This window comes from Gopherus evgoodei, chromosome 1, assembly GCF_007399415.2.
Source record: "Gopherus evgoodei ecotype Sinaloan lineage chromosome 1, rGopEvg1_v1.p, whole genome shotgun sequence".
Lineage (NCBI taxonomy): Eukaryota > Metazoa > Chordata > Testudines > Testudinidae > Gopherus > Gopherus evgoodei.
The window spans coordinates 261195910-261751232 of record NC_044322.1 but is presented as its reverse complement, the minus strand read 5'-3'; the positions used below and the strand labels follow the sequence as shown (position 1 = coordinate 261751232).

General features: G+C 43.4%; 3 protein-coding genes and 1 pseudogene across 3 annotated transcripts; 2 read left to right on the top strand and 2 right to left on the bottom strand.

The window, feature by feature from the left end:
- Positions 1-63820: 63820 nt before the first annotated feature.
- Positions 63821-77182, bottom strand: SPIC (Spi-C transcription factor). Its single transcript, XM_030549265.1, has 5 exons — positions 77150-77182; positions 73791-73884; positions 71593-71708; positions 67324-67432; positions 63821-64242 (listed from the first exon to the last, which is right to left on the bottom strand). Exons 1-5 carry the CDS (start codon positions 77180-77182, stop codon positions 63821-63823), a joined length of 774 nt encoding a protein of 257 aa, XP_030405125.1.
- Positions 77183-110750: 33568 nt separating this feature from the next.
- On the top strand, positions 110751-162630 carry LOC115641209 (protein mono-ADP-ribosyltransferase PARP12-like). The gene is made up of 12 exons (XM_030544277.1): positions 110751-111085; positions 123959-124094; positions 125477-125741; positions 132048-132149; positions 145729-145852; positions 147498-147675; positions 148210-148330; positions 152111-152207; positions 154858-154933; positions 157167-157297; positions 158834-158985; positions 160007-162630. Exons 1-12 carry the CDS (start codon positions 110751-110753, stop codon positions 160315-160317), a joined length of 2028 nt encoding a protein of 675 aa, XP_030400137.1. The 3' UTR covers positions 160318-162630.
- Positions 162631-166552: 3922 nt separating this feature from the next.
- TBXAS1 (thromboxane A synthase 1) lies at positions 166553-521610 on the bottom strand. The gene is made up of 14 exons (XM_030544287.1): positions 521442-521610; positions 495580-495742; positions 431172-431265; positions 396139-396191; positions 342943-343039; positions 299243-299359; positions 288593-288681; positions 284081-284229; positions 281316-281446; positions 260379-260693; positions 180925-181013; positions 173368-173505; positions 169866-170028; positions 166553-169258 (listed from the first exon to the last, which is right to left on the bottom strand). The coding sequence occupies exons 2-14, from the start codon at positions 495675-495677 to the stop codon at positions 169184-169186; spliced, it is 1608 nt and encodes a 535-aa protein (XP_030400147.1). The 5' UTR covers positions 495678-495742; positions 521442-521610; the 3' UTR covers positions 166553-169183.
- A 7733-nt stretch (positions 521611-529343) lies between these two features.
- LOC115646996 lies at positions 529344-530232 on the top strand (annotated as a pseudogene).
- Positions 530233-555323: the final 25091 nt, after the last annotated feature.

Below are 555323 nucleotides of genomic sequence, written 5' to 3'. Positions count from 1 at the left end.
GTTACTTTTATCCAAGGGAAGAGGATTCTTCTGTGTTCCTGTTGGAGCTATGAAACTTCAATCCCCCCTTTCCCTTTTTTGGTATCTGCTACACCTGTGTGGATCCCTTCATTGCAGCCATGATCATTTTAGCACAGGTGGACAGTTTAGGGTTCCTTTCAGCACTGCTCCTTTGTCAATCGGAGAGGTCATTGCTGAGACATGTGATGCTTTCCCTTGCCCCCAGAGGTGAATGTGTGTCTTCTGCAGCACTCCTAGCTTCTGCCAGCCCAGGAAGCAAGACAGCAAGAATGGAAATCCAGTGCACATCATTTGTGATGACAATTCTTAGTTCTACTGCTAAACTAATCCACTGGGCTGCCCCTTTAGTGTAACTTCTACATAAAATAGGACCATTTTCTTAAATAACATAACAGAAATGTACCTCCCATTATATTAACTTCACTATTTTTTATTTGCTACTTGGCTTTCTGGGATTTAAAGACAAATTTGCAGTAATTAGCAGAATAACTATAGGCCTGTAAGGTTTTATATCATTAACCCTTAGGCATCTAGCTAATCAATGGGCTGCCAACTGGGAACTTGCAAATTTCCTAATGATGTGGTGATGCTGTGCCATGTAGGAAGGAGGAGTTCTGGCTGCTGGGAAGTGGACCTATGCAGGAACTCTTGCCTGGAGTTATTCTCAACTGGCTTTGCCATAATCATGCTTTCTTTCTATCCTCACAATATCATAGAGTGACCAGATAGCAGATGTGAAAAATTGGGAAAGTGGGTGGGGGGTAATAGGTGCCTATATAAGAAAAAGCCCCAAATATCAGGACTGTCCCTAAAAAATCAGGACATCTCATCACCCTACAATATAACATCTTTCCCCTTGCTACAAGGTCCTGATAATTTTCTTGGTCTAGGCACTGGAAGATAAGGTGGATCGTATCCATCAGATAGTCCAGATACAAGGAAGAACTGGTGCAGAACCAACACTGGGACATGCAGAGAAGTGACACAATCAACACAGTTAGAGAAGTGGGAAGTGTGATGGAGCTGTGGTGTTGGCAGCGCTCAGTGGGGAGTTGTGAAAGTGGAACGTGTGATCGAATGCTAAACTGTATTATACGGTTCAGTCATGAGATGGCAGTGTGTAAAATACCTTATTTAAATGAACCTCAACCATACCTAGCAGAGCATTAAAGAATTTTATGATGAACACATCTGGTGTGTATAAGCAAGCTCTGTGACCAGTCCATATCTGACACAGAAGAACATGGCATGGTATCAGGAGTAAACTAAGAACAGAAAGAATAAAGCAATGAAGATGCCAATAAAAAAAACAGTAACAGAGGTTGCAGGAACTCATGAACACGCCACTCTACAGCGCCTCAGAGAACTTCATGTTTGACAAACCTTCACAATGGGCAGACTGGAAGCAGTATTTGAACTCAATTGAATATTTGGTGATATTGGACTTTTGAAAGGCAATCCAGTACAAATAACCTTAAGAGACAATGCTGAACCATATAATGTACACCCACCTCACAGGATCCCTATCCAATTACTTCATAATATGAAAAACTGAGTTAAAGAGAATGGCTCAGACTGGCATAATTGAGAAATTTCTGAGCTAACAGCATGATCTTCCCCAGTCATACCAGTTATGGGGGATTCAATCATTAGAAACATAGCTAGCTGGGTTTGCAATGACCAGGAGAACCACATGGTGACTTTCCTGTCTGGTATGAAGTTTGCAGATCTCTTGAGACATCTAGATAGACTTATGTGTACTTCTGGGGAGGAGCGGGTGGTCATGGTACATGTAGATACCAGTGACATCAGGAAGGATAGAAGAGAGACCCTGGAGACCAAATTTAGGCTGCTAGGTAAGAGATTGAAATCCAGGACCTCCATGGTAGTAGCATTCTCTGAAATTCTTCCAGTTCCAAGCACGGGGCCAGTTAGACAGAACTGCAGGGTCTCAATCTGTGGATGAGATGATGGTGTAGGGAGGAAGAGTTTAGATTTATTAGGAACCAGTGAAACTTTTGGGTGAGGAGGAGCTTATACAGGAAGGATGGGCTCCACCTAAACCAAAATGGAACCAGATTGCTGGCACTTAACATTAAAAATGTCGGAGAGCAGTTTTAAAACTAAGGGCTGGGGGAAAGCCAACAGGTGCGGAGGAGCACGTGGTTTGGACAGAGACAATCTTTAGGGGAGGATTTATTAATGGAGATGCTCTATGTCCTAGTAAGGAGGAGAGGATGGAAGACGATAAAATACAATTTGGATCTGATGAGAAACAGTTATATGAAAAAGAGTCCCATTCAATTACATCATGTAATGGCATCAAATATCAGAGGGGTAGCCATGTTAGTCTGGATCTGTAAAAGCAGCATGTTGGATGCATGTGATGAAATGGGTATTCACTCACGAAAGCTCATGCTCCAATACATTTGTTAGTCTATAAGGTGCCATAGAACTCTTTGCCAATCATGTAATGGCAGACAGCTAAAAAGTAACATTTTTCAAGTGCTTATATACAAATGCTAGAAGTCTAAATAATAAGATTGGCGAACAAGAGTGCCTCGCATTAAATGAGGCTATTGGTACAGAAACTTGGTGGAATGAGGATAATTAAGGCTATGATTCAGACACAGAGGTCAAGGCAGTCAGGGATTCTGTGACTTTACTGGATCTCTGTGACTTCTAGGGCTTCAGAAGAGCAGGTGGGTGGGACTGTGTGCCCTTGCCCTGCAACTGAGGCTGACTGGAACCAGGACCCTGCAGCCCCAGCCCTGCAGCTTCCTCCGGGGGCTGCATCCAGGACCATGCGCCCCTGACTGGCAGTGTCCCAAGCTTGACCAGGGCTGCAGCCAGGACTGTGTGCCTCAGCCCCGCAGCTTCCACCAAGGGCTGCAGCGAGGGCCAGGCACCCCAGTCCCCCAGCGTCTGATCAGCAGATCAGCAGGCAGCGATCGATCCAGCAAGGATTGATTTATCTCGTCTAGTCTAGACACAATAAATCAACCCGAATGCTCTCCTGTTGACTCCTGTACTCCACCATTGCGAGAAGCACAGGCAGAGTTGACAGGGGAGCAGCAGCAGTTGACTCACCACAGTAAAGACATCGCACTAAGTAGATCTAAGTACGTCGACTTCAGCTACATTATTCACGTGGCTGAAGTTGTGTAACTTAGATCTGTAACAGGTTCATACCCACATTCTCCCCCATCCCCTTTAGCTTCCTCTATACCATCTTAAAATCCCTTCCTAGCTGCCTCATTAACTAAACATGTTAAGCTCCGTAAATCTTTCCTCATCTATCCCCAACCCAATTAATCTCATTGCCTTCTTCTGGCCTCTTTCCGAAACATGGGGTATCCTTTTATAACTCTATATGGTCCCTTTGGCACTAAAGCATGACGTTTCCAAATGGGGACTAACCAGGGCTTTATATAGTTAAATCCTTACCTCATTTGCTTTTTAATTAATTCCCATGCTTACATATTTGCTCTTGCAGCTGCTATGCCTGAATTCACGTCTGTCATATTCACTGCTGTTCCTAGGATGGCATTCATTGGTTTACTACATGCTCCATTCTATTAAGCTGGTGTCTAAATTTGTTACTGGAGAGAAATCCTTAACTTACCAGAGTGACTAGGCTCAGCCTGCAAAGGAGTACAGGTATTGAAGGCTATGTGCTGTTTAGAAAAGACAGAAATAAAGGCAAAGGTGGTGGAGTAGCATTGTATATCAATGATGAGATTAACTGTAAAGAAATAAGAAGTGATGGAATGGATAAGACAGAGTCTGTCTGGGCAAAAATCACACTGGGAAAGAAAGCTACTAGAGCCTCCCCTGAGATAGTGCTTGGGGTGTGCTACAGACCGCCAGGATCTGATTTGGATATGGATAGAGACCTCTTTAATGTTTTTAATGAAGTAAACACTAATGGGAATTGTGTAATCATGGGAGACTTTAACTTCCCAGATATAGACTGGAGGACAAGTGCTAGTAAGAATAATAGGGCTCAGATTTTTCTGGATGTTATAGCTGATGGATTTCTTCACCAAGTAGTTGAAGAACCAACAAGAGGGGATGCCATTTTAGATTTGGTTTTGGTGAGTAGTGAGGACCTCATAGAAGAAATGGTTGTAGGGGACAACCTTGGTTCGAGTGATCATGAGTTAATTCAGTTCAAACTAGATGGAAGGATAAACAAAAATAGATCTGGGACTAGGGTTTTTGACTTCAAATGGGCTAACTTTAAAGAATTAAGGAAATTAGTTAGGGAAGTGGATTGGACTGAAGAAGTTGTGGATCTAAATGCGGAGGAGGCCTGGAATTACTTTGAGTCGCAGCTGCAGAAACTATCAGAAGCCTGCATCCCAAGAAAGGGGAAAAAAAACATAGGCAGGAGTTGTAGACCAAGCTGGATGAGCAAGCATCTCAGAGAGGTGATTAAGAAAAAGCAGAAAGCCTACAAGGAATGGAAGAACGGTGGGATTAGAAAAGAAAGCTACCTTAGTGAGGACAGAACATGTAGGGATAAAGTGAGAAAGGCTAAAAGCCATGTAGAGCTGGACCTTGCAAAGGGAATTAAAACCAATAGTAAAAGGTTCTATAGCCATATAAATAAGAAGAAAACAAAGAAAGAAGAAGTGGGACCGCTAAACACTGAGGATGGAATGGAGGTTAAGGATAACCTAGGCGTGGCCCAATATCTAAATAAATACTTTGCCTCAGTCTTTAATAAGGCTAATGAGGAGCTTAGGGATAATGGAAGGATGACAAACGGGAATGAAGATATGGAGGTGGATATTACCACATCTGAGGTAGAAGCCAAACTTGAACAGCTTAATGGGACAAAATCGGAGGGCCCAGATAATCTTCATCCAAGAATATTAAAGGAACTGGCACATGAAATTGCAAGCCCATTAGCAAGAATTTTTAATGAATCGGTAAACTCAGGGTTTGTACCGTATGACTGGAGAATTGCTAACATAGTTCCTATCTTTAAGAAAGGGAAAAAAAGTGATCCGAGTAACTATAGGCCTGTTAGTTTGACATCTGTAGTATGTAAGGTCTTGGAAAAAATTTTGAAGGAGAAAGTAGTTAAGGACATTGAGGTCAATGGTAATTGGGACAAATTACAACATGGTTTTACTAAAGGTAGATCGTGCCAAACCAACCTGATCTCCTTCTTTGAGAAGGTGACAGATTATTTAGACAAAGGAAATGCAGTAGATCTAATTTACCTGGATTTCAGTAAGGCATTTGACACGGTTCCACATGGGGAATTATTAGTTAAATTGGAAAAGATGGGGATCAATATGAAAATTGAAAGGTGGATAAGGAACTGGTTAAAGGGGAGACTCCAACGGGTCGTACTGAAGGGTGAACTGTCAGGCTGGAAGGAGGTTCCTAGTGGAGTTCCTCAGGGATCAGTTTTGGGACCAATCTTATTTAACCTTTTTATTACTGACCTTGGCACAAGAAGCAGGAATGTGCTAATAAAGTTTGCAGATGACACAAAGCTGGGGGGTATTGCTAACACAGAGAAGGACGGGATATCATGCAGGAAGATCTGGATGACCTTGTAAACTAGAGTAATAGTAATAGGATGAAATTTAATAGTGAAAAGTGCAAGATCATGCATTTAGGGATTAATAATAAGAATTTTAGTTATACATTGGGGACACATCAGTTGGAAGCAACAGAGGAGGAGAAGGACCTTGGAGTATTGGTTGATCACAGGATGACTATGAGCCGCCAATGTGATATGGCCATTAAAAAAGCTAATGCAGTTTTGGGATGCATTAGGTGAGGTATTTCCAGCAAAGATAAGGAGGTGTTAGTACCGTTATATAAGGCACTAGTGAGACCTCATCTGGCATACTGTGTGCAGTTCTGGTCTCCCATGTTTAAGAAGGATGAATTCAAACTGGAACAGGTTCAGAGATGGGCTACTAGGATGATCCGAGGAATGGAAAACCTGCCTTATGAAAGGAGACTCAAAGAGCTTGGCTTGTTTAGCCTAACCAAAAGAAGGCTGAGGGGGGATATGCTTGCTCTTTATAAATATATCAAAGGGATTAATATTAGGGAGGGAGAGGCATTATTTAAGCTTAGTACCAATGTAGACACAAGAACAAATGGGTATAAACTGGACACTAGGAAGTTTAGACTTGAAATTAGACCAAGGTTTCTAACCGTTAGAGGAGTGAAGTTCTGGAACAGCCTTCCAAGCGGAGTAGTGGGGGCAAAAGACATATCTGGCTTTAAGACTAAGCTTGATAAGTTTATGGAAGGGATGGTATGATGGGATAGCTTAATTTTTGCAATTGATCTTTGATTATCAGCTGATAAGTATGCTCAGTGGTCTGTGATGGGATGTTGGATGGGATGGGATCTGAGATACTGCAGAGAATTCTTTTCTGAGTGCTGGCTGGTGAGTCTTGCCCACATGCTCAGGGTTTAGCTGATCGCCATATTTGGGGTCGGGAAGGAATTTTCCTCCGGGGCAGATTGGCAGAGGCCCTGGAGGTTTTTCGCCTTCCTCTGCAGCATGGGGCATGGGTCACTTGCTGGTGGATTCTCTGCAGCTTGAGGTCTTCAAACCACAATTTGAAAACTTCAATAACTCGGACATAGGTTAGGGGTTTGTTATAAAAGTGGATGGGTGAGATTCTGTGGCCTGCTTTGTGCAGGAGGTCAGACTAGATGATCATATTGGTCCCTTCTGACCCTAAAGTCTAAAGTCTATGATCCTCAGGGCTTGAATAGCCTCCACAGCCATCTGCCCTTGGTAAGTCAAAAGATGGTGAGTATAAAACTTGGTGGATCCACTGCTTACACCTTCTCCTGCCAGAAAGAACCAATGCACATGCCTGGTCAGGGACACTGTGATGCTAGACTCTCTGGTGCACTGGTCCCCACCCCTCACCCCTTAACAAGGCACATTTCTCTTACTCCTCTGCACAGAGACATGAAATCCTGTCCTCTCCTACCATGCAGCAGAACCACAGTAGCATCACCGTCTTTGTGTGAGAGTACTGCCTTTGCCATTTGGGGTACATCTACACTTTGAGCTGGAGGTATAATTTCCAGTTTGAGGACTCATTTCCGCCTGAGCCGCAATCGATCTAGCATGCTAAAAATAGAATGTAGCCACAGTGGCATAAGCAGAGGGAGGGGCTAGATGCCCTGACTATGTGCTTCGTGTCTCAGACAGGACTGTACTTGGATTGGCTAGCTCCTCCCACCACTCACAACTAGGGCTGGTGCTACCATTAAGGCGAACTAGGCGGTTGCCTAGGGTGCCAAGATTTGGGGGCACCAAAAAGCAGTGCCCCCAACTTTTTTTTACAGTGTTCCTCCCCGAGCATGTGGTCGCTGCTCCACTTCTCCTGCCTCCCAGATTTGCAGCACCAATCAGCTGTTTGGCACTGCAAGCCTGAGAGGAGAACTAGAGCGGGGATGGCGTGCTCGGGGAGGAGGCGGAACAGAGGTGAGCTAGGGTGGGGAGGTGCCGCGTGGCTCCCCGGGGCAGGGAAGCTGCCACGGGAGGGGTGCCTCAGGGCAGGGGGGTGGGAGGGCGGGGAGCTGCCGCAGGGCTGTGGGGGGGCACAAGGTGGAAGTTTTGCCTAGGGCGCCAAACTTCCTTGCACCAGCCCTGCTCACAATTACTCTCTAGTTTAGTGCCTTAACTCAATCAGAGCTAGCGCAGAGTTGTCTCCTGGAGCAGGAAATTACACTCCCAGCTCACAGTCTCTGAATAGGCTGCCCCTTCTGATTCCCCTTTTCAAATTCCCTGACTGCACCCCTTTCAAGTAACAGACATATGCCTTCACTTCTCTTTGGGATAGGGCCCTGAGGCCCAACCACTCCCTGCCTGGGTCTCCAGATTTTACCTCTCTGGTAGGTGATGCCTAACATGCCCTAAAGATTTGACACCAGCAAGAGTTCTCCTTCAAGAGTCTGTGGAGAGTGATACTATGCAGTGACACAAAAACAGCTTTTCCACAACAAAGCATGATATATTGTGTCTCAAAGGTACAGAGCATTTAGAGAAGCCGATTTAAAGTAACAAAGAGTCTTATAAGCACATTGTTTTACCTACACTTGGTATTCCCTGAAGCCCCCAGGTAGATGTGACTTAGCCTTGGTGTCACCCATTCTCTTGGGGACCAAGTTGCTGCCTGCTTGCTGCAGATCCTAGCTCTCAGTTAGGGTCTGAGTCAGCCTGCAGCATGCTTTCTGTCTCTTTGGGTCAGCCTCATGCATGTTGACACTTCTCTCCTCCCTTTCTGCCGGGGGCACCTTGAACAGATCCATGTTTTTTGACATCCAGATTTTCAGCCTTGGCTGACAGCTCTGTTGCCAGAGTTGGGGCTGAGGAATCCCTCTTAATGGCTATCAATGGGGCTATTGTTTGAGCAGATGCCCTTATCTGACTAGGCCATAGTTTTGCCTTTTCTGCCTGGTTCCATGAACAACCCCTTTGATCTAACTATGCATTCAGGTGAGTTAATATCACGCAGATGCACTGAGGAACATATGTTATTTATAAAAAAAAATACAAGTATTTCCCAGTTCTCCTCACTGGCCAATGGCAGATCTTTGAAATATATTAATGCTTAGTGATGGGTAAATTTTAAAAGATATGTAGTTTTGGTTGTGACGAACAGCCCAAAGTTGAGATGCTCCAGATCCTTTCAGTGTGTAAAACTGTGCTGCAATATCACTGAATCAGGATCTCTCACTGTATTTCTCATACATTTTGCTTCCAGTCCTGGCCAGAACCAGCAAGGACAGATATTGTGTTTTTCGTTGTCTTAGTAACAGAATCTTACGTACTTAGGTGCTATGGCAACTGAGTTAGATTATTAGGGGATAGCCCAGCCAGTTTTGGCTGGTTTTTGGTTAGTCCAGTGTGTAGCAATAAATGGCTGCTTTCAAGGTTTACAGCTCTCTATGTCTCCGATGATTTCTTCCTAAAACTGTTGCCCCCAAAGATATAACAACAGAAATGCAAGAAAAGGAAAAAGAATGGATGGGGAAAAAAATTAACTTGAATTTTTCCAAGCCTCAAAAAAAAATTACCGGCACCAGATTATCAACTTGAGTAACTCACCATACCTCATTTAAGTCACATTTGTACCAGCTGAGGATATCATCCTTGGTTTGAAAAACAGTCAAAGGTTCATGTCCATTCTTATTTTATCTTAAGAAATTTGGATAGAATACAGTGTAACATTGGTTATGTGAGTGATACGAGGATGTGAAAGAAATTCTGGATTTGGATAAGTGGGGAAGTTTGTAATGTATGTGAGATGTGACATTGGATAAGAGGGTTTTCTTCAAGGTGAGACCAAGTTAAACTTCAGAAACCAGGTTGATTTTTGTTTTATTTCTTCCCCCAAGATAAATAAGCTTGGAGACACTTCAAGGCATCTGAGTGACAGATAAACACCACTCAGCAGCTTCACCTTCTGCTTGACAGTGACCCATAGAATGACATTACTGTATAAGCAACACATGTCCTGGAATGTTATAGCAGTCACAGTGTTGCATTTCTAACAGTATATTCCTGTGCTGTGAAGCACTCAGCAGTGGTTAACAGACAGACTTGCTACAAAGAGCACCAGGCAAAAAATAATAGGAGAAATAAACAGAGCAGTTCTGTTCTTTTTCACTGTTTTGTTAAATTAGCCATAAAAGATGAGAAGAGAGATCCTGAGAAGAAAAGGCTGAGAGAAGAGTGGAGTGAAATTCTGGCCCCACTGAAGTCAATGGAAGTTTTGCCATTGACTTCAATGGAGCCAGTATTACACCCTTTATTTGTATTATGTAAATTAGTTAAATGAAAGTTGAAAAGAGAAAGGGGAATAGTCAACTGGGAGAGGAAGAAAGAAAAATAACAGGCTTGATTTTTGCTGTCATGAACACCGGTGTACATTAGGAGCAACTCCACTGGAATCAATTGAGTTACGTCACTGTAAGAGAAATCAGAACTGGGTTCATGTTTCATTACATTATAAAAGGTTGAATTTTAAATGTGCAACACAAATATAACAATAAATAAGAAGTGCTTCTTTGGCCACAATTTGATTTGCTCATTAAGCATTTGCTATTTAGTTTTACAGCTTTGCCATACCAGATCATGCTATTGGTCCATGTAGCGGGGTATACTGACTCCAGCATTGGCCAATGATGCTTTAGATGAGGAAAACACCCCTACTACCCTTAATACACTAAGCCAAATGTGCAACGCTATGACACGTCAGAAGAAATTCCTTTCTTATCCTAATAGGCGATCACTTTACAGGAGCATGAAATTTATCACATGGTCATTAGATTATCGCTTTTTTAAATGGAGTATCTCTGCTCCTATTATCCTTTATATAAACATCACGTGACCATCTCATTACATTAAGAGAAAAAGGAACTTTAAGTAAAATTGCTACTCTTCCCACTCAATACACTTCAACGGTGAGTGAGTTTCAGAGGCTGTGATAATATAAGGTGGAATTAAAAGATCAGCCCTCTGTCTGAATGGAAAAAGTTGCAGACAACTGTTTTATCTTTTCATCACAACACAGTTTTCTCAGAAACAATCATGTCTCCTAGTATCATTTGAATACATTAAAAAAATTCACCTTAGTCAATTTTCTGCATTAGTGACTTTCCAAATTTCATTGTCTTTATGAAAAATAAGATAAATTTCTGATTTTTATAGTAAACTGTTAATTCAAAACTGGCCAAATTGATTTAAAAACAGCCTCGCCCCCAAAAAGTTTAAAATATTTGTATTACTTTGTTATGTAACCGTAAGTACCAGCTGTGACATTCTATACCTTAGGGGAGCATACTGTAAGCACCATATTCCTCATTTTCATATAATCGTGATCTAATATATAAAGCATGCCTTGTACGGTCTCAGGGGAAGGGTTATGATCTGCTGAAAGTCATTTCTCTATCCATATATGTGTATCATTAATGCATATGAAGTTATGAGAATTGTGTTGTATGGTGGTCACTAAAACATGCCGTAAGTTGGGGAATCAGCCAGATATTAGTTCTCCAGAGGCAATAGCAAGGAAATTGACCTGTGCTCGGGCAGAGTGTCAAACAACCCATCAACAGCCATTGTCCAGCAAGGGAGCTACAATGCAGTGACTCATGTGCATGAGGCCACACTAGGAGAATTGCTCAGCCTTGCTTGGAGAGACTCAGCAATGCCTTCCAGACATGCCTGGACTTGTGCTCCCCAAGCACATGGACTGAGGGTATAAAACAGAGTGGACACATACTGGGCCCTTCTCCTGCCTCCACCTTTGCTGCAAGCAACTAAGTCACTGAGAAGACAAGACTCCAACAGAGGAGATTGGCCCAGGTTTAAGGAACAAACCTGTATATTAAGGACTGCAATATCCAGTGGGGTGAAAAAAACTGTTTAATCTAGTTGCTGCCAAGTCTAATAGGGTTGAGAGTTTAGACTGCATGCTTATACTTTATTTCTTTTGGTAACTAACTCCGACCTGTTATGCTTTGACTTATAATCACTTAAATCTATCTTTGTAGTTAATAAATCTGTTTGTTTATTCTATCTGAAGCAGTGCATTTGGTTTGCAGTGTGTCAGTGACTCCCTTTGGGATAACAAGCCTGGTACATATACATTTCTTCGTTAAATTGTCAAACTCATATAAGCTTGCAGCATCCAGCAGGCATAACTGGACACGGCAAGATGGAGGTTCCTAGGATTGTGTCTGGGACTGGAGATATTGGCTAGTGTCATTTGGTTGCACAATCCAAGGAGTAGCTTACATGCCAGAGGCCGTGCATGAACAGCCCAGGAGTGGGGGTTCTCACAGCAGAGCAGGGTAAGGCTGGCTCCCAGAGTCAGTGACTGGAGTGACCTAGCAGATCACTGGTCCAGATAACACTAGAGGAACATCACACCAATATATTAAATATGTGGGAAAGTACATATTTAATATGTTGGTACTTATGATTATGGGGAGGGGGCATGGTGGGGCCTGGGCCAGCCCCCATGGAGGAAGAGTGGGGAGGGAACACCACCCAGCCCACTCCACTCCCAGCTCCCGGCCCCTGACGGTGACCCAGCTGAGGCTCCGTATCCAGCTCCGACCCCAGCCCCAACCTTGGCCCCTGGCCACAGTTCCGTTCCTGGCCCCGCTCCCGACCCCAGACCCCAGTTGTGGTCTCGGCTTTGACCCTCCCCTTATTGCTGTCCACATTTGCCCTCACCTCAAGCCATGGCCCTGCTCCTGGCCCCAGCTCCAGGGGAGCAGGGAGGTGTGGACAGGAGTAAGGGGGGGCACAACCCTGAATCAAGGTTGGATGTCTTTCTAACAGATATGCTGTAGCTCAACCAAAAGTTATAGTTTGTGTGATGCAGGAGGTCAGACTAAACAATCACAATGGTCCCTTCTGATCTTAAAATCTATGAATCTATAATACAAAGTGACCTACTGATATTAACTAAGCCACACAAGCAACTCTGTGAAGGTAGACAATTATGATCATTTTACAGATAGGTCAAATGATTTGCCCAGTTCCACATCATATGTCAGCTATAGGAAGAGAACTCAGGAGACGTTGCTCCTAGTGCTGCTCTTTGACTATCAGACCATACTTCAGCTTCTCTGTGACTCCATGGACTCTGGATAAGAAATCCCATCTGAGTATGAATTTTTTTCCCTTGAGTTCCAGATGCAAAACACAAAATAGACCATCCTCTCCATGTATTCTGAGCTATTATGTTTGTCAGAGAGATTTATCTTTAGGAGCTTCTAAATATATTTGACTGAAAGTCTTCCAATGTTGTATTACCACACCTCCTAGACATACCATTTCCTGTATACAGGTCTTAATACATGGGCTTCAAGGATTTGATTCCAGAAAGCTTGATTCCAGGACAGTGCTGTGCTATGCTGAGGCTTGTTAGTTTAGTCTGAGCTTTACTGAACAGTATATCTGTTTTTAAATAAGAAAAAAAAACAGGCTTTCGCTGGACTCACAAGCACTATGGGAAAGATTCTTCTTCCAAAAATAAACCCCTCCTGCTCAAGTTAGAGCCTGGGGCTTAAGGTATTAGCAGTTTGGAACCATAACAATACAAACATATGATAAGCCCACATAAGGCTGAGTAGCATTTGTGCATGATATGGTCACTGCTTTGTTATTACAGGTTCAACAACCCACTTGGGATTGCGTCTGTAGGATTATTTTGAGTATTAGCTGGACAGAGAGACTGTGTGCCATTTGCTGGCAACTAAACAAGTATGGAAGACTTTTTTTCAATTTATCCACTAAACTTTCTTTAAAAATATTTCATGGCTTGTTCCCACAAACCAAACATTCTTGGAATTGAAAAAATCATTCATGTGATCTAAAATACTCTTTCACAGAAAACAGTTAGGGCAGACTGTGGTTGGTCCTGTTACCCAGGGTTCTTTCAACCCAAAGCTCTTGGTAACTTTTACTCTGTGCGAGGAAGTGTTAGGAAATAAATTAGGGGAGACACAGCCGTCTGACCAATAGATGGCTAGCACAAACAGGACAACACAAGAGTGCTTTCACTTAAAGCTAAACTTTACTAGTCTCAAGCACTTACACACATCCGCAACAAGATTAGTAAAACACCCCCTGCCCTTGATAATTACCAAAGCTGAGTGTGGCTTTCGAGTGACACAGCAGCAGCCTGTCTGCCAGTGGGGAACAGAAGATGCATCCAGAGGGAGAGACCAGTCCTGAAGAGTCCCCAAACGAGTCCAACTATCTCAAACTTTTTCCCTTTATTTATACATTAGTAATAGAATGACATGTCCCTTAAAGAAATCTTGTTAAGTAAGCAATTTCAATCATCAAGCAAGAGGTTCCTTCTGATTATTGATTAACCAGGTGTGGGTTTTTCCAGAGTCTTCAACCTTGAGACTCCAATAGACATTCCTGAGGGTACATCTTGCTCTTTTAAAATGCATATATCAGCAACTTCAACACAATTCTCATCAGGAAGGACGCAGGGTCAAGCTGCCCTTGCTGTGGCACCCCAAACCCCCTCCCCTCCTGCCTTGGTCAAGTTGAGATTGCTGAATGGCCAATTTACAGCTTGCTGACTAGGCCGCATTTAACAATAAGTCATAGTGGTTTTAGGCACTTTACTGGTTTGCCAAAGTCTCCCAGTACAGTACTGTGTGGGTAGACAAACTGGGGAGGACAGACAAGGAGCCTTCTCCCATTTTGCACTCCCCTGCAGGGACCAGCCACAATCTCAGTCATAAAGTTTCCTCCTTTTACACCAGACAGTGAAGCACTCCTGGAGACATTCTGGCTGAGTCAGTCAGATGGCAGTCAGCAACACTCGCCACTATTGAGCCCTCTATGCCTTCAGGGATTCTCCCTGCTACCAAGCCCCTCCACACACATCAATATGTGCTCTGACTTAATAGCCAAGACCTAGCCCTTCATTGCTAAACAGGCTCATTTCTGTGGTTACCCTTTAGGGCCTGCTTCAGTTTACATTTTTTAAAAACATGTGTAATTTTCAGTGTCTTCAGGTATGTCTAGCCAGCTCAGGGCAGCGAGCCTCCCAGTTGACAGACTTAGCTAGAGGGGCTCTTGGCCAGCACTCTAAAAATAGCTGTGTAGACAACACTTTGCAGTTGTGGTTTGGGCTGGAGCTTGGATTCTGAAGCCTGGGGTGGGAGATGGGCTTTATTGTGGGGATTCTCTGAGGATGTTTGAACCTTTTTTGTTATGAAGGACTCTGCGGATTGTTTGAACCTTTTCTGTTTTCAAACCAGCCCTGTATATGGGTGCTGTTAGCCACAAGAGAGTGTGTGGCGTTCTTAAGGGGTTTTCAAGAGGGGTTAATGAGGGGAAGGTGCCTGCAAAGCAACTCCTGGCCACAAAGGGGTGCTCAGTAAGCAGCCATCCCACTACAATATCCTAGGCTAAGGCTATTGTGTGGTGTGTGCTTTTGCCAAGACTAGTTCAGAGAACTATAGAAATAGAAACACACACACGCACACGCAAAATATCCAAAGTAAGTTCTGTGCGTCACTATCACTTTTTCTAGTTACTAACTTGGCATTTAAATATTATGAAGTATGAATAATAATTTTAGCAAATGTCAAAAGATTGGCCAAGGTTTTAAAACTAGGAACCTAAAGTTAGGCTCCTAAAGCCAAAGTTACACACCTGCCTCATTTTCAAAAGTGCACCTAATAGCTCCCACTGACACTTGGTTGCACAGAACTTTTGAAAATAGGCACAGTCTTGGCCTAAATGTAGAACTTCAGCTTTTTAAATTTAAAATAAGACAACTTCCGCACCAACATTTAGGCAGGCAGTGAGAGCAGGAGATTGAGAGCCACAAATTCCAACCCCATTGATTCCACTAGCACATGGGGCCTTAAGCAAGCCACTGTGTTTCAGCCTCCCTACCTATCAAATGGGAATATTATACTTATCTTGCAAATGCTCTGTAATGTATGATGGTAACAATTACCTATGGGGGGAAATCCCCACAACACTTCCTCACCATTTAAGACTTGCAGAGCTCCTCCATTGGCCAGAGGATGGCATAGGCAGAGAAGGAGAAGAACAACTGGATGTGCACCTAGACCCAAACACAATAGCCTAACTATCCCAAATCAGGGTGTGAGGAATTGGTGGCCTCAAACCCAAGCCTGCAGGTTCCCAGGTAGTGCTCAGAAGACTGCAGCCACTACCTGGCAGTTCACTGGAACCTATGGAGAAGGGGGCTAGTGAAGCCCCCATCCACAAAGCTCCTGACTGTGGGAGACATCCAGCTCCACCGATTGGCTGGGACACACTGCTTAAGCCAGAAAGAAGCACAGCAAGTTGTCTCCAAAGCTGTGTTATTGGCATGTGGACAATGATAACACCACCAGTGTTCATGATGCTAATAGCCACTTGAGAAGCATCTATAAATCTAAGGATGAAACTATTAGATCTAACCTTTTGAGTAAAGGTAAAAAGGAATCACGAAAGGAGAAATACACACCGGATTTATGAGCATTGCTGGAAGCTTAGTAACCAAAATTATATGGATTGCCACAGACTTGTACATACTATCAGGGTTAAAAAATGGGTAAAAGAAGAAATGTAAAAAAGAAAAATAGAGAGAACTAACAGTGTTTATTCATGGGAAGTCAAACTACAGCTCGACAGTTTTTCCCTCATTTGTGGATTTTGGAATTGTATGAAAAAAAAGAAGGAAAGAAAATAAAAATCTTGTAACTAATGAATTTTCTGAATTTATTTATGAAAAACAGGGCCAGCTTTGCCAAGGCTATACAGATGGCTCAGAAGGTGACAGCATAGGTAGAATGGGAACAGCCTTCTGTGTTCCTACTCTTGGAATCCAGAAATCTAAAAGGCTATCGAATTATATGACTGCTGTGACAACTGGACTAATGGGAATAATGTCGGCACTAACCTGGGTAAGAGGTGCGCGACTGGCTGCAGCTGTAATTTTATCTGATTCCTTGTCAGGGATAACGACAATCAGAACAGGGACTTTGGAAAGCAAAAATGACATGAGTGAAATAATGTTCAGAAATAATGCAAGCATGTATCTGTATAACAATAGCGTGTATTTGTATAACAATAGCACGGATTCTAGTGCATATCAGAATACCTGGAAATGAGATGGCTGACAATGCAGCTAAATATGCTCTAAAAAATGAGGTGGATATTAAAATACTGCACCCTTAAGTAGACAAGAATTCAAAAGTGTGGTCACATAGGAACTTGTGAAGGAATGACAAGAAATATGGACTAAGGAAACGAAACGATGAAGGTTCTATGATGTTTGCTCAAAAATATAAGATAATACTAAAATCCGCAGTCATGATAGAAAATGTGAAGTAGTCAAGTTAACAGGTCATTGTGCCTTAAATGATAAGTTAAACTTATTAAAAAGAAATAAAGACGTGTGCAAAACCAAAGACATTTTTAATCATGTTCTATGGAATTGTGAGCAATATTCTATGGAATGAAGGTTTCTTTATGAAATATTGAGTCATCTTGGAATTAAAGATTTTGCCTAAAGAGAATATCAGGGAAATTGAATAATTTATATATATATATATATATATATATATATATATATATATATATATATATATATATATATATATATATATATATATATATATATATATATATATATATAAAAACAATGAGGTCGTAGCCTTGCATGATGAGGCTGCTGTACCAAAAACAAAGACAAAGGAAGTTGTCTGAGCAACTAGATCAGAGGTTTTCAAACTGTGGGATGCGCCCCCCAGGAATGTTTGGGGAGCTGAGTGGTGGTGCTTGATTTACCTCATCAGATCCTCTAGGTGAGTAAGGAGGTGAAGACAGTGCTCCTTCCCCAAGCCCCGCTGCGCAGAACTGGCTCGAGCTGCCTGGCGTCACCACTTGCCCCCTCAAATGTTGCTCTGTGTCCCCCTAGGTGGGGTGCATCTCAGAGTCTGAAAGCTTTTAGAAGCTGTTGCTAAATAGAAGGCAGAAATCTGGGGGGTCACATGACCCCGTGTGCCCCTCACCATCCCCATGTGTTGCCTCTGTCTATCTCAGATTGGGGTATGTGGTAGACTACATTATTTCAAAAGAGGTATGCAGCCTAAAAAGTCTGTAAACCAGACAGGAATAGGTGAATTTCTAGCTGGCTTCTACTACGGATCCTGCCTACTTGCCTGACTCCTGAGCAATGTTCCCTCTAGTTTTTCCCACACATGTGTGGAATGAATTTTGTTATGTGCACCAATATGGAGGTGATGTGGGACAGGTACACATAACAAAATTCATGTGGTGGGGATGGGGCTGAGGGGTTTGGAGTGTGGGAGAGTGGCTCAGGGCTGGGGCAGAGGATTAGGGTGCGAGGCGGCGGGGGGAGGTTCCGGAGTGGGGACAGGATGCGGGGCTCAGAGCTGGAGCAGAGGGTTGAGGAACGGGGGGTGAGGGCTCCGGCTGGGGGGGTGGGCCCTGGGGTGGGGCCAGGGATGAGGGGTTTGGGGTGCAGGCTGCCCGGGGGCTACGACAGGAAGAGAGGACTCCTCCCAGCTCTCTCTTCCCGCAGCAGTATCTGGGCACCTCTCCCTGGGCCACAGCAGGTCTGTGCAGCGGCTAGATTGGGGCCAGGGGAGGGACACCCTCCCCTGGCTGTGGCAAGTCTGGGGCAGGTCCATGTTGGGGCTGGGGAGAGGCACCTCTCCCCACCGCAGCCCTCAGGCCCTGAACAGGGCTTAATAGGCAGCTGTGCAGCCACACAGCTGAGAGGGAATCTAGCTCCTGAGCCATGTCTTCCTGTCTGCTCCTGATTCCTGCTTTCCTGCCTCGCTCTGAGTCCCTGCTCCTCTGCCCTGCCCCTGACACTGTCTCCGGCTTTGACTCCTGACTTTGGCTCCAGCCCTGACACCTGGCTCTGTCTTCATCTCTAACCATTGGCTTGGCACCTGACTCTGATCCCTGCTTCAGTTCCAGGCTCCTGACTCCAATCCTTAGACTTGACTATCCACATCCTGCTCCCTACAAAAGGGATGAAGGGTGTGGGGAGCTGTGGTCTCTGTGCCAGCCCATATGTGGAATACTGAAGTGTAATTTACCCCTTCACATAACAAAAGAATTAGGGGTCACCCAATTAAATTAATAGGCAGCATGCTTAAAACAAACATAAGGACGTAGTTCTGCACACAACACAAAGTCAATATGTGGAACTTGTTGCTATAGGATGTTGTGAAGGGCAAAAGTATAACCGTGTTCAAAAAAGTATTAGATAAATTCATGGAGGATAGGTCCATCAATGGCTATTATCTAAGATGATCAGAGACACAACCCTTTGCTCCCGGTGTCCCTAAATCTCCAACTGCCAGAAGTTGGGACTTGATCGCAGGCAATGGATAACTCAAAATTGACCTCTTCTGTTGGTTCTCTCTGAAGCCCTTTGGCACTGCCCACTGGAAGAGACAGGATATTGGGCTACATGCACCATTGGTCTGACTCAGTATGGCCATTCTTTTGCTCTTATAATGGCAGAAACACAGCCTGCTTGAAGCTGGGTGGATTCCACCCCTCCACATTCCTCTACAAACCATCCCACACTCTGCCCAATTAAGCAGACTATGTAGGAGGTGAAGAGAATTTTACCTGAAACATTTGAGGAACACTTTGAAGTTGTAAAGTAGTGTGCATAGGACTAAGTATTAACACAGGAACAGCAATATGGCTTTATTCAATTCAAAGGACAACAAACCTGATTACAGAGATCTGAGGAGAGATTAACAATATTGTTTCAGTGCAGACTATATGTATTTGAAGCTGTATAAATCAAGATGGAGACAGTCTCTGCCCTTGTGACCTTGCACTCTGAAGAGAAACATGTATAAGACCACATGCAATGGGGTATGGTATGAAGGTAGACTATTACCATTTTTTTGTCTTCAGTTCATGTGGCCAAGAAAGCTAGAAGAAGTATTTCAACGAGAAGGTGAAAGTCTGATGCAATGGGATTAGGAGGTAATTTTAAGCATGGGGGCGAAGGGAGTTAATAGGAGAAGATACAAAATGGGAGTAAGAAAAGAAAATGGTGGGTGGTATCATTGGCAGAGTGAAAGAAAACACATGAGAAGCAAGATATGATAAGTAGATTACAGCAGAGCTGTGTATGGCTGTGAAGGCAAGAATAAGAAGTATACTTTGATATAGTAGGCTAGGAGAAACCAGTGAAGGAATTAGAAATGAATTGACATGGTCAAACAGAGGAGTGACCAGCAAAGATAATGTTAGCCACTGAATTTGGGTGCTCTATCAGATTGAGGTGGGGATCAGGCAGACCAAAATACTTAGTTTGGAGAGGAGATGAATAACTGACCCAGTGGAATAACTCTGGTCTGAGTAATACTGATGCAGTGCAATGTCTTCACATTAGCTATGCTGTTTCATGTAGTTTTCATATATTTCACAACTATATTTGCACAGTAGCACTGCCCTCTGGGTACCTATCCCATAGTTCTCAGCACAGCTCCCTGAAGTAACAGCTTGTGGAAAATTTTGAAGGGACTTATGGGAGACTGGGAACTGTGAGAGAAAAAGACAAAATCCCACAATTCCCTGGGGAAACTCCCTTAAACCTCCAGATACCATTTGCCATTTCCTAATTCTCTCAAAATGGAGACTAGGATTAATGCCCAGTTCTTAATCTTGTTCAGTAATAAAGGTTTGTGTTGGAACAAATTCAGCTGGCCCTAGATCTCCCCACTTCATGAGATGAACACTAGTGCCTGTGGAGTCTCCTTAGGCCTAAAGAAAGTCACTTCCTGTGGCACCCTAGCAGATGAAATAGAATGGTCAATAAGGAAGTTGATCCGTGGGTAAAATAGCATGCAGCTCCGCTCCACAGCATGTGCAGTGGCTTCAGGCAAACTTAAAATCTGTATAGTGGAGGACAGGAAACAGACCGGAAGAATCACTGAAGTAGTTATCAGTGTATTGTGGGATAGCGGTGAGAAAACTATTAGTAACACGGGAGCAATAACACCAACACTCTCAAGCCACATTGACACAATAGTAGTGAGATTGGTATGGTGATTATTAGCTTTTCTTGAAGCACATCTAATGCAAATGGTGCTATGCTGCACCACTAGGATACTTTTTTTTGTGGATCTGTGCTAGAGGTACGCAAGGGGAGCTAAAAGGGGCTAGCATGAGAAATGTCTCTAGCGTTGATAAGATCTAAAAGCTGACAAAATAGAGGTCTATAAAAATGAATGAGTTAGAGTAGATCGGTTAGCCAATTCTAGGCACTCTCTTGCAATACAAAAAGAAAGGGGCCAGGAAATCAAATGGCAACAAATGTGACATTTGATTTAAAAAATTATACAACATAGCATTTATTGTTGCAAGATAACATGCAGACAGTTTAGCAGTTTGTAGATTTTTTTTTATTTCCTAGGGTCAGGAAGAAATTGTCTCCAACTGTCCATTGTGAGGGTTATACACCTTCATCTGAAGCATCTCAGACTAGCAGGGTAACAAACTAAATAGACCATTGGTCTGATCTGCTATGGCAGTTTCTATGTTCCTTTAAAAAGTGTTTCTACTCCTTCCCCAGATGTTAGTATGCATCTCCTCTTCATGCTTATGTTTTGCATAGAAAAGCTGACTGGTGGATCACCTAATATGTTTGCTGACCTATAAATGTCAGTTGTAAATAATATTAGTTAGTGATTTTGTTGCTATTTATTAAATGGTGCTACTAAAAGTCAGCCCTCTAATGCTGTTATACAATTCTTCTAGCTCAGTAATTGAGGGGAAGTAGAGGGTCTGTCTACACTACATTTTGATACCCACCACTGGCCCATGCCAACTGACTCAGGCTCAAGGGCTCAGGCTGTGGGGCTGTTTAATTGTGGTGCAGATGTTCAGGCTTCAGCTGACACCTGAGCTCTGGGACCTTCCCACTCTCAGGGTCCTAGAGCCTGGGCTGAAGCCTGAGCTTGATCATCTACACTGCAGTTAAACAGCTCTTTAGCCTGAATCTGCTGGCATGGGCCAGCCACAGGTTTTTAACTGCAGTGTAGACATACTCAGAGTGTGCATGGTGGAGGTGCTCCTCTTTGGCATTAGTTCCCAAATTTTCATGGTTCTTTCTCTGGTAATATTATGATGTGTGCTTCTAGGACAGTTATATAATAATCTCAGATTACCACATCTATGTAGTAGGTTAAGAACTCTGTATGAGTTGCTAAAGGCTTACACTGTTGATAGCTAGCCAATGACTTTTCAGAAGCTAACCATTTTCTAATATGCTCTAGTTAGCTAATGTTTTAACTTCTAATTTTTACTCCTTACATGCAGTTTTATTATAGTTTGAACCCATATTTTCTCCTTTCTTCATCTCTGTCCCTCCTTTTTTTCTTAATTTAAAAAGTTTCCTTACATTTTAATCACAATGCAGCTTTGTATTTGACCTTCTACTTCAACAACCGCCATTTATTTCTCTTTTTAGTTCATTCACAACTGTTTTTTGAAAGGGTAATGCCCTAATAGATACTGGGATGAAAATGCTGGAAGACACCTCTAGAGGTTGAGAAAGTGCTTCAGTCTCCCTGCACATGTAAACCTTGGCTGATACTGACAACAAAGGTGTAGATTCAGGGCACTTTTCCAGAATGGGATTCAGGTACTGTGGCAAAGTACCTTCTACTCCTCAGTAGGCTCAATCCTTTTTAGCCTGGGAGAAACAGGCTCGGGCAAAGCAAACCCTTCTAGGTAGCACAGGGTCCGGCTATTCCTTCCCTCAGTCAGTCCCTTGTGCTTGTTTTTCTTCCCTTTTGGGGACAGAGTGCAGCCTTCCTTGCTGCACCTAGCTTACTGATAGCTTCCCCAATTCTCTCTCATGCCTCCTCCGCCCCCCATGTTGGGGAGGGTTTAAAAAGGTCTCAAGCAGTTGAAGCCATCTGAACCTAATTAGTTCCCTGGTAACTCCTTTTCCAGCTGAACCTTATTTCCTCATGGTTATCTCTCCTCAGTGGATTGGGAGAGGCCTTTTAACCCCCTGGGACTAATTACTACCCCCCACTTTGTAGCCATTTGTCCTGGGTTTGCCACAGTACCTTTCTTAACATATATGTTTCCACGATAATAATTGACCAGAAACTGGTGATAGTGTTAGGGCCTAACATATGTAGTGTGCCTATTAACAAGAGTTGTTCAGTGAAAGACTGCTGAGACCCGGCTGGTTATAACCACAGATAAAAAGGTTTAACTCTAATAATTTCTCTCTAGAGCTCTAGCTTCCTTCTTGCAAGCTGGCTCTGGGGCAGATTTGGGCTCAACCTTTATGTGTACCTCCTCTTTACTCACATTTGACTTCCTCAGTGGAGGTATCACAGAGGTTATAAGGCACTATCAGCATCCTCTGACACAAAATGAGTCTGAGTCATTGCCTCATTTGATTACAAGGCCTGCAACAGCTGCAGCTGTTGTATATCTGTGAGCTACTCTGAAATGTTATGATAAAGATCTTCCTATTACTTTAATTAAAGTGCATCCTATATCCTACCAAAATACCTACAAAATCAATTTATCTAATGATATATTAAGGCCTCGATCTTGCAAAGGGAATGCATGTACTTAACCTTTACTATTCTGAGTAGTCCATGGTAGTCAGTGGGATTACTCACAGTAGTAAAGATTAAATGCATGTGTGGTTGCAGGATCAGAGCCTTAACAAAGAAGACAGATATAGAAATTACTACTGTACAAATGTGCAATGTAGCCCAGTTTACAACCTTAGCTTTTGTTATTTCCTGATTTAATATTATTTTAACTATGTAACCTGAATGTTGCACGAATATAGTATTTTTTCCTTTACTTCTTTCTTTTAAAGAGAATACACAAACAAACAAAAATCATCCCCTGTGCACACTAGGAGGCACTGGTATGTTTCCTGTAAGTACCATGGGCAACATTTTCAAATGTGCCTATGTTCAATTGTCTTTCAATGAAAATCAGGCTCCCAAGTCACTTTTGCACCATAGCTATGCCTCAAAGAAGCGCATAATCCATTCACTGCACCATTAATTAGCATTCACTTAATAGCGGGATCACTGCGGCGGTGCTGGAACAATTTTTATAGTGGGAGTGATGAAGGCAGAAACCATGTATTTGGGTTGTTATTACTACTTCAAGCCAGGGGGTGTGGTAGTACTCCCAGCATCCCTAGCTCCAACACCCATGGATCACTGAGATGGTAACAAAAACAAAGTGCCCCATTCTGCAAACACTTACGCAGGTGAGTAATTCTGCTCACATGAACAGTTCCATTGCCTTAAATGGAGTAACTTACGTATATGTTTGCTGGACCAAGGTTTAAAAAACTGCCTCTGAAATGAACTGGAACAGATTTGGAAAAAGAGTGCTAGAATTTGTTTCTGATTCCTCACCCAGTAATAAAAGAAAAGGGAAGGGTCTTAATTCAGAGCTAAAAGAAAGGCTTTGCCAGCTTGAAAATCAGTTTGGAAAAGTGGCCACTCCCAGAGCTGCACCTGCATGCACTGTGTCTCTTCCAAAGTGCACTCCTCTAGACTGGTAAGATTGTCTGCTATGTTTGCTTATGCAGTTTTCAAACTAAAATAACTTGTTGGATCAAGGCCATTTTTCCCCAAAATCAACTCACATTTTTCCCAAAACAATCAAATTCACTATTCCTCATTGAGGAATATTAGCCAACATATACAAAGTTTCAAATTTAATTTCAGGCACTTTGTACATAACCCAGTCAAAATCATGGTCTGGTCTTTTGAAAATAGGATTTTTTTCATCATTCTTCCATAACTCAAATCTGGATTTATTTTCCTCAAACTCCACCCCCCAACCTCCCAAATCCACCTCTGGAAAGAGAACTAGCATGGAAATTTTCATTCCCAGAGCAAAGTTTTCAGAAATTTATTGGCATCTAAAAATGCAGGTTAAAATAGAAAATGGCTTACAACAGAGCTAGTTGGAAAATTCACTCCCCATAAAATTTTGATAAAAATGAAAAAACTATTGAAATTTTCAATGGAAAATTTTGACTTTGTCATAATACCAAAACCAAAAGTTTTCAGGAAAGAAATGCATTGGTTGAAAATTTCAAGGAAAGCAGGCACTTCAGTGAAAATTTCAGTTTTTTCAAAAACTAGATTTTCTGTCAAAAGATTTTGGATGGAAAATATTTGACAAGCCCTACTTACAAACCTATCCTACCCTATTTTATGACCTTCTCCTACCTTACTGACTTACCTAATTGAAATCAGCTAGAATTCTTGCCATTAGAATTTTGGCATTCTTTCCAAAGACAGCAGGATGGTGCCTATATAATATCTGCTACTAAGTAAACATTATATTATAGTTTTGACTTTTTATCTGAAATTTCATTAGATGTAGTCTCAGAATTTAAGAATTTGTATTGATTTTCCAATTATTTAATTATTATTATTTTTATCTTTTTGTATTTTGTGCTAGTTTTTAAACATTTAAAAAAATAAAATGTATGTATGAAAGAAAGAAAACTAAGTCAATAGTAAGAAGCAATATTTTAAATAAAAACTCAAAATGAAACACAAAAACCAGCCCAAGCCTTAAGTTTCCTTTCTGAGAACTGCTCAGCCCACATCTTAGGGCCTCACTCTTTCTAGCACCTCTCCCACTTCCCTTATATCTGGAATGGAGGGGGTAATAAGCCTCCTGCAGTAGTGAGTCAGGATGATGCACTTAACATTTTTCAGCAGGATTAATTACTAGTTAACTTGGTGGGGTTTCCAGGCATAACTGATTGCCTGCTACACTGTCTTTTGAAGTTTTGCATATTATAATTTACAAAATCTACTATTAATGAATATTTGTGGGTGGGTGGGTGGGGTGGGGATTAAATAGAAACAGGTTTTTTATTTGTCAAAGATTTAAATGTTCCAGACAGTGTTTACCACCCAAATATTGCAACATTGTGTTATGCATGAAGACCTGGAAGTGAAACTGACTGGAAACAGAAAAGGAGACTTACTAGACTACTTTCTTTGTCCTAGCAGTGAAATACCAATGGTAAACAAATAGCATAAATGATTAAAAGTAAATTACATTTTAACAGTTCTTTCAGGTCTAATACTCAAAGGTGGCATTAGTGACACCAGTAAATAAATTTAATTTTTTTAATATATGAATTTTAACCCAAAAGGGTTTCCTTCCACCAATATTGTTTTATTTCTGTGGGATATGGGCAGCCAGCCAGCTGACATTTATGTTGTGTCAAAGTAGTACATCATGAAGGAAAATGAGCAGTTGTTCTTCCTGATGATCTAAAGGTGATTGCAGAATGAAATTCCTCATACCAGCTCCAGGATCACAAGACAGGAGACTATTCACTGTCTAACAATCCTGAGTAAGGACAGCACCGAAAATAGTAACCATCGTGTTCATGCTTAAGGGTAAAAGGTGGATGGGCCAGTTCAGACAAAATAAGAACTGACTTGTACTGTTGCCTAAAACAAACAATATATCCAGGGTTTTAGTAAGTTCATGTAAATGTTTTTTTTTTCTACCTGTATTTCACGTTCATACATCTCTGTGCCCCCCAGTTCTGACCACTGTTGGAATATTGTGGGAAGGAATGGCCTTTGCTATTTTTCAGTCCAGCTAGCAGCAAAATATATCAGCAATCTTGTGAGAGATCTCACAAGATTTCCAGTCCAGTTTTGCAGCCCCAAGAGGCTCTGATCAGATTTGAATAAATTTCAAAACTTTGGGTACTTATTTGAACTGGACACTTTGAGATTCATTCATCATTACTTGCACTGGCTAGACTGACTCAGACTTCTTGGTAGTCCATCGATCCGATGATGACAAATCTGTGCAGATCATCTATTGTTGGTCTCATGGTGTGCCCTCTGATGACTGTACAAGCCAATTCTAGAGGTGCACATTTTGCTGCAGATGATGCATGGGAAGTTCACGGTCAGCAGATTGTGCACTGCTGATGCTCTGTGACGTTGTTTGCGTGCCTCTTGTAGAAGCCGGCAGCGGTCTTCCTCAAAGGCGATGCAGGTATTTCTAACTGTTGCACGCCACTGTGTTCTGTCGCTGGCGGCGTCCTCAAGGTCCCTAGATTTGATACTGCTGTACTGCAGATTGGCTTTGATGGTGTCCTTGTAATGTTTCCGTGGACGACCTATATGCCGAATGCCCTGGGAGAGTTCACCATACAGAAGCTGGTGGGGGATTCTGTTGGCATCCATGCGGCAGACATGACTGGTCCAACGTAGCTGTGACTTCATGATCATCATTTCAATGCTTGTCATCTGGGCTCTCTTGAGGACCTCAAGACTGGGCACTTTGTCTTGCCAGCGAATCTTCATGATGTTGCAGAGGCAGCGCATGTGGAACGCTTCAAGCTGCTTGATGTGACACCTATGTAGTGTCCATGTTGCGCTCCCCTACAAAAGAGATGAGAGAATAATAGCTTTGTACACAAGCAGTTTTCTTGACATCCGGATGTTGTGGTGGTTTAAAACTTTGACATGCAGACAGACAAGTGCCTGGCTTGCTTTGGATAGTCGTGCTTTGATCTCATTATCCAGTGATCCATCACTGGATATGACATTACCCAGGTATTTAATTTTCTCCACTACTTTAAGATGAGTGCTGTCAATGGAGATACTCGGGACAGAAGCATTTGATCCAGGTGCAGGTTGATGAAGAACTTACAGTAGGAAATCCCTTATATCTCTATGTGGACTGTCTGGACCTTGGCTCCAGAAAGATTGGAGTAAGTGGGGCCATCTCAGAGAAAGGTGTCAGGGAGTGGAAAGGAGGCTATCCCTCCTTCCCTGGCCACTATTTGCTGGCCAAAGTAGCTGAGCTAGCATGAGGGAGGAGAGTAGTAATGTACTGTGGGTATGGGCCAACAACAAATTACTATCCTCTGGAAGCAAGGATGATGCAAGCAGGAACTGTGGCTTAGAGGTGTCTCTCTGACTCTGAGTCACAATGCCCTCCAAGATTACTCCAGGACTAATATAGTTTGTGCACCATTCTTTCCTCAGAGCTGTACCCCAAAATCACAGTCTATCTCAGTTGGAGTAGAAAAATGGGAGGAGAAGTGATTAAATCATGTTAACTTAAATTAGGGCTGGGAAATAGGAAAAGTTTTATGCCTATACACAGGGCAATACAGCAAAAACAAGATAGGACAGCTGCTAAAAAGGAAACAATAATAGAGAGTTAGGAATTTCTTAACAACTAATCCTCCTCGGTACACAATAAGGATAACAAGGCAAAAACGGTGCCTAAGTCAATAAACAATTAGGGAAATAAAAAACTACTACCAATTAAACAGGTAGTAATGAATAATTATTTAAGCAACCTTGACACATCTAAATCTCTGGGCCTAGACACAATGCATCTTGAGGTTCTGTGAACACTAATTTGTGGAAAACAGACGAGGCACCCCAGAACTGAAGGAAAGAATAATGAAGGTTGTGATCTTTACAAAGAACCAAAAGGCATAACCTGGGTAATTCTACCCCTGGGAGCCTGACTTCAATTCCAAGTAAAATATTAGAAAACCTAATACGAGAATCTATTTTTAGACGTATAGAGCAGAGGAATCTATTGACTTAAAGCCAAGAGAGATTTGTGAAACACAGACCATGCCAAAGTAATCTGATAACTGTTTTTAATATTGTATCTGAGTGGTGGATAAGGGAAGTGCAATGGATAGAAATCATCTGGATTTTAAATAAGATCTTTGCCACATGGAATTATTGAATTTTTATCCAGACATTCCTGAAGCTGAAGTGGCCAGCCAACTCTCTGCATACAAACTTTTGATTAACAGAGGATGTGAAATCATTTTGGAATGTTGAGGTTGTACCATAGTTAAGAATGGTGTGTGTATAAGTAAAGTGGTCTCCCAGAGGGATAAAGTCAGAGTAAAATATTATTCAGTATAGGATTGAGCCTACTCCCACTGCAGTCAATAGTAAGGTTCCCCTTGACTTCAGTGGGGCATGATAACCACCTGGAGGAGAATGTGAATTATAAATTGACCAAATTTTCTGATGAGGCAAAGCCAAAAAGATAATTAGATTCATAGAAATGACCCAAAACCAAGATAAAAAAAGACCACAGCCATTACACTCTGTACAGGACGGAACTTGCTGGGAAATTTGGTGTGACTCTTTGACAGAACTGAGCATTAGAACTTTTTTGTGAGTGGGAAGGGAGTGTTTACATGGACACAGTTCCTGGTTTCCTTTTCCTTATGTATAGGCTTATAATTCAAGATGAGAACCAGACATGAGCCTTCTTGCGTTAGATCACAGGAGATGTGTGTTTGATTCTGTAAACTTTATAATCCAGTAGAATGGCATGGAAGCACTCCATCTTCTTTTTTCTTGTTGGAAGATATTAAACCATTTTGATTTTTCTTCAGATTCTCTGAGGAGAATGTTACAAGGTGCTCTATGCCAGGAAAACTAAATCTAAACAGGAATGCTCTATCATCAGCTGCTATCATAGTTTATCTATTCGACTGAAAATTCTTTTCCCTCTCATCAAATGTATCCTTAATTATTATTTGCTAAGTAATGACTTAATGACTGGCGCACAAAACCACAAATGCAGAGAGATCAGCAGAAGGCTATATAGCTATGATTTTTTAAAAAAAATACTTCTAATTCTAGATGAGTTCTCACTGGTAGAGGAGGTGAAAGCAAGCTGCTTTTAAGGTAGGATTTGATTTGTACAAAGAACAGGAGGTAATTCCAGGCATAAGAAAGCACAAACAAGAGCAGGAGAATAATAGGAGCAGTGAGGTAAGAAGCATTCGTTCATTGGATTGTCTGGTGAACTCAGGTGATGTTAGGTAGGTAGGGTAGGGTGAAGGTTGGATGCAACTTATGAGCCCAGGCTGGGGTGAGGATTTGGAGCCAGGTGGGGGGAAGGTCAGAGAGCTGGAAATTGAAATTCCCATTCTGTGGGAAATTCCAAAATTAAAAAAAATCTCATTCTGAAAAGAAATGGAAAATTTGAAATTTCCCACAAAATAGAAACTTTAACTTTTTTTTGGAAAAAGTTGAAACAGAATTTTAATTTCAATGTTTCTGAAACATTTCTAAGGCTCTCCAGGCTGCCCAGAGCCTGCCAGAAGGAGAGCTAAGCAGCATGGAGAGCTTGGGAGCTGTGGCTCCCAGGGCTTCCAAGCAGCTCAGGAGATGGGAACCTGAAAGTTCTGGGAACCCCAGCTCCAAGGAAATCCACCTGGCAGGACTGCCCTGGCACCTGTGAGCCTGGAAGCCCAAGATGCCACTGGGCAGGTGAACTGGCTGGAAACCAGTCAGGTTTCCAGTTGCTCCAACACTTGCCTGCTAGTGGTCAGCTGAAAACCTGCCTGGTTTCCATCAGAATTTAGTCAAAATTGACACATTCCCATGGATCATTTTGATTTTGAGGAATCAACATTTTTGGATGGAAAAACCTTCTGTTGGTAAACATCCAACCAGCTCTAGAGGGTAGGTTGAAGTTAGGTCAGAGAAGTAGATGGGCAGAGTTGTTTAGGGTGTTGAAGGTTAAGAAGAATTATTAAGGTTCCAGGAACTCCACCTAAAATCTAGCATATAAAAGAGATATTCCTTATATTCAGCATTAACTGTGTTTCCTTATAACTGCTATTGAAAGGTTACTGGAACTGTTAGAAAATCCTGTCAGAAAATCCAACTGCTGCTGATGATTTTCTTTGTTTATAGTTAGGTGATTTTGTAAATATTGGCCAACCCTTTCAGTCTCTTCCACTGTTCAATATTATAATCCTCTTTGTTAAAAAATATTAAGAATAAATTTTTCAAAGGAAAAAGGTATGGGTCCAAATCTGCTGCCCTTGGACAAAACTCCCAGTGATGGCAGTGTGAGTTTTACACCCTTAAGGGCTGCAAGATTGAGTCCAATATCTTCTGACACTTCTGCATTAAGTTTTAGGCTTGTTTCAGAATGAATTATCTGGGAATGTTTTAGGTTTAGCACCCTGTGTGCCAGTTCCTTCTGTGTGGATACTTATTCTTGTGCAGAATCCCATTAACATCTGTGGACTCTGCGTGGAATAAGCGTGATGGCTGGAGTAATTGATGTAACTGTTCGAGGGATGATGCTCTTTAACGCAGAACAACAGGTGTGACAGGCTGTCACAGGGCTAGGGTGGAATGATATGAGAGGGAAAGTTCCCGGTAGAGGCTCTGGTGTTAACACACAATCACTCTCTCCAGGCAGGGGTTTTATTGCAGGGGGGTTGGAGTAAATTCAAATTGACACCAATCTGGCAAAAGACTCTGGCTACTTTCCTTCCAGGCATTCTTATAAGCAGTAGACTAAAAAAATGCAAACTACACAGGTATGTGTCGTTCCCCCTGCTGAGATCCCTGTCATGGTTTCTGGTCAGCAGCACCCCACCCAAGTGTTTAATTAGCTCCCGGCTGACAGTGCCTCCTTAAAGCCACTGAATCCCAGCTGGGAAATCAATCCTGCCCCCTCAAAACCAGGCCCTTGTCTGACTTAGCAGAGCCTCATTTTAGGGTCACCACTCAGGTGACGGAAGCAGGGCTTTGGTGTACTCTAAAGGTGGCACCAATAACACCTATACATTCATCACACAAATCTATGATCTAAGGGCCAAATTATTCCTTCAGTTTTACTCATGCAACCTCCCTGAAGTCCTATTTATATACTCATACAATACACCAGATCTTATATCCAACCCAAATACCTATATATATCAATGGGGTTGTTCAGAGGTCAGCAAGGGCAGAACTTGGCCCCTAATATTATCCTCAGATCTTTCATTTCACTTTTCTTGAACTGTTTTGCCACTATTTCTCCCCTCACTACAAAAGCCAGCATTTCCCAACAGCTATCACACTGTCGGCAGCTGGAGTACCCTTTTTATTCTCAGTACAGTACTCAGAATAGGAAACACTAGGGGATCTCAGTGGTGGTAACTACTGACTTTTCAATGGCAAATATGATAACAACAGGGAAAATATGAGGAAAAATAATATTCACTGTGATTTTACTTTTTCTCAATCTTTTTATGGGATGCCTTTTTTTACACAAGCAATTTTTGTTTTTGTTCATGGGAGAAACTAGCTCTAAGATTTCATAAAGGTTTAGTTTCTTTAAAGTTAATAATCTTATTGCAGATAGGTAATGATGAGTTTGGTATAACCTTAATGAGACATGACACATAAGGAAAGTAAAAAGAACCTCCATGGTTCTTAAGTAGGAGCCATGATTCGTTTTATTCATATGGGATTTTCAGCAGGGATTGTTATTACAAGTGAGACCTTGGCATGCCTAATACATGTTATTTTGGGTATCCATTCACATAATACTTTAGAATGGAAGAACCGTGGCAAGTCACCATTGGGATGTGATTTGATATGAGTTACTTATCAGGCACTGACTTCAGTGCTTCTATTTTTATTACTAAAAATTGCAACACAAAGCTGTAAAAAATTCATCTCTAGCAAAAGGAAACAGATGATGTAAATATGTGGTAAAATTACTGGAAAAGGGGGCAAAATGTTATATTACAAAATACAGAACTGCACTGCTAAGCTGGACACTGCTGCTATACTGAACATTTATTTGTCCTGGGCAAGTGCTATGCTTCATCTTTGTCTAGTCCAGTGTCTAGCATAATCCATGACCATGGAAGACTGGGAGTCAGTCAGGCTGAGACCATCTGGGAGAAATACTAGAAAGGGGTTGTCAAGCATTCAAGACAAGGAGCTATGAAAGCGCACTGGAAAAGGGCAGACCACTGGAGATAACCAGAGTGTTTCAGACAGAAGAAGAGCTGTCAAGTGTAACATTACTGATAAACTGAAGGGGTGGAGGGAGGAAAGTCTGTGGTTCCATCTACAGTACAAGTATAACTGAGTCAGGGGACCCAGTTATAACACAGTTGTTCTCTGACCCGGTTACAACACAGCACCAATTTACAGTGATGACAAGGCCTTTACCATATGCATGGTTTAGAATCTGTAAACTAAGGCTTTCACCAGGCTTAAGAGCACTGTTAGTGACCTTTCTGCCCTAAAAATTGGAAACATGTTGTCATCAGGCCACAGGGAAACTGTATTGTAATTGAGTCCTCTGAATCAGTTGTAATTTTAGTGTAGATGGAGGGGTGGGGGTTGTCTACAATTCTTTTCCTAAACAGAAAACAAAACAAATCTGCTATCTGGTTTAGTAAGACAAACCTTGAAAATAGTTGCTAAAGGTTGCACGTAAAATATATCAGAGAAAAACTATTAATTCCAACTTGCTGCAATGCTCAGATGTTTGTTAACCTTTTAAAAATGAAGCTTCAGCAAAAAGGATTGAAAAGGGTTTAGAGTAGAGACCTAATCGTAGAGAACTCGCCAAAATGTAATCTGAGGTCATACATTTTTTGTTCCCATCCTCAGCATGCAGAAGTTTGGATCATAAAAGTAACACATACAGTGTTGGCTGTGGGTCAAAAACAACTAAACTCATCTGCATGGTAGAGTGGTGAAGGTGACATTGGTGCTAATACCTGGCTCAGGAAAAAGTAAAAGTCTCCACAATCAATCTTAAGAATTTAGCTTTATAAGTTTCTGGCGAAGACCCTGTGACTCAGATTTTATACTTTTGGCATGTGGAAATTCTCTTATATACCCATAAAAAGCAATTGCTAGAGACGAATGTGTATACATTCAACACTGAGAACTGATACATACAGTGCTATGCTCTTTGATCTTATGACTGACATTGGCAAGAGTCTACATTGTTTCTCTCTTACCTAATGAATATATTTGTGAGGTACTGGTATCATTACACCCTGTGGCAGTACTGGGCAAGGGAGAAAAAGAGTAAAAAAGTAAACAGCAACAAAAGTCAGGAAAAATGAATTTTCAGAAATAGGCCCAAAACAAAATTCCAGACCTGAATACTCCCAAAACTTTGGGGAGGAGGAAGCTGGGAATTCAAACATGGTGCTTGATTCAAATTACACAGCTTGCCCCTTTCTCTACCACCAGATTTCAGCAACCTTGACCTTTCAGCATTTGAAATGAGGATCTGGATTTTGTGTCCCAGGCCTTAAACTGGTAATAGCAATAGGGCTAATTAAGGATATTTTGCTCTTACAATGTAGGCACTTGACATGACCAAAGCACTGCATAAAGGGCCTGAATGTATCCACTGAATGGCCCCAGTTTCTTACTAATGGGGGCCAAGAAGAAACTGTCACTATGGGCAGGTTATCCCCATAATTGACCACTTTCGGATTTCTTACACCTTTCTTTGAAGCAGCTGGTTTTGATCACTGTTGGAATCAAGAGACTGGACTAAATGGACCACTGGTCTAATCCAGTGCTGCAATTCCTATGTTTCTATTACCTCTATCCTGAGTGCTTGTTGCACGGCTGCATGGGAAAAAATGAATGCGTAACAGTATTAATAACTCTGGGCTATGTGACATTAATAAAGAATGTATACTAAAACATACTGTAATGCCACTGAGTTTCCTTATTTATGGCACAATTGCCCAGTATTCTAGTTTTCATGTTTCAGCATGTATACATTAGGGTGACCAGATGTCCCAATTTTGTAAGGACCGTCCCAATATTCAGGGCTTTTTCTTATATGGGCACCTATTACCCCCTACACTCTGTCCTGATTTTTCGTACTTGCTGTCTGGCCACCTTAGTATCCATCTAGCACTTATAAAAGGAGTCTATAAACATAACTAATTATGTTTTTTTTATGATTCCTGACATCAGGCAAGACAATTGACAGTACACATATACTAGTAAATTGTAGTAGCCAAGGGTGGCTCCAGGCACCAGCACAGCAAGTGCATGCCTGGGGTGTCAAGCCGCGGGGGGCGATCTGCTGGTCACTGTGAGGGCAGCCTTCAGCGGCATGGTTGCATGAGGTCTGCTGGTCTCACGGCTTTGGCGGCAATTCAGTGGTGGGTACCCACAGAAACGCTGCTGAATCTGCTGCCGAAGGCTGCCTGACTGCCGTGCTTGGGGTGACAAAAAACATAGAGCCACCCCGGTAGTAGCTCGCGGATAATGGGAGCTGTGGAGCCAGCGCTTGTGGAAGGGGCAGCACCCAGTGTCCCCCTGGCCGTCCCTGTGCCTAAGAGCCAGAGGGAGATGTTGCTGCTTCCAGGGAACTGTGTGGAGCCAGGTAGGGAGCCTGCCAGCCCTGTGCCAACCGGATGCCTGGAAACCCTACAATGTCAGCACAAATGGCATCCCATTGTACATAGGTCTGGACATGGGGCAAAGTGTTAAATATCGGGACAATCCTGATTTTATCAGGACATCTGGTCACCCTAGCGCAGTGGCTCTCAAACTTTTGTAGTGGTGACCCCTTTCACATAGCAAGCCTCTGAGTGTGACCCCCCCTTATAAAATAAAACACTTTTTAATATATTTAACAGCATTATAAATGCTGGAGGCAAAGCAGGGTTTGGGGTGGAGGCTGACAGCTCACGACCCCCCATAACCTCACGACCCCCTGAGGGGTCCCAACCCTCAGTTTGAGAACCCCTGCCCTAGCACTAGCATACTTGTTCCAAGCATCAAAGCTTAATGGTAAAGCAGATCCCTCTCTGTTGTCTTCAGTCATTGGGCTTAATATACAGACACCACAGTATTCAGTTCCTCTGTAAATGAACAGACCAAGAGTGGATGTTCTTACAGCAAAGCAGTGTAAGAGGCACCACAGGTTGGAGAATTGAGGGGACACAACTGTTTAACAGTCCAGATTGTACCCTAAAAATGTCACACCCTTCTCAAATCTACCAACTAGGTGCCAAGCTGCACTTGTGTTTGTCACATCATACCTCCTCAGCCAACTTCTGTCCCCATGCCAACCTCTGGAGCTGCCTCAGCCAGTCCCCATTGTGACTCCTGGAGATCCCTCAGCCAACTTCTGTCTCCATAGTGATGTATGGAGCAGATCATCTTTATGTAGCTCGATGTGGAATATTTGCCAATGGAGGGAAAAAGTCACTGACTTCCCCTCAGGATCCCCCAATCTGCACGAGCTGGTGTAGGGAAGGTAGGAACCTATTCCCTGATCTGAGAGGACTAGGAGGGAACCAGGGGCAGCTGGGAAGCCAGTGAGGACTAAAGTACTGGAGGAAATCAGGGGTTGTTAGCACAGATGACTCATGCCTCCTGATACTGGGGGGAAAGGAGCACAATGTAAAATGGAGGACCTGTGACCACCCCACTTTTCCACTGGGAGAAACTTCCAGTCCCATCTCCCTGGGCCAAGACAGTCAGTCTTGCTGGCTCCTGGGGGGCTGGGGCCACAGGAGTGAGGAGCACATGCCCCCCCTATGCATCACCTATGGATGTTGGGAGGTGTTGGTGTGGGAGTGTCTAGAAGAGAGATTGTTGGTGTGAGGCAGTGGGAAGGACTTTGGTAGGGGGTTTCTGAGAGTCTGGGACCTGTGGTCTTGGGAAGCAGTCTCCCTCAAGCATCCCTCCTTCTGTCCCATCCTCCCATGCCTTACATTGTTCCCTTTACCTTCCTACCAGCTGCTGCTGCTGCCTCCTTCTCTTTCTTTCTGGGCCTACACTGGCCTTCAGCCAGCAGGGGGAGCAGAGAGAGAGTATGCACAGACACACCATCTGGTTTCTTGTAGCCAGACTCTGCAGAGGTCCCCAGTGGACAATGGAGCTACTGCCAGTATCTTCCCCGAGCCCAAATGTGATACCAGACTGCATCTCATCATGTCTACATCTAAAATTTTGCAGCGCTGGTTGTTACAGCTGTATTAGTACAGCTGTATAGGGCCAGCGCTGCAGAGTGGCCACACTTACAGCAACCAGCGCTGCAAGTGGTGTTAGATGTGGCCACACTGCAGCGCTGTTGGGCGGCTTCAAGGGGGGGTTCGGGGAACGCGAGAGCAAACCGGGGAAGGAGACCAGCTTCGCCGCGGTTTGCTCTCGCGTTCCCGAACCCCCCTGCAAACCGCAGGGAAGGAGACCTGCTTGCTCGGGGTTCGGGGAACGAGAGAGCAAACCGGGAAAGGAGACCAGCTTCGCCGCGGTTTGCTCTCGCGTTCCCGAACCCCCCTGCAAACCGCAGGGAAGGAGACCTGCTTGCTCGAGGTTCGGGGAACGAGAGAGCAAACCGGGAAAGGAGACCAGCTTCGCCGCGGTTTGCTCTCGCGTTCCCGAACCCCCCTGCAAACCGCAGGGAAGGAGACCTGCTTGCTCGGGGTTCGGGCAACGAGAGAGCAAACCGGGAATGGAGACCAGCTTCGCCGCGGTTTGCTCTCGCGTTCCCCGAACCCCTCTGCAAACCGCAGGGAAGGAGACCTGCTTGCTCGGGGAAAGCGAGAGCAAACCGCGGCGAAGCTGGTCTCCTTTCCCAGTTTGCTCTCGCGTTCCCCGAACCACCCTGCAAACCGCAGGGAACGAGACCTGCTTGCTCGGGGTTCCGGGAACGCGAGAGCAAGCCGGGGAAGGAGACCAGCTTGATTACCAGAGGCTTCCTCCTTCCACGGAGGTCAAGAAAAGCGCTGGTAAGTGTTTACATTGGATTACCAGCGCTGGATCACCAGCGCTGGATCCTCTACACCCGAGACAAAACGGGAGTACGGCCAGCGCTGCAAACAGGGAGTTGCAGCGCTGGTGATGCCCTGCAGATGTGTACACCTTCAAAGTTGCAGCGCTGTAACTCCCTCACCAGCGCTGCAACTTTCTGATGTAGACAAGCCCTTAGGAGCACTGTTTCAGATTGTAGGAAGGGTGTGTGTGTGTGTGTGTGTGTGCATGTGCAGTTTATAGCATGGGCCCAGGGATTTAAATGGCCCCTGGATTCTCTTGGAGTTTTTGAAAGATAAGACGTAAAAGTCAATCTATTTCAGGAGCATTTGTTGTGATTATTTTCTATATTTTTAATATCAATTTCTATATGTTTACTACAACAAAATTACCAAAACAAGAGAAACAGGCAACTTCTAAAGCTAAGCCACCTGCACCTGTGGCATGCAGAGCCAGGATCAAATAACACCTAATTTTCAAGCTTATAAAATGGGAAAGCTCAGAACCCACGGGAGACAAATATATTAAAATATTATTGATCTCCCAGTTTGAAGTATCAATCTTTTATCCTTTACATAGGGTAGCAGGGCAGTCATACAGTATGATACATTGCTACTATTTTTAGTAGAGAAAAATCAAATAATTTACTTTAAAAAAATCTACTGATACCCATATATCTAGTTCCCCATTATCATGCCTGAAGGACATGTACTGCAGTCTGTTGTGGTCCCTGGTGGTTTCAAATACAAAAAATTATTCCACCTGGTTTTCCTTATTCTAATGTAAAACATGAACTATGTATAATACAGTATCAACTTATCTACTGATGTGGTTCCACTAAATTGTTTATAAATGGAAGTTTAAGCAGCCAGTTACTCATGTTGCAAATTGAGGAGAGGAGACTGAAACAATTCATTTATCACAGGTATAAGATTAAGGTGGATGTGCTGAGAAGCTGAGGTATTTATTTTAGATGTTGGAACTGGAACATTTTGACACAGGAAACAACTAAGTTGCAACATTTTTTGAAGTGGGAAGGGTGGAAGCAAAAGGCTTCCGATATCAGCTATAATAGTGGATAACATCTTGGTCTTTCATCTTAGCAAAATAATCAACAGCCTTGTTGGTATGCAGGTGTTTTGCAGCTTTGCACTCAGAGGCTAAGAGTAGCAATATTTATGGTGCAATGTGTACCTTGACAGCTTCAAATTCTTTACAAGACTGTGAAAATGAGTCTTTTGATACCTATTGAGCTGCTATTATCTTTAGCTTGTTATAATGGTAACCCATGCCTATTTGGTGTGGCACTCTGTCCCCCTCTGGTGGCAGCTAGACCAACTACAGATTGATGACCCTGCTGCAGGCCTTGAGTAAAAAAAATGGTCTTGCAGCTCCTGTATTTAGCTCCAGAGGTCCCAAGTTTGATCCTGGCCACTGTCTGTGGTCTGTCAGCATTACATAATGAAGAAAATTCTCACTCTTTGGATTATAAACACTTAGTGCAGAAAGCAAGTTATAGGTGATTCATCTGTCAAGCTCAGCAATAATTCTGTGCAGCACAGGATGGTATAAATCAATTTTTATATAGTCTTGACCTATCTTGGGAACATCATGTGTGAATGACTGACCCAGAGTGCCTGAAACAAAGAAATGTGCCAGCTTGGAGGAAATTTTGTTTGTGGCCTTGTCGTTTTTGCATTATTGAGGTCAACTTCTGCTACTGCCTGACTGGGAATCATAGAATATCAGGGTTGAAAGGGACCTCAGGAGGTCATCTAGTCCAAACCCTTGCTCAAAGCAGGACCAATCCCAAAACAGATTTTTGCCCTAGAACCCTAAATGGCCTCCTTAAGGATTGAACTTGTAACCCTGGGTTTAGCAGGCCAATATGCAAACCACTGAACTAGCTCCCCCAATGGCAATCTTCAGTTCCTTGGTCACGTTTTCAGCTTCATCACAGAGCTCCTTCCGTTTGCTTTCAGATGATCTCATTTGCTGAAGAGCAGCAATATTTTTTGCTGCTAATTCTAGGGCACTACATAAATTTAGGTTTTCATTTTGCAGTTCCTCTGAAGAACTGTTCAAATTCTTGAATATTTTTTTTCCAAAACTAAGACCCTCAGCATAAAGAAACAGCTCTCCAGTCTCTCCAACGGGCCCTTTTCAGTGCTAGCTAATATTCCATCAGCTGTCTGAACTGAAATAGCTTCCAGTGTTTCCACTACAGTGCCATATCTTGCATGCAGTTTTAAGATAGAATCATGTTGCCAAGACCGAGTTTCACATTACGCACCAAGTTCAAGGTCTTCCAGGCCTTGTTGTGCTTTAAGAAACAGCGTATAGTGATTATAACTGCTGTTGAGGAACGTGTAGAGCTCCTGAGCAAATATAAAGACTTCCTGGCACTGGATGATGCTAGAACATGTCTGCAATAACGAGATTAACCGTGTGAGAATGACATGAATTGAAGTAATTGATATCAAGCTTCAACGCTGTAGCTCTTGAATAGATCAGGTTAGAAAACAATTCAGCATTTAGGTTTTCCATGTGGAATTACCCTAGAGCTCTTTCCTGAATGTTTACTTTTCAATGATAGTTCACTAGAAGACACAGCTGTTCTTTTTTTGATACATCTTTAGTTTCATCAACAAGGACAGAAAAATATATGGCTTGTCTTCTTCAACTCTTCAGCAGTGCTTTCTCTTAGGAGTTATGTAGCAAAATATATATTATATTATATATATTATATATATTTATTCATTCTGGTATTGATGAGATATATAACATCCACACCAGCTTGCTAGTCGATTGAAAAGGGAGGGTTCAATAGAAGTGTAACCCTTCCACCAGATGGAGCCAGCAGCAGCCAGGGCTGGGTTCAATATCTAGGGGTTCCTTTCCATTGATACAACACAGAACCACCTCAACCCCCCACCCCAGTAACCTGGCAAAGTTACACACCACCCCTGAGTGCCTCTGAGAGGCAATGCTTCCCCACCTACAAGCACAACGTCTGAGTGTAGAAAAGAAACTTTTAATAAAAGGAGGGAAGTAACTTGGCATTAATTTGGGAAAACATCACAAACAGAGTTCATAAACATAAACCATGAGCAAAAGACCCAACCTCAAGTAAATTGGACAATGTCTTTTTCCCCTCAGGTTCTTAAGTCCAGCAGCCCAAAAGCCCCTTTTATGTGCCCGACCCTTCTCTGCATCCCACTCGTAGTTGCTGTCCTTGGTCAGTGCAGACCCAGAGTTCAGAGATGCATGTGCAGAGTTCACCTCCCATCCTGGGTGGAGTGGTGGTAAAGAGGCACTCGCTTACCACCCCTTTCTGTGGGGCTCTGCTCTGGCCTCTCCGCTAGCCGCCCTTCTGGCCACTCACTGCACCTTTCCACCAGCTGCCCTTCTGGCCACTCCCTGCACCTCTCCACCAGCTGCCCTACTGGCCACTCGCTGCACCTCTCCAGCCACTCATTCGCCAGCTGACTATCAGTCACCTTCTGCTGCCACCCGCCTCTCTGCTGTGACCTCTGCACACCAGTCTCATAGGGCTTGTCTACGCTGGCATTTTACAGCGCTGCAACTTTCTCTCTCCAGGATGTGAAAAAACACTCCCTAGAGCACAGCAAGTTTCAGCACTGTAAAGCACCAGTGTAGACAGTGCACCAGCGCTGGGAGCTGCGCCCCTAGTGGAGGTGGTTTTTTTAGAGCACTGGGAGAGCTCTTTCCCAGCACTCTGCTGTGATTACACAAGCCATGTTAAAGCGCTGCTGCTTTAACGTTGCCAGTGTAGACTAGTAGACTAATTTTCAGCTCTTTGCAGGCTGGGCAGAAACACTGCCCCATCTCAAGTGATTTCAGCTCTCAGTGATTTTTAGCTCTTAGCAGGCAAGGCAAAAACACAGTCCTACCACAACTGATTTCAGCTCTGATTGAGCATTTAAAATAACAAAGAGACTCCTGATTAAGCCTATTTAGCTCTTCCTTTGAACAGCTGGGGTGGGGAGGGCAGGGAACAGGTTAAACCAGTCCAGGGAGGATCCTTGGGGGATAGGCCACACCTCCCAACTAGTACACCTGTTCCTACCCCTGTTACTTTCATAGGGCATCTGGCATTCAAGCCCCTGGCTTAATGAGGTCCTTTCATCTGAGGATGGTCCCCTCATTTGGGATTGGTCAAGCACAGCTCTGCCTTCCTGCACCCACATAACAAAGCCCACAACATCGGTAACAGCACGCCACCACCCCTACACTCAGCACCAAAGTGACTTGTAACCCAACACCAGCCAAAGTTGATTATTTTGAACAACTCCGCTCTATCTGCTGGATATCTAGAGTAGGTGTGTTTATGTAAATCAGTTTGCTCTGGAAGTCTCTCCCCCTCCCACCTACATGTCAGGGGAGAATTCATTCAGTTCATTTAGACTCCTACAAAAAAAGTAATTTCTATGCGTTTCATGTCCCCAAGAAGTGGTAGCCTGTCGTGTACAGAGAATGGATATCTTTAATATTACCTCACCCACCTTGTCTATCTAATATCCTGGGACCAACATGGCTACAACTACACTGCATTTCAATATTCTATCAATTATCAGTTTTGGTAGCATGACAACTGGACATGAGCATGTCTGCAACACATACTGAATTATTAGTTTCAATTTTCTTGTACTCTTGCCACTGATGCCTGGAACTTACTGCATGCTGTTTTAACACACACTGAAAACCTTTCAGTTTCTTAAAGCCACACTCAGTCTGTTGTCAAACTGTTTTCCTGGTCTAACTGTGCTTTGAGTAGCTAAGTGACAGCATGGAAAACAAAAAACCAGAATCCATTACAGCTGAATATTCATTGAATGGGTACAATGAAAACCAACTGTAGTTGCAACGTTGACCATTAGTAAAAGGATATGAATTCAGTTTAGACTGCACAATGAAACATCTACAGCTGGGAAGAGGCTCTCATTATTTGCAGTATGAGTAGGTAACAAACTCTGCTTGCTACAGCCTTTTGCTCCTGATATCAGGGGGCACAGGGCTTCCTAAGGTATGGAGGTGTTGACCATTCATCTATCGTCCTGTATATTTTTCCCTGTTGATGGCAGGACACTGCTACCTGCAGAAGCATTTCCACAAACCTTTTTCAAGGATTCTCTTCAGTTCCACAATTTTCATTTTCAGCATCTTGTTGGTTAAGAAAATGATAAAATGTTTGAACCTGAAATGGCAATAAGCAGCTTGGGTGGGTAGAGGGTAATATATCAGCCATCTTGGGGACAAATGCAAATTTCTAGCTAGAGTCCCTGTAATCTCATTCTGAATCAGCTACAATGCCAGTGCTGCCCTTTAGCCTGTACTAGGCTATGCCACAGGATATAGTGCAAGCTAAGCAACCATACCCCACTCCACCCAAACTTTGTTTAATAGAAGGGTTGCTCCTGCACTCCCAAAATAAATACTATATTTAATACAAAACCATCATTATTGTCTACCCACTCAGTAAATTGTAGACTAAAAGGTTGTCTACACAGAAAAGTTATATTGGCATAAGCTAAGGTGTGAATTAAAACAGATATAGTTATACTGATATAATTCCCTGTGTGAACACTTTTAGGGCTGGTCTACAATGGGAGCGGGGATCGATCTGAGATCTGCAACTTCAGCTATGCTATTCGCGTAGCTGAAGTCGAAGTATCTTAGTTCAACTTACCTGGCTGTCCTCACGGTGGCGAGTCAACTGCCACGGTTCCCCCGTCGATGCTGCTTACTCCTCCTGCCGAAGTGAAGTACAGGCATCAATCCTTGATAGATCGATTACTACCCACTGATCCAGTGAGTAGTATAGATGCACCCTTATTCTCGTATGAGTGCCTTTTTTTTCAGGTTAGCTTACTCTTCTTGGGAAGATGATTAAGAGAAATAGAAAAAAAAATCCACCTCTACAACTGAATTAAAGCATGTTCACAGGGGATTAAACAGGTATAACTAGTGGTATAACTGGTGAAACATTCCCATGTAGATAAGTTGTTGTGTTTCTTTGCCAAATATATTTATCTATATAAATATATATATAGGTCTCTCTCCCTCTCTGCATGTGTTAACTGAAAATCAGTTAATGAGGAATAAAACTCCCCAAAGACAATGCTCCCAAACCTCATGTGTGTGTGTCTGTGTGTGTGTCTGTGTGTGTGTGTGAGAGAGAGAGAGAGAGAGAGAGAGAGGGAGAGAGATAATCTACTACTCGTGCTGGTTGTGAAAAGATGGGTGGGGAAGGGGTCTGGGAGGATTGTCATTGGGAAGTTTTATTCCTCATTGTTTTTCTGTTAACATATGCATGCATTAAGGTGTTCTAGATGCAGAGTGTACAATATATAGGTGCATTTCAAACAATTGAAAATAACACCGTTCTTTAGACAAGAGAAATAAAATAATTTTAAAAGCACTGTTTAATAATCAGGATTATAAATAACAGAGCAGTTTTGCCACCTTTAGCAGACCTTCTTTCATTTATCTTAAGATATCATTAGTTTGACTGGGAGTGGATTATTCCCCATCATATTGATTTAAAGTACAGTGTATGTGATGGAATAACTGATCTCTCTCCCCTCCAATCAATATGAATAATTAGTGGAAAAGGCTGGCACTGTGCAGGAGAGAGGGAAGGCATAGCCACACCAGTGCTAGCTCTCTCACTGTTCCTATAGGGCCACTTGTCTGCTCCCCCCCCCCCACTTTCATCTTTATGGTCAAATCTTTCTTGCACTTTCAGCACTTACCTACCACAGATACTGGTCAGACACAAATTGACACATGTATATATGCATGTTTCACTCTAAAAGAACCCCACACCAATGGACACCCATCTAAAGCTCCAGGTGGCCTTACCACGCATTTTAAAACAACATAAGAATTCCAAAACACAAATCCTGCAAAGCAGCGGTACTCCTCCTTCCTCCCACACATCATTTCATTACACTGGTCTACAATTTTTGAGAAGTCGTCTGCTTCAGAGATAAAATGTGATATTTATTATGTATTTTGATGTGCTGAATTCAAATATGACAATTAAAACAACGGATTGGCTACTGTTTCTAAGATATTTAAGTTTTTACATTTTATGTCTATGTATATTATGTAGATAGTAGAGTTTTAACCATAAATGTAAACCTAGGCCTTTTTATGTGTTTATGGTTGCTTTACATAATAATATTTCACCTGTCCTGTTTATGTAACACTTTAAAAATCAGCAAAAGGGTTATATAAATAAAATTTATTATGAAACAAAAGGCAAAAAACTATTTTGTACATAGTTTAGTCCTATTCAGTGTCTACTCGGCGCTTCTTGGCTTGTCTCTTGTATTCATTAAATGGAGCATCTCTTGTCACTGTCCAGCAATAGTCTGCAAGCATTGATGGGCTCCATTTGCCCTGATAGCCTGCCAGGAGATTCCACTGCTGTAGTCTGGAGCCCAACAGCTCAGCCTTACTCTTGGGTAGTTCCAAATCCCTGACAAGGTCATTCAGTTCACCTTGTGTTATGAGGTGTGGTTCAGAGGAGGAGGATGGGAGAAAATGTGGGTCCTGTGACATTGATGGTTCAGGACCAGAAGTTTCATCCTCTTCCTCTTCCTCGTCTGACTCAAGTGAGAATGATTCTGGTGCATCAGGAACCGGCAGTCCTTCTCCGTGGGGTACTGGGCGTACAGCTGATGGAATGTTTGGATAATGCACAGTCCACTTTTTCTTCTTTGACACACCTTTCCCAACTGGAGGTACCATGCAGAAGTAACAATTGCTGGTATGATCTGTTGGCTCTCTCCAAATCATTGGCACTGCAAAAGGGATAGATTTCCTTTTCCTGTTCAACCACTGGCAAAGATTTGTTGCACAAGTGTTGCAGCATATGTGTGGGGCCCACCTCTTGTCCTGATCTCCAATTTTGCAGCCAAAAGAAAGCTGATAGGCTTTCTTAACCATAGTGGTTATACTGCGCTTTTGTGATACAAAAGTCACTTCACCACTGTAGAACTGATACATGAAATTGTTTTTAATTTATTAATGTAACTTCTGTTCACCATCCACACTACACTTGCCTACGCTGTAACTTCTGTTCCGTATTGTAATTCAAACTCCATTTTAAAACACTCACTCCATTTTGTAAAAGCTTCCTCCAACCTTCATTTTTGCAAACCCTGCTGTAATCTTATTAGTTTAGTTTAGAGGTGTGAGTAAGTATGGATGATGGAATCAGCCTGTCCTGATGAGATAAAGTTCAAATACCAACGGCTAAAGACCTAGACAACAGCCCTAAACAAAGTAAGAAGCATCCACCCTAAAAAGAAAAGAACAACAAAACAACAGAAGAAAAATCAAAGCCAGGTTCAAGGCTGAAAGTCACGCCTGCAATTAATTGGTGATCAATCCAAACCCAGAGGCAGCGTGACACAGCAAGACCTATAAACTTTAAATCCAAACTAAAAGCCTATAAAAAAAAAAGGGTGAGATGAGAGACTCTGGGTAACATTCTGCTGCCAACATGGAAGAACATCAGTGCCTGTCCAACAGAGATCCAGCTTGTCCTTGTGCCCGGCTTTCCTGGCCAGTTAGCAGCCACAAGCTACAAACCCAAGCTACAAAATCAAGCTATGAACTTAAGCTATCTTCAGGACTGGTAACTATGCAGCAGCTGCAGAACATCTGATGGATGTGTGTGTGTGTGTGTGTGTGTGTGTATAGGTATTAGGTATAGTGTGTGTGTATAAAAATTAAGATATTAGTTATTAGTCATAAATCAAATTGTTATCATAGTAAATGTGGTATCTTTGTCTTGCCCCCTGAAAAGATCCTGTGTAGTTTTGTCTGTACAACACCACAAACATAGCAGAAGTTATCTGCACTGTTCACACAAGTACGAGGCATCTCTGCTCACTTTGGCTAAACAGAAATGTGTCCCTTTGCAAAATCGAACACTGACAAATAAGAGAGCAGGACACTGTATGATTTCTAAAGCTGATATAGGGCAATTTGTTCAGCAAAGTGATGTAAGCTTCGTTATGATTGCATCATCCATGACTTCTAGGAATAACATGATGCAATTCATATCATGTATGACGCAATACCAGCTTCAGATTGCATCATTCATTGTTTTGCCTAAAAAGCAAGTACTGTCCAAACCCAGTCATAGATTTATTCATAGATCCAGTCAAAGATGTATTTTAGTCATTTCTGGTTTAAATTGAGATCCCTTCCCTTTATAACTCACTTATCCCCCGCCATTCCCAAGTCAAGGGCCGTATATACTGACCCAATAGCATATCTTGAAAACTAGAGCCAATCAACAATTTTAAGCATCATTTTGGTTCTCAGTGACCCAGAATTAGTAAAGTTGGACTACATTTATTTCAGAAGCATTTTGGCTGTAGAACAGTGTTATCAGTTCAGTTTAAACCTCTTGCCAAGTGAAAATCCCACCTTCAACTGTTTCAGTGTTCCTTTACTACTACAGCCAGTACCCACTCAAACAGATGGGGTTTGCAGCATGCCTGGAGGATCAACAAATTCATGTTATTTTTGTATCTTGGTGGGGAAAATGTTCCAAAGGTAAGGGGCCCTTGCAGAGAATTCTCTTTCAACCACTTCCTTTTCTAACTAGAGGGATTAGGCACAAGAGATGGATTCATTACCGGGGCTGAACGGTGACAGGAGAGAGGCGGGCTCTCAGATAGGCAGGTCCCAAGCTGTTTAGTACTTTATAGGTCAAAATTAATGCTTTAAACTCCACCTGGAAGCCAGTGCAGACCATGTAAAACTGGCAACATAGGCTGTCATTGAAAAGAACTTCTCAACAAGTGTACTGCTGCATGCTGAACCCATTTGCAATTCCTGAGATATCTATCTATCTGTCTGGTGTACCTCCACATGGAACACAATGCTGTGAAGAGTGAATATATCACATTTGTTTCAGTGATAGGACTCATGCCAGTACATGCTCTGGAAATTTCATACTGCATCAGGGATAATGGAGATTTAAGGTAATCATAATAAAGATTATAAATAATTCCACACAAGGAATAAGAATAAACTTGGCCTCTTCTTTCATCAGTGATCTACAACCCACCCTGGACAACGATCCCTCACTTTCACAGGCCTTGGGTGGCAGGCCAGTCCTTGCCCACAGACAACCCACCAACCTGAAGCATATTCTCACCAGCAACTGCACACCACACGATAGCAACTCTAACTCAGGAACCAGTCCATGCAACAAACCTCGATGCCAACTCTGCCATATATCTACACCAGCGACATCATCACAGGACCTAACCAGATCAGTCACAACATCACCAGTTCATTCACCTGCACGTCCACCAATGTGATATATGCCATCATGTGCCAGCAATGCCCCTCTGCTATGTACATCGGCCAAACTGGACAGTCCCTACATAAAATGATAAATGGACTCAAATCAGATATTAGGAATGGCAATATACAAAAACTTGTAGGAGAACACTTCAATCTCCCTGGACACACAACAGGAGATGCAAAGGTAGCCATCCTGCAGCAAAAAAAACTTCAGGACCAGACTTCAAAGAGAAACTGCTGAGCTTCAGTTCATTTGCAAATTTGACACCATCAGCTCAGGATTAAACAAAGACTGTGAATGGCTAGCCAACTACAAAAGCAGTTTCTCCTCCCTTGGTGTTCACACCTCAACTGCTAGAAGAGGGCCTCATCCTCCCTGATTGAACTAACCTCGTTATCTCTAACCTGTTTTTGCTTGCATATTTATCCCTGCCCCTGGAAATTTCCACTACATGCATCCAATGAAGTGAGTATTGACACACAAATGCTCATACTCCAATATGTCTGTTAGTCTATAAGGTGCCAAAGGACTCTTTGTCGCTTTTTACAGATCCAGACTAACACGGCTACCTCTCTGATATTCTTCACCTGTGGGCATTCAACAAATACCAACAAATTATTTATTTTAGTTAGAAAAAAGCAAAGTTGAAACAAAATTTCTTGTTTCACTTATGAAATATCCTAAGGGCTCAGTACTGCTCTCATTGAAGTCAATGGGAGTTTAACCATTAACTACAGTGGGAGCAGGAATTTAATCTACATATCCCATCAGAAGCCCATGTGGTGAATGGAAAGAATCTCATTGACTTCACTGGGTTTTGGATCAGGGCCTATGCGAGGAAACATGTCATGGATTTATATATATACAGCAAAACCTTGTTATGGGTTGAGTTAAAATCTCATTGGGATTGGGTATGAATTCACCCTTCAATTAACATAACTGTCAGGACGAGTGAGTCAGAAGCATCTCACTTAACACAAAAGGGAACTGTGAACCCACTCAGGAGTTAGGACTGGGTGAGTGAAGGGCTTTTGCTGAGCATTTTGTGTGTGGATGTGGAAAGGCAGAACACACAGAATGGGGAAGGAGTCAGAGGTAAAAAGCAAGCAAGACAAGCTGTAGCCAGTGAGCACAGTGTGACCCTGGAAAAAGCTAAAGCAGTGATTCTCAACCTAGTTATCATTGTAGGCTGCATATGCAGCCCACAATGTGTTATGTGAGCTGCAGGTTGAGAACTACATTGCATCCTCCCAAGAACCTCCCACAAGTCCCTATGCCTAGTGCCCCCCGCAGAGATTGGGGCCAGGAGCAGCGCCCTGGGCATGGGGCCGGGCAGGCAGGACCTGAGCCCTGCTGTGCCAGGCTGGGCAGCCAGGATCTGAGCCTTGCCGGGTCAGGCAGCTGGAACCACCAGTGTGGGGCCAGGAGCAGAGCCCCAGGTGCGGGACCACAGCCAGAACCCCAGGTGTGGGGCTAGGAGCTGAGACCCACATAAAACTTGGGGGTGCTGTAGCACCCCCACAAATTCCTAGTTCCTACACCTATGCTGTCTAGGACTTCTCACCCCCTCACTGCCCAGAGTCCCCCCATAAACCTCCCCAGAGACCCACTCTCCTGCACCCTGCGGCACTCACCAGTCTGCTGCTGGCAGGAGCGCTCCAGCAGAACTGCCTCATGCTGTCTCCCCCCGCCAGACCGGAGCAGCCAATTTTGAAATTTTTTTAGAACACAGCTGGGCCACAGCTGTGTGCTAACTGGGCCACATGCAGCCCATGGGCCAAGGGTTGAGAACCACTGAACTAGAGAGAGAGAGATCTTTTGGATTCGTTAAGCTGTAAACTAAGAAACTGCTCCTCTTGTTCTTGTTTCCTCCTGCATTTAGAGAAGCAGGACTTCATACATTCCTTATAAATGATAAGACTGCATCAAAGAAAATACTAGACACCATCAATTTCTCTCTCTCTCTCTCTCTCTCTCACACACACACACACACACACACACACACACACACACACACACACACACACACAAATCTTTGCAAAATTGTCATGAAAACTTGCCTATGTTGAGATAACAATACAATAAATTGCAAAGTCTTGTTATAAATTGTGGACTCATACGATAAGTTGCATGTATCTTATACCCTTGGCCACCTGACCTGTGCTCTGCTCACCTCATCTTCATGCTGCCTGGATAGGCTTGAGCCTGCACAGACTTTTGTTCATGCTTAATATTACACACTGTGAGTAGTCCCATTTGCTTCAATTCTTTGCAGGACTGAGGCCTAATACACCTCCCCAGGACTTATTCTAATATTGCAGATTTCTGAGCTGCCATTTTAAGAAAAAAACAAAAATAAAACCCTTCTAGCAAAATATTTCCGTTTTTTCCCTTAAAGTCCCAATCCCCCAAATTCTTACACAGCTACCTATCTTTACACACAGTGCATAAAGTTAAAGACTTGCTTAAATCTTTGCAAGGCCAGGGCCTAAATATAGAATTTCCCTCCATTTCCAAATTACACTGACCCAAGGCCCAGGCTGAGTAATCATAAGTTCCACACCTGTAACAGGTTTCAGTTCTGAAGGTGTAGAAATGAAGCCTTTACAGCACTGGAAAGGGAAGAAGTTCAGTTTTCCCATGGGACACAGTGCTTGCTTCTAATCTTGGAAGGTCATAGAATATCAGTTTATAAATTGATGGCATTTTTATGTATAGAAAAAAACTGTGATCAATTTAAAGGTTTTTCAAATGTATTAGTTATTAGTTTTCCCTTCCTCTGGGGCTTTGTCTAGTTGAACTCAGGGTAACTAAGTCACAAAGCTTTCTAAAAAATAGTCTCAGCAATTTTTTTTAACATTTTCTAAAATAGTTCTGAGATAGTTTTACTGTATTGTGTAGTATATACAGAATGCCTGATGCTGCATTCACTTTGTCTAGAGAAGAAAAGACCAAAATCTTTTCAACACTCAATCTACATTACCATCTTTACTGCTAATGAATATACAACATATATCTTGGGCCAGAGACTGTTCACATAGTACCTAGCACAATGATCCACAACTGTATCTACAATACACATTATTATTATTATTTTATTATTATTATTATTTATTATCCCAATGAGCCACTGATATTGATGAATAGTCCATTAAGAATATCTGCAGAATCAGGGATGGAGGTTCAGTATTGTAGAGATGTGTATTTGAATATAAATATTGCAGCCAAAGCTCCAAGTGAACATCATTTGGAACACTATGCTACTGTAGTTCTCAGTGAGGGTGAAATTCATCCCTGTGCACCTGTTTCTCACTTAAGGCCCACTTAGGCTTTGTCTATACTGGCAAGTGAGCAACAAAACTTCTGTCGTTCAGAGGTGTTAAATAAGCACCCCCTCCCCCCCCAAAAGGGAAAAGTTTTGTAGAGGAAAAGTACTGGTGTGAACAGTGCCACTGACAAAACTACCGCCGCTCATGGCGGGGGAAGGAGGGGCTGGAAGATTTTGTCATCAAGAGAGCTCTCTCCTGCTGACAAACAGTGGCTACACTGTGCACCTTTTATTGGCACGGCTGTAGCGGAACAGCCATGTCGCTAAAAGCTGTGTAGTGTAGACATAGCCTTAATCTCTGTTTTGAGGGTTGAAGTGGTGCATAGGCTTTCTGTAAGCTTCTTCGTGAGGTGAATTTTGCCATTGCAGAATTGGACAAATGCCTAAAACAGAGTAATTTCCACCAGGTAGAAAACTGAGCAATTATATAATCTAATACTGTCTCTTGAGTTTTAGTCACATTGCCTTGTGAATCATAGTAATTAATCCTGCATTCTTTGTGCTGAAAATCTATCCCACATGCGTAACGTTAATTATCGGGACTTACCAGAAAACAGGAATGGGCAATCTTCCAGCATACTCTAAGGTGCTACATATCAGCATACAAGTGGAATGATCTGGTTAGTAAAGTGACAAGAAATACTTTCATTCCTTATTTTTAAAAGACATATATACTTAAAACAGATTCTCTCTGTCTCTGTCTCTCTCAACTGGAAAATATCCAGCAATATGTGAGGTTGTTTGTAGTCAGAGTGAACTCTCTAAATTGTTCTTTCTTCACCTGGAGGTTTAACTCTCTGAGTCAGGTTACATTGGTGTTTGATTTCTAGCACTGCCCTAGGTGGCAAAATCTTAATCTCAGCTAAATGGGAGATTGATGTGGTTTCCTATGAATCAGAAACATTTGCTTAAGCTATTAATGGTTTGGTATCCTATCCCGCTCCCGCAGAAGTAAATATGAACTCTGCTATTGACTTCAATGGAAACAGGATCAGGCCTTCAATGATGAAGATTAACAGTAGGGAGTCTGCCATTGATGTTTCTATGTTTTGCTCAATTTGTAATGGTAAATACATGTTTGCTTCTGCAGAAGAGCACATCCTGAAGCACTTACACATGCAAAACTCTCATATGCCTTAGAGCTTGTCTAGATGGGAAAGTTTTATAAGTTGTACAGGTTATAGTTATATTGGTATAACCCCATGTATGGCCATTTGTATTCCAGTAAGTTTAGCTTAAACTCCTTCCCAAGTGCCATAAGGTACACTGAAAAAAGGTGTTTCTATTCTGGAATAAGTGTGTGTCCATATGGGGAGTTATACTGGTGTAACTATATTGGTTTAAATTCACACCTCAGGTTATATTGAAATAAACTTTCCCAGGTTGACAAAGCTTCAGTAAGGGCTACAATATTTGCCCATGAGCCACACTGGGAGTTATATGCCTATTAAATGCAAAGCAACAGTTGTAAGCTGAGACATGCCCAAGTTACAGTTGAACATGCCACCTTAACTCTTCTATCTCATGTGTATGAATTATGATTCAGGGCTAGATTGTGACATTTATGCAAAGAGTGGTGTAGAGTTCATCATAGAAAGAACACAGGACAGATTGTTCCTCTGGCAGGAGGAACAGTCTCTAGCAGACTTAGTGTGCACAGGGGTGGGGAGCTATGCTTTGGGATAATCTAGAAGTCTATAGGGGGCCAGAACCCAAGTCTGCAGGGCCTTAGACAGCTGACATCCCACATTCCCACCAGGAGGGCAGGCTAAACTACATCCTAGGAGTACTGTGGACAGTGGTGGATTAGCTATTGGGCCAACGGGCCCATGTGTGAGAGCCCCAGAAAAATGGGCACCTCACGCCTGACCTACTCAGCTCCCCCAGCACTCCTGCCGGGGATAGTGAGGTCAGGGCACTGCGGCTTGCCTCACTCTGCCTGCTGCCCCTGTGCGCAGACCCCGCTCTGCCCCCCAGCAGAAGTGCTGGGCGGGCAAGGGAAGCCCTGACCCCGTGCCCTGACAGGAACGTCACAGGGGAGGGGACTGCAGGCAGAAGGGGTGGAGAGGGGCCCCATTTGCTGTGGCCCAGGGGCCCACAAAACTGTAATCCACCTCTGATTGTGGAGAGTACAGGCCACAGGAAGTACTGGCCAAAATGTCCAGAGTGACAATAATCTGCAGCCCTCTGATTGGCCATGCACACTATTTAACCCTGGAAGGTTGCCCCAGGAAGTTGTCTGGGCAACCTTATAGACTTCCAGCCTCCTGTGGTGCTCGACTACACCTTGATTTCTGATCTCCAGTCTCCAATCCCAGCCTGGTAGCTCTCTCTGATCTCTGACTCTAGTCTAATTCGGACCCTGACTCTTGCTTATCAATTCTCGTTCTAGTGGTTACTCCAGTCCCTGCTCACTGAGTACTGCTTCCAGGCTTTCCTTGACTTATGGGTGCAAGCCCCAGCCATGACTGCTAGGGAAGCCTGCTGTGCCCTGGTCCCTTACACCACCATTTGGCTGGTGCTAGTGGCTCCCGCACAGTGTCCTACTTTGATCCTTCTACCATTGTGGTGGGGGAGTGGAGTTTGCACTGTGGTCCAACTTCTTCCCTATCCATGTTTGGGGACATTACTGTCTGAGGGGGGAGAGAGCAAGTGGTCTCTGCACTCTACTATTAGTATTGTAGGAGGTCTTTGCTTTGCCATTCAAGTTAGGGAGGCTTCTTGGGAGGCCCCATCACCTTGGAACCAGGCAAGGGCCATGCCAATTTGCACTGCTGTCTCTGAATGCTTTTTCTCAAATAACACAATATAAGGTCAGACAACTTTTTTTTTCTACAACTTGCACTGCGTGATTGTTTCATTTATTCTTTAGAACTGCAAGTCATAAATTCTGCCTCTGAAATCTTTTTAAACAGCACATTTTCTGTTCCTAGCAAGCTCTTTACCTAAGATAGGATGGCATCAGGCAGCTGACTGGTCAGAACTCCAGTCTTTCTGCTGGGATGTGTTTCTATTTTTAAAACAGGTCTTCTTATTATTTTTAAGACTCTTGAGCCTGATCCTCAGCTGTTGTAAATAACAAACTCCATTTAGTCCACTAGCTGAGAATCTTCCCTTTGCCCTAGTTTTCCCCTTGTATATAGTGGGAATAATGACATCTCCTTTATAAAGCACTTCGAGCTCTATCGATTGAAAAGTGATAAGAATTAGATATTATTATATACCTCTGTCAAATCATTTCATTGATGACCTCCTACACTCCATTATTACAGATATAGACCTGTCCTGAATAAACCTACCAATCCTGGGCTTGAATCATGTAGCATGAAATTCACCCCTGCACAGAGAGCCAGCAGAAGCCCTAAGCAGCTCTAAGGCTGTAGGTGCATAGGCCTTCTGCCCTGGGGAGTGACTGTATCTTCACCAGTCCTTATTCAGTTACATGTTATGGGAAATTTTGCCTGAGGAGGGATTGTTCGGAGCTGCATGTAAAGAGTTTGACACAAGAAGCTATTTGTAGTGCACAAGTTTTATTGGTCCTACAAAACTCAGGAATAATGCTGTGTATTCTTGAGCACCACCTACTGGCAATGTATGCATTACTCAGCTATTTACATGTATACAGACAATTCTGTTTTATAGAGAACTCCTCAATAAGGATTTCTTGATTTGAGCTTTGTTGAACAGGCCTAAATCATATCGCTGTCTTTACTATGTGGATAACTGTCCAACTGTGGATAAGACTGAGCTCCTGAACATCTAATTTAAGTAGAGTGACCATATTTCCCTATACGGAATACGGGACACCTGGTAAAATTACTCAAATTCAACTGAGTTCAACGGCAATCAATCAGAGCTATACAGTACAAATGTTCAAATTAACATCAAGTTGACTGAGCCCCCTTTAAAAAGAAATACTGTGTAGTTGGATGCTTTTTATTTACTTTCTTATCTTTAAGGCTTCAGGGTTCATGTAGGGAGGGGTGACACACACACTCCTACCCTCCCCACACACACACACAGGGAGAGGTGACACACACACATTCCCATACATACCTCTCACATAGTGGGGGTAACCAGCTGACCCAACTCTCCCTGCCAAGCACTTGTTGCCCTCCATGCCTGGCTGGGCCCCCAGTACTGACCCACCTCTCCTGGTACCTGGCGCCATGTCTTCCTGAGGCAACACTGGGTGGGGGACACTCAGGGTCACATTCTCCTCATCCCAGATTTCTGCCAGGATTCACACTAGAATGTGGCCAGCAGCAGCCTTTCGGCACTGTGTGGGAGGGAAGGGACCAGAGCTGATTCCAGCTGCGGGGGTGGGGGGGGGAGGAAGGGATGACCCAGCCTGTGTCTTTGAAGAGCAACTCATCTCTTCTTTGTTCCCTCAGTGCCCCTCTACTCCATGGATGGAAGCAGCTTGTCCCTTCCTGCCCACACAGTGTCAAAAGGTACTAATACCTAACTAACACCTCCAGGCTGCTGCTGGCCACCGACATAACCCAACTGCCTCTTATCCCACCTCCCACCCCCCAGCTACAGCACAGGCAGGAAGGAGTTAAGCTCTAAGGATGCATTGTGCACCAAGGCCCAGGGAACCTGATTACAGGGGCTTCAGTGAACCTGGCCAGAGAGGTGGCTCAGCAGGGGAGGGTGCCTAGGGGATGGAGAAGCCCTGCAGGTGGGAAAGGGTTGAGGGAGTGAAGAGGGTTCTAAGCTCCTGCCCCGGGGGCTGCTGTGCAGCCTGCAGGCTCAGGGCATGAACAGGCTGGAAATCACTTCTCTCCCCCTGCCACCCCAAGAGCTTAGCTGAGGGATGGAGAGGCTTCCCTGTGCCCATGGTACATGGGGCTTTGGCACATGCAGGCCTCAGCTCCTCCTGGCCAGGACCCAGGGTTGGAGAGAGTCTTGGGCTTTCCAGGGGCTGCTGGCCCAGCCAGAGGCAGTGGGGGAAGGAAGGAGCCCCACAACCAGGCTGTTTGTAGCTGAGCACTCTGACCAGGGTCTGGTTCTCTGCACAGTGCTGGGAGTGGGACACACCCCACAGTGGGGATATGGAGGGGAAAAGCAGGGAGAGGACAGTGAGAGGGGGAGCACATAAAGGGCTGGTGGTGGGCAGCAGAGGCGACATAACCGGCCGCTGCCTGGCACCTGCCTGCACTCCCCAGCCACCACAGTGCCCAGCCTGTGCCGCCCGGAAACGGGATGTGAGGGTGGAGCTCTGCTGGCCAAGAGCCAGGACACAGCGGGGGCTGCACTGACGGACCAGCAGCGAAAGCAGCCATTCCCGCAGGCTGCAGCTTTGCCTTGCCACCAGCCTGGCACACCCACTCCCATCGTTGGTCACTGGACCCCACCACTCACTGCTGGTGGGAGGCGGCTGGCGAACAGGGATCTGGCCAGAAGCAGGACTCGCCAGTACTGATGGGGAGGAGAGAGAAAATACAGGACAATTTGCACATTTTTAAGAAAAAGATGAGACACCTGCAGGAGGACTTAAATATGGGATTGTCCCTTTCAAAATGGAATGTCTAGTCACCTGAAATTTAAGGCAGATTTGAACTCCAGTCTCCAGTGATGAAAGGCTAATATATTAACTCATTGTATCACTTACCCACTAAGTCCCAATCCTGCAACTGGATCCATGCATGCAGACCACTGCACCCTGCAAGAGCCTTCAGTAGGGCTCTGTATGGATGAATGGGTCTTGCAGATCCTGCTGCAGGATTGGAGTCAAGAACCTGTTTGTCCTCTTCAAAAGCAAGTTTGTATACCTGGAAATTCCAAGCACTGACCAAACCTTGTCTTGAAACAAGCTGCCTGCAGTTCTGTGAAGAGCCCAATAAATACAGGACTGAACGTACTACTGAGGCGCAGTGCTAAACTGATACACGGCTCTATGCTCCTGTGACAATTGGTTATTTAGTTGTGGTTGTTCAGATGTTGCCAAGACTGTGGCTGAAGTGCCGATTAACCCAAAAAACAGTTGATGCCCAGGACATATGTATGAAATGATCCAAATTTTATGGGTGGCAAGGGAGAGTTTATGTGAAACTTACACTATTCAACTAAATGTAGTTTTTTTGTGTGTAATTATACTGTGGTGGAGACATTACCGAACTGCTCTAATTCACAGCAGTGATGTCAAGCCCAGGAGTTACAACATTTTTAGGATGTTCCATAGTTGAAGCTGCCCTAGTAGCAACTTCAAGAGAAGATGCTGTGGGTTCAGCCACTGATGCAGTCTTAAGAGTGAAGGAGAAGTTAAGTGAAAAATGAAGAGGTGCAAAAAGCAAGCCTCCAAAACAATTCAGATCCAGTCTCAATCAAACTGAAATACGAGGTTATATTGCCATCTCGTGGTTTCTGGAGATAGCACAACTCAAAAGAGTTACTATTCTCAAAGCCGCAGGATAACCTTGCACAGATCTCTGCCGGTTTATTCTCTCTGTAATATATTACACCCTTAAATTCACAGACATAATATTTTTGGCTGAAACAGGGTCACATGACAATGTTTTTCACTATTGTTATCCTACTCTTGCTATTGCTAAATGTATTAACTAGCGAGACACCGGCTAGGACACAGTGACATGACCTTGTAACATATGATAAGCAAGCCTCACTACACAAGAACAACACTGATGCAGCAGCATTTTTAATCAGAAGATTGTTTTTATCCTTCTCTTTTCAGATGTTTAAGCCCTCTGTACACTATTTGGGGTACATTTCCTTCCTCTTCTGCTGCTTTTAGGCCCTTCAACATACTACAGAGCACATAAATTGGGTATGGGGGCAGGGGAGAGAAGGGAGCTGGAACAAAAGCAAATATTTAAAACACACCTAGGGACACCTAGACTTGTCTCTAATGTTCTGAATAAAGAGAATGTGAGGTACCGACATTAACGTTGAGACAATTCTCTGTTACACTTACCCAACAGGGTTGCTGTAGTTCCTACTAGATTGCTAATACTGGTTGTGAGGGGCATATTTTATAATCAGAGAGTAACTGAAGTTACACATAGCATTGTATTAGTTACATATGACTACTTAATTCTGTGCAAATCTTTTGTCGCAGCCTTGCAGCTCTTCTCATGTATTTCCATGATACAATCATATAGATTAATAAATGTTAAGACCAGAAGGGACTATTACAATAGTCTAATTTGTTCTTCTGTATAACACATGCTGTAGAATTACAAACAGCAATTTCTGCATCAAGCCACAACTTTTGGTTGAGCTATGACATATATTATAGAGAGATATTCACTTTTAATTTAAAGACTTCAGGTGTTCAAGAATCTACTCCATCCTTTGGTAAATTGATCCAAAAGTTAATCACCCTCATTCTTAAAAATTTGCATCTTATTTCCAGTTTGAATTTGCCTAGCTTCATCTTCCAGCCATTGGATCTTTTTATGCTTTTTTTCTTTTAAAGTAAATGACATCTTAATCAGAAATCTCTTCAGCATATATGTACAACCTAGGGCCATCAGACATATTTAGCGACACTAAATATGTAGCTACATAAATATAGTAAAAGTATTTGTTCCTAAAATCTATCCAGCTCCCTTTAGTTGTTTTGGAAGTGTTAACATCTTTTAAAGTGACCTTTTATTCCTCTTTAACAATGTTAACTTATCCATTTAAGTACATTTGTAATTAGAATCCAGTCATTCTCTTTAATTCACAACAATATACTCTGGCTTCGCTCCATTGCCTGCTCCTCATAAGCAGTGATGAGCTGCCAAAATCTTAACAACCAGTTCCGTCCCGGGTCTTGAGTGGCACTTCGGCGGCGAGTCCTTCACTCGCTCTGGGTCTTCAGCCGCTGAGGACCCAGAGCGAATGAAGGACCCACCACCGAAGTGCCGCTGAAGACTCGGAATGCTGCCCGGTCAATACAAGCCCTATATATTTTATTACATGTTTTTTTTCAGTATCCCTGCCGGGGCCCCGTTAAAATTGTTCAAATTGGGCCCTGCACTTCCTAAAGCCGGCCCTGCACATCAGGGTTGCAAAATTGTGTTGGGGCCCAGGTAGGGAAGGCTGTGCCTCCCAGAACAGCCTGTCCCCCCCGAACCGACCCCCACCCACATCCTGCCCCCTGACTGCCCCCCTCAGAACCCACAACCCATCAACTCCCCCTGCTCCTTGTCACCTGAACACGCCCCCTCCTGAGACCCCCCCATCCTAACTGCCCCCCAGGACTCCACCCCCTACCCAACTCTCCCTGCTCCCTGTCCCCTGACTGCCCCAACCCCATCCCCCATCCACCACCACCCTGACTGATCCCCAGAACTCCCATGTCTACCCAACTCCCCCATTCCTCATCCCCTGACTGCCCCCCCAGAGCCTCCCCCCCCCAACCACTCCCTGTCCCTTATCTAACCCTTCCTCCCAGCCCCAGGCCAGTCCCCTTACCATGCTGCTCAGGGCAGTGTGTATGGATGCCGCACGGCCAGCTGAAGCTGCAGAGCTGGCCAGGAGTGGTACAGAGCACTGGCGCCAGGCTCTGCGAGAAGGGAGAAGGCGGGGGAGGGGCCGGGGGGAGCCTCCTTTGGTGGGAGCTCAGGCGGGCCAGACAGGACGGTCCTGTGGGCCATGTGGCCCATGGGCTGGTGTAACAATAGAAAAACCTCCCTCTCCCAATTGCCCACCCTGTTAATAACTGGTTTTAAACCCACTTCTAAATTTAACAACCAGTTCACACGAACCGGAGTGAACCGGCTCCAGTTCACCATTGCTCATAAGTATCCCTGGGCTCAAACCAATCATTTAGCACTCCTCCCCCCACTCATATTCTCCCACTGCAAAAATAAGATCTTAACTTTCTCATTGTTTGCCCTTCTTTCTAGTTCTCCTGACCTCTCTTCCCAGTCACCACTAATTCTTCTTAAGAGCATGTGCTCTTCCCCCTTTGCCTCTACAAATTCTCTTTACACTCTCATTTCTTCTCGGTCTGAATAACCTCCAGTTCTTCTACTCCTCACAAAGTGGTTTTCTAGCAGTTCCCTACAATTCTCCTTCATCCCCATATCTCTACACCTACAGGTATATACTCTCACCTGTTAGACTAGGGCCAGTAAGACAGGCAGAATTGCAGGGTCACAATGCATGGATGACATGATGGTATTTGGAGGAACAGAATTATCAGACACATGGGTGAACATGATATGTTGGGGAAGAGTCAACATGGCTTTTGTAAAGGGAAATCACGCCTCACTGATCTATTAGAATTCTTTGAGGGTGTCAACAAGCATGTGGACAAGGGAAATCCAATGGCTATAGCGTACTTGGACATTCAGAAAGCCTATGACAAGGTCCATCACCAAAGAGTCTTAAGCAAAGTAAGCAGTCATGGGATAAGAGGAAAGGTGCTCTCATGGATCAGTAACTGGTTAAAAGATAGAAAACAAAGGGTATGAATAACTAGCCAGTTTTCACAGTGGAGAAAGGGTCACTCAAGGATCTGTACTGGGATCAGCGCTTTTCAACATATTCATAAATGTTCTGGAAAAAAGAGGTAAACATTGAGGTGGCAAAGTTTTCAGATGATATAAAATGACTCAAGATAGTTAAGTCCAAAGCAGACTGCAAAGAGTTACAGAGGGATCTCACTAAACTGGGTGACTGGGCAACAAAATGGCAGATGAAATTCAGTGTTGATAAATGCAAAGTAATGCACATTAGAAAACATAATCCCAACTATGCATGCAAAATGATGGGGGTCTAAATTAGCTGGTACCACTCAAGAAAGAGATCTTGGAGTTATTGTGAATAATTCTCTGAAAACATCTGCTCTGTGTGCAGCGGCAATCAAAATAGCTAACAGAATGTTAGGAACCATTAGTAAAGGGATGGAAAATACCATAGTACCGCTCTACATATCTGTTGGACTCCCATACTTTGAATACTGGGTGAAGTTCTGGTTTCCCCTTCTCAAAAAAGATATATTACAATTGGAAAAGGTACCAAGAAGGACAACAAAAATGATTAGGGATATGGAACAGCTTCCATATGAAGCGAGATTAAAAAGACTGAGACTGTTCATTTTAGAAAAGAGATGACTGGGGAGGGAGGGGGAATATGACTGAGGACTATAAAATCATGAATGGTGTGGAAAAAGTGAATAGGGAAGTGTTATTTACTCCCTTCACATAACACAAGAACCAGAGGTCACCCAATGAAATTAATTGGCAGCAGGTTTAAAACAAACATAAGGAAGTAGTTCTGCACACAACACAGGGTCAGCTCATTGCCACAGGATGTTGTGAAGGTCAAAAGTATAAGTGGGTTCAAAAAAGAATTTCATAAGTTCATGGAGGATAGGTCCACCAATGGCTATTAGCCCACAAGGTCTGGGATGTGACCCCATGCTCTGGGTGCCCCTAAATCTCTGTTTGCCAGAAGCTGGGACTGAATGACAGGGGATTGGTCACCCATCAGTTACCCTGTTCTGTTCTTTTCCTGTGAAGCATGGAGCACTGGTCACTGTTGGAAGACAGGATACTGGGCTAGATGGCCCATGGGTCTGACCCAGTATGGCCATTCTTACGTTCACCACTGCTGTTAACTCTCCATGCTTTGTTCAGCAGATTATCAGACCAACATGCCAAAGCCTAATACTTATATCAAAATTTTAAACAAAATAATTGTATCAATCTCAATAAGTATTTATTTTCTAGGCAAACAGCTGAGGCCAAAAGCAGCAAATCTGAACATACAATGTTAGACAAAACAAACATTTAATTTGATACATGCTGTTGTAAGATTCAAGTGACTATCAAAATCAGTGTGGAAGGGGAGACACAGACATAATAACTAAACTCACTCAGCCTCCTAAATAGTTTGCACATATTCAGAAAGTTCAAGTTAGTTACATTTTGTACTTGCATGTTTATTTACATAGAGAAGGAATCACAAATTAAAGAGCTTCATCTCACACTCTGACTTCGGGTAATATTCCTGGTATGGTAGGATTGGTCTTTAGTGGTATGGCAGGATTGGACCCAAATGTGTAGTACCAGAAACATTCTGGTGTCTTTTTTATCATATTAAAGTCTGTATGTTACAAGAAATGTCAACAAAACAGAACACTGATAAATCCTGCACTCCTTAGTCAGCAAACTCCCACTGACTTCAGTAATTGGACCCATTATTGGTATAATGTTATGGCTTCACTCAAGTTTCTTGTAATACAACCTGTCTATCATATTAAAAATTAACTTCCGTTAGAGTTTTGCTTGCTAGGGAATGTAGTATTGGAGCCACTATCAAAAGTGATTGCCTCACCACCCCCAATATTAATAAACACTATGTAGGGCCTCATTTTGATCTTACCTACATTGGTGTATATCAGGATTAACTATCAAAGTCAATTGAGTTACTCTGGTGTAAAAATCAGTGTGAGATCAGAATCAGGCCTGTTATTTTCATACCCATCAAGATTATTCCACACTGGAGCTACTTCCTCATGATTTCATGTTAATGTCAGACAGGTCAGGTCAACATTATTAATGCCCTTTACAAACCATTTTTTTCTCCATACATATTTGTGTTTATAGTTACCATGGGCAAATAAAGGCCTTGTGGGACTGGATCCAGATCCCATGGATCTATCTGGGACAAAACCTGAAGTGACATAAATGATGAGGTAAGCTGGTCAGTGAACAGATGTAAATGGTAAAGTAATATAACTTGCACTAACTTTGCAACGAGTGCATGTATTCTGTGTCTATCTAAATTTAATTTCCTCAACACTAATAAAGTGTGAGGCTGCTGAGTGGAGACGGAGAGTGGTATTTTAAACATGTAAGTTATAACTACTTAAGAGAATGTAAAAAATAGATTTGTTATTTACAACTGAATACAAAAATGCTGTTCCTTTAAAAATGCAGCTTCTAGAAATATGAGGAAAAGAACTGTAAATAAATTTTAAAAAGTTTAATCCCTGATGAACCCCTTCCTGGTATAGTAGCTCTCCCAGTGAGTGTCACTGTCAGTAATGAAATGAGTGCCTGGAAATCCTGACTCTGTATATCAAGGAGTCAGCTCCTCCACCCTGCTCCCAGCTCCCATGTCATGTAGGCGCATAAATCCAGCACGGTATTTAGTTAGAAAATGTCACTAATGAGAAGTATTGGTTAATAAAGCTAGCACTAGCGGCAGGTGGTTTAACACCCTCTAACTCATATTTCGTGTGCATCCATCTAAAAGCAAGTCTGAATAGTGGAGTATAGGTACATATGAACTCTGTGATTTGAAAACTCAGGGCCATACCCTGCCATTTTTCCATGCACAGAAGTGCCAGTGAAGTCAGTGAGAGTCGCACGAGGATCAGTGTGAGGATATGGCCAGTGATGTCAAACAGACAACAGGTCAAATTCTGATCTTGGTTACAGAGGTGTGAACCTGGAGTAACTCCTCTAATTGATATAATGGAGATCAGAATCTGACCTATCAACTGCTGCCTGTATAGATGAATTCATGGAGATTAAGTCCATTAATGGCTATTAGCCAGGATGGGGTAAGGAATGGTGTCCCTAGGCTTTGTTTGTCAGAGGGTGGTGATGGATGGCAAGAGAGAGATCACTTGATCATTGCCTGTTAGGTTCACTCCCTCTGGGGCACCTGGCATTGGCCACTGTCGGTGGACAGGATACTGGGTTGCATGGACCTTTGGTCTGACCCAGTACGGCTGTTCTTATGTTCTTATGTTCTTACAGTTAATGAAAGTTTCTCATTCACTGCAATGGGTGCAAAATTAGGCCAGCACTGAACTGTTCTTTTCTGATAATCACACTCATGGTGTGTGTGTGTGTTTGTGTGCATGTGTGTGTGTATTTGTTACATTTTAAAAGAAAAATATATATATTGAGATAAGAATTGTGAGCTTTAAGATATTTCTAACTATTAAAAAGATAAATGAATGTGACACGTGTCTAGCCGTTAGCATGCTGCAGCTCATTGTTATACATGTAATTGTTATAAGTGATCCAGTCGTCTGAACACTGGTATTCTTGACTGTACTGAAGATACTGACAATAAACTGTTTCTTTCCCCAGGAAGTAAGAAGGGGAGAGTCTTTGTAAAACAGCTGCACTGAACTGATATGTCAGCTTCCTTCGGATTTTAATGATTTCCCCTGTTCTTCCATAGTTCCTCAATGCTCTGGCCATTTTCTGATATGTCATGACCTTGCGGTTTCCCTTTCTTTCCCCCCACAGCTCTGCAAGTTTCTCCTTGTTTTTGGAAACAAACTGGAAGACACCATGGGGTTTATCCACCCACTGGATGCAATTTGCCATATCTGGGTCACACAGAGACTCATGAAGATATTCAAACAGGCGAAGCTTTTTTCTTCCTATCAAAAAATAAAATGCAAGTGGTCAGAGCAAAGTCTGGGTCAAAGTACCCAGCCACAGATTAAAAGGCCAGTATAACAGGAGCAGTAGAAGACCAGCAATGGATTTAATAGAGCTATAGTTGTGAGATATAGCCAGACTGTGACAATAGGGATTTGATTATTACAAGATTGATAGTGGGGTATATGGTGACCATAAATAACATTTGGCACTTTGGTAGCTGGCCTCAAAAGTGGCAAATTTAACAAGATAGTTAGACAGACTTCTAATGAATGCTGGGGGGAGTCCATAGTCAAGATACATATTGGAACCAATGCCATGGAGCAATGCAGGAAAGAATTTCTGAATGGAACCGGTCAGAATATTTAGGTAAAAGGAGTGGGGTTTTTGTTGTTGTTGTGGTTGCTGAAATATGCTGTTTTGTCAAGGCCAAAACAATTTGGGTTCAACGAATCGATTCTGACCAACTGGGAAGGTTTCTGAGGTCCAGGATGGACTTGCTGGTCAATTATAGAGAGAGATCTGAATCAAAACCCTGACCTTTTTTATCACAAAATAGGCAATTGACACAATTCCATTTCACAAAAATGTTTGTTTTCATTCCAAGTTAGAACGAAAACAAATTTTAATACCTCAAAAGTTGTCGTGAAACAGAATTGTCATCCTCCAGCCACCTCTGGTTCTGGAGGCTTAAGGTAAATTACTAGGAAACAGGCTTAACTCCAGGGCTTTAAATTTGCTTTTGTCTGAAGTGCTTCTAGTTCCATGCTCAAAGCCAGCCAGCCAGGGGATCAGAAGCCAGTGTAAAGAGGTGGGACTTAGGGCAGGTCTACAATAAAAGTGATACAGCAGCTGCACCACTGGCGCGTCTGGTGAAGATGCTCTCTGCCAACGGGGGAGTGCTCTCCCATTGTCATAATTACTCCATCTCCTTGAGAGGCGGAAGCTATGTTGTTGGGAGTGTGTCTCCAGTCAACATAGCACAGGTGTGGACAGCGCTTAGGTTGCTGTAACTTGAGTCGCTCGGGGTGGTGGTGTCTTTTTCACACCCCTGAGAGATGTAAGTTAGATCGACATAAGCGGTAATATAGACCTGCCCTTAATTTTATTGAACACAGGGGGAAAATTGGGGGAAGCGAGAGTCTATGCAGAAGCTCCACTTTAACCAAAGTGGAAGCAGACTGCTGGCACCTAAAGCTAATACGATTTGGGGTGATTGTTTTAAACTAGGAGGGGGGAAGCTGACAGTTGCCCAGGAGCACTTAGTCCAGACCAAGACATCTGCTAGGGATGACAGTAACCCTGCATCTGGTAAAAAAGAATAGGACAGCTGTACTGGAGGAGGAACCACTTGAGCTCAGAGGTACTTTCCAGAAAAGTAACAGGATGTCAGACTAAGGAGTTAATTAAAAATAGGCATACAGCTATGTAGCCTATAGGACCCATATTATCTAAACAACATTATTAACCTCCCTAAAATCAGGCAACAGCTAGAAACAAATACTCTGCTACCACAATGAAAAGTTTAAAAACAAAAATAAGTGAACTAGAATGCCTTGCAATGGAAGAGGGCCCCGACGAAGTGGGTATTCACCCACGAAAGCTCATGCTCCAATACGTCTGTTAGTCTATAAGGTGCCACAGGACTCTTTGCTGCTTTTACAGGACATAATAGGCACTTCCGAAACTTGGTAGAATGACAAAAGTCAAGGTGTCCTGGCTAGAAACTATACAGGAAGTTGCAGCAGTAGCACTATCATTAACAGAGTCCATATAATAAAGTTAAAAGTTTGGAGTGGAAAATCAGTATGGATACAAATGACAAGTCAGAATACAAATATACTAGAAGGGTGTATAGTTCTGGTCTCTTGACCAGCAGAAGGATATTGAGTACACAGGGCTGAAAGAGAGCAAACAGGCAACTTAGTCTAACAAAAGAATAATAATCAAATGTATCCGCAACTAACAACATGTTAAATGGTCAAGTATTGCATTAGGATAAGTTTTAGAGAGCCAATATTTCCATATTTTTAGTGATTGCTTCTTGGAATAGTGAGCTCTAGTGCGCGCCGGAGAGGCTATTATTGACTTAGTCCCAAAGAGTTTATTCAAGAAGTAACTATAGTTGAACCACTAGGTCATAGTGACCAAAGTATAATCAAGTTTAACATCAGTCAGCAAGAGAACATAACAAAAGTTGGCACTCTGAGACTAAACATTAGAAAGGGAATTTTCAAACACAACAACAGAAAAGGGATGCTACTCAACAAGACCCTCAAGTCAAAAAAGGGGCATTTCATCTCAGCATGAAGGCTACTTAAGTCTACCATAGCAGAGTCACAGCAGGCATGCTTACCACTAAACAAAAACAAGCAGAAAGGCAAGAAAAACAGAGTGGTTAAATTGCAAGGTGCATGAGGTAATTCGAGCCAAACCAGATATCCTTCAGAAAATGGATATCCAACTCTAGTGAAGTCAATAGAATGGAGCATAAACTATGGTAAAATGCACAATGAAATTTAGGAAAGCTAAAAGGGAATTTGAAGAGCAAATGGACAAAGACATAAAATAAATTAAAATTTTATTTAGGTATATCAAAAGCTTACCAGGGAACTGATGAGTCTGCTGGACCACAGGGAATAAAATAAATAAATAAAGTGGATATGTGGACATTTGCAGAGAGCTAAATGATTTCTTTGCACTGGTCTTCACCACAGATGATTTACCTTTTTTCAGGTAAGGAGGTGGTATTGTCCAAGACTGAGATATCAAAAGATGTATCTATTCTTGGAAAAGGACAATCTTCTGGTGGAATAACATCTTGATGTAGGGGGTTCCATAAATCAGATGGCTAGATTATTCCAGTCTTTTTGCTATCTGCCTGCAGACCTCAGATCAGAATTAAGCCCTTTGGGAGTTGTATTCCAGTAAATATTACATCAAAAGATTAATTAAATTTCTCCTGATAATAGTAAAGGAAAGAATTGAGGAAATAATGAAAGAAGCATGATTCACCACTTCTAAAAGAAGGATATGGAGATAACACAATGTTCACAGATAGTAGAGTTCTTTCTACACACCTTTCCCTCCTTTTTGCTGGCTAGCAGTAGTATGCATCACTTGGTTTTCTGGAATATTCGACAGAGTGTGGTAAACAGTTCCTTCAGAATATAAATCTGTTGCACTATTCTTCAAGAAATTAAGACAACAAAGCATTACTACCAGAAAACACCATGAGAGAAAAAGAAAACTTGAAAGGAACTGGCTCACTGGATAGCCTCAGGAATCCTATCATTCATCACATGGCACACAGGAGATTTCCCTCCCACCACTACTGTGTGTAGTACATAGTGTTAATAAAGAGTACTGTCAAACTAGGAGAAACAAGGTGAGTGAGGTAATATCTTTTGTTGGACCAACTTCAGTTGGTGAGACAAGCTTTTGAACAACACAGAGCTCTTCTTCAAGTTCAGGAAAGGTATTCCTAGGCCTGGTCTACACTACACGTTTAAACCGATTTTAGCAGTGTTAAACCGATTTAACGCTGTACCCATCCACACTACGAGGCCCTTTATATCGATATAAAGGGCTCTTTAAATCGGTTTCTGTACTCCTCCCCGACTAGAGGAGTACCGCTAAAATCGGTATTAACATATCGGATTAGAGTTAGTGTGGCCGCAAATCGACGGTGTTGGCCTCCGGGCGGTATCCCACAGTGCACCACTGTGACCGCTCTGGACAGCAATCTCAGCTCGGATGCAGTGGCCAGGTAAACAGGAAAAGCCCTGCGAAATTTTGATTTTCATTTCCTGTTTGCCCAGCGTGGAGCTCTGATCAGCACGGGTGGTCATGCAGTCCCAAATCCAAAAAGAGCTCCAGCATGGACCGTATGGGAGATACTGAATCTGATTGCTGTATGGGGAAACAAATCTGTTCTATCAGAGCTCCGTTACAGAAGACAAAATGCCAAAGCGTTTGAAAAAAAAATCTCCAGGCTACACAGTGCTGCGTGACAAGCGTAACGGGAAGCCAGAGACTCAAATGGACGCTCATGGAGGGAGGGAGGGGGTACTGAGGACTCCAGCTATCCCATAGTCCCCAGCAGTCTCCGAAAAGTATTTGCATTCTTGGCTGAGCTCCCAATTCCTGTAGGTTCAAACACATTGTCCGGCGTGGTTCAGGGAATAGCTCGTCAATTTACTCCCCCCACCACCACCACGTGAAAGAAAAGGGAAAGAAATCATTTCTTGACTTCTTTCAGTGTCATCCTATGTCTACTGAATGCTGCTGGTAGACGCGATGCTGCAGCAGTGAAGAGCAGTATCCACTCCTCTCCCCTCCCCGGTGGCAGACGGTGCAGTAGGACTGGTAACCGTCCTTCTTATCAACCCGTGAGTGCTCCTGGCTGGCTTCAGGTGAGGCTGGCCGGGGGAACCTGGGTGAAAATAGGAATGACTCCCGGTCATTCCCAGTAGATGGTACAGAACGGCTGGTAACCGTCTTCATCATAGCGACTGGGGGCTAAGCTTCAATCAGCCCCCTCCCTTTCATGTGAAAAGAAAAGATTCTGTACTGCCTGGACTATCATAGCAGTGGGATGCTGGGCTCCTCTCCCTCACACTGCTTAATGTCCTGCCTGGACTGTCATAGCACCGGGAGGCTGCCTCCCCCTCATTTTATGTCACTAAAAACTCAGTGTTTCTTATTCCTGCGTTCTTTATTACTTCATGACACAAATGGGGGGGACACTGCCATGGTAGCCCAGGAAGGTTGGGGGAGGAGGGAAGCAACGGGTGGGGTTGTTGCAGGGGCACCCCTCGTGAATGGCATGTAGCTCATCATTTTTGCGGGATCTGACATGGAGCAGCTGTACTCTCTGATACACTGCTTCTCTAGTACATTTGCCCCATATTCTAGGCAGGACTGACTCTATTTTTAGAAACCATAAAGGAGGGATTGACTCAGAGAGTCATTCCCAGTTTTGCTTTTGCGCCCCTGGCCGATCTCAGCCAGGGGCACCCATGATAGCAGCAGACAGCATAGAAGGACAGATAACCGTCATCTTATTGCCAAATTACACTGGCAGCAGACAGTACAGAACGACTGGTAACCATCTCTGCTATCATGCAAAAGCAAATGAATGCTGATGTGTAGCGCTGGAGTATCACCTCTGTCCGCGGCATCCAGTACACATTCGGTGACTGTAAAAAAAAAAGGCTGAACGGGCTCCATGGTTGCCGTGTTATGGTGTCTGCCAGGGCAATCCAGGGAAAAAGGGCGCAAAATGATTGTCTGCCGTTGCTTTCCCGGAGGAAGGAATGACTGACGACATTTACCCAGAACCACCCGCGACAATGATTTTTGCCCCATCAGGCACTGGGCTCTCAACCCAGAATTCTAAGGGGCGGGGGAGACTGTGGGAACTATGGGATAGCTATGGAATAGCTACCCACAGTGCAATGCTCCGGAAATCGACGCTAGCCTCGGACCATGGACGCATACCGCCAAATTAATGTGCTTAGTGTGGCCGCGTGCACTCGACTTTATACAACCTGTTTTATAAAACCGGTTTATGTAAAATCGGAATAATCCCATAGTGTAGACGTACCCCTAGTGTCACAGCTAAATAACAGATTGTTACAGCAAAAGTAGTTAGCACATATTCTAAGGGACATTCAAGGTAGAGTGGTCTGTTAACAACCTCTGCAGTCATAGGACAAAAAGGGTGGTTAGTGGGTTACAGATTGTAATAAACCTTAAATCTAGTGTCTCTGTTCAGTCCACGATTTTTAGGCTATATCTATACTACAGGTTATATCAGTGTAACTTATGTCGCTCAGGGGAATGAATAAATCACACACACACACACACACACACACGCCTCATACATTACACTGACATAGGAATTGGTGTGGACAGCGCTATGTCACGGAGGCTGGAGAAGGTAAGCCAACGAGAGAGCTTAGAGCAGCTACATTAGAGAGCTTTAATCAGCACAGCTGCATTACCTCTGGCTGCACTGATGCAGCTGCGCTGCTGTACACTCTCTTGTGTAACCATGCCCTTAGTGTCCAGCAAAGTTATGAATTTAAGCTCCTAGACTCCTCTTTGGAAAGTGTTGGGCAGGTTCCCTTTGAGAATGAGGACTGATAGGTCAGACATAGAGTGATCACTTTGATGGAACCAAGCTACTCGTGACTCTCACCAGGTCTTCCCGCTGTGGAGGGGACTCTGTGGGGAAGGCAATGCAGCCTAGGGCCTATCAGCATACTAAGAAGCAGATCATGGAGTAAGGGTGATGTTTTCTTTCAGTATTGGAAGACCACTCTCATTAAAAATGGAGAAGGTCTTGCAGGGTAGAGTTGTACCAAGGGGCCCAAACCCTAACCCCCGACCCTCTGCCACCTCCCCTCTCTAAAATTAGGCTGTTGGTGAGGCAACCACATGCACAGTACTCAGCAATCTTGCTTTCCTTCTTATAATCCATGTCAGTCAAGAGAATCATTTAAAAACATCCCAAAATGGAGAGAGACTGGACACTGGAGTTTGTTCTTCTCAGCCTGCTGACCAAATAATATAAAGGTAACCCTTTCCCACCTTATTGGTAGTTTTGTCTGTTACTTTGCACAGAGCTCCAGTGATCCACATTAATTGATGAACCACCGTGCAAAAGCCTAAGAATTACATCTCCATCAGTACCCTTTGATCTCTTCTATCCAATGGTGTCAAACAGTTAATCTTGGTGCTAAAGAGAGATCATGAAACACACTGTGCAAAGATTTTCCCATTCCGTTTTAAACTGAATTACTCCTGACCAGGCAGGCACCAAGTTTATAATCTGCTAGGGAGTACTCCTCCTGGCTCTGCCCAGACCCTACCCCCAGTCCACCCCTTCCCCCAATGCCCCATCTCACCCTGCTTCTTCCCACCCACACTCCACCCCCGCCTTGCCTCTTTCCTGCCTATTCATGCCCCCGCTTTGCCTCTTCCCACCCCGTTCCACCCCCACTCCCCCGAGTGTGCTGTGCCCTCACTCCTCCTCCCTCCCCCCCAGCGCCTCCTGAAAACGCGAAACAGCTGATCCGTGGCAGGTGGTAGGCACGGGAAGGGAGGGGAGGTGCTGATTGGCAGGGCCTGCCGGAGGCAGGAGGTGCTAGGGGGAGGGAGAGGTGTTGATAGGAGGGCTGCCAGTGGATGCTAAGCACCCATCATTTTTTTCCCGTGGGTTGTCCAGCCCCGGAGCACCCATGGAGGTGGCGCCTATGAGGCTGGATTTTTGTCCGGATGGGAAATATGAAGAGATAGCTTTTATTCTTATGGTTGCTTGCTACACTGTGTGATTTACTTACTATTACATTTCTCCAGTTGTATACTGGTTCCTCTGTAGGTGGTGCTGCAGAGTAGTTTGGACTTGCTCTGAGGTGAGGATGGTGGTTGATTAGGGTCGGGCAATTTTTATAATCTACTTGAGAATTTGGAAAAAAAGAGAATGAGTGAGAAAAGGGAAGAAAAGGAAACAATTTTTTAAAAAATCACCTAAATCTTCCTTCCAGGTCTACCATTTTACCTTGTCCTTCTCTGTCTGCCATCTAGATTAGAAATTCTCCAGAGCAGGGACTTTCTTAATATTGGTGGCTTATCCAGCACCAAGCATATAATAGTTATATACTAAGACTAATAATAATAATGTCACTAGGCAGTTGGTTTTTTTAGTTTGACAGAAAACAGAATTCATGAAAAGAGGCTCATTGAGCAATATAAAATAGTTTGGATAATAAAGAAAAGGTCCATGCTCACCAAATATAATGATGAAAGCAGGGAACGTCACAGAAGACTAAAACAAATGTTAGAATTGTTAGAAAGGAAAAGAATACTTTGTACACTTTCTATGGAGATGTCCATCAGTACAGCCAAGTGGAATGAAATAATAAATAGAATTCTGTAAACATGATTTTAGGCAGTTCTATCCTATTGATCTAAAAATCTTCATAATGAGGGGCCTAGAGAATGCTACTAATCTAAATGAACTGCAGGGAAAATATTCCTGTGGTGTGAGCATCTGCAATGCCAAAAAGAATTTACACTGAAATAACTGAAGTCCTCAGGATGTTTAAAGATAGCTTAAGGGCACACTGGGTTGATACATCTGGAAACAATTACACACTGTTTAAATGAACAGAAGACGATTTTGAAGGGATATGCTTATTCCATTTTGAAATGTGGGCCAATCCTGAGAAGTGCTGAGCACTGTGAGTTGCAATGCTTGGCATCTTTCTGGATTGGACCCCTATGAATTTCGACAAGATCAATACTACATATGATACAAGTTATCAACACTTGCAAGAAATTACAATAATAATAATGGGTTCTTTAGCCAATGTAAATCAGCATAGAATGGAGTTACATTGATAAAAACCAGCTGAGGATCTGGCCCAATGTATATATTACTATCTATGCATTAGACCAGGCGTGACCAATCTGAGCCTGAGAAGGAGCCAGAATTTACTAATGTACATTGCCAAAGAGCCACAGTAATACATCAGCAGCCCCCCATCAGTTCCCCTACCCTGCTCCCAGCACCTCCCACCCACCGGCAGCCCTGCCAATCAGTACCTCCCCCCCCCCCTCCCCGCACCTCCCGATCAGCTGTTTTGTGGCTGGGGGGGGGAGTGAGGACACTGCAGGCTCAGGGGAGGGGGCAGGAAGGGGTGGAGTGGGGGTAGGGCCTGTGGCAGAGCCAGGGGTTGAGCATTGAGCATCCCCTGGCACATTGGAAAGTTGGCGCCTGTAGCTCCAGCCCCAGAGTCGGTACCTATACAAGGAGCCGCATATTAACTTCTGAAGAGCCGCTTGTGCTCTGGAGCCCCAGGTTGGCCACCCCTGTATTAGACTATAATAGGTTAACATGTCAAATAATAATATATACCTCTTGGGAGAAAACTGTCAATGGCAGTTTTACAGTTTTGCCACTGATTCAATGGGACCAGGATTTAACACTTTGTCTTCCTGCGTCCCCATATCTATTCATTATGTAAAATTAACAAACAAAAAATAGAAAAGAGCTCAAGTTGTACTGTATTTTGATTCAAAAGACCTCTCTATATTGCAAATCTCAGTTGACAACCCGCCACTGTTTCAAGTTTTTAAAAGCCATCATGTTTACACTTAAAACCTATAAAATCACAATTTTCTAAAAGAGATTATCCAGAACTTAAGTTACTATATATGCACAAAAATGTTTATCTTAATTTGTATTTAATGGATCCATCTTAACGTAAATTCAGTGAATATAGAAATCAATTGTCCTTGAGCGTTTTTTGTTTTGTTTTGGTTTTGCATTGCAAATCATTGTTGCATCAGTTCATCCACAGAATAATTTGTGGGACATTTTGCAGTTAAATACATCCAGAACACTGATAAATGACTGCTGCACAGTAATTATGAATATTTTGACAATAAGAAACTATTGTCCAAACAAAGCAGTCTAAGGTTTTTTATGTATAAAAAATTAAAAATGATAAAGTATAATGAAAATAATTGTTTTTACCTGGTGAATACTGAATCTCACCATCAGAATGTTGCTGTAACACCTCGAAGGCATCTTCAAAGGCTTGACCCAATATGTCTTGGTCAGAATAATTCTGTAAGAACAATAGGTCTTTTCTGCTTGAAATCAACAAAGAACAGCTTTGATACTTCAAATTCCAAGTACTTGGAAAATCCCAAATAAATAGAACACTATAATAGATTATGCATAGAATAAACCATCCTGGAAGAATATAAATTTTGCCGATACTGACAGCCTGATCCTATAACCCTTATACATGTGACTAGTTTCTTGTCTTTTGAGAAGTCTCTTTAAGATCAAGAGGACTATTAATGTGAGTATAATTACCCATGGGTGCAAATGTTTCCAGGATCATGTCTTTAATTTGCAGCAAAAGTTACAAAAGATTGTTTGATTGTTTTATAGTCTTTAATAAGAAGTATTATATCTGTAATATAGCTTATTAAAACTAAAGTTATGAAACAATAACATGGAAGTGGCTTATCATGTGACACACAAATTAGGAACTGAAGGCTACAATATTGTAAAGCAGCATATAGGAAGCCACATTGTGGAATTTTACAAAACTGCTTTTTGCTATTTGTATGGCAGTTTGATATTTTATTCAAAGTAGGGATAACAAAAATTTTGCAAACTATGCAAACTCCTAAGAGTTTTCTAGTAGTAAATTGGAAGCTGTTCTTAATGAAAAATAGGAATAAAGGGACTGCAGACTTACCATTATTTAGATACCAAAGTTGCAATCCTGTTTAAAAGGAAACAATATTATTTTCAGGTATTTCAACATGACTAAAATTACTTCAGTGGAATCAATGGAGCTACTCCAGATTATTAACAGTGCAACTCAGGACAGAATGTGAAATATTTATGTAATTTACATCATTATTGATAAAAGCCTACCTACATTTAGAAAGTGCACTTTGATTGAAGTTTTTTATATAATTATTATTAAATTAGTTACAACATTGATTTTAGAGAATTGTCTTGGATTTTGTATTAAAAATTCCACACAGTTTCTCAATATTAAGATTTTATGGAAGTACCACGTTACTTTCACTAAAACTATTAGTTCTGACATGATTACCTTACATATCTAACCTCTATACATGAACATTTTAGAGACATTTTAAAGTGACTATATATTGCTATTGGCATTAAATCTTGATTACCTTAACCTCTTAATTTCCCAAAGATTATTGGCCTGACTCAACTGCAGGTGTTTAAGTCTTTCTGGGTTTCAGACATCACTGAAAACAAGAATAGTTTTTTTTCCCCCACCGTAATTTAGCATATAAATATGTATGCATATACACAGCCATCCAGAGTAATTGTCAGTCCCTCAAGCAAATTAGATTGTTTTATAAACAATGATGACAGATTAATTTTTAACCAGCTGAACATAGAATATATGTGATGTGCAGCATTATATGTAGATGGTTCCTTAGCATTTCTTTTGGCACATATAGACATATATATTTATGCAGTTTTATATAATTAGTTTTCACTACCTCTCTGAAATGGGCCCTATATTTTACCTCATTAAAGGTTTGATCCTGCTCCATTGAAAACAGTGGAAGTTTTGGCACTGACTTCAATGGAAGTAGAATTAAGCTCCGTAAGAGAATCTGGATGAGGTATTTAAATGTAAATGAGAAACAAATACTTTGTTCCTAACTGACTGTAAAGATCTGACCTGTTAAATACACTCCTGTAAACAAGTAGCAGTGTATTTTAAAATGTATATCAAGGTACTGTCTAATTTTATAGACGTCTTTTAAACCCTTCCTGATTAAATTGTTTGTTATCATATATGTGGTTCTGAGGGTATACACAAAAAGAGTGAAATCCTGGCCCAACAACACCAATGATTGTTTTGCCTTTGACTTCAATGAGATCAGGATTTCTCCTCAATGTCCTGTCTTTATAACATACACAGGAAGGACCAAGTTGCTCTTTGGTATAAAACTATTGATTTTGATTTCAGAGGTAACTTAAGACAGATTTTGGCCCTGGTATTTGTTGCATACTGAGCTTTAGAATTTAATTTAAAGGCTTGATTCTGAATTGCTGAAACCCATGGGAGTTCTTATTTAAAACCACCATTCCTGGCATTTTAATTAACATACATTTCTTAAAATGGAGCTGTTTTATCCCACCAAAAGTCCAGACTAGTAAGTGGTAAAGTTGATTACATTGCTACAATAATTGATGGCTTACATAGCCTAACAAGGTAAAATACTGGTAACGGCTGAATGACTGTACCATTTGCAGAGCTGAAAACAGAGAAAGAGAGAGAAAAATAATCTGAACACTTACCTAGGATAGAAACTTCACATACAACACAAAGAACCAGTTATATAAATAATGAAGGACTGAATTATTACAGCAATAGGCTGGCAGAAAGGTTGCATTAAATAGCTGATTTTGGGGAAGTGCTTCAACTAGGGGTTTTTGTTTTGTTTTTGAGCAAAGGTGCAGCACAGTGCCATCATAGTTTTTAATTTTGTGTAGGGCAATAGATAGAATTACTACATGCTGCAGAATGTTTTTTACAAAATAGTAGCAATTTACTTTGGAATAAAGTAAAGTGTTTAAACTGTTGCTTAAAACAAGCAAAATTATAAGCAATTAAAACTGATTCTGTGTGACTCTGGAACAGCCTTGTAAAATTGTCATGAAAAATGTTATAGCCCAGGTACAAAATTTGCTTGCCTTCCCTTTGCCATGATGATTGGGGTGAGGTGTTGGAGTGGAAAGAGAAATGAATATTGTCCCAGCCATACCGGAAGTAAGACAGGAGGCAATGGATGCGGTTCAATTAGCCCAAAACCTTATTCACTTAAAATACCTGATAATAAATTATACAGTGCAGGTCATAATTTCCTTAATTGTTTCTCCCAATTTGGGATGGCTGCTCTCAGCCTTTCCCTTTCCCAACCTGGTCCCAGCCAACCTGTTGCTGTGACCCTGCTGCCATCCCCTTGTATGAGGCTTAAGGAGTCTGGAGAAGGAGGGGGGTTGGCTCCCTGTTGTACCAGATGTTAGGAGTACTGAGCCCCCTTTCCCCAGCTTCCTTAAGGGAGGCTTTTCTCTAAATCCTCATCCAATCTATTTTATCCTTTAACCTTCCGTAACTAGTACTTGTATTCGACATCTGTCACAGCAATGTGCCAACAATTAGCTTGGATGTCTCCCCCACCGTCTGCCAGATTCACCAATATTTACCAATACCTTCCCTACTATTGGACAAAAATACATCTGCTCCCCAGTCAGATGGGTGTGCCCCCATCCATCCTGAATAACGAATGACCAATAGATATGTGCAAATGAGTAATTACCAATTCCTCCGGATCACACTTGAATTTATACATCTCCCAATTTATGTGCCCCCTGGCCTTATCATGAAGGCTTTATGGCTCCATGCCATACCCTTCACTGCCACATTTCAGACCAAATAATTGTCATAATAACCCAGGAAAAAATCCTGGATCTGCCCCGAATCCTTCTTAACTTTGATTATCAAGTCAACTTGCTGACATGCTCCTACCCTTTGAGCGTTGGCCTGCTAAACCCAGGGTTGGGAGTTCAATCCTTGAGGGGGCCATTTAGGGATCTGGGGCAAAAATCTGTCTGGGGATTGGTCCTGCTTTAAGCAGGGGGATGGACTAGATGCCCTTCTGAGGTCCCTTCCAACCCTGATATTCTATGAGGTGAAAAATAATCATATCTGGGCCCAGATCCACAAAGGTATTTAGGCTTCTAACTTCCACTGATTTCAATGGAAGTTAGGAGCCTAAATACCTTTGTAGATCTAGGCCTTGGGGTCTGCAGTCATGGTAACACATTTTACTCATCCATCAATCTTCCCTGAGAGGGTGACCTTCTAGGATTTTGCTAGTAGAATTTTAGAATTTGCTAGTAGAGTCTAACAATTGTGCCCAACTATCTTTCCCCAACAATGGGCCAGATCCTCAGCTGATATAAATCATCATAGTTACATTGGTTTCAATGCAGTTTTGCTAATTTACACCAGCTGACAATCTGGCTCAATGTATAAATTTAGAAGAAGCTTCTAAGATATAGAAAGATCTAAATCAAAATTCTTGCTCGGTACAGTCCAGAGCTCCTGATTTTTGGGAAAGTTCCTCTTCTCACCGGGATCTAGGTAGCTAACTTTTCAGAAGCAGACCAATCTATTTTGGCATGTTTTCCAAATTGACCTCAATTGCATGCCATGCAGTGCTGTAAAATAGTACTCACCCACATGAGCCAAGCACCGTCTTTAACAAGTTCAATGTAAAGCTCACATAAATAGAATAACTATCAATTAGTAATACTACACATGACTCTGAACTGTGAGTATAACTGATTTGCAGACAAAAATAGCTGTGGGTGCCAAATACAAGGGCAATTTTGCAAAACTAGGCTCTAAACCGTCAACATATCTGACATGTTTTCCTAGAAAAATACAGTACAGCAATAGTTCAGTGTTGGAGTTTTAAACTAGAGTTTCATTTTACAAATTATTCTGATCTGACTTGTGTTTTTAAAGGAAAATGAACCACAAGAAATGCTCGTAACATTGTGAATCATAACTCTGTGTGATGTGGGACTAAAGCTGATTAAGCAATTAGCTTCCTGTTCATCTGCTCAACTTTACAAAGTAGTTAAACTTACACTTTTGCTCTGTAATGTGAGACTAAAACAAGTTCTGTAGTTTACCCCTTTCTTGCAACAGAAACATAGTGACAAATCTTTTTAATTGTATCAGATTTTTAAAATAAAAATGAGCTCCAAAATATGTAGAAGAAATTTTGCCATATTTGTATTTGTTTATATAGCATTAATCCAAAACTCTACAGGCAGATTCTGACCTCAGTTACACCAGAGCAAACTCTAAAAAAACAATGTTTAAATTAATGAAATTAGACCGATGTAACTGACATTAGAATCTGGCCCCATGGGTGCTGGAACAATGTGTATAGTAGGCATGCTGATAGCCATTGAATCAAACTGTAAACCCTGTGTATGATGGAAACTACTTCAAGGCAGGGGGCTGTGGCAGCACCCCCAGCACCTCTAGTTTCAGCAGCTGTGCCCAAATTCTTGCTGTGTTCTTATCAGCTAAAAGTGCTTGTTGACAGATAAGTGATGCATTACTGCAGAAAATATTGTGGCCTGCTTTTGTGTCTAAGTCTGCATTCAGGTTGTTATTATTCCATATCACAATTACCCTTGTGTTATTCATCTTGGCCATGAGCTTGTAGTGAAATTGAGAGAGGGTCAAAATTAGAGGTTTACAATGTTAGTCCATAAAAATTAATCTCTCTCTTACATTTAGTTGCCTGATCAGTGTCATCTCATTAACAATACCAGGTCATATTGTAAAGAAGGTGAATAACACTCATTTTCTGCTTTCATATAGGATGGTAAAACACCATAGCATGATCATAAATGCAGCTCTTGTTTTGTATGGTGGACTTAAACTTCCTAATTTATTTGTATAATAGCACTTTTAATCTTCTACATGTTTGAGCTGCCAGTAAGGACTTAATCTTACTCCTTTTGAAGTTTATTGGAATTTTGGATTTGTAATGTAAAGAGTGTCTCAAACTCTGTGCTTCAGCTAACATTGGGTGTCATTATTAAAAAGAAAATACCACAAAAAAACTGGAGTCCTAGCATTCACAATATTCAGAAGGCTTGTCTAGATCAACATGCCTGTCTCAGCCAGGTCAAACGTATCCATGGGCTGTATTGTAGTCTCACACGATTGTATGAGTATATTGCCAAACATATTGGCTGGAGGCAAAAAAGACATATGAGTTCTTAGGAAGATAGCAGGTATAAAGTGCAAAGATTTTAACATAGATGAAGAAGTTATAAGGAGAGTAGGATGGGAAATCCAGGTATGGGATTGGCTGCAATCAAAAATATTATAATGGTGGGAACACTGTAGAAGACAAACAGATGACAGAATGCCAAAGAAAATGATGCAAATGCAGCCAAGGTCAGTCGGGCCTAGAGGCTGACCACCAACTAGATGTTGGGACATTGTGCAGAAGGGTCATGACCAGGCTGGGCTTAATGGAGGAACAAGCTACAGACAGGAATGAAAGGTGATGCTGTAGTGCTCTCTTTATCTGTAAAGATGCTTTGGGATGAACAGATTATTGATCAACAGTCAGCATGAAACGTGACAGTAACAAACATACATATTTACATGAACTGTGAATGTTCTTTTATCATAGATAAATATAGTATCTGAACATTCTCTAAGAAATATATTTCTGTGCATCTATAATGTGTCATTGTATTAGGTATAAATACTCGTGTGAATATGGCATTGTTATTACCCTATAATATCATATCTATATCTCCATTTTACATGTGCCTTCACATAGAACATGCTTGGAGTGCACATCAGTTAACTGAATGTGTTTTCAATCTTTGCAAGTCTAAAGACCTTTGAAAACAAAAACTTCTAAAATACTGGACTGGTGGGGAAATTGTAAATTCGAAGGATGACTTCTTTCTTTTGCATCACTGAGGAAATTATATTAGAACAGCCTTAGGTTTTCTAAAGTCTCTTGTTCTATAGAGGTAAATAGTTAGGGCCATTATTTCAAATATAAGTGTTCAAGTTGCACTTGAAAAATATGCCGGTGTGAATACAGAGAAGTGACTAGGTGTGCAAAATATGTAGTTGCACATGGAAAACAGGTACTTGCATGCATAAGATGGGAATTGCCTGCACAATGTCCTGAGTGGCAATTGAAGCGGTATATTTTGCATGTGAAGTTATCTGTTTGCACCCAGCATGAACCCATTGTATACACAACTTAGACACTATTTTTTTGAACATTAGGCCCTTAAAGCTCTCCTCAGGCTTGCTAATAATTAACAATAATGCTTAGCACTTGCCTAGTGCTTTTTTATTACTATATCTCAATGTGGTTTACAAAGGTGGGTAAATAACATTATCATCATTTTACAGAAGAGATAAATGAGGTATATAGAAAGAAAATGAACTGCCCAAGGAAGAGCTGGGAATAGCACTCAATTATCCTGACTTCCAGTTCTAGATCCTGTCTGTTGGATCACAGTGCCTCACTCTGTGCCAAATTCTCTCTCCCCTTGGTTTCTGATGGTAACATTATCACACTGGTTATACACTGCAAAAAAAATCCATATCAGCAAGTCTCAGAGCCTGGACCAACTGCCTCAGGCTTGGGGGGTCCGTGCTACAGGGTTAACATAACAGTGTAGACGTTTCCACTCTGGTTGGGCTCTGAGACCCACCCCCCTCGCAGGGTTTCAGAACCTGGGCTCCAGCCTGAGCGAGAACATCTACACTGCTATGTTTAACCCTGTAGCATGAGCCCTGCAAGCCTGAGCCAGTTAGTCTGGGGTCTGAGACTCCATACTGCAGGTTTTTTTTGTAGACATACCCTATGTCTCCCAAGGTTAATGGAGTTCTCCTCAGAGTGAATTGAGGGGATACGTGCAGAACTAGCTGTCTCTGTGGAGAAACAAGCATTGTTCTTTTTAGAGTTGGGATCTTATTGTCCTCACCTTTGGCTGAGGAGATCTGGCTACCATCAGGCTCCCCAACAAATCTCTGCTATGGCTAAGCCTGGCAGTACACGTCAACCACCTCGTGGTATTTTGTGTACAAAGGAACTGAATGTGTCAGTTATGATTTTTGCATCAGATGGGAAGAGTGGATTCCAGTAATGAGTCTGAAAATGAGAACAAGCTATTCAAATCTTAATGCCTCAAATGACTTATAAGCCTGATATATTGAATCGAAATTTGAAAGTCAATGAGAAATGGAGACATCATAAACCTCTAGTCTTCTATTTCCTCTTTATTTTAAATACATACTCCCAACAATAGATTCATTGTTTAGGTTTCTGACGCCACTCTATCCTTTGCTTGGCTGTAAAACTGAATTTATACAGGTAGAGTATTAAAAGTGTTCTTCCCCGCAATCTTTCCAAAGCTGTTTCTAACATACATTAAATATATTTTTAATTTTTTTTATTACAATAGCTCTTAGAAGCCCCAGTCAAAATCAGGGCCTCACTGTGCTAGGCACTGTTCAAAAACAGAATAAAAGTCCATCCTTGCACTTTGGAGTTTACAATCTGAAATGGCAAATGTATTCTCATCAGATCTTTGTAGCATGCTCATGAATTCCAGAAGTCAGTTGAGTTGTAGTTGCCCAAACAAGAAAGAGGGATGACTTTAGATATGAAATTCAGATAATCATAGACAAACTGGTGGAAATGGAGCCTGATTGTGGAAATTGTTCTGTCATGGGGTGATGGTTTGCCCTCTGTGGAATGCCCACAAACCTAGTGATTCTTCAGGGATCTATGAGTGGCTGAGGCCACCCATACAGAGGCCCTGTGTCTCCACCCCTGCTCTGGCCCTCAGCAGGCTCCACGATGCCAGTTCCCTGGCCATGTAGCTCCACTGAAGCTTTGCTACCAGAAATCCCATTGGTTGTAGCTGTCCTCAAGGCTCCAGAGTAAAGGCAATACAATGCCTGCCTCTAAGCGGGTAATGGATGATATGCATTCCATCTTCCTGGCCTGTTCTCAGCTTGTCCAGCCTCCACCCGCTTCCCTTGGGTAGACTAGATCCTGGTGCACCTTTTTCCAGGTCCAGAAGGGGCTGAGGACTTTGCAGCAAGGTGGCAAACCCCTTCTCTCTATGCATGGAGAGGGATATACACATGCTCTCCTCTATATGAAGAATAGAGGAATCATCTGGGCATGATTACTTAATGCCGAATCAGTTTGTTATTTGAACTTCAAATGAGCAGACTCAGGTTATGTTCTGAGCTCAGCTTCCCAAGAAGAAATAACAATGAAACTTATCCTTTAAAAAACAAATGCTAAATTTTGGTAATCACTTGACTAGGCAATAAGGCCTACCATGAAATTGGTCGGATAGGCATAATGTGAATTAGAGAGAAAAGAAGTGATCACAGAAACACAAAGCACAATTATTGGCACTGTTGTAAAGCAGATAATACAACTGGGCAATAAATGTCCAGTTTTGCCTAAAAATGTTAAACCGTATACAGGTCAAGACAAGAAAACTATTTCTCAGACCTGGGGAGGTGAGTATGTAATATGGTATAACTCTTTATCTAATTCATCAGTTTGCTCCACAGATCTCAATGAACCTCTGTTTGAAACTAAGGGTACATCTACAGTACAAAATTAATTCGAAGTTATTTTATTTGAATTTCCAGAATCGAGTTCATACATTCGATGTTATGTGTCCCCACTAAAGCATGTGAATTCGGTGGAGTGTGTCCCCAGTACTGAGGCTAGCATCGAATGGCGGAGCATTGCACTGTAGCAGCTATCCCACAGTTCTGGCAGTTTCTGCCGCCCATTAGAATTGTGGGTTAAGCTCCCAGTGCATGATGGGGCAAAAACATTCTTGTGGGTTTTTCTGGGTGTATGCCATCACTCGCTCCTCCCTCTGTGGAAGCTACAGCAGACGCCATGCTGCCAGCAGACAGTGCAACACAGTGCACCGCCTGTCTCCTGGTATGTTGAATCCACTTCAAATGTCCTCTCATCTTTTTGTCTACTCTTTCATCTAACAATTCCTCACTGTTTGTCTGCCATCGTGAACAGAGCTGCACAGCTTCCGCCGCAAACTCTGCTCATGTTTCTGCCGCAAACTCTACTCTCACCACTTTTTCAGTGTTGTCGGTCCTGGGCTCCCATGGAAGCTACAGAAGGCATCAATTCCCTGCTGTTTCTCGCCCATCATGAACAGAATCGCACAGCTTCCACCGCAAACTCTGCTCATGCTTCCGCTGCAAACTCTGCTCTTGCCGCTTTTTCCATGTTGTTGGTCCTGGGCTCCCGTTGAAGCTACATAAGGCAACAATTCCCTGCTGTTTCTCAGCCATCGTGAACAGAGCCGCACAGACACTCTGGAGAAAGCGTCGGAAGCTGTCCTGGGCTCCCGTGGAAGCTACAGAAGACAACCATTTACCACCTTTTATCAGCCATCTTGAACCGAATAGCTCATTTCATGCCCTTTTTCAAGGATTACCTGTGCAGGCACCATTGTGCGGCAAACATGGAGCCCACTTAGATCTCTGTTGCAGTTTTGACCATTGTAAATACCTCACACATTATCCATCAGTATGTTCGGTACCTGCAAAACTGGGCAAGGAAGCGATGACAGTGCGATTACTATGCTGATGAGGATATGGACACAGACATTCCTAGAAGCACAGCATGTGATGACTGGGAGATCATGGTGGCACTGGGCCAGGTTCATGCCATGGAATGTCGATTCTGGGTCCAGAAAACAAGCACAGATTGGTGGGATTGCATAGTGTTGCAGGTCTGAGATGATTCCCAGTGGCTGCGAAACTTTCGTATGTGTAGGGCCACTTTCATGACTTGTGATTTGCTGTCCCCTGCCCTGAAGCGCAAAGACACCAAAATGAGAGCAGCCCTGATCATTGAGAAGCGAGTGGCCGTAGCACTGTGGAAGCTTGCAACGCCCGACAGCTACCGCTGAGTCGGGAATCAGTTTGGAGTGGGCAAATCTACTGTAGGGGCTGTTGTGCTGCAAGTAGCCAATGCAATCATTGAGCAGCTGCTATCAAGGGTAGTGACTTTGGGAAATATGCAGACCACTGTGGATGGCTTTAATGAGCTGGGGTTCCCTAACTGTGGTGAGGTGATAGACGGAACACATATCCCTACCTTGGCCCCGGCACTCTGTGGCGGCCGGTACATAAACCGCAAGGAGTACTTTTCCATGTTGCTGTAAGCACTGGTGGATCACAAGGGACGTTTCACCGACATCAACGTGGGGCGGCCAGGAAAGGTGCATGATGCTCGCATCTTCAGGAACTCTGGTCTGTTTGAACAGCTGCAAGAAGGGACTTACTTCCCAGACCAGAAAATTACTGTTGGGGATATTGAAATGCGTATAGTTATCCTCGAGGACACAGCCTACCCCTTAATGCCATGGCTCACGAAGCTGGACACAGGCAGCCTGGACAGAAGTCAGGAGAAGTTCAACTATAGGCTAAGCAAGTGCAGAATGATGGTGGAGTGTGCTTTTGGATGTTTGAAAGTTTACTGACTCGTTTAGATCTCAGCACAACCAATATTCCAATTGTAATTGCTGCTTGTTGTGTGCTCCACAATATCTGTGAGAGTAAGGGGGAGACTTTTATGGAAGGGTGGGAGGTTGAGGCAACTCGCCTGGCTGCCAATTTCGCACAGCCAGACAACAGGGTGATTAGAAGAGCGCAGCAGGTGCGCTGTGCATCAGAGAAGCTTTGAAAGCTAGTTTCATGACTGGCCAGGGTACGGTGTGACAGTTGTGTTTGTTTCCCACACCCTATATATATGAAAGAAAATAAAGTCAAAATTGTTTTAAAACTTTCTTTATTATTTGATGCACAATGCATTGAGAGAAATTTGAAAGTAGACTGGGGGAGGTGGGGGTTGGGTTAAGGGGGTGGAGGAGTAGGGAAGGACAAGTCCAGAAACTAAATCAAAAGTTTGCATATACCAGCTTTCTGTTGCTTGGGCAGTCCTCTAGGGTTGAGTGTGTGGGTCCTTGTAGCCTCCCCTCTCATGTTCTTGGGCATCTGGGTGAGGAGGCTATGGAACTTCGGGAGGAGGGAGTTTGATTATACAGGGGCTGCAATGGAAGTCTGTGGTCTTGCTGCCTTTCCCACATTAGATCCACTATACAGCAGAGCATGTCAGTTTGCTCCCCCATGAGCTTGACCACAGCGTCCTGCCTGCTCTCATTGCGAGCCTCCCTCCTGTCTTCATGTTCCCGAAATGCTTTACGGGACTCAGCAATTGTTTGCCTCCATGCATTCAGCTGGGCCCTATCAGTGCGGGAGGACTCTATGAAGTCGGCAAACATGTCCTCCCGAGTTCGTTTTTTCCACCTTCTAATTTGGACCAGCTTCTGGGACAGAGTAGATAGGGGTTGAGTTGAAACATTTGCACCTGCAGGAAGAGAAAAAGGGAGGATAGTATTTTAAAAAATACATTGCCGAGAACCAAGGGGGCACTTTGGTATGAGTAAGCCATCACACACGGCCAGGCAACAGAATTCATCTTGCAGGCAGTCTCTAGGGGCATGTGGGGTTCTGCTTCTTCTACATTCATTTCAATGCTTTCAAACTGCTGGGCCCCCTTTAACAAGCAAGCAATGCCTGGTGGGTTTGCCATATAAAAGTACATTCCGCTTTTACCATGAGCTCCATGCAATTATGGGGGGTGACGCCACCACTACCCCACCACTGTCTGTGGACACCTGCAAGGGGGGAGTTGCACGGAGTGAGGAGGAAGAGACATTTGAGGACTATGAGGAGGAGGAGGCGGACAGTGCACAGGCGGCAAGTGGGGAATCCGTTTCCCCCGCTAACCAGGAATTAATCTTAACACTGGATCCAATAGCCTCCTCTCACTTCCAAGGCGGGCTCCTGTTCCATGACCCTGGAAAAGGTACTTCTGGTGAGTGAGAGCCTGACTGGAGCCACGCGGTGGTGGGCGGGAAGGGGGGTGGTTGTTGTGTGCAGTGATCATCCCTGAGAACCCGCAGGCCCTCTGGGGCTGGGACCCAGAGCACCTGTTTGGCTCCCTGGCTTTTTGGTACGCTTGCCTGAGTTCCTTGATTTTTGTACGACATTGCTCTGTGTCCCTGGAGTAGCCTCTTTCTGTCATGGCCCTGGAGTTCCTTTTTTTAGAATGTAGTTCTGCCATAACAGATTCTTCTCCCCAGCATGTGATGAGATCCAGTACCTCCCGTTCGGACCATGCTGGAGCTCGTCTGCAAATCCTGGAGTGAGTGATCTCCTGTGATGGTGGACTGCGCTGCTGGTGACAAAACAGGAAATGAAATTCAAAAGTTCCTTGGGCTTTTCCTGCTCACCAGGCTAGTGCATTGGAGTTGAGAGTTTTGATGAGAGCAGTCACAAGGGAGCATCTTGGGATAGCTCCCGGAGGCCAATAACATTGAGTTGCGTCCACAATACCTTTAACCCGGGATTGTGATCTTGATTTAAGCGCTACTCCACTTGTCGAGATGGAGTACAGAAATCGAACTAAAGAGCCCTTTAAATTGAAGAAAACCATTTGGTCATGTGGACGGAATCTTTTTTTTTTTTTAAATAACTCAGCTAATTCTGAAATAACAGGCTAGTGTAGACCATGCCTTGGCTACACTAGCACTTTTGTTGGTAAAACTTTTGTTGGTCAAAGGTGTGAAAAAAACTAACAAAAGTTTCACCAACAAAAGCGCCAGTGTGAACTGCACTATGTCTGTGAGAGATGCTCTCCTGCTGACATAGCTACTGCTGCTCGTTAGGGGTGATTTAATTATGTCAGTGGGAGAGCTCTCTTCTGTCATCAAAGTGCAGCTACATGGGAAACTTTGCAGTGGCGTAGCTGCACCAGTAGAGCTGTGGCACTGTAAGGTCTTTAGAGTAGACGCAGCCAAAAAAATGTCTTGCCTCATAGTAATCAATAAAAAAAAATAGGACCAGATTCTTAGTTGGTGTAAATTGGCATAGCTCCATTGAAGCCAGTGAAGCTCTGCTGATTTACACCAGTTGAAGTTCTGGCCCATATAATGTATCATCTAATGTTACTTATAATGGGGAAAGGGAAAAAATTGCTGTACTGGCATAAATTTTTGCACATTCTTTCTTGACTTCCTGACTTGTGTTTCTTTGGCTATATTAGAAATTATTAAAATGTTTTGATCATGGTAAGAGGTATTTTTGGTTTTAATCCTTCTGAGAACTCTATCCCAAATACTTATAGGTCAAACATTTGTTTTCAAAGATCAGACAAACCATTTTGTTTAGATAAAGGTAAGTGAAAAGTATTTTCCATTGTTAAAGAAGGTCCAAAGTTCACATCTAAATCTCTTCTAATAAGGTACATAGAGGATTAGCTCCATCAGAGTCCTTGTTTAAACCTTCTATATGAAAGTTGGAGGCCCCAGATTTATTTTCTAGACCAGACCTTCCAACATTTAGCAACAGTATTTTGGATTATAGTTCTGGAGAGGTCCTATAAATCTGCACATTAATTTTCATTTTTATAGTGTTCTTTAAAGACAAGTTAGCAATCCAGTGTTTGCTTTACAAATTCTTGTAATTTCTAAATCTAAGGTAAAATGTCATCGAGTTTCTTATCCATTGTTTTGATAGAGTTATACAGTTTATTTGTATCCTGCCAAGATGTACATAACTTTAATTGACTCATGAGTTTGAAGTTATGCGTATGTTTTAGGAGTTTGTGGTTTTAGAGCCCAATCCTGCAAAGATTTAACCGCTTGCTTAGCTTTAAACATATGAATAGTCCTATTGAAATCAATGGAACTAATCACATGCATAAAGTTAAGGATGTGCCTAAATCCTTGCAAGATGTAGCCCTTAATCTGTAATTACTTCTCCTACAGAACTCATTAAGCTACATCTAGCAGGTGGGCTGGATTGGCATGAGGGAGAGGATAAGATCTTAGAGGGGAAACCTACGTTGACTTTCTCTCCAATTCCCCTCACTGAGACCTAACAAACTGGTCTAGTTGCCCCTGCTAGTCGGCCTTCTTGGGTGGCTTCTCCCTTGGCCCCATATAACCCAAGGGAGTGTCTTCTTCTGGGAAGTCCCCACAAACAGGAAAAACAGAAACCACAGAAACAGCACAAGGAACAGCTCTAATCAAGACAAGTGTATAGAAAAGAAATGAGTTAAATATTTTCTTTTTCTTAAGAAATGCTGACTACATGGATTAGTAAATAGATTTAATAAGTGCCAGTTCTTCAAATCAATCTGGGTATAGTAAATCAATTAATTAATATATCAGTTAAAAATACACCTCCCTACACAAATTTTCACAATTCCTAAAGGGATAATAATTGACTTCTACACTAGGTGAAATTCACCCTTGTGCAGAAGACTAACATAAGGCTTATGCACAACTTATGTTTGACTTAAACTCTTAGAATAGGGTTGAAGTGGTGCAGAGAGTTGGGGCTGGCCCCCTGCACATGGGTGAATTTCACCAGTATGAAGAACAAAAGGGAAATAGAACAACAAAGTGAATTCGGTAATTATGGGCTAGTGCTAGTTGAAAATTTTCCATTGAAAATTTTTTTTATGGAAAATTGGGTTATGCACTAACTTAAAAGTTACATGAAAAGTGTGCTTTAAAATTTGTCATCACAAAACCAGAAAATCTAAAATGTTTAGCCAATACCCCAAAATATTTAGGTTCTGGCCATTTTTTTTTTCCAATTTTTGGTGGCTAAAAAACAAAATAATTTTAATTTTTAAGCTTTCCCAAAAAAAGCTGAAATTTTCCACAGGGAGAAATTTTCCAACTGGCTCTGTTAAAGAGATTTAAGTCTTAAGAAAGTAAAAAAATAGCACCATAAATTCTATGGCTCTAGTCTTGCAATATACAGTATTCAGGCAGACTGCTGTTCCCAAATGAAGTCCAGTTGAAATGCATCCGACGAAGTGGGTATTCACCCAGGAAAGCTCATGCTCCTATACGTCTTTTAGTCTATAAGGTGCCACAGGACTCTTTGCTGCTTTTCCAGTTGAAATGAAAACTTCTAGCCTTTCTGAATGAGTTTACAACACAGGGACAGATTCTGATACCCTTGCTCAAGTTGATTAGTACCTTAGTCCAATGGTTTTCAAACTACGGGTTGCGACCCACTACTGCGTTGCAGAATGTAACACACTGGGTCATGGCGGCTGTGGTCAGCACCATCGACCGGGCCATTAAAAGTCCCATCGGCAGTGCTGCCCGGCTAAGGCAGGCTAGTCCCTACCTGTTCTGACACCGCACTGCACCCCAGAAGCGGTCAGCAGCAGGTCCAGCTCCTAGGTGGGGTGGAGGGGCAACCCGAGAACTGGCTCTGCACTCCCATTGGCCAGCCAACAGAAGTTGGGGGTGGCAGTGCCTGCGGATGAGAGCAATGCAAGCTGCTTATACGCCTCCACCTAGGAGCCAGCTCTGCTGCTGGCCGCTTCCAGGGCACAGCGAGGTCCATGGTGCCAGGACAGGCAGGAAGCCTGCCTTAGCACCCCTGCTGCACCACTGACCAGGAGACACCCGAGGTAAGCCTGTGCCCCAACCTCATGCCCCATCCCCTGTTCCAACCCTGAGTCCCCTGAAACCTGGAGCCCCTTCCTGCACCCCAAACCTCTCATCCCTGGCCCAACCCCAGAGCCTGCATCCCCAGCCCAGAGCCCTGATCCCCTCCCACACCCAGCCCCCTGCCCCCAGCCCAGAGCCCCTTCCCACACATTGAACCCCTCATTCCCAGCCCCACCCTGCAGCCCTCACCCCTGCACCCCAACCCTCTTTCCAAGCCCTGAGCTCCTCCCACACCCCAAACCCCTCATCCCCAGCTCTGTTGGGTTGCGGGCATCAATAATTTTCTTCAACTGGGTCACCAGAACAAAAGTTTGAAAAGCACTGTCTTAGTCCATGAGTGGACTCACTGAAGTCAAGGAGACAATGCATAGAGTAAGTTGCTAGTAAATGTGAGTAAGGGTGTCATAATATGGACCAGAGAGAGAGAGAGAGGCTATTTAGTATTGTAAAAATTGGGGTCTTCTAGGATAAAAAAGATTAGGAATTTCCCAGGCCTAGTCCTTTTTAAAGAAAAAACATATCTTCTTTTTGAGTTGGGAATCATTTTAGAGTTATAGTGGCTGCACATAAAAATGGAGCAGTGAGGGGAAAAAATAAATTGACAGTAAAAAATGACAATTAAATGCTCTGTGTTAAGATAATTAAAAGAACTGAAACTACCTAAATACAAAGATCATTAAATCATATTGGAGTGGTAGTTGCCTTCTTTACTTAAAAAAGAGAAGCTTGTCATTACTGGGAATAGGTTGGCCAGAGCAATGAGAAGTGTATGACTGGAGGTTAGGAACAGAATTGGAGCCAAGTGTTATGAATTTTGAGGAGGCACTGAAAAGTGCAGGAGATGCAAAGGTAATAAAAAAATATGGAGTAGGTCTATTTTACCTATCACAAGGAATACGGGTATTAAAAAAATATGGCACAAATAATGGGTTTTTATGGTTTGATGATACAAACATTTGTGTGGTGTGATATAGCAGGGCCAGGGAGCAGTGGGAGAATGGTCCCGTATTTTGTCAAAGCAGGTGCCAATCCCTGGTCAGTTTAACATAAGGCAAATTGTATCAGATTCTGTAGGATTCCTTTCAAGGTCTCCAGAAACACTGAAGCCAGTTTGTCATCCACCATCCGATGGTCACTTGACAGTGTCACTATCATAAGCTGATGCTGCTGAAGTTTCTTGACAGGAGGTATATAAGCCCTAGGTTGATCAAGGCCTGTTTCCCTGTAGACTAGGGAAAGGTTACTACAGGTCAATTGAAGCACCTGTACCAATTAAGGCGCAGTCAGACAAGGGAAAAAAGAGAGAGGACTAGAGTTTGGAGGAGTATTGCTGTGAACTGAAAGACCAGAGGACTAGATAAAAGGAGACCTTGCCCAGGCAGAGCAGGGAGACTCTCCCTAGCATCAAGGACTGAGGGTAACCTTACCCAAGGAGGAGGAGGGTAAGAAGCTTGTGGAGCTGAAGAGGCTGGGACTGAGTAGGGAGCAAACCCTTCCCGCTACCCTCCTCTCCTGCCTTCCCAGGGCACTGGTGGAGCTCCTGGCACCCAAGAACAGGGACATGGGGTGGTGCCACAACCTACCTCACCAAGGAAAAGCATGGAACCCACCACAGTAGCATCAGCTGTTTGGACATTAACTGCTTATGTTTTGCAAATATTTCCCCTATCATCAGAAAAGTGCTGAGGAAGCATTTAGGGTTGGGGGATTTTTATAAACTGGTGTTAAAGAATGTTCAATTCCATATCTCAGTAGCGAAGTAGGAGACTGTCAGTAATCTCTATGCTGATTTCATGTTATTCAATTATATATTTATAGTTATTTGATGGACAACTTTGATTTATGTTTTTTGGAATTTTATGTGAAATTATTTTCCTGGTTTGGCTTTTGCATGGCCTCACTCACCTCAATTTCATTTTAAGGTGCAAAAAACCCCATAATCAGAAGTTCCCTCATGTAATGGTTGACTGAGAAAAAAGGAATCAGGACAAAAAACTAAGAAGTTTGGGGTGAATGAATTGCCCCCATCTCTCAACTCACCAACCACACAAGATGAAATAGTCAAATATACTTTTAAAGAGTCTAATATTTCCTTAAAGAGAGGGACATAAAATTTGTGTTTTTGTCATTGAATTAAGCTGTAATGCAAGAAAACTGACAGTTATGCCACACCTTAGGGTTTATACAATGCAAACATTATGGAATTCCCCAACCCCCATCTAAAAACTGATCTCATAATTTCTCCTTTCACTTTCCCAGTGTGGATTTGATAATGCTAGAATTTAATGCTAGGAAATACATTTTTGACAGTAATGATGAATTAAAAAAAAAAGAAAGAAAGAACAACTTATTAGTGAATATTTTTATGTGACTTTTCTTTTAAAATAGGCATTTAGCCATTGTCCATGACTGCCCTCCAAGATCTTACCAACAGTGCTATTAATCATTAACCAATTCAACTATTTCACTTTATGAAATACAAAAATTTACAGTAAAATCACAAAGTCTAAAGTGACGTAAGTACGTAAGCCCCTTCCTATCCAGCAAAGCACTTAAGCATGTGTTTAACTTTAAATATGTGCTGAAAGTTAAGCTTATGCGTAAGTGCTTTTCTGAATCAGGACCTCATATTGCCATTCTGTAACAAATCATGCCCTTGTACAGCATTATGTATTTAACGTCACATACTGTGGTGGCTAATTAGAATTATTGTTTTCAATTTTCAAATACCCAAAAGGGTGCCAGGCATCTCACAGAAACAAATATAAATGAGGTCCTTGTGCCAGACAGCTTGCAATCTAAATTTGACATGACACAACAAGGAGAGTAATAAATAACAGGCCTGGCAGAGTCTCCAAACCAAACTGTATGTTTCCTTACTTTTCTCTGTTTAAACCAGACTCTTCACATCATTTTGTGCAAAGTCTAATTTGGGGCTGATCCTGAATTTCTTGTGTTGTGTGTGCGGTAGGAATGTAGGGCCCCCTGAGGTAAGTGAAGCAGAACAGAACCACTGTTTTTTTTCCAGTGCCTGTGATATGGAATTAGTTATCACTCTCCTTTTACACCACCCCATGCTTCGTCAATGGGTTATAAAATAATTAATTGGCAGGCTGATAACCTGTATTTCTTGTTCAATCTCAAAAGTCAGTTTTAATAGCTGAGTTATAAGGATGCTTAAAAAGCTTTCCAGTGGAAATGCCAAAAGACTCTGAAGTAATTGTTTGGGCCGAAATTTTCTGTGCAAGATGATTGCCTCAGGCTGAATAATTTTGGAAAGCTTCAGCAAAAATGGTTCAACCATTTGTAAGAATGAGATTAGGGGAAAATATTTTTTTTTTGCCCAGGTTAAAAAAAATAATGGTAGGACCATTTCTTTGATTTGCCCCTTGTGTGTAGGCATTATGATACAATCTTTAATGATATGACTACATACTATATTTTCTGCAGGACCCCTGCCTCAATTGATGTACCTGCTCTGAGGATGAATCAGGATGAAGCCTGTTGTCCATAGGACCTTTAACTCATTTGTTGCAGAAGTTGGAAGGTGCATTGTAAATGAGCCAGGTGACTGCAGAATGAGAAAGGATGGTTTCATGAGTAAAGCAGTTGAATGATGCCCTGGAGAAATGGATTCTATCCCTGCCTCTGCCATAGAGTTTTTATGTGATCCTGGGCAAGTCCCTTTAACCAAACATTTCACAGGTGGCCACTGACTGTGTGTTCCTCATTTTCTGCTCAACTTGCAACCGTGGAATCTGATTTGCAGAAGTGCATAGCACTCACAGCTGCAACTGAAGTCAATGGAGCTGTGCTTTGAACATGTAAAGTGTATATAATGTTACATAGTCTGAAAAATCAGGTCAACTTAGGCTCTCAAAATCAGTGGATACTCTTTACCTTAATCTCTCTGCACCTCGATTCTCCATCTGTAAAATGGGGATAATACCAGCCCTCAACTCATAAGGATGTTGCAAAGAAAAATTAATTGTGAAATTAATTAAATAACTTAAATATTTGTGAAGCACTGAGATATTGTAGCAAAGCCCATAGGAAAGCCCATGAGGAAATTAATAATTCTGTATTCAAAGCAGGGTTTGAGAAACACGCAGTAAATAAGGCTGGGGCCACACATTAAACTGAGGATAAAATAAAACATTGAGGAGCCGCTCAGTAAAATGAGCACTGTCCATCCTGTGCACTGAATGAGGTGGGGTTCTGTGGAACAAATAGTATGTGATCATTTAATTAAAGATGGTATCATAGTACATAAGCACAAGGAGCCTAGGCAACCTTACTTTTGGCATGTCCTATCTTTTGATTGATTCACTTTGCAAACCGAATGTTCATTTAGCATAGTTTGTCATGTTTAATTATGTGTAAAGAAGGCATGAAAGGTTGGTGTTTTGGGGGGGGAAGAGTCAATAGAGGCAAGAGGGGATTGTTTTCTTTTAAAGGTTCCTTTCCATTTGTTTTTGACCTTAGAAATACATTGTAGATTAAATCTTATCTTCCCTGTTTGTACTGGAGGACTCCTTAGGAAACTGTCTCACTCCTCAAAAGGAAGAGTGTAAGCATGGGTGGTGTGTAGGGGAGGCTGTGCCTCCCCAAACAGTCTGGTGTGGCCCCGCCCACACTCTGTCCCCAGGAACCCACTTCAGCGGTGCTGCTGGACTTCAGGGTCTGGGGCCACGTTGCCAACCTTCCTGGGACTGGGGGACTGTGGCAGCACCATGCACTCTCCCTTCTGGTGCTCTGGGGCTGAAGGGGCTGCAAACACTAGCCAGCCTGGGGTGGGGGCCGGTAGCCTCAGTTGGGAGGGCTCTGGATATTGGGGCGTGTGGAAGGGACAGGACCTCACATGGAAGGAGCGGGGCTATGGGCTAGCCTCCCCCAGCCAGTGGTCACATGCCACCTATGAGTGTAAGCATTTGAATCTTTAACAAAAAGAACTTTTCTCTCCAGTGTTTGTTAAGAATAATATGTGTATTAATCAAAACAAACATTAAAAAATGTAGTTTAATTAAAAATTCCTTCACCTTTCAATTTCTCAGTTTTCCAATTCTTGTCTCTCTTAATTCCATAATTTCACACATTCTCTAATTTCACACATAAAAGGAAAATAAATTAAAAGGGAAATTAAATAAATTAAAAGGGAAAATAAAAATAAATTTCACTCATTCTCTAGTTTCACTTGTTCTCTAGTTTCCAACATAAAAGCATAAAGAGAAAATAAACTAAAACAAATGTCATCAACTTTGAGCAAAAATCACCCTTATTGCAACATGCATTTCCCATGAGAATGCTAGAAAACCATTGTAAATATACTTTTGTACAACTTATTTGACTCAGCAAAATATTTGTTAATAAAGCTAGTTCTTCTTTTTCAATAGGACTTGAAACTTGCTAACATGTAGTACTACTATTTTCACATGCCAAAAGCACCATTGCCACATCCCACATTTTACAAGACTGGTGTTCTTTTCATTTTTATTTAAAGATTGTTTTAGAGCAAAAATAAATAAAACCAATTATACAAAAATATATAATGAATCCTGGACTAAGGATTAGCTCCTGCAAAGAATTCTGAACCTAGATTGTCCAGTGGTTTGTTCCATATCCATATAAACAACTATAGATGGGATTAGCAAGCACACATTTCTAGCTGTACTGGGGACAAGGTCACTTCCCTCCCCCTGCCCGAGAACTCATCTTCAGTAGCAGGCTGTATGAAACAACATTCTGTTCCCTTTTGTGCTGATAGTAGGTGCGTTATACAGTGTGCTCCCTCTGGCCCACATACAACATTCTGCTAGTACTCCCACTACTGAAGACTGTGTCTAAGCATATCTCCACTTGGCTGCTATCGCTCCAGTCATAGACAAATTAAACTGTACGAATTCAAATATTATTATTCCTATTTATTATAATATCTATACCGCTTGACCTTTAGTTAAGACCTCCTTTTCTAGGCAACTATTTTTGCTTGGTCCCATAGGTAGCTGTTTGAGATACCATGTGTGCAGGGGCAGATTTAGGGGCAGGAGACCCATCTGACATCTTTGGTGTGCTGGGCTTGTGGGGCGCTGGGCTCAGGGTGCTGTTTTTGTTGTTAGTGACAAAAGGGAAAACAGAATGTTTGAAGCAAAATATTTCAGGTATTCCATATGTGGATTCATTTTTCACTAACGTCCTAGAATGTTCTGGACCTTTGCAGAATCTCATGGAACCTTCCAGACTTTCTGAGAATTAAATTTTCTTTGAACCTCCTAGAATGTTGTCAACCATGCCCTCGTGGGCATATAAGAGGCAGGGCATTGCCAAACTGTCATTGAGATATAAGAATGAAGTGAGAGCCCAGCTGCAATATTGTGAATCTTGTTTTATTGTGAAATTGTGAAAGTGTACTTGTGTTTTAAGACTTGAGTGCAAGTAGCAACTAATAAAGGACATTTTTAATGAGATGCCAGAGATATCTATCAAACCCCTATCTACATAACAATATAAGAGAAACACCGTTACTTCTTTTGCTGTGCTTAGCACATAATGTTGATAACTTCCTAAGACTGCGGAACATAAGACTTTTGCTTTCCCTAATATTTTCTGTTTTCCCCCATAGAAAATAAAAGATGCCCCTGAAGAAGCCTTCAGAAGCTTAGTATAGGAAGTGAAAAGCTCATTTCCAATCTAGTTCGCAGCAAGGGGCAAATCTGATGGGAAAATATCTGAAACAGAACAACATAGACCCGGCCTTAGGCAGTAGTGATCATTCTAGTGCAGAAGAAATTGAGGAACAAAGCATAAATGATGGAAGTCCTATTACTAAGGAATTAGCAGATTTACCTGAAGATAAGGAATGGAAATGTGAGGAAAGTGATGGAGAATCGTCCAGTTTTCCTGGTGGTGTAAAGGAGAGTGATGATAAAGAATGTAGCTCACATGAAAAGGAGAATAAAGACAAAGAAATCTGGTTTACATTAAAAGGATGACAGATGACAGAAACTGCACTGAGAAAAAATGCACACCACAAATTGTTACATCAGACCCTGCCTTATGGCTAGTGGTCCTAAACTCTGATGATATTGATCATACAATTTTGAACAGGCCAGGCAAAATTGAGGATATGACATTTCCAGTAAATGAGCAGAAATCACACTTCTCAAAGTCACACCAGGAAAGAGTGCTTGAGAATGGTGAGAAACTGAATCAGCATAGACTATTTTATTCAAAATCAACTAACAAAGTGTTCTGTTTTTGTTGCAAAATATTTGACAAGAATGTGAAATCCTTGCTTGCGCTTTCCAGGTACTGGAATAATTACTGGCATAATTTAGCTGATGCTCTGAAGCAACATGAAAAATCACCTGGCCATTTTACGGCCTACTTCAAATGGATGCTGGTTGACTCCAGGCTCAAGTTGAATAAATGCATAGATGCAGAAAACCAATTCATTATTAATGTAGAAACCAAGCATTGGAGGGACATGCTCGAGCTTTTGATCTCAATTACCCTCTTCCTTGCAAAGAATAATTTGGCTTTCCAGGGCTCGTTGGATAAGTTTTTCACTGAACATAATGGTAATTTCCTCAGTTTGGTAAGACTCCTTGGCAAATATGACAACGTCGTGTAAGGACTTACGTTGAGTAGTTTGTAAAGAAGCTATGGACAATTACTGCTGCAAAATAATTCAAAATGAATTGACTGACCTTATAGCATGGAAGAGTGCTTGATAACATATTGATGCGACTCAGCAAAGCAAGTACTACATGGTAACAATGGACTGCACTCTCGACATTAGTCACAGTGAAAAGATGTCATTTACTGTAAGATTTGTTGACAAGGATGGTGGTATCCAAGTGGCATGTTATCAGGGTGTTTTTTCTTTCTTTAACATTTTATTAGAAGAGCTATTTGAAAGCAAACCAAGGTCTTTTGTTTCTGAAGAGTTCATTTGTTCCTGCTGCTTATTTTCCTGAAGCCATAAGCTGGTGTTTATGATCTCAAAATGATTTCGACAGCAACCACTTGTGATACTCCAAATGGAGAATTATGACTTCAAGTGAGGAACAAACAGCAGGAATAAAGGATTTAATTATTGGAAATCAGTGACTGAAGTCCTGCATTGAAATACAGTTACTCCCACTGACATCAATGGGAATTTACCAACAGGTGTTCATCACTGACAATTTTTAAAACAAGATTGCATTTTTTAAAAAATCTGCTCTAGGAATTATTTTGGGGAAATTCTATGGCCTGAGTTATACGGGAGGTCAGACTAGATCAGCGGTTCTCAAACTTCATTGCATCGCAACCTCCTTCTGACAACAAAAATTACTATATGACCCCAGGAGCGGGGACCGAAACCTGAGCCTGCCCAAGCCAAAGCCCAAGCCCCATCACCCTGGGTGGAAGGGGGCAAAGCCCAAGCTCAAGGGCTTCCTCCCCAGGCTAAGTCTAAGCCAGCCCTGGTGACACCATGAAAATGGGATTGCAACCTACTTTGAGGTCCCGACCCACAGTTTGAGAACCACTGGATAAGATGATCACAGTGGTCCCATCTGGCCGTGGAATCTATGAATCAATTCATCTGAAGGCAGGAGACCATAGGATGAAATAGATTTCCTTCCTGTATTTTGGTGCTTACCATTTTGATTCTTTGCCAGAAGTACAATGAGAACAATTTTTCTCATGTTATTCACAGTCTTTTGAATTCAGTCCTGACTGGAAACCAGAAATGAAATAAAAGGTACATGAAAATTACAAAACCTAAGTAAAGGTTTGGGTTGAATTTGGCACTAACAAGAGTTGAAGCCTTGAGAATGGGTGGCAGTGGATTTTGTACAATATCTAAGCCAGTTCATTGATCTCTGATTAGTATAGCTATTGTTCAAGATGTAGAGATTACATAACATACAAATAAAAAGGCACAGTTTTCTGGAACTGATGTGTCCAAACACAATTGGTTATTAATAAGGATAGCAGGATCTTTCTTCCCTTTCTCATAAATATTCCTGTTCACACTGTCAATGGAGAAGTTGGAAGCAAATACTATTTAGATGGAAATGTGTATTTTATTTGACACAGGATAAAACATCATGTGATCAGACCAACTTCTTGATTACTGTAGACAGTGGAACAAAATTAAAATGGACTTTTAGAATTCAGCTACTGTATTTATATATTTGACAAAACTCATCTTTTGGTCTTAAGTAGTTCTGCAATTGATAAACTTTGCAAAAATAACACAAAAGTTAAAGCTGCTGTATAAACTCCTTACTACTTGAATTGTGTCAATTGACCATTTAAGGGTGTGTAAGGCAAATGGTGTTATATGAAAAATGGTTCTCTGGTAATCTGCATGTTAAAGAAAACAGAATTGTCATTTACAAGCTATCAGCAGGGAAGCAGATGCCATCAGAAGATGGAGGCTTAGCCAATTCATGAAAAGGTCAACATATATGCATGCAGTGGGAGCAGTTGAGTGATTAGATGATAAATGAAAACAGAGTCTAATACCAGGGTTCTCAAACTGGGAGTCAGGACCCCTCAGGGGGTTGTGAGGTTATTACATGGTTGGTCGTGAGTTGTCAGCCTCCACCCCAAACCCTACTTTGTCTCCAGCATTTATAATGGTGTTAAATATATTAAAAAGTGTTTTTAATTTGGGGGGGATAGGGGGGTGGGTTGCTATGTGAAAGGGGTCACCAGTACAACAGTTTGAGAACCACTGGTCTAATAGAACTGTCTTGAGCCAGCAGAGCTGTTCAAAACGTTGGGATCTTGATTTGAAGTTGTTTCAACAAACTTTTTCCAATTTGCTTCCTATTGTTTTGCATCCCCACCTCCCAAGTGTCACCTTGAATTTTGACTTCAAATAAAAAGATACTGAAGTGGTAGAGAAACTCAGCTGAGACTGCTGTATTTTGTTTGGCTTTTCACCACAATCGTAAATTCCTCCTATGGGGAAGGAGGACTTGCTCAGTCCAGGTCTGCTCACAAGGTTTGTGAACCTCAGTAAACTTGGACTGAGCTATAATGAAATGGTTTACTAGAAAAAATTTGTGTTGTTGTAGCAACACATGCTACTAGCCAAGTAAGCTTTTCATGGGTTGACTCAAAACCTTTTTGGGACCAATTCATGCTCCTCTGTGGACTGGTCCACAACAGTGGTGGATTTAGAGTTAGTGGGACCCTGTGCTTAGCTTCATTTTTGGGGCCCAGCCAAGAAAAAGAACATTCTCTCTTATCCTCTCCACTGCCCCCGTTTTTCATTCTTTTTTTCTTCATCCTCCTCCTATAAGTAATAGGAAGTAAATGAAAATAAAGTGAGGTACCTTGATTGTTCTTGTAGTCTAACTTATTTTTCCACAGACCCCTTGAGAATCGCTGAGGGTCTCGGCGGACCACTTAATGATCTTTCCAAATATTGTTTGTACTGTAAGCTAACTACTGTAAAGCGCTTTGGATATGAGCACTTTATAAAAAAAATGTAAAAAAAGGTTGGGATGCGAGAGGAGGCTCGGGGCTAGGAGTGCAGGGTCTGGGAGGAAGTTAGGGTGCCAGAGCAGGCTGTGGGTTGGGGTGAAGGGTCTGACCAGGAGTTAGGGTGCGGGAGGGGGCTCAGGGCTGGGGCAGGGGTATGAGCATTTACCTGAGGCAGCTCCTATTTGGTGCAAGTGGGGATGTGGGGGCGGGGGCTGAAGGATCCAGAGCTGGGAGTGTGTGAGGGGGGTGCAGGAGTCAGGGACGGCAGGTGGCTGGGGTGTTTGAGGCAGTGCAGTAGTCAGGGCTGGGGGTGCAGGGTTTGGGAGGAAGTTAGGGTGCAGGAGCAGACTGGGGGTTGGGGTGCAGCATCTGGCCAGGAGTTAGGATTCAGGAGGGGGCTCAGGGTTGAGGCAGGAGGTTGGGGTGTGGAGTGCTTACCTGGGGCAGCTCCCATTTGGTATGAGGGGTGCAGGTGGGAATGTGTGGGATGTGTGTGCAGGAGCTCCTGTTTGCTGTTCAGGGTGGGGGTGGGGATGTGGGGGGAGGTGCTGGAGTCAGGGCATGGGAGGGCTGGGTATGTGTGGGGGGTGCAGGAGTCAGGGAAGGGGGCATGGACTGGGGTCACGGGGGTGCTCCCAGCCCCCGCCCCACCCTAGCCCCCTGCCCTGAGCGGCTCATGGCAGGGGGCTGGGGTGGGGTATGTATAGATGGAATGCAGGGGCCCTGCCTTTGTTCTGCCCTGCCCCGATTCCACCCCCTTCCCCAAGGACCCACCCCTGCCTTTTCTCTGCCTCCTCCCCCCCCCCCCCCCCAGTGCCAACAAACTGCTGTTTGGCAGCGGGGGAAGCACTGGGAGGGAGAGGGAGGGGCAAGAATACATCCTGCTCAGGGGAGGAGGTGGGGAAGAGGCGGGGGAGATGGGGGCACCCTGTGTTTCACTGTAAATCCGCCTCTGGTCCAGGCTTAAAAATTAGATTGACCTAGCTATGTCACTCAGGGCTGTGAAAAAGTTCATGTCTTGTGTGATGTAGTTAGGTTGCTCTAACTCCCTATGTAGATGCAGCTAGGTTGATGGAAGAATTCTTCTGTTGACCTAGCTACCGCATCTCATGTCTTCTTTTTTCAGCACAATAATAGAACAGGCGGAGATAGCTCTGTGTTGCTCATTTAGTGTGTAAGGTGTGACTCCTCAGGCATGGGCTTGAGGGAGCAGCCATGCAAGGTGCTCCTAGAAAACATTAAGAGTGACAGCCTGATCCAAAGTTCATGTAAGTCAATGGAAAGACTCCCATTGACACTAATGGATTTTGGATCATGCCATGGGAGAGGACTGAAGGGAGTTGACCTTATAAAAGACATCCAAAGTAAGTGAAGCAAGTTGGAATGGAATGAGCTTCAGTAGGAGAAAGAGTCTATTCTTGAGGGGTTGTAGACCTGGAATGGTGCTTTGTTTTTGAGGATGGGAGAGTTCAGAGGACGTGTCATGGGTCTATATGGGAAGGAGACCTCTATGTGGAGGGATGTGAGGATGAGGAGGGGGAAGACAGAAGGCCTGATTCTCTCTTCCTATGCACCTTGTATGGTTATTTACATCTGTGCAAAATGACTGTAACGATTCTCTGAAATCAGAATGGAACTGTATTGATGACAGTTTAAATTACATTAGTAACTACATTATGAGCCACTTACTTCTGAAATTTTTTTTAGTAGCAAACCCAGTTGTGATTTATGCCAGTGATCAGTGCAAACTGCAGGTATTGATTTTTTTGCATATATGTTGAGTTCATACAGAATCATTATTGCAAAATAAATAATTTTTGAACGAACTTTCTGGCCTATGTTCTGACACAGTTTATGCTCTAAATTTCTGAAAACGCATTAAACACGGATGCAGCCTTAGCTAATGTAGCAAACAATACCATTATCAAGGTGTCTATAAGAGGCTGCAAAACCACTGGAAAAGCCAACAGCTCCACAGTCTGGCTCCTCTCAAATACTGCATCTAATCTCAGACTTAACTTCTCCTTTCAGACTGTGCTTTAAAAATGATATAGGTGTACCACTGTGAAATTCTTTAAAAATGGTAGGTGGCCTTTGTATATGTGGAGGTGCATCTACTACACAGAGCTCTGTGTAGCTCAAAAGCTTGTCTCTTTTACCAATAGAAGTTGCTCCAGGAAAAGATATTACCTCACCCATCTTGTTTCTCTCATATCCTTTGCAAAACTCCTCAGCACCAATACTCATAAGAATCCATTCTAGATCTGTTACTAATTATACATATTCGGTTATGGGGAACTTCAAACTTCCATCTAGAAGTAGGGCTAAAAATGGGTGTGTGGGGGGGGAATGTTGGCACCATTATTATATTACAATGATGGGTGCTTTAAAGATGCATATAAATACATCAGTTAAAAACCATTTAGTTGTCATGCTTTTAAGGTGGATAAACTCAAGTGAAGATTAAATAGATTAATAAAGTTTCTGCTATTAAAATTAATGTCATTATTCATAAGCTTATTATTAGCAATGAATAAATATGAATATAGTGATTCAGACTCGAAAAATATCTTAAAGATCATTTTCATGGTGCCACATTTCGGCCCTGGAATAAGATCTTAGCAAAGAGTTGCTGATTGAAACTGCTGTAACTAAGGCTCTGATCCTGTTATAAATTCCATGTGGATTGACCACTGCCATCCGTACAGAAATCCATGGGGGCTACTTGTTATGGATCTCACTGCAGGTAATTTATCCTGGGTGTAATAAAGCAAATGTAATTATGTCACAAAGTGGTAATTTATCCTGGGTGTAATAAAGCAAATGTAATTATGTCACAATTAACTTTAATGAAACATGTATGTATCCTTACTTTTAACTGGGGGATTTCGTAGGTGGGGAGAAGGAGTAAGTTGCTTTTTTTCCTCCTTCAACTGGCATATATGCTGAAAAGATTTGTTTTTGTAAACAAAAAGAAACTTACTTTCCCTTTCCTATAAAATAGTCCTAAAGAAGAGAAAAATATAATTTTGCTTATAGATCATTCATAGCTGGGGATGTTGTATCAAATCTGTCTGCCTGAGGAACATGATGCTAAACCAACAAATAAAACTTCACATGACCAGTTTTATTATTACAGGAACATAGTCTGATTTACTTTTCATATGAGTACAAGGGGAGGAAAAAAAGGCTGCTTCCATTTAAGTGCAACTCTGAAAGCTAGAAATCTTCTCTATGCAAAGCTGTATCAATGTTAGTTTATTTTTTATTTAATTTTAGTGCCTGTGAAGAGTGCCAGATTGACAGCTCTGCTCCTAGAGCAGAGTCAGCACCCACAGCTGCAGTACAAACTTCCCTCAGCCAACATGCTCCTGGGACTATCTGTTGTGAGAAGATGACAATTCAGTTTCAGTGTCCATTCAAACCCTGATTTTTATGCTGAGTTTTCTGACAAGGATGACGATTTTCATAAAAAATGGCAGTGTTTTGGTGTTGTGGATATCTGTCCACCTTTCTCACAGCACAATGAGACAAGGTGCTTGTCTTGATTAGAGGAATTTGCACTGATTTAACTATATTGATTTAATTACACCTGTGAAATGCCCTAAACTAGACACATTACACTGGTCCAGTTAATGCTGGCAATTTACGCAATGGTAAGTCGCAATGGTACAAACCTCATCAGAGGCCTGTGCAGTGCATCTGCACCTGACATTTGCACTGGTGTAGCTACATCTGGAAAACCTTGGGATGAAAAAAGCATGTTTGCGCAAAATGTGTGTTTTGTGGGGGGAAGATGTATATAGAGTGCTTCCTTTGTAACCTTAATAGTGTTCTTTTAACATCGTTTTTGTGTGTGTAATTTTTATAGCAGAGCAAGAGCTCTGCTACAGTTAAGGGTAAGACCAACTTTCTGTTTAAAGCTTGAATATTCTATGTGTTCTAAAATCTACATGGTTTCTTGGATTGCCTTGAAATTTGGTGTGTCTCACTGCGGCATGAGTTTTTGTTGGCAAGCTAATTTGGGGGCTATTAGACCAGGGGATTCCCAAGATACAGCCCTCAAAATAAATCTAGCTTTTCTAAAAGTTGAAAGATTTTGGCAACCTTTCTTTGCTCACAGAGAGAGGTCAACTCAGTGCTCAGACCATTGCATCAGGGTCTCCAGTACTTGAGGATTATCCTAACAGAGTGCATGTCACCCATCAGCCCTTTGGGGGAAATCAAATTAAAACATTTTTTTTTAAAATTGCTTCTCCAGTTAGTTTCCTTACGTGCCTCATGTGCTTATTTGTGCACCTAATGGATTATACTGAGCATACGTAAACAGAAGAGTTAACAGGATTGTTCACCATCAAAGTTTTACACCAGCTATAGCTCCAGGGGATTAAATAATAGGCCTTTGAACCTGACCCAGCCAGCCAATCTCAGTCTGAGTCTTATCATGGGCAGAAATCTGGGGAAGGTTGGATGGCATGTTGCTTTAAAATCTGTCTTTGTCTGGGCTTTGCTTTGTTAAAAAAAATGTGGGTGAATGTAATCAAAGTATTTTTGTTAAAAAAATAAAAAATATGTGAATGTTTGCTGGGAAGGGAGAGTCATTTTTGGGAGTGGAGGAGGGGGGAATAGGGATAAGAGAGATTTGGGGCTGTACTGAGGGGAAGGGGGATAAATAGGGATGGATGGTAGAGGAGGTAAGAGGGGTTGTGGGGCTCAGGTGAGGGACACATGGGGGTGAGTGGCAGCAGAGGTGCTGGGGGAGAGTAGAGGCAGGAGTACCTGTCAGTTCCACATTATCCCCTTCTGAGTGTGCCAAGAACCAGGGGGTCTGAGCCCCTCTCCTTACCTCCCCACTTTTGAGCTGGAATGTGGGGGTCCCTGACCCTGGGGTGCCTGAGCCCTGCTCCTGGACTTACTATGTGTATGTGCCAGGATCTGCGGCCCCTCGCCCTTTGAGGGGAGTCTGATCCCCCTCCATGTGCCTCCTTAGATGAGCCAGGATCTGGAGGCTTGCGGTGGAGGGAAGCCTGGACAAAATAGCATGGTGAGGGTTGGCCGACTGGCTGGAATGGACAGTACTGGTTGGTGAGGTTGAGTGGAGGAAGGGAGAAAGCTATAGGGCCAGGATCACTCATTCATTTGATTCACAGCTGCACAAATGACCACTAATTCTTACTAAGCCTTCTTTCTGTTAAAAATTATTAGAAAATTAAATGGCACCCCTCTCCCTGCAAAAAAGAAAAAGTTAACACAGAATTAAGGTTCCCTAGCAACTGCTCTTGTCCCTCCACAATGGTGAGTTCAGCAAACCTCAGACTTCAGAAAACCAGAACGTACAGAATTAAGGTAATCTTAACTCTGCCCTCTTTGAAAGAAACCCCCAAACATACCCACACTCTGCCTTTTCACTGCACCTGCCCTACACTAACACTGAGGGCTTGTCTTCATGGACAGCACTACAGCAGTGCAGCTGCACTGTTGTACATGAAGACACTACTATGCCAGCAGGAGAGCTTCTCACGCCAGCATAGTTAATTCTCCTCCCTGAGGTGTCGTCGTTATGTCGGCAGGAGAAGCTCTCCCATTGACATCGCTCTGTCTGGAAGGAGGCGGGTGTTAGGTTGGTATAACTGTCACACCGGGGTGTGGTTTTTCCACACTGACTCCTGAGTGATGTAGATATATCAACATACAGCTGTAGAGTAAACTGGAGCTGAGCTTATTCACCTGACAGAATACTACACTTGTGAAATTTAACAACCACTTCACGCTAAATCACAGGATACCATCTAAACCTATACATTCTCTTATCCATCAGTAAACCCACAGACTGTTTTCATACCCCACCTTACTACTGCCAATTCCCATGGCAACACCTCCTCCTCCACTCAGTGCCTAGCTGCTGAGACAATCTACACAATTTGGCAATAAAATGATGTGGACTAGCTCCTCAAGATATATGTGCTCCCCTTTCCTTTACTCTCACACATGGAGTGGGTGCAAATCCTGATCTCCTCATATCACAATCACAGCTCCTTAAACTAATCCCTATTTCCTCAGCTCACAAACACACCTCTACCACCTACTGCCTCCACCATTCAAACATTCAGTACAGCTACAACTCAGACACTGAGTGCAGCAGCATATGCATAATTTCCAGGGGGTATTGTCAGCTCCAGGGGCCCAGGTTAAGATTACATGGGCATGTACCCTAACCAGGATGGATAAAAATCAATGATGTTTTTTTAAAAAATCAAAAAAAAATCATATTTTTTTATTTAAATCAGTTTTTTTGATAAAATGCTTTTTGAGGAAAAAAACGATCTAAAGATAGTTTTAATTTAGATACTATAACGCAAAGATATCATGGAATAGGGACTATAAATTCTAATTCTACAGTATGAGACAATATATTCATGTAATTTTTAAGAAAAGTTTTATAAATGACTTCCAATAGTTCATGCATTAGGGACTCAATTTCATGGGGCTCCAGGGGCTTCTGTATAGATTATTTAGGTTGATCTTTCTATCTACCCAATAGGTGCTCAGTCTAGAAGATACCATCAGAGATGCTTAGTTTTGCAGTTCTCAGACTGTGGATTTGTATCTCCAGAGATAACATGCTTGTTAACAGCAGAAATGTTTTTAAATAAATAATATATAGAGGTGAGAAATAACAGACTTCAACCCTATTATCCCTTTGCAAATTTGTATACACAGAGTCAATCCCTTACCTCTCTCTAAAAGTGCAAAGTTTCAAAAAGTTCAATGAATGATTGTTGAGGGCGGAATAGATCCAGACAAAGAGAAGAAATCTGGAGATAAATATGAGAAGGGAGGGACAGGCAGTAGAAACAAAAGTGAAACTGTTTGAGCAGCATATTCCCGAAGTCTTGAGGTCTTTCTGAGTGTAGCCTTCATTGATTTGAGGTCTATCATACCATTCTCTGACTAGAAGGGAAAACCTATAATGGCAGCAGGCCATAAAAGAGACCCAGTTTGGAAATATTTTAATGAAGTTCCTCTACCTGTGGGTAAAACAGGCATGCGTGCAAAATGCAAACAGTGCAACAAAGAAATGCAAGGCCTGAATGAAACAACATCATGAGAAGTGTTCCTTCTCAGGAGGAAGCTGCACTGAAGATGATGAAGGGAACATGTCTGAACATGCAGGACTTCAGGCTGATAAACTTTTTTATTTCATACTTCTCTCTTAAGGACTGCCTGTCTTCCTTCTGGACTATTCTTGAATTCTCACGTTTGAGCAAAAAATATAGGTGTTACTCGATGGTACTACCATTTTAGATGCAATTGTAATAAAAAATAAATAGCTGAAATAGACAGATCTTCCTGTTACAATTTCACCTTTACAGTAGTATTGAGTGTCAGTGAATGCTATGAGTAATACTAAATGGTAATAATAATTAAATAACTGCATTGACTTATTTTGTTTAGGAGAATCCATCCTCAACATACAGGATTCTGAAGACTAATCACCTTCAAGATCACCATCGTTTTCTATACTTTCAGAGTTATCTGCCAATAATAGTGTTTCAGTCACATCATGTATGTCACATAGCCACAATATATCATCTGTGGCTAAAAGAAAAAAAAAATCTCCATCATCCAGAAACAACCATAGATAAGTTTGTGATAAGAACCAGCAGATTACAAAAAGAGGTAATCGATGAAAAAATTGCCCAGTTTCTTTATGCAACAAACTCTCCTTTCCGTGTGATTGAGAACCCACACTTCATTAACGTGGTTCAGTCATTAAGACCAGGATACAGTCCACTCAACAGACTAGATGTCACAGGCAAATTGCTGGATAAAGTGTGTGAAAGAGAAATTGAGCAGTGTGCAAAAGGTCTAAACGGTAAAATTGTTAACGAGTCTTGAGGGGTGAAGCAATGTCCACAATGATCCTGTTGTATGTGCTTGTGTGACAACAAAAGAAGGGAATGTCTTCCTTACAGAAACAATTGATACATCAGGAAATGCATGCACAGAAGAATATTTACAAGAAGTAGCAGTAAAAGCTATAACAAACTGAAAAAAAATGCAAATGTCTAGTACACAGCTTGGTCACAGACAATGCTGCAAATGTATCCAAGTTGAGAAGAAATTATTTAGAAGAGAGTCCCAAGCTAATAACACACTGTTGCAGTGCTCATTTGATGCACCTCCTAGCTAAAGACGTCAGTGTTCCAGAATTAAAGGCTAATATTGTTGAAATGGCAAAATACTTCCGTAACAACCACTTTGCCGCAGCTGCTCTGAAAAAAGTGGGAGGAACCAAGCTAACTGTCCCACAAGACGTGTGATGGAACTCAGTAGTGGACTGTTGTGAACACTATAGCATGAACTGGCCTAATCTGATGACAATTTGTGAACAAAATTGTGAAAAAATAGATGGCACTGTCACAGCCAAAGTTCTCAGCATTGGGCTTCAGAGAAATGTTGAACACATGTTGAGTACCGTGAAGCTTTAAACAAAATGCAGGGAAATAGCTGTTTTATTGTTGATGCTGTTGACATTTGAAAGGAACCGAGTGAGACCTGAAAAAGAGAAATATGCAATGACAGAGTTAAATGACAAACATTTAAAAAATGAATGGGAAAAGCACTATCTTAGCTCATTTTCTTGCAAATATTCTCAATACTCAGTACAAGGGTCAAATCTTAACTGCTGAAGAAGAGGACTTGTCTATGACATGGACATCCAGCAATCATCCCTCCATAATGTCAACTATAATAAACTTCAGAGCTCAGGATGAACCATTCAAGAAATATACGTTTGCTGATGATGCTTTTAAGAAAGTCACACTAGTGAACTGATGGAAGTCACTTAAGCACTGATTCAGAGACTGTTGAAGTGATCTCACTTTCAACAGCAGTAGCTTCTTCTGCCAGTGTAGACAGAATATTTTCTTCCTTTGGACTAATTCACTCCAAACTGAGAAATCGTCTGGGACTTGAAAAAGCAGGAAAGCTTGTTTTTCTTTTCAAGATTATGAACAAACATGAAAATGAAGGTGAAGTTAGCTGCAGAAGCTAGTATTTTAAGTTTCTCATGTTGACCTGCCTGACAGTCAATTTTATTTGTTTTTAAATATTTCATTTAACTATTTTAGTTAAAAACAATTTTAACAAAAAGAAACCTGATTTAAAAAAAAACTTGAATGTTTAACTAAAGTCAAAAATTTATATCCTTGCATTGTTAAAATATTGTTTGCTCTTGAAGAAAAAAATCCAGAATATATAACGTTGTTTTAGAGTAGCAGCCGCGTTAGTCTGTATCCGCAAAAAGAACAAGAGTACTTGTGGCACCTTAGAGACTAACAAATTTATTTCAGCATAGGCTTTCATGAGCTACAGCTCACTTCTTTGGATGCATATAAGTCTATAAGGTGCCACAGGATTCTTTGCTGCTTTTACAGATCCAGACTAACACGGCTACCCCTCTGATATTTGTGCCCAAAGACATCTGGGTACATTCTAATGACACAACTTGTTATATTTAAAGGTGACTAATCTTTGTGAGCTGCTGTAAACTTCCTGAAGATGAGCTGAAGCTTGAGGGCTATGTTCACTAAACCGTTCGTGTTAGCATCTCTGCTGGGCTGATGGGCACGCCCCGCCCGGGGCGGGGAAGGGAGCCAGGACACAAGGGCTGGGCGGCGGCTGGAGAAGCAGCTTCAGGGGAGCTGTTTGATACCAGTGTAGAGGGCAAAGGCAGTGGCAGCAACAGACTTAGCCCTGGCCGCTGGGGGAGCCTGAGGCCAGCGCCTTAGGGTGCTGTTCACAGCGCTGTGTCCCCCGCTGCTCCCGCAAGGAAGCGGCCCGGGAGGGCAGGGGAGGGAAGACAGCTCCGTGCACTGGCCACTTGCCGGCTCTGCAGCGGAACTTCCTGAAGGGGCGACTCCGCCTCCCCGGTGGCAACTAATACAGCTAATACGGGCGCTACACGGGGACGCCCTTAGGCCGGCTCGGGCTCCCGGGGGGGGGGGGGGGGGCGGCTAGCTGCGCGAAGAGCCGCTTTCAGTTTCGTTTCTGTGCGGGAGACTCACAACAATAAATAGACAAAGAGGCTGCAGGAAGCGCCGGGGCGGAGCCGTGCCAAGGCCTCCCGGCGGAGCTGCACCAAAGGGGGGCGGGGGGTTCAGCGGGGTTTCCCGCACCAGGCGTTCGGGGGGGTTTCCCGGCGGAGCTGCACCAGGGGGCCGCGGGGTGAGGGGCTCGGAGCTGCCCGGGATGGCCCGCCCCGCGCTGCCCAGCCAGGCGCTGCAGGCGCTGTGCGCCGCGGGCGGCTCCCTGGAGCAGGGCGAGCTGTCGCGGCGGCTGCCGGCCCTGGGTCCCAGCCTGGACAGCCTGTTGCTGACGGAGCCGGAGCGGTTCACGCTGGTGACCCGGCCGGGGCCCTGCTCGCCAGGCGGCCCGCCCCAGGAGCAGCGGGTGGTGGTGGCCACTAGCGCGGTGCGGCTGTGCCAGGAGCACGGCGCGCCGGGAGCCGGCTGCGGGGGCCAGTGCGGCCAGCTCCACATCTGCCGATACTTCCTGTACGGGAACTGCCGCTACCAGCGCACCAGGTGAGCCGGGGTCACCCCCGCGGCTCGGGGGGGGACCCCTCTGGCCATTCCCCACCCCCCTCCTGTGGGGAGCCTGGATCCATCCCCTCTGGCCATTCCCCATCTCTTCCTGGGGGGAGCCTGGATCCATCCCCTCTGGCCATTCCCCATCCCCTCCGCTGGGGGGCTGGATCCACCCCCTCTGGCCATTCCCCATCTCTTCCTGGGGGAAGGGGGGGAGCCTGGATCCATCCCCTCTGGCCATTCCCCATCCCCTCCGCGGGGTGGGGGCCTGGATCCATTCCCACCCCCGGGCGGGAGGGGCCCACCACAGCCACTTACATTGTCAGTTGTTCAAACTGTTCAAGGGGGCGGCCCCTCTGCTGAAGAAAGCCCCTTAGGGTCAGGACAGCACACCCAGTGTCAGTTCAGGGGTTGGGGTTCATTTCTCCCTCCTCCCCTCCCTTCCCACGTTCTCACAAAATGTAGGGCGCTCCCTTCTGGACGGATTTAGGGGTTGTATACAAAAAGCTAGTTTTGTGCGTGTAAGATGTGGACAAGAAGATGGAGGGGGGGGGCTTTAAACCTCAAAGGGCAGAGTGGAAGTGGGAGTGAAACTGGTTTTGTTTTTCTGATTATGGGGCTTGACTTTCAAAAGTTTAGTAAACCAGAATTGATCATTGTTACTGGGGGATAGGCTGTTCCATGGCTTGAGGATATCTTCGCTATTTTTCTTGTGGAATATGTTTTTTTTATTTCCATGTGTCTTTGTATTTTTTTAAATAAAAAATGAGATTCTTAACTGTGGTAGTTTGTGGAATTTATCTTTTACTAACTTGTTATATTGGACAGTAAATGGAGTTAAAAATAAAAAGAGTGTTTGTTTTGATAAATCTTGTCACCTTGGTTGCACTATTCCTATCTGGCTTTCCACTGTGCTTTTTGTACCTCCCAGTTTCAGATTTTGTATTATTATGGTAAGGGGATTTGCAAGAGTACAGGTTCCATTTAGGGTCTAGCTATAGTAGTTCAGCTTGTGTGTGTGTGTGTGTGTGTGTGTGTGTGTGTGTGTGTGTGTGTGTGTGTGTGTGTGTGTGTGTGTGTGTGTGTGTGTGTGTGTGTGTGTGTGTGTGTGTGTGTGTGTTTTTAATAGTTTTAAGCTAAGGATCTTAAATATTTGAATTTTGAGTGGGGTTGTTTCATTTTAGAGATGAAGCCTGTTGATTTTCCCTAGTAGTTTCCTCTTGGGTAAGCAACTGTTTATCCTAAGTTGGAAAAGGTTGGGATACTCTTTTGTGGCATATTTAAAGCCATACCCAGCATTTGATGTATTTATTATTTGTGACGTTATAAAACCAGAGAGAAGCATCACAAAAAGTCTCAAACCTGCAGAACAAGATGAAATAGCATAGTCGAGGTGCTTGGCATAGGATGGTGCAAATCCTGGAAAACAGAGGGTGTATATGAGACAGTGCTTTAATGGATTGGGAGAGTGAATAATGATTAGCTAAATAAATGTATCATGCCTCTTCTGCAGGGCTCTTTATAATAGGCAAAATATACAAAGTAAAAAACATAACCAAATTCTTACCAAAGGTACGTAGCTCACTCTGGGTACTAGACAAATACTAGTTTCCCCCCCCCCAAAACTTCATTTTCTTTGAAATAGCTTGCTAAACTATATGACTTACCATTGTAAACTGTAAAGATGTATGCAGTGTTGATGTAGCCGTGCTGGTCCCAGGATGTTAGAGAGACAAGGAGTGTGAGGTAATATCTTTTATTGGATCATCTTTGGTTGGTGAGAGAGACAGGCTTTCACTCTTATACAGAGCTCTTCTTCAGATCTGGGAAACTCATTCTCAGAGTGTCACAGCTAAATACAACCTGAAACAGATTGTTTTGCATAAGTTAATACATATTTCAAGGTGCAGTGGCCGTTAGAATCCATCCATTCGTGGGTGGAAAAAGAATGGAGGGGGAAAACAGGCAGCTTGTGGGGGATTGTTAGTGGGTTCTAGACTGTAATAAGCCATAAAGCCAGTGTTTGTATTCTGTCCGAGTATGACAGAGTGGGAATTTTCTGTAAATATTTTGTATGAATGCTGTCAAATATCAGAGGGGTAGCCATGTTAGTCTGGATCCTAATATCTGATTTGTGTCCATTTATCGTTTTCCATAGAGACTGTCCAGTTTGGCCGATGTACATAGCAGAGGGGCTTTGCTGGCATATGATGGCGTATGTTACATTGGTGGATGTGCAGGTGAATGAACTGGTGATGGTATGGCTGATCTGGTTATGAATGCTGTGTGCCTTGGTTTCCCCTATATGCTGAATTGTTAACTAGGTGGTGGGAATAGACTGTTTACTCTTGGGGCAAGCTATAACACAGGTGTGACTGATGCCTAGTTGTCTGGGGCTTGCCCTAGGTCAGTGGAGAGCTCATGAAGACAACTGCCAATCCAGTCACTGGGACATTTGATACCTATCAATTTACGACAATGGGTGGCCCACCCCATCTACAGGAAGCCAGCTGTGTTTGACAACAAAGGACTGAGGAGGGGCTAGGTGGGACTGGCCCAAGAATTTGAACAAAGAGGACATAGCAGGAGCCAAAGGGCCACACTGGTCAGGGCTCTGGGTTAACCAGAATGGACCATGCTGTAACTTTCTTCTCTCTAAGGTTATGTCTTCACTACCCACGTTACAGCATGACCATGGCGGTGCTGTGATATGGGCAGTGTAGTGACGCTTTATTGCCGGGGAAGAGCTCTCCCGGTGATAAATAATAACCACCCCCAATGAGCGGTGGTAGAAGTGCTGTCTATGTTGGTGCTTTTCAGCACTAAAACTTTTGTCGCTTGGAGGTGTTCACGCCCCTGAACAACTAAAGTTTTAGCTCTGAAAGTGGCACTAGACACTAACCAAGGACTCTCTGTGCTATGTTCCAGTTGACTAATAAATCTTACTGTCTTTGCAATAATGGCTGAGAGTTGCTGTAACTGCTTAAGGAATGAGGAGGTGCATAGCTCCCTAGGGGCATACAAGTGTCTTTCAGGTGTCCGTCCCATTAAGACTTGCTAAACAGAGATCACAGTGTGAAGCAGGGGTGCTGTAGACTCTGAGGTTCAGTCTGAGGCAGTGAAGCAGAGTGAGTTACCCTGGAGGAACAGTGAGACACTTTGGGGGAGGGGTCTGGCAAACTGAAGGAATTTTCCAAGAGAATGTTCCAAAGGTGGGGCTATAGCACCGATCCTGTGGACAAGGCCAGCACTTCCATTTAGGCGGCCTAGGCAATCGCCTAGGGTGCCAGGATTATTGGTCTGTGGCATTTTGCCAGAGGGGGCTGCAGGCGGCTCCAGTGAAGCTGCCGCAGTCATGCCTGCGGAGGGTCTGCTGGTCCGAGGCTCCGGTGGAGCTGCCGCAGTCATGCCTGCGGACGGTCAGCTGCTCCCGCGGCTCTGGTGGACCTCCCGCAGGCACCACTGGGGCAGCGCCACCGGAGCCGCCGACTAGCGGACCCTCCGCAGGCACGACTGTGGCAGCTCCACCGGAGCTGCGGGACCAGGGTGCGGGCAGCAAAATTGCCGTGCGCCTAGGGTGCTAAAACCCCTAGCGCCAATCCTGCCTGTGGATCCGTCACACCATGATTTTTAGTGTCTAGCAAAGTCATGAATTTAAGCACCCAGGCTCATCTTTTGAAGATGTTGTCCAGATTTTCTTTGAGAATGGGGAGTGAGAGGTCATATAGAGTGGTAATTTTGTGGAAAGTGTTCACCCACAGGTGATGCAGTGTTTTTATCTTTTATCATTTTCCTGTAAGCTTATTTGAGTGTAGTGATTGTCTGATTTCATCCACTTAGGGCTTTTCTACACTGGCACTTTACAGCGCTGCAACTTTCTCACTCGGGTGTGAAAAAACACCCTCCTGAGTGCTGCAAGTTCCAGCGCTGTAAGGTGCCAGTGTAGACAGTGCACCAATGCTGGGAGCCATGCTGGGAGCTGCAGCAGTGCTTCTAACGTAGCCAGCGAAGATGTGCACTTAGTTCAGGGGTGGCCAACCTGAGCCTGAGTAGGAGCCAGAATTTACCAATGTGCATTGCCAAAGAGCCACAGTAATACTTCAGCAGCTCCCGTCTCCGCTCCCCCTGCTCCCAGTGCCTCCCACCTACCAGCAGCCCTGTCTATCAGCGCCTCCCCCTTTCTCCCCTCACCTCCCGATCAGCTGTTTCATGTCATGCAGGAGGCTATGGGGGCAGGGGTGGGGTAGAGCGAGGGCATGGTCGGCTCAGGGGAGAGTGGGAAGGGGCAGGACCTATGGCAGAGTCAGGGATTGAGCAGTGAGCATCTCCCAGTACATGGAAAAGTTGGTGCCTGTAGCTCCAGCCCTGGAGTCAGTGCCTATACAAGGAGCTGCATATTAACTTCTGAAGAGCCGTGTGTGGCTCCGGAGCCACAGGTTGGCCACCTCTGCTTTAGTTGTTGTTAGAGCATTTAGTGCACTGGATGAGGTACACCATATGTTGCGATAGGCATGTGTAGAACCATGTATCTTGAAATGTGTGTTGTGGTGGGCACCGATCATCATAGCAGAGTGTCTTTCTGCAGGTTTTGCATCTGTTGTTCTAAATAGAGAAAGTGGATTTATGGCTTATTACAACAATCTGTAAGCCACAAACCTGCTCACCCCCAGCTGCCATTTCCCCCTCCCCACCCCACCCATTCTGTCCTTTTCCCTCCTGTGACTGTAGGGGTGTTAATGGGCCACTTCACCTTGAATGGTCCCTTGAAATATGTGTTAACTACTTATGCCAAAAACAATCTGTTCCACCTTGTATTTAGCTGTGATGCTCTGAGGAGATTCTCAGACTTAGGCCCTGTCTACACTGGCAAGTTTCTGTTCAGTAAAGCAGCTTTCTGTGATGTAACTCCCGGGCTGTACACACTATCAAGCTACTTAGTGCGCAGAAACAGTGCAGATGCAGCACTCTAGGAAAAACCGCCCTGACGAAAGGCGTACAGCTTTCTGCGCCGGGACTACAGCGCTGCGGTGCCAGTGTAGACACCATGGCTATTATAGCGCTGTGATTGGCCTCCCGGAGGTGTCCCATAATGCCTATTCTCACCTTTCTGGTCATCGGTTTGAACTCTACTGCCCTGCCCTCAGGTGACCAACAGTCATCCCCACCCCGTACATTCCTTTGCAAATTTGAAAGTCCCCTTCCTGTTTGCTCGGTGATGCATGCAGTGGTCTCAGCGCATCTTTCCAGGTGGCCGTGCCTGCTCCATGCACCAGGTGATCCCCCGCTTGGAGCAATGTCGAGCTGCTGGACCTCATCGGCATTTGGGGAGGGGAGGCAGGCAGTCCCAGCTGCGCTCCAGCCACAGGATTTATGATACTATGGACAGATTTCACGATGCATGACCGAAAGGGGCCATGACCGGGACACATTGCCATGCAGGGTCAAAGTGCAGGAGCTGCGGAACACCTACCACAAGGCATGGGAGGTAAACCGTCACTCCAGTGCTGCACCCACAAGCTGCTGGTTCTACAAAGAGCTGGACGCCCTATTCGGTGACTTCCCCATCTTCGCTGCGAAAGCCCCTGTGGATACTTCGTTGGCTCGCGTGCCAGTTGAGAGTGGACTGATCCAGGAGGAGGAAATCTTAGACGAAGAGTGGGAGGGGGACCCAGAGGCAGAGGATGGCTCGGAGGCCAGAGATGCATGCAGTCAGGAGCTCTTTTCTACCCTGGAGGAGCCTGGCCAGTTACAGCAGTTGGAAGTTGGCAAAGCACAAACAGGAGAGAAGGCTCCTGGTAAGTGGATCTAATTTTGGGAATTGCTGAAGCGATTTGTTGGGGACAGGAGGATTGCAGCAAGTAGGCTTGTCTCTCACCACATACCTATTCTGAGCAGCAGAACAGGCTATTGATAGACTCCCTCATTTCATGAGAATCTCCCTCCGAGATCTCCAGGAAACTCTCTTGTGGGCAATCCGCTGCCGCAGGTTCTTCGGCAGAGCTGCTTTGTTTCTTGCCCCATTAATGGGAACTTTCCTATGCCACTGTGTGCTGCACACAGGCGAGCCGCTTAGGGGCCAGGGTGGAAGCCGCAGGCTTGGAGAAGACTGACCCTTGATTCCCTGCTTACCCTCAGCAGTGAGATATCTTCCATAATGATCATGTCCTGTGGAAAGTGTAGGGACAGGAATGATTGTCAGGATTCCCCACAGTGCTGGCTCTCCCCAAGAGCCATGTGCCCAGTGTACAGCAGAGTCCGGGAAGAGTGATTTACCCTGCCCCTATGGCTACTAACCATTTTGGGGGTCTTGTGGCTAGTTTGCCTATGTGACATCAGCTAGTTAGTGACAGGTGTGTGAGTACCGGCTGTGTTTTAAAGCACTGAATCACTGTTTTCAGTGTTGCAAACAGTACTACTTTTGTAAAATGCTGCATTTAAACTTCACAGAGATGACCTTGGGAGGCCGGCCAGCCTCCCTTATTGGCAGCAGAACAGCTGTGCAGAATTGGAAAGCTGCCAGGAAGAACTAAGGAGGACTTTCTCTGTGAGGTTATGATGCACTCTGCCTCTGAGAATCAGGAATTGAAGGAGTGGCGGGACTGCGAGAAGAGAGACTGAAAGGAGAATGCAGCACACCAGAAAGAAGTCATGGAGTGGCTCTTAAAGGTTATGGAGCCCCAAGTGGACGTGCTCCAGGCGATACTAGCTCTTCAAACCAAGCAGCTCTGCGCCCACCCTCCCCTGCAGCTGCTCTCACAAAACTCTTTCCCATGCGTGCCCCTCTCTCCCCATCCCCTCCAACACACTGTTATCAACCTTCTGGCTCCATTCTCTACCTGCAGCATTCCACTCCTCCCTCCTCACAGTCCAGCAGTGCGGACTCCCACTACCCACTGTACTCAACACCCATCCCTCTGCAGTTTGGCCCTGCTGAAGTACAGCACCCGCTGCATTGTACTCCAAAGGAGAAGTTTGGGTATAATCCCTGGACATAAACAAATCTGTTGCCGTCCTGGAACCCCTGCTCCTCTGGAGACTTCCCTTCCTCCATCCTCCTCTCTGCTGATTTTTTTTGTCATTTGACTCTCTCATCCGGTTGTTGTTCTTTAATAAAAGAATTGTGTTGGTTTGAAAGCAATCTTTATTCTGTTAAGTGAAAGTAAAAAAGAGCACTGCAAAGCAACATACAATTATGTTAAACCCCCTTATTGCATCATGTGCATCAGTCACCCCCTAGCATTACAAGCTCTGCAATCCCAAGCATAGCAGCAAATATTAGTGGCTTTCAGCTTCAGATTGCTACCTCAAGGCATCCCTGATCCTTATGGCCTACACTGTCCCCCTCTAATAGCCATGGTTTCTGGCTGTTCAAACTCAGCCTCCAGGTGCTGAGCCTCTGTGGTCAAGCCCTGAGTGAAGCTTTCACCCTTCCCTTCACAAATATTATGGAGCGTACAATATTGTCATGTGCCATGTCCAGCTTCCCATACAGGCATCGCCGGCGGGCTTTTAAATGGCCAAATGCACACTCAAAAGTCATTATGCACTTGCTCAGCCTGTTGTTGAACTGCTCCTTGCTGCTGTCAAGTTACCCCGTGTATGGCTTCATAAGCCATGGCAACAAGGGATAGATGGGGTCTCCCAGGATCACAGTAGGCATTTTGACTTCCCCTACTGTGATCTTCTGGTCTGGGAAGAAAGTCCCTGCTTGCAGCTTCTTGAACAGGCCAGTGTTCTGAAAGATGCGTGAGTCATGCACCTTTCTGGACCAGTCTGCGTTAATGTCTGTGAAACGCCCACGGTGATTCTCTAGGTGCTGTGGACCACTGAGAAATATCCCTTGTGATTAATGTACTCCGTGGCTAGGTGGTCTGGCGCCATAATTGGAATGTGTGTGCCATCTATTGCCCTTCCGCAGTTAGGGAACCCCATTTGTGCAAAGCCATCCACAATGTCATGCACATTGCCCAGAGTCACGGCCTTTCGGAATAGGATGCAATTAATGGCCCTGCACTCTTCCATCAACACGACTCCAGTGGTCGACTTTCCCACTCCGAACTGGTTATCGACCAATCGGCAGCAGTGTGGAGTAGCTTCTCCAGCGACAGGGCAGCTCTCATTTTCGTGCTCTTGTGCTGCAGGGCTGGGGCAAGCTCATGACACGGTCCCATGAATGTGGCTTTCCTCCTGTGAGAGTTCCGCAGCCACTGCTTATCATCTCAGACATGCATCACGATGTGATCCCACCACTCAGTGCTTGTTTCCTGAGACCAAAAGTGGCGTTCTGCCATGATCAGTACCTCCGTGAATGCTACAAGCAATCTCATGTCGTAGCTACTTTGTGTGGCGAGATCAATGTCGCACTCCTCTTGCCTTTGTAGTTTAAGGAATAACTCCACTGCCACCCATGATGTGTTGGTCAGAGCAAGCAGCATACTGGTCAGCATTTCAGGATCCATTCCTGCAGCCTGAAAGAGGCAGGGCATGCAGTACACAGACCGTTGAAAGATGGCTCCAAATGCGGACAGAAGCACAGGGATTGCTGGGATGTGAAGCAATGCATCACAGGGCATTGGGGCTGGACCCAGGATGCCCCCCTACCCCTTCTGCCTTCCCACATGTCTTAGCAGCAAAAGAGGTGCTCTGTGGGATAGCTGCCCAGAGTGCACTGCTCCTAATAGTACTGCAAGTGCCGCAAGTGTGAACACGCTATTGCGCAGGCAGCTGTCAGTGTGAACACACAACAGCAGTTTTCCTTCTGCACTCTCTGAGCGGCGCTGCAACTGCTAATACTGTAACTTTGCCAGTGTAGACGTGCCCAAAGATGTAAGCAGTTAAATTATTCACTCAACTCACTCGTTCCTTTTCAGCAACAGATATCTCCCTTCCACCATCCACAGCCTACTATGTATCCACCTTCCTCCTGAGCAACCTGGAGATGCCTTTGAATTCTGGCCATGTTTATTGGTCTAATTAGGGTAGGTGTGGCTTTTGTAGATCAACTTGTACCTGTTTTTGTAGGGGCATGTGCAAGTAAGGGTTAGTGTTCAACTGTGAATGATGGTTGCGCCATGGGTTTTTTGATAATGTTTGAAAAAGTTATGTTAATGGCTGTATGTTTGTGCTTGTTCTAAATTTGGTATTAATTTCTATGTAGAAAGTATACAAGTGTGTGTGTGTAATTATAGCTGGAGGTAAGGTTACCCCTTTTAGTTAATTAGGATGAGAGTGAAGGAACTGAGGAAAGGTAGGAGAGGAATTGAGTTGATTAAATAACGAATAAAGTGTAGATGGAATGAATGACTTAAACTTAAACATCAGAGGGGGAGCTATATTAGTCTGGATCTGTAAAAGCAGCAAAGAGTTCTGTGGCACCTTATAGACTAACAGATGTATTGGAGCATGAGCTTTCGTGGGTGAATACCCACTTCATCGGATGCATGTGATTTAAACATTTGTTTCCTTGTTTGCTAGGTGGAAAAACTATAGTAATCTTAACTTTAATTAAGTTATGTGTGAATGCTCCAGTTTTTAAAATAAGCATGTTTCCTCCTCTACATGTGTGTTCTTGCAAAGACCTGATGTCTTGTACCCCTTTGAAGAGGTGTACCTCTCTCACCCGTTTCTGTCTATTCTTCCCAGTTGTGCTCAGCCTAAATTGTTCCCCGTTTTCCTCCATGTTGAGGAGAGGGAAGAAGTGATGTAGGACTCTAGGTAGAGCCCTCGAGAGAGTAACGTTATAAGGGGACAAGATGTGTGGGAAAGGCATTAAAATAGATTAAGTATGTGGGGGAGAAGACCTCCTCTCAGTCGTATGAACTCATCCTTAAATTTGTCTCTGAGTTAGACTGTGGTCAGAATGGCACCCCCAACTGCAAGTGGCTTATGGCTAAGGAAGCTGTGGAGCTGGAAACTCTGCTCATTATACTGCCCCTATGGCAATTGCAGGGCTAGTTGCACTCACAGATGGGCCAGAAGTACATCTCCCTTAGGTGTCCGGTCTCATACCTTTACCTCTCATGGGGTAAAATTTGGCAGTTCTCTCACTCCTAGTCAAGTCCCTGGCTACAGTATCCTGTTTATCAGTGGTGCTGGGTTTAGCTCCTGTGTTTCTTCCCGTTGGAAGTTTGTGACCACTTGAGTGGTGTGTGTGTGTATAGTGACCATACTGCCGTCTTAAAACCAAAGTATTGTTTATATTAGCAGTAGGAACAAATCATGAGAGAAAAAAAGGTTTTTTTAAACAGTCTACACCCATGTTTGTCTTACCTATAGGCGAATGGATGATGGTGACTTAAATTGGCCTAGCTTCTTCAGACACTCCATCAGGTGTCTGTCTCAATTAGCTGTTCAGGAGTTGAACAGGAAAGCAGCCTCCCTTTCTCTCGCCCCCCTCTTGAGAGGTAGTCTCCTTTTTAAATAGCCATAGTCCGTCCTCAGTTCCTAGGCTCTGGCCTTGAATGTCAACGCTGGTTCTGTAAGTTGGCTGGAGCCAGGTGGTAGAAATTCCATAGCTAATAGTTCAGTCACTGCCTCTTGTCATCCCTTGGTAAATATTTAAGGATTTTTTTGTATTATGAGCCGTTGTGTCCTTCCTGCTTGCTTTTCCTTAGAGCCTCTCTTTTAAATTAAGCAATATATTCATACAGTACATATCCCAATAACCAGCTCAACATACAGTATTACAGAGCAGCTCCATTTCTTCCACACACCCTTCTGGTAGGAGTTCACTTTTAAAGGCTTGTGCTTACAGCTCCATATATAGTAGCTCACAAATAATTTACCCCGAAGTGATTCAGGCTCACTTTTTGTTTAGACCTAAGAAGTGTTATGCTCATACAAAGCACATGGGATCTTTATAGAGGAAGGTAAATACACAGCATTTATTGAGAATACAATAGTTAGCATATGCTTTTTAGTCACACACACACACACACACACACACACACACACACACACACACACACACACACACACACACACACACACACACACACACACACACACACACAATCCTGCCAATGATGTTCATAGTTACCAGTCTGTTGTAGCTCGAGTCAATCTAATGGCCAGTTAGATTGAGCACGAGTGTGGAGCTGGGCTCTTCTCGGTCGCGATCTGATGCTCCTGGAGTGTGGCAAGACGAACCCAAGTTTCATGGCCAAGTCCCCTGGTTCTTACAGGGTTTTTTTTCCCCCTTTGTTGAAGTCTATGGATTTTGCTGTGTCAGTTTGTGATGGGTTACTTCTTAATTGGTGTAAACGTTCCAATACACCTCCAAGAGAGGGTCATTCTGTCCTTTGTTTTGATTTAATCAGTTGTCCTCAGGAGTGCCAGCCTTTACCTCAGGGTCGTCAATCTGCCCTTCATTATGGATGCACATTGATGATTCTTTGATATCTCTTTACTTCTTTTTCCTTGACTCTGGCTATAACAGTGGCCTTTACATCTTATCTTTTCCTGATGCATACATTCTCATTCACACAAACAGATTGAGAATACAAACAGTAGTATTTTATATCGAGCAGAAAGGCATTGCAAATTAAACCTTGCCTTCAATGTTTCTCTAATCTACTTAACATAGACACAATAGAGAATCCTGTCTTTTACTTAATAAACCTTAAAACAAAGAAATGTATATTTAACTAGAGTGCCTAATTTGTAATACATATAGGAAACCATAGTAGACATTATAATTTATCCTAAAACGAAAGGTGACCATAATCAGTCAGAAGGATTGTTCTCGTCTGTCATTTCTCTCTGCTATTCAAAAAGGGTGGCTGACAGGATGAAATCAAATCATACATTAATTCTCATAGTACATTATAAAATCCAGCTCCTACAGAAGTCGAGGTCTGTGTGCGACATTACCTAAGGACCGTGACGATTGAAGCATATGTGTGTGTATGCAGAGTGCATTTCAGTCTATTAAAGAGGAACAAATGTTACTAACACAGTAAAATTGTCTACTATAGACAAGACCTCGGTTCAAATTTGAAGACTTTCTTTGCAACCATGAGGACTAGAGGCTTGATTTAAATGGGGGGAAAGTGGGGAACACAGGCACAAACATGCAGGAATTTAAAAGTAATCTTCAATTATGTGATAACCTAGTTCACAAGACCCCTTATAGGCTGACTACTTTCAGTCATGGAGATCCACAAAGACTAATGCAGGGGTAGGCTGATTTCAGTAGCACTCTCACTGCCCGGGTCCTGGCCACTGGTGTGGGGTGCTCTGCATTTTAATTTAATTTTGAATGAAACGTCTTAAACATTTTTATAATCTTATTGACTTTACATACAACAATAGTTTAGTTATATATTATAGACTTATAGAAAGAGACCTTCTCAAAAGGTTAAAATGTATCACTGGCATGCAAAACCTTAAATTAGAGTGAATAAATGAAGACTCAGCATACCACTCCTGAAAGGTTGCCAATCCCTGGACTAATGCATCATACAAATAATCATTTATGTACCAATTCTGAATATTTTATGCTGCTCAAGTTTATTAGTATATTTGTGGTAGGAGAGCTAGAAATATAAACCATTATTCCTGCTTTTTCATCATGGAGTGTGACTGCCATGTAATCTGGGGGTCATAGTACCAGTGTTGTTGTGCTGCCGTAATTACTGAATAACACGGAAGCAGTAAATTAGAAATGATATGATGATTATGCCTATCAGATTACATAATAGTTACTATGAGGATAATCATGTAATTACTCTGTAAAGAAACATGGATTTTTTTTCTGAGACTAGCTAACTTTGTGCAGTTGGTAAACTATTAAATGTAATGTATATCCAGTAATGGAAAGACTGTGCTGGTTAAGTATCCTTCTTTATGACTGGTTTTCTTAACTTGTAGGAAAGAATGCAAGTTTGTTCATAACTTTCAGTCAGAGCATAACCTCCGTGTCCTAAAAAGACATGGTCTTGAAAACTTAAATGATGATGAGTTGCGTCAGCTCCTGCTTCAGAATGATTCTTCGCTCTTACCTGAGGTGAGTACTGCTGCAGCAATGTATTATTCCCTTTACAATTAGTATCATGAAAAGAAGGAATAATGGCATTGGGTAGAACCAGGTATGGCATTGGCAAATACTGTGGTAATGAGGTATATAGGCCCTGATCCTACAACACTGGTAATTATAGTTAACTTTATTACTGAGAATAATTTCACTGAAGTAAAATCAAGCATGCGCAGAAGTATTTGCAGGATCAGTGTCTTGCTTTCTATACATTTCCTTCATAGCTCCAGCATTGCACCTCATAACTAACCTGCAACGCCCCTGTTGTTCTAACTTTTTTTTTTTTTTAATGGATATGGCGGATCATATTGAAGTGTATTGACAGAGCTTTATCTGAAATTGAGTCTGGAATATCAGAAGGTTTATGATTTAACACTGAAGTGCATTAGCAGAGCTAGATGGTATAAACTAGCTTTTCATGAGACCCAGGTTCATTCAGAATAAAAATAAAAACCCAAACACACAGGACTAGTGGCTTTCAAGAAACTAGACATGCTAATTTAATAGCTCTTGAATCTTTTAAAAATGTTCTAATGTATTTATACAATGATTTTTGTATTGACTTTCTATAAATCTTTTTGTTCTTTAGTATTTAATCATCCATAATATAAATCTGTATTACTGGGTGTTACCTGTTTAGATGGATTAACAAAAGTGAAACTCAAATGGTCTTGACCTGCATGACTAGAATCTACAAGGAAATTTAAATTCAAAACTCATCTTCTTAAAACACTAAAGATGAGAAATAAAGCACAGCAAAATTAGCAACCTAAAGAGTTGAGGTTCTTATAGCAACAGCAACTCAACCGTGCCGAATGTGTGTAAGTTAGAGTAAACTTCTATTTGCCATCATCAAAGTGGGCCTGAATGTGTTTGATGCGGATGTTTGGGTTTGCTCAAAAGCCCATTCTAAACCAGGGTTGTGCAATCAGAGCATTTCATAAGGCTCGTGGGCTGCTTCAACACAGTATACTAATGGCTGATTCATTAGTTTTTTTGTCATGTCTACATCATTTTAGTTTACACAAGTGTGTAAATAGGTTGTTTCTCTGTACAGTATTGTCTATCTAAATACATACAAAATAAACTGAACTTAGTCATCTGTATTGATTTATATTTTAAATCTTATTAAATTATGTAGAATCTGTTTGGCTCACACAAGGTTATACTTAGGTTTACATGGCCCTCCTGAGCAATAAGTTGGGCCCCACTGTTCTAAACAGTATCCGTGGTGCAGAAAAACCCATATAAATTTCTTCATGGCTTTTGTTTTTGTTTTGAATGTGCATGAACAAGAAAGTGGCCAAAATATACTACTTGCAGTAGAGTTGTTTTGGTTTTTTCCTCTTTCCCAGGTATGCATGCATTATAACAAAGGCGATGGACTCTATGGGTCTTGTACCTTCAAGAAGATCTGCACCAAACTCCATATGTGCCAGTACTACTTGCAGGGAGAGTGCAGATTTGGCAGTAGTTGCAAGCGATCACATGACATTTTTAATCTGGAGTGTTATGAAAAACTGGAGAGGCGGGGAATGAGCCCGAACCTGATTGCCAAACTGCCCTCTATCTTCAGGAACATGTATGACATCAAAAATGGCACCTCTTCACCACGCAAAGGTAAAAACATTTTATCCTTTTAAAAACATTAGGGAAGGAGGAAACAGTGAGCCTAGCATTAGCACAGATCTCTGCTAGATAGGGGAAACTGAAATTGAGACTTAGCTCTAGTTCTTATTAGGGGTTGCCAATTCTGGTTGGATGTATTCCTGGAGGTTTCATCACATGACATAATCTTTAATTTCTGGAGACTCCAGGACAATCTTGGGGAGTTGGCAGCCTTGCCACCAGGTGAGGTACCCTCTCTCTCTTTATAAACATCCCTCTATTCAAATTTGAGGCATTGATAGGATTCCGAAGGATAAAACGTTTGCCATGATGCAAGACCCTTGATCCTGGGGCAGAATGATCTTCAGGGAGTAAGGACCATCACAAACCTCATCACTTTCCACTCCAAGTGCAAGATGAATTTCTTTGACCTTTCCTTCTCTAACATAAACACAGAGTAACAGGTATATGTATATATTAAACAAAAATGAAAAAGACACGCAGTGCCAAAACAAGACACTCCACTGCATGTCCTTCTCTCTCTGGGGAGAAGATGAGAGAACAAACAACATGTGATAGAATTGTAGTCACATTACTTAATGCTTTATGGTCGGCACTCAGATACTGTGGTGATGAGTGTGATATTAAAAACCTCTATAGAATAGAAGAGTAGGACTGGAAATGGGAAGAAAGGGATTCTTTATTATAGTTCTGGTGGAAGTGAGTTAAGCAGAGAGAGAACACATTTAGGGAAGGGCATGCTCTGTGTGTGTGTGAGAGATATTTTATATACTTCTCCACCTTTTTCTTATCTAGAGTGTCTAGCATGAGAAGCCATGGAAAGCAGTGTCCTAATTGCTTCTAATAGCTTTAATGTTTTCTGTTCCTTTTCCACTTAAAGTTTTAAACTATGCTAAATTAATTAAAGGACTGCAGAATAGAAAAACAGTGTATACCTGCCTCCTGATCACTCAGCTCTCTTGTGTACCTTTGGAACCGTGGCAATTCTAAATTGTAGACTCTGTTAAAAGGTGGCCAGGTGAATAGGTGTCTGGGATACCCACATAACTTGTATGTTTTGAAACAATGAGGCTGTTACTCCACTGGTTGGGGTGATGTAGATATCTTTCTTAGTAAGCCAAGCAAGTCTGACTCATGATACTCTGTAACTGATCTAAGAACTGATGAAGTCTGCTGTCTGGAGAAGGGGACTAAGATGCAAGCTTCCCGGGTTCTGTTTCCAGATGTGCCATTGACTCTCTGCCCTAGTCTACACTAGGTGGTTAGGTTGAATTTAGCTGTGTTAGGTTGATTTTATAAGCAATGCGTCTACACAACCAACCCTGTTCCGTCGACTTAAAGGGCTCTTAAAATTGACTGTTGTACTTCTCCCGGCGAGGGGAGTAGCGCTAAAATCGACCTTACTGGGTCGAATTTGGGGTAGTGCAGACGCAATCTGACGGTATTGGCCTCTGGGAGCTATCCCAGCATGCTCCAATGTGACGGCTCTGGACAGCACTTTCCACTCGGATGCACTAGCCAGGTATATAGGAAAAGCCCCAGGAAATTTTGAATTTCATTTCCTGTTTGGTCAGCGTGGCAAGCTCAGCAGCACAGGTGACCATGCAGTCCCAGAATCGCAAACGAGCTCCAGCATGGACCGAATGGGAGACACTGGATCTGATTGCAGGCCGAACCCCGATCAAAAAGAAGAAATGTTAACATATATGCCAAAATTCCACAGGGCATGGTGGAGAGAGGCTACAACAGGGACACACAGCAATGCTGCATGAAAGTTAAGGAGCTCAGGCAAGCCTACCAAAAGACAAAGGAGGCAAACAGTCACTCTGGGTCAGAGTCCAATGCATGCCGCTTCTTCCTGTGATCAGCTGCATTGCATTCTAGAGGGGGACCCACCACTGTTCGTGGACACCTGCAAGGGGGGAGTCTCACGCAACAGGGAGGAGGATTTTGTGGAGGAGAAGGAGGAGAATGCGCAGCAGACAAGCAGAGAATCTGTTCTCCCTGGCAGCCAGGACCTTTTCATCACCCTGGAGCCAGTGCCCTCCCAACGCGGGTTCCTGGACCCTGAAGCCAGAGAAGTCACCTCTGGTGAGTGCACATTTGTAACTACAGTACAGGGTTTAAAAGCAATAGTGTTTAATGTTTCATTTGCCCTGAAGACTTGGGATGCATTCACGGCCAGTACAGCTACTGGAAAAGTCTCTTATCGTGTCTGGGGATGGAGCGGGAATCCTCCAGGGACATCTCCATGAAGCTCTCCTGGAGGTACTCTGAAAGCCTTTGCAGAAGGTTTCTGGGGAGGGCTGCCTTATTTTGTCCTCCATGGTAGGACACTTGACCACGCCAAGCCAGTAGCAAGTAGTCTGGAATCACTGCAGCACAAAGCACGGTAGTGAATGGTCCTGGGTTTTGGTCGCATTCAAGTAACATTCAGTCTGTGTCTTTCTGTGTTAGCCTCAGGAGAGTGATATCATTCATGGTCACCTGGTTGAAATAGGGGAATTTTTGTAAGGGAACAGTAAAAGGACCCCGTTCATGCTGGGCTGTTTGCGCGTGGCTAAAAGAGATCATCCCAGAGAATAGCCACACGGTGGGGTGGATGGAGGGGTGTGCTGCACATCCACCCGAAAACCGCAGCCCCTCCTTTGAAATGGCAAACCCAACTGGCATTGCTTGCTATGGGAAAGGAGGGCGCTGCAGTTTGAAACCATTTCCGCATGTTACGAAGGCAGAAGAAACCAACTCCGCATACCCTTTGGTTTATCATGGCTGCCTGGAAACCGAATTCTGTTGCCCAGCCATATGCGATGTGTGCTGGCAGGTGCTCAATATAAAAGGCAAAATGTGACCATGTACCTAAAGCACGTGTGCTATCTGCTGTGAATTGCTTGATTCACTGTGAAAGAGTCTCCCTTTTGTTCTCAGAAGTGTATCTTCTTAAATTCTATTCTCCCTTTTTATCCCCCTAGAGGTGCAAATGTTTCTGTGCTCCCCCATCATCTCCTTCCCAGAGGTTATCGCAGATTAGAACGTGAAAAAAATGCACTCATGATGACACGTTTTCTGAGCTCATGAGTCCTCCTGCACTGATAAGGCACAGCTGAATGCATGAAGGCATACAGTGACAGAGGCCGGGAAAGCATTACGTTAGCACGATGAGCAGAGGCAGGAGGCGATGCTGAGGCTAATGGAGGAGCAAACAGACATGCTCAGGCATCTGGTGGAGCTGCAGGAAAGGCAACAAGAGCACAGACCGCTGCTGCATCCACTGTATAGCCGCCTGTCCCCCTCCCCAAGTTCCATATCCTCCTCACCCAGACGCCCACGAATGTGTGGGGAGGCTCCGGCACCCAGCCACTCCACTCCAGAGGATGGCCCAAGCAACAGTCGGCTGTCATTCAAACAGTTTTGATTTGTAGTGTGGCTGCAATCAGGAATGTGGCCTTTTCCTTCCTTCCTTCCTCCCCCACACCACCCGGGCTACCTTGTCAGTTATCTCTCTCTTTTTTTTTTTTTAAATTAACAAAGAAAGAATGCATGGTTTCAAAACAATAGTGACTTTATTTCCTTTGCCAGCTGTGATCGAAGGGGGGGAGGGTGGTTGGCTTACAGGGAATTAAAACTAACAAAGGAGGGGTGGGTTTGCATCAAGGGCAAACACACACAACTGTCACGCCGTAGCCTGGCCAGTCATGAAACTGGTTTTCAAAGCCTCTTTGGTGCACAGTGCACCTAGCTGTGCTCTTCTAATCGCCCTGCTGTCTGGCTGCTCAAAATTGTCCACCAGTCCATTTGCCTCAACCTCCCACCCTGCCATAAACATCTCCCTCTTACTCTCACAGATATTATGGAGCACACAGCAAGCAGCAGTAGCAATGGGAATATTGGTTGTGCTGACATCTAACATAGTCAGCAGACGGCGCCAGCGAGCTTTTTAACGTCCAGAGGCACATTCTACCACCATTTTGAACTTGCTCAGTCTATAGTTGAACTGCTCCTTACTACTTTCCAGGTTGCCTGTGTATGGCTTCATGAGCCATGGGAACGAGGGGTAGGCTGGATCTCCAAGAATAATTATGGGAGTTTCAACATCTCCAACAGTAATTTTCTGGTCTGGGAAGTAAGTCCCTTCTTGCAGCTGTTGAGACAGCCAGGAGTTCCTAAAGATGCGAGCGTCATGCACCTTTCCCGGCCATCCCACGTTGATGTCAGTGAAACGTCCCTTGTGATCCACCAGTGCTTGCAGCACCATTGAGAAGTACCCCTTGTAGTTTACAAACTGGTTGGCAAGGTGGTCCGGTGCCAAGATATGTATATACATTCCGTCTGTTGCCCCAGCACAGTTAGGGAACCCCACTGCAGCAAAGCCATCCACTATGACCTGCACATTTCCCAGAGTCACTTCCCTTGCTAGCAGAAGGTTAGTGATTGCCTTGGCTACTTGGATCACAGCAGTTCCCACAGTAGATTTGCCCACTCCAAATTGATTCTGGACTGCCTGGTAGCAGTTGGGCTTTGCAAGCTTTTACAGGGTCATCACCACTTGCTTCTCAACTGTCCGGGCAGCTCTTATCTTGGTATTCCTGCACTTCAGGGCGGGGGGAAAGCAACTCACAAAGTTCCAGGAAAGTGGCCTTATGCATGCAAAAGTTTTCACAGCCACTGAGAATCATCCCATACCTGCAACACTATGTGGTCCCACTAGTCTGTGTTTGTTTGGCGGGCTCAGAATCAGTGTTCCACCGTATTGACCTGCCCCACTGCTTTCAGGAACGTCTGTGTCCATGTCATCCTCACAGTCGTCCTCATGCTGGTGGTTCCTAGCCAGGTTCTGCACATACTGCAGGATAATGCACAAGGTGTTTACTCTGCTCACAACAGCAGTGGTGAGGTAGTGGGCTCCATGCTTGCCATGCTATGACGTCTGCCTGGGTAACCCAGGAAAAAAGGCGGAAAATGATTGTCTGCTGTTGCTTTCACGGAGGGTGGGGTGACTGATGACATGTACCCAAAACCACCCCCAACAATGTTTTTGCCCCATCAGGCATTGGGAGCTTAACCCAGAATTCCAATGGCAACAGAGACTGCGGGGACTGTGGGATAGCTTCCCACAGTGCACCGCTCTGTGAGTTGATGCTAGCCATGTATTGAGGATGGACTCCGCCGACTTAATGCGCTTAGTAGGGACACACACAATCGACTGTATCAAATCAATTTCTAAAGATCGACTTCTATAAAATTGACGTAATTTCGTAATGTAGACATACCCTCTGTGTAACATTGGTCAAGTCATTTAAAATCTTTCTGCCTTCATTTCACTGTTTTGATTCTGTTCTTTTATTTTTACAATACACCTAAAAACTGAATTCAAGAAACTAAATAGAGACCCAGAAGTCAAATTCAGAGGTGATGGGTAAGGCTAAGACTTAGTCATGGATATTTTTGGTAAAAGTCATGGACAGGTCATGGGCAGTAAATAAAAATTCACGGTCTGTGATCTGTCCATGACTTTTACCAAAAATACTCCTGACTAAATCTCTACTTCTGGGCCCCTTCTGCTCTGGGCATGCCCCAGGACTGTTGCTTGGGTGGTCCGTGGGACCAGCCACACTGGCTGCTGCTCAGGAGGTCCCTGGAGCCGGCTGGCCCCAGAGACCACTGGAGCAGGTGGCCCCGCGTCGCTCCAGCAGCAGCTGGTGCGGCCAGCCCCGGGGACCACCGGAACAGGTGGCCCCAGGGCCAGCTGCTTGGGCAACCCTGAAGTCAGCTGCACCAGCCGCTGCAGAAGTCATGGGGCACATGGAAAGTCATGGAATCAGTGACCTCCATGAAAGAATCGCAGCCTTAGTGATAGGTAAATGTATCTAAGTTACATCTGTAAGGGACTCTAAGTTAGGTGTCATTTACATGCTCAGGATCTAAAAATGTAAGTTGGACCAAATTAGGGACTGTCTATACTACAAAACAAAACACAGGCTTATGTAATTGGACTAATGGCTTGGACAAAATGACAAAGGCTTTAGTTTTGTTATGTAACATAGTTAAACCCCATCTATGCTATAAAATATAAGTATGTTATGACTTTTGTTATATGTCGTAACTATATGCCTGAATCTATTTTTATAGTGGGGAGACTTCAACTTCAATCTTCTTGGAATTGGATCAGAGTCCTGTAGTTACAAAGTCTCTTCATGTGTGTCTTCTCTAAACATAAGTGTATTTTTTAGGAGAACCTGTTGAAACTGAGCATACTAAAGTTATTTATAAATGACAAGTCTGTTTCTCCCTTTGTAGCTAGAAGAGACAGTCTTAATCAGGGATCCCAGAATGCAAATAGTAATGAAGAATTAGATGAGATCTGCTTGTACTACATAAGGAAAAGTTGTAGCTTTCAAGGTAAGTCATCATAATACTAGCAAGTCACATTCATTTTTCCTTTATCTTAAAACGTGTATGGGTGTGTTTTTTGTTTTTAATTAGTTGCCAAATATTCCTATGGTATATCCTGTATAATGATTTTACTCAGTAAAAATGGCTGGAAGCTGGTCTTCACTTCCTAATAAGATCTTTTTCCTTTCTCCCAACCGTCCCTAGTCTGTACACTTTGCCCACAAGGCCATTGTTGCTATTCTCTTCCTCCATTTACAGAAGGCTGAAACTGCACTGCTCCATGAATTCTTGACCCTTTTTCCTTTGCCACCTATGCGGCCCTCATTTGGTTTCTAGTATTGGTCTTTCTCCCCCCCCCCCCCATTTACTTACACTAGGCACAGAAAGAATCTCTGAGAACATCAGTTTGGGCAATCCTACATTGATTCTCTTTCCAGATCCCTAAAGTTGCCCTTGATTCTGTTGACTCTCCCTTGATTTATGTCACTGTTACAACTGGGAGTCTATGACAGTTCCTCTACCTTCTGCCATATACCTTTTCTGTTGTTGTATTGCTTCTTCTGGTAACTGTAAAACACCATACAGTACTTTCTGTCACAGATGGTGTTGGCAACAGTATTAACTTAGTAGGTTTTAGATTTAGTAGTAATCAGACCCATCTAGTAGCTACCCAAGAGTTCTGAAGGCCCTTAAGTATGAAATGTAGTCAAATTTTTTAAAAAGCTACTGTTCCAGAGGATTGAAAGATAGCAAATGTATCTGTATTTCAGAAGAGATGCTAGGGATGATATGTGGAATTACAGGCCAATAAGTCTTATATCTGTACCTGACAAAATGGTTGAAATGATCATTAAAAAATAGATGACTAAAACACCTGTTGGATCATTATATGCTAATATGTTTTCTGCAAAGGAAAATGGTATCTCACTAATTTAGTAGAATTCTTCGAATGTGTCAAATAACTCCTATATCCACTGGCGGGCAATTTTTTTAGATATTCAAAAGGCTGTTGACAAAGTCCCTCACAAAACACTACTAAAGAAGCAAAATCATCAGGGGGTGAGAGGCAAAGTATTGCCATGGATCAAAAACTAGTTAGGAGTTAGAAAACAGAGTATGATTAAATAGTCAGCTTTCATCCTGGCGAAAGGTTAACACTGAGCTACTTCAAGTGTAAGTACTGGGTACAGAATTTAATATATTTATAAATACTCTGGAAAAGGGAGCAAAGTAGCAGAATTTGCATATGACACAAGTTGTTTAGGCCTGGTCTACACTACACGGTTAGGTCAACGTAAGCTGCCTTGTGTCAGCCTAGGGGTGGAAGTGTCTGCTCTTAAATTTGGCTCCCGCTAATGTAAGTGCCTCTCTACGCTGACTTAGTAACACCTCCCAAATGGCTTAGAATCATGGTTAGTGTGATTATCTCGATGCAGTGTCAGTTTAGACATTGTGTTGCTTGTGTTGACTGTTACTTGCTTTCAGGAGCCGTCCCACAATGCCCCATACTGACAGTACAATCAATACAAGTGCTCCTGGTGAGAATTATCAGAGGGGTAGCCGTGTTAGTCTGGATCTGTAAAAGCAGCAAAGAGTCCTGTGGCACCTTATAGACTAATAGACGTTTTGGAGCATGAGCTTTCGTGGGTGAATACCCACTTCGTCAGATGCATGTAGTGGAAATTTCCAGGGGCAGGTATATATGTGCAGGCAAGCTAGAGATAATGAGGTAGTTCAATCAGGGAGGATGAGGCCCTGTTCTAGCAGTTGAGGTGTGAAAACCAAGGGAGGAGAAACTGGTTTTGTAATTGGCAAGCCATTCACAGTCTTTGTTTAATCCTGAGCTGATGGTGTCAAATTTGCAGATGAACTGAAGCTCAGCAGTTTCTCTTTGAAGTCTGGTCCTGAAGTTTTTTTGCTGCAGGATGGCCACCTTAAGGTCTGCTATAGTGTGGCCAGGGAGGTTGAAGTATTCTCCTACAGGTTTTTGTATATTGCCATTCCTAATATCTGATTTGTGTCCGTTTATCCTTTTCTGTAGCGACTGTCCAGTTTGGCCAATGTACATAGCAGAAGGGCATTGCTGGCATATGATGGCATATATTACATTGGTGGACGTGCAGGTGAATGAACCGGTGATGGTGTGGCTGATCTGGTTAGGTCCTATGATGGTGTCGCTGGTGTAGATATGTGGGCAGAGTTGGCATCGAGGTTTGTTGCATGGATTGGTTCCTGAGCTAGAGTTGCTATGGTGTGGTGTGCAGTTACTGGTGAGAATATGTTTCAGGTTGGCAGGTTGCCTGTGGGCGAGGACTGGCCTGCCACCCAAGGCCTGTGAAAGTGTGGGATCATTGTCCAGGATGGGCTGTAGATCCCTGATGATGCGTTGGAGGGGTTTTAGCTGGGGACTATATGTGATGGCCAGTGGAGTCCTGTTGGTTTCTTTCTTGGGTTTGTCTTGCAGTAGGAGGCTTCTGGGTACATGTCTGGCTCTTTTGATCTGTTTCCTTATTTCCTCATGCGGGTATTGTAGTTTTGAGAATGCTTGGTGGAGATTTTGTAGGTGTTGGTCTCTGTCTGAGGGGTTAGAGCAGATGTGGTTGTACCTCAGTGCTTGGCTGTAGACAATGGATCGTGTGATGTGCCTGGGATGGAAGCTGGAGGCATGAAGGTAGGCATAGTGGTCAGTAGGTTTTCGGTATAGGATGGTGGTAATGTGACCATCACTTATTTGCGCCGTGGTGTCTAGGAAGTGGATCTCCCGTGTAGATTGGTCCAGGCTGAGGCTGATGGTGGGGTGGAAGCTGTTGAAATCGTGGTGGAATTTTTCCAGAGACTCCTTCCCAGATGATGAAGATGTCATCAATGTAGCGTAGGTAGAGAAGGGCGTGAGTGGACGAGAGCTGAGGAAGCGTTGTTCCAGGTCGGCCATAAAAATATTGGCATACTGTGGGGCCATGCAGGTGCCCATAGCGGTGCCATTGATCTGGAGATATATATTGTCATCAAATTTGAAATAGTTGTGTGTGAGGATAAAGGCACAGAGCTCAGCAGCCAGTTGTGCTGTAGCATCATCAGGGATACTGTTCCTGACAGCTTGTATTCCATCTGTGTGTGGGATGTTCGTGTAGACAGCCTCTACATCCATGGTGGCTAGGATGGTGTTTTCTGGAAGGTCATCAATGCATTGTAGTTTCCTCAGGAAATCAGTGGTGTCACGGAGATAGCTAAGAGTGCTGGTGGCATAGGGTCTGAGTAGAGAGTCCACATATCCAGACAGTCCTTCAGTGAGAGTGCCAATGCCCAAGATGATGGGGCGTCCAGGATTTCCGGGTTTGTGGATCTTGGGTAGTAGATAGAATAACCCTGGTCGGGGCTCTAAGGGTATGTTGATTTGTTCCGGTGTTAGTGTAGGGAGTGTCCTGAGTAGATTTTGCAGTTTCTTAGTGTATTTCTCAGTGGGATCTGAGGGAAGTGGCCTGTAGAATTTGGTGTTGGAGAGTTGTCTGGCAGCCTCTTTTTGGTAGTCAGACCTGTTCATGATGACAACAGCACCTCCTTTATCAGCCTCTTTGATGATAATGTCTGGGTGGTTTCTGAGGCTGTGGATGGCATTGCGTTCTGCACGACTTAGGTTATGAGGCAAGCGATGTTGTTTTTCCACAATTTCTGCCTGTGCACGTCGGCGGAAGCATTCAATGTAGAGGTCCAGACTGTTATTTCGACCCTCAGGAGGAGTCCATGTGGAGTTGTTCTTCTTGTGTTGTTGGTGGGAGGGTACCTGTGTATCAGTGCGCTGTTCAGTGTTGTCCTGAAAGTATTCTTTGAGTCGGAGACGGTGGAAGTAGGCTTCCAGATCGCCACAGAACTGTATCATGTTGGTGGGGGGTGGCAGGGCAGAAAGAGAGTCCCCGAGATAGGACAGACTTTTCTTCTGGGCTGAGTGTGTAGTTGGATAGATTGACGATATTGCTGGGTGGGTTGGGCGTACCACGGTTGTGGCCCCATGAGGTAGGTAGGAGTTTAGACAGCTTACAGTCCTTTTTCCTTTGTAGAGAGGTGAAGTGATTAATGTAGATCTCCTGTCTTATTTTAGTGAAGTCTGTTTGTATGGAAGTTTGGTTATTAATTAGAGTCTCCAGGTTGGAGAGCTCTTTTTTGATGTTTTCCTGTTTGCTGTATAGGATGCTGATCAGGTGGTTCCTCAGTTTCTTTGATAGAGTATGGCATAATCTCTCACTGTGGTCTGTGTAGTATGTAGATAGCAGTGGACTTTTTACCTTTAGTCCATTTGGTATGATGTCCATCTGTTTGCATTTGGAAAGGAAGATGATATCTGTCTGTATTTGTGCAAGTTTCTTCATGAGGTTGATGGATTTCTACTCCATACGGCTGAATGCAGTACCTTGCATGGTGTCAAGTATCAGAGGGTTAGCCGTGTTAGTCTGGATCTGTAAAAGCAGCAAAGAGTCCTGTGGCACCTTATAGACTAACAGACGTTTTGGAGCATGAGCTTTCGTGATTGAATACCCACTTCGTCAGATGCATGTAGTGGAAATTTCCAGGGGCAGGTATATATATGCAGGCAAGCTAGAGATAATGAGGTAGTTCAATCAGGGATGATGAGGCCCTGTTCTAGCAGTTGAGGTGTGAAAACCAAGGGAGGAGAAACTGGTTTTGTAATTGGCAAGCCATTCACAGTCTTTGTTTAATCCTGAGCTGAGAACACTTCAACCTCCCTGGCCACACTATAGCAGACCTTAAGGTGGCCATCCTGCAGCAAAAAAACATCAAGACCAGACTTCAAAGAGAAACTGCTGAGCTTCAGTTCATCTGCAAATTTGACACCATCAGCTCAAGGTTAAACAAAGACTGTGAATGACTTGCCGATTACAAAACCAGTTTCTCCTCCCTTGGTTTTCACACCTCAACTGCTAGAACAGGGCCTTATCCTCCCTGATTGAACTACCTCATTATCTCTAGCTTGCCTGCATATATATACCTGCCCCTGGAAATTTTCACTACATGCATCTGATGAAGTGGGTATTCACCCACGAAAGCTCATGCTCCAAAACATCTGTTAGTCTGTAAGGTGCCACAGGACTCTTTCCTGGTGAGAATGTGCACCACCAATATAAGGAGCCAAGTGCGCGCGCACACAAGCAATATAACTGTGGTGGCTGTATGCTGGCATAAGTTAGGTCAAAATAATTTTGTAGTGTAGACTGGCCTTAGATTCATCAAGATGAGGAGGAATTGAGGAACTTCAGAGAGACCTAACTGAGCTAGGTCAATGGATGATGAGGTGGCAATTAAAGTTCAGTGTCGTTAAATGAAAGTTAGTGCATGTTAGAGGGAAAACTTTTAAACTACTAGCATACCTTTCAAGGCTCTGAATTAACTATATTAGCTCTGGATAGGAACCCAGGTGTCACTGTAGACAGCTCAGTGTAGATCTCTCTGGTTGATGCACAGCTGCGATCAGAAAACAAACAATGTTAGGATGGAATGGAGAATAACACAGGAACTTTATAATGCCTCATATCAATTGTGTGGCCTCATCTGGAATACTGTGTATAGTATTGGTCATCCCATCTGAAAAAAAAGATACAGGAGAGGCATGGGAAAACTTTCATGAAGAGTGACTGAAAAGATTGAATTTCCTTTTCTTAAAGAGGTGACATAATAAAAGTATATAAAATTAGCAAACAGTACAGACTAGTGTTAGTATGGTCTAGAGAAGGTAGATAGGGAGTCTTGTGTTCTCCCTGTCACATAATACAAGAACAAAGAGATTTTTAATGAAATTAAAAAGTGGCAAAACTGATAAAAAGAAATATTTTCCCACTGTGCGTAATCGTTGCTTCAGAAAGTTGTTGAGGCCAGGAGCATAGCAAGAGTCAAAAAGGGATTGGACATTTATATGGATAACAAGAGTATCCAGAGTTGTCATGATTAATGCTAATACATTTTGGAAGGGATAATAAACCTCATGTTTCAGGGCTTATGAAGTCTCTGATTATATCTCATTTTAATATCTAATGTGGTGGTGGTGTGGGGAGGAAGCGTATTATCCCATATCTGCCTACTGCAGGTTTCTTACACCTTCCTTTGAACCACTGGTACTGGACACTGTCAGAGACTGGATATTAGATTAGATGGAATGTAGAAATTACTGTACTGATCAGATCTGTGTCCCTAAGTCACTGTAAGATAGTCTTTCTCCCTTTCAGTACTTGTCTCTTTAAGGCTGTTTGAGCTGTTATCTGACCTCAGTTTCCTCTCACTTTGCCTACCCCTGAGTTGGAGGATGCTCAATCTATGGCCCAGGTGCCGAAGACGGTACGCCAGCTGATTTTCAGTGGCACTCACAGTGCCCAGGTTCTGGCCATGAGTCCGGGGGCTCTGCATTTTAATTTAATTTTAAATGAAGCTTCTTAAACATTTTAAAAACCTTATTTACTTTACATACAACAATAGTTTAGTTATATATTATAAACTTACAGAAAGAGACCTTCTAAAAACATTGAATGTATTACTGGCACGCGAAACCTTAAATCAGAGTGAATAAACGAAGACTTGGCACACCACTCCTGAAAGGTTGCTGATCCCTCCTCCAACTTGTCAGAGTGAAGTAGCTGTTGCTGCTATCTGTGTGTGGTTGCATGTCTCCTTCCCTTTTTCTATTTCTCTTTGCCAGTGTCACCTTTCATCCTTTCCCCTGCTCATGGTCTCAGCCTGCTGATTCTCTGCTGATTATGCCTCTTTTCATAATTTTGTACAGTGTGGTTTCTTTGACTTCAGCTGCTGTTCAAGGTCCTCTGCTTGTTGCTCTAGAATGAAAAACAGCTTGAACTTTGTGCGTACAGACTTTTTTTTTTTTTGTCTTTACTCTTTCCTGGTGAGCGGTTTTATGTTAACTGAGCAACTGTGTCTACGCTTCTTAATATGAACTCTGTCTCAGTCACAGAATGTCTATATTGTCAAGACTAGGGGTTTTTAAACAGGGTCGGGACCCTTCAGGTGGTCGTGAGGTTATTACATAGGGGTCATGAGCTGTCAGCCTCCACCCTAAACCCTGCTTTGCCTCCAGCATTTATAATATATAAATATATAAAAAAGTATTTTTAATTTATAAGGGGGGTCACACTCAGAGGCTTGCTATGTGAAAGGGGTCATCAGTGCAAAAGTTTGAGAACCACTGGTCAAGAGGGACAGCGGTAGCTGTCCTGCAGTGGCTTGAATGTGAGTGAAGTCTAGGGCAGACTGTGTAGCAGCAGGGAACAAACCACAGACTTGTTGTGAATTCTGTACTTAGATTTCACCAACCAATTATCAAGTATGAACTCCTCAGGCACTAAAACAGCCTTAACAAGGAGCACAGACAGTCTTCTTGGGTACCCCAATCTGTCTTGCCACCCAGGTGAGCTTATCTTTGTGATAGATGGTCCCTTACATTAAAAATCACAACAATATTCAGGTTATTCCCAGTCTGAAAGGACTAGTCACTTACTCCAGGATCAGTTTCACCAGAGAACTCAAACCAATGAGGTAGCTAATCTGTAATAAATTATCTAAAGATTTATTAACTAGGAAAAGGAAATAAGAGAGTAATGTTACCGAAATGTCGGGTCCGCCTAGCTGAGAGCCAATGACAGCCAGACAGGGATAAGGAAAGGTTGCTTTATTCTGCAGAAGAAAGAAGAGCCTTGTACCTTGGTACAAAAAACTCTACTCAATACAAAAATCAAGACTCTTTTTTACACACTCACACATAGGCTTTGGTCGTGCTAGCATTTGATTGGTGGTTAACAAACCCTGCACTTCTGCAATCTGCTCAGCAAAAACCAGCTAAGAACCAGCTTCAGCTGCCTCAAAACTGATTAGGGGAAACAGTTCAAAAGTTCAAGTCCATGAGGCTTCTGCTTCTCCCTACTGGCTGCTTGTAAGCTATTAAGGGGGACTACCAGTGACTTTCACAGTCCCCCCTCAGGCCTGACAATCTGGGTTGTCAGATTGTCAGGCCCGTTACGTAATTTGCGATCAAGCTGGAGGGATAGATACTGGTCTTTTGTATGGGCAGCAGAGTCCCTAGTCACAGCATTACAGAGACATTTTGCACATTGCATTATTACCCAAATAATACATAGGAAGAAAAGAGAGAAAATAATCCATTTGACATTTGTACGGAAAAGGCCAGTAAACCATGACCCAAGGTCTGGGAAGAGGTCCTCAAAACTAAAGGTGTGATCAAGAGACACGGCATGGAAAACAACAGCAGCATTCTTAATAGCTTGTAAATCCTTTTCAATTAAACCAGAGTGATTAACATAAAAACAGCATTTTTACCTGATGCGAGCACAAGCCTCCCCTAATTCAGCATTCGTGGCATCTAGCACACATCTATTTTGCAAAGTCACTTCTACTACTTCATCAATCTCTCGTTGCAACTTTTGGAAACCGTCTATTGATGCATTAGCTGTTTTTTCAAGCTCTGGAGAAATATTTACAACTGCTCTCTTGAGCTTAGCCACCCCCAACCCAGGAATGAGTGCATGGACAAAAGAGTGGAATCCTGGTTGTCTGACAACTAAGGGATTGGGGCACTGACTATAAATCAATTAGGTATACCAAGTGGTCTAATTTCCCAAATGTCTCGATTGAATAATCCAGTCCCACATGCATCCTCCCCGTGGACCCGTCAGGATTCGGTATATGAGAGCCCACACCCCCCTAACCGGTCCAAATGCTTGGAAGGAGCACTGTGAATGTCCACACTTCCACCCAGAAAGTATCCAAGTATATTTCCATGACCACAGATCAGATGGTATTCCTGATGTGTGTGTAAGGGCAGTGGGCCAAGTCTGGTGCTCAAGCTCACTCCGAATGGCCATCAGCTGGTCATTCAGGAAATCCTGAATTTCTAAACATACTAGATCCCACTGCAATGCCTTCCCAGCCTCAGTGATATTCAATACCATCTTTCCTTGGTGTAGTACTATATTACATCTGTTATTTAACTATCCTCGATATTTTCAAAAGGCATTAACATTAATAGCTTAGGAGGGGGTGTATTACAGGGTAATGGGGGAGATGGCAGGGGCAACAAGGTGCCTTTGGTACCTATCATTTAAAATCCAATTAGGGAGAGCAATACATGCTGAAGGATTTATCCAGAACACAGGGCGCAGCCTGTAGAACAAACCCCAAAATCCAATCAATACCACATTCCCAAGCATGGGTCCCACAAATTTCTTCCTGCCAGTGTATAATTCTTTGTTTCTTCACCAGGATCAGTTCTTAATATCCTTTTATAGTCAGGAATTCCTGGACTTTGGCACTTTCAGTGGAGTGAGTGTTCTTTCTTCTTCCCCGAAACAGTCGTGGTTCAGCATCCTACAGGGGAGAGGTTACCAGCACATCACCCTGTAATGGTTTTGATTCTTCTAGAAAAATCCAAAGGCACAGTAGGTTTGTCAGTGGGCAAGGGAGAGGTTACTAGCACTTCACCTTGTCCTTTTTCCCTGCTGTCCAGAAGGTACAGCGGAGCTAGAAGGAGAAATAGGCTAATCATCAGTAGAAGAATCCTCCTGAGGTGGAGGGGTCTTTTTGCAGTGAGAATCATGGGTCCAAGCAGTCAGTCTTTGGCACTTCACTGCGGTGTTGGTAGTCAGCAGGACTTAATAAGGGCTTTTTCAGCATGGAGCCAAAGCAGTCTTTCGTTGGTGGACCTTTACATAGATCCAGTCTCCTGATTCCAAGGAGTGGCAGGGCTGCTAGGGTCTTTGGGTAGCACTGCTTTACTTGTGAGAAAAGAAATCTAACATTTCATTAGTGCCTGGCAGTGTTTTGCAGATCTAATAGCTGTTTGGGCACATTCAAGCCCCCCGCTTTATTGGTTGTCAGCCAAGTCTTAGCTGTGAGGAGTGTCCTTGAATGGGGCCAGTCTTATCTTTAGCCTAAGCATGCTAGCTATTTTTTCCAGTTAATTCATTCTGTTCTTTTTTCTTCTTCCCTTCTTGGCTTCTTTTAACCTACAAAGGAAACTTTCACTCTTCACTCATACACCTTTTCCCAACAATGAACACATAAAACATTGCCATTATATAGCATATTAGTCTTATTATTTAATATATGCCACATATACCCTTCCACTAAAATAACTTTTTACAGAGCTTTGGAGCAACAAGCCAGGACAAGCACACCCACTTTGAGGAGTTCACTCAATACAACCTCTAGTCCAATAGCTTCCCACCATCCCCAGCCCTCTGGCTAGAAATCTGAGGTAGCCAGAAGAATCCCATGTACAATATGGGGAGTGGGTTAACTTTTCATGTCCTTGCTTCCAAAGACTGTTGGTATGCAAATTTTAATAACAATTTTTTTAATTAACAATCTGGCAAATGAAGTTTCTTTTTCTTACTTAAGCAAATGTGTTAGACTTTAGTATATCACATTGTCCTGATTTATCCAAACACTTTGTATTCCAAGTTGAATAAAACAAGTATCTGCATTCCAATCCAACCCCTCTGCCTGATTCCAAACCAGACCATCCCATGAAAACACTTAACACAACAATTCTGGCCATGAGACAAACATCACAAGACAGAACATAGAACACAAAACATAATTCCTATTGTGCCAGTAAATGCATGGTATGTTAAATGCTGTTCAGCTGGCATCAGTTTTCTTTGATTATCTGAAAGACAAAAAGAAGAGGTCTACCCTCCTGGGCAGTCAATCATCGCTTAAAATATACAAATACCCTTGTTGATTTCAGGCAAAACAGAGAATTAGCCCATATTTTCTTGTATTTGTTTCATAGGCAGCCCAGGTTTCAGTGGTTTCTACCTTATCAGTTAGATAATTTGCATTAATACAGATGCTTTCTGGCTTGCTTTTGGATCCAAAGTGATCCACAGCTTAAAGATTCTTACCTTAAGAGGGACATAATTAACTTTACCAGAATTTTGATTGCTTTTTACTTTTAACTCCTGCTTTCAAACACTGAAAGAAAGCATCACTACTTATAGTGCCCCTTAGAACCTAATAAAATTTCAATTACATAGCACTGTATACATTCTTTAGCTAATTCAACTAAATTGTTCATAGCCAAATGATTGCAATCTAATAATTTCTTTGCCTGAATTTGTTTACAGACATTTCAAAGACACCAAGAACTTTCCTCTTTGGCATTTTTACAAAGTTCAACTGCTGTTCCCTCCAGCAACTACAGAGTTAACTTCTCACTCTTCCTTAAATCACTTGCTTGTCTCCCAGCAGCCACTTTTATCAACTCAAATCACCATTTCAAGTATTGTCCTGGGTATTTGAAATCCCCATGCTTACACTTACTTACTCCTTCCTTCCACTATACCCTCAAAATTTTCCAACCTGTTTTCCAATCTCTCTGTCTGTTGCCTGCCCGCCTGGGCCCGATCCTGCTTTACTTGCTAAATCGTCCCTTCCATGGGCACCAACTTGTTCCACTACCAGTTTAGCTAGGAGGGTGGGCTTCTCAACTAGCCCCCACCCTTCCTGGTCTCTTCCCTTAAACATTCCTACTCACAAGACTACTCGAGTCCTCCCTCGTGAGGTTTGCTACCTGGACAAAAACGCATGGCCCATTGGCGTTTAACTATTCAATTTCCTCTTGACTTTCCTTTCTGAACACCGAGTAAAGGCCATTTACTTAACATACAATCCAAAGGACTATCCCTTAGAGGGTTTATCCAGAGACCCACCCATCTGTCTTCTGACACTCAAAAGGAGAATTACACAGAGAGCAGAGGGAATTACGGTCTAATCCAGGTTTTTCTATTTCTATACACTGACCGCTACAGGGGATGGGACAGAAGGACCTCAATTCGACCTCAGAGCTTCATCGCACAGCAATGTCTTCCAGCTTGAGGAATTACGAACGAGAGGTTCAGTTCTGCCCACACACCTAACGCCCAAATGAACAGAGCAGAAAAACAATAGTAACCGGTTAAACAGAACAGAACCAGAACCAGATAGTGTTTCCTTATCCTATTAGAGCTCACCTTATCAGAGCACGAACGCCAGGGGCTGCGGTGAAGTGAGGAAGGGTGGCTAAATACCCCAGTGGCGCCTCTCCTAGTTCACCACAGCCGTCCGGAGTCCGATGTCTGAGCTAGGAGAGTCCCGTCTGGGGTCGCCAGAAACTGTTACCGAAATGTTGGTCCGCCTAGCTGAGAGCCAATGACAGCCAGACAGGGATAAGGAAAGGTAGCTTTATTCTGCAGAAGACAGGAGAGCCTTGTACCTTGGTACAAAAAACTCTACTCAATACAAATATCAAGAATCTTTTATACACACTCACACATAGGCTTCAGTCGTGCTAGCATTTGATTGGTGGTTAACAAACCCTGCACTTCTGCAATCTGCTCAGCAAAAACCAGCTAAGAACCAGCTTCAACTGCCTCAAAACTGATAAGGGGAAACAGTTCAAAAGTTCAGGGTACTGTGTCCGTGAGGCTTCTGCTTCTCCCTACTGGCTGCTTGTAAGCTGTTAAGGGGGGGTTACCAGTGACTTTCACAGTAATTTACAAGGTTAAAGCAGGTAAAGATAAGTACACAAATGAATTACAATCTTAGGTTCCAAAAGGTGATAGAAACTGCTTGTAATATTCATGCTCTGTATGTCATTTAGGGCTAACCCAGGCTAAGCAGCTAGGGATCCCTTGCTTATGCTTAGAAATCCAAACAGCATAGAGATACTGTTTCTTCTTGTTAGGGACTTTTCTTACTTTTCCACCCAGAGTTCAAGCCGATGGGGTGAGTACATGCTTGCATCTCCTCATCGTGAGGGGAGGAATGCAATTAACAGAGCCTTTGTTTCACAATGGCTCATTTGGTTTCTGTGGGTCTTCTTGGTGAGCAGGTTCTAACACCATCTGTAGAAAGCCAGCATTTTCAATTCATTAATGTTTCTTATCTGTTCGATGACTGACTTACACAATTAAGTATTTGCATTGCAATCCTCTGTAATATCGACTTACAACATGGGGTACAGATGTTTGGCAAGAGCTGGCACCTGGTCTGCCAGCATCACAGTGGTAAAGAGGACTGGACTGTTTGAACAGCATCAGCGTGGGGAGTGACAGATACTAACTCTGGGAATCTAACTGGGCCTTCCACTCTCATTGTCATTGTTAATAAGGCCACCAGTGAGATCTATTTGGCCGGAAAAAATATTTATTTAATCCATTGTGGGGATTTGAGTTCATAGTAACGCATGACCTTATAGCTTTAAAGCAAACACATATCCATCACCACCACCACCACAATTACATTCTTAATAGTAGCTTTTAAACACAAGCAAAGAATGTAATGGAACTAGAGGAAGGAGTCTGTCTTGGTCACAACTGAATCACTATGGATGGCCAGTGTATGGAAGTTTTCATTGAGAGGTCTGCTCTACCTATTCAGTAGGTGGACACTTTCTAGTGCTGTGTTCCTGGCACCTTCACAAGCATTAGATTCCAATACACATACCCAGAAAAAGCATGTGGTGGTAGGTTATAGAACTAATACAGCTTCATTTCATTTTTACCTTTTTTAGATAAGTGTATCAGAGTTCATTTTCATTTGCCATACAGATGGCAGATCTTGGAAGGTGCCCTGTGGAAGGACTTGAAGGATATGGAGAAAATTGAAGAGGCATATTGTGACCCCAGTAATAACAGGTATAAATTGTTAGTAATTTACTAATGTTTGCGGCTTTCCTTCTGAAAGTGAAATACTGATCTAGATCCTTAGCTCTCATCATTGACGCAGCTCCATTAAAGCCGATACCTAAACTGCTTCATTTTATTTAGTGAATCAATGGGATTTAGCTGACTTACACCAGCTGAGGGATCTAGCCCCTTGGTTGTTCTTTGTAGCCTGGGATCCATCTTGGGCATTTATGGGTTATGCCATATTGCTGAGTGGCTAGCTCACTTGTTTGTTTTTCTGCACTATTGCACAAACGGATTATTTACAATGAAGATGGTGGGAAAACTTTTGAAGAAAATAATTTAGACTAAAATATTCTTGAAAATTTGTCCTGTTTTGACTAGCTCTTGTCCTGATTCATCCCTGCCTTTATTACATGGTGTGTCTCCTTTACCATTGTAGTATCATATTGAGGTAGTGCATGGCTCTTCACTCATTCCAGCGAGGCATCCTTGCAGTAGGAGATGTGGGTGGAGTAGGCTGAGAGAGAGAGAGAGAGAAAAGCTGAGGGGCATAGGTAGCAATTGCAAAGGTGGGAATAACTTCAGAAAGCTTTGGTAGTGCAAAGAAGATATTGGAGGAGACTCATACTAGGGACGTAAATATTGTTTAAAAAGTTAACCGGTTAACCGAGGTCACTTCGGCTGGTGTGAGCTGGCTGGAGCTGGGGTCGCTCTGGCTGGCGCAGGGCTGGGGGTTAACGGTTAAGGTACATTAAGAGTAAGCCTAATGCTAACCAGTTAACCTTTTACATCCCTGACTCATAACAACATATGATATAATGTACTGGAATATGTATATGGGCCACTTACTTCAAAAGTTCTCACATTCCACTTAGTGTGTTTGTAATGGTCTCGGCTTCTAATGGCTCATGGCCTGAAGAAAAGACAGCAGTACTGCTGCTGCTAACAGCCAAGAGATTCTCTTGCATCTGTAGCAATGATGAGTTTTTGGAAGAAACTGCTGAAGGTCTGTTTCCCAGGTTGCATGTCTGTGGCTAGTTGCCACTAAGCACTAGAAATTGTAAAGAGAGGATTGGAGCAGCTGATAAACAGATCTGTTGATTAGCACATGCTAATTGGATCAAAGCCTGTTCAAAGCCTGACTTAAGCTATAAGTGAAAATGAGTTTAGAGTGTCTGATCCATTAATTCATATCACAAAAACATTGCAATATCAACAGTCTTCTGATCCTGCTTTAGAGAGATCAAAAGGCAAAAGATGATCCAGGTCAGAATATAAGGAATTAGCAGGTGTGTGTGTGACGTTTACCCATGCCCATTTTATATCTGACTCAAGAACCACTATGGTCATGACTGTGTTTTCTATAAGTTATGATTTCATATAGATTTACAATATTATGTCTTAAACTTCGGCACCATATACAATACAAAATAATACACACATATGGGCAGTGTGAGGGGTGAATAGTGTTTGTGATAGGAATCATAACTTTGCACTTCACCCTTGGGGGCACTTACATTACTTTGACAGTGGGCATAATATTTTGCATTATTTTTATGGATCTCTGACTCAGAAGTTGTAAGTACACTCAATTGACTGATGCTAACTTTTTTTTTTTTTTTTTTTTTTACCCTTTGGCCCTCTCACACAGGTTTTCATATAGTGGCTTGCAGTATATATCTTTTCAGAACATGACCTATGGCTCTGCCAAAGTTAGGCGCCTCTCCACAGCATCGTCTGTGACCAAACCCCCTCACTTCATTCTAACAACAGATTGGCTCTGGTACTGGAAGGACGAATATGGCGTGTGGCGTGAATATGGAACAGAAGTAAGTGTGTAGATGAAAGGCAGCTGCCCAACCCTATTGCATTAAATCTGTGGAAACTATTGGATGCTACATGGGCTGTCTTTTTCTTATTTTAATAGTCTATTGATCAAATTTGGGCTCAGAGGATTAGTAATGGGATATGGAGATTTTAACTTTTAGGTTCAGTGGCTCAGATACAGGAGCAGTCAGTAGCGACTGAAAGTCATTACTGACTGACATCTGTTTAGTGCGTTGTCTGAAATAGGTGACAGGTATTTTCACCTCTTTTTATTGCTTGAAATGTAACCTTCTCTTTCCTTCAGTGTTTCTTGACATTCTGGATTCTGCAGCTCTCTCTCTCCCTCTCCTCATTCTCATCTCCATCTTGGGAACTGGGGAAGTTTCTCTGTCTAGCGGGTGGTGGATGGCCCTTATTTTAAAGGGCAGTAGCACACAGGCCTGTAAGGCCACAGCTGCCACAGAACAGATACTTTATATTTTCTCATTTTAAGAAGATTAAGAAAAATCTTTCTTCTTTTGGTTCTGATCTGACAGGATGATGATCATGATGCTTCCACTGTATGCAGCAGTGACCTGGAGCATGCTTATCTAGCAAAAGTGTCTCCAACGTTGCAGTTCAAAGCTGGAAGACATGAATATGAACTCAACTTTAAAGGTATGCTGGGGGTGGGGTGTTGGGGGGTTCTTCCTTTCAGATATGTTGTGTAAACTATGTTAGTAGAGGAGACGTTAAGATATTAATCTTACTTTGTGGTAGTCAAAGGAAAAGGGAATCCATTAAAGCTCTCAAGACAAGAGCTAGTCACCCTGAATAAGCTCATGTGCCTATTCACGCTGAATTTTTTTTTTTTAATTTAAAAGCCTCCTCTGCAAGATTCAGCTGATTTGGTGAAAAGTTGCATTGTTTTTTCATGCTAACAGTGTGAGAGAATCATGGAAGAATCTGTAAACCAGCTCCCAACTTCCTTTTAATAACAAGTTAACAACTAGAAGAGGAATACTTAAGCAAAGCTTGATTTTCTTTAGCCACTTCTAAAGAAGCCTGAAAACTAGTGTAGTCTTTTCTCATGGATTTCTCATTCTGGTTATGGCAAGTAATGAGCCCTAAGGAATAGACTGCAAACCAGTTTCCAGTCTCCAATACTGGTTTAAGGAGAAGAAAGCCTTTGGTTTTTTTAGTTTGTAAATCTTAAACACTATTTACATATTGCTCCCACCACTGTTAAATCGTTATTAGGCAGGCTGGGCACTGCTTAATCTCTTCCATGTGGCTCACTCTTTGTTAATGTCACAACTGTCCTTTTACAGCCAGACAGCCACGCCCAGAACTGGGCTTAAACTAAGGTGTTGTGTTTTTTTGTTGTTTGTTTGTTTGTCTTTTATATACCATGCATCCATTTCCTAGTTAAAGATAGGTTTGGCATAGTGTCCAGACAGTTGTTACTTAGTATTTTAGCAGGAGATTATTGTGGAACCATTGCCACAAATAATAAACTTCCCCCTCTGCTGCTTTCTCCAGGAATCTAGTTTGAGGTGGGAAGAGAGTCTTACACAATCTGGCCTTGAGAATCTATCTGTTGCAGGGCAAAGGACAGAAGCCACAGCTTCATGCCGATTCTGGCCTGTTCCAGAGGCTAGCATGACATCCAGAATAAATTAGAGCAACCTCAAGGACTACCCTAACTTAAAGTAGCTTTCCCACAGCCTCCCATGGGCTGCTCTATAATCCAGAAGAGCTAGAGTGTAAGTTGCTAGCAAGCAGAGTGGCTAGACCATGGCTCTGTCTGCCTGGGAAGGATGAAGTAGTGGGTTAACCATGTCAGGACTTAAAGCAGCATTTCCAAGGTGACTGGATACTCAAACTTGAAGCTAAGACCACTAATTATCCCCTTTTATGAGAATTTACTCCCCTTCCCACCTCTTCCCCAGACCTACTATCCATACACTTGGAGAAGCACAAACCGCCTGGACTGGTATCTGGCTCCACTCAGACTTGCTAGTACTAGTATATTTCTTGAATCTCTGCTACCGTTGCCTTCTACACAGAAAAAGGGGCAGAAGGGGAACATTAACTTCCTGCTGGAAGTTATGCTGGACCTCAGTTTATACACCTGTAAGCAGCGTGGAGCTCCCATCCTGCTCTGAAGAGAGTATAAAAGTCCCACCTAAACTCCTTTCTGGTAACAGACAGTGTAAACTTCACCCTGAGCTTACTCCCCACGCTTAGCAATTCTAGGGGGTTTTCCCTGCAGAGCTTCTTTCACTTTCGCTCTCTCTCTCTCTTTCCCTGAAAGAGAGACCCCATCCCTTTTTAAAACCTGGTTGTGGATGATTGTATCCATTTGCTTGACTTGGCAACAGTTGCAGTACACTGTCAGGTAGCGTACAAGCCCCTGGTAAGAGGATGACTCTGGAAAACCATGCATCCTTATGCAGATACCAGAGGGAAACTTTATCACTGTGCTGGCCCTGGCACCAGCATGTGGACAAAGGGAAGGTGGCTTACAGCTCCCTGTATTATGGACAGCCAAGGCTTGGTCCCAGGCATGGTCTAGGGTAGACCTCAGGCCTGTTCTAACTTGTGTACCTCTGCTAATGTGATGGGCAGAATTGCTGGATTATAAATTCCACAGCCTCATTACCTCTTCCCTGACATGCCTCCTTTCTCTTCCTGGATTGCCCCCTGCACTGGGAAAGGTGGGGGCAGGGAGGGAAGGGAAGAATTTACTGTCTAGTTATAAAGGTTTGCTAGTTCTGGGTCTTGTCATCAGACCATTCTTCATTAAGGAAGTGAAGGCTGAGAACTGTAAGCCAAAGATTAAAATTTTGATCAAGATGGGAAACGCAGCTGAAACTTTCTACTGAAAATAAATAATTATTATACAAAATTGGGAACTATGACCACCCTTTTAAAAAATCACTTTATTGTTGGTAAGCATGATGCAGAGTGGGTGCAGTTTTCCTTTAAAACTGTTTATTAGAAAGTATTCTCATTCTTGCAAGTATCATGAGCAAATTACTTGGCTTGCAGAGAACTTACGTGTGCATTCTTAGTGTGCTAACAGCACTGGATGAAAGCCAGTTACCTCTGCAAGAAATTAAGCTATTGTAGGTCAGTTCCTTAGAAATACTAGAGCAGTGGTCCCTAATCTTTTTCGTCTGACGGGCGCCAGATGACGAGCCACGGAGGACCATGGTGGCAGGCAAGCATCCGCCGAAATTCTGCCAACAAGCGGCAACATCAATAGGTGTCGCAGCCGAAATGCCACTGACAAGTAGCGTCTTCCAGAGGTGTCGCCACCGAAATACCGCCTCTGGATGATGCTTGTTGGCGGCATTTTAGCAGATGCTTGTCTGCCGACCAGTATGCGGACGCACTGCGTTGGGGACCCCTGTACTAGAGTAACCAATGAGCGTTGTTCCTTCAATCCAGCTCTTTATTTTTGTAAACAAATACAGCCATCTTTGCCTAGACAGCTTGAATGGTGTAACATTCTGGTTTATTGTCCAAAGATAAGGTTTCAGTTTTTATTTTTATTTAAAAATCTAGGAGACTGGATTTTTTTGGTTTTTTTTTAGGGACAGTAAATGCAATACAAAGGCCTTGTATACACACACAATTTAGGTCAACCCAGCTGCATTGCTCAGGATCTGAAAAATCCACACACCTGAGAGCCATAACTATGCTGACTTAACCCCAAGTGTAGATCCAGCTAGACTGACAGAAGAATGTTACCGTTACTCAAGGCAGTCATATTCCTGCAGCAATGGGGGAAAAGCCCCTTCCGTCATTGCTGTAGGCAGCATCTGTGCTATGGGGTTATGTCGGCATAACTGTGCTGTTAGATCCCTGTAGCAAAGTCTTTCGTTCCTGGATCATTGGTTCAAATCCAGGCTACCGTATCTTGTCAGTCAGTGAAAGTTGGTGCCCTGTAATGGCTGTTTGGTAGCCTATTTGAAGAGTTAATGGTCCAAGTATAGCTGTAAGGGGAGAGAGGTCACCTTTGTTGACAGCATTAAGAGAGAGACTGAAACCTGAGTATGAAGAATGCAACTACCCATTCTGTAGCGGTGGTCCTTCCAGGTGAAGGTTGAAGCACATGAGCAGAACAGTGTGGGGATCCTTCCACAACTGCTATCTATGATGCATCCATTCTGTCCATAGCCCTGGAAAGTGAAGTGAATTATCTGTCATTTCCTCTAGATTTCAGAGCAAAATTAAAAAAAAAATTGGAGTCAGAATTCTCCTATCTGATCTACATGGTAGAGCTTGGCTCCTATAGTCTGTGATGCAAATGGGAGTTGGCTGCTTATAGTAGGAGCTGGACATTGGTATCATTTGGTGGCAGAATTGGCAGAGAATCTTAGTGGAGAATTTTGCCTCAAATGTGAAGATTGTTGAAAGAGAAATTGGCTGTCTGTGCTGTGTTTTCAGCCATGAATCAGAGAAACCTTCGCTATAAGACACAGAGAGAGGTTTGCAGGAGACCCAAATTCCTCTCCCCGCAAGACGTGGAAAAACAGAGAATCAGGTAAACTACAGTTACTCTACTCTGAGGTGGTGGGTACATATGTGTTCATGCAGTACTATGCAGTGTCTTGCAGAGAGAGTGTGTGTACTAAGCAAAAGTAAAAAGACTGCTTTTAAGATCATTGTAAGAGGAATTGACACTCTTGGAGGGAAAGGGAGGCGTGTATGTGAAGTGGAAAGAGTTTTAGATATGGCTGTACCCAGGGGTCCTGAACACCCTACCTGACTGAGAAGAGGCTAAATCGAGATGAAAAACGTTGCTTAAGCAGATGGGGGAGAGGTCAGTTTTTTGGGGGCAGGGTCTTTTGTTTAATATGTCTCTAAAGGACCTGGCACAATGGGGCCCTGAAATGTCTGAGACATCTAGGCACTACTGCACTGTAAATGCTAATAATAGTGAGGGAAGATGGAATGTGTCTGAAAACTGAGAGCAATTTCCGATAGAATTCAGAAAATGTGAAGGTAAGCGAGGATTAATTTCTGTATATAATAGCCCACATCTCATTCTCTCTATAGTACTTGGTTTCTGTAAAACACACAAAATTAACCCTTGAGGTATTGGTAACAGGAACAGCCTTTCTCACAGTTACTAAAGTATCTGTGTCCAGTCCCAGCTAAAACTAGTATGGCAGTGTTTTAAAACTGAACAGCTATGGTGGGGGAAATGATTATCCAGTTGAGTAGGTGGTTTTTTGTTCACACCTTCTACTTAGACTTTACAAATAGCTCACTCACTGCTGGAGTCAGTTGATAATCGGGCAAGCATAGACCACAAGGAGTTGGTAGGAAGGGGCAGAGCCCACCAGCAGGATTCAGCTCAGTGACTTGATGGGAAGCCCAGTATCCCTTTTCACCAAGGCTACTTTTTTTTATTTTAAACCTGGTTGGTTGGTTAACACTGTATCAGCCTTTGTTTTGCTAGGCTAAAGAAGCCAAGCTCTTTTAGTGTTCTCTTTGTAAGATAGGCTCTCTAGTTCCCTACCCCTCTTTCTAGTAGCCCTGTTCTATACCTGATTCTGTTTGAATTCATCTTTCGTGGACATGGGTGAAAAGAACTGTATACAGGATTCCAGTTTACCAGTGCCTTATACAATGATATTAATACTTCTCTATCTCTACTGGAAATGCCTCGTATGATACATTCTAGGATCACATTCACTTTTTTTACAGTTGCATTACACTGCTGGTTTATAGTCGTCCTGGGATCAACTAATACACCCGGATCTGGCTTATCTGTCGTTTCCAACTGATGAGCCCCCAGTTTATAGCAGAAATTATTATTAGTCCCTAAGTTCATGACCTTCCATGCTGTACTATTAAATTTCATCCATTTTCTATTACTTCAGTCCTCTAGGTAATCCAGTTCTTCTTGTATAATATTTTGATCCTTCTCTGTATTGAAAATGCCTCCAGTTTTATATTGTCAGCAGATTTCATTGGCGCGCACCTGCTTTTTGTGCGTAGGTCATTAATGAAAATATAAGTAACAGCTGTGAGTTCTGCCTAACTATTTTGCAGTTGCTGGCTTGTCTTCTGCCATAAATTAGTAACTGACAATTTGTGTAGCAAATTGGAAATGGTCATTGCTTAAGTAATGAAGTATAGTATTTGGGAGGATTAGGAACACCTGCTGTAAAAATGATGGGCATTTGTACCTCCTAAGGTGCGATAGTGTAGTAACTTACCCAAAATAACATGTTTAGCTGAGTGAGTTTATGGTGGAGTTACATGATTTAGTTTTTTTGTAACTGAGAACTAAAGCACAGTGCATTTGTGATGCTGAAATGTTTCCTAACCACTGTGATGCATACATAATAGGTGCCCCAATCATGCTTTTGTGCTATCAAATTCAGGCAGGATTTGAAGACAATAAATTTGATATTGTGGTTGTTAGGGACTGGAAAATAATGTTCTGATATTTTGAAGCAGTACAGGAGTTCATGTGGGGGGAAGAGCTTATTGGCTCAGCATTTCAGTCTTTTCACATATGAAACCCCTATCTATAATCTGTTCTCTTTGGAAATATCATATATGGTTGAGTCCTGTGTAGGAAAGTGGAATTGGATATGTGTAATAGTAGATTGTTTATAATCAGTAGGAAGGAAACCATAAACTCTCACCTTGTGGAGACTGGGACGCAAAACTACAGAAGGCCCAAGCAAAGTGAGCTTAATGGTAACAAAAGAAACTTAACCCCTTTAAATGTTGGGTTTGTGTGAGAACCAATGACCTACACCAGAACTATTGGTAGTTTTGAGCTCAGTTTGGTGACACAACTCATACCAGCAATTGATACTGAGCGTTTGTCTGTCATTTTATACGCTCAGGCCCCAGTTCAGCAAAGCATTTAGGCACATATCCAATTATAAGCATGGAAATAGTTCCCATTGAAATCAGTAAGGCTTCTCTCATGCTTAAAGTTAGATATGTACCAAAGTGCTTTGATGACTTGGGGCCTCAGTTCCTAATTAACTGACATGAGGTTTGGATATGGATATGTTACCCATGCTAAACTGAAGATACAGTTTTGAAATGCCTGGATATGTTGGGTTACTTTTTATTTATTTTAAATTAGGCAAAACTCTCTAAGGTAATTCTCTTAAATATTATGATTTTAAAAAAAACAACAATAACTCTCTTGTAATATACAGTGGTGTTGAGCATTTACAGGAAGAATCCATTCCAGCTCACTGGGACAAATCAGCTTTACCAGAATTGGGATACAAGGTATGGAGCTCTTTAAGTTTTTCTGTCTGACCACATACAGCTTCCTTAAAATGTAGGCTTTTCCTCAAGAGACACTGCATATTCCCACTTATGGGATAACGCATCACCTTGTGGTGATTTCTGATACAAGTTCTTCTAGCAGTGTCAGCTAGAGTGCTCTCATGCCCCTCACCTCTCCCCTCAGCGTTACCACATTCTGAGGGCGAGGCATTTTAGGGGGCAGAGTGACTTCACAACCTCATTTCTATCCAACTGGGTGGCTGGACAGATGTGAACCTCTTTGGAACTAAAGCTTCTGTTGTGGTAGGTAGTTAGTGTTAGTGGTCAGTTTAGTGAGTGATCTTTTTTGGTTCTGTGTTATGGTGGAATTAAGGAAACAGAAGAAGCTGGGATTTAAGAGGTGTGCTTCCTGCTTGGCTGTCTTCATGGTGTCCGATGACCATGTGTGGTGTCTGGAAGAAGAACATTCACCTTCTGGGTGGATCTTAACTCCCAGAGCATGCGAGGATAGGGAGATTCACCTGCACCTCCTTTTCCTGAAAGAAAACCCTCAAGGCCAGACCCTCTGGATCCAAGCCCTCCAGTCAGAGATCCATAAGGCCAGTCTTAGCCCCTGTGGTTCCAAGAAGCTGCATCTTCTGTCGGGGCCGTATCTGGTCCCTGCAGCTCCTGTAAGGCTGTATAGGGCTGAACTGAGGGTCACATGGTCGGATACCACTGCCCCAGTTCTCATGGAAAGGATGAGCAACAGTTTGGTTACTCTTCCCAGTTCTGTACCTCGTGCCATACTGCTTTCCAGCTGTTGCAGAACTGTGCAACTGCAGGAATGGAGTCGGCTTCAATGTTCACTACTGGTTCCAGGAATATGAATTTCATCAGTCTGTCGTAACCGGAGTTGTCAGTGCCTTCGATTACAGCAATTGTGACACCAAAGGAAATGAGGCACAAGGACAAAGGAGCCACTGTTAGCAGTGCTGATTTCTATGCATCAGAGCTGTCTGAATCTGATGGATCAGACAAAGATGCTATGTCAGTGAGTGGGGCAGACAGGGGTGTGGGGCACGAAAGCACTCTAGCTGACACTGCTGGAAGGAGGTTCTACTGCAAGGCACCACATGGTGGAGCATTATTTCATGTGTGTGACTATGCAGAGCCATCTTGAGCTCCTGTTCATTTCAGTGTTGCATGTCCCCTCGCAGATGACCATTCCTTACACGATGTACTTACTATATTAGTAATTGCAATCATGTGTCTGCTATCACACTGAGAGAGGGGAAAGTGGATCTTTGAACCTGCAAGAGCCTTGCTGAAGTCAGTGGGGCTCAGTAGGGGTGCAAGGGGTCACTTGTGAATCCCTTATTGCAGGATCAGGGCTTTGGCCTAATCAAGAAGCAGTGATTACATTAACCTAAGGCCTGGTTAACGTCCAGCAATCGAAGAGGGCAAACAGACCCACAAGGCTTTTCAATGCCTTTATTTATTTTATTTTATTTTATTTTGGTTCTGTCTTCTTTTTGTGTTTGGTTGTGGTCCAAGGGCTCATGCATTCTTGGGCACTGACACTAAATTCGGCAACACAAGATAGCTGCGAGTGGTGAGGCAAACTTATTTTACTTCTGTTCTTGGGTGGAGCAGGTGGGAGTGCAGCATTTTGTTTTCATAGTAGGGTGCACTGGCAGGCGATGATAGGCATGTTAATCCTAAGGCAGGACATTAAAGATGATCTAATGAGGAGGGGGGAAGATTGGGCTTTTTGTGCCTGATTGTAAAGCCAAGCAATGGAGAGGAGGAGGTAGTTTCTTAAATTGTGTGGGGATTTTTGTCTTGCTTTTTAACATCTATTTAGTAGAGCAGGTGGAAATTTTTCACATTTCAAAAATTTGAAATAAAAAAGGAAAAATGTGGACAAACATTTTGTGACTCTCGCCCACCCCCACCCCACTATTTGGCTACTGTGACTGACATATTGGAGAAAGGTTTTTTGTTTAATCTTCAACATCCCTGCCCCCATCTCTTAATTTAAAATATAAGAACTCACAATATTCCCCCATTAAAACCCTCAACAAATATTCTAGTAAAAGTAGGAAGGCTCAAGTTGATTTTGTGGTGTTTCTAAGGTAAAATACAAGCAGGAACCTCCCCATATGTTCAGGGCTTGAGCAGTAATAATGTGGTGGTTTGTGATGGCTCTGTAAAAGAGAGGAGACTGGTTTGCATATATTTTCTTTTACAGCTGATCAAACTTCTCAGCTCTTCTGACGAATACAAGAAGGTCCAGGCTGACTTTCAGCGCACAATGCCCAAAACAGTCATTCGAGAGATTCAGAGAATCCAGAACCCGACTCTTTGGAAAGTGTATCAGTGGTATGTGTAAAACATTGCTCTAGTATGTTTCCAGGGTGTTAGTACTTGCTGCTATTAGTTATGTTCAGAGTCCTGTGTGAGAAGCCAGTACACAGCCATGTAAACTGCTGCACAACTGCTTTTTAGCACTTGCTTGACCACTGCTTAGCTGAGATCTGCAACTGGCTGAGGCAGAACTCAGGCAAGATGGAGGTTATTCTGATATTCAAAGCCCTCTGTGGGAGTAGCCCATCTCTTTAAGATGCAGAGTGGGGGAGGCATTATCTCCCATGAGTTGCATTTCACAGGAACTGAAGTTTGGCAGCCAGTGGAGGAGATCTGCAAGTGCAAATGACAGAATGTGACGGGAGGCACTGTTTGTCGAGCTGGGCCACCCCGTCACCCAGTTGTCAGGCTTCCCTGTTAGATCAGGTAATTGCAGTGTGGTGGGCTCTGGACCCTGGGCAGGGCCGAGCAAGCAAACAGTCAGTAGCCCCTGAGAGTCCTGGCAGGGGCAGGCAGTTGCAGTTGGGGTTCTGGCCCTCTGGGAGGGGCAGAACAGCAATCAGCCTGTAGCCCCTGGGACAAAGAGTCTGTGGTCCCTGAGCCTCTGGACTGGACCCGAGAGCAAACAGCAGCCATGCCTACTGGTCTGTGGGGTGTGGTAGGGGAACTCGGCCCCTCCCGCTCCAGCAGGTTCTGACCCAGGGCCCTTTGAAGCTGGAGACTTCCATGCTAAGGGTTTAGGCATCAGCTTCTACGACATCCCCTTAGTCACTTCCTACCACAAACTGCATCCCAGGCATCTCCTCGGCTGCTGGCAGCTTGGTGCCTCCCTCATTCCCTGCAGTTGGCAAGCTGCCCGCAGTGTAGTCCAGGTCCATGGGCTCTGCTGCTTGGAGTGTCACCAGCCCTTCTGGAGGAGCCTGCAGGACTCATCCCTCTTCTTTTGCAGCCAGCCCCAACTGAGCTGGGCTGCCTCCTTTTATTGAGCTCTTCCACCTGGAGCGAGCACAGCAGGGGACAGGAGGTGTGGCCTCCTGGGCCCACAGTGATTGGTTTGTCCCAGTTGGCCCAGTGCAGGATTGGTGCACCCCATCATACAGAACTTTCACAGATCTAGTATAGGGAATTTCTGCAAGAGTTCAGAATGACTTCAAACTCCCCTCTGACTAGGCTTTCCATCAGTAAGGTGTACATGTGATCACACACACACATATATTATCAAGTATTTATCCAACAGCTTGGGAAGGATGACTAATATTTCTATTTTTAAATATTTTGGAGGCACTTGGTTACAGTCAGTCTTATAAGTTCTTACACAGGTATATTTGAGCACATGGTGCATCTCGCTTATGTTTCTGTTTAAACCAGGCCTTTTTAAAAGCATACTTTTGTGCAGTTATTCAGTTTAAAAAAGTATTAAAATATTTTGAAAAATCTGAACACTCTGCAACACTCATCACAGATAATCTGAGTGCCTGCCTCATTGGAACCTACTTGGCTAAAATAATCTGGCTCTGCAGTGTGGAACTTTGACGATGCTTTTTATTACAGGCAGAAAGAGCAAATGCAGAAGACTAGTGGAGGAAAGGATGTGTGTGAAAGACTCTTATTTCATGGGACCAGTAAAAAGCATATTGATGCCATCTGCCAGCAGAACTTTGACTGGAGAATCTGTGGTCTTCATGGGACAGCTTATGGCAAAGGTAATTCTCTACCTCGTGCTCTGCTAACCTTGATTTAGAGAGAACTTTCTCTAACCAAACAGTAGCTGCAGCAGTAGTTTGAACTTGAGAATGGCAGAGGGAGGAGGCATTCACCTTAGCTAGGTGTTAACTGTATACCTAAATGAGTAGTGTTAATGTTAACCACTTAATGTGGCAATGTGACAAACACATTCAGCTGAAGCTCAGGCACTTCTACAGACCTTGATATATGTGCTCCACACTGTGCAGTGTAAACCCACTTATTTGTGTGGAAAGATGTGCTTAAGAGGGGAAGGGAGGAGTGCCGCCCAGCACTATTCCTGGCTCTGGCTGCTGCTCCAGCTCCAGTCTTGGCTCTGCTCCTCTCTCCAGCTGTGGCCACAGCCTTGGCCCCCTTACTCCTGTCTATGTTCCTCCACACCAGAGCCGCGGCTCTTCTTCTCTGAACCCTAGAAGGAAGTGGTATTTAGTTGGTCTCTGATGCCATGCAAGTAAACTACACTCTGCTTCCATATTCTTTCCATCCCTGGCAAATGATACAGTCCCTGCCACTGCCCGATTTACAGCAAAGGATCAACATAGCAAGTGAAACAAAATGGGCTTTAATTTTTTAAACACTTAATCTATTGTTCCAGTGTTTATTCACCCAGTGGGTTGCTTATGACGATTAGAACATTTTGGAAGGCAAGATACTTCAATTTCAAGCTTCCAAAACATTACTGTAAGCTTTGTGTGTGTGGTAGGATGGGTGAGGGGGCAGACAGCATACTCTAAGAAAGAGAAATTAGAAAAAAACCACTGGTAATATCTAACGTGTTTTGTGAAAAATCAAATTGTGGTAATACCTAATGATAAATTATGCTGGAAAGGATGCCAAGCACACAAGAAATTATTTACAAATCTCTAACCAGCTTCTGATTGATTCTCTCAGTAAACATTAAGATTTCTTTCTCCTTGCAATTCCAATAGTTGTATAACAGGAAGCCAGCAATCTTACCAACTTTATCTTTGTCTACTGCAGGAAGCTACTTCGCAAGGGATGCATCGTATTCTGATAACTATAGCAAGACCAACTCAAACATCAAGACCATGTTTCTGGCTCGGGTCTTGGCGGGGGACTTTACCCTTGGTAGCTCTTCCTATCTTCGTCCTCCCGCTAAAGACAGCGGAAACAGTTTCTATGACAGCTGCGTGAATAGCCTTTCGAATCCATCTATCTTTGTCATCTTTGAGAAACATCAGATTTACCCTGAATATCTGATTGAATACATGGACCAGGCGGTGGCAACTGCTCTATCAATGGCTGCACATGCTTCTTATTTTCGGAATTGACTTAACTGAGGAGAGTTTTTTGTTTAATAAAAATGTGCCCAGTACATTGTAGACACATTTAGACTCTCCCCTCTGCTTGTAACAGTAAGCAGAGGTAACGATCTTAAGAAATTTTAGAAAAGACCTAGTATTTTTTATGAGTTTTTAAAATTCAGGCTTTATTCCTAAATTTCTCTGGTGGGGCTAACTTGTTTTTTCCCACTGTTAGTCTGTTCTAGGGGATTTAATAAATCCAGTAGATGTTTATATGATTCTTGCAATGTGAGATGAAGTAATAGAAAAGCAGGTGGTTGTGATGTCATATGAAATTCTTCTTTAAAAAAAAAGTAATTATGTTTTCATTAGTTCTCCCCTAGTGAAATTAGCTGTGAAACTAGTGAGCCAGGGCAGAATCTGCACAAGGCTTCTTGTGGGCAAGCAATTTGTTTAATAGTTTCTTTGGGACTGTTGCACACATGGAGCTCCTGTAGATCACTGCTGCCACATCAGGGTGACCTCCTACAACCCTCTCCTTGCTAAGGATTTCTCCTCCTAATACCTCAGGCCTGCTAAGCCCCAGATGTGGGTTAAAAATAAAATAATGCAGGAATCTTTAAATCTGTGGTTACATTAGTTTGATTCAGGCTTTGCGATGTTAACATAAATGAGAGAGTTGTGTGTTGTGGTTGGAACAGCGGCAAGCTTAGGTGTGTAAGAAGGGACACCAGAGCAGTTGGTGTGTGTTCTTTCTCCTCTCCAGTGGAATTACTTCAGGCAAAATATCTAAGAATTTCTCTTTCTTCCTCTTTTCTCTTTTTGACTTTCCGTAGAATTGACGTTTTTCTGACATGGTGAGAGAGATGTGACTGCTACAGCTTTCTGTTATTATCTGTTCCTAGTTGTCAGAGGTGGTGTATAGATACATATTTGAGTTATTTAAAAGCATGCTTCTACTTTAAGAATCACTGTGGGGGTCATGTTTATTGTCTCGGTGGCCCCAGATTAAAAGAGTTTTTACAAGGCTGTTTTTCCTAGCTGTCAGCCCTGACATCTAAGCACTGAGCGAGGTTCTTTCCTCCTCCTTCATCAATGCCAGTAATACAGATTCCGTAGGTCATGTCGTATGCCTTCAGTGACATATGTGCAAACCCACAGTGATATTCTGTGTGGGCTGTACAGGTTTAAGTGATTGGGCCTGTAATTGGAATATAGAAAACAATTCTGTTGATGTATCAGAAAGGATAGGATCTAGTTCACTATTTATCTTGGCTCTATTCATTCCTGTATGTTAACTGGAGTCAAAAGCAATCAAAACTCTGACACTCAAGTCAGCTGTCTAGTTCTTATAGATGCAAGGAACATATAGACAGAGTAAATGTACCATTTCACATACAGTAATTGCATTTTAGAATAGAACTGCACTTCTGAGCTTTCCTCGCTTCTGGGAGGCTTTCCCCTTCCACCTGTTAACTAACATGTGAATGAAAAGTTAAGCCTGGAGTTATAATACATTCCCTTCTGGGGTGTATTTATGTGCTGGGTAAAGCTCTGTCCAAAAGCCTGCTGCAATATGGGAGAGCAGAAGAAACTTCAGAATCCTAATAATGCCTCTGATTATCACTAGTTACTTACACTGCATGGATCTCTTCTGACTTCTCCAGCTATCTTCTGGTAAAGATTGGAAGCAAGTGCTGAAGGTGGAAACACTGCAAGGACTTGTATGTCAATAAAACTGTCCATATGTACACAAAATAAACTATAGTGCCTAATGCCCTGCTGTGAACAGCTGAGCTACTTAGTTTTTTGATGTCGCTGCTACAACTAACAAATGAATGCGTTACTATAGAGCTGTGAGAATTCTGGATGAACCACTAAAGCTTTCCATACCTTTCACTGTCCGTACATGTGTGTTCTGGTAGGGAAGGGTTTAATAAGACTTTTATTGGTACCTGGAAATGTAAGCAGCTGTATACTTCTCATTTGCAATTGTGGTATTGGTGACTGAAGCTTAACATTTGCATTGCTGGAGAGAGGAAACTACTACTCAGTATGCTTCCTCTCCTTTGTAATTGTTGGGAACGGTGGGGTTACAGCAGCTATCTTTCAGTTATAGTAAATGCATTGGCTAGTCATATATTCCAAGTGCCTCAGGATTTCCATGAGGAAAAAATGTCTAACTGGAAGAGATCTGTAGCCCTTGTTCTCAATGTTTTTAATGTTTGAAATTGAAATTGAATCTTCTTATTCTCAGCCGTATGTATGATACCTTCTGTGGCAATATGTATGGCTCCTCTTTTTTTAATGCAAATTAAAATATTTTGAACTGAAAACTGATTAAGGTTTTAGTCAAATATTGGCCTCTTTGTACCCTCTAATCCTCTTTAATGTTTCTATCTAGGTGGATCCTTGTTTAGTACTGTGGTTAAGTAGCAACAATGTAGATTCACACTGAATGTCTTTCATGGAAAGCAGAGCAGTTTTTACTGTAAGTTTTCAAATGTTGAGGAAGCTTCTCCCTCCATTCCAGGGAAAAACAGGCTTTACTGCTTTCTCCATGTTTTCTCATCTTGAGTGCTGAAAATAGCAGCATTAGTTGGTTCTAGTGGACTTTCATGTTCAGGTTCTCACAAACTAAGGGAGTTTGTAGAGTCCTCTGTTTACAATGAAGTTCGAAATTATTCGCTTTTTTAAAAGGTACTTCATATGAAACCTAAATTATAGGCAAACTTATGTTGACTGTCTCAAGTGATAGCCAGAGCTTTTGATTGTTTGGAACATGAGTGAGTGGTGTTACAGAGTGGGATGCTAGAGAGGTTAATTGATATAGATTTCTGTGAGAGCCCTACCCAGGGAAGGCATACAGAGGGTGGGACAGTAATGCAGCTTGCAGCACAGTAGGGTACTTCAACATTTTATGACCAACCTGTTGCATATATTATGGAAACTGTAAGCTAAGAACTCCGTGGGGAGTGACAGGAGAGGTGTGAGCATTTCATCTTATGTTATTGCCAAGTCTGATACCTGCAGCCAGGGCCTGATCTGAGGGCTGACTGAAGGCCAGCTCTGTTTATACATGAGAGGGAGAGGTGGGTAGGGGTGCGTGGGTGTGGAGAGAGAGTGAGTTTTGTTCATGTTTGGATTAGAAGTGGGGACTTTTAAGAAAAGGTTTCCAGAGGAGGCGGTCAGACTTTCACACAAGGCAGGAACTAGAAGCATGGACACAGGGCAACCTTAAGGAGGGGACATTAGCAATCATGGAAGTGAAGGTAACCGGAGACCTCTATGGCTCAAGTTAAAGTACTTTATTTTGGGGGGAAGGTCAGGGAAATGGGGAGGTTAGACAGCTGTTAGGGGGTAGTTCGTTAACCATTGGATCAGTGCATGTCATAGAACCTGAACAGTAAATAGGTCAGGCCTCTTGTTCAAAAGTGCCTTGAATGATTTCCAGATGCCTTCTCCATTTTTAAATGAGTATTGCTGTGGGAGTCAGGTTAGTTTTAAAGATACAACAATTGAGGAAATCCAGCAACTGCAGCCAGGCAAAGAGCAAGCATCTCAGATCTGACTTGATGTCTGTCTAAAAGAAATTAGCTTGTTTCCTGTTGCCTGCTGCATAACAAGGGGTGAGAGATTCAGCTTTATGAGTTGACCTCTAACCCTTCCATTACAGGTGCTATTATTAAGGCCCAGGGGACAATAAATTTACACTAAACAACTCAGCATCTCTGGTAAAGTTCAGGTGGAAAGTCCATTTTACTCATTGACTAGAAAGCAGAAAATGTATATAAAATATTTATTTTGTGAAGTGACTTTCTGTGCTGCAGAATTTTCCTTAAAGTAGATAAAATTGCATGTGTAATCCAGAGTAATAGTAATACCCCCCCAGCCCCCTGAAAAGCGCTCTGTGAACGACTACAGTGCCAGAGTTCTCTATCCCAATAGAGTTCTATAAAAACACACTTTTAAAGTGACAGCTTTTAGCATTGATTGCAAAATGTGAATTCCCTGAACATGTTTCATTGTTAGGTCCTAGTCACTTCCAGACAAATGACAGAAAGCAAAGACTCTTCTACAGTAGTCACATGTAATTTTCAAACAACCCTGCAGCCAGACCGTGCAAGGCATAAAGCATCTGCACTTTCTCTACAAAAGTTGTACATTCACCTCCTTCCCTGCTGAAGTGGTGTCTCTCTTTGAACACATGTGCGAAAACTGAAATATTAGGCAATCACTCTGAGCCACAGATGAAAGATAAATTGAAGTAAACTGACTTTTTGGCTATGCATCTATAAACAAAGAGGTAATGTGTAGCTTTCCCTGTTACTTTGAGGAGTGGCAGCAGGCCCTGATCAGGATCATCTCATTGTGAAATGTGAGTACAGCACCTGGAACACTAGCCCCTGCTCCAAGGAGTAACAATCAGTCTTATCCCTGTATAGACCCTCCAGCTACAGTTCAGTGGGAGCAATGAGTTGGCCCTCATGCTCAGGGCCACAGTTCCATTACAATGGGAAGTTCAGCCTGCTTGCAGCATTGAGGCAGAACTAGACCTATCAGCCTCTGGCACAGGCCTGGGCAAACTATGGCCTGCGGGGCTGTGTTTGGCCTATGAGACATTTTAATCTGGCCCTCCAGCTCCAACAGGGTACTGGGGTCAAGGGCCTGCCCCGTTCCACACATGACGTGGCTCCTGGAAGCAGTGGCATGTCCCCACTCTGGCTCCTACATGTAGGGGCAGCCAGGGGGCTCCACCCGCTGCCCCTGTCCCAAGTGCTGCCCCTACAGCTCTCATTGGCCAGGAACCATGGTCAAGGGAAGCTGCAGGGGCAGTGCCTTCGGACAGGGCAGCACGCAGAGCCACCTGGCTGTGCCTCCGTGTAGGAGCCAGACAGTGGGCCATGCTGCTGCTTCCTGAAGCTGCTTGAGGTAAGCGCTGCTGAGACCCTGCACCCTTGACCTCCTCCTGTGCACCAACCCCCTGCCCTGATCCCTCTCCTACCCTCCAAACCCCTCAATCGCAGCCCGGAGTGCCTCCTGCACCCCAAACTCCTCATCCCCAGCCACAGCCCTCACCCACTCCCACACCCCAACCCCACTTTCATCGGTATTCATGGCCCGCTAGCCAAAAGTTTTGCCCACTGCTGCTCTAGCAGAACTTCAGGAGGCGGGGGCCCCATGCTATCTACCTTCACAGCAGCAGCCAGTGCAGCTGGGCTTCTCTGCTGGGGAGGAGAAGTTCCAAACTTCTAACAAATCAGCTCAACAACGTGTCCCAGCAACAGGTTCAGCTGCAGGCTTTGGCAGCCAAGCTGCTGTTTCCCTGCTTCACCTCCTCTTATCATGTGTCTTGACAGGAAGTTCAGCTTTAGAGGCAGGTTGCTGTTCTCCCCTCATCCCCTTTTCCAGAAAAGGGGCAGACGGGATTGGAAAAGCTGCCTTGAGGGAATGACAGCTTCCTGTACCTCATCTCTGTGAGGGGAGGGAGCAACATCAGAAGGGCAGCTTGCAGTGTCATTTATTATCCCTTTTCAGACCCCCAGGGTATAGTTCGATGGCAAAGATGAGCTCATCTCCCCACTATGCTTCATCGGTGGTGGAGTGAGGATCATTAAGTGCTGTTGTATAATGAAGTTCGTGGTTGCCAGGCCAGCAACTACCATTTAAAAGGAAGCAGTGGGGTGCAAGACTCTTAATTTGTCCCGAAGCATCTTCTTTCCCGCTCAACCTTCTAGTTGCCACACTACAGCTGGCACTTAACTTCCTTTGCAATCAGCCCTGTATTCAGGAACGGGCAAGCTGGTATTAACATAGTAGCTGAAAAGTCCTGCAGGACAGTCACTGTATTGTTAGTTAAGTCATTAACCTGCATCTGAGTGGCTCTGAATGAAAATATACATATCAGTTATAAGTATCTGAGAACTCCCGTCCCTTCAGTGATGCCTGTTTCCATGCCTTAGAACCCAGTACACCATATCAGTTATGCTGATCTGTTTGCTTACAGTATTTTTAAAATTCCAGTGGACACGTTGTGGTAGCTTCAGTCCCTTGGATAAATATGGCAATAAATAGGTGATTTGGTAAAGTGTATAACTAAGAGGGGTTAGGCTTTAAAGTGTGTGTTTAAAAATGAAGAAAGGGAGGACCTACTAGTCCATGGGTGGGGGAAGCAGAACACTGTTGGGAGAAAACCTGGAGGCTGACTTTCTGATGTAGATAGCAAGAACACAGTAAAGGACAAACACTTTTTCTTTACGTTAAATAGAGGGGGGAAATCTTTAATGAGACTACCCTACACTATTCCAGTTTACAGGTATAATTTAGAATCACAACCACAAATAATATGCTATTGAAAAAATGAGGCAAAATTGTACATAGAGGTACATGCTGCATCTTTTTCGATAAGACCATTAACTCAATATCTCATTTCATAGGCACATTGAGTCATTTAAACTCCAGCATGGCAAGGCTGGAGCATTAACTATCAGGCCTATAATCCACAGTTACTACTCTAGAACTCAAGCTAGAAGAAAATTCCGCCACAGAAATCAACACAAGCCTTGGTAAGGAAGATGAGAGCATGAATTTTAAAAGTGTGGTCACAATGATAAGCAAGAGATGAAAGCAGCATGTGCCAATCATCCCAGTCTCAATGTGTCGTATGCAAGCAAGAAACTGTAGATGGAAATCATGGAGCAGCAGCAGTATTATAATAGAGCTCCTTACTCAATATCATTTGTACCTTATCTACAGAGAACTTTCACGCGGCAGCAGAAAAAGATACTGCAGCTGTTTTTGTGTCTACCATGCAAGAGAGATGCTGTTTCCTCTAGTATAGCTTTAGGAAAGAAGGGTTCCTGGCTCAGCTGAAGCTACTGCAGCAGAAGATCAAATCCCAAAGAGAGCCAGTGTGGCTTTCCCTTCCTCCCCTACATGTCAACTAGCAACAAGTGTTATTTTTTAAAGGGCAATCTGAAGTTAAGTTTAAAAAAGCCCAGTGAACTTTTGCTAAAAGTACTCATGAGTGCTCAGCTGGATGAAACTTGAGGAAATTTAATTTCACAGTGGAGGAAATAACGTTTTTGGCAAAATGAATAAACTTCGCCGACCTCCTTCTTTCCACTGCGCGCTGAGATCATGAACAAGAGAAAACAAAAGTAGGGCCCTATGTTTAAAGAAAATAATATACATCTCCCTCCCAAACTTGGAAGGCTGCCTCTTATCACCCCCCTCTCCAACTGAGACCTACCTTCTTCAGTGGGTAGAACTTCCTCTAATGACTTGTAATGTAATTGGTGCTGCCAGTCTGCCTAGGAAGGGACAAGTGCCCACATCCTCAAAGGTGTTTAGGCTCTTTGACTTCCATTGAAATCAATCAGTGGAATATCTTTGAGGATCTGAGCCACAGTCATTGAGGGTTAAGATAGCAGTAGAAGCTGGTGGGAATTCTAACCATGCTGCAGCTAGTGTGAAGGATGCTCCATGACACTCCACTAGCCCACCAAGGACCCAGGGGCCAGCAACAGGGACACACACAAAAACTTGGGCCTATGACAACTTTGTTCCTTTCTCAATTTCCTCCCCAGGGTTGGGCATGGAGTAAACTTTCTGCCTCTATTTGGATATCATGCACCCCTCCAAATATGCAGCAGAAGAGACCATTTTCTCCATATGTGCAAATATGGAAAAATTCCAAACATGGACAAATTGCTTTTAGCTACTGCAGAGGCAGTGGGCAAATGGTCCTGAAGAATCAAGTAAGTGCTGCCTTTGCTTTGGCTGTGAAGACATGCAGGCAGCCTCTGGGCCTAGCATTCACCCATGTTGGTTGAGTGAGGCACAGGTTTGTGAAGTGACTTGCTGCAGGGTCACCTAAGGAGTTAGTGTAGCTATTGGAAATGAGGTTCCTGGCTCCCAATCCTTGGCTTTAAGCACTAGCCCATGCAACCTCCTTCATTTCCTTTGACCCAATGAACTGACCAAGAGTAGAGCCAACTGAAATGCATAGCAAGGAGAAGTGTCATGCCATGCTGGGAAAACTACTGCTGTGCCACTATCTTCAGGTCAACCCTAAAATTCCCCAAGTCCTCCTAAACCCTTCAAACTTGTATATTCTAAATACTATTCAGTAACATACAAAACTTAATAGCAGTCTATAACATTCTTTGGTCTGGTCTTTCTTATAGGAACTTAAGTGCTGTACAGACATTTACCATTATTTTTAAATCCATTGTAACAACAGTTAGATAATAATACTAGCACATTTCATCCAAATGTCTCAAGGCGCTTTACAAAAGGTGAGTAAGCATTATCTTCATTTGACAGATACAGTGAGGCTAGGCTCTCTGCTCAAGATCAGTCAATGGCAGAGTTCAGAGTAGGACCCAGGTGTCCCGATTTCTAGTCATTGCTGTTAGAACTACACACGTTGCCTTTCAGAGTTTACTGAGAGTGGGATTTAAAGGTCTGTTGTTAAAAGGTGTTAGCTAACAAGCTATCATTCAACATCATATAGAAATCTGCTGAAGGTGAGGAAGTTCAGACTGCTAAGATTGTCACATTGGAGCCTGGACAAACTTCCATGTAGATAAGTAAAATGAAGTGGGCCCTGCTATGACCACTAAGGCTGATGAAAAGTGAGAGGCTTTTTCGGAGACAATTCACAGTAATGTGCTTGGGTAAAACTTTCCAAAGTACTTAAGTCCCACTTTCAAAAGTGACTTAGGAGGCTGAGTCTCACTGAAAGTCAGCAGGATTTTGGCCCACACTTTCAATGAGATTTAGGCTCTCAAGTCACTTAAGTACTTTTGAAAATGTTACCCCCAATCTATCAGCGAGCCACTGAGCAATGGATCACCTCCTTGGAGACTTTCAGAATGGGGTTTTTGCTCTATCGAGGTACTATCTTAACATAGACTCCGTTTTTTGGTGCTAATGACGATACAGATGTCAACTGCAAAGGAATCTGAAAAAGAGAAAATAAATGGCATATTTTATACATTTACTCTCTTTCACACACTGTGTGCATGCCCACGTGCGTGTAAAAGATTCACAAGTACAAATTGATGATGTTTTCAGCTTCCTTTATGAGATTAACTTATAGAGACGTTGTGGAAGTTGTAAAATGTCCTTTGTTGTTGGCAGTATAATGGTAAAAATAATTTACACCTAGAGGGTTAGACAATGGATGCCCAGGTATCTTACAAATCTAAATAAAATAAACTGCTGTAAGCACTAGAGCTATTAAATGTACAGTAGGTGCACACCCAGAAGTACCAATGTACTCTGATAAACACACTGGTGTAAACTGACATAGGCTGTTTACACTGGTGGAGGATCTGGTCTGTAGGCTCTATGGTTTATAGAAGTTTGTTTTATTTGCTAAATGACGACTCAGATTATATTTTGATTAAAGTAATGTGATTCAGGACTGCTGTCCCTTTTATTATACACATGTACCTGTTAGTTTTTTCCCATGACTGCACTATGACACATCACTGTCCCTCTATAGAACAGTACGTCAGTTTACAAGAGAGTTTAGAGGTGTAGTGTAAGTTTCCATATATACAAACCTGGGTCTTGGGACTGGTTTCAAATCTGAATTTCTGCAAGATCCGGAGCAGGGTCATCTTGATCTCCAGCAAAGCCATTCTCATGCCAATGCAGCTGCGAGGTCCTGCCCCAAATGGGAGGTATGCAAAGGGATGCTGCTGCAGTTTGGCCTCCACGGTGAACCTGCAAGGTGGGTAAATTAGAAACCAGCTCAAGAAACAGTTTTCATACTGATGTGATTTTCTACTCCCATCTTGAGAAAGCTGGATTTAAATTGTTCTCAGTAAACAATTCTCAAGGGGACCATTAGCAAATTCTTCTCTAAACTAAAACATCCTTTGTCAATGAGTAGTTCTCCCAGCATGACAAACAGACTTTCTTTTTCATTTTTAAAAGTCTGTCTTTAATGAACTGCCCTCACTAGACACTCATTATCTGAGGAAACTATGAAACACTCATTCAGGGGTTATAGCGACCCAGACCCTATGCATAAACTAATGGCGAAATTACTGCCTGCATATGCCAAGAGCAAACTAATGAACCCTGATCTAGAATGAGCAAGAATGCTGCCTCTGCATTGCAAAAGCAATGTAAATTGACAGTGCCTGCCTGGGATTCTCTTCAGGACAAACAATGAGAAAAACAGGAATATGAAAGCAGGGATCTGATTGGCTGAGGAAGAAGGCTCTTATCGCACAGATGTTTCCCTGTTTTATGTGTGCTCCATCCATAGAGGAAGTAGAAGATTTAGGCTTTTAGCTCAAACTGAAGGCACGCATCCTCTTAATTTTGGAGGTGCCCAATTCAATTGCTAGTGAGGACTAAGGTGGCAGTCATCCAGAAGAGGACAGGGTATTAATTATTTTAAAATACCTAATAAAACATTAGAAATACATATTAGAAAAAAGGCACAATTTTTTAACTGCGAGGAGGAGTAACCTTTGGAACAAACTACCAAGGGATGTGGTGGAAACTCTATCCTTTGCAGTCTTGCCTTCCAGAAAAGCAGCTGGTCTGGATTAGGAGTTTTAGCCAGACAAAGGATTGGGTTCAGTGCACTCAGCAATCCAGCTGAAATCTAGGGCCTCCTGCCCTTAGAATCTATGAAATTTCTAGAAAAGCAACAACATTTCAAGAGGTGCTATTGTACAATATCTGCTCTGACTGGGCCAGGCTCTCCCTTACAGTTGGGAGTCATAGGCTGCTGTGCCAGCACAGAACTGCCCTAATGCCAGCTACATACCTGTAAGGGCACTTGCACTGGTGCAAGGTGTGTGGGGGGGAGGCGGGGGAGGGCAACAAGCCTCCCTTCCACTTGCATACTCTGTGCAAGGACCAGCCACAGTTGCAGCCCCTGCGCTTGGGTCTGGAAAGGTCCAGAGAAAGGCCATGAACACAGCAGGACTTAAATATGCTGAGAGCTTTGGAAGGCTATTTCAAGACTGAGATTACCTAGCCTGGAAAGGCAAATCATCATGTGCTGTTTGTATTAATGGTAGCACCTAAAGGCCTCAAAGAGAGAGTGGGATCTATTGTCTTAAGTACTGTACACATAGTAAGAGACACCTCCTGCCTCAGGACTGAAAAGACTTGATCGAGGTATTCAGAATTAAGCCATGTGTAGTGAAAACTGGCCAGTCTCCCCATTTTTTTGTACATCCCATAATACAAGACTAAGGACAATAAATTTAGAGCTAATACATTCTTTTTCATGCAACATAATCAGTCTGAGGATGGTTCACAAGCAGAAGGTCAGAGAGAAAAATACCGGAGTTTATTTTTTATTTTATTTTTTTGAGAGGCCTAATTTTATGACCACTAACAATACTGGCAACCTATGCAAACTAAGGTGAGTCTATGGGTAATTGATACCTCCTGCTTCAGGAAGAAGTGAAGAAAGAAATTTGCCTCAGCTTCACCATGCACAGCACTGCACATCTAGTCGAGTGCATTATAGTTCCCATCCCCCAAACACTTTCCTTTAAAGCACCACTTACTAAACACTTCCAGAAGCTGGGGTAGATTATATGGTTCAATGGAAGACCCAGACATGACATCTGCCACTAGAAAAATCATTGGCAGACCGCTCATCAGTTTCTGAGAATACAACACAAATGCTCCTTTCTCCTGAAAGGTTTAATAGGCAGCAGGTTTAAAACAAACAAAAGGAAACATTTTTTCACACAACACACAGTCAACTTGTGGAACTCTTTGCCAGAGGATGTTGTGAAGGCCAAGACTATAACAGGGTTCAAAAAAGAACTAGTAAATTCCTGGAGGATAGGTCCATCAGTGGCTAATAACCAACATGGGCAGGTATCCTGTCTCTAGTCTCTGCCAGAAGCTGGGAATGGGCGACAGGGGATAGATCACTTGATAATTACTTGTTCTGTTCATTCCCTCTGGGACATCTGGCATTGGCCACTGTCGGAAGACAGGATATTGGGCTAGATGGACTTTTGGTCTAACCCAGTGTGGCTGTTCTTATGTTCTGACCCTGGTGCTGCCCCTCTTTATGGGCTAAGACATAGAAAACAGACAACTAGTATACAGGATGGACTGTTCCAAGAGTATTCCTCTATACAAACTCACTTATATGTATAGTTCAGAGTTAGTCTTAGAATGTATGCATCACATCCAGTGTGTTTGAGAGGCTAGCACTTTGTATTAGAACTTTCACAAGATGGCAACTTGAGATGTAGGTCTTACAGCCGTGTCCACTAAGCAAAACTGTGCTTCTGCATAGAATTAGATCTGCAATAATTCCAAGAGCACTTTTTGTCTGCTAACCTCTGCAGCTGCAGGATAGTCTCTTCTCCATGCAGTTGTTATACAAGCAGAACACAGTTAAGACTCAGTTTGAAAGTGAGAAAAGCGTGACAAAGTCTGTCCTGCAAACAGGATGAAGAACTTGGAATCCTATCCTGCTCCCCTTAAGACAAAGCTCCCATTGGCTTCAGGTACAGGATTAAGTACCTAGCAGCACACCCAGACTGTTCCAAGATCTCAGACAGAAAGGCTGCTCTGAAACAGCCATGGGCTGGAGGAGAATTCTGGGTAATTACATGCAAATAAATACAATGAGCAGCCTAGTTTTCTTCAGAATTTCTATATCCAGGAGTGGCCAAAGTAGCAGCATTTGAACAGGAACAGGTTATACCCATGCCAGGTAGGCAACCACAGACATGGCATTGCTTCTTATTTAAGACTCATCTACCAGTAGCCAACTATTTAGGTGGAGGTGATGCTGGATATGGTGTCTATCCACTCCACGTTAACAGCTGATTTCTGGGGCTGTGTTGGGTTCAGGAATTATGCAGCAAAGGGGGTTGCTTGGTGTGTTCATTTGAATATCCATACACTGAATGCATTTCCAGTGCATGGGATCAGCATCCTGGGAGCAAAGTGCTTACGCACACTGTGCTCTTTTTTATTAGCCACACAGGAAACAGCATGTAAGGCAGGACTTTGTTCTAAATGGTCTAAATAAGGCCAACGGTGGATGAGCATTATCCCACATACCTCTCAGGGATGAATTTCTCAGGTTCTGGCCAGAACTCAGGGTTATAATGCAGAGGTCCAACTGCAATTTCTATTACAGCGCCAGCTGGAATATGCTGTCCCATCACTACGCAGTCCTTCGACGTCTCCCGAGTGAACCTGCAACAGTTAAATGTCACCGACCCCCAATGAGTGAGAATAAAAGTACAAAAGCAGGGTGTTGAAAGCAGCCATAGAATAAATCATCTCTGCTGGTCTTACAATGATTAAGGAAGCAAGATGGTGGTTGTGATGTTGCACTCTATATGATTTTATGAAAATATGCTAATGAGTGTGAATATAATGTAACTGGAATATGCTTCATGCAAAAGATCTCTTGTAAGGTATCATTACAAAGCTTATAATCTACTGAGTAGGTTCCTCCTATTTGTATAAATGTATCGCTCTTGAATTTGAAACTAGGAATACGAAATGTAACTCTGAGGGCCTATTGTAATTATGCAAAGTGTGGGCCATTAATGGAGGTTTGGAATCTTGATGGCTCCCATTAACCAGGACAATTGTCTGCAGGTGGGTGTGTTTTACCTGTAAGTCTTCCTGTATAGTGTGTGCTGGCAAATGGGTAATGAAGTCTTACAGTGACATGTGATCATGTCACCTGAACTGGAATCCATCTTTAACCTGGTGCTTTTCCATTTAGAAGGAGGGGTGGGAACCCAGAAAGGGACAAAGGATTCCCGCCTTATGCAAAAGATATATAAGTGGGTGGAGCAGAACAAAGGGGCTGCAATCATGAGAAATCCCCTAGCTACCACCTGAGCTGGAACAAGGGCTGTACCAGGGGAAAGGATTGTGCCCAGACTAGGAAGGCGTCCAGTCTGTGATAGAAGCTTATTGAAACATCTGAGGGTGAGGTTTTATCTGTTTTCAGTTTTCTTACTGTATTAGGCATAGACTTGCGTGTTATATTTTATTGTGCTTGGTAATTCACTTTGTTCTGTCTGTTACTACTTGGAACTACTTAAATCTTACTTTTTGTATTTAATAAAATCACTTTTTACTTATTAATTAACCCAGAGTATGTATTAATACCTAGGGGGGGCAAACAGCTGTGCATCTCTCTCTATCAGTGTTATAGAGGGCGAACTATTTATGAGTTTACCCTGTATAAGCTTTATACAGGGTAAAACGGATTTATTTGGGGTTTGGACCCCACTGGGAGTTGGGCATCTGAGTGTTAAAGACAGGAACATTTCTTAAGCTGCTTTCAGTTAAGCTTGCAGTCTGTGGGATGTGGTTCAGACCTGGGTCTGTGTTTGTGGCCAACAAGTGTGTCTGGAACAACCATGTAGGGTTCTGGAGTCCCAAGCTGGCAGGGAAAGCAGGGGCAGAAATAGTCTTGGCACATCAGTTGGCAGCCCCAAAGGGGTTTCTGTGATCCAACCCACCACAGTGGTCACTGGTAGATAAGCAGAGCTGCAGTTGCTTGCTGCACAAAGAGCGTTTACAATCATCTTCATAAAAATAGAGAACATGGACTTTTCAGGGAACTGCAAATGAAATCTGGATCCTTGCAGCGCTAGACTTCATCCCAAATTGGTAACTGTTGCTGCTATAGGTGAGTCTGGTAGCACTAGTATTAAGGTTGCCTGACACTTCCCATTATTAGATCCTGTTTTCATTTGCTTATAACTTTGTCAAACTTTCCATTTGTACTCTAATTACCCATGCCAGGTATCTGCCTCAAGCTGAAATTTGAGAAAATTTCAGCCAAAATAGTATCGTTTCTGAGAACGAGGCTAAGGGGAAAATATATTGTTCTGCCCACATTAAAAAATTCTGGTGATGTTTTCTTTAGGAAGCGCCTGAAGGGACTGAAATTTGGGAGAGGTTGCCCTTTGTATCAGGACTGTATTGCTGCTGTCTTTGTGAAAATTGGCCAAGTTATAAGCCTTTGAAAAATTGCAGTTTTTAGAAACTTGCTAGAGTTTAATAGCTAAACATCTGCAAAAATTCTGTCTGCACTTGCCATTCTAGTCCTGAGCAAGACTTTTTCTGCAATTGTAACCCTGAGCTGCTACAGGCTGGCTCCAGACACCAACTGAGAACAGGGAGCATGTCTCTCTAGGGCTCTCAATGCCTCCCGGTTGTGCTCAGGCAATGAATGGGAGGAAGCACCCTCATTTGAAAGCAGAGGGGATAAAAACTAGACCAGGGGAGGGGATGCAGAGGTGAGGGGAGCAGAGTGAGACAAGGAACCTGGAGGGGTGGGGGTGACTGGTACTGGAGGTTGGTGGACACGAAAAGGGGAGATGGAAACTTGAACTGGGGTAGAGAGATTGGAAACTGGCTGGGCAAGCAGACTGGGACTGGCAGCAAAATAGGGGAGACCGATCAAATGAAGATTTAGGACAGATTGGGACTAGCTGTGCAAGGAGACAGAATCAGTGGGGTGGAGGGGACAGATCTGATGAGGAGCCAAGATGTGGGGGAAAGAGACTGGGACAAGGAGCTGGTGATGGGGACAATGGGACTGGACAAGGAGCCTGAGAACAGAGACTGAGAACCAGTGGGGATGGCAAATGTGGTTGAAGGGAGAGGTAGGAACTGGAGGCCAAGGGGGCTGGGAGACCGAGCAGAGCAGGCAGTAGTGAATTGGTACAGTCTGGGCAAGAAGACTGGGGACTAGGAAAGTGGGAATGGCTGGGCAAGGAGACTGGAAGGGTGGGGTGGTGGGGGAGTGGAGTGGAGTGGAGACTCCAGAGGGGAAAACTATGATTGGCTGGGCAAGGAGAGTGGGATTTGGATAAGAACCTGAACTGTCTGGGTAAGGAGAATGGAATTAGAATGAGGAGTCAGGACTGGGGAAGAGAGAGAACTGGGGAGGGAATAGGGCAGAAGGGATCAAGACTCGGGGGAAGTGGGCAGAAGAGTCTGTGCCCACGAGAACACACTGCCCTCCAGAGCCTGAGACGGAGCCAGACATTCCATTCTGAGCCTCACCATTCCTCTGTTGTCAGCAAATATCTATGAAGCCCACCGGCAAAATGTCTCACTCCCCTCTAGTGATGGTCCACAGACAGAATGGCAACCTACTACTGCTATCAACCAGTTACTCAGTTCAGGAGGCAAAGGTCTGAGCAGTGGATAGGATTGCCAACCCTCCTGGTTTTGCTGGGAGTCTTCCAGAATCAGCCCTTATCTCCCAGAGGCTACTAAAGCCAAACTGGAAGATTTTAGGTGCTAAAAATCCAGCGGAGCAGTGGGGCCATGCTGCTCCCAGTGCGGGGAGGAGTGTCTCTGTGCACCCTGAGTGCCGACTCCGCAGCTCCCAGGGGCTGAGGGGACATGCTGGCTGCTTCTGGGAGCAGCGCGGGGCCTGGGCATGGAGCATGGGGCATGGGCATGGAGCCTGCCTTAGCTCTGCCATGCTGCTGACTGGGAGCCACCTCAGGTAAGCACCTCCCAGCTGAAGCCTGCACCCCACACCCTCTCCTGCACCCCAACCCCTTGCCCCAGACTGAGCCTGGAGCCCCCTCCCACACTCCGACCCCTCGGTCCCATCCCAGAGCCCACAACCCCTACTACACCCCAACCCTCTGCACCAGCCTGGTGAAAGTGAGTGAGGGTGGGGGAGGGTGAGCGATGGAGGGAGAGGGGAGTGAGTGGGGTGGGGCCTCAGAGTGGGAGTGAGAACTCAGAGAAGGGGTGGGGCAGGGGGCGTGGTAAAGGTGTTTGGGTTTATGTGATTAGACAGCTGGCAACCCTAGCAGTGGATCTAAAGGTTCTAGCAATGATGATGGTCGATGTGGGTATCAGTATGATGCTACATGATGGAATTTCTGGGGTGTTTTTTTTTCTTCAGTTTGCTTTTTTATAAACATAGGAAATTACTTACAGAAAAAATTAATGCTGCAAAGTCAAAGTCAGGAAATCCAGTATTAAGGTGCCTGTGCAACCTTAATTTTGCCTCCTTATACATATGAATTATGATACAACCTATAGGGGCTGGGACAAGGGGTGTGGGGAGTGCTTCAGCACCCCCTGACTTGAAGGGGTTTCCATCATATCCAGTGTTTGCAGTTTGGTTCAATGGCTCTCAGCACCCCCACTATACAAATTGTTCCAGCGCCCCTGATACAGCCTTTCATTAATGATGCCATAGTACTTTTTTCACAGGACCCTTGCCCTCATTCTCTGGAAATGAATTGGGGTTGTATGAAGGAGGCTGTTGTCTGTAGGATGCCTCCTTCATTTGTTGCAGAAGCTAGAAGATGTGTAGTGAATGAGATAGGATTGCAGGAAGAGAAACGATTGTCTTATGCATAGGGCAGTTGAATGATGCTCTGGAGAACTGGATTCTATCCCTGCCTCTGCCACAGAATTCTAGACAAGTCCCTTCCCTTATATCAAACTTTTCAGAGTTGGTCACTAACTGTTATGTTACTTATTTTCTGGGTACCCAACCTGATATCCTGGGTCTGATGTTGTACAATTGGCTCCCAAATAGGTTTGTCTCCCATTCTGAAACCTCCGCCAGAGTCAGTGATGTGTGGCTCCCACCACAGCAGAGCGGGATAGCTCAGTGGTTTGAACATTAGCCTGCTAAACCCAGGGTTGTGAGCTCAATCCTTGAGGGGGCCACTTAGGGATCAGGGCAAAAATCTGTTGGGGGATGGTCTGGCTTTGAGCAGGGGGTTGGACTAGATGACCTCCTGAGGTACCTTCCAACCCTGATATTCTATGATTTCCAGAAGTGTTGAGCGCTCAGCTGCAACTGCAGTCAATAGGAGCAGGGCTTGAACACTAAGTGCTGTGTAACGCTAAGCATGCTGGAAAAAAAAAATCACTCAGGCATGGCAAGTTAATGGACGCTTTTGAACTTAATCTCTTTGTGCTTCAGGGGGACAATGCCATTCTCTCACCTCACCTCACAGGGGTGTTGTGAAAATTAATTAATTAATGTCTGTGACTCTCTCGGCTATACAGTGATGAGCTCATAGAAAAACCCAGGAGGGAATTAATAATTCCATTTTCAGAGCACAGTTTGAATAGTGTGCAGTAAATGAGACCTGGGGCCGCACACTGAACGATGAGGAATGAAAGAAAAGACTGAATAGCTGCTCACTAAGTGAGCACAGTCCATCCTGTGCACCAAATGAGGCAGGGGTCCTGTGGAAAAAATAGCATGTGGTCACATCAGTAGAGACCATCATAAGGGGGCCAGATTAAAGGTTAACTTAATTCTGGCATTTCCTAACTTTTGAAAGCTTGACCTTGCAACCCTTCACAATGTTCTTTGAAGGGAGGTTTTTATGAGTAATTTAATGTTTCTATTACCATAGCAGCCAGAGGCCCCAGCTCCTATTGTGCACTATCACCTGATGGCTGTTCGGTATCCTACATGTTACATTAGCGTGATGGTCTCCTTTAATTAGCCACTGGAAATCACAGAAACTGCTACCAGAACTGGCTCCCTCATGAGAGAGAAAGGATGGTCTTTTAGTTAACGCGCTAGCCTAGCACTCGAGATCGGGGTTTAATTCCTGGTTTTGTTACAAACCTCTTGCATCACCTTGCACAAGCCACGTAAGTGCTTTTGCAAATTTTTACCCTAGGTGACTTAGATTCCTAAGTCCAATTGAATTTCAAGCAATAAAAGATGAAGGGTAAAAAATTCAAAAGTGCCTAGCTCCCTAAATCTTGTGTGAAAATGAGACTTATGTGCTTCTGAAAATTTTATCCTTCATCGTTCAGTGCCTCAATCTCCCAAGTGTAAAATGGGAGTAATACGTCTTTCCTTCATCCTTCGTCCGTTTTGTCCATTTGGTGTGTAGGCCTCTTTCTCACTATATGTGTGAACGGTGCCAAGCAAAATAAGGCCCTGATCTCGACTGGGGCCTGTAGGTGGTTCAGTAATACAAATAATAATATATGAACAGTCTCAGCAGAAACCAAAGACGGCATGGACCCTGGAGGCCGAACTGTTATCTCAGCCCTAAAAAATGTTTCCTCCAGGTCAGTAGTGACCTATCTATGATCTATGATTACTGTATCTATGATTACTGGTGCCTACCCTGTACCTATTTAGTGAATAAATAGAAGATTCCAGTCTCTAGGACTGACACTTTGGCACTATTCACAGCATTATGTTCTCTCTCACACAAAATTAAATAAAAATTGATAACTAAGAACCAAAGCCTTGAGAAAAATATTGTCAAGTCCTCCCTTTTGCTGAAAAGTGAATAGGATATTGGTGAATAGGATACTGGACCACCATCTCTGCAGAATGAAGTTCAATGTTTATTCAGATTGTTTTAAAATCTCTCTCACTCACAGTAGTAAAATTATTTTGTTCGCTATTGAATTTTCACTATTTCTTTGTACTCTGGAATACAGCAGTATTCTTGTCTTATGTAACTGACATCTTTGCAATGCACTGGGCCTTAGATAGAGATCAGGAACAACCACAAATGACACCAATGGGAGCTCCAAAATAACTTCCTTCTCTTCTAATTCTGTTTCTCATCTGACAAACATTGATTGTTTCCCAGTGTTTCAGATAGAGTTGATATTCAAATGTCCCTGATGGTTAACAGGCACAGGAACTTCCATTTATATATCACGGATTTCAGAGTAAAATCTTGTCATTTATGAGCAAGCATAATTAACCCTTATAACCCTGTGCAACTCCACAGAAAATCTTGGAAGATCCTGCCCTTGGGGGATAAGTAAAAGAGGGGTTAATTTTCAGATATTCTATTTTAAGGTACTTGTTACCGTAGAGTGGGATTTTCCAAAGTGCTCAGCGTTGGCCTAACTCTACTCCCACTGAAATCAAGGGAAGCTTTATCATTGACTTCAATAGAAGCAGAGTTTACTTAACGCTGGTTTGCTTTTGAAAATCCCACCCTGAGAGCTGAGACTTGTGTTCTGCTACAGTTTTGTGATCTTACACAGTTTGCTAATTTCTTTATTCCCCTCCACCTTTTCGAAATAAACACTTCTAAGCTCCCTGGGAAAATATTTTAGCATCAGTTAAGGAAAATTTCTAATACCCTCTGGATGGGGGCACTAGAGTTAGCTGTAATGGTATAGTACAGTATTAGGGCAGAATGTTATACTACATAATGAGCAATACATAGCACATAGTACAATTCATGTTTTTGAATACAGCAAGGGACATGCACAATCTTCAGAAGATCAGGGGTTTAATGGGGTGACTGGCCTACTCAGCCAGTAGGCTACATAAATTCTGTACTCAGGTCTCTGAAGCCGAGCAAAGAAGAACCATCTAACTTCCCTAAGCTAGTCTGCTTCAAAGATACTGCTTCCCCTGGGCTAGGGGGACTCAAAGAACAGTGAAAAGAGACTCTTGACCAGCTGGCCTTGAAAAGGGTGCATTAAGTAGACCAACCTTAGCCAGTCTTCATTCATTTGGCCCCATTGTATCTGTTAAGTGCACGCGCAGTACTGATAGCTTAGCTGCATGGAGGCCAAGAGCATGGGGCTTACAAACAGATTTCCACATATTTATCTAATGATGTACTTTCTAGGAGCAGGAGGGAAAAGGTATACCTGAATGCAGGTGGGTACATGCGCAATGTCTCTGCAATCACCATATCCAGGTAAGGGAGCTCTTGGATATTTTGGTAGTCAGGGACATCCTGGGAGAAAGGAAGAAAGAGATAATTAAGTGCTGGAAACTGCTGGAGCTGCAGGCTGTGGAGAAGCTACCTTGGAGACTACTGATCAATGCCCCCTGGAATGGTGCTCTGTAGTGAGTTTCTCCGTGGCAAGGTTGTGGCATTTGAGGGTGGGCCCAAAGTGTGCCCAGTGGGACCTTTACTATAAAATTCCTCACAGTGGCAACAACTTGTGCTATTCCAATGGACCCTAGTAGTGTGTGTGGGAGGGTGAATTCAGTTTCCTCCCATGGTGATCTCTTGTGCAAACCCTGTTTATTTGCTCTTTGTGTAGCAGACCTTGATTTGGGCCTAATTTATATAACCCTGAAAGTATACATTCAGTGACAGAAAGCATCATATAAACAAACACGACTCTGGTCCCGATGAATTTACATTCTACAAAGGAGCCAACAGGGACAATAATAGAACAAACAAATAACAAAGCTCCAGCCCTACAATCAGGAGCGGCTCCAGGCCCCAGCACGTCAAGCGCATGCTTGGGGCGGCATGCTGCGGGGGGTGCTCTGCCGGTCTAGAGCTGCCCCTGCCTACAACAGAGAGAGAGGGAACATTTCTCCCACCATTTCTTGTCTTGGAAAACTCACGGAGATCATACATGTCATTATTCAGTTCTGTCAGCAGAGGGCAGAGAAAGTACATCTAAGAAGATCCCCAGTAAAGCTGAGTACAGTTTACATTAAAAGCTCTTGTCTCTTCCGAAATCTGACATGGAGAACATTGGCAAGAGGAACTTAAGCCAGGCTAGACTAAACCTGTGAAGATTTGGGGCCTCTGAGGTTCACAACAGGAACTGGATTCTGTCCGTTCTTCATTTACTACATCAGCTTCCATATATAATGCATATTTTATTGAATTTTCATGTGAAAATGTATGTTACATACTAAAAATACTAAGCAGAGAACAATTCCAGATGGTATGCAGACAATATCTACAATAAAATGAGAACGCATGGCCAGGTTAAAACATCCCTTTTATTCAGAGTTAAGAGAGCACTGTGCCACTTCAGATTTTCCAAGGGCTGCACAAACTCTGACAGATCCTTCTATGAGGGAGATAAGTTCTATTACACTCATATTTCTGAAGAGAAATAGAGGAAGAGAGGCCATGTCAGTTATTCAAATAGGGCTACCACTCTTCTCTTATGTTAAAAGCTGTCTCACCTCTAGTCAATACAATGTGCATTTTGTCCTTTACTTCAGCAATAATCATGTATTGTTGTTATTTCTATTACTATAGTGCCTACAGCCGCAAAACAAGACTGGGGCCTCACCGTGCTAGGTGTTGGGCAAACAGACAGTAAGTGCTGACAGTTTAAACAGACAAGACAAACAAAGAATGGGCAGGAAGGAATATTATTAGCCCCATTTTGCAGACAAATAATTGAGGCACAGAGAGATTAAGTGACTTGCCCAGGGTCACATAGGAAGTCTGTGGCAGAGCCGGGAAATGAACTCAGATCTCCCAAGTCCAAATTCAGTGCCTTCACCACAAGATCATCCTGCCTCTCTGTGATTAAGCAAAGAAGCCTACACTTTGATACACATATATTTAAGGCCCTTTGTTTTGTGTTTTTTACCAATTTTTAATGAAAAATTCCCAGGTTTTACAAAAGCTAATATTTGTTTTTTACTGATTATCTCCTGAATTTTGGATGCTATTTCAAATAGCCTCAGTTTCTTTAGGGAATTAGCAGTTCAGAAAACAAAATAAAGAAACACCTACAGATGATTTTCCATGGAAGAAAACTGGTTATGTTTACGTACGAAAAAAGAGCCAGGGCAACAGCAGCAGAGTGTGAGCTCAACTTTCACCTGCACCTCAGTGAATTCACATGTCAGATGATACATAATTGTTGGCATTTCCATGCTTCTAACTTCAAAGTAGCTGAATTTACTTCAGCAGCTGTGTGCACGGTCTGATCTTGGACTGGGTGTCGTCCCCAAAGCCAAACATCCTTGTTTAGGAGGGACATTCCTGATATATTTTTAACAAAATATTTTCCATTTGTTTTTCGACTCCTTCTCTCAAAAAACTCTTTTACTCACTACATTTTGAAGGCATTGAAATATGCTTTTCTCTCCAAATATCCTTAATTGTCACTTTCAAATATTGGCAGGCATGTCTGAGAGAGTGGTGGGTTGCCATGCTAAAATGCCACTTGAAGCCCCTGTGTAGCACATCTGTACATTGAATGTTACTCAGTGCTGGGTATGTTTTAGTCCAGAAATAGATTCCTTTTTGGAGAATGCAGGAAAAAAGGAGGTACCACGCTGCATGTAATAAAACACCAGACATTTTAATGTTGTGACCATTGCCTTACACAAAGATTTACGTCAATAGTTTTCACAGTGTTTTTATATCTTTTCCTTACTAACTTAGAAATGACGAAAGCTTATGCTCAAACAAATTTGTTAGTCTCTAAGGTGCCACAAGTACTCCTGTTCTTTTTTTAGAAATGAATGTAATCCCGTGCTTCAGTTCCCAATCAGTAAAATGGAGATGGTTCTTCCCTGCCTTACAGGGCTGTTGTGAGGATAAAGTTCATGAATGATTGCAAAGGGGTCAGACAATACAGTGCTGAGGGCCATGTAAACAGATAACACATTCTGGGCACTAATGCAATCTAAGCTCTGGATGCTGAAAACTGTTCCACTCATGCAGACTTCTCCACTCTCTGCACCTTCAGTGAAGCTCCACATGGGCACAGGAGTCTGCATGTACAGATCAGCTTGTGGACTGAGGGTCTTTAACAGACATGCACTTATCCCCACAACCTCAATCTGACTTTAGATTGTAAGATCCTCAGGGTAGGGCTTGAACCTTATTTCTTTTTGGAAAGCATATTGAGAGCTACTAGAAAAAAAGTAAATTCCTAAATAAATCTCTTCTTAATGGCAATACAAACATGCAGTAAGCATAGCGGCAGGACTCCTAAATACTAGTGAAAACAAATAGACTCCTTACATATAGATCAGCAGTTCTAGTCTGTGGAAAAGTGGACACAGTGCAACCAATAGGATTTGGAAAAAACAAAATGAAAGGGAATTTAGCACTGGTTTAAGAAACTGGATTAACAGCAGTGGAAACTCAAGTCTTCTCTTTGTCTACACAAGCACAGCAGATGCCCTACAAATTTCTCACGCTGCCCTACCAATGTGTCTCCATCATGACTTGGAAGGACCTCTCTAGAAGTGAGAGGGTAATTCAGTCACCAGGATTCATTCAGGATTTGTCCTCTCTATTGAGAAGGCAAATAAGGGGCCAGTAAGTGCCTACTGTGTTTTTATGAGATATATCCATTGGGAACTGTTGGCCAGATCCGTAGCTCATGTAAATCACTGTAGCTCCATGACTTACTACATGCGCATGTACGCACACACTAAGACATACATACATATAACATCTATTTATAGTATTTATTATTATTGTATGTGTTGTATATAGTATTGTATTGTATAATTACTTATGTACAGATATATCTGGGTTAACCAAACTTTGCAACACGGGCGGCCACAATGACAGTTTCTCAGGTGCTCACCTATAGATAGCACTTAGTCAGACTCTGCTGGCCCAAAGCTAAGGGCCCTCTACTGGCAATGCCATTTTGCCAAACTACAGATTATCAAATCTGGGTACAGTCTGTGAACAAAGCCCCTCAGCTGATCTTAACTGTCATGACAATACTTGGGGTAGAAAGCAAGAACTAAAATCAGATAGAATTTTATGCAACAAAATATACAGAGTGAACTGCATCAGGAATTGAACTGGAAGCCAGTGAAGACTCCAGAGGCCAGAGATAATATATTCCTTATAACTAACACTGCTGAATAACTTGACAGTCTCCTCTGCTGCAGCTTTGGAGGAGTCCAGAAGGGTACCAATCCAAATTTGAGGTCACAGGGGCATGCATGACTGTGGTGAGGTTCACATCAGAGAGATCAGGTCACTTGTCCAATAAAACAGCAGTTCTGTCCACCAGCACTGACTGTGAATCCAGCAGTAAATGGCTAGGGAAGCACTACCAAACAGCAAATCTACCTGACAAAGGGTGGACACACCTCACAGTAATGGAGGCAAATGCTGCCCTTGCATAGGCTGTGTATGTTTCTCCTGTCATGCAGCAACCCCTCCATCTTGTCTGGAATGAATTTGAGCCATCTTATGGTCACTCAAACGCCTCTCTTGGTCAGGCCCTGGGACGGCAGGAGACAGCACCATGTGGGTCAGACCAAACTGATTTACTGTCCTCCCAATAAATGCTGGATAGGAGGGTGACAGAAATTCAGGTACGTAAGCAATAAGTAAGCGTCAACCTCGAGGACCTCTTAGAAAAGAGAGAGCAAAATTGCTGAACAGCAATCCTATCCACCACAGCCAAGGTCCACAAATACATGAACAACATTTCTTGATCATATGGCTCAAAAGCTGTTAATAGATCAAAGAATCGGCCTGGGCACTTGACCATTGCTCACTGCTAGTAGCAGATAATCCCTCACCACCACCAGAATCGTCTATGTGCCATAACCAGACTGACACGGGTCAAAGAAACCTAAGAACACCAGATAATGTTAGAGCTGCCCCTCTACAACCTTTTAAATAACCTTATCAAGACAGGCGTGGCTAGAGCAGAGATGGCACTTAGTGTGCATATCAATGAATTAAGATAGCTTCTTGAGCCTAAGCCTAACAACTGCTTGCTTGATGGAAGCAGCTTGCCCCTTGCTAGACTTTACTAGCCACACTGAAGTACTTGAATGTCTGTTAAGTCCTACACCAAAGCCCTCCTACAACATTCAATGTCTCAAGGAGTGAAACTGGGGGTGACTTGACCAGGGAAGACTGTAAGCTCAGATCTGCCACCTTGGAGTTGCCCTATACAGAAAGAATTTAATCAATAGTGTTTGCTACAGGAAACAGAAACTTCCTCATAGCAAGAAATGTTTGATTTTGTTTCCCAGTGGATATGGTCTGGATTCAACACAGGGCCGCCCAGAGGGGGGGCAAGTGGGGCAATTTGCCCCAGGCCCCCCGAGAGTTTTTTGGGGCCCCCGGAGCGGGATCCTTCACTTGCTCTGGGGGTCCCGGAAAACTCTCGCGGGGCCAAGGCCCCTGGAGCTTCTTCCGCTCCGGGTCATCGTCGGCAATTCGGTGGCACAGGGGTCCTTCCGCTCTAGGGCGGAAGGACCCCCCGCCGCTGAATTACCGCCGAAGCGGGACCCGCCGCTGAAGTGCTGAGTCTTCGGCGGTAATTCGGCAGCGGGGGTGCCCGCCACGGGTCTTTGGGGCACTTCGGCTCCCGGAGCAGAAGGACCCCCCTGCCACCAAATTACCTACAAAGCAGGGTGGGGAGCCCGCCGCCAAAGACCCCAGGCCCCTGAATCCTCTGGGTGGCCCTGATTCAACATGCTGTCACCCATCTGGAAAAACTCAGCAGCTCTACATAGATACTATTGTGGGAGGAGAAAAAACAAATTATTTGCCTTCATTACAGCTACAGCATAGGGTTAAAAAACTCTATGCAGTAGCCAAAGTGATTCAGAGTGTAATGACTGCCACAAGTATTCTTGCCTCCATCCAATAAATTTAATCCGTCATAGGACATATGACAGGCTGGACTTCTGATTTATGCTATGATTTAGATACAGGGGTGTTAAAATCAAAATCAGTCACAACAAAATGCAAAGCATTAAAAAAAGTGAATGAGGACATAAGAATGGCTGCACTGGAGCAGAGCAATGGTCCACACAGACCAGTATCTTGTCTTCCAGCAGTGGCCGGTGCCAGATGCTTCAGAGGGAGTGAACAGACAATTATCAAGTGATCCATCCCCTGTCATCCAGTCTCAGCTTCTAGCTTTTACCCTTAAACATTCTCATACCTTCTTATAGTCAACTACACCTCAGTAAGGGGGTAAGCATGAGCTGGTGTAATTTACACTCCAAGGAGCTAGAAGAAGGTTTAAAAAGGTATAGACGAAAGTAAGCTGTAGCCTGCTGTAACTCACACCTTCTTACACTCTTGTTTTAGTTGCTTTCCTTGTTATGCCCCTCTCTTGTTCATTGTCACACGAGTAACACTGGCATAGGCCTACTCAGGTGCACAATCAGTGGACCAAATTCAGAGGTGATGTGTATGGTTGGCATATAAGTTACACACTGACAAGTGAGTGGGTGTCTAAGAGCCAAATTCTCTCAGCTACACAGGTGTAAATCCACTGAAGTCCTGCAGTTGTATTGGTATAAGTGTAACACTAAGTAAGTATTTATATGGCAGTCCAGTGGGAGTCTAAGTTGGTGTAACAATCCTGATGAAGCCAGAAGGTCTAAATTTACAGGAGCTTTAACTCCATCTGGAGTCAACTAGGCTTTCCTTGGACTCAAAACCTCCAGTTCTTGATGGAGGATGGACAAGAGTTACCTACAGCATGCTGCCTTTGTACTGTAGGAAAAGGTCATTGCAGCCTGATAGTTCAAATGGAAATATTCAATGAGATACAAAGATTTTTCTGTAACAGAAAAACAAACACATATGCATGGATCCCTAACAAAAACAGGCAGAAATTCCTAAACACCTAGTTTACCATCCACACCTATGGGTGAATGAATGCAGAATAAAGTACAATCTAAAGTAATCAGAAGAGAGGAGAGAGAGTCTTTAGGTTGGTTTATTCTACTGCAGGTCAGAGGCAAGTTACAAACCAAAAGAGGAGAAAGAAATTCTATAAACCAAGTCTGGCTTCAACCACACAGGAATGTCTGGAGGCACCAGCCTCCTGGTTTGAAGGACAGATTTTCTTGGGCACAAGTACTCCCCCATATACTAAGACAGAATAACCAAATGTTGAGAGAAAGAGATAAAGGAAGGTTCGCCTGTTTCTGGAGTCTTCCCCAGCCATGGAGGAGGTGGCAGGATTTGGCCCTTGTTGTATAAGGACTTTATTATAACTGGAGAGTGCCCAATCAGGTGGGTTTTAGAATTTGTCCTCTGTCCACTGGCATTTTTTTAACTTGGGGGGGGGGGAGGGAGAATAGTTCTTTTCCATAAACTGTTTCCTTTACTCCTAGAAAAACTGTTGAATTCCAGATAGCTGAATACTGGAGACAATCATTGGCCATTATGCTTGTAGTGGGTCAGAGTAACAGAGTATAGGGACAGCCTATTTCTGGCATCCTTTAAACATTCTCATACAACCTGGGAAGTCACTTCAGTTCTCTCCCTAGGCTTGCCTGAGTCTGCAGAGATTAAGAGTCTCTCGCTAAGCTTGTCTGACACTATCAAAATTTCTACTTGGGTGGCAGAAATTCTGAATGGTGAAGTATCCCAGCAGGAGGGAGGCAGGGAGGAACCAAAACAGGAGAAATGGCTGCCAGAGGTCCAAAAGTCTCAATGAGAGAATTATAAAACCGGGGTAGGTCTGTCCGAAGGGCACGTCACTAGTCCAAAGCACATTATGTACTGTACTTCATGCAGGACTTAATCTTTCCTGCCATGGAAGTGTTCCTCGGTAGTTACTAGAATAAAGAGGAGGGTTTTTCTCCCCTTCTCTCAGCAGACATTCACAGTGTCACATAAGAGCCAGATGATTAAATTAAATAATTCCTCCTCCAGCTTCTATTTTCTGTATGGAAGTGACTGTGCTTTAAATTAGGATCCTGGATGTAAAAGACCTGTGTGTTTAGTTTAATCAAATGTTCATTTCCTCACATTTATGTTTATGTTAAAAGGGATCAGTGTGAATTTCCATGCTACAAATAGAGACTATCAGGTGGGTTGGTCCTCCCTAATCTTTCCTCATATTTGTGGCTTTGCATGCTGTGCAGCCCTATGGGCTGAAAGATAACGTTGCCTCATGCATGCAGCATGATCAAACGTGCCATAGAGTGAACAGTCCAACTTTTAAGGAGAACTGAAATGCTTTAAAAATAAAAAAATAAGAAAAGTAGGCAAGTCACCCTACTGTAGATTCCAAATTATGGGCCTGATCCAGTGACTTCCATGGGAGTCTTTCCACTGCTGCATCAGACTTCTGTGAATTAGTAGGTAGGCAAACACAGTAAAAAACTACCGTAAGGTTCCCCATCACTCAGTGTAATTATGATTCACATTGACAAAGCTAGGGCAGTTTTCATACTATGTCACAAGTATGTAGTGCCCGAGGCCTCCAAAGCCCCTTACAACCATTAAGTGAGGTAAAACAACAAATGTTAAATAATAACACTTTGAAAACCTCAGGTGGAAGATATTACAGAAATACACAGCATTTAACAAACATTAATTAGTTAATAATCCTCCCTCATTTGTTTGAGGTTCTGCAGGTAAATATCCCCATGTTCAGATGGGAAAAAAGTGGGATGCAGTAAGGTTGAGGCTAATATTTTCCAACTTGACTAAGGGCTTGTCTACATCAGAAAGTTGCAGCGCTGGTGAGGGAGTTACAGCGCTGCAACTTTGAAGGTGTACACATCTGCAGGGCATCACCAGCGCTGCAACTCCCTGTTTGCAGCGCTGGCCGCACTCCCGTTTTGTCTCGGGTGTAGAGGATCCAGCGCTGGTAATCCAATGTAGACACTTACCAGCGCTTTTCTTGACCACCGTGGAAGGAGGAAGCCTCTGGTAATCAAGCTGGTCTCCTTCCCCGGCTTGCTCTCGCGTTCCCGGAACCCCGAGCAAGCAGGTCTCGTTCCCTGCGGTTTGCAGGGTGGTTTGGGGAACGCGAGAGCAAACCGGGAAAGGAGACCAGCTTCGCCGCGGTTTGCTCTCGCGTTCCCCGAGCAAGCAGGTCTTCTTCCCTGCGGTTTGCAGGGTGGTTCGGGGAACGCGAGAGCAAACCGCGGCGAAGCTGGTCTCCTTTCCTGGTTTGCTCTCTCGTTCCCCGAACCCCCGAGCAAGCAGGTCTCCTTCCCTGCGGTTTGCAGGGGGGTTCGGGGAACGCGAGAGCAAACCGCGGCGAAGCTGGTCTCCTTTCCCGGTTTGCTCTCTCGTTCCCCGAACCCCCGAGCAAGCAGGTCTCCTTCCCTGCGGTTTGCAGGGGGGTTCGGGGAACGCGAGAGCAAACCGCGGCGAAGCTGGTCTCCTTTCCCGGTTTGCTCTCGCGTTCCCCGAACCCCCCTTGAAGCCGCCCAACAGCGCTGCAGTGTGGCGACATCCAACACCACTTGCAGCGCTGGTTGCTGTAAGTGTGGCCACTCTGCAGCGCTGGCCCTATACAGCTGTACTAATACAGCTGTAACAACCAGCGCTGCAAAATTTTAGATGTAGACATGGCTTTTGTCCATATTTAGACACCTAAATAAGTGGCCTGATTTTCAAAGGCATTGAGCAGCCAGAGCTCCCATTGACTTCAAGACCTACTCGTGTGATTAAAGCAGGCAGAACTCGGCCATGAATGTGTAGCCTTAAAATGATATAAAATACTAATAGTGCTTAGCACTTACATACATCTGAAATGCAAACAGAAAAGGTCTTTGTTTGTTTTTCTAGCTACAAAGATGCTAAGTCAGGGCTTTGTGTTTGTCTTTGCAGAGGTCATGAGGCCACAAATACCTAAGGCAAAGCAGGGAGCTGCAGGCTTTTCAGCATTTCAGGCATCTCTTGAAACAGATCCTGAACCCAACGTCTAGCAGGAATGTAAGGGCTTGATCCTGCTCCTATTGAAGTTAATGGGAAAACTCCCAGTAACCTCTCCAGTGTAGGTTCAAGGCCCCAAAGAGGAAATGATTTTCAAATATATTGTTTTAAAACACATAAATTAAATTACTACTGAGATGTGCACATACCAGAACTGAGTAGCGTCAGTGCCCAATCTTATCACTGTAACTCTTGTCCTTCCTCTTTCCCCTCGCACTGGCCCTAATGCAAGAAAGGGTTCCTATTGAAGTAAGCACTAGCTTGTGCTTTCCCAAATAAGGGTCATTTTTTATTACTCTGATTCATTGCATCATTTCTTAAACGGGACTGTTTAGATTTTCAGGGAATGGAATATGTCAGATCTAGAACGCATCAAAAACTTTTAGACAAAAACAAATTTTTGACAAAATGTGAGAAAATCTCCATTTCTGCTGAAATTTTTCAGGGTTTCATTGAAAATCTGAAAAATCCAGTAAAACTTTTTTTTTTTTTTTGAAGTTTGAATGTGGTAAATAAAATTCATTTCCTAATCAGCTCTAGTCAGGTCTTTTTATTTGCTCCAGAAAGCACCTGCTGTATGTCATATCAATAATAAAACAATGGCACTTCTTGTGTCTGCGCTTTCCTCGGCCTTGCTACTTGTTTTCTCTTCCTGTAGAAACATGGAATGGCTGTTCCTCTGTTTGTGATTACGGTGACTAGACAGCAAATGTGAAAAATCAGGACAAGGGGTGGGAGGTAATAGGAGCCTATATAAGTAAAAGACCCCAAAAATCAGGACTGTCCCTGTAAAATCGGGACATCTGGTCACCCTAGTTTATGATTTAACCGGCCCAATGCCTGTTTGTCCCAACTGCACATCTTAACTACCCATAAGAGGGGAGAAAAGTTGAGAATTGTCTCTTTCTAGAACATAGATACATACATAAGAGTGTAGAAAAAGAGATTTAAAAAGATTAAACGCATGGAGCCAGATTCTCAGCTGATGTAATTTGGCACAGCATCAGTGAAGTCAATGAAGCAACATCCGATTTATGCCAGCTGAGGATCTGGGATATAAAGTGCAGTTCTAATCGAGGAAGTGAGTATGGAAATTGAACCCTTTTACTCAGCAGTTTGTTCATATCCAGTCACGGCGGCTGACTAGTTACTAAAAATTAGTTTTCTTTCTTTTTTTGTTTTTTAACCATATCAGTCCTGCAGAGCTAACAAAATTGCAGGAGAGAGAGCTAGATTACATTCTCGCTCATGCATCATGCTGACTAGGTTCCAGGGGGACTGCACAGGTATAACAGAGGAAAATTTGGCACAGGGAATCTTTTTTTTACTGGTGATTGTGCAGAAGCAGAAAGAATCCATCATAATGCGCAGATCTTAGGGTGGGTTTACATGGCTAACAGTTAGAAAATATGTAATTTACTTGTAAACTGAGCAAGGTCATTTCTAACAGCCTATGGAATTGGGGACACAGGGTTGGAGGAGACCCCACAGGCAGGCAGAGAGAAAATTCTGAGCCTTTACTTCATGGACCTCAAATTATCCAGGTCTGGACAATGGTTTGTAGCTCCTTCTGCTTTACAAGGAGGCCTCTTTCACTAGTCCCTGGCCCTGTCTTGCCACTTAATGTTGCTTGCTGCTTCCTGTCCCTGACCCTTCCCTTCCCACAGTCTGTCCCTGTATCTCTCTTCTATCTTTCCAGTGCTACCTGCTTCCACTACTCTCCGTAGCCTATGTCTGCTACTGTCCTATCAGCCTCCCCATCAGATTGTCCCTGCACCCATTTTGTTCTTTCTCCTTCTTTTTTAAAGCTTGATCCAGCATCTAGTTTTAACGGTAAGCTCTGGGGTAGAATGGGACACACAATAATGGAGAGGCCTTGAGTGACTCTGTAGTGTTGCCCAGATGTGTTTGAACCAGCCCTGAAATGGAGCACATTTGATCTGCAAGCCATTGGGATACAAACATGGCACTACCCAATGCCATTTTTACCAAGTGATTCTTCAGAGTAAAACTTCACTTTTAGCTATAGAGAGGTGCCCAAACTATGCTCACTGGCAACTTGCTCCAACCCCCCTAATTTTCCAAATACATTGCACCCAGTGTCCGCTGTAGTAGCAGGTGTGACGTGCAGAGCGTACTGGTCTAATAACAAATGCTCTATCATGATCTGAGGGGTTTTCGGTGAGGAACAAGATGGAGCACTGCATTTTGAGATTGTGTAGTTTCTCTGTACAAAGTCTGGGCAGTAAAGACAAAGGCAGCTACCAATATTTACAGTTCTACCAACCCCAGTTGTTCAAACATCATGAGTCAGGCCCCAAATTTAATGAAATTGGCTTTAAAATCACAAGATTTTTAAAACAATACATTCAGAGTTCCTTTTAGTTCCCGCCTGGCATTTAAGCCAGCGTTCATATTTTCAAGTTCCTCTCTGCAATCATGAGGGCTAGAAATCTAATTTTTTTTAAAAATGAAAGGGGGGGATTCTGGTGTATTCACCAGAGCTTAGGGATTTAAGAAAAAACACCAACTATCACAAGACTTGTGATAAAACTGCAAGAGATGGCAACACAAGGGTCACATTTGGTCTTCTCTTTGGCCGTCTGGTTCTGAAGCAGTCAGATAGCATCACATGGGCCTTTTACAATGCATTAGGGACCTGGAACTTAAAATGAATGATAACAACTACAAAAGTTGATCCCCCATCCTACACCATTCCTCAAAATAGACAATATTTTGTACAACACATTTGGGTTGGGATTTTCAAAGGAGCCCATGGGAGTTAGGCACTCAATTTCCAACAAAAAATCCCAGCTGAGCACCTAGACAAAGTAATTGAGCTGGGAGGCAGGGGTAGGGGGGTTCTGCTGAGTCTATATAAAGCATATTGCTTCTACTGCGTATGAAAAAAGAAAAGCAAATCCTGGCTGCTGCTATTATACACAGAGCCACTTATCTATGGATGAAGCCCAGACAGTTGTGTGCCTGTAAGTGAGGAAATTAAATTAAAGAGTCAAAAATGTAAACCAAGAAAGGATAAAAACCCACCCAATGATGTATAAATAGAGCTTATCTGACTGAAGAAGGGTGCTTATTATTTCCTTTACTTTCACGTGTCTGAAGAAAGCTAGGTTTCTCTCCCATGAGCAAGCAGGATCATTTGCCTAGTGTGGGACTACTGCAGAGAACTGCATAGCATTTTTCTGTTTGGGCTTATTTTTAAAATGAGGCCAATGGCACAGTGACATCATGAGACAGCTACTGCCCTAATTTAAATACAGAGGTAAATCACATGATATTCTATAGCAATGCTTCAAAACTTGCAATGCAACTTACAGTAGGGTAGAGGTCCTCAAGCTGTGGGGTCTGGGCCAGCACCCATGGGGGTGGGGAGGTAGCACCACCCAGCCCCCTCCTTACCCCCTGCTCTGCTCCAGTCCCACCCCCAGCTGCTTTCTGGTCCCACACCAGCCCCCGGCCTCGGCCACTGGCTGTGGCTCCATTCCAAGACCAAGACCAAGACCAAGACCAAGACCAAGGCTGGGGGCGGAGCCAGAAGCAGAGCCGCACCTGGCTATGTGGGTCTGGCTGCCAGCTCCCACCGCAGTCTGGCTGCGGCTCCACTCCAGCCCTCAGCCCCAGCTTTGGCCACTGGCCGTGGCCCTGCTCCCAACCCCAGACCCACCCCCAGCTGTGGTCCCAGCCTCTGTCCCCTTATCTCTGTCTGCGCCCATCCCCAGGAGCTGCGGCCTGCTCCCGGCTCTGGGGGGCAGGGACAGGGGTTGGGGAGGGTGCGATCCTCAAAAGTTTGGGGACTGCTGCCATAGGGGGTTGATCCAGTCTATAGAATACTGTCGTAATCTGCAACACGTACAGTCTATTGAGTTTTGGGTGGATAAGTATCAAGGAAAAGAAGAAATCTGGGACCATATTCTTTATTTTTCCTGAGCTCTACCTGATACAGGAAAGAAGTCAGGAAAGTGCAAAAGTGGATTTAAGTAACTTTTTCACGTCCTGTATTCCTGGCTCTGCCTACTCCAGCATTAGAGGAGCCTCAGGTTTTCTCTGATTTAGGTCCACTAGGGGCTGTTCCACAACTTGGACTAGCCAGAGCACAGCATGCGCCAGTCACACCCTCTGCTCCCCTGACACATCCTGGCATACCCACTACGCTAAAGGGGCAGCAATGGAGGCTGGCAAAGAGCCATTCTGGCATCTCTGCAGTCGCTGGCACCTCCTTATGCAGCAGAATTCTCCAGAGGCCATTTCCACCAGGCTTATATGGTGTAAAGGGATCAAAGAGGAATGGTGGCTGAGGATATTATTATTTAATATTTGTATTTACTGTAGCATCTACAAGCCCTAGTCTGAACCAGGCCCTCCCACTGTGCCAGGTGCTGTACAAACACAGAACAAAAACATAGGCTGTGTTAGTTACTCTGGGTGCTAAAGAGCCAGGGAGGGCTACAGCTTCCTTTCTGTGTCCAGTGGCCTCAATAAAAAAAATTCCCTTTGTGCCCATTATAGCTAAGGCCTGTCTTTTCTCTACTATAACAGACTCTACAGCAACTATACTACAAAAAACACACTGTCACAAAGCTTGTGTGTGCACAAGGTGCTTCTCGGTCTCTCTGCCCTATCACTGCTCTGTCTCCTTTAAGCTACAAGAAAAAGGAGTCTTAAAATCACCGGGCAAATTAGCAGAGCAAACTGGTAGAAACTACAGTAAAGAACAGAATTATCAGTCACACTCATGAATGTGATATGTTGTGGAAGAGTCAACCCAGCATTTGTAAAGAGAAGTCATCCTCACCAATCTATTAGAATTCTCAGAGGAAGTGAACAAGCATGTGGACAAGGGTGATTCAGTCAATATAATGTACTTGGACTTTCAAAAAGCCAGGGTCCCACACCAAAGGCTCTTAAGGAAACTAAATAGCCATGGGATAAAGAGAGAAGGCCCTCTAATGGATCAGTGACTGGTTGAAAGATAGGAAACAAGGGGTAGGAATAATGGTCACTTTTTCACAATGAAGAGAGGTGAACAGAGGGGTCCTCCAAGGACCTGTTCTAGGACCTGTGCTTTTCAATGTATTCATTAATGATCCAGAAAATGTTGTGAACAGTGAAGTGGAAAAGTTTTCAGATGTCCAGAGCAGCTGTGAGGAGTTACAGAGGGATCTCACAAAACTGGGTGACTGGGCAACAAAATGGCAGATGAAATTCAATGCTGTAAGTGCAAAGTAATACATATTGGAAAAATATAATACCAACTATACATATACAATGATGGGTTTCAGAGTAGCAGCCATGTTAGTCTGTATCCGCAAAAAGAACAAGAGTACTTGTGGCACCTTAGAGACTAACAAATTTATTTCAGCATGAGCTTTCGTGAGCTACAGCTCACTTCTTCAGATGCACAGAATGGAACACACAGACAGGAGATATTTATACATACAGAGAACATGAAAAGATGGAAGTATGCACACCAACAGGAGGAGTCTAATCAATTGAGATGAGCTATTGTCAGCAGGGGAAAAAAAATTTTTTTAAGCAATAATTAAGATGACCCATAGAAGGTGTGAGGAGAACTTAACACAGGGAAATAGATTCAACTAGTGTAATGACCCAGCCATTCCCAGTCTCTGTTAAGGCCTGAATTAATTATGTCTAATTTGCATATTAATTTGAGTTCAGCAGTCTCTCTTTGGAGTCTGTTTTTGAAGTTTTTTTGTTGCAAAACTGCCACCTTCAAGTCTGTCACTGAGTGGTTAGAGAGGTTGAAGTGTTCTCCCACTGGTTTTTGAATGTTATGATTCCTGATGTCAGATTTGTGTCCATTTATTCTTTTGCGAAGAGACTGTCCGGTTTGGCCAATGTACATGGCAGAGGGGCATTACTGGCACATGATGGCATTTATCAGGTTGGTAGATGTGCAGGTGAACAAACCCCTGATGGCGTGGCTGATGTGATTAGGTCCTATGATGGTGTCACTTGAATCGATATGTGGACAGAGCTGGCATTGGGCTTTGTTGCAAGGATAGGTTCCTGGGTTGGATTCTAAAGTGGTTGTTACCAACCAAGAAAGAGATAGTTCATCATGGATAGTTCTCTGAAAAACATCTGCTCAATGTGCAGTAGTGGTCAAAAAGGCTAACAGAATATAAGGAATGATTAGTAAATAAGATAGAAAATAAGACAGGAAATATAATGCCACTATATAAATTCCTGGTGCTCCCACACTTTGAATACTGTATCCAGTTCCAGGGCCGGTGCAAGGATGTTTGCGCCCTAGGCAAACTTCCACCTTGCACCCTCCCCTCTGCCCCACGCCCCCCCTCTTGTGGCAGCTCCCCACCCCCCACCCTCCGCCCTGAGGCACCCCCCCAGCCCCAGCTCACCCCTGCTCTGTCTCCACCCTGAGCATGTCATCACTGCTTCACTTCTCCTGCCTCCCAGGCTTGCGGGCCAATCAGCTTAGGCACTGCAAGCCTGGGAGGTGGGAGAAGTGAAGCAGCCTCCGTGTGCTTGGGGAAGAGGCGGGGCAGGGATGAGCTGGGGCGGGGAGTTCCCCTGCATGCCACCCCCCCCACTTGCTGCAGGTGGCCCTCCCCGCGCTCCCCTGCCCCAGCTCCCTCTGCCTAAATGCCAGCAGCGACCGGGGCGGCCGAAGATCGGGCCGCCGCAGTCGCTGCTGAAGAAAATGGCACCTCCCAAATCCTAGCACCCTAGGCGACTGCCTAGGACTCCTAAATGGTTGCATCGCCTCTGTCCAGCTCTGATCACCTCAGCTCAAAAAAGGTATGGTGCAACTGAAAAAGGTTCAGAGAAGGGCAACACAGATGATCAAGGGTATGGCATGGTTTCCATACAAGGAAAAACTAAAAAGACTAGGGCTGTTCAGCTTAGAAAAGAGATGAAAAAGGGGGAAGATGACAGAGGTCTATAAAATCATGAGTGGTATGGAAAAAAAGTGTTATTTACCTTTCACAGAGTACAAAAACCAGGTGTCACCTGATGAAATTAATAAGCAGCACGTTTAATGCAACAGGAGGAAATACTCCTTTCACAGAACAACTACTAATCTGTGGAACTCATTACCATGGGATGTTGTGATGGCCAAAAGAATAACTCGGTTCATGGAGAATAGGTCCATTAATGGCTATTAGCCAAGATCGTCAGAAATGCAGCCCCATGCTCGGAGCAACCCTACACCTTGACTGCCAGAAACCAGGAGTGGAAGACAAGAGTGAATCACTCAAAAATTGCCCTGTTCTGTACACTCCCCTTGAAGCTCTGGTACGGGCCACTGTCAGAGACAGGATCTGATCCAGTGTGACAGCTCTTATATTCTTAAAGAACTTAATTTATCACCAGCAATTACCAACGTGACATCGGAAATGTGAGGTCAAATTCCGTGCATGTGTATGTATGTATGATGGCCTTGCGGCTATGGTCATTTGATTTGGGTTCAATTCCTGGCACAGCCTGAGTGACTTTAATTCTTTGTGCTTCGTTTTCCCCATCTGTAAAATGGAGATAATAATACTTTTTCCTTCTTAATTTTGAGACTTAGTTAATTTCTTAGTCATCTCAAAATGCTTCAAGGAACTCAGCTGGGAGGCACTATAAACATTCAGAGTATTACTATAAAAGATTACTGTTAATTCCATGGACTTCCTTTTTAAAGTCACCAGTAAAATATCTATTAACAGCCAGTATTAATATTGAACTGAAGGGAGATTGAGAGGAAAGCTAAATCTTGAAAGGGCTCCAAAATTGTCAACAGGCTGTTGATGAGGAAATGATACAGGTTTTCCACATTTATTTTTTACTTTTAAAGCTTTACTTTTTTACTTATAATTTATTTTTTACTTTTAGAGCTTTACTTCATGAGAATCAGTTGCTGGAAAGAAAACAAGTAACAAGGAGACATAAACCCAAGCTATTTCCTGCATCTGCATGAAGAGAATAGTTGTAATTGGAAGTTTAAGGGATCTGCTTTGATCGCTTATTTATTATTTATTTTTGCTCTCTGTAGTTCCAAAATAGGATTAGCGGTTGTGCGGAGGAAAGTGGATAGGGATTGACTCCACCTCTACACCTCTAAATTATAAAGACTGAGTACGTGAGGGAGACATTTTTGCTGCTGCTGTTGCTGTGCTCTCTCTCAGGGTGGATGCAAACAGGGTCCTATGGATCTCTGATGGTGTTCCTTCCCTCCTAAAACTCCACACTCCCCTCTTCAGATTGTGCTAGGACTGTCATATTCTTCCTCCAGCTGACAAGGCAAACTCAGTTCTTTCTCCCAGTTCTTTTTAGCCAATACTGCTCTCAGGTCAGGTGACAGGAAACAGTACTGGGGCAAGTATACTCCCTATAAGCCTGAGATAGGAGGCTGCTGCCTAGAATGGAGGTCTACTTCACTGCAACGCACAGCATTATTAGCAAATATCTGTACCAGTCTGGACAATGCTTTTTTCCCTACCATGTGTTTCTTATTTCATTAAAGGGGGTTATTAATCAGCTGAAAGCAGCACTGAACAGGCTTGCAATGAGCCCAGTGTTACCACAGTAACGGAGGGAAGCCCAGTGTTCTTTATCAGTGGTGACATACTTGCTACTTGCTCAAACTGAAAGATGGCTTGTATTCACAGACGGCTATGTGAGACAAGGCTCCAGATAGTACACAGCATGCTCAGCTTAATAGGAAATGAAAGGGATAGAGACTTCTTTGTCTGATCTACTCGGTCTTAATATTTATATATCAGAGGGCTATTAAATTAGAAAGCACAGGAATTTAGCACAAAGGCCTTTGTCTAAAATTATCTGGGTTTACTGAAGTGAGACAACAGAAGAAAATAAAAGAACTAGAGTAAAAACAACCACCTCCACTAAGGTATTGTTCTTTTCACTAAATCCATAAGCTAAACTTACATAGAAGGCAGCATTTCCTGTCTGTCTCTCGCTGACAATTCAATATGAGAGGATGAATACAGGTCAGTGTCCTTGGTGATATGGTAAACAAAGATAAGAGCTTTAAGTAATGGAATATTTTTTAACCTTATATACGTCTCTCAGAATAAATACAACTGTGGACTGCTGTACTGCTTACTAAAATCTATCCAAAACACTTCCTTCGGAATATAACCTTCTTCCTATTCCTAGTCACAGATCATGAAACATGCATTTTAGCCAAAGTCCCATGTAGACATGGTCTGTGTGTTTGTTACTTGCTCACAGAACGGTGTGCATATACTCGAAGACATCCTGATAAAATATTGAATCTCTAACACTAGTCCAGCTCTGTTCTGGGTTAGGAACTTTAAACAGTTGTTTTCAATGGGCAACCATTACTATAAAAATATTTACCCAAAACACCAACAGAAAACAATGTCTTCCTTTCTTCTCACAAGATGTCTATTACAGAATAAGACATAGTAGATGAGGTAATATCTTTTATTGGCCCAACTTTGAGCTTTACAGAGCTCTTTTTCAGGACCTTTCACCAACAGAAGTTGGTCCAATAAAAGATATTACCTCACCTACCTTGTCACTTTCATATTCTGGGACCAACGAGGTTACAACAACACTACATATGACACAGTAACACAGAAGTGAAAAATATCTGCTTATCATCTGAGGTTTTTATTAAAAAAGGGGCCAGTTGAAGGCCACGGTAAGTTTCCCCCCAAAAAAAAATATAAAAAACCACTGCCAGGAATGCATTGCTCACTTGTAGCTCTAACACAGAGGAACAAGGGTCTTGTGGCTTCAATAGCACTACTCAGTTAACCCCAGGCTTAAGTGCTCCGCTGAATAAGGACTTAAGGCATTTGACTGTGACTCAGGACATCTGAGTTCTGCTACAGACGTGGGCAAACCATTCATATCCTCTGTGCTCCAGTTCCTCATCTGGAAAATAAGCATGATACTATTTCCTTTCTCCCAGATGCTGTGCGGGATCTCTTTGCAGTGCTGATTTACAAGTCATTATTTTGTGGACTCCAATTCACCTCAGATTTATCTGTAAGAACTACCAGTGTAGAAATGCCATATGAAAACAATGTCAGGACAGGTGGCAGATCAAAGGCATTTCTCGATCTACTCTACTTTCCTGCCTCGTGTCAGCAGACAATCACCAGCAGCTTGTTTCACCATAGAGCAGGTGGGGGAGTATTCTCTGTGGGAGGGCTTTGCAGGCTACGACTAGGTTTAAAAAGTCAGAGTTTAAGGTCAGAAGGTAGTCTGACCCCTGTATATAACAGGCCACTAAATACCACCAGCCCACTACGGACCAAACCCAACACCCAGAATTAGATCATAGTATTATAGTTACCTCTCGAGACTAAACTGTTGTGTGCCACATGCAGAGAACAGGAGGGACTGAGGTGCACCAATGCCAGAGGCCCCTGCAATGTTGCAATTTTTAAAATACACTTGACGGTGGCAGTTCAGTTCAGTTCAGAAGAGTTGCCAGGTCCAGATTTCCCATAACCTTGGGCTGTGTTATGAAGCTGATCGTGCATTTGTGTTTTTTTTAAAGAGAGCAGTAACTTGGGAGGTTACTATGGTTTCACACAGCATTCTTAACAGATTGTAAACAGGTCATTTGAAATCATTTCTGTGACCTGGTTTTGCCCCCAAAGCCTGGATTACAGTTCCAATTAGACTACTTTCTATTTATTTATCTGAGCAAATAAGAACCCCCACTGGCTTCCAGGGCCTTGAAACACTTGTAGGACATGTACATGCTTACTTCCATTACACATGGCTTTCACATCTCCTCCTCCCCTTCTCCCTGGTTGCCAGTTATTACATAGGTTGGACCGGGTGACTATTTGATGCCAGCTCTTTTAAGTGTTTTCACAGCCTTTCTTGGGCAAGTTTCTTGCCAGAGAATCTGTCAACACAGGTTCTGCTGTCAAAAACATATCAAGTTTTCCCAGGGGCACTCACTGATACCAAGAGCAGTGATGGAATCTTTTACGAAGGTCAATACATACTCTGTTGAGGTGCAAGCCATTCTTATTCATAGGTTGAGTTCAGTGTAGAGATTACTAATATAAATACTAGAATTGCACATTCCCACATTGTAGAGTGGTTATTCCAGAAGCAAGTTAGAACCTGATTTTTTGTGAGGGGCAAGAGGACCATGGCATTAAAGTGAACACATATCACATCTGTGTTAGCAGAGGTGGGTCTGTACTATATGATCTGTAACAATATATGAGAGAGGTGTTTCTGTTAATGGCTCCCCCTTCCTCCCCTCCCAGGGATCACCCACCGTCTCCCACTTGTCACTTCATCTTTTAATATTAAACAAAGGCTTTTGAGCACAAGTACCTATTTGATGTTTGATGAGTTTGGTGCTGGAATGATGCTAGGGCTGAAGTCTCATTGTAAAACAGAAGGAGAGACTGAGGCCTAATCCACAGGAGAAAAGGTTTGCCAGTATAACTACACTAGTGGGTAACTCTACTGGCAAACCCTCGTAGTGGAGATGCAGCTTATGCCAGTTACCAAACAAAATACAATATCCTGGCAAAAGCACATATTTGTCAGTATAACTGTGTCTACATCAGGGCTTTTGTCTATGTAGAAATATCATTAAAAGAAAAAAAATCAACCTCTTGACTGCTACTGCTATATTGGCAAAAGTTCCTGGTGTGGACCTGGCCTAAGTGAAAGTGTGGCCCGTAGATATGGCAGCTGATTCCCAGCCCTGGAAGGATATAGCATAGACAAACTCGTAGGGTCAGGTCGTTAGCTGTTATCCACAGGTGTAGCTCCAAGGAAGTAAATGATGCCAGGCTGACTGACATTAGCTGAGGGTTTGGCCCATGATTTGTATGCAGCTCTTTAAATATAACCTACAAAGGGATTTTTTTTAAATGCACATGTGCTCAAGGTGCCTCAGAACCAGTGCAAGGTTCCATGCCTTTGAAAGATTCCTGAAGGTTCATAGGTACTGAAAGCAGAACCCAGCTTCTTCTGCTGTGTCTCTGGGCTTGTCTCCACTTACAGGTGGATCGAAGTTGCAGTGATCAATCTACGGGGGTCGATTTAGTGGGTCTAGTGAAGACTCGCTAAATCAACCGCAGATCATTCTCCCATTGACTCAGGTACTCCACCAGAATGAGAAGAGTAAGAGGAGTCAATGGGAGAGTGTCTCCCGTCGACATCACGTAGTGTGGACCCTGTGGTAAGTAGATAAAAGCTATGTCGACTTGATTTATGCTACTAACATAACTCAAATTGCGTAGCTTAGTATAACTTAGTAACTTTCCCCTGTAGTGTAGACCTGCCCTCTGTGTGCGCCAAACCCCAGCTCCCAGGGAAAGAACTCCTAAAAAATTTGGCAAGTGGACTTTGTGCAGTTTCCTCTCCTCTAGGTGGATTATTGACTCATCTTCCTATAAGGAAAAATAGAGCTCATAAGCAAACCATTTTGGAACAGTCAGGGGTGGAAGGTTTCACTACAATACCCTCCCCGTCTCCATGGTAGAGACGGCTGTATAGGCAGGCCCATATATCTAACACATTGGTGTTGTAGCTCTACAGCTAAACCACTTTAGAAATGGAGGCAGCTAAAGCAGTACAACCCCCTAGTGCGGATGCAGTTCTAGTGGTATAAAGGTGCTTGTAGAGGAATCAGCAGTACTTATGTAAGCATCTTTATACTAGTAGAACTGCATGCTCACTACGGGGTTTCACAGCTTTAGCTGCGTCAGTTTCTAAACTTCTTAGTTGTAGTTGTGCAATAACTGTGTGTAGCCAAGCCCTTAAGGCTTGACCCTGAGAGGTTGCTGAGCACCCTGCAATTCCTACTGATGTCAGTGGGAACTGTAGGTATGCAGCATCTACCGGAGTCAGGCCATAATGTACTGGTCTTTAAAGAACACTCACTTGAGCATCATTCTCTCGACAACAGTGCATTACCGTCTACAGCCTCACATACTCTTCTATGTATGAGCAACCATTTGAATAAACTATAGTTTGGATGTGCGTCTGGAATACATATACATAATTTTTCAGTTATGATCAAATTTAAAAATAAGCCTCCCCAAAAAGCCTTAAAACACACACATACACCATGCGGTAATGACTAAAGATTTCAGTCATGATCCAATTTAAAAATTAGCACAAAAGAGTCACATTTAAAACACACCCACCCACACCCATGCAGTAGTGACTAAAGGTTTCAGTCATGATCCAATTTAAAAATAAGCAACAAAGTCCTAAATTAATACGTGCATGTGCCCCCTCCCCTAGTAATGACTGGGAGACAGGAAACCTCCCTGTGCATTTGCTTTTTTCTCACTATGAAGAATAATTTTAATTACAAGCACTTGGCAGGAAGCCAATTTTAATTACTGTAACTTTCCTCCCCCCAAAAAATGACATCTGTCTAAGCATTTTTAAACTGCTCAAAGTAGCATCCTTCATTTTACAGAGAAGCACCTAGTTACAGCAGAAAAGAAAAAGGAGTAGTAGTGATTTATTAATTTTTCATACTTATGCTTATCAGGTAGATCAAATGGATCATTATTCTGAGGGCTGATGGTACAGAAAGCAGATTTAAATGGGAAATTTAGACTCAAACAGTATGAGAAGGAAAAAATTCACCTTCAGAAAAATAATAGTTGTATTTAACCCTAAAATAACTCCAAAGCCCAGAGCTCTAACCCTCCAGACTCATTTTTCATGGGTTCGGCTGGGCTTTTAGCTACAAAGTTTTTCAGAAAAGTAAAGGGGGAGGTCATGGGCAAAAGGGCAAAAGTCAGAAATATGTTTAAGACAAATCATCATCAAGAGTCACAGGCAATGGGACAAATTTTTCCTTCAGTTGCCCTGGTTTAAATCTGGAGTTACTCCACTGGAGTCAACTCTGTTACTCTGGACTTACATCAGTGTAAATGAGGGCAGAATGTGGTTTGTTGTCTTGCACTCTAGTATAGAATAATTTTTCTTTTTCAGTGCGAACACCCGGAACTGGGCTTGTGTTGTGATAACAGGGGGCCTATTTCAGCATCAGTTCTCAGAACAGAACTGACCTAGAGAAAACCAGTGTAACTCTCCAATATTTACTATTAATTTTTACTCTTTCTTCTTCTTCTTTTGTGATTACAATTTGCAGGGGGAGTACCTCATCATCTCTAAATAAGCTAAACATCTCAAGACCTATGGCCCAGCTGCTTCCATAGCACAAAGCAAACAGGAGCCAGGTGGTCAGCAGTCACAGAAAACAATTCACATCCTGGATGGACTCAGGGCCAAATTAAGGGACAGGATCCATAGGCCTGTGCCTAGAGCTCTAGCTCCTAAAATCATGTAATGAGGTTCTAATCTCAGCTTTTATTACAAAGGTTCATAGTCCTCATAATTGTGAAGAACATTTTCAAAATTTGACTCAACTGTAATTAATGCAGGTAGCATGAGCTGAGTCTGCAAAGACCTGAAAAAGTGGCTCCAAGAAGAGTGAACCGCCATTCATCTCAGTAGGGTGTTAACTCCAAGACCTACTGCTCTGGGAGGTCCAAGACAAGACTATCCAGCATAGGATATTAGTTATAGCAGTGGGCATGGTCAGCCCATGCAAGCTGCTGTATGGATACTTGGGGCCCTTCTACTGCCACCCCTACCTGTCTGGAGAGAAAGGGGGACCCTATGCCACTGCCTCTCTGGAAGGAAAGAAGGGGTCTCCCTGCCACTGCAACTCCAGTCAGGGGGTGTGGCCTTGGTGTTGGGGTTGGGCAATAAGGATGGAGATCTAGGGGGCCATGTTGTGTGGTACCTAGGGTGAAGGTTTCATAGATTCCAAGTCCAGAAGGGACCCAGAGTGATCATATAGTCTGACCTCCTATATAACACAGGCCATAGAACTTCCCCAAAATAATTCCTACAGTAGGTCTTTTAAAGAAATATCCAATCTTGATTTTAAAATGATCAGTGATGAAGAATCCCCCACAACCCTAGGTAGATTGTTCCAAAGGTTAATTATCTTCACTGTCAAAAATGTATAAATTATTTCCAATCTGAGTTTGTTTGACTTCAAATTCCAGAGATTGGACCATGTTATACCTTTCTCTGCTAGACTGAAGACACCGTTATTAAATATTTGTTCCCCAGGTATATTCTTATAGGCTGTAATCAAGTCACCCTTTAACCTTCTCTTCATTAAGATATATAGATTGAGCTCCCTGAGTCTATCACTATAAGGCAGGTTGTCCAATCCTGTAATAATCGGAATGTCTCTTTTCTGAACACTCCAATTTATCAACATCCTTCTTGAATTGTGGACACCAGAACTGGACACAGTATTCCAGCAGTGGTCACACCAATGCCAAACACAGGGTAAAATAACGTCTCTACTCCTCCCCAAGATTGCCTTAATCTGGCCTGGAATGGGACTCCCATCAGGTGGTCATTCCCCCATCCCCAGTACGCCACAAGAGAAAGAATGTGACTTTAAGACTAAAGAGTCTCTCCACTGGGTGTGTAAAGTATAGGATCCTGGGAGGTTGGGAAGTGATGGTCTGATAGGAACTGGGGAGTCCCAGGGGAGGAGCCGGAGAGGGAGAGACTACAGGTGCCAACAGGGAGGGGCTGAGTGACATTAGGGAGGATAGGATCGATATGACAGAGAATACTTTTAGAAGGATGAATGAAGTTGGGGATCCAGGGATGACAAAGAGAGGCAAGGACACTAGAGACAGAGAGATTGAAAACCCAGAGGAAGAGTGCAAGAGATAGATAGACTTGGGCAGAATAAAGCGTGGGAAAGGGAGGAGAGGGGTACAGGGAGAAGTGCATATGGTGGAACAGTGGAATAGAAAGAACCAATGAAGGAGACTATAGGGAGAAGAAATAAATTATCAGATTATCTCCTTCAGCAATAACCTCTCCCCATCCCAGCACTCTACTCCGATTCACCAGAATCATCTCATCTTTATGCTTCTGGTAGGACAGCCTACCAGCAGTTTCTGTACAAACATCCCACCAAGGACACCTAGAAGTGGGAGCCACTAGTGCCGACTTTTCAAAGTGCAGCTAGCATAGTTGTTGGGGACTGCACAAAGCTAGCTGGAGCATAGAAGTCAGCCCCCTGACTACATGAAGTGGAAGGTGGTGTTCTTTTGGAGTGTGGCCTCAATCTCCTTCCTTGAAAGGGGGGCTTCTAAAATCTTATCACTACCTCTATCAGCACTCAAGATGACCAGTTAGACACATTCTCTCTCGCTCTCTCACACACACATGTGAAAAAATTCCCAGAGCCATGGAATCTATAATTCCTGTGTCAGAAACACAGCCCTAATCAGCTGGGATCATAGATGACTCTTGGTTGGCTTAGTAAACTGCATTATTTAGAAATGTTAAACATAATGAATTACTAACATTGTGTAACTTCTTGTCTCTAAAGTTATATTTTCACTCTCTGCTCCAGACAATTTAGGTTTTATTCTTTTTGTTTACTGTTGCTTCTAGGGCAGGTTAAGGAATTGATTTCCCATGCATCTTTGGGACACTTTGCTGGGATAAATCAAACTGGCTTGGGAAAGATTAGAATCCTTCCAAAGCCACTACCAATTTCTTGTAGAACTAAACTAGAATCACCCCACATTTTGAAGTTCTGCAAATATTTGCATACTTTTTTATTTCCAGATTCTGGCTGGGACCAGAATTGGGAGTGCTGGAAATCTCATGAGAAAACCTGGTATTTTCAGATCTCCAACCTAATTTTTCCAGACTCTGGAGTTTCACAGAATATCTCAATCTGTTAAGTCTCTTGAGGTTTCCCCCATTACAGATCATTGGGTCTTACAGTGACCATAGTCAGTGTAGCTGAAAAATTGAATAAAAATTCACTGAAAAACCCAGATGTTGCATTTGAGCTGAGAAAACATGGATTAATAAATTACAAAAACAACCCATAACCAGACAACTCTCCCCCTCCCAAAACCCAAATAGATTCCCCCAATTGTGTTTGATGCCAGAGAGAATATGGGCTGGGGCGGGGAAGAGAACTTTTTCAGTTGACTATATGGAAGAGTGGTTCTTACACTGGGTTTGGGAGTATTTCAGAGTAAAAATGATCACGTGGACAGGCTGTGTTTCTTGTTCAGCAGGAAGTGATCAGGTCTGGTAATTATGGCATTGTTGCTGGACTGTGCTACAATGGACATGAATGATGCTTGGGAATAAACCATTTGGTATGGCAACACTGAAAAAGAATCACTGACATTTGCTTGGGATTACACGTCATACAGTTTAAGTGGGCTCAGGCATTTACATCTCCCATAGGGATACAAAGTGCTCCCAAATGACACTGGTACTGTACCTATCAGAAAAAAAAATCTCAGCAGCATTAGAAAGGAGGCCTGGCTTTCAAGGCAAATTTGCTTAAAGCATAATAAGTGTCTGTGGGGAAATTGCATCATAAACATTTTTCTTTGCTGCAGTGAAAGTTAATAACCATACATCCCTCATAATATGTAAATGCATTGTGTATTGTGATGAAGATGTGGCCCATAGGAAAGCAAGAAAGGGGAAAAAAGTTTTTTCTGCTTCACTTTATCCATCCAACATCGTATTATGACCTACAGGAAGTCCACTTTCTGATGCCACCAAGACATCTACATTTGGAGGAATGGTTCAGCTGGATATCACTGGGTTAGTCCTGAAAGGAATGGAGGACATAACACTCACAGTATGCTTCGGCAATAGCCGTGCAGATTTGCTAGCAGGCCATTTAAATTTGTCACAATCTAGAGACAGAGCAGGTCTTTGGAGAAAAAGCTGATATTTCTCTCTCTCACACCCTAGTCCAACAGATATATCTTCAGACATGATTTTTGAAGCCCTTAATTTTTAGCCCACGAAGCTGAAGTCCTCTGTCCACTGAATAAATACAGAATGGGCTGCAGCCATGCAAGCTCCCCCACAATGTCCTGCCAATATACATGCTTCATGACCTGACAGGATCTTCTGGTAATGAGGAGAACATACATTAGATAGGAACTTCAGTGTTTGAGTGGATATGAAGACTGAACTATCTACTGAGATACTGAAAGAACTCCCCATACTAGTTTCTCTAGTCTGTCATGTTCCCAGTGCCAAATTATCCCTTAAAGTACATTTTCCAGTGTTTTGTGCACTTAGTTTGAAAGACCTCTCTGCTGATGTTGCCAACACTGGTGATGTGTTCAATGTGGACACTTGTCCATAAAGAACAGGACTGAGACTACTAATTCAGTTCATCTAGGTCACTGAATATCATGATCTACTTAGTTCTTATACTGCTCCATTACTGTGGTACCTCAGCATCTAATATGTTTGTTGAAGTGGACACAAGATCTCTGTCTCTCTCACACTCTTCTTACACCACTGTGTAGGGAGTCAGCTGTTTCTTACGTATGTGTAGAAGTGGTAATGGTAGGAAAGCTAGGTTGAAGAAACGGGTTACATATTTCATTCTGAAGGTTCATAATCACTCTGATGTCTTCTGGAAGTGAGATCCACAATTGTAGGTCAGTTACTGAGAATGTCTCAGCTCCTGCACACACAAGCCTCAACTCTGGATGTTAGTAATCCCATGGTAGCTGCCACAGGGGATCATGGTCACATTATGAGGTGGTCTCTCAAGTAACTTGGACCAGTCTCAGGGATGGCTTTGAAGGGGAGGACCAAACCCTTGAATCTGGCCCAGTATTATATAAGAATCAGCAAGGAGCAATGAGCTAATGCAAGGATAGGCAACCTATGGCGTGGGTGCCGAAGGCGGCACGCGAGCTGATTTTCAGTGGCACTCATACTGCCCGGGTCCTGGCCATAAGTCCAGGGGGGCTCTGCATTTTAATTTAATTTTAAATGAAGATTCTTAAACATTTTAAAATCCTTATTTACTTTAGATACAACAATAGTTTAGTTATATATTATAGACTTATAGAAAGAGACCTAAAAATGTTAAAATGTATGACTGGCACACGAAACCTTAAATTAGAGTGAATAAATGAAGACTTAGCACATCACTTCTGAAAGGTTGCTGACCACTGAGCTAATGTGTTCTTGGATGTCTGTGTTGTTGAATAAGTGGCTGTTGTGTTTTGAACTGGATGGGCTCTAAGCCTCATGGTTTTATTCCTAGATATGGTGCAGTACGCCAATCAAGCCTAGAGATCACTATTGTGTGGACTGCCATGGCAAAAATCTGTATAGCTCAGATTGAGCTTGGCTTGTTTAGCCTAACCAAAAGAAGGTTGAGGGGGGATATGATTGTTCTTTATAAATATATCAGCGGGATTAATATTAGGGAGGGAGAGGAATTATTTAAGCTTAGAACCAGTGTGGACACAAGAACAAATGGATATAAACTGGACACTAGGAAGTTTAGACTTGAAATTAGATGAAGGTTTCTAACCATTAGAGGAGTGAAGTTCTGGAACAGCTTTCCAAGAGGAATAGTGGGGGCAAAAGGCATATCTGGCTTTAAGACTAAGCTTGATAAATGCATGGAGGGGATGGTATGATGAGATAGCCTAATTTTGGCAATTAATTTGGCAATTGATCTTTCATTATCAGCAGGTAAGTATGCCCAGTGGTCTGTGATGGGATGTTAGATGGGATGGGATCTGAGTTACTACAGAGAATTCTTTCCCAGGTGCTGGCAGGTGAGTTTTGCCCACATGCTCAGGGTTTAACTGATTGCCATATTTGGGGTCGGGAAGAAATTTTCCTCCAGGGCAGACTGGCAGAGGCCCTGGAGGTTTTTCGCCTTCCTCTGCAGCATGGGGCACAGGTCACTTGCTGGAGGATTCTCTGCAGCTTCAGGTCTTCAAACCACAATTTGAGGACTTCAATAACTCAGACATAGGTTAGAGGTTTGTTATAGAAGTGGATGGGTGAGATTGTGTGGCCTGCATTGTGCAGGAGGTCAGACTAGATGATCATAATGGTCTCTTCTGACCTTAAAGTCTATGAGTCTATGAAGTGGTTGGTGTGTTGCAAGTTACTACAGGCTTCAAGCTTTTAAAGTCTGTGGTTATACTTTGTTAAACCACTACGAACAGGGCCAAGTAAACAGAATAAATATTACAAGATATTTGCATTGCAAATAGTGTGTTGAATGCCTCTAACATTTCAGTATAAAAATAACAGGCTTAGATTGTAAGCACTTGGGTGCATGGACCATTTTTTTCTTCTGTGTTTGTAAAGTACCTCACACAATGACTAGGGCTCCTGGGTGCCACAGTAATATAAATAATAAGTAATAATAGTAATTACACAGTGCCTTTCCTGTGAGGATATCAAAGCATTATTATCCCCATTTTACAGACTGAGAAACTGAGGCTCAGATAGGTTGAGTGTTTTGCCCGAGGTCACAGAGTGACTGAGTGGTGGAGTCTAGAAGATGACTAAGGGTTCCTATGCCAATTCCCCTGCTCTGTTGCTAGATAATTCTGCCCACTTTGTATACGGAAAATAAACTAGACTTCTTCTTTAAAAAAGCAACAAAAACATAGGCATTCACAACTATAATTAGACATGTTCTATAATGAGATGAATTGCTTTTTTTAAAAAAAAGTTGCAGCAAAAATTAGTTCTCAGCAAGTCAGATGCAGTAGAAGAGAATATTATTCTACCTTAGAGATGGCTACATGGACAAGTAGTCATTTTAAGAGCAAAATACCCTCTCCATAGGGTTGCCAACTTCCTATTTGCAGAAAACCGAACACCCTTGTCCCGCCCTGCCCTACCCCTTCTCCGAGGCCATGCCCCTGCTCACTCCACCCCCCTTCCATTGCTCCCTTCCCTCACCCTTGCTCACTCACTCATTTTCACCCGGCTGGGGCAGGAATGTGAGAGGGGGTGAGGGCTCTGGCTGCGGGCTCTGGGGTGGGGCTGGAGATGAAGGGCTTGGGGTACAGGAGGGGGCTCTGGGCTGGGGTGTGGAAGGTGGTACAGGCTTTGGGCTAAGGGTGTGGGCTCTGGGGTGGGGCCAGGGATGAGGGTTCAAGGTGATGGAGGGGGATCCAGTCTGGGACAGAGGGTTGGAGTGCAGGGGGTGAGAACTTCAGCTGGGGGTGCAGGCTCTGGCGTGGGGCTGTGGTTTGGGGTGTAGGGGGGGTGTGGGCTCCGGGTGGCGCTTATGTAACCCACACACCTCCTGGGTGTGGTGTTCTGTCCCCGTGTAGTGGCATTGAGACCACTTAGAGATTAATGAGTCTGCTCTACAGCATTGGCTCAGAGCCATATGGCTTTTAGCTCATGCAGTAGAGGTTCATGCATTTAGTTCCAGAGTTCCCAGATTTGATCCTGCCCGCTGACGACTGGGATCTGTTGGCATTACACTTATCTGAGGCAGCTCCCAGAAACAAAGGTATCTCCCGACAGCTGCTAAGTGCAGGTGCGACCACATGGCTCTGCGTGCTGCATGCACCGCCTCCTCAGCTCCCATTGGCTGCAGTTCCTGGCCAATGGGAGCTGCTGAGCTGGTGCTGGGGGCGGAAGCAATGCGCAGAACCCCCATGGCTGTCCCTCAGCCTAAGGCCCAGAAGGAGATGCTGGCAGCTTCCTGGGAGTCACCCAGAGCCTGATAGGGAGCCTGCCTGTGTTGCCAACCAGACTTAACAGCCCAGTCAGCGGAGCTGACCAGAGCCGCCAGGGTCCCTTTTCGACCGAGTGTTCAGGTCGAAAACTGGACACCTGGCAACGCTACCTCTCCAGGTCCTGATATTACTGGTGGTGGAGCCAGGTTTTACAATGGGGGTGGAGGGTGGGTTAATGAGTGGGAGCTGGGCTAGAAAGCAAGCCCGTCCTGCACTTACGCAGGAGTGGTGGCTCCTGTTCCATGAGGCTGGGCCCAGATCCTCATTCTGAGCATTGCAACCTGGCACAAGGTGTCGCAGCACCATGCAACCTTTGTGTCATGTGGTAACACTCAGAGCAGAACGTCGACCCCAGCCTCACAAGACAGGAGCCACCACTGCTGGATGAGTGCAGGACAGACTCATTCTGCAGCCACATGAAAATTTGTGTCACATACCGCCTTGTCAGTTACATAATACATTTGAAAAGGCACCACACATACATCTAAGGGCTGCCAGGGGTGGGAGCAGTTGCTTCTCCTCCACCCCCTATCAGCTCTGCCACTGGATAGTCCTGTGTATGTGCTCAGAATACAGTAAAGAAAATATTGTCTTGCCTACGCAGTTTGTTAGGTTAATTAATGTTAGATCCAGAAAACACTGGTTTGAATCTTCAGAGTTTGTTCTTGTGCAAGCTCCCTTTTGCACGTAGACTATCAAATGTTTTAGCCATAATTTCATGGAGGATATGGCATAAACACAGGCCTAAGTACCATCCGTTTTCTTGATATTCCCCAATAATGCATAATTTTCATTGGCAACTTTGGTTTGTTTTTTATGAAGGGAAAGATTGTTTTACAAATTCATGGCATAAATAATTACATACATTTTCAGATGTTGATGCTTAAAGTCAGGTACCAAACCGAGGCACATAAATAAGTGGGGTAAATAAGATAAATAAGTGGCCTGATATTGAGCTCCTATTTGCTTCAATGGGAATTGTGTGTGCTCATAACCATTGGAAATTAAGTCACTTTTTTGGTGCGTAAATATGGATGTAGGTGCCTAACTTGGGGTACCTGAATCTGAAAATGTCAAAAAAATCATTCTTGAATACTATTGCTGTATCCTGATGCTGGAGTATTGTTTTCAACTTTCCAAAATGCAATGAAAAGAAAATGAGACATTGAATAAAATTATAATCCAGCTATGTTCTACCCAGTGGCATTTAGCTGAGAATCTCCAATTTCTTTACAAACAATCAATTAATCCTCAATGTGCCTCAGTGAACTAGGTGGAAATTAGACAGCATTCCCTCTGTAAATAATAAATACCAGCCTCTGTCTTTATTCAGAAGAGGATGCATGGTGAGGAGGGTGATACAACTTTGTCTGAAGCATGAATTCCCACTTGCCAATGCACGGTTATCCTTCTGAGAAGTCCAACAGGATGAAAGCTGGCATATATCAACTATTTTAAAATTATGTTGCATACATATATAGTGGTCAAAGTTTAATAAAAAAAACAACAAGATTTACAGAGGAGAGCAGACTGTTGCTACTAAAAATGTAAATGGCATAATTTTGTCACTGATTTTCTTTTTTACTGATTTTGCCATTCTTGAATCAGCCAGAGCATCCAGTACCTTATTGTGCCTAGAAGGATGGTCAGACACATACCTCTGCAGAGAATGTGGATGCCAACCCTAGTTTTGAGCCAGCTGGCAGTGAGTATGGAGGGGCAATGATGCATGAAGAGGTTGGCTCTCTTCTTTCCCTGAGTCTGAAGATGTCATTATCTCTGTCATCCTCAAACTCTCCTGTCCTACGACTAAGGCTTGGGATCCTAGTTTCAGTCTTTGACTTCCCACTCCACAATGCAGTCACATGCCACTCTACAGGATTAACTGTTCAGCATCTAACAGTGTGTGGTTACTGGGATTAACTTGTTCCAAATTTTCAAAAATAATTAAACTGTGCTGTATTACGTGAGCTGAATAAAGAAAACTCTGTTGTTCCTTGAGATACCACCAGTACTGGAGAAATGTGGGTTCTCATGTGCTGTTAGGGAACAGAGCTAGTGAACACCTCAGGAATTAGTAACTTTACAGCTCCATTTACAAGATTTCCTCCTTGCTTCAGAAATTTGAAATCCAGGTCCTTACTCCTTTCAAGCCCTACCCTGGTTCCCAGTTTGTGCCTCTCCTTTTCTAGGGCTGCGTGAGTCAGTTTGGCCCCCAGCACAAGCTAAGCAAACCTCGAGATTCAGCCTGTGTCAGTGCCCCCTAGGGACCATTGCAGGAGTGTCAAGGTGCATGGCCACCCTGGCTACACCCTCTTCCTCCCCCAGCCCAGCACACTCCAGAACACTTCCTGTGGCTATTCCTGCTGAGCTGGCACTGAGCTGCCAGAGCTGGCTTTGCACCTGGAGTAAGGGGCCCCTGCACTGTAGCTGTTTGAGACGGAGTTTATCGAACAGCCAAGACTGTAAGCAGGCTCTTATGCAAAGAGGTCACAGGCACATTCCAAAGAGGGCTACATGTGATGGGGGAATCCTTTCAGGGGTCATCCAGGCTGCTCACAGGTCACTGAAGAACTACATGAGGAGCCCTTCCCCCATCACATAGCATTTGTACTGCCTCTACAGCAAGGTAGCCCCTGCTAATTCAGGGATTGACAGACTGGGCCCATGGATTAAATCCGGAGGTGCTAAGGGCTTTGTTTTTGGTTTTTATTTTGTTTACAATTTCCTGGGACTGTATATTTATTAGAAAAATGGGCAAAAAATTGGTCCAAAAATTTAACTTCACAGTTTTGAGGTAAATATTGGGGTTAATATTGAGAGATGAGGGGACCAAAAAAAAAAAGAAAAACAGAGAAAAGAGCTCTGAACGGAAAAACAGTTTAACGCCGTGAATCAGAATCACAGGACTGGAAGGGACCTGGAGAGGTCACCTATTCCAGTCCCCTGCACTTGAGGCAGGACTTAGTATTATCTAGACCATCTCTTCACACTGCCTCCTCCATTTCTTCTGCTTCTTCGCCCTCTCCAGAAGGAGAGATGGTGGCTCGGTTACCTAGCCCACTCTGGTTCCCAAGACACCATCTCTCCTTCTGGAGGAGGCAGACAGGGCTGGCGGGGGTGTGGGTCTCCTCCCAGGTTCCCTTGGAGTCTGCCCAGGTTACGGAGCAGCATCCAAAAATCAGGCAAAAAAATGGCACAAATCAAATAGTTTTTGTAAAACTGGGAAATTTTTGGTGAAAGTTGGTAAGACTGAAAACAAAGTCTTACCTATGTGGTAGTGTACAAGGCCACCTGGATTAATTAGCCGGGGGAGAATTTTTATGGCAAAAATTCAGTATTAGGCCAGGTGCATTTCATCCTAACCCTGTGTAATGGAACTGGAGTCTGAATCAAATTCAAGCAGAGAGATACAAACTGTTAGCAGCCTGATGACTGACTGAAGCTGAAGGAAGGGTCTCACACAACACACATAGAATGCCAGAATCCTAAATAGGTATCTAAATAATGTGCCACCTCACGGCTAGAATGAACACATGGCAGTAAAACAGTAAATACATGTCACAGAAATGGTTAACTTCATCCATAGGAGAACGAATACTGGCTGTTTAAAATACTGATGTTGTGAAACAGACAAAAAACCACTCTGCCTTTCCTCCAACTCTTCCTTAGTATTTACTCTGTCACAGAATGGCCCTGCTTCTCTTTTGTATAAAATGGAGGATTTTGAATTCTATAATCCCTTCAGGTACGCTGAGTAGGACAGAGAACATGCTGCAAAGAGGCACTGCATGGTTCTTCAGGAATACAGAGCTACTGCACATCAGCCTGCTGGATGCATTTAAAATGTGGCAGTTCTGGGTGACAAGGGATTGTGGCGACAAAAGGACTAGTCTAAACTGAAGTATCTCTCCTCTCCCATCCCCAAAACTGTGTATTAAAGTCTCACACACACTGCTCAGTGATAATATACTGCAGAGAAAAGCCTGAATCAGACAGAGAACCTTTTGGAATTTGTTTTAATAAAATAAATAGCTTGCCTTGCTGAAGCAGCAAAGTGCAGCGTTCACTGGAATGTCTTCTTTCATTTCACAAAGGAGTTAAAAGGGCATTGGCAACAGTCTTTGAACAGGCAACTTTCTTGTCTACACTGTTGAGACTGTACTATGCAGTGGCAGCTGCTTTTCTTTTCCCCTTCTGCTCCCACCACTGTGTTTCTACCGATTCCTTTCTATGACCTCAGTTTGGGACTATGATCACTTGATCCTAATGCCTGGGTCACTTGAACTCCTCCCAACAAACCATCAAGTATTAATAGTCTGGTGAGAATATGTGCTTTTACTCACTCATACATTAATAAGGGAAGTGTCATAAAGGGCTTGGTTCTTAACTGAACTTTTCAGGGGCTGAACTGTGAATAAAGGTATTACTCTCCAAGATAACATCTACAACCATACATCTTGTTTTTCAGGTATCTATAATTACCAATGTGCTGACTATATACCAGTTGCTCCTTCAAAGGACATGCTCCAAACCTCCACAAACAGACCTAACCCTGACACAGATCCCCCTTCTCCCTCGATGTAATTTTAGCCATTTTAATTGGAAAGAAGGTAGACATTAAGAGAGTGACTTATTTGCTGTACTTCAGTATCTGTCAATATATTTTGATTTAATTTAGGGGTTATTGAGTATGCATTTTTATTATGCCCTGACCATTTAATGACTCCTGCAATTACATAATAGATATTGTTGATGATAGGAAAGCAATAATTAGTTTAATTATTCATTGATATTTGTTAAAAACAAGCGTATCTTTAATATAATTTAACAATTGGTTATTGAGGACAAAGTTGTGATTATTAATCCTAGATCACCTGGCTAGGGGTGCGTTTATCAATTAATTATTAATTATTTTATTGATAGTGAAGAGATAAATAAGAGGAAATGTGTAATTGTTTAATCTTACAATTCCAGATATAAGATTATTGATAACAGGTAACTAACTTAAAGAGTGAACAATACCATTAAAGCCAATGTGCTAATTTATACCAGCAGAGAAGTTGGCCCTTTGTCTGTTGTCTAGTTTTCTTCTTAGACTGTGAACTCTCTGGGGCATCTTCAGCTGGCATAAATCAGCATAACTCCTTTGAAGACAGTTGAGGTTCTGGCCCACTATGCGGGAACGGTGCCTAGCATAACGTGGGTGCTACCATGATACAAATAGTAAGGAATAGGGAAGGATCTCTGTAGATCACCCAGATATTTAATTTTGTAAGGGGCTTAGGTATCACAGTGGTGGGGTTGGTATAAAAACCTAGAAAGATATTTAAAGATAAATGTGTAATTGATCAATTATGGGTTGCAGAGGCATGAGTCATTTTACATCACATAGGCAAGGCTTGTGTCGTGACAATGTTAATAGCAATCATGAGGTATATAAGGAAGTGAATGTGTTTATTTGTTTACGCCCTAAAGGCAGCAGATATTGCTAAAACACCGACCCAGCTTCAGTCCTGCTGATTTCATTAAAACTGCTCAAAAAAGGAGAGTGAAGAGAGACTGATATCTGCTAAAGAAGTTATTAAGAAATATTTTTCAGGCTTTCAGATGGTGGCTGCACTTTTCTTTCCTTTGTGGATTTGTTCCCTCAGCTCTGTATGAAAATCAGTGCCTCTGTCTTAACCTTTGATAAGCTCAGAGATCAGGGTAAACATTTATCACTACACAATTTCTACCACTGACGGAAGAGCACTTCTGATTTGGGGAAAGGAGGGAGGTGGAACAAATTTTTCTATGACCACCAGTTGTTTGCTTGGCACTATAAAAAACAGTCAATGAAACAATCCTTCCCAAAAACGTAAGAAAGTGCAACTAGACAGAAAATACAGGGACAAATCCTGAGGTTTTCCAGGAACACTTAACATGCCAGACAGAAATAATCCCGATACAGCTGATCCCAGGTCCCTCATAAAAGTCTTTTGTTTTGCATCCTTTTGCTGAACATTTTCCCCTCAAAAGGTCTGCACTGCTTCCCTAAGCTAATTGGAAAGGCTTCTAGAGCATTCCTTTTGTATTTTTTCCAGCAGTCCCAATTCAGAGACCTATCTTGCCTTTTTTTTTTTGGCCAGGGGAGCCTAATAAAAAAAATGTAATTTACAAGGTGGAAGTAATATAACAGACGATGCCTTATGGGAAACCCCTTTGCTCTAATAAAGAGCCACTGGAGCCTGGGGACCATTTCTGGCTGGGGAGGGTGAATGGAAGCCCTGCGTTTTTGGATCACTGTATTAATCTTGACATTTTTAAAGCAGATAACACTCTCCATTAAAACATAAAAGGGTTTGCCTGCAGCACTGCCTGTATCATTTCTGTTACTCCGTAAAGTTGAGGCCTGGGAAGCTATAAACCACCCTGCAGTCACCCGCAAACACATAAAGGGCCTTCTTTAGAGAAAGTAGGCAATGGCAGCAAGAGTTAAAACCAGTTAAGACTATATAGCGCAATCCATTTTCCCTTAAGAAACCAAAACATCCCTTTCATTCTATTTCTCCTCCCTCCACCCCAAATCAATTTCAATCCACTCATTTGAAAGAGCCAGAATATAATAATAATTAATAAAGAAAGCATAGTCTAGCTGTGATGTGCTTTATATGAAAACCTTGGAGGTCAAGGCTGCATTAAAAAACCAACAAAACTGCTAATATAACATGGGAGCCTTGAGAAGTTAAACAAGATTTCTTTGCAGCAGCCATCAACAGGAATCCAAAAACAAACCATGCAAAAATTGATTGTTTTGGGAAAATGTCCCATGCTTTTCTATAGGCAGGTTTCACATTTGCCTTGTGGGAGCACAATGAAAAATTCAATTTTCAAAGGAATTAGCACTGGAAAAGGCCATTCTCAGGACTCTAGATAGCGTGGTAAGCTATAGAAGCATCACCCTCCCTTATAGACAAGAAAGATTGGGCTCATTGTTAATATGGACACCGTCAAAATAAAAATCATATTTTTAAAAAGGGTCTATGCAGACCTGTGTTACTAATGACTCCATGGATTGTCAAAGATTATCAAAACTCTAATTTACTTTCCACCATTTATGCAGTTTCCTTATTTTTTTGAATTTTATTCACCATGGACAACGAATCTAAAGCCCAGTTCAGCAACCTTTACTCACACAAGGGGCTCCACTGAAACTACTGGGATCAACTGTAGGAGAAAGGATGGTCATGTGGTCAAGGCACTGGATTGGGTCTGAGGACATCTGCATTCAGTTCATGGCTGGGCCACAGACTTCCTGGGTGATCTTGGGAAAACATTTAGGCGGGAACTGCAGCCAATGGGAACTGCGGGGGTGGTGCTGGGGGCATGGGCAGCACGCAGAGCCCCCTGACCCCCAGGGGCCACAGGGACATGCCAGTCACTTCTGGGAGCAGTGTGGGGCTGCACTGCGCCGCTGACCAGGAGCCGTCCTAGGAAAGTATCGCTCAGTTGGAGCCTGTACACCCCCCCCACACCCAAACTCCCCCCTGGATCCTGCACCCCACATCCTCTCCTGCAACCCAACCCTCTTCCCCCCACCCCCGGAGGCCCCTCCTTCACCCAAACTCCCTCCTGGATCCTGCACCTCTCACCCCCTCCTGCACCACAACCCCCTTGCCCCAGCCCAGTGAAAGCGACTGAGGGTGGGGGAGACCCAGTGACGGAGGAAGGGGGAATGGAATGAGTGGGTCAGGGCCTTGGAGAAGGGGTGGGGCAGGGGTGAAGCCTCAGGAAAGGGTAGTCAGAGGGCGGGGCAAGGGTGTTTGGGTTTGTGTGATGAGACAGTTGACAATCCTATATGACAGTAATAATTCCATCATCATCATGAGTAAGGACTTCAGTGCCATTCCCCCAGAAAAGCCTAGCTCACTTTCTGTTCCCATGCACAAGCACAATACTACTGTGTTCCAACAATACAAAGGAATGATTATGACTCCCTCCATGTGAAAAAAAGAACACAGTGAAAATATATTTAACCATATTAGTTTGTTTTCTGTTTAATGAAAACTAACTTTTGGGGCCGACACTACCCAGAAGGGCCCCTTTAATCTACCCATGAAGCAACTAACAATGCAAATGGAATTTGCACACAGCATAATTTACTCTGAAAGTCAGTTTTTATATTTTTAGGTGACATTTGAAACATCTGTGGTCTAGCCAGGTGACTGATGTTCACGTTGTACGACAATGGTAAACTACTGTGGTAATTTACAACCCTTTCAATCATTTACTTACTGAAAACTCTTGACTTGAACAGTTCATTTTAGCTGAAGGAAAAAAACCAAAACTTTTCAGACATACATTTCTCTGCTCATACTGACACATCAGAGAAAAATAAGGAATTACATTCAAACATGCATCCACATTCAACAAGGTTCAGGACTGCATGGGCCTGCATTACAAGGCTAATGCTGTGTGATATGCTGAGCGGGTCAAATAAAAGCAGATCAAGAAGTGGAAGTAAATGCTGTGGGAGAATTTGTTTAATCTGAGGAGACAGAACAAAGCACGAAAGGCTATGCCGCAGCCTTGAAAATAATATGAGACAGAAGACAGGGCCCTGTGTGGAAGAAAAAATGGCTGCAACACTATGCACTTGAGTAGCTACATGGAGAAACCAGGGGCCAAATCCTCAGCTGGGATTAACTGTCATAGCTCTGAATGGGACCAGAATTCAGTGAGCTTTAGCTCAAGCTCCTGGAGTGTGAGGTTTCCACCCTTTTAAAACACCCTCTTTCCACTTTGAAACTTACTTCTTCAGTGAAACCGGCCAACATTCATTTAACAAATAAGAGGAGTGTTGTCAGTGGTGAGCTGGAGCCAGTTCCCACAGGTTCCCAAGAACCGGTTGCTAAAATTAGACCTCCGTGGAGAACCGGTTGTTAAAGGGCCAGGGAGTGGGCAAAGAACTTTGGTCCGCGGGCAGGACCATCCTGTTGCTCCCAGGATTCCCAGCTGGAGAGGCTGAGGCTTCCCTGGCCCTTCGCCCGCTTCCCCCCAGCTGCAGCGTGGCCAGCCACCGGCATCAGCTGGGCAGCTTAGATGAGCTCTGGAGTCGTCCTGCTGCCACTTTTTGAGAAGCCCAGCAAGGTGTGTGGGGGGTCCTGCTGCAAGCTCCAGGGCTGGCCAGAGGGGAGGGGGCAAGTGGGACAATTTGCCCCGGGGCCCTGGCCCCATGAGGATGTCTCCCCCCTCCACAGAGCTGCAGCATGGCCAGCAGCTGGGCAGCTCAGCTGAGCTCCTGAGTCATCCTGCTGCTTTGAGCTGCCGGCAAGGTAAGGGAGAGGGGGCTGCAAGTTCTAGGGTTGCCAGGGAGCAAGTGGGGCAATTTGCCCCTGGCCCTGCAGAGGCCCTCAGCCCCATCGGTATGTCTTCCCCCCCCGCCCCCCCCTTAAATCAGAACTTTTTATAGGGAACCGGTTGTTAAGATTTTGGCAGCTCATCACTGAGTGTTGTAATAGTTATTGACAAAAGGTAGTAAAAATTCTCCCACTGCTCGCATTCTGATAAAACCATCATCTGAATGAGGGTGAGATTCTCACCCCTAAACACACTAAAAGCCCAGGAGGATCCCCTGGTGCAAACACTGTGGGAGATAGACTCAAGTTGTCCTCCAGTGACACTTGCAAGCAGCTTTTTCGGGGTCTGACCACATTACTTCATGCTGTGGAGATTCTGGGTGGTGTTGCTGCCCATAGGGGAGGCTGAAGTAATTTAGAGAGGCCCCCAGGGCAGTACCATTATGGCTACACAAGGGGTGTAATTCCCCTGCTTACGTACACATACTTGTGCCAGCTCTCATCCAGCTAGTGAGAGTATAAACAGCAGTGTAGCCACCCTAGCACAGGTAGTGGCAACGGAAGCATGACTGAGCTGTGCCAAGCCAGGTACATACCCACAGATTTCAGGAGGAGTTGTACTTAGCACAGGCTCAGCCATGCCTCCGCTGCTGCTCCCTGTGCTGCTGCGGCTACACTGCTACTTGTACTCATGCTAGCTGATGAGAGCTTGCGCGAGTGTGTGTATATGAGCAGGGGAATCACACACCTTGCTCCTAGCGCAGTTGTAGCCTCAGTTACAAGGGCTGCTCCAGGGCGCAAAAGGTGGCTTACAGCCACCTTAACTTCTTCCTCTTCCTCCCTTGGGCCGAGAGGCACAGCAGAGAATCTCACCGTAGGGCACATCTCTTCTATGACTGGGATTTTCAAAAGAGCCTAAGGAAGTTAGATACTCAAATCTCACTGAAATTCAGTGGGAGTTTGCTGCCCAATGCCCTTAGGAAAAATCTCAGCCTATATTGTTTGTCTGTTTAGACTGTAAGACCCAGATCCTCCAAGGTATTTAGGCTCCTTGGGGGCTGTGTGTTTGCATAGACCAGAGGTCGGTAACCTTTCAGAAGTGCTGTGCCGAGTCTTCATTTATTCACTCTAATTTAAGGTTTCGCGTGTCAGTAATACATTTTAACCTTTTTAGAAGGTCTCTGTCTATAAGTCTATAATATATAACTAAACTATTGTACATAAAGTAAATAAGGTTTTTAAAATGTTTAAGAAGCTTCATTTAAAATTAAATTAAAATGCAGAGCCCCCCGGACCGGTGGCCAGGACCTGGCCAGTGTGAGCGCCACTGAAAATCAGCTCGTATGCCATCTTCGGCACACGTGCCATTGGTTGCCTACTCCTGGCATAGACTAAACAATTGCTGTCAGCACCCAACAAATAATATAACTGGCCAGGAAGTTGTAGTTCTGAGGCAGCACCTGTACTTCAAAGCAAAAAGAGTCACATGGCCAACCTCTAGAATAGAGATTAAGGGTACATCAACACGGGGATTAAAAACATGCGACTGGTTTAAGGGATTTGGGCTCCAGGACTGAAAAACTGCTGGGTGGATATTTGGGCCCAGACTGGAGCTGGGCTCTGGGACCCTATGTGGGTAGAGGGTCCCAGAGCTCAGGCTCTAGCCCGAGCCTAAATGTCTACACAGAAGTTTTAGGCCCCTTAGCCCGAGCCCTGCGAGCCCGAGTCAGCTGACCTGGGCCAGCTGTGGCCATGCCATGGGGCTGTGTAGGCATACCCTAAGGTGCCTAATTGCCATTTGTGATTTTGAAAGTCTCCTCCTAAAGCTATTGGCCGAACACTCCACTGTCTGGCATCCTGTGTCGTCATTTACACCTGTGCAAATTGCGTGTAAAATGCTACCATAGCAGAATCCTCCACTCACTTCCCTCGTAGATTCACAGATTTCAAAGCCAGAAGGGACCACTGTGATCATCTAGTCTGATCTTCTGTATAACATGGGTCAGAGAAGTTCCCCAAAATAATTCCTAGAGCAGATCTTTTAGAAAAACAGCCAATCTTGATTTAAAAATGATCAGTGATGGAGAATCCACCACAAGCCTGGGTAAATTGTCAGAATGGTTAATTACTCTGAGTGGGAAAAATGTACACCTTATTTCCCGTTGAAACATGTCCAGCTGCAGCTTCCCACCACTGGATCATGTTATACCTTTCTCTGTTGCATTGAAAAGCCTATTATCAAATATACCTCAATGGTAGCAAAAGTGGAGATAACTACACAAAGGACAAGATCACGGAATCAGGGTCTCTCTGTCCTGAAGGGCTGAGGGATAACATGAGGCAGTAACTGGACCTTAAAAGGGGCCTCAGTCATCTCAGGGCTACTCTAATGACCTATGCTGGCTGCAATGGCCTCTGAGGGACTGTACAGATTGCATGGATCACTGGAGCGCAGCAGCCACGTCCCTTCCCTTCTCCTTCCCTCCCCACCCTATCCCCTCCTCCCTACCATGTTTCAACATACACCTGACTATGGGGAACATGGGGGGCAGTGGCTCATGTCCAGCTGCACAGGGTCGGCATCACTCAGGAATTCCACATTCCCTACGGAAATTCTCAGCTGGCAACTTATCCCAACTTTCGGTCACCACAGCAGGCTTAGCATGGACCGGTATCAGGTCCATATTTCAATAACTGACATAAACAGCCAGGAAATCTGTGAAAAACTCCAGAAACATCACAGCCCATCAGAGAGTATGAAGTGCTCTGCAGTTGTGGGAAGTCACCCCTTTAAATGTTTTTTAAAGAGCCATGATAAAGATAATTCTGACTGCCATCTCACAGCACTGTACTGAGCACTAAACTGCACAAACCTGCCATAAACACAGACAGGGATGTAATATTGCTGTAAATACCATTACAGCTCATAGAGTGCAAAATTACAGTGACAGCCGCACTTGTCTGTTGCAATTTAAAATTGTGTAAAATAGGGGTGTGGGTGGAATATGCTAACAAACAACAGGTATATATTTCAAAACAGTGCACAGAAGAAACCTATTATTTGTGAGAGAGATGCAGGCATGAGAACTGCTGGGAAGATTTTTCAATGTAGTCTCAAATTTCTGAGTTTAGCTCATATTATGGCAAATCAAATACTTTTGTCCCATTTTCCACAATCATATTTGCTTATTAGCCATTAAAAAGAAAGACAAATAAGACAATGATTGAAGCTAATTTTGCACACACAAACCGAGAGTCAAAGCATCCCAGGGGACCTTATCAGTTTAATACAAAAACCAACAGGCTGTTTCCTGTATGTAGCAGCTTAAGGTCTGCGGAAGTTTAATAGAGGCAGACGGGAAAGGAAACACAATATCTTTGACTGACATGGTGTAGATATCTGAAAAGTGCTATTAATGCTTTCGACTTCGGTAGTAGCCAGAATGAATCATGTTGTCTTATACTTAATATTTCAATTAGCGCTCCTGGAATGTAGAACACCAACGCCAAAAAATGTGGCTTTTGTCTATTATTCTTTACAATAAACATGAAAAACTATTACAAATGTTCAATGGACTTCACTCCCGCATCACCCTCCACTAGTGGCTATTAAAGGTTGCCTGGATTCAGTCAAGTTAAGTCACTCCCTACCTCTCAAGACTTTTAAAATATTACTATTTGTTAAGCATTCGTATCATGCCCAGTGGAATTCCAGACTGGGCTTCAGGCCATGCTGTATACAGCTGTTTGATATTCTAGAGACATGGGCATTTCTCTGTGTGCTAATTCTTCTCCTTTCTGATTTGGCCTCCCTGGAAGCTCGGCAATGACAAAACGAGGTGGGTGGATCATTTTGCTCTAATCACCCTAGTACATTACTGAATTAGGGGTTCTGGGAGAACTCGCGTAGGGGAGGGGGTAGCCTTTTGGCTTAACTGCAACTCTCCCTACCAGATGATTAACGGACAGTACTTCCAGGCTCAGCAAAGGAGACTCTGTCCAATTGTTCTTAGCTGGGTGATTAGTAGCTGCAATGCAGAGCCCTAAGGTGAGGATGAGGTACCAACATGGAGAAATTGGGAAACATCTGGGGCATCTGGCATTGGCCACTGTCGGATGACAGGATACTGGGCTAGATGGAACTTTGGTCTGACCCAGTATGGCCGTTCTTATGTTCTCAGCTATAGCAGCTTTCCTCAGGCTGCACTGGAGGCAGCAGCACAGGCCAGAATCCCCTCTTCACTGCAATCTGTGGCCTCATTTCCAGCCCAGCCACCAAAAAGTCCCTCTTGCTCAGCACCTTCAACAGGGCTTGTGAGAAAGTCATTGGAGGACAACTTGTGGCTGTGTTCCACGGGGCCTGCACCTCAGAGATTCTCTGGGAGTTAGGTGCCTGTCTCCCATTTTCACCTCTGAAAATCTCCCCCCTAAACTTTCTTTAAAATCTGGCACAAGTTATGGGTGCTCAGCTTTTGAATATCTGGCCCTGAGCTGAGTGCCCACCGCTGTTCCCATTGACCTCAGTGCAGTAGGATGAGGCCTTAAATTATGGAATGGTTAAACTTCAACCTCATGGCCACAACCTCCCAAGTGGGGGAGAGGAGATGTGTTGCTATAGTGAGACATAAACCTCCAAGTTAGGAGTGGTAGAATATAAGCCAATCCCTCTGCACTTCAATAACATAATTGCACATCCGCCACTCCGTGTCCCAGAACAACCACAGTAGCTACTTTAAAAAAACCAGGATGAAATGAGCTGAAATAGTTAAGGCGGAGGGAACACAATGTGAATCACATGGCTAACAAAAGGTGGTATGACATATATATAACCCCCTTTAAGAGGTAGGCGAGGGAAGACAGGTGTCTTGTGAATTATGAGCCAAGTGGGACAATTTAGGGAAAGTTTTAACTTTCAGAAAAAGAGACCAAAATCCATTAGATACATAACCTTGCAGTCTAATATGGCCATAAATTAACAACTGCACTATATTATGTAAATTTATGTTAAATTATTCACTATCTGACACCATATCCCCATAAAAAATCTACATATGACATTTACGAACAGTGACATCTTCTGATAATAGTTTTGCTATGTATTTCAGTGGCTGCAACTGCCTTTTAACCATCTTGACGGCTGCTGAGGCAAACACTGTATTTAACCAGAGGCAATTCTGGAGGTTTAATTAATTAATTACTATCCATGGACTCCTTCTCCAGGAAGTCCATCTAAGCTAATGTCCTCAGGGAAAAGTCTTCTAATTTCAGTACCTGTTGGGGAGGAGCAAAGGACTGTACTGGTGTAAGGGTTTGATAGGCTGCTCTTTCACTCCAAATGAGGGTTGAAATCCCATAAAAATGCGAAGGCCTTGCCGATACACCAGAACAGCCCTGATCTGGCAATTGGCGTAGCTGCATCATTGCTGATGGCTAAATGCAGACAAGGACACACAAGGGTGGCTCAATCAGTGCAAACCCCAGCTCGCCCTTGTCTGCATTTAGGGGACAAGGGCAGCTACCCCAGTTGTTGGCGGTTGATTGCTGAATCTGGGCTCATCTTGAGTACAGACAAGGCCAAACCATATGCACACACCACGTTTGGTGAGAAACCCAAGGCCCTAGGGCCTCATCTACAATGAGTGTTTCCTTAAAATTTCCAGCTCTGTGCCTCCACTGATGTATCCCTGTGAGTGGTGATGACAGTGGAAGATCTAATTTAGGCAAGAAAGCAGCTCCATGGGATCTCCAGTGTAGACAGGGCACCAGCAGCCACCACCTTTTTACCAACACACCATCTGCATTTGCTCTGAACACGATTGCGTGACATGGTGGATAAGACGCTGGTACTTCGTCTATGTGAGTCTCTCGTGGCTGCTATATCTGTAGTAGTGCAAAAGAAGGAATTTTTAAGACACCCAGTGTAGACCTGGCCTACGGTTTTCTAGCAACATAGAGACAAAATCTTGTCCCTGCTTTCATGGCCACAGAGGGAATGGAAATGGAGGGAATGGTTCTTCTGTGCAGAGGGGGCAAGGCTGTGAGGAACCTAGATAGGGAGGTACAAAAGCCTGCATCCTGTGGAGACTCCATCTGCACAGTGGCTATTGTGCTTGCAGGATGAGGAAGACATGGGGGCAGTGGTGGTGGATCCATCCTCTACCTGGATTCACCAGCTGCTGCTCCCCTGGAAGCTGGGAGCATAGCAATTTCAGGGACTGTTGAAGCCTCAGGGTATATTAGGGTTTTCTGTAGCACAGGAGTACTTAAAGGTGAGAATTTCAGAAGTGCCGAAGAGAGTTAGGGACCCAGCTCACACTGGTAGTCAATAAGAGCTGGAGAACTGGCACCCTTAGGATGAGATTTTCAAAAAGCACCCCCAAGTGTAGCAGCATTTGCAGAGTGGCTGCTCTGCCACTGTGCAGTGCATCAAAGGGACAATGCTATCCTTCTCAGGCAGGATCCCTCTTGAGACCAGCCAGGGTACCTGGGTTTGACACAGCATGAGAGAGAGGGTGGCTTCGATCTCATGGCTGCCGTCTCTAAAAATCAAGGATATCTGGAGGCTGACCTAAAGCCCAATTAATTAATTAATTAATTAAAGTCAAGGGAAAGACTCTCGTTGAGTATAATGGGCTTTGGATTAAGCCTCTGGAGAAGCAAAGCTTTACGGCTCACCAAGAAATGGGAAGGACGCCCTATTTGTCTAGATCATTCCTGATAAATGATGACTATTAAGAGATGGAGGAGGGACGAAGGACAAACAGATAAAAAGATAATGCAGATGTGCTTGCATTAAACTAAAAAATGTACAATAAACTCATAATAATTATAATAGTAACAATAATACTCAGGGCTGAGTGTCACTAAATTTGACCTTGCAGTTATGCTTGGAATCATTAAGCCAACATTTCATATATATATATATATATATATATATATATATATATATATATATATATATATATATATATATATATATATATATATATATATATATATAAAAGCAGAGGAATAAACAAGCCTCTGCAACAGCAGGATGCTCCCTCTTAATTCTGAGATAATGAAATGCTTCTAACCAGACCTGACTGCTGAATATAACAAGAGCCATCATCTCGTGTGGCTTGCATGCAGCTTTATTTTCTGCTCCCCTGCATGCACTGAATATGATTCACAGCACAGTCACAGGAAACAGTCATTACTATTTATTTGGAGAGAGATGAGTGACTGTCCTAAATAGCATCCAACTGCACCTGCAATAGCGCAGAGTATCTTCTTTTATTAAACACATCTCACCCCTCCCTCCATTCAATGTTCTCTCCCCCAACATTTGTTACTGTGCTGGTAGGATAGTTCAACAGGACAAAAAGAGAGATTTACAGATGTCATTACAGTAGACCTAAAAATTGGGTAGTGAAATGAAGGCTTCTGCAACCCCTCCCCACACCAAGTACAAAATTATTTGACAGAAATGTCAACTACCTGGCTTAGGTTGAGCATTTCCCTCCTCTCCCCTCCCCAGTTCTTACTCTACCTCCACTCTTTTTATTGTGGACTGGGACATACCGGTACACACTGAATCCACTCATCTCCAGGCAACAAAAACCTGCTCCCCCACTTCTATCCCTGTCCCAAATGCTTTTGCAGATCAGCGTCTCCATTCTCTTTTCAAGAAGCTACTCAGAATATCACTGCAGCAATTAATCTCTGGCTAGAGGAAGAGGCGAGCAGCTTGCTCCAAAGCTCACTGCAGCCCCTTCTCTGTCTGTCGTTCTGCAGCCAGCGCTGAAGTAGTGAAGCATCGTGTCCTATGAAACACTGCAACTACCACCAATTCCTTCTCTATGATAGGTTCAGGCCTCAACTAATTCCCACACACCCCCCCAAAAAAATCTTTGCTGCTGAAGTTCCATGTTTAGAACAGCAGAATTTGTTTGAGATACATACATATTTACAATGATAGAACATTCAGAATAAGTATTGCTATATTGTATACAGAAAATCTCTGTTAAATAAAATGCTGCACTTTAATGCCTGTGTATAACTCCCCTTCCACACTTGCAGAAATCATCTCACTAGGATGCCCTCTTGGAATAGAACAGTATAAGGCTTGCTTTTGAAAACAGAATATCCTAAAGGAAAAGGCATACGTAGGACTGGGGTGGTTTTTCTATAATGAACCTGGGGTCAGTGGGCTTACCCTTGTAATTATTTTGCATCTTGTTTAAGTAGGACACAACTGTTATGAGAACTCTTCGTCACTTATTTTTTTTACCACAAATACGAGGCCAACTAAGGCAAAGTAAGCTCCCCTAAAAAGCAGGGAATGGTCCAGAATGTATAATGAGGAGGATGAAGAAGAAAGAGAATAAGAGGAAGTAGGAGTGATCGGGTATGGGAGAGATGGGGGGAAACTAGCAAACAACATGGAGAGGCACTGAGTTATAGTCTCTTTGGACAATTTTTAGTGTTGTCTATCATTTGTATATTTGGCACTTAGATCCCACAGTGACTGGCACAATAAAAACACCATAGATAAACAGCTTCAACAGTGCAAACAAACTAACAAGGTAAATGCACATGATAGTAGCAAGTTCAGTTTCAATCCTGAAAATCACAATTAACAAAAAGGAGATATGAGTGATCAGAGCTTTGAATTCTACTTTGACTTTTTTTTCCTAATTGGATCCCCCACATTTGCCCTAGCATCACTACTCTTGAAAAGACCCACATCAAGGCGCCTTCCTTTCATGTGAAGTAGGGTTAGATACACTTTGGAGCTTAGCAACTCCAGTCAACAGCCCAGAGACGATGGGAGATACGTGAAACCAACAACAGACACTTCTTCCCCATGGGACTAAGCATGCTATTAATATTCTAGATCCTGGTGTCCCAGAGAACAAGGAAACTAACTATAGGGCAATTACATTTCATTTTGCTAAAATATGGGAAAGGGAAGTTTTCAGGAGTGCCTAAGGGATATAGGGGCCTTATCCAAACTCTCCAGCAGCCATTGGTAACAATATCTTGGCCAGATTCCGTTCTCAGTTACAGCAGTGTGCCTCCAGAATTTACAAAGGTAGTCCATACTTACTCCATTGGAACTGAGAACAGGCCCACATAATTTTACTATCTAATGGCTGCTGGTAGGCTATGTGGAATGTGGGATTAGTCCTGGGTTAGCTTTAAGAGGGATGGTGTTTACAATATATCATGGAAAATGTGCACAACCTGCATCTCTATTGGCAGTCTCAGCCATGAGAACAGGAACTGACAGGGCATGGAGAACAAACTACAGTATCATATCCATATGAGTCGGCCTGCCAGGTCACACAGTTGAGGCACACGGCCACACAGCATGGCAGAAGCTTGAAATGCCATTGCCCATTTGTACCTGTTCTGTGTGTAAGACATGCCAGGCTATCCACCTATCACGGTCCCCCAGCACTAAATTCTCATTTGAAAAAACAAAAGTCAATTTTCATTTCAAATATACCTGACAGCTTATGTATGGTGAAGGTGCTTCCCAACATGTGAACTCCCAGAGACTCTGAGTGGAGCCAAAACTGGTGCAAATTGCTTTTCTCCTCCTCCCCCCAGTGTTTAAATGGCTCATTAACAGCTTCTGGAAACCAATTCTCCAAAGGAAGAGAGGGTACATTTTCAAAGCTACCAGCTTGTAAATGGAGCAGATCTGATTTTCTGGCAACTCTTTTAACAAGGTTTCTTTTGCACAGTATTTGTTTTATGCTTCCTAAAGAGCTGTCCCTAGCCTAAGTCCCAGAAGGGAGAGATGCCAGTGGAGTTTAATTACTTTCCACCTATAGGGAACATTCAAGCAACAGGACTGCAAAAAAAATACATATAATCTAATTAAAACAAATTATATGCATGTGCTACATTTTCCTAAGCGTTAGTTTAAAATGTTCCTTTCTTACAGGTCTCTTCAAGACTCAGGGCTAAATCGCTGCTAGTGTAAACTGGCCCAGCTCCACTGGGACTTCAGTGAAGCTGCACCAATGTACACCAAAACAGATTCTGGCCTACAATCAAAATAGGTAAATATGAGTGGTGGATATTTTAAAAAGTTGTTTTTTTATGAATTGGATACACCACAGTGCATGCTGGAAATGCACACAATTCAGGACTTACGGAGTTTCAGCTTGGGCATGGGCCCCATGTTAATGCTGCAAAAGCAGGGTTAATATGGGTTTTGTGTTTCACTGGTGTTCCCAGGTATTTGTAAATACCACATGAACAGCAGCCAATGCCCCTGTAGATTATTTATGTCAGGTGCAAGACTGAGTCCAGTGGAGGAGGGTGTGCAGGGAGTTAAGGTGGTCCATGTTAAATGCAAGAATGAGAAGGGAGATCCTCAGAACTACAGTTACAGCAGAGGAACACACTGCCATCATCATCAGCTAGGGGGAGGAGAAGAAAGACTATCTGTGTAGAAAGAATCCCATAAACATTCCACTTTGGAAATAATTATTTAAATCTGAAAAAGCTATTCATTTGATACAGTACACCTTTTTCCTAATGGTTCCCCCATAGGAATGAGAGGGCTTCAAATAATTTCACTGCCATGCATTTGAAACAGGCATCCTAAAGCTGGATGTGATGTTGGAGGGGGAAATCACTGATGTTTTGAAAGCTGAGATGAAAATGATGCCTTTTCTCCACCTCCCCTTCAGGTGCTCCATCTCCAGATCTCCCCCTTTGCATTCCGAGATCCTGCATCAATATTCAGTAATAGCTACACGTTAACTAGCCAGAGAAGGGAAAAGAAATTTGTGCACATGAGCACTCTGCCAGTTGGGTCATCTTGATTGGTAGATGACATTATATCCTGCATAATTACCTGCTGTATACCACAGAGATAGCCTTCCTTTAAAATGAACAGTGAAATATTTAATAACTTGAAATATTCAAGTGTGACAAAATTATCAATACAATTAATTAAATATCTTGGAATAAGAAATTCTGATGACAAAATGTTCCACTCCAACACTTGCCATTAGACATTCAGGTTTTATAATACATAATAAAAATTAAAACAACAGCCACTTATGCAACTTTAATCCTGAAGGATCTCTAAGCACTCTAGAAACATAGGTGCTGACCCTGCAAATACTTGTGCATGTCAGGAACTTTGCACAGCTGAATAACGAACTACTCATATGGGTAAGAGTGAGTTGCAGGATCAAACTCTTAAGGCCCAACCCAGCAAACTTTTACACACAAGTAAATCTTACTTACATGATTAATCACATATTTTTCAAAGGGACTACTCACATGAGTAAGGGTGTGAAGCATTGGACTGTTAAACTGATAGAAAAAACAGGCATGGAGATAAAGTCATCCACATTTGAAATGTAGCCAATCCTCCAGCGCACAGTGACAACAGTTTAGGGCATAAGATATTCTTCATTTCCTGCAACTGATGCTACAGATGGAATTATAGAAAGCCAGCATGTAGCTGTAATTTGGTCAAGACACCGTTGCTAATGTCCTATTTTTGTGAAAAGTGCCATGTTTAGCTACCACAGGAGAAACGTTGCCTTTCTGCCGGATAGAAACAAGTGTATAGTCCTTAAAGGTAGGTAATCCTTGGGGAATTCTGCGTCATTGCACACGTGCATAATTCACGTGCTTTGCGTGTTTTTATTTTTCTCTGCCAGAAAGTTGCTGCAGTTCTGCCTTTTGCCCACCAGAGGGCTCTGTGGTGCTAGAACAGAGAAGCTGCTCCTGGCCAGCCCCAGCTACCAAAGGGAAGAGAAAGATCCTGCCTTCTTTACACAGCCTGCCAGGCAAGGTCATGAGACAAGGGGTGTGAGGAGACAGACAGCGTGGGGCACATGGCATTGCTGGGGGGTCACAGACGGGTTAATCAGGCCTAGTGGGGGAAGACAGACTAGGGCAGGGGTTGAATGGGAGTGGAGGTACAGTGCCACAGCAGGAGAGGGTGCCGGGCCACATGCAGGAAAGGGGTGACTGAATGGGGGCACAGAGACATATGAGTACATGGCGAGGGGGTGCAGGGACAGATGGGAATGGGGGAGGGGTGCAGGGCCACATGGGGAAAGTGATGTGGCTGAGTAGGGGCAACAGGGGGAAGGGCACATGGGTATGGGGGAGGGGTGCAGGGCCACATGGGGCTGGGGGGAATGGGTGACTGAGTGGGGGTGGAGAGACACATGGGGACAGCGGGTGCAAGGATAAATGGGGGTGCAGGGACACATGGGGACGGGGCAGACTGAACTGAATTGGAGAGGCTAGGGGTCAGCCAGGGTCTGCATGGGGGAGGCTCCCTAAAAATTCTGCCCCACCCCACCCCCAAAAAACCTGTTCCATACTTTTCTTACCCATACCCAACAACCTTCCAATTTCACACCCAGATTCCTTCCCAGCAATTACTTCCCTCTCCCTCAGTTCCTCCATTTCCCTTGACTTCCCCCCCCTTTGCACTGCTTCTGAGGGGTGCAGGAAATATGGTTCTGTCTTGTAGTTTAAATGAACTATTACGGAGATCTGTATTAATATGCCTAATAAGGAATTTATTTGTCTAAAAACATTTCCTGAATATTTTTTGTTGTCTGTATTGTTAGACATACTTGCTGACAGGTATTTTGAAATAAATTACCAAAATAATTAAAACTGGTGCGGTTATATTGTCTTATTTTGACAAATAAAATATGCAGAATTTTGCAGAATTTTAAAATATTATGTGCAGAATTTTTGATTTTTTGGCATGGAAGATGGTAGGGTTTGCCCAACAACTGAAAGCTGTTCAAGGTGATTGAATATTTAGCTACTCAACTTCATCTGCAAGTTTCTATAGCAGGCAGACTAGGTTCAAACTATTTGCACTTGTCTCAGATCACATCTCTGGGCTCACTGTTTAAGCACTGCTTAATTTTTATTTTATTCCTGAACTGAATTCTCCATGCCAGCTTCTAAGCAAGCAAAACTGCAGGCCTCTCTGAGTCACCAATGTGGCTCTTTATGAGCTGCCCATGAGACAGGTACAGCTAATCTGAAATGACACCTGGTAACTGCAACATGTAATTTCAGACTCAAGGCACCAATTTCCCAGTCAGTTTGTAGCTACACTCTGTTATTGTAACAGGTTCTCAGCACAATTATCACAACACTTAGTAAGCTATTCATTTCAGAGGGAGCAAAGAGATGTTGTAAATTACTTTCATTTTGAGAGAAGGAGGCATCTCTTCCTCTGGAAGAAATAAAAGATTGGGGAGCCTTTTTTGTTTACTTTCCACTGTTTTTCAAATAATCTGATTCCATTATTTATTTTAAAAATATTTCATTTTTTAAAATTGCTTAACAGGCAATGTTATAAATGTAGGTGTGTTTCTTTTTGCAGCAATAGCATATGCTAGGCACAGACAGTTTGAATATTTTATATTTCATTAGCTTTTTTAAAATAATTAACTAGTTTTAACTAGCTATAGTCTAATTCCACCTATGCAGCACATTTAACTGTTGATTATTGGACCGACTATATCCTGTGCAGTTTTCTCTTCTCTGGTGACCCTAATCCTGGATTTGTTACTTCAACAAACCCCACTGGATTCTCTTTGGCTTCAGCCTACACAAAGCCTACATCACAATGGAGAACAGTGCAAGCTCATTCCCACCCTAGTGTATTTGACATTCTCTATTAAACGAACAGTCACCTTCATTTAACATCTGGAGTCTTCATCAGACGGGCTGAGAGACAAGGGAAGTGGGGTAGTATCTTCTACTGGACCAACTTTTATTAGTGAGAGAGACAAGCTTTCAAGCTTACTCATAGCTCTTGATGGACTAGCTGTTTAGTTAAAGCAGCAAAGAGTCCTGTGGCACCTTATAGACTAACAGACATTTTGGAGCATGAGCTTTCGTAGGTGAATACCCACTTCGTCAGATGCATGTAGTGGAAATTTCCAGGGGCAGGTATATATATGCAGGCAAGCTAGAGATAATGAGGTTAGTTCAATCAGGGAGGATGAGGCCCTGTTCTAGCAGTTGAGGTGTGAAAACCAAGGGAGGAGAAACTGGTTTTGTAATTGGCAAGCCATTCACAGTCTTTGTTTAATCCTGAGCTGATGGTGTCAAATTTGCAGATGAACTGAAGCTCAGCAGTTTCTCTTTGAAGTCTGGTCCTGAAGTTTTTTTGCTGCAGGATGGCCACCTTAAGGTCTGCTATAGTGTGGCCGGGGAGGTTGAAGTGTTCTCCTACAGGTTTTTGTATATTTCCATTCCTAATATCTGATTTGTGTCTGTTTATCCTATTCCGTAGTGACTGTCCAGTTTGGCCGATGTACATAGCAGAGGGGCATTGCTCGCATATGATGGCGTATATTACATTGGTGGACGTGCAGGTGAATGAACCGGTGATGGTGTGGCTGATCTGGTTAGGTCCTGTGATGGTGTCGCTGGTGTAGATATGTGGGCAGAGTTGGCATCAAGGTTTGTTGCATGGATTGGTTCCTGAGCTAGAGATACTATGATACTGTTTTGTTAGTTAGATTTCTCCACATTTAAGAGCAACCTACGAATTTCATTTGACCTTCTAACAACATTGGCTCGACTATGATATCCCCCTAGAGGAGGTTAAAGTTTCACACCAGGATTTGGCTTATATGCATTACAGACACTAGTATAGAACTGGATAAGTAGGTGGGATGTACTGCACTTTTAGAGGTACCATCCTTTGGATGATGCATTAAAATTAGACCCTTCACCCAAACCACCAAGATGGAATTAAAGTTCCCCAAGGCTCTTTTAGAAAAGTATCAATTACCCGAGTGTCTTGGCCAACACACATTTGCAGCAGGTTCCAATATTCAAAGATGTTTGATAACTGATGGCCGGATTTTTAAAGGTATTTAGGTGCCCATGCAAATACTTTATATGCAGATAAGCAACTAGTAAGATTTTCAAAAGCACCTACCTACATCTTTAGGCTCCTAAACACTTTAAAAAATCTGGCCCTGAGTGCATAGTAGCTGCTGCACTAGCCTACATAGTCATTATGTTACTCAAATTTAACTCATTACTTCTTCAATCTGAAACATCACAAGCACAAAAGGCAATATACAAAACCCAATTCTAATTAGGTGACTAGTTTCAGCTATTAAATTTTGGCTTGGTGAGATTGAAGAGATTCTGAAAATATCATGCTCCTGCCATTGGGGCAAATAAATGTGTTATTTTCAGCACTTCCTACCTCACTGCAGCTGTTCCACTTACAGAGCTGTGCTGGCAAAGACAAGAAAAGAATACTGTGGCAAAAATGGCTAACAACATTTGGCTGTATTAATGGGGAACTTTTAGCAGGAGTAGGGTGATGGTATTACCTCTGTATTTATCATTATCATTTATCATCATACTGGAATAGTGTGTCCAGTTCTAATATCCACACTCTAAAAAAGATGTTGAAAATTGGTGACTCTTCAGAGAAGAGGTATGCGAATGATTCAAGTTCAAGAAAAGATGCCTGATAGTGAGAGACTTAAGGAGCCCAATCTATTTATTTTATCAAAAACAAGGGTATGGAATAACTAGATTGCAGTCTATAATTATCTCCATAGGGAGAAGATACCTAAAGCTAAAGGGCTCTTTAATCTAGCAATCACAGGAATTACAAGCTCTACTAACTGGAAGTTGAAGCCAGCACAGTTCAAAGTGGAAACAAAATGCAATTATTATTATTATTTTTACAGTGGAGCTAATTAACCTTTGGACAAGATTATCAAAGAATGTGGAAAATTCTCTATCATTTGGGAGTTTTAAATCAAGACTGGATATGTTTCTAAAGATATGCCCTAATTCAACCACAAGTTGTTTGGCTTGATGCAGTAGAAATCATTGGATGGAATTCTCTGCCCTTTATTATGTAGGTGGTCAGATTAGATGATCACAATGGACCCTTACGGCTTTACAAATCTATGAAACTTGGCAGCACCAGCTGATACAAGATGGTGAAGAAATTGTTCCTTCTCCCTAGAGAAGGGGACTAAACCAGAACCCAGATTTGAACACTGCCAAATTTGAGATAATTTCACACCTGAACTTCATGGTTCAGACCCATCTATCGTTCTCTCATAAGAAGAAATTGGAAGAATTCAGGATGTTGATTCCATATCGATCTCTTTGCAGCCTTGACTTATTCTCCATTATAAACATAGTACTAGGACTCTTGGTGATGAATGCCAAAGGAACAATAAAAGGTTTATTTAAATAAGCATGCTGTAAGCCCGAATACCACCATATCTGGCCATATCACATCCCCATATCACTTACTTCTATAGTGCAAGTTCATCACAGTGGGCAGTGCGCTCTCTGTACCAGTACCTTCCTATTCTAGCCACTTAGTTTATGGCACAGCAGCTGTTCCCCAGGAGCTGTTCCCTCATGCCACTACATCAGTCTCAGTTGTGGCAGTCCCTTGGTTGTTGATGCTCAGCTTTGATCTCACTTAGGCTCTGTTCCAAAACAATGGAAAGACTCCCATTGACCTCAGTGGGCTTTGCAACTAATCACTTGAGACCCCCTCCCTGGCAGCACACATCTTCATCACTGCTCTACAAGTGGCCCAATAAAAACTTGCATTCTGTGGGCTTCAAGTTTTTAAACAAGCAATTTGTTTATGCATGTCAGGGCTCTAGCTTCTGTCTGTATAAGACTATAAAAGGGGGAAGTGGGATCAGGGAAGAATAAGGGACTGTTTAGATGCCATTTTAACCCCTATACAAAGTGTCTTGTTCTGTGTAGGCTGTACTCCTTACATCAGAAACGGTGCATGTTCTTACAAAAAATATCTGTGCATTCGTCCTACAGATAAAGCAGAAAGAATGGAATATGTAACACTTTGTCTTTAATGAGGCATCTCTTTTCCGTACGTGTTTTCTGAATTATTTGTTTGCCTGGAGTTGCATGCCAGATTTTTCTATGAATATTGCTCTCCTTAAAATAGTTGTATTGTAAAGCACTAGATATACAGCCTTTGGACCTGAATCTTATTTACACTAAGGTCTCTTTACACTATTATGGCTGTGTAAAGACCCTTGAAGTGTATGTAAATGTAAAGAATATCAAGCAAGAGTAGGGTGGTGATATTACCTCTGTATATGGCATTTTGGTATGGTATGCTATGGTAAATTCCATCCGACCTAAAGAATGCCAATATTGTGACCATTTTTAAGAAAGGGGACAAGTCATGTGTAGGAATTACTAAGTCACTGCCCTCCTCTCCATTGCCTGGAAGATCCTTGCTCTCATCCTTTTGAGCCATCTCCTCTTTCTTGCCAAAGATGTCCTTCCAGAATCCCATCTGGTTTCAGACCATTTCAGGGCACCACCAACATGATTTTTGTTGCACAACAGATCTAAGAGAAGTGTAGAGAACACCACCAGTCATTATTTATGGCATTTACTAACCTAATTAAGGCCTTTCATTCCATCAGTCATGAAGCATTATGGAAAGTGCTGTCTAGGTTTGGCTGTCCATTGAAGTTCATTCATGTTCTCAGGCTACTTCATGATGGGATGACTGCCACTGTTCTCTGTAATGGGTTGGAAAGGGACCTGTTCACCATCCATACTGGTGTTAAGCAGGGCTGTGTTATTGCCCCAACCCTTTTTTCCATCTATCTTGCCATGATCTTGATTCTTTTTCATGACTGCCTTTCTTCTGGAATTAGGATTGAGCATTGCATGGATGGCCAGCTCTTCAACCTGCAGACTCTTCATTCTAAAATTAAGGTCATCTGGACGGTCATTATTGACCTTCAGTCTGCTGACGACTGTGCTATCCTTGCACACACTGAGGCTGACTTGCAGCCCACCTTAGATCTTTTCTCAGGTGCCTCCTGTAGCCTAGGACTTCCCCTCATACAAAATTGAGAGAGCACAACTGTTTTTAAATTCCTGGAAAACGTTGAACATTTCCTTTACCGGGGTAGCCACCTTTCCCAGACAGCCAATCTTGATGTGGAGATCGAACATAGGATCCACTGTGCCAGCACATCCTTTGGAATGCTGCTTCATCATGTCATTATTGATAGAGATCTATGGATGGAAACTAAGACCCTGGTCTACAAGTCATCCCTACTCTTCTTTATGGGTGCAAGACGTGGGCGACATACTGAAGCCATTTTAAGCATCTGGAGTGATACCAACAGCGCTGCCTTAGGAAGATTCTTCGAATTAGATGGGAAGACTGTCGCACCAGTGCCAGCGTTCTCTTTCAGCTAACATCACCAGTGTTGAGGCGAAGATTATGAAACATGAACTTCGCTGGGCTGGCCATTGTGTGAGAATGGCTGATACTTGTCTTCTGAAACAAGTCCTCTTTTCTCAACTTAGTCATGGTAAGAGGACCCGCAGGGGACAGAGGAAATGCTACAAGGACACCCTGAAAGTATATCTTAAGAAGGGAGGCATTGACTCCACGAATTGGGAAGAACTGACTAGCAATAGACTGCAATGGCATTGCATCATACATCAAGCCAGGACCGGCGCCAGTGTTTTTGGCACCCTAGGCACATGGCCATTTTGCTGCCCCGCGTGCTGCTCCCGCGGCTCCGGTGGACTTGCCGCAGGCGTTCCTGCGGAGTGTCCACTGGTCCTGCGGCTCTGGTGGAGCTGCCGCAGGCGTGCCTGCGGGAGGTCCACCGGAGCTGCGGGACCAGCGGACCGTCCGCAGGAACGCCTGAAGCACATCCACCAGAGCCACGGGACCAGCAGACCCTCCGCAGGCACGCCTGCGGCAGGTCAACTGGAACCGCCTGCCAGCCCCCGCAGCAAAATGCCGCCCACCAATAATCCTGGCACCCTAGGCGATTGCCTATGTTGCCTAAATGAAAGCGCCGGCCCTACATCAAGCCTCAGCCCATTTTGAAGAGAATCGCCTTGCTCAAGAGGCTGAGAAACTGCAGATGAAGAAGGAAAGCGTGCAGCATTCCAGCAAGCAGTTGTGCTCTCTCCGAGAAACCACCTGTCATGTATGTGGAAAAACCTGTAGAGCATGAATTGGACTCCTCAGCCATCTTAAGTCTCACCAATGACCTTTTCCCCCCAACAGACATCATCCTTATATTTAGGGATAGCCGCTGCCACCGCTGAACATGGCATACATGAATTTGCACCCACTGTAGGCCCATTCCTACTACCAGAGCAATGTAAAGAGGCATTAGTGAAAATGAGAATCAGGTACTTAAATTGCAGGTACCCTGTGCAAGGTATATATAATTTACAAAATTGAATTTTAAAATAATGAACACAAAAATCTACAGACAGTTCAACAGTCTTATCAATTAAAAAAAAAAATATATTAAAGGCAGTATGGCCAATATTAAGATTTCTAGAGTAATACAAAACTGGCAAAAACTTAAGTATTTAGAAAGTTAGCAAAACAGAATTTTTTGTTTTCCTTAGAATATTTTGTCTTCCATCGTTAATTAATTTTTCAAAATTCCACTCAGCATAACCCACAAGGTTGGGAAAGCCATCTTACGCCATTCAGTTTTTCTTAGAACAGATTTTTGATTTTTTTGAAACCTTCTTTGATGCAGCAAGGGACATAGGGAAGGGAGAATGCTATTGAGGGAGTAGGCCAGGAGACTGGAAAAGAGGGCTCCAGGGTACAGTCCCAACTCTGTCACAGATTTATACTGAATCCTTCAAACACTTACGCACGTGCTTGAATTCATGTATCTGAATAGTTCTACTGAACTCAACAGGTCAGATCTTTGGCAGGCGTAAGTCAGCGTAGCTCCATTAAAGTCTATGGACCTATGCCAATTTACACCAACCAAAGATCTCACATGATTAAAGTTAAGTATGTGTGTAAATCTTTTCAAGATCAGGAATTCACTCTGTAACATTGGCCAAAATACTTAATCTCTATGTGCCTAATTTTACTTACAAGCCTCATAGGGATGTTGTGAGGCTTAATATTTATAAAGCACTTTGAGGTTAAAGGATGAAGCACACTCACAGAATGAAAAAGTATTTTTAAAAAGATATTAGCCTTTGCCATTCACAGCCTTTCACTTCCTCGGGCAGGCGTTAGGAGGGATGAAATGGCAGAGCACTTAACACAAAGGGAAGGAAATGCTTTGCATTACTCAATAGCCAGCCAATCATGGTGTGGCATTGACTAACTCAAATGGAGGCTATATCTAGTCTGCTTTGTTCAAAAGGTTGGGAATTGCATGATGAGGTAAGTGTCAAGGGTGAGGGTGTAAAGCAGGAAACATGATGAAATTTTGACAAGGATGCAGAGGGATATCTGCCTTGGAAAACAAAGAGAATATTCACCTTTGAAGGGTTGAATTTAGTGGCACTTGAATGCATAGAGCCACGAGGATTACTAGAATGAAGGGGCAGCCATGTCTGCCAATGAATAATGAACTAGTTTGTGTCTTATAGAACAATCACTGCTCACCTCTGTCCCCTTAAAATCTAAACAATATCTATCTGCTGGTGGTGCCTTCATGCTTATGTTTTTTATTCTCAAAACGCTCTTACATAGGGTGATCATATTTCCCTATACTGAATACAGGACACCTGGTAAAATTATTGGTATTCAAGCAAGTTCAATGGCAATCCATCAGAACTATGCAGTACAAAGATTCAATTTAACATCAAGTTATTGAGCCCCTGTTAAGAAATACTGCGTAGTTGGATTCTTTTTATTTACTTTCTCATCTTTAAGGCTTTAGGGTTCACACGGGGAGGGTGATACACACACCCCTTACCTCCCTTCCCCAAACATTTCTGTACACCTCTCTCACACAGGGAAGGGGGTGGTGACCGACTGACCCTACTCTCCCTGCCCAGCACTCTCTGCCCTCCATGCCTGGCTGGGCCTCTGGCACGGACCTGCCTCTGCTGGTACCTGGCACTGCATCTTCCCAAGGCAACATATGGGTCAGGGTGGAATGCAGGGGCACATGCTCCCCTCCCCAGATTTCTGCCAGGGTTCACACCAGAATGTGGCCAGCAGCAGCCTTTTGGCACTGTGCGGGAGGGAAGGGACGAGAGCTGCTTCCAGCCACAGGGAAGGAGGAGTGGGGGAAGAGATGACCTGACCCATGTCTTTGCAGAGGTCATCTCTCCTCTCTCCACCCCTCCCCGCCCCTGTGTGGCTGGAAGCAGCTTGTTCTTTCCTAGTGTTGAAAGACAGCTAACACCTCCAGGCTGCTGCTGGCCACCGACATAACCCAGCCGGCTCTGGCTACAGCGTGGGCAGGAAGGGGTTAAGCCCTAAGAATGCATTGTGCACCAGGGATCCTGACTGCAGGGGCTTCAGCAAACCCAGCCAGAGAGGTGGCTCAGCCAGGGAGAGTCCCTAGGGGACAGAGCAGCCCCACACTCCCTGGGGGCAGGATCCAGGGTGGGTGAAGAGGGTGAAGTCCCTGCCCTGGGAGTTGCTGTGGATCCTTCAGGTTCGGGGTATGAACAGGCTGGAAACTGCTTCCCCCCACCACTCCAGAGCTTAGCTGAAGGGCAGAAAGGCTGCCCCACGCCAGCACTGTGGGGGCTTTGGCATATGCAGGGCTCAGCTCCTCCTGGCCAGAGCCCCTAGCTGGAGGGTCTTGGGTTTTCCCAGGGCACCAGCCCAGCCAGAGGCAGTGGGGGAAGGAAGGAGCCTGCCAGCCAGGCTGTTGGTAAGCTGAGCACTCCAACCAGGGACTGGTTCTCCGCACAGCGCTGGGAGTGGGATGCGGGCAAAGGAGGACCAGCAGGGCTGGGGGGAGGGGGCAAAGGGGCAAACAGGAAGAGGCAGCGAGTGGGGGAGCACATAAAGGGCCGATGAGTGGGCAGCAGAGACAACACAATCAGCCACCGCCTAGTGCCTGCCGGCACTCACCAGCCACCACAGCTCACAGCCAGGGCTGGCAGGAAATGGGATGGGGCCCTGCTGGCCAAGAGCTGGCAAGCAGAAGAGGTGCGCTGATGGACCAGCCAGGGGAGACAGCCAGTCCCACGTGCTGCATCTTTGCCCCGCCACCAGCCTTGCACACACCCCCCATCATCAGCCACTTGACACCTCCCCTCACTGCTGATGGGTGGGCAGTTGGCGAGCAGGGACCCAGCCAGCAGCAGAACCCAAATATGGGAGAACAGAAAATATGGGACAATTTGCCAGTTTTTAAGAAAAAGGTGGGACACCTGCAGGAGGGCTTAAATACAGGACTGTCCCTTTAAATACAGGACATCTGGTCACCCTACATGTACACTGCAATTAATAACCCACAGCTGGCCTGAGTCATCTGACTGGGGCTTGCAGGAGCTCTTTCACTGCAGGGTAGGCTTACGGGCTCAGGCTGCAGTCCGAGCTCTGGAGATCTCCCACCTCGCAGGGTCCTAAAGCCTAGGCTACAGCCTAAGACCAGAAGTCTATACAGCAATGAAACAGCCCCACAGCCTGAGCCCCACGAGCCCAAGTCAGCTGGCATTGGACAGCCAGGGGGTTTTAATTGCAGTGTAGACATACCCTCAGAGGCACAGTTTTGGACCTCCTGTTCCCTATGCCTACATGCCTGGGAAACTGACATAATGTCTCAGCTAGCTACCAGTGTGACTAAGATGGGCTTCCATTTGGCAATTTTCCTTTGAAACAAAGTGAAAACTTTAATTTGTTAAGTGAAAATCACCTGGTGGAGGAAAAAAATGAAATCCAGCAACCCAACCCCCTACTCCATCACTGACTCTATATTGGGTGCTTTAATCTTGGCTTGGGGTCTGAGAAGCTCAATGCTGACTCTGAAGATCAGTGAAGGGGAAAAAAAACACTGGAAAAATGGTTGCTCTTTGAACTGAGACACTATGGTATAATGCATATTGGAAAAAGCACAGAAGTATTGCCCAATCAATGCAACTGTATTTTCACACCCAGTTAGAAGAAATGGAAACCTGTACTAAACAACGCTGCTTTGCACAAGTTCAATTATCCTAAATGATAAATTGCCTAATTATTTCAGCTCTGCAGTCTTTTCCACATACTTTATCCCTTTCTTCATAGTCGCTGTCTGCAGAGCAAGAGCATTTGACTTTTACTAATTAGTGTGAGGGAAAGATGCAGGACATTTAAAGGAAAGTGAATTTACTTAATCTATCTTATAGTTATTCTTTCCCCATCAAGGAAAAAAAATCTTAACAATTTATTTAAAAGCTGCTCTGCTGGAAGAAAATTTTCTCCCTGAACACTCCATAACGCCAAAATATTTACCTTTTGTTTTTCCATTCCCTGGGCAACTAAGATTAAAACACAAGGTTAGATTAACACCTTGACATTAGCTATAAGGTTCTCTATTTATCAGGCTATTAAATCTTGGCTCCTGACTGCATAAAACCTTCATCATATTGTACCTTCAATGCATAGAAAACTGATGCATAAAAGAAGTGGAGCTATGGAGAGGTTTCTTTTTATCTTTATGGTATACAGGCTTTTTGATATCCCTTCCACACCCCTCCCCCTGTGGTTTATTTAAATCAAGAGCAATGAGGGGCAAGAGATAATGGACCTACAGCTCTGAACTTTTTTGACGATATACAATTTGTCTTTTTTGGACTGCAAACATGTCTAACATGAAGAAAGGTGTTAAAGCACGTTCAATTCCTGTTCCCAAAGTGATTTGTGTGTCAAAATCATTTTAACATCTTCCTTTTTTGACCGAATGGAATGTTACACATTATTGGAAAATATTACCTTTGTACCTTTTTTCTACTCATTAATAAAAGTACCCTTGAAATTCAATTTCTCTCTTATTTGCATGTAAACCCAGAAAGTTTGACCTAGAACACAAACTCATTGTTTTTTAGGATATTAAAATGTGAATTTGGTGCTGGTGAAAAGTGCTGGTTCGACAGCCCTGAAAAATTAATTATTCTGTTCACGGAAGGCATTCCACATGTGCAGCAGCAGCATAAGCTTCCCTTCTCTGTCCTTGTCATATACCTCCATGGTAGCCAGGAGAGATAATCTGTAGGAGCGAAATAAAAACTAATTCCAAGTGCAATCAATCTGTGGCCCCCCTAACAACATTGCCAACCCTGATACTAGTTTTAAAATGGATTCAGACACTTGTCCATTTGTGGAGAGAGACACATAGCTTGACACACAGCATCACATCAGAGACCTTGAATAGTAATTACCCTCAATCTCTATTGATTTAGGTCCTTAGGCCCTCTCTCAGCTGCTGATATAGAGGTGATAGGCTCCATATCCTATTAACAATCATCCAAATCACACAGACACATTTTGGGAAAATAGTCTAAATTTTCAAAAAATAACTAATCTCAGAGTCTCAATTTTTGGTTGCCCAATCTGAGACACCATAAAATGGCCTAATTTTCTGCCCTCCAAAAATCAGACCTCTATTAGGTCTCTCAAATTTAGCCCCCAATAAATCTAGGCATCCAAAATCACTAGTCACTTTTCAGCAATTTTTATGCCATTTTTTTTTGTTAGTAACCCTAGTAAAAATTCAATGTTCTTCAATTCTTTGTTCTAATAAACTATTAATCAGTATGAAACAAAATAGTATTAAACAGCATGCACACTGAGGTTTGTTTTTTTTCATTTCCCTGACTTCCTCCCAACACCATTCCCTTTTGTCCCATTTTAATGGAGACATGTTTAGCCATATCACAGGAAGAACCCTACCCAAATACTCCACTTGTAGACAGAAGAAAAGAAAATCCTAAATACTGAATCATAATTGTTTCTCTAATCCAACATTAAAAAGGCATCTTAGGCTGGAATACACAATACCAAAGCTTCCTGCTGCGTAGCATTATTGCATGAGTAAATTGTTAGAAACTGAAAATCCCCATCAGGTAGGGTGGGGGCAGGGAGGGCGACATGGGAAGGTCACAGGAAGTTCACCCCATTAAGGTACTGCTTTACATAATCATGAAATGCAAACTAGTTTCCATTCCTTCTGGCAGCCGTCAGTCAGCCTTCACTTTGTACACGTATTGACAAATAAATGGTCTGGTTGTTTTCTATTAATACTACCTAATTTATGTACATACCTGGAGGAAAAAATCCATTTTGACCTAACACTGAAACCAGCTAGGATCATTTTTTAAGTTGCTAACACATTAAACAGGAGTTTAATTCCATCATGGTATGCTTCTGGGGATTTAATATTTCTTAACAAATTACTCGCATGTGCTCTCAGCAGCCCAGCTTTTAGACTCTGGAAGTATAATATAGGTAATTTAGGATTCTGTGACTTTTAGATTACAGAATTCTCCTTCTCTTCCCTATAGCTCATCACATACAGACACATATAGATTATTTACTGGTTATATGTGTTACTTGAATTCTCCCCTTCCACTAGGAGAGCCCTTACTGAGAGAAGAGATACCCAGGGCCGGTGTAAGGATGTTTTGCTCCCTAGGCGCAACTTCCACCTTGCGTCCTCCCCCACACCCCCCGCACCGCAGCAGCTCCCCCGCTCCGCCCTGAGGCGCTACCCTTGCGGCAGCTCCCTACCCCCCACCCTCTGCCCTGAGGCACCCCCCCGCCACAGCTCACCCCTGCTCCGCACACGAGCATGAGCACCCTGAGCACGCCATCGCTGCTTCACTTCTCCTGCCTCCCAGGTTTGTGGTGCCTAAGCTGATTGGCGCCGCAAACCTGGGAGGCAGAAGAAATGAAGCAGCTCACCCCTGCCCCGCCTCCTCCCCGAGCACACCGTCACTTCTTCACTTCTCCTGCCTACCAGGCTTGCGGTGCCAATCAGCTTAGGCGCCGCAAGCCTGGGAGACGGGAGAAGTGAAGCAGCCATGGCATGCTCGGGGAGGAGGCAGGGCAGGAGTGTGCTAGGGCGGGGAGTTCACCTGCATGCCACCCCCTCCCCCTTACTTGCTGCAGGGGGCCCTCCCCGCACCCCCCTTCCCCAGCTCCCTCAGCATAAATGCCAGCGGTGACCGGGACGGCCAAAGATCCAGCTGCCGCGGTTACTGCTGAAGAAAATGGCACCCCCCAAATCTTAGCACCCTAGGCGACCTCCTAGGTTGCCTAAATGGTTGCACTGCCCTGGAGGTACCGGTTTCTCTGGAGTCTCAAAAACCCAAGGTCATCTTGGTCAGGAAAGGAGCTACTTGTATCAAGATCTCCTCTTCATTTTTATTGCTGAGGCTTGAAGACATCTCAGGATAAGAGGGATTGATGGTAATGCATAAAGCAGACTACAATGCTACACCTGAAGCACTATTGATCCCCTGAGAAATCTTGTGGCTAATTTGGGGAAGAGGAAAGGATGTTGTTGTTCCAAGTGGAAGCAAATTAACATCTAAATTGAAAAGTTACATTTTTGCTGCTATTGTTTGGTTAGTTCTCCCCAAGAGATATGTGCTATCCTGCCGAATTCTATTTCCAGTTAACGCTGAGCTTTCGGGATACAGTCTGGATTCCATACAAAGAGAGGTATCGTACAAAGCTCTTCCTCTCTTGTTGGTTTTGAATACCGCAAGACCAGATGTTCCAGATTTCTTTGACTTCCTATATTCTAGTTTCTGTAGGTAATAAGTATGACTGAGCCACGGTTCTTTTGGGTAAGGGTCCTCCCCTTTCACCCCAATTTACTTACACTGCATCACAACCCACAGGACCTGCACTGCAGGGTTGGACCTAGTTACTACACACAGGACATATGCTTCTGGGCAGACTGCTGTTGGGAGACACTCTGCACACAGACAAGATAATCCCATTCTATAGGCATCATACAATATGGACAAAACTACATCTCATCACATATGGCTTCCCTGCCAGGGCTTGTACCTTAGAACCATTCCAAGGCCTATGAAAGATTGCAGGAGGCACAGCCAGCCAAGGAAATTTATTGTGGCTCCAGCTTGCCTCCTCGTCTCCCTACAGCCCACCTGTCAAGTGAAACTCTGAGCATCCACCTGCCCTGCTCCTTTCCAAATCCTAGTTTATCTGTTCTCAATCTTGACTGGTCATCAGTGTGGACAAGGGTTTCACTCCAGTCTGGCTCTCCCCTAACTCCACCTGCTGTGATGCTCTGCTCGGCAAATAATCTGGTCTATCAGCAGATACAAAAGAGAAACAAAACACTGATATTGTTGTGCATTCAGCTTACAAGGCCTATGATGGAAGTATATTGATCACCATATATTACCAAAATGGTGGATAGGAGAAATGGGGCTAGAGAGTCCAACTCTCACTTGATGAAGCTAATTTTCTTTTAGCCTGAGAGAAAAATATGTCAATTTCCCCTCCTCCAAGAAAAGTCTAAAGTGGGGGAGAATTCTTTCCATTCCTTCCCCTTTCAGATAATCTAGCTATTCAAATTTATGAATTCCTAGGGTGTCCATCATCCTAGAGGCTGCATGATTGCAACTTAGCCCAATCTGTCTAAATTCCATGTCACTGGAATAATTAATTCTTTAAAATCAACCGTGTAGTGATGCAAAATGCCAGGAAAATCAAGGGGTCAAAAATTAATCTCTCAACAGCATATATTATCCAAGGCCCCCTTTAGTATACCAAGCCATATGTGGAATTGCAAGCAACAGATAAGATTAGATTTCATAGGAAAGAGACGGATGAGTCTGTGTTAACTAGCTTGGAAAAGAATATACAAATTTATTAGAAAAAATATAGTCTCAAAGGCCTGTGGCCAATAATATAATCTTGAAAAATGAGGGCACCGGTCATGTCAACAGTTTCACTCCAGACCATTCTGCCTACTCATGGAGCTGCCCCAGTGGTCAAGTGAATTTCTCATCTGCAGGCTGTCTTTGCTGTAAGGTTCCTCGAACAGGCAAGAGACAGAAGAATGCATGGCACCTGCTGGGGATTTAAGGTACTGACTATATTTATATAAACTAAACATATACTCTTAAAAAACACTTCTAAAACTCCTCCTGATTTAGCAATCAACCAGTATATGTCTTTGCAAGTCTAGTCTGAAATACTGAATAGATTGGAGAGTCCCAGAAACAGCAAGGATTTATGGTCCAGGACTACTTATCTGGAGAGCAGGTGTGGAGGTAGGTGGTAACTACGGACAGCTGCCAGTCAAAAATCATTTCAGATATGTAACTCTTAACAGAATACATCGTATCTATCTCGGGTACTTATCTGGCACTCATTACTGTAATATCTGAGCACCTCACAAGGTTTTGTAAAATGTATTTATCCTCACAATGGCCTTGTGACATAGGAAAGTATCATCATCATCCTCATTTTACAGATGGGAAACTAAGGCACAGAAAGACTAAGTGACTTGCCCAAGGTCACACTGGTAACTGAACCAGGATTTCCCAAAAATCCTTCCTTTCTAGAAGTCCACACTCTACCCACTCTTGCAATAACCTTTGTACACAGTATGCCTTGTGAGATTTCATCTGAAAACTCATAATTTACTGGTCAATATAGTCCTGATAAAATGTGTGTGGCAACATTGTATGTGAAGTTAGAAGATTTCCTTGTATGTTATTAACACATGTTCCAAACCACAGCAGAAGTTGGCAAACAGGTCTGTCTCAAACAAAGGAATGTGTACTCTACTTAATTTGCATTTAAGCAGTAAACAGAAGCATCAAGCAGGAGGGATTGACAAAGAAATCTCAGACAGGTGAGGAAAAAGCACCAGGGTACATCCTTCTCCATAGATTTTTTGTCTCCAGAATCTCTTGCTGGAAATTTTTTCCAAGAGGGGGGCTGGCACTATAAAAAGATGGACAAACACCCCAAGGCACCCCTCTTCCCTCCCTCCCTGTCTGTCCATCAATTCATTGCACCAGAAGGGACAAAGGTAGCTGCCATTGAACTGGAGAAGGGGTTCTGGCCTAAGAAGGTTGAACAGTAAGATTGCTAATAGCATACAGTGAGAGAAATTGCTGGAATTTAATATAGTTTGTTAAATTAGGCACCAGTATCATTTTAACTTTATTTTCTTGGTAACCATTTCTGACTTTTATGTCTCATAACTTGTACACACTTAAAATCTCTCTCACTGTAGTTAATAAACTTGTTTTTATCTAATCCAGTGTGTTTAAATTGAAGTGTCTGGAAAACTCCATTGCGATAACAAGATTGTGCATATTATTTCTGTTAATAAAACAAACTTTATATAAGCTTGCATTGTCCAGGAGAGGGCTGGCCCGTACAGGAAATACATTTTTGGGAAAGATCTCAGACTGAGGGGATGTTGTGATCACCCTGCAATATAACCAAGCTGCTGAGAGCCAAGATATGACTGGCTGGCTGCAGGACGCACACAGACGTAGGTGGGAGTGCTTGCATGCTGGAGGCCATCTGTAAGCAGTCCAAACTGGAGGCTACAGCAGCAACACAGTGTAAAGGGAACCCCAGGTTTAGAGGGCAGAGGTGACACAGCTATCCATTACCCTGGATATATCACACTGACAGAGTGGAGAAACAGCAAGGAAAGATGTATTTTCTTCCCCTGCTCTGGCAATCATCATACAGCAAATATAAAAGTATCTAAAGACATAGATTAATATTTAAATATCCAGTGACCTTACCAGGAATGCAGAAATAGGCTCTTGTTTATTGTGGTCTAAGGATTTGGTACTGGGTTTTTATTTTTAAGTAACAAAGCTGCTTACTGGCACCTGATGCTCACGTGAATAAGGTGCTGCTCTGAAACATCCTCTCCTTGCACAAATAATGAAATCAAAGTGGGCCTTTTCTTTGACAAAGTTGACAGTAAAATGATTCTTGCTGGTCGTGCTTATGTTGTGTATAAAATAGTGTCCCTCAGCTGTGGAATTCTTCTTCCAAAGCCTATTTACAATACAGGCTCTCTTGACAAACATGTCTCCACCGTCAGCATATTTGCTCAGCAAAGCTTAGTCTCTGTAGTTGCAAGCTTCTGAAAGTAAAGTGCCTTGAGATACAGCATGAAAGGCACCAGATACATGCAAATTGTTGTGGGTAATTCCCTGACAGTGGCATTTCTGTGACTTTCACCTCTTGTTTTCGTTAATACTTGGAGAAAGCAGCCTGTCTACTAAAGAGATTCACTGCAAAAACAGCTTAAAATATAAAGTATTTGTGTGGCAAAATGACACCATAATAAATACTTTTTCCTGTCACTGCTTCCTGCAGGGATGAAAGTACACCTCTACCTCGATATAACGTTGTCCTCAGGAGCCAAAAAATCTTACCGCGTTATAGGTGAAACTGTGTTATATTGAACTTGCTTTGATCCACTGGAGTGCGCAGCCCTGCCCCCTTGGAGCACTGCTTTACCACGTTATATCCGAATTCGTGTTATATCAGGTCACGGTAAAATTGAAGCACAGGTGTAGAAATAGGGACTTACCGGTACGAGGCTGGGTTGGGGCCGGCTCTGGCCCCCAGAAGGGGCAGGGCCTTGGGCAGAAGGAGCAGGGATGGGGGGGGGTCAGAGCCAGCCCCGGCCCGCCCTGTAACAGTAAGTAAGTGCCCTCCCTTTCTCCCTCCCCTTCCTCCCCCGCAGAGGTAGAAGCGACAGCTGGGGGCTCCGGCAGCAGTTTAAAGGGCCCAGGTGTCGGCTGCTGCTAGGGCCCCAGCCCTTTAAATAGCCACTGGAGCCTGCTGGAGCCCTGGGATAGCAGCAGCAGCCGGGGGCTCCGGCAGCAGTTTAAAGGGCCGGGGTCATAGAGGCAGCAGGAGCCCCGGGCCCTTTAAATAGCCCCCGGAGCCCCGCCGCTACTCCAGGGTTCTGGGGGCTATTTAAAGGGCCCAGGACTCCCCCGCTTCTAATGCCCCGACCCTTTAAATAGCCCCCAGAGCCCTGGGGTAGTGGTGGTGGGGCTCCGGCGGCTATTTAAAGGGCCCAGGGCAGTAGAGGCAGTGGAGCCCTGACCCCTTAAATAACCCCCAGAGCCCCACTGCCACTACCCCAGGGCTCTGACAGCAATTTAAAGGGCCCAGGGCTCCAGATGCTGCTGGGAGCCCCAGGCCCTTCAAATTGCCACCTGGGGAAGCTGAGCCATCCTGGTATGGCGCACTGGCTCGTACCAGTTCACTTTCACCTCTGGCTCCCTGGGAACTTTATGGAAGGGAAGAATTTTAAGTTGGTAAAGACTCCTTTGTAACAAGACAAAAATATCATATCAAGCAGTATTTAGTTAGATTGCTACAACAGCAGGAAGGGAGTTCAAGACAAAGGGCACAATCAGCTGGTGTCTATCAGCTTAGCTCCACTTATGTCAATGGAGCTATGCTGATTTACGTGAGATAAGGATCTAGTCCCAAAGTTTGCAAGCTGGCAATAAAAGAAAGCCTAGCTTGTGTCCAAATTATTTCATGAATTACTGGAGCAAGTTCACAACCTGCAAAGGAGGGGCTATGTATCAATCCAGTCCAGCTCCTGATTAATTTACAACTCACCATTCAAAGCAGATTTATAACAACAATTAAGCAGTACCATTTTATAAATGAAATGATGATGTGTGACAATGTAGGGTAGGCACAATTCAACGCCAATGAAAAGCAATAAATGCAATTTAAGCATAGGACAGGCCAACATTTCTTTGTTTGACATGCCAGAGCAACAGAAGAGCAAATGTTTATGGGACAGAGTTTTTTTCTTTAAAAACATTTCTCTAAACTGCCTTTAAGCAGCAAGCTAAAATCCCAAGACCTCGAGTTTCTTTAAGATTTGTGGGTTACAACAGAAAGGAATGATATCTTGCAGTTAAGACATTGGACTGTGAATCAGGAGATGTAGATTCAGTTCCTGGCTCTTCTTGTGTGACTTTGGGCAAGTCACTGAGGGTAGGTCTACACTGCAATGAAAAACCTGTGGCTGCCTCGTGCCAGCTGACTCGGGTTGACAGCAGGCCTTGGGCTAAGGGGCTATTTAATGGCGATGTAGACATTTGGGCCCAAGCTGGAGCCCGGGTTCTAGGGCCCTGTGATGTGGGAAGGTCCCAGAGCTTGAGCTGCAGCCAGAGCCCAAACTCCTACACAGCAATAAAACAGCCTTGCAGCCCGAGACTGCTGGCATGGGCCAGCCTCAGGTGTGTAACTGCAGTTTAGACATACCAACAATCTCTCTATTTCTCATCCTTAAAATGAACATATTTCCTTTCTTCCTCCCTTCGTCTGTCTTATCTATTACATTCAAACTATAAGCATTTTGGGGGCAGGGATTGTCTCTTATTATGTGTAAATACATGCTTAGTGCAATGAGGCCCTAGTTTTGGTTGGAGTTTCTAGGTATGTAAATAAATAATAGTAATATACTGCATATTATTTAAAAACTAGACTGGAAGACCCCCAAGGGTTCCGTTTCCATATTTAATAGTTTCCATTAATATTTACTCTTCATTTTTAAAATACATTTACATTTGCTTCCTTATCCCTCCCAACCTCATGCTCTCCTTGATGTCTGTCTGGCCCTAACAACCAGCGACAAGAATGAATGAGCTGTTTTTTGGGCGGACCTTCATCATAGCCTTCCTAGCTAGTATCAGCCCACTGAGGACTTAATCATTAATACAGTATTAGATTTTTTTCAAATTATTTCAGCATGGTTCTAGGATCAGCATCAGGTCCTTACTTACACTTGCCATACACAGTGCTTTATATCAGCAAAAATAGATATCAGCATTAGTCAACTGATCCCCACAACATCTCTGTAAGGCAGGTCGGTACATAATTCTTGTCCATATTTTACATGTTAAACTGAGAATCAGAAAGGTGAAGTGTTTTGACTGAGGCCAGATAGTGAATCATTTTTTCAATCAGGATCAGAACTCAGATGGTTCCTTGCTCCTAGTTCCAGCCCCAATCCACTAGATTATGCTTTTTCCCTAAGATTAAGGTATAGGCACAAAAATACATTCTTATCACCTCTTTTGGCTCTCTCCCCCTTCTGAAAGATGAACTGTCCAGATTCCAGCTCCTCGCTCCCCCCCACCGCCCCCAGTTAGATTAATCACCTGATGATCTGGGTTGGATTTAAAGACTAAAGGGTGAACTGACATTGCTCATGTAAGAAAATACGACGACTTTTTGTCTTTTGTACAGATGGGTTTAACTGGAGAGGGACAAAAATGAAGTGAAATGAAAGGCAGTAGCAAAACTGCAACTGTATCCCTCTCTATCAACTCTTTCCCTCATGTCTTCCTAGGCTGTAGGATCTTCAAGATGGAACCGGCAAAGGATTCTGAATGGCTGAGAGGAATGGTTACAGAGCACATGTACAAACCCAGGAGGGACCTGAGTGTAGCAGAAGAGAAAGAACAGAGTAGGCAACAGAGAGGAGTGAAGGTGGAGGAGGAATTGTGACCCCCTGACCCAGTACATGCACTGTTTTCTGAGGGAAACTGACGGAGCAGCCCCATTCTAAGGCTGTCTTCCCTGGAAAGCTGCTCCGCCAAGCTTACTGCAGCCCAGGTTAGTGGTAGCTTCTGCATTCACCGTGCAAGGGGGATAGACAAAGGGCCTGCACAGGGAATAGGGAACTCATGGGACTCTTCAGGTCGGAACCCAGGAGCCACCACGGAACTGCTCTGTTCCCCTCTTTGTGCCAGCCTCATTCTCATTAGGATAGGTCAGGCTGGCATAAAGCCCCTGAGTGTGGGGGTAAGGGATGAGGGTGCCTCTTACTTCCTGGTCAGAAGGGCCAGGATTGACAGGGCTATATATGACAGGCCCACTCAGCTGGATCCCAGGATGCTCTATAAACACTAGAAAATGACTGTATTAACTATTCCTTTCTATGCATAAATCATTGTTCACCACTGAAACGCAGCCATCTCTGGGATGTAAAGCAGCAGCTGTTTTAAGATCATACTGCAACTCTACACCACAGTTTAGGGCAATAAAATATAACTGTACAATGCAACTGAAATTGCTGGGGGAATTTAGCAGGTGTACTGCAATTACCTAAGTATAAATTTGGCTGGACAGGATACAGAGTAACCGTTTAACATGTGTGCATCTATGAATAAGTACAGTCTTCTATTTATTTACTGGTCAGATGCAACCTATCCAGCTGCACTCATCTTGTCTTTTCTGTCCCACAAATGTTCTTCTACCATGATCTTTAAATTGAAAAGCACCTTGATTAAAGGTAAGACCTAAGCTGAAATGTTATGCAGCATTCAACTGCTATAACCTCTTCAGGTTTCTTAGCGACTTCGAGATCAGCGAGCTTTTGGGTCACATATTCTCTCCCCACCCCCGGGCAAACATGACACATCAATATATTCCCAGTTCTAAAACAGCTTCTTCCCCCGTAACTTTTCAAATCATTTGTGAGGATTTTATTTTTTAGGCTAAATGTGGTTAATTACAGTGCTAATGGGATTGAACTGCTATACCCTCTTCCTGACCCTGAAGTGAATTCCTGGATCAGGGATCCTCTAACACATAAAAAAGATTAATTGTGGTTAATGTTGGTAATAATAGGAAACCTTATGACAGAAGCCATGCAGACTGGAAGCAGGAACTTCTTGTTATTGAAGAGGACAGCTGGATGACTACAGTTCTCTTCCTCTTCTCCATTGTCATGCATCCATATATAGGTCATCGGTAGCTGAAACTGAACACCGATGAGGTAATAGGGGGAATGCTCTGCAAGAGGCTACTGACAACTGTGCATGTATTTCCTTGGTATCCAGACTGATGTCCACTATGAAATAAAGATAAAGCCATCCATCCCATTACATGTATGACTGCATATTGAACCAACCGTTTATTAAGCTGTTAAATCACCCAGTTAATCTGTGTGCCCACCATTCCCACCTCCTTCTTTATATTCTACTCTGCCATTAAAGCCCTAGTGACAGAGCTTTCTCCAAATATCACAAAAGATAACACTACAATGAAAATAAATTTGCAATAGGAACAAAAGTCAAGCATTACTCCTTTGAACCTAACAATAACAGAAGCTCAGAAAACACAGAAAGATAGAAGTGAATCACACACTATGTCACAATGCCTACATCTACTTACAATTATTTGTAAAAATATAATGTATTTGTGTATGTAGATATGTAGGTGTGAGGGGAGAGAGAGAGAGAGTATGTATACACCAGGGTTCGGCAACCTCTGGCACGCAGCTCACCAGGGTAAGCACCCTGGTGGGCCAGGCCACTTTGTTTATCTGTCGTATTGGCAGGTTCGGCTGACTGCGGCTCCCATGGCCATGGTTCACCGTCTCAGGCCAATGGGGGTGGCGGGAAGCCACGGCCAACACATCCCTTGGCCCGCACCACTTCCCACAGCCCCCATTGGCCTGGGACAGCGAACTACAGCCAGTGGGAGCCACGGTGGTCTGAACCTGCCAGTGCGGCAGGTAAACAAACTGGCCAGGCCTGCCAGGGTGCTTACCCTGGCGAATCGCATGCCAGAGGTTGCCAACCCCTGGTATACACACACATGTACACACACACACATGCACGCACACACACGTTCTTACTTGTATATATTTCATTGGATCCTTTTGGATGTCACTTATTTTCTTAGACTGTTAGTTCCTAACACACACAGCCTATATTTTCTTATGTGTCAATATAATATCTAGCACAATAGATTGTAATCCTGAGGGGCTGTGACTGCAATATAAACCAATAAATCATACCCACTGTAGGCCAAAGTGTGCCCTCAGTCACAACTTTGCAACTCCCCAGTGTCATCAATGAAGTTAAATTGTTGTGAGGGCAGAATTTGCCCATTGTACCTCAGTGAAACAAGTAAAATGCTCCACTTGGAGTGTAACAGTACTAATAACAACCTAGGATTATAAACCGAGTCTTAATCATTAGAATGTAAGATACCAGTGGCATCTCAGTGGAATAGCTCAGCTCATATGAATGAAATGCGTGATTTTGCTGAGGAGAAAGCCTAGTGGATCAGGCTCATGAATGCTTGTATTTCACTGCTATCACTTATATATACAGCCTTATAGCAAAAGGAATCTTTCAAAAACTTGGTTAGAGCAGGGGTCGGCAATCTTTCAGAAGTGCTGTGCCGAGTCTTCATTTATTCACTCTAATTTAAGTTTCGAGTGCCAGTAATACATTTTAACGTTTTTAGAAGGTCTCTTTCTATAAGTCTATAATATATAACTAAACTATTGTTGTATGTAAAGTAAATAAGGTTTTTTAAATGTTTAAGAAACTTCATTTAAAATTAAATTAAATTGCAGTGCCTTCTGGACTGGCGGCCAGGACCCAGGTAGTGTGAGTGCCACTGAAAATCAGCTCACGTGCCGCCTTCGGCACATGTACCATAGGTTGCCTACCCCGGCTTAAAGGCAGAATTGCCACTCAAAGAATGTTTTCCATACAGGAAAGATGGAGGTAAATTTTCAAAGTATTCTGAGCTTGGCCTTTACTTTTGCACAACCAAGAGCTGGGTAAAATTGGGAAATCTTAATCATGTACATTTTTGCATATTCTAAGACTTGGAATTGCATGTAAATAAGCTGCTCAGACATCAAATTACTCGACTTGCATGCACAAATTGCAAAGGTGAGTTTTGGCGTGCATAAGAAGTAAGCAACCCAAAATTGCATGACCAAAGATTTGAGCATGTAAATTCATCAGCTGAAATGAAAAAGGCTGTATCTAGTGTTATTTTTGTCCCACCAAAGCCCCCTGACTCATTAAAAAGCCCATGAAAAACAATGACAAAGACTAATACAGACACTAGATGCTGCACTCTCTCTTACTAACAACTAGAACAGACAATTCAAAAGTTCAAAATGTCTGGCGCACTGTGTTTTAGGTGTACAAGGTGTTGACTGTAGTCAAGGAAATGTGGACTTTGGACTTGGCTTTGCAGGTACTGGAAGTGAAGAAGGTATCGATTTAAAATGTTTGGTTTTAAAATAAACAGGTATTTGTAATTTTTAAGTCTACACATAGATTCTCTTACCAATGTGGGATAAATTCAACTTATTAATATTTTTAAATAAAAGTTTTGAAGATCATTATGGAGGACAAAATTTTTGCTTATGAAAATTCAGAAAATAAAAATCTGTCATAACACTGAAAAAACAAAATTGTACATGTGGGAAGGGAAGAAAACTTGAACTGTATAATTTTAGAGTCTGGCCACATATGGGGGCTGGGAGGCATTGTTCAATATTCTGCAAATTTTAAGTTTCATTATGAAAAAAGAGTTTGGATCCAGCTGGTGTAAATTGGAGTGGTTCCAATGGAAACACACTAATTTACATCAGCTGAGAATCTGCTTCTTTCTAGCTATCCTTTTTGGCTGCAAAAATTTATGCCATAAACAGCTGCTGCTGCTGCTGCCCTGTAAACTACTTTGTCAGACAAATGTCTCTGGATAAACAACAAAATCAGCAAAGGTGAGACATTACTCCCTTCAAAACCTTCCTGGGCCCATATCACTGCTAAAATTATTGAGCACACAGGCAGTTTCTCTCTCATCTTCTTTAAAAAAAAAGAAAAAGAAAACCCAGGTAATGGCATGCAGACAACTATATTAAGGTTTCACAGTTAAAACCACCAAAAAAAAAAATTAAAAAAAAAAAATCAGGAACAACTGATTCTGGCCCAGTAGCAACTTTCACTCATCCACACAGTATTATTTAGTGTGATAGAATGAGATATGTCTGTGTCAAATTGTGAACATTTTATATTGTAATTTCATTTTGTGTCAGGATCTACATCCATCTTGTTATGTGCTGAACACATGTCTAATCTCACCCAAGACAAAGTTATTGAAATGCATTCCAGGTAGCTGCCCTGTCCAGGAAAAGGGCTTGACACTTTGCTGAAAGATCATCACTAAGAAGCAGTCACAGAGCGATCGGGAGCCATCCACTTTGATTGTCTCTCAACTACTGGTCCAAACTCATGGAACAATGGATTTTCTACATACGGGCACCAGCACAGCCGGTAGGGCTGCAGTTTCTCAGCATGGGTACATGGCAAAAGGAAAGCGACTATATTTACAAAGAGCTGCTGCTGTGAAGTAGAGGGGCGCACCGCTGCTCCACGTAAGCCGGATGTGCGGGAGAGAGAGAAAGCAGGAGACCTGTGCCCAGCATGAATGCTGACAAACTTTGATTCACAAATGGGGTAACATGACATTGGGTGGAGGGGGTGCCTGTTTCTTGTTTTCGAAGATCTATAATTCGCTAATGTTTTCTAGAGCAAAATGACCATGGTTAAGAAATTCCTACGCTAAGCCTGTGCTCCTTGCTTGCCTGAGGTCTCAGCCAGGTAGTATACCGTAGAGATTCAGAGCTAGAAGCAGTGAGTAGACACTACCTAGTCCCACTGGGTTTAGAAGCATGTAGGACCCAGTGGTTGGATTCAGTCGCAATAGTCTAGAATCCATGCCTGGTGTTTCCATGCCAAGTGGTGACAGTTAGCATTTTATGTTCTTATTTTTCTTGTTAAATAAGTAACTGAATATAACTAAAACCCAGGAAATGCATACAGGACTGGGGCCAAGAAGATTACCGCCTGCACTAGAGGCTACAGTGGGAAGATACATTCACAGTGGATTAATAAAAAGAAAGACCATGGATCATTTCATTACTCTTGGGATCTTAATTTTTGCACTCTCTGACTTTTTTATTTTAATGGTACAATAGTCATGTTGCATTAATGTAGCTTTGTGCATGTACTTTACATTTTTAATATCTGCCTCACGTGTCCAGGTCCGTATTTCAAAGAGGGCACTCTGCTCACACTACTTATGTTATGCAAAGAGCAAGGAACTGTATGAAGTCAATGAATCTACTCACATGTTTTCCAGAGAATTCATCTATCTCCTGAAGCAATCTCTCCTGGCACTCTGGGTTGGTGGCTAATAAGTAGGTGGCGAAGGAGAGGGCATTGGTGGTGGTCTCATACCCACCAATCAGGAAGATGAAGGCTTGGCCTACTATCTCATCCTCAGACAATGTCTTCTGAACCTTTTTAGGCAGGGCCTTGTCAACAGAAGGCTTATTGTCCTGAATGGAAACATCAGCTTGGTTGACTATGTCAAAGTGCTCCACACCGATGTAGTTAGTAGAGCTGCGGGCATCGAGTATCAGCTGGAGGAAGTCTCTGCGCCTCTGTGAAATGCAAGATAAAAACATACCCTAAGAATGAATCAAAGTAATAACTATGCATATGTATTCAAAAAATGATTGTGTGTGCCCAAATTCAGACACATTACAGGGACCTTATTTCCAGAGGGTGGGTATTTAGCACCTTCTGGTAGTACTTATAATGGCATGTCCCAGCCGACCCACATCAGCACAGCTGTACTGCCAGTGAGTGTGCACGTGTGGGGTAGGAAGGGAAGGGGGGGATGGAGGCATAGTCTCTGCCCATTCTCCACCAACCTATTCTGAGAAGGTAGTAAGCAAGCATGTTGCTCCACTTATTCACATAGGCCCAAACCTAAGGTCCAGATAGCCACGCTAGGTCTGTACAGGGGAGTTGGCTTATGCAGCCACTCAAGAGCATACCAACCCACGATCTAGGTCTCTGGGCAGATCTACCCCCAGTTTTTGTATCAATTTAACTGTACTGATTGTACAATCCTCTAGGGTGGACTCCGTTTATTGATATAAAAGTGCTTATCTTAATATAATTAACTTTGGTAATAAGCTGCACCACTTTAAGCATCTTTATATGACTTAGTTATATCAGTACAAAATATGTATGTATGTCCTGTTTATGCAAAATGCTTGTTGAACCATCCTTCTTTTACTAAAGCTACTTGCATATGTCAGTTTGTGCTAGAAAAATGCCACAAGAACAAAACTATGCACAAGAGCAAGTTGACTCCAAGCCAGTTTGGACAGCAAATATGGTAGGACTTTTAAATGTAGCCCAAAAGGTTTGGATTGGCTTTTGAGAGCAGGATATAATACTGTTATGCTGAATCTAAGCCATGAGGCCAGGAGATTCATTTTCAATTCCTCAAATACCAACATAATGTATCATAGCATAGAAAGGACCCAGGGGTGACTGCAGTGCCAGGATCCGACATGCTGCAACTTGAAAAGAAAAAGCAGGGATCAAGTGTTTCTTCAAAAGCATTAAATTAGCATTTATTTATTCATTAAAGAATAAACAAAAATATTTTGAATTATTTTCTTGCATCAGATGATACAGATAAAGAAGAAGCCAGAGAAAGGACAGGCAAGTGAGATAAGGCTAAGGAACGAGCAATTAATTATATAGGTCAACAGATTTAATCAGATAATATTTTCACATGGCATGGGAACAAGGAGCAGTGAGAGACGAGAGGAGAAATATTTTATGTCTTGTGCTAGAGCTCTGCTGCCAGCAAACTGCAGAGAGAAACTGAAATTCAGAGTGTTTGGGTAAGGCAAGGGGGTAGCACAGAACTTCTCTAAGTTTTCCTATGAATCTCAGTCCATCAAATGAAAGCTTGTAATTATACATGTGAATTTGGTGCCCCTGAAAGCAAGAGTCTGGATTATAGAGGCCAGTGCCACTTATAGTATACACAAGAGCTGTGTGTACTGGCTGAGCTGATCTTCATTACACCCAGTGCCCTGCATACATGGATTTCCAAGGGTGATGAAGCATGTAAAACCATATTACCGTATATTGCACTCAGAAATGTGTTCCATCACTTACTACACCATCCTATGCCTAAATTAAGAAATGTGCTCTGCAGTGAAAATGAATCTACTGCTAGCAAAAAGCCTCTCATGTCTAATACATGAAGAAATAAAAGAGCTGTGACTGTATTCTAACTGTTAATGTGTGATATACCTTCTTTCCCGGCTGTCCCAGTGAACCGAAGAATCAATACTTCTGCATACTTTAACTCTTCTCTGTATGGCTAAAGACTGCATTTAACAGCCCTAGGAAGACTTTATTCACGTGCTCATTCAACATTTGTTCTGGTAGTCAGTGTGTTGTGCAATAAAAGAGTCCAGCTCTTAGTCCTGGTCTACACTTGAAATTCTTTTCTGTACACCTATTTCAATAAGGTATGTGTTACTGGTAAATGCCCTACTATGTATGCAGTTATACCTATATAAAGGTGATTTACACCAGTATAGTTATTTCCTTTTCTGCACAGGAATAGTTAGTTATATGGTATAAATCACCTTTATACCAATATAACTATGTCAACACTAGAGGGCTTGTATTTCTGTGACTCTACCAGTAAATTTAAAGTGGTACATTTTTTGTAGTGTAGACAAGCTCTTAGTTTCAACCATGGCATGACAAGCCCTTAGTTTCAAATATGGTCAAAGATATTTGTGAATATTCTTGCAAAGCAACCTACTGGCTCCTGTTGCCTGGGAATTGTACCCACTTGTCAAGTCTGGACTTCAAATTTAGATTGGAAGTTCTTTGGGGCAGAAATTGTCCCTTACAATATGCTTGCCCACCATTTAGCAATATGAGGCCCTGATCTCATTTGAGGCCCCTAGGCTCTGCCAGAATAGTTGAAGTAATAATAATCATAATAAATAATAGAACAGGGTAAGCAAAGTTTAGTTCACAAGAACATTTGTAGAAAACAAAATGAATTTTAGCACAAGTTAAACATTTACTAGCATATTGTATTAAAACACTGCCATCACAATTTTGACCATTTTGTATATAATATGGAAAAGGGACACCTCTTCCTGTTTATGAACTGTAGGTCTTCCAATCAGAGAGGAGAAACAAATAACTTCTAACTTATTTATACCATGTAATTGGCCCCGTAACCAACAGGGACTATTAAAAGCCACAGTTAGTGAACAATCCATGAAAAACTTATGTTTATTTGCATACACTATTTGAACAAAGGTGAAGAATGAATAAAACTATGAAAAATCACATCTTGTTCATCGATAATTCACAAAAAGAACAAAGTGGTACATTTTAACAAATCCTCCACAGTACATAGTTCATCCAGCTCTACTTTACACATCAATACAGAATGCAACATTAACAATCATGAGCTCAGCAAGAGAAAAGAGATTTCCATTTGACAGGTTGGTTATTACCTATCACAGTGAGACATGCTTTTTTTTTTCTGGGATCACAACGGTTGTAAAATCATCCTTCCCCAAAAAGCACAGCATAGTGACTGGGACAAACATTGGCATAGAAACAAAAAAAGCTGGATTATTTGTCAGTTGCTGAAGGTGAGAAGAGGGAGTCTCCCAGGTACATTCACAGGGAGGAAAACACATTCTTCAGTTTGACAACAGATCTGATATCAGTAGTACCACCACATGAAGAACATTCTCTGGGCATCAAAGTTAGCTGCTGACTTACTCTTCCCAATGGGAAGTTTCTTTTGATTTTCCTGGCAAGCAGCAGAAGCCAACGGAAGCTTCTATATTATATTAAATCTTGCTTAGCTAGGTTATTCCCGAGGAAGAGGGAGCTGCAATGCCAGCAGCAAAACAAAGTCGCGTCAATGAGATGGACTTCCATTTTTTACTTTTTTCCACACAAGGAAGCATCTATCATTAAACCAATGAAATCTTCAGGTTTAGTTACTGCTTAAAAGACCATAATCTGGATGTGGTTTGCAGGAGGGTAAATGTTCAACTTTGTGTATGACATAGTTATCCCCTTTGAAATATATACTAGGACAAGTCCTGCTTTCAGTCTCTCAGAGAAAGATACTTTATTATATGCTTCCTGACACCACTGATTTGGGCCATATCATCCCTCTCATTAGCCTCCTTAAACATCACCTGGCCATGCAGAAAAATCACTTTGCCTGGAACTAATCAGCTTTGTGCTGCAGACGTGTAGCAGAATAGATGAATGCTGTACTGGGAAAGGCACATCCAGCAGTATTTATCATTCTTTCTTCAATCCTCACTTTAAAGCTTCACAGCTGTCAAAAAAACATAGAAATCTGTCCCTTGTGCATGCGATGCATCATAATTCTTCTCCTCATAAGAATCAAGGGTCTTGGGCAGGGTCTCAAGCTCGCTCAGCCTTGAACTGGGAAACTGCATTTTTATATAAAACTTTTAAGTTAGACTATAGAGCGACCTTTTAACTACTGAATCCCGGCTTTTGGGATCCAACTGGACTTCTTGGGTTACAGTTTTGGAAGGGGAAAGGAAAGGCTCACAGACAGCACTACCGGAACCATTTCCTGTGGAATCTTCATTCAGATGGATGCTTTCAACAGCAAGGATTTCTACAAATTTTTCTCACACCTGTAATTCAATTTGGCTTTCAGGTTTGAATGAACTAAACAATACCAAAGCAAATTACACATGAAACTGGCAGCCAGACTGGAAAATGGAATTGGTGAAACTCTCCCAAGCTCCTCTCACCAAAGCTCTTGTCAACCCAAGCTCCACACACTCATGATGCCAAAATGAAATGCCACTAACAATAGACTGCACCAGACCTTCACAGTTTGATTATACCTTCTCTTTCCTGCATGCTTTGATTGGCATAACAAAAAAGGTTGACAGTAACATCTCTTCAGGATTCAGAGTTAACTCACTGATATAAAATGAGGCAGTTCACACCACTTTGAGGGATTGTTTCAGGCTCTCTGCAGACTCAGACACACTGTCATAAACAGATAGTTAAGGGTTAATGTCTCTTTTACCTGTAAAGGGTTAACAAACAGTGAACCGGACACCTGACCAGATGACCAATCAGGAAACAAGATACTTTCAAATCTCGGTGGAGGGAAGCCTTTGTTTGTGTTTTTGAGGTTTTGCTTTGTTCTCTCTGGGATCTGAGAGGGACCGGACGTACTACAGGCTCTAATTTTCTATTCAAGTAGTAAGTGCAAGTAGAAAGGTGGTTTAGTCTTTTTAATTGGTTTTCTTTATTTGCAAACATGTATCTGGCTGGTAGAGTTCTAATGTGTATTTGGCTGGAAGTATTTTAAATTGTATTTCTGCTGGAGGAGGCTTTTTCTCCAGTTTCTATAAGCAAACAGACTCTGTAACTTTTACCATCTAAATTACAGAAATAACTTTTACCTTTTTCTTTCTTTTTTTATTAAAAGTTTTATTTTTAAGACCTGTTTGATTTTTTCCCCTTGTTACAGCAAAGGAATTGAGTCTGTACTTAACAAGGAGGGGAGAAGGGGGAATCCCTTTGTTTTAAATTCATGGAGCTTGAATCTGTATTGCCTCTGGGTGAGGGAGAAAGAGGAGGTGGGGGAAGGGACATTCCTCCCTGTTTTAAGATTCAAGGAGTTTGAATCATGATAATCTTCCAGGGTAACCCAGGGAGGGAAATCCTAGGAGAGGCACGGGTGAGGGAAAGAGTTTACTTTCCTTGTGTTAAGATCCAGGGGGTCTGGGTCTTGGGGGTCCCCAGGGAAGGTTTTGGGGGGACCAGAGTGTATCAGGCACTGGAATTCCTAATTGGTGGCAGCTTATCAGATCTAAACAGGTAATTAAACTTAGAGGAATTCATGCTGGTACCCCATATTTTTGGACTCTAAGGTTCAGATTTGGGAATTATACCATGACACACACATAACTGTATTAGTCTGCCTCCAGTTCACATTTTGAAAGCTAAATTTGCAACCTTGAGGGCCAGCATCTTGGGGTCAGATCTTTGTCTGGAATAGCTTCACTGGCATAAGTAAAGCGCCGGAGAATAAAACTCTTAATTTTTTGTAATTGGAAGTTTTACTGTGGAGCATAAAATGAAGCCTTCAAGGAAGAATATCTGTCAAATTGAAACAAGATGGTCAAATCCAACTTCTGATTAAAACCACTAAGTTTCACATAAAAAACATGCAAACTCCAGCCCTCTGGAAAAAAATCCAGTCACCCTGATAAGTCAGAGATTCTCTTCTTTCTATATGTTTAAACCAGAGATTGGAATTAATTGGGATGCTTGAGTTGACAGGTCCTAGATTTGCACATCTGGGGGTTGAGGGCAGAGCACTCTCAGTGGAGGCTCCCAACTCTGGAATTTAGTCCCCCTCTCAGTCCAAAAGAACCAGAGTTTGTTGAACTTCAAGGCAATTGCAAAGTTTATCTTTTAACACAGGTCATGCTTAAAGTCATTGTTTGAGGGTGGTTTGATTATTATTAGCTTGGCAGGGAAACTAGTTTGTTTGCATTCACTAATACTGGCTGGCTGGCTGATTGTGGTGTTTTTATTGTAAACAAGTTGAGAGATTGATAATAGGTGCATCTTATAAAGGAATAAAGCTCCTACTTTTATGAGGTTTTTTATGCAAAAGGAAAATATCAGCCCAGGTTTACTTGAAAGATCCAAGAACATTTTGACAAACCTGGTCTGAGCATAGTGTTTGTCATGAAATCCCAGAGCAGGGAAGTTCTGTGGTATTTTGCACTTTGTTCAGATAATTTCATACAGCTCAAAATAAAAGGAGTTTAGTCAATTTCCCTGGCTCCAGGAATGTCACACTGATTATGCTCATTGTACTTAGAGAGTGGTCAAACTAACTATGAATGTCCTACTCCCAAGACTCACTCACCATACCCAATCCTAGAAAATTCATCACTGGGTTAACAATCCAGAGATTATTTAGCTGTTCATTTATCGAGCACAGCAGTGAAACAAAATAAAATATAGAAATGTCAGTACAGTATACAGGCAAGTGCCAGCCTGTATTAGAGTTATTCAGAGCCTACAGAGAAAATCGTGTCATTCCCAAGATCTTCCACACAGTACGGAGATGAAAGTAAATTTGAATCTTAGATTCAATTGCTAATGAATGAAGACCATCTCCAGAGCTATTTCAAGCTGAGACAAGTTTAACATAGGTCCGTATAGTTCCTCCAGGATGAGTTGTTGTGTCTGAACCACAAAGCTCCTAGTTACAGGCTTGTCTGAGGCAACGCATAGAATAAAGAAACACAACAATTCTAGCTACGGAATTCTGCTCAATACCACACACTTTTATTTCTCGATGAAGCAACTCCACAGTTTTCTAAAAAGTAACCTTAGGTTCAAATTTCTTGGCTTTGAGACTTTTTTTTTTTAAAATTGCAATATTTTTTATTTCTCCGCAACACCATCACCACTTAAGTTATTGATACATATTTACAACCATAATGCACTTAAGCAAGGTTATTTTTTCTGGGAGTAATAAAATGCTCATACTTGCTGTTTGGGCAATTCCAAGAATTGCTCATGCTACAGTTTATGATCCATGGCATCAGGTGGACATCCCAAAGGAGCACTTTATAATTCCAGAAAGGGACAAGCAGGGGAATCCATATAAAAACAGTATAATGGGGAGTAACAAAATATCACAACAGAACTCCTTGTGAATGAATGAGCTACACCCAGGGCTCATCTACACACCACGGCAAAGCACGCCAGAGGGGTGTAATTTGTAAAGCACTCTAACATGCTGGACTCTAACTGCACCCTGTTATCTCTGCTGGCACATTCTAAACAGTCCTTACTTGGTGTAAACAGTTTACTTGGGGCTTGTCTACACTGTGTTGGCTACATTAACGCTAACAAGATACCTTTTAGAGCCAGTGGTCTACAAATCGCACCTCCCAATGCACTTCGCTGGCAAAACTGAAGTAGTTTACAGTTCGGTTAAAGCCACTGTGCTAATCTCTTCTGCAGTTCCGCAAAGTATTTATTTACAAGAAGGATATTTTTACTTTTTTTGGACACATTAACTGCCAGCTACAGGAAAGGGGCAGAAATAATTTTTAAAGAAGAGAGGGTGTCTGATCTTTTGTAACAGTGTCACTTTGAATATATGTTGATAAGTGCATGGATACTGTGGAATAGATAACACATGGCATGCACCTCTTTTTTGCATCATTAACGACATATGCGCCAATAGAGACGGCTCTAATGCATATACAAAGCTGTAATTCACTCTTGAGGCTTTTTTGTTATCATAAAACCAAGAGAGTGACAGCAGTTTGAGCAGTTTATGAACAGTAGCAAATCCCCAAAAAGGAATTTCTTTTTGAATATTGAACAGAAGAGGAAGGATGTACTAGATGGCTAGGAGGACTGGTAATAGAATATGGAACCTCCCATCTCCAGGTCATCAGATGAAATTCAGTCTGGTAACCAAAAGTCATCTGCTTTCTGACAGCTGGCTGATGGTTTATCAGTGCTGGTGGTACCAGCCCAAAGCATAATGAAATTATGTAAACATGACAATTCCTTTCCCAACAAACACAATTAGAACCATTGTTGGCAGTATCAGAAGAGAGGCCAACAATGTAATGGGGAAAGACTATGCTACTCTCCCACATGAGCCATTATTCTCTCCAAGTCAGGAATGAGGCACATTGGCTGTGAGTGATGTGTCAGGGCAGGGACCACCTCTCTGTTCTGTGTTTGTACAGTGCTCTGATTCCTGACGAAAGCCCCTGGGCACTACCATATTACAAATAATAAATAATAGTAAGAATAATTTTGGGGCAAGTTTGAGCTGTTGTTGTCCATACCACGTCTGTGCATAAAGGGCCTTATCTGGCTTCCGTTGACTTCAATCAGCTTTCAGAAGCCCCTACCCAAATCAACATACAGTACCAAACATATACAGTATTAGTAGATATAAGATTTTTCTCTCTCAAACACACACACACACACACACACACACACACACACACACACACACACACACACACACCCCATTCTGAAGTTTATTTTGACTCCCAAATCATTATCAGACATTCTTCCCCTCCTTTTCTCACATTGTTGTGTGTGAGAGAGAGGGGTAAGGACGTTGGTATCCAAAACCATGGAAGCATAATCACCAACTGACACGCCAGTTACCGAACACAAAATTGATGATTTGGGTTGCTGTTGCAAGAGCTCAATGCCCCATTTTTTCTCCTTTAGAGATTATTATGGTATTAGCTTAGACTGAATCCCTAATTATCAGTTCTATTTACAGTGTTGGCCTGACGTTCAACACCAATGTACACGAATGTACAGTTAGTACTTACTGCCTCGAGGATTGTGAGGTCCACCCCAACATTGCTTTTATCCTTCATCCTTTCTTAAAATGGGTTAAAAATGCCTCAGTTTCCTTCTACTCTCCTCCACATGCTTAGCACACCCTCCCAAAACCTGTTTGCCAATCCATCTCTATCGCCTAGTGGAGCCACCTGCATACATGCCTTACTGGGTTACCATGTGATTGCATTACTGGCACCCTTGTCCTTCCTCACCCTTTTTTCTTGGTCTAACACTCTCTTGTGTCACAGTGAGGCCATGCACACTTTGGGGCAGGGAACATGGCATTACTTGAGTATGTGAGGTGCCTAGCTCATTTTGGGGTGCTCAAAATTAATAATTGTCAATAACAATTAAATTACACTATTGTGATTATTTATATTTATTAATAATAAATAGCATAGTTATACCATTTATTATTATAATTATTGATATAGATTAATAAATAATAACAAATAATAAATAATAGCAGGCTTTTTGGGATACCTCCTAATACCCTAGAGGCCAATAACAGCGTTTTTGGTGGCCACACTTGATGAGCAGTGCTGCATCACCAGCGCTGCAATCGTTACACCCCAAGTGTACAGCCAGCGCTGCAGCCAGGGAGTTGCAGCGCTGGATGTGCCTTGCAGGTGTGGACAGTTACTAAGTTGCTGAGCTGTAAACCCACCACCAGCGCTGCAACTCTCCAGTGTAGCCAAGCCCTAAATTGTGCTGGGGGCAGAACTGACTCCCTAAGTGACCCTCAGATCAGAGGAGCACAAAGGCAGTACTAAAACCACTGTTGTTTCCCTCCCTATTCAGGATCAGCACCCAGCACACCTTGGCCCGACCCAAGGATCAGCACTCTCGGATGCACAGTTTCACCCTAGGGTTTTTTTGTTTTTGTTTTTTTTAACAGCTGAGTTATAAATCAACCTCCAGCTCCCAGTCACCAAAGGGAGACTGTAACTGAAACACTGACAACAGCTTTTGCTATAGAACAGTTTTAATAGGTCATTGTGGTATTCATTAAGCTGTTAATAATGGATTGTGGCACAAAGCAATTTATCAAGGTTCCATTGTAATTAAAATCTCTGAATATTTGGGCAATCACAAAACACCGACCTAGCCCTTTGCGGTTCTGAAATTTTACATTCTGATATGAATTCTGACTCTCTCTCCTTGGAGACCAGCAAAGAGTGGGTTGTAATTGATACATTTTTAATTGCAATTACATTATTAAAAGGTGTATATTTCAGTTAAAATAAAAAATGGGACACTCAGCAACCCTCCTTGTCCTGTCAATGGAAGGTTTTGCTTTTTAATGCTTTTAAACATAGCTGCATTATTATTGCTAAAAGGATTGTTGAAGAAGGAGTACTATGAAGAAAGTAGCTACACACAGAAATTTCACAGAATCTGGTGTCACCAGGTTTCATACTCAGAGTCCACATAGAAGTTGATAATTTTGCCACTGAGTTCAGTGGAGCCAGGATTTCACTCCCAGGTTTTAAGACCAGAAGGGACCATTACGATCATCCAGTCCAATGGGTCCCAATTGTTTTACCTAAAGCAACTGCATTTTTTCTTTCCCATTACCTCATCTCCACCTCCCTTCCCCTTCTGAGCCATCCAGCCCCCTGCTCCCCACTCTCCTCTCCTCAGCTATCCAGATCTCTGCTCCCCTTGCTCCTTGCTCAGCATCCCCCAGCCCTCTTACTCTTGCTCCTCCAATCCTGACCCCTCCTGCCAGGGCCGGCTCTAACTTTTTTGCCACCCCAAGCAAAAAGAAAGAGCACCGCCCCGCCGTAACCACCCCGTGAGTGCCGTGCCGCCGAACCCCCCCGAGCGCCGCGCCGCCCAAGCGCCCCAGTGCCGTGCCATGCCACCCATGCCCCCGCCCCCTCCAAGCGCCATGCCGCCGAAACAACAAACAAACAAAAACCCCTCCAGCATCACCCAGTCAAACCAAAAAAATGAGCGCCACCCAGCCCCAAGATGCTGCCCCAAGCACGTGCTTGGTCGACTGGTGCCTGGAGCCGGCCCTGCCTCCTACAGCCTCAGCTGGCCCCCCTGTCCCTATGACCAGGCCATGATCACTTCCAGGCTGCTGACTGTCTGCTCATGGACTCAGGCCACTTCTTCTGCACTTCTGCTGCTGCCTGGATCCTGGTCCTCCACATTGCTGTCTGCCCAGAGGAAGCGACAGCGTGAGGATGGGCAGGAGGGAAAAGTGCCTCTAGGCACATGTGATTCACTGATGGATTTGGATTCACTGATCTAGTCTGACCTCCTGCATAACACAGTTAGGGTGAGCAGATGAGACGGAGAAAATATTGGGACACATGGGAGCAGCGAGAGGAGGAAAAAAAAAAGCCAAGTGCTCCTGGCAGAGCAGCAAAATAAATGCATAAATAAATAAATAAAAGACGAGTGCTGCCGGTGGAATGAAATATCAGGACAAATTGCGTCCTGACCAAAGATCAGTTGGGACCCGGGACAAACACCTAAATATCGGGACGTCTGGTCACCCTAAACACAGTCTGTAGAATACCATCCAGTGATTCCTTCACCAAGCCTAATTACTTCTGTTTGATTTTTTTACAAGGAGATCCCATCTCAATGGAGAGATTTGAAGTTGTGGAGAATCTACCACATCACTTGGTAAATTATTCCTAATGGGAATTACCCTCATGGTAAAATCAGACCAAACTTTTCTGCACCCCATTCTCATGCACAGGGAGCCCTCTCCCAGTCTGGTATACCTGCACATCTAGCAGCCAGAATCCTGGTGCTTGCACTCCTTCGGTGCAAGCACCAGGGGAACTATTGAACTGCTAATGGTGTTAAACAACAGCTACTCAAAAAATGAAGACATATTTTTGCAAAAACTTTCAAAGCTGATTTTTCTTCAAAGTGTTCAAAATGGACAGATTTTTAATCTTTTCTACTTATTTTGCAATTCCCCATCCACAAAATTTTTGGACCTTTTTTTTTTTTAATTGAAAACACTTATCAAAAGAGTTACCTAAAAATCTTTTTGCCTAGGTTTTTGGTAAACATAAAATTTTGATAACCATTTCTATAAGTTGATATAAAATTAATTAAAAAGCAGCTAAATTTTTTGACAATGTCAACAACTATGGGTGAAAAAAAGGCAATTTTCTGACCATGGAACAAAAAAAAGTTTTTGTTTACAAGATTTCCAGTGGCTCTGGACCTAACATAACCCACATCCTTCTGTACTGATTGGGAGAGTGGAACCAGCACTGACATTGCAAAACGTGCAAAACCTGCAAGTGTAGGAGTATAAGCTATTCTCCAGGGAGCAAATCCCCACATCGCTGAAGGCATCTGCTTTCCCCTTTAATACAAAGGCAGTCAGAAGCCTTCATGGACAAATTGCTTCGGCCGAGTACAAAAAAACAGCATAAGCAGGTAGAGACAAAATCAGGGAGGCTAAGGCACAGAATGAGTTACACCTAGCAAGGGACATAAAGGCAATAAGAAGAGGTTCTATAAATATATTAGGAGCAAGTAAAAGATGTAGGAAAATGTAGGTCTATTATTTAGTGGGAAATAAGAGCTAATAATGGATGATATCAAGGCGGCTGAGGTGTTCAATAGCTAGTTTGCATCAATCTTCTCTAAAAGAGTTGTGACCAGGTACTTAACATGATTAATATTAACAACATGGTGGAAGGAACAGAAGCCAAAATAGGGGAAAATCATATTAAAGAATATTTAGATAAATTAGATGTATTCAAATTGGTAGGGCCTGATGAAATTCATCTTGGAGTACTTAAGAAACTCACTGAAGCAACCTCAGAACCCTTGTTAATTATCTTCAAGAACTCATGGAGAATGGAGGAGATCCCATACGACTGGAGAAGAGCAAACATAGTACCTATCTTTAAAAACAGGAACAAAGAGGACGTAGGGAATTATAGTCCAGTCACCCTAACTTTAGTGTCTAGAAAGATATTGGAACAAATAAGCACCTAGAAGATAACAAGGTAATAAGTAATAGCCAACATGAATTTGTCAAGAACAAATCACATCAAGCCAATCTAATTTTCTTCTTTGACAGAGTTACTGGCTTTGTGGTTGGGGGGAAGCAGTATCCATGATATATCTTGATTTTAATAAGGCTTTTGTCACAATCACACATGACATTCTCATAAGCAAACTAGGGAAATGTGGTCTAGATGAAATTGCTATGAGGTGGGTGCACAACTGGTTGAAAGATCACACTAAAAGAGTACTTATCAATGGTTCGCTGTCAAACTGGGAGGACATATCTAGTGAGGTCGAAGAGGGGTCCATCCTAGGTCCAGTACTATTCCATACTTGCATTAATAACTTGAATAATGGAGAGGAGAGTAAACTTATAACATTTACAAATGACACTAAGCTGAGAAGAGTTGCAAACACTTTGGAGGACAGGATTAGAATTCAAAACGACCTTAACAAATTGGAGAACCGATCTGAAATCAACAAGATGAAATTCAATAAAGACAAGTGCAAAGTATGACACTTAGGAAGGAAAAATCAAATGCACAATTACAAAATGGGGAATAAATGGTTAGGCAGTACTACTGCTGAAAAGGATCTAGGGGGTTATAATGGACCACAAATTGAATATGAGTCATCAATGTGATGTAGTTGTGAAAAGGGCTCTTACTGTGGTGTGTATTAACAGTCATGCTATATGTAGGACATGGGAGCTTAATCGACAGCAAAAGAGATTTAGGTTAGATATTAGGAAAAGCTTTCTAATTATAAGGGTAGTTAAGCTCTGGAATAGACTTCCAAGGGAGGTTGTGGAATCCCTGTTATTGGTTAGACAAATACCTGTCCGGGATGATCTGGGTTTACTTGGTCCTGTCTCAGCCTAGTGTGATGGACTAGATCAGTGGTTCTCAAACTAGGGCAGCTGCTTGTTCCGGGAAAGCCCCTGATGGGCCAGGCCAGTTTGTTTACCTGCCGCATCCGCAGGTTCAGCCGATCGCGGCTCCCACTGGCCACAGTTCATGGCTCCAGGCCAATGGGGGCTGCAGGAAAACTAACATAACATAGGCCAACAATCAGCCCTCAGCTGGTTACAATTTTGGTCGCTACTGACCTAAGGGTAGATTCAAAGTGGTGACCTAATGGGATAAAATGGGATTTTGACTATATCGTATCTCTGGGATTTCAGAGGCTTGACAGGTTTAACTGTCTTCTCTGAAATCTCCAGCAATTATGGAATTTGATTGAAGTCTTCCAAAAACCATGAGGACTTCACTAAAAGTTAGAAAATCATGTTGCATATGCTAAAGTAAGCACTATTGGCTTGATTCTGAGAGATGCTGAGCACCCGTAACTACCATTAATATTGAATGTGATCTTTTGTGCCATCGGATCCATCCTACGTAGAGGCATTATATTTTGCTCATGCATGCAGATAAATCTGATGATCTAAAAGGTCTTTATCATCTTCAAGAGGAAAGATGGTCTTGTTGTTCAGGCAGTGGATGGAGATACAGGTTCAATTCCCAAACCTAGCACACACTTCCTGTGTAACTTTAAGCAAGTCACTTAACTTTTCTATGTCCCAGCTCTCCAGCTGAAAAATAGGGAAAATTACATTTCCCTATGCCATAGGCATGTTGCAAGGATAATTCATGAATGATGATGGCATGCTCAGATATTAGGGTATGGAGACCATGTAAGAAGATAGAACTGTTATGATCATATATAAAAAAACAAAAGAGTCAGGCAATAATTCATCAATAAATGTGGATTATCTACTATTTCCTTGTAATATGTTTACCTAACGTACACCATCCCCCCATTTAATATAAACAAGCTCATAGGTGTCTAATCCTTCCATCTGCTATCTCCTAAGAACAATATTTACTTTTTAACATCTGCACTGCATTTTCCACAGTTCAAACACAGGTATGGCTCCTGGAATGTACACAGAATTTAGCAAATTTTTAACTAAGCTTTCTTAGTAACCATATAGTTTTCCCCTGACAAGGATGGGATCAGACTTCTTCAGTAGGATTTCCTCTGCTCAACTAATTTCAAGCAGCTCTGGAAGCAAATAGTTCATTAGGTCAAAAAAAAGAAAAGCTCACGGGAATTGATGCAGGAGGGTGAGAAGGAACAGTGTGCACAGTAATTAGATTTTCAGATGATCCCTCTTTCCCAGTGCACATGTGCAACCTCCCCGCCTCCCCAACACACACTTACACCCACATACCTTACCCTTAGTAAACCATTCAGTGGAGCTCTGCGTATAGTTCTCTGGGAATCAGAGATTAAAGTTGTAATCAGGTCATGATTTTCACAGAAATATATTAAAAGATGCCTTACAGTGCATTATTATACCTTTAAGGCACTAAAAACTGACATAAAGAACAATATACTCCTCTGCAAGCTTTTAAACATTTAGTGTCAATTATCCTCAAAATTCAGCTTTCAATGCCACAGGTTTCACCTGGTCTCTTAGTGCTGTTCTGTGGTTGGGGGTGGAAAACTGATGGATCTCCACGCTTGGGAATTCCCCCTGCTTGAAGGAATCCTTGGGTGGCATAGACACAGCATAGCCAACAGCTGGGCTGTCCTCTACCCAGCACCTGGTGTAAGGTGTGTGTCACATTTGGGGAAAGGGTGGGGCGGGGAATTATACCCTGGCAATTCCTGGATGATGAATAGCCCCTTGTGGGATAGAGCTAGCACAGTGCGCAGCCATAGGGCTGCACTAAACTATAGAAGAGGCCACACCATTACTGGCAGCTGAAAATGGCTTCTCTGTGGTACCTCACCTTGGAGACTGCAGTCCTCCTTTTATACCCAGAACATGTAAAGCATAAGAAGAGGTTGTACAAGCTTCCACTATACTTCGATACATCTCCACCCTGGCCTGCAGTTATGGATAATGTATTCAGCATACCTAGTAAGTCCTTGACCCTCAGCCAGATTGAGACTCAACCACCCAACAAGGGTGATAATAAACATAAATTCCAGTGATGATTTTGTCACTTGTTCATTAGGAACTGGATTGAGACTGACAAGACCCATCAGACGGTAATGACATTTGGTCATTATCTACCAGGCATGGATTTGACAACTATGACTTATTAATTTTACATTACACTATGCTGCTAGAAAAGTAGGAGACACTAGGAAAAATGGAAAGAGTTGTGCATTTTAGAAATTCAATTCTTCAGGCTGGTTTACTTTTGGCTGCAGCTTCTATGAAACTCATTTTCAGTTTAAGGCAGTCCTTGTTTCAAAAGCTGTTAAACTTTTAAATTTCTCTGTTCTGAAGATTAACTAGTTAATATTCATAAATCCTTCAGAAACCTAAAATTGTTACATATGAGCTAAGTGTTGTTGTTATTACTAGGGACTAAGTGAAATCCTGGCCTCACTGAAGTCAATGGGAGCTTTGCCTTTGACTTGACTAAGACCTAGATTGCATCTTAAAAGGGGGTCTCAATTTTGAGGATAGTGAAAGGCATACTTTAGACCTCTCCGCTTGATATCCTCTTAAAATAACAGTTCCCTCTGTGACAGTGTACCCCATAAGGCTTTATGGAGTGGGGGTGGTCATAAATGTATGTATAATATAATTGGAATAGGGTTTTGCTAAGGTTATGATCTACTGGTTATGTTAATCCTAGTTGTATGCAGGCACCATTTGTGTGTTCAGAATTATGAACATTGGCTGTATAATTGCTTGATTTCAAGTAGCCCTTTTGGTGACTTCCTGGGAAAGGAATGTGCAAATTAAGTGCTCAATCCAGAAGCACTTAACAGACAAAAGAGCTTGGAAGACTCCAATCCACATAAGAAGTCTACCTGAGGACATTCAAGGTAGCATGTGGGTAATGACTGCTGCCTGCAGGTCCTGAGTCATGCATGGGCATGTGACTTGCCCATGTGATTCCAAATCTCCATTTTGTGACTGGATTCTACACAGGGTGAGGAGGTGGTCTCCACCCACAAGAGAAAGTCTATTTAACCCCCTGGGAGACCCCTCCATTTGGTCTTCAGCTGGCTAAAGAAGGAGCCTCTCCACCACCACAGGATACTTAAAGGAAACTGAAACAAAGAACAGTAACTACAGGGGGTGTGAGTGATTGCTGGACCCAGTCTAGCCTGTAAAAGGGAGCATTCTGGAACTGGTGAGGATCTTATCTGCATTCAGTTTGACTAGACATAGATTTGCGCATTTCATTTTATTTTGCTTGGTGACTTACTTTGTTCTGTCTGTTACTACTTGGAACCACTTAAATCCTACTTTATGTATTTAATAAAATCACTTTTTACTTATTAGTTAACTCAGAGTATGTATTAATACCTGGGCGAGCAGACAGCTGTGCATAACTCTCTATCAGTATTATAGAGGGAGAACAATTTATGAGTTCACCCTGCATAAGCTTTATACAGGGTAAAACCGATTTATTTGGGTTTAGACCCCATTGGGAGTTGGGCATCTGGGTGCTAAAGAGAAGCACACTTCTGTGAGCTGTTTTCAGGTAAACCTGCAGCTTTGGGGCAGGTAATTGAGATTCTGGGTCTTTGTTGAAGTAGACAAGAGTGCCTGGCTCAGCAAGACAGGGTGCTGAAGTTCTAAGCTGGCAGGGAAAACAGGGATAGAAGTAGTCTTGGCACAGCTAGAGTTTTACAATTACACTGCAGAAGTAAGGACTGGGATACATTTCTTAGAAAGCAAATTGTTATGTGGATATGGATAAGCAATATCAAAACACTAAATGAAAAACCATCATGTATTGAGACAGCCCAACTACCAAGCCTCTAGAAATATACATATCTTGTTATAAGGATGATATTCACCACTGTACAAAGGGCCAGTGCAAGGCAGTTGTACCGCTAGAATCCCCCTTAAGTTCTCAGAACAGGTCATAAGGGTCCATAGGCCTTGTGCTGGTTCTTCTGCAGAAGGATGAATTTCTTCTGATGTAAATATAAGGAAGCAAGTTTCTTATCATAATTTGCATCCTTGCATGATTTTAATGTATTGTAATTAAAATTCCCAATATGTGACACTAAAATGTTTCTATACACAAGCCAATGAGTACAACCATCCAGGACTGAAATTATTTTACTGACCATAGAAAAATAGTATGTAATTAAAATGACATCTACAGCACTACCTGATGGGATAAGAAAAAGTGACTTCCCAGATCTCATATAAACGGCAAGCATATTATTAGATCTAAACCCGGCTGTAAAATTACTATCTACCCAGTGCGATTATCTTCAAGCATTGTTTCATTTACTGATATAGCAATGGTGATAACAGGCTGACTTTGCTCATCACGTTATTTTTTAAGCCTTCCTTTCCTTTCCCATTTATTCTTCATGCATGTTAGTTGCAGGTGGGAGAAAAACGTGCTCCAGCTGAATCACTTTTTGGGGGCACTCAGTTGTTTTACATTTTGTTCCAAATGATGTTTTTCAGCAAAAATTAAATAAACAACATTTTAAAATGGAGATGAAGAGGATAAAGATGCAAACAATGCAACATCTAAGAATGGGGCGATCTAAAGGTCACCCATTGCACAAATGCACCACCGTGAGTTCTACAACATGGCTCATTGCTATCATCCTTAATACAGAGATGCAAACCAGAGTCTACAGATAAAAATCTGGCCTCACTGAAGTCAATGGCAAAACTCTCATTGACTTCAATGGTGTCAGGATTTCATGACAAGTCTTAACTTTCAGTGTTCCAGCTGTAGTCTTTGCAGGTCATATTTCCATATTGACATGAAGGCCAGCTGCATTCCTCTCCATTTTCTATATAAATTAGTTTGAGGCTTTTTGGTTCCTGGAACGTTATGAATGTTGCCTGTATCTGGCAAAATTGAGTGGCAATCTAGTCACAAGAGTCAACATTTTCAGAAGTGCCTAATGATTTTGGGTGCCTCTGTTTTTGGATGAATACCTGAGACACTTAAAAGGTATTGAGGCACCAAACTCTACAGTCACTTTTCAAAGTCTTGGCCAAGTTCTTGAACAATAAGAACATCGTTACCAACATTTGTAAAAGTTACCATGGGACAATTTTTCAAAGTAGGCAAGAGCCTGGGTGGAGGTAGAATTACAGCCAGCAACAGGCTGTTTGTACAAATAAATAAATAATAACCACCTCCTACTAGATCTTACAGAATTTGCAAATATACCCTGTTCCGCAATCCGTATAAGCTCCCCACTCTGCTCCAGCCCTGCCCTGCTCCCCAGCCTCCATCCCTGCTTCTCTAATGGGACTCCGAGCCACTACCACAATACAAACAAATAACCACCACCTTCCACCTTGCTACTAGACCTTCCAGAATTTGCAAATATACCCTGTCCTGCTATCTCTGCAAGCTCCCCACTCTGCATGAATCTTTGAGCCACTGCGCATCATATCTACAGCTAGATCAATACGGAGCCAGTCACTCAGGCTGTGGTCTGTGCTGGAAGTGGTGACTCTATAGGCAAATCAGACACACCGCCTGTAAGCAAAAGCACCTATATAACAGCCTGAGCCAGCAGCTATGCAACTCATCTGCATGAACCAGACATGGACATTGATTGTGGTAGGGCATACCTGGGGGTAGGGAAGAGTGAAAACAAAGGATGCGGGGGGTGAAGGGGAGAGGCATGCAGAGGCAGAGATGGGCAGGAGGCTGATAGCTAGGGGGAGAAGATGGAGAAAGAGGAGGAATGGCCAGAGGAGAAAATGAGGAAAAGAAAAATAAGACAAAAGCATAGCAAACATAAGAATACAAGACAGAGCAGGAGCGGTAGAGTCGAAAGGAGCAGAGCACAAAACAAAATAGAAAATATCTCTGAACACTGATCTGTGTTTTAAATGCATCTCTGATATACCGCTGAGTAGGCTGAAATCCATTATTTTCTCAAAGGTGGCACTGCAGATGTGGGGTTAGGCTGTTTGAGAGAGATGGTTGGGAAGACCTGTTGTTCTTTCATATGCCATAACCCCAAGTGTGATTTGTTTTCCTCCCATTCAATTGATGTCAAACCTGGATACTGGATAGGGCACCCCCTACATTTCAGAATTAACAGCTGGCTGGCGTACATGCTCTGTCAAACTTTACAGCCAAATTAAGTTATATGGGAAAAAGAAGTTTGGTTCCTCCAAAATAGAAATCTTGTTTGCATTCCTCATTTCTGTCTATAAATCTAGAATTAAGGGGTCAACGTTTTGTGGGCCTAAAATGGAGAGCCCATGTTAACGAACAGTCCAAAAGGAAGAAAGCCTGAAGGGCTTGTCTATGTTCCAAATGTTTTTCAGATTGAGAACTGAGCTGTTCCTTTTTTATAACGCCCAGTGTCTACACATACTCTACAATGCCACAGTATTAGATAATTAGAATAGTTCTATGTCTAGATGAAAAAGAAACAGTCTGCAAAGTGATAGGTGATAGCTGATTTGGTTGAATTAATAAATACCTCTTGGTCTAGAAGCTAGGCTGGAAATCTCCTGAGATCAGGCTCCTTGTGAGTAATTTTGTACTTCGTTGTTTTAAACAGGGCAGAAATACTAAGACAGATGCTTTTCTTGTAGTATTTTAGCAGTTCTCTTTTCCCCTGTCCCCTCCGCCATACACACACATACAAAGAGGGGCAGAAGCATGTGAAAGTTAGACAAACAATGTCGTCAATATTATTTTGAACATTAAAATCAGGCTGGGTTTGCATTTTAGACCAAGGGGTGTGTGAGTTCTGATTTTATTCAAATACACTTGCCCATCCTTACATTTATTACAGAGATACCTTACCTCATTTGCATCTTGCTGGTCTCTTAAGGCAATCATATTCTTAATGGCTTTGATAAAAAATCCATTCATCTCATCACGACGCTTGTTTGGCAAAATCCGGGACAGTGGGATCATTAGGAATGGAAATGCAACTGTAAGAGATTATTAAAGAGAGAACATTGAAGTTAGGTGTGGAACACTTATCTCCTCCATCTCAACTTTATTTGGGTCCCCATTTAGTAGTCTGTTTTAATTTTATACCACTTATTTCTCTGATTTCATCCCTCCATTACAGACTGATATGGCATATCCTCCAGCCTATTTTGGCTAGGAATCTCTTGTTAGTCACATGCCCTCTAAAGATTGCTACGATTTGCAGTTTTGTCCCACAGTATAAAAATTCAATGCGACCTCATAATGCTGGAGCATCATGGTGAAAAAAGGAGATTTTCCCCCTCCCATCCCTCAGATAATTAAATCTGAGATTTTTAATCCTACAAGCTAGCCTGGTAGGGTATGGAGTGGACCCATGAAACTCTAGAGCAGTGTTTCCCAAATTTGGGATGCCACTTGTTTAGGGAAAGCCCCTGGCGGGCTGGGCCGGTTTGTTTACCTGCCGCGTCCGCAGGTCCAGCCGATCATGGCTCCCACTGGCCACGGTTTGTTGCTCCAGGACAATGGGAGCTGCTGGAAGTGGCGTGGGCTGAGGGATGTGCTGGCCACCGCTTCCAGCAGCTCCCATTGGCCCGGAGCAATGAACCGTGGCCAGTGGGAGCCATGATCGGCAGGACCTGCGGACGCGGCAGGTAAACAAACCGGGCCGGCCCACCAGGGCTTTCCCTAAACAAACGGTGTCCCAAGTTTGGGAAACAATGCTCTAGACAGATGGTAATCTATCTCCCATTTCCTGTTCCCTGTCCATGTATAGGAAACTGGTTGCCTACTTTACTCTTTCTACTACACACCCTTTTACAGAAGAGACCAAGGCAGAGGGAACCTGGAAGCAAGATATCACTAAAGCGTAACCAGGGCCTAAGGGTGCGCTCAATCAGTGACTAGAAACCTGAAGTATTGAACTTCAGTATAACTAAGCTGGCAGGTGAACCATTACCCACTAGGCTATCAAACAGCTCCCTGTTTAGCTATCACAACAGTGCACCATGAGCTAACTAACTAATTGTCATAACACTCCTGTGAGATCAGCATGCAAGCCAACAAGCTGTTGTGAATCAAACTGTGTGATGCACTAGTGGCAAGGATAATGCTGAAGACCAGCTTTCTCCATACACACCCCCCACATGATGCAGAAACTTACTTTCTTTAATGGAGGACTCGGCTTACTAAGGCCTTATTGATACCTGGCCCACTGAAGTCAATGTCAAAACTTCCATCAAGTTCAATGGGGCCAGGATTTCACACAAGGATTTTACAGATACATAATTCCCAATGGGGACAGCTATATCGGTGACAGTACTGGTACAATCTGCAGTGCAGACAATGTTCAGATGAGCTCAGGAACTTTGTACCATCATGTTTTCTAACTCTACTCTGAGCAGGTCTAAATAACAGGATGGTAAAAATGAATGAATCCTGTCAACACTACAGCTTCTGCAATTATGTTTCCTAATTACACCTCTATCCCGATATAACGTGACCTGATATAACATGAATTTGGATGTAACACAGTAAAGCAGTGCTCAGAGTGGGAGGGGGCTGCACACTCTGTCGAATCAAGACAAGGTCGATATAACGCGGTTTCACCTATAACGCAGTAAGATTTTTTGGCTCCCGAGGACAGCGTTATATGGGAGTAGAGGTGTATCTAAGTATAGACAAGGCCTTAGTCGCAATCAGCCTCAGCTGGACTAGAATTTATGACCTAAGGCTTTATATTCCATTACCAGTCCCATAATGCATTCCCTATTTTTTCACCTCAAAATAAATACATTCTTTTAATTGCCTCCTGTACCAGCATTTATCATCTTCATCCTTTACAGACTCCAGACAGACAGCTGCTCTTTAAATTATAATTTTAAGGACTTATATTTGGACACATTTATCCCCTCACCTCATCCCCTTTCTGTATGATTTTGTTGGGGGTGGGCTTTTTATTCCTATGAAATAAACAGAGGGCATTCAAACTCCTCAAGCCAGGGTCAGCTCCAGGCACCAACGAAGGAAGCAGGTGACTGGGGCGGCCAATAGAAAGGGGCGGCATGTCTGTTCATTATTGGGGCGGCACGTCCGGGTCTGAGGCTGCAATTCAGCGGTGGGTCCTTCACTCCCTCTCTTCCTCTTCAGTGGCACTTCGATGGCAGCTCATTTGGGTTCTTCTTTTTTTTCTTCTTCGCTTGGGGCGGCCAAAAAGCTGGAGCCAGCCCTGGCTCAAGCATGGGCCTTATTAAGAATCTGTCAGTAGCCCACGGACCACACTTAATTCACACAACATGGATTACATTGCAGTGACTCAGTTTCATTATGGAAGTGTAGCCCACAGAGACTACAGGTGCCAGAAGACTTCCACTCAGATCAAGGTGAAGTGTTCCCTTTTGGGATACGCAGCTCATCAGGAAATATGTTCACAATGAAGATGAGGATGGATGCGGGCCACATTGTAGAAATCTACTGGGTGTATTTGGTGTGTGGGCTGCACTGTGAATACTTCTCAATCAAAGCCTTCACTGCATCTTCCTGCTCCCACTTCACAAGGTTTTGTGACTCAGGAATCATTTTTTAAATAAATAAATAAATAAATAAATAGACAGACAAAGATGGGCTATACTTACTTATTAGAATTAGGATGGGCCTAAGCATTGAAAATTCAAAGAATTTTTTGCAGTTCTTAACAAAGGTATCATCAGGATTCTTCTGAGAATCCACGTGGGTACCGAAAGCCACGCTAGCGACGACATCCAAAGTGAAGCAGCCATAACTCCTGCATTGAATTTAAGAACAGGACCTCATTAGCTCCTTGTTTGCATCTCCATAGAATCACAGAAATGTAAGACTGGAATGGACCTCAGTAGGTCATCTAGTCAAGTCCTCTACACTGAGGCAGAACTAAGTACCATCTACCCCATCTCTTGAAGGTGTTTGTCTAACCTGTTCTTAAAAACCTCCTATGACAGAGACTCCACAGCAATTTGATCCAGTGTTTAACTACCCTTAAAGTTAGGAAGTTTTCCTAATGTCTAACCTAGATCTTCCATGAAGCAATGGGCTTAAATTGCAGTTTGTCTTATCCTCAGTAGATAAGGAGAACAATTTATCATCCTTTTCTTTATAACAACTTTTAGGTACTTGAACACTGCTATCATGTTCCCTCCTTAGTCTTCTCTTCTCCACACTAAACAAAAAATCAATTTTTTTAATCTCTCTTTGCAGGTCATAGTTTCTAGCCCCTTAATCATTTTTGTTGCTCTCCTCTGGACTTTCTCCAGTTTATCCACATCTTTCCCAGAGTGTGGTACACAGAACTAGATACAGAGCTCCTGCTGAGGCCTTATCAGTGCTGGGCAGAGCGGAAGAATTCTTGCTTACAACCCGACTGCTAATACAGCCCACAATGTTCGTTTTTTCTTTTCCAACAGTATTATACTGTTGACTCATATTTAGTTTGTGGTGCACTATGACTCCCAGATCCTTTTCTGCAGGACTCCTTCCTAGGCAGTCATTTCCCATGTTATATTTGTGCAGTTGATTACTCCTTTCTAAGTATTGTACTTTAAATTTGTCCTTATTGAATTTCATCCTATTTATTTCAGACCATTTCTCCAGTTTGTCAAGATTATTTTGAATTATAATCCTGTCCTCCAAAGCACTTGCAACCCCTCCAAATTTAGTATTGTCCACAGACTTTATAAGTCTACTCTCTGTGCCATTATCCAAATTAATTATGAAGATATTGACCAGGTTCTGACCCAGGGCAGTTCCCTGCAGGACCCCACTCAATATGACCTTCCAGCTTGACTGTGAACTGTAACTACGCTCAGAGTATGGTTTTCCAACCATTTCTGCACCCAGTTTATAGCAAGTTTGTCTAGACTACATTTCCCTAGTTTGTTTATGAGGTCATGTAAGACAGCATTAAAAGGCTTACTAAAGTAAAGATATATTCCTTCCTACCCACAAGCTTGTTATCTCCTGTCAGAGAAGGATATTACATTAATTTGACATGACAAATCCATGCTAACTATTACTTATCACCTTATTATATTCTAGGGGCTTACAACATTTATTGTTTGAATATTTGCACCATCATCATTCCGGGTACTGAAGTCAAGCCGGCTGGTCTATAATTCCATGGGTTGGCCATATTCCTCCAATAGGAACTACATTTCCCCCTTTCCAGTCCTCTGGGATCTCTCCCGTCCTCCAGGAGTTCTCAAAGATAATCATTAATGGCTCAGAGATCTCTTCAGACAGTTCCTTAAGTATTCTAGGATTTACTTCATCCAGCCCTGCCAACCTGAAGACATCTAATTTGTCTAAATAAGTCCTAACTTGTTCTCTCAATATCTGCTTCATAAATATCACATTATATCTTTTTCCCCTTTGTTTTTTAGATTTGGATCAATTTTCATTAGATTTGAGTTTCACCTACAGCAATTTTTTTCCTTATTCTTCTAACAACAAAGGCTAAATGCTATTAATAATAGCAGCTTCCAGTCTCTTCTAAAGTTCATGTGAGAAATTTTACTATTGTTTATAAAGCCCTTTGGTTAGGAACTGTACTCCTAAACTATAAAAAGAAAAAAAAGTTTCTTTATAAATGACCATAAATCAAATGCAGTATGTCAGGGGTTCACAAACAACTATCAAATTATTCACAGCCCCCATGTCATCTTATGAAAGACTAGTTTGATTCTAGGTATCAGATTCTCTAGTGCTTTGACTACGAAAAAGCTGCCTCTTTAACTCAAACGCAGATCCCTGTCTGTGAGAATGTTCCTTATAACCCTGCCAATAATTTCTATCCATATATTGTACAGCAGCATTTCTCAAACTGTGGTTGACGGACCACTGATGGTTTGCACATCACCAGGGACTGAAGGGAACCACAAAGGAACACAAGGACATTGCTGAGAAACTAAATTATTTCTTTGCATCAGTCTTCACTGCAGAGGATATTGGGGAGATACCTACCCTGGACCTGCTCTTTCCTGCTAATAAAGATGAGGTACTATCAGAGATTAAGGTGTCAGAGAAGAGGTACTGGAACAAAATGACAATTTAAAAAGCAACAGATAGAATACCTCCAAGGATTCTGACATTCATCTAAAAAATGACAGCACAGAATTAAAGGGGGTTCAGAGGAGAGCGATGAGAATGATTACAGGCATGGGAAAACTATCACATGAAGAGAGATTGCAGAGACTGGGATTGTTTACCTTAGAGAGAAGATGAATAAGAGAGGATATGATACAAGTTTATAAAATAACTATATACTTGTAGATTAAATAGTCTAGAAAAAGCAGATCAGGAGCTTCTGTTCTCCCTATCTCATAACATAAGAACAATGGAACATTCAATTTAATTAAAAGTTGGCAAATTCAAAACTGATAAAAGGAAATACTTTTTCACTTAATTAGACTGTGGAACTCATTGCTACAGGAAGTTAGTGAGGCCAAGAATTTTGCAAGATTCAAAAAGGAATTGGACATTAATATTGATAACAAGAATAACCCAGTGTTATAATAGTCAATGCCAACAAAAATTTTGAAAGAGATATTTAACCTCATACTTCAGGGTTTATGCCAATCTCTGACTATTTAGAGATGAGGATGAGAACTAAAGTTGAGGCAAATTATCCTACAAATGCCTATCTTGGGGTTCCTTGCCAACTTTTGGTGCTGGCACTGTCAGAGACAGGATACTGGACTAGATGGGTCTGATCCAGTATGGCAGTTCCTGTGTTCATATGTTTCTAAGTGAATGTTTCTATTCATAAATGAATGAGGACAAGTTATTTACTTGTTCCCATAATATAAGAACTAGGGGGCACCAAATGAAATTAATGGGCAGCAGGTTTAAAACATGTAAAAGGAAGTTCTTCTTCACACAGCGCATAGTCAACCTGTGGAACTCCTTGCCTAAGGTGGTTGTGAAGGCTAGGACTATAACAGGGTTTAAAAGAGAACTAGATAAATTCATGGAGGTTAGGTCCATTAATGGCTATTAGCCAGGATGGGTAAGGAATGGTGTCCCTAGCCTCTGTTTGTCAGAGGGTGGAGATGGATGGCAGGAGAGAGATCACTTGATCATTACCTGTTAGGTTCACTCCCTCTGGGGCACCTGGTATTGGCCACTGTCAGTAGACAGGATACTGGGCTGAATGGACCATTGATCTGACACAGTATGGCCGTTCTTATGCTCTAGTGGACAAAAGGGAGCTGATTGGACACAGACTGATCTCTCTCTCCTTTTTGTATTCACTTCATTAAAAGATAACTACAAATACCTTAGATCAGGGTCCCCAACGCAGCAGCCCGCCGGGATGTCTAAGCGTGCCCGCATACTGTTCGGTGGACAAGCATCCGTCGAAATGCCGCCGACAAGCTGCATCATCCAGAGGAGTCGCCACCGAAATGCTGCTGATTATGGATGCTGCTGCTTGTTGTTGGCATTTCGGTGGTGATGCCTATCGACGTTGTCGCTTGTTGGCGGAATTTCGGTGGATGCTTGTTTGCCATCACGGTCCTCTGTGGCTCATCGTCTGGCTGCCGCCAGACAAAAAAGGTTGGGGACCACTGCCTTAGATACTCTCCTAAAATTACTTTTCCAAATAAGCAATTGGTGCCACAGGGATGTTAGGGTACGTTTACACTGCAAAGAAAAACTCACGGCTCTGCATTTCAGAGACCAGGTCAATTGACTTGAGCTTCTGAGGTTCCGTTGTAGGGCTAAAAATAGCAGCGTATTCATTCCTGCTTAAGTTGGAGACTGGGCTCCAAGACCATCAGCCCTCAACAGGTTTCAGAACCAGGGCTCCAGCCCAAGCAGGAACATCTATGCTGCTATTATTAGCCCCACAGGCTGAGACCTGCGAGCCCGAGCCTGATTGACCTGGATTCTGAGACTCAGCATCGTGGTGTTTTATTTGCAGCACAGACATACCATTAGAGTGATAATGACTGCAAAGGAGAGGTGTCTCATCAGACACACCCAGCTTTAAGCTGTGATCCACCGTCCGAAAAAAACTGAGAACTCCTTTTGTAAAGTAAGTGTGTATTTAAGGGAAGCGTGACTATTCAAGTATTTTGAAAAGGTGATTCTCATTTGTAGTGTGGTGAATGTACCTTTGGATATCAAAAGCATTGCCAGAATCTGCATACACCTTCAAGTTACTCAGCAGGACATCACATGCTTGGTTTATTAGTGGAGTCATCTGAAAAGGAACACACATGGCATAATAAAAAACCCCAACAATTTCCTCTATATTAGTTACAAACAGTAGATGGTACAGTGTTCACAAGATCTTCTGTGTAGAATCCTGTTGAAGGCAGAGAGTTTTGCGGATCTGAAGACTGTTAGCAAAGCATCGTATAAATGCCTTGTGTTATAGTCTACTACAGTGTGCAGAAAATAGTGTTATCACTACATGGGGAAAAGGTTCTTGGGAACAGCAATTGTCACTACACGGATATACATATGGTTAATGCCCATCAAAATACTCTGCTAACAGTCCTTCGCAGGTGATGACACATGACGGTCAAGAGTGGATCTAACCATGGCCTGGCTGTGGTTAACAGAGGATCTTTGTTGACTCCTACAAGTCAGGGCAAAAGCAGAGCAATGATCAAAACCCCATTTGGTATTGATCTTTGTACTGCCACACATAAAAAGGGCATTAGTGTAAGAGACCTGGCTGTGGGCAGTCATGCCTATTGGTCAGAGCAGGAGTCAAGCCTAGTGGTCAAAGCAGGCACTGGGAAGTGGCTCCAATCTAAGGGTCAAGGCTGCTGTCAGGAATCAGTAGCCACCACAGGAGTCAGAGCGGGAGTCAAGAACCAGAGTCAGGGTAAGGAAGTCAGAAGCAGGAGCAAACGGAGGTAGCAAGGAGTGAGTATGAGCACGGCTGGGAAACAAGGCAGGAACAGGACTAGGAGCAGTGCTGGAGCAGGACAGGGGGAAAAAGTGATGAGCAGCAGGCACAGGGAGGATTGTGGCTACAGGAGTGAATGCACTGAACAGCCAGAGAGCTGCCACTGCTGCTTGCTAAAAGTCATCCAGCTGCCCTTCCTGACTAATCGGGCAGTGCAGTCAATCAAGTGGCCTGCTGCAGCTAAGCTACGCTTGTTGGGGTGCCCTGATCCCTGACAATTAGACACCAATCACAATTATGTTCCATGGGTGGCTTGACTCCTTGAGTTAGTGCACAGCCTGTGATCTGAGCGTATCCCGTGGCAGCATTGTCTGCTATGTCCTTTTCTTCACAGGGTCTGTGAATTGTACTTCTCTATAATCCATGATTTGCTACCTCATTGTATCCCCAGTGACTATTATATGCACCCATTGGAATACAAGCTGCCTAGATAGGCAACCACATACACCCGCAAGCTCCACACCCTCCTTGCCTTCCTATCCAGGTATTCTGCATGGATGTGAACCAGCATGATAAGAGCAAACGGGCTTGTGCTACTCCTGTGGCACTCCTACCAAAAAATGACTTATTGCATCCTTTTGCTACATCAACAGAGCAATGTGGGCTGCTCATCCAAGTCCATGGTTGCTTGGCACCTCTGCCTTCTGGTATAACACTTTGTACACAGGCACGGTGCCATCTGAACACATGGTCTGTATTACAAACAGCCAAGAGATCAGTGGATGAGCAATCAATATGTTTACTGAAGGCAACATTCTGAGTTAGGAATATTGTTAGTCACTTGAGCTTCCATGCCTATACTTAAAAGGAAAAGGACATTACTATTTAAGCTCAAAACTGGATTGATTTGGGCCTCATACTAGGAAACTCAGAATGTGAATTCTGATGAAGCCAGATTGGTATTCTGCAAAAGTGCTGAGAGGTTAGGGAAGTTATAGTACAATCGCCTTTCCCCTTTGACTTCCCCAGGAAAGTCCCCTGCAAAGAGGTTCTTCTCAGATGGTTCAATGAAATTACCAGAAATCGGTTAAACAGGTTGAAATGGTGTGAAATGTTGTTTTGTAACCACTGGGTTAAACCCTTCCAGATAACAAATTCATTTAAGGAGAACAAAACAAAAAAATCAGTATTTTAAACAGGTATGATTATTAAACATATGGTGATCATTATACATTTTCTTTTTATTGCCTTATTTCCCTCATTCTTCATCACCAGACATGCAGCCACCCAGCCAGTTGTTATAGCTTTCCAACAGCTGATGGAGTGAGGGTGGGGGTGAGGGGTGGAAAGGGTTACTCTTGCGGTGGTCAAGGCAGCTCACTCTATTGCTCGAAATTTCTATATTCTGCCAACCCTTGAAATCTCTGAATATTGTTGCACTTTATTTCTACCCATACGATTTTTTGGTTGGTAAATCTACCCAGGGAAATGGAAGTCAACAAGTATTTGATTTGTTGTGAATGTGTGCAGGCATTGTTAAAGGGTAGGGATACACTGACGAGATAATTATTTGCATAAGACGACTATGCAGGATATATATTTATCTATTTTTCTTGTTGAGGGGGGCCATAAATAACAATGATAAATATATAAAAAGACCACAGGCTGACACATGTATTGATTCATGAGCAATTTAAGCCCTTTGTTTAATCATCAAGAAAAATAAAATAGTGGTTGTGGGTGAAAAGAAATGACAGAAAACTTTAAAAAATACAGTACAGTAATAAACAAACTCAGCAGCTATGCCCTGGAGAGCACTACCTAATTATACATTGTCATTTGCCAATCAGAATGCAAGAGCTCCACAACCTATGATTTTCTGTTAAGTAAATAAACTCCAGCTGCTGTACATTCTGATTGGCTGGTAGTAACATATGGAGTAAAACTGAAACAATATGTTCCTTGTAAATATTTGATCTGCCAGTTATCTAATGGCAAGAGTATCTCAGTGTCCAGATTTATTTCTATCTGCCAAAGAAGAGTGCTTGGGGTTGGGTTTTTCTTGTTGCCAGGGGCTTCCTTGCGTAATCTTGCCAATATATGGCTTGGCACAGAACAGTTAGTTTCTGGCACTATGTATACACAGTACACTGGGGTGTTTACTTTGCTCAATAGCATCATAGTCACACTTCTCTGAGTAACCACATTTCTGAGTATTTAATTTTATCTGCCTTAATATTAGCCCCCACAATATGCCATAGAAAGACATGTTCGCTGCTACAGAGAACTTACACTCAAAAGAGCAAAATGTTCAGGGTAAGATTGTTTCCATATCAGATTATTTTTTTAAACAGTGTTTTATTTTCCCTAATCCCCCTTTACCAACCATCTCTCCCCTCTCTCTTTCACAACTTCCTCCGCTGGTGCTGCCCACCCCACTGTTCTATTCTTCCAAACTGCTCATCCTACAGCACAGATTCAGGTGCAGGATGAGAATCTGGTGGGTGGAACAAAACCAATCACCCAGTCAGATGGTGCCCATTTTAATGGGAGTGTCTGGAGATCATCCGCTGGTGTCCTCTAGGGGCAGAGGAAAGGGCTTGCATGGTATGTTTCCCCTTTGCAATCATTGGCAGCTCCTGCTGCTTACTTTTGCTCGCTACCACAGAGGTTGGTGGATGGAGGCTGGAGGTTCCTTCCTCAAGATGATAGGCAAACACAGTGTTAAACAGGATTAAGGAGTATAAACTCCCATCTTGATGCATGGCAATGGTCTACACTCTGCAGGACTCACTGAACATCCTTTCCACCCTAAGCAATTATTATTTCCTAACTATATCATGTCATGTTAACAATTTTCCATAACTATCTCAGCCTTCAGCAAAACTGGTTAACCAATTTGCTGCTATAGCATGAAAACCTCATCTTTATATATTAAAAATAATAATTAAAATATCAATAAGATTGTGTATGTTCATCAATAATAATCATTCAGCTTTTCATACTGTATTGCACAAGAGCAGGCAGCACTATCATACGGCACTGTGACAGCATGATATGGGCTGGAGAACAGTAATTCATGGATTATAAAACCAGAAATGACTGTTGCGATTATCTAGTCCAACTTCCTGCATAACAGGTCATAGGACTTCCCTGAATTAATTCCTGTTTGGACTAGAGCATATCTAGAGCCTGGGTAACCTTAATTTAGCCCCCTTCTGCTTATGCATTATGATACAGTCTTTAATTATATGATCATATGCTGTTTTTTCACAGGAGATTTTAGGTGCAAAACTCTAGCAAGTCTCTACTGAGCACGTGTGAACTGTGGCTTGTAACTCAGCCAAATCTGAGTGGATTTTTCCAGGTACAGAAAAAGCACATCTCTGAAACAAAGGCCTCCCCTTTTTAAATTTCAAGCCCTGTTTTAAAGCATGGAAGCACCATAGAGTCTCAAAAAATGTTGCCAGACTTTTTAACATGGGGGAAAAACACCTATTTTCCCCTCACCTCAATCTTCAAGAACGCAGACATCTGTGCTGAAGTTTTCAAAATAAATGAATAAATAAATTCAAGCTGAAGCGAACACCCAGCATATGAAATTTCATTCTGAATGGTTACAATTTGGGAAAGTTATAAGCAACTGAAATCAAGGCCTTTAAATGGGAAGTTTGAGGCATCCTTAATAATAAATGGTGCTAGCAACTCACCTATAAGGTCTATAGCTAGATGGCACAATGTGCCCAATACATATACACACAAATACTATATCAAAAATACTATATTGAAAGAATGTTGCTAAGATTGCAAAGCCAAGCATTCAAAAGTAGGAAATGCCAGAATTAAGGCCTGTGTAATCTTAATTCTACGTCATTATGCATATGAATTATGACACAGTGTTTAATTAAATTATCACATGCCATTTGTTCTACAGACTTCCTGCCTCATTCAATGTACAGGATGAACTGTGCACAGCCAATCAGACAGCTGTTAATATTTCTTTTTATCCTCATTATTCATGTGCCGATCTAGCACAGCACATAAGCAGGTGTTTAAGTACTCTGCTGGACTGGGGCCTCAATGCGTGACCCCATGCCTCAATCTCTCTCTCTCTCTCTGCCCCCCCCTTTATATATTCAATGGAGGGGGAAGCCCAGGACTAAACCCAGTGATTATGCCCTGTTGACACTTTTTTGTTGGTCTGACATACAGTTTGTCTAACTTGCTAGGCAGGGTCCCTGCCCTGGTACTGGTGGTCTCACGGAACATGAGAACATTTGGCACCACCTAAGGACTAAGGGCCTAATCCAAAATCCACTGAAGTAAACTGGGCACTTTCCATTAACTTTGAAGGGCATTGGATCAGACCCACAGCGAGAAGCCCTGTGTGAGGATGGGGAGAAGACAACTACAAGCTCATGAAGAACTGGTGTTGAAACATTAGCAGCAGGTAGATAAGGCAGAAATTGTACCAGTAATGGAAAACCCACTCCGGGGACTCCATCTCCCAATCCTGGTGGCAAGTAGGCAGGCTATGAAGAGCCCCCGCCAGTCCGGATGACTGAAGAAACAGGAGTTTGTGAGAGGCAAGGGAAAAAAGAACGAAGAGAAATTGTGGGTGACAGCATATAAGAGTCAAGAAAGATTATTTGTGGGGTGAGAGCTCATGCCAGTGTTCATGACCCCCATACTCAAGCACTAGGGAAGACAAAAAGAAACTGCATCTCTTCATTTGCAGTTATCTGATCAGACCCCAGTGAAGGGTCTAACACTGGGGCATAAGGGACACTGAGAGTCCCACCCCACAAATACTCTTCTTTGACTCATATATGCAGTCACTCAAAATTTCCCTCCATTCTTTTAACTTACCTTTATCACAATTCTCTGTGTCATTCACTGTTGTTAACTCAGTGAAATAGCTTTTCCTAATGAAGGACCCGCATGTGGGGCAACTGCTCCAGCTCCCCAAACTGCATAACACATATTGGCATATTTCAGGAGGGGGCTCTGAAACAGTAGCATTTTGCTGAAAAGCCCAGCAACCACGGTACAGTAATGAGAGGCACTTTCAAAACATCTTTGACTCATGGAGAGCTCAGGGGAGTTACAGAGCTACACCCAGAATTCTGACCCACAGCTGCCACTGTCAGACCCTTCTTTTTATTTGGATTTGCTAGATCCAAATATCCAAAATGGGCATGAGAGGAGGTTTTAAATCACTGTTTGTACAACATTGTCACAAGTTCTGCTTTGCAACCCTCTTTAGGTAGAAAAACAGCATTAACACAAGCTCCATTTCACAAATTGTTCAGAACAGCGCTACCTGCATTGCACACTTGAACTTTTTGTTTGAACGGGTGACAATGGCCGAGAGGATTGTAGGTATGCTGATAGGATATGGCAAGAGCACTGCAGCACAATCAGAATAAATAAAAATCAATAGAATTCTGCTGGTGTGGGCAGTAAAAGAAAGAATAATTATTTATCAAGTCTGACAAGGGGTCCAGAACTGCAGGATCATCAGAAGTGCATTCTTTACTTTTCTCAAGAAATGCTAAACAGGGCACCAAGATCACTACAGCATGAACAAACAGCCTAACATCTTTTCTTGCTTTATTATTTCATACCTGGAGAGAACTTTAAAAGAATCTTGGTGTAGCTATGATAGTTCTAACACATCTTTTATCCAAGAACCTCAAAGCATGTGACTGACATCACTAATGAAGTCTTACAACCACCTCATGAAGCAGGTATCATCATCCCCATTTTACAGAAGAGGAGATTGAGGCACAGAGCGCTCAAGTGCCTCTCTCAAGGTCATGCAGGAAGTCACTGGCAGAGCCAGGAAGAGAACCCAGATCTCCTGACTTCTAGTCTGATTATTTATTACTTCTATTTTAGTAGCGCCCAGAGGTCTCAATTGCGAGCCACGTTGGCTATCCGCTGGACAATCATAAAGGAAGATATGGGCCTCCCCCCAAAGCATTTATAATCTAAGGCCTATCCTGCAATCTGATTTGCTAGTGACTTCAGTGGGGCTCCACATGAGTGCAGAGGTCCACACAACAGATCTGATTGCAGGATCGAGACCTGAGAATCAATGTTCTTATACTGCACTTGTCATTACGATACCTCAGTGCTTCACACTAACAAGCATTAAAACCTCCTCCAACGAGAGTGAGCTGTTTTACTAGCCTTTTTGTGTTCATTAGAAAAAGAAAAAGAAAGGGAGAAAAGAGCATATGGAACTCCATAAAAACAATGTTTGAACAGCATTCAACTTTTAATGCAAACAAGTTAGGAGAATCAGGGTGAATGAATTGTGGAAGCCACATAGAAAATTTTGAAACACATTAGAAAAACAATTATCCTAATCTAGGCAGCACCGGCATGGTCACCTAACAATTAACAATGCTCAGCTTTGTAGACATTTTCCATATTTGGTGTCTGCCTCTGCTTGACTTTTTTCAGAATACCAGGTGAAAATCCTCAGTGAATTTCTCAGTCCTTAGTGAATTTCTCAATTACACCACTCCCCTGGCTTTGTGGAAAAACAAGGTGAGGTGAGGGCCCTGTAGGTCTGTCAACCCAGGTCTCCCATCCAGACAGAAAAACTGCCCCTAATGTAAAGTACTAGCTTTCTGCATGCGATGTTGCCCCCTAGTGACTAGCCCACAGAGTGAATAAGGAGCCTACTGTTACTACCAGCTCTGAAGGTGTAGTTCAAGTAGTAGAGGCCACTGTTTTTAAAATTGAAGGACTAGGGTTCCAGGTGTGTGTGTAATTTATTTGGCAGCTATGTTGGTTGTCTTCAGCACACAGGTTCATTAGAATATTGACCTATTGCAGGCCTCAATCTCCCCGTTCTCCTACAGCATTCAGGTAGATAATGGTTTGCTCAGAACAGAGCTGTAACCTACATTGATCATGTGCAATTCCCAGCACTCGCTGAGGATTTTTGCAGCCTCTGTAAATGCTGTGGAAGAGCCTGTTAGTGCCCCAGGGAATCGGGGCATAATAGAACACCAGGGGACATGGTGATGCAAGTGCTCCAGAAATAACTGAAAGGGGTGCATTTTCTTACTGCCAGGTAGGCCTGTGCTAAGGCGCCAGTGATCTGAGAGCAGAGGTGGGCAGGTTCCTGGAAAGAAGAACTATTCGTCAAGCAGCTGGCCATTTCCTTCCACTTCCACTCTTGGGACAGGACTGCAGATGACAGTCCCTGCTGGTGAAGCATTGTAAAATGACAACGATATGGTGCAAACGCCATTAAAATGTGATGCCACTCTGAAGTGTTAGAGGCTAACGAACTCCAACCTATGATGTCTGGATTGGGAATGGCAGAAATGAAAAATGATGCAGGAGGAAAAAAAAATACAAGCAATTCACCCAGACCCTTAGATGCCAAATTTTACACCAAAAGCAGCCAATTTGTAATTCCTTGAAAAAAAGGGTTTTATAATGGAAGCACTAAAAGGATTAATTATATAGAAAAGTTCTGAACACCAGGCCTTGCTGTAATATGGCCAATACTAAAAACTAGTATTTCTGTCATTGCAGTACTTCAGAGACTCTGTAGGAAGTACTAAAGGTGGGAGGCTTAAGAGAAGGGGAGATGGATACCAATGAATGAGTATTGATTTCCTTTGAGAAATTCTAGTATGACTTCTAAATTAAGCAGCGGAGAGATGCATGTGAGAGCGAGGAGTTAAATCATGTTAAACTGAAATCCCAGGACAAAATACCACTTTTGATTTAAAATGATATACAAGAGTGAGGAGCATATACATTTAAAAGAGGTTTTTTGATTTCACACAGAATCATCTAAAATAACCAAGAACACCCTTACCAGGAAAGCACTGTACCCAGATGTATCATTTTTTGCTGGAAAAAACCAAGCACAGTGGCAGGCAGAACTAGAATAGGTATAGAACGATGCTGTTGAAGCAAATGAGCGAACAGATTTAGGTTACTTGTGGGGATCCCCTAAACTGGAGATCGCGTTTCTCAACAAAGGGGAGTGGGGCATTCCAGACACACACAACACGGAGGAACAGAGGTAACACTGTTGGAAGGAAGCTCTTCCCTGATTGTTTAGACCTGAACACTCCCCTCGTCACCTTGTACAACCATAGTAGGAAAAGTCTCCTTTTTCTAATAACAGCATGTTAACAGTCTCAGCATACACAGTTTGGAACAGGGAGCAAAAGGTGGAAGAAGGCTGAAACATAAATGTTACAGTATGCACACATGAGCTTGCTGCTAGACATTAAGTCAGCACAGGGCTTAATCCTCTATCTTTAATCTCCTTTGGTGTTGTTCCTTTGCTACCAAGCAGAATGAGATGTAAGTGTGGATTCTTCTCCTCCCACATTAAAAAATTAACTCTGCAAACACTTATATGCATCATCACCACAAAGCACAATGTCCAAAGAATCTTTTTTCCTCCTAACGGAGACCTGACTGGTGCCAGCAGGGGTTGCTCTGTACAAACCAGGTGGCAATTGGTTTTATCTTTTGTTAGTTTAAACAGCAAAAAGCTGAAGCCCTGTACTGCTCTGTGCTGAAGACATTCAGTAAGAGAGATTAATTTTAGCTAAGGAAATGCAAAAAACTCTCCTCTTCAGCCACACCATTACTGAATAATCATTTGAGTATTTAAAAATCCCGTCTATGAAATTTGCTATCAAGCCAGTCGCAGAGTCAGTGTCTAGATGCATAACCAATGATATTGTCAGTTCTGATTAATCAGCGGTCCTTGCCAGGCTTATGGCCAATTAGAATTTACCATAATAAGGAGGTGACAGCTGGTGTTGCTAAGCAACTGCTGTCTATAGAGCTAAAGAAGCCAGATGCATTTAGATGTTACTGTGGATTTCGACAGCAACATGTCAAAATAACACAAGCTTCTGCCCAGTTGAAAATTTTACAACCAAGAACTGGGCACCAGAGTGAGGAATGTGTTTCCTTTTCAGCATAAATGCAAAAAAGGAAGATTTGTTTTAAAGCAGAGTTTAACCAGTCAATCATTACTCTGGATTTAATTAAGAGGTATAGTGTCAATGAAATACAACTCTGTCATAAGATAATGGTTTCCTACTGTAAATAAATGCTGAGAAATTTACAGAAAATTAGCAGAAAAATATTTATTTTCAATCAGTGGTATTTATTTTGCAACTACATTCTATTCCAGTGACCTATTTCTATTATATCCCAGAATTAAAGAATAAAGGGGAGAGAGGGATGAAAAGAGACTGACAGAGGTTCGTGCATTAAAGGGAGAGCTGCTAATTCTGCAAATACTGAAAAGCTGTGTTCTGATTGGTAGTGAGCATTACCATTTTCTGTACTTTAGTCCATCAGAGCAGCTTATTTTTAAAAGTTTATTTATTTATTACATCTGCTACACTTTTATGAGCATACTGATTTCTTATTGGAGAAAGTTATAAGGCCAGATGCTCAGCTGATACAGAACAGCACAGCAGTACTGAAGTCAATAGAGCTATGTCGATTTACACTAGCTGAGGTTCTGGCCCACATTGTGTTGATACACACAAATAAATAAAATTAATGGAAATATCCTATCTCCTAGAACTGGAAGGGGCCTTGAAAGGTCATTGAGTCCAGCCCCCTGCCTTCACTAGCAGAACCAAGTACTGATTGTGCCCCAGATCCCTGAGTGACCCCCTCAAGGATTGAACTCACAACCCTGGGGTTTAGCAGGCCAATGCGCAAACTACTGAGCTATCCCTCCCCTCACGAAACAATGGGGCTTGAACAGTTTGACAATGACATGTTGACAGTCCTTTAAATATCCTCGAAGTGCAGTATACAAGGAAAGTGCTTGCAGAAGACAAAACATCAGCTTCTTTGGATTAAAGCAATGGCACTTACTGCATCTTACCTCTTTCATTTTTGCAGAGCTGAAGGCCGGGGTCAGTATGCTCCGGACTTCTTTCCACCTCTGATCCCGCAGACAAAGAATGCTGTCAATTACTGGCTTGGTAACCAAGCCTGGTGTCTGAATCAAAATAAATGCAAATGGAGGTTAAAACATATGGCACTAGAGAACTATTTTAGCATCCCAAAAAATTACAAGGGACAGATTCTGATACATATTGAATAGTATCTTACTCTACAAATCATCCCACTGAAGTCCATATCAAAACAAGGGAGGAGTATTAGAATGCAGTCCTAACATATTACATTGAAATACAGGACAAGGCCCAATCCCAGTCTGTATTCAACACAAAACTCTACTTGTTGGGTGTCTCTCACTGATAGTTCTGTCTGAGTAAGAAACTGAAGATAAAATATCAGAGGGGTAGCCGTCTTAGTCTGGATCTGTAAAAGCAACAAAGAGTTCTGTGGCACCTTATAGACTAACAAACGCATTGGAGTATGAGCTTTCGTAGGTGAATACCCACTTCATCGGATGCTGAAGATTGTGACCATTACTGGTCAAATGTAATATTAGTTTTAAATGGTCCTTTTACCTTTGTTAGGTTCCACAGTGTCCAGCCCCACTCCGATTATAGGCTTTTGCACCATGAAGACATCCAGCATCCACTAAGCTTGTAATACCAACACCCATTATGGAATCCGTCTAAAGAAAGTAGCGCCAGCCAAAGTGTTGTTTAGGTAATGGAGGAGGTGTTTGGAAGGAGGCTTGATACACTTAACGTATTTTACAAAACTATACAATGGATTTTTATCTTGCAAAATGTCTAAAGTTCTACTGTAAAAATATTTGGAAACACTATACAGCATAGTAAACTAATGGCACTACTTTGACACTGCACAGACAGCTCTGAGCAACAGTGGGTTGATTGCCAGAAAAAGAGTGCATAGCGGGACACTGCATCAAAAGGAGAGGCTGCAATCAACGTAGGAACGAAGGTCATAAGACAAACTAGAACGGACACACGAACCATTATTTTCATGGGGCAATAAGGGGCATTCAGTACATAGTAAATGCTGATGGAGATTTGACAGTTCCCTTCAAATCATCTTTAAAGTAATTCTTTACTTTTATAGTTTTTATTCTCCATATCAGGCCAATTTAAAGCAGAACCTTCTTCAAAGTTCATAAAGGTCCTTGAAGTTCCACGAGCCTTGAAAATAAAATTTCTTTCCTCAAGGATTTATCAAATCGTTGATTTCTCACCCCCTGCCCCACCTCGTGCTTCTGATCTGCATAAACCAACATGGCCCTCCTCTTTCATTTACTTCCTCATTTGTGCACCAGGCTTGTCTCATTCCTACTCAACAGCAGAAACCTCTGGGAGCTCCTTGCATTCCCTTATGCACAGGTAGTGGGACACAGAGAAAGGGCTGAATGAATGCTGCCAGCTGTGCTTAGTACCCTATAAGGAGGCAGGTCTAAGGACTAGGTGAGGTAGGGATTTGGCCCAGTCCAAGAAATCGGAAAGTTGTACAGGAGAGGGACCCTGGCTGAATCTTTTCTTAAACTGTAGTAAGGACTGTTGGCAAGTATACTCTCTACACAAAGCGCCTCTGAAAGCATTATGCTGACTCCAAGGTCTCTACAACCATAGGGCCTCCAGCCACTATCAAATGCCCAGTGCAACTGAGTAGGCAAGGAGAATGCAACTGAGACAAAGAGTCTGGGGAAGTGAAGAGACAGGACTGGGACAGAAGGAGTCAAGCGTGGGGGAAATGGGTAGAAGGGCCTGGGCCCACTAAAGAACACTCCCCTACAGAGCCTGTAATGGAACCCAAGATTCCAGTGTCTCAGCCTTCCTCTGCTGTCAGCAAATATCTGTGAAACCCACTGGCAATGCATGTATCTTATATCTCACCCCTACTGCTGATCAACACTGAGGACAACCTATGATTGCTCTCAGTTACTCCATTAGCTCAAGTGGCAGAGGTCTGCGCAGTAGATCTAAAAATTCAAATCCTGCTGATGATCCACGTGGGTGTCGACATGATGCCACATGATGAAATGTCTGGGGGTTTTTCAGTTTGATTTAAAAAAAAAAAAACCTAGGAAATCTCATACTCACAACCATCCACCCACATCCCCCCTACATTAAAAGAATATTATTAAGGTTGCAAAGTCAAGCACTCAGAAGTTAGGAATTGCCAACATTCAGCTTGGCTTGCAACCTTAATTCAGCCCCCTTGTGTATATGCATTATGATACAGTCTTAATAACATGAACACATGCTATGATTTCCACAAGACCCCTGCCTCATTCATTACACAGCATGGACCCACTCTGGCGATGAAACAAGGCTGTGTAGTGAAGTAAACTTGGCCGTAGAATGCCTGGTGTGTTTGCTGCAGATGTTGAATGATGTGTAGTGAATGAGGCAGGGGACTGCAAGAAGAGAAAGGCTGATCTCATGGTTAAGGCAGTTGACCGCTCCTGTGGAGAACTGGATTCTATCCCCCACCAGCGCCACAGAGGTACTTTGTAATGTTAGGTGAGTCCCTTAAATAAAACTTTTCATGCCTTGTCACTAATTGTGTATTTCTCACTTCCTGGGTGCCTGACTTGAGACCCCTGTGCCTGATTTGCAGAAGTGCTGAGCACTCACAAAGGCAACTGAAGTCAATGGGAACTGTGCTCTGAACTTACAGAGCACTATATAATGCTAAGTACTCTGAAAAAGTCAGGTCCTACTTGTCTCAAATTGAGTATCTAAAATTAGTGGACATTTTTTAGTTTAATCTCTCTGTGCCTCAGCTACCCATCTGTAAAATGGCATAATACCACCCCCCCCACCTCACAGGGTTTTGTGAAGAAAAATGAATTAATATTTGTAAAGCACTCAGATACAATAGTGACAAGCACCATAGAAAACCCATGAGGAAAGTAATAAATCTGTCTTCAGAGTATGGTTTGCATGGTGTGCAGTAAAGAAGGCCTGGGCCAACACATTGAACGATGAGGATAAGATAAAATATTGAATTGCTGCTTACTGAGTGAGCTCCATCCATTCTGCGCACTGAATGAGGTAGGGGTCTTGTGAGAAAAATAGCATACGATCATGTAATTAAAGACTGTATCACAATGCACAAGGGGGCTGAATTTAGGTTGCGCAGGCAAGCTTAATTCTGACATTTCCAACTTTTGAGCATTTGACTTTGCAACCTTAATAATGTTCCTTTAATATAGTTTTGTGTGTGTGTATATAATCACACATACACTGAGGTGCTTTGAATAAGGAAGGTCAAATTTTGGGCTCAAATTATTTGACATTGTCTTTAAATTGGGTACTATAGCATGCTCTGTTTAGAGAAGCAGCAGCAGAACTGATACCCTAGAGAGTACTTCATTTGTCAAGTTTTCCTTATCATTCCTGCAAACACTTTTCTTGCTAATTGCATAACCTGTGTTACAGCTTCACATAGCAGGAATGAAAATGAGTTTGGGATGAAAATGAGCCTGAAGCGTCTTGGTGAAGGATGAAGTGTCTTCTCTCTCAAAATGGAAATAGTAGATAGAAGCTGCAACTGAGAATTTTTGATCATATGAAAATCACTACAGATTATTAGACAAAGCTGCTGTAACATTCTCTGGTTTCTGCTTTCAAGTCAAATGCAATCAGACTAATATTGCATCTGTTACAACCTAAAGATTCAACAACTGTTCTCTACTTCCTCTTTCTGAGTAGTCAGGCACTTCTGACTGTGATACAGTAATACTCTAGAGTGGAAGGAAGACTGTAACTGAAATTCAGAAATGGGTTTTGTGTAGGACGGAACAAAGGGGAAGCTATGGTAATCTGCTGTGGCAGCATATACACAAAATGCCACTATCTTCGATCATGTAGTGACATTGGGCATGGCCAGAAAGAACGTGAGTGATCTTTGCTTCCAAATAAAGAGGTCTCTGCCTTAGTCCCAGGGCTTAACCAATGTGCTTTGGCATATGGGCATGCAATATCTTTTTGAATTTGTGCAGAAACTCCCTACCTAATAGTCTGCAACTAATGTTGTCCTTAAAGACAAAACTGCCTGCTCCTTCATCTTTGTGTCAATGTACATCAAGTCTTTTGCTCCTGCTTTCAATTAATTATTAGTGGGTCAGACTGTACCCGTACCGGGCCAGTAACATCAACACAGAACAGGGGGAGGAAAATTCTACGAGGGTGTCCTCACAGAGCATCCTCTATGTTCCTCATTCAGGGAAGAGTTGGGGGGAGGAGGGGCATTAGAGAGAGCAAGAAGAGGATTGGATTTTTATATCCAGCAGAAAAAAGAAAGTCTGGCCCACACCCTTTCACATCTGCAGGGTTCTTGTGGAACTGAAAAGGACTCGGGGCCACATACACACAAACGATCTCTGGTGTGAACCTCAGAGGGATCTCTGCTGGGTTACAGGAGAAGCTACATGTCCCCCAAACCCTACCCCCACTCCCTCTTTGACCCTCCTACTGCCAATCCTTTCCCCACATGCACATCCCCAGGCCTGTGGTGAACCCTATGTGGAGCTGAGGAAATGTGTGCGCGAAGGGAGGGAGATGCTGCTACTGTGGAGGTATCTTACCTTTCCCTCCATACCAGAAGGGGGAGCACTGTAAACAGTTCGAAAAAGGCATGATATTAGTTGTGTAGGGGCCATAATATTCTAGGGGGGTTATAGACATGTAAAAAAATATGAATCCAATGAGATTACAATCTAGACAGACAACATACAAGCACAGCGAAGAGAATGGGAGGCCACAGAGTCTGGCACACATCTTGTAGTGCCACAGTATTCATTTGGTGGTCTTATTTTTTAAAAGAGGGTTGTGTTCCCCTCACTGTGATGGCAGGTGTATGACTAGGTTTTGTAGCATTATTTGAAGAAGTGCATCTCAAGGAGGGATTAAAGGAGGATAGGCTGAAGACACATATGCTGACAGAGGGTAGTTCTCTACACTCCTCTCTGAAGCATGAGCTATGCTAAAAGACCTGTTAGAAGTTACAGGTTAAGCCATGCCTGTCCCAGTTAGAACCAAAGGGCAGCTCCATTAGCTCAGCCAACAGGAGGAACCAATATGTGCATAAACCAATTTGACAATATTTCACCCAGTAGAGGGCAGTGGTACAACATGCACAAATTAGTGCACCACTTCCACGTTTAGAAAAAAGCTGACAGATCACCATACGTGTATTGCTCTTCCTCTCTGACTCTCGACTAAATGGGATATCAATGCAGTATTATAAGTGATATTTAAATGTATTATTTAGAAACCTGTACCCTTAACTGTTAATAAAGCATATTATTGCCCTACTTCCCCAGCATCTTGTGATAAGTGAAGTGACATTCACAATTCTCCCCAATCTGAGTGCCTTATGTTCACAGAGAGTTTATGTCGTGGCTTCTGACTGAGCAGAGTACCACCTGAATGTTACAAACTGTTTTCAAAATATGTGGTCTTTTAGATACACTCTACAGTACAGTACTTCTGCCTTCACACCAAAGTCACTAACAGGCTCTCGCTTAGGCAACAGGACGCTGTTGGTACATCTCTGCAAACTCTCTGTATCATTCCTTTCATGGCAAATCAGGATTTTTGAGATTTGAAACAAGACTTGGGAGCCAAGCTCCTTATTTGAGAATCATAGCCACGGTATTAGTGCAAAGTCCTAACGCCCAGCAGCCTTTCTAATCTTTCAACTCTGTGCCTATATTCTGCTGTGGTAGGAAGAAGCATCTTGTCCATTGAACAACCTAATTACAAGGCTTCCTCATTTCCAGTTATTTCTTTCATGTTCGCTCCCAAAATAAACCCCTCTCTCGCCTATTTGCTTTCCAAAAGCAACAACAACTCTCCAGCTGCCCAAGTTCTGCCAGGCCATTCAAGCAAGGCATTTCCTTCCCCTTGCTTGATATAGGAATGACTATGCCAATCCCTATTGCTTATTAAAACACAACATGGGTTGCTGATTTCTTCAAACATACACACAAAAAAATCCTTAGAATTGCTGATGAGCCTGAGTGGAAGCAACCAGGAATACTTTTTCCTAAGCATGTTGGTTTAAATGAAGTTGGAGAATTTCTCTGACAAAAGATGATCTCTGAATTAGAGGTTTTCTTACGGCTGTAGTTCAAATAGTTTCCACCCAGCTGTCAACTCCAACAAGCTTTTGTCACTTGACTGTTTCACATGTTGTTACTAAAGGTTTCCAGCTTACATTAAAACCACCAACATTCACAAATATAAGCCAGTTGTTCAATTAATGGCCATGTGTTCTATTAGCTTTCAGGTTTTCATCCCAGCCATAGAGGTTATGTCTACACTGCAATTAAACACCCACAGCCATGTCAGCTGACTTGGGCTCACAGGACTCAGTCTACGAAGCTATAACATTGTGGTGCAGATGTTTGGGCTCGGGCTGGAGCCCAGGCTTTGGGACCCAGTGAGGGGGAGAGTCCCAGAGCCTGGGCTCCAGGCCAAGCCCGAATGTCTACACCACAATTTTACAGCCGTGCAACCGAAGTCCAAGTCAGCTGACATGGGCCAGCCACAGGTGTTTAATTGCTGTGTAGATACACCATAAGTGACTTGGAAAAATGTTACCAAGTAAGATTTGTTATGGTGATTACAGCAATTGTATTCCAGTCTACAGTATAGATTGTACTACACAAAGAGGCAGTTATCAGCTTATTCCCTTCTCGTCAAGTCAGGATTTTAAACTACTCACTAATAGCTACTAGTCATCATTATTCACTGGCAAAATGGAACAGCCAACACCAGCTTACAAGTAAACACGAGATTATTTATTTAGTTGCTTTTTGTGTGTGGTGCTTTTTTTTCTTTTGCTATGGCAAGCTGCCTGGAAACATCTGTTCTTGTCATCACAAACATTTTCTTAAGTCATGGTTTTGTCAACAGAAACCAAATCAAGACACAACTATGATATAAATATAACCATTCTTAAACACTAAAATAAACATATAGGGCCTCCTGTGGCTCTGACTTGGAATGGTGTACATCAGCAATGTCTCCACATAGTTAGACTGGTGTAAGTGAGATCAGGATCAAGCCCATATCTTTTATAAACACATTGTTTAAAATCCACTTTCCCTTTTACACACAAAGGGAATAAAACAATCAGGCAACTGAGATAATTATTTGCTGATAATTTGGTTTAAAAAACAACACTTTAGCACTGTCAGTTTGTGCTACAGAAGCTGGATCCCATCACACTCTATTTCTGCCAGCATTTAAAACTGGTTTTCAGCTGACACAGTTGTACTGCCTACTGTTGGCTAAGGTCATAATGTTGTTAAAAGCATATCTATTTATGCATGCTTTTCCTATGGAATTATTTAGGAGAGGAAGATTCCCTTTGTGTACCGAGGAGAGGAGGAGAGGAAAATAGTTCTGGATCTTTTTTGACAATTTAGATTTATTTATGTGCTTTAAATTGTTTGTAAGTACATGAGGAAATGGTAATCTGTGCATAATATAAATTTGACGCATAAAACAAAACTGTTTTTCACATTTCATAACATGGCAAGCAATGTAGAGCAGAAGGGATATAATCTGCTTGTTCAAGAAAAGTTTAACAAATGTTTGCTACACATCAGAGAGACTGTGATTATTTCCTGTTATTCAGATCCCTGGATTTAACTAGTTTAAAGGGAGACTAACAAGTTGTTTAGGTGAAAATATAGGTTTTTATATCAAGAAATTTTTTTATAACATCATAGATAATTTCTAGATTTTTAATTTTTTTAAATTTCCAATTGAATTTTAGATTTAATCTCTTTTGCTCAGTTACTGTGCTATGGAAATAAGTGCTATAAAAATAAAATTATAAACAGGCCAATCTAGCTTAAAATGTCTAAACTTTGTTGAAATGCAAAAGTAAACAAGCTGCATAAATGGTGACATAAAAATGAGAACCAAGATTTTAAAATATGAGTGCCTTAGCTTCCTAAGTTCATATCTGAACACTTAAAAAAGTTATCTGCTTTTCAAAAGCTTTCAGCACTTAGTAGCTCACAACTAATTCAGTGGGAGCCAGAGCACTCAGTACCTTACAGGACTGGACTTTAGGGCCCTTGGAAGGGGGTGAACATTAAACTCTGGAGATGAAGTCCTCTGTTCATCCAAAGAAGAGGTATAGTACAGCAGTGGAAAGTTCATGCTTTCCCCCCCTCTACTGTCCTAGTAGGGGAGAAAGTCTCCATGCCCAGTCAATCCTTACTTTTCTGCTGAGATTGCCAAGATCATTGCCAATTGTAATGGACTTATGAATATAGGGAAGTTATTTGAACATTCAAATATATTTTCCCATTGTGGTCTATTGCTTTATGGTAGGTGTAGTTTGGGATCCTGATACCCCCATTCTCTCCAATGGGTCAGGTTCCCTACCGGGAGTACAATTCCCATGATGCACCATGCTGCGCTTGGTCAGAAGGAAATCCTTATTGCACTGTGGGAGATATAGTCCTCTAAAGAGCTTAGTCAATAGGAGAGAATGGTGGCTCAAACTACAACTCTCAAAAGGCAAAGTCCTCATAAAGAAGCCTATTTTAATGTTTTATTGAATTGATTTGCAATTAAATGTTTTGAGTCAGTTCAACAAAGCTAAATACTCTCATTCAAGACAAAATGACCTGAAACAAAGTATTTCATTTTGCTTTTCATAACAGAAAAATTGATTTATTTTTATTTTGTTAAACAAATTCTAGATCTTCCCAGGGACAAATTGATTTTGAGGAAGCTGTATTTTCTGTCAGAAAATCATTTCAAGAGAAAATTCCCAACCAGTGCTTATGGCAACATGACCCAATACCAATGTTAAATTCACAGTATCAGACTAACTGAAGATTTCAAGTTCTCAGACTGCTATTCCACCAAATATATATGAAAACCTATATCATTTGCCTGATAGTAGTAGTTTTTATTTCCCCATTTATTTGCACCTCATGCAAAGTATCCAAATCACAATGGATAGCAAAATTGGGCCGTAAATCCTGTGAAAATAATTTGATTGTATATTTTTGTTTTCAGCTACCTTTTGCTTTCAATCAAGCTGAAAACATGGGCTCTGATTTATCAAATTATGTAAGCATATGCTTAAGAACATAAGAATGGCCACACTGGGTCAGACCCATGGTCCATCTAGCCTAGTATCCTGTCTTCCAACAGTGGCCAGTCGAGATGCTTCAGAAGGAGTGAACACAACAAGGCAATTTATCAAGTGATCCATCCCTTGTTGTCCAGCCCCACCTTCTAGCAGACAGAGGTTTAGGGACACCCCAGAGCATGTTGTTGTATCTGCGACCATCTTGGCTAATAGCTATTGATGAACATATCCTCCACGAACTCATCTAATTCTTTTTTTTAACCAAGTTACATTTTTGGCATTCACAAAATCTCCTGGCAATGAGTTCCACAGGTTGACTTTGTGTTGTGTGAAGTACTTCCTTTTGTTCATTTTAAACCTGCTGCCTATTAATATCATTGGGTGACCTCTTCTTCATTTGTTATGAGAAGGGGTAAATAACACTACTTTATTCACTTTCTACACAACATTCATGATTGTATAGACCTCTATCATATCCCTCCTCCGTTGTCTCTTCTCCAAGCTTAACAGTCCCATGGGACCTTCCCTCTTATCCCATGACTCCTTACTTTGCTTACAAGCCTTTGGTGCAGGACCTTCTGAAAGGCTTTCTGAAAGTTCAAGTACACTATATTTACTGGATCACCATGTTTGTTGACCCCCTCAAAGAATTCTAATTAATTGATTAGGCGTGATTTCCCTTTACAACAGCTGTGTTGTCTCTTCCCCAACATATCGTGTTCATCTAAATGTCTGATAATTCTGTTCTTTACTATAGATTCAACCAGTTTGCCTGGTACTGAAATTAGTTTCACTAGCCCGTAACTGCTAAGATCACCTCTGGAGCCTTTTTAAAAAATCAGCAACACATTAGCTATCCTCTAGACATCTGGTACAGAGGCTGATTTAAGCAATAGGTTACATACCACAGTTATTAATTTTGGAATTTCACATTTGAGTTCTTTCAGAACTTTTGGGTGAACACCATCTGGTGCTGGTGACTTATTACTGTTTATCAATTTGTTCCAAAACCTCCTCTATTGGCACTTCAGTCTCTGACAGTTCCTCAGATGTGACACCTAAAAAGAATGGTTCAGGTGTGAGAATCTCCCTCACAATCTTTGCAATGAAGACTAAGGCAAAGAATTTACTTAAGTTCTATGCAAGAGACTTTTCTTCCTTGAGTGCTCTTTTAGCACCTCGATTGTCCACTGATTGTTAGAGAGGCTTCCTGCTTCTTCTGTACTTAACATTTTCTGCTGTTACTTTTTGTGTCCTTTGCTAACTGCTCTTCAAATTCTGTTTTTTGGCCTGCCTAATTATACGTTTACATTTGACTGTCCAAAATTTATGCTACTTTCTATCTTTCTCATTAGGATTTGACTTCCAATTTTTAAAAGCTTTCTTTTTCTCTCTAATCACCTTTTACTCTGTTGTTTAACCAAGGTGGCTTTTGGGGGATGGGGTGGGGGGTTTCTTGCTGTTTTTTGTTTTTTTATTATTTGGGGCATACATATGGTTTGAACCTTCATTATAGTGGCTTTAAAAAATTTCCATGAAACTTGCTGGCATTTCACTTGTGATTTCCTTTTCATTTCCATTTAACTAGCCTCCTCATTTTTGTGTAGTTCCCCTTTTTGAAGTTAAATGCTACTGTGGTTGGTTTCTCTGGTATTTCTCTCTCTCCCCCAACCTCCCCAGATGTTAAATTTAATTACATTATGATCACTATTACCAAGTGGTTCAGCTATATTCACCTCTCGGACCAGATCTTGTGCATCACTCAGGACTAAATCAAAAACCCTCCCCTTGTGGGTTCCAGGACTAGGTTCTCCAAGAAGCAGACATTAACAGCGTCAAGAAATTTTATCTCTGCATCCCATCCTGACATGTTCCCAGTCAATATAGGGGTAGTTGAAATCCCCCATTATTATTGGATTTTCTCTTTTTGTAGACTCTCTAACCTACCTGGGCGTTTCACAATCACCGTCACAATCCTGGTCAAGTGGGTGGTGGTATATTCCTACGTTCCTTCGTTCTAGTAAGTTCCAGTGTTCTTTGTAATAACAACAGATAAAAAAAAATGTTCAAATGGATGTAATTTTCAAGTTGGCAGTGACCCTTTATGTATATGAGAAATAGTGAGTAAAAACAATATTTGGACATTAGGTTTTTTTGTGCTTAACTCAGGCCTGGCTTGTCTTTATCACTTCACACGTTGTCAACTTAGTCCTAAAGGCAGTTGTCTTCACTGGAAATTTTGGAAATGGGCATACCAGCCTACAGTTCATTCATTTAAATCTTACAGGCACTGATCTGAATGCTCAAACAGTCAAAAGGATTTTTGTTTGTTTTAAGCAAGGAAATTCTTTGTTAAAAGTGATTATGGCTGAAGTCTGAAACAAACTGAAAAAACAAATTAAAAATTATGATTTCCACAGTACTGTTGCCCAGTTGCATACAGAATGCATTGTGATGGGACCTCTTATATTACCGCCTGTTCCCTATGGCCCCTCTTTTACCTCAACAGCCTCAGTGCACAAACAACCAGTAACCAAGCTACTGCTGACATCAGTTTTACTGGACTCCTTCAGGATGCTCCTCAGAAGTACCCGGAAATACCTTGCTTAAATAAATTAACCATATCTGCTACTGGTGGTTTCTTGAACGTATTCACCCTTTAATAGCAAGTATTGTGGAATACAAGGCCAAAACATATTGGTATATTTTATTATTTTAAGCATTCTCAAAAAGATATAAACAGAAATTAGATGGATCACAGATGGGACACCACACAACAACTCATTGATTCTGTTCTTACAGAACAGGATTCCTTTAGGTTATATAGCACTCTAAGGGCCTATTTTACACGGTTTTACCTCAGTTTTATGGCATTGATTTAAATGACGTGAAACAGGAGTAACACGGTGGTAAGTCAGGCCCTGAATCCACATTGTCTAATGCTAGCCTAATTGCTAATTCCTGCAAAAATAATACTACATCTAGTGTAGCCGGCTGTCATAATAATACATATAAGGCATAAAAGTTATGGATGAACTGACACCAAGTTCTGAGTCTAACAAAAATACAGTAAGACAGAGATATTTGGAATTTTGGTTCTCATCTACTGAGGTCCCAGATAAGGAATGTTCGCCAGCAATTAAAGTGAAACACCTGCCGTCTTTCTTTGAGTATTAATCCCTGAATAGTCTGATGTATAAATAATACAATGGGTAACTTGAGAAGAGGTTGTCCTTGCTATTCTCACAACAAAGGGTTTTCCCAGGATCATGGATCACTTCCTACATGAATTAGAAAAAAGGAATGATTTTTTCTAGATCACAATTGTAAATCTTTGAGAGATTGTTGGGTCTTCCACATAATAAATATACACACTGCATTTACTCAATGTGTCTGTAACTCCTGCATTTTATTAGCATCTAGCATATATTACATTACATCTGCTGTTAAATAAAAGAAAAATATGGTAAAATTATAAACACAACTCTCAGCCTCCTGTGTAGAGGTGTGATGGCGCTATTCTGTTTACCTTGTGAACCCTGGAACATGGAGTTGTGCAGCCCAAGAGGACTCCGGCACAGCTGAAGACCTGCAGGAGCCAACCTGAGTGGAAAGGAGCCATTCTGCTCTTCCCCAAGCACCAGTTAAGCACTGCCTAAGGAAACTGTAGGAACATCTACATTGTAATAGAAGACCTGCTATATGGTTGTGGCTGACCTGCATCAACAGGCTCAAGCTATGGGACTATAAAATTGCAGTGTAGATGTACAGGTTTGGGCTGCAGTCTGAGCTCTGAAACCCCATGGTGTGGAGAGGGAGGAGGTCCCAAAGCCCGAGCTCCTCCAACCCCAGCCCAAACATCTACACTGCAATTTTTAGACCCACAGCCTGAGTCCCACGAGTCTGAGTCAACTGACCTGAGCTCTGGAAATTGGTGCCATGGTTTTTTTTTTATCATAGTTTACACATACCATGTGAGTGAACAAAGTAATGTTCACTCCAGGAGGGATGACTTGAGTGGAAAGAGAGAATTGAGTGGGTAGAAGCCTGTGAGAGGAAAGGAAGGGAAAATATAAGGGTAGATATGGAACAGGAGACTATAAAGGTGCACAGAAGGGAAAGTGGGAGAGGGGCATCAGACAGTAAGGAGGACATGGATGGCAGCAGAAGGCCAGAGACTCATAGGGGAGGGGGCTGGAGAGGGAAAGGATGGCTGCCCCACCTCACTAGTGAAGAAAGGAAATCAGCAGCTGCATCACCTAGCAGCCAGCAGAAAGGCTTTCATTTGTGTGTGCACGCACACATACATTTTGTGCGCATGGAAGGTTGAATTTTTAACCTGAAATGATTACACGCACATTGGGGAAGAGTGCTTTCGCCCAGAGAAGCTAGTCAAAGTTGGAGGTCCTGTGAGCTGAAATTGGTGGCAGTCAGGTATTTCACTGGTGCAATTTTGTTTACTTACAAGGAATGTACAAAGTCCTGTAAACAGCTTATTTTGCTCTCACCACCAAAAGCACCCTTTTCAGCCTGCAAGTCTGACCCAAAAACCTCTCCTCGCTCTCTCACTCTGTCTATTCTTGTCTCTGTGCAATCACTCTTCTCCCCTCCCACAATACAATACTCAGCTAAAAGCTCCCGGGCTGGTTCAAACACACGTTTAGTCTTTGGCAGGGTTAACTGAAGGGTGAGTTTGCACCTACCAATCTCAGTGGGGTTTTAACCCATAACAAGGCTTCACCCAGCTCGTAACTGAGACAACATAAAGGCCAGTTTTGATTTATTATTGTTACTGTTAATCTTACAATTTTAAAACCAATCTATGTTTCAAGGTCGTATTCATGATTTTTGAATCCTTGTTACCAGCAATACACCATGCCCTATGTTCCCATTACAGCTAAATAAAATAAAATAAAAAAAGAAGAACCAGGACCCCACAAACGCTACATTAAACAAATATTAAAGTGGCAAAATCAACAACTCAAAAGTCAGAAAATGCCCAGTATTAAGGCAATGACCCCTTGTGCATATACATGATCACATGCTCCTTTTCCCATAGGACCTCTTTTTGATTTTGCAACTTTAACATTCCTTTCACGTCGTTTTTAAATGTAATTCCTTAGATTTTTTAAAGAAATTTTAAAAATAGTCACCATATGAAACCACATTGATCTCCTGCATGGGTCATCAGCAGAGGCAGGATCTTTAGATCCAGAGTACAGTCCTCTATTACCGTGATTTCCAAACTTCTTACTAAGGTGAGGCACCATCTGCATTTTGTCTTCTTTTACGATCCATCATTTACAAATGTGTACCCTCTGCAGCAGCACTACATCCTAGTTCCAGCTCCAGGCAGAGTGGAGGCCCGGGGGAGAGAGAGGGCGGTTTTGGACAGCAAGCTCACATTCACCATGCAGTAGTGGCTCCTGTCTCAGGAGGCTGGGCCCAGCTCCGTGTGTTGCAATCTGGCACACAGCACCACTCAGGTCTGGCCCTGCCACGGAGAGCTGGTAGGAGCGTATGTTCGCCAAGGCTAAGGCCCAGGGATGGGTTAATCTGGTCCTGGACATGGCAACTCATATAGAACCTTCCCACAACCCACTGGTGGGTCTGTGAAACACTGCTCTATCACTTGAACTAACCGAGTAAATGGTAGCGGTAAAAGGCTGTTTTCTTCTGGGTGAACCTCTGACTAGAGGGAGATGGAGACGCACGTCACCAATTATTTGCTAGATAGCAGAAGAATGGCGAGAATCAGAAATAATGCATTCAATTCCACATTCCAGAGCGGAGTGTGCTCAAATGATCATAGATGCTTTCGCTTCATCCCCTACACCAGTCTCTCTCTCTCCCGTTTTGCTCCTTCTCTCTCTCCTCAACTGCTGCCTCTTTCCCCCCCTCTGACCTTAACCTCCCCATCTCCTACTCCCCACTGCCTGGCTCCTGCCCTCTGCCCTGTCCCCAGCTCCTGCCTAGGTCATCTTCTCTTCTGTGGCTCCTATTCTCTCCCATCCGAAGCTCCTGCCCCTCTTACCTCCATGTTCTGTTCCCAGTGCTGCCAACTCTTATGATTTTTTTCATGAGTCTTATGATAATTATTATTTTCTTTAAAGCCCCAGCTCCTGGAGTCAAGTGGATATGTGATGATTTCAGCCTAAAGCTTCAAACGTGACCCCAGTGCACCCTAAAGGCTCAAAAAGCAGAAGGCAAACAGAAGGAACACAAAATCTATAATTTTTTACATAATCTCATGATTTTAAAGCCAATCTCCCGATTTTTGGTGAGTCTGACTCATGATTTCTGAACATCTGGAGTTGCCAGTACTGTGTTCCCCAGTGCTCCAGCCTCCATCATCCCATCTCTCTATACATGTTCTTCCCTCCTCCGCATTTGTGAACTAAGATTTTTCAAAGGTTTATAATTTGGGCAAATTTTCATTGAGATAGCAAAAGGCACATCCCTAACAGCAGAGTGACACCATCAAAGTTCAAGCCCCTGCTCCAAAGCATAGGGGCACTAGAGCTGTTCAAAGAAAGGTCACTAGAATTTGTTTAACATGGGCAAAACAGCATATTTTTACCAAGCCTTGTTCTTGGAAATGGCTGAACTGTTTTAGCTGAAACTTCCTACGCAAATTCAGCCTGAGACAGACACTTGGCATGGAAAATTTCAGCCTGAACATTTAAAGTTTGGCAAAGCCATCAGCAACTTAAAACCGGGTCTTATAATAATGAAAAATGTTAGCAATCTTAACTATAGGCATCGCTACCAGCTCTACTTTCAATAAAGGGGAGTTTTGATGAAACACAATTCTGGGGACAGGTCCAGAGTAACATAAAGGAAGAGCATCTACTGGTTAAACTGAGATTTTTCTGAGCCACTGTCAAATTATTCAGAATTATCTTAGGAAAGCTGCACTAAAAGTGCCAGAGTGCAGTTTTAGCTTCATCTAAATGCGCATACTGAAAATGGAAAAAGGAAGTGGTGAAACTGGCCTTTGCAATTGCCTGAGAAAGAAAGAAAAATAGTCTCCTGTATCTTAAATCTACAATTCATCTACCAGACCACAACAGTGTGAAACACTTCTTGTTTTGACTGCTTATGGCCCCAAGTCCTTTTTCAAATGGAGGAGTAGAGGGGAAGAGGGAAAGAAAGAGACCCTGGTTCTGTAGAAAGCATATTTATTTTAGAACGGATAGTGATTGCTGCAGTCATTTCGACTGCCATAGATTGACAGGAATAAATAATTAACATCGATCAACATCCTTTTTTTGGTCCAGGATCAGCTGTTTCCAATCTGTATCTGTTTCGGTGTGTGCATGTTTGAAAAACCGAATGGTAGCTATGCATAGCTGTCAATGAGCTTTCAGAAACAGTTGCATCAAAGTGGAAATGAGCAGTGACCAGCACTGCTCAAAGACCAACAGAAACAGCAGTAAGGGGCACTCGTTTAACACTGCAGAGGAGGGAACAAATGATGGAATATAAAGTGGCATGTTAAAGAGAGTAGAAGGAGTTCTGGACACAGCACAGGAAGTCTGAGGAGAGTATGGAATAAGTCTCTGACTTCTTTCTTTCAAGTGTCGTGAGTTAGGAGCTCATCAAAGGGCAGGACTGATACTTCGGGGTATTGCAAGCGTCGGCAAGTTCTCTGCAACCGTCCTCCGTTCTGATGAGCAGCTCTACTTAACCCTATTCCAAGTCCTTGATCCTCATGCACAGCTCTGCCAATGCACTCTAGTGTCCCTTGATCCAAATTGACTAGCACATCAAATGGCGCCACACTGTGTATGGTTGCTTTGTAAAAAATTTCCACCAGGAACTAGAATAAGACCACTCAACTAGTTTTCACTCATGACCCATGTAGGAATTAAAACTATTGTAATTCACCAGAGATAAGAGGCTAATGTTCTAAGTCTGCTGCTCGATCGATCCTATGCTAATATGTAACATTAATTTCATAGAAATGTATAAACACAGACAAATATATGGTAATGGCACAATTTTTCACCCACGCCAGAAGCCATTCTCTGAGCCAATCATTCATCACACCAAGATTGTCTAATTACTCATTCTTAGGTGGAGACAAGAAGAAGCAGTGCCAGTTTCAGGATTTCATTTACACCATACTGTACAGCAATGCTGCTAAGTAAGGATGGGTAAACTGGTTCAGGTGAACAGGAAGTGACTAGAATCTTTATCTAAAGTTGTACAGAACCACTTTTCAGATTCCAAAACTGTTCAATTTATTTATTTTTTTCTGACGTTCTTGCGCTATTAAACTTCCCAGTTCTGGCTGAACCATGAAGAAGCAAAAGTAGTGAAATCTTCTGAAAGACAGACTACTATCCTTTTGTCACAGAGTTGCCAGTCAAGCTGTGCAGACCACAGAGGTATGGGTAGTTTTAGAAAAGATTTTGATAGGTACCTAAATCTTTGGATGCTTATTGCCCCCCCTCCCCAAAAGAGAGTCTGAGCTACACATTTTGGCTCAAAGTCCAAACTAGTTTAGAGATTCTGGATCCTTGGCTTTTTTTCTGGGCTATTCTCTAATCTGAACCCAAGCAAACCTAATGAGCCGGAATCTTCCCAAATGTATTACCTTCATGAGGTTATACTAAGGATGATGCAGTTCAGTCCATCACCAGTTTGATGGCAGCATAATGACATCACCACATGCAGGGCCCAATCCAGCTCCCATTGAAATTAATATGAAGATTCTCAATAGGAGTTGGGCTGGGCCCATAACAAACAATTGATGCTATGATGCTGGCACACCAGGTGCCAAGGCTTTAGGTCTCAGTTGAGCACAGACAAATTTATTGCTGGAACAAGTGTTATGGTTAAGATGGGTATTGGACTTATCATACAGCATTTAGAGTTTCTGAAATGTTTGTAAGTTGCTGCAAGCATTAACCTCACTTATAATATCTTTATCACATCTTTCAAGGTAAATATTTAAGTTTTTGCTTTGTAACTATAAAAAATGTTTGCTCTGAAACAGTGAACCCAGTCAGGAGGGATAGTGTCCCACTCTGTCAAGAAAGCCTATCAAAACTAAATGGGCCATTGTGGGACATCACAATACAAAGACTTCGTAAAGAGGTTACATGCAAAAGGGCTTGTCCCATCAGCTTGAATTCTGGAAGAAGGAAATAAAAGTAGTTGTCAAGAAAATTTTTCATCTGTTTTTCCATCTGTTTTGCTGTCTGGACTCTCACAGGGCCAGAGCTACAAAACAGAAGCAGAGATCCTCAGGGTCAACCACCCGTTTGTCGTCATGTTGCCCATTATGATCTCATCCACCACGTCAGGATGTTAGGACAGAAACACTCTGGCAAGAGGAATGAAATCTGTTATAATCCCCAACGAGTCCCTCATCGCCAACCCCACAATCTGCCTGCCTAGTTTTGAGCTGCCCCATCACCAATGGTTCCTGTTGAACAGGTTCCGGACCAGGAAAGGTCTCTGTGCAGCCAACCAGTATTGCTGGGACTTTTGCGACAGTCCTTTTTGCAGCTACAGCGCCACCCAGACGATGACGCATGTGGTCAATGAATGCCTGCTGACTAGGTTTGCGGTGGCCCAGAAGAACTCCATCACGCCACTGAAGATGTCATCGCTTGGCTAGACGACTACGCACACACTAAATAAAATAAAACTAGGTTAGCCCTAAAAGACATGCAGAGCTGACAGATTACTACAAGTCTGTCACCTTTTAAAATCATAGATTGTAACTCATTTGTGTACATATGTTTGCCTGCTTTAACCTTGCAATAACTCTCTTATATCTTTTCTTAGTTCATAAATCCTTAGATAGTCTACTATGGGACTGGCTAAAAGCATTGTCTTTGGTGTGAGATCTAAGGTATACATTGACCTGGGATAAATGACTGGTCTCTTGGGAATGGGAACAACCTGAATATTTTGTGATCTTTGGTGTATAGCAACCAACTATCAATAAGTCCAGCTTGTCTGGGTGGCAGGATAGACTGGAGTGCCCAAGAGGACTACCTGTGACTCCATGGTAAGACTGTGATAGTGCTTTAGGAGTTCACATTTGTTACTGAGTTGGTGAAACCTAATTATAGAACACACCACCAGCTGGGATCTCTGCCCTGCTTCTTGACAGTCTGTCTTGAATTTGGCACTTTCAGTTGCGAGCCACTCCAGACAGACATGTCATGATACATAAAGATGTCACTCTGAGAACTGGGAGGATCTCCAAGTTTTTACATTCAGATATAAGTATAGAAGTGGGTGATTGCTTTTGCTCTTTATCTGAAGGAATGAGTAAAAATAAAAACAAACATTTTTGCTGTTTTTCAGATGAGACCATTACTTGAAAAGCTACTTAAATTCAAACTTTGGAAGCATTTGTTCTGAATGTAATGGCAAATGTTCACTGTAAAAGCATGAAATGTTACTCTTCTGGGGGCTGATTAGTTTATATTTAATCAAACAGTTAAGGAAATACTTCCAAACAAAGCAAACAATATCCAAGTAGGCCCTTTAGGAAAACAGTTGCACATTCACAACCACCACCAAAATTACAATGAAATAGTCAGTATGAACAGAATATATAACACACTTTGAACAATCTACCCCAGTTAATTGTGCAGCAAATAAATCTAAAGAGAAGAAAATGTACCTATGGGCCCTAAGCAGAATCTAATATAGTGGTTCCAAATATTTTCAGGCAACTGTACAAGTTTACAGACCCAGTCTGCTACCTCTCATTCAACTATGTGAGCTTGTCCTTTTCCACACTGCAGCACCAGCCTCCTGGGGTTAGAGTATAAACAATTAAATGAAAATTTAGCCAGCAGCAGTGCACTGAGGATCAGTACAGAGGCTTATCATTAACATTTGAAGAAGGTACCTACAGTACCAGTCATGAAAATCTGAAATCTACAGATACCGCTGAGTAGTACTGGTATCCATTGGTTGGGAAGCACTGATTGAATACACTACAACTAACTGCTCAAGAAGTTGCATCTTAAGAGCTTGCTGTTATCACCTCTGCAAATTTAAAAAATAAGGCAACCAAGACTTATTTACAGGCTATACTGTAGATCAAACCCACACTCAGAATATGTGGTTGACCTTCATACAATTCTCAGTAGAGAAAGATGCACAGCAATGAACTTGACACACTGTCACACAAGCACCAGTTTGAAAAGTTTCTTGTGGCTGCATCATACACACAGCTTCTGCATTAAAAACCACGTGCCCATCTGCACACCTGAAACCAGGGCCTGCTCAAGGCACCAGCAAAGGAAGCAGGTGCCTGAGGTGGCCAATAGAAAGGGGCAGCACTCGGTCCGTTATTGGGGTGGCACATCCGCGTTTTCGGCAGCAATTCAGCGCTTGGGTCCTTCACTCCTCCTCCTCCTCTTCAGTGGCAACTAAATCGGGTTTTTCTTTTCTTTTTTTCCCTTCGTCTTCACCGCTTGGGGCGGCAAAAAAGCTGGAGCTGGCACTGCCTGAAACCTAGGCTGCCTTCTATGCACACAGAGATCAGCTCTCCGTACTTTGAGATATCACTGAAAGAAGTTCAGGGTTCTGTGTAGCTGTTCAATCATGAAGAAAGAACTTCAAATGTAGAAATGTGCCTGCACAAAACTTTGGATCCAAACACCCCCTACCTTAGGATATTTACAGTGCAACTGAGATTTTTTAATCCACCTTAATTAAAGCATCACCTGCCACATCAAGAACTATAGCAAGTTCAAGTTCAAGTCAAGAAGACCTCTCTTCTAAGAGGAATGTAATGAGTAGGGCAAGAATAAAAGGACATAACATAGTATGTGGCAGAGGTCGGCAACCTATGGCACACGTGCCAAAGACGGTACACAAGCCCATTTTTAATGGCACGCTGCTGCCTGCCGGGGTCCCGGCCGCTGGCCCTGTTCAGCCTGCTACCAAGCGGGCTGGGCAGGGCCAGGACCTCGGCAGGCAGCTGAGTGCCATTAAAAATCCTGCCTGGCCCAGCCTGCTCTTCTCTGCCCCCACTCATCGATCTCTCCTGCAGAGGCAGGGGGCAGAAGCTTGGTCCTGCCAACTGCTGCTGCAGGGCAGCCTCCAAGGGCAGCCAACCTCCCTCCTCTCCCGCCTCTTCCCCCAGAGTGCTGGGTTCCTGCCCCTCCTCCTCTCCCTCTCTGCAGCCGAACAGATGGCCTTGGAGAGGGAACGGGAGAGGGAGAAGGGGAGCCAGAACCACAGCCGCAGCGTGCTCGCTGATCCGGAGAAGAGGCGGGGATGGGGCCTTGGGGAAGGAGGGTGGAATTAGGGCATATCCCCTCCAGCTCCCTGCCATGAGCTGCTCAGGGCAGGGGGCTGGGAGAATCCCCACAACTCCAGCTCACACCCCAACCCCCTGCCCTGACTCCTGAACCTCTCACATCCCCCCAGCCCTCTACCCCGAGTCCTTCACCTCCCACACCCTCCAGGCCCCTGCCCTGACCCCTGCACCCCCCCATGATTCCAGCCCTGACTCCGGCACCCCACACATACCCAGATCCCCCATACTCCAAACCCTGGCTCCTGCACAGCCCTCACGCACCCCCAGCCTTCTGCCCTGACTTCTGCACCCTCCCCACACACCTCATCCCCCTGCCCTGACTCCTGAACCGCCCACACATACCCAGCCCCCCGACACCCTATGCCCTGACTCCTGCACCTCCCACATCCCCATCCCCACCCTGACACCAAACGGAAGGTCCTGTACCACCACCCACCATTCCCACCTGCACCCCTCACACCAAATGGGAGATGCACAGGTAAGCCCTCCACACCCAAACCTCCTGCCCCAACCCTGAGCCCCCTCCCTCATTCTAGCTCCTGGACAGATCCTACACCCCAACCCCCAGCCTGCTCTTTCACCCCCAGCCCTGTGCTCAGTACACTCCCACCCTCAGCTCAGTGCAGAGAGAGAGAGGAAGAGAATGGGCTAAAACCAAGGAGAAGGTAGTTACCCACTGTGTGTGGGCAGGGCTGGGACTCCAGACCAGCAGCAGGCTGAGCGGGGCCAGCAGCCAGGACTCTGGCTGGCAGGAGCCAGCGGATAGAACCCCAGACCGGCAGTGGGCTGAGCGGGCCTGCGGCATAAGATCAGCATTTTAATTTAATTTTAAATGAAACTTCTTAAACATTTTGAAAACCTTCTTTACTTTACATACGACAATATTTTCATTATATAATATAGACAGAGAGACATCCTCTAAAAAATGTTAAAATGTATTACTGGCACGTGAAACCTTAAATTAAAGTGAATAAATGAAGACTCGGCACACCACTTCTGAAAGGCTGCCGACCCCTGGTATACGGTACGGCATGAGTGGAAAACAGAGTGAAACAATCATAAACAAATTAACCAAACTGCTATTCACAAAGAATATTTTCACAAGTCAGTAACTCTGCGGAGTCATGTGTGGAAATGAGGTTTTGCATTTTACTGCAAGTTATTTAGTCTAGTGGGAAGGAGGAGTTATAAATCTTCCCTGAGAAGGAATGAGACAGTGGAAGAATCTCCAAATGTATATGGTGCTATGTTGGAGTAAATCCTGCTCCCTCCTCTTGCATTTTAATTTTTTATCACTCAGTGAAAAAATAATCAGAACAAAAAGCCCTAAAAGCATCATTCACAAAAGAGAAGCCTGCCTCCAAATAAGCAGGACAAGGTGGATCTCTTTCCAAAAAGCAATAGAAATCAAAGACTACTGACATCAAGCCATAGCTGCTACATATCCCACTACCACCACATAACTCTGCCACTTCTAACACAGTCAGACAAAATAAGATTACATATCAGATAAGGAAGCAGTTCTGAATTTAAAACAGAAAAAATGATGATCTTATCGCGGCTTAAGATTTCATATGTTTACTCAGCAATAAAATGTTCTCTTTAAAAAAGGAACAGAGACCTGGGAATAGACAACTCCTTCCTGTGTATAACCCTTGTTTGTCTTTAGAGCTGAAAGAGAATTATAAACATAAGTATAAAAAAAAATAAATTGCCACAAAAATAATAAATAAATAGCCCATGTGAATTTGATGAAAGATTGGCTCAGAAGACTGCTTTTGGCCTCAATAGAAAGATATGCTTTCATCCTGTTTTGACTACACTCATACGTTTACCTAACATAATTGGATGTAGTTAATATTGCAGAAGCCTTCAAGCAGTGCACATTTCTATCATTAGCTAGTTTAAAGCCTTGTGTTGCAGAAAAGCTCAATATGGGCTTTAAAAGTGATTGGCAAGTTTTCAACAGGAGGCAAAACTGGGAAAAAGAGGAGGCCTAATAAAAATCTGATCTTGCTTTTCTTACTCATTTAAAAATAAAATACTATAGCATCCAAAGAAAGGCTAGGAAAAAATCTGTAGATAAAGAACAAAGGTTAATCCCAGATTGTAAAATAAATGAAGGGAAGAAAGAACCAGTGAGACACTGAAGGGAGACAGTCTCTCCCTTCTGTTACTATTCCCCTTCACATTTTGCCTGTGTGAGCATGCACACGCAACTGAGCGCGTGCCCAAATTAGTGTCTTCCTACACCTGCACTGCAGTAGAACCACCTTTCTGAACTCTATTGTGCTATGCTCTCTCTTTTTTTCCCCTCTCATCTAAGCAGCACTGTGTCACAATACACTATAAATTAGGTAAATATGAGGGTGTGGGTTTGTTGTTGTCGTTGTTGTCATTTTTAAAAATTGACTAATTTAGACCATTTTCCAGGAGCAGAAGTTTCACAGGTTGGTTTAGTTTCAAAAGTAGTGTAATTGCATGCAGCTGCATGCAGCATTCTTAAACTGCCTTGTACAACCCTGAGAGGGAAATTTACACTAACTGTCAGCCACTATCGTTAGTGCTGGACAGTATGTAATCCAGCTGGTGTTCCCATATCTACCTAGGCTCAGGTATTGACCCAGTGACAGATGGGTTATAATAGCTGAAAAGAAAGAGTTTTACCTTTTAAAACAAAAAACAAACCCTAATGATTTCTTGGTACCTCATTGTATTTATATTCTTGTTTCCTTTAGTTTTTTCAAACTACTGGTTTTACACACACACACACACACGTGTGAAGGGCAAAGAATTTATCCTTTATCTAATTTATACTTCAGCTTTATAATCTTTACAGAGGAAGAGATGTCCAGACACCAAGCAAATGAGAGCAGTATAAGAATATGAATAAAGCAGAAAAAGATTTAGGGTCAGATTCTAATACTCTTACTCATGTTGAAAAGTAACCATGACTGGTCCTACTGAACTCAAAGAGACTACTCACAAGATATGGTGCTACTCAGCGTGAGTTAAGGCATCAAAGTCTGGCCCATAGAGTTTACCCTACTGTCTCTGATATGGGGACTCAAAAGTAAAGGCCTACAAATCATCCAGTCTCCTTACAGTCAACCATAAAAAAGAAAAAAGGGTCCCATATTGCTGAGGCTACAACTCATGTAATCTAAAACTAGTCAGCTTCTGGATCTCTGAGCATTGCCTATTTTCATTCTGTAGAAGGAGCACAACCTAGAAAAATGAAATGAGCTCCTTCTTGTGTTCCATCATATTCCACAGCCACCGATTTCCTCATGCTCTGGAAACTGATGCTACCCCATTAGTTCTGCTTCACAGAAGATGAATGAGTTGTTCTTGTTTAGCCTTTTGTAAATGGCATCCAATGCTGTAACAAATATTAGTCTCCACCTTCATAAGAAATTAAAAAATCTTAAGCAAACATATCCATAGGGCCTGCCTTGACAATCAAAGAGAACCCAATTAAAAGCCTCTTCAAAGAGGTGTGCCTTATACCATGCCACACCATACATGTGCCTGTGGCAGACTGTTGGAAGTAGTATCACGTGTGAGCGTGAGGCACAAAGTCTGAGGCTCCAATTTGGGAAAGCATCCCTATTCAGGGAGGGTGCTTAAGCACATGCTTAACTAGGCACGTGTTAAAGTTCCATTAAAGTCAATGGAATTTAAGGGCATGCTTAAATGCTTTGATGCGACTAAGTGCTTCCTAAATGACTTCCCCAAGGTTATACAGAAAGTTGGTGGCAGAGCCAAAAACCGAATCCCAATATCATAAGTCCCAATCTAGTGCCTTAATCACAAGTCAACCATTCATTTCATTGGTATACAGATATCCAGTTGGCTCCCATGACACCATCCAGCGTATTGTGATGCAGCTAATATGTCAAGAATTTCTATAAGGGCTATTCCAAGCCAAAGTCGGATCTATTTTACAGCTAACAGCAGCAATCATCTGACAGCTTTAGTTAAATGCCCTGAACTGAAGTAGAGAGGAAAAGCAGGTAATTATGTACTGTGAGTGCATGAAGGGCCATCCAATCTGAGAGAAAAATAGTTATTTTATTATTAAATTTAATAAATTAAATTAATATTGCATTTAATATTTATTTTATTATTTTCTAAAGTGCCCATTGCAAACATTTGGCATGAAGTACAATTTCAAAGCAGTTAAACCAAACTGAATTTAACAGCCCAAAAAACTTTGTCAAAAACTTTTCAAAGAAGAGTGGGTGAAGAAAAACGTAACCAAAATATTAAGAGTTATTTGAAAAAGGAAGGTGGAAAAATAGTCAAGAATTAACTGACTCAACTAGAAAGGCCTTGTAATTAGCCTAGAAAATAGCCACCGAATGATTCAGGTTAAAGACATTAAGGGGAAGTAGTTTCAACAGCCCCACCTAGTTACAAGCTTGAGACACAAAGGTAGGACAAACCTCGTTCACCTGCCTTGAAGGGATTTAGGCAAAACTCCTCAAATACCAGATTGTTTGACTGGGGTTTCTGAGTGCTATTACCCAATTGACCAAGTTCTCTGTTGGCATAACTCCACCTAGTTTCAGTGGAGTTATGTCAGCAAGAGACTTGAAACCCAACATTTTAGGATGACACATGATCTAGTAGGGTGTAGCAAGTAGTTGGGTGCAAAGGTAGGTTTTGATAAAGTCAAGGCTAAGATGCTTTTTTCATTCATTCCTGCATAGTGGTGAGCAATTTCTGGAGGCACGGAGCACCGTCAACTCACAACTCAGTACTTTGCAAGACTGATCACTATTTTACATGCAATAGAGTTCCTACTTATTTGAATTTGCCCAACAAGGCAAAATAATCCTCCAGTTATTCTGCATCACAAATGGCTGCAGTTTCAAGCCATTACTCGCTGGCAATAGTGATAAAGTTTTCTCAGGTTGAGATGCAGCATCACCACATACTGACATCATGATGAGAAGATGCATATTTTGTGAAATTAGCCTGATGCTGTGAGGGAAAAATCTGGGGGAACAATCTGGAACTTCAGTTTTTCTATAAAATAGGCAGCACAGGTCCATTAAAAATCACTGCTGCCCAACTAATTTTGAGACACAAAGCAACCTATAACTTCATGAGATTCACTCAAGCTCCTTGTGTCTGAATTAACACAAAGGAAAATTGGATAAAGTAAAAGAAAAGCAAGAACCAAACTAACAAAAAAACATTATGATAAACAAGTCTAAAAATATCCTCTAAACCTGGGAGTAGGACTGCAAATTAATTATATGAATATGCTCAGGAATGTGGTTGTTACAGTTTATGTAAACATCCACCCTGTTGAAGGTGACAGAAATGGTGTTCTTACCAGTTGAACAAAAAGTGTTTTCTTCTGCAACATTTTAATCCTTTGAATCATTTTCCAAATACTGTATTAGCCATCTTCAAAATATTTGTGACTAGTGTTTCCAAACCATAGTGCATGTGTGCGCATCAGTCTTTCACATAGTATATAAGCCATCCATTTATAAGCTAGGGTTATTGTATTTTGCGAAAATAACAACCTGGGAACAAACTCAGAGTTCCACATGAGAATGTGATGAATGATGAAGCTGACCCAACAGGAAGTGCAAGTCCTAATCATTATGTAAAATTACAATGAAGGAAAATTTTGTAAACAGAAAGGGAAGGGTTTAGAGATTAGATAGCGTGTGCTACGTGGGTTTTTTCCGGCAACTTGATTAACAGTCTAATTTAGTAAAGAATGTCTCTTCCTCACTATGGTCCTGATCCTTCACATCCTTGAACATTGTGTATTAATATTATTTATTATTTGTACTGTGGTAGCACTTACAGGCCCCAGTAACAGACCAAGACCCCATTGTGCTAGGTGCTGTACAAACACAGAACATGTGCAAACATTTACCTTGGTACAAAACGAGAGCAAAATGCTGCCACATTCTGATTTGGTAGCTGTTCATACCGACTTGGCACAGGTGTAAATGGCTACATGCCCAAGACAGTTTTGACTCAGGGCCTATATGTTGTACTATGGAGCTCCCTGTTTGTTAATGAAACTGAATTGAATCCAACCAAGACTTTCAATATGCTGAATGTCCCGGAAATTTAGCACTGTCAGAATCCAGACAGGTTCATTTTCCAGTAAATATTACCGAGTGGTACAAAGTCATTTAATTATTCCCCTCGTTGTGGAGGTGACACCCTTTCTTTTTTGTCTGGCACTTAATGCTTCCCACCCCCCACTATACACAACAACATTTAAGTTCTGAATTTTTAAAATCACAAGCCTCCACAAGGATGTGTTAATTATTTTGTTTTTCAAAGCATGAACAAATGTGTTTGATAGAGATGGACTAGGGAAGCAGAACTTGAACCTGGATTAGGGTTTTGGCTATAGGTATATTATACTTGGTATAAATTGCTGTAGCTCTAGGGAAATTAACGGAACTATATTGATTTACACCAGCCAAGGTTCTTACACAAAATTGGTATTTGAGGCTCAGCCTGAGCTAGTTTGACGGTACTGAACTCTCACAAGCTGCTCCTGTGATGTATTGTCCCCAGATGTCAGAAAAGCCACTAGTTGAGCTGATCCTGTAAGACTTCTACAGTCTTGGCCCACAGCTGAACATGATGCAGAAAATTGGCCCCTTGTGGTTTATTGACGATATTTATTTACATAATGCCATGGGTGGGCTTGCAGCTTTACAGAATAAAGATGAGACCAATACAAAGATATTATGATCTAATTTATATAGACAAAATGAGTAAATCCCTCAACACATGAAGAAGTGGGTGGTATAAACAAATACAAAATGAAAGAATTGGGGGAACTATTTGGGGGTGGGGAATGAGGCTATAAGTCGCTTGTATTGTCCTGTTCTATGAACTTCTTGGAGGGGAGGGGATCATTGTTCTTGCTTTTTCATTGTCAGCAACCATAATAGAAAGGGAAAGGCACCTGAATGGGAATATTATAGCTCAAACTCAGAACCAAAGCTGTAAGAATAGATTTGGATTCATGGACTTCAATTGTAACCTTCCCCAAATTTGTAAGGATTCAGATTTGAGGTTCTGGACTGGACCGATCATCAGTTTTACCATTTGCTAACAGCATCAATCCTTTTAGAATGTTTGCTACAGCCGTCGGATAAACATAGCTTATCCAGTATTTACCTTTGCTGTGGGGCATACCAATCTGCATTCTCTCTGACTGATCTGGCCTGAAGTATCTTGAATACAACTTGCCATTCAAATTATAGACCAGGTAACCTCTGGATCTCTCCTTTAACAGCTAACTACGAACATCCGGATTATCCTTTTACAAACTTACACTTTAATGATTTGCAAGTATTAATTCCTAAGAAAATTTTCAGTGTGGAAAATGAAAACAATTTCCAAACACATTATGATCATTATCCTGCCTAAAATGAATCAACAGACATTAATAACCCCATCTCCCAGAGAACACAGTAATGCTGTGCAGCTATAAAGGTTCAAGTACCATGTTAGTGCTCTTACAAGGAAAACTCAATGCAAGCGATTACTTGTAATGGTTGTGAGAAGAAGGTGTCATTTACTACAGCAGAGTCCCCAGCTACAATTCTTATTAAGGTTTCAAGAAAAAAATAAATTCAAAGAAATTTCTTACTTTTTCAGCACAAGTTCTATGCACTAATTCTCACCTTTTCCTCTCCTGCTGTAACTATAAATGTAGGGGAAAGACTGTGTATTTCAAAAGATGAAGACTATATTCATTAACAGTACAAAATTATTAAAAAAAGGCCGAAGCACTCATCTTAATCAAGTCTATGTGAAAAATATGAGGTCATTACTGCCTGCCTGGTGATTACATGGATAAGAATAAAAAACATCCCAGCCTTGCAAGAAAATAACGCTTAGTTTGTTATACTTGGTTGCTTGTTATAAAGTGGATGCTGACAGTGAGCCTCAATGCAGATTGAAGCCACAGTCACTCTAGGCTTCTTCAACAAATACAGCATAAAATTACCAATCAGCAATTCAAAAACACCATGAAGAGGGCAAGAGGAAAGGTGGGGAGGGAGGAGGGACCTAAAATGCTCCTTTCAACAACATTCAAAAGAGATTTCCTTGAAGATGCATATATCATCAAAGGGAAACTCAAGCACTCAAAATAAATTTTCTCGGCTTCAGTTTATATAAGGCAAAACCCACTTTGCTTGCGTACACACCAAGTAATCAGGCCTGATGCAAGAGAAGTGCAGGTGAACTGAGAAGATGAAATCCACCCACTGACCTGGGCACAGGGCATGGGTCTGTAGTGCAGCTATGTCTACAGCTATTAGTCCAGCCTTTAGCTCCCTCTGCATCACTCATGTGGAGTACCAGGGTGACGGGATTGGTGGAAATGCAGCTCCAGGGCCTCTAACCTAGCCTCACATGCATCTGAGGAAGTGGGTATTCACCCACGAAAGCTCATGCTCCAAAACGTCTGTTAGTCTATAAGGTGCCACAGGATTCTTTGCTGCTCTAACCTAGCCTTGGCTCACTAACTAAGCCTATGCCCAAAGTAATACTGGAGGTACCTCTTCCAAGTTATGCAAACTCTTTCCAAAACTTAAAGTTCACAATTTAAATAAATACAGTACCTAGCACAGTGGGGTCCTGACCCATGACTGGACAACAAATTTACTTTTCTTGTGAGCTCAAGTATCAAAAAAAGTAAAAGTTTACAGTATGTTATAATAATCTAGAACAACAAAAGTTGATGGACAAGGGTACAAAAAGGAGACAGGAAAACTGAATTAGTCTAAACACGAAAAGCCTACTAATGTAACTCAAGGACAGACAAAATCAGGATTGGTAAACAAGAAAATATAGGTCCAGAGATTAATAAACCAAAATTGGTTTGTCAAATATTAGGCTTAATTGGTGGACAAAATAATGAAGGAATTGGCTATTCCACCCATCACTCCCTATTTGGATCCTTAAAAAAAGGAAATTTGGTGAGGCATCATGGCTGTCGGCCCAAGCATCTCCTGGGACCCTCGGCCGTTGTCATCCCAATCCTGAGAGATGCTCTGACCAAATCAGGCCAGAGAGGGGCCAGAGATAACATCACCATCTCTATCTACCAGCTTCAACTGAATCCCATACGCCACCTGAGATGAAATAGGATCTTACTTTAACAAAGCAGCTGTGACAACAACAGCTCCAGTCCATTTCAACTGACTTCTTCTCTTTTCCCCAAAGGACAGTTATTGCATCTTTGGTACCATCTAAGAAACTGTCTAACAAAGGGGGCGGTTTCCTTCTAAAATTCTCTCCAGCTAAGGGGAATGGGAACAAGGGATGTCGTGAAAAAGAACGCCTTACTTAATACTTCACATTTTAATTGTTTTTCCTCATTTTCAGTATCTTTAACAACAGGTTAAAAACGTAATGGTGTGTTTGCCATGGTACTAAGCAGGCTAAGGCCTTGTATACCACATTCCAGACCTTGTTTAACACTGTTTAATGTTGGACGGTGACTGGGTTATGTTAACACCATTAATTTAGATGGACCTTATAGTCCATCTAAATTAATACAACAGGGGCACCAACTGCTACAATAATGCAAATAATAATAATGAAATATATCACATTAAACTGCTTAAATCCATTGCCAGTGCCCCTAAAAAAATGATGAGATCTGTCCTCAAAACACCCTTGTCATTCCAATGAATAACTCCATCCCAGCCAACACCAAAGAAAAAAAAATGAGCTTTGCATTATATCAGGAAGAATAACAAAGCCAGACTGCGTCAAACCAAGGAGGAGAACCACATCAGGAGACCCTTCTGTACTTCCAGTCTACAGGAACCCTCTACTGACCACAACTGCAGCAGCGTGGCATGAGGAAGGAGACATGAGTGAAAACAAATGCTGCTTCTTCATATACTTTGGATTCAAGGTCCAAGAAGACAGAGAGAAATACAGCCTGGAAAATACCAACTCCAAGTGCACAATCTTATACAACACTTTGTCCTTTTTTATAGTGGCATCAGTGTTGTATGTGGCTACACGTTACTATATGCTGCAGGGAAAGGCAGGCTGCATCCACACTCACTGCAGTGTGTAGCCACACATGGCAGTGAAAGGCTCTGGCAGGAAAAGGCAGCAGGGAATGGCTCCAGCAGCAGGGAGCTATTGGAACCTTCCCCCACTGCTGGAGTCTTTCACTGGTTCTCGCAGCTCCCTGCATCAGCGAAAGGTTCTGAAAGCTACCTGCAGTGGGGAAAACGCTCTGGCAGTGGGGAGCTCCCGCATGTACATGACTATTTTTAAGCAGCATAGATGTCCTGCTCCCAGATCCTTTCCCTCTGCAGTGAAACACTGGTGGTGGAGAAGGGATCAGCTGGAGGAAGGCAGCAGGGGAAGGCTTTGTCAGCTCCCCGCTGCCAGAGCCTTTCACCGCTGCTACTGGAGCTGTTCACTGGCATGCGTAAAGCTACATGCTGCAGTGAGTGTGGGCTTAGCCTACCTTTCACTGCAGCATGTTACTTATCCTACATGCCACTGCAATTGTAGACTAGGTTTTACAGAGAGGTTTTGTTAACACGTCATAGCCACCACTGCCTTTGTGGCATGCTGGGTTAATGGACTAAGATTTTGCCTGCGATGGACTTGCCTCCTGGTTTTGGTGATGTGTGAAAAATATCCTTGGTGATTTTGTCCTACTCCCCGTTCAAGTGCATCAGAAAACCACTACAAGACTGACAGCCTCAACTGAAGAGGCCTGAGACTGGAACAGCAGGAATGTTCTATGTCAGGACTGAGCTGCATTAGCAAAGCTTTATGCATAGTGCTTACTCAAAAGCTAATGCTTTAGTCTCTCAATTTCATCAGCATAATATTTAGGGGGAAAATAACCCAGAGTAATATTTTTTGCATTTTACTTTGTACACTAGCAATTAGAAACTGCTAATAAAAATAGAGAAGGACCTTGCTTTCAGTAATTTTCTAAGTATAAACAGAAGCACTCCCTTAAAAGCTTTAAAATAACCTCTGTACAGGCAACGAGAAAAAGGCTTCTATTACTTGGAAAGTGCTTTTGTCCCTCTGCAACCATTATTCACACATACGAAGTCACATTTGAATAAACTCAAATGACCTGCCTTACATACAATTCAATACGATTTATGTTTATACAGAATCCGTTATACACAGCATCACAAACCACTTCACTGAGAGAATCAAGTGTGAGCTAAAGAGGAAAGGAAGCTTTTTGAGTGAAATTCCATGAGACGAAATAGGGAAGACAGAAACAGCCATTTTCAGATAGATGTGGATGAGTACGAGAGTTTGTCTACATGGGGACATTCAAGAAAATTAATCCCAATTAACTAAAGGTCTGAATTTGAAATAGATTAGCTAAACTGCATTAAATTCCTGTATGGATGCTTTGGAAGTGAATTAAGCCAAACAAAATTAAGACCACTTTTATTCTGAATGAGGGTATTCACACAGAGGTTTAATGTGGTTTAACTATCTGCTTCAAATTCACTCCTTTAGTTAATTTGGATTAATTTTCCTGGATGTCCCTGTGTAGACATGTCCTAAGTAGAACGCTGACCATCCTAAATTGTGAGGAATGATAGGTGAAAGAAGGTGGACAGCAGACAAAGTGAAGTGTGGGAGATAGACGCCTCCAAGATTGGAAATGCATGAGCAAACAGGAAAACAGGTAGATAAAAAGCTCAGAAGTAAATGAAGCAAGTCCATGGAAGGGTATTTTCAGTTCAATTAAATCATCTAACAAGCCAACGATAATGACAAAGGGTAGAGGAAGCATGGTCTTGTGACTTTAGGAGACCTGAGTTCTTTCCCTCCTCTGCCATATGCTTCTTGTGCGAGCTTGAGTAAATCACTTCATCTGTGCCTCAAGTCCCCATCTGTAGAATGGAAATAGTGATACATTGGGGTGTTGGGAGGCTAAATCCATAAATACTTAGGAGATTGCTCAGAAACTAATGAGAGCAATGTGTGTGCCTAACCAGACAGGGAACAGTATGGTCCTAAGAGCATAGGCATCAACTTCATGGGTGCTCTGGGTCTGGAGCACTCACAGGGAAAAAATGGTGGGTGCTGAACATCCACTGGCAGGCCCCCATCAGCTCCCCTGCAGACCCTCCAGCACCTCTCATCTGTCAGTGGGTCCTGCTGATCAGCACTTTCCCCACCCTCCCTGCGGCTCCCGCCCGCCGTAAACAGCCATTTTGCAGCATGCAGGAGGCTGGGGATAAGGGGGGAGTAGTGAGGACGTGGCGTGCTTGGGGGAGGGGGTGGAGCAGGGGCAGGAAGAGGTGGAGCATGGGTGGGGCCTTGGGGGAAGGGGTGGAGTGGGAAGACCTGGGGGTTGAGCAGGCGCCTGTTCCTAAGAGAGTAAATTTACAGTGTTCTGAATCTCCATAAGTTTAGAGAGTACCACAGATGTTTACAAAGAGCATGAAAAAGGGAAATGCAAACTGGAGAGAACTAAAGAATGGATAAGAATTTCTACAGAGACAGGTTTAAGAACAAATTCTGCCAATGTTGGAGAAGTGGTGATAGAAAGACAGACAGGTGAGCTGAGAGAGTGGAGGGAAATTTAGGGTTCAAATATCAAATATGACTCTAATTAGAAATACAATTAATAACTGTATGAACCCCCTAAAAACACTCCCTGATTTCCAGGTAATCATCAACTGGGAACTGGCTGTATTCTGAAAATGGGATAGAAACTAATTATTGTCAGTAGTCAGGAACTAATATGGGGAAGGAAAGGTGTAGGCAGGAAGAGACAGGTCACTTCCTGAGGGAGAAATAACAGCCGTTTTCTGCAGATAGAGATACAGCGTGGGGAAAACTTTTTATCCACATGGAGAACTTCAGCCTTTGAAACATTCAGCAGCAGGAGCTCCTAGGGTAGCCAAGAGTTACAGGCAGATATAGGGTAGACAGGAAGATCAGAAAGTAAATTACAGGAGATATAGAAGAATAAGATATTAAGGTGCCCATAGGTGAACTAGCAGAATACATGGAGAATTTTTAAAACATGCAGGTTAGAGAAGCAGAGTGAGCAGTGGGGAGATGAGATGGATAGTAGATCAGAGATGGAATTTCACCCTTGAGAACGTATAGTCCTCCTGAATATCTAACACAGGCACGGTCAAACCACGGCTCGTGAGCCGCATGTGGCTCTTTAACAGTTAAAGTGCGGCTTGTGGAGCCTTCCATGCCCCCACCCTCATTTTCTACCTACCAGACTGCAGGGGGAAGCTTGCAGCTTCTGCCCTGTGGGGGGGGGTCTCGGGGCCTTAGCCCTGCAGGAGGACTTTGGGGCACAAGACCGTGCCCCAGCAGGTGCTGCCCTGCAGGGCAGCTTGTGCTTGTGGCTCTTGAACTTCTGAAGATTATTTTACGCGGTTTGGAGGGTCAATAAGTATGACCACTCCTCATCTAACATATTATTTCAAAAGGCTTGAGCAGACATGGTTCAGACTTATAGTACTTGTGTATGTGTAGGAAGAAGAAGGGAAAAGGTTAAGTCAAAAACAAGTGTGGCCATATTTTCCTGTAAAATGTCTACTGGATACCAGAAATGTTTGCTATCCCTTTGTAGCTTCCATTTTATTATTTGTTCTAAACAATCCTTAAGAAGAGCATTTTAAAATATTTTTTAAAAATATTTAGAAATGGATCTGAAACAAATAATTAAACATTCCATACGAAGATGTCTTTGTTAAACATATCTTTATTCTTTGTTGTTTGATATTATGGTAGTGTCCAACTGAGATCAGAGCCCCACTCTGCTAAGCACTGAACAGACACATCTTAAGTGACAGTCCTCATCCCAAAGAACTCAAATTTAAATAGACGTGGCAGACAAAGGGTGTCGGAAGGGAGCAGTTGTGACACCATGTACCCTATATGATACCCTGTACCCCATATTCACCAATTTTGTAAGGATATGATATATTTTGTATTAAGTATGCCTTGTGAGATATCATGTGAAAACTCAATCTGAAGAATATGATTATCCCATTGTAATATGTGTGACAACACTGCATGTAAAATGATGAGATTTTGCTATATGATTGTTACTGAAACATGCAAAAGAAGGGGGGAAAACATCATGACCAGAGAGATGGAAGGAGGAGAAAGGTGGCTAGGGACAACTCCCAAAGAACTGAACAAAGGGAGGAAGTGGTCCCAGCCTGGAAAGGGACACAGCTGAAATGTACTGCAGCTCATGGTGAGCCAAACCTTTTGCTTTTAAGCCTATTAGCCTTGATAAAGTTTCAAAGTTAGCTTACATGTTTATCCTTTTATTTCTTTTGTAAATCAATCTTGACTTATTTGCATCTATACTTGTAATCACTTAAAATCTCTGTCTAATTAATAAACTTGTTTTATCTAAACCGATGTATTTTGGTTGAAGCGCTTGGGAATCCCTACTTAAGTCAACAAGCCTGGTGCAGATTCATGGCCATTGTTGGAATGATGGACTATCTATGAGTTTATACTGCCCAGGAGGGTCCTGAACAGTACAAGAGCCACATTTCTGGGAACGAAGGCTGACACTGAGGGATATGTGGGTGTCACCCTGTCATAAACAGATAGCTAAGGGTTAATGTCTCTTTCACCTGAAGCACCTGACCAGAGGACCAATCAGGAAACCGGATTTTTTCAACTTTGGGTGGAGGGAAGTTTGTGTCTGAGTCTTTGTTTTCTGGCTGCCTGCTTTCTCTGAGCTTTGGAGAAGTAGTTTCTGTTTTCTAATCTTCTGTTTCTAAGTGTATGGACAAAGAGATCAGATAGTAGTTATATGGTTTCTTTTCTTTGGTATTTGCATGAATATAAGTGCTGGAGTGCTTTGATTTGTATTCTTTTTGAATAAGGCTGTTTATTCAATATTCTTTTAAGCAATTGACCCTGTATTTTGTCACCTTAATACAGAGAGACCATTTGTATGTATTTTCTTTCTTTTTATATAAAGCTTTCTTTTTGAGACCTGTTGGAGTTTTCTTTTCTGGGAAATTTCAGGGAAATTGAGTCTGTACTCACCAGGGAATTGGTGGGAGGAAGAAATCAGGGGGAAATCTGTGTGTGTTGGATTTGCTAGCCTGATTTTGCATTCCCTCTGGGTGAAGAGGAAAGTGCTTTTGTTTCCAGGACTGGAAACGGAGAGGGGGAGTCACTCTGTTTGGATTCACAGAGCTTGTGTCTGTGTATCTCTCCAGGAGCACCTGGAGGGGGGAAGGGAAAAAGGATTATTTCCCTTTGTTGTGAGACTCAAGGGATTTGGGTCTTGGGGTCCCCAGGGAAAGCTTTTCAGGGGGACCAGAGTGCCCCAAAACACTCTAATTTTTTGGGTGGTGGCAGCAAGTACCAGGTCCAAGCTGGTAACTAAGCTTGGAGGTTTTCATGCTAACCCCCATATTTTGGACGCTAAGGTCCAAATCTGGGACTAAGGTTATGATATGGTGTGCAGCGGTTACGGGATAGACAGAATCCAGAAGCCAGTAGAAATATTTTATTTTTCTTTTCTCTGCTAGGGGCTTTTTAGCAGAGAGAAACAGTTTGGTTTTAAAAAGGGAACCAGAGAGAATTTTTTTTTCTGCTCTCTCTGGCTGTTTGTGGCTTGCATAATAAGCAAGAAACCATTAAGGTGCTATTAAGAGTCTTTTGTCACACAATAGCACTCCCATTGAGAGTCATTACCAGCACTATATACATGCAAATAAAGTGGTTTTTCTGGTTTGCTTTACATTGAAAACAAAGGGCAAAACCCCTGTTGCTAGGCAGACTCCAGGAGGCAACAGAGCCTGCAGTTCAGAAGAGAAACACCGGAGGGCACCCCAACACAAGAAAACAGGAACCATGACTTCTAAGGCAAAAATTGAGGCTGAAGAACAATTCAGAGAAGCTGAACACAGGCGACAACTGGAAATAAAACAAAAAGAGATGGAGATGAAAGAAAGAGAAGAACAGATCAGAGAGGCAGCCTACCAAAGAGAACAGGCAGCCTACCAAAGAGAACAGGCAGCCAAAGAGGCAGCACACAAAAGAAAACTAGAAGAAGAAGAGGTGGCCCACAGAAGGAAGCAAGCAGAAGAGTTGGCCCACAGAAGGAAGCAAGAAGAAGAAGAGGCGGCCCACCGCCGAGACATGGAAAAACAACAAAAAGAAATGGAAAAACAACAAAAAGAAAATGAAGAGAAGGAAAAACAGAGAAAACATGAACTGGACTTGGCAAAAGCTGGGCTGCATGTGCCAGCCAACCCTAACAACCCGGCGCCAATTATTGCTCCACAGCACAGGAAATTTCCCACCTACAAGGCAGGTGATGACACCGAGGCCTTCTTGGAAAATTTTGAAAGAGCCTGTCTTGGGTACAGCATCCCCGAAGACCAGTACATGGTAGAATTGAGGTCACAGCTCAGTGGACCTTTAGCAGAGGTGGCAGCTGAAATGCCTAAGCAGCAAATGAATGACTATAAACTTTTTCAAACCAAGGCCAGATACAGGATGGGGATAACCCCAGATCATGCCCGTCGGCGCTTCAGAACCCAAAAGTGGAAACCAGAGGTGTCATTTCCCAAACACGCCTACTACATTGCAAAAAACTATGAGGCCTGGATAACAGGAAACAACATTCAAACTTGGAAGAACTGAACCTCCTCATACAAATGGAGCAGTTCTTGGATGGTGTTCCTGAAGACATCACACGGTACATACAAGATGGAAAACCCAAAGATCTCGCTGAGGCGGGGGAGATTGGAGCCAAATGGATGGAACTGGCAGAAAGCAAGAAAGCTACTGTCAAGGGGAACGATTACCCCAGGGGGCACACAGACCATAAACCCTACAACCGAGGACAGCCAAAGACCCCGCATACCACCCAAGTAAAGCCACAGACACCCTACCCTTCCACCTCACCAGTCTCCAGTAACTCACCTCGGCCCAGTGACCCATCAGATGGAAGATGCTTTAAGTGTAATGAACTGGGACATATCAAGGCCAACTGTCCAAAGAACACCATGCGAGTGCAATTCATTACACCACCATCACACCAAAGATCCCCAGGCCCAGATGCCTCTCAAATACCCTTGGAGCGAAGGGAAAATTTGAGAGTGGGTGGAAAGAAGGTTACTGCGTGGAGAGACACGGGGGCACAAGTGTCAGCTATCCACCAATCCTTCGTTGACCCCAAATTCATCAACCCAAAGGCCAAAGTTACAATTTACCCCTTCATGTCACAAGCTGTAGACTTGCCTACAGCTCAACTGCCTGTCCAGTACAAAGGCTGGTCAGGAATGTGGACTCTTGCAGTCTATGACAATTATCCTATCCCCATGCTACTGGGGGAAGACTTGGCCAACCAGGTGAGGCGGGCCAAGAGAGTGGGAATGGTTACACGTAGCCAAACCAGGCAAGCTTCCAGACCCATTCCTGTTCCTGAGCCGTCCACAGAGGCCCCGTCTGTGTTACCAGAGACCCAGACAGAGGTAGTGGACCCGGATTCCATGCCTACCACTGAAACAGCCACAGCATCTCCAGTCCCAGGCCCGGAACTGGAACAGCACCCAGCACCAGCGATTGCAACCCCATCTTCAAACTCAACGCCAGAGGGCGCCAGCGAGCCAGAACTGGCAGAAACAACAGACAGCCATACCCAAAAGGCTCAGCCAGAGCCTGAAATACCCTCAGGTGAACCAGTGGAGAGCGGTTCACCAACACCGGACACAACCCCATCACCTACATTGCTTCCAGAGGGACCAAGCCCAAGTCCACAGTCTGAGGAAGAACTGGTGACCCCAGCCTCAAGGGAACAGTTCCAGACTGAGCAGGAAGCAGATGACAGCCTTCAGAAAGCTTGGGCGGCAGCACGGAGCACCCCACCGCCTCTCAGCTCTTCTAATCGATCCCGGTTTGTTATAGACCAAGGACTTTTATACAAGGAAATTCTTTCTGGTGGACACCGGGAAGAATGGCAGCCGCAAAAACAGTTGGTGGTTCCAACTAAGTACCGGGGGAAGCTCTTAAGCTTAGCCCATGATCATCCCAGTGGCCATGCTGGGGTGAACAGAACCAAAGACAGGTTGGGGAAGTCCTTCCACTGGGAGGGGATGGGCAAGGATGTTGCCAAGTATGTCCGGTCTTGTGAGGTGTGCCAAAGAGTGGGAAAGCCTCAAGACCAGGTCAAGGCCCGTCTCCAGCCACTCCCCATAATTGAGGTCCCATTTCAGCGAGTAGCTGTGGATATTCTGGGCCCTTTCCCAAAAAAGACACCCAGAGGAAAGCAGTACGTACTGACTTTAGTGGACTTTGCTACCCGATGGCCGGAAGCAGTAGCTCTAGGCAACACCAGGGCTAACACTGTGTGCCTGGCCCTAACAGACATCTTTGCCAGGGTAGGTTGGCCCTCCGACATCCTTACAGATTCAGGGTCTAATTTCCTGGCAGGGACAATGGAAAACCTGTGGGAAACTCATGGGGTGAATCACTTGGTTGCCACCCCGTACCACCATCAAACCAATGGCCTGGTGGAAAGGTTCAATGGAACTTTGGGGGCCATGATACGAAAATTCATCAACGAATTCTCCAATAATTGGGACCTAGTGTTGCAGCAGTTGCTGTTTGCCTACAGGGCTGTACCACACCCCAGTTTAGGGTTTTCACCATTTGAACTTGTGTATGGTCACGAGGTTAAGGGACCATTACAGCTGGTGAAGCAGCAACGGGAGGGGTTTACGCCTTCTCCAGGAACTAACATTCTGGACTTTGTAAGCAACCTACAAAGCACCCTCCGACACTCTTTAGCCCTTGCTAGAGAGAACCTAAAGGATGCTCAAGAAGAGCAAAAGGCCTGGTATGACAGGCATGCCAGAGAACGTTCCTTCAAGGTAGGAGACCAGGTTATGGTCTTGAAGGCGCAACAGGCCCATAAGATGGAAGCATCATGGGAAGGGCCATTCACGGTCCAAGAGCGCCTGGGAACTGTGAATTACCTCATAGCATTTCCCAATTCCTCACTAAAACCTAGAGTTTACCATGTTAATTCTCTCAAGCCTTTTTATTCCAGAGACTTACAGGTTTGTCAGTTTACAGTCCAGGGAGATGATGCTGAGTGGCCTGACGGTGTCTACTACGACGGGAAAAAAGACGGTGGCGTGGAAGAGGTGAACCTCTCAACCACCCTGGAATGTCTGCAGCGGCAACAAATCAAGGAGCTGTGCACTAGCTTCACCCCATTGTTCTCAGCCACCCCAGGACGGACTGAACGGGCATACCACTCCATTGATACAGGTAATGCTCACCCAATCAGAACCCCACCCTACCGGGTGTCTCCTCATGCCCAAGCTGCTATAGAACGGGAGATCCAGAACATGCTACAGATGGGTATAATCCGCTCATCTACCAGTGCATGGGCATCTCCAGTGGTTCTGGTACCCAAACCAGATGGGGAAATACGCTTTTGCGTGGACTACCGTAAGCTAAATGCTGTAACTCGTCCGGACAACTATCCAATGCCACGCACCGATGAGCTATTGGAGAAGTTGGGACGTGCCCAGTTCATCTCTACAATAGACTTAACCAAGGGGTACTGGCAAGTACCGCTAGATGAACCTGCCAAGGAGAGGTCAGCATTCGTCACCCATGCGGGGGTGTATGAATTCAATGTCCATCCTTTCGGCCTTCGAAATGCACCCGTCACCTTCCAGAGGCTGGTAGATGGTCTACTCGCTGGACTGGGAGAATTTGCAGTTGCCTACCTCGATGATGTGGCCATTTTTTCAGACTCCTGGCCCGAACACCTACTACACCTGGAAAAGGTCTTTGAGCGCATCAGGCAGGCCGGACTAACTGTTAAGGCCAAAAAGTGTCAAATAGGCCAAAACAGAGTGACTTACCTGGGGCACCAGGTGGGTCGAGGAACCATAAACCCCCTACAGGCCAAGGTGGATGCTATCCAAAAGTGGCCTGTCCCAAGGTCAAAGAAACAGGTCCAATCCTTCTTAGGCTTGGCCGGATACTACAGGCGATTTGTACCACACTACAGCCAAATCGCTGCCCCATTGACCGACCTGACCAAAAAGACCCAGCCAAATGCCGTTAAGTGGACTGATGAGTGGCAAAAGGCCTTTACCCAACTTAAGGCAACGCTCATGTCTGACCCTGTACTCAGGGCCCCGGACTTTGACAAGCCATTCCTAGTAACCACGGATGCATCTGAGCGTGGTATAGGAGCAGTGCTCATGCAAGAAGCAACAGCTCACAACTTCCATCCTGTCGTGTTTCTCAGCAAGAAACTGAGAGGGAAAGTCACTGGTCAGTCAGTGAAAAGGAATGCTATGCCATTGTGTACGCCCTGGAAAAGCTACGCCCATATGTTTGGGGACGGCGGTTCCAACTACAAACTGACCATGCTGCACTAAAGTGGCTTCATACTGCCAAGGGGAACAACAAGAAACTTCTTCGTTGGAGTTTAGCTCTCCAAGATTTTGATTTTGAAATTCAGCACATCACAGGAGCTTCTAACAAAGTTGCTGATGCACTCTCTCGTGAGAGTTTCCCAGAATTCAGTAGTTAAAAAGTGTTCTTAAAATGTAGAGGTCTGTTAGTTATATACTTAGGGGTATATGTAAAGGTGCATGTGTTGTATTAATCTGTTTATTTTCAAGTTCTAAAAGGAAATCGCCGCCAGTGAGCTTCCCCACTGTCTGCAATTTGGGGGGCGTGTCATAAACAGATAGCTAAGGGTTAATGTCTCTTTCACCTGAAGCACCTGACCAGAGGACCAATCAGGAAACCGGATTTTTTCAACTTTGGGTGGAGGGAAGTTTGTGTCTGAGTCTTTGTTTTCTGGCTGCCTGCTTTCTCTGAGCTTTGGAGAAGTAGTTTCTGTTTTCTAATCTTCTGTTTCTAAGTGTATGGACAAAGAGATCAGATAGTAGTTATATGGTTTCTTTTCTTTGGTATTTGCATGAATATAAGTGCTGGAGTGCTTTGATTTGTATTCTTTTTGAATAAGGCTGTTTATTCAATATTCTTTTAAGCAATTGACCCTGTATTTTGTCACCTTAATACAGAGAGACCATTTGTATGTATTTTCTTTCTTTTTATATAAAGCTTTCTTTTTGAGACCTGTTGGAGTTTTCTTTTCTGGGAAATTTCAGGGAAATTGAGTCTGTACTCACCAGGGAATTGGTGGGAGGAAGAAATCAGGGGGAAATCTGTGTGTGTTGGATTTGCTAGCCTGATTTTGCATTCCCTCTGGGTGAAGAGGAAAGTGCTTTTGTTTCCAGGACTGGAAACGGAGAGGGGGAGTCACTCTGTTTGGATTCACAGAGCTTGTGTCTGTGTATCTCTCCAGGAGCACCTGGAGGGGGGAAGGGAAAAAGGATTATTTCCCTTTGTTGTGAGACTCAAGGGATTTGGGTCTTGGGGTCCCCAGGGAAAGCTTTTCAGGGGGACCAGAGTGCCCCAAAACACTCTAATTTTTTGGGTGGTGGCAGCAAGTACCAGGTCCAAGCTGGTAACTAAGCTTGGAGGTTTTCATGCTAACCCCCATATTTTGGACGCTAAGGTCCAAATCTGGGACTAAGGTTATGATACACCCTGTATGTAATTCATGGATGGCTGGGCATAACATGCATGTATTCAGCTGGGAGTGACTTTACATGCTGGTGGCTGTAAGTGAGCAGAGCTTAGAGGGGTTTGCTGTTCACCAGTAAAGCAGTGTAAAAAGCATCCCAGGCTGGAGAGCTAAGGGACACAGCAGTTCAGGTTCCACCCTGGGGAATGTCACAGAGTATTATCCCCATTTGTAACTGGGGCACAGATAGATTAAGTGACTTGACACAAGAAGTCAGAGGCAGAGTGGGAAGTGAACCTGCTCTCCTAAGTCTCAGTCCAGTGCCTTTACCAGAAAACAATTATTTCCCTCTTTAACAGCTTCTCTTCAAGTCCTCAAAGTGCCCTGGAAAATAATGGCATCATTTAGCTGACATATGTGGTTAGATTTACATTCCGTTAGTTTTATTCAGCAGTTCATCCATTCTTCTCTCTAAAGCTGATTTTCCTGAAACACTCACTGCCAGATCTGAAGCTTCTTTTTTAGGAAACCCCATCAAAATCTATGTGCACCTTGGCCTGCCTGAGGACTGCAGGATGTGGCCTCCCAAGTGTTGAATTTACAGTATGCGGTAGAGTCTTTCTACCAAACTTACCATTCTGTTGGTGAAGTTGCTGAAGTCCTTCACTAAGATATGTTTGATCATGTCTGGCTCGGACACCAACAGGTACATTCGCCGACCGATGTAGTATCTACAAAGGAGGTGGAAAACCATTTTAGCACCCATAGCCAGCCAGAGAGCCACCTTCCCTAAGATGCCTCTGTTGGCTGAAATATGTTTTTTGTAAATAAATCATATCAGGTTTCCATTCTCTTTGGCAGTTCAGTATCTCTCCACTTCTCTGAAACACTTAAAAAGATTAAGCTGTCAAGTCTATTGGTATTTAAAGGAACCAATTAAAAACCTTTTATCTATTGTCATCAGCAATTAAAACACTTGCTGAGAACTAATTAAAGATCCAGTCCATCATCTACTTACTCAGAGCAGCTTGTTACATACTGTACTCAATGCATCATAACATAACACAATACGTTATCACTAAAGACAGACTGTAAAAGAATGGGAAGAAATTACTGATTAAAAAAAGAAAAAAAACACCCTCCCCCACCAAACAAGAAAGTATTATTAGAACCTTTGTCTAATCTAAATCCAATGTCTTTCCACCACTAGGCTGTATCTGCATTGAACATTTCTACCCTGAACATCTTCAGAAATTCTCCCACTGTTGACTAGGGAATGGTGCAGTTCCACCACTGCTAACAACAAGGGCATTGCTGGTGTAGACCACCTCAGAGGTGTTTTTATCACGACAACAAACAAGTGACAGAGGAAGGGTGGGGGTGGGGTGGGGAGGGAAAAGGACAGTATTGCCTCCAAGTAAGAATAAGACCACATTGTCTTCTCTTTACCCTAGATAGCTTTGACGAGGGAGCTATCGTTTCCTGTATCTGATCCAATGGCTCCTGCCGGCTTCTCAGACAGTGAATTGAGATTCTTTATCTGCTTCAGCTGTAGAAAAAATATAGGTCTGTTTCTACCTCATCTGCACTAGTCTAACCAGATACCACAGAATAAATATGTTTGTTAAAACTCATACTTTTCTCCTGAGTCCTGGCATTTGCATTCACAAAGAATGTTTGTGGCCTCACTTGGTACAGCATTTCAGACCACGCTTCAGCCAGGAAGTACTGAAAAGTCTCATGATGAAGGACTGATCTCCCAATGATAAAACCCTGAGAGGTACAAACGATTGTCTGAATTTTTATCCACGACAAAAACAATGAACTTCTCCAATTCTGCCCATCACTAGTTTGAAATCTCTGCAGAGACACCGAAGAACAAATGGCTATGAAAACTGAGCTCCCCTTTCATTCCTTCCTAGACATGATTTTCTCCAGATAAAAGGTTAGGCACATTGGTAAGGTAGTAGGGGTAGATGGCAATTCTGTTGCCTGTATTGTTTAGTAGAGAGGGGACCTTGGTCCCTTGAGATGCAATTCTAGTATTTTGCACAAAGCTCAAATTTACTTTAACACATAACAAACTTGAATCATAATATGTTTATTTGAACCTGATATATCTGCACTGGATATAGATGCTTGGAACAGAGTCCTGTTTCTGGGGCAGTACTCTTCAACTGACTCATTATTTGAAATCACAGCAGTCATTAGCATCTGGCAATGAAGTTTCCAGCCATTCCCTCTTATTGTTTGTAATGATGAATCCAGTTACAAAGAAGGGAGGGGCATAGGAGGGAATAGATGGAGAAAATCCACTGATGTACCCAGGGATTAAAAAGGCTAAAATTGCTTTTATGCAAAGATCAGGGCTGCCTTTGTGCTCTCAACCTTCTTTCAAGAACAATGGTTGTAAGGGAGGATCAGTTTATCATTGCTTTCTTTCACCCCAATACATAACTGCTTCCCTGATGGCTCCTTTCTATTTCCCCAATCTGTATGTTTATTAATATGTTCTTCCTAACTTTTTCTGGGAACTAAAGAAGTGGGGATATGGGAAGGCACTTTGGGAAAACTCAGTTCCAAGAGTCACAGTAATAATCTGTCAAGTATCAGGGGGTAGCCGTGTTAGTCTGTCTTTAAGGTGCCACTGGACTCCTAGTAATAATCTGCTAACTCTCATTAGCTATGTTTACAAAGAAAAGAAAAGGGATAAGGGGACCTGAACATTAAGGAAGACCACATGAGCTTTCCTGCTTAGCACACGTGGGTTCTGATCCTGCAAAAACACAGGCACATGCTTAACTTTAAGGATGAAAGTTAAAATCAAGCATGTGCATAAGTCTCTATAGGATCAGGGCTTTGTTCTCAAAACCAAGAGGATATTTCCCTATCTGTATTTGTTCTTCTATACCCTATTAAATTAAAAACTTCTGAACAATAATCCATTATTTCCAAATAAATAACCGTTTTACCTCTGCCATATAGCTTTATAGTCATCTAGTATTATTATATAGTGATAGTTTAAGATTATTATTGGGAAAAATGAATATTCTTGTCATATTTTACTAAATTACAGTTTGAGAGAAAAGAAACTCATGGATTCACAGCTAATTGAGGATAGTCCCTTTTATTAAGTTTCTCCAAGTTAACCCTCCTCTTGTGTGGTATTTCTATGTATTTGCTACATTCAGCTTTTCATAATCCCTTCTGTTTAAATGGGAGCCACCCAACATAAGTAAAACCCCCACATTTTTAGGTCAGCAATTTAAAGACAAAGATCTATTACTTGTCATGGTAGAGAGGTCAAGTATCCTAATTTACCATAGTATGTGACAGGACTTTGCTTCCCCCATGGGAGAAATGGTACTCTTTCTATAGGAAGAGCAGGGATGTGAGTTATACAGTCCTCTGAGGAGTACTACTGTAAGAAGTTATCCAACAGCTGTTCAACAGAGAACACAGACTTACTTACAAGAGTTACAGAAAAGTCAGGCAACCTTTCACTGTCTCTCCCAAACAGTGTGCAGTTCAAGGGAAGTGAAATGATGATATATTAAGAAAAAGAAGTTTTAATCTGTATCCAGAGCATTTTAATAACTAAAGAGGCTCCCACAGATACATGCAAACACAAAAACTCATTTATGACTCTTATTTCTTGCTGCAGTTTGGTCTGTAAGAATGAACAAACAAACACATTGCATTTAATGCAATATATGAATTATTTTGCCTGTCGTTCAAATTCAACTCAGGATGGTCGAGTCTAACCACTTTACAATCAATAATTTATTCAGCAAACTGAGCTCTTCTTTTCTCCTCAGGAATTATCTGCAAACAAACAGGTTGGAATTCTTACAGTTTTGCTTGCAACTCCTCCCTGTATACTTCAGTGCTAAGGTCTATGCTGTCTCACAGACTGCCCCCTAGTCTCCCTAGTGTGATAATGAAGCAGGCTTCAGTGAGGGAGCCACAGACGTGGCAGCAGAGAGGTGTCAAGTCCAGCATAGAAGCAGCTGGGTCCAGTTTTCAACCAAGGTAGGGATGGTGAGTTGAAGGGTGTGAGTAAAAGATGGAAAGTCATATCCATGGGGGTGGGGGTAGGAAAGGTGGAGGAGGGAATAGCTATCCCTGCCCTATCCCACCCTTACACAAGATACGCTTTTATGTAACTGCTAAGTATTATCATTAATATATAACATCTGTTATAAGAGGTACCTTATTGGTTCAAAGTACTTTACGAAGAGCTGTATGATGATTTCCAATTTTTAAATGGAGAAACTGAGGCACAGGGCTTAACATACATACTTGAGGTCACCCAGCGAGTCAGTGTCAGAGTGGGCAATAAGACCCAGGTATCCTGATTGCCAGTCCCCCATTTTAGCTATTAGACCAATGCCACCTACTGGGGGAACAGTTTGGCCCTCCCTCTCACCTTTTAATCACACAATGACCAAAATCCTCCCAAGTACAGCACCCAGCCCAGGAGGAGCTCCTCCTCCACAAATTGCCAGAACTGTGGCTGTGCCTACCCTACACCTCCATCTCTCCTGCACTGTCAAAAAAGTTGCCAGTTACTGGCAATCCCTGTTCAGTAACCTATATGTAACAAGTTGGTGATATCAGTCCAACTCCTAGCGAACAGATAAACACACCACTAAAAAAGACGGTTACTCACATTTGTAACTGTTGTTCTTCGAGATGTGTTGCTCATATCCACACGTGTGTGCGCACCGCGTGCACGTTCATCGGAGGAACTTTTACCCTAGCAACATTCGGCAGGTCGGCTAGGCGCCCCCTGGAGTGGCGCTGCTATGGCGCTGGATATATACCCCAGCCGACTCGGCCACCCTTCAGTTCCTTCTTGCCGGCTACTCCGACAGTGGGGAAGGAGGGTGGGTTTGGAATGGATATGAGCAACACATCTCGAAGAACAACAGTTACAAAGGTGAGTAACCGTCTTTTCTTCGAGTGATTGCTCATATGCATTCCAGTTAGGTGATTCCCAAGCCTTACCTAGGCGGAGGGGTCGGAGGGAGATGTGGCAGTATGCAGAACCGCTGCGCCAAAGGCCGCATCATCTCTAGATTGCTGGACCAGTGCGTAGTGCGAGGTGAAGGTGTGAATCGATGACCAGGTCGCTGCATGGCATATCTCCTGGATAGGCATGCGCGCCAGGAAGGCGGCTGATGACACTTAAGCTCTGGTAGAGTGTGCTGTGAGGTGGCCCGAAGGGACATGAGCTAGGTCATAGCATGTGCAGATGCATGCAGTCACCCAGGAGGAGATTCTCTGGGAGGAGACTGGCAGACCTTTCATCCGTTCCGCGATCACCACGAACAGCTGGGGAGACTTCCAGAATGGCTTCGTCCGGTCAATATAGAAAGTGAGCGCTCTGCGTACATCCAAGGAGTGTAGCTGCTGCTCCCGCCGAGAAGAGTGGGGCTTCGGAAAGAAGACCGGGAGGAAGATGTCCTGGTTGATATGGAAGGCAGACACAACCTTAGGGAGGAATGCCGGATGAGGTCGCAGTTGTACCTTGTCTTTATGAAAAACAGTGTAGGGCGGGTCCACCGTGAGCGCTCTCAGCTCGGAGACCCGCCTAGCCGATGTAATGGCCACCAGGAAGACTGTTTTCCAGGATAGGTACAGGAGCGAGCAAGTCGCTAGTGGCTCAAAGGGTGGGTGCATTAGTCGGTTTAGGACCAAATTGAGATCCCAGGTAGGGGCAGGGCGATGTACAGGGGGGTAGAGGCACTCTAGGCCCTTAATGAACCGAGAGACCAAGGGGTGGGAGAACACGGAGTGACCACCCTCGCCTGGCCGGAAAGTGGATATAGCTGCTAAGTGCACCTTCAGAGAGGATGTCGCCAGGCCTTGTTGCTTAAGGTACCAGAGGTAGTCTAGGATCGTGGGAATCGAGGCCTCCGAAGGAGTAACGCCCTGAGTTGCGCACCAGCAAGAGAAGCGTTTCCACTTCGCCAAATAGGTGGAGTGGGTGGAAGGCTTCCTGCTGCTGAGGAGAATACGCTGAACCGGAGCGGAACAGCGCAACTCCACTGTGTTTAGCCATGCAGGAGCCACGCCGTGAGGTGGAGGGCTCGCAGGTCGGGTGACGAAGCCTGCAGTGGTCTTGCATGATCAGGTCTGGGAGGAGAGGGAGGGGAACTGGGGTGTCCATGGACAGATCTAGCAGGGTGGTGTACCAGTGCTGTCTGGGCCACGCAGGCATGATCAGGATCAGATGCGCTTTGTCTCTGTGGAGCTTTAACAGGACCTTGTGCACCAGAGGAAACGGAGGAAAGGCATACAGCAGGTGGTGCCTCCACGACAGGAGGAATGCGTCTGTGATTGACCCCGGAGAGAGACCCTGAAAGGAGCAGAACTCCTAGCACTTCCTGTTCGAGTGGGAGGCGAACAGGTCTATGAGGGGAATTCCCCACCTCCGGAAGATCAAATGGATGACGTCCGGTCTTATTGACCATTCGTGACATAGGAAGGACCGGCTGAGCTGATCAGCCAGAGCGTTCTGGACCCCCGGAAGAAAGGATGCCACCAGGTCTATCGAGTGGGCTATACAGAAGTCCCAGAGTCAAATGGCCTCTTGACACAGGGGAGACGAGCGGGTCCCCCCCGTTTGTTGATGTAGTACATGGCCGTTGTGTTGTTCGTGAATATCGAAACACAACGGCCGTGAAGATGTTGCTGGAACGCCTGGCACCCAAGGTGGACTGCTCTCAACTCCCGGACATTTATGTGGAGTGTCAGCTCCTGGGATGACCAAAGGCCCTGGGTACGCAGGTGACCTAGATGGGCCCCCCAACCGAGGGATGACGCATCCGTCGTTAAGGTCATCGACGGTGGCTGTGGGTGGAACGGCATCCCTGCGCATACCAGGGTTGGAGTTAGCCACCAATCGAGGGAGCGGAGGGGACTGGGGGAACTGTCACCAGGACGTCTATAGGATCCCTGCCCGGGCGGAAGACCGAATGGAGTCACATTTGAAAGGGTCGCATGCGGAGTCTGGCATACTTGGTCACATAAGTACATGCGGCCATATGCCCCAGGAGGGCGAGGCAGGTGTGAGCTGAGGTGATTGGGAAGGCCTGTAAACCTCATGTGATCAATACGATCGCTTGGAAGCAGGGCTGAGGCAAGTAGGCCCTGGCTTGAGTAGAGTCCAGCGTTGCCCCTATGAAGTCCAGCCTTTGTGTGGGGACCAGGATGGATTTCTCGGTGTTGAGGAGTAGGCCCAACCGGGAGAATAGGTCCATGATTACGCCGACATACTGCCGGACCTGAGTTCGAGAGGTCCCCTTGATGAGCCAGTCGTCCAGATACGGGAACACATGTATCTGTTGCCGGCGGAGGTGGGCGGCGACGATGGCCATGCACTTCATGAACACCCTCGGGGCTGTGGAGAAGCCGAAGAGGAGGACTGTGAATTGGAAGTGCTGGTGGTTGGCCATAAAGCGAAGGTACTTCCCGTGTGGTGGAAAGATGGCAATGTGGAAGTACACATCCTTCATGTCGAGGGCGACATACCAGTCTCCAGGATCCAGGGATGGGATAATCGTTCCCAGGGAGACCATGTGGAACTTCAACTCGAGCATCCATTTGTTGAGTCTGCGCAGGTCTAGGATAGGTCTGAGGCCTCCCTTGGACTTGGGAATCAGAAAATAGCGGGAGTAAAACCTCTTCCCCCTCTCGTCTAAAGGTACCTCCTCTATAGCTCCCGCAGCGAGGAGAGACTGGACCTCTTGTAGGAGGACTTGCTCATGAGAGGGGTCCCTGAAGAGGGACCGGGATGGGGGGCAGGAGGGCGGGGATGTAGCAAATTGGAGGTAGTATCCTTGCTTCACAGTGCATAGAACCCAAAGATCCGAAGTCAATTGGGACCACGCCGGGAGGAAGTAGGAGAGACAGTTGGAGAAGGGAGGGAAAGGATCCTGTCTTGAGACTGGTACGCCGTCCCTGGGCGCACTTTCAAAAGTTGGACATAGGGCCCGGTGGTGCCTTAGAGGGCCCATGGTTTTGGCCCCCCTGGGGACCGGACTGGCGTCTGCAGCCACCTCGTCCGTGCCTTCTACTGAGGTCCTGCCTCTGTGGAGGCGTAAAGTACGGACGGTGTGTTTGGGGTCTGAAGGGTCTTCGCTGGGTTACGGGGGTATGCATTCCTAACGAGCGCATGATGACCCTATTATCCTTTAGGCTCTGCAGCCTGGGATCAGTCTTCTCCAAGAACAAACCCTTGCCATCAAAGGGTAGGTCCTGGATGGTGTACTGCAGCTCGGAAAGCAGGTTAGAGACCTGGAGCCAGGAGATACGCCTCATGGTGATGCCCGAGGCCAAAGTTCTGGTCGCTGAGTCGGCCGCGTTTAGGGAGGCCTGGAGAGATGTCCTGGCCACTTTCTTTCCTTCCTCCAGGAACGCGTTAAATTCCTGGTGTGAGTCTGGGGGTAGTAGCTCGGTGAACCTACACACTTCTGCCCAGGTGTTATAGTTATAATGGCTCAGTAGAGCCTGCTGGTTGGCCACTCGGAGCTGTAGGGTCCCTGCTGAGTACACCTTATGACCCAGGAGATCCATCCGCCTGGCCTCTTTGGACTTTGGGGCAGGCGCCTGCTGACCATGTCGTTCCCTTTCGTTGACTGACTGGACAACTAAGGAGGAGGGAGGAGGATGAACGTACAAGTACTCATACCCCCGAGAGGGTACCATGTACTTTCTCTCAACTCCCTTTGCCGTTGGTTGAATGGAGGCTGGAGATTGCCAGAGGGTGTCGGCAGTGGCCCGGATAGTTTTAATGAATGGCAGTGCGACCCGGGTGGGAGCATCGGCAGTGAGGATGCTCACCACGGGGTCTTCGACTTCCGGGACTTCCTCCACTGAGAGGTTGATATTGAGGGCCACCCTGCGAAGGAGGTCCTGATGGGCCCTGAGGTCTATCGGCGGGGGCCCTAATGATGAGGTCCCTGCCACAGCGTTATCCGGTGAGGAGGAGGAGGATACCCCGGGAATGAGAGAGTCCTGGATGGCCTCCTGCTCCTGGGACGGTTCCTGCTCCAGCTGCCCTGGGGAGTCCAGAGGATATGTCGCGTGCAACTCCGACTCAGCCATGGGCAGGTATGAAATGGTGGCCTCTGGTGCCCGATGTTCTGAGGCAGCAGAGCAGGTCTGGACTAGGGGAGCACCCTGGGCTTGGTGGTACACCCAGGGTGTCCAGAAGGACCACTGCTGAGGTCCTATGTCCTGCGGCCGAGAGTCCTGGAAAACTCCCATAGGTACCTCCGTATCCCAGTCCCGGTCATAATAACTGTCCACCTGGGAGGATACGGACGTGTGTCCGGACGGCCATGGTGGAGCAGAAAAACCTGGAGCCAAAGTCCCGACGGATCTCGCACCCCTCGATTGTGGGAATCAGTGCTTGTACACAGGGCGGTACCAAGAGCGAGACCGGGACCTGCGACCGGACCATTGCCAGGAGGTCGACCAGGATCTCGAGTCTCTATGCCTTGACCTGCTCCGTGAGGTACGGTGCCTGGGGCGGTGCCGGGAACTGGAGCGTACCACGAGTAGCGGGTTGGGGAGCAAGAGACTGACCGGTGCCGAGAATCCGACCGGTGCCGTGGCGAGGGACGGTGCCAGGACTGAGAGCGACATCGAGAGTGGGAGCGACGTCTCGACCCAGAGTGCCTGCAGGATCGTGATCTTGAGCGGTGCCGGTCCGCTACGTTGACAGATGGCGGTCTGGTCAGGGTCGGCTTGCCCATGGACTGTAATACCCGCACCGACGGTGCCGGGGGTAGGGGCGGTGCCGCCTCGTTGATGGCGATCAAGTCTCTCGCCACGGAGAAAGTCTCCAGGGTAGATGGCAAAGTGAGCTCTACCACGGCAGGTGCCGGGGAGCTGTCAGGTGCCGGACTCAACGGCCCTCGTGGGGCTGGAGTCGATGGTACTGGTTTCGGCTGCACCGCGGCAGGTATTGGTGCCGGGCGGACAGACCTCGGCACAGTCTCTGGCTGCAACGCAGGTGTTGCCATCTGACCTTTCACCGTTTTCGACCTCGGGGAGAGGGAGCGGCGCGGAGTCGATTTCGGTGCTGGCGGTGGCCGGTGCTGGGCGTCCTTAGGCGTACCGGCGACGCCCGGTGCCATAGGGGTGCCTCTGCTCACCAACTGGCTCATGCTCGGTGCCAAGGGCGACGGTGTCAGGGCCGCTTCCATGAGGAGCTGCTTTAACCTGATGTCCCACTCCTTTTTAGTTCTCAGCTTAAAAGCCTTGCAAACTGGGCACTTAGCCGATAAGTGCGATTCCCCTAGGTACTTCAAACAGGAGTTGTGGGGATCTCCTGTTGGCATCGGCCTATGACAGGCCGAGCACTACTTGAAACCCGGTGAGCCAGGTGTGGACGAGGGGGTGATTGACGGGGCTCAACCCTCCCTGGGGAGGAGGGGAGCCACACTGGCCTCGTCTTGTCGTCCGAGGGCCTCTGCCCTCGGGACTGCAGTCTGCTCCGGCGGTTCGGGCCCTGTGTGCGGGACCGAACAGCGACACAGTTAAATAACAGGGGCCCAGTCCTTGGGTCAGGCGGGGCACCAACAAACACAGTAGCAGTTTATCGGCTCTGGCCCTTTGGGGCAGGGCAGAGCAGTGACAAAGTCAATAGGGGCCCAGCCCTTGGGTCGGGCGGGGCACCAACAAACACAGTAGCAGTTTATCAGCTCTGGCCCTTTGGGGCAGGGCAGAGCAGTGATAAAGTCAGTGAGGGGGGAGTCTGCCACCCGATTACGGGTGGCAGGGGGAACGCAGGCCCCCCCACTCCTCTGCGTTCCAGCCCGGGGCCCTAGTAGCGGCTGACGCCGCTAGTGGCGGTCAGTGGGTGGGGGGTTCTGACCGAAACACACTGACATAGGCGCAGGGCCTTCTGCAGCCTGACTGTAGTCAGCTGCCCTCGGGCTACTTCCAGCCTCCCCCCTGGTTCCCACCTGATCCGCTGGGGCGTCCAGCACCATGGCTTCCTCCCAGTCAGGGCAGGGCAATAGGTCCGGGAATACCTCCGGGACGGCGGGCCAGGTCGGGTCTGGCGGCTCCTCGGGGCCGTAGTAGGGACGGCGTAGTTCTGACAGCTCCTCGTCGTAGCGACTGCGGGGCAGCTCTGGCAGCTCCTCATCGTAGCGACTGCGGGGTAGCTTCGGCAGCTCCTCATCGTAGCGACTGCGGGGTAGCTTCGGCAGCTCCTCATCGTAGCGACTGCGGGGTAGCTTCGGCAGCTCCTCGTCGTAGCAACTGCGGGGCAGCTCTCGCAGCTCCTCGTCGTACCGGCTTTGGGCCTCAGCGGCTTCCCGGTGATGAGGGTCAGCGGGCACGTCTGCTCCTGCCGGCGGCCAGGACCTGACTGAGGGCTGGGGCCCGGCTTTTATCCTTCTGGGTCGCCGCCTAACCCTTTGAGGGGCAGGACTTCCTCCCAGCGGTTCCACCCTGAGGGGTGATTGACGGGGCTCAACCCTCCCTGGGGAGGAGGGGAGCCACATCGCCTCACTACACCAGGCATGAGCTCCGGCACCAGGTGCGGGGAAGGGGCTACCCCCCGAACCCAGCAACACTTACTAACTAACAACTATAACTATGAACTATAACTAAATCTAACGAACTATATATACACAATAACAGTTAACTACACTATGAATATAACAACTAGAAGAGACTACGAGTAGCTAGGGAAGGTGGAGGTCAGCTAAGCCGCACTTCACTGTTCCAACGACCGACACGGGTGGTAAGAAGGAACTGAAGGCTGGCCGGGTCGGCTGGGGTATATATCCGGCGCCATAGCGGCGCCACTCCAGGGGGCGCCCAGCCGACCCGCCGAGTGTTGCTAGGGTAAAAGTTTCTCCAACGAACGTGCACGCGGCGCGCACACACCTAACTGGAATGCACATGAGCAATCACTCGAAGAAGAACCATAAGAACGGCCGTACCGGGTCAGACCAAAGGTCCATCTAGCCCAGTATCTGTCTACTGACAGTGGCCAATGCCAGGTGCCCCAGAGGAAGTGAACCTAAGAGGCAATGATCAAGTGATCTCTCTCCTGCCATCCATCTTCATCCTCTGATGAACACAGGCTAGGGACACCATTCTTTACCCTTCCTGGCTAATAGCCATTTATGGACTTAGCCACCATGAATTTAACCAGTTCCCTTTTAAACATTGTTATAGTCCCAGCCTTCACAACCTCCTCAGGTAAGGAGTTCCACAAGTTGACTGTGCGCTGTGTGAAGAAGAACTTCCTTTTATTTGTTTTAAACCTGCTACCTATTAATTTCATTTGGTGACCCCTAGTTCTTGTATTATGGGATAAGTAAATAACTTTTCCTTATCCACTTTCTCAACATCACTCATGATTTTATATACCTCTATTATATCCCCCCTTAGTCTCCTCTTTTCCAAGCTGAAGAGGCCTAGCCTCTTTAATCTTTGCTCATATGGGAACCTCTCCAAACCTCTAATCATTTTAGTTGCCCTTTTCTGAACCTTTTCTAGTGCTAGAATATCTTTTTTGAGGTGAGGAGACCACATCTGTACACAGTATTCAAGATGTGGGCGTACCATGGATTTACATAAGGGCAATAATATATTCTCAGTCTTATTCTCTATCCCCTTTTTAATGACTCCTAACATCCTGTTTGCTTTTTTGACCTGCCTCTGCGCACTGCGTGGACATCTTCAGAGAATTATCCACGATGACACCAAGATCTTTTACCTGACTCGTTGTAGCTAAATTAGCCCCCATCATATTGTATGTATAGTTGGGGTTATTTTTTCCAATGTGCATTACTTTACATTTATCCACATTAAATTTCATTTGCCATTTTGTTGCCTAATCACTTAGTTTTGCGAGATCTTTTTGAAGTTCTTCACAATCTGCTTTGGTCTTAACTATCTTGAGTAGTTTAGTATCATCTGCAAACATTGCCACCTCACTGTTTACCCTTTTCTCCAGATCATTTATGAATAAATTGAATAGGATTGGTCCTAGGACTAACCCTTGGGGAACAGCACTAGTTACCCCTCTCCATTCTGAGAATTTACCATTAATTCCTACCCTTTGTTCCCTGTCTTTTAACCAGTTCTCAGTCCATGAAAGGACCTTCCCTTTTATCCCATGACAGCTTAATTTACGTAAGAGCCTTTGGTGAGGGACCTTGTCAAAGGCTTTCTGGAAATCTAAATACACTATGTCCACTGAATCCCCCTTGTCCACATGTTTGTTGACTCCTTCAAAGAACTCTAATAGATTAGTAAGACATGATTTCCCTTTACAGAAACCATGTTGACTATTGCTCAACAGTTTATGTTTTTCTAGGTGTCTGATAATTTTATTCTTAACTATTGTTTCGACTAATTTGCCCGGTACCGACGTTAGACTTACCGGTCTGTAAGTGTCGGGATTATCTCTAGAGCCCTTTTTAAATATTGGCATTACATTAGCTAACTTCCAGTCATTGGGTACCGAAGCCGATTTAAAGGACAGGTTACAAACCTTAGTTAATTGTTCCGCAACTTCACATTTGAGTTCTTTCAGAACTCTTGGGTGAATGCTATCTGGTCCCGGTGACTTGTTAATGTTGAGTTTATCAATTAATTCCAAAACCTCCTCTAGTGACACTTCAATCTGTGACAGTTCCTCAGATTTGTCATCTACAAAAGCCAGCTCAGGTTTGGGAATCTCCCTAACATCCTCAGCCGTGAAGACTGAAGCAAAGAAACCATTTAGTTTCTCCGCAATGACTTTATCATCTTTAAGCACTCCTTTTGTATCTCGATTGTCAAGGGGCCCCACTGGTTGTTTAGCAGGCTTCCTGCTTCTGATATACTTAAAAAACATTTTGTTATTACCTTTGGAGTTTTTAGCTAGCCATTCTTCAAACTCCTCTTTGGCTTTTCTTATTACATTCCTGCACTTAGGCTGGCAGTGTTTGTGCTCCTTTCTATTTGCCTCACTAGGATTTGACTTCCACTTTTTAAAGGAAGTCTTTTTATCTCTCACTGCTTCTTTTACTTGGTTGTTAAGCCACGGTGGCTCTTTTTTAGTTCTTTTACTGTGCTTCTTAATTTGGGGTATACATTGAAGTTGGGTCTCTATTATGGTGTCTTTAAAAAGGGCCCATGCAACTTGCAGGGATTTCACTTTAGTCACTGTACCTTTTAACTTTTATTTAACTAATCCCCTCATTTTTGTATAGTTCCCTCTTTTGAAATTAAATGCCACAGTGTTGGGCTGTTGAGGTGTTCTTCCCCCCACAGGAATGTTGAATGCTATTGTATTATGGTCACTATTTCCAAGCACTCCTGCTATAGTTACCTCTTGGACCAGCTCCTGCGCTCCACTCAGGATTAAATCTAGAGTTGCCTCTCCCCTTATGGGTTCCTGTACCAGTTGCTCCATTAAGCAGTCATTTAAAGTATCGAGAAATTTTATCTCTGCATTTCGTCCTGAAGTGAAATGTTCCCAGTCAATATGGGGATAATTGAAATCCCCCACTATTATTGGGTTCTTAATTTTGATAGCCTCTCTAATTTCCCTTAGCATTTCATCATCACTATTACTGTCCTGGTCAGGTGGTCGATAATAGATCCCTAATGTTATATTTTTATTAGAGCGTGAAATTTCTATCCATAGCGATTCTATGGAACATGTGGATTCGCTTAAGATTTTTACTTCATTTGAATCTCATTTTCTTTCACATATAGTGCCACTCCTCCCCCTGCACGACCTGTTCTGTCCTTCCGATATATTTTGTACCCCGGAATGATTGTGTCCCATTGATTGCTCTCAGTCCACCAGGTTTCTGTGATGCCTATTATATCAATATCCTCCTTTATCACAAGGCACTCTAGTTCACCCATCTTATTATTTAGACTTCTAGCATTTGAGTACATGCACTTTAAAAACTTGTCCCTGTTTATTAGTCTGCCCTTTTCTGATGTGCCAGATTCTTTTTTATGTGACTGTTTATCATTTGATCCGGCCCTTACATTATCCTCTTCTGTCCTCTGTTCCTGACTATAACCTGGAGATTCCCTATCATCAGACTCTCCCCTAAGAGAAGTCTGTGTCCGATCCACATGCTCCTCTGCAGCAGTCAGCTTTCCCCCATCTCCTAGTTTAAAAACTGCTCTACAACCTTTCTATGTTTAGTGCCAGCAGTCTGGTTTCACTTTGGTTTAGGTGGAGCCCATCTCTCCTGTATAGGCTCCCCCCATCCCAAAAGTTTCCCCAGTTCCCAATGAACGTAAACCCCTCCTCTCTACACCATTGTCTCATCCACGCATCGAGACTCTGAAGCTCTGCCTGCCTACCTGGCCCTGCATGTGGAACTGGGAGTATTTCTGAGAATGCCACCATAGAGGTCCTGGATTTCAGTCTCTTCCCTAGCAGCCTAAATTTGGCTTCCAGGACATCTCTCCTACCCTTCCCTATGTCATTGGTACCTACATGTACCATGACCATCGGCTCCTCCCCAGCACTACACATAAGTCTGTCTAGATGCCTCGAGAGATCCGCAACCTTCGCACCAGGCAGACAAGTCACCATACGGTTCTCCCAGTCATCAAAAACCCAGCTATCTATGTTTCTAATGATCGAATCTTTCATTACTAACACCTGCCTTTTCCTAGCAACTGGAGAGGTAACCTCAGTGCGAGAGGCAACGCCAGCACCATCTGGAAGGAGGGTCCCAACTATGGGAAGGTTTCCCTCTGCTCCCATTGACTGCTCTGCTTCCCTGGGCCTTTCTTCCTCCTCAACAGCACAGAGGCTGTCTGAGCGGAGGTTGGACAATTCTACAGTGTCCCGGAAAGCCGCATCAACATGCCTCTCTGCCTCCCTTAGCTCCTCCAGTTCCGCCACTCTGGCCTCCAAAGTCCGTATGTGGTCTCTGAGGGCCAGGAGCTCCTTGCACCGACTGCACACATACGCCACCCGCCCACAGGGCAGGTAATCATACATGCTACACTCATCTCATTTGCCTTCCCTTCGACTGCAATCTCAGAAGAGAGAGCAAGGACTGAATGAGCATGGAATGGAGACTCTGTGATCTTCTCACCAGAGGAGGGTTCTACAGATCACAGTTAATGAAAGGAATGGTGTGGGGTAAATCTTTAACTACTCTTCTCTGTGCTATACTTGTTCTATAAATAAAGGATTTCAAGTTTCTGGGCTGTCAATCCAGGACCTTTCCACAGCAAGGAAGGGCTGATCATGGATCCTTCTGGAGCACCATTACAATCATCAACCAGATGGAGGTCCCTTCTGAATCACCTTGCCATGCCATCACCTCTTCTCTGCATGTGCTGACTTCACAGCACGGCTGGCTCCAGGCACCAGCATTCCTAGGGCGATCTGCAAGGGGCAGCAGTCTGTGTGTTTTTGCCCCCAAGCAGCACACTGAATTGCCACCTCGGACAGCAGGGGCAGTCCTTGTGCCGTTAGGGAGGCACACGTGTTTCCGCGGTGGCGGCAATTTGGCAGCAGCTTCTATGTTCAGCCATCCGCGGCGGCACAGGTTCTGTCTTCTGGCTGAAGACAGAAGCTGCTGCCGAATTGCTGCCACCACGGAAACACGCATGCCACCATAACAGCACATGCCCCGCTGTCCACGGCGACAATTAGGCGCACTGCTTGGGGCAGCAAAAACGGTAGCTCCAGCCCTGCTTCACAGTGATCCTGCATCTGCAGGTACTGATTTTAGAACCCATATATGGATTCTCACACTACATCATGGCACACCCAACTGACCTTAAAAACCTCTCTTAGGGCATGTTGGAGGACAAATTCTCATCACACCTACTGTCATCAGTACTGCAGCCAAAGTGACACAGACCATGACCATTCTAGTTCTATTGGACTGTCTCCTATTGTCCCTTATAGCCTCATATTAACTAATAGCTCCTATGCCATTAGAAAACACACACGCTCTTAACAAGATGGCCACCATACAAATGTTGCCTTACTTCACAGGACGAGTGGAATGTGTACATCATGGCTAAAGGGACACTTTCTGCACAACATCTGTGTGGGAAACACCTGCACTTCAATCACCCTGACTATAGCTGGGCCATCAACTTTCAGAAGGCTTTGATCTCTCTATCTGTTATCAGTCCCGTGCACTTCAGATGCATTACATTTTTCATTACGAAATATAATGCTGCTGGGCAAAAAACAACAAGGCCCTGTTTTCTAGGCTGTAGTCTAGTAAAGCAGGTGAAGATTATCTGGAGAGCTGAACTAAACAAGAAAATATTATCTCTCTCCTTCCCTCGGGGAGAACAAAGAACGTGCTGAGGAGAACAAATAGAAAGAAGAGAGGAAGTAGCAAGCATACAGAAGGAAAGTGTATTTTCTTAATAGCTATTTCTTAAAGAGAGAAAACAGCTTAGATCCTTCCTCCTCTATTATTTTTAGAGAGGTTCATTCACAGCAAGCTGAGAAATATGGGAAAGAAAAAATATGTTTATTCATTTAAAAATAGGCTTAAGGTCGATACTGCTGGCTTAATTATGTCAGAGGTCAGCAAATTGATTTGCCATGAATCCTGCCCTCATCCAACTCCTGTGAGAAGGCCACAGTCTGTGGGACTAAACGAGATGTGCCTAACAGCCGCACAACCCAGATGCAATCTTCACAAAGACGGCTGCTGCTCTGGACTGAGAGGAAAAAGAAAGGAGGGGAAGAGTGAGAGGCCTTGCTGATTTGTCTCATTATTCGTAGCATACTAGCACCAAGAGGCCTCAAAAGAGAGTGACATCCCAGTGTGCTAGGTACTGGACATAAGTATAGTAAGAGACTATCCAGGGCCGTCCTTAGCTATAGGCAGAACAGACAGCCACCTAGGGGACCACCAGGTCTGGGGGCACCGCTCTGCCAGGAGCCCGGACAGATAGGAAGCAGTGGAGCATGTAAGAGCAGGGCTGCTGGGTCCTAGAGAGAGCCGAATGCAGCACAATCTTAGGGAGGCGATTGGCTGCTAGGGTCTCTGGGAAGGGGTGGGGGAAGGAACTCACCTGTAGGGTGACCAGATGTCCTGATTTTATAGGGACAGCCCTGATTTTTGGGTCTTTTTCTTATAGAGGCTCCTATTCCCCCCCACCCCGTCCCAATTTTTCACACTTGCTATCTGGTCAGCCTAGGTGGGGGTAATTGGTATCTATATAAGACAAAGCTCCAAATATTGGGACTGGCCCTATAAAATCAGGACATCTGGATCTGGTCACCCTAGCTGGGAAGTGCATCTCTCCCCCAGGCTGGAAGTGATCCATCTCATCCATGGGGAGCTGCACAGGGCAGGATGAGCTGCTGTGGCTCGATGGGTGCCCCGTTCCTGAGACCAGATGCTGTGCTAACTTCACCATGGTCTGTTGGGCTGGCGGTGGTGCCCATTGCCGTGTGATCAGACCTGAGGGTTTGCTGCTGCTGTTGCCACTCTGCACCCCAAGAGGTGGATTTTGGGGTCCTGCAGTTTTCCACCTATCTCCTCCTCTACTGCAGCTGTTGGATCAGCAGGCTGGGGGTAAGCCAAGCATGGAAGCAGTACTGCATTGCAATTTACATTGTCATTTAACAAATTTGTTCTCCAAAAATGCTTGCTAACAATCCTGAATTAAGTTGTTGATAATTATTTGTGACAAGTTTGGTATGGGGAAGGGAGTGGGCCAGTTTGACTGACTTTCCTATAGCCCTGTTACTGCTAAATAGAGCTCTCCAACAACTGTAATAGGCTCATCTCCTTACTAGTATATAGAGCAGGGGTTGGCAACCTACAGCACATGTGCCAAAGGTGGCAGGCGAGCTGATTTTTGATGACATGCAGCGGTGGGCTGAGCGGCTCAGCCCGCCGCTGCTCTGGGGTTCCGGCTGCTGCCCCATTGCCACCCGGGGTCCCGGCCGCCAGCCCCCTTCAGCACCCGCAGCTAGCCTGGGGACCCCAAGGAACCCCAGGCTGGCAGCAGGTTGAGCAGGCCGGCGTCTGATACCCTGGCTGAGCCACTCAGCCCGCTGTCGGCCTGAGGTTCCATTCACTCAGCTGGTAGCTTGCTGAGCAGGAATAAATTCAACGAAATAGGAAAACAAGAGCAACTAATGACAAAGTGCAAGAACCTAGAGCAGTGGTCCCCAACCTTTTTCATCTGGCTGTCACCAGATGAAGGACCGTGGCAGTGGACGAGCATCCACCGAAATTCGGTGGCATTTCAGCGGAGACGCCTCTAGATGATAATGCTTATTGGCGGCAAGCGGTGTCATCCAGAGGCGTCGCCGATGAAATGCTGCCAAATTTTGGCGGCATTTCGGCAGATGCTCGTCCGCCAGCCAGTACGCAGGTGCACTGAGAAGTCCCTGTCTCGGGCACCATGTTGGGGACCCCTGACCTAGAGAACCTCCTGAAGCACGGCGATTGTTTTGATTTAAATGGACTTGAACTGTACGAAGAATTGAGTACACTGTCATCAATATTGCCAATATTGCAAAATCGATGGACATTGTACAGTTTACTCATACCAGCAAACTTGTTGACATATATCCTAACATGTACATTGCCACTCGTATTCTCCTGACAATTCCTGTAACAGGAGCATCAGGAGAACAGAGTTTCCTCAAAACTAAAGCTCATTAAAAACTATCTCCGCTCTACAAGGAGTCAGGAATACTTGACTGGTCTTGCTATTCTTGCAATCAAACAAGACATCATTTTGTCTTTGTCATACGATGACATTATTACTGATTTTGCAGCCAAAAAAGCTAGAAAGATTGCTTTTAATTAAAAACTAATCCTTGTTTCAATACCTCTTCACGAAGGGATAGCTCAGTGGTTTCAGTATTGGCCTGCTAAACCCAGGGTTGTGAGTTCAATCCTTGAGGGGGCGATTTGGGGATTGGTCCTGCTTTGAGCAGGGGGTTGGACTAGATGATCTCCTGAGGTCCCTTCCAACTCTAATAATAATAATCTGAAATTTCCAATAAAATGTTGACAAATTTAAAAAATTATATTATTTGCATCATTCTATCAAATCAGAATTTTTTCTATAGTGCTACTTCTTTAGTGCTAGTCCATCAGCATTACAGTGTGCTTCATTAAGTTAAACTGGTGTTAATAACATGCATGTGGAAGGTTTTCCAATAGTGTAAGCTTACATTTGTGTTGCTAAGAGCAAGACAGGCACAGGGGCACCAGTTTAATAATCCCGCCTAGGGCACCATAAATCCTAAGGACGGCTCTGAGACTATCCCTGTGCTGAAGAGGTTACAGTCTAAATCAGAGGCGGGCAAACTACATTATGCAGGCCACATCCGGGCCACGGGACCGTCCTGCTTGGCCCTTGAGCTCCCGGCTGAGGAGGCTAGCCCCTGGCCCCTCCACCGCAGCCTCAGCTTGCCGTGCCACCAGCACTCTGGGCGGCGCGGCTGCGAGCTCCTGCTAGGCAGCGCAGCAGGCTCCAGCTGGGCAGCGCAGCTGCCAATTCTGCTGCTCTGAGCAGCATGGTAAGAGGGAGGAGGGAGGAGGGGGGAGGGGGTTGGATAAGCGGCAGGGGGTCCCAGGAGGCAGTCAGGGGACAGAGAGCAGGGAGTGGTTGGATGGATCAGAGGTTCTGGAGGGGACAAGCAGGGGACAGGGAACAGGGGGGTTGAATAGGGGGTGGGGTCCCAGGGGGAACAGTTAGGGGTGGGGGAGTCCCGGGGGGGTTAGGGGCAGGGGGTCCTGGGGGGTGGTCAGGGGACAAGGAGTAGGGGGGGAATGGTTAGGGGCAGGGGGTCCTGGAAGGGGGACAATGAGCTGGGGGGGCTGGACAGGGGGTGGGGTCCCGGGGGGTGGTTGGGGCAGAGAGTTCCAGGGGATGCAGTCAGGGGACAAGGAGTGGGGGTGGGGGTTGGATGGATGGGAAGTTCTGAGGGGGGCAGTCAGGGGGCGGGAAGTGGGAGGGGGCGGATAGGGGGAGGGGGCCAGGCTGTTTGGGGAGGCACAACCTTCCCTACCCAGCCCTCCATACAGTTTCAGAACCTCGATGTGGCCCTCAGGCCAAAATGTTTGCCCACCCCACCCCCCTGATCTAAATAGACAAGACAGGCAAAAGGGTGGGGGAAAGGTTAGTATTATCTATTTTACACGTGGGGAATCCATGCACAGACAACGGGGAAAGACTTTCAGAGGTATAAACAGTGAAGCACCTACATTCTATTGACTTTTAATGGGATTTAGGCACCTAATGACCGCTTTTGTCTTTGACAAGTCCACCTAAGTGACTTGCCCAAGATCACATAGGAAGTCTGCGGTAGAGCTAAGAACTGAACGCAAGTCTCCCGAATCCCAGCCTAGGGCCTTAACCCTTGTTCTTTTCTGTTAACAAAGTTTTGAACTCAAGGCAAACAGCTTAAAAGCCAAGATTCCTTAGATTAGAGAGTTCAAAAATGCATATTACTTCTTAGGATACATCTACACTGCACATTCCTTACGGTGGCATGTAGAGTACATATACTGTTCTCTCCCCTAGCACATGTATAATAGCTGTGTAGATGGTGAGGCACTGCTCAGGTGAGTAAAGTCACACCAAACCCTGTGAGTATGTACCCTACATGGATCTCTATATGCCCAAGCAATGCCTCTCCTGTCTACACTGTTATTTTTAGCAGTGTCGTGCCAGCAGCAGTGAAAGGCTCTGGCAGGAAGACACAGCAGGGAAAGGCTCCAGCAGCTCCTAACTGCTGGACCCTTCCCCTGCTGTCTCTCACTCTGCAAGAGCCTTTCACTGCGATGTGGAGCTACAGTGGGGAAACAGCCTACTTTTCACTGTGGCATGTAGCTACGCCTACCCTACATGCCATCACCAGTGGTAAGCAGTGCAGACGTAGCCTTAAAAAAGAGCCTTACTAAAAACAGGTGAACTTACTGAATGAGGCATCAAGAGCACTGGTTAGCATCAGGCACAGGGAAAGTAAGCTTCCAATACAGCTCTACCAATGCACCCACATCTTGGCCTACACACTAGCTTTGACTTTCTCTTTCCCCTTTTCCCCCGTATTCCTTCCCCAGTTATCCAGTTACACAAAGGTCTCCTGGCCCCAAAAAGAAATCCAAGCTACTATGTAAAGTTGTAAGAGGAGACATGGTCACCATGACTTTTATATAAGATTAAATTGTTCATAAATTCCTTTTTCACAAGCTACATTTCTTTTCACAAAGGGGTTTAAGTCCCTCCCTCTGAATCCCCCCCCCCAAAAAAAACCCTATAAATTTCACTTCTCGCTAATTAAATGTCACATAATGAGGGGTATGCACTGTTGTTGTAGTCATGTTGGTTCCAGGATATTAGAGAGACAAGGTGAGGGAGATAATATCTTTTATTGGACCAACTCCTGTTGGTGAAAGAGACAAGATTTTGAGCTATAAAGTATTCTTCAGATCTGGGAAAGGTACTAAGAGTGTCACAGCTAAATACCAAGATCGAACAGATAGAATATGTTTTAACTAGAACAACAAGGAGTCCGGTGGCACCTTAAAGACTACATCTGAAGAAGTGAGTTTTTTTACCCACGAAGGCTTATGCCCAAATAAATCTAAGTCATTAAGGTGCCACTGGAATCCTTTTTGTGGGTACAGACTATCATGGCTACCCCCTGACATGTGTTAACTACTGATGCTAAACCAAGAGACCATTCAAGGTGAAGTGGCCCCTTAAAACCCCTGTAGTCATAGAGTGGGTTATGGGGCATTGGTGGGTTACAGATTGTTCTAATAAGCCATAAATCCAGTGTCTCTGTTTAGTCCATGTTAGTGTCTAGCAATGTCTTTTGAAAGGTTCCCTTTGAGGATGAGGACTGGGAGGTCAGATATAGAGTGAACACTTTGTGAAAAAAATTGTGCAACCATAGGTGATAGGGTGTTTTTGTCTTATCATTTTTCCTATGTGAGTTCATTCGAGAGCACAGTGATTGTTTGGTTTCACCCACATAATTGTTATTGGGTCATTTTAATGCATTGGATGAAGTACACAGCATATATAGGACCCATGTATCTTAAAAAGTATGTGGTGAGAAGTGTTGATCATTGTAGCAGTGGAGATACGTCTGCAGCTTTTGCAATTGTTGTTCTGGCGCCATTTTGAGTTGATGTGTTTTGGTCTGTGGGGAGCTTGCTTCTGATGATGAGCTTGGAGAGACTGTGGGGGCTTTTTGAAGGCCAGAAGAGGGGGTTCAGAAAAGATTTATTTCAGGATGGCATCCCCATTGAATATGGGGTGTAGTTGTTTGATGACACGCCATATGGGTTCCAATGTGGTGTGGTAGGTGACAAATAGGGGTGTGTGGGTGGAGGAGGTTTTATTTCTGTATTTAAGCACGTTCTCTTGGAGTATTTCAGTGGGCCATTCCATGATGTGATCCACTTCTCTGATGGAGTGTCCTTGTTTGGTGAAGGCAGTTTTAAGTATGTTAAAATATGTATCCTGGACTTTCTCCTCGGAGTATATGCTATGGTATCTGAGTGCCTGGCTGTAGATAACAGATTTCTTGGTGTGTCTGGGGTGGTTACTGGATCTATGAAGGTAGATGTGGTGATCCATGAGTTTCTTGTATATAATTGTCGGTAGGGTTCCATTGTTGAAGATGATTGTGGTATCCAGGAAGTTGATGCTAGCCTGGGAGTGATCCAGAGAGAGTTTAATGAACTGTCAGTGGTTGATGAAGTTCTGGTGGAAATCTATGAGGGAGTTTAAATTGTCTGTCCAGAGAATGAAAATATCATCAATTTATCTCAAGTATATCATTGGTTTTGTGATGCGTTTGTCTGAAAATTCTTCTTCAAAGTGGCCCATTAAGAGATTGGCATATTGGGAAGCAATCCTAGTACCCATGGCTTTTCACTTGGTTTGGACAAAATGTTTGTTGTTGAATGTAAAATTGTTATGGATGAGGATGTTCGCTGTCACAGAGTACTTTTCTCAGACCTGAAGAGCTCTGTGTAGCTCAAAAGCTTGTCTCTCTCACCAACAAAAGTTGGTCCAATAAAAGATATTACCTCACCCACCTTTTCTCATGTAATGAGATGCACACTCATACATGCTTTGTGCACCTGTACATATTTCTGGGCACTAATCTATTTGTCCACATACTCCAGATTGCAAATGTTATCTTCTGCCACATAAAGAACATTTGTGCCATTTCAAACTTGCAACTTGCCAAATGAGCCTAATTTCCTGAGCTGTTTTAAAAAAATATTGAAAAGGAAGAAAGTTCTGGAGTTACTTCAATTCTGCCCACTGTTAAAGAATAAATAAAGGGAAGATGGAGAATCTGGGGAACCACAGATCGGTCAGCCTCACCGCTGTTCCTGGAAAAATCATGGAGCAGGTCCTCATGGAATCAATTTTGAAGAACTTGGAGGAGAGGAAGGTGCTCAGGAACAGTCAAAATGGATTCACCAAGGGCAAGTCATGCCTGACCAACCTGATTGCTTTCTATAATGAGATAATTGGCTCTGTGGATACGGGGAAAGCGGTGGATATGATATATCTTGACTTTAGCAAAACTTTTTATACAGTCTCCCACAGTATTCTTGCCAGCAAGTTAAAAAAGTATGGATTGGATGAATGGACTATAAGGTGGACAGAAAAGTGATTAGATCATCGGGCTCGATCGTTGGGTCCTGGGGCAGGTTTGTTCAACATCTTCATTAATGATCTGGATGATGGGATGGGTTGCACCCTCAGCAAGTTTGCAGATGACACTAAGATTGGAAGAGAGGTAAATACGCTAGAGGGTAAGGATAGGGTCCAGAGTGACCTAGACAAATCGGAGGACTGTACCAAAAGAAATCTGATGAGGTTCAACAAGAATAAGTGCAGAGTCCTGCACTTAAGACAGAAGAATCCCATGCACTGCTGCATGCTGGGGACCGACTAGCTAAGCGGCAGTTCTGCAGAAAAGGACTTGGGGATTACAGTGGACAAGAAGGTGGATATGAGTCAACAGTGTGCCCTTGTTGCTAAGAAGGCTAATGGCATATTGGGCAGCATTAGTAGCAGCACTGCCAGCAGGTTGAGGGAAGTGATTATTCCCGTCTATTTGGCACTGGTGAGGCCACATCTGAACTATTGGGTCCAGTTTTGGGCCCCCCACTACAGAAAGGATGTGGACAAATTGGAGAGTCCCATGGAGGGCAATGAAAATTATTAGGAGGCTGGGGCACATGACTTACGAGGAGAGGCTGAGGGAACTGGGCTTATTTAATCTGCAGAAGAGAAGAGTAAGTAAGGGTGGATTTGATAGCAGCCTTCAGCTACCTGAAGGGGGATTCCAAAGAGGATGGAGCTTGGCTGTTCTCAGTGGTGGCAGATGACAAAACAAGGAGCAATGGTCTCAAGTTGCAGTGGGGGAGGTCTAGATTGGATATCAGGAAAAGCTATTTCACTAGGAGGGCGGTAAAGCACTGGACTGGGTTACCTAGGGAGGTCGTGGAATCTCCATCCTCAGAGGTTTGTAAAGCCCAGATTGACAAAGCCCTGGCTGGGATGATTTGGTCCTGCTCCGAGCAGGGAGTTGGATTAGATGACCTCCCGAAGTCTCTTCCAACACTAATCTTCTATCATTCTATGAACTCCCCTTAAAGTAGCACCAAGCTTGTCAGATCCTGGTATAGGACTCTTGTGCTTTAACAGTAAGATTTCCATGGGTAATAGTAAGGAGAGAAAGAGGCTTGTTGGGAGCATTCAGTGGGGGAGGGCCTGGTGGTACCCTTCAAGACTCTTATGCCAGAGATGTAAGCCAGAGCTACTCCTATGCACCTCTAACATGGGCTGGGTCTTAGCAGCTCAGAACAGAGGCCACACCTGCTTCCTAGTGCCCCTCCTCCCATGTTCACTGTATTCAAGCAGGTGCTCAGACAAAATGGATAATTAGACCTTCTATGACTATGTTAACTCATCTGTAAAATGAGATTAACAACATTTACCTACATACAAGGGAGCTGTGAAGATTAAATTTAATTAATGGATGAAAAGTGCAATGGAGAAGAAAAGTACTGTAATGTATTATGACTGCATATAACTGCATTATATTATGGGTATTTGGTGGTCTATGCAAAATGAGTTGCAGTGTTAGTCCAAGTGGAGAGAAGCTCTATAAATCACCTAAATACCACCAAAACTGACACCATAGTTGTCAGTCTCAAAAGAGAGGCTCAGAAGTGAATGGGCATGGAGACTGGACTATTTCTCTCCCAGCTGCAGAGGTGGGTAAACATAATGTAGGGAAAGAGGCAGTTCTGATCTGAACTTGTTCTGCAGTTGGAGGACTTCAGTTTCCCAAGACTGTTTGGGTTTATTTTTATACTGTTTAATGGGCTAAAATGATTATCACTACTACATCTGTGTGTGTGCACACGCACGCATGTGTGTGTATCAGTACTGCTTATTAGCTATATCAGTATTCTATTTCATTAATGCAAAATGAAAGCTGTTCATAGGATTGTGCTTTACATTATATTACTGAAAACGAATAGCAATATAATTCTGAAAAGATACAAGCTCAACTCTCCTGCTTCGGAGTACACTGCTTCTGCTGGGTAAAACTGAAAATGCTTGTAGTACTTTAACTTGGCAAGACTGGCAGAAGAGAATTTCTAAAATATGTTTCCATCATGTTTCCCACCAAGCTCGGTTGTATTGGTCTGTGTCTTATTATCCATGCTTGGACTGCCACATGTTCACTGAGCTGGGATGAAGTTTGTTTTGTCTGCACTTGTTAAACAGTATGTTTGACTGACCTCCATGTGATGATGTGCCAGATGTTTCCCTGTGTGTTTCAGCATACACACAGGAACCAGCTTTTCTGTGAAATTGTGACATAGGCAGAGTGTGAACTGCCTCATTCAAGTCTGACCTCCTCGCACATAGTCTAAACCCAAAATACTCCATTTCCATGTGCTGGGAGAAAAACAAAATGTTAGGTAACTATACTCAAGACATACTGGAAGAAAGCGACAGCTGAGAGATTTCAAGGTTTCTTCAAATTTGTTTGACTGCCATTCCGACTGTGTTCATTTGTCTGGATTTGGAGGAGTGTTTTTGATATTTGAAAATGTTATCTATTGTTATCAGTGAAGTTAAGAAAGGTGCAAGATGGCTTGGGGAGGTAACACAATAATGTTATCCAGGATAAACATAGGCAGCTTTTTCTTCCTTGTTGAAGGGGTGGGGGGGGGGGAAGGATCTGCTTAGGGTGTATCATTATTACTAGTCTGAAGCTATGAACAGCTGAACTTGAAAGACAAATAGGCAATTTCAGTGGAAAAATAAAAAGCAAGACAGATTATGGTGACAGGGCTATAGCCGTTTAATACGGGATAAATGGAGGCAAGCAATGTAACAACAACTAAAAGAAAATTGTTGTTAATGGGATGCCAAAGCAGAAAAGGGTGGATGCACACAAAGCAGAGATGTTCTGCATGTTTTCTATTCTAGAGCATTCTGTTAGAACAGGCCAGAACGAAAAGCAGTAGAGTTAGGGAAGTTACTCTGTGGTCCAGAATGCATGAGAGTGACAGTGTGTGGGCACGCATTCAGGCTAGAGGGGAAGGTCAGAGGGTAAAAGCAGATAGTCTAGTAGTGTGAAGTTATTCTGGGGCAAAAGTGAAGACTACAAATGCTAGAACAGTATTACTAGAACTGTCAGAAAGGAAAATGCAATGTTTGTAAACATGTGGGGAAAACGATACTGGGAAAAGTTTAGAAGGTTAAAATAGCACTAGGTAATGTTCTGGCATGGAAATATATACCAAACATATGTAAACAGGTGGAATATAATAAAACCATGAGTGTAATAAATAGTTACATTCCCATTATTAAAATGAAATAACACTTCATGATGTCAGATTATATCGGAAATGCTCATGTAGCTTTTGCTGCCTGCCTCACAGTGCAGAACTGCACATCCGGTCATTTGTTATTGTTTTACCAAGACAAAATACCAAGGGATAATAAAAACTATCAGTAACTCATGTGATTTCTAGCACTATTCTACACAATCACATGTACCACTGTATATGTCATGGCTAAGGCTGTGTGTCTGTCATGGAGGTCATGGCTTCCATGACTTTCTGTGACTTCTGCAATGGCTGACGCTGGCTCAGGGAAGCCCCTGGGCCAGCAGCAGCTGTTTGGGTGTGTGGGAGGGGGCTCAGGGCTGAGATGCGAGGCGGCACTTACCTCGGGGGCGGCAGGGGGGTGGGAGTGGCTCCCTGGCTCCCACCGGCATGTCCCTGCAGTTCCTAGGTGGAGGAGTTGGAGTGCTCCATGCACTGCCCACGCCTGCAGGTACTGCCCGCTCAGCAACCACTGGCTGTGGTTCCTGGCCAATGGAAGCTGCACAGCGGGTGCCTGTGGCAGAAACAGTGCGCAGAGCCCCCTTGGCTGCCCCTCCCCCTAGGGCTTCAGGGACATGCCAGTTGGAGACGGATAGGGAACCTGATAGCCCCACCAACCCTCCCCCCCCGCCCCCAGCACCAGCAGGAGTCTTAAGCCACACACCTTGGCCTGGCCCCCCCAGCACCAGCAGGGGTTCTGGGCCATGTATCGCTGCCCCTCTCCCCAGTATGGGTCCCGGGTCACACTCTGCTGTGCGCCCGCCCTCCTCCCCAGCACCAGCAGGGGTCCTGGGCCATGCACCGCGATCCCCCTTGCATAGCACGGGTCCCAGTTGCACCCTGCCTCCCCCTCTTCCCAGCCTAGTATGGGTCCCAGGCCGCACGCCATTGCCGCTCAGCACCAGCAGAGGTCCTGGCCCACACACTCCCTCAGGACCCCTGGCTCGCCCACCACAGAGCACCCCCAGTTCAAGTATGGGTATATAGTATATAGTACTTTTAGTAAAAGTCATGGACAGGTCATGGGCCATGAATTTTTGTTTACTGCCCATGACCTTCCTATGACTTTTACTAAAAGTACTTATCACTAAAATGTAGCCTTAATCATGGCCAAGCCTTCCAAAAGTGGCTTGTGATTTTGAGTGCCTCAATTTTTTGGGTGCCTAACTTGAGATACCATAAAGTGGTGTGGTTTTCAGAAAATTCAGACCACTCACCCTCTGAAAATTGGGCCCCCTTTAAAGAGTTTCAAAATAAGCATCCAAAAATGAGGTACACAAAAATCACTATTTTTTTAAAAATCTTGGCATAGATCTTCGATTGCTTTGGAGACAGCTCATCTGAAACATGCAAATTATCAGCAATAGTGGGCAGTGCAACATTTTATTTTTACTGTATCTGGGAGTAACACATACATATCTTCCTTTCACTCTACTACCTTCTAGTTATACACTGATATTAACTCAAAACAATGAGACCATTTACAGTACAGTTCAAACCATCAACAATTTTATACACAGATGTTTTGTGTGCCCTTTGCTTATGCTGTGCTGAAGTAGCATTGTGCACTTCTGAACCACTTCTTTCTATTTTTCATCATCAGACTATTTTAATCATTAGAAACATAATGCATGGGATGTAACCACATTATTTGTTATTTCAGCGGAGTAAGCATGTAGGGCTGAAGTCAATATCAAAGAAAACACACATATCCTGTTTTATTACATAAAAAATATAACTATCATGGTTACTATTCTGAAGATATTTAGATATAAGCAGCTGAACACAAGCTCTTATAACAGGCAACCTTAACTATACAGATCTAGGGACTGAGTTTGTAAAGCGTCACTCAAGTGAGTTATCCTATGCATATGAGTTATTTCCCAGCGTATATCCATCTAGGTGGATTCTTGGTCACAATGAAGTGAATGGGAGTTTTGCCATTAACTTCAATGGAATCAGGATTTTGCCCCCTATGTAGAGCTACCAAGATATAAGAGGAACAACAAAGATGCTTTTTTTTCTTTTTTGCCTTAGATTATCCATCCCCTTTAGATGTGTTCTTCTAATTAGATTCCTGAAATTCCCACCCCCAATGTCCTCAATGCCACAACACTCTCAGGGCTCACTTTCTTTTTCTCAACTCCTATATATATATTGAGGTAGAAAAAGCATAGCAAGCACGTACTAGATTTCTGGGAACATTCTGGATCCCACAGGATACAAAACGAATCACAGGAAAAATATCATTTCTAAAAATCCTTAATGGGCATGATAATGTATATTTTCCCTATATATTTATATTATATATATATATATATATATACACACACACACATGCATAAACAATCATTTAGTTTTGTTAATGCATTATCAAACATGCACCGAGCCAAATAAGAGTCATAGCCTAATAGTTTAGATAATCATTCATCATGAAACCACTAGCAGAACTCTTTATAATGAAAATGTTAGATGCATACATGATTAAATTATCTAGAGAAGTGGCTAACGTTCGACCATGTGGGTACATTAGGAAAGCAGGGCTACAACACAGACCCAGAAGAAAAAACATTAAGTACATTTCTATCTCAGAGAAATTGTAAAAGCTAAAAATAATATTTTTAATAATAAAAAGCCGCAGTATATGGTTCCAGGAAATTGTATTGAATCAATCCAATCTGTGTTGTGCTGCACTTTAAAGCCCTATATAAAAGAAAACAAACAAAAACACACAGTTATGAAAGAGTCTCTCCAGTGCGTCAGACAGAAGACAAAGGAAACTGAAATTCAGCTGTGTGTCTGATAGAAGAGAATGAAAAGATTGCAAGATTAGGTATGACAGGTCACATTCTCACTAACAACAATGAGTAAAATCTTTGACAAAAAGCTTGACAGAAACAGAAACCATAGATGTAAGCTAACAATGCCACAACGAAACAATGACTGCCAGGAATATCTGGCTTTACCAGTGCATAACACAAAATAGTGGAGTCACTAGTTTCTTAATAAGAGAGACTATGTGTTAACCTAGAAATGAGAACTGAATGGTGCTGAAAACCAAAACTCCCAAATCTGCAAGGATTTGGTTAGATATGGGAGTGACTGGCTACAGGGGGCCAGATCCTCAACCAATAGCTCCCTGAAATCAGCGGACATACACCAGTTTAGATCACTTGAGGGATTGCCCTAGTAATTATATGTACTGTCACAAGAAAACATAAAAGTCAGGTTTGGAAAAGTAATGTTAGAAGGAGCACTGTTGAGAGTGACCTATTTTTTCATAGAATGTACTGCTTCGGTGTAATTCTCTGTGTGACTACGTGTTCTCTACAGTCTCAGATAGACCCCAGGGAAGGTTGGAGTAGAGTGTAAGAAGTTCACACAGTTTGAGGCAGCTTCCCACACTGCTTTAGGCCAGAGGTTCCACGCAACAATCTTTGTAGACTCCCTGCAGGTTCCCCCCAGGCAGCCCATCCTGGGCCAACAGTCCTTTTATAAACAAAAGCAAAGAAAAATGGTCCCAAAACAAACTTAGCAGTCCTGAGCCAGGCCTATCTTCCTCTGATGGGGCTCTGGTACTCTGCAGAGATCCTGGGCTGGTCCTTTCCCTCAAGGAGCAAAGGACAGAAGGTCTGCTCTCCACCCTGGTCAGCCAGCAACTGTGCTGTCCTCACCTTCCCTTTTAAGTATCTCTTCATTACCAGACAGCCAGTGAACGCACAGCACGGTGGGACTGAATGGGTCCACAGTGGCTCATTACCCTTGCCAGCTCAATATGGGGTTGGTACACCCCATCACAGTGTATATCATTTGTAACAGAATGCTTCATTGCTCTATTTTCTTTACAATCTATATAATAAGATTCCAGGATTGTTACCAGTCTGTCTCTCACTAGAAGCCTATTACCTTTGTTGAGTCAGTCTGAAGCAATGGAAACAGCTACAAGCATGCTTGTGTCATAGCATTCCTTCCCAGTTCTGGACCTTAGCGTTCAAAATATGGGCATGAGTTTCCCTAAGCTTAATTACCAGCTTAGGTCTGATATGCTGCCACCAATCAGGAATTTTCCAGGGCCTGATACCCTCTGGTCCCCCCAAAACCTTCCCTGGGGACCCCAAGAACCCAGATCACTTGGGTTCTTAAAACAAGGAGAAATAAGCCATTCCCCCACCTCTCCCCCTCCCAGAATTTCCCTCCCTGGGCTATTCTGAGAGATACTGATCCAACCTCTTAAATCACCATACAGAGAAGCATCTCCCTTCCCTCTCACAAAGAGGCAAACAGATTCAAGGAAAACAGAGGGAGATTCTATCTCTCCCTCCTCCCGTCTCCCCCACCAGTCCTGGTGAGTTATCCCAATCCCCTGGGATAAAACAAGGGAAACAAGAAAAAAATCAATCAAGTTCTCTAAAAAGAAATCTTTTAATAAAAGAAAGAAAAAGTAAAGAATTATCTCTGTAACTTCAAGATGTAAATATACAGGGTCCTATAGCTTACAGATACCAGAGAGAGACACTCCCCCCAGTACCAATACAAATCAAAATATTCCCAGCAACTACACATATAAAAGTTAACCAGCCAGATCCACAATTGCAAATAGAGTAAAACAATTAAAAAGCCTAAACCGCCTGGTTTTTACCTTCTATTTGAAAAGAAACTTAGAGAGCTTATAGTAAAGTCTGGTCTCTTTCAGACCCCCTGAGAGAAGAACAAAGAAGTCACACCCAAACTTCCCTCCACCCGAATTTAAAAGTATCTTGTCTTCTGATTGGTCTTCTGGCCAGGTGTCCAGTTTTCTGCTTGTAACCCTTTACAGGTATAAGAGACATTAACCCTTAACACTCTGTTTATGACAGTTTGCAGTCTTTTTTTGTTTAAAATATCACCACATTCAATCCTCACTGGAATTTGGTCTGTTACTGTCTAATTTTTAAGTTCTCAGCCATTTTGACTTTATGAATTACACTCATACATTAGCAAGATATGTAGCTATGCCATGCCAAAAGTCCTAGATTGTGTGATCTCAGAGATAACTCAACCAATCACCACCTTTACAGTTAATCTGCATGCAACAATTTCATTGGTTATAGGAGAGAGAGACAGCACACATGGTGGATTACTTGGCCTAACTGCTCAAAAAGCACCCACCAAACAACCAGAATATGCAATAACCCCAAACATACAGAGCCCCCACCTTAGCTCACCCCCTTTCATTTGCTACCCACACAAATCAACACAAATCGCCCAGCACAACACATACACACTTGCCTGCCCTCCCTCATACTTACCATAAAACAATAACTTGAGCAGCAAAGCCATGAGTCATCACTCATTTTATAATAAACATTACATATATATCCTCATCCTGGGGCACCCCTGGTTCCCAGAGAGTGGTGAAGTTCACTCATTCACCTTCATCAGCGGCTCTGTGACTCCCCCACCCACCGCTCCAGGACCAACGGGGTTCTGGGTTGTTTGTATACCTTCTCTCCTTCCCTTGGAGAGCAACAGAGATGCTGCATCTCCTACAGCTGTTGGAAGCTGACTCCCTGCAGCCAACTCTCTTCCCTAGCATACTGCCTACCCAGCCTCAGTGCATGTGTCTGGTGCAGGCTATCCTGGGCCTTCATTTTTGTTGCTCAAGCATGTTTGAGAGTCTCCTGGCCCAGGAATTACTCCCCCCATCTTCCTTGGCTCAGCCCCAACCAGTGATCCATGTCTAAGGCACCTGAGTTAGTCAGAATTCTGGGGGCCAGTCTCCTTTCTGAAGCCTGCTGACAGGCTCCCTACTCCATGTTGCCAGGCAAACATTGTACTTCATTAATTTTCCCAGTTGCTGCTTATCTAGCTCCTATCTGAGTTATTTCCTACCACCTATCAAATGGCAGTGGGCCTACACACCTAAAATTCCAGCAGCCCAGAACTCAGGGAACTCCCCTCCTGTATGCATGTGCACGCGCGCGCGCACACACACACGCTGGATGTCAGCGGGAGAACATTTCTACCGGGCAACAGTTGCCTTTTTGAGCTTCCAAGGTGTTCCTCTAAACAGTGAGAAACAGACTGATTTTAAAAACCTATGCAAAATGTTCCAGATTCTTTTTAAATATATGAGAAAAAAAAATACTGGGACAAGCTCTTCTCTGATGGAACTTCACTGAAGTTAATAGCATGACACCAGAATTTCATTTGGCCTACTCTGTCTATACAAAAAACTAAACAACTGGAGGAGAAACAAACAAACAGTCTCTGAAGTAAATATACTGATCTATCAAGAATGATCAAAGACAGAAAAAAAAAGGGTTATAAATGCTTAGAAGAGGCAGAAAGCAAAAATAATACCAAGAAAACCCACCCCAAATTCACAGGGGAAAAAAGGCAACGGGATGATAAAACACCGCCACAGTGCCTGTCTCCCTTTGATAACCTCTAGGCAATAGCCAGGAGAATGGAGCAATGATCCCATAAACAGGGGAGATGCAAAAACTGAATGGAGGAGAAATTCTATTTGGACGTATGTCTACACAAGGAGCTAGGAGCGATATTCCCTAGCTCCCTTAGACATACGCCAGCACTCACTGAGCTAGCGTGCTAAAAATAGCAGTGTAACCAGGATAGCGACAAGCAGCAGCATGGGCTAGCTGTACCAAGTTTGTACCCACAGGGTTCAGGAGGGTTTGCATTTGGCATGGCTAGCCTGTGCCACTGCTCCCTGTGCTACCTCATTTTCTGTGACAGGCACGGGATACAATGGCACAGGGAGACAAAGCAGGAGGAGGTGTCATTTTTCAGACATAGGCAATTATCTGTCATGCTGATCTCACCTGGGATCTCCTCAGCTGATAGGAACTTTGCAATTACACAAACAGCTTGAACCTGACAGTAGTTTTTTAGAGCTAGACATCAGCACAATCAGCTGGGTTCCACTTCTCCTACAACTGGAAGTGGTTAGGAGCAGCATGAAGATATTGGGTCCAGAGACTGGAATGAATCATCTGAATGACCCTCCTTAAAACTCCACAGGCAGATCATGTGCACAGTGGTTCAATAAAGAGGAGAAGCTAAGAGATTGTGAAATACATTCAACAGCTCTGCACACATGACATGATGGCGGGGTGAGGGGTCACGAAGGCTCCCAAAAGGCTTACACAGATATACATACACCAATGTTTTTCCTGGGGAGCAAGGATTGAGTATGAGAGAGACCATGAGGCTCACAGATTAGATTACCCAATCACAATATTTTGTGACTTCAACGGAGCTACGACAATTTGCACCAGCTGAGGATCTGGTCCATTATCTTCTGGCTGGTTTAGATAGGGAACTTATACTGGTATAAAGTAGGATGTGGATTTAAACCTCTATAGTTAAATGCCTTGTGGCCAAAGACCAACCTGCTGCAGAGATGTCAGCTCACAGTTCATTCCTCACTCCTCAAACCAGCCAAGCTAGGAGAATTGCAATAGCAGTGTACAACCATCTGATCCAATGCCTAGAATAGTTTTGCCTTGTCCCAGGCCAAACTACATCCAGCACATAGGGGGAGGTTTGACATAATGCAGAGACTTTGATTTGGAGGGGTGAGAAGAGAGGTAGTGAGCTGCAGAAATGGGGTAATCTTGAAGATGGTCTCAAACCCACAAAGAAAAAGGAGAAGTTCTTTCCCCCTTCCTACTAAATAAAAGGTAGTAGAATAAAACTGATCCCAGAAGCAATAAGGTAGAGGAAAAATTTAACCTATATATGACAAAACAATAAAAACGCAATGAAGTGAAGTGTATAAAAGCCTTAAAAAAAAGCCTTAATCCATGGCATTAAAAAAACATGGATAAAAACTGAGCGCAGGAAAAAAAATTAAAGAGGACAAAACACAAAGTGAGAGCAGATGCTCGGGAAACAATTTTTTCCACTGTAATAATCAGAAACATGAAAAACAGCCCACACCATGGCAAGGTTGTCGATGCAAGAGTGTTGTAACCTTTTGAGACCAATGGCACAAAAGGAAAAGTGTTACATGCACAAAAGGAAAGCTGCTCTCCTAAATACTATGCACTGCAGTGGCATCCAGCTTCTTCACCCTCAGAGTACAACATGTCATTTCCCAAAGGTTAAGAGAACACAATCAATCCTTAGGGGTGGATTCTCAGCACTGTTCTATTCCCTTCATGGCACCCAGTTGGCACTAAGGGATAGGGTGACCAGATGTCCCGATTTTATAGGGACAGTCCTGATATTTGGGGCTTTTTCTTATATAGGCTCCTATTACTCCCTCCCCTCCCCCGTCCTGATTTTTCACACTCGCTGTCTGGTCATCCTACTAAGGGAGCAGAACTACCCACAGGCAAGCACTCCCACCCCCTGCATGCTTGAAGTTGGCATAGCTAGTTCCTGTACTTTCCCTCACAAAGCCCCGGCACAAGGTATGTATCAGAGATGGGGAATGGCTACAGCATGTGCTAAACTGTACTGGGGCTGGGGCAGAGAATCAGAGGGAACAGTAACTGGTTGTGGGTTCTCAAAGCTTTATAGAATCCAAGACCAGACGGGACCATTGTGATCATCTGACCTATCAGATTCTCCTCTTCCCCCACCCCCCTCTCCTGGTTGGCTGTTGGGGCAGGGGTGTTGTCCTTTGCTGGATGTTTACCTAGGCCAGGGGTGGGCAAACTTTTTGGCCTGAGGACCACATTAAGGTTCCAAAACTGTATGGGTGGCTGGATAGGGAAGGCTGTGCTTCCCCAAACAGCCTGGCCCCTGCCCCCTAACCCCTCCTCCCACTTCCCACCCCCTGACTGCCCCCCTTAGAACCCCCGACCCATCCAACCCCATCATGCCTTGTCCCTTAACCGCCCCCTCCTGGGACGCCCCGCCCCTAACCAACACCCCACCCCTTATCCAACCTCCCCCGCTCCCTGTCCCCTGACTGCCCTGATCCCTATCCTCACCCCCACCCCCCACAGGCCCCCCAGGACTCCCATGCCTCCTGCTCCCTGTTCCCTTGACTGCCCCTTACCCTGCCCCCTTACCATGCCGCTCAGAGCACCAGGACTGGCAGCCGTGCTGCCTGGCCAGAGCCAGCCATGCCACTGCACAGTCTAGAGCATCAGGGCAGGCTGGCAGCTCTTGTAGCCACGCTGCCCGCCAGGAGCTCGCAGCCCTGCTGCCCAAAGCGCTGGCGACATGATGAGCTGAGGCTACAGAGGAGAGGGGTCAGCAGGGGACGGGACGGGGGCTAGTTTCCCCAGCCGGGAGCTCAAGGGCCAGGCAGGATGGTCCCGCGGGCCGTAGTTTGCCCACCTCTGCCCTAGGCTCATAGTGCAACCTCCCTATCCTGTGATGCAGCAGGCAGCCAATGGGGGAGCTGGTGAGCAGCTGGACCAGGGATGGGACAACAGCAGCTCAAACCACAGCCAACTCCTATCAGAGCTGCTCTTGCAGCCGCAGAGGAAAAGGGGGGAAGCAGTAGGGGAGGCGGTGCTCCTGCCTCGTCCCTGTAGTGAAGGGGATGATTCAAGCACTTCATTTGAAAACTGCTGCTGTGTACAGGTGAGGGAGACACATTTTCCATATATAACGAAAAACACATTTGGCAAGGATTGAGACCAATGATATTTAGTCTGTACATTTATGTAACTCATTACACACTGTATGTACCTACCTGGATTTACAATAAAATTTCCATCAATATCTCTAGGTGCTAGAGTATAAGAGTAATTAAAACATACGATGTCAATAACACAAATCTACATAATGAAGTGCCCTACATCTCATATAGCACTTGCCTGCTAAAATCACCACCACCACCATACACTGTAACCATCTAAAAACCCTTAGTGCACTTCCTCCCCAAATGCTTGAAGAGAAAAGATGGGCTTACAGCTTGTTAAAAAGATTAACAAATTCAGTTTTTGGTGGATCAAATTGCAGATTTGAGGGCCCCTTTTAGAAAACACCCTCCTGGGAATCTCCCTGTCATTTAAACTAGGAAGTCTCCAGCTTGAACAGACCTGCTGTGGTACAACCTAATAAGAAAAGGAAATTTTCTCAGGTAACCAGAACTCAAATCACTGAGGGTCTTATAAGTCAAAAGCATCATCTGAAATAATGCACAGGCAGCCAATGCAGATGATGGAACACTGACTGGTGCTACAGGTGCTCTAGGCGTGACACTCCACTGAACAAGAAGTCTCAGCAGTCTAGCCTTGAGGCAATAAAGACTGGAACCACATAGCCAAGCGAATCTCTCACAAGGTGCAGATGGTAAGAAAAGCGTTCCTGGCCACAGTTACTATCTGAGCATCCAGGATCTAGCTAGGTTCTTAAACTGCTAACCTATGTTGCAAATGGAAGCCTCACTCCCTCAATCAAGGACACTGGTACAATTCTCACCAACTCTCCTGGGTGCTTCCCCCAAACTACCAGCATTACACCTTAGTCAGGATCCAATCAGCCAGCCCCCGATCTTCTGCAAATACTAAGTCATTGGTGCTGACCCTTGAGTCAGGCCACAGAAGACAGAAACATAGAGATGAGCAGACACCACAGACCCCGGGCCCTGTTCTCCACTGCTTCGACCTTGCATAGTCATTCACACCTGTGCAAAGTGAGTGCATAATGTTATCATTTGGATTTGGTAGCATTGTACACTTACTTTGCACAGGTACAAAAGACTGCATCAGATCCAAAGCAGTGGAAAATTGGGCCTTCTGTCAGTTTACTAGCTGTCCCAGAGGTCTTAAATACACAATGAATAAGAGGGAAGACATGACAAAAAACCCATTGTACTCCTCTGAAACAGAGGCCCCTTGGCAAAGGGTCCCCTGTCCTTTGCAAACAACTCTCATGTCAGGCCTGACAAACTCGTTATATCGAACACATGTCTGGCAGGATATTTATCCAGAAGGGATAACATGTATTGTAAAGCAGAGGTTCTCAAACTGTGGTCCGTGGACCACCAGTAGTCCGTGAGCTCCATTCAAGTGGTCCGCAGATAGTTCCTCTCAGGTGAGCATCTGGGCGGCCACACACAAGAGAATGAAGGGCCACCCACCTAATTAATGGAGCCACACAGGCATGGCTCCTCTAATTAGGTGCTTGAACCCTAGAGAAGATGCACATATAAGGTGAGGAGGTGGCCTTAGGGGGAATAGAGGGTAGATGGGAGGGGGAAGTGGGGTGAGAAGAGGGGATGGGGGGAATTTGGAATGTGCAGGGCTGCAGCGACCAGAAAAAGAGGTGACTTTCCCCAGCTCCAGGGCTGCAGCTGCTTGGGAGAGATGGCCCTTCTTCCCAGCCTCAGCTCTGTGGCTGCTGTGGCGGGAGAGAGACCCCACTCCTTCCCAGCGCCAGCTCAGGGGCTGCCATGGTGGGGCAGAGAGGGCACATCCAAAGCATTAGAAAGGTAAAACTACTGATATAACAATGTGAGTTGTGTGCTTTTATTTGTAGAACAAAAAAAGTTTATTATTTTTTTATATATATAGCGCTTTTATCCAAAGTGCTTTACAATAGTTAGCTAATGATACAAACAACATTTGGAAAGATCATTAAATGGTCCGCCGAGACCCTCAGCAATTTTCAAGTGGTCCGCAGGGAAAAAAAAAAGTTTGAGAACCATTGTTGTAAAGTATCTACAAAAAGCTCGTATCTTATTAAGACTCAATCATTACAAGATGCATCTACAGGCAATATTTAAGGAAAAACGTAACTATACTCAAAGTATGCTTTAAGGTCTTAGAGTAAAGGTTAGTTACCCAGGGTTAATGTCTCGGTGATAGCCCACTGAAGCAGGAGGGACTTGTCACCCTTGCTGGTGATGTGATGCAAGGCTCAGTCATCTAGCTTTGCTCCATCCCTATACTATCAATGAAAAACCTTCAGAAACAACTGCAAACAATCAAAGACACTTGGAGGTAAAAAGGAACATTACAACAGACCAGGGATCACCCTGTCTTTGAACAAAAACAGGACTGTTTCAGTATAACACAGAAGAGGGACAGGCACTCTGGATCATTTGCTGAGGAGATATCTTGTGGAACGGAGGGAGGAGTGTTTTCTTGAACGTTTGGATCAAAGTTTCTGTAAACCAGCCAGCTCTGCAACAGACTGAACTTCAGGGGGGAAAATCTATTTTATTAAATAGGAAAGGTAACTATTAATATGTGCAGGCCCTAGTTTGCATTTTATTATTTTGTTTTGTACTGTAACCATTTGTTTCCATCACTATCTTGTTTCTAATTGAATCTCTAGTCTTCCTTAAATAAACCTTCTTTTTTTTTAATTACAAGTGCTGTTTGTTGTACGGGGGTGGTGGTTTAAGGTAGAACTAGTAAACTGGGGTACACTGCTCCTTTAGGGGTACAGGAGCTGGGATTTCCGCAAGTAGCCAGTGTCAGGGGCCAGGAATCACAGAGCAACACTGCAAAGGGACTTGCAACTAGAGCGCACCTATTGCTAACCTGCAAGGCAAAGACAGGACTGGCCTAGCCCGGAGGAGAGAGCTTGGCTAACTGGCGGGTGGCTGTAGGGGGCTAACATCCAGCTACCACGGGCAAGGCTTCCTCTCACTAGAAGCAGGAGGAAACAAGGTGACTCACATTGCTAGATAACACAAGAACCACCACTACCCCACCATAGACAGTGTTCATGGAATACGAGCAATTGCACAAAGTTGCCCTCTGAAAACCTCCCACCAAGAAATGAAAGAAGCCACTCAAGAGCTCCTCCTCCTCTCCCCACTGGACCATGTCATGTCATGTCATGACCAAAAAAAGACAGTTGATAAATTTAAAGGCTCAGGGTATCGTTTTATATACCACTCTAATCACTGCGGTATTTGAGCTCTTAACAAGAAAATTAGCCCGTTTGCCATGGAGGAGAAGGATATCTGGGTTTTTGCAGGGGGACAGCTTGCTGTGTGGAGATGAATTTTGCATTTGCACCTGACAGCTATGAACAATTCATAAAAGTTGTTTCAGGAATAGTTTGATTAAGCCATGAAAAGTAACAATAACTGAATCTAATAGCCAATAAGTTTGATATCCTGAGTCTGTGTAGGGAATCCTAACACAAGGTAGCATTGTTCTGTGACATCAAACTTTTTAAGCTGGAATACTGTTATTTAAAAATGGAAAGACATAATGTTATGTTGATTTTTTTAACTGACTGATTTTAACAAATTCCATTTTCTGATATACCTTCTTTATATAGTCATGTCCTGAAAGTTTATATTGTTTTCAACATAGAAAAGATAAATTATTGATGTTTTTCTGTTGCTTGGATGAGGTCCCTTTCAACCCTAATAATCTATGATTCTATGATATTTGTAAGGATTTTTTTTTAACCATGCAAGAAATTGGCTAACAGATTACAAATGGGAACAGTCAAGCTGTCTACACACAAAGTATTGTCAAATGGGGGGGGGGAAGAGAAATATATTTTTCATCCTATCAACTTATTTCAGTTGCACTAGGTGTTTACTTATACCTGAGTAGTTACACATTTCTCAGACAAAAAAGCAATTGTTAAGTTGTCCCTTTGATGGCCCTGATTCAGCTAGATACTTAAAGCATATGCCTAACTCAAAGCATTTGAGTTGCTCCATTGACTTAAGTGGGACTACTCATGTGTTTCAGATTAGGCATGTCTTCAAGTACTTTGCTGAACAGGGCTCAAAGTTACAACTGTTTAAAGGGAAAAGTTAGATAACTGCAATCCACAGAAGTAGGTCTAGGCCTGATTAAGAACACCATAGGCTTGGTCTACACCTACAACTCAGGTCGACCTAGGTACATTGCTCAGGGTTGTGACAAATTTCACACCCTGTGCGATGTAGTTAGGTTGACCTAACCCACACTGTAGGTGCAGCCATGTCAAAAGTAGATTTCTTCAATCAACCTGATTTACTGCCTCTTGAGTGGATGGATTTACTATGGAGATGCAGAGCCCCTTCTGCTGCTGTAGTGTCTACACTGCAATGTTGCCATAGAGCGTGTAGCATACATATCTGTAGCGTTAAAGGATCTAATCACAACACGAGAAGGAAGCAACAAAACAAAGCAAAAAAGCCACAGAATAGTAAAAGATTTTATTCAGACCAAAAAGCATATAATCCTTTTTAAAATGTGGAAATCCAGCCTAAGGGAGGCTAGCAAAACAAACCTTAGCAGGGAAAATGTGAACCAGAGATTAAGGCGGCTGTATATCAAAAAGAGAAAGCCTGACTTTTTCCCCTCTCCATTCTTGTCCAGTCATGTCTTTCTCTAGATGAAATATGGTAAATGACTTGTTTGAAAAATAATAGGAGGCCCACAGGATAGCCAGGATGTCCATTAAAATCACCAGCAGAAAAGGAGAAAAAAAATCACACACGATAAGGTTATTTGAGAAAACTGTGATTTCTTTGCATTGATCATCAGAAATAATGATGAAACATCTACTTTGGGATTACTCTTTCCAAGTGAAGAAGAATAAGGCATTGCCAGAGAAACAGGTACAAAGACAATCTTGTAAAATTAAATGACAATAAATACACTATTTCTGTGGGTAAACTAAGTACATGATGATGCCTAAAACTGTTCACTAGCAGATCAAGGGACATGATCATTCCCCTCTGTTCAACATTGGTGAGGCCTCATCTGGAGTACTGTGTCCAGTTTTGGGCCCCACACTACCAGAAGGATGTGAAGAAATTGGAAAGAGTCCAGCGGAGGGCAACAAAAATGATAAGGGGGCTGGAGCACATGACTTATGAGGAGAGGCTGAGGGAACTGGGCTTGTTTAGTCTGCAGAAGAGAAGAATGAGGGGGGATTTGATAGCTGCTTTCAACTACCCTGAAAGGGGGTTCCAAGAGGACGGATCTAGACTGTTCTCAGTGGTACCAGATGACAGAACAAGAAGTAATGGTCTCGAGTTGCAGCGAGGGAGGTTTAGGTTGGATATTAGGGAAAACTATTTCACTGGAAGGGTGGTGAAGCACTGGAATGGGTTACCTAGGGAGGTGGTGGAATCTCCTTCCTTAGAGATTTGTATGGTCAGGCTTGACAAAGCCCTGGCTGGGATGATTTAGTTGGGAATTGGTCCTACTTTGAGCAGGTGATTGGACTAGATGACCTCCTGAGGTCCCTTCCAACCCTGATATTCTGTGATTCTATGATTTGCTGCCTTCTCATGGCATGCCAGATTTCTAACCAGATTTTTCCAGTCCTTTGTTCCTGTATAACCCAATGTGGCTGGAACATTAGACTGGAAGAGTTTGCAACAAAAACAGTATGCAGCATTCTGGGTTTTTGAGTATATAAGCCATGGCTTCTCCACTTTGTCACTATTGGGGATTTCATGCCAGTAATGTGTTGGATGGAAACTTCTGTTTTCATTGTCTTTGGGGAACAAAGTTTTTCACTTGCTGTGGCCCATGCAGTACAAGGAAGTCCCTCAGGCTACTGCTCAAGTGGGTCCACAGTCCTGGATCATCTAGACTTAAGGAACTAAACTTAGAAGCAGCTGTTTCTTGGGCCTCCACCACGTTCTTCTCTGATCTACACTTTTCTTCAGGAATGTGCATGGTTACATCCATTTGAGATGGAGATATGGATGCTGCAGTAGCTGCCAAGTCACCTGCACTCCGACTGACTGGAACATCAGGCATCTCCTAACCACTCACATCCTCACTGGGGCTAGAAGGCTCACCGTGAACATTTGTGTCTATATATCTCAGGAGAGCTCCTTCCTGCTTAGATAGAAAGCTTCCTTTGCTTTCTTTCTTCTTCTGAATGCTGCCCCAGAGGGACATTTTCTTCTTTCACTCATGACTGCTGTTCTGTGCCAGCTATAGTGGCTTTCAACACTCAGTTGAAGGGGACAAATAAGCAGACTGGTAGCAGGGCCTGAGTGAGGGAAGATATCAAGGTCTTAAGGGCCTAACTGGCTCCTCTTACTTCAGTTGACTGTCTGTTCTCCTCAGGTGGGTTCAGGGAAGCAGCAGGAAACAAGAATCTCCCTGAGAAACTGGTGTTAATCAGTCCAGGCTCCTGGGAGTGCTAGAGAAGTACATAAGAGGCTCCTCCTCCTCCTCTCTCTCCCTGCAGCTCCTGCTGCTTTGTTATTCCCTCTCACTTTTTCTCCTGCCTGCCTGTTATGTTTCTTGAATCCACCATCTCTGTGAATCTAGAGCAGAGAGAATACATATGCACCAGCAGCAGACACAATATTCTACACTCTGGGTCCTAGTGGTGCCCCACCACAGTCTGACACCTGAGGCGGCCACCTCAGTTCACCTCATGGTAAGGTCAGCCCTGGGAGTTTCACAACACACATTCACCACTGGAGGTTATTTGCATTGTCTCTCTCTGTAAAGGAACAATGACATCACCTCTCCTTTGGTTCTGCACACAGGAGCAAAATATATATATATATATATGGTATCGTGACCTATAAAACCTTGCTTGAAACAATTCCCTACGACTTGAGGCCGTTTGGAATGGAAGGGATATATTGTTTTGACTTGATTAAAGCTGAAAAGTTGATTTGATATCCTGTTGTCAAGGAAACCAATTCACACACAAAAGAAAACAGTTGTGATGGTATCAGTCAGACTATTCAAGTGACCTTAGGAGGGGGGCAGGGGAGAATAAAGGCTTCCATTCCAAAGATCTGTATTCAACACGCTTCACCACTGTGAAAATACAGATCATTGCTCTTCATGCTTATTCGGAAGCTGTTTTCAATCTGAAAAGAGCAAAATGCCAGATCTTCTCCAAGGCCATCAGGTCAAATGCCTTGATTCTGGTCATATATGCACAGCTACCACATAACATTTGTTACCTGTATTCACAAGAACTGTAAGACTCAAATAGAAGAAGCTGTGAGGATGAGGAAGGAGTTTCATGCATTGGGTAGATCATAATAATACATGTGTGTGCGTGTACACACACAGAGGCAGCCACCAGGGGCCCAAACATTTTCCTAGAACCACTAATTGAGCTTACATCAAGCCTGGTAACAGCATCCCACAGATTCTTTTTCCTGGGGGATTTCAAGAGTAGCATTTATTCTCTGCCAAACTCCAGGATCCCTGACAAAACAGGTTTCTCTCTAGGACACAGCCCAGAAACTGTCCCACTACTGAACAACCTTCTCCTGGCCTTGTACAGTGTGACCAACAACCCCTTAATGACAACTGGCAAGGGAGTCTCAGGAATGTCCTGATTCTGGAATGTGCATTCTGATTCACCAAAGAATCAGAGAATCACAGGTTTAGAAGGGACCCCCTGCCAAGACGTAGGACTTGTTGTGTCTAAACTATCCAAGACATATGGTTATCCAGTCTCCTTTTGAAAAGCTCCAACGAAGGCGCTTCCATAACCTTCCTAGCAGGTCTGTTCCACTATCCTACTGTTCTTACAGTTAGGAAGTTCTTCCTGAGACTTATCCCACATTCTATATTTATGCATTTCATTTTTCTTCCCTAAATGTTGCACTTTAGATTTGTCTTTGATGAATTTCATTGAATGTCATGTGAGATTTTAAGTGAAAGCCGGGCCACACTGGTCCCTAATATTGTTGTCAAATGTATGTACAGATACTATGTAACACCTGTCTCTCTGTTGGGATATTAAGTAAACACTGTAAGCTAACCTAATGGATACAATTTACATTTGAAGTTATCAAAGAGATGTGAAGTCAACAAGACAGCTCCACACAGGAAAAACAAACCACGGATGGTTATACTGACTCTGGCTAAAGACAATGAATTTTGAGGCTATAAGCAGTAGGCAAAGAAAACACTGCCTTATTTTACACCCACAGAGTAAATGGTCAGTGCATTTACATTTATGAAAACAGGATCTTAGCCAACCTTGGTTGAAATGCTGCAGAGGACTATGGAGGTAAGATAAATTTCTTTAGACAGGAGATTAACCTGTTAGTTAAATGTAGCATCTAGAAAGTGTTTTATGGTTTTGTTTGATATGTAACCATTTGTTTCCAATATGCTCACTCATTATAACCTGACTCTTGAATCTTTGTTAATAAACTTATTCTGGTTTGCACTATAAATGTATCTCAGTGCTGTGATACTAAGCAAGGTGCTTATCCTGAGTTTAGTCATTGAAGCTGGTGTGTACATTCTTCCTTTGGAGACAGCAGACCTGGTATTTCTGTGAGTATTTAGTGGATAAGGGGCTGAACACTACAGGGGAATGCTTCAAAGGGACTCAGGGACTGGGGTGCACCTATTGTTAACCTGCAAGGCAAAGTAAGGGCTGGCAGAGAAGAGTGCTTAGATGGCTAATAGGCTGGTGGTGTCAGGGAGCTGACACCCAGTTAAGCACAAGTAAGACTCCTTCATGTTGGAGATGGGGTGGAGGTGATAACAAGGTGACTCACAGTCCTGGATATCCTGAGAACCATCACATATAGGAAAGAAATCTCTGTGCTGCTAGTACTATTTGTCTCTGCAGCCTTCAGCACCATTAGTCAGACAGAGCTGAAGACACATGCAAGACATTGCAGAAGTAAACAGGGCAGCAGTGTGCTGGATCCACTCATTCCTATCAGCCAGACCCCAGAGAGACAGGATATATCTACATATCTTATGTGCAGTCTAACAAGGCTTAGTGCTTTCTCTCATCCTCTAACATCTACAAGAGACTACTCAGGGAGACTGTGACTCATGTGCCACCAGTTCATTTTTCTTCTGACACTGTTCTGCCATCACCAATGCCTGAAGGAACGGGTAAGCCAATGAGTGAAAAGCAGAGAGCTCTAGATCAATGTATTAAAAACAGATGTGATACTAATAAGAATAGAGAAAACCTACTGAGGAACTAATGCCAGTGCTCTATCATCACCATTGTTTAAAGGCACAAGACTACAGATCTTCGGAATAATATGAAGCCTCAGAGTCATGCTCAGTCCATTACTATCACAAACAAATGCAAATCGCCACAGTGGCAGTGAACATCTTTTTCTATTTCTGACTGGCCAGGACACTATATCATTTCCTCTCAGATGAGGATCTAGTCACTAACAGCCATGATATCATTCCTCTTGGTTTTATCTCTGCAAGACACTTTGCCTAGGGATGAATGTGACTGCCACAAGAAGGATGCGATTGGTACAGCAAATACCTCAGACAACAAAGGCTGACACAACAACATTACACCACTGCTCTGGGAAATGCATTCTCCTCCCATTCAATTTAGAACTTGAGTTTTAAGTCCTGGCCTTGTCTACAAAGCCATATGGACTGTATTATATTGGTAGGGGAAGTAGAAGTGGGTGGCAACCTGGGCAGCAGTGACCATGAACTGGTTGAGTTCAGGATCCTCACAAAAGGAAGAAAGGAGACTAGCAAAATACAGACACTGGACTTCAGAAAAGCAGACTTTGACTCCATTAGGGAACTGATGGGCAGGATGCTTATGGGAAGAGGGTAGGTTTAGAAGATAAAATAAAAAAAGAGCAAGTTAAAAATCACTTAGAAAAGTTAGATGCCTGCAAGTCACCAGGGCCTGATGAAATGCATCCTAGAATACTCAAGGAGTTAATAGAGGAGGTATCTGAGCCTCTAGCTATTATCTTTGGAAAGTCATGGGAGACGGGAGAGATTCCAGAAGACTGGAAAAGGGCAAATATAGTGCCCATCTATAAAAAGGGAAATAAAAACAACCCAGGAAACTATAGACCAGTTAGTTTAATTTCTGTGCCAGGGAAGATAATGGAGCAAGTAATTAAAGAAATCATCTGCAAACACTTGGAAGGTGGTAAGGTGATAGGAAATAACCAGCATGGATTTGTAAAGAACAAATCGTGTCAAACCAATCTGATAGCTTTCTTTAATAGGATAATGAGCCTTGTGGATAAGGGAGAAGCGGTGGATGTGGTATACCTAGACTTCAGTAAGGCATTTGATACAGTCTTGCATGATATCCTTATCGATAAACTAGGCAAATACAATTTAGATGGGGCTACTATAAGGTGGGTGCATAACTGGCTGGATAACCGTACTCCGAGAGTAGTTATTAATGGCTCTCAATCCTGCTGGAAAGGTATAACAAGTGGGGTTCTGCAGGGGTCTGTTTTGGGACTGGCTCTGTTCAATATCTTCATCAACGACTTAGATGTTGGCATAGAAAGTACGCTTATTAAGTTTGCAGACGATACCAAACTGGGAGGGATTACAACTGCTTTGGAGGACAGGGTCAAAATTCAAAATGATCTGGACAAATTGGAGAAATGATATGAGGTAAACCGGATGAAGTTCAATAAAGACAAATGCAAAGTGCTCCACTTAAGAAGGAACAATCAGTTTCACACATACAGGATGGGAAGAGACTGTCTAGGAAGGAGTATGGCAGAAAGAGATCTAGGGGTCATAGTGGATCACAAGCTAAATATGAGTCAACAGTGTGATACTGTTGCAAAAAAAGCAAACGTGATTCTGGGAGGCATTAACAGGTGTGTTGTAAATAAGACACGAGAAGTCATTCTTTCACTCTACTCTGTGCTGGTTAGGCCTCAACTAGAGTATTGTGTCCAGTTCTGGGCACCGCATTTCAAGAATGATGTGGGGAAATTGGAGAGGGTCCAGAGAAGAGCAACAAGAATGATTAAAGGTCTTGAGAACATGACCTATGAAGGAAGGCTGAAAGAATTGGGTTTGTTTAGTTTGGAAAAGAGAAGACTGAGAGGGGACATGATAGCAGTTTTCAGGTATCTAAAAGGGTGTCATCAGGAGGAGGGAGAAAACTTGTTCACCTTAGCCTCTAATGATAGAACGAGAAGCAATGGGCTTAAACTGCAGCAAGGGAAATTTAGGTTGGACATTAAGAAAAAGTTCCTAACTGTCAGGGTAGTTAAACACTGGAATAAATTGCCTAGGGAGGTTGTGGAATCTCCATCTCTGGAGATATTTAAGAGTAGGTTAAATAAATGTCTATCAGGGATGGTCTAGACAGTATTTGGTCCTGCCATGAGGGCAGGGGACTGGACTCGATGACCTCTAGAGGTCCCTTCCAGTCCTAGAGTCTATGAATCTATGAATCTTTGAATCCCCTGGGAGGCTAATATGAGGCGGCAAGGAGTCCAGGAGAGCAGGCTGTAATCTAAAAAAGCCTTATTGATGGTGCAGGAACAAACCATCCCAATGTGCAGAAAGAATAGCAAATATGGCAGATGACCAGCTTGGCTTAACCGTGAAATCTTTGTTGAGCTTAAACACAAAAAAGAAGCTTACAAGAAGTGGAAACGTGAACAGATGACTAGGGAGGACTATAAAAATATTGCTCAAGCATTCAGGGGTATAATCAGGAAGGCCAAAACACAAGTGTAGTTGCAGCTAGCAAGGAATGTTAAGCATAACAAGAAAGGTTTCTACAGGTATGTTAGCAACAATAAAAAGCTAATGGAAAGTGTGGGACCCTCAACGAATGCGGGAGGTGTCCTAGTCACAGATGATGTGGAAAAAGCTGAAGTACTCAATGCTTTTTTTAGCTTGATCTTCACAGACAAGGTCAGCCCCTACACTGCTGTCCTGGGCAACATAATATGGGGAGAAGGTGAGCAGCCCTCAGTGATGAAAGAACAGGTTAAGGACTATTTAGAAAAGCTGAACATGCACAAGTCCATGGGTCCAGATCCAAGGGTGCTGAGGGAGTTGGTGGATGTGATTGCAGAGCCATTGGCCATTATCTCTGAAAACTCATAGCGATCAGTGGAGGTCCCAAACAATTTTAAAAAAGGCAAATATCGTACCCATCTTTAAAAAAGGGAAGAAGGAGAACCTGGGGAACTACAGATCATCAGCCTCACCTCAGTTCCTGGAAAAATCATGGAGCAGGTCCTCAAGGAATCAATTCTGAAGGACTTAGAGGAAAGGAAAGTGATCAGAAACAGTCAGCATGGATTCACCAAGGGCAAGTCATGCCTGACTAACCTAACTACCTTCTATGAGGAGATAACTGGGTCTGTGGATGAGGGGAAAGCAGTGGATGTTATTCCTTGACCTTAGCAAAGCTTTTGATACGGTCTCCCACAGTATTCTTGCCAGCAAGTTAAAAAGTATGGATTGGATGAATGGACTATAAGGTAGATAGAAAGCTGGCTGGACTGTCGGGCTCAACGAGTAGTGATCAACAGCTCGATGTCTAGTTGGCAGCCGGTATCAAGCGGAGCGCCCCAGTGGTTGGTCCTGGAGCCAGTTTTGTTCAACATCTTTATTAATGATCTGGATGATGGGATGGATTGCACCCTCAGCAAATTCAGAGATGACACTAAGCTGGGGGGACAGATAGATACGCTCTAGGGTCCAGAGTGACCTAGACAAATTGAAGGATTGGGCCAAAATAAATCTGATGAAGTTCAGTAAGGATAAGTGCAGAGTCCTGCACTTAGGACGGAAGAATCCCATGCACCGAAACAGGCTGGGGCCTGGCTGGCTAAGCGGAAGATCTGCAGAAAAGGACCTGGGGATTACAGTGAATGAGAAACTCGATACGAGTCGACAGTGTGCCCTTGTTGCCATGAAGGCTGTCAAGGTTCCTTCCGCACTCTGGACTCTAGGGTACAGATGTGGAGACCTGCATGAGAACCTCTAAGCTTAACTACCATCATAGATCTGGTTTTGCTGCCACCACACAAATTATTTATGAGTCATTTGGGAAACTCTGTCTACCATCCCCCCAGAATATTTCCCTCCCAAGTACTGTAACCCTTCCCTGGGTAGCCTTGAGAGACTCCTCCACCAATTCCCTGGTGAACACCGATCCAAACCCTAGGATCTTAAAACAAGGAGAAATTAATTATTCCCCCTCCTTTCCTCCTACTAATTCCTGGTGAGTCCAGATCCAATCCCCTTGAATCTTAAAACAAGGAAAAATCAATCAGGTTCTTAAAAAGATGGCTTTTAATTAAAGAAAGAAAGGTAAAAATTATCTCTGTAAAATCAGGATGGAAAATAACTTTACAGGGTAATCAGATTCATAGAGCCCAGAGGAATCCCCTCAAGCCTTAGGTTCAAAGTTACAGCAAACAGAGGTAAACCCTCTTAGCAAAAGGAACATTTAAAAGTTGAGAAAACAAAGATAAAACTAACATGCCTTGCCTGGCTGTTACTTACAAGTCTGAAATATGAGAGACTGGTTCAGAAAGATTTGGAGAGCATGGATTGATGTCTGGTCCCTCTTAGTCCCAAGAGCGAACAACCCCCAAAACAAAGAGCACCCAAACAAAAGCCTTCCCCCTACCATGATTTGAAAGTATCTTGTCCCCTTATTGGTCCTTTGGGTCAGGTGTCAGCCAGGTTGCCTGAGCTTCTTAACTCTTTACAGGTAAAAGGATTTTGGTGTGTCTGGCCAGGAAGGATTTTATAGTATTGTACACAGGAGGGCTGTTATCCTTCCCTTTATAGTTATGACAAAGGCTAACGTCATATTGAGCTGCGTTACTAGGAGCGTTGCCAGCAGATTGAGGGAAGTGATTATTCCCCTTTATTTGGCACTGCTGAGGCCACATCTGTAGTATTGTGTCCAGTTTTGGGGCCCCACTACAGAAAGGATGTGGACAAATTGGAGAGAGAGTCCAGTGGAGAGTGACGAAAATGATCAGGGGGCTGGAACACATGACTTATGAGGAGAGGCTCAGGGAACTGGGCTTATTTAGTCTGCAGAAGAGAAGAGTAAGAGCAGATTTGACAGCAGCCTTCAACTACCTGAAGGAGAATTCCAAAGAGGATGGGGCTCGGCTGTTCTCAGTGGTGGCAGATGACAAAACAAGGAGCAATGGTCTCAAGTTGCTGTGGGGGAGGTCTAGGTTGATATTAGGAAACACTATTTCACTAGGAGGGTGGTGAAGCACTGGAATGCATTAGCTAGGGAGGTGGTAGAATCTCCATCCTTAGAGGTGTTTAAGGCCCAGCTTGACAAAGCCCTGGCTGGGATGATTTAGTTGGGAATTGGTCCTGCTTTGAGCAGGGGTTGGACTAGATGACCTCCCGCAGTCTCTTCCAATCCTAATATTCTATGATCTTGCAGACCACCTCATCCCCTGCCATCTGCAGACATAGTTATGGGATGACACAGTTGCAAAGGCCCTGATTTAGACTGTCAGACATAGGGAGTGGAGTGGTTTTTTTTAATTTTTTATATATATTTTTTAGCAATGAGATCTCCATTAGGTCTGAACCTCAACTTGCCTGTCTTCAGATTAATTATAAAGCACTCCTCTTTGATAAAGCCTTACTGCAGGAATAACAGCCAAATCATATTTTTTTTTATATATATATATATATATATATATATATATATATATATATATATATATATATATATATATATATATATATATACACACACACACACACACACACATACTTCTGGGGAACAGGGAAGAAAAAAACCTTTCAGGACTATTTATGCTTTCTTTGTTTGCAATGTTGTTATAGCCACATTGGTTCCAGGATATGAGGGAAACAAGATGGGCAAGGTAATATCTTTTGTTGGACCAATATCTGCTGGTGAGAGAGACAAGCTTTCAATCTCAACAGAGCTCTTCATCAGGTCTGGGAAAGGTAATCAGAGTATCACAGCTACATACAAGGTGGAAGAGATTGGTAAGCAAAAGAAGTTAAAACATGTTGCAAGAAACCATTCAAAATGAAGTGGGCAATTGAGACCTTGGTAGTCATAGGACAAAAGGGAATTAGTGGGTTACAGATTGTTGTAATGAGACATAAAACCAGTGTCTCTGTTGAGTCCATGCTTTCTTTGTAATTCTTGGTCAGTATTTATATATCAAAGTAATAAGCACGTTGGAAATACCAAGGATAGAGAGAACCTGGAAGTCATTATTTCCACTCAGGATAGAAACAAATGGAAGGCAAACTGCAGTTCCAGCACTATTATAGCAATGCAAAACTTGTACCACCAATGTGGGATTCAAAGAAATGTGAAATTATTGAGTTTAGGGAAGTCCCTGTGTACTGTTCCTGAGGTGTAGTCCCTCCTCAGCACTAGTGAGAGGTTAACTACAGCTGGAGGACAGTGGAAAGAAGTGTGCAATTTTTACTTTTTACTTCATGGTATTTTAAAAATGGATATTTTTGTACAGATATCTAGTGAGAATTTTTAACTCAAATTCACAGTATTTTGCAAACATAATTTTTTCTTAAATTAAATTAAATTTTGGTGAACGTTTCCTTGTCTCACAGTGAAAACTCAAAATCACATAGGTGACCGGCACATAAACTGAAGCAACTTTAAAGGCACTTCCTCCCCTCATCAGTTCAATGTTCACATGAGAGATGAGATATATTTTCCTTTGTGCTGCTGCTACCAACACCCTTATTTTACCAGGCTGGTAGCTTTGTAAAGGTCTGAGAAAGACTGAGTTCTAGGCAGAATTGTCTGTATGTTCAATGTTAGGACTCGTTTATATGGAGACACTCAAGAAAGGGAAGGTGAATCAACTAAAGGTATGAAGTCGATGCACATCAGCGTGTTAACTTCCATCTGGATGCTTTTATTCAGGAGCAAAGTGGCATTAGTTCACTGTCACTTAGTCCTGGTCTACATTGCGGGGTGGGGGGAGGGAAATCGATCATAAGTTATGCAACTTCAACTATGTGAATAACATAGCTGAGGTTGATGTACTTTGACCCACTCACCATGGTGTCTTCACTGCAGTGAGTCGACTGCTGCTGCTCCCCCGTTGACTCTGCCTGCACCTCTCATGGTGCTGGAGTACAAGAGTCAACAGGAGAGGGCTCGGGGGTCGATTTATTGCGTCTAGACTAGACACGACAAATCAATGCCAGCTGGATTGATCGCTGCCCGCTGATCCGGCAGGTAGCGTAGACATACCCTAAGTTGCAAACCAACAAGGAAACTGTAGCAACAACAAACAGAATAAAGGAAGAGTATTGCTGGCTTACCCACAAACAGGTCCATACTCCGTGATCAGTTTTGTATGGTTTTCCCAAAAGCCCTGAGTAAAGAGAAGGAGAGTTACCACAGTATTATCATCAACTCTATATGGTATAACCAGGACATTTGAGATCCTAGAATGCAGGGTTACCAACATTTGTGATATCTGGTGTTTTTCTTAAATCTCAGCTCCTGGAGTAATGTTACTACATGAGAACCTCAGCTTTCATTTAAGAAAAAACACCACCAACAACAACAACTTTCTCCAGGTTGCAGAAAGATACTTGAAAATGTGAGCTCTAACAGCTCAAAAACGCAAATACAAGATCAAAAAAAATTAAAAAAAAAATTTAAGCCAATCTTATGATTTTGGGGCCGGACTCATAATCTTTGTATGTTTGTGGTTGGAAATACAGAAAATGGAGAAACTAACAGAGAGTAGGAATATGATTTATTCATTGCACACAAGAGAAATAAAGGAAGCATGAAAAAAAAGTAAAAAAAAAAGCAACAACCCACCAATAAAACATTATCTCACAAATAAAAAATCCCTGCTTGGTTTGAGTTTAATGCTAAGTAGTCACTGGGGATAAACAGAAAAATTAAACAGCTTTATTTTAACAGACCTATTTTGAATTTTTACATTTTGTGTTTAACTCTCATAATTGAAGAAAACTGGTATCCATTTAGATAAAGAAATTTGTCACTATACTAAATTTTCACCATGCTACATAAATACAATTTGAGTAGCAGGAGGGGAGGTATATAAAGTGCTTCCCCAAAAGTGAATAAACAAATATCCCTCCTAGGGTGACCAGATGTTAAGTGGAAAATATTGGGACCACCACGGTGGGGTTTTTTGTTTTGTTTTGTTTTTTAATATTAAAAACCTCACCCGTCCAGGAGTTCGGCGGAGAGCCCTTCAGTCGCAGACGGTCTTTGGTGGTATTTTGGCAGAGGGTAATAAAACTTGCCACCAAAGACAGAAGCACCCGCCGCCGAAATACCGCTGAAGACCGTGCGCAACTGAAGGACTCTACGGCGAATTGCCGCCGAAGTCCAGGAAACAAAATATTGGGACAAATGGTGTCCTGAACGCACTCTGGTCGGGATGCGGGACAAACTCCTCAAAATCGAGACAGTCCCAATTTTATCGGGATGTCTGGTCACCCTAATCCCTCCCATGATTAAGACAAAACTACAGTATTCAGAAAATCATACAGTATTGTATTTATCACTTAAATAGGGAAAGTAACTGCATTATGACCTTGCTAATCTTCATTTCTATAATTCATGGGCTATGTCGATTCTCAGCCAAGATTCACTAGCAAAATGGTGCACTGAGGTCTCAGATGAAGACTTTGTTATTTTACAGCATACTATGGAATATTGGCTAGAACAGTATGAAATATAAATAATTAAAATTAAACCATAGACAACATAAATGTATGAAACACAATGTAATGCAGTATCTGTGCTTTGTTGTTGCTTGTTTGCACTGAAATAATTAAAAAAATCTGGCAGTTGGCAAGGGATCTCCCATTTAATACAGCAAATTAAATATTTTTTTCTACTAGAGATAAAATTAAATACAATGCTTTCTAATAGGGTTTTTCGAATTCTTAAAGTGAATCCACTGTTGAACTTTTTATTTTTTTAATCGCTGGGTTTTTAACATGTGATTTGTTCCATGGAATTGAGTTACCACCAATTTTGCAATCATGTGTTTATTTGTGTTCTAATTATATACAGAAAGATAGAGTAAAAATATCAATGAGTATAATGACTTTAGATTTTAAAAAACATAATGATGAGAGGAGATGAAATTTTAAAAGGGACAATTTAGGCTGGATGTCAGGAAAATCTTCCTGAGCCATGAGATGAGTGAGGTAATATCTTTTATTGGACCAACTTCTGCTGGTGAGAGAGACAAGCTTTCGAGCCACACACAGCTCTTCTACAGGTCAGGGGAAAGAATTTCCAACCTTACAGCAAAATGCAAAATGAAAAAGGTTGTTTAGCTTATGTACTTAGCACATATTGTAAGAGACCATTCAAGGTAGAGTGGCTCGAAAGCTTGTCTCATCACTAGCAGAAGTTGGTCCAATAAAAGATATTAGCTCATTCACCTTGTCTCTCTAACATACTGGGACCCACATGGCCCACAAGTACACCATGTAGAACAATGGAAGAGATAGGAAAGTCTTTCTGCCAGAAAGAGCTCTATTACCCTGTCAACTAGCACTGATTCAGTCTTCACTGGCAGGGCTCCAATAAACACTAAAGCTTAGGTCCCCTGGCACAACTCCCAAACAAGGGGTGTGGTGAAAACACCATCTTGTCCTTCCCCTTAAGTGAATCCTGCCTGAAGCATGGTAAGCCTTGCAGGTGAGGGCAGGGCCAGCGCTTCCATTTAGGTGACCTAGGCGGTCGCCTAGGGCACTAGGATTTGGGGGGCGGCATTTTACCATCTTCGGCGGCAATTTGGCGGCGGGGGCGGTCCTTCCGCGCTCCGGGTCTTTGGCGGCAATTCTGCGGCGGGTCCTTCATTCGCTCTGGGACCCGCTGCCAAAGTGCCCTGAAGACCGGGAGCCACGGAAGGCACCCCCCACCACAGAATTGCCACCAACAACCAGGAGTGCGGAAGAACCCCCACCTAGGGCACCAAAAACCCGGGCGCCGCTCCTGGGTGAAGGGAGGTACATTTGCAACTTCTTTGCACCCGTTAAGGTGAATTTGGCCCTAAGAGGTATTATTGCAGGGCTGCCCAGGATTGTAACTGCAATAATAGTCTGCACATACACCATGACTGAGCATCTACAAACCACTGAGCAGCTGTTTTACAAAGAAACTGAGGCAGAAAGCTTTAGTTGAATAGCCGAATGCCACACGCTGTATCAGTGGCAGAGCTAAGATTAAAATTTAGGAGCTCTACCTCCTAATCATGTACTCAGTGCATTACCTACTGCTATAGCAGCAGCTGAAGAACAATGGGGAGTGATGGAGTGGAGGAAGTGAAATGCTATAGTTTTTCAGGAACCAGAAGGGAAATGTAGCATAGAGTATGCCATTTTTAATGATACCTAAGTGCATGAGTGTTGACCTTGAAGTTACCACTTTAAATAATGTGTCACAATACCTAATTGTAAAAAAGTGGGCAGCTATGCTGTTCCAAGTTAGAAAAATCACTTCTCCTTTCTCGTTTTCTGAAAGGCTGCAGAATGTGACTGATCACAAATATCACCTCAGGAAAAGGTTTTTAAATTGCACTTGGCCCTCCCAATTAGCTGTCTTCCTACTGATGGGCCATTATCAAAGAGATAACACATGCATGCAAACTGAAGGATTCCTTTCCTGAGGAAGGCATATTTAGCAGCAACTGGTACACCATGGAAACCACAGCTGAAGTGGTTTAACTGCCTGAAACCCAGAAAGCTTTTTCTTTACATGGTTTGTGCCAGTTTCCCCACAGGATGTTTGCATTCTCTCCTTTCTTTGACTGATTGTAAGTTATCAAATGTATCTGTGTACAAAACAACTCATAGGGCCAAATTCTGCCCTCAGACACACACAGGTAAAACTCCTGCTGAAGGAAATGAGAATTACAGCTGTGTCAGCAGAATGTGGCCACTAGGAACCACCTTAAGAGATTTCATGTTAAGATTTCAGACTCTGCAGCGCATAAATCAGGGAAATCAGAAAGGAAAAAGTGGACTCAAGTCTCCATTTTTAAAAGTGGATTCTCCCTGTCAAGGCTGAATCTCTATTCTGTCACTTTGAGTACAGAACATGGGGGCCCACAAGGATTCTAAAAATTAATACTTACCACTCCAGGCTTGTATTAAACTCCCAAGGTTACAGCGGCAAGTATTAATTTTTAGAATCCTTGTGGGCCCCCACCTTCTGTACTCAAAGTGACAGAATGGGGATTCACCACTGCCACCATGTCAAGGCTGAATCCCCACTCTGTCACTTTGAGTACAGAAGGTGGGGGCCCACAAGGATTTTCACACAGAGCAGCAATGCTATAAGTAGGAATGCTGTGTAAGGTTTGAACCAGGTATAAAATGTATCTTCCATACCTAGAAGAAATTATTTGGATGGGGACTGTTTATTTAGACACAATCAGATTTATTTCTTATTTTGGCTTGTGGATCTCCTCTGTGCTAACCCCTAATGCTTTTGTTTGCTTGTAACCTTTAAGGTGAACCCCCAAGAAAGCTAGTTTGGATGCTTAATTTTTGGAATTGCTCTTCTATAAAATCTAGCAAAAGCCTAAGTTCCAGATGTATTTTTTTCCTTTTTGTTTTTAATAAAATTTACCTTTTTTAACAACAGGATTGGATTTTTGGTGTCCTAAGAGGTTTTGGCATGTTGTTTGATTAGCTGGTAGCACAGTTAATTTCCTTTGTTTTCTTTTTCAGCTCTTCCCCCCCGGGGGGGGTGAAAGGGCTTCAGGGTACCGCACAAGGAGGAATGCCCAAGTGTTCCTTCCTGGGTCCAAGGGTTTTTTTTACAGCGAACTGGCTGGCGGGGTGTCAGAGGAGGCTCCAGGCAGCAGCACACCAAGTGCGTGCTTGGGGCGGCAAGCCACGGGGGGCGCTCTGCCAGTCATGTGAGGGCGGCAGGCAGACTGCCTTCGGAGGCATGCCTGCGGAGGGTTCGCTGGTCCCGCGGCTTCGGCAGACCTCCCACAGGCGTGGCACTGAATCCACGGGACTGGGGACCTCCCACAGGCAAGCCACTGAAGGCAGCCTGCCTGCCATGCTTGGGGCGGCAAAATACCTAGAGCCTCGCCTCCTGGGTGTCCATCGAAGAGAGCTACCCCACACTTCATTTATCACACTCCCAAAGAAGGATCTCCCAATATTTCCCCACCACCACTGCGTTCACTGGGTTACTTCTCCGGACTCTCAAAAGACCTGTGTTGCAGAGACCTTCCCCTCCAGTTGAGAATGGACAGAGGCATCTCTGTATGGAGTCACCATATCCAATGTTTTCAGAAATGGCCACTAGGTTTTGTATCTCTCAGTTTTTGAATGCTAAGCATAAGACATTGTGGGCCTGTTCTTCTGAGGTGCTGAGCACTTGCAGTTCTCATAGACCAGTGTTTCTCAAACTGGGGTCGTCGCTTGTGTAGGGAAAGCTTCTGGTGGGCCGGGCCGGCTTATTTACCTGCCCCGTCCGATCGCGGCTCCCACTGCGGATGGGGCAGGTAAACAAACCAGCCCGGCCCACCAGGAGCTTTCCCTACACAAGTGGCGGAAACATTATCATAGACAACAAGTGGAGTCCTGAGGACTCAGCACTTCTAAAAGGTCAAGGTGATTCAAGCTGATCACCAGAAAAATGGAGGCATCAAAATTCTGTGGCCACTCTGGAAAATGTTGGTGCTCTGCAATTTGACAACAGATCATATGACTTGTGAAATTAACTAGGATCCTTGCTGGGATCACTAGAGGCAGGGTAAAATGGTTTTATTGACAGCACATGCACTGGGATGCAGTACAGGTCTGCCATTGCCCACAGCTCAAGAATTTGTTAACAAAAGAATTTCTACAGGAAAAGCTTCTTCTAGAACATAGGGTAGCCCAGGGTACTTAAATGAGAACACAAGGGGTATTGGACCACATGGTAATGGAGATGCACCATTAAATGAGCAGCATTCTAATTTAAGAACAACAGAGAACAGATTTATTTTATTACATGTTTATGAAAATATCACATTGACAAAACTGGAGACAGCATTCCCCTCACAACACATGAAGCATGAGCAAAAGCAGTACAAGCTTCCTTGCATTGCCTTGTAAAATTGCCTCAACTCTGGCCTGAAATGAACATCTCTGGGGTTTCATGCCCATTCAAACGTTGGCTTGAGAATATCAGTTGTAGTGTTATCTGATGCCAACACCTGTTCATGAGGGACTGGACAGACACCAAGTCTCCTCACCTAGGCCACTGAAAGGTCACCACCAAGATAGTCTGGATTCAAACCTGTGACCTAGAAGCCAAAGGCTCCATATCCCATTACTAACCCCATGTGCTTTTTGGTCCCCCAGTCATATGTTGTATTTTGTGTCATGATGATATTCTTAACTGGAGCATCACTATTTAAATATCCATATCAAATAAAGAGACAAAATCCATATATCTATCCACTTACATCAGCTAACAGAAACTAATAGCATGTAGGGCTGGGACTCTTAAAAGGAGCCCAAGGGAACTAGGTACCAATTCCCACTGAAATCCAAAGGGTTTTGTGTGCCTACCACCCAAATGATAAAATATATTTCAAAACATGAGCTAGCAACACTTGAATTATGCTAAGGCCAGAGCTCACTTTTAAGGAATGACTCCCTGGATGGTTCAATCTCCCCAGTAATAATCATACAGGAAACACTAGGAGGCCAGCAGACAGCAAGGAAGAGAACCAGAGTGAATTTCTATCCAGCACTATTCTAAACCATGTACAAAGTTTGTTTCCTTTGATCATCATTCCTAATAGCTGTCTTTTGTGCGTAATTTGGTTTAATTTATGTGTGTGCCATTTCAGATTTTAAAAAACATATATAAGCCTTCCAAATTTATTAAAAACAGCCTTCCTACCATTTATAGTTATTAAGAGAGGTTAGTGTTATGCAATTACGTTAATCCTCATTTGTAAAGGCTAATTAACTGAATGCTAATTGAATCTGCATATGAAAATTAGGACAATGTGTTCTCATTATACAATTATAAAAAATTACCTGAACTAAATATCAAGAAAACTGTAAATTATTTTTTACCTTTTTAGATCTTTATAAAAAGTTAAAAGGGAAGGGGTTTTTCACCATAATACTATCTATTAACAATGGCCTTTGCTTTGCAAAGAACTGGCTAGACACAACCCTGAGTTGCTTCTGCAATCCTTTCATTTTGAAATGACTATTTTCCCCCTTTGATGCTTTATTTTAACCAACGCTTTATAGTCACGACTCCTTTCCCAGGATAGAAGCTTTATTTGTATCTTTGTCTAGGGTCCAAACCAATGCCACCCAATATATTAGATGATTCAGTCAATAGCCAATACCTTGCCCCAAAAGCCCAAACCCATCACCTCTGCAACACAGCATACACAAGGCTAGATAACGGGTTATCACTGCACTAGCCTTTCACCCCAGGAGACATAGGGTCAAATTCTCATTCAAGTCACAAGGAGAAATGAATCTGGTCTCTCTCTGTGTCTGTTACAAAACAAAGACACAGTTAGCAACAACCGTTAGCCCTTGCTCAAGAGAGCCAGAGAGACTGTAATATCAAGGGCTGCAAGAGGGAATTAACAAAATCCCATCACCCTTACTAATATTAGTTGAATCTCCCAATTAACCAGGTTAAGACATTCATTCAGCGCATTAGTAATTATAACCTCACTTTCTCCCTACCTCCACTTTCAGATGTGCATTTATCTTGTGTCTCAAAGTCTCATTGCACTTTACATTAGGTTAGCCTCACAACACACCAGAGATGGGTAAGTGTAAAGCCTATTTCACAGATGTGGAAAGTGAGGTTTAAGATTAAGTAATTTGCCAAATGTCACACAGAAAGTCAATGGCAGAGCTGGAAACAGGACCCAAGTTTCTGCTTTCCAGCCCTGTGTCTTACAAGACCATTCTTTCTCCTCGGACTTTCATAGGAACACAGGACACTATACCAGACTGAAGCATCAACAGCCCTTCAGGTTTGATGTTTTCCTTTACCTATGGCTATGTCCTATGTCTGAAACTTAAACAAAGGGAAGTCAGAGTCAAAACCCATACATCCAACCAACTATGCATTATTTTACATAGAAGGAGATTTCTTTCTGACCCCTGTGTTCAGCATGAGATTCAATTACCCTTATCTTAATATGCATGACCACAAATGTAATTAGTCATAAAATTATCCAGACCTTTTACAAAAATCCAGCTCACTGATTTCCTGCAGTGGTGAATTCTCCAGGCAGACTACACTGTGTGAACTTTTATTTGTTTGGAAGTTAGCTGCCATTAACTTAGATCTTGTTCTTATCTGATATGTGGTTGTAACTGCAATTTCACTGTTTATTACTTGTATCTGCGGTTCCTAAATTTATTAGTACTGCAGCTCCCTGACAAATATTTTAAAACATGGTGGCTCCCCACAACCAAATACTGGGGTTTTGGGGTGGGGTTTTGTTTTGTTTTAATCAACTCAGCACCCTAGACTCAAGAGCACTGGAGTTGGGGCAGTTTTACAATTTTATTCAACTGTATAGTTTAATTATATAATCTGATCTAATCTGCGTGTTTAAAACTATAATTTGAAAATATGGACTTCTTGGCATGTTCAAACATAGTTGAAGTATGATTTTAGTGAGAAGAATGGGCCTACTTCAAATTGCACAGTGTTTGGTTAAATCTCTGACTGATTTATGTCTGGCACTTTCTCCAAGTTTAAATTTCTATGTTTAGTTTTCACAGAAATCCTTGTTCAAAACCCAGATTTACAGAGATCGCTGGACACAGATGGAAGCAGCACTTTCATAGCATCATCACGGAGTTCCTCATACTCTCCTTTAACAGAAACTCAGAACTCTTGGTTTGTGAGATTTGAAAATTTGGTCTTCAGTACGTGATCACTTGATAATTCTAAGGTATTTTCCTGAGCCAAGATATTTAAGTTTGGAATGGAGACAAGTATTACAAAAAACAGATTTTTAATCCGATCGGTATCACCTTCTTCAGCTGCACATTTGCTACCCGTAGGCTGAGCACTTGGTAAAAATTGTTCCATTATACAGAGGCACCTTTTTCTCCTTCAGCCCCCTTTCCCTAGGAAATCTCTCAGCTGAAAGCCACTTGCTGGAGTGGAGGGCAAAGCCGGGCTCCCAGTGCTAGCAGCAGCAGTAGCATAAGACACAGACCCACAGATAAAATGCGGAGGATTTTTAAGCCTAGTTTAACAGTATCTTAATAAGGGAAAGAAACTAAAACCAGCAGTACTGGTTAATTTTTATCCCCCAGACACTCGTGGCTCTAGCATGAACCCTTTATGGCTCGCAGTTTGGGAAGCACTGATCTAGATAACACTCAAAGAGCTTGTAGGTGCTTGTTTCTTTCTTTCTTTGTTTTGATTTATAAAAATTGCATACCCCAAAAAACACACCTATCCTCATCTCTAGGTTCTTTTGCCAAAAACAGAAGTCTAGCATACAGTATGACTGCTAATCTGAAGAGAAAATAACTATTTGTGGAGGACCACATCAGGGGCCTTACAGACTCACTGCAGATTGTATATTGTGACTTCCGATGCTCTTGTAAAAAGCCAAAGTGGAAACAATAGAAAAAGGAATGACTGATCAGTTTTCATTATACCCAACGTAATCCTAACAATCTCAGTTAAATCTCATGTAACTCTTCTCCTTTCTGACATAAATATAATCCTAGCCTCCACAGTCTCTCCTCAGATGCAAATTCCACTATATCATTGACCATCTTCATTTTGATATCAGCTATATTTTTAAAGTGTGGCAAGAAAACCATAAATAGTCCCATATAGGAGAGCACTTGTGTGACAGAAGGCCATTACAATATATGTTCTCCATTGTGTGCTGAATGCCCCTCAGATAAATTAACAGAGGCATTCAGAGCATATCGCTAATGGTGAGTAAATGTTGTTAGTTCTCTTTGTTGATCTCCTTTCAGGGAAGTGGAATCACATTTTTATAATACCACCTTGCTCTTATATATCACTTTACATCTATATATCCCAAAACAATTTAAAAAGGAGGTCAATATCGATATCTCCATTTTACAGATGAAACTGAGGCACAGACACAGGAAGCTAATTGCCCATTGTCACTCAGCAGGCCCGTGGCAAAGCCAGCACGAGAATCAAGGTATGCTGAGTCGCAGTCCAGTGTTCTACCCACTAGGTCACACAGTCTCCTTTAACAGCCATTGGATATTCTGACTAAAATGCAAACTTCTTAATGGTATTATAGAGATAGACAGGCATAAATGATGGCTATATCATCATTCCAAAAGCAATCTTAGCACAATATGATCCCATGCTGCAAACAGACTGCTGCTCAGGAAAGGAAAGCCGACTCCTTTCCTAACTATGGAGGATTCATAGATGCTATACAAATGCAGCAAATATAGACCACAGGTTTGAGAGCAAACTGCTAAGAATAGGTTTGATGTTGGCTAGGAGGTTGGCTGGGTGCAGCCTTAAAAGTCCTGAGACTGAATTCCAAATAGTTGTTGAAAACAGACTTCTTGGCCTTCTAATCTTTCCTATTAGCACAGGGAAGACTGGAAAAAAGGGATTCCTGTCTTGCTGTTATTACTGCTAATAGCAATTACGAATTCCACTTTAGCTCAGGTAGTAGATTTCTCTGCTTTTTGATCCAGGGGTCCTCCCCTCCCCAGTTTGGATCTTAGCAACAGTGGATTCCTTTCAGACTAAAAAAAGATAAAATAATACTGTGCAAAGGGATGGTTGGCATACTGCAAAGGGACATCAATGCAATCACACGAGAGAGACTACAAGGCTCTGTACAATAACTGGGGCCATGTGTACATATCTTACCTCTTCAATAACAGAATTAGAACTAGGACTCTAATACTATTCACATTTTTTCTTACCATGCAAACCTTCGGGAAGGGTATGGGTTCATTAAACCCTATACACGTACCAGCACCAGGCCTGGTCTTTACTTGGATGGGAGGCCTCAAAAGAAAACTCAAGCAATGCATGAAGCGGTGTTACTTATTTAGTAGGGAGTAGTCTCTGGGACTCTTTTGAAGCAATTCCCCAGCATTTTGCTAAAAAACGCTGTGTTGGTGAAACGGGAGACTTACAATCAAAGCCATTCTATTACCTGTGGTCACTGAAAAGCCCACGTCCAAGACTGCGGAAAAAATTCCCACAGAAACTTAAGATCATTACAAACCTCATCACCTTCCAGGGCCACCTGGGGGGGGGGGCAAGTGGGGCAATTTGCCCCAGGGCCAGGGCCCAGCAGGGGCCCCAACGAGAGTTTTTCAGGGCCCCTGCAGCGGTGTCTTTCACTTGCTCCAGGGGCCCCGGAAAACTCTCATGTGGCCCGGACCCCAGAGCTTCTTCGCTCCTGGTCTTCACAGGGCAGGGGGTCCTGCCGCCGAAGTGCAGCCGGGTCTTCAGGCAATTCAGAGGCCGGGGGGGGTCCTTCCATTCCAGGATCCGCCGCTGAAGTGCCATAAAGACCTGTGGCGGGGACCCCCCGCAGCCAAATTACTGCCGAAGACCCGGCTGCATTTTGGCGGCGGTTCCCACTTTGGCAGGAATTCGGCGGCGGGGGGTCCCTGCCGCGGGTCTTCAGGGTTCTTTGGCAGTGGGTCCTGGAATGGAAGGATCCCCCGCCGCCGAATTACCGCTGAAGTGGGGGCCCCCCGCCGCCAAAGACCCCAGGCCCCCGGAATCCTCTGGGCGGCCCTGCTATCTTCCGCTCTAAATGCAAGGGGCACTTCTTTGACCTCATCTTCTCTAGCACAGATATGCTGAAGTCCTCATCAGCCTGCAATCAGAGCAAATCCATGCCCTACTCCCCTTCCAGCCATTACAGAACTCCGATCCATGCCCTCCCCAAAATCCTCCACTGCGTTAATCACTTGTTCCTGGTCCCACACAGTGCCCCGGGCACTCTACGCCTGGGGACTGGTTTTCCAATGAAAACTGGAATTACACCCAACTGTGAGAGCCCTTACCGCAAGACTGTTCCTTATTTTCATGTTCCCTGTTTGTCCAAAATATTGTGTTTTATCCTGTTATTAAACATGAGTTTTTGAAATAAAATGAGTCTTTACTTGTGACATACATACATATATCACTCAGAGCTAACATTGAAACATATTGGCTGTATGTAGGAATATTTTGCTCCTTGTAGTTAATGCTCAAGAAGCAATCATTACAGGGATAATTCATGGTAGCAAGTAAACATTGCCTGGCCGAATGCATGACATACCGACACATTATTGGGAATCATCGTCAAAATACTCCTTCAAAGCCTCCCTGATCTGAATAGCCTCCTGCTGTGCCCCTCTAATAGCCCTTGTATCTGGCTGCTCAAAATTAGCAGCCAGTCAATCAGCTTCAGTGGCCCACCCCTGGGGAAACTTTTCGCCCTTTGATTCATAAATATTATGCAGAGTACAGCAGGTTGCAATGACTATCGGAATATTTTACTCATTGAAGGCTAACCAGCCAAAAAGACAGCACCGGCAACCTTTTAATTGACCAAATGCATGTTCAACGCTCAGTCAGCACCTGCTGACCCTGCTGTTGAAGCATTCCTTGCTGCTATGTAGGTTCCCGGTGTAAGGCTTCATGAGCCACAGGAGCAAGGGGTATGTGGGGTCTCCAAGGATCACTATGGGCATTTGCACATCCCCATTGGAATCTTCTGGTCTAGAAAGAAAGTCCCAGTGTGCAGTTTTCTATCGAGTTCAGTGTTCTGACAGATGCATGCATCATGCACCTTCCCTGACCACCTGTATCGATGTCAGTGAAACGATCGAGGTGATCCACCAGCACCTGCAAGACCATGGAGAAGTAGCCCTTTCAGTTGACGTACTCCAACACAAGATGATTGGGAGCCACAATTGGGATATGCGTTCCATCTACCACCCCACCGCAGTTAGGGAATCCCATCGCCTCAAAGCCATCATTTTTTCCTGTACATTACTGAGAGTCACAGTCCTTCGTAACAGGAGGCGGTTAATGGCCCTGCACACTTGCATCACCGCAGCCCCCACAGTGGATTTTCCAACTCCAAACTGATTCATCGCTGACCAGTAGCAGTCCGGAGTTGGCAGCTTCCACACAGCGATCGCCAGTCACTTTTTCACAGTGAGGGCAGCTCTCATTCTGGTGTCCTTGCACTGCAGTGCAGGGGTGAACTCTACACACAGTTCCAGGAAGGTGGTTTTGCATATTGTAAGTTCTGCAGCCACTGCTCGTCATCCCATAGGTGCATCATGATGCAATTCCACCACTAAGTGCTTGTTTTCCAAGCCCAGTACTGACAGTCTGTTGTGGCAAGGTGGCCCGTGAACGAAAACAGCAATCTTGAATTATTTGTTTCCATGGCAGACAGCAGGGAAGGCATCACTGATTTACTCTCTGTTTCGCAGCTCATGAAATACTGCAGGACCAGCTGCGTTGTGTTCACAATGCTTATCACCACTCTGGTCAGCAGTTCAGGATCCATGCTGTCAGGTAGAGATGGCAGACATACAGTTTATAAGGGCTGTTGAAAAACAGCGTGAAACAAAGTAGGAAGCCCATGGAATGATGGGACGGAAAGAACTGGGATGATGCATAATGCACCAAGATCCATTCCCAGATCTCTCAGCAGCAGAGGGTGGTGAGTTGTACAGTGGGATAGCTACCCACAAAGCAATACTCTCTCTGTTAATGTAAGAGCAATAACTTTGGATGCACACAACTGAAACAAGGAGCATTGTGTGGAAGTACTCCACCAGTGTTATTAAATCGACTTATGATCGTCAACAAAACTTAATCTGACTTAACTCTGTATGTAAACATGGCCTTAATAAATAACCCTCCTACCCAAAAAACAAAATACTACCCTGTACAAACAATTCTTCCACTGGCAATGGGCTGAGAGAAAACAAACCACACGCAACAGATGTTAGTCATATTGCTTAACCCGCTACTGGAAGCGGATCATATACCATACTCACATCACTGTAGTATAAGAACCTGTGTAGAATAGAACAGATGTGTCATTTTTTGCAACAAAGCAGTGTTGGTCACTATCCTGGCCAAACTTCGAATGGTTAATTACACTTTTCCAGCTATGAAAAAAAAATCCCCTGTAGTTTTAGTGGGATAAGTTACTTTTCATGTTCTGCCCTGAACTGCAAGGCAGTGTATAAAGGCTGCTATTTTCCATTCTGGAGGTGGCTTATATGATCCATACATATAAAAAACACATAGTCATGTATAAACTAAGACATTCGTGCCAAAATTTTAACTCACTAACTAGAGGTTGGAGAAAGAAAATGCTGAATTATATTCTGACAGGTCTAATGGAACAGTTACAGTATCCCAGTTACCACACTGACATTTGAGCAGGATCAAGAGAGAGTTGATAAGCACTGCTAGAAAGAGTTGGAAAAGCATAGGGAGACTGGGAAGAAGGCCACTGAGGTAGAAGGCAACTGCTGCTCTGAAGAGATAGGGTACACTGGGAGGGGGACACCCTGACATCAGCACCACCCTGACTCTCTGCACAGAAAGCAGAAGAATCCCAGGAGCAGCTGCAGGAGCAATGTGGTTGCAAAGCAGTGTGGTGAGGTGCACCTCAACACACGCTGCTGGATGTGCATGGTCTGCTAATCAACTGCGTGGTACCTGAGTTTCTCCTGGGCAGCCGCACAGCCGCACAGCTGAGAGGGAACACAGCCTGTGACTCCATATTAAGGCTGTGCCTGAGGAGTTTATACTTGGTAATTGGCTGGTGAAATCTAAGTATAGAGCTCACAACCAATTTGGGGTTCGTGTCCCGTTTCCTAACATTCTGGACTGAGGTGAGGTCTCGTGCTCTTGAGTCACTGCAGGCAGTGTTACACTCCTCTACATTTGAAAGAGCCAAATTTCTCCTCCATGCTGTCTTGGTGCTCATGGAGGGTGGGGGGCGGTGAGAGGTCACTGAGAGCACAGGAGACACAGACTTGCTGCTCTCAATTTTGGTGTCTGACCCTATCTCAACCCAAAGCAGCCATTACAGGAAAAGGCTGGCTTTGATCCTGTAGGCATGGGAAGGTGGGAGCACGCCCAGTCACTCTGTGGGAATAGTGCATGCACAGTCCAGTCATACCTATAAGGTCTGAGGGGATGCAACACACTCAGTCGCTCTGTGGGGATGGCACTTGAGCTGTTTGGTCACTACTAGATGCTGAGAGGGATTTACATGAGCATGCTCGGTGTGGCACATAATCTTTAGAGATTTTAGCTGCTAAAACTGAAGAAGTTTCTACTGAGCATGTGCAAACCACGATTTTTATAACTTGAACAAATCTGAACAGATTTTCCTGGGAACACAAAAGGCACACACCTAACACAACCCATCCCCCTTCTCCAAAGCATGAGAGAGGTCTAGAGTATTTCAAAGAAAAGATCGCCAAAAGTTTTTAACGTGGGCAAAACAACATATTTTCTCTGTTCTCATTCTCAGAAACAGCTGAGCATTTTGGCTCATAGTTTCCAAAAAAAAAAAGTCAGTCTGAGGCAGACACCTAGTGCGGGCAATTTCTATCCAAACAGTTTAAGTTTGGCAAAATAATAAGCAACTGAAAACAGGATTTTCTTATGGGAAGTGCTGAGCAACCTCAATAATAGGTGGTGTTATCTCCCTATAATAAATAAGATTTGCATATTTAGTGTGAGACTCTAGACTGGTGCACAAATGAATAAAAATAGGAAATATAATCTGAAAACAATCTGATTCTATTCTTTCAAACCTTTAGCACACTCAGTGTCTAGACAGAGTGAGTGTGTAGGCTGCGTGGCAAAGGGCATGAGACTGGGCTCTGTTATTTTAGAGATGGGTTCTATTCTCAGCTCTGGCAGAAGAGACCTTTTGCAAGCTTTAAGTTATCTCATCTGTGAAACAGATGAATGATATAGCCATCCCTCACAGGCTGCAGTATGAGACCTTAGCACAAGGGCTGGGATCAGAAACGTTAACAGCAGTCAGTAGAAGAGCCGGGCCAGGAACTCATGCTCTCTGACTTTTGGCTTAGCGAACCTTCCTCTAGACTACAGAGCACTGTATGAAGGGAGTTGCTCTCTCTGTCTCTCTGATTTTGCTTCCCAAAGATCATGTGACAAATTGAATATCAAAAGACTGCCTGCTGCAGGGGCTAAAAAGCATATTACTCTCAATAAAATTAGACAAGTTGGCAGCACTGCACTTTCTTTGTGATTTTTTTAACATTAGCAGTATGAAACCCTGGAAGTATGCATTTCTTACAGAGTGGTAGGCATGAGACGTTCAAATTAGGAATTCTGTATCCAGGAGTAGGAGGAAATAATATGATCCCATGCCAAGAAATTCTGGATAACAACAACAGGGCCTAAACCACTCCAATGGTGTAAATTTCCATTCCTAGCTTGAATTGTTGAGCAGAAAATAGGGGGAACAGCACAGCTGAGCCAAGAACGGGTCAGATTCTGGCAAAGCAAAGAAACCATAAAGCCGGCCCACCTGGGAAGTTGAAGATTCAGCCAACATAAGGGATTCTCCAGTTGGTGTAAATCTAGCTCTGCCCCACCCTCTCTCTCTAAGCCCCAACCCTGCATATGGGGTACATCAGGTGGAGAGGAAGGGGACCTGGCTGGAGGGCTGTTGCACTTGTGATCCATTACTAGCAGATATAATTTAGGTCAGTGCTTCTCTACTTTTCCAGACTACTGTACCTCTTGTAGGAGTCTGATTTGTCTTGCATTCCCTCACATTTCACCTCACTTAAAAACTACTTGTTTACAAAATCAGACGTGTCACTGCACAAGTGGCAGCTCCAGGCACTAGTGTGCCAAGCACCTGCCCGGGGTGGCAAGCCACGGCGAGTGCCCTGCCAGTCCCTGTGAGGGCAGCAGTCAGGCAGCCTTTGGTGGCATGCCTGCAGGAGGTCCGCCGGTCCCGCGGATTCAGCAGCAATTCGGTGGTTATGCCGAAAACACGGGACCGGCAGACCTCCCGCAGGCAAACCGCTGAATCCATGGGACCGGGGACCTTCTGCAGGCAAGCCACCGAAGACACCTTGCCTGCCATGCTTGGGGTGGCAAAAAAGGTAGAGCCGCCCCTGCACAGCATACTACTACTGAAAAATGTCTTACTTCCTCATTTTACTAAATAATTATAAAAATTAATCAATTGGAATATTATTATTGTGCTTACATTTCAGTGTACAGTATATACAGCAGTATAAATAAGTCATTGTCTGTATGAAATTTTAGTTTGTACTGACTTCACTAGTGTTTTTTATGTAGCCTGTTGTAAAACTAGGGAAATATCTAGATGAGTTGATGTACCCCTTGAGGTACACAGAGGTCTTCCAGAGGGTACACATACCCCTGGTTGAAAACCACTGATTTAGGGCACCCGTGAAGCTCCTTTAACTTCTCCTTGCAGGAGGATGAATTGGTCCCTAGCAATCCTGGAAACCAAAGGACCCTGCTCCTCAGTACTGGTCACTGCACAGAGGATTGGGCCAACATTCCTCTTCTAGTTCAAGATCAAAATAAGAAGACTGATCCTGATGTTATTGCCTTAAGCAAAATCAGAAGCAAGTGCAAGATGAAGAGGGGCAGACAATCTTCCACCCCTTGTAAAAAATTAGAAAATATATATAATTTGTAAATTATTCACTTAACATCCCATAGTTGATCAGCTCATCCAGAATGCAGCCAGATTTCTCAGGTCTCCTCTGAAATAAGAGAGGTTAGATCTACAGGAAAATAGGTTGGATCCAGAAAAAGAAACTGCTTTGAAACATTTGTTTTGAAGCACCTTTGCCCTCCAGCTTCCTATCTTTGTGGGTTTTACCTTCCATAACAGATCGATTTGACATTTATTTTGTGCTAAATGTTAAAATCTCTTCATGCCTTTGAAAGAAAGGAGCAGGAGAAATAGTTTTTAGTTGCCTCTTTTTACAGTAGCATAGTGAAGGGGAAAAAGCAAAACAAACAATTGCTTATCTGTTCTCTTGACCACTTAAAAATGATCCCAAAATAGTCTGCTAAATTGTTTCACCCGGAGCAAAATTACTCATAGATGCATATGCAAGCGCAAAAACAGCATCTATTGATGTGGTGCTGCTGGTGACTTCAATCAAGGAATCAACGTTATTATATTACACATTGTGAAAAGACCATAAAGCTGTAATTATTCTTTGAGATTTCCACAAAGCACAATTATTAAGCTAACATTATCCCAATACTGTTGCAATGGAGATAATATAATCAATATATTTCCTGGATTGATTTTTTTACAAAAAAATATTACTAGCACATTTTACAATGTAGCAAGATTTAGACAAATGCATTAACTGATTTTAGTTTATGATCAGCAAAGTCTTGAGGCAATAGATTGTAATACATTTCATGCCTATTATTGTATCAAGACACTAAATGTCAAAATCTCTGCCGCACAAGCAAGCTTTCCTTGTTGAAAGTCAAGAGAAATTGTAATTATTCTTCTAAGGAGGATGGGGACAGGCTTTTGAGAAGGATTCGACTCTGTTATTCACATTTTTTCTGATACTTTTAAGACAAACAGCAACACAATAACCAAACTGATTGAGGGAGAGGTGGTGGGTTGTTAGGTTTGTATTTAAACTCTTCATTTTTTGTTTATTCATTCCAGTGGAGATGCTTTGGGTATTCATGTTTGCAATATACACACACTCCCTGCAACAACAGTCTTGTGATTAAAGCAGTGAACTGGAATATCTGATATATGGGTTCAGTTCTCAGTTGTACCACAGATTTTGTGTCATCTTGGGCATGTCATTTGGGCTTGTGTCCACTAAAGTCAATGGGAGCTTTGCCATTGATGTCAATAGACTCAGGATCAGAACCTTAAAATTTATTGTGCCTCAATTTCCTCATCTGTAAAATGGACATAATGCTTCCTTTCTCCAACCCTGTGTCTGTCTTGTCTATTTTGCAAGATATTGGGGACAGAAACTATGATATTGTATGTTTGTACAATGCCTAGCACAATAGGGCTCCAATTTTGGTTAGGCCTTTAGGTGCTACTGTATTAAAAAACAATATCAGGTTCAAATTCTGGCACAGTTGTTTCAGTCCTTCATCCTCCTCAGGAAGACTCCAGGCTATTTACTGTGCAAAGTCTCTGGGGAGCCTTAGGGTCTTTGCTCACAGAATTTTCCCTTCCATGGCGTTGTGCTGTGATTAGCTGCCATCCTCCCAATCCCAGAGGTGGCTGCATTTGACTGATGATGTTTGTATTTGAACCAGAATTTTCAAATGAGGATACCTGAAGTTAGGCGACTAAATCAGCGGCTTGATTTTCAAAGGGGTCGAAAATCAAGAGCAGCACCTCTGAAAAGAAGGCCACAAGCTTAGGTGCCTAAATATGGATTATAAATATGGTGCCTATATATGGAATATAAAAATTATTATTCATTCCACCCCTCTCCCCGCTAAAGGCCTCCACTGGGCATTGCTGTCTCTGTGCATGATACAGGCTGGAGCCTGGGATTGGCTGGAGGGGAGCCATCAAGAATGATCTATCAGGGATTAAAAATGTTACCTGCACAACAGATCCAGCCCTTTTGGCCCAAAGGGTGAGTGACGGAGTTAAGAAGTCAAAGTCTCATCCCCAGCACACAGTAGTTGTGCTGAGACTACTGTGCACCCCACAGGGTCCTACAGCCCAGGCTCCAGCCTGAACTTGGAAGTCTACACAGCAATGAAACAGCCCAGCAGTCCAAGCCCTGCAAGCCCGAGTCGTCTTGCACAGGCCAGCCAGGGGTGTTTCTTAGCTGTGTAGACATCCCCTGAGAAATTAGGGGCTCATTTGTGCCACTGAGGGACAGCCCAGGGGCACAGTGCCCCTGGAGGAACCCAGTCAAATTCTACCTGCGTGAAGCAGTACTCCACCCTGAACTCCTCACCATGCAGGGGGAGCATACTGGCTGCTACACATCTTTAGGCAGTGCAGCTTACACCTGCCACTACACCCAGTCCACTCTGCAAGCTGCTACGAAGGGGGACAGGAACCATGGCCTTGCTTTCTCACCTCCCTCTTTGGGAGTAGCCCCTATAGTTTCCTAAGCACAAAGACTGCAATTGTTTGTAGTCCTTATATGGTGGACAAAGAGTGGACAAAGGTTTTTGTGCATTGACTCCACGGCACACCCACATGGGCTGGGCACTTAGCAATTTGCCCATGGCCACAAGGAAATCTGGAGCAGAGACAGTAATAGAACGTAGGCTTGCACCCCTGTGCTGTAATCACAGCATTATCTTTGCAGTCACAGTTATGATGCTATGGAGACAGCGTAGTAGAGGCTGAAAGCACTTCAGAGAACAGAGCCAACATCCAGCATAAAGGCTGACAAGGGAATTTAGTGCTACAGGAATTTAAATAAATAGGGGAAAGAGAAAATTAAAGGGGAAATCTAAAAAGCATACTTTGTATAGGAACCTTGCACCAAACTAACTATATCCTAACTAGAGCTATGTATTCTGGTGGTGTAGGAAACCAAAGAGTTCAGTGTTTTCTTCTTTTGCCTTAGGGAGCCATTATACTTCAAGGTTTGGTCTTCTCACAGTACGTCCTCCATTCCGGAAATGAAATATCATTAGACAGTGAGATAACGTATTTTGAGGCCTCCGAGATGGCTCTGTGGGGCATTAAAAATAAGGAAGTAAAAATGTAAACACAAATATAAATACGAGATACTGCATACTCCCTAATTCTATCTGACATGAACTCTACAAGGCTCCTTATTAAAATGGTGGTTTCTGATATAAGATCACATACTGGGAAATAGGCTACAGTTAACTCCATCATGAACAACCTTTCCCTCCCTTTAGTTATGAAGAGTCCTTTCCAATGTACTTATTTTTATAATGCACATCAAGTTGAAGGATGTCTGCAAATCTGGGAAACAGCTGAAAGATAGCCTGGTCACCCTTTGTTGCTTTGTCTTTAATTTGTTCAATATTCTGGCATATTTTTTGAACTTATCAGGTGCGTTCATCCTTTTCCAAGTGGTAAACCTTGTGAACACTAATAGATGAATCACCAGCTTATTGGTCATTTCCCAATATGTCCTGTTCAGTCAGGTGCCTTGTCAAGCACCAAGGGGCCCTTTGGTATGTCACAACCTGTCCTGGCCTTAATTCAATGAAACACTGCTCCTTTCCTTGCAAGCAATGTATATTGGATAATAGTAAATGTACCCTGAATCCATCAAAACTTTGGGACTCCCTTCTAATCTTTTATTCTGCCTGCTTCCTCCACGGACTCTTGCTCCCAGTCCCCATCTTCTGGGAAGACCTTTTCCCCTTTCTTTCAATGGAGTCTTTAATCTTTCCTTCCCTAGTCCCACAAACCCTGCTAGGCAGTTCATTGCTGCCATCAGGCTTCTCACATCATTGAGCCCCGACCTCAGGTACATAGGATCCTGCCGCCTTCATCTTACCTAAGACATTTTTTCACTCTTGGCTATTGCACAAATTGACTAAGAACCACCAGATCTTGTGTATAAGAAGCAGAGCTGGTCAAAAAATGGGAAAGATGATTCTGAGGGGAAAAAAAATCTAATTATTTTTATTTCTCAAGATTCAATATGGAACAATTTTGTAACGTGTTTGCTGGAATTTTTTTTCTCCAAATTTTCAAAGGTTCACTTACCTCCTTTTTCTGTTTCTCTTCTCCACCCCCTTTTTGCAACTGAGTGCAATAGAACGAATAATGTCCAGTGGCGGGGGGTGTTTTATTTTGTTTCTTTTCTCCTTTTTCCACTCTAACTTTTCAAAACTACTTCATCTTGGAAAGTTGCACAGTGACAAAGTTAAAGTGTTTCACTGTAACTTTTCCAAAGTTGAGGAAGTTTTGAAAAGTTGCTGAGTAGAAAAAGGAAAAATGGAATAAAACCAAAAGCAAAAAAGTCTGAGGGAAAATCCCTAGATGATACCATTAACTCTATTGCATTCAATGATGAAAAAAGAGAAGAAACAAATCAGAATTTTTTTAAAAAGAAATGGTTTTCAGAAACCAAACCAAAATGAAAATTCCAGTTGCAATAAAAAAATTTGTTTTGATTTTGTTTAGAAATTTTCCATTGAAATATTGATTTTTTTTTAAAACGGCACTTTTCCCGAAGAAAAATTGCTTTTGATTAAACCCTGCTTTTTGGTTGAAAAATTTCAAATCAGCTCCATTAAAATGAAGTCTTCACCTACAAAAGCCCACCAGCACTTGGAATTACTGTTTTTTGACTGAGGATTTAAACTAGTATTTTTTTATAATTATTTTCTTACAAGTCAGATAAGCCAGTCCTTTCTTATTCTTCTGTTTATCGAGTTAAGTTTCACTTTTGCTGCAAAAAGTATAAATAAAAATATTGGTGTCCCACACAGGTGCAATGGCAGCTTTACTGCTATGCAATTTATGCTGCCCTATAGGACCTTACATCACATCACACGCCCAGAATACTATCTTTAATACCTCATAATCCATTGTCCCATCTGACTCAGCAAGCCATGGTAAAGATTCAGTTCCCTACCTTCATTCCCCAGATGTTCCCCTTCTGGAAAATTGCCCTTTGTGTCCACTTCCTGGTTCATAAGGAGTGAGTCATGGGCTACGTCCAGACTACCCACCGTATCGGCGGGTTAAAATCGATTGCTCGGGGATCAATATATCGCGTCTCATCTAGACGCGATATATCGATCCCCGAGCGCGCTTATATTGATTCCAGAACTCCATCAACCCCAACGGAGTTCCGGAATCGACAGGGAGAGCCGCGAACATCGATCCCGCGTGGTGTGGACGGGTGAGTTATCCGATCTTAGATATTCGACTTCAGCTACATTATTCACGTAGCTGAAGTTGTGTATCTAAGATCGATTTCCCCCCGTAGTGTGGACCAGCCCATGGAGGCAAAGCAGCCTCAGAAACTGGTGTTCCTGTGATGGCTAAAAAGATCTGAGGTGTGTAGTAGGCTGAAGGGAGATGAGGATGGTATGTCAAGGATATGACGCTACATGATTGGAGAGGGAGCTGTATAGAGCCCTCCACTTGTTATTTAGCACAAGGACCTGCAAAACCAGGACCAGCTAGCTGAGAGACATCCAACCTATACACAGCTGCACTTTACTGCTTTTCATTATCACTCACTCTCCAATCCTTCATGGCCAAGCTGACGACAGTAGCCCAGCCTTTTATTTTACGAAACGGCTCATGCTGCAAACATTTTTGATGGAGTTAGGGTTACGCAGCACTTCTAACAAAACCCTAATGAAAATAAATTGTTATATATTTACCATATGCTGAAGAGCATATGGCTAATGCATTTAGACACTGCTAATAAAGTTAAGACTCAGCTAAATATGCAGGCTCATGGATAATGCCTGTTGTAAGCAACCATTCTGGGTTGTCTATAATTCCAGCACTATAACTGATACCTGGCAATTATAATAAGTAGTTGTATTCATTTAGATGGGGAGTTCTATGCATTCTAATAAAGGGGGGGAAACAGTGTCTGGAGTCACTAAATTCTAACTTTAAAGGTGGAGGGAATGAATGTAACTTCATTTATATAAATGGATATGCATCTATTTAATATAACAGTGATTCTTTTATGTTCTAAGTTCAGAATCCAAGAGACTTTTCTTGGCCAACAGTCATTCTCCCCAGGCCAATGACTCACCAACATGATGACAGCATATATTTAACAGATTGCCATTGTTCTACTCAGATTATTTCTCCCTTCTTAAGCGTTTGTGTACAAGGTGTTAGATTCACAGCCATGGATTCTGAAGTCCTTTATTCATGACATTATCGTGTCATTCTTCAAATGAGACACAGTGCGAAGGTGCTGACTCCTTACGGTCACCAGAGCAGAGGAGTTGTTAACCCTGGAGTTCAGGCTAAAGTGTAATTTGGTTGGTTACATTTTGCTTACCTACAGCTCCCTAAAATTACACTTGAATATACTTCACTTGCTGACTTAAACTTGTTTAGTGTTGCTGTAAATAACTGCTGCATTTCACCCAAAAGATAGCTGCATTTCAGTGGTATGTGAACTAACTCCTATGTACAGGACAGCCTTTATAAAAAGCGACGAGTCCTCTGGCACCTTATAGACTAACAGACAGATTAGAGCATAAGCTTCCATGAGAGCTCATTCTCCAATAAGTCTGTTAGTCTATAAGGTGCCACAGGACTCTTTGTCGCTGTTTACAGATCCAGACTAACATGGCTACCCCTCTGATACAGGATAGCCTTTGTGATTCTTTGGGATGAAAGTGGTTATGTAAATGTAAGGTATTCTTAAAAAAAAGTTCTAACTAAAGCTATGTTTATGTCATGGAAGTCTCAGAATCTGCGACTTCCAGAGACCGCCCTGACATTCTTTGCTTCAGCCACAGGGGCTGCAGGACTCTGGAGCTGACAGCCAGTGGGGCCCTGGCAGTGTTTGAGCAACAGGCAACATGGGGCCCCCTGCAAGGTTCCAGCGACAGGTGACAGACTACTGAGGGGGCCCTTCTCAGGGTTCCAGCAATGGGCAACAGCCTCGGGGCGGGGGGAGGGGGGCAGACGCCTCAGGTGAGTGGCTGTGGGTGTTCCATTTCTCTTTGGGAAATATGGCCACCCTGCAGCTCCCAGCCACTGTGGGCGGAGGGGACTCTCCTGAAGCTTCCAGTTCTGCAGGCAGAAAGGGAACCCCACAGCTCCCAGGCCCCATGGGGAAACCATGGAGCCGCAGCAGCAAAAGTCACAGACAGGTCTTGGCTTCTGTGAATTTTTGTTTATTGCCCATGACCTGTCCGTGACTTTTACTAAAAATAACTATGACAAAATCTTAGTCTTAGTTATAGCACTTGGCAACCTCCCCATACATCACTGCCCCAGTAATGTATCTCAACTACCGTACCCATCAATACAGGGTAGATCAATCTCCACATCTATGAAATCTTTAGCCTCTTTGATAAACTGCTAACAACAGAGCAGTGTTGGAACCTTTGTGTGATGCATACCCCTTTCCAATGGAAACTGGATGGAGATAATCATTTAACATAAGCTACCAAACAGCTGTTGAATAGCAATGGTTTTTGGCCACTTCTGATCTAGACTGGATTGGAACTGATAAAATATTGTTTATTGCTATTATTATTACTAATGTAATACTCTTCACTTGTATGTCACCTTTGATCAGAGGATCACAACTTGTTTTACAAACACAAGATGGGAGACCTGGGTTCTATACCTGCTCTGCCATTGGCCTAACAGGTGAGCTTGATCAAGTCACCTGATCTCTCTGAGCTTCAGTTTCCCCATCTGTAACATGGGGATAATAATACTGACCCCTCCTTAGAAAAGTGTTTTGAGTTCTACAAAGAGATAGATCTTATTATTATTAAAGAATTCTCACCACACTCCCATAAGTGTTAATATATTATATCAGTTATACAGATGGGTAAACCAAGGCACAGAACAAGTAAACCTATGACTCTCAAAGCCACCAAGGGGACTGAGATACCCAGTTAGTTTTATTGGAAACTGAAAATCTCAGCCTAGGTGACTTGCCCTAAGTCACACAGGGAGTTAAAGGCAAAGCTGGGAGTATAGAGTCCCTATTCTCATTCACCATTGCTACTACTTAACAAGCATCTTCCTTCCATTGTAGAGGTGAAGTCCTCCATATCCTATTAGCAATCCCCTGACACACCAGTCCCCACAGCATTTAATAAGGTAAGCTTCTATAGTTACACAAAACCAGCTTGCCAATAAGAGCAGCTAAGGAAAGTGTTACACAGCTCACCAGCAAAACCGTGACCACTTTTACATAGCTATTCTCTGCTGCCAAAGGGAGTCCCCATCCAGTCATTTTTGAGCGGGCGTTATTTCTAGACAGAAAAAACAAGTGTTTTTTTAGCTCAGGTTAGCTAAATGGATTAAAATAGCAGGGAAGATAGACAACTCAGCTTTGAACTTGGGTTAGCAACTCAAGTTAAAGCTTATAGGAGAGCCTGGGGTAGAATTCAAGCTGCTAACCTGAGTTAAATGACAAGTTGTCATGTCTTCACTGCTATTTTAACCCAGAAGACATGGCAACTTGGTTTTTAGCTCAGGTTAGCAGCTTGAATTCAACCCCAGGATCTCCTATTGACTTTAACTCAAGCTGCTAATGCAAGTTCAAAGTGAGTTGTCTCATCTTCACTGCTATTTTCACCTGAATTAAGAACAGCCCCTTTTTTTGTTGTTGTTTTTGTTTTTTACAGCATAGACATACACAGTGCATCTGAGAGGGTGACAGGTGCTGGGCCAAGTAGTAAAATGGCAAACAAACAATGGGGATTTCTTAGATGCTGAAAGGGATGGCAGAGACCCACCTCCTCCTCTGGAGAGGAAAACCTGTTATTTGGAGAAGCAAGAAAGCGTGTAATAATAATACTGCCCAATCAGCTTCAAAACTTGAATCTCTAGCAGCTTCCACTCTCACCATATAGTCACATGTGAGTTGGTCTATTTGCTTATTGTTTTGTTTGTTTTATTTAGTTTCTAGCTTCTTACAAGAGTGTTATTTTAAAAAGAGAGTTATGGTTTTCATCTGGCATGCCACTGAGTGCTGCTAACAGAAATGCAGGGTGCCTCAGCACTCAGCATTTCCATAGAAAGGCTTCCACAGAGCAGAGAAATATATGCATGCCTCATCAGTATGCACATGTCTCTGAACTGAGTACAAGTTAATAAGCTCAAAAGGGATAGATGGATGGAGCTAAAGCATAGACGCTTAAAAGCAATTAAGTGAACCCAAATGATTTTCCTAGGGTGACCACCCGTCCTGAATGGGGCAGGAAAGTCCCAAAATGCAGAATTCAAGTCCCAGTCCTGGGCTGAATGACTCCAGGACAGTATTGGTCTCGGATTCCCTGCGGCACTGCCATGGCCGGCTACAGGCACCAGCTAAGGAAGCAGGTGCTTGGGGTAGCACTCGTCTGCTATCAGGGAGGCATGTCCGGGTCTTCGGCGAGAATTTGGCGGCGGGTCCCTCAGTCGCTCTCTTCCTGCCACCAAAGTGCCGCCGAAGAGGAAGAGAGGGAGTGAAGGACCCGGCGCCGACAAATGCAGCAGTCCGATTGAGCTGCCGCTGATGTGCTGCCAATCAGCTTTCCCCCCCGCCGCTTGGGGCAGCAGAAACCCTGGAGCCAGCCCTGGGCACAGCTCCACGCCTGCTCGAGGCTCAAGGGGCAGCACCAGCCTCTTCCTGGTGTGTTTGGGGTGCAGAGGGGGGGCTGAGGCGGGCCTTAGGCCCCTTTGCCATGAGGTCCCGCCCTCTTCTCCTCCCCAAGGTCCTGCCCTTGGCCAGTCCAGTCCAGAAGCTGGGCAGTCATAAGGGAGCCTGGACCACTGTGGAGAGCCTCAGACCTTCCACCTGCCCTAGGTGACATGCCCTGGAGGGCGAGGACCAGTGTTCCCATTAATTTTTCCCATCCATGTGTGAAAGGAATTTTGTTATGTGCACCAATATGGAGGTGATGTGTGGTGGGGGTGGGACCAAAGGGTTCAGAGTGTGGGTGGGGGCTCAGGCAGCGGGTAGGAGTGTAAGGGTGTGAGGGCTCCGGCTGGGGGTGAGGGATCTGGGGTGGGGCCAAGGATGAGGGGCTTAGGGCTGGCGCAGAAGGTTGGACTGGGAGGGGAGGGCTCCGTCTGGGGGTGGGGCCAGGGATGAGAGTTTGGGGTGCAGTCTGCCCTGGAGCTATGGCAGGGAGAGAGGACTCCCCCCAGCTCTCTCTCCCCACAACAGCACCTGGGCAGGGGGAGGGGAGGGAGAGGCAGGTCCGGGGCTGGGTTGGGTTGGGGGAGGGGCGCCCCAGCCACAGCAAGTCCGGGCCAGGGCCAGGTTGGGGCTGGGGGAGGGGCTCCCCTTCCCCGGCCGTGGCAGGTGCCAGACAGGTTCCATGAGCACCTACACGGTGCTTAATAGGCTGCTGTGCACCCGCACAGCTTACAGGGAACTTAGATGGGAACACAGGCCAGGGGCTGCTCCCAAGCATCCCAGTCCCCCACCCAGGGCAGGTGGAGGGTCTGGGTTTACCCAAGCAACCTGGTGGCTCTTACCATGGCCCAGCTCTTGGCTTCCGGCCTAGCCAGGGGGTGGGGCCTTGGGGGAGAAGAGGAGGAGCAAGGGTGGAGCCATGGAGGGGTGGGGCTCCTGCATGTGTCTTGCTAGATATGTCCTGTGGCTATTTTTATGGTCTCTGCTTACTCTTGTTGTTAGTTAGGGATAGTATCTTACTTGAGTGTGTTAAAGAGCTGCATTTAATAGAAAGGGAGAACAGGGACAAGCATGAGGCCTAGCAAGTGATACAGAAATACTTCCAAAGGTGCCCATGAAACATCACTTATTGCTGACAGCTGTTGAATGCCTTTATGATGAATATTGAGGACACTGTTTTCTTCCTAGCCTACCAGCTTTCGGTGCTCACTTCCCTCAGATTTCTTCACCTCACTGGATTGTGAGTAACAAAATACTATGCCCAACACCCTTACTTGGGCCTCACTGCTGCTCTCGCAATTCTATCACCAATTCCTAAAGTCAGGGGACTCTCAAGGTTTTGTGCTACAAGAAAAAAAATAAAACCACTGCAAATTCTGAGCCTAAAATCATCAACAAGTTCCCTTCAAGTTTTCCACATGTATTCTTCAAAAAGGAGCATCTCTAAATAAAATGGGGCAAGCCCCAAAGATTTCCCTTTTTATATACATTCTATTGTCACTGATGTACACATACTCATACTAAAGTGTTCTCATGTATGAGAAAGGTATATCGAAGTAAATGCAAGTGTGAGAATTTGATGGTGGCTAGCCTGAGAACAATAAAGACCTCTATTTAGACACAAAAATATTTTATTTTTATTTCATTTCTCTGCCACCTATCCTGAGAATGAAGCACCTCCCAAAACATAATACTCACAATTGAAAAATCTAACATTCAGTACAATTTCTTGGTTCATCAGTATATCACAGGCAGCAGCAATGCAAACTTCCCCACAATGCTCCATCAACATGCTTCAATCCTGACCTAAATAGGCCACCTCTAGGATTTACAGAGTGGTTCAGTCTCCACTGCCAACCAGGGTACCACTTTGTGCCAGCTGTGGGGGCGTTTCTTTTTATTTCTGTCATGTGTGTATCTATCAGTAGGAACTAGACTGAGACCATCAAACTCATTTCACTTAAGCCACCAAGCAGGGCCGGCGTTACCATTTAGGCAGCCTAGGCAATCGCCTAGGGTGCCAGGATTATTTGGGGGATGGCATTTTGCTGGGGGGGCGGCAGGTGGCTCCAGCTGACCTGCCGCAGGCATGCTTGCAGAGGGTCCGTTGGTCTGCGGTTCCGGTGGAGCTGCCACAGTCATGCCTGCGGACGGTCGGCTGCTCACGTGCCTCTGGTGGACTGCCTGCAGGCAAGCCGGTGGCAGCTCCACCAGAGCCATGGACCAACGGACCCTCTGCAGGAATGACTGCGGCAGCTCCACCGGAGCCACGGGATCAGTGTGGGGGGCGGAGAAATGGCCGTGCGCCTAGGGCGTGAGAAACCCTAGCGCCAGTCCTGCCACCAAGCAAGCTATGGTAACAACTTTCATTACCAGCTGGATGTAGATCTGAACCAGACCACAAACTAGAGTTGACAAGCAGTATTTTCCATTACCAAACCTGTGAGATAACTTTTTTAAGTAACCAGAGATGGCTGTACCTTGCATTTCACATCTAGCTGCACGGTATTAAGTTAAAAATAAAGAAATTTAACAAACCTTGAATTCTTTCTGATGTGCAAGGGCATTTGCTCATTGCTTTTCCCTTAAATGGTAATTTACTAATACCACACTGATTCTTAGAAAGTCAAGCCAGCCTCACATCACTGTGAATTGTGAAATAACCGATTTTTATAAAGGCTACTATCTCAAATAGATCTCTCTTGCTAAGACTGCTGAAACATATAGGTTGCACAAAGGGTTAGCAACATACTAGCCACTCTCCTCTTGGGAGACCAGAGTTCAAATTGATATTTAAAGTCGCATGTGAAAATTAGTGGGTCTAAACCTAAACATTAATACACATTTGAGCACAATTCTGTTCAAATGAAGCCCAGAATTGTACTAGCAGTTCAACAGATCAACACTGGGGCACTGAGTAAGGAAGACACACAGAGCTCCTGCTTGTCCTGCTTGGTTCTTACATTCCTGTTAGCCTATATTTGTACAGTATTAGAACTTACAGCCCCTTAGTTTCACGAGTTCTAGGGTTGTATAAAACAAGATTTAAAAATTAAACCTATTAGACACGTGCAGAACCAAATTGACTGGTCCTGGGTCCTGTACAAGGGAGTCAGTATCAACTGCAAATCAAAATAAAGGAGATTGATGTAGCTAAGAGGAGAGAATATATATACAGATATATGCACATCCATACCATGAATCAAGGCCCAGTACAATACAGCATTCTGTGCAGTGCCTAGAGTTGTATCTCTAATATATGTGTTTCATTCAGTAGAAATATATGAACAGGCCTCTAATGTGAGAAGAATTTTCCCAAAGCATTAGAGATGACTAAAACCACCCAGTAACATTTTTACAGGATACAGTGTCAGCCCGCAATACATGTCCATGACCGAATGGGGAAGATAATGAGAAATCTGTTCATTATGCCAAGGCCTTGTTTTTCAGTTCCCACTTAAATATCAATCAACTGGCAAACAAACACTTCCCATTCCATTCATCTCTTCTTGTTTATCTCTACAAAACAACACAAAACCATATGCAAGCTTTTACTGTCAGTGCAAAGCTATATTACTCCTGCAATTAACACAGGCTGATAGGTTAGTTGTGAGCTCCCCCTTTTTTCCCTCCCATTCTTCTCACCATTTGTTTCTCTTAAACCTTGCTTTGGTTTAAGTGCTGTGTCATTAAATTCCAGAACAGTCAGTGCTGCAGCTTCAGTCTCCAAACACTGATCTGCTGCTTTCTAGTTCAAAAATTAGACAGGAGTTAATTTCATTATGGCAAGGGCCCTGCATTTTGTTTGTTTCTTTGACTTGCATATCAAAGGATGCTTTGGGCAGATATGTAGTGGGAAAGAATCACATTTGATCTCTTGTTTCTCCCCACACCCTTCACTCCATAAAACTGCTCAGCCCAGCCCAATCCAACACTGAAGGAGACAAAGCATCCATACAGTGCCCATTTTCCATTCAGTAGAAGAGGGCTGCTCAGGGGAAGCCCAGGAACAACAAGTAACCCAAGCAGGAATAAACAGAGCAAACAAAGAGCATCTTGTCCATGCTGAGAGAGGGGCTAAAAGAGCAATGTCGTTCATTAAAATGCAAGGCAGGGAGGCAGCACACAACCAGTCACAAGCATGGTTGAAGCTTCAAATGAATAATGGTGAAAAACTAAAATATAAGCATGCCAACGTATGGACCCAAAGCAGCTCACCCAACAGTTTAGAAGGTGCAACTGGTTATAAAAGTCCCTCCCACCAAAAAAAACAAAAACAACAAACCCCACCCCCCCACAAGAACATGACATTTTTCAGCTCAGCAAAGATCAACAGCAAGTTGAATAGTACACAGTGCCCACAGGTAAAGTACGTGATTACTAGAACTATTAAAATGTCAAGATAATGACATTTTAAAACAGCATAACTGGTAACTGCTTTCTTAGGAAAGGGTGAGGGAGAGGGGGAGGGGATACAACACTGTAAGAGCAACAGGTCAAGTGTTGTCTCTGGCTCCTTGGGGGAAGGGCCGTGTTACATACGTTAGTTTTTAAACATATTTGTCACATAGTAAAACCATTAGCTTGTGAATTAAGAGATTCAATTTTTAAATAGCCCGTGGCTCTAATGCCCTGTTTTGTTTGTGTGCTCTGTGTAAGCCTTGTGCATCCGGTTATGCTTCCAAGGTGGGGGACCACATTGGTTTTCCCACAGATTTGTAAGAAAAATGCAAGATTGTTGAGGGGAGGATGAGAAACACTCAAGGGTTCCTGGTGAAATTGCATTTCTGTCTGCTACAAATCTCCTGCTCAGTTACTGGGAAAATTAAACACAATGTTTTTACAGCATAATCACTTTTACTCCTGCAGCAGATGTTACCCACTGCAAATGGTTCTGATATAACTGAAGTATTTTTAATCTAATATCTTGGACTCTGAGGTAATTTCCCATCTGCAGGACTGCAATAATTCCATATCTTCTTTTCTTTAGCAGATTAACTTGGGTATGTTTTAATTTCAGGGTGTGACTGTTGCTCTCTCTCCTGTTCTTAAAAGAGAAGTGGGACCTTACGAGTAATGGAACAATTTGCTGTTTCAAGTCAGCTCTTACCTTTTTATTCATTTCCCTGCACCTCCCCACAAATTTCTCCCCCCACCATCCACATCTTCCAGCTCTCAAACGACACTTCATAGCAGCGACCCTCATTCCAGCCAACAGACAGAGATTTCACAAACACTACATTTACTTTTTTAAACTAAACAATACATACTCTTCAATAAAGTGTTTTTGTTTACACAGAAGAGATATAGACAAACGTTTGAATTTTGTAACAGAAATTTGATTTGTAGATTTATAATAAAAAAGAAGCACTCTGGGCAAAATCCTACTCGCATTAGTAATACTTCCCCCTCATTTCAAGGCAATCTGAGAAAGGGAGATAGGGCCTGAGGGCCTGATACTCTTCTCACTTATATGATGAAATAAAACTGGCATTAACCCCATTAACTTTACTAGAGCTACAGCTGGTTTACATGATTTTTGTGAGGGGAGAATCAGGCCCATAGGTTTTATTCAGGTATACAAGTAAGTACAAGTGTTATCAATTCTTACAATTTTATTGTGAGTCTTGTGGTATTTGGTGTTTTTCTTAAAACTCCAGCTCCTGGACTTATGAGATTATGGAAGAATTTCAGTGTTCATTTTAAAAGGTTTCTAGCCTTCATGGCTGCAGAGAAAAGCTTGAAAATGTGACCTAAATGCAGCCAAAACCCAGAAAGCAAACAGAAAAACCTTAAAACATATATTTTTAAAATCTAATGGATTTTTAAACCATTTATGATTTTGGCAGGCCTGACATGATTTTTGAATGCTGGGGGTTAGCAATGCTGAATACAGTGAGAAGTATTCGGCCTTTCAAAGAGGCTTGGAAGAAAGGCTGTTTATAAGATCACTTATATACAATCACATTATTGCATCTCACATGTAAGTGCAAAGAGTTTTTACTGTTCTATACATGATGATGGGATGTACAAGCATTTTACTTCTTGCATCTGAGCTGTCCTTAGAAACTAACCCAGCCATCAAACTGCTGCTGTGCCCTCACAACTAGGTCCATAAAATCCATCCTCGTTCCCAGTAAGATGACATATTGCCTCTGGTTATCTCCTACTGGGAGAGGAGGAGATGTCCTTTTTTGAGTTCAGTACAGTACATGCGTATGTGAAAATGCTACCATTAGAAAACAGCCTGCAGCACAAACATGATCTTCCTGTTACCAGCATGTTGCTATGGGCACTATTTCTGAGAAAACAATCAAAGAAACAGAACAGGAAAATACAGAAGAATGTTTCAGGGGAGGAAAACAAATTACAAAGAGCCTGGACTAAATACGACATGTGCCTAGCTCCTACTGACAGTGATAGAACTGATCATGCTCACCCACAATAGAACAGAGGCATTTTCAAAAGAACTTAAATGATTTATGACTGCAAATCCATGGGACTTGTGCTGTTAAGACAAGCTTAAGCACGGTTTAAAATCTCATACAGAATTCTTATTTCTAACTACTCATGCATGAACATAAAACTGTGACTGCATATCAGTTTTAAATTGTTTTATTTTTAAAAAGCCCTGTAAAGTAGCATGTGTTTTCTCTTCATTATATCATTTATGTTAATTTAGTGCACATAAAAGAAACCAGTTTCACTAAAGTTCTCTAAGTACAAGCTGAGGAAACAGCAGTGAAAACTTCCCCACACTACTCTCATCAGTGCCTCAACCCTGTTCAAGAGCAACTCCCTCTAGGGGTAAGAGGGTGACTCAGTTCTCTGTCAGCCTGTTGCTGAAAAAGTGCCAGGAAAGGGATCAATTGTGCTTTGTCATCAAAGAGACAAGAGATTAGTTACTTTCAGACTCCAGGCTGGTTTCAAACCAGCTCCATGTCTCATTACTGCCTTCCAGTCCTTGTTAAGGTCATTCAGCCTTTTAAATTCTCTCCTGGTTGAAACTGGGTGCACACGTGAAAACAACTATTTAAAATTAGTTTCACCATAGAACTGAATTTGGATTTACATTAATATTCCAGGCATCTCAAAATGCCTTACCAAATAATGAATCAGATACTGGTGGTGTAACCACTTTAACAGCAAAAAGAACTATACTCTCATTAACATCTCTCAGACAATCCTGGACATTAAGCCTTTTTGTTGTGGGGGTGGGAAAGGGGGAAAATATGGCCTGAACACTGGAGTTATTCCGGATTTCTTTCACAAAGTGCTTGGGAATCTTGAAAACCAACATGGAAAGCCACCAATGTGAATGGGAGAGACTTTAACACTCCATACCTGAAAAATGACAGAGCTCCACTGTGAACTCAGATTGAGAGATTGGGTCCTTGGGAGCTTTATTGAAATCAGACCATAAAACAAACATTTCTCTTGATGAAACAGTTCTTTTGTTGTACATGAGCAAACAAAAATAAAACTCCCCTCCCTCAGAAAAGACCTTAAAACTGGGGACAAGGGAGCAGTATTAGTTAATGGTATCTAACTTCATTTACTTGATTGGAAGTAAACAAAGTTACTGCTTTGAAATAATCATGTACAATCAGCAACAGAGAGCTGTATAAACTGAAACCGCTCAGAACAAACCAGTCAGAGCTAGTTAATATAATCTGTTCTATTCACATAACCAAGCTTACTCCACCAAGGTCATGAACTTTCCTGGAAAAGCTCAAGTAATTAGCTTCAGAAGCTTACACCCTTTCTTTCCGTCTGGTTAATTTTGTCCTTAAACCAGTGCCTCTTACAGGTGGCTGCTTGCTATGTTCCTTCTGGTCACAACGGTGAGTTGTGCTTGTTATGTCCCCCGGAAGATGCTCAAAGAGCAGTGATCAATAGCTACAAGATCACTCTCTCCCTTCCCCTTGTCCCCCATCTCCCCTGCTCTTTTAAAACATTTTTGGATAGATACCAACTTAAACCCTTCTTACCTGGCGAAAGAACAGCAGGTTTCCGATAAAAGGCAAAGGTGCAGGATGCCTGATACCCACCCTCTTCAGCCTGGAGAACGAAGAGGTGGAATACCTGGGAAAAGGGTTAAATAGACAAGAAATTAGTGTTGGACGGAGTCACCATATTGCTTTCCAGAGGAATTAGATCTAATAGAGTTCCTGGAGTAAGAGTAGGAGGATGCTTTCTGCAATCAGTCAAATGGCACAGTCAATGAAGCAGTACTGCTCTGCAGCTCCATTTATTAAGCACACTTGCAAAAGCTAGTGGATTGATGCCGGAGGAACGGGCAGTAGAGAAAAGAGATTCTTCAATACAGCATATCTAGGCCTGGAAGCTTTTGGGGCACGTGATTTTGCTCTCAGATACACCAGGGTAAATCAGAAGAAACTCCTGTGAAGTCAATGAAGGTACACTGCCATAACATACATGAGGTTAGAACAGGCATTTCGTTTCTGACTGGTGGCACAGGGAGTGGTCAATTCCCTTCTCCACCACTGCCGATTGAGAGCACTGGTGCAAGAACTCAAGCTGGAATTAGCAGTGCCAGAGACAAGATACGGTCAGTATCTCAGGGGGCTGTAGCTTCTGTGCCAAATGTACTGATTAACTGATTTGACAGCTACTAGTCAGCAACTTAAAACAAGATAAAATAGGAAGAACCGAAAACCAATGGAAAAACTCCCAGGCACATCAACTGTCAAATGCTGTGGCTGCGCATCATAAGACAACACTTAAAACCTTTACACCAAAATCAATTTTAAATAGGAGTGGTGTTTTTAGGTAGTGAAATCTGCCAGGGACGAACATGAACAATTGTAGTTAGCCAGATACCCAATAAAGCTTTAATCGAATAGTAACACTATAGGGACAAAACACACTGAAGTCAATAGAACAACTCCCACTAATTCCAATGAGATCTAACCCCCAGGCTCCAGTTCAGTTTAAGGATTGTCTGTGGAAGAGTCTGCTAGTCACACAACCTTCATACGCTCCACTTGAAAAGCCCAAGGTGAAATATAGATGCTTGGCTCTGCTCTTAACTAAAGGACAGAAGGTGCATGCTCCCCCTTGAGGAAAAAAAAAAAGATAAAAAGGAGAATAGTTGGACTCTGAAAAGACTTGTTGGAGGAAACCATCTTTTGTGTCATATCTTGATTTTTTTTTCTCCCGGTGTCAAAGAATTCTGGGTGCTGAAACATTCCATAATTAGAAATGGGAAGAGAGAGTTGGATCTCCTGGGACCAGCAAAACAAAGTGAGACTAAAGTATCTAGTTCTAGTTAGTGGTATTTTGTATTTTTTTATCCCCAAATGATTTCTTATACTATATCAACTTCTGCTGATTTTCCTCTGTGACAATATTTAAAAAGAAATTATTATTACAGAGTACATGTCTGATCATTTTTAGATAGCAACATTTTTTAGATGACAAGACAAACCTGTGGGAGCACAAATTCTGAATAGAAACAAACTTATCTTTGGTTCATGCAAGAGCACAATTTCAATGTGACAGGGAATTGTGGAAAAAGAAAAGGTGGGGGAAGGCATATAAGTCCACATTTACTATATGTTTGATGAATATTATTGACTGGGGAGGGCTATTTAACAGCATTAAAATTAAGAGATTTTTATGTCAATGGCCAAGACTCTTGAAAGAAAATTGTTTTAACCTGAAATTATAATATGTTAGCTATTTGCTTCCCACCCCCTACCTCCTTAAAAAAAGAGAAAAACTGACTATTTTTATTTTCTTTTATTTTAAGATTTGTCTAAGCTCTTTTTTTCATTTTGGGGACTTTGATATGACATATCCTCAGTATATAAAGTAAGGGGCAAAAACATTTTTTAGACTAGTGTACTTACTTGTATTTTATTGATATTTTTATTTGAAAATATAAATAGAATGATCATTAAAACACATTCTATGTCACAATGTATCAGGTTTTGGTACTCACAGCTATCCAGTCCACAATTACAACGCATTTTCTCTCAGTGATACCAAGACTACAGATCTTCATGTATTGTAAAATGAAATAAAACTGAGCACACTGCATGAAGGAGATGATGCGATCAACTAATACTTAATTTAAAAAAAAGAGCTAATTAGCACAAACCACGTTCAAAGTTTAGCTGAATCTCATGAGAGCACAGGAAAGAAAATATATTGCAAGTGCGGAGACCATTCACCCCTTCATTAGCATCTCATCATTGTCAGCTTCAGAATGTTCTGGCAGCTCCACATTATGGCCTTTTTTGGGGGGATGCAGCCGTCTTCTGATGCTCTTTGTTCCAGTTACATTTGAAGTAGATTTTCAAAAGGTATAAAAACCATGATTTATGACGAGATGGTAAGCAGAGCACTAACATAGCCACGCTGAGCGCTGGCACATAATGACTCAGAAGGCAGGGTGAATGGGGGGAAAAAATATTGCCATGCTTGCGCACACATATTCAGACACCCTATAATTGTAGGGCATTTCTGCTACTTTAGTCGCTTTTCCTCAGTTTTGCAGGGAAAAAACCCTGTACGTGATTGTTGTTTTCAAACAACCTGGGAAATTACATAGCAAAAAAAACTATATTAAAATAATATTAATGTTGTAAAGCCAAACACTGGAAAGCTAGAAAATCCCAGCATTTAAGATTACCAGTGTAACCTTAGTTCTGCCTTCTTCCGTGCATGCATAATGATACAATCTTTAATTAAACAAAGCAGGAACCATAGGCATCTTCTACACAATAGTCATCAGCCGTATGTGAACGGGAGACCTTCAGCTCCATAGCACAGACCTTTATCACTTGAGCTAAGAAGTAACATGTGGTGCTAGTAGGCTATTATCTTCTATGTGGATCAGCTACTACAGCAGTTCTCAACCTGGGGTACAGGGGCCCTAGGGTAGCCGTGAGCAGATTTCAGGGGGTCCGCCAAGCAGGGTCACTGTTAGATTTTCTGGCGCCCAGGGCAGAAAGCCAAAGCCCCGTAGTGCAGGACTGAAGCCCGGGGCCTTGAACTCCACCACCCAGGGCTCAAGTCGAAGCCTGGGCAATTTAACTTCATGGGGCCCTGTGCAATTGCTCTCCTAGCTACCCCCTAATGCTGGCCCTGGTTTTTAGATGCAGAAAAACAGTTATTGCGGCATAGGTGGGCTGTGGAGTTTTTACAGCATGTTGTGGGGGGGAGTGCTCAGAAAGAAAAAGGTTGAAAACCCTAAGCTACTAGATGGGAATGTGATACATTTTGCCAGTGATTTACACAGCTGTTTGAGAGAGATATGAGAAATCAGGATCCCTGGGTTCCGTTGCTGGCTCTGGGAGGGAAGAGTGGGTTAGTGGTTAGAGCAGCGGTCACAGACAGGATAGTCAAGCACATAGCTCTGATAATTCATTCTGAGAGGCAGTTTGCCTAAGTGGATGAGTTTTAGATCTACCATATTAACAATGGGAATTCTATTCCCTTCTCTGCCTAAGGGCACCTTGTCACCTTCTGTTACCTGATCTATAAATAAGGGGATAGGGGAAGGAATGACAACAGTTGCCTACATCCCAGGGTAGGAACATGCTGGGTTATGAAGTGGATAGCAATATAAACAGCACACAGAAGAAGGAGGGAGTCTGGAAAGGCTACTCTTCAGTAAACCTGCTGTACAATGCTAAAAGACCATTCTTTACATACAGTGTACATCTATACAGAGAGCAGCAGTGAGTCTCAGAGCCCAGGCTGACAGACTCTAGCTAGCAGGGTTCACCCTACAGTGCTAAAATTGCTGTGTACATGTCGTAACTTGGGCAGGAGCTCAGACTCTGAAACTTAGAGAGTGAGTCCGTTGATAATGCTGCCTGAGTTTCGGGGCACGTGACAGTGCTATCCTGAATGCTCTGCTATGGCTGCCAGGCTGTTCAATAAAGCCCTGCTGTAGATCAGCGGTTCTCAAACTGGGAGTCAGGACCCCTCCGGGGGTCGCAAGGTTATTACATAGGGGGTCACGAGCTGTCAGCTTCCACTCCAAACCCCACTTTGCCTCCAGCATTTATAATGGTATTAAATATATTTTAATGTGTTTTTAATATATAAGGGGGGAGTCACACTCAGAGGTTTTCTATGTGAAAGGGGTCACCAGTACAAAAGTTTGAGAACCACTGCTGTAGATGATTTGTAGCCCCTGCTGGAATTCATACCTACTATGGAGGCCCTAAGTGAAAAAAAATATGGAAAAACTGCCAAAGTCTTTAAAAATAAGTTTTATCTAATCTGAGATTACAATCACTAAAATGCCTCTATTACAATAATTGTACAGTTATTAAATTATGTCACTACAGGGCAGAGTTAAGGTTGTTTGGGTGCCTTATCTGTATATTTCCATACTTTATCATGTTTGATTTTATTAAAGTGTAACCTAAACCCAGAATATCTTGAGGTTTGTAATGCTTGATTTTGGGATAATTACAACATCTCTGTAATGTCTTTTACCCTGAAATTACATTAACTCCATCTTAACATAGTTTTTAGTCTTGGAATAAGATACAGTGTCTGGGGCACCAGAGTAGCTGCTCCACATGCAACTACCATCAGGAAATGCTATTACATTAACAGCTTTGAATTGCACACAGAACAGCAATGAAGGAAGAGTCAACGTACTCAGAATTTTATTTTATCATATTTGGTTGGGGCAGTTCCCCATATGTTCAAATGGCAGAGAAAAACAAGGGGATTCTTAGATTTCTGTAAGAAACACAAGACTTTTGGGGGGCGCAGGAGGGGAAGAAAAAACTGTGATGGTAGAAATACAGACAAGGAGGTGCGAGGGGAAAGCAAATTCAGTCAAGGGAGAAACATACCAAATATACTTCAATACACCTCTACCCCATTATAACACCACCCGATATAACATGAATTCGGATAAAGTAAAGCAGTGCTCCGGGGGGGTAGGGCTGTGGGCTCCCACGGATCAAAACAAGTTTGATATAATGCGGTTCCACCTATAACACGGTAAGAGTTCTTGGCTCCCGAGGACAGCGTTATATCGAGGTAGACGCGTATTTGCAAACATACTCCAATTTTTGCACATATAGTGTTATCAGCCCTAACAACTATTTTAAAAAATGGTATGAATTTTTTAACAAAGTGGCAAACATCAGAAGGAACCAGAGACACAAGAATAATTACAAGATCAATAAACAATTCAATAATTCCTAGAAGACATTCAAATGACTTTTGAGAGCAAGACGCCACCGTTGGGTATTGAGCACAAATCTTAAAAGACAGTTAACATGCCAAGTGAATTCTTGTAGGTTGGTATCGCTGATTTAAGCTGTCTGAAATGTGAGTTTCCCTCCACAGATCAGAGTGCAAAATAACAATAGGGATAACAAAAGACACATACACAGCAAAGACAGAGAGGGAAATTAATATTAATAATAAGTATGATAATTCTTCTGGCCTTTAAAATATAATAAATTAATAAACAGACATGGCAATGCCCCGTCAACCGCCCACTCTGTGAGTACTAACAATACATCTTCTATCATTTATGTAAACTGTTTACATCAGAAGATACTGTTCAAGAGTCAGTGACAAGAGAGGAGTATAAAAATATTGCTCAGGCATACAGGAGCAAAATCAGGAAGGCCAAATCACAACTGGAGTTGCAACTAGCAAGGGATGTTAAGAGTAACAAGAAGGGTTTCTACAGGCATGTTAGCAACAAGAAGGTGGTCAGCGAAAGTGTGAGCCCTTTAGTGAATAGGGGAGGCAACCTAATGACAGAGGATATGGAAAAAAGTAACGTACTCAATGCTTTTTTTTGCCTCTGTCTTCATGAACAAGGTCAGCTCCTAGACTACTGCACTGGGCACCACAGTATGGAGAGGAGGTAACTAGTGGTTCAGGACTATTTAGAAAAGCTGGACAAGCACAAGTTCATGGAGCCGGATGCACTGAATCCAAGGGTGCTAAAGGAGTTGGCTGATGTGATTGCAGAGCCATTGGCCATTATCTTTGAAAACTCATGGCAACTAGGGGAGGTCCTGGAATGAATGGAAAAAGGCTAATGTCATGTCCATCTTTAAAAAAGGGAAGGAGGAGGATCCGTGGAACTATAGGCCAGTCAGCCTCACCTCAGTGCCTGGAAAAATCATGGAGCAGGTCCTCACGGAATCAATTCTGAAGCACTTCAAGGAGAGGAAAGTGATCAGGAACAGTCAGCATGGATTCACCAAGGACATGTCACATCTGACTACCTTAATTGCTTTCTATAATGAGATAACTGGCTCTGTGGATGAGGGGAAAGCAGTGAATGTATTATTCCTTGACTTTAGCAAAGCTTTTGATTCGGTTTCCCACAGTATACTTGCCAGCAAGTTAAAGAAGCATGGGCTGGATGAATGGACTATAAGGTGGATACAAATCTAGCTAGATTGTCGGGCTCAACGTGTAGTGATCAATGGCTCCATGTCTAGTTGGCAGCCGGTATCAAGAGAAGTGTTCCAAGGGTTGGTCCAGGGGCCGGTTTTGTTCAATATCTTCATTAATGATCTGGAGGATGGCATGGGCTGCACCCTCAGCAAGTTTGCAGATGACACTAAACTGGGAGGAGTGGTTGATATGCTTGAGGGAAGGGATAGGATACAGAGGGACCTAGACAAATTAGAGTATTGGGCCAAAAGAAATCTGATGAGGTTCAACAAGGAGAAGTGCAGAGTCCTGCACTTAGGATGGAAGAATCCCATGCACTGCTACAGACTAGTGACCGAATGGCTAGCAGCAGTTCTGCAGAAAAGGACCTAGGGGTTACAGTGGACGAGAAGCTGGATATGAATCAACAGGGTGCCCTTGTTGCCAAGAAGGTGAACGGCATTTTGAGCTATATAAGTAGGGGCATTGTCAGCAGATCGAGGGACGTGGTCATTCCTCTCTATTTGGCATTGGTGAGGCCTCATCTGGAGTCTGTGTCCAGTTTTGGGCCCCACACTACCAGAAGAATGTGGAAAAATTGGAGAGTCCAGCAGAGAGCAACAAAAATGATTAGGGGGCTGGAGTACATGATTTATGAGGAGAGGCTGAGGGAACTGGGATTATTTAGTCTACAGAAGAGAAGAATGAGGAGGGATTTGATAGCTGCTTTCAACTACCCTGAAAGGGGGTTCCAAAGAGGATGGATCTAGACTGTTCTCAATGGTACCAGATGACAGAACAAGGAGTAATGGTCTCAAGTTGCAGTGGGGGAGGTTTAGGTTGGATATTAGGAAAAACTTTTTCACTAGGAGGGTGGTGAAGCACTGGAGTGGGTTACCTAGGGAGGTGGTGGAATCTCCTTCTCTAGAGGTTTTTAAGGTCAGGCTTGACAAAGCCCTGGCTGGGATGATTTAGTTGGGGACTAGTCCTGCTTTGAGCAGAGGGTTGGACTAGATGACCTCCTGAGGTCCCTTCCAACCCTGATATTTTATGATTCTATGATTAAATCATCATGGATTCTAATATACCACTGAAATATACCACATTACTTTGTCATTCTTTTTGTGTTTGAGCTCCTTCAAAGATGCAACGCATATCTAACAACATCTGAAAGCTATAAATAGCGATATTTAGAGAGAAAAATTATGGTACACTTTTTAACTCCACTGAAACTTGGAACTTTTTTGGAAGGCTGATTGGGAAAACAGAAAATACTTTGCGGAAATAGGGCTTATCCCTGGTAAAGAGGTAAGTGTTATGATATGTCCCCCAGTTTATTTTACACACACAGAGGTATCAGTACAGACACACATACCAACAGAGGCATCAGTAGCAATTGCATAGTTAGCAGGGATTCAAACTCTTTGTTATATATGAAAATTAAAGTGTGTGCTCCCCAAATGTACAGCACTTACTCTGAGTACAGAATGAACTGTCTGACAATTTACATGTAAATCTGTTAATAAGTTTAGAAATTAAAATGAAATAAAATGGGTCATTTATGAAATTCTGAAACCTCGTGTCAGATTTCTTTTTGGGGGAGGCATCTAAGAACTTCAGTATAAGAGCCAGAGATTCCTCAGATTTCCCATATAGTTAAAACTCACTAAAATCTTATTTATGGGCTACATTTGAATAAGTTTTTAGAATTAATGGTTATTTTACATACATAGTTTTTCTTAATACCTAAGATATCTACTGCAGCAAAGACTGAATGATACAAAGTTCTTCTGCAACAGAGAATTCCACAAAGAACTATCCTCTTCCAAACTGGCTGTCCTCTCTCATTATTTAAAGGGACAGGAAACCACACTTGCTCTCTGTTGATGGCCATTTGAGAATGCGTCTCATTTTTCCCCACTCAGATTGTGATTCTGCCTCCTAACAGCACAGAAGCCCATTTTCCTTAAAGGCTCTTGTGGTTTTGACTCATTGAGAACAGTTCCATTTTAAAAGAGGGCAGTTCTTTGTGACAAATAAACTTTCATAAAAAATGGTAAAAAGTGACCATTAATCCTAAATTTATTTTCAAAAACTACCAGATCTAGTCAAGGGTCAAGCCAGCAGCAAGAGGGAACTAGGGTGTATGCATGTGTGTGCACAAGGTAATGTAGAGGGTGAAGGAAGGAGAATTAGGGGTGTGTGCATGCAGGGTAACGGAGAGAGTGTATATAGCTATATAGTATATAGCTAGGGAATTTGGAGGACAGGAAGGGGGTGGAAATTGTGATATACACTGACTGTTTTGCTTTGCTCTGAGAAACCAAAGCAGCTGTAAACCCAGTTTAACTTGCCTGTATGCTTTGGCCACTTTGAATTGTTCCAGAATGGGGTAAAGCAGCCAAAGTGTACCGGTGAATCTGGCCATAAAACTCTGCCATGTGATGTGACAAAGTCAGGGGTGGAAAAGATTTTTTTAAATGTATTGTGTCTTTAAAAATCAGTCAAATCTAATCTGGGTCCACAAACACTAAAAAACCTTTATCCTAACTATATGGTTACCGCATCATGCCCTTGCAGGACAGAATTAAGGTTTCTGATAAAGGAGGTACTTTGAATTATAAAGCATAGTAAGGAAAAATAATCAGTAAACCCCCAAAATATGTATCTGAATATTCCTTTTGCACAAGATTTCAGCAAGTTTTTCATTACACGGGAAGTTTTTTAAGAGTCAATGAAAGGACAGACTCAGAAAGCTGTCTGGGTGCCCTAACTCTGTATTTCCATATCTGAACAAGCATGGATTTCTTTCAAATGTAACTTTATCTATGAATGTATGGGGTTATAAACACTTGATTTGGGGATAATTACAGCATTCCTTTAATGAAGCTAAATTCTAAATTATGATATGTACTCAACTCCATTTTAACATAGTTTTGTGTCAGAATAGGACAGACAGTCAGACAGACATATACACACACATGTAATCTGCCAGTTTTAGGGACAAAGTATTTTCCAGCTACAAAGTTCACGTGACCATAGTGTTCCTATTCCAGATGAATTATCTAGTGTTTTAATGATATACTAGGCAGGCAAGGGCAAATGTATATACATTTATACCTCAAATATCTGTCAGCAATCATCTTTTAATCCACGCTGTTCTGGTCTACTGAACAATTCTCGTAACACATGTTGTCATGAGGGAGCTGGCTGGCTCAAGAGATAGGTAATAATAAGACTGCAGGTTTGTCACAGTAATTTTTTTTAATATCACTGATGAGTTGCATCCAATTAAAAAAAGAAAGCCAATAACACTTGCACAATCAACAGGCATTATTGCTCCAGAGAGAAGCCCCATGGGAGACAGTAGGCCTGTATGGCAGACCCATACAATATTTCATGACTACTCTCAGAGGATGGGTACTCAGAGTGCAGCCACTTCCAACAGGGCTATGACTTTTTCAAAACAAATGCTAACATTCATGTCTGTGATAAATCTAAAGTTTTAATAAATAATGTTACCTCACTTACCTTGTCTGTCAACCATGCTGATTCATAGAATATCAGGGTTGGAAAGGACCTCAGAAGGTCATCTAGTCCAACCCCCTGCTCAAAGCAAGACCAATCCCCAGACAGATTTTTGCCCCAGATCCCTAAATGACCCCCTCAAGGATTGAACTCATAATCCTGGGTTTAGCAGGCCAATGCTCAAACCACTGAGCTAGTCCTCCCCCCTTCACCACTGTCATCTCAATTGGCAAATGTGATCCAGTTCTGAAGCAACCAAAAGCCATTGCTGTCTTGTGGCTGTTTGGTATCTTTGCAAAATGAGTTGGTGGCCTCAGTCCAGTCCCTAGGAGACAGGTGCCCTTGGAACCTGATAGCCATCTGAGCAGATGAGGCAATAGAAACACAAAGAGTTCCAGTGACTTGCTCAAGGCCATATAGCTAGTCTGTGTCAGAGCTATGAACTGCACCAGGCTCTCTGGAGTCTCAGTGTAGTGCCTTAACCACAAGTGTCATAAACAGATAGCTAAGGGTTAATGTTCTTTTACCTGTAAAGGGTTAACACAGGGAACCAAACACCTGACCAGAGGACCAATCAGGAAACAAGACTTTTTCAAATCTGGGTGGAGGGAAGTTTTGGGGGTGAGTCCTTTGTTCTTGGTCTGTTCCTTTTCTCGTCTCTGAGAGTGATTTTTCTATCTCCAGGCTTTCTAATCTTCTGTTTCCAAGTTGTAAGTACAAGGATAGTAAGACAATAGGTTTATATTGTTTTCCTTTGTATTTACATGTGTGTAGTTGCTGGAATGTTTTAAATTGTATTGTTTGGAATAAGGCTGTTTATTCACTTTTTTTTCTTAAGCAATTGACCCTGTATATTGTCACCTTTATACAGAGACTATTTTTAATGTCTTTTTCATTCTTTTTATATAAAGCTTTCTTTTTAAGACCTGTTGGAGTTTTTCTTTAGTGGGGACTCCAGGGAATTGAGTCTGCAGCTCACCAGGGAATTGGTGGGAGGAAGAAGTCAGGGGGAAAATCTCTTTGTGTTAGATTTACTAAGCCTGACTTTGCATACCCTCTGGGTGAGGGGGAAGAGAGATTAGATCTCTCGGTACTTGTGTTTCCAGGACTGGAAGCAGGGAATCTCCTAGGGTCGTCCAGGGAAGGGAGCCTGGGAGGAAGTAACAAGGAAAGGGGGTTATTTCCCTTTGTTGTAAGACTCAAGGCATCTGAGTCTTGGGGTCCCCCAGGGAAGGTTTTGGGAAGACCACAGTGAGCTAGGCACTGTATAATGCCTAGCTGGTGGCAGCGATACCAGGTCCAAGCTGGTAACTAAGCTTGGAGGTTTTTCATGCTAACACCCATATTTTGGATGCTAAGGTCCAGATCTGGGAAGAAATGTTATGACAACAAGACCACCCTACCTCTCATTCTCTAGGACTGTTAACATGGCACCTTTGACATGCACTAATCTCCTTTTCTTTCTTTTTTTTTTTAGTATACTCATTTGTGCCTGCCTATTGCAGGGCCTATGGCAAAGCATGTTACCATTGGGACTCTGAATGCCCCAGCGTTAGTCAGGAAAGTTGATATTTACATAAACGGAGGCTTCTTTTAAAAAACATGATTTCCAGTGAACAGGATAACATTTCATAAAGTTTTGCCGCCTCATAATTACACATCTTCATTTTGTAATTAGACATCTTAATGGCATAATTAAAAGGACATGAAGTTTCAGCTTAATTAGACATCCTAATTGTTATGCAAGTTCATATCCTAGTGATGCAACTCCATTTGCAAATGCACGACATGTGTTTCCACATACATCTCAACTATTTCTAAATGCCAATAAGAATAAACCTAGATAGGACTGGCTACAGATGCCATGAGTTTAAATGGAGAAGGGGGCCCTGCCGATTATATCTATGCACTGCCCATGAAGAAAGTGAGTTTGATTCCCAGGCATGTGGTCTATTATTTCTTGGGGACAGCAAGGATTTCCAACGCTGCAGAAGAACAAGGTTAAAGTTCTTGTACTAAATTCTCAACAACTGAACATGCATGCAGCCACTTTTAAGGACAGATTATGCCAATAAGGCCTGGTCTAATGCTGGGAGACTGTGTGGTCTCACATCATAACCAGGGGAGCTCCAGGAGGAGCAAAATTGCCTCAAGTGCCTCACATACCTTCCCAGCGCAACAAGCATTCCCCCTCTGCCGTCTACTAGTTTTAGTGGCTGGAGCACAGGCAGGGAATGGAGCCAATGGCCCCAGCTCCCACCTCCCAGATTCTTGGGAGTATGGGCAAGGAGCAGTCTCGGTACATAGGAGAGCACAAGAACTGCAATTGTGGCTGGCCCCTGCATAAGCGCCATAAGTGGTAGTGCAGCAAGCCTCCTGGCATCATCCTTGCTTGTATATTTAGCACCAGTGCCGGCACTGACAGATTTGGGCAAGAGCCAAGTTATCACTGGACAGACAAAGGTGACACAAGCAGGCAGGATGGTCTCAGAGTTTTACAGGGCTCCAAACTGCTTCCCCTTCTGATCCTCCTGCCAGAGGTACAGGTGCAGAAGGGAGGTTGTTTCCTCCTCCTCCTCTCATCCCACCACCAGCAGGAGACCCAGGGCTGACCCATGAGTTGCAGATCTCGCACAGGGCATGGGACTCCAAGTAACTACTTGTTTAGCTTTCGGTGCTCATTGTTACAATACCTGAGTGCTTCACAAACATTAATTAATATAGCTTCACAAAATGTCTGTGAGGTGAGGGGATGGGTTTTTTTTGTTTTTTTTACACACAAATGGGGAGCTGAGGTGTTATCCCTTTTTTACAAATTAAGATCAAAAGTACTTACTGTTTTAAGGTGCCCAATTTGAGATGACTAGATTTTTCAGAGTACTTATCACTGTACGTGTTCAAAGCACCACTCCCATTGACTGCAGTTGCAGCTGTGAAATCATTTCTGCAATTCAGACCCCTTGATCTCAAGTTGGGCACCCCAAAAATGAGGAGCACACAATTAGTGGCCACCTGTGAAAGTCTGCTTAAAGTGACTTGCCAAGAATCACACAGGAACTCTGTGGCAGAGGCAGGGATAGAATCCAATTCCCCAGGGCAGCACTCTGTTGCCTTAAATGTGAGACCACGTTTTCTCTTCCTGCAATTCCCTGTCTCTTTCATTATGCATCTTCCAACTTCTGCAATCAAGGAAGGACAGGTCCTACTGACTAAAGTCTCCTTTACCACACAACCTTGATTCAGCTCCAGGGCAGGTCCATCCTGTGTACTCAATGAGGCAGGGGTCCAGCAAAAAAAATGGTATGTGATCACGGAACTAGAGACTGTATTATAATGCATATACACAACAATGAATTAAGATCGCACAGGCAAGCTTAATTCTGGCATTGCCTAACTTTTGCATGCTTGGTTTTACAACTTTAATAATCAACAAAGAGACCTGTGGCATCTTATACACTAACAAATGTATTGGAGCATGAGCTTTCGTGGGTGAATACCCACTTCATCAGACGCATGCAGTGGAAATTTCCAGAGGCAGGTATAAATATGCAGGCAATAATCAGTCTAGAGATAACGAGGTTAGTTCAATCAGGGAGGATGAGGCCCTCTTCTAGCAGCTGAGGTGTGAACACCAAGAGAGGAGAAACTGCTTTTGTAGCTGGCTAGCCATTCACAGTCTTTGTTTAATCCTGAGCTGATGGTGTCAAATTTGCAGATGAACTGAAGCTCAGCAGTTTCTCTTTGAAGTCTGATCGTGACGTTTTTTTTTTTGCTGTAGGATGGCTACCTTTAAATCTGCTATTGTGTGTCCAGGGAGGTCAAAGTGTTCTCCTACAGGTTTCTGTATATTGCCATTCCTAATATCTGATTTGTGTCCATTTATCCTTTTACATAGGGACTGTCTAGTTTGGCCGATGTACATAACAGAGGGGCATTGCTGGCATATGATGGCATATATAACAATTGTGAACGTGCAGGTGAATGAACCAGTGATGTTGTAGCTGATCTGGTTAGGTCCTGTGATGGTGTCGCTGGTGTAGATATGTGGGCAGAGTTTGCATCGAGGTTTGTTGCATGAATTGGTTCCTGAGTTAGAGTTACTATGGTGCGGTGTGTGGTTGCTGATGAGAATATGCTTAAGGTTGGCAGGTTGTCTGTGGGTGAGGACTGGCCTGCCTCCAAGGTCTGTGAAAGCAAGGGATCATTGTCCAGGATGGGTTGTAGATCACTGATGATGCGTTGGAGAGGTTTAAGCTGAGGACAGTAGGTGATGGCCAGTGGAGTCCTGTTGGTTTCTTTCCTGGGCTTGTCTTGCAGCAGGAGGCTTCTGGGTACACATCTGGCTTTGTTGATTTGTTTCCTTATTTCCTCGTGTGGGCATTGTAGTTTAGAGAATGTTTGGTGAAGATCTTGTAGGTGCTGGTCTCTGTCCGAGGGGTTGGAGCAAATGCGGTTGTACCTCAGCGCTTGGCTGTAGACGATGGATCGTGCGGTGTGTCCGAGACGGAAGCTGGAAGCATGAAGGTAGGCATAGCCATCGGTGGGTTTTCCGTATAGGGTAGTGTTAACGTGACCGTCACTTATTTGTACTGTGGTGTCTAGTCTAACTCATTTCCAAGAAATGATCTCAAGAATTTGTTAATATAGGCAAAACAACATATTCTCCCCTAGCTTTGTCATAAGTGAGAACTGAACTATTTTAATGTTTGGTTTTTTTTTGTTTTTTTTTTAACTTAGCCTGAGAGACATCTGGCGTGGAAAATTTCAGCCCAACTGGTTAAAATCTGGCAAAGCTATATACAACTAAAAACAAGGTCTTATAATCGGAAGTGTTGTGCTACCTTAATCATAGGTGGTGCTATCAGCCCCACATACAATAAAATACTTCTGGCTGAAAAAAAAATTGCCTCCTAGACTGAGAACTTGTATGTCTAATTTCAGCCCATAGCTAATTATTATATCTGAGTTATAATCTATTATAATAGGGGGTGACAATGGCAACACTGAGACCCTTAATTATAGGAATGCTACCATAATGCCGTACATACCAGACAGCCTATCACAACCTGAAATCAGTAGCGAAGAGCTCTGCAGTTCCCAGAGCTTGAAAGCTGTTGTAAGGCTTCAGAAATTCCTCATCATTCCACTCCTCATCATTCCACTCCCACCCCTCATTTCCTCATTCCATGGCTTACTTTCCACTCCAAGTTTTCTCTTTCTAAATTATTAAAATACAGAGATTTACTTCCCACAAACAGTCACTCTCCTGGGTTGGCCTTATTTCACCGAGATTGCAATGGAGGCACGAATGCTCCTGGAAAAGTAATTCTGTATGCTGGTGGGCTGTTGAACCAACAGTAATGGCATGGGGAGAGGGAAAGAATGTAAGAGCTGCCACTAGTGTACAGCATGCAGCGTTGTAGCCATGCTGGTCCCAGGATATTAGACAGACAAGCTGGGTGAAGGAATATCTTTTATTGCAGCAACTTCTGTTGGTGAAAGAGACAAGCTTTCAAGCTTACACAGTGGTCTTCTCCAGGATGCACCAACATTCTCTGAAACAATCTGTAGTAGCTAAAAAAAATATAGCACCATCTGGTGGCCAGCCTGGGGGCCCACAGGGATAAACTGCCAAACATAAAAATGAAGTTTCAGTCCAGGATGCTGTGGTTTGCTGCACAGGTTAACATACATTGTGAGCAGGCTGTACCCAGGGGGTCCTAAGCTCCAACAGTGAATACAGTAAAGCATGCTGGGTAATGAGGACAAACATTAGAAGAGACTGGGCGGGAGGGCAATTCAGCACCGCCACCCACAGTACTCCTGTTGTGATAGGCACCCATGGAGGGAGAGTGGGGGGCTGGATGGATGGAAACAAAGCTGGTGAGAAGATGCAGATTTACCCCCACTCCCTTGTTTCCTATGCCCAGTATTCATGACTTGATCTGGTATCCTTTCTGGCTGAGAAGGGCTAAGTCTGTAGGGAGGAGCAGCAGTGTTGGACAGGAGTCCTCAAATTTTGTCATGCTATGGATAGAGAGATTGCTTCATGGGCCACCTCCTCTCCTATTTGCAGTCACATGGACCGCTTCCTCTCCGTATGCAATTCCTTAAATGGAAAAGGAAGATCAAGAAAATATTCTTATAATCATTTAATGTGATTTAGCAGCCAGAAACAAAGAGTAGCCGCCATCATCATGTGACCAGCCAGCTCTCTGTGGGCCACTAATAAAGGACCGCTAGTGACAACAAGTTTGAGAACCACTGCCAAAGAGAACATAGCTGAACAGCTGCAATGTGAGGAGGGGCGGGAACTAGAATTTGTGAAGGATTGGGCCAAAGAATAACAGTAAACAAGTTAAACTTTAAAGGAGATGGCATTAACCTGAAATATAGACACAATGAGTTAAAAATACTGTTAAGTGTTGCCGAATCCCTGTGCCAGATTTCTTGCTATTTTACAATCCAATTTCCCTATTTCTAAAAAAAAACATTTTTTGCTTCCCTGCTGCTGTGTGAAAGACTCGCTCAAAACAACAGGGAAAATGACTGACTATACAAAAGTACAAATGGGAATCAATGAAACTGAATATATATAAAGTGTCAGACTTCACAAGAAACTATTGAAAAATAGAGACTCCCTCCTCCCCCTTTAATTGCTACAAATTACAGTAACATTAGGCATCACATGCAACAACAATAGTTAAAAGTGTTCAAACAGAAGCATAATTTTGAAGTTGATGTGTCCCTTTAACAGCCCCTCTCTCGACTGACTGTTATAAAAAGGTGCCTGCAGCACCGGACCACTATATCTCATCGATCAGCTGCACTGAAGACTATTATGGTCATTCCTCCACAGAAAAATTCCATCCCTTAATTTTTTTAAAAATATTTTTAAAAAACCTCTTGTTCGACAGATAGTCACCATGTACAGGCTGACATGGAAACAGCTTTCCTGTAACAGAGTCTGTTTTTCATTATTCTGTGTCATATCACATGACAACTTCCTCTTCAGATCATTCACTGGATGTTCCATACTGTACACAGCAACGGTCCCCTTTTTCTGTGAAATGGCTTTGAACATGACAGGGAAAGCTAATTTTAAGGAAGCAGCTCCACTCCTGCCTCTGTCTTGTTCTTTCTTGCTCTGTTTGACAGGCTATTGAATGTGGCTTATAATGCATTGCTCTCTAATAATACAAGGAAGTCAATTATTGCTGTCAGTCCCTTTGCCACCAGTTTTTCTCTACATTAGATGTGCAGTTCTGCACTTAATGTACTGTACCTATGTGATGGGGACCCCAGGGTACAACTTGGAACTGTGGGACCACCGTGCCTCCTTTAACTCTCTAGCCTGGGCTGTCTCTCACAAAGCTGTGCTGTGACAGGCAGTAACACCCCTTTGGGCACTGTGATCACTCAGCCATCAACATGTGGGGCCCTGCACCCAGCTGTATTACATGAATGCCCCCTGAGCCACTCATGAATCATACAGAGAAAGGCACCAGTCAATCAACCCACCACTGCCCCCCAGAGCACACCCCCCAGAGGACTCAGGAGGAGCAGGGGCAGCTGCGCAGCCAGCAGCCAGAGAGAAGCAGCAGTTTCTCCTTCAAAGCTCCACTTCTCTCCAGCCACTGGCTGCACGGCTGCCCCTGCTCGCAGGGCCGCATTTCAAAAGGGGCTTTAGAACTGCAGGCCAGGGACCCAGGGCCCCCTTAGCCCAGGGTCCTGCAGCCCCTAAAGCCCCTGCGTTCAGGGTGGTCCTGCCTGCCCTGGGGGGGGCAGCTTCCCCGCTGGCTCGCTCTCTCCTCCGGCTGCCCCCCTGTCATAAACAGATAGCTAAGGGTTAATGTCTCTTTCACCTGTAAAGGGTTAACAAACAGTGACCTGCAACACCTGACCAGAGGACCAATCAGGAGACAAGATACTTTCAAATCTTGGTGGAGGGAAGCCTGTGTGTGTGTTTTTGGGTTTGGCTTTGTTCTCTCTGGACTCTGAGAGTGACCACACGTACCTACAGGCTCTCTAATCTTCTATTCCCATTTTGTGAGTAAAAAGGTAGAAAGGCGGTATAGTCTTTTTATTTCTTTTCCTTTATTTGCAATTGTGTAGGTTGCTGGAAGTATTTTAAATTGTATTTGCTGGGGGGAGGCTTCTTTTTAGTTTCTATAAGCTGACAGACCCTGTAACTTTTTACCATCTAAATTGCAGAGATAGACCTTTTACTTTTTTCTTTCTTTTTATTAAAAGTTTTGCTTTTAAGACCTGTCTGATTTTTTCTCCTTGTTGAGGCTCAAGGGAATTGAGTCTGTACTTAACAGGGAGGGAGGGGAGAAGGGGGAATTCCTTTGTTTTAGATTCACGGAACTTGAATCTAGATTGCCTCTGGGGGAAGGTATCATTCCTCTCGGTGTGGTGATTCAAGGAGTTGAATCACTGTGATCTCCTAGTGTACCCAGGGCGGGAAAGAGCTGGGAGGAAGAAAGGAGGGGGAAGGGAAATGGTTTATTCCCCTTTGTTGTGAGACTCAAGGAATTTGGGTCTTGAGGTCCCCAGGGAAAGTTTTGGGGGAGACCAGAGTCTATCAGGCGCTCTACTCTAAGTCCTGATTGGTGGCAGCACTACAGGATCTAAGTTGGTAATTAAGCTTAGGGGAATTCATGCTAGCACCCATATTTTGGACGCTAAGGTTCAGATTTGGGAATTACACTATGACACCCGCCCCTTTTTTTTCCCTCTGGCGACGCTCCTCTCACCACGCCCCCCAATGGAGCATCTTGAGCACCCCCTGGGGTGCATGCACCCTACTTTGGAGACCACTGCCGTAGAATCATGAACTCTACCATTTCATTATCACTTTCACCCAAGCTGCCCTCCACTTTTAAATTATCAACCAGTGCTTGCCTATTTGTCAAAATCAAATCTAGAACAGCCTCTCCCCTAGTAGCTATCACAGTGGTGAATATGGAGGTTCCAGGATGTATTTTGTGGTGCAAGTGAAAGATCTCACTGGTGGTATTTATAAAAAGGACTTGTGATAGCTCCTTTGTCCCATACCAGTCTCCCTCTTGCGGTGAAACAGTCTAACATTCTTTGCTGTGCGTGAACAAAAAGTTTCACCACTTAAATTGCAAGTTCTTTGGAACAGGGACCAGCTTTCTGAATTGCATGTACAGCACCTAGCACAGTGGGGCTCAGATCCTTGAGTGGGGCCAACAAGGTGCTACTGCAATTCAAATAAAAAATAACTAATCCATCAGCATCAGATCTCACATGACCTAGCATAACTGCACTTAGAAAAGTTTGTATGCATTCATGGCTGCCATACTGGACTCACTCAAAGGAAGGGAGAGAGTCCCCTGCTGTCACCTTCCAAGCATTAAGAGCTCTGGTTTTAATTTTAAATGTCTCAAGTGTAAGCAAAACGGTGGTTGTGATGTGAAGTGTCTGGAAAGACTATGAATTCCCTCAGCGGCTCTAGCACACTTTTCAAGTGATTTTTGAGTACCTAATGGCTGCTCCGTTTACCTACCCAGTCACTGCATTAACAATAGCTTGCTCCTTGTAAAGCACTTTCAGATTCTTCAAATACTTAAACTTAAAGGCGCCATGTTTTAACAAAAACACCCCCAACCACTCACCCCAAAAAAACCTCAAACCCTGCTGTAGTCCCCATGAAACAAAATGAATATTTGTTTTACAACTTTATTTATTTTGGTAGCAGTGTGGTTGTCACAAAGGTTTCTGTATACCACATTTTTATTCATCCTGTGCACTTATCTTTCACTCGTATCTATCCCTTCAGGGGTACATTAGCAGCAGAGGTAAGTTAGTGCCAAACTGAGCAACTGAACATTCACACTGCCATCCTTCAAAAGGGCCATTTTCTTGCCCTCTCTGAAGCTATCCTGCTGAGCAATGCACAGAGTTAATGCTCGATGCAGCAGAACAGATGATTTTCTATACTTTAATCCCACTGACTTCAGATAGTGTTGATCTTTCCCATTCTCTGACTTGCCTGCCATTAAGGTCCAGTTCCCTGCCCACATCCCAGATCCTTTTGCCCCTGATCAGTGCAAAGGAGCCAGAATCTGGCCATCAGCTGAGAATTCCCACTGTAGGGATTTTTATTTGGTGCAAAGGCATGGGCAGCGTAGCTGGCCCCGTGCCAATTTCTCTGCCTCAGTGTAGAGGGTGTCAGTCTGAGGAGATGGTAAAATGGTTCCCTGCCTTGAAATGAGACCTATAGGCACTTTGATAAATGGACTGGAAGGTTCTTTGATTTCACTTTAGTTTCTGTAGGTACCTGTTAGCTTCCATAATGCTGTTTGGGGACTTTCTATAAGTTATGCTTTCGAATGAAACATAATAGCACATAAAAAAAATAGAACGATGAGTGGGAAAGGAACTATTTTTTGCTGTTTCACTAGGAGTGGATGTGCACCACTGACACAAAACTGTAAAGAGTCAGGGAACTGACCCTTTCTACCCTAGTACCAACAAGTCATGCAAATAAAGGCAAATGGAGAGGGAAAAAAAAAAGGTTTTTATTAGCGGTTGCCCATTGCACATCAGCAAAAAGAAATATATTCTCTCATCAAATGGAGACTGAGCTTAGGTACTGGGCCTGTAACAACAGCAAAGTGAGCCCCAACATATTTAGATTATTCAATACACCAAGGTGTGTGTGGATCCACTACTTGGATTTTATTGGAATATCTTACACTATTTCACAATTTCGTAAACACTTTTCATAGCACTGAGTGACACAAAAGAACTTGCAATTAAAAAGCCTTATCCATAACTCAAAAGGTATCTGTGAGAGAAGCCATTCCTTGACTGAACAAATCACCACTGCACTACTGGAGGTGAAAGACGCAACTCTGAAAGTAAGCAATCCCATGCCAATACTATAGTCACCACTCAAAAGTTACAGCAGAACTTCTGATAGCACTGAGGGGTATCTCCCAATGCTTAGTCAGGGAGTATTACTGCGTGGTAATTGCTGGTAAAGAATGTCTGAAAAGTTTACATCCACCGTCAAGATACACACACACACACAAAAACTGTGTGGGATATACTACTTCACAGAAGGTACATTCAAACATATACCCAATTAAATATAGTTATCCTGTAATGAGATGTCCCTCCAGAGGGACCTCTATTCTCTTGTCCACCCTTCAACATAAACTCTATTAATCAATCAACTCGCTAGATGCATGACTTCATAGGGCCCATTCTAACCTCAAAACACGCAAATCACTTTTCATCAGTGACCATGTTCCGTTTTTCAGACCTACAAAGTGAAAGATTGCCTGGAGTCATTCCATTGCTATGGTATGAACAGCCAAAGAGGCGCTGGGCATGATAGTCTCGAGAATTAAAATGGATTATTACTCTCCTATCCTCCTCACTCTACACATCAGGACCAGAAGAAGAGTCTGGCTTATGACTCTGCAACAGGTCTACATAAAGGCATATTTCCAAACAGAGCAGAAACCTTTTTCATGGGCAAGGTTTGGATCCTGTTCCTTGACCACTGGCCCACCCTGAATGCGCACACTATCATAGCTTTCATCCCTGTGATCTTCAAACTGTAGAATCTGTGGGAGAGGGAAAATTTAAGAAGTATATCTCTGAGGGGAGAAATAAGTCAGGGATCAGGCTATCTGAAAAGCTCGCTATTGAGCTTAGACAAAGAGGTTTTACAGTTACAGCTGCGGGCACACTGGCAAAAGTGAAGCTGAGCCATCTCTTGCTTACCTGCCTGTGGTACATGCAGCAGCTCAACCAACATAATGAAGATGATTCCCAGGGGCCCTTATGAAACATCCAGGGATCTGTTATCTAAAGTTGCAGCTGTTTCTGTTGTTCCATTAACAAATTGCAGCTGGTGATAAAGATAGGTTGTATGCCTTTAAAACAGTAAACGTGGGTGATGTGTGTTTTATTCAACAATTAAGCTATGAAAGCAGTTAAGAGTGTGACTGTGGGAGACCAAGGTGCTCTCAATACCCACTGACTAGGTACAGCACAGACATCAGCACTTCAAGCTTCCTCACCCTACAAAGACAACATGCCTCAGTTCTGTTCTCTACCTCCTCTAAGTATAAGAATAGCCATACTGGGTCAGATCAATGGTCCATTTAGCCCAGTACCCTGTCTTCCGACAGCGGCCAATGCCAGAGGCTTCAGAGGGAATCAACAGAGCAGGGCAATTATCAAGTGATCCACCACCCTCCTGTCATCCAGTCCCAGCTTCTGGCAGTCACATGTTTACGAACATCCAGAGCATGGGCTTGTGTCCTTGACCATCTTGACTGATAGCCATTGATAGATGTATCCTCCATGAACTTTCCTAATTCTTTTTTGAAGCCAGTTATATTTTAGGCCTTTACAATATACCATGGAAATAAGTTCCACAGGATCACTGTGCATTGTGTGAAGAAGTATTTCCTTTTGTTTGTTTTAAACCTGCTGCCCACTCATTTCATTGGATAATCCCCAGTTCTTGTGTTATGTGAAGGGGTATCTATCCCTTTCCTAATGGTTCCTAATATTCTGTTAGCTTTTTTGAGTGCCACTGCACATTCAGTGGATGTTTTCAGAGCACTGTCATGATGACTCCAAGATCTCTTTCTTGAGTGGTAAATCCCATCATTTCCTATGCATAGCTGGAATTATTTTTTTTTCAAATGTGCTTTACTTTGCATTTACCAACACTGACTTTCATCTGCCATTTTGTTGGCCAGTCACCCAGTTTTGCGAGATCTCTTTGTAACTCTCCGCAGTCTGCTTTGGACTTTACTATCATGAATCAGTTAGTATTCTGTACAAACTTTGCCACCTTACCGTGTGTTCCCTTTTCCGGATCATTTATGAATATGTTGAACAGCACAGGCCCCAGAACAGATTGTTGAAGGGACCCTGCTATTTACCTATCTCTACTGTAAAAGGAAGGTGAGAGGGTCATTCTACATTGAAACTGGTGCTTTATAACCAGGAGGCCATAGCTAACATTTTAAAAATGGGTCCAGTTTTGCCTGAACCAACTCCACTGGGGCATGATTAAAACCAGAAACCACGGGGTACAATATTCCTCATCACAACAATTCACAGACTAGATTTTTAATAAAGGAAACTTATTTGCACCTAAAAAGGAAGGACAGCCGAGATTCACCTTGCTGACCACAGCCAGTTTTCAAACCCAGATGACAAGAGCTAGGCTCCTAAATCCATATTTAGGCACCTCAATATAAATGGCTTCATCTTCAGACATAACTTTAAAGGGATTTGTGGGAAATTGGCAACAGAAGCTGCATGCGCTCAGCCTCTTTGAAAATCAGACTACTAATATTTAGGAGCTTAAATATGGATTGAGGAGCCCACCTGGGTGTTGGAGGGGGGGAGAAACTGGCTACCTCATGGTAGGCATTTGTGGGAGGGGTGAGCAATAGGAGAGAGGTGTACAATGAGGTAAGACAAGGCGTACAATAAGAGTATACTGAAATTTAGGTTTGTTCTGTGCGTATCTTAAAAGAGAGGACAGGGATTTGAAAGAAGAGGGAACAAACTGCCCTTTCTCCCTTGTGGGTGGACCCTTCCAGTCAGCACTGAGACACCCAGTAGTCTGTAAGGAGCAAACTGACATTGCTGTCAGTTTTGCTGTTCCTTCCTGCTCAGTGGATAAAAAGCAGAGTTGAGTTTTCAGCAGCTGTAATTTGAACGGCAAGGACCCAGCTTCCATACAGACTAGGTACACAACTGTGTCTGCCCTTTTACCATGACTGTGCACACACAAACCTCTAACAGAATGCATTGCAGTGTATAACTGCTCAGTATGAACATGAAATGGTGGTCAACAAGTGACCATAAAGTACACATTTCGTACATTCATTTGCAACCCTACAGTATGACAATTATGCTCCAACACCCAGGTGACACACTCAGGAAGCTTTACAGATCCTATCTTCATGTAGAGACAAAAAAAAGGTTCTAATTTAAAAATGATTTATCGCAAGAACTTAAATTAAATCAGAAAATCCTTTTCCACAGTGAATAATTAAGTGCTTTCTAAAAATCACTGGATGCAGCGTTCCTGTAACCTGTGCTAATAACAAAGAGGTTTCCATTTGTTAATGAGGACTGCAGTGATCAATTTAAAAAGAACCCAGCACTGACATTAGACAGCAGTTCCAGTACACACCTTTTAAGATAAGTGATATGTACAGTGGGATTAGCGTGAAAATGGACAGTGTGTCAGAAGTATAAATGTGCAAATGGGAAAGAGGGGAGAAGTATCTCTACAGAGACCCATTTAAACGGTTCTGCACTACACTTGAGCTGCATATCTGCAAAAATCTGGAACTGCTCAAATTCCAGATTTGGCACACAAAGAAGGGTTAGTTTAACCCGAGCATGAAAGAGGTAACTAAACACACAATAACCAGACCTCATTCAACCCCTACTATGAATCTGGGTTTTGGAAAGATGTAAGTGTTAATGGCTGTACTACTGACTTGTTAACCTTACGGGTTTTTCTTTTAAATCAGAATAAAAATAAATCTTACAAAATCTATTCTTCAGATTAACCACATCTGACTGTAACTGCTTCACCCAAAGAGTCATAATTTTATCAGAGCGGCACTGGTTTACATTAGACAACATGGTTCCTTGTGTGCCTTTGTGCTTCACTCAATACACGTGTAGCTGGGATTATACATTTCTCTTGCTGGAAAATGATTGCTGGTTTAACTCAATAAAATCTACGGGGGAGAGGGGGGAGAGGAGGAGAGAGAAAGAGAAGCTGCAGAGCCTGATTCTGCCATCCTTATTCACATCAAGTAGTTCTTTACTCTGGCTCAGTCTAATTCAAAATCCATTGAAGCCAGTGGGGTGTCGCTCATGTCGCTGGGTGCTTGATCTGACCCTCTGCAAGTAATTCCCCATGTACATTATGGATTTTAAGGGGAATGCTCAAGAAGTAAGGTATTACACAACATAAGTAAGAGGGGCAGGATCTGACCCATAGAAAGCAACAACATGACTAGTGACCCTGGTGCCAATTCCTCACTGCCTTGCAGTCATTGATACCTGCACGAAGGAGGTGTAAACGCTAGCATTCTGATATGTTAGCCATCCTGGGCCACATCTGGAACTGGTGTAAATCAGTTCTAGCCCACTTTGTACAGATGAAAGTGATTATGCAAGGTGCAGGACAGTGGAGAATACGGCACACTGTTTTAACCAGATCTTATAAAGTGCACTGCCAATTTCATGCACATAACTGATTTCATTACCTTGTTTGCTTAATTTTATTTTAATTCGCCATCTATAAGGACCGAGCGGAAGCTTGAAAATCAATTTCTTTTTCTTTAGTGACATATGGAAAACCTGATTACGCATACACATGCACACACTGGTTTGCTCTTGAATCAGCGGGCTGCTTTCAGGTACTGGGCTTCACACGCTGGTTGCAGGATGGAAGCTTGCTCGCAAGCAATCAGGTTCAGATTTCTTGTCTTTGCTTTCCAGGCCATAAATCAAGCAAACTCTGCCAACCTTTCTGATCTGAGCTTTTTTCATGTTCCTCCCTCTGCTCGGCCAATGACAACAGTCTTGACATCTTTTACATCTCCAAGCCTTTTACCATTCTTCCCTTCTGTGTGAAAGGCCTCCACCAAACCTGGTGACCAAGCCACCTCCTTTGCCTCACTCACATTTCTCCTAAAAATTCACTATCAGATGCAGCAAGAGAAGGGCATGCTTTGCTGAGTTGCCACATCATCCTATTAATGTTACCCTCTTCTTTCTCCTCTCCATCTTTTTCCTGCTAATCACTCTTTACTACTGGGTCATGTTGTATTTAGATTGTGAACAATCTGGGAAGGACACATGCTTTTGCTTGTTTTGCAAGGCAGCTAGAACATTTCTGGGTTCCACAGATAATAAATAAGGAAGGCTAAATTTGGACCATCATGCGGCTTACAGTTTCATTTCAAAGCTAAGCTCTCCATTTCTGCACTTGTTTTCACACTTATCTCTTCCTCCTAAGTCAGCCCCTTATGAAAGCCAATTTCAAATTAAGTTCAATGGATAAAATTCACTTCTCTACAGAGGGTCTGCACAAGTCCTACTTAAGCCCATCAAAACAAGGATTAATTGGATCATAAGTAGAATTTGTGCTGGCCCTCTGCATGGGGTGAATTTCACCTTTTGTGAGTAGTTAGTCTCTGATTGAGTTGAACCTAGTACAAATTCTAACACTTTGAAAATGCATATCAGTACTTAAGACACTACACTAATGGGTGCGATAGAAAAAAAACAGAGAGAGTAGATAAGATAATTGCCAACTGATTATGAAGCAACACTATTTTAATAAGGTGTCTACAATCCACTGGTAGAGGAGCATCGTATTAGAAAACAACCTGAGATCAGCTAAGAAGATCCAGGTTTGGGGACATAGGCATTTAACCACTTGACCTCTTAAAATTTGTCCCCTGCTGACTAGTATTCAGTCAGTCAAGAAAATACTTGTCTCTATGTTAAGTCACTGGAAACTCACTGAGTTCTTTATCCCCTGACATCATTCTCAAGCACCGTCCACTATTTCCCTCCCTATACTGTTCATACGTGTTCCTAGTCTCCGTATGGAGCACTACACAAGCACTCCAAATGAATAAGGCCTTTTATAAAATGCACAGGTGCCGCTATGTGTAATAAATACGGCAGTTGTCCAAGAGTTCCAATTTATCGTATATGTCTTCAATGTGGTTAGAAAGGGCGGGAATCCTGCAACAGCTAACAGTGTAATTAACAGTAACCCTACCATAAAATATCACTGAAAATAAAGTTCATTTTGTAAAAACACTTGTGCAGACACACATACACCCACACCCAGGGAGAGAACACACAGAAGGTTTCTGGATGCTTTCAGGACATAATGTGCTAGACGAGCTTTGACAAAGCTGCAATGCAAGAGCAATTGCACAAACCGAATATTGCAAAGTAGAACAGTCATGACAGGAATCAGGATAAAGACAGATCTAAGCCATTTCAAGTATATTTTAAAACCACTGAGGATGTTCATACTGCGGAAATGGATAAAACCATTGAGGAAATTAATGCTGCATGACTGGAGTCTTATATTTGGGGGAGGGGAAGTCCATTAAACAAAACTGCATGGCTCAAGCACCCATGGAGAAAAAAGGGGGGTGCTCAACACCCATGAACTGTGGCCTCACCCACACTCCAGCCTGAGGTCCTGCCTCCACTCAGCCTTTCCCCCGTGTCCCTACTCATACTGCGCCTCTTTCACAGAGGCCCTCGCCACTCGCTCTTCTCTGTTCCCTCCCCCACATCACTTGCCCTTAAGGTAAGAGGAGGCAGAAAGGAGTGAACAATGGGGGAGGTGCTCGGGGAAGAGAGGAGCAAGCAGCGGACAAAGGTGGGGAGGGAAGAGCCTCAGAACAGAGGTGAAGCAGGGTTGGAAAGAGGCAGAGTGGAGGCAGGGCCTCAAGAGAAGAGACCAAGCAGGAGCGGGGCCTCAGGGCGGGGTGAATCACCCACCAGCAAAAGCAAAAGTCAGTGCCTGTGGCAGCCCCTAGGGACTATTGCAGAATCACCAAGATACATGGCCACCCTGGCTATACTCTTGATCCACTTTCTCCTTCTGCAGCCCAACACTCTCCAGGACACCTCTTGTGGCTATTCCTGCTGAGCAAGCACCGAGCTGACAGAGATAGCTCTGCATCTGGAACAAGGGCCCCCTGCACCAGGAGAGTTTCCCAGTGGGACAGTAACCATAGGGCAACAATGAACAAGGCTCAGAGCTTGTTTGTAATCATAGACACGATGCACACGACTCTGTTCTTGTGACCCAGAGAGGTAGTGAAATGTAAAAGAACCCTGACCTGTGAAGTATGGGGATGCTTTTGCCCCATGACAGTACTTTAGCAACTGGCCTGATACCATCAGTTCACAACTTAAACGACAGCCACAAAGTGGATAATGACCCTCACTTGTGACCAACCTGTGCCTGACGCAAACCAGTGATCTAGAGAGGAAAGGCTCCTCACCCATCTCTATTGCTAATCCCCTGAGCCATCTTGTCTGTTTGTATTCTATATATATTATAGAGCCAATAAAAATTCTGAATGGTTTCACTAGGAAACACCTGCTTTCATACCCAACTGGACAAATCGCTGGGTCTCATTAGGTAAGCAGTTGTGTGCCCAGTTTACCCCAAAAAATCCAAAACCAAATTACGGTGCAGGCCAGCCAGCATGGTGGTCTCGTGGTAGAACACAGGCTACACAAAATCACTGCAGTTAGATCTCCTCAGTCTGTTACATCAAGTGTCAACCTCCCTGCCTGAACAGGATTAGAAAAGCCATCAGATGCTATGGGCTGTCATAAACAACTGGCTTAAACTGGATTTGAGCCAGTGAACAAGAGATAAAAGCTCTGTTTCCCATTGCCAACCTCTGAGCCACATAGTCCACTTATGAGACCCAAGAAGGCTTCAACGTTAGAAAGACTCCAGCTCAGGACTTCACAGTCTAGGGCAATCAAGGCTGCAAGCTCATGAGTCTGTATTTCGACACTGACAGGATGGTGCAACAGCAATCTGCCCCAGTCCTGCAATCATCAATTGTTGAACAATTAAAAAGGCCCCCAAGTTTACTACAGATTATTTCATGCACCATCATGACACAATAATTCTGCATCTATTTGTAGCGAGGAGGCAGTATCATAGTGTTTGACCAGAATAATACTAATTTGTTGCACATCAAGCCGCATCCTGATTTGAAGACACAAACATTGCAATACTGCCACAGCATTACAGCTTGAGCATTTTGTACCGCAGAACAAAAAACACACAATGGCTACAGTCCAAGGTCAGTTTCTGGACAGCACGAAGTGCCAGTGCTCTTTAGAATCTCTCTCTAGTGAGCTCAGCATCCTTAATGGGCTCTTGAAGGCAGCCACACCCATCCTAGTGAGGCATGTGAATGGCTAGATGTCAGCGGGACCTTTGTGGGTGGGACTAGTAAAAGGAAAGTAATTAAGAAGGAGGAGGAGATGCTGGAAGACTTAGGAGGATAACTACCTCTGCAGGTCTGAAAACAAGGAGGAGAGGAAGAATCAGGTATCATGGTTAGAGCACAGAAATGGGGAGACAAAATCTGAGGTCTACCACGGACTCTGACACAGGCTTGTGTGATTTTGGCCAATCACTTTTTTCTCTGTGTGCTCAAGTTTCCCCATCTGTAAAACAGGAATAACCCCATCTTCCTCACATGGGTGCTGAGGATTTGTTGACTGAATGACAGAGAACCTCAAATGGAAAGTGCTATACAACCAAAGTACTATTATTGTTTACATACAAAGCCATTGTTAATGTTGCATTGGATTACTGCTCTATAGATCAGATCTATTCTATGACAAGGCTTTAAATGATGACCACTGATAAGGCTTTAGTCCAAATCACATTTTCCGAGCCCAAAAGCCAGAAGCTACTCAATGTATGGAAATGGTTAGACCTCTTAAATGCATATCCTATGGGCACTTCTCTTAAATGTTTGTTGCATCACCAGATGTATCCATTGATCAAATATTCCTTACAGCAGAGGCATTACTGAATTTAGCCTTGCGACTAAACAGCACAGTTAGTATCAAACTCAGGTAAAACCCATCCTAATTTTTTTGCCCATATACAATACATTGGTTAGATTTGGGGCGGATGGAGGTTTGTTGTATTTTAAAATATACTCTGAAGCATAATGCGTCCCCACCTTCACCAAGCAAGTCCATTCATTGAAAGTATATGTCACATGTCAACACAGCAAATAGTTCAGTTCTTTGAAAGCAGTAGGGCCAATCTGGATTTATTATGAGGTCATGGGATGGTAGACTAGATTAAAACACCATGGGAATTTAATCTACTCTTTAGGGTAGGGCGAGGAAGAGAAGTGACTCTGAAACCCCTTTTTAGAACACCTCCTATTAATAAACAGGATTTCCATTCACTGAACTGATTCCCTCCTAAACCAGGTTTTTAACAAGGTATTACTCAAAAATGTCACGGGCACAGATGTCTAGCTTCCATGTTTATTCTTTTAGTAGGAATATGTTTAAGTGAGCACCTCTATCATAACACAGCTTGATTTATGCATACCTTTCCCCAGTGAGGAAGAGCACGCGCGATCTTTCCAGAGAAAAGGATAAGCTCATGTTTAAAAACACATTTTCAGTCTTGCCAGGCAAGGCACAAGGGACCACATTTTGCCCTCAGTTACGGGCTGCAACCCAGAACTTGTTTCACTCTGTTTATGTGACTCAGTACACTAGAATCCTGTTACAAATTCTCATTCCATGTCCCCTGAATTCAAGAACCATCAGCATGATCAACACAAAATTTCTTGAGGTCAATCTCAAACAACCCCACCTCCCACTTGTGAGGCACAGAAGGCCCTGACTACAGCAGAATCAATGGAATGACTCCATTGCGGTGGGAATGGGAAGAAAGGAAGCAGGGATCCCTTGTTTACTCCTGTGAGAGTGGTAAGCACAGCTCCATGGGCACTTCCCATACCCCTCTGCAGAGGATGAGTTTGGGAGCGAGGTAGAAAAGGGGGATTAGGAGGGGCAGGGCTAGTAGAGATCACTTTGTGAAGGGCATCCAAAACTATTTTGGAGAGGGCATAACATGACCCTTCAAAGATACAGGTATTTGCAGCCACTAGTACAGCAGAAGTGTGTGGCTGCAGTGGTAATTCGAGAACAGCCTCACACTCTGGGAGAGTGAATTTTTCCCATCTCTCTCAGCATACAACACAGGGCTACGTGCCAAGGGAAGGGTTTGCCCCTTGATGCTTAGCAGGAGTCAGAGTTTCTCAAGTCGAAACTGCAGTGTGTCATCTGTCTGTCTGGGCTACACTGTACAGCGTGGCGTCTGCTTGATCCTTCTCAGACTGAAGAAACACTAGAGATAAAAGTATGTGCAAATAAAAATAGTAGTTTCAAAAAGAATGCTGGAGATAACGCTTGGGTAATACCTTGTTGGTTCATGCTTCCAAACATTCTTAAAGAGCAGCTAATGCCTTGCGGAGAAGTTGGGAAAACATTCCATTTAGAAAAACAACCCCCCCCCCTTTTCTCCTCCCAAACGCTGTATTACAGAAGAGATATTGGCATGTAAACAGGACACATACTTTTAAAAGGCTCTTCATTTCATGCCAGATACTGATCCCAAGGACTTCAGTGTCTCTTAGCTCTCTACTGACAATCAGATCTAGGGTACGGGGGAAGATGGGTAAATGGAAGAAGGGGCTATCGCAATTGGCTGTAGTCAAGATGATTGTAAGGTCACAGAGGATTCTGAATTAAGGTAGGGGAAATGAACAGGATGTGATTGACAAAAACCAATAAGTTCTATTTCAGTACAAAATAAAGAGCACAAAACTAAACCCTAAAGGTGCAGTCAGACCCAAACTGCAGGAACAGGCAAACATTGCACTGCATCAGATGCAACACATGTCTTTTCTTTGCAGCCACCACTGGCAGAAGGGTGGAAGGAACAGGTGAAAAATCATCCTATTGATATGCCTAAGTAGAATCTTAAAGTTTTTTTTAAAGCCACTCCCATCCCCACCCTCAAAAAAAAAAAGAGCAACCCTCAGGCTGCTCAAAAGCAATAAAAAGTAATGTATATAAAGAAAGTGTGTCATGCAGCTCCCTGAGAGCTTGTGCTTTTCTAAAGATAATCCTAGACTCTTATTCTGCCACCTGGCTCAGCAAGCTGAATCAGATTGCATTACAGCGGTATAGTCACATTACAGGATAAGAAGGATGACAAACCAGATTTTCAGCTGGTGTTAAGTCAGCTCAGCTCCCCTGAAGTCGAAGCAGCTACTCCAAATGACAGTAGGTGAGGATTGGGCCCCACAGTTCTGTGACATACACTGCTCAGGAACAAGGCAACCAATACAGTTAAGGTTGAAACAGCAACATTCATTATAACCCTGCTTTTTCCAGCTGCTCACAACTTTTTATAGCCCATTTGGGCTGGAATTTTCTATGTTTATTGTCAGGGGAGAGGTTAATTTATTTTGAAAAGATTCAGCAAAATCTGTTCACGTTGTGTTGAGCTCTACACATTTAAACAAACAGAAAAACACAATATCCAGTATCAGGAGCCACTGAGGCAACTGGAGGAATGAAGAGACCCCCAACCAGCCCGGGGAGAACACAAAACATAGGACAGGAAAAGGGGCAAGGGAAGCATGAGATGTTATATAAGCCACTCTCTCCCATATAACTTTAAATGAGCTCCCTTGAGAGGAGCTTAGGGGCAGACGTGTCATTGAAAGCCATTGCTGTTACCTCAGTGGCTCCTAATGTGGCTGGCTGTGGGAGCAGCTCAGGAAGAAGCCCTCTAGCTGAAGTTTTCCTTCTCTGTTACTGCAGCACTCAGCCCAGCCCAGCCCCACAGAAAGCATACAAGGCCTGTTCCGGCTGGGCCATGGACTGATGAGCCCGTCCTGCTCCAGGCAGCACATAGCCCTCTTTTGAGGGGGCAAGTGATAGGGCAAAATAAACAAATAAATAAGAGGAAAACTCAGACATCCACTGTAAAAGAACGCACACATACAGACTCACGTGACAGCAAAGGAGAGAGTGGCGAATGGAAGAAATTAAAAGGAGAGAGTGCTAAGCTATAATTGGGAGGGAACGTGGGGATGACACTCATCTGTCAGCCAACCAAAAGGAGTGCTCCAGTAAGGGGTGTTGGGAACTGCTCTACCAAGGCATTACGGATAGCAGGTGTAACCCACACACCTCCTGGGTGTGGTGTTCTGTCCCACCCAGTGGCACTGAGACCACTTAGAGAGAGAGAAAATGAGTTTGCTCTACACCAGGGGTCAGCAATCTTTCAGAAGTGATGTGCTGAGTCTTCATTTATTCACTCTAAGTTAAGGTTTCACGTGCTAGTAATACATTTTAATGTTTTTAGAAGGTCTCTTTCTATAAGTCTATAATATATAACTAAACTATTGTTGTATGTAAAGTAAATAAGGTTTTTTAAATGTTTAAGAAGCTTCCTTTAAAATTAAATTAAAATGCAGAGCCCCCCGTACTGGTGGCCAGGACATGGTCACTGTGAGTGCCACTGAAAATCAGCTCACGTGCCACCTACGGCACGTGTGCCATAGGTTGCCTACCCCTGCTCTACAGCCTTAGCTAACAGGGCTTTTAGCTCATGCAGGAGAGACTCATGCACTATGCTCCAGTGATCCCAGGTTCAATCCTGTCTGCTGATGACCAGAGGCTGTTGGCATTACACAGGCTTCATAAATAGGTGAACTAGAACAGCATTATTATCTGTTCACTGCCCACCTCTCCATACAAAGGGGTTGAAGCCCTGTCCCTTCACCAGTGGACAAACTACCCAAAGGGAGTGGGAGGATCTCAGTCTGATTTAAAAGTAAATGGGGAAAAAGCCCGTTGACTTAAGTGAGTGCAGGAATGAGTTCAAAACAGTCAAGTCCTTAATAACAAAGGATTGTTGGTGCACAGCTGTCCCCTAAACCATCAGCTGAGAAAATTAGGGTTGGTTTCGTCTGTGGCCACTGGGGAGGGCACAGTGCTGGCATCAATGACTGAAGAAGTTCTGGCCGAGGCTCTGGTACCACGTCAAATGGAATTGGCCCAACATTTCATGAAATATATTTGAAGATGCGTTTTCCATGGGAACAGAGGGGAGAGGAGAAGCCTACAGCCAGGGCTCAAGATGGCTGAACAATAGACTTTTCTTATTGCTGTACTTGGTTTTTATTTTAGGGAGAGCGGGCATATTGATAGATTCAGGAGGGCCTTGTACCTCAAATCAATGGCTTGACAGTGCAGAGGAAAAGCAGAGGCAGTGCCTAAAATGGTAAAAAAAATTCTAAATTAACTGGGACTCTCATCTGTTTACTCTGTAGCACAAAGCAATCATGACTGTGTGGACTCGCCTGAAGCACAGAACACAGATGATTTTGTTATTTTGCGGTGCAACCCTATCAGTCTTGCCCCAAGCATGAGTGACAATGTCATAGTACCCAGTATCATTGTAAAACACACACATGACCAGTGCTGAAATTATGCCCAGCCTAAGTCCTGGTCATTCAGAAAGATGACCAGTTCCCAAAGATTTGTCTATAACACTTTTATGCAGCGTTGCAAATGTCTGCAGAATTCTGCCTCTCTTCTCAGATGCTGCATGATCTCTCAAATTGTCTCAGAGGGGAGCTCTGCTCTGGCACAATTCAGCAATTCCACACATCAGCCTAAGCTGGTAAAGAGCAGAGCTCTCACCCTACAGAACTACGAGTCTCACATGACAGTACCCTTCCCCTCCTGCACAGTTCCTCAACTGCACAGTTGTGTATTGTGCACTTTGCTTTGAAATTAGCGATGAAGACAGAGCCTATCTCCTGCTCTCATAAGTTTTGCCCTTCCAGTTGACAGCATCATTGTTCCTCAGAAACCCAGCTGTCATGGGAAGGGGTCATGTCGAAAGAGGTGGTCTCTGCGGTATCTTGGGCCAATTCCATAGGCATGACTGAACATTAGAACTGAGACACTGGATTTAACCTGGTGTTCCATGGGAAGCCAGTGTAGTAAACAGCACACTGGTGGAAGGGGAATGTCCTCTCAGAGGCTGCCACTGCTAAGGGGGAGCACTGTGCCATTCTGTCTAAAAAGCTTCGTTTAGTTCAGAGTGCTCACATCCATGCATGGGGTAATGAAGCAATCTAACCTAGAGAGCACAAAGGTAGGGATCACTGTGTAAGTGGATTCTAAGCCCAGTTACCCACGACCTTGAGCAAGTCAGCACCTCTCTGCTTCAATTTCCCCAGCTACGTAAGGAGATAATAAGACTCACCTACCTCACGGGGAAGTTGTAGTAATTAGTTAACTATTTTTAAAGCACTCTGAATTTTTAAAAACAGTATCTATTACTATTTTTAGTAACACATTGTGTTCAGTAAAGGTATTACTATTGTTCTCCACAATTATTCATTGCCCAATGCCGCAGCAGACATTGTCATCTCTGCATGTGCCCCCATATGAATGCAGTGCCATACGCAGTGCATGCATGCCGTCTTTAGAACTATCACAAGATTCAAATAGAGTTTAAAAAAAATCTCAAGGTAATAGTTAATGCCAGAAAGTTAACTGGCATCCTAAGTAAAAGTTATACAATGTTACAGGAAAGATAAAATCTAGCTATTTAAGGGCCTTTACATTTTTTAAATCTAGAACAGAGGCTATGTGCACTCCCTTAAAGACACTGCCCTTTGTCTTTATTTTGATAGTTTGAAATGTTTATTCAGGTTCTCTGTCCGAGATGAAAATTGTGCACTGAGAGTGCAACCCAGCAGAAAGCAACGCAAAATTAACAAGAACCTCCTCCCCCTCCTGCCCCAAAAAACAAACCCATGCACATTAATTACATAAACCCTGACAAAGTCACATTCCACATTAGGAATCATGCAATCTGAATAAAAGCTTGTACAACTACTTTGCTAATGCTCAGCTGATTCCTTACAGATATCAGGAGTACAACAGCTACTTTGCAATTCTCGCCTTGAGACAAATTTTTATTGTGTTTAGCAATCTTGCTTCGGTATGTGATGGAAAGCCACCACAAAACACAAATGAAAAAAAAGCAAAGATGAAAAAAATCCAAAGCATTTCAATTCTGTTGCAAAATATTTAAGTTGAAAAATGTTTATACTAAAAAACCCAGTTTGTGAGCATAGGCAAAATGTTCTTGCAAGGGGCAATTTATTTTTCTGCAGTTAGGGAACATGTGCTGATGGTGTGAAGGAATTCCTACCATCTACCCCCTTCTCTTTCGGGACCTCTGCTGCTCTCAGTAAAAAGTCAACAATACTCAAAGTGATGGTGCTTCTTCCTTACTTTGATCCATGCATAATGCAAATGCTAGATACAGAAACTGTAGGACATTTCATTAAACACAATGTGGCATAAAAAAACAGCTGTTTGGAAAGTTTTTTCTGTTTATTTTACAGAGTGTGGTAGTTTTTTAAATAGTCAGGACCGGTACTTTATCACTATGTTGTAGTCATGAACACCACCACCACCACGAATCAAATTAACCTCTGGTCTGTTGTATCAGACTAAATCTTTCAAGGCATTCTGTGTTTGTACACAGCACTCCACTGAAGCTATGGGCAGTCAACCAAGGATGAATTTGGCCCATTATCAGCTTGTAAGGTGCTGAGCAACCCCTGAGAGTTGGCATCCCAGGGTTCTTAGGGTCTCTCTCCCTGGAGACACTGGGAGAGCCATGGCTGCAATTGTCTTTAACATCCCCTGGTGTGGAGTAGGAGGGATGTGGTCTCTGATGCGACATGGAATGATGACAAGGTGGAAATGCAGTTCTCCATGAACTGCAAAGGGAGGTGATCCCATAATTGTTGAACCTTAAGCCCCATTATGTCCTGGTGCATCTCCCTCTTCTTCTGGGACTCCTGGACTCTTTCCTGTCCACTCCTTCCTTCTCCAGGCTGTCTGCAATATTCATCCTCCAGGCCCTCTGCTCCCAGTGTGATGCAGCACCGGCTTGCAGGATCTCGTTGAACATGGCATCTCAAGTCCTCTTCTTTCACCTTCTTATCTGGCTCAGGCGTTTCACAGGTGTGGAGGGGGAACCCCTCAATATTGAAACGGCAGCAGCTGCCTATAAAACACAGCGGTAGAATTGTCAATATAGTCACAATGGAAAGTGAAACTTAAGATTCAGAACTCCCTTCCTTTGCTCCACTCACAGAACCAGCCACGGTAAGCATGGTTTGCCAGGAGTGAGGAAAATTAGGAGGGAATTGCTTATTTGCATGGAACTATGAGAATAGGGCACTGGCATCATTTCCCCCAGTTATGGGGACTTTAGCAGATCTCTCACTCCTGAGGGTAACAAAGGCAAAGAGAGCACAGCTGCTGCGGGGTGTCTCAAAGCTGCTGAGGCCAGTATGTCACTAGTCCATTTACTACAATGATGCCTCCTGAAATTATCACAGACTTGTGTGGGAAAGTGTCCTACTGCAAAAGAAATAGTAAGGCTGCCATCCCTAGAAACTTTCTGGAGAGGATTGCAGAGTACCCCCATGAAAGCTCCATCAAGATCTCGCAGGAGGATTCACTGGACATCTCTGTATACACAAACAAATTATGCTGTATACCCACCCCCCACACTGCTACAAGGGAATGAAGAGCAGATAATTTTAGCTCTCATTGTTGTACTGCTGCGTAGCTATGTCCTGCTAAGTTGGGGGGGCACCATCACTATAATGGGAATTACATTTACACACTTACCCAACGTTCCTTCCCTTGCATCGTGCTCTCCCGTGCTTGATTGTCAGGACTGTAGTGGAGTCTCAAACAGGTCCTGGCTCATAGCACAGCTGAACTTGCCAGTCGCATGTCCCCCATCCTCCTCCTCCTCGTTCCTAGATAGCTCCTCAGTGGACAGTGGTGTCCAAGGTGGTGGTGGGGGTCTCTGTCAAGCCTGCCATGCAGCTCTTTGAGTCTGGAGCATATAGCTGGCATGGTCAGCTGGGCAGCTGCAAACACCATCTTAAAAAAATTGGGGCTTTAAAGGGCAGAGGAGGTGCTTTTAGTCTTCATGACCTCCAGTCAGTGGAGTTCACAATTGTGACCAGAGAGGTCAGTGCCAGGCATTGTGGGTCAGCTGCGGGAGGACTGTTAGGACTGTATAGGTAACGCAGTGTCTACATTTGCACTCTATCAACTTTAGTACATTGACCGTGGCTCAATGCCGCTCAGGGAGATGGCATTACTATGTCACCATAATGGAGAGTTCACATCGCTGAGAGACAAATATAAGTGTAGACACATGCACAACTAGGACGACTCAAGGTGGCTTACATCGACCTAACCTTGTAGTATAGCCTGCATTTGTACAGTGGTTGGAAGTGACCTCAGGAGGTCATCTAGTCCAACCCTCTGCTCAAAGCAGGACCAATTCCCAATTAAATCATCCCAGCCAGGACTTTGTCAAGCCGGACCTTAGAAAACCTCTAAGGAAGGAGATTCCACCACCTCTCCCCATTCTTGGTTGGCCTGTAGATACTCCCATAATAAAAATGAACAAACAACAAGAAGGCCTTCTTTTCCCCCTAGATCCCTAGAAGTTTGTGAGGATTGCAGACCATGCTCCCTGCTGCCTTTGCAGCATCCCCTGTTCAAACCCCTAAGGCAGTGAGTCAGCAACTCTGTAAGGGACCTCTTGTTGAGCCTATGTGGTCCTCTTCTCCTCTCTCAGGTTACAAGTCTGGAGAGTACAAGGCCCCATGTAATGTAGAAGATTGGTCAGGTGGAGGAGTGCTTATTTTTATATTTATTATTCTGGTGTTCAAATACATTTAAATCATAGAATATCAGGGTTGGAAGGGACCTCAGGAGGTCACCTAGTCCAACCCCTGGCTCAAAGCAGGACCAATTCCCAACTAAATCATCCCAGCCAGGCTCTGTCAAGCCGGACCTTAGAAAACCTCTAAGGAAGGAGATTCCACCACCTCCCTAGGTAACCCATTCCAGTGCTTCACCACCCTCCCAGTGAAAAAGTTTTTCCTAATATCCAACCTAAACCTCCCCCACTGCAACTTGAGACCATTACTCCTTGCTCTGTCATCTGCTACCACTGAGAACAGTCTAGATCCATCCTCTTTGGAACCCCCTTTCAGGTAGTTGAAAGCAGCTGTCAAATCCCCCCCATATTCTTCTCTTCTGCAGACTTAACAATCCCAGTTCCCCCAGCCTCTCCTAACAAGCCATGTGCTCCAGCCCCCTAATCATTTTTGTTGCCACAAAACTCAACCTAATGATTCAAGTTGGATACTCGTGTACCATCAAATAAGTAGTGGTGTGGTCAAATGTTTAGAGCACAGAGCTCTGAACCAGAAAGAGCATAGTGATTCAGATGCTTTGAAAACCAAGTCAGTGTGTGGCACTGGGCCAATCACTGAAGACTTCCTTAGTAAGTTCAGGCTAACACTAAAATCCAGATGCTGCTTTGCAGCCAAACGTTCCCAAGTCAATATTTTAGAAATGATCCAAGTCCTGGAGTACACTGGGAACCTGCCAGAATTGTTTGGGCAATGACAGCAAGACTTCAGAAGAGAGGAAGGGGCAAGTACCCTTTACACCAGCAGCACTTCTCAATAGCCCTACAAAGGTTACTATAGGCCCCACAAGAGAGGCAAGAGCAAATGTAACTGTCAGTTGCATGGGAGTCTCTCTCCAAAAACATTTTGGAGACTCCAAATATACAGCGTATTATTTTTAAAGAGTTACATACATCCAATTGCTGCAGCCTTTATTATATTTCCCCAGCCAGATTGCTGAGAGAAAACTTACAGTTTCTCTTTCACAATCCTTTGAGAGATGGGTGGGAGTAAGTTCTGCTCCCTAAAGTTTCTTTTACTTTTCCCCTCTAAGTGGGTGTATGATGGTACTGTAGTGTACTGATGCACATCACAGCTGATTGACAGCTGCACTTTGTTTACAGGAAATGACAGCATTACATGTTAGTTATCACTACATAACTTTATACATTAATTTAGATCCATAAATTAAAGCTCTCTGCTAGGAGCATCAGCCATATCATTCTTAGTTATCACACGTACAGGGTTTCACACAAGCCACACCACTGGCATAATGCTTGGGTACTAAATGGAAGGATTATTAAACAAAAGAAGGACATAAATTAAACCATACACCTCAGGTAGCAGCAACCTAATCACCACCTCTTCCTTACATGTACAAACCGAGTGGTGGGTCACATAGGCAGTATCTCAAACATATCGTGCTGGTGCTGTAGAATATTCTTGTGATTAATACCCTGGATTGGGTCTTTGGAGATTATAGTTCCGTTTCTAGCTCTGCTGCTGACTTCATATGCGGATTTTCGGTAAGTCACTTACTCTCTCTCAGCCTGATCCAAAGTCTAGTGAAGTCAATGGGAATGAGCTTTGGACCAGGTACCAAAAGAGAAGAGATAGACATTCTAGAAGTCCTAATATTTCCCAGGCCTGCTCATCTCCTGCTCTCTCCCCTCCACCTCAAGGTGTTCCTCTCTTTCTTTCTCTCCAAGATATCAAAACACCACCAATGGATTTCTTCAGGTACTCCTACTGTCTATAACGATTAGGTCATATGATCAGAAAACATAAATGATACCACGTGATTTAGGTTACCCATCCCTGCATTCTAATAACAAGTTCTGAATAGTGCGTACTCAAAAGGAGAATTTCCTTCAGACAATCAAAGAACAAGTCCTGGGCCCAAATCTGTTGGCAAAAGCTGTTTCTTCAACCACTATAAATAAGGACTATATTTATAAAGATCTTCATCTATTTGTGGAGAACAGAGGCAAGGGATGTAAGCAATTAACATAATCAATATGCACAACTAATTCAACCAGTTTTACTCAGGAGATGTTCTTTGACCTGGTTTGGCTCAGAGGTTGTATGTGAGTTGCTGAAATGGATTACGCTCTGCATTAACAAAGGGTTATTTAGAAGCTGACAACCTTAATGAAATTTAGACATGCTGTCTTCAAACAAGTGAACAGATGTAATCTTCTTTCCTCTTGACAACATGAATCTTACAGTTCTGTGTTTGCAGGGAGGCATGGACGCATAGGAAGCAAGGCTCTTTTGTAACCTGTACACTGACACTGCAGTGGTTTGTTTTCCATGCATCTGATACCTGTTTGTCAGCTTCTGGGTCACTGACAACATAGCTGCAAACTCCACATTGACCTAAAACAAAATGCAACTGATTTGCATCTCTATGTTTATATTATTTCTGTTAATTAAAACCAAACCTTTCATGTTTCATTGAAAAAAAAGTGTCCTTTTCTTTAAAAGTTGATCAAGCTCCTTAAAGTTTTATTAATTCTACATCACAGGAGTGTACTCTCAGCACTGCCAATTCTCACATTATCATCACAAGTCTCGTAATATTTCACATTTTGTTAAAGTGCCAGTTCCTGGAGTCAGGTAATCAAATGAGAATCTCGGGCGAGGGGGGCTGCTTTTTTTGTTCTTCCCATTTTAAAAAAAATGCATCTAGCATTCAGTGCTAAACAGTAGAGGGCAAGAGATTCTGAACTTAGACTGTTCTGGCACTTTGTCTGTTGTAGTAGTATTCCCTGAAAGAGCAGGGACATTTTGCAGCAAGATATTCCTTCCAGGGAGTTGAAATAAAACTAAGATCTGAAATAGTGGTGTGTCTTGGTATGTGCATTGCAAAGTTGGCCTGACACTATTTACCCCATTGAAGCTGCCGCACAGATCTGCTCTCTCTAGAATATGCAAAGCAAATGTGCCTTGGTGTATATATAGGGGCTGATGTTGAAATTCAGACCTATTCCATGGACCTCGGTGGAGCTGCTCTGGATTTATAGCAGTGTAAAAGAAAAGTAATCCCACTTTTAATGTACCTGGATAGTTTTCAGTAAAGCCAATTTTAAAAAGGTGAATTCTTTCCCTCATCTCAAGGCAGTGTATATATAATTTAACAATTAAACATGGTAGGGGACCATTCCTCCTGATGTGGTTGTATAGTGCTTGGCAGGATAGGCCCCACCTCCGGTTGAAGCCTTTGGGTGCTGCCACAGAATAGCCTCCATCTAGCAGGCTTACAAGTTAACTTTAAAGTTTCTATTTCTTCTTCACAGAGCAGTTGGCAAAGAGTTAAAAGGGATTTTTAAGAGATTGAGGATGCCTCACAGAAGTCTCTGGAATGTTTTGTTTAGAAACAATTCTGCGGACATAGCATAAATGGTATGGGTTTATTTTTTAATTCCCTTTTTGTTACTATCCCCACTAAGGGCATCTGAGCAGAAATAGGCAGTTTTAAGAGTTCATCCACCTCTTTTGCTTTTTTGCCACGTCTTTGCAACAGCTGGAGGCAGAACTCTTACGCTCTCAAACATGATTTCTCATCTGCTGCAATACTAAGGACTCTTTTCTACAAGGGGTTCTTCACTCTACTCAAGAAAAAAAAATCCAACAAAAAATCATACTCTTCAGCTTGTGACCTCATAAATTAGTTTCTGAAAAGTGTGCGGTCAAAGGAAGTTGAGCTACAAATGAGGAACAAACAACAGGGCAACAGGAATGCATGAGCCAGCAAGGAACATCCTCTTTTCATTCAAGTGTCCTTGGTAATATTTTTAAACTACTGTACAAATATACCTGACTATAGATGTGTAGGCAAACCGCTTCTATAAAGTACATCTACATAGGGATAAAAACCCACAGCTGGCCCACGTCAGCTGACTTGGGTTTGGGCTCTGGGGCTGAAAAAAAAAAATCACTGTGTACACATGCACCACATTGGGTTAGCCTGAGCTACAGCAATCAGATGATCTTTTGCCAGTATGCTACTCCGTGAATGTCTGGGTAAGGCCTGTCTACATGGGACTTCTTCATTGATGCAAATACACCTTCACAAAACTCCAGAGTACAAGAGCTGGACTGGTGTAGCATGTCTACATTAGGGGTTTGCATTGGTGGAACTACAGCAACATAGCTACCCTACTGCAAAATTCTTTAAGCAACATATAAGCAAGAATATACTTGTCAAACTAAAACATGCCACAGAAGAGCGGCTGGCTCCTTTCTCATTCCTTCCCCACCAGACTCTTAGCCTCTGAAGACATCAGAAAGGGAGTGTGGGTAGTTTGTTAGAAAGCTGCTGCTTCATGCTTCCTCAACCTAGCGTGATCGAGTGCCTAAGTAGTAAAATGAAATTTCATTACAAAACAAGTGTTTTCATTATGAAATGAAAGCTTTATAGGAAACAAATTGCATTTCTACAAAGAGCAAATAGAATGAAGTACAAGATGCCTAAATGATATATGGCTGCTGGATTGAGGAAATTGTCGACAGCATTTGTTTAATCACCTAGTTCTACCTGTCAGCCAGAGGTAAAGTTAGTACCAAGTTGGGAGCTTGTTTCTAGATACATGTTCAGATCAGTTCAATGGCCCAACCCTAAAGCTTTGGATTGGGGCCAGTTTGTAGGCCTTGACTAGGGATTAGAGTTGGACCCTATCTGGAAGTCCCATCTAAATTTTGGACTAGTTCATGAGCCTCAGTTAAGGTTAGAGGTGTCTTCAATTCAGGGAATGAGGTGGTCAGGATGACATGGGAGCTGGGACTTCGGTTCAGGATTATCCTAATTTATTTTCCCTCTTTTGCATAGTCACAGACTGGCTTGTTACTGAAAGGCTCCTCCTCCCCATTGGGCCTCTGCCATACCATGGAGTAGAGAGAAGAGCTCTGAAGCTTTTGTTTAGACAAAGGGTTATAAGAAGTCTGCACGCAGGAAATACGACCAAAATCCTGATGCTTACAGGATGCCTCCTGACTTCCTTCTAATTATCTTTGTCATGCCATTTCACATCAAGCAAGTCTGGGATTCACAACAAAAATAAACAGATATGGGTACTGTGCAATATATGGCTACCATTTCAAAAGAGCAAGTAACTTCCTGAATGCAGCCCTTTCAACCTCGATCGCGTTCCTCAGAGTCAGAGAGGCTAAACACGTACAGGGAAATAAATCTGACCCCCAATGTCACTGGAGTAACGATGATGAATATGATCTTTGGTCTTCACATTCCATTAATGGTATCTAGTACTTCAGTGTAATAAATACAAAACAGACTTACTTATGTGTCATGCCTTTCTATTGGCTTAGAGCACTCAGGACATTGACTACAGTCCAGATCACCAACGGGTGTAAATTGACATATGGCCCCTAAGATCTGTTCCTGTGACTTTAACTGTACTTATGTGACCCGAAGTTAGATATTAAGTGAAGTGCTTTGGTTAGGTAAAAAAAAAGAATGCAGCATAATTCTTACCTCATCTTGATATTCTGCCTGAAATGACAACAGGGACGTTAGCTCCATTTGTCAAGGTTCAAAGTATCATCACCCAGCTGAAGGGTGCCTTTCCCAGGTTGTAAGTTTACTTGCATTTACAGTGATGAGCCAATACTGAGCTGTGCACTTGTAATGTTTAAATTTAAAGAACATCTTGTCTGGGTGATTAGCTCCACTTCAGCCTGAGTCAGTGGTGACCTCAAGTTGTTACTATTTTACAACTGTTTTGATTATCTATTTGAAATGAGTGGATGATCTCAGTCCGCTGTTTAATGGTCAGTCGTGGTTTAGTTTGGCTTACTTGGCAGAAATGCCAAAAATCAAAGGATGATGGAGATGGAATTACCCATTCACCTCCAAGCGTGATCTCTCCAGAGCTGATTTGAGGCACACTCAGTGATAGAGTGGGGAAATAATATTGATCAGGACTTCCAAATATCTATTAATATCTAACCTACAGGAATTCTGTAACATTTTAAGGCTCCTGTTTGGATTTGGTCCAACAGGTCTCAGCACTGTGCTTTTAGCAAAAAGTATACACACACACACACACACACACACACACACACACACTTCATGCTTACTTGCTCTATTTAAAGTACAAATCAGAAATAGTTGTGTTAGACAAATTCCAAAGTATTGTACCTTCACAGCTGCCAAACAGCAAATTGCAAAATAGAACAAGGAGAGCTATAATTTCCCTGCTTCATTTTATTATTTGACCTTCACTTCTTGGTTGTCCTTGAGCTAAATATAGTCTTTTCAGTGTTATTTATATGTTTAACCCAAAGTTACCCTTGTGTGCCAAGGGACTACTGTATCATAATGTTGTTCCAAGTTGTTTTTAACAGCTTTTTTTTAAAATTTAAAAAATGTGTCTTTAAAAAAAAAATCCATTGTCAGTTCATTAGGATCCCACAAACTTCTACCAAATCCCCTGTGTTTTATAACTCAATTTGCTCATAGGCCACAAAGATAAAGATTCTAACTTTCTCAAAGACAACACTGAACCACCCAACCCTTGCAAAAAGCTGTAATGTTTGTGCAGTGATAATGACTTTGCAATCATACATAGCTGGAGGCCAATGTAATTTACAAATATCAGATATATATGAATCAATTCACTCATCACTGAAGTGGAACATGGCAACTGTCAAACAGCATGCAGTAATGTCACAGAACAGCTTGGAATGGGAAATGAAGATAACTGCATTCCACTGAAACAACAATATAGTTTAACACACAGTCATTCCACCCAAACTGGCCAGCATACTTTCCAGTCAATCAAAAGCCCTTGTATTTCCAGACAAACTGAAATGCAGATGCGCTGCTTCTTAGCATATCCGCAACGTGCCTCAGGTGACACGTGACCAGGATTCATCACCCAACTTGTTCTGCTGGTTGGATCATTGGCTTGGGCCAGGTACTGATGGGAGTGAGACATGAACGCTGATCCATGCACTAAATGAACACTATTGTGATCCTAAAGCATTTGGGAGCAGATCTTCGGCTGGTGTAAACTGTCATAGGCCCACTGAAGTCAACGGATCAAAATTACACCAAATTACAGCATTCGAGGATCTGTCCAAAAAGGGGACAGTGTGGACAGCTAGCTGCACACCACACCGTAATAACTCTAGCTCAGGAACCAATCCATGCAACAAACCTCGATGCCAACTCTGCCCACATATCTACACCAGCAACACCATCACAGGACCTAACCAGATCAGCCACACCATCACTGGTTCATTCACCTGCACATCCACCAATGTAATATACGCCATCATATGCCAGCAATGCCCCTCTGCTATGTACATCGGCCAAACTGGACAGTCTCTACGGAAAAGGATAAATGGACACAAATCAGACATTAGGAATGGCAATATACAAAAACCTGTAGGAGAGCACTTCAACCTCCCTGGCCACACTATAGCAGACCTTAAGGTGGCCATCCTGCAGCAAAAAAACTTCAGGACCAGACTTCAAAGAGAAACTGCTGAGCTTCAGTTCATCTGCAAATTTGACACCATCAGCTCAGGATTGAACAAAGACTGTGAATGGCTTGCCAATTACAGAACCAGTTTCTCCTCTCTTGGTTTTCACACCTCAACTGCTAGAACAGGGCCTCATTCCCCCTGATTGAACTGACCTCGTTATCTCTAGCTTGCTTGCTAGCACACATATATATATATACCTGCCCCTGGATATTTCCATTACATGCATCTGAGGAAGTGGGTATTCACCCACGAAAGCTCATGCTCTAAAACGTCTGTTAGTCTATAAGGTGCCACAGGATTCTTTGCTGCTTTTACAGATCCAGACTAACACGGCTACCCTCTGATACTTGACACCATGCAAGGCACTACATTTAGCCGTATGGAATGGAAATCCATCAACCTCATGAAGAAACTTGCACAAATACAGACAGATATCATCTTCCTTTCCAAATGCAAATGGATGGACATCATACCAAATGGACTAAAGGTAAAAAATCCACTGCTATCTACATACTACACAGACCACAGTGAGAGATTATGTCATACTCTATCAAAAAAACTGAGGAACCACCTGATCAGCATCCTATACAGCAAACAGGAAAACATCAAAAAAGAGCTCTCCAACCTGGAGACTCTCATTAATAACCAAACTTCTATACAAACGGACTTCACTAGAATAAGACAGGAGATCTACATTACTCACTTCACCTCTCTTCAAAGGAAAAAGGACTGTAAGCTGTCTAAACTCCTACCTGCCACATGGGGCCACAACAGTGGTACCCCTAACCCACCCAGCAATATCGTCAATCTATCCAACTACACACTCAGCCCAGAAGAAAAGTCTGTTCTATCTCGGGGACTCTCTTTCTGCCCTGCCACCCCCACCAACATGATACAGTTCTGTGGCGATCTGGAAGCCTACTTTCGCCGTCTCCGACTCAAAGAATACTTCCAGGACAACACTGAACAGTGCACTGATACACGGGTGCCCTCCCACCAACAGCACAAGAAAAAGAACTCCACATGGACTCCTCCTGAGGGTCGAAATGACAGCCTGGACCTATACATTGAATGCTTCCGCCGGCGTGCACAGGCAGAAATCGTGGAACAACAACATCGCTTGCCTCACAACCTAAGTCGTGCAGAATGCAATGCCATCCACAGCCTCAGAAACCACCCTGACATTATCATCAAAGAGGCTGATAAAGGAGGTGCTGTTGTCATCATGAACAGGTCTGACTATCAAAAGGAGGCAGCCAGACAACTCTCCAATACCAAATTCTACAGGCCACTTCCCTCAGATCCCACTGAGGAATACACAAAGAAACTACAGCATCTACTCAGGACACTCCCTACACTAACACCAGAAGAAATCAACATACCCCTAGAGCCCCGACCAGGGTTATTCTATCTACTACCCAAGATCCACAAACCCGGCAATCCTGGACGCCCCATCATCTCGGGCATTGGCACTCTCACTGAAGGACTGTCTGGATATATGGACTCTCTACTCAGACCCTATGCCACCAGCACTCCCAGCTATCTCCGTGACACCACTGATTTCCTGAGGAAACTACAATGCATTGGTGACCTCCCAGAAAACACCATCCTAGCCACCATGGATGTAGAGGCTCTCTACACAAACATCCCACACACAGATGGAATACAAGCTGTCAGGAACACTATCCCTGATGATGCCACAGCACAACTGGCTGCTGAGCTCTGTGCCTTTATACTTACACACAACTATTTCAAATTTGATGACAATATATATCTCCAGATCAGTGGCACTGCTATGGGCACCCGCATGGCTCCACAATATGCCAATATCTTCATGGCTGACCTGGAACAACGCTTCCTCAAGTCTCGTCCACTCACACCTCTTCTCTACCTACGCTACATTGATGACATCTTCATCATCTGGACCCATGGGAAGGAGACTCTGGAAAAATTCCACCATGATTTCAACAGCTTCCACCCCACCATCAACCTCAGCCTGGACCAATCTACACGGGAGGTCCACTTTCTTGACACCACGGTGCAAATAAGTGATGGTCACATTAACACCACCCTATATCGAAAACCCACCGACCGCTATGCCTACCTTCATGCCTCCAGCTTCCATCCCGAGCACATCACACGATCCATTGTCTACAGCCAAGCACTGAGGTACAACCGCATCTGCTCTGACCCCTCAGACAGAGACCAACACCTACAAAATCTCCACCAAGCATTCTCAAAACTACAATACCCACACGAGGAAATAAAGAAACAGATCAACAGAGCCAGACGTGTACCCAGAAGCCTCCTACTGCAAGACAAACCCAAGAGAGAAACCAACAGGACTCCACTGGCCATCACATACAGCCCCCAGCTAAAACCCCTCCAACGCATCATCAAGGATCTACAACCCATCCTGGACAATGATCCCACACTTTCACAGGCCTTGGGTGGCAGGCCAATCCTTGCCCACAGACAACCTGCCAACCTGAAACATATTCTCACCAGCAACTGCACACCACACCGTAATAACTCTAGCTCAGGAACCAATCCATGCAACAAACCTCGATGCCAACTCTGCCCACATATCTACACCAGCAACACCATCACAGGACCTAACCAGATCAGCCACACCATCACTGGTTCATTCACCTGCACATCCACCAATGTAATATACGCCATCATATGCCAGCAATGCCCCTCTGCTATGTACATCGGCCAAACTGGACAGTCTCTACGGAAAAGGATAAATGGACACAAATCAGACATTAGGAATGGCAATATACAAAAACCTGTAGGAGAGCACTTCAACCTCCCTGGCCACACTATAGCAGACCTTAAGGTGGCCATCCTGCAGCAAAAAAACTTCAGGACCAGACTTCAAAGAGAAACTGCTGAGCTTCAGTTCATCTGCAAATTTGACACCATCAGCTCAGGATTGAACAAAGACTGTGAATGGCTTGCCAATTACAGAACCAGTTTCTCCTCTCTTGGTTTTCACACCTCAACTGCTAGAACAGGGCCTCATTCCCCCTGATTGAACTGACCTCGTTATCTCTAGCTTGCTTGCTAGCACACATATATATATATACCTGCCCCTGGATATTTCCATTACATGCATCTGAGGAAGTGGGTATTCACCCACGAAAGCTCATGCTCTAAAACGTCTGTTAGTCTATAAGGTGCCACAGGATTCTTTGCTGCACACACAGTCAGTACTCCTGACACAAGAGTGATTTTTGCAGCAGCACATCAATTCTGCAAACAGCCAAAATACCAGGAGCCTCTTATTTACATAACTGGTGAAAAGCACCTCAGAGAAAGAGAGATTTATGGTGCATCTTCTCTATGGATTTACCTCTTATCATACCAATATTATGTTTAAGCACATTTTTTCGCAGGAAAAGGTCTGTGTCAAACTGGAGGAGCGAGTGGGGGTGGGGATTTCAAAAGCACTCAGACATAAAACAGTTCTTGTTTTGTTTATCACTGATCTAAACATACTGGGCCAAATTTATCCCCATGATTTTAAATGGAGTTACAACAGAGATGAATTTGTTCCCCCAATGTTATTAGCTTTTTGATAAACCTGACTAGAGTAGGCTGAAACTGAAATTTTTCGATGAAAAAATAGGGATAACATTTTCCAGGAAAACTTTCTTGAAAGTTTCTCATCCTCTCAACCAGCTATACAATGGACACAAAAAGTCTCAAAGAAAACCAACAATTCTGTGAGCTCTTCTGAAAAATCTTGACCTTAATTCAGTGGTCCCCAATCTTTTCCGGGTGGTGGGTGCCGGACAATGAGCCCGAGGACCGTGGCCGGCGGACAAGCATCCGCCGAAAAGCCCCAAGAAGTGGCAACATCAAGGGGCGTCGCCGCCAAAATGCCACCGAAAATCAGCGGCATTTCGGCAGATGATTGTCTGCCAGCCAGTACGTGAGCGCACATAGATGCCCTGGCGGGAGCCATGGCACCCACAGGCACCGCACTGGGGACCCCTGCCTTAATGTTTGAAGTGTTGACACACTAATCTCTCTCCTCTCATCTACATAGACTGAAATTCAAATTCCAAGAGTGGCACAAGCCTAGTCTACACTAAGAGCTTGACGCACTTAATATGGGTGTTAGCAAACACAGTAAGAAACATGTTTTCAGCTACAATTTGGGAGGGACCCATTGTTGGCAATGGCTGTTGGCAACAGGTCAATTACATAACATAGAACAACCTTTAAAGGTTTGCTGAGTCTGGTGAGTTTCATACTAATCCTTATTGGAATTCTGTCGATATCAAAAAGCTGAGGTACCATGCTGCAGCTTTTACACACAGTACCACACAATAAGACTCAGAATGAAGCTAGACAAGGCAAAACCAAGATGGTGACTAACACAGGTATAATTTGAGAACACTACAGTTGGGTTTCCTAGTAAAGCAGTTCTAGATGTTTCACCCACCAAACATTAGTTACCAGGAATTATATGGTGAGTCCTTTGTGCAGTGAGTTTGCCTTAAGAATCCAGTGAGTCTAGATTAGAGCAGAAAGCACTGACCACTCTGTTCTTCCTCCTTTATAAAACTGGCCATTCATAGCAATGTACTTCAGAAATAAATACAAATTGAAAAGGAGCTTTTTAGGGTCACTGATTGCTGTAGCAAGATTTTTTTCCCCTATTGATAAAGCCAGTTCTATTAAAAAGCCAGAGCCAAGTTTGAGAGGCCTTCAGATTCACTGTTTGAGACCCACTAAGTCCCAGAGACTCCTTACTAATGCAGAGGGCCAGGGGATATTAATCGAGGGGAAGCATCCAGTGAAAAGAAGTGACATTTAGAGAACTCAGCATATTTGAACCCTGTCTCACAACTATCAGTTTATGCTTGCTGCAGTCACCATCTTGGTTTTGTCTTCTTGAGCCTCATTGAGAGGCAAACACAGCAGTGCCGTGAATAAAGAGAATTCTAGATTGCTGGAGTCCCAGGTCTGAGTGGAATCATCAAGTCCCTGCTGAAGAAACTGGCAGACCTGCAAGTGTGGGTAAGGGAAATATATCCAGCAACCACCCACAGGGTAGCTAGCTGTCAGCAAGAGAGCTTAGTCCCTCTTCAGTGAAAATGCACTCCAATATTTACCACCCTCTCCCATCCCCATGTATAACCCAAACTATTCACAGTGAAGACAGAGTGCCCGTGACTGCAGTGCTCTTGCTGTCTCTCATTGCTAAATAACCAAACATCTCAGCTCTATTAGTAATCTTCTTATTACAGCACTGTAAAAATCAGTGTTTATGATGGAGCAGCAGTGGCTGCTGTCTGGAGGAAACCTGCGTTCCACGCACGCAGGCAGGCACATGCGTATTTCATATGGCGCATTGCAAACTGCATGGAATAGAAAGCAGCTGGAGGAAAATGGCTACAGAGAAATGGTTCTCTGGGGCACCATCTCTTGATTTGTTTTGTTTATAGAAGGAATGAGATTTTTATCTCTGCTTGAAATATAAAATGCTGCCATGGCACAGAGCTCACCGCTTGGTGATACTCTCACTTAGGAACGTAAACCAGAGGGAGAGGGAGCGGAAGAGGTGGCTGTGTAGAATCCCTAAAAATGTCAAAATTATATAAAAAAGGGTCCTTCAGAGGAAACAATTTATTAACAAGCCCCTTAAGGAGTTCTCCATTTCCTTAATAGTCTCTGTTCAGGACTCTGTTCTGATTAAAAACCCATCACTAAACATTGAGAAGATGGTTTAGTGGACAAAGCATTGGGTTTGAAATACCACAAAAACCTCTAAGCCCTGCAGGTTTGAATCCCAACAACAGGATCAACTTAGATCTTAATGTTTCCATGGTAAATATGCTAATTTCCATACGGTGTTTTGGTTGTAGGTGCTATGGTGCCCTGGATTATTTGCCCATCTTGTGCACACAATATATCCCTGAAATCCCTCTATGGCACTGCTCCAGAAGAAGACCACAGCCTTCTCCCTCCTTTGTAATCATATACAGGATCTCACCTTCTCCCTCTCTGCATGGGGAAGAGTTCTGTTTTATTTGAGATCATCAGCCAATCATTTCCCCAGATACCAGTCAACACCAGTTCTATTTACATTAAGCAAAAGCATTATGTATTAGAAACAAATAGGAAAGAAAGCAGAACTAATGGTAATATCTACATTAAATACCTGGAAAAGGAGACATCTGAACAACACTGGCCACCTCCCCATTTAGTTTCAGAATAGCTGTAGGTTTTTTTCCTGAATTATTAAGTTTTTACTCTCCCACAGCTGTACCTGTGTCTCAGCCAGAGCTCTGGGTCCAACATGCCTCTTGAGAAAATGTTTGGTTCAGTTACAGCTCCCCCAAGACTTTCATAGAAAGGTGTAACAATCTAGAACAAACTGTATCCCACTGGTCTTTTCAAAATCCACCAGTACACAAAAGAACAGTTTCCATTTTTCCTACTATAAAACTTATACTATGATGCAATTAGCAAAGATTCTGTTACCTAAGCAAGTTCCTGACAATTGTCACTTTCCTTTTCTTTGAATGCCTCTGGCCAGCTGTGGAGTATACTGGATTGCAGCCACTCCCAGCTGTCCAGTCCTTCCTTCACAACTAGCCATGTGACTCACTCCTCCATCCTCAATCAGCATCTTCCCTCCCTCCTTTCCACATGGCCTCTTGACTTTTCCCCATTTGATCATGTTCACACTGCTTTTCCTCCTCAGCCATCTACCTCCTCACCCCATTCAAGAATAATCACCCTGTCATTACCCATCCAACATGTTTAGCCCCAATAACCCTCTTTGTACCCTTCCTGCCTACTGATCATTTCCAAATCTATCCCTTACATTTCTGAATTTTCCAGAGAACTGAGAGGAAGCAGGGGGGGGCATCAGGGATGGGGAAGATGTAGGGGGTTACCATAGTTATAACCAATGGGTACATTCCACCACGCAAATACCAATGCCTTGGTTCGCCATTGTCCTGCACCCTATATAGTCATTTACATCCACAGAAAGTGGGTATAAAATGCTACCAGATCAGAACAGAAACTGCCCCGATGTAAATAAAGACACAAAGTGCATGGCCCTGGAGAACTGGCCCCGAAATATCTATTCTTTAAATCTTCTCTGTTCCTAGGAAAGTTAAGAACAAAAATAAAGTGAAATTCTTTTTAATAGGACCTACAAAATAAAATTACTTTGCGTTCCTTCTGCTGTCTATTCATCCATGGTTATCATACACTAGAGACCCTCAAAACCATGTATTTTGTTTTCTGTCAATAACTTAGAGGAAAGCAAACCATTTCCATTTTCAAACTTTTTCAGGTTTTCATGAAAAAGAGAAAACATTTGTTTTCTATTAAAAAAATCATTTTTCAACAAATGTACCCCAAGATTTTTGACAAAAATGAAAATTCTCACTAACATTTGTTCAAATAGCCATTTTTTTGCACCCTCAAGGAAGTTTTCACTAGTAATTTTCAAGCAGGTCTATCAAATACTGCACAATTACCTACTTCCACTTCTCTCTGAGAGGGGTACCCAGGCCTGTGGAAGGCACTAGCTAACTGCAGCTGAGCCAGCAGAGAGAGAAAAAAAAAGAGAATGAAACATTATTTATGAGTCTATAGCTAGATTTTTAAAAAGTCTGAGAGGGTGGAGGGGAAAATAAAAGTTGCCCTTGATAGAACACTATGGAATACATATGAGGCGAGGACATGGCACAGGGAGAATTTTTATGTTTACTGTTCAACTTCTCAGAAAGTCCGGTCAGTCAAGGCCAAATTGCCTGCTGCATTAAATCCGTTTAAAATCAGTGGAGTTAGGCCAGAGGAGAGTTTGGCCCAGAGTATTTCAACTAATTTAAATTGCAAATCTATACCCCTTGAATCAGGGCAACTGAACCAGGGGAAGGGAGGTATTTATTCCAGGGGAGGGAGGGAGGCAGTGGTGCTGCCAATATCCTCTCTTTGGCAGCGGCACCAGAACAATTTTTAGAGTGGGGCTGCAGAAAGCCCTTGAACAAAAACTATAAAGCATTTGGTTGCTATTATTACTTCAAGCTAGGAAGTGTTCTGCATTCCCTCCTAGCACCAGAGCCCCTTCCCCCCTGGGGTTCAGCCGGGGAAAGCAACGTCTTTAAAGCGGCTTATTAGTTGCATTGCAATAGTGGGTAGAGGCCTCAACCCAGACTCTCTTTATGTTAGGCACTATACTGACACAGATAGACAGTCCCTGCCCCCAAGAGCCCAAATACACAACACAGACAGAGGGCAAACAGGCAAAGAGAGGCAAGTCATTTGCCCAAAGCCACACAGCAGGCCAATGGCAGAGAATGGAACAGAATCCAGGTCTCCCTACTCCCAGTGCAATCTGGTAAGGGCTCCAAAGAAGCCCCAGTAGCAGAAGCTTCCTGAAAAAGGAATTGAGTCAACTTGTCTCTTGTGAAACTTGGCCCTGCCAAAGCTAGACCAGCCCAGATCCAAGCCTACAGTGGAGCAATGGCAGTGGGCATTTTCTGCAGTCACATCCCTGCTCACCAGAAATGAAGGCCAGCAGCCTAGCCGCTGTCAGCTTGTGCCAGGGTAATCCAGCAATCGTGACCTTTTTGTTTCATTTAACTCACTTTACAGCATTGGAAGGCTGTTGCCCACCTGGGCTCTAAAAGTTTTCCAGCGGAGTCCCAAGACCTAACGTCTTCTACAGGACGACCCTCAGTGCACAATTAGAACCAATCTCCCTACTCTAAATCAAACTTTATTCCTGAATAATTTAAGTGTTCTTTTTATTTATTTATTTACATAAGACTAAACAACCCAGGTATGGATTTTTTGACCTGACACTAATATGGTGCAATTCATTCCTATGCAGAAAGTCAACTCAAGGCCTATTCGCTACTTAAGCCCTATTTTGAGGGCTTAAAATGGTGCCTAGATCTTGTGCTGGTCCTGTGAATGTCACCTTTAAGGAGAGAAATGAGGGTTAGAGGAAGTTGGACTGTTTTTAATGTTTACTCTGAATTCTGTGGGGTGGGCTCAGCTTTGGCTGACCCTCTGTCACCTGGCAACTAATGGTCTGGGCCCTTCCCCCTGCAAGGGAATGCTAAAGGTGTTGGAGACAAAGAGATCAGGTGACCTCCTGGCCCGGGAAAGAGACAGAGCCCAGAGAGGAGGGGCTGGAGGGGGTTTGGTAGTTTTTGGAAGCTGGCTGGAAAATGGAGGGGAGTCCCGATGGGGCTCAGGCCTCCCAACGGGGCTCGGGCCTCCCTAGGGCCCCAGATAGACCTAACTAAAGGGGGTCCTGTTGTCTGTACCAGCAAAACCTGTTGTGGACCGTGTTCCTGTCATCTAAATAAACCTCTGTTTTACTGGCTGGCTAAGAGTCACGTCTGACTGTGAAGTGGGGCTGCAGGACCCTCTGGCTTCCCCAGGGCCCCACCTGGGTGGACTCGCTGTGGGAAGCAAACGGAGGGGCACATGCTGAATGCTCCTAGGAGAGACCCAGGAGGTGAAGCTGTGTGAGCTTCTTGCCCTGAAGACAGTCTGCTCCGAGGAAGAGGAGGCTCCCCAAAGTCCTGACTGGCTTTGTGGGAAGCAGTTCCAGAGCATCACCCGGGGACTCCGTGACAGAGGGTATCAACATTACACAGCACTCAGGAAGCACACAGGTTTATCAGAAATAAAGGGGTCTTTATAGTTTATCCTATGACGATACTAAAACTATTTTGCTCTGAAGCCACAAAAATGATTTCAAGGAACTCCTTTCCACCTCACCCAAAATAAAGAGATCTTTGTTTTCAGAAAAAACAGCACAAATTAATATTGTGACAGAACTTCATACCAGATAATCAGATCTTCCTTGTTTTCAGAATTAAAGATATTTAGTCATTAGGGGCCTGGCACTCTTCCAAATCAGAATTCATTAGCTTACTCTGCTCCCTTTCAGGCAAAGCTTGGTCTGGCCCATCCAGAGCCAACTGGTTTTCTCAGAGGGGGAGTCACACATTGCACAGTTCCAATATCATATTATATTTGACATTTTAGTGGAATACTCAGATTTGCTTGATGTAAGACTGTATGACAGAAGCAATGAGGAGTTGGAAGATTTTCTGTCGTCAGTGGTAATTTGCCCACATTTCGTGTTCAGTCAGATCCTTGCAATCTCATGTGATGGAACCTTTGAACAAGACAAACCATTTCCTCCAATTTAAGGGCCATTCTCTGAAATGCAGCCAACAGGGCCAGATGAGGATAAAAGGAAGGGTTTCCCACTCAGCCGCCACCTGTCAACTTGATTACTAGTATAGGGTTAACCACACTCTGTGAGGTTACCAGATGATAAAACATGGGTCACTCAACCCATTAGTACTAGTAATGCGAGAACCACAGAAAGGATCTGTTTTGGGTCCCCAATCCCACCAGGTGTTCAGCATCTTCTGCAGTGGGCTAGAAGCTGAGGTCATTCATTGTGTAGCTGGTCATTCATGAATGGAACAGAAAAAGAGGGTCAGATTTCAAGAGAGACCTAATTTAGAGAGGGACCAGAATGCAAACTGGGTTCAGGCTGCTACTACACAAACAGGAGGGCCTCAGCATGTTACATTAGCCTCTTGGCATGTTAAATAGACTTCTGTTTCCTGCTGGATCACCTATTACTAGTGAAAACTACTTCCCAGCAGCCCAAAGTTTGGATGCTTAACTGAATGCCTTGAATCTGTGAAGCTGAGCTGGAAGTCTTGTAAAAGCATGCTCTCATAAGGCTTGAAGTTAGCCTGCACTTGGGGGATTTCAACACATGTGGTTCAAACAGGAACAAAGTAGTGCAGCGTTATGTGGGGAAAAAAAGGAAATTACTTGGAAAAAATGGGGGAGGGGAGGGGAGGTCAAAAGTCTTTCAATCTTTGGATTAAAAGCCTGATTTGCACAAGTTCTTGTTTTATACAAACTAGTTTTCCGACCTCTACTGATATATAAAAACTGGTAGGAACGGCCAATAGAACTCCTACTGCTTTGAAGATTTCAGAGCCAACCCCTTGCCCTAACATCTGATTGATAAATTTCAGAAAATAATTTTAGTACTTTTTATTGAAATGGACATAAATTCACATTTGGCTCATATTTTCAAGAACTTTATTTTGAAACAAACACGCATTAAGACAGGGGTGGCCAATCTATGGCTTTGGAGCCACAAGCGGCTCTTCAGACGTTAATATGCAGCTCCTTGTATAGGCACCAACTCTGGGGCTGGAGCTACAGGCACCACTTTCCTATGTGCCTGGGGGTGCTCACTGCTCAACCCCTGGCTCTGCCACAGGCCCTGCCCCAACTCCACCCCTTCCTATCCCCTTCCCTGAGCCTGCCATGCCCTCATTCCTCACCCCCAGAGCCTCCTGCACATCACAAACAGCTGATCGGGAGGTGCGGCAAGGCACTGGGAGTGGGAGGAGTTGATGGGGAGGCTGCTGACGTATTACTGTGGCTCTTTGGCAATGTACCTGAGTAAATTCTAGCTCCTTCTCAGGCTCAGGTTGGCCACCTTTGCATTAAGAAACCAAACTTTAGCAAGACCTGAAAGAGAAGTAGTACAAAACCACTGCCTCCAAAGAAGATTAACTAAGGAGGAAGCAAACCACCACTAAAGCAGTGTAATTAATTTTCCCCTTTTATAACATGCTGGAAGATGAATTTATTTAGAAGTGAAATTGCTTTTTATCTGGGTTTTTAGTCCTTTAGTAAATCATAGAGTTTGTTGTACTCAAAGAAACAGACTACAGGCGTCACTAGATCCTAATTTCATATCATCTGCAAACCAAAATTAAAAAAAAAAAAACACACACACAAAGACATCCTTTTAAAGAGACTGACAAGAAACAGTTTCCTTCCAATAGCACTTTTTTCCTCTCTCCTAAGAATGAAGATTTTTATTTTTAGGTGGAAAATTGAAGTGTTGAGATTTTAATTTCTCTTTTCTCTCTTCCTTTCCCCTTTGGTTGATCATATTTTCTTGACTTTGTCCAATTCCTACAGAAACTTTCTCTGGGAAGTATATCATCCTCAAAGTTTTCACTCCCTCTCCCAGTCAGCTATCCATGAGGCAGCTCCCTTATCGAGGACAGTAATTTCACTAGGTCATCAACAGGGGCAACTCATACTGAACATAATACACCCAGATACAGTATGAACACCTCAGCTCACAAAGAGACAGCACACACACCAGCAATATCCCTCAGGATATACTAGGGCACTTTTTTCACCCTTTTGGGATACAGCACTGTTGTAACAAAAAAATGAAACGGAGTCTCAATACAGTTTCTGTGGAAATGGATGCATGTCTCAAAACCATCACATTCAAATTCCTGGCAGTTTTAGCAGAGCAGTTAATCTCCATGCCCATTCAGATCTTAAGGGCTAGAGGGCAGTTCAGAGATAGGCCTTTCAGCTAATGAGGACTGATGTTGTGAGAAGAAGCTGGCACTGCCCACACGACATCAGCATCCAGTGGGTAAGTATAATGTAGTAAGTATCAGAGTGGTAGCCAAGTTAGTCTGGATCTGTAAAAGCAGCAAGAGAGTCCTGTGGCACCTTATAGACTAACAGACATATTGGAGCATGAGCTTTCGTGGGTGAATACCCACTTTGTCAGATGTATTCACCCACGAAAGCTCATGCTCCAATATGTCTGTTAGTCTATAAGGTGCCACAGGACTCTTTGCTGCTTTTATAATGTAGTACTGTACCCCAGTTTCCAGTCCTATTGATCTGGTACCTTTCACAAGGCACTACAGTTTTATAATCATAAAGTTATGATACAATTCATTTTTACCCAGCTTTTAGATTTTACATTATTGGAGATGGGTGAGAAGAGACAGACGGTTTTAGTTTAAGTTTTGCAAAGTCTTATAATCTGGGTTTTGGTTTTACAAAACTAGGGCTTGGATTTTTTTTTTTAAACCTATATTCTCTGGGACCTCACCAGAACCCCAGATCTAAACATTCCCAACATTAAGTGGTTGAAATATCTGAAACCAAGCTGTCCCAAAGTCTAAGTGTTCTAAATTGGTCAGTTAGAGATGGGTTTCAACTGTGAACTCTGATCCAAATCCAGACCAAGGTTTAGTTGCTGATCCAACTCTCAACTTTTCCAAACTCCTAAAATTCAGGGGCAGAGAGGGTTTAAGAGAACTGTTCTAGTTCCAGCTCTCCTCTAGTTTATACAAACTGTAAGCTCTTTGGGGAAGGGATTGTCTTTTTATTACGTGTGGACATTATCTAGTCCAGATCTCTGATCAGCGCCTCTAGGTATCATACAAGCAATAAACAATTTTACATGTAAAACTGATACCTTTTGAATGATTTGGCTTTACAGCACCAGGCAAGGACATCCTAAGTCCCTGTTTCACAATGGGTAAAAGCTAAGCATGGAATGACAAATGTGTGTCTCTCTGTCTCTCTCACATACACAAACACATCTCCCCTTCAACTTCCAATTTTCTAAAAATCAGGTTTGTTTAGACAAGCAGTTGAAAATCTAGTTTGAACACATGCGTCAGAAAGCTGTGACAGCATCTTCATAATGTAAAGCTTATGGTACATTCAACTTTAAAAGAAAAGATGAGTTCCTGTTTTCATTTTAATCAACAATTTCACAGACAGCAAAAGGAAAGCCACAAAATAATGTTTGCACCCACAGCCAAGCATGGGAGACCCAACTCAGCATCTAGTTAAAATAAAAATGAATACTACTACTTTGCACAGCTATACTAGAGCATCTTTCACTGTAGCATATCAAAGGGCTCTGCAGATACTAATTAAGCCTTTGAGATATTATTATCCCCATTTTGAAGATGAGGAGAAACAGCCACAGAAAGGTTAAGTGAATAGACTGCTAGTCTCCACATTGGGAGCTGGAAGAGGAAAGTCTGCTTAGGAGGAACTTCTCTGAAAAATTACTATGATTAATTATTTGAGCCTTTGTCATAGATCAGGACCCTATTGTGCTAGGTGTTGTGCAAACACAGAACAAAAAAAGACTGTAATTCATCAGAGTATCCATTTTGGTTATCAGAGAAACGGAGGGGGAAGAAGTGGACAGATTTTCAAGTGCGCTCAACATGCAGCAGCATTCTATGACATTTGGCCAGGTTTTCAACAGAATTCAGCACCCAACATGCTAAATGAACACTGAAAATGTGGCCAAATTAGTCCTTTTTGTATTTTGTAAAACTATAAAGATTGAATTGGTTTAAAAACACAGGTTGCTAAATGAAGGACAAAAATAGTAACAGATGATAGCCAATATAAATGTTACCCACTTAATTAAAAAAAAAAGGCAGAGAGTACTTTCATAATGAGATAAAGGTTTTACATCGGACCTGTGCATTTTGGAAACTTTATGTAAAAAAAAAGGGGGGAGGGAGAGAATGTGTGTGTAAAGTGTGATTTTCAAAGGGTCATGACTCCGTGAAACCTAAAACAGTTTTCTTCAGAAGACTCAAGGCAGCAAGGATCACCAGACACTGGTAAGGTCATCAGTCATTTTATTCTAGACAGTCACCTCCATGTGCTGATTGACTGCTTGCGCCAATCCCTCCTGGCTTTACCTCCTTCACAGTCACTCTACTTCTGCTGGACTCCACCTGCCCTCCATCCTTTCCTAATTTTTCCCCAGTCTCTTCTCCCCTCCCCAACTGCCTGTTTACTTAGTCCCCTAACAAATCTCCAAAAATGATTTTTAAAAAGTTGTAGAACTAACATAACATTTGCCAGCATCACATTATTCACTCTGCTCTTATATCCCTTTGCCTCACAGTGCTCACTTTTGTTCTTGCCGGTGGGTGCTCCTTTCTGCCCCATCCCCTTCATGCGAGCAGTGTGCAGGGGCTTCTGGGGGGCAGGACATGGTCCAGGTCCCACAAAAGATTAATTCAGCCCTGCGAGGCTGAGCACCCCCTATTTTTTTCCGTGGATGCTTGAGCCCCCAGAGCACCACAGAATTGGCATCTATGCTTTGCCTGCCTCTCCTCCCCACCTTCTCTTTATCTTGTTTATTTAGATTTAAGCTCTTGGAGCCCAGGGCTGTCTCTTAGGCCTGGTCTACATTTAAAAGTTAGGTCACCAGGGGTGAGGGGTATGAAACAAACCACCCCCCAGACTGACATAGTTATGTTGACCTAACCCCCAGGGTAGATGCAGCTATACTGATGGAAGAGTGCTTCCATGAACATAGCTACTGTGCTCAGGGAGGTAATGTTCTTACAGAGATGGAAATTCCCCTTCCGTTGGTGTAGGCTGCGTCTACATTATGGGGCTACAGTGATGTAGCTATGCCAGTACAGACATACTCTTATCCTCTGTTTGTATAATGTCTAGAACAATGGGCCCTGATCTTGGCTGGTCTCTAGGCATTACTATAACATAAATCATATATTTCTGCTGAAGAGGTGTTTGAGATACATTGCAATCATTTCCCACTCCTTACATGCAAAATGGCTGAACCATTTTCACTCAAAATTAAACAAGCAAATAAAAAGGAACCTTCAGGCAGATGTCAGGCCTGAAAAATGAGAATTTCAGAAAGTTATAAGCAAATGAAAATAGGAGCTTAGGATGGAAACAATCATGGAATCTTAACTACGTAATTGCTCCTGCCATCATAGCCATGTGCAGTGACACTACAAAGGAGCTGCACAATGGCATATGCCACATGAATGTAGCGAGTAAATGCTCTCTAGAATTATGGACACATTTCTATTAGCAACCATATGCGTATTATTTTCAATAATTCCCTGCTTGCAAGGTTTGAGCCCTGAAGGAGTTTTTATAACACACAGCAGAGCTAACAACTCCTTATAAATAGCAGCTAGGTTGGAAAAGGTTGATAGGCTTCTAACAAACAGCAGAAACCACTTCTCTTCTTACGGTTGCAGATGGATTTCAAGCCACTAACCCTACAGCTTGAATCATTACATTTTAATGAAATAAACAACAAATGCATGGTGAAAAGATTATGTCTGCCAGGTGAACTTTTCACCAGACAGCTCGGATAGGTTGCCTAACACATTCTACTAGAAGTTTGAGAAACACACTGTCTTTTCATTGAAATAATGGCCTCCAGGCATTTGTATCCTTTAATTATCTAAGCTTGTATTAATACATCTCCACAGATCAGCAGCAAGAGTTATAATTGCAATTGCACTGACAGTAAGCACCATATTGTTAGAACTGCACACTCAGTCCAACTTCTTTCCCACAGGCTTATAACGTCACAAAACATGCATTTTTTCAGGGGAAAACATTGGATGCTTGATCTCTAACCTAATGACAATTCCCCCTGCACGTACATAATTATAAACTCTTTTCCTGCTTCAAACAATTCTAACTACACTCTTTTAAATAAATCTATGCTCAAAAGAAATGAAGCTTGAAAGCTGAAGTTTGGCACAGGCTGTGGGTCAAATCCATGACTGACAAAACAGGAAACAATTCTATGGACTTCATTAAGTCAATAGCGTTACGTGGTTACTGATGCGAACAATGAATTTTGCCCAGGACTTAAACCTCGTCTACACTACAGAGGAAATTTGATCTAAACTATGCAATTTGAGTTACGTGAATAGTGTAATTGAAGTCGATGTAGCTTAGACCTACTTACCACGGGGTCTACACTACACGACATCGACGGGAGACGCTCTCCCGTCAACTCCCCCTACTCTTCTCAATCCGGTGGAGTACAGGAGTCAACAGGATAGCGATCTAGGGTTGATTTAGCAGGTCTTCACTAGAACCACTAAATCAATCGCCAAAGCATCAATTGTCACTTGTCGATCCCCCAGGAAGTGTAGACAAGCCCTTAGTCTGAACAAATGATTGCTTTTGATTTAACAGAGAGTTAGGGATTCCTGAAAAGGACAAACACTGGACAGGGTCAGCATGTAGATTTATTATATTAAGAAATGCACACCTGATGGCAGATACATGCACTTCTCAGAACTGTGCACTTTTGGAAGCTTGTTAACAAGCAGTAATTGTGGCTTTGCCTGCAACCTTCCACCCCAGTGGGGCTCTCCAGACCCTTTTCTATCTCCCTAAATTGTTAGGAGTTGGGGTTCCCCTCCTTGCAGCTGAAAGTGTCCTATGGTCTAAACATCATGAACTAATCTGCGGGCCTGATCTTGCACTCCTGACTCAGACAAAAACCTCATTGACGTCAATGTGAGTTTTGCTTTAGTAACGATTATGGGCCAGATGGTGGCTTTTAAACCACAATCCACACTGGACATTGGATGTGCTGCAGCAAGAATCTTCATAGCGATTTATCTGGATCTCAAAAAACAGACCACAAAACAGATGGGTTGGACTGTAACTTTTCAAAGGAGGTTTCGGTCAATTATTATTTTAAACCAAACTGGATCACCAACATATCTATTTAATACATTCTGCCAAATCACCTAGGGCCCAACCTCACTCTCTTTGAAGTCAGCAGGAGTCCCCCCCCCATTGACTTAAATAGAAATGGATGAGGCCCTAAGAGATTCAAGAATCAAGGCACATGCAGGCGAGCATCTCTCGTTAACACACCTACAGAAACATCTGTAGTACCCTACGGTGTTATTACTGTGTTTTATCTTTATCTTTGCTGGTGGTCTAAAGACTGTATTGATCTTAGATTTTCTAATATTTTCCTGTAATCTCTTCCTTGGACACACAGAAACAAAGAACAATGGTTGATGATGGGGTGAGTGGGGAGGATTTGAGGTACAGCTCTAGTAAAAACAGAGATGGCAGTAAACTATTGCTAATTTGCCTAACAGATAATCAGCACACGTAGGCAAGATTCTTTGTCCATTGTAATCCAGTTCTTTCCTACTTTATACGCCTCCCTCCACATCCCCTACTATGTTTATGATTAGGTTGACAAACAGTCTACTATGTACTCAATGTGAAGAAAAAAAAATAAGCAAGAGAACTCAAGTAGTGTTTACAGTGCTGGTAGGTTTGAGTTGAAAAGCCAAGCAAAGGGTGTGGATAAGATCAAGAGAGAAAAAAATGTCCATTGAGACTCTGGAAGTGACATTATACCTTTTTCCTTTTCAAATCTGACCACCTTCAACATCTCTCACATGGAAACTTAATAGGGATGAAACCAGGACGTATTAACAGAAATTTGATATGTTTCTACAGAAATTACTCTAAAAACCTAGACTTTAATAGGGAAATTAAAAATAAATTTAAAAAAACCTACAGAAAAGACAAAATTCTCTCGTAAATTTGACAAGACTTTCTAACAAGTGTATATTTTATTCCTTTAATCTCTGCATCTGCCTCCACTCCAGACTCTTAAAATAAAACACTAAGATATTTTGATTGAGGGGATACACTTGTGCTGAATTCCTGCTCGGAGAATCTACTCCTGGAACTAATATTTTGGCTGGCTTTCAGTATTACATAGGTCTCATATTAGTATGAATACACTTACCAATAGAGTAACACTAGGAGGATCACCAGCAGAGCCACTGTTACAGTTGTTCCATTGATTTCCATGACGACAAATTTCAAGAGATCTGCAAGCTCCATTTTCCTTCACTACCCAATGCTGGGCTTGAGGTTGATGGGGAAGTCTCCTCAATAACAGATAAAACCTGCCAGTTACATGAATGACAGTCTGTAGTGAAACAGGAACCAAGAGAGCAAAGTCTGTCAAACCAACTCCAATTATGAACTTTTCCTGTTCTCACTGACTGCACCCTCAGAGAGAGGCAGAAGTTAAGAATTTCCTGTGTAATGGGATGAAGCAACTTTTTTTTTCGCCTTGATGACGGTCGCATTAATAAATATTTACACAGCCGCTGCTTGAGACATCAGAGCTGGCCCGTAGGTTTGCAGCAGGAGGGGGGAAAATAAAAGAGGGACTATATCACGCATACGTGGAATAGAAAAAAAATAAATACCTCAATGAAGCCAGGGTACTCTGTAAATAGAAATAAAAATAGAAAAGTTCCTTTAAAATGTGAACAATCTGGCAACATACTACTGATGTATGGGAAAATTGCTAAACAGGCAGCCCTGGAAACGGGCTGTCCATAGGAGAGGCGCAACAACAGCGCAAGCGTCCTCTAGCGTCCCTCGATGACTCAACCCTGACTTGAACGACCATCTCAAGACACAAAATGGTAATTCTGCTTCCCTGCCAGTTCAGTCCTTGGTATCTCAGATTAGACAGTAAGCAGAGTTGAAACTAGGGGGCATCTCCTCTGTGATGGGCACACAACTACTTATAAATAAGCTATCAGATGCTAGTGAATTTCAAATCACTAATGGTTTGAGCCATAGTTAAAAGTGACTTTCAAGTGAGAGACATCCTCCACCACCCACGAGATTCCCGGTCCCTAGGGCCATCCAACATATTTTGTTACTACTTAAAGAAAAAATAGATATTGCACACAACCTATTTGAAAGTTATGCAAATTAAAATATTCCCAAAGAGAACTAGATTTGTAAATTATCTAGTAACCTTAAGAACTAGACGTTCTGCTCATTGGATTCCCATAACATACAAGACAAAAAGTAGTTTCTTCTTATACAGCCCCCTGAGATAACAGCTTAGATATAATGTGTGAGGCTTCTCCAATATCACCGTATTACATTTCCTTCTCTTATCAGAGAGGTTAAGAATATAGGTATCAGAAAAGTAAAAATCTCTAATGCAATAGAGTATAATTTTAAGATGATTTGGCTCTACTATAACTGAATCACTGCTATTTTAGTTCTTAGTGCTTCACAACTACGTTAATTCCTTTCCAGCTCTGGATCCTTACAAAATAAGTAAAAGGTGTTAACCAGCTCATCAGCTCCATAGAGTAGCACAGTAATTCACAGAAAACTTTGCTTGTTGTATTAATAATGCCATTGCTTCCAGAGGCTACTCTAGGTCAATAATAGCTCTGCCCATTTGCTGTTGCCAAGTTGTCCGAGAACAATTGCATCACAATTCAAGACTGGAGATGTGAAGGATCAATCACTGGGCACACACTGATCCCAAATAGCACTGATCTCGCTGGACCTTAGTTTATATGGAATATTTCTTAAAAGCTTCTTTAAAAAGGAGGATGATTAGTCACAAATCTTGAGAGCGAGACATTAGATATTTTGACTTATACGCGCTCTTTAACAAAGAAGTGCAGTAAGTTGCCCCCAGTAGACCTGATGCTTCTCCCAATGAAGGCAATGGCAAAACTCGTGTTGAGTTCAGTCAATACTGAGTTGGACCCAGATCTTGCTTGATTATTTTTAGAAGCTCAATGGAACTTTCCAGGATCATGCTTGGAGGAGGATGGGATGTATTTGTTCTTAAACACACACATAATGAAGTAAAATGGATTTTTAAAGTCCACATCCCATTTGGAAAAGAGTGAATAAACAAGTAGTTTGATTGTTTTTGGGCACTGCATTTTTACACCTCTGCAACTGTTTCCTGCTAAAATTTTTAACTTGGCATCTTCACTCAGATAGAGGGGAAGTCGTACAACACTAATCCCAATGCTCACCTGGAACATGCCTCACGTGCCCATTCGCTACAAGGTATGTACAGTAATACCATAGTCAAGTTGCTAATTTCCCAAAAGACACTTTGTCTCAAAGATCCAGATGATGCCTTGTGGAAAACTTTGAGAAACATTCTATTTATAGGGCCTGTTTTCAGTATTCCTCTTCCCTCAACTCTTCGTTACAAGAGTCATTTGCATGAGAAACATGTTTATTGAAGAGTTAATAGGAGACTTATTTTTCCATCTCTACTCACAATCCTCTGCTGAATGACACAATATCTGGCTGGTATGAAAAGTACTATGATGTCAGTCAGGAATATGTGTCTTCATAGAGGGGCAAGTTCTGTACCTCTCAGTCAAATGCCCGGGAAAGTTGAGGGGAGGTAAAAGGGGGAAGGAATCCTCTGCACTCAGGGGACCAGAGCTACTTGGTGGCTGCTTACTGCAAGATAAGGGCACAGCAGGGCTCCACTCAGGTTGCAGCTCAGTATTCAGGGACAGGCAGGGGGAGCAGATCCACAAGGATCACAATCCATTGGCATTCATACGTGCTCATCACTATGACATCTTCCATCCCAAATTCTCCTCCACCGCCGGGAGAGCCCACAAAGCTCAGATCTGTTCCACACAAACCTATTCTTGGATGCTTCATATGCGGACCCTTCCCACCTTCAACGTGCAGCAGAATCACATAATTAGAGGAATGCAGCGGCAGCAGAACTAAAGTAGAGGAAAGGGCAGGATTTGGACTGCACTGCAGAAGTAGCTGAAGCCTTACAGAGCAAGAGAGCCAGTTTACATGTATGTGTTTACAGCAGTAAAAAGAAAAGGAAAAGAAAAAAAATGAAGTACAGAAATTGTGTGACAAATACTAGAATGTGAACTGTTCCTCAGCTGATAAATGGTCTAAGTTTTCCAGGAAGAGTTAATGATTTTAAAGCCTTGTCCACATGACCAGGAAGAGTTTTTAAACAGAGTTGCAACAGAACTAGTTTCTAAACTGGAATGCAGCATAAATATTCTACCACGATGAAAACCTTCAAAATGCTTGCCATAGATTGGTCTAGTGATGACACAGAAAATATGGAATAAATAATTAACAACAACATTATAGATCTCAAGACACAGTCCAGAATCCCTGGCCTAATTTAGGCCTAAGCTTTTAAAACATATCCAACAGCACATACTGTTTCTGTGTTTCATAGACAGGATATGTAGGTTGTGCAAAAGCTAAACTAACTTGGTTTAACCATAAACTCTTGCTAAGGGCTTGTCTACATTACCTGCTGGATCGACGGGCAGCAATCGATCCAGCAGGAGTCAATTTATCACGTCTAGACTAGATGTGATAAATCGACCACCGAGCCCTCTCCCCTCAACTTTGGTAGTCCACCAGGGCGAGAGGCGCAGACAAAGTTGACAGGAGAGTGTCAGCCATCAATTTACCGCAGTGAAGACACCCAGTAGGAAGATCAAAGTACGTCGACTTCAGCTAACATTATTCATGTAGCTGAAGTTGCTTAACTTAGATCGATCCCCCCATCCCACAGTGTAGACCAGGCCTAAGTAAATTCCTTCTATTTTATATGCTTTATGTCTATACGTTTGTAATGAACACACTGTAGATCTATCTTTGTTATTTGATATAAATTCAGAAGGTATAATTTTATTACTAGAGATAGGAAATCTAAAAAGGTGTCAATTAACATTTAAAAAGCTTAATTATCTGATAGAACTGTCTAAAGCATTCTTTAATAGACCCCTTCAGTTCAAGGAAGTTTTGTAGCGTAAGCAACCTGATCACAAACCAATGCAAATAGATCAGCCCATGCTTTTTTTTTTTAAATAGAAACATGATTGATATATACAACTAATCTAACAAAAAAGTGTTTATCTATTAGGTATTTGTTTTGCATTAGACACAAAGAAGCTGATGTAGTCAAGTGGAATATTGAGAAGCTAATGTGAACGCAAATCTTTAAGATGAACCAACCAAAATTTTCTAAGATCATAAAGCTTGATCAACAATGTGCTTGGCAGTTGAACAGAGAGTTTCACACTTGAAGCCATCCTACTAACTTTATCACTGAGGTGTAGGGAATATTCAAGTACTGGTAGAGAAGTGTGTGTTTTATATTATTGCATTAATTGTTATCTCCCATTGGTGACTGACCAAGCCAATGACTTTTTGTTTAGTTCTTCGTCATGCAGCAATATAGACAGGACCATCCAAGGGTGTAAAGAGACATACATAAAAACTCTTCTCAACTTCAAAATGGACATTTCTGCAAACAACTAAAAGCGCTGTTGGAAAGGTCATGGAGTTGTGCAAAGTCAACCAGGCGACCACACTATAGAGGGGCCCACAGAAAATAACTTGCGGAGGTAGGTCGCTGGCTGGAGCTGAGCCAGCACGTCTTCAACATATGGCCCAACATGGCTAAAACAAACTTGGATGGCACAAGAAATCTTGCACAAAGAACCTGGAATTTTTCAGACAATTTACAAGAAGTCATAAAAGGAACTCCTTGTTTTCTCATTGGATGATGGGAAGGAACACAACTTGTGTTCTGGTTGAACATGTAAAAGTCTTTGCCAGAAACATATGTTACTTTCTGACTGCCATGCCTCCCCACACCACCAGAACCCCCCCTCCCACGCCCAATGAGCTTTTCCAAGAAAGGAACTAGGCCATACCACCGAGCAGAACATTTTTAAAATGCCCTTTGTTGTTCAACATGTTGCTCCCTGAAGTTGAAATATATGGAAGAGAGAGAGTGCAAAACTGCCATTGCCTGCACAGCAAGAGCTCTTCCTGCTCCGTAACAACTGAAGTTTTGTAGCTAACAAGCACCCTATTAACTCTGGGCTTCTCTACATAAACACTTGGTTTCTGGCAAGCTGGGGTGTAAATATACCCTCCATTAGCCTGCCTCATACTACACCGAAGGGAAGGGGAAAAAACAAAAAACAAAACCATAGCAGTGATTCTCAGAGCCCGGGGCTATGGACTCAGACTTGCATGACAGTGCTAAAAATAGCAGTGTAGACATTATGACTTGGGATCTGAAATCTGGTAAGGGGTTTGGACCTCATAGTCTGAGCAGGAATGTCTACATGGCTACTTTTAGCAACGCAGCGTGTTCTTAGACATGGTCTCTAAGACTCTCTACCACCCCTTTTTTTCTTTCTTTTTCTTTTTTTTTGCAGTGGAGATGTATCCTTTGGGTCTGTGTGGATCCTGCTGCCATACAGTAAAAGTTCTTTAGTGCACTTTGAAATAAGAGTAGATCAAAGCACACTAGGGAACTTTCAGTGCCCAGCAGCAGAGTCTGCATGGACATTTAGTGCACCCCAGGCTAGTGCAGGGTAGATTTACACTCTAGCTTGCCATGAACTAAGTGTCCAACAAGCCCTTTATCTAGAGAGACTGCTGCAAAATCAAGAACACGAAAAGGAATACATCTGTCATAACACTTAAGCCGGGACTACACTACCACTTATTTCAATAAAACTTACATCACTCTGGGGTGCAAATAAGCCACCTCCCTGAGCAACACAAGTTATACCAACCTAAGAGCTGGTGTGGACAGCACTATGTTGGTGGGAGAGCTTCTCCCCCCGACATAGCTACCACCTCTCACAGAGGTGGATTTATTATGCCAGTGGGAGAGCCCTCTCCCATCAGTATAGAGTGTCTTCATCAGACATGCAGCTGCACCTATGTAGTTCTCCTAGTGTAGACTAGCCTTTAAAGTTCATTCAGGTGATTCACTCAATCTCTACAAACCAGTCACTGCAATTATGAAGCTGAGCTCATCTTCATACCACTTTCAAAAATGACTTTTATACATGAATTGTTTACCCAAGTGGTGACCTGCTCATGTTAAACCAAATGCTCCTCAGAAAGTACATAACAGAGTTAAAGCTTTTGAATGACTAAAGTGTGTAATGTGTGCTTATACTTCACTTACAAATTTAGTCTTAGTTGTCTTGAACTTACACTGAACCATTAAGAGACACAAGGTGGGTGAGGTAATTATTGGACGAAGTTCTGCTGGTGGAAGCGACAGGTTTTTGAGGTTTAAAGAGCTCTTCTTCAGACCTGGAGAAGGTAATCAGGGTGTCATATCTAAGGTGGGACAGATAATTAAGCATAAGAGGTTCCCCACAAGTTGAAGGACACTACTTAAAATGAAGTGGGCCATAACACCTCTGCAGTAGTGGGACAAAGGAGGGTTAATAGTCAGCATGATGTGCTACAAATTGTTGGAATGAGCCATAAAACTAGTGTGTCTGTAAAGTCCATGGCTTTTTTAAGTATCCAATCGAGTTATGAATTTAAGATCCCAGGCTTGTCTTTTGAAGATGCTGTGCAGGTTTCCTTTGAGGATGAGGACTAAGAGGTTAGATATGGAGCAATCACTTTGTGAAAAGTGTTCACCCATGGGTGATAGTGTGGTTTTGTCCTTTATCATTTTTCTGTGTGAGCAACCCATATAGTTTTATTGGGGTATCTGATACACTGGATGAGATAACCACATGTTGTGATAGGCATGTGCAAGCCGCATGGATTGTGATAAGTGTGTTGTGGGGGGCAACTGATCATCACAGCAGTGGAGATGTGTCTACCAGTTTTTGCTTTGGCAGAGTCTGGTGCTGCTTTGAGTTGATATGTCCTGGTCTGTGGGGAGCTTGCTTCTGACCATAAGCTTAACAAGGTTGGGGCTTGGCTGTAGGTAACAGATTTCTTGGTGTGTCTGGGGTGGTTACTAGATCTGTGGAGGTAGGTGTAGTGATCCGTTGGTTTCTTGTATATAGTTGTTTGTAGGGTTCCATTACTGAAGCTGATCATGGTGTTCAGGAACCACTGAATCACTAACTCTAATGAAGGCATAGAGTCTGGAGAAACTCATTACATTAACTAAGCCTAGTACTATTTGAAAGAGGAAACTGCTTCCCTACAAACAAGTTAGTTGTGAGAAATCCTGATTATTTCAGAGAGTTCATACTAGAAACCACAAAGATTTTATGGCCAAGAGAACGAATGGTGTCTTACACAGAAAGAGGAAGAAACTTTGAATTTGTTTGCAAGCTAAAGGTTTTACCACGATTTGAACCCTTGGTTAAAGTAACATAAGAGCTTACAGTATTTGTGAAACTCCAGAGAAATTAGAATAGCTTCAGAATAATTACTGGTATATTATATTTGGTTTAATGTGGATAGTCTTGAGCATGTATTAATAAGGTAGATTTGAACTCAACTGACATTCTTCGATAATTAAGTTGCCTAAAATTTCTGAAGTCCTACTTTAGAATTGTTGGTTGAACCAACAAGAGCAGTGTCCCATAAACTTGACCATAGATACATAAGGATCTATAGTTTCATGTTGATACCAAAAATCACCTGCCCAGACTAATATAGAATTAGGATAAAAGTTTGCCTTTGCAACAAGACTATGATAAGACTTTGAATTAATTGAACTGATTTATTAACTCGTGTTGTAACATTCCTTCCCCATGAAAAAGAACACCATCATATATAAACCATTCATCCCGAAAGACATTGCATGTGATTGGATATCTGTCACAGAGGTCATCTAGTCCAGGGCCCTATGGTGAGGCAGGACCAAGTAAACCTAGACCATCCCTGACAGGTGTTCGTGTAACCTGTTCTTAAAAACCCCCAACAACAGGAACTCCACAATCTCTCTTGGGAGCCTATTCCAGATCTTAGTTACCCTTTTGTTGAAAAGTTTTCCTAAATTTCCCTTGCTGCAAATTAAACCCATTAATTCTTGTCCTATCTTCACTGGACTTGGAGACAACTGATCACTGCCTTCTTTATAACAGTTTTCAAGTATATAGAGGGCTATCAGGTTCCCCTCAGTCTTCTTTTCTCATGACTAAACATGCCCATTTTTAACCTTTCATCGCAGGTCAGTTTTCTAATAATTTTTGTTGCTCTCCTCTGAACTCTCTCCAATTTGTCCATCTCTTTCCTTAAGTGTGGAGCTCAGAACTGGATACAGACCTCCAGGCTGTATCCAGGCTGAAGTCTCACCAATACCAAGTAGAACAGGACAGTTACCTCCCGTGTCTTACATACAGCACTCCAGAATTTTATTAGCCTTTTTTGCAACTATATCACATTGATGACGTATTCAATTTGTGATCCACAATAACCCCCAAATCCTTTTCAGTAGTACTACCACATAGCAAATTATTTCCCCATTTTGCTGTTGTGCATTGGATTTTTCCTTGCTAAGTGTTGTACTTTGCACTTGTCTTTGTTGAATCTCATGTTGTTGATTTCACACCAGTCTCCCATTTGTCAGTCATTTTGAATGATAATCCATTCCTCCAAAGGGCTTGCAACCCCTCCCTGCTTGGAGTCATCCAGAAATTTTATAATCACACTCTCTACTCCATTATCCAAGTCAATAATAAAAATATTGGCTAGTACTGTACCCAAGACAAATCTCTGCAGGACCCCATTAGTTATGGTTTGAAGTCAAACTGGGAGGACATAACTACTATTTGATTATGGTTTTTCAATCAGTTGAACATCCACCTTACAGTAATTTCATGAAGACCACACTTCCCTAGTTTGTTTATGAGAATATCATGCGGGACTGTATCAAAAGCCTTACTAAAATTAAGATACATCACATCACATCCACTGCTCCTTCTTATCCCTCTAGGCTAACAACCCTGTCAAAGAAGGAAATTAGGCTGGTTTGGCATAATTTTTGTTCCTGACAAATCCACATTAGCTTTTACTTTTAACCTGATTGTCCTCCAAATATTTACAAAATTGATTGTTTAATAATTTGTTCCAGTACTGAATAATTGGTTAGGTACTGAAGTCAGGTTAACTGATCTATAATGATCTGGAAAAGCAGCAAAGAATCCTGTGGCACCTTATAGACTAACAGACGTTTTGGAGCATGAGCTTTCGTGGGTGAATACCCACTTCCTCAGATGCATGTAGTGGAAATTTCAAGGGGCAGGTATATATATGCTAGCAAGCAAGCTAGAGATAACGAGGTCAGTTCAATCAGGGAGGATGAGGCCCTGTTCTAGCAGTTGAGGTGTGAAAACCAAGAGAGGAGAAACTGATTCTGTAGTTGGCAAGCCATTCACAGTCTTTGTTCAATCCTGAGCTGATGGTGTCAAATTTGCAGATGAACTGAAGCTCAGCAGTTTCTCTTTGAAGTCTGGTCCTGAAGTTTTTTTGCTGCAGGATGGCCACCTTAAGGTCTGCTATAATGTGGCCAGGGAGGTTGAAGTGCTCTCCTACAGGTTTTTGTATATTGCCATTCCTAATGTCTGATTTGTGTCCATTTATCCTTTTCCGTAGAGACTGTCCAGTCTGGACCCACGGGAAGGAGACTCTGGAAAAATTCCACCACGATTTCAACAGCTTCCACCCCACCATCAACCTCAGCCTGGACCAATCTACACGGGAGGTCCACTTTCTTGACACCACGGCGCAAATAACTGATGGTCACATTAACACCACCCTATATTGAAAACCTACCGACCGCTATGCCTACCTTCATGCCTCCAGCTTCCATCCCGGACACATCACACGATCCATTGTCTACAGCCAAGCACTGAGGTACAACCGCATCTGCTCTAACCCCTCAGACAGAGACCAACACCTACAAAATCTCCACCAAGCATTCTCAAAACTACAATACCCGCATGAGGAAATAAGGAAACAGATCAACAGAGCCAGACGTGTACCCAGAAGCCTCCTACTGCAAGACAAACCCAAGAAAGAAACCAACAGGACTCCACTGTCCATCACATACAGCCCCCAGCTAAAACCTCTCCAACGCATCATCAAGGATCTACAACCCATCCTGGACAATGATCCCACACTTTCACAGGCCTTGGGTGGCAGGCCAGTCCTTGCCCACAGACAACCTGCCAACCTGAAACATATTCTCACCAGTAACTGCACACCGCACCATAATAACTCTAGCTCAGGAACCAATCCATGCAACAAACCTCGATGTCAACTCTGCCCACATATCTACACCAGCGACACCATCACAGGACCTAACCAGAACAGCCACACCATCACTGGTTCTTTCACCTGCACATCCACCAATGTAATATATGCCATCATATGCCAGCAATGCCCCTCTGCTATGTACATCGGCCAAACTGGACAGTCTCTACGGAAAAGGATAAATGGACACAAATCAGACATTAGGAATGGCAATATACAAAAACCTGTAGGAGAGCACTTCAACCTCCCTGGCCACACTATAGCAGACCTTAAGGTGGCCATCCTGCAGCAAAAAAACTTCAGGACCAGACTTCAAAGAGAAACTGCTGAGCTTCAGTTCATCTGCAAATTTGACACCATCAGCTCAGGATTGAACAAAGACTGTGAATGGCTTGCCAACTACAGAACCAGTTTCTCCTCTCTTGGTTTTCACACATCAACTGCTAGAACAGGGCCTCATCCTCCCTGATTGAACTGACCTCGTTATCTCTAGCTTGCTTGCTAGCATATATATACCTGCCCCTTGAAATTTCCACTACATGCATCTGAGGAAGTGGGTATTCACCCACGAAAGCTCATGCTCCAAAACGTCTGTTAGTTTATAAGGTGCCACAGGACTCTTTGCTGCTTTTACAGATCCAGACTAACACGGCTACCCCTCTGATATATAATGATCTGGGTCCTCTTTGTTCCCCTTCTTAAATGTAGTAACTCCTTATTGTATTTGCCCGTCTCCAGTCCTCTGGGAACTCCACCAGAGAGGTCCTTTGGGGCCATCTGCCTGTCCCAAGTCAGGATAAAGGAGGAGGGTTGGGCGTGAGGCTAGCAACTCCACCTCGTAAAAAATCAACCTGCTACAGAAACGCCAACAATAGAGACAACAGAGACTTTTACCCTGGAAAAAGAACGGTCTTCAACTCGAAGATGCATGACGCTGGGTGGTAAAAGCCGTGAGGAAGCCACTAAGCCGATTACCCTTCTTGCAACCAGGAGGATTACCATAGGCACATGGAACATGAGGACCATGTACAAGTCAGGAAAGACGGCGCAGGTTTCAGCAGAGATGAGGAGCAACAACCTGACCCTATTAGGCATTAGCGAGACAAGATGGACAAAGAAATCAGAAGGAGAAGGTGGGGTTGGATAGGACGTAAGCAGCCAACTAACATCACCAGACAGGCACTGCGGTGGAACCCCCAAGGCAAGCGGAAAAGAGGCCGTCCAAGAAACACCTGGTGACGCGACCTGCAGGCTGATAGCAAAAAAACGGGCTATACCTGGAACCAGCTAGAGCGAATGGCCCAGAATAGAGGACTCTGGAGATCTGTGGTTGGCGGCCCATACCCCGATTGCAGTGACAGGCATGAGTGAGTGAGTGAGTCCTCTGGGACCTCACCCATCCTCCATGAGTTCTCAAAGATAATCACTAACAGTTCTGAGATTGCTTCAGCTAGTTCCTCAAGTACCTTAGAATTAATTTCATCAGGCCCTGCCAACTGGAATACATCTAACCTATCTAAATATTTTTTACCCTGTTCTTTCCTGTTCTGGCTTGCATTCCTTCCCTCCTTGATGTTAATATTGTGTTCAGTATCTGTTCACAACTAACCTTTTTAGTAAACCTATTTAGTGAAACAAAATAAGCATTCAACACCTCACTTCCTGGTGTCACACGTTAGCAGGGACAGAGAGCTGATAGACAAAGGGAAACTGTAGGTCCACTACCTTTCTCGTGCTCCTAGAGTATTTACAGAATCTCTTCTTATGACCTTTTATGTCCCTTGCTAGGTTTAACTCATTTCTGCGCCCTAGCTTTTCTGATTTTGTCCCTACATGCTCGCACTATTCTTTTGTACTCAACCACTCTTTCCTGTTGAAGTTGTTCCCCTTTGGATAGTTATTTAAAGACTCACCAGGCCAGAGAAAAAGAGAATGACTGACTCTATAGCCTGGAAGACAAGCCAGGATCCAGATCCCTTTCTGCAGTGACAGTTTATTTATACACCATGGAACAGCTTCAATAGGTGAGACTGGATGAGTCCAAACTATTCCTCAGCTCGGTGATTACAGAACTCTTCTGAGAGGTGTGGTAGACTCCATTCAAATCCTCTCCCTCTCAGGCAAAGGGCGGGATTGAATCTGGGTCTCCCACATCCCAGGTGAGTGGACTAACCACTGAGCTAAAAGTTATAAGCTGGGCAGTACCATCACTACCTCCTCCTGAGGCCAGATTTTGAATAGGATCTCAGCCGGTTGGTGACCCCCAAGCATGTCTACTGGATCAGGCTTGACAGGCACTCTCTCATTTATTTTCCCCCACTTCATCGATCACTCTAGGACTTAGTCTTCCAGACAGCTAGAGGGAGGCTGCAGCATGCATGCCCAGAACCAGAAACAGAGACACTTAGGAAACTTTCATCCTGAAAACTTAGGCACCAAGTGAGTTTAGGCACCTACAATGTTCAACAACAGCTAAGTGGGGGTTTTGCGGATCGCAGTGGAGACCAGGAATGGACTTAGGTGCTTAAACCCCAGTTTTAGGTGCCTAAGTACATTTGTGGATCCAGACTTAAGGTACATGAGTAAGGCTGGCCCTAAGCCTAAGACATCTCAGACTGGTTGTCCAACAATTCTGCAGCCAATGACCAGGTAGTTATAATGCCCTAGATGCTGTTTTTTCCAAATGATTAAATACAAGATGGGTCTCTAAGTATTGCTATAGTTACAGGATCGCTCCCTTAACTTTCTAGACTATAATTAAAAAACTGACAGTCTTCCCCTGTATCAAACAGAAGGGACTCCATTAGAGAGGTCTATGAGTCTGAGAGCAACTGCAGGCAGCCTACTTAAATGTAGGACAGTGGGTTCTGAGAGAATTAACCAATGATCGCTATTCCACAGACAAAGTACCTGTGTTTTTCGAGTTTGCCAGCAACAGAAATCCAAACTCTAACAGTTCACAGTGCCCCAACAAAAACAGTTCCATGTGCCTCAACTAAAGGAGTCACAGGAGCAAATAAAAGGGGCAGGACAAAGCAAGAGGAACAGATGAGGAAAATCGGATTAGAACAGCTTGTCACAGATCACGGATAGGAGGAAGTTTACGTTAGCATCACAGTGTGCAGTCATCTGCAACCAGTTTCTGCTTGTGAAAAAAGAAAATTGATCAGACCTTGAATTGCAGAACACAATTGCTTATTAGCCCATTAAAAAGAGCAAGAGATTGCAGGTACTGGCCACATGCAGCCTGACACCGACATCCTGGAAATGGACTGAATCACCCAGGCCTAGGGAAATCAGAAAGTTATTAATACTTGGGAAATAAAAGTGCAATTACAAAGTACCTGGAAACACAAAGCACACCTGCAAAAAATCCCAGTAGCCTATAAAACTCTACAAAACAACGAATGAAAAGAGAACAGGGAGTCTGGAGCCTTTGATGAGTAGAAGGACCCATTCTTTGGCCCAGTTCTGTCACCCTTCCTTACTTCATGTAGTATATACTCACACAAGAAGTTCCATTGATATAAATGGGGAGTCACATGAGTAATATTATTCAATGTAAATAAGGGGTTACAGAACTGGGCCCAAGAAAGAGCACAGGCCAGATGTCCAACCCCAGTGATTCTAACAGCCACAATTGGAGGTAAAGCATGAGTGAAGGTAGGGTGACCAGACAGCAAGTGTGAAAAATTGGGACAGGGGGTGGGGAGTAATAGGCGCCTATGGAAGAAAAAGCCCCAAATATTGGGACTGCCCCTATAAAATAGGGACATCTGGTCACCCTAAGTGAAGGGGAGAAAGGATGTATGATTGGCTACATAATGCAAACATGCTGCTATTCCCAAACCAAAGAGGGGGAATGACAACTCTAGAACTTTCATCCAACCAGCACATGCTAAAATGGGTGAGTGGATTGGCAGAGAAAAGACCAACAAGGAAAGCATCTAAAAAAGTCATTGGTCTAATACTATTGTTGCAGGAACTTTTTAAAGATCAAGAAGCATGTAAACCACAGTGGCATGCTGTTATGCTATTATCCAACATGTATATGTTTAAAGGAAATGCTACTGCAAAAAGATTACATTCAGCTGTAAGGTGTAATCAGGAAGCTGTCAATTACTGTTCTTTTTTAAGCTTTTTCAACAATAGTCTGTTAGAGTCTATATGAGGCCGCAAAAGTAACTCCTTATTGCATTTAAAAGTTCTACTGGTGAATAAAAGATATGGGGAAATTTTCAAAGGCACAAAGTAGCAGATAGGGGCCTAACTCCCCACAGAAATCAAAGGAAATTAGGCACCTAACTGCTATTTGTGCCTTTTGAAAATCTCCCACACAGTATATACTTCAGAAACAATGAGTGCAATGTGTAGACATCACAAGCTTTTAGACATGCATATACAATGCAGAATAGTCACCACATTCTGTATTAGAATGGATACAGTTGCCATAAGAAGGGGATGGAAAATAAATTCTTTCACACACTGGGGCAAAGACAGAGGTGAAGCATAAAAGTACACCGCTACCTCGCTATAACGCCACCCGAATTATAACACGAATTTGGATATAATGTGGTAAAGCAGTGCTCCGGGGGGGGGGGGGGGGGGTGTACTCCAGTGGATCAAAGCATGTTCAATATAACACGGTTTCACCTATAACACGGTAAGATTTTTTGGCTCCCAAGGACACCGTTATATCAAGGTAGAGGTGTACCATAAATTGGGATGCCCTTACGTTCACTTAGGCCCCAGTCCTGCCACACTTATACCTGTGCTTAACTTGATGCACCTCATATATGTCATGAGCATAAAGCTAAGCGTTAAGGGTTGGCTGGGTAGGATTTAAGACTCCCTGAGGCCTATGGAAACCCGCTTACCAGTATGTAATGGAGTCTCCATTGTGATAGCTTAAACAGGGAAGAGCAGAAGATGTCAAATAAAGTAGGGGTGGCCTACTTTAGCTTATTCAACATACTTTTTTTGCTGTAGTCCGTTTTTTTTAGCTCCTTGGCATGCCAGCTACACCAAAATAGAACTCCCTTCAGCTCCCTCACACTCATTCTAAGTAGACCAATTCAGAGGCGATGTGCACGAGTAAGGGATTTGGGGTAGGGGAGCATGCCAAAAAGAGAAAAAAATGTAAATTACACAGTAGTAAATGCAGCATTTCCAACTCTGAGGCTTTTATGGTGAGTCTTGTGATATCTGGCAGGTTTTTTCTAAAGCCCTAGCTCCTGGAGTCATGTAATTATGAGAGAATCTCACTTCCATTAAAAAGGAGGGAGGGGCAAATTTCTAGCCATCACAGCATTAGAGAAAAGCTTGAAAGCTGTGAGTATTACAGGCTCCAAAACCGAATCAGATCTTTTAAAATTAACGATTATTGCAAAAAGCTCATGATTTTTATGCAAAATGGCATGAATTTGTGGGCCTTATTCACAATGTCAGAACATAAACAGGGAAGGTGTCCCTAGCCTCTGTTTGCCAGAAGCTGGGAATGGGCGACAGGGGATGGATCACTTGATGATTACCTGTTCTCTTTATTCTCTCTGAAGCACCTAGCATTGGCCACTGTTGGAAGACAGGATACTGGGCTAGATGGACCTTTGGTCTGACCCAGCATGGCCATTCTTAATAGTAGCTGTCAGAGAACAAGACCAGTTTTGTCCATTTCAGATCACATTTCCAAGAAAAGAGAAACAGTTTTCCCACTAAACCAAGACTTCAATCTGCAGGTTTTATTATACCCTTTAAAAGCATCTTTTTACTCTGCCCCTTCCTCTACTAAGACTTTCCTGTTTGATACTCACAGGATCAAATGACTGACTCCAGCAATAAGATAGCTCCAGTATCAAGATAGCAGCAGCTCCAGCAGCCATCTTGGGAAAACAGTTGCCAGTGTGTCTCAGTTTTTAATTGCTTTTCCTTCCTCACTTTAAAGTTTTCATTTTTACTCAAAACATTGTCACTTCCTTGTGCCCCCCCACCCCCAAACGCTGCTAAGGTAGCAACTGGATTCACATGAAAGAACCTCCATGCCTGCACAAAACCCCCCATCTGTTGAAATCAGTGGGGTTCTAGGCAGGGGGTCATCTGAACAGACCCTGCTGAGAGATCAAGACCCAAGTGTGGAATAAGTTTGAATAGGTCTTGAACTTTAAAGCTCTTTTTGATCTATTTTTGCTGCAGCATTAGATAACTTGTTCTGGAGCTTCTCCACCCGGGGATGCAGGGCACAGGATGGGTAAAGGGAGAGAAGAATCCTGGCAACTGGGAGATGCAGGGGCCAGCGAAGATGCAGTCTGTGGGTACGTCTACACTGGAGCTGGAGGAGTAATTTCCAGCTTGAGGAGACACACCCACACTAGCTCTGATCAAAGTAGTGCACTAAATGTAGCAGCTTAGCAACCACAGTATGAGCCGCAGGAAGGGCTAGCCACTGAGTACCTATCTAATGTGTCAGACAGAATCATACTTGGGAGGTCTAGCCACTCCCACCACCAGGGCTCCACTTCTATTTTTAGTGCATTAGCACCATCAGAACTAGCACAGGTACATCTACTTGAGCTGGAAATCACATCTTCCAGCTCCATTGTGGACATGCCCAGAGAGTCCTAACTAATCTTGCCTCCCAGCAAATAGAAGTCCTCCCTCCTCCTGGTGCAGTAGCCCTTAGGAATGGGATCCATGAAGGCCCCAAGACTTAGGTACTTAATGTCCGTTTTGGCTCCACTGCAATCCACAAAACTCCCATCAAACCCTGCAGGTGCCTACACTCAGCACTTAAGTATTCAGAATAAAAGTTCAATAGGCCCTTTATTTCTATCTCTGGGCATGCAAGCCACTGCCTCCTTCCAGGAAAACCGCATGCCTATCTCCCACTTATGCCCCAGAGTAAATCACAAATCAGGAAAGACAAATGTTCAGCCACCTAAGTCACATGCAGGAACCAATGTGGTAGACATGCTTAGAAGCTTCCTACCAGATTGGTTTCTAGTCAGAATCCAAGAGGAGGACATGGTGGTGGTCATAGTGTTGCTGCCTATCTTATAACTTTTAGCCCAGAGGTTAGAGCACTCACCTGGAATGTGGGAGACACAGATTCAACCTCCCCCCCCCCCATTTAACCAAGGTCTCTTACATCCCCGGTGAGTTCTCTAACCTCTGGGATAAAAAATTATAAAGGTAGGCACCACCACCTGCTCTTCCTGATGTCCTGTGTGGAGTTAGACAGGTACTTAACTCACTCCTTAGGTGCATAAGCCACCTGACTCCAGGCTGTGGGCTCCTATTCATGGATTACTAGCAGAAATAGGCACCTTCCAGGAGCCCAGACTTAGGGCTTGGCTACACTTGCAGGTGTGCAGCGCTGGGAGTTACACCTGTCTTCGTACAGCTGTGTAGGGAAAGCGCTGCAGTGTGGCCACACTGACAGTTACCAACGCTGCGGTGTGGTCACATTTGCAGAGCTGTTGGGAGTGGCACATTGTGAGCAGCTATCCCACAGAGCACCTCGTCCCATTTTGGCGCCGTGAGTTGTGGGAAGGGGACGGAAGGGTGTGGGTCATTCCGCTTCTTGTCCCAATGCCCCGTGGTGCATCGCTTCACATCCCAGCAGTCACTGTTTTTCTGTCCACGTTTGGTGCCATTGTGACTCTCCCAATGGTTTCTGTGCAGCATGATTTCTGTGGGAAATGGAGCCCGAGCTGCTGAGGACTTTGCTGATGAGTGTCGCCAGGACATCACTTTTGGCAGTGGAGCTATTCCTTCAGCTCCAAAGTGACAGTGAGGAGTCCGAAGATGAGATCGAGTCACCTGACGCGTATGACACTAAATTGCTTGTGGCATTAACGGAAATACTCAGCACCGTGGAACGCCGCTTTGGGGCTCGGGAAACAAGCACTGAGTGGTGGGATCACATCGTCATGGAACTCTGGGATGACGAGCAGTGGCTGCAGAACTTTCGGATGAGAAAGGCCACTTTCATGGGACTGTGTGAGGAGCTCGCCCCCACCCTGTGGCGCAAGGACACGAGATTGACAGCTGCCCCGCCGGTGGAGAAGCGGGTGGCTATTGCAATCTGGAAGCTGGCAACTCCAGACAGCTACCGATCGGTCACGAACCAGTTTGGAGTGGGAAAGTCGACCATTGGAATCGTGTTGATGCAAGTTTGCAGGGCCATTAATTGCATCCTGCTAAGAAGAACCGTGACTTTGGGGAACGTGCAGGACATTGTGGATGGCTTTGCACAAATGGGTTTCCCTAACTGTGGAGGGGCGATAGATGGGATGTATATTCCTATTCTGGCACCACCCCACCTAGCATCCGAGTACATTAATCGGAAGGGGTATTTCTCTATGGTTCTCCAGGTGCTTGTGGATCACCGTGGGCATTTCATTGACATTAACACAGGCTGGCCTGGAAAGGTGCATGATGCACGCATCTTTCGGAACAGTGGCCTGTTCAGGAAGCTGCAGGCCGGGACTTTTTTCCCAGACCGGAAGATCACAGTAGGGGATGTCGAAATGCCCATTGTAATCCTTGGAGACCCCGCTTATCCGTTAATGCCTTGGCTCATGAAACCGTATACAGGGAAGCTTGACAGGAGCAAGGACCGGTTCAACTACAGGCTGAGCCGGTGCCAAATGACTGTGGAGTGTGCTTTTGGCTGTTTAAAAGGATGCTGGAGATCTCTTTATGGGAAGCTAGACTTGGGGGAAAGCAGCATCCCTGAAGTTATGTCCGCATGCTGTACCCTCCATAATATTTGTGAAGGAAAGGGTGAAACATTCAGTCAGGAATGGACCTCCGAGGTTCAACGCCTGGAGGCTGAATTTGCACAGCCAGAGAGCAGGGCTACTAGAGAGGCCCAGCACAGGGCTACAAGGATTAGGGATGCCTTGAGGGAAGAATTTGAGGCTGAAAGCCAACAGTAATGTTTGGTGCCTTGCACGGGAGTGAAGAGCAGTGGTTACAATGATTTGCAGTGCCTGTTTTTTTCCTGGGCTACGGTATCTTTCAGTTTCTGCAATTAAAAAAACTGTTTTAAAAGCCAAGAATTCATTTATTGAAAAGAAAATAATTAAAAGGGCAGGGGGGTGGGGTGGTGAACTGTACAGTCAGAGGTTTGAATATGTCCTGTCTGGAGTGCTGTGCAATGACTGCTGCACTTCAGGATGAAAATGCTGTATGGTGATGGGGGTTGAGTGCAGAGGGTAAGGGTCATAGTTCTCAGGGCTGGTAGATGAACCTACAGGTGTTGGGGGCAGCTGGTGGTGGTAAGAACCTGGATGCTGGAGAAGGGGATTTTGAGCTGACATTGGGGCACAAGGGAAAGAACTTTGGGACTGGGGGGGGGGGGGCGGCACGGTAGTGCTCTGCCTGCATGGCTACGAGTGACTGGATACAGTCCGTTTGGCGTGCCAGGATGCTTATCAGCTGCTTTGTGCTTTTCTTCTTAGCCACTGCCTTTCTCCTGCTTTCTCTTTCCCTCCAGTGCTGCATTTTTTCCCTCCAGTCCTGCAGTTTTTTACTCTCTCTGGCAGATTGATTCTTAAGGAATGCTTTCACCATATCTTCTTTGCTTTTTTGTGGCTTCTTCCTCAGGTTTTGTAGCCTCTCAGCAGTCTCTGATACGGCCAGTCGAGTATTCAAGGACACTGTTATTAGAAAGACAAAAATTGAAACATTTAACAGAGAGGCAGCATTGTGTATAATCACAGTGAAGGAGTTTACAGTCTCATTTTAGCATACTTTCCACATACCAAATAGAGCACACAGAATCCACAGCAGTGAAGAAATGGTGAGTAAGGGGGAATGGGTGCAGGAGTTAATTAACCCTGGAAGACATTTCACTGCTGCAGGTCACCTGGGAAGGGGGACTGATTGGTTCAGGGCTGTACTGGGGTTTCTGTATGTTGGGGAAAGCAAACAGCTGCAGGGGGACCTATACTGAACACTATCCCAACATTTTCCATAGGAGTTTATGCTGGAAGATATCTCGCTGCTGTGGGTCACCTGGGAAGCAAGGGAGGGTCTTCTACAGCAATGTGGATTCTGCCCTGACCCCTAAGCAGCTTGCCTGTGTGCAGCAATGGTCCCCCCACCCCTGACAGCACAGAGGTGTGGACGCGTTAGCCTGACTGGGACAAGGACCACAGTGGCTCTCCCTACAAACTTGCGCAAGCGCACTGCCCACGCCCTGGCAGAAACTTTTGAAGAGATTACCGAAGCCGATTACCGTGACGTGACAGACCACATCAATGGGCTATTCCACATCTAGGCATGCATGCATGCAGCCATAACCCCCTCTCCTCTCCCAAAACATTTCCATTCTGAAAATAAAAGCTGCTTACCGGGAACCTGCTCCTCAGCTTCTTCTTCACCAACAAGTTCCAGCTGCTGTGACTGGCTACCTTCCTCCTGGCTTGAGGAAGAGCTCCTGGCTGCATGCCTCCTGGGACTCTGGGGTGTCTCCCCCAACCCTAGTACCCTCACTCTCGGTTTCCTCCCCCCCCCCCCCGCTCTGAACTGTCCATCATGGTCGTCGGACTGGCAGTGGGATCACCCCAAGTATTACGTCCAGCTCCTTGTAAAAAATGGCAGGTCATGGGGGCAGCACCTGAGCGACGGTTTCCCTTGTGGGCTTTGCAATAGGCACTCCGCAGCTCCTTTACTTTAACCCTGCACTGCACCACATCCCGGTCATGGCCCCTTTCCAGCATAGCCCTTGAGATCTGCCCATAGGTATCGTAATTCCTACGGCTGGAGCGCAGCTGTGACTGCACAGCTTCCTCCCCCCAAACACTGATTAGGTCCATCAACTTGCCATTGCTCCATGCTGGAGCTCGTTTGGCGCGTGGAGGCATGGTCACCTGGAAAGATTAACTGATTGATTGAACTCCACAGCTGGCTGAGCAAACAGGAAGGGGATTTTTAAAATTCCTGGGGCATTTAAAGGGTGGGTCACCTGAGGCCAGGGCAGTAGAGTGTGAACTGATAAGCAGAGTGGTTGAACAGGCATTCTGGGATACCTCCGAATACCTCGGAGACCAATTACAGCGCTTTTGGTGGCCACACTTGCGGAGCAGCGCTGCATCACCAGCGCTGCAATCCTTATACCCGAGGCAGAGCAGGAGTACAGCCAGCGCTGCAGCACTGCATGTGCCTTGCAAGTGTGGACAGTAAGTAAGTTGCAGCGCTGGTGGTGGGTTTACAGCGCTGCAACTCTCCAGTGTAGCCAAGCCCTTAGGCACCAGACAGAGGGGAAGGGTTTCGGGCACACCCCTCTGGTCAGCATCTCCCATTGGCTAGCTGAGACAGTGAGCCACTTACCATGCTGGCTTTTGTGGATCACATTTGTAGACTGCTATCTCTTCCTATTCATTGTACAGGTAGCCGAGGTGTTTCACTCAGCTTTTTGGAAAGCAGCCTTACTCCTGTGATTTTCTAGATGCCTGAAAGTTAGGCACTGTGATGCTCAGCATTGCAACATCTAAATCTTTTGGTAGACCCCACCCTACCAGCTTCCCTAGTTGCTTAGAAGAGTACTGTTTATTGGTGGTGACTCTTTGCACAGATTTCACTATTAAGAACCCTGCTGGAGACCCTCTTCTGGCCAGCCCGAGTCAGGGATTTAACTATGTTCTTTTATTTACATATGAATATAATCAAAAGGTAAAGAAAAGTGGAAAAGAAACATTAGTGGCAAAGGAGCTCCCAGCTGTAATAGGAGGAGTGGAACCAGAGAAAGACAGGTTTCAGAAGGGACATATATTAGTGAGAGACCTGAGGCTCAGGAATGTAACCAGAGGGGTTGCATCCACATAGAGACAGACAGAGCAGAACTAGAGAATGGAATGCCAGTCTCGTGGTATGTTTAATAAAGCCTGTCTCTTTCTGCTCTGCCTCATCAATTATTGCTAACAAAACACTAGGCATTTCTGCCCCAGTTAAGATTTAGCTGAATTAATGGTGAATAGTTCTTGGGAGTGGCAATGTGTCTAATGGCTACAGCAGACGACTGCAAGTGTAGTTTGCACTGAGGTCTATTTCTAACTGCCACCACTTTCCAGGTCAATCCAAGGCTAATTATTTAATATCTCTGGCCCAGATTTTTAAAGATATTTTGTCACCTAATTTGTGCCTTAGCTTGGTCATCTGTAAAATGGGGGGGGGGGGAAAATACCACCACCCACCTTTGTAATCCTCTTTCAGATCTCTGACAGAGGAGCATCATTTCAAGTGTAAAATACTATTGTCCTCTTAATATGTAAAACTCTGGTTAATTTTCCTGGAGCATGTGTGTACACTGAGATTACTCCCCTTCATATATAGTTACAGCTGTTTTCTAAATGCAATATTGTACGTTCTCTGTCATGGTACAAGATTAATGAACTCTTTATTTTAAAGACAGTTATACAGCTCCAAAAACATGGGTTTATAATGGAAATACTGAGACAGTTAACTATAGCAGCACTAGCAGAAAGGAAAAAAACTATAAATTCAGCTTGTTTTCCAGTATATACGTTGACAAGGTATGAATAATACATCTCTCTACACTTCCAACATACAGATGTATACATTACTCTTTCCTGGGAGGGTTACACTGAGCAAAGTCTCTAAATGGACCATCGAAAGAAGGAACGAAACGGTTCAGAGAGAAACATCTCTTACATTACATTACAATCAGGACACAAACAGTGGTTGAAATTTACTAGTGTATGCATTTGTGCTTAATTTTAAACACATGCTTTTTTGCGAGGAGGGTTGGGGAAGAGGGCTTGTATTTCCATGATCAATAGAAGACAAGAAGTTATCCTTTATCCTCTTCTTTTATAATAAGAACTAGCTATCTGGATATAGTTCAAGCTTAAAAAATTCAAGTTGCATTAAAAAATTAAATTTAAGCAGATACACACAATGAAATCAACTCACCAGCCACAGCAAACATATTGATCCTCTTGCATATCAGGCCTGGTCTCTAGCTACTAACCACCCCCACCCAGGCTTCTGAACACAGCTTTGTCAACCAATTACTGTAGTTGCTAAAGCATGTTAATGACAAGCAGGCTCCAATCCATTTGGCAAATGAAAGACAAGCAAGCTAATATATTATCAATTGAACTGTGACAGTGGAACATTCCTCTAGGTAGTAAGAGCAACCCAATATGGGCTTACATAATAAGGTTATACACGTTTTATGATTTTTACATGCACTGGCAAAAACATAGAGCTGCCTTTTCAGACAAGTATTTTGAGACACAGGGTAATAGAAAACCTGTCATTTCAAAAGTTCAGGATTTGCTTAATAATGAGGTGGTGGGGAAGATGACCTAGAGAAGACTGGGTCGCTGCTAATTTTAAGCCTTCTCTGCTTCAGTAGGAGACCTAGCCATTGTAGATGACAGAAGTCAACCACAAGTACAGCTGAACATGGTCTGTCCTGATCTACACACCCAATTAAGCCATGTTTTGCTCCAGTTCAGCAACAGGTGATTTTTTTAAGTGTAGACAAAGCTTAAGAGTTAGAGCCTGTTCTCCTTACTCAAGTAAGGATCTCACTGGTTTCAGTTTTACCTGAGTGAGAACCATAGGATTAGGCTCCACGTATGTCTGAAGGGCATGTAGTGAAATGTAATACTCCCAGGTGAAAGCTTGTTCACACCCAAACTATCTGTTTTCTCCAGGAAAGAGCTCGTTTTAAATCACTGTGAAACACACAAAAGCCTTACAAGTGTGAATAGCTTTTTCCTGGCATCTTAAAAAGGTACAATAAGGAGGGTAAAGGGACTCAGCAAAGTAAGTATCAGACTGATGCTCTGGCTGCCTCACTATCTTATTTTGGTGTGTAGCCTACTGAGCATAGCAGAGCTTTAGGAATTTAAAGGCTTTAGCCTTAAAACTGCCTTTGATTGGGTAGATTGAATTGGCATACAGGGTGTTTGACAATGCACAAGCAGTGAAACACCCAAAACACTGTGACTTTGTAGACAAACATTACCCACATATTTTATTATTAGTGTTGTTTACCTTGTCAATATTTCTTAAATGTATATAAGGTACTTAAGACTCAATCGTACCTACTTCCCACGCCAACCTTATGCTACTATGCTGTTTAATACAGAAAATAATTTAAGACACCAGAAATGTCAAGTCTATGATGTGTATAAAGGACTCTGAATATGAGAAGTACCTCACAAATTCTAAGCATTGGCTTGGCTTCTTTTCAGGTCATGGACTACTTTATACACAGGAAATTAATTTAGTCTCACATCATTTTCTATTGACACCTCTGCCATTTGTCCCTCATTTTAGGTCTGTCAGAGTTTTGCTGGGGCAGAGGCTGGTGTTGGTTCTTTTATTCATGTTGCATTAATTCAAAGTTCATGAGTGGTGATGGTCCTGAAGTTCTGTGCCTTCTGCTTTCTTACAAGACATCTTTGGTACTGTGTCAAGTATACAAGTCCCACCCACATGTGCCTCAGTGATCTAGAAGCACCAATTCTTGGAGCAGGAAAGTAATTCATTGTCAAGGCCCCTCCAGTATTTGGCACATCTCTGGAGATTAAGCATGAAGCTGCTTTATCACAGAGTTTTAAAGGGGGATATTTTGATCTTGGTAAAACTAAGGACTATCTGTGTATTCTTTACTAATAATCAGGGCCTGTGTTCTCTGCAGCAACATTAATGATCTCATGCTATTTTTTCACAGGAGTAGAGATTTGACCCAGTAACCCTAGCCAAATTTTCCCTTTTAACCCCACTGTTCTGCATAGTTCTGTGTGCTCACTGATTACTGTCCTCCTACAGTGGCTGCACTACAGTGGTGCTGCACATATGCCTTGTGTAAAGCAATTTGTGATCCTTCAGCATAAATTGATAAATGTGATCAAAACATGAAAAACATCCTAGACACCAACTAATCAGAGGACTAAGGCCAACACTTTCAGGAACATTTAATTAACTGTTCATGCCTCAGTCACTGAGCACCCAACACCGTCCATTGTCTTCTCTCCATTGACCACCTCTGCTGCTACTGCTCAGCCTTCCCAAGCAGCATCAGCACAGGGCTGCCCAGAGGACTCAGGGGGCCCCAGGCAAAGCAATTCCAGGGGCCCCTTCCATTAAAAAAAATGTTCCAATACTATATTCTCATGGGGGCCCCTGCACAGCCTGGGGCAAATGCCCCACTTGTCCCCCCACTCTGGGTGACCCTGCATCAGCATAAAACTGACACATTTCTGGGGAGTTCCGCTGCTGCCCACAGGATTCTGAACTGCCGCAGCATTGAACAGTCCCGACAATTTATCTTGGCTACTGTTCAAACTTATCAGAGACCAGGACAGCACTGGAACCATCAATAGACACAGGCAGATGCTACTGCATCACCTTACTCCAAGTTCACATTTGGATGTTTCTATTTCTTATGGTTGTGGCAATAAAGGGTTAAAAAAATCCACAAAAGCTTAAATTCAGCAAGAGTTCATAGAATTGATCCCTGACACACCACAGCAAGCTTTGCCATCACAACAGGGAGTGGACTTTTCCCCTCAAACTCTTATTTTATTACTGTCAACCACCACAACCACTAGGCAGAGGACACCCAGTCCACAGGTGTCCTACCTGCTACATTTGCAAGCATTTTCGCAGCCCAACAAAATAAGATGATTGCCCAAACTGAATGAAATGCCACAGACTCTTGGCCAGAAAACACAATACAAAATCCACCAAAGTGAGCTCCAACCCCAGCAAAGCCTAGCACATCCTTACCTTTAAATCTCTCCCATGTGACTCTCATCACTTCCTGTTTGGCTTGTTATTAAGCAACTGCATCGTGACATTCTCGAAGGGAGTGGTGGAGAATGTAGTTCGGCCTCCCTTCAAAGGGACAGGTGCTTGGAAATCTGCCCTCAGCTGAGGAAAAGGGGGAAGCAGCAATAGAACTACCATTCCCAGAACCCATGCGGCAGACCACATTCCTCCCCTTTTCTCTGTCCCTGCACAATGGATTGTGGGGATTGTAGTTTCCGCTGTACAGGCTGTTCTTGTTCCCGACAGTAAAAGGGTCAGGAGCTGTGACATCCCAGGATTGATTCCAATGCACTTGCTGGAGAGCAGGGTTTCATGTTTTGCTTTGTGGAAGAAATCAAAACATGTTACAACCTGTTGAATTGGAATTGAACCCCCCACCCCAATGTATAAAAACAAGAAGTCTGCAAAATAATGTTGCCCTTAAATTCATTGCAGGAAAATGTTAATATCTTTGCATTTTAAGAAAAACAAACCACAAACAGGTATTGCAAAAATTTTTTTAAAGAGGATTGGATTTTAATGTTCCATAGCGTTAATGTGTTGAAGAGTGTCTTTTTAATTATGCTATCAGGTCCTAGTCCTGGAAACGCACACAGGTCTAACTTTATCCTAAAAATCCAATGGGTCTACTGCTCCGCTGTTTAAAATTAGCATGTGCAATAGCACCAGCCCCTGCATACAAAAATCATGAGTGAGGACCCCAAAAATCACAAGATTAGCTTTAAAATCGTGATAAAAATGCTGGATTGTTATTATTTGCCTTCTGGCTTTTGGGCCTTTAAGGATCACATGTTGAAGCTACTTGGAAAAAAAAAAGCTGAGAGTCTTATGTGATCACATGACTCAGAAGCTCAGATATCAACAAAAATACCAAATATCATGAGACTCATGATAAAATTGCAAGAGCTAGTAATGCTTCATGGAAGAGGTTGCACTATTGGGGACTAAATTCTTGCTTTTTTAAACACACAGGGATAGATTATGCAGAGCAGATCATTCTGTTCTCTTCAGACTTCAAGCATTGCTTCCTAGCATTATGCACAACTTAGGGCTAAACTCTTCACACAATAGTTAGTAATTACAGGCAAGTAATTTTAATGATACAACTTGGTGATTAATCTAAAATTTACCTTCTATTTACAGTAAACTGAGAGCTCTAAAGTTTTGCCCAGGTTTGGCTGCTTGCATACCCACTAAAAACATGAACAATTAAATGAATGTATAACCCAGGGATGGGCAACCTATGGCATGCGTGCCAAAGGTGGCACATGAGATGATTTTCAGTGACACTCACACTGCCTGGGTCCTGGCCACCAGTCCGGGAGGAATCTGCATTTTAATTTAATTTTAAATGAAGCTTCTTAAACATTTTAAAACCCTTATTTACTTTACATACAATAGTTTAGTTATATATTATAGACTTATAGAAAGAGACCACCTAAAAACGTTAAAATGTATTACTGGCACGTGAAACCATAAATTAGAGTGAATAAATGAAGACTTGGCACAGCACTTCTGAAAGGTTGCCGACCCCTGATATAACCAATCAGACAAATTCCTTCTAGACCAGTAGGCATTGAAGATTATGATGTATGTCACTTGGAAGGTAAATTTCCCTACATTTTCTAGAAAGTCTCAGTTTTGACTTAGGGCTTTTCTGCTGAAACATATTAACAATCTGTGTACAGCTAATAAAACTCAAGAGTATGTTCTTTTGGAAAATTACTTAGCATTTTAATAATTTACAAAGATTGCTTCAATCAGCACAAGACACTTTTATCTCTAAAATATAATTTACACTGAAAATACCATTTTTTCCCCTTGCACCTGGAGCTCTATGATCGTTGGACTGGAGAACCTGATAAGATCTTGCTGAAAGCACAGGAGAAGTTGTTTTTAAATATAAATGTTTTATTTTGTTTTTTTGTTGCTACAGTTCGGTAGCATTTGATGACTGACAGAGCAATGTCTTACATAAAAAACGTAAGAAGGGTTTTTTGTGAACATGATGGATTATCACTTAGGCTCAGATTCACAAAGGTATTTAGGGTCCTTAGGTCAAGTTAGAAGCCTAAATAAATTTGTGGATCTGAGCCTGACTCTTTTATGTATTACATTACACCCTCACCTACAAAGACTTACACACATGCTTAATTTATGCCCTTTAAACAGTCCTATTAAAGTCAGTGGGGCTACTCACAGCGCAACATGGGGTCCTTATTCTCATGATCTCTTCTTCTTGCTGTTTCCCCAAATAAAATAGTCTCAGTTATCCTCCCACATGCCAGGGACAAACCTGCAGAAACAGGCTTCCAGGGAGAGGAAATCTGTGTGTGGCTCCCCTAGCAGAATTCTTCCCCTATTGTTCCATTGCCATAGGGGGTCTATAGGAGGTGAAAGCCATCCACACAGAGTCAGACCCTGTCACTACACACTGGTTCTCACCCAGGGTGCTCTTCTCCCAGCCCCCTGACAACGTAGTTGACTTCAGGGCACATTGGACCATTTCATTTACATCATTTCATCTTGCTCAGACACTATAATACCCAAATGCTCTCTCTGAGGACTAGAGGGGAGAGAAAATGGCACTGAGAAGGAAGTTGACCCCTACCTTACAAACAGAAAGGAGAAGGGAGAGCCATAGTAGAAGCATTGGAGGGGAAACAACTTAGTGCTAAGTATGCCAGAGTTAAAACCACATCATGCCTTTCACATGGGTGCCTTCTCATCTCTCACACACAATACAGTATGGGTCCCTACAGCAAGGAGTCGGGCTGATTAAATGTAATATTCAACTGTGTACATCGCTTCCCGTTTCTGAAGGGGGAAGGCTCACTCAGATGGCTCCTTTAAAATCCTGGCAAGCAGAAAAAAAATCATAGACGATAAAGGCAAAACAATGACCATACAGAGTGCTCCACTCCCTGCTGGAGAGTATTTGTGTGAGTGCTCAGACTTTCTTAAACATGCTGTAGTCCCAAAAGACACCACTGACTAATTCTCCCAGCCTTCCTCCCTTTAATAGTACCCTACTTTCCCAACCAACCCTATGGATTTCAAGGAGATCACTGATCCAAGGTTCTACTGGCCAGGAATGAGGGGAGCATAAACAGACCTATAATTAGCAGAGCACCTTGGAATGTAGATAGACAAACATTTGATCCTTTTTCACCCTGCCACCTTATCAGGGGCTAAAGTACAGAGGGGCTTGTGGGAGGACAGCTCCTCCTCCTCTGCCTAAAGGGATAATTCCCTCCCCTGAGCTTGGGGAAGCTCAGCTCCTTTTCCTGACTCTTATTGAGAGGTAGAATGAAGACTCAGCCAGTAGGCAGGAGAGTCAGAAGTGGAAATAAGAGGAGGAGGCTTCAAACCTTTCCTAGCAGTAGGTGGAGCAGCACTGCACTTGATGGGGAGTCTCCTATCTGCATCTACTTCTGCTCTTCCATAGGAAGATGATTCTCTTCCCTTCTAGGAAGGCAGCGGGGCAAAGAGGTGCATTGGAGTCCATTTCATCTCTCTCTGTCTTCAAGATAAAAGGGAAAACCTACTACAGGCTTTGTTTCCTTTAGCAGAAACCAGGGGAAACAGCATGTGCCCTCCCCACAGTGGTTGGTGTGGATGGGAACAGGGTGGGGAGGATGCATGCGAGCTCAAGGGTTGACCCTCTCTACACAGCTCTATATTCTGTGCCTGCAGAGACACAAACACACCCTCCCTTTATTTGGCTGAGTATGGGTCTGTTTGCAGACATTTCCCTTGACTCCATTTCCACCATGACATGTCCCTTCACACAAGATGAGGCCACCCAGGATGATATACTACCACCAGAATTGGTGAGCTTACCCTCACCTTATTTAGATCTGCTTTAACCACTGGTGCTGAGCCAACATCCTCACAGACACGTGTGCTTTCATATCAGCTGGGCACGTTAGTGCTGCTGAGCCTTGGGTGACCAGATTTCCAAAAAGAAAAACCAGGACAACCACACGGCAGTGAGGAGGAAGCAAAGTAGGATGATGCAATCTTTCTCTAAGTGTCTTGGACATAGCAAAAGTTGATGGAGAAAAAAAATAATCCCCAAGCCCTCAACCCTCTCCACAGCCACTGCTCTGGCTCCTTCACTCTAGTACTGATTCCAACTATCCCAAGCCTTGCTGCAATGGCTCCTCTGCTAGTCTGTTCCACATAGGTACTTAAACCACCCTCATCAGCATAGCATGTGAAAGCCTTCCAATAGCCATTAAGTGACTAATATCTGTCACCTGTGGTTTGTTCCCTCTCTAAGCCTCTCCCTGTGGGAGAATCACATGTGCAAGCACAGGTGCCTGCTGTGCCTCCCCATACAGTCTGGTGTGATCCATGATCTGCCTCCCAGGCCCTGTTCTGCAGTTCCCGGTGCTCTGCCCTGGCCCAGGTTGGCTGGGGCTGGGTGGCCTGCCTGCCATGGGGACTCGGGGTGACTGCCACTGGGGCTGTGCTGCCTGGCGCACAGGAGCTGGGGGCACTGCAGCTGTGCTGGGGGCCATGGTGGGGGTGCTCTGGGCTCCTGCAGAGGAAGAGGGGATGGAGCTTTGAGCACAAGGGGAAGGGCCGGGGGCTAGCTTCTCCCAACAGCCAGGTCACCCACCGCCCATATGTGCAAGCTAGTGTTTTGTTTTGGGTTTTTCTTAATGTGTTTGTGTTAGAGTAGGCTGAACTTGCTCTCTGAGCAGATGGTCGTGTGGTTTTTGATGGCCTTTAATTTCAGGCAGTGTTTGTTCCACGGTCTTCATCTGCCCTCCCTCCCAAGGAAGTTCTGTCTCCTGCACAGAGGAGCTTTGCCCTGGGGATAGAGAGTTGCATTGTGCCTGCTGAGCAGAGTTGTGAGCCACTGACCCCATCCTAGAGCTTTAGGCAATCTTTCAAATGTGCAGTGCCAGGCCATAGAGTGCCTTAAAGATATGGAGTAAGTCCATGAACTTGACTCAGTATTCTACAGAGAGCCAGTGTAGACAGCTCTAGTGTGCTCATGGTAACCCACTACCCTCCTTATGCCTTGACCCTCCCTACTTAGGTCTGAGGTTGAAACTCAACCTTATCTATAGAAGACTTTAACTTTCACAGCCCTTAGTCTGGTATAATATTACCCAACAGTCTTCTGCAGTCCTTGAGTATATAGCTAGGAGGGAGGGGTTCTTTAACCTTACAGGTGGTATTTTCAGAAATGTTTAAATGGCATAGGAACCTAACTCCCATTGACTTTCAATAGGGATTATGTTCCTGTCACATGGATGCCTTTTGCAAATCTCAGCCCCATGAATAATGTATGCTTCACAAGTTAAGGGTCTAGCCTCTCCTGGATACCATGTCCCAAACCCATTGTGTAATTCCCACAAGGGGAGTGCCAAGGGCACATCTAGATGGATGAGGAATGAGGGTGGGGAGAGAACAGATCCCGTGGTCTGTTTGAGGTTGGATATGTCTGATCCACCCACAACGTGACCTTTCTCCGGGTGAGATTCTGCTTCCCTTATTCCCGTGGAGTAGCTTGGCTGTTTTCAGTCAGCAGACTAAGGCACTACCTAGCATAAGTAAGAGTCTGGGCCCCTATGTAGGCATCATTCCCCGCATGCAACAGCATTTTTGGCAGAGGAAACCAGTTCTGGGGTTTACAGTCAACCAGAATGTGGTGCAAATACAGTGCTAATTTGTGCCTGGCTTGGAGCAATTTGACAGAATCAAATACTGTTGCAGCCTCCTTTGCTGTGGGAGGTTTGCAGGTCACTTCAGTATGTATGCCATCTTCCTTCCCAATTGTTTTCGAGTTGGCTTGCATTATTCTGCCCTTTGGAAAAAGTGCATTAGTTTTTCCCTAAGGAATGGGTATATTTTCAGTTTTTTTCTTAAAAAACCCCAAACCCAAACCCAAACAGTTCCTTTGTTTGTCAGAAATGTGACTGTCACTAACATTATTTAAGATATCATCCTGTGTTATGGCCACAGGGGTGAATGCAAGCTTTTTAAATGGAAAAGTGCACCGCTGTCTCATTTGCTTAATAATCGTCAACACATTTAAAGTCAAAATCTAGCTAAGCAGCTCTTTTATGGTCTCTGACTGCTGCACTGGTGTCACTTACTTTCTTTTGTTGTTGAAAATCAGAGATAGAGAAAATCTTAAATGTCATGTCTGAAAAAGAGCAGCAAGAAATTGACACACATGTTACATAGCAATCTTTTCCTCTCCTGGAAGAGAAAGAGGCCCTGCAACAAAAAATGCCATTTGACTGATTTGTTTGATCCATCTGCTAGGTAGGCAATAAGGAATAGCATTTTATTGGCTTTTATGGAGTATTAAAAATCTAAATAAACCATGTTTTCTCATGGATAAAGTAAAATAATAAAGGGCTTGAACAGAGACACTGTCTGCATTGAAGTGACCTCACACTAATTGACAGTGTGTGTGTGGGAGAGAGAGACATTCTTTATTTCAGTTCCATTACAATTCTTTTAATATTTATTTCTGAAATGTAAATTCTGCTGAAAACTGAGGACTTGCTCTGGAAAAAGCATACAGTTGCCTACCACTGGTGTCATTGCTCAGTGAATATCCAAGTCCCTTTTGGAAAAAACAAAAGGATTCAGTTCTATAAACAAGTCCCTGCATTGAATTATATTTAAAAAAAAAACAAACCTGGTGACTCCTAGCTGAACTACTGCTCTGCTACGTGTGAGCTGAAGTTCTGCAGAGCTAGTGAGAAGCAGAAGCACTGGTAAAATAAATTGGTTACAAACAGTGGAAATAGTCTAGCAGTCACATACAGAAATATGTGGCATTAGATATGACTATGTTTTCAGATCAGTTTGTTTTCATTTATCTTTATTTTGAATGTAAAACGTTAATAAACTCCTTAACAAGATTGGGAGGGGAGGGAACATTAGTTGATCACCTTAATCCCAAGAAAATAGAAAAAGTTCTCAAATTGCTGGATGAAATAACAAACCAGAATCAGTTTATATTTTTTACATGGCTATGAGAGCTTTTCTTCTTGATTATTTCCAGACAGCAGAAAGTTATTAAATTTCACCAAGGAAAAAAATTCCACGTTTATTGAAATAAAATGTATTTTTGGCCCTCGGTACTTTACCAGTGTTATGAAAACTATTGTTTGTCAAGGAGGATGTACCAGAGCCACACATCCTATCCCCCTGGCATATTGAAAGGGAGTTATCATGCAATCGGTCTAAGGAAATTGCATTTGTGGAGGGTTAAAATGTATGTAGAACTGCGTGCATATTTCTAGAGCCCAAATGCAGATACTTGTGTCACTTTAAAGTCTATTGTCATTTCAAGGCTATAAATAGGCTTGGCAGGATTAGATTATTGGAAGGATTAGATTAGGATCAGTGTCAGCAGTCATCTGTTCCATCTCCTTACACACCAATGTCCAGAGAGAAAGTTTTTTAAATGTTGTAAAATGTTGCACAAGATGTTAACAAGAATATAATGCAAATAAAGCTCAGGGCTTGGGAAGAATAAATACTACAGTTCCAGATTCACAAAGGTGCTTAGGCACCTAACTCCCACTATAGTCAAGGGGAGTTAGGCACCTGAATACCTTTGTGAATCTGTGCCTTTGTGCCAGCAGGTTTAGGGGCATTGTCACAAGGCTGATTCAATACCCTGGGCCTCAAGGGCTAATCTCCCCCTTTCTCTTTCCAGGGGCATTTAGGTAAGAAGGAACGGGAGTCAGGAAAGGGTTAATAAAATTGAAAAGATCTAAATTAGAACTGCCTTGAAACACCACTTCCCTTGTAGCAGCGGGTGATTTGAATGGGGCTTGGTGGGGGGTTCCATCCCCCGCGGAGCAGACAGGCCCACAGATGGCGGGCAGGGGTCAGAGGCGGCCCCAGTCTGCGGGCGCGGCCTCAGCGGGGAGCAGAGTCCAGGGGGATGCTGTCTCCCCTCCTCCGAGGTGCAGGTCCAAGAGGTTTGCAGGGTCTCCTACCAGGCGTGGTTCCCAGAGGAAACCTTTGGTGGAGAACAAGATGGTGGGGAGCCCACTTCCAGCTCCGGTGGTGAAGCAATCGATCATGGTGAAAAAGATCATGCCCCCAAAACAGCAGGCTGCTGTGCTTTGACTGAAGCAGAACAAATCCCATGCGTGACTGGTACTGCTTGGACTCCACAGCGCAGCCCCAGGATCTCCCAGAAGGCAGGAAAGGAAAACTTCCCAGTGGAAAGCAGCGAGGCCAAAAGCTGTGGAAGCACTGATGCTAACCCAGTCTTAGCATCATCTCTCCCTGCCAATGCCTCAGGCCTGGTGGAGAAGGCTGCCCTGTCTACAGTTAGCATCACTGTATGTGACTCTCCTCCTCAGGATGAGAGGGATGTGCTGATGTCTAAGAAAGTGCGACAATCCTACAGCCTCCTGGATGCTCACCCAGCTTGAACATGTCCACACCCATATTCGCCCATGGCCTGCAGAAGAAGTGCTCACTCTTTGGCTTTGAGAAGCTCCAAGTGCCTGATGCACTAGCAGATGTGTCTCCACTGGGTAAGGTTTCCCCTGCCTAGGAGACTCCAGTGGAGCCCGATGCCTTGGGCTCCACTAAGGAATGGGACACAAACATTCCTGGCATCTCCTTCCCCAAAGAGAAACGGAAGAAAGGGAGGATCTCCCAGATAGATAAATCTGAATTGGATGAGTGGGCTGCTTAAATGAATGCACAGTTTGAAGAAGCAGAGCAGTTTGATCTTGTTGTGGAATGAAGCCTCTCCCCAATAATCTGCATTATTCTTTTGTACATAGAGCTGATGTGTGTTTTTTTCAGTCTAAAAATTAATAAAATAATTCTATCTGTCAAAAAAAAAAAAAGAAAAACACCAGGGAAAGGGGTGTGCCTGCAAGGGCAGATCTGAAAAGAAGGAAGCCCTCTAAGTACACAGAGGAGCTAGATGTGGTGAAGTATGGCTTGGATGGTAGGAGGTTGGGTCACCTGCTATCATAGGAAACCAGAAAGCCCAGGGCAATAACCGAAGGCTGAACCCAAAAGAGAGCTAGCAAGAAACTGAGAGACTCTTTGTGTAGGGAGCCTGAAACAGGGCCCCAGCTCCTTAAAGGAATTTCGGTGCCTAATCTCGGGTTAGGCACTACTGCAATCCTCAAACTATCACTCAGCTGTCACCTAGCCCTGTAGGCACCTAAACTCACTCGGTGTCTAAATTGCCACTGTAGGAGTTCCCTCAGTGCCGAAGTGTCTGCCTCTGGGTACTATCAGCACAGTGCTGCCTCACACTCAGGAGGTCTCAGGACAAAGTATTTGGTGGCCTCAGAGTGCAGCCACCATCTCGTGCTGCTGGCCACGCTCATGCTTTTCCTAAAATACTTAATTAGCTTTAGGAAAAACAAATAAATATGCACATATACATGCCCAAATCATTGTAATTTATTTGTGCTTGCTAGTCAGTCTGTGAGAAAAGTGATATTAACAAACACACAAGTATCACTTTTCACAGCAGACTTACTCAGCCTGCACAAGTGCAGGGACAAATTGAGCCCTGGCTGGGAGCTAGGGGGAGGCAGCGAAGACCAGAGGTGATGGGGGTGGGTGGGTGGCTGGAGGAGGCAGCGAGGGGCCAAAGCTTGAAGCCCCACTGCTGGGGGAAGAAGCCCAGAACTGCACAGCTGGAGCCTGGGCCCCGCTGCTGTGCAGCCTGAGTCCGGGGCTGGAGTCCAAAGCTCTGCAGCCAGAGCCAGCTGCCTGCCACCCCAGGGCAGAAGCCCAATCCTGAGCCCTATTGCTTCTGGGAAGGTGGGGAACTCACTGGCTGCCTGCTCCTCCAGTATTGTGCCCCAGGGGTCTCTGGAGGGGGGCAGGGCCAAACCCTTCCTGGCAGCCCGAGCAACCAACACCAAGGCAGTGCATCCAGGAGCAACAGGGATGGGGAGTGGCAGCTGCTTCCTTCCACTTCCCCATCACAGCCTAGGGTTCTGTGGCCACAAGAAAAGCCCCAGGTGGCCACATGCTGCCATGGTGGCCGTATTTGAGAAATGCTGCAGCACCTGTTCACTTACCCCCTGTCTAACAACCAGTGCAATCCAAGAATGGGGAGAAGATAGGGGTTTGCCCACTTGTAGGAATATGTTAGACCTGAGTGAATTCTGGGTTTAAATTGAGTTTAGACCTCAGCATGAGCAATAGGCCCAAAGCACATGACCAAAAAGAACAAAATCACGAGACAAGGATTGTTTGTGTTTAACATACAGTGACCCTTGACATGCCAGTTTTCTCTTATTTAAGGTTTGAGTTGAGAAAACATGGATAATTGGATGCCAGGTACAGTATATGATCAGCTCTGGTAGCCCTTTTGTTGCCATCTCTCACAGATCTGAATAAATGAGTTTTTTTCTACTTTCCTCTATTGCATTTTACTTCATCAGGAAGCATCTATGAATAGCCCTTGGTTTATAGCACAGAATGCAACAGCCTGCAACTGTGCACTTCTTGACGTAATTAAACCTGTGTCTGGTGATCTATTACTGCCTCTGGAAGAAGTTTAAGTAGGGTGGGACCGTATTTCCAAAGAAGAAACTGGACACCCGCAGCTGCTCGACCCAGGGGCTCCCCCCCATGCAGTTGCCCACGTCACTGGACCCCTGTGGGGCCCCCCCACATGAGGCTGTTGCACTCCTTGTTGGAACCCTGCGGGGGAGGAGATCTTCTGAGGAAAACTGTTGCCCTGGTTGCTTGAAACCCGGGGGGCGGGAGGGGCCTGCTGGCATGCTGCTTCCCCCTAGTCTCCAGCCCTGACTCTTCCCTGCTGGGAGCTGGCATCTCCATTCACCCCTTCTGCATCGCATCCCACTTTTTGGACAAAAGTTGGCATTTGTCCTGTTTTCTCTTGCCAACTGAACAAGTCAGCAAGAGCAAAAGGGACAAATGCCTCCTTTTGGGGAAAAAAAAAGTCTGGATGGCCAGGAGGATAGGGCTTAAACAAGGGACTGTCCCGGCCCAAAACAGGATGGCTGGTCACCCTAAGATTAAGGGTTTTGGTTTTGACTTAAAAAGCCCTGAATGGTTTTGATCTTGGCTATGTGAAAAGTCACTTCTCTACTCACCTAATATAAGGACACCTGCTATAGCTGCAGTACTCATGCCTCCAGCCTCCTGGTTAAAATGGGAAGGAAATAGTTACAGGGGTTTTTCAGTGAAGGACTCTGAAACCTCCACTGTACTTTGGTCTGAGAGTTGAGACAGCCTGCATTTGTTGGCTTTCAGGCCTATCCATTTCCTCAGGCTTTCCTGAATGGGGTGGATCTGGGGTGAAGGGGAATCTGAATTGCAGTGGGTGGGGAGGATTTTCCTCCTTGTGGCTATCAGATCCAGCTAAGTTTAGAATGTGTTTACAGGCATGGATGGTGCCTGGAGTTCAGCTAGGAGCTTTTATCACATTTAACTAAGTACTCTTGGCCACAGGCTAGCCTTGAAAAGAGAAGAGAGGAATGCCCTATATACTGAATCCAGTATGCTTGTTTGTAGTAACTTCTTCACCAATGCTACCCAATGACTGGAGTAAAAAATAGCAGGGACAAACAATTCCCATCACTTTCCTTGGGGGGTTTCCGAAGTTTACTTTCACTCTGCAGCTGAAGAGAGCTTTCCTACATATATAAGAAATCAATGTTTATATTTTTGTCCTCACGTCTCCATTCCCCCTTTCGGTTTCCTTTGGAAAATCAGGGACATTTTTTGTACTTTTCCCTCACAGACTTTTAATTTCTTTTTTTTTTTAAATGTCTCTAGGTTGCCCTGTTTTTCAGATGCAAGATTCAGCTCCTCTTGTCTGTAGCTTTCACTCAGACACTTTCCCTTTCGTCCTCTCCTTAAGTTCTGCTTATTCCTTCCCTCCTGCTGCTCCTCACTTAATTTTAGTTATTTGTAATTATTTCTCTCTTTATGTGGACGAGTATTTTTCCTTGGAAGCTGCTGCCTGATCCTTTGGAGTCAGTGTAATCTGATTCCAGCCCCTGTGCAAATCTATTGGCGTCATGCAGCTTGGCTGCTGCAGCCCTGAGCAATCAACTGGTAGAATCATCGGGCCAGCTCAGCCCTGAGTGCTGACTAACTGCGCTTGCTGTGCACGGTGTAGTTGGATTTTAACAGAAGTTGGTCCAATAAAAGATATTACCTCGCCCACCTTGTCTCTCTAACTCCACTTGCTGTCTGCCCTGCCATAGCAACAGTCAAAAGCAACCTGGGGCTCCACCTGCCACAGACAATTATACAGAAGTTCTTTTATTTGACAACAGGCAATTCTTATCGTCTTTGTTCTTACACAGATGATTGGCCCTTCCAAAATAGTCAGCAAATAGAGACTGAGAGTAGAAATCCAAAAGCACAAACAGCACAGCCTACTAGTTAGTGCAAAGGTATGGGGACCAGGACTCCTGCATTCTATTCCCAGCTTGGTCATTCATTTGATGTACAGCTCTAGGTAAGTCATTTAACTCCTCTGAGCCTTTGTTTCCGTATCTGTAAAATGGAGCAAAATCTGTCCTCAGCATGGATGCATGTCCCTTGGAATGGTGGTTGAAGCATGAAGGGACATATGAATCTTTAGCACATCTGGCACATAAATATCTTGTGATGCTGGTTACAAGAGTGCCATGGGAACGCCTTTCAGGTGGTATTGTAAACAAGAAGCAGGCAGCATTATCTTCTGCAAATGTAAGCAAACTTGTTTCTCTAAGAGATTGGCTGAACAAGAAGTAGGACTGAGTGGACTTGCAGGCTCTAAAGATTTATATTTTTTATTTTTGTATGCAGGTTTTTTTGGTGCATAATTCTACATTTGTAAGTTCATCTTTCCTGATAAAGAGACTGGACTACTGTACTTGTATTAGGTGAATTGAAAAATACTATTTATTTTGTTTTTTACAGTGCAAATACTTGTATTAAAATAAATATAAATTGAGCACTGTACCCTTTGTATTCTGTGTTGTGATTGAAATCAAAATATTTGAAAATGTAGAAAACATCCAAAATATTTAAATAAATGGTATTCTATTATTGTTTAACACTGCGATTAATCACAATTAATTTTTTAATCACATGATTAATTGCAAATAATTTTTTTAATCGCTTGACAGCTCTAGTTTGCAGCAAACCAAACCCTAAAGGTCTCAGGGCCTTCCCCAGGTTCTATTCCCAGTGTTTAACCAAAATATTAACCATGGCAAAATGAGAACACAAGCCCCTGGCCTTTGAGTCACCCAACCAGGTAAGTATTTTTCCCACGTCTCTCTTCAACCCCTTCTACTCCCCAGTAGAGACACTTTTATTAGGGAAATAAGATTAGTTACAACTCCCCTTCGTCCTCCCACAATGAGTGCAGATGGAGGAAAGTAGCTGTTCCAGGTAATCCCTGTGGACTACTTCCTATTTTCCCCTCTCACTAGGATTGTGGTCCTTAAAAGATCACTTCTCTGTGAGTAACTGAATTAGGCAACTGTGGTCATTGATGATCAGAGGCCGACTCTGCCTGTGATGAAGCTTTTGGGCCCAGAAGCTGTTGCACTGGGGCCTAGACTGTCATACCCTGCTGAGAGAGATTACAAGTTCGACTGTTTTCAGAGCACAGTGCAAACCGCACCTTTCCCCCAAACCTAGCAAGTATGACAAAGGGTGGCGGATGACGGTGAAGGGAGAGAGGAGGAGAAGGCAAAAACTATTCAAGTATCCAAGTATAAGGGGCCAAACCCTAGAATGGGAAGAGCAAAGTCCATGTTCAATAACTTTTATACTTATCTTAATACTGTACCTGGCACCTGGATACTCTAGTAACTGGCACCCCATCAATACCATAGACAGATAGTGATTGGCTTCCCATAAATACTATAAACAGATAGGTTTGCCTGTGAGAACCATTACGTTTCTCATAATGAACTGTCCAAGCAAGTTTGAAGGTGAAAATAACAAGCAGATAGAAAACATACCATTTGGAAAACAGAGTCTTTCCTCTTAACACAAACTCATAATGGAAATAAAGCCTAATATAGCAGTCCTGTATTAGCTTTAGGACCTCTAAATACCCACCCCTTCCAGTCCATATTGGACTGATAAAAGGCGAGCTTATTGACTAATTGTAGGTAAAGGCCTGCCTTCTAGGAATACAATGGTGTTTCGTTCTCTCCTGAGACTCTTTGACCCCTGGGTTTAGGCTGAAAAAAGGGGGCCAATTATGAGGTTTCCTTGGAATCAAACCAAGACCCTTTCACATAGGCCACCAGGCAACCATTATCAAATCCTCAAGTGTGTCTTGGGCTCCAAACAGAGGTATAGAACAAAAAAAAATCATAATTTGAAATTTTTACCAAAAAAAAAAGGGACGTGGGATTTTATGAACATTATTGTTGAGATTTTTGCCCTATTTTTGAGCAGCTCTGCTGAGCTATCACCTTCCAAATGAGAGATTGAATAATGGAATGTATACATTTATCCAAGACTCAGAGTAGAATTACTTTGGACATGAGTGACCCGTCCTTCCACCATATAACAAAAGGCACTGCCTGAACACTGAGAGGCAAATTATCCCTCCCACAAACCTCCCAAAAGAGGGGTAGTAGTGCTGCTGAAAGCATGGATCAGCTTGTGAGGTTACCCCTGTATTCTCCTCTGAAGGCAGAACAGGACAAAGGATCCAAGGGCAATGTGACCCCAACCCATTGGATCACAGTGAAGCTGCATGGAGAGCTTGCACATCCACGTTCCCAGGCATGGCTCCAGACCCCAGCACACCTGCGGGAGGTTCGCCAAAGCCGTGGGACCAGCGGACCCTCCTCATGCAAGCCGTCGAAGGCAACCTGCTTGCCATGCTTGGGGTGGCAAAATACCTAGAGCTGCCCCTGCATGCTCCTCAGTTGTTTTCCTTCCCTTGGTAGCCTGGCTCACTCAGGAGTCATATGGCCACTTGTCCCTCTGCTGTGTCTATATAGCCGATCCTACTGGGACCAACTGCAAAGTTTAAACCCGGGACCTTCAGCACTAAAAGCACGAGCCTCTACCAACTAAACTCCCTAGCTGGAAGCAGTAGCAGACTCATAAATCTCTGTAGATCAACTCCATAGTGGGGGCCATGCTACCTACATCTTCCTCCAAAGGGGATATAAGACAAGAGTTGAACAAATAACGGCTTTTTTTGGTCAAGGGGACAAAGTGAAAAATCTAGAAAAAAAATTCAGTATGATACAAACTAAAACAATTTTTTAAATTGAAAAACTCAAGAAAAGAAAAATTATTCTGAAGTGACCAACAAGTTTCAAGCCAATTGCCAAAATATTTCTTTCAGTATTTTTTTAATTCATTCTATGTTGGATGAACTATTTCAGTCAATGCAAAACACATTTTTTTGAGTTGTTCATTTTGATTTTGGTCTTTTTGGAATTGAGTGTCTGTGTGTGTTTAAAAAATAATTGGCCAGATTTAAAATCGAAATGCTGGTTCAAATTAGAAAGTCAAAACAAAATGTTTCTAAATGGTTGAAAACAAAACATTTTAACTCTTTTGACATTTTTTGCCAACCAAAACTATTTTCCAAATTTGGATTAAATTTGGAAAATACTTTTGGACCTTCAAAAATGCACTTTTGACAAAAAAAATCATCAAAAAATTTGCCCAGCTCATCATAAGACACATAGCGGAAATGATTGCTGCTATTTGCAGTGTTAATTCCATTGGTTTTCACAGCAGTATTTAGTCCAGGTTGATAGAGAGTACAACATGCAGCACCTGCTTCCTAGCTCCACTCCCTTCATCCATACACTCAAATGTTAGAGGTATGTACAATTACAGTGTGTTTACAAGGAGGGTCTTTTAGGGGTTGGGAGCTGTCTGCCAGGCATACTGTCCTTCCCTTCCACAAGCTTCAGGGCCTTTTTGCCTAGAATTCTGCTCCTGTGCTCCCATCCATGCCACACACTAAATGAGAGCATCTGGTCCTAAATTATTAGCATTTGGTGCTTCATGAAGCCAGACCTGTTACCAAGAATTTGCTGAAGGGTGAGGTGATTATACATAAAGGGTCCTGGTCAAAAGAGACTTAATGTGGGGACTGGGAATGCAATCCAGACAGCTGGCAAGCTCTTTGGCAAATCAAGTCATGTAAACTTACTAAACAGGAAAATTGCTTCAGTGCAACACTAATAATCTCCTCTGTAATAATGGAGAAAGGTAGAAAAATGTGCATTCATCAGCTATATTTACCTGGCTGTTGCGAAAAATAAAAATAAAAATGCTTAGCAAAGTAGGAGATTTCAGCATTAATGCATGCTTTTTGTGTCTAAAATCATCAAGGTTACTTCAGTACATGCAGTCCTAGCTCTGCTGAAAGCTTTATGGATCTCCACTGACTTAATTAGGGCGGAATGCATGAGCTGGAGTCATTATAACCTGCTTTGCAGTGACGTGAACATATGTAAGCCCTATTCAGATGACAGGAGTGTCCAGATTTTGCATCCACACCTTTGAAAACAAAGCTGTGTTTGAAGTAGAAAAAAACTCAACAAGTTGCCCAGCTGATACTGCTAAAACAAATGGAAACAGCCACTAAACCTTTCACTGCCTCCAACCCTCCCAATAGTCTTGTTACTGTGAACAATGCTGCACTTATTTGAAGTCAGTTTCACAATGCAGGATGGATTCTGACAGAAAGTAATACAAGTGGTGCTAAAGGACTCCACTCCCAAATTCTGAACTGAGTAGCTTGTGCCAATGCAACCCTTGTCAGTGTTTGGAGTGGCTTTCAAATAATGGATATAATAATTAATAATAGAAAACTGTAGCATAACATAAAAGATATTCTGATAACTACATCCAAGTATAAAGAAAAGGAACCCAATTTAAGAAAGTTTAGTACCTTAAATATATATTTTTAAAAAAACATCCTCAACCAGGAAACTGCCAACAAAATGGTCTGTGTTAGAGCAGGAATCGGTCTCAACATTTGAATGTATGGGAAAACAGAGACCTTCAAAGACATTGTAATGAAGGTGTTAGTGTTTAAAATAAGGCCTGGATCTTGCCATCATTTGTGCATGTGAGTAACTTTACAAATGTGAGTAATCCCTTTAAGATCAATGGTACTAATCGCTTGTGTAAAATTGCATACAGGCATAAGTGCTGGTAGGGTTGGTTTGGCTAATTTAAAAGTTAAATTACATAGAAAATTCTAATTTTACCTATTTTTAGAGCTGGCCAAAATTTGGAATTTTCCTTACACAGGAAATTCCAAAAGTTTGAAAAATAATTAATTTTGTTTCAGAATTAAAAGAAGACATTTTGAAATTTCCTGTGGAAGGGAAATTCTTTTAAAGAAAAAGTCTCAAAACAACAAAAAAGCTTTGTTTTGAAAAATTTTAAAATAATTCCACCTGGGAGCACTAGCGCTGAGGCTCCCAACTCAGTCACAGCTTCCAGGCTCCTTGCTCCATGGCTCAAAGGTCTGGTAGCACCCTAGTCTGCCAGACTGCTGGCTCTGTGGCAGGGAAGTCCAGGGGTCCCTGACTCTGAAGCAGTCTGCCAGGCAGCATGCTGAAGAGCTAGGCAGGAGAACTGGCAGGATACCAGATATGTTGCTTAGCAGGTGATGGCAGTAACACTGTTTGCCCAGCCTAAGTAGGAAAGAGCACGCATGTCCTAGCTAACCCAGATAGGTGTCATTTATATGTCCCAGCAACACTGGCTTCTAATCTGCATGATCAATCTCAGCCCCCTACTGGGAAATATCATTTAAATGTCAGCCAGCAATGAAAGACAACACAGCATCACTCACAGCTAGGTTGCTCCTGACAGTGATGGGTTTTTCTAATAAACTGCTTTGACAATCAGTTTACATATATTCTTATTTCAATTAGATGAATTAGTAAACAGTGGTAAAGCCTTTTGCAGAGGGAATTGCTTAAGTGTTATTATCAGAAACAATAAATATTTATGTAGCTCTTTAGAGAGAGGCGGTGTTGATGGGGCTCAAGACAAGCCCCCCCCAGAACAATTGTCAAAGTTGTGATTACAGACTATGGCTAAGTTGGGAAGCCAAGCTGTGCAGGACATTGAATGTTATTGGAGAATGCTTCCTGTGGCAGGTAAGCTTCCTGTGGCAGGTAAGCTATTATTATTTGTATGACATTAGCACCTAGAAGCCATAACTGAGATCAAGGCCCCATTGTACTTGGCCCTGCATGATCACGGTAAGGAACGGTCTCTGCCCCAAAATGAGAGGGAAAAGGTGAGAGAAGAAACAGAGGTGAAATAACTTGCACAAAATCACAAGATAGGTCAGTGGTCAAGTTTGAAATAGAACCCATGTCTCCTAATCCTGTGCCCAATCAATTAAGGCTTAAGTTTTTCAACTGGTGGGTTGTGACCCAGGAGGTCACGAAAGGCAATGGGGCTGAGGGAAGGTTGCGAGGCAATAAAAAATTATTATACTCTAAAGCACAAAAAATCTTCCTTTCCTATACGTGCCAGTGCCACACTATCTCCAGTGGGTACAGTGCTAGCCTGGGCTGTGGAAAACCTGGGTTCAATTCCTGCTCCTCAATAGACTTCCTGTGTAACCTTGTGCAAGTCATTTGGTGTCTGTGCCTATGTTTCCTTTCTGTAACCATGGAATAATAGCACTTTCCCTCTTCACAAAGATAATATGTTGATGGAGGCCATCCAAGTATGATAGATAGACCCTTTAAAATCAAGTATTCTCCATCAACCTCTTGAAAAGTAAATTATATGTTTTTATAATTGATATATCAATGATATGTTTTTACTCTTGCTTTTACAGTAAAAGTCATGACAATTTTTGACTCTGAAGAAGGGGGCTGTCAATCCCGAAAAGCTTGACAAACGCTGCTGTAGGTGATACCATCTAGGATGTCACAAGGGTTCATGTTACCTCATCTTTGGGGCAAGAAGTGGGGGCCTGTTCCTGGAAAGAACCTGGGGTAGCTCAGTTCCAGTACCTAAAGTATGATAACTAGTCATTGCAGTTTTCCTTTAGCCAACATTTGCCTCAACCTGTATCAGGCCCATTGTTCTTCATTATGGCTTCCACTATAACAAAAATAATGATGTCCCTTTTAAATCACTTTCTTGACCAGGGCTGTTTCACAGGCTGCCATGCTGAGAGAGATCCCTTCAGCTATTACAGAAGGAAAGCCATGTCGGAATGAAACATGTAGCCATTCTGTACCAAGGAAACCACAAAGTGGTGCTCTTAAGATTGAAAGTGAAGACTCAAACAGAATTATGTGCGGGGCAGGCTAGTGGCCCAGACTGTTGTTGCCCAGCTGGAATTGGCTAACACTCCTTGTGAAAAAGCTATGGAATCAATAATGATTACAAGTGGTCTGGACCTCCTGTAACACAGCATCAGAAAGAGAGTGCATCCAGCTGCACAATTGCCCCCCTACTCACACCAGTACCATACAATACATTACTTTTTGCCTTATTGTGCTTTTAATTACAGACTGCTTTGTATGTCACATTTTTAATTATGTAGCCCTTTTGATCTGAATGGCACTATATTAATCCGTCTCCTTTCTTCACTTAGATTGATTGCAGGGATAGAATTTAGAAATGGAAGTTAAATCCAAAAATTCAGTTTCAGAGAAGCAGGGTAGAAAGCACTTTTCCCTTCTTCCTTATATGCTGCACAAATTACTGGAGAAGATGTCGATTAAAAATGCTGGGTAAAACTGTACCTTTGGGTGGATATATTTATGACAGAGCCCAGGCCTTGTCTGTAGCTGGGGCTAGATCCTCTCTGCTATGTGTTCATGGGTCTGGATCTAAGGCATTTGAGGGCGCTGAGGGAGTTGGTGGATGTGATTGCAGAGCCATTGACCATTATCTTTGAAAACTCGGGGCGATCGGGGGAGGTCCCAGACGACTGGAAAAAGGCAAATATAGTGCCCATCTTTAAAAAAGGGAAGAAGGAAAATCTGGGGAACTACTGGGGACCAACTGGTTAAGTGGCAGTTCTGCAGAAAAGGACCTGGGGATTACAGTGGACAAGAAGCTGGATATGAGTCAACAGTGTGTCCTTGTGCCAAGAAGGCTAATGGCATATTGGGCTGCATAAGTAGGAGCATTGCCAGCAGATCAAGGGAAGTGATTATTCCTCTCTATTCGGCATTGGTGAGGCCTCATCTGGAGTACTGTGTCCATTTTTGGTCCCCAACTACAAGAAGGATGTGGAAAAAATTGGAAAGAGTACAGTGGAGGGCAATGAAAATGATCAGGGGGCTGGAGCACATGACTTATGAGGAGAGGCTGAGGGAACTGGGCTTGTTTAGTCTGCAGAAGAGAAGAGTGAGGGAGGATTTGATTTCAACTACCTGAAGAGGGGTTCCAAAGAGGATGGAGCTAGGCTGTTCTTAGTGGTGGCAGATGACAGAACAAGAAGCAATGGTCTCAAGTCGCAGTGGGGGAGGTCTAGGTTGGATATTAGGAAACACTATTTCACTAGGAGGGTGGTGAAGCACTGGAATGGGTTACCTAGGGAGGTGGTGGAATCTCCATCCTTCGAGGTTTTTAAGGCCTGGCTCGACAAAGCCCTGGCTGGGATGATTAAGTTGGGGATTGGTCCCGCTTTGAGCAGAGGGTTGGACTAGATGACCTCCTGAGGTCCCTTCTAACTCTGATATTATATGATTCTATGTAAAATGTCATAGCTCCATTGAAGTCATAGAGCTATTGCCTTCAATGGAGCTATGACAATTTATACCAGCTGAAGTTCTGGCCCCTGGGATTCTGCAGTCAGAATCCAGCAACCACTGTAGCTGTACCATTGCAAACCTTGTATATAGTCAAGGATGGCTGCAATTTGTGCTGGTTGGGATTATCCCTATTACCAGAATGTGCGTAGTGTGGAGTTTATGAATGTGTGTAGTGTGGCAGTTCAGCTAGAGGAACCCAAAGAATTGTGAAGGAAAAACAGGCTGAAATTTCAAAAGGAAGCATTTAAAAATGTTTCCTCTGCAAAAGTTAGTAAAATATTTTTCTCTGAAAAATTGCATAGGACATTCAGTTGTCCTCCAGAGAGTTTTTCTGAGTATGGAGACTGAATTCAATCCTTAACATGTGGAACACAGGGATATTTATTTATTTATTTGTTTATTTGTCCTGCTTTAAGTGTAAATCTTAATGTAACCTTAATCATGGAGTTACATTTGACATCATAATAAACCCATCATTCTCAGGAGCTAAGAACTGCCTTACCTTTCCCCACGTTATATAGATGAGAGGTTTTCATTAAGATTTGAGAAATAGAAATCCCTCAGGAATCTCTCTGTTTGGGTACAAAAACCACATTACTAGGTGCTATTAGCCATTCTCACCCAGAGAATTTTTTTCAGTGAATTCCCCCTCCTCCAACCAGGGACAAACCTCTGACACTAGCTCACATTATTGTTTGAAGACAGTTTAAAATCTTGTGATTCTGACATCATTTTGTTTTTAATTTCCACACTGTAAATGTCAGGGAAAAATACCCTATAATTATACTTCAGAAAGACTATAATTACTTCCAATTAAATCAAGGCCCTGGATGTTTGAAAGATTTGACCACAGCTAGAATTTCATTAACTGATAACCAATTTTCTTATTTCAAAGTTTCACTAAGAAAGAAAGAAAGAAAGAAAGAAAGAAAGAAAGAAAGAAAGAAAGAAAGAAGAAAGAAAGAAAAGAAAAAGTCAAGAGCCAGACAATAATACTTGGACTGATGCAGAAACTAGAAGAGAAGAAAGTGTGTTTAAAGCCTCAAATAGAGGGGCCACATCATTATTTAGGCTATTTATTTCAGTGATACTCCTAGTAGGGAAGTGAGATTGAAAAATCTGGACAGAAATGCATAATGAAATCCCTTGTTAGAAACTCAAGCTAGACATGTTTATTCAGACTAGAAATGGTACTTTTTAAAACAGTGAGTGTAAAGAACTATTGGAATAACTTACCTAAAGTGGTGTATTGTCCATTACTTTACGTCTTTAAATCAAGTCTGGATGTCTTTCTAAAAGATATGCTCAAGTTCAGCCAGACTTGATAGTTTTGATGCAGGAATTACTAGGTGAAATTCTATGTCCTATATTATGCAGAAGGTCAGACCAGTTGATTATAATAGTCCCCTCTGGCTCATAAAACAATGCATGACAAACTTACAAACATTAACTAAAAATAAAATAGAATTCTTTAAACACGTTATCCATATTTGAGTTCAAAACCTTTGTTTCAGGGAGATAACTATTCTAAAAGAGTAATTGGGTAGTCCTTTAATCAGACACATATATGGTCACTTCACACCTGTTGGAGAAAAACACAGTTCTCACTCTCTGGTTGGGTGCAGCCATATATGGCTGTGCACATGTATGAACTGACCTGATCCCTGGCTTCCCTTGGGTGATAATACTTCGCATTTGCAGGATTTCAAGGCACTTTTACCAACAATGGGCTTGATTCTTCACTGCCTTACTCCAGATTTATGCTGGGGTAGTGAGTGTAATGTGATGGAGAATCAGTCCTATTAATGTCACTTAAGCCTAATCGATCCTGTATTGCTAGACCTGTGTGTGCAATATGTGCTGCCACCCAACTTGAAAACATTAGAAATCCATTTCTTCTCTGTGAACAGAGCAGTTTGCATCAAATTTTCTTCAATGCAGACATGTTAGTGAAGTTCAGAGTGATGATGACTACGACAATTATAATAATTATTATTATTTACACTATCTGATTCCTGGCATAATTGTGCTGAGGGTTTTAAGGGTTTCTAAACTTTTCATCATTTTTGTTGCTCTCTTGTGGACTTTCTCCAATTTTATTCACATCTTTCCTAGAGTGTGGCACCCAGAATTGGACATGATGCTCCAACTGAGGCCTCACCAGTGTCAAGTAGAGCAGGACAATTACATCCTGAGTCTTACCTATGACACTCCAGTTAATACACTCCCAGAATGATATCCGCCTTTTTTGCAACTGCATCATATTGTTGACTCATATTCAATTTATGATCCACTATGACCCCACATCCTTCTCGGCAGTACTACCACCTAGCCAGTTATTCCCCATTTTGTATTCATGCATTTGATTTTTTTCTTCACAAATGAAGTAATTTGGACTTATCTTTGTTGAATTTATCTTATTGATTCAGACCAATTCTCCAATTTGTTAATGTCATTTTGAATTCTAATCCTGTCCTTCAAATGCTTACAACACTCCCAGCAGATTCTGTCATCTGCAGATTTTATAATCAGTGAAATGCCTGCAAACTGCATGGAAACTTAAAAAAAACACCATAATAGAGGCTCAAATTAAATGTATATCCCAAATTAAAAAACATAATAAGAGAACCTAAAAAGTTGTTAACAACAAAATAAAAGAAACAGTTAGAGGCAAAAAGGCATCCTTTAAAGTTGGAAGTCAAATCCTACTGAGGAAAATATGAAGGAGCATAAACTCTTGCAAGTCAAGTGTAGAAGTATAATTAGGCAGGCCAAAAAAGAATTTGAAGAGCAACTAGCCAAAGACTCAAAAACTAACAGCAAATTTTTAAAGTACATCAGAAGCAGGAGCCTGCTAAACAATCAGTGAGGCCACTGGATGATAGAGGTGCCCAAGGAAGATAAGGCCATTGCGGAGAACCTAAATGAATCTTTGCATCAGTCTTCATTGCAGGATGTGACAGAGATTTCCACATCTGAGCCATTCTTTTTAGGTGACAAATCTGAGGAACTGTCCAAGACTGAGGTGTCAGTAGAGGAGGTTTTGGAACAAATTGATAAATTAAACAGTAATAAGTCACTCCAAGAGTTCTGAAGGAACTCCAATATTAAATTGCAGAACTACTAACTGATATGTAACCTATTATTTAAATCAGCTTCTGTAGCAGATGACTGGATTATAGCTAATGTGATGACAATTTATTTTAAAAGGCTCCAGAAGCAATAATACCAAATACAGGCCAGTAAGCCTAACTTCAGTACCAGGCAAAGTGGTTGAAACTATAATAAAGAACAGAACTATCAGACACATAGATGAACACAATTTATTGGGGAGGAGTCAAATTTGGCTTTTTTAAGGGGAAATCATGTCTCATCAATCTATTAAAATACTTTGAAGGGGGTCATGTGGATTAGGGTGATCAAGTGGACATAGTGTACTTAGACTTTCAGGAAGCCTTGACAAGGTCCCTCACCAAAGGCTCTTAAGCAAAGTAAGCAGTCTTGGGATAAGAGGGAAGGTCCTCTCCTGGATCTGTAACTGGTTAGAAGATAGGAAACAAATTTTTCAGAATGGAGAGAGATTAATAGTGGTGTCCCCCAGGGGTCTATAGTGGGACCAGTACTGTTCAACATATTCATCAATGATCTGGAAAAAGGGGTAAACAGTGAGGTGGCAAAATTTGCAGATGATACAAAATTACTTGACTGTTAAGTCCAAAACAGACTATGAAGAGCTACAAAGGGATCTCACAAAACTGGCTGACTGGGCAACAAAATGGCAGATGAAATTCAATGCTGATAAATGCAAAGTAATGCACATTGGAAAACATAATTCCAACTATACATACAAAATGATGGAATCTAAATTAGTTGTTACCACTCAAGAAAGAGATCTTGGAATCACTGTGGATAGTTCTCTGAAAAAATCCACTCAATGTTCAGCTGCAGACAAAAAAACTAACAGAATGTTGGGAATTATTAGGAGAGTGATAGATAATAGAACAGAAATATCATAATGCCTCTATATAAATCCATGGTACACCCACATCTTGAATACTGCATGCAGATTTGGTCATCCCACTTCAAAAAAGACACATTAGAATTGGGAAAGGTACAAAGAAGGGCAACAAAAATGAGTAGGGATATGGAACAGCTTCAGTATGAGGAGAGATTAAAAAGACTGGGACTTTTCAGCTTGGAAAAAAGATGACTAAAAGGGATATGATAGAGATTTATAAAATCTTGACTGGTGCGTAAACAGTGAATAAGGAAATTATTTATTCCTTCATATAACACAAAAACTAGGGGTCACCAAATGAAATTAATAAGCAGCATGTTTAAAACAAACAAAAAGAAGTACTTCTTCACACAACACACAGTCACCCGTGGAATTCACTGCCAGGGGATGTTGTGAAGGCTAAAACTATAACAGGGTTAAAAAAAGAATTAGACAAGTTCCTGGAGGATAGGTCCATCAATGGCTATTAGCCAGGATGGTCAGGTATGCAACCACATGCTCTGAACATCCCTAGCCTCTGTTTACCAGAAACTGGGAGTGGATGACAGGGGATTAATCATTCAGTGATGACCTGTTCTGTTCATTCCCTTTGAAGCACCTGGCTTTGGTCATTGTTGGAAGACAGAATACTGGGCTAGCTGGACCATTGGTCTGATTCAGTATGGCCATTCTTATGTTATGTAAGCATAACTTCCAGTCCATTATCTGAGTCATTAATGAAAATACTGAACGATACTGGAGCCAGGACTGACTCTACTGTGATCTCATGAGATATGCCCTCCCACTGATAACTATTGTGAGTATGATCTTTCAATCAACTGTGCACATATCTTATAGTATTTCATCTAGATACTATTTCCCTAGTTTGCTTATGAGAATGTCATGTGGGACTGTGTCAAAAGCCTCACTAAAATCAAGGTATATCATGTCTACAGCTTCCCCCCATCCACTAAGGCAGTAACCCTCTGAAAGAAGGAAATTAGGTTGGTTTGGCATGAGTTGTTCTTGACAAACCCATGCTGGCTATTCCTTATAACCCTGTTATCCACTAGGTGCTTACAAATTGATTGTTTAACCATTTGTTTCAGTATCTTTAAAGGTATTGAAGTTAGGAGGACAAGTCTATCATTCCCCAGGTCCTCTTTGTTCTCCTTTTAAAGATGGGCTCCCAATCCTGCAAAGACTTAAGGCTGTGCTCTACTTTTCCTGCATACCAGTTGTTTGCTAATGCTTGCCTTTTTTCAATGTCACCGTATGTCTACTGGATGCTGCTGGCAGACGTGGTGCTGCAGCGCTACACAGAAGCATCTCCTTTCCTTCTCTTGCCTTGCGGATAGCAGAGGGTACAGTATGACTGATATCTGTCATTGTTGTCCCGTGAGTGCTCCTGGCTGGCCTCGGTGAGGTCGGCCAGGGGTGCCTGGGCAAAAATGGGAATGACTCCCAGGTCATTCTCTTCTTTAAGCTTTATCTAATGGAGATTCACTCCTGCCTGGAATATCATAGTAGCTGGAGGCTGCCCTCCCCTCCCCACTTTGATCTCTGCTTGCAGAGACAATAAAGTCAGTGTGGTTTTAAATTCATGCATTCTTTATTACTTCATCACACAAATGGGGGGATAACTGCCACAGTAGCCCAGGAGGGGTTGGGGAGGAGGAAAGCAATGGGTGTTGTTGTTGCAGGGGCACCCCTAGAATGGCATGCAGCTCATCATTTCTGTGGGATGTCTGGGGCTCTGATATGGAGCAGCCGTTTGCCTCTCTGGTTCTTTAGTAGGCTTGTCTGATAGTCTAGGCAGGACCGACTCTCTCTTTAGACAAAACTTAAAGAAGGGAATGACCTGAGGAGTCATTCTCATTTTTGTCCATGCGCCCCCAACCAACCTCACCGAGGCCAGCCAGGAGCACCCATGACAGCAGCAGACGGTACAGTATAACTGGTAACCATCACTGTCAACTTGCAAAGCAGCAGACGGTACAGTATGGCTGTTAACCATCTTTGCTAACTCGCAAAAGGCAAGGGGATGCTCCTGTGTAGTGCTGCAGTACCACGTCTGTTAGCAACATCCAGTAGACATACGGTGACAGTGAAAAAAGGCTGAACAGGCTCCAGGGTTGCCGTGCTATGGAGTCTGCCCAGGCAATCCAGGGAAAAGGGCGCAAAATGATTGTCTGCCATTGCATTCATGGAGGGAGGATTGAGTGACGACATTTACTCAGAATCACCCACGACACTCTTTTTGCCCCGTCATGCATTGGAATCTCAACCCAGAATTCCAAAGGGCAGGGGAAACTGCGGGAACTCTGGGGTAGCTATGGGATAGCTACCCACAGTGCAATGCTCTGGAAATTGACGCTAGCCTTGGTACATGGATGCACACCACCAAATTAATGTGCTTAGTGTGGCTGCGGGCACTCGACTTTACACAATCTGTTTCCAAAAACCAGTTTCTGTAAAATCGGAATAATCTTGTAATATAGACATACCGTAAGTGGTCTCAGTGCCTCTAGATGGGACAGGACACCACACTCAGGAGGTGTGTGGGTTACACTAACCTGAGTTGCCACTTCACTGCTATTTGAACTTGAGTTAGGAAATGTGAGTTAAGAACTCACCTTTTTTTTAATGTAGACATATCCTAAATGACAATCAGACCTTTTGCTTAAAGCACTTGTCTCATATTATGATTTTACATCATTTCCATTCCAACCTTTCACTAAGCCTTTTTAAAAACTGCAACTTTCCAAAGTAAATTTAAAAAATGCCCTGAATGAACTTTGCCCTGGTGGTGAACAGAGAAAGTCAGAACCCATTAATGAACATAAGAACGGCCATACTGGATCAGACCAAAGGTCCACTTAGCTAAGTATCCTGTCTTCCGACAGTGGCCAATGCCAGGTGCCCCAGAGGGAATGAACAGAACAGGTAATGAACAAGTGATCCATCCTCTGTTGCCCATTCCCAGCTCCTGGCAAACAGAGGCCAGGGACACCATCCCTGCCCATCCTGGCTAATAGCCATTGATGGACCTATCCTCCATGAATTTATCTCATTTTTTTTTAACCCTGTTATAGTCCTCGCCTTCACAACATCCTATGGCAAGGAGTTCCACAGATTGACTATGTATTGTGTGACAAAATAATTCCTTTTGTTTGTTTTAAACCTGCTGCCTACTAATTTCGTTTGGTGACCCCTAGTTCTTGTGTTATGAGAAGGAGTAAATAGCACATTTTTATTTACTTTCTTCACACCAGTCATGATTTTATAGAACTCTATCATATCCCCCTTAGTCATCTCTTTTCCAAGCTGAAAAGTGCCAGTCTTATTAATTGCTCCTCATATGGAAGCTGTTCCATACCCCTAATCATTTTTGTTGCCCTTTTCTGAATCTTTTCCAATTCCAATATATCTTTTTTGAGATGCGGTGGCCATGTCTCCATGAAATATTCAAGATTTATATAGAGGCAATATGATATTTTCTGTCTTATTATCTATTCCTTTCTTAATGATTCCCAACATTCTGTTCGCTTTTTTGACTGCTGCTGTGCATTGAGTGGATGTTTTCAGAGAACTATCCACAATGACTCCAAAATCTCTTTCTTGAGTGGTAACAGCTAATTTAGACCCTATCATTTTATATATATAGTTGGGATTATGTTTTCCAATGTGCATTACTTTGCATTTATCAACACTGAATTTCATCTGCCATTGTGTGAAAAAATACTTCCTCTTGATTGTTTTAAACCTGCTGCCTATTCATTTCATTTGATGGTCCCTAGTTTTTGTGTTATGAGAAGGAGTAAATAACACTTCCTTATTTACTTCCTCTACACCAGTCATGATTTTATAGACCTCTATCATATCCCCCACTTAGTCATCTCTTTTCCAAGCTGAAAAGTCCCAGTCTTATTAATCTCTTCTTATATAGCAGCCTTTCCTTACCCCAATCATTTTTGTTGCCCTGTTCTGAACCTTTTCCAATTCCAATATATCTTTTCTGAGATGGGGTGCCCACATCTGCACACAGTATTCGAGATGTGGGCCTACTATGGGTTTATATAGAGGCAATATGATACTATCTATCCCTTTCTTAATGATTCCCAGCATTCTGTTTGCTTTGACAGCTGCTGCACATTGAATGGATGAGTTCGGAGAACTATCCACAATGACTCCAAGATCTCTTTCTTGACTGGTAACAGCTAATTTAGACCCCATCATTACAGTGTCATAGCCTGAATGAGGGGCAAAGGAAGAGCAGACCACACCACAGCAGCATTAATGTCTGAAAGGGGTAGAAGAGGGTCCCATGTCCACTCAAGCAACACTCCCCTGAGATGCTTCTTAGAGGCCCTCTAGTTATTCATGTCTGCAGACAATGCTCAGTTACTGATCTAGGTAAATTACACACACATCTATTGAGCCAGGACTAGCACCTTGTTCCTCCAGCTCCAAAAACATGGGCTTCTCCCATAACTTCTCTAGCTAGCAGGTCCCATACCCTCACAGTGGGCAGCCCCAGCCCTTAGAGGGCATAAACACTCTCCTAGTCTGCCACGGCCCTTCTGCACTTTGTGACAAGCCTCTCCCACTTGACTATACTCCTCCCATCACAGCCAAGGATGAGAGGACAGCCAGATATCTGTTGTATCTAAGGCCATGTCTACATCTAAAATTTTGCAGCGCTGGTTGTTACAGCTGTATTAGTACAGCTGTATAGGGCCAGCGCTGCAGAGTGGCCACACTTACAGCAACCAGCGCTGCAAGTGGTGTTAGATGTGGCCACACTGCAGCGCTGTTGGGCGGCTTCAAGGGGGGTTCCGGGACGAGAGAGCAAACCGGGAAAGGAAACCAGCTTCCCCGCGGTTTGCTCTCGCGTTCCCGGAGCCAGCCAGCAAACCGCAGGGAAGGAGACCTGCTTGCTCGGGGTTCCGGGACCGAGAGAGCAAACCGGGAACGCCGCGGTTTGCTCTCGCGTTCCCGGAGCCAGCCAGCAAACCGCAGGGAAGGAGACCTGCTTGCTCGGGGTTCCGGGACCGAGAGAGCAAACCGGGAACGCCGCGGTTTGCTCTCTCGGTCCCGGAGCCAGCCAGCAAACCGCAGGGAAGGAGACCTGCTTGCTCGGGGTTCCGGGACCGAGAGAGCAAACCGGAACGCCGCGGTTTGCTCTCGCGTTCCCGGAGCCAGCCAGCAAACCGCAGGGAAGGAGACCTGCTTGCTCGGGGTTCCGGGACCGAGAGAGCAAACCGGGAACGCCGCGGTTTGCTCTCGCGTTCCCGGAGCCAGCCAGCAAACCGCAGGGAAGGAGACCTGCTTGCTCGGGGTTCCGGGACCGAGAGAGCAAACCGCGTTCCCGGTTTGCTCTCTCGGTCCCGGACCCCGAGCAAGCAGGTCTCCTTCCCTGCGGTTTGCTGGCTGCTCCGGGACCGAGAGAGCAAACCGCGGCGTTCCCGGTTTGCTCTCTCGGTCCCGGAACCCCGAGCAAGCAGGTCTCCTTCCCTGCGGTTTGCTGGCTGGCTCCGGGAACCGAGAGAGCAAACCGCGGCGTTCCCGGTTTGCCTCTCGGTCCCGGAACCCCGAGCAAGCAGGTCTCCTTCCCTGCGGTTTGCTGGCTGGCTCCGGGACCGAGAGAGCAAACCGCGGCGTTCCCGGTTTGCTCTCTCGGTCCCGGAACCCCGAGCAAGCAGGTCTCCTTCCCTGCGGTTTGCTGGCTGGCTCCGGACCGAGAGAGCAAACCGGGAAAGGAAACCAGCTTGATTACCAGAGGCTTCCTCCTTCCACGGAGGTCAAGAAAAGCGCTGGTAACTGTCTACATTGGATTACCAGCGCTGGATCACCAGCGCTGGATCCTCTACACCCGAGACAAAACGGGAGTACAGCCAGCGCTGCAAACAGGGAGTTGCAGCGCTGGTGGTGCCCTGCAGATGTGTACACCTTCAAAGTTGCAGCGCTGTAACTCCCTCACCAGCGCTGCAACTTTCTGATGTAGACAAGCCCTAAGACAGCATCATACTCCACCCAGCAGTGAGCTTACACTGTTGCTAGCCCTGTTTCCCTTTCATCACAGGTTGGCACTCACAGCTGTCCTTCTGCCAAGGAGTGTCACACAACCTGGTGCACACCCTGAGATGAGCTTTGGCGGCATGTCTCAGATGGGTCCAGACATCTGGGATCGTATTCCAGTAGGAACAGATTATTGCTGACCACTCCTCCACACGCCTTACCAGGGGCCTATTCGTGATCACCACCTGGCACCCCCAGGAAGTGAGCCCAGAACTCAAAGTGGTGTTGTCTGCCACTCAGCTACAACACAAATGGCTGCATCCTGCTCTTATTCTGCTGCTATGTTTGTGCTATCAGTCTCATCCAAGGAGCATTAAAGTCAATGAGAATCTTTCCATTGCCTTGATCAGGCTTTGCCTCACGCCATATACCATGATCTGACCTTATGTATGTGAATGAAACCCTACAACCATGTTTAAAAATGATTATGCCCCCAAAACAACAGATGTGTTACAATATTTTTTTTTTTTGCTTTCTTGCCATTTCTGGGCAGAAAAACATGTTGTATCCATATGTTAGACTAGGAACCAATTACTATTTGTATAATTGTAGCACTAAGAGGCTCCAAGTGGTACAACAGAAGAGGAAGAGACAGTTCCTGTTCCAAAGGTCTTACAGTTGAAATAGACAAGTCACATAAAAATGATTATCCCCACAATGGGGGAATGGAGGCACAGAGACGGAGTGATTTGCCCAAGGTCACCCAGAATTTGCGTGGTAGAGCCAGAAACAGAACCAGATCTTCTGAGTCACAGTCCAGTGCCCTAACAAGATCATCTCCCAGACTAAGTATCTCCTGCTATTGCCTATGAGTCATGCTGGACAAAACTGATGATGCTATTGTGTGGGCAGTTCTATGTGTATACTATATGAGGTTCTATGTGTATACTATATTTTATTAGTATTATCCATTTGTAAAAGTATCCAGAGCACAAGGGCACATAGGATAAATTCAAAGTAATCAACAAATGAAAATACATAATACAACAAATTCAGATGTGCTTTCCTAACACACACTAGATCTCTGCCTCCTGTGGAAGACCTGTGGGAAGGGGCTAAAGAGGAGAAATATAGTAGGAGGGACCTCTCTGGTGGGCAGGGTTCAGGGCCTGCAAATTTGAGTGGCAGGGCGCCTTCCCAAGCCTGTGAATCTCAGGCATCCATGGGGAAGGGCAAACTTTTTCATGCAGAGCCTGGAACCATCCCACAGGGGCCACTGAAGCTACAGTGGCTAGGTCCCTTTGTGGTGTACCCAGAGGGAGGTAAAACAGGATCGAGCTCTGCTGTCTCCTTAGGGAAGAACAGGGGAACAACGCAGCAAAGAATGGTGCCTCTTGTGCTCTAGCCCATCCTGCCCCTAGAAACCACAGAGACACTTCCAGAGGGAGTACTGTGTGAGGTGGGGAAAGAGATCAGTGTTACTGCAGGGGTGGCCTACATGTGGTGGGGGCCTTTTCCAGGTGCTATATCCAGGAGATGATCTGGGCCATGGACAGAACTATTTTTTTTCTGCTAACACAGGCAAGAATATGATCAGGTCACAAGCTTATTTTCAGCAGTGTTTAAATGGGGGTGGAGGTGGGGGTGGGGGAAGGGGGAGAAGGGGGCATCCTAAACTGGTGTAAAAGGACACAGCTCCGCTGATTTCACTAAAGCTGTGCCCATTTACACCAGCAGAGGATCTGGTCTGGTCATTTTTGTAGTGTTAACAAATCCTAACTGAACATAGCAATTGCCATTCTGAATCAGAGCAATGGTCCGCCTAGTCCACTATACTGCCTCCTACAGATGTGGGATAGTCCGTCACCCAGGATGGTCTTGTCCTAAACCTCAGTAGTTAGAAAATGATTTAAGCCTTGAAGTAAGAGGTTTTAAATGCATGTATATGCATTTAATACCCACGTCTGTGTAGCTGAAACTCTCCATACTTAGCTAGCGACCCACAAAGGGAAAGCCCCTGAAAATGGCGTCTCTGCTACATCCAGTCAAAACGCAATCCACTTCATAATTTTTTTGGGGGAAAAAAAAATTAGCAAAAGTCCCCTGAGTTTTCAAGTTCATGTGTCATTTTGGCTTTGGCAAAAGTAAAATTCATGTGGAAATCAAGGGCTACAATATAGCTCAAACTGAAAAAAGGGAAAAGAAGCATTTCCACGTTCACACAGCACTGACTATTATCCCCTTTTTACAGCTGAGAAAACTGAGGCACAGACTGAGGTGACTTACCCGAGGTCACACAGCAAGGCAGATGCAGAGACAGAAAAAGAACCCATCCCCCCTGTCTTTTACTCCTTTCCCTTCCCTCAGTCCTCTGCTACCCTGCAGAATTATTCCACGTTTACTTCAGCAGCCCTGAAATGCACCCCACTAGCTGGTGTTCTAGTCAGGAAGCAGGATGCAGAAACAGGTTTACATAATAAATATTAGTGACCTAGACAGACAAGTGACCTCCGATTATATCAAGAGAGTTATGGGATTAAGAAGATGGGAACCATGATTTAGGAAATGAGGATGGTGACAATCTGTAATTAGGGGGCAGTGGTTTCCAGGGCCTAGAGCAGGAGACTGCAAGTCAGAAGACTAAGGATCAGATTGTCAAAAGAGTTCAACTCCCTGTTAGGCACCTAAGTGAAGTTGTTGAGTGTTTAGCACTGATAAAATTCGGGCCACTTCATTTAGGTCCCTAAATGGAAGCTGTTGAGCGCTTGTGAAGATCTGGTCCCAGGCTCTGATCTTGCAAAGAGCTCTGTGTGGGCAGACCCGTGTGGAGGTTATTGGACGATCAGGGTCCTAGTTTTTGGTTCCTCCCTTTGCCATATAATTTGCTGTCACTTAACCTTTCTGTACCTCAGTTTCCTCATGGGTATAATGGGCATATTGTTATTTGCCTTTCTTTGTGAAGTACGAGGAACCACTGGATGAAAGATGCTTAGAAAATAAAGGTTTTCCCTACAACATATGTCAATGTGCCGATAACAAATGATTTTGAGAGGACTGGCATTTCCCCAGCAA

Bases quoted from the DNA above. Each gene is read 5' to 3' on its own strand.
- LOC115641209 (XM_030544277.1), top strand. From the start codon at position 110,751: ATGGCCCGCCCCGCGCTGCCCAGCCAGGCGCTGCAGGCGCTGTGCGCC. The intron at 125,742-132,047 runs GTAAAAACATTT...CTCCCTTTGTAG, and splicing joins CACCTCTTCACCACGCAAAG to CTAGAAGAGACAGTCTTAAT. The intron at 158,986-160,006 runs GTAATTCTCTAC...TGTCTACTGCAG, and splicing joins TGGGACAGCTTATGGCAAAG to GAAGCTACTTCGCAAGGGAT.
- TBXAS1 (XM_030544287.1), bottom strand. From the start codon at position 495,677: ATGGAGCTTGCAGATCTCTTGAAATTTGTCGTCATGGAAATCAATGGA. The intron at 396,192-431,171 runs GTAAGAAGGGTT...CTCTTTACTCAG, and splicing joins ACCTGCTGTTCTTTCGCCAG to GGCTTTTGGGAAAACCATAC. The intron at 299,360-342,942 runs GTAAGTTTGGTA...ATTTTGATTCAG, and splicing joins GCAACTTCACCAACAGAATG to ACACCAGGCTTGGTTACCAA.
- SPIC (XM_030549265.1), bottom strand. From the start codon at position 77,182: ATGTATAAATTCAAGTGTGATCCGGAGGAATTG. The intron at 73,885-77,149 runs GTAATTACTCAT...TTGTTCTTACAG, and splicing joins AGTGTGATCCGGAGGAATTG to AATTATTCTGACCAAGACAT. The intron at 71,709-73,790 runs GTAAAAACAATT...CAAATTCTCAAG, and splicing joins TGAGATTCAGTATTCACCAG to TAGATTATAAAAATTGCCCG.